At 37.6% G+C, this 560,501-nt stretch overlaps 7 protein-coding genes across 14 annotated transcripts; 6 read left to right on the plus strand and 1 right to left on the minus strand.

Annotated features, from left to right (window-relative positions):
• Positions 1-85,745: 85,745 nt before the first annotated feature.
• PIK3CG (phosphatidylinositol-4,5-bisphosphate 3-kinase catalytic subunit gamma) lies at positions 85,746-114,399 on the plus strand (the record flags this gene model as incomplete). The annotated part of the gene is made up of 10 exons (XM_084230362.1): positions 85,746-87,746; positions 90,946-91,011; positions 91,120-91,345; positions 92,742-92,845; positions 96,457-96,603; positions 98,891-98,981; positions 99,779-99,909; positions 100,872-100,983; positions 102,160-102,317; positions 114,121-114,399. Exons 1-10 carry the CDS (start codon positions 85,752-85,754, stop codon positions 114,397-114,399), a joined length of 3,309 nt encoding a protein of 1,102 aa, XP_084086488.1. The 5' UTR covers positions 85,746-85,751.
• Positions 114,400-212,334: 97,935 nt separating this feature from the next.
• PRKAR2B (protein kinase cAMP-dependent type II regulatory subunit beta) lies at positions 212,335-281,739 on the plus strand (the record flags this gene model as incomplete). The annotated part of the gene is made up of 11 exons (XM_084230474.1): positions 212,335-212,638; positions 232,203-232,238; positions 255,649-255,701; positions 259,223-259,306; positions 267,582-267,688; positions 271,030-271,183; positions 275,409-275,510; positions 276,702-276,776; positions 278,979-279,044; positions 279,200-279,338; positions 281,485-281,739. 11 exons carry the CDS (start codon positions 212,335-212,337, stop codon positions 281,616-281,618), a joined length of 1,254 nt encoding a protein of 417 aa, XP_084086600.1. The 3' UTR covers positions 281,619-281,739.
• A 9,309-nt stretch (positions 281,740-291,048) lies between these two features.
• HBP1 (HMG-box transcription factor 1) lies at positions 291,049-316,952 on the plus strand (the record flags this gene model as incomplete). Its single annotated transcript, XM_084229975.1, has 11 exons — positions 291,049-291,117; positions 299,749-299,932; positions 302,187-302,415; positions 305,554-305,695; positions 306,027-306,138; positions 306,224-306,336; positions 308,793-308,949; positions 309,641-309,785; positions 313,492-313,809; positions 315,739-315,880; positions 316,935-316,952. Exons 1-11 carry the CDS (start codon positions 291,103-291,105, stop codon positions 316,950-316,952), a joined length of 1,575 nt encoding a protein of 524 aa, XP_084086101.1. The 5' UTR covers positions 291,049-291,102.
• A 2,000-nt stretch (positions 316,953-318,952) lies between these two features.
• COG5 (component of oligomeric golgi complex 5) lies at positions 318,953-486,021 on the minus strand (the record flags this gene model as incomplete). Of its 8 annotated transcripts, XM_084230368.1 has the most annotated exons (22): positions 318,953-319,067; positions 326,163-326,242; positions 326,697-326,823; positions 337,807-337,883; positions 343,587-343,824; positions 347,562-347,665; positions 352,284-352,346; positions 353,925-354,035; positions 368,138-368,237; positions 370,779-370,940; positions 374,227-374,431; positions 380,926-381,007; positions 393,553-393,630; positions 397,009-397,121; positions 403,938-404,103; positions 421,607-421,737; positions 471,937-472,057; positions 479,095-479,164; positions 479,543-479,597; positions 479,824-479,881; positions 482,197-482,336; positions 485,853-486,021. In XM_084230368.1, the coding sequence occupies 22 exons, from the start codon at positions 485,944-485,946 to the stop codon at positions 318,953-318,955; spliced, it is 2,490 nt and encodes an 829-aa protein (XP_084086494.1). The 8 variants fall into 8 exon arrangements, with proteins under 8 accessions (XP_084086494.1, XP_084086490.1, XP_084086489.1 ...); XM_084230364.1 differs by lacking the exon at positions 370,779-370,940 and having other exon boundaries at positions 485,853-485,946; XM_084230363.1 differs by lacking the exon at positions 352,284-352,346 and having other exon boundaries at positions 485,853-485,946.
• GPR22 (G protein-coupled receptor 22) lies at positions 452,492-453,808 on the plus strand (the record flags this gene model as incomplete). The annotated part of the gene is made up of 1 exon (XM_084230371.1): positions 452,492-453,808. Exon 1 carries the CDS (start codon positions 452,507-452,509, stop codon positions 453,806-453,808), a length of 1,302 nt encoding a protein of 433 aa, XP_084086497.1. The 5' UTR covers positions 452,492-452,506.
• A 2,753-nt stretch (positions 486,022-488,774) lies between the features above and the next one.
• DUS4L (dihydrouridine synthase 4 like) lies at positions 488,775-497,061 on the plus strand (the record flags this gene model as incomplete). The annotated part of the gene is made up of 6 exons (XM_084229591.1): positions 488,775-488,890; positions 491,496-491,617; positions 493,745-493,862; positions 494,872-494,994; positions 495,717-495,943; positions 496,713-497,061. The coding sequence occupies 6 exons, from the start codon at positions 488,775-488,777 to the stop codon at positions 496,958-496,960; spliced, it is 954 nt and encodes a 317-aa protein (XP_084085717.1). The 3' UTR covers positions 496,961-497,061.
• Positions 497,062-499,397: 2,336 nt separating this feature from the next.
• On the plus strand, positions 499,398-549,148 carry LOC311168243 (B-cell receptor-associated protein 29-like; the record flags this gene model as incomplete). Its single annotated transcript, XM_084229613.1, has 7 exons — positions 499,398-499,489; positions 503,226-503,326; positions 504,730-504,880; positions 505,953-506,088; positions 510,306-510,435; positions 530,751-530,851; positions 549,125-549,148. The coding sequence occupies 7 exons, from the start codon at positions 499,398-499,400 to the stop codon at positions 549,146-549,148; spliced, it is 735 nt and encodes a 244-aa protein (XP_084085739.1).
• Between the last annotated feature and the right edge of the window lie 11,353 nt (positions 549,149-560,501).

Consider the following 560,501-nt stretch of genomic DNA (forward strand, 5'->3'; position numbering starts at 1 on the left):
AAAACAATTGCAAAATTTGGAAAAATGACCATTTTTTCACTGAATCTCAGTGTGTTAAGGTGCATCATTTCCTATACCACTGAGGAAAAAATCCTGAAAAACTAGGAAAAAATGCTCTCCTATACTTAGGATTTTTAATATTGATTGAAATAACTATTTCTGACTTATATTTTATCATCTCATTCTTGTACACATATAAAAGAAAATATAAATCAATTAAATGAACCACAATATTTCTAAAACTTCCTCAGAGGGCCCAACTCTTGGGGTTCTTTGGACTCAAAGCTGCTGGTCTCCATACTTTTCAGACAGTATTGGCCTCTGTGCTGCCTAGATGAGTAGCACTATACAGCATCTGTTAAAAAAAGTGCTTATTGAGTCTTCTTAGGTAAGTTATTTAATATTTTCATTGAGTGTTTCTTCCAAGCAGCTAACACTCATTCTGTAGTTTCTGCCTTATTTATGCCAGAAGGTATAAATAAACGTTTATTATACAAAAATGGGGACTCTCCTTTTTTCAGGTGGTCCCTCCAGTGACTGTCAACTGAAACATCAGGGAGTTGCCATATGTCCAGTCGTATCAACCTAAAATTGACCAAGTTTGTGCAAGTGTATAATGATAATGATCACTATGTTAAAATGACTTCTGGCTGATAGTAAGTGAAAGATTCTCTAAATTCTAAGATGCCTCTTCATTTCAGATAGTTTGAAACACAAAAACAAAAGTCACAATTATTTCAAAAGAGATCTTAAAACCTAGAAGAGAAGGATAAGGAGAATAAAAAGAAAATTGTTGCAATAATTTAGACCAGGACAAAGGTACGAGCAGTGGGTTGGAAAGAAGACAGACTCGGGCATAATAGAGATTAGAATCAACAAGTCTTGATACTGAAGGAAAGATATAATTTAGGGCAACAAAGGATAACCCTAAGCTATCTAGGTCATACATCTGGAGAGAAAGCAAAGAGTACATTAGGGGAAAATGGTTCAGTCTGGTATACGATGAATTTAATGTGTCATTTCATATCCAAATAGAGATACCAGTATGCATTTGGATATATAGATCTGGAACTTAGTAGAGCTGCCTAGTCTGCAGATATAAAGTTAGAAGATACTAATTCCTGGTAATGAGTGATAATGCCTGTGAATAACCTATTGAATTTAAAACAGAAAATCCAGTAAGTGTTAATCAGTATTTGTTATAAAGAGAATCCATTGTGACTAACAAGAAGGGATTTGTTACAGAATATTAAATAGCTTACTTAGGGAGACTAATGAAAGATTATTCTAAAATTTTAGAACAACTTTCAAAGTCACACTGCAGAACTGGGCAGTTGAAGAAGCTGCTGCCTTTAAACTTTTCAGAGACTACATTAGATACTAATTTTATAGTTATCTATTCCCAAACAAATTTGTTAATGAAAATCTACATCAGCCAAAAATCAAACAAAAAGCTCCCTGCCCTGACTCTCTTCTCAAATTAGTTCCAAATCTAAGTCATATGCAATGTGTTTACCTATTTGGCAGAACATAAATTACATCCAGCCCCCCAGGGCCTCTGAAAGGCATTTTGATTTTTTGAAAGGTTGAGAAGATTGTATGTAACTTTCTGGCCTCCACGTGTTAGAAGGCTGGGCGAAAATGCACAATGAATGAGCCAAACCACATTATCTACCAAGAAGTTCAAAACCAAGACACTGGGGGAATGAACATTACAAGTGGGAGAAATCAGTAAGGAGAAGAGACAGTGTGGTCAGAGAGGGCACTGCACTGGGTGCCAGGCAGAAGGGAACTTTCAGAAGACATGACTGGTAAATGGTGTAGAAGCTGCTAAGAAGTGAAAAGCTGAAGTAGCTAGGTAAAACCTAAAGACTGTCTGATGGCGTTAGCAAACCCAGTGTCCCTTGGTGACCTTGGTTAGAGTGAATTTCAGTGAGGGAGTTAAAGAGAATGTTTGAAATAAGTAAAAAAGTGAAGGGGATGTATAGGCTGTGCTTTCAAGGAGTTGAGCCTCTCCTTAAAATGAAGACTTCTCTAAGAGTCTGAGTTTCCTTGCCTGGGAAAATGGAACTATACACACCTGGTGGATTTGTTGTAAGTGTAACTCAGTGGGGTGAAGTTTTGGCCACTACAGCATAAATAAAAAATTTTAAAAGCCTCACTTTTGAACCAGGGGTCTCCCCAAGCATCTCCTGGCTGTTGGATTGAGGAAGTTCAATAATTCACCACCTCTTCCATTGCTTCCAGCTTCTTCCAAATTAGAACAACGCATGAAGATCAAAGAATCAGTTTTATTAATAATAAAGCTGGAATGGAGAAAATAGCTTGGGCTTGAGGCTAAACTGCATCTGCACTTCTGGCCAGGAAAGAGATTAATGGTTTCTTCGGGACAGGGCAATGAGGGACCTGAGGAGGCTGGGGGCCTGGGGTGGCGAGGGGTGTCAGTGGAATTGGGGAGGTAATGTCTGAGGGGTTTCTTTTGTCAGAAAAACATGAAAATTGATTGTGGTGCTGGTTACAAAAACTCTGAATATATGAAAAACCCTGAACTGTATACTTCAAGGAGGTAAATTGTATGTGTACTCTATCTCAATATATTTTTTTAATGACAAATTTCTTCTGAAATTGAATAAAAGAAGTGAGAGAGAAGTGAGACAGAGAAAAGTTCACAGGTTGAGGTCCAAAGGTTGAGGAAATTCCCAACTGAAAACTACACCTTTCCTATTGAAACAGAAGGCAACATCATCATCTGCTGAGAAGTTTATCATCAGAAGACAACACATCAGCCGCTGCATAGCTGGTGCAGTTCCTTGAGATCAAGTTTCAAGGTGTGTCATGAGTGACTGGCTGAGGTGGGGTGGAGAGAGGTGGCAGAGGCCCAAGAGTCCTGAGGCTTAAGACACCTCCAAAGTATTTATTGAATTGAATCAAGGAACTGCTTCTCCTGCTAGCACTATAAGAAACAGCATCAGGGTATCCATATAACCTTAAAGTTTGCAGAGCCTGCCACTACAACTGCCCTAAGCAAATCTCATCCTTATTCTACTAAATTGGAGTGTTTGCATGAATTTGAATGGAAATGACTGATACTCAAGTTATCGTTCATCTATGGAGGAGAAGAAAAGGAGATTTTCCAAGCACACTATGATTGCACTGAGAATATAAAAATACTTAGAACAAATTTCCAGAAATTTAGAAGCAAATCAAACAATAAAGGAAATTGCAAATATTGTTATCCGCTAAAAATACCAAGCACCTTTATCTACAGATTAAAGAAACTTACCTAAGATCATCCTTCTTTGTAACTGTAGGTCAGTAGAGTCGGAGAGACAATGTCTGGGCTCTCTCATCTCACCCTATCCCTGATCCTAGGCACCCCCTCAAGTCCCAACTGATATTCAGATCTCTGGAATCAACCTGGTTTCTTTCCAAAGAAGCCATCATTTTCTCTTACCCGTGGGGTCCTTATACACCCCCATCCCAAAATGTTTGGCGCCCTTGCCCCCACCCAGCTCCCCTCTAGTAATCAAACACATAATAACAATAAAAGTTCAAAGCAAGAACAAGAAACCAGTGTAGTTATAGTATGCACAAAGGAGTTTAATAAAAGGAACTGGGTGTTTGCAATTTAACCAGGGAGGCTGGAGAACCAGGGTCTAGGCTGGACCTCCAGGAATTAACTCCCAGAACAACACAGAACTTAGCATCAAGGCAAGCTGCTAGTCTGCAGCCATCAGGGTGGTGAGCCAGCAGCAGCTGCTGCCCACGGCAACGACTGATCTCACGAACCACACAGGGACCAGAAAGTGAGGTGCCAGAAGCAACTGCGACCACACCACAGCTGCCTCTCAACACCCAGGAAGCTAGTAGCTGGATACTAGAGCACCACTTCACAGAAACTTCAGGATCTTGGAGATGATCCAAGATGTTGCTCAATAGCAGAAAAACAGTCAAAAAATAAATCAATAAAAGGGAGAGGCTTCCACTTCACTGCTGCTTTCTATGTGTAACCCAAAATGTCTCTAATCATATTCATCCAGAAGAGTCAGGGAAATATGGCTTCCTGATTACCAGCTTCTGTAGTTGATGAAGCCACCAAAGAAAGATGGCCATGGATTGAGGCAACGCTGACACACAAACACATGTACACAGTATCCACTGTGCAAGATTACTGGTCCTTTTTGTTACTATGCATGTTTCTGATAACTCTCATAGGAAACAGACTGGAAATACAAATGAGAAACATGGAAAGCTATAAAAGTGCCAACATGGGTCTCCAGGGTCCCTGGTTACTGCTTTCCTCTGATGGATGAATAAATGAGCGAGGGGTAGCCCCACGCTTTTAGTTCTCTTGCCTGAGCTCACCAATGTTCGCTGATACCCTATAACAGAATCTCATTCCATTTTTGATGTTTGCTGGCTGACAGCTTTCAAACCTTGCCACTTCCCCTTTCCTTATGCCTCATATGGGGCAAGCTGATAAGCGCCCCTGGGTCTGGGTACCCACTCTGTTGCACTGATGGGACATTCAAACCAAGTAAATCTTGGCCAGTAAAAAGGAAGCCTCCCCACTTTTAACCCTTGTAAGAGCCCAGTCAGTCTGCCATCCCTTTTCTCTCTACCCATTTTTATACCACCTTGGGAGCCTCCCCTGCTCTCCCAAGGAAGCCTCATGGTGTGAGTACACCATCTTGGTGCACGTGTGGCAAAGAAGACTTCATCTCACCACCTCCCACACAACCTTCCCACATTTGTGACCCTTTTTCACCTCCTGATGAGCCCTCTTCCCTACATCTACATTGAGGAAGAAGGGCGTCTTTGTCCTAAGTGCGGAGTTGACTCCTGCATGAGAAGACTGGGTGAGGCCCAATTCACCAGGGTCTGCTTCTCTCAGAGCCCACCCTCCCAGGAATCACATCCATGCCTCTTCCCACTGCCAAAACTATATTATTGCCTTATGCGTGTGGGAGACTCCCTCACTGGGTAATTTCATTCATGATCACGTACTGCTGTCATCGGTCTACTGTTCACTCTCCTATGCTCACTGGGAGCTTGACTCCTGACTGAGGACCTTCACCTCACCTCAAGACTCTTCTACCCTGAACCTTAAGGTTGGACTTTCATTCCAATATTTACTTTACAAACAACCAATGTCACCATCCTGTCTGTAATCACAATGATTGTTCATGGCTTTCCAAATTCAGATCTCTCTACCCACATGTCTTTTTTCTATACTTTCTTCTTAATCCTGCTCATTCTGCATGGAAAAACCTCTCCTCTTCCTACTAGGCTCTATTTGAGCTCTCTCTTCCTAGTCAAGACTGACTATCCTTCTGTTGTCCTCACTATAAAAGTAAATGAAAACAAGATAACACAGATTGCAAATTGACAGCTGACAGTCTGATTCTGACTAGAAGCTCTATTTTACTTGGCTTGAAAAGGATTTCTGTATTTTAAAAAACACTTTTTAATTTTTATTTTATATTTTTTACATGATTTTTCATTTTTGTACAATGTATGCATCTTTATCTTGGTTATTGTCCCCATAAAATTCCCAACTCCCCTTCTTTTGATCCTACTCCCTTCTCCCCACCTATAGTGTGTCTCTGGTTTATAGCTGCCTGTTGATTTTGATTTTTACTTTATTATAATTTTTCCTGATCCCTTATTTAGGTTTTCTAAATTCCTGTTATGAGTGAGACCATCCGGTATTTTTCTTTTTCTTTCTGGTTTATTTCACTGAGCATGATCCCTTCCAGCTCCATCCATGTTGCTGCAAATTGCATGTGTTTATCTTTTTTGATTGCTGAGTAATATTCCATTGTGTATATGTACAACATCTTCTTGACCCAGTCATCTATTTTTGGGTATTTGGATTGTTTCCATAGCTTACCTATTATAAATAGTGCTGCAATAAACATAGGGGTGCAGGAGTCCTTTTGCAATAATTTTTTTTGTCCTTTGGGTAAATACCTAGGAGTGGGGTTGCTGGATCATATGAAGCTCCATTTTTAGCAGATTGAGGAACCACCACACAGCTTTAAAAAACACTTTTTCTAAAAGAGTTTAAAGAGGATCTTGAAGAGATATTCACACTCACATAAGTTTAAGGCTTCATTATTTACAGTAGCCAGGAGGTAGAAGCAGCCTAAATGTCCACTAACAGGAATGGATAAAAAAAAAAAAAAAAAAAAGGTGATATACAATAGAATGTTTTTCATTCTTAAAAAAGAAGGAAACCCTGATACATGCTACATACATGGATATACCTTGAGGACGTAAAATAAGTGAATTAAGTCAGTTACTCACTCACACAGATACACACTGTATGATTCCATTTATATGGGGTTCCCAAAACAGTCAAATTCATACAGACAAAGCAGAATGCTAGTTGCCAGGCACTGGAGGAGGCAACAATGCAGATTGGTGTCCCATGGGTGTAAGAGTTTCAAATTTTGCAAGATGAATTCTAGAGATCTGTTGTACAACAATGTAAATATACTTAGCACTATTGAACTGGACACTTAAAAATTGTTAAGATGGTAAGTTTTATGTTTTTTTAAACCATAATTGAAGATTTTTTTAAAAAAAACAACCTTTTAAATTTGAATGCCTTTAGAACTAGAAATGCCTAGTTTATGGAAGGCCAACACACCTTATTCTAGCTTAATTCACCTATTTACGAGAATGGTCAGGCCCCCGTGGTCATTAATTCTGAGTTTGGAAGAATTAGACGTGACATGAGATAGATTTAGAATTCCTATCATAGGAGTGTAGGATTTTCCATTAAGAATGAACTCTTTGTTCACCAAATATTCATTAGACCTTAATATCTGGTAATTGTTAAGCACTTGCAAATACAAAGTAAAAAATCTCGGGTCCTACCTGCAAATATTTTACATTCTAAGAAAATGGAATTAGAGTATAATTTAGTAAGCACAGAGACCGAGGGCTGTCTGCAGGGAGCCTAGAACCCCATCTACAAAAAAAAAGAGCTTACAATAACATGCAGGATGGGCATGGGAGGATGAAGAAAGATAACCCAGAAGTAATATCTCCTGAGCTCAGTCTTGAAATACGAATGGTAGTTATTCGGTGAAAGAAGAATAAACCTAAAGGCAGGAGTCAAGAGTGTGGAGAAAGACAGAGGTTTGACAAGACAGCAAGTTCTGGTCTCTGAATCTGTTCAGTAGAGCTGAGGTTTCTGGACCAAGAGGATGCAGCAGGACGGCACAAACTATGTCTGTGTCCAAAAGTCAATTGTAAATAAATTGCCTTGAGACTTAAGAAAAAGATCTGAACTGGAGATAGGATTTAGGAACAGTTAATGTAGATGTTACTTGAACCCAATGGAATACATGAATGTTGGCAGGAATCTGAGTGGGGCAGACATGCCAGTACCAAATTCTTTAATGAAAGTTGAGGTGGAAGGAAAGTGACAAGAGCAATGGGTAGTACAATCAAATGACATAAACCTCGGTGAATAAAGTAATATTTTAAAAATAGTATTTTAGAGCAACATTTTAAAATGTCATGTGTATTACAAAAAAGTAGGATAGAGAAAAACATTTTGAATGCATAAATATCATCATAATCCCACCAATTGGATTTAATCACAGCAATATTTTTATGTTTCCATTTCCAATCTTTTTCTTATAAAATATTTTCAAAAATAAAATATTTAACTATTATTTTATTGCCTACTTTTAATCAATAATACTTTTAAACTTTTAAATCCATCATGAACAACATAAATGTTTTTGATGCCATTATTTTTCAACATTTTTCATGGCTATATGGTATGCATATTTATTTAACTATTCTCATAGTACTAGACAGTTGGTGTTTCCAAATGTTTGTTATCATGAATATCCTTGTAGAAAAACAGATCATAATTATTTACTAAGAGTAAATTCTGGGCCTCCCCTGGTGGTGCAGGTGGTTGAGCGCCGCACTGTGAAGCTGTTTGCAGCCTCTGCAGCGCCGGTTCGATCCTGGCAGGCGAGGGTCCCGCATGGTGCAGCAGACCTCTCCTGTCATGCCCCGCTGCTCCCCTCAGCAGTGTATTTCATCACTCTGCCTGTTCTGTTCCTCACTGTGTCTCTGGTGAATCCTCTCACCCTCCCGCGAATCTGGCCTGTACCCCCATTCTTGTGTATATATATATATATAAAAAAAGAGTAAATTCCTGTTTGCCCAAAGGGCATAAATGTTTTAAAGGCAATTCGATATATATTGCCACACTTCCCTCAAAAAAATTATACATCTAATATTCATTCCTATTAGTGCAGTATGAAAGTTTCATTCTCATACTCTTATCAAAACTGGCTATTATCATTAAATAAAAATTAGTATCTGAGCAAAAATCAATATCATTTGTTTTAAATTGAGTATCTTTGATATCAAGGTTGGAGTTATCTGTGCTTAATTTACAGTCAATTTGTATTTCTTTATATGTATATTAATGCTCTGTAGATGAATTCCCTCAAATTTATTTTCAACAGTTAACTAGTAAGGACTTTTAAAATATATTAAACATACTATCCTTTCTCTGAATTATCGGTTTCAAATACATTTTCCTTCTCATTTTGTCATTTGACTTCTGATTTTGTTAATGGAGATTTTCTGCTGAATAAAAATATGTACTTTTTAACTAAGTCATCAAATTTCTCAAAATGTTGTTTTTTAAAATTTTCCCATTAATGCCTTAGAAATACCTTCCTCACACCAATTAAGTATTTTTCTGTATTTTATTAGTCACCCTTGTATTTGCATAAAGATTCCCCAGTTGCACAAGTAGTATGACTACTTTGGAGGCAATGGGTTTAGACCAAAAGGGATGCAGGAATTATACAGCGCATGGTCCATGTTCTAAAAATAGTAAATATAAAAGTTTTAAGCAGTGATGGTAAAAGAAAACAAAAATCTCAACTACACCCCAGTTTGCTGGACCCCATGCATCTGTGTCCTCTGCTAAAGTAGACAGGTTATTTTGAGGGAGAGAGTAGCATCTTTCCCACTTTGCTTTCTGGTTCAAGAACATGAGTATTTCTCTATGTATTAAGATTATATGTATGTTAAGACCTTCATGAAGTCTTGTCATTTTATTTTTGAACTTATACATTTTTACTAAGTTTTATTTGCATGTATTTATTGTTTTCATGCACTTGTAGATTTTTTTCTATTAATTTTCTGATTAAAGATTTAGAGGAAAACAAACCTTTTCTTAGTTCTAAATGGTTCTCAGAGGATTCCCTTGGACTTTGAGGGGAACAAATACATAATCTACAAACATAAGTGTAGCTCTTTTCTTTCTGAGTTTATACATATATTTCTTTTTCAGATCTCATAATAATTTCCTCCTAGGTGGTCACAGGCTGAGAATAGTATGGTATTAACTTTTTGTTAAGCTATAAATTACATGAAAGAAATAGATCTGAGGCCTAGTAAGCCAAATTTTGCTCTTAATGTGGAATAAATGTCCAATTCTATTAAACTTTTTTCAGCATCTATTTTGATGTCCAGTAGCTTTTCTTTTCTAACTTACTGACATGTTATTTTAATGCATTTTCCTAATGCTGAACCATCTCTAAGTTGTTAGCAACTTATTTGCTTAAAATGTATACTTCTTTAGTATTTTGCTATTACTCACTTTTCCTATTTTCATTTCATTTTATATATGAATTTATAATTTATATATAAAATTCTAAAGTACACATATAAAATTTAATATTTCCATAAGAAATTGGTAGTAGTTTCTGTCTTTTCTCAAACTTTGGAATAATTTTATGCTAATTTTATAAAATAAATTAGGAAGATTTTCACATTCTCTCCATGCTTTTAAAGAGTTTAAACATGAATAAAATTAATTGGTTCTTGACTATCTGGAAGAGCTTACTTCTAAAACGTTCAGGGTGTGGAGACATTTTTGCATAATTCTTCAAGTTATTCCAATGTCTTTTCTGAATTTGTTCACGTTTTCCAGCACTTTTTAGTAAGTTTTGGAACTTTTTATTTTCTTAGAAAAAACCACACTTTCTTAGGACACTCAAATTTATCATCATGGAATTGTAGCTAAGATTTCCTCATTCTTTAAATTGTCATTTTCATGAAGATACTATCAGCCAAACTGAGAATGTGAAAAATTCAGTGGACATATAACTTCGTTTCTGTAACAAATGTCATATGGTAATAAGGGTGGAATTGATGTTATAAACTAGAGAGCTGCTGACTTATAGGAACATGGGGGTTAATTTACTATTTAAAATATTTGAAATGCCTAAAGCTTTTCTCTGTATTTATGGTTATCCCTTTTATCATTCTGACTATTATTTATGTTCTCTCCATTTCTTCTAGATTAACCTGGAGATATTTTGTTGTGCTTTTAGGGAACAAGCTCTTACATTTATTATTCTCCTTTAAAAGTTAAGTTATTTTAGATTTTTTTTAAAAAAATAATTCATACTATCTATATGGCCTAGGCTAATATTATTGTTCTTTATATAGCTTCTTGTGATGAATGGTCATTTATTTTCTTTTTCTGGTTACTAATTAAAATATTTAAGGTTATGGATTTCCCTTTGAGAATAATTTTGGCCTATTCCATAAGTTTTGACAGACATTGTCTTTTGTATGACAGAAGATGGGGTATTTGGTGGATTACTGTTCAATATTCATTCCATTGTATGTCTAATTTGGCTTCCTGAACTGCAAGACCAGAAAGTGAAAAACTACATTCCCCAGATTCCCTAGCAGATAAGTCTTGAACGAGATTTAGATTTAGCCAATCAGAGGCATCCACGAGGGTTTCGGCCTATGAAGAAAGGGAGAAGCAGGGCTTTTGCTGATTCTGCTGGCAGGCACAGTTCTAAGTGATTGCTATCTCTATGCTAAGTGAGCAGAGGGCATCACTTTACTGGGGCAGAGCACAGCAGGGATGGGTGGCTCTGGAGCCCACAGCAGTGATGACAGTTTGTGGTGGCATCCTCGTCAGGACAGTACTTTTTTGCAGCAGCAGCTTTGGTGACACCTTTTGCTGTGTGGTTTTCAGAATCATTTCTCAAAGTTAAAGTTAGCATGTGGTCTTCAGCACATGTTCATCACTTCTACACACCATTTATTTTCCTAACATAATCTTCCCAAACTGGCCAGAATGAATTCTGTTCCCTGTAACTGAACCTTGACTAAAAATAAAATTAGCAGCAAGGATTTATATTACTTACGACGGGGAACTGGTTACATGTGAAGTCCCCAAACAGCAGTGGCTTTGAAAAGTTAGAAGTGTATTTCATCTGTAACAGAAATGTCTGAGCATTATGGCTGTTCTGTGTTTTAGACCCTTTCTATCTTTTGGTTCTGATAAAGCCTGAGTCCACAGGGCCCGAAAGACCTCACCTAAATGCAAAAGGAAACTCAGCGGGGGAGGGGAGGAGGAACATCCTTCCTTTTAAAGGCATAGCCCAGAAGTTGCATCACATCCCCTGTGGCCAGAACTAAATCACATGGCTACATTTTGGTCGCCAGAACAGGGACTTCTTTTTGACTGGCCTCTGCCTCTGGATATCTTGAAATATCTTATTATGATCACAAAACTCAAAAAATGATGAGGCCAAGAAAGAGGAAACCATATCCTTGACCGCTTAACATTCTAAATATGTTGTTGGCATTTCTTCTTTCATTCAGGTGTGATTTAATACCTTTCTACTCAGTGTGGTCTACCAGGATCAGCAGCCTGGACACCACCTGGGAGTTGATTAAAATTCAGGTTTTCAGGCCAGACCTCAGACCTACTGAATCAGAATCCAAATTTTACAAGTATTGGTCCAGGTCAGTGATCTGAGTACTGAAGTAGATGAAGGAGAAGTGTCCTACCCTCTCCACCATTCAACCAACCGTACTTGAAAAGAGGGCTTCAAGGAAGCATTTTTTTGTGGCATCAACTTACTGGGAGCCCCACCTTGTGGTGAAAAGAGTAATAAAAGATAATGAGGTGTCACTGAATTTGCCAAGGTTCAATTGCAGTTTTTTTCTGTGGTGGCTCCACTAGCTGGCTCTGTAATTTTTCTCAACTGGTATGACTTCTACGTTTCCCTTATTCATTCTCTCCCGCCCTCTCTCCACCCCCCCCCTTTTTTAAGAGGTTGCGACTAGTTGTCCAGAACATGGGTTCACATATTTTGATTAGCTGTCATAATTTTTAAAGAATTTCTGAATGTAAATGGTTTTTTCGAGAAGCTTTTGCTCTTGAGATCAGCACATCCCCCACCCTCTCTACTGTTTTGCACCCGAAACAGCCCAACCAACTAATTCATATCACTTCTCTGACTCCTATGAGCATTTGATCTTATGACTTAAGCAGTAGACCTTTTTCTTCTGCCTGCTAGAAGGCCTTCATGGTTAAAGAGTTTACTGTCCTCCCCAAGCTCTAAAGGGAAGCAAAGTACTGCCACTGACTAATCTTCTCTTCTATTTCTCTCATTTTCATTATAGGATCCCCCACATCAGTTATATCCTTTCTCTCTCTAAAAGCCTCAGCTTACAGCATCTCTAGTCTAGTCTTTTTAATGTTGTACCATGTCCTAGGAATGTGAACCTGATAAACTAGTAATACTGGATGTGAATGTTAAGACAGTTTATGAACTAGTCATTCCTGGCACCTTACTCAAGTTGAATCATCACTGACCTCATAAGACCCACATTTGTAATATTTTCTTCACCATACTTTGTCATTAGATAGTTCCTCCTTCTTCTGGAAATAAGTTCTTTTCTCATGTGAAAAATCCACGCAAGAAATACAGAAGTACCATATATGATTCAGCAATTCCTCTTTTAGATATATGCCCAAGAGGAATTAAAAACATTTGTCCATGTAAAAACTTGTACACAAATGTTTATAGTAGTATTCAGAATAGCTAAGAAGTGGGAGCAGCTCAAATGTTCATCAACAGATCAAAGGACAAATAAAAATATACAAACGATAAAAATATTACTCAGCCACAAAGAGGAGCTAATACATGCAACCATGTGGATGAAGCTTGAAAACATTATGGTACTTAAAGAAAGCAGTCAAAAAGACCTGCTACATATTGTATGATTCCATTTTTATGAAATGTCCAGGACAGATAAATAGGTAAAGTTATGGATATAAATTTATATTAATTGATATAAATTACATAAATTAATATATATTAGTAGGTATATTAATGGTTGCTTAAGGCTGAAGAGGGCACTTTGCAGATGAAGGGTAACAGCCAAGGAGTACAGGGTTTCTTTTTGAAGTGATGGAAATATTGTATAATGATTGTAGGGATGAATGTATACCTATCTAGTATTTATTGAATATGCTTTAAGAAAACAATGACTTGTTCACTTAAAGTGGGTGAATTATATCAGCGTGTGTGTGAATTATATATCAATAAGGCTGTTTGTTAAATCCACATTCAAACTCACATTTATAGCCAAATGATTTTCAACAGAGTGCTGTGCTCACTCAATGGGAAAACAACAAATGTTGGGGAAACTATATTCATGTGCACAAAAATGAAAGTAGACTTATACTTTATGTCATATACAAAAATTAATGCAAAATAGATCTAAAATTAGGACCTATAAACTCTTAGAAGAAAACATAGGTGGAAAGCTTCAAGGCATTGGATTTGGCAATAAATACTTGGATATGACATCAAAAGAATAGCCAACAAAAGTGAAAATAGGGTAACTGCACTACATCAAAATTTGAAACTTCTATATATCACAGGACATAATGGAATGACAGGGAAACCTTTGGAATAGGAGAATATGTGTGCACATCACATATCTGCTATTTGGTTAACATCTACAATATATAAATAACTCCTACAAGTAATAAAAAACAATTACTTAAAAACTGTGTCCGGACTTAGACATTTCTCCAAAGAAGATATACAATGACCAATAAGCATATGAAAAGATCCTCAATATTACTAATGACCAGGGAAATGCAAATCAAAATCATAATGAGGTAGCACCTCATATTCACTAGAAGACTGCTTTTTTTTAAAAAAAAATTTTTTTAAAGAATTTTTTAAAAAAAAAAAAAGCAGAAAATAAACATTATTTTCTCCGCATTGGTGGAGAAAATGGAAACCTTATGCACTGTTGGTAGGAATGTAAAATGGTGCAGCTCCTATGGAAACCAGTATAGCAGTTCCTCAAAAAATGAAAAATAAAATGACTATATGATCCAGCAATGATACTCACAGGTATATGTCAAAAAAAAAAATTGAAAACAAGGTCTTAATTGTATATACCAAGTTTGCTACAGCATTATTCACAATAGCCAAAAGGAGAAACAACTAAAATGTCCAAAGACATATGAATGGATAAACAAAATATGGCCTATACATACATATAGTGGAATACTACTCAGCTTAAGGCTGACATATATTATAACATTAACTTTGAAGACATCAGGCTGTATGAAATAAGTCAACTACAAAAAGTCAACTATTCCACTAGTATACATTATGAAATAAAGTCATCAAATTCATAGAGATAGAAAACAGAATGGTAGTTGTCAGGGACTGGGAGGAGGGTGTAATGGAGAGTTGTTCAATGGGTATAATTGCTAGATGAAACGGTTCTGGAGATCAGCTGCACAATGTGAATATATTTAGTACTACTGCATTGTATGTTTAAAAACAGTTGACAGTAAATTTTCTGTTTTTTTTTTTTACTTTAATACAATTATTAAGCCTATATATGATGGCCAAAGTTGGGGTGAGTGACACCTCATTTATTGGCTTAACTGTTACATGTGACTAGAAATGACTAGGTCACATTTTTTTACTGAGAGCAAAAGTGGGAACATGCAGTAAGATTAAGTTTAGTGGGCCTCCCCAGTGGCGCAGCGGTTGAGCGCTGGGTTGCGAAGCTGCCCGCGGCCTCTGCAGCGCCAGTTCGATCCCCGGCTGCTCCCCGGCCACCGGAGGAGGGTCCCACATGGCGCGCAGACCTCTCCTGCCGCCCGCTGCTCCCCTCAGCAGTGTACTTCGGTCCTTCTGCCTGCTCTGCTCCCCGCTCTGGCTCTGGTGAATTCTCTCACCCTCCCGCATTTCTGACTGTACCCAGTGCATGTATAAACAAAAACAAAATAAATAAATAAAATAAAAACATGCCTCTATTTTAAAAAAAAAAAAAAGATTAAGTTTAGTAATGGCGGGGTGAGGGGACATTTCCTGCTTGAGACTGGGCAAACTGCAATCCTTCTTAGCTGATACCTTAGCTGAACCTAACACACAAGAACCTAATAATAGTGCTGCATCTCATACATACACTAATAACATGATGATTCTTCCCCCCCCCCCCCGGTGCTTTTTTTTATTTTTTTTATTAAATAATAAATTTTATTTTTATATTCCTCCATACAACTGCACATGCCCCATTCTGACCCCAATCCCTCCCCTCCCGGCCCCCACCCCCCAAAAAGTGTCTCTGGTTCATAGTTTTTTGTTGATTTTGATTTTCACTTTCTTAATAGTTATTCTTTTTCCTGATCCCTTATTTAAGTTTTCTAGATTCCTGCTATGAGTGAGACCATCCGGTATTTTTCTTTTTCTTTTTGGCTTATTTCCCTGAGCATGATCCCTTCCAGCGCCATCCATGTTGCTGCAAATTGCATGTGTTTATCTTTTTTGAATGCTGAGTAATATTCCATGGTGTATATGTACCACATCTTCTTGATCCAGTCATCTATTTTTGGGCATTTGGGCTGTTTCCAAAGCTTAGCTATTGTAAACAGTGCTGCTATAAACATAGGGGTGCAGGTGTTCTTTGGAATTGATGTTTCTGTGTCCTTTGGGTAAATACCTAGGAGTGGAATTGCTGGATCATATGGAAGCTCTATGTTTAGTAGGTCCAGAAATCTCCACACAGCTCTCCATAGTGGTTGGACCAGTTTGCATTCCCACCAACAGTGCAGGAGAGTTCCTTTTTCTCCACAACCTCGCCAACATTTGTTGTTGCTAGTTTTTTTAATATGTGCCATTCTCACTGGTGTAAGATGGTATCTCATGGTAGTTTTGATTTGCATTTCCCTGATTACAAGTGATGTTGAACATTTTTTCATATGCCTGTTGGCCATTTGCATTTCCTCTTCAGAGAAGTTTCTTTTTAGCTCTTCTGCCCATTTTTTGCATTGGAGCAAAGAAAGTTTGTTCAATAAATGGTGCTGGGAAAACTGGGTTGCTACATGCAAAAGAATGAAGCTTGACCACTACCTCACACCGTACACAAAAATCAACTCAAAATGGATTAAAGAACTAGACATAAGACCTGAAACCATAAAATACATAGAAGGAAATATAGGTGAAACACTACGTGATTTGCATATCAAAGACATCTTTACAGACACATCACCCAAAGCAGTGATAGTGAAGGCAAAGATAAACAGCTGGGACTACATCAAATTAAAGAGCTTCTGCACAGCAAAAGAGACAATAACAAAAACAAAGAGAACCCCACCAACTGGGAGAACATTTTTGCACCCAACACTAATGATAAAGGACTGATCACAAAAATCTGCAAAGAGCTGATGAAACTCAACAATAACAAAGAAAATAACATGATTCTTAATTGCATATTATGTTAGACACTTTGGAAGAATCAGTGGCAAATATACTGGCAAGTCTGGGTTCCAAAGGGAGGTGAGAGCTGCTGCAAATTTATACAAGCTTTTTTATACAAGCATTTAGAAAACTGTCTTGGTGACTGAGTTGTATATTCATGGATCCTGTGGTTTATTTCTATCTAAGGCTCAAATTGTATACTGATGTCACTAGTGCTGATTAATGATTTTTAAATGATTGTTCTGGTCCATGATTTATCAAATATAATGGCAGTTACTGTTAATTTTTTTAAATTTCATTTTCAAGTATGGATTTTAAAGCCAACTTGGCAGATCTTACAGGATCTAGTGTTGCAGTCTTCAGACTTCCTTATCAGTAAAATGAATATCGAAATAATTCTGAGCATACAGCCCCCATGGCAGCCCCCTGGGCTTTTAATGGCAGCTGGCAATACTATCATAGATTCTTGATTCTTTTACTTTTACTCTGCTAGGTGATTACTTCATCCCTCCTTCTCTCTTTTCAAATCACCACAGCAGGTCCTCCAAGAACATCATTTCATTTTATATTTAATGAGAAACAAACAATCCCAGTCAATGTTGAATGAAATGACATTATTTAAAGACCTGCTTTCATTATACTTCCTTTCACTTAAAGTTTCAGTTTCCAAGAATTATCGAGGACGTTAAGTGAGCACTGGGTGTACTTCTCCCCAAGCTTACTCAGATGATGACCTTGATTTCTAATGTACTGAAAAATACAATAATCAAAAGAGAACCTCTACTTCCTCCATCCCACCTGACAAGTCCCCCCACTGGATGCTATGGAGTCTGTTCTCCCTCCAGTACTAGAAACATACTGTCTGTGCACTGGCAAACTCACTGGTGACTACACCTTCCCCACTCACCTCCTCCACAACAGGTCTCCATTGAGTGTCTTAAAATTTGCACCCTTGGAACCTCCCTTGCCTCACCAAGTCCTGGCACTGCCTACTGGCCCTACCTTAAACATGGATGCAGGACCTGATCACTTCTCACCAACCCTGTGCTCCTGGCCTGGTTTAAACCAGGACAAGAGTGCCTGTGGCTAGTGAACGAGCTGGTTTTTCCACCTCACCGCCCACACAGTCTATTCATAACGCAGGAGACCCAGTTCTTTTTGAACATGTCAGATGAGGTCACTCTTTGCTCAAAAGGTTCCAGTGACTTCCCCTTTACCCAAAGTTCTGGCAGCAGCCTGATGGCTGACATGATGTGAAAGCCAACTTCTTCCTCACAGCTCCCTCTCCAACCCTCCAAGCCCTGCCCTCAGCTACCCTGCCAAGCCTTGAATATGCTGAGAATACCCCCAGGCAAGGCCAATTCTGTCACTGCTCTTCTGCCTAGACCACTCTTCCCCAAATATACCCCTTTCTTTACATCTCTGCTCCAATTCATTCTATTATCACAGAGGCGGTCCCCCTGTCCACTTAAACATAATATGCCCTCCTTGTCCTCGTACACTGTTCTCCAAGATCCTACCATATTTGACAAACTTTATTCTCTCTCTCTTTTCTCCGACCTCCACCCATTCTGGAAAGTAAACTGTGACACCTCACTTGCCTTTCTTTCCACTAGTAGAGCCCTACCATGTGCTACTTTGTAGGACCTCAATAAATATGTCTTAATATATGCATATCTGTTTATAAGTTATTTCCATGCATACCTACCAATTCAGATACATATTAATAAATCTTTATTTAATTCATGATAAAATCAAGTTCTAACAGTTCCCCTGTTTCCTCACCTCCCTATGCTTGTACTTCCTTAAGCAGGACTACTTTGTCTCCCTCATGCACCATCCCCTGAGAACTCAATGTCACTAGAATCCACTATTTTGGAGGGCCCATGTCATATTTTTTCTGTTTGCTTAGGAGAAACGTAGAATGAGAACTATCGGTTCAGAACTTACTCTATTATTTTCACCGTAACACTGCAGAAATGGTCTACTGCTTCTATCAAGGAAATACAGTTGTTCTCTAGAATTCTATTTTTAAATTGCAAAACATTTGACACACCCCATTCCCAAATCATTCAGTGAATTTATTTAAATCTAAATTAAAAATCAGGGGGGAAGAGACACATTTATATATAAACATATTCATATTAGTATATAATGTGTGCACAGATAAAAATGTTTCTATTTAAATAACTTAGTATTTTATTCTATATCAGACTCTGCCAGTGTTAATATCCAAGGTGAAATTTGGGGCATAAACTCCTAAGTGCTTTTATAGATGGTGTTAGGATTACAGTAGTATGAATAAACCATTTCCATAAATGCACGTTTATCACCCTATTAAATTTACATATATGCTTCTCTTTAAAAAGCAACCAAGATATTAAAATTGACACCAACTGTTGCTGACTCAAATAAAGTATTTTTAATGTAATCTAGGTAGGCAAAATGCAAAGCTTTCTTTTCAAGGTGGCTGTTCCTTCTAGCCTAGAGTAACAGCTCCCCAGAATTCAACCACAGATATTTTTTTCCCTGTGGCTTCCTTATATGGAAATTATCACAGTACTAGTTACCTGTCACTCATGTCTGCTTTGTGACCAGGCACCTTTTTACTCCCCACCTATTGGTGACATGCAGAAAGCACAGGAGCAGGAGGCAAAGGCACTGTGATTCACTCTGGAAGGGAACAGAGGTAAACCTCTTTGGGGGTAGACAGGGCCTGATTTGTTCAGGAAAAAAAGTGGGATGCTATGCGCCTCCGCAGCCAGGCTGTCATTCAGGTGCATTTAATGTAAATGAAGATTTCAAGGGTGGAGGTGTTGGCAATAAACAGGAATGCTGGGAGGAGGAGACTGCACTAATTTATTTCCTGCTTTTACAGTTTTAAAGGATATAGACAACTTGACCTCTCAGCTTAGTCTGTTTTTCCTTTTCCTCCTAAATAAAAGTCAGCACAAGAGGTTAAGCAGAACAGCACACAGCGGGAGCCTGTGGTACAAGGGGATGGTGACAAACAAAGGGGATGGGGGGGATCTGAGACCTTTATTCTGAGCCAAGACCTGGCTGGAACTGAATACAGGTGGTCCTCACGTTGGCTTTTATTCATCCATCCTATTCCAGGTATGGTCCTCAAATCCACACCTGGGCTTCCTCAGTACCACAGAATCAAACTAAAACGGAGTCACTTCTATCAAGGACAAAATACAGCCAACGCAGGCGCACCAAGAATACTTAACCTAACTGTGCTGGAAACTGTAGCTCTTTCCAGACATTGGAGAGGCCAGCCAACCCCCAAACTCCGAGTCCTTCATGTTACCTCCGGATTTCCTGATTCCCCCCGACTCACCTACCCTGAACCAAGTAAGAGAGAAGACCATGAGGTGACTGGTCACCCGAAAAAGCCAAAATAATAACAATAATAACCCAAACCAAAATAAACAAAACAAAAACCGTCCTTATTTATCTCATAAAAACCCCTAATCTGGGTAGCCCGGAACTCGTCGCCTCCGCAGCCCTGAGGTCCCCAGCATGGCAGGATGAAAATCTTGTGATAATGTCACCGTTCTGCCTTGTTTTATGCAATGTGCAGGTTGGTTTGGAAATACCTTCACCCTTCTGTAACGCGCTCAAGTGCTAAAACTCAGAAGCCAATAGGGGAAGGAATCCGCCTAGAAGTTCCATTTTAAAAAAACAACATGCAGGCGCGAATCTGCAAAGGCCCAAGAATAACACCCCTGACGCCGCTGCCCAGCACGCCCTGCCCCAGCCCTGCTCCCCACGTCCACACCCCGAGAACGCAAGTACCTTCTCAATTCTTCCAGTGCCTGCGCCAACTTCCCTCTTCTTGGCCTTGCTATCCCTGTGACTGAGGAGAGGAGGAGGAGAAGGAAGTCAAACCAGGAGCTCCAATTCTCCAGATTCTAGGTCCACCAGCTTTGGGGAGAGAGTGGTCCTGCGTCCCGAGCCGCCCGCCCCGCAGCCCTGCCAGGCCCAGGTGATCACAGTAACAGCTGCTCACGCTGGGGGCGTGGGCGTGGGCGGTGGGCTGTGGGCGTTTTTAAACAGACAGGGGCACTTTTAACAAATCCGGCGCTTCATCTTTGGGGAGCCCTTTGTTAAACATTTTCCAGTACTTTCCTGCTGCCAACCCTAATACTTGATTGAAGAAGGTTTAGACTATATAGAGCCCTAGTAGTTATTTCTGAAAGCATGATCCAAAATTCAAATCCAGGGCTCGCTGCAATAAAACGACTCTTGGTATTTTTTGTCTAATGAAAAAGCAAGAGGGACAACCCACTTTAAAAGATTTTTTTGAAAAAAATTAAAATGGCTTTTATTGGTTTGATGATAATCATGTTTCACTAGGAAAATATTAGCTAACAGGATAAAGGATGTAAAAAATATTGGGAGCTTATTGCCTGTAGGGTAAACAAATTAATCAGGTTTTTTGCACCACTAGCGTGTGGCTACCACCTGCGGCCTTGATGGTGCTGACGCAGAGGGCGCTCGGGCGCGGGGCACGCGTGCCTGATTGAGGACACCTGGAGCACGGGTGTGCGCATGTGCGAGCTGCACACCTGCGCTGGGAGGCGGACTTAAGCGGCGGCAGTGGGAGGACAAGCGCTGACTTTAGAAGAAAGACCCCCAGTCTACGAGTGAGAGAGGACGGCAGGGAGAGCCCAGAGAACAAGCACGAAGATTCTCCGGGGGCTGGGGGATTGGTTGCTGTCAGCCTCCTGGCACCCCAGCTCTCAGGGCCCACCCTCTCCGCAGCCGCCCTGCCTGCCTGCTGGCACAACGTTACCTTAGAGATAAACACTGTTGACTAATTTTATGTTCATCTTTCTAGGTGCATGTTTTTAGTGATCACCTTTTCCTAATGCTGTTATTTTAATTCTATTTACAGGATAATATTTGTTCTTTGACACAAATTTCGATTTCACTCAAGAAGTTGTAGGGTAAGGGGAAAAAAGTATCAGGCTTTTCTGTCCTCTGCCATCAGGATTGATGATGGATTCCTGTGGTCCTGAATGCATGCCTGATGGCGGCCACCTGGAGTAGGTTGTGGGCATGTGTAAGTGGTACCCCTGTGCTGAGAGTCTGAGCTTATAAGGGCGGTGTCACGCACGGGAACACCAGCAGAACCACAAGAGAAGCAGAACCAGGAGAGGAGCAGAGAACAAGGCCATGAGAGAACGCTGGAGAGCCCAGAAAGAGTAAAGACTTGCTGGCAGGCCGCCCAGCTCCAGGCACCCCTTGCCAGCCTGTACCCAGTTGTAAAGGTCAGGAAGGGACACTGTGTGGGTTTTCTGATCCCATGCAGAGTCCTCAGTGGGTTTTTGCAGGTCTTTTATTGGAGTTCACCAGGCATATGGCAGGCAGGGGTGCTGGGGGGCCGGGAGGCTGGCAGTCCTCCTAGCCCCCAGCAAATCCTCACTCTATCTGGGCTCTCCGGCGTTCTCTGATTCTGTTGCTGCTTCTCTGCTTCTCTCTCGGATTCTTTTTCGGTGGCGGTGGCTGCTGCTGCTGCTGCGTCCCCATGACGCCGCCCTTAAAAAGCACAGTCTTAGCCCAGGTGAATCCCATCTACCTATGCCCACACCCTACTCCAGGTGCCCACCATCAGGCATGCATTCAGGACCGCAAGGATCCATCTATCCTGATGAGAGGGCAGAAAAGCCTGACATTTTTCCTTACCCTACACCAGTAAAATCCCAATAAAAGCCTGCAAAAGCCACTGAGGACTCACTTCTCCTTAACCCCATCTGCTTGGGTCATAGAGACCCTGCACTGTACCCTTCCTGCCATTACAAAGTGAAAGACCCACCTTCAAACGTTTTCTCCCTCCAAACTCCTATTCCCTATTGTAACTGTTGCCCGTGGTGTGTGGAATATTCAAAACCCTTCCCAGATAGATGGTTAGATTGTGGTTTGTTTTCTTTTAATAAAGACAGCATCGTATATGAGTACTGTTTTACAACTTAGTTTTCAATCAATAAAACAGCAAAGGTAACTTTCCTTATTAATACATACAGACTTGTCTGGGTCTTTTAACTACTGCGTAGTTTCATATATGAATGAACTATCTTAACCCAGCATTCCCCTACTGAGGTAGATCTGGGTTATTTTCCTTTACTTATTCATTTTTACTATCACAAACAACTCTACAATGACCACCCTGTGCCCATACTTCAAACGCCTACTTGATAGTTCCCATTTATCTATTGCAAAGAGCCAGATGATTTCACACACATCAATGATGTGGGTTACTCTGGAGTGAGGTCAGCCTGCTGCCCCTTCAGAAGGACAGATTGCAAGGTCCATACTAATGCGCAAGTAACTCACTACCCAGGTTCATGGTCGGGTAAAAAGAATATTGTGCAAAACTTTGTTACATTCAACTATTGGGTTTCTCCCTCCCCAATCTCTGTTGTGGACATTTGGTATTAACTCAAGTTCAGTTCTGCTTATTGATCAAGGAGACCTCACCTCTCTAGAAAAAGGCCCCTGTACCTTACTGATTATGGGAGCTCTTTGTATAACTGGTAATACATGTTTGCTATAAAATGTATATAAAACTGATGATTCAGAGACCAGCAAGATGGCAGCAGAGTGAAGATACCAGGCTGTCTTCCTTCACATGTTCACTACTAAATTATAACAGAACAAAGTCAACAACCCTGAAAGATAAACAGACTACTAGCACATAAATTGAGAGCAATGATGCAGAAGAAAGCAGTAGGGAAAACTTAATTGAATTGTGTGGTAGTGAAACCATGGCAGTACACCACAAAGAGGGAGGGGCAGCTGCTGTATGTGCCCTTCTGTTGCTAACTCAGGCGCTCATCCATGTCAGAGATCTTGAAGTGCATGAAGAAGGGGATGCATGGATGTGGGCGTCCCCTTGGGCAGAGGGTGCACTATCAGAGAACTGCAGAAGTAAAGGTGCAGAGTGATGACCACTGTCTGGAACCTGAGGCTCCCGGCCTAGCCCTGTGGGAGTGGGAACTAGCAAGGGACACAGCAGTATGGTCACCTATGTCTCCTCATACACGAGGCTAGTTATTTACAACCTGAGGGTGTGATATTAGAAACATCTACTCCCCACTGCCTTACTCCCCACTGCTTTTTTCTTTTTCCCTGCCCCACCAGGGCAAAACTGAGACAACCGAAGTCTTACTAACCAGAACTCAAACACCTGCATCTCAATAATAGGAGCAAACATCTCAGGGTAATGCTCCACACTCAAAAAGCAAATAGAACAATTCCCAGCATGTGGCCTTGTCTCAACCTCAGCCTAGAAAGTGCAGCTAATCGTTAAACTAAAGGAGACATTATGGCTGAGTCCTGTGAATGTTCATCATACAGCTCAAGTACCCACAGCACAGTAGGCAGCTTAGACTCACTGGAAGTGCCCTTTGGGAGCCCTACTGCTGTTGTTCCTTCCTACCTGTTACCCCTATCAACCACAGTGCTCTGGACATCTGACAGGTGTGAAGACAACAACCTGTGACATACAGGACACCTAAAGATTTTAGGTAAAAGACCTACACTTATAGGCCATTTCTTGGAGGAGGGATATGAAGCCAATCTGTCAAAATAACCATAAAAACAAAAAATGGGGAGACAGAAAGATAGATTACAAATACACAAGCATCCCTGAGAGAAGTCTCAATCCAGCAGAATTACATAAGATGCCTGAAGAGGAGTGTAAGGTAACAGTTGTTACTATGCTTGCTGAATTAAAAAAACATTGCATGATGTGAAACAGGAACAGAATAAAGACCAAGAAAATATGAGACTGCTCCAACTAGAACTAATGGATCTAAAAAATACCATAACTGAATTAAAAAATACAATAGAGGTCCTCAACAGCAGACAAAGACAAGTACTGGTTAGAATTAGTGAGTTTGAAATATCAATGGTAGAGAACACACAAACAGAAAACAAAATAAATAAATAAATAAATAAATAAATAAATAAATAAATAAAAAATGAAGACAATGTTAGAGCTCTCTAGGATAACCTAAAGAGAAATAGTGTACATATCCTGGGGGTGTCAGAAGAAGAAATGAAAAAGAAAGGTATCAAAAATGTATTTAAAGAAATTAGTGCTGAAAACCATCTCAAAGTGGGAACATCTCAACATGGGAAATGAACCAGACGTCCTGATCCAAAAAGTTCAAAGAGTTCCAAACAAAATAATACCAGATTGACATACTGTAAGGCACACTATGATAAAGCTGTTTAAAGCCAAAGATAAGGAAAAAGTATTAAAAGTATCAAGAGAAAGATCAGTAACTATAAGAAAACAACAATTAGAATGTCCATGGACTTTTTAGTAGGAAAAAGGGAATGGCAAGAGATTGAAAATGTGCAAAGGCAAATACTTCCAGGCTAGAATTTTTACCCTGCAGAATTATCATTATCAGTATTATCAGAAAGAAGGGTAAAGCAATTCACTGAAGAGCAAAAATAAAATAAAATAAAATAATTATCAACACGGTGCTACAAATGAAAGAATTACTAAGAAGACTATTACAAGCAACCAAAAAACAAATATAGAGGTAACAGACATATAAATTATAGAGAAAATATATGGCCCATCAGGATAAGTTTAAGGTCAGACCATCCAACAGGCCACAGAAATAGAGAAAGATACAGAGACAGAGACAGAGAGACAGCAAAGACTCAACTAAAAAGCTATTAGGAACAGTAAATGAATACATCAAAGGGACAGTGTATAAAAGCAAAATACAAAAATCTGTTGCATTTTTATATACAATGAACAAGAAGAAAAAGAAATTAAGAAATTAATTCCATTCACAATCACTTAAAAAATAATTTAATACTTAGGAATTAACCTAGAGGGTGAAGGACTTAAGAAAAATATTAATCAAAGGATTTAGATCACAACATAAGGAGATGGAAAGACATTCCAGGCTCAATGATGGGGAGAATCAACACAGTAGAAATTACTATTTTACCAAAAGTGATTTAAAAAAAAAAGTTTAATGTAACCTCCATTAAAATATCAACAATGTTCTTCAGGGAAATGGAAAAAATATTAAAATTTATATAGAACTGTAATAAACAGCCTCAAGTAACAAAAGCAATCATGAGAAATAGAGAGGCATCACATCCCTGTAAAGCAACTGTTACTAAAACAATATGGTATTGGCATAAAAATAGACACATGCATCAATGGAACAGAATTGAAAGCCCAGAAACAAATCCATTTATATAACAATATTTAATTCATGATAAAGGAATTATAATAACCAATGTCTTCATTAAATGTGAGCCTGAGACAGAGTTTGAAGAACTGTATCCTAACACAACTCTATTACGCCTTCAGCAAGACCGCAACCCAAGGGCTCCCCACACATATCTGATCTCACAGTGAGTGTTATAAAGAAGGGTGTGTTTTCTCCCTCTCAGTGAGGGTCTCTAAAGAGAACCATGGTTTGATTTGGAAAGGAATAAGGAATGTGGTGCCAGTTGTGTGCTGGTCTCCTTGCCTTCTCATCTCAGCGCCTTGCAACATCACTGGCCCAGCTGTTAACCAGATGCAATCACTTGAGCCACAAAGTGTAAGAATAAAAATATTAGCATTATTTCCACTATTTACATGGTTATTACAGAAATAATCAGCATCAGGACACTACAATATTTATTTTGTTCTTGAATGTTGTAATAGTCTAGGGAAAACATTATCTTTATTTGGAAAAGGTTTAAAATGAAAGGACGTATTATGTACCTTTTTTGGGAAATGGATTGTTGGAACCACATGGAAGAGAAGAAGGAATCAATTAAAACCAGAATCCTGGGGATGAGTGAGGGGAGAGAGGAATCATAGCACAGTGATCATACTACGAAAGTTGGTATCAGGGATCCATATAAGAAGCTCCATATAAAAGTTGTTTCCTAAAATTCAAGATACCATATGCCAGCAGTTAATTTGACTTTAACTGGTTACATATGGCTTAAACAATTATCTCTTTTTTCCCCATAAACTGAATTATTATTTGCCTTTGTGGCATAATGGAAATAAGAACCAATGGAGAGTCGGGGGCATTATTGTATATCTTCACAGCATGACTTTGAGCCTTAGCTTCCTAACCAATAAAATGAGTGGGTATACAACAGAGAGCAAGTTTTCCAGCTCTCAAATGCAAATACACCCTTCCAAGATGGGAAAATGGGAATATGCCAAAATGCACCATGCATGTTTTAGAATCATCATGAAGAAAATCACAACCTAAGATGGTAAATCCAGATAATGTGAAATCACATGACTTCTTAATTTCTTGAGATCATAGTCCTGTTCACTGCTGTATGTGTATCCTCTCTTTATTAACATAACTTTAAAGAACTCACTATTCTGCTCCCAGAATAAAAGCCGCCCTTTAGAATCCAAAAATGCATAATACAAAATAATCAGCATGAATTCCAACCCATATAAAATGATCTAAATGAAAATCTATGTATCAGTTTCTATCTGAAAATAGTAAATAATCTACATTGGTATGAGAATACAGTGTGTCTATGATCGCACAGCCCTGCTGCAGTAACCAGCATCTTTCTCTTCTCACCAACCCCATCCTTAAGGGACTTAGATCCATATGCCAAGAATTTCTCCTCTACAACATGCCACTAAAGAATAATCTTAGTATAATTTTAGAGATAGAGATTTCAGAGATCTTATGAACACAATTTTGAATTCCCATATTTACAATATTACAGATTAGAAATGGATTTTGAGAAAATAGTAGCAAAACTGAAGCTAGATCTCAGGGGGCCTTATTCTTTATAGCATTTCTATTCTGGAATATGACAAATTGTCATCTTTGTAGAAGGTGCTATTGGTGCCCTACCCAGATCGCATTTACCTGAAGATGTCTCCATCTTTCAACTTCTGGTGTGTAGCTGCTAACGCTTCATGATTGTACCCTTCATCTTAGAATTGCCTTCATATAGCTGCCTTGCCTGAAATGCCTGTGAGGGTTATGCGCACGCCCCCAACACACACACACACATACACACATCCACCCTGAGGGCAGCTCACAGGCAATCACAAGCTGATAGCAGGGCACAAGAGATCACTTCCCTGTCTGAGGCAGACGACTCTGTGACCCCACTCTTACTCCAGAACTTCCTCTGGGGCCAGGTGAGACTCTAGCTGAACCCTCATTATGCTCAGTTTCTTCCCTGGCTCTATCCTATGTCATTATTTCTCAGTAGCTTTCTTCAGAGGGTCCTGTCTCAATGACTCACTTGCCAAAGAATCCCCATTTCAGTTTCCATTTCTAGAAAACCTGACCTAAGACTCCTTACACTTTTCCAGAAATAGAGCTGACAGTACTACAAGCCATGTTCTTTGGGCAGTTTGGAGCCTTAGAAACGTTTATTATTGTTGTTGTTGTTACTGTATTAAGATCACATGTGTCTTTATCATTTCCACCATGGTCTATGGAGAGTGATTCTCATCCTTTTTCTACCTGGCACAACAATCCTGTAGATATTTGAGGTGGGGGAGGGGGGAAATGTATCCTACTTCAATCAGTTTTTCTAGGTGGGAGAGGAAAAGAATGTGTGTGTGTGTGTGTGTGTGTGTGTGTTTAAACACAGAATGATATTGTAGCTCAGGGTAATGTCTGACAACAAAACTGCATGAATCAGGATAACGAAAAAACTTTTAAGTACACTATGTTCAAATTGCCTGGGGAGGGTAAAGATGCCGGGGGAGATTAACCTAACACAGAAGTGAGGGGATCAAATCTCAGAAACAAATAAATCAGACATAAGCTATTTAAAGCTAGGCACAAAAAATGACTGCAAAGATCCCATGGTAGAGGAATCTTATTGTCAGGAGATGTCATAGGAGGAGATTAGGAGGAAACTTAAGAACTCAAATGTGTATGTCAATGCACACAGCATGTATACATTAAGATTTTTAGATAAGGAATGGTAAATACTCTCTTAGAATCATCAACACGCCTGGGTGAGATCCATGCCTAGGACATAACAACAAAAGAGTGCATGCCTGTTCCAGGGGAAAATGCTTCATTGAAAGTATTGGCGAGGAAAACTGTCAAGAATGTATATATTTATATATATACATTCACAACATACAGTTTTCTTATTCCATCCTTTCAAAATGAAGCATTTTCCCTTGGAACAAGGCATTCTACATCTTTTTAATGTTGTATTCTAGGCATGCATCTCATAAAAAGAAAAAAAAGAATGTGCACATTCCTATGAAAATTCACAATCTAAGGGTAGAAGAATTTAAGAAGGGATAAACCCAGAAATGAAAGTATTATCTTTATGGGAATATGTATAGATACTCAACCAGATGAAGAAAATTAAGTTTTCTTTTTAATGCTGAATAGCATTTGTTGAGACTTTGTAATTTAAAATGTGCTTTCTCACATTTCTTTTACTTCTTACATCCTCACAGCAATTCCATCAGACGAGTAATGTGTTATCATGCTATGGAAGTTAGAGGTGGTCGACCCACCATGCCGTAACCACCCAGCTCATAAGTGGCAGGTCCAAGCCTGGAGCCTGGTTGTTCTCACTTACGATCTTGCCGCCTCACCATCTTGTCTTCTGATACATGTAGCGCAACTGGTACACAATTGGCCATCTGGAGTCAGCATGTATTAATCTCCTATGGTTGCAAAAGCAAATTACCACAGAATGGGTAATTTAAAACCACAGAAATCTATTGTCTCATAGATTACCACATAGGAGCCTAAAACCAAGGTGTAGGCAGGACCACGCTCCCTCTGAAGACTCTAGGGGAGAATGCTTCCTGTGTCTTCCTAGTTCCTGCTATGTGCATGCAGTCCTTGTCATACTTTGACTGGTAAACATATTACCCCACTCTCAGCCACCACCTTTACATGGTGTTCTTTCTGTGTATGTCTCCCTATTCCAAATTTCCTTCTTCCTATAGGGACACCAGTTACACCAGTCACTTGGGATTTAGTCCCTCTCCCCCCATTGTCAATCCAATATAACCTCATCCTAAATTTGAATATATCTGCAAAGACCCTATTTTCAAATAAGGTCACATTTGTATGTTCCAGATAGATAGACATAAATTGGTGGGGGGGGGGGGATATATTAACCCAGTATACCATAGGATGAGTGATTTGTTCTTAGATCATGTTATTCTCAGCTACCTTTCCTCAGAAGGTAAAGGAAACAGTTTAGGAACCTTCTATTCTGGGTTCCAGTTTGACCAACAAGAAAGAAAGGGATCAAATCTACATTAAGGAAACCTTGGAATAAAGTTATTGTAATGCTTTACAACATTGAAAAAGGTAATGGTCAGACCTCCAGACAGGGGACTTTAAAAAGAGAAAAGAAAATAATGCTCAAGCAAACATAATTACAAGAGGGATGTGGACTCTAAAAATGAGATTCCTTCAGCATTGCAACAAATTTATGCTATTGAGTAAGAAAGACAGTCCTCGGAAAAAAACATGACAGACATAAGTAGTTTCTCATAATTGATCATAAATGAGGTCCTGAGCTTGAACTGAAAAAAAAAAAAAAACAGAATAAGCAGACAGGTGGCTTATAAAGTAGATGGCTCTCAAAGACAACTGGATCTAAAAAAGAACACTGGATGTGGTGTCAGAACTTCAGGTTCTGTGGCTCAGAGGGTTGTCTGAACAGTTCAAAGAGACGAATGGATGTCGAGAGTCATGGATGCGATAAAAGATAGGGAAAAACTGTTTAACATGAAATCTCAAAATTAATTTGGGCCCTGAAATTAACACTGAAGACGACAAGCAAGCTTTTTTAAAAACATATCTCTGTAGCCAGGAAAAGAGCGGAGAAATAGCTGTGCTTTTTTCCAGGCAATATAACCCTAACAAATCACGGCGTAACAAAAAATCACTCCCTTTCTTGCTCTAAGTTCCATAATCTCTCTCATGGAGAATAAATATCAATTGTGGAACAAGCATTATTAAGAGGGAATTAAAACTTATAGTAGAAAATAAAATAGAGGATCCTTATCCATTCCAAATGAGTTCCATTAATACAAATTCTATTCCAAAATATGGAAAGAATTTGCCAATGAGGTCAGACAAATGTGCTAAGAATGAAGAAAAAAAGAGATGTCCAGTGGCTAGAAACTGTTTCTACTCTCAAAGGAGTGAAAGGGTGAAATTCACCTGATTTTTTTTTTTTTTTTTTTTTACGATTTGGTGTAAAGTATGTCAGGAAGGCATAAATGTAGTATATCCTGGTTTGGCCAGAGCACTTTCCAAGTCTCATGGTACACTTCTTTTATTGTAAGAATGGTGATAGGAAAATGGCTGGGTGGCTTGCTTCATAAATAGGCAACTGATGTTACCCAAAGTATTGGTCAAAGACTTAGCTTCAACCTTGAAAGACCACTCCAAGAATTTATGGTTTGCCCAATCCTGTTCAACATTGTTGTCAAAAACATGAAGGCCAAACAATGTGAGTTTATGAATACTTAGATGCCAAAAATTTGGTAAAGAGCTAATACACTAGGAAACAACTCAAAAATACCTCTTCTTATAGAGCATACCCAAAACAAAAAAAAAAAAACTATGTTATTTGGAATAAACGTGAGGTTGTATGCTTAAGTAAAAAAAAAAAAAATTGAAAAGATAATGTCTAATAGCATATATAGAACTCTTACCATGCATTATATTTTCTTCATCTCATAAAATACATTATAATTAGAATAATTATAACTATGATAATTCACAGATGAAGAGGCCAAGCCTCAGAAGGTCTAAGTAACTTTTGCAAGTTACATGGTTAGTAAATGATAGAACCAGAACTCAAATCCAGGGCTAAATACAGAGTTTGCATCTTTAACCACTTTGTTCTCATCAGTGCAGAAGTAGACATAGACATGTTTTGAGTTTTAAGGGAAAAATATCCACACAAAGCTTCTAATATTGCATAGTAGCCATGCAAAAACTTATCTTCCTTCTGCCAGTGATATTGAAAATTAAGGGGAACCACAATAATTCAATTAAAATGTTTCATAACTGATAAAATCTAAGACACTCAAAGTGAAAATGTAGGTCTATAGTTAAAAATGACATGGAGACAGATTTTAGCTGAATAAGATGAACATTTCTCTATTTGGGGCTGCTTCATCATGGAACAAACCAGTGGGCCAGGAGTAACATACCTGTCAGCATTTCTCAGGACCTTCTGAAAAGGGGTGCTAGAACTGGGAGAAGAGATTACTAGGTGACTTCTCAGAGTTTTCTGAACCTATGATTTGAGAAAGAAAGGGCTTTAAAGGTTAAGTGGTATGAAAGAATTCCTGAGAATCACTGACTCTTCCAGCTGCAAGAAACTTGAAGCTGTCAGCACTCTAAATTAAAGCTGTCTCAAGTCTAACTCTCCTATTCAAATTCTATTAGGAAGGTATCAAACCCGGGGATACTTCATTTATTTGCTTCATTTACCCTTAGAGGGTTTCTTGGAGGTAGAGCAGTTGTAACTATCCCTGTTTTATTAACTGGAAAATGGAAGTTATTCCATGGCTGATGCATGCTCTGGCAGGATAGAAGTCACTTCTGCGAGCATCTGGTGATCTTCCGTGGCATCACTGTTTTCCTAGCACTGAAACCCAACATCCCAGCATCTCACATCTGATGTCAACAGATGCTGCCAAGCTTTTTTTCTTAAACAAAACAAAAAATAATTTTGATCCTTTAAAATGTTTATATATTTTTAAAATATATGACTTAATTATGCTTGTTCCACAATTGATATTTATTCTCCATGAGAGAGATTATGGAAGTTAGAGCAGGAAAGGGAGCGGTTCTTTGGTTATGCCACATATATACATGTATATGTATATGTGTGTACATGTATGTAAATATACATATAACTACATATTTGTGTATGTGTATGTATGTACATACATGTATCTTTATATATACATATGTATATACATATATATATACACACATGTATCTGTAAGAAACATTGAAGAAAAAACTGATAACATACAACTCCAAAAAGACTGGAAGTCAGTATTTATTTAAGGCTTTCGGTTATTCCACAGCACTTTGTCAAACATCTAATCACATGATTTGACTGTCCATCCATGTGGTTTAGTGCACATTCATTAGCAGCTACTAAATCAGTCTTGTTTAAATGTGCTTTTGCAAAGATAGTCCTGGAATTTGGGTGCTGGTATGGCATGTTATAATATAGAAGCTCTGTACTGCAAACCCTGGACCAAATTCTAATTGGACTCTGCCTGTCATGTGACTTTGGGCAAGTCAATTTCTGACCTATGCCCCTCAATTTCTGGTTTATAAAACATATAAGGGATTTGAATGCATTGAACTGCCATGTGTCTTCCAACTTGTTACATCTAAAGTCATTGCCTATCGAGAACCTTAGCTCACTTGTGATGGGCATTTCCTTTTTCACAGCTCATGGCTTGGTTTAGTTTATAATTCTATTTGTTTTTAATGTTAATAACCAGGTCACATCAGGAGGGACCTCACAGGCATATTCAGTGTGATCCCAGCAATGGTTTTTATTTAAAATTTTTATCAAGAAATTATTTCCTTGGCTGGCATGATTTGGGGTTAAATAAAAAGAAAAAAAAAAGAATATAATTTTGTAACTTTTCAGCCATATTCTCATGCATTTTGGTTTTAGCGATATGCTTTTCTTTCCCTTAAGAATTCAGCAATGTTAAAATATGCTGTCACATGAAAGACTCATGGAGGATTTAACACCAAATTTCACATTTTGGCACCCACAGTCACCCACTGTTCCAATCTGAGAAATATATAGATGTACCTAGCATCACTATATTGGCTACCAGCTGGTAGTTTTTCAAAGATCTCCATTTCCTTCAGTCCTTTCACACTCACTACCAAGCAAATGGATAGGTTTCTAGTGAGGTTAGTTGCTGGGTAACGATATGAAGTAATGTACATAGGTAAAACGAAATCACCTACATGAAAATCAATCCCCAGTCCTTTCTGCCTGGGGCTTCCCCCACCCACCTGTCTGCTGGCTACTCCACTCCCTGGCACAGTGGGCCTGGCATGCTGATGCTCACTGACCTCCTGCAGATGGGCAGGGGGAGCTGAGACATAGCTCCTGGGTCTCCTGTGGGTTCCCATGCTCCCTGCTGCAACACCCTCCACCCACAAGACATCTTTCTAAGAAAAATTTCCAGAATATCATGACCTATGCTTGAAAAGAGAGACAACAAACGAACTAACTGTGCCAAGATCAACTCACCAAACCAAGATTTAATATCTAATTTAATTGCAGTTTCAGCCTCTCCCAGTGAATAGCAGGTAATCTGCATGATAAGACTCCCCTGCCTTCCCCTAGGGAAGGGTGACCTTCCCAGAAATAATCTTTTCTTTTGCCAAATAACCTTGTCGCACCCTCTTTTGGGCCATAAAAACATTCCATTTTGTACAATCCCAGGGGCACCTTTCTATTAGCTAGATGGGAATTGACTTTAATGAAGCCAATTACATCTTTAATCTACACAGTTGAATTTTGTTTTTTAACAGCTAGTAAAGTTAATTTTCTTCACATTTTGATTTGTTACCAAAAACATAGGTAGATATTAAGTAGTCAAAATTTATCACCTTATATAGCTTTTCTGTATATTTTATATAAGTCTTCTAAACATATAATAAAACATCAGTATTTCTTTGTATTGATTTTAATAAGTATCAATGACAAGGTTTATTTGCAGGGACTTTGGACCCAAGAATGTTTACTTTGCTGCCATTCTCTATTAATTAAATATATCAGTTAAAAAATAATCAAATGAGAACAAATGGTTATAGGTATCGTTCTGGGTATGAAAGCAGAAAGTAGTTTTGCTTTCTTCATCATCATCCTACTAGCAGCTACATAACCTTGCTTTCTGATGCAAGGAATGGACTCTCTTAGCTACCAAACTCTTACACATGCTTTTTTTCCTCATCCTTTGATCCCTGGCCTTTCCAGTGTTTTATGATGTCAAAACAATGCAAAGTTTTGACTCACCTGGTGTCAAAACAAAAGACATATAGAATTGAATCAGCTTATGTCCTCAAAATCAAAGTCATTCTGTCTCAGCCGTATGTCCAGCATTTGTGACAAGGGGAGTGAATCACAGGGCAGGCGGGGAAGTGAGTCAGCCATCTTGAGAGCTCTTTTTTTATTCTATTGTTGTTTTGAAGAGTATAAGGATCTGGACTCAAGGTGTTATAGGGCAGCCCCGATACAAAACGGGTTGCCTGACTGTGGGTCCTGACCTGCACTTAAAAGGACTTATCAATACCCCACTGCCTGCACACACGAAAGGTTAATAAAAGGTATATTTACAAGGGAATGGGAAATGAGGAAATGTACAGTTCAGGGAGAAAAGTGGGAGACAAAGTTTTAAATGAGTCCTACCTGATCCGCCGATCAGGAATCCAAATGGCACTCTAAGAGCTGGCCACAAGGCAGGAGCCGTGAAGCCAGGAGACGAGCGAGAGAGCGAGAGACCCCAAGGCCCACGTGTTTGGTTTTTATACCACACCTGGCTACTTAACTCCACCCTCAGGTCCCAGCCACATTCCCTTTGGTGGTGATGGGATTTGTCTTTTCCAATGTTCTGATGGCTTTGGTCTGGAGTGGGGGTGGAGTCCACAAAGCCTGCATGGAATTAGCTCAGGACATCCTTTCCCCCTAACAATTGGTTGTCTAGAGAGTATTGAAATGGACTTTTTCTCCCCTGTAACACATCAAAACCCAAGCAACCAGCCACTGGAATTTTATTACGACTAAACCCCCACTCCAAAAAATACTACAAGGAGTCCTAAAGCCAGAACCTCAGAGGGACGAATAACAACAAAAGAAGGCCAAAGAAAGTTATTAAAAGAATAAATAAATAAAATCAAAGGAAAGACAAACACAATGGCAAATACAGATGCTAACATATCAATACTAACTCTAAATGTAAATGGACTAAACTCTTCAATAAAAAGACACAGATTTGCAGGCTGGATTAAGAAACAAAACCCAACCTTTTGCTGTCTCCAGGAAACACATTTAGCTGCAAAAGATAAAAATAGACTCAAAGTTAAAGGATGGAAAACAATTCTACCAGCAAATGGACCAAAAAAGGAGGCAGGAACAGCTATACTCATATCAGATAAAACAGATTTCAAACTTAAAAAGATAAAAAGAGACCCAAGTGGTCATTACATTATGATCAAGGGGACAATACTTCAAGAAGAAATAACACTCATTAACATATATTCACCAAACGAAGGAGCACCAAAATATATCAGACAACTATTGGCATCTCTGAAAACAGACATCAGAGAAAACATATATGTAGTGGGAGACTTCAACACACCACTATCAACAATGGATAGATCAACAAGACAAAAAATAAGTAAAGACACTAAATCTCTAAATAAGGATCTAGAGTGCTGGGGCTTAACAGACATATATAGAACACTAAACCCCAAAAAATCTGAGTACACATTTTTCTCAAGCGCACACGGATCATTCTCTAGGATCGATCATATACTGGGGCACAAGACAAACATCAACAGATACACCAAGATTGAAATCATACCAACCATCTTTTCTGACCATGAAGGCATCAAACTAGAAATAAACCATAAAAAGAAGGGAAGTTACTCTCCTACCTCGTGGAGATTGAAACCCACACTACTGGAAGTCCACTGGACTAACGAGGAGATAAAAGAAGATTAAAAAATTCTTTGAATTGAATGACAAGGAGGACACCAATTTCCTAAATGTATGGGATGCAGCAAAAGCAGTAATAAGAGGGAAATATATAGCAATAGATGCTCACATCAAGAAACAAGAAAGAACTCAAAGAAACAACCTAATCTCGAAGCTCAAAGATCTAGAAAAAGAACAACAAAAAACCCAAAACCAGTAGAAGCAAAGAAATAATAAAAAACAAAGCAGAAATAAATGAAATTGAAACTAAAAAAGCAATCGAAACAAAAAAAATCAAATACTTGGGAATAAATCTAACAAAAGAGGTAAAGGACCTTTACAAAAAAACTATAAAACACTGTTAAAAGAAATAGAAGAAGATACAAAGAAATGGAAAGACATCCCCTGCTCATGGATTGGAAGAATAAACATTATTAAAATGGCCATCCTACCAAAAGCAATATACAGATTCAATGCTATTCCAATCAAAATTTCAATGTTATTCTTCAAAGAAATAGAACAATTATTGATGAAATTCATATGGAATCACCAAAAACCCCGAATAGCCAAAGCTCTCCTGAAAACAAAAGAAGGGAATGGAGGCATCACATTCCCAGATTTCAGGCTATACTACAAAGCCATAATCATCAAAACTGCATGGTATTGGAACAAGTGCAGACACACAGACCAATGGAATAGAATAGAAAATCCAGAAATAAACCCACAGATTTATGGTCAACTAATCTTTGACAAAGGAGCAAAGAATATCCATTGGAGCAAAGAAAGTCTGTTCAATAAATGGTGCTGGGAAAACTGGGCCGCTACATGCAAAAGAATGAAGCTTGACTACCACCTCACACCATACACAAAAACCAACTCAAAATGGATTAAAGAACTAGACATAAAACCTGAAACCATAAAATACATAGAAGGAAATATAGGCGAAACACTACGGGATTTGCACATCAAAGACATCTTTATAGACACATCACCCAAAGCAGTGATAGTGAAGGCAAAGATAAACAGCTGGGACTACATCAAATCAAAGAGCTTCTGCACAGCAAAAGAGACAATAACAAAAACAAAGAGAAACCCCACCAACTGGGAGAACATTTTTGCACACAACACTCATGATAAAGGACTGATCACAAAAATCTGCAAAGAGCTGATGAGACTCAACAACAACAAAGAAAATAATCCAGTCAAAAAATGGGCAGAAGAGCTAAAAAGAAACTTCTCTGAAGAGGAAATGCAAATGGCCAACAGGCATATGAAAAAATGTTCAACATCACTTGTAATCAGGGAAATGCAAATCAAAACTACCATGAGATACCATCTTACACCAGTGAGAATGGCACATATTAAAAAAACTAGCAACAACAAATGTTGGCGAGGGTGTGGAGAAAAAGGAACTCTTCTGCACTGTTGGTGGGAGTGCAAACTGGTCCAACCACTATGGAGAGCTGTGTGGAGATTTCTGGACCTACTAAACATAGAGCTTCCATATGATCCAGCAATTCCACTCCTAGGTATTTACCCAAAGGACACAGAAACATCAATTCCAAAGAACACCTGCACCCCTATGTTTATAGCAGCACTGTTTACAATAGCTAAGCTTTGGAAACAGCCCAAATGCCCAAAAATAGATGACTGGATCAAGAAGATGTGGTACATATACACCATGGAATATTACTCAGCATTCAAAAAAGATAAACACATGCAATTTGCAGCAACATGGATGGCGCTGGAAGGGATCATGCTCAGCGAAATAAGCCAAAAAGAAAAAGAAAAATACTGGATGGTCTCACTCATAGCAGGAATCTAGAAAACTTAAATAAGGGACCAGGAAAATGAATAACTATAAGAAAGTGAAAATCAAGATCAACAAAAATCTGTGAACCAGAGACACTTTTGGGGGGGTGGGTGGAGGGAGGGGAGGGATTGGGGTCAAAATGTGGGGGGTTGCAATTGTATGGGGAATATAAAAATAAAATTTATTATAAAAAAAATATGCACATATAGGGCCTCCCTTGGTGGCGCAGCGGTTGAGAGCTGGGTTGCGAGGCTGCTCGCAGCCTCTGCAGCACCGGTTCATTCCCCAGCCGCTGGTGAGGGTCCCACAAAAGAAAAATAAATGCACATATATAAATATATACATACACATGCAATTTTTAAATTTTTTCTTTCCAACAAACAACCACAGAAAATACTTTTTATTAGGTTACTATATGTGGCCACAGCACATGCTGCCTGGGTTTGATGCTTTTTTTTTCTTATTTCCTCTTCTCGTGTTCCTTTGCTCTATTAAATCGACCACTCCACTCCCTTTTTACCCTTTACCTACCATTTTACCTCCTCCCCCTCATCACCACTCCCTCTTCTTTCTCCTGCCTCTATTATATATCCCTACACTGGGTTGCCCCAGAACTAATAATTTGAGAAAGAACTAGAATTACAAATTTAGGGGCAATCAAGAAAGCCTTACATAAAAACCTGGAATGATCCAGGGATTCATGTAAAATCCATACATGTGTTCAAAGTGGGTAAAGTAATAGCAAGTAGAAGTGTAAAACACCAAAAATCAATAATTCACTAAGCAGCCAATTTTGTGAGAGGATCACTTTTTCCTCAACAATTTGTTTGCTCTGCATTTGTTTTGCCAATCTTCCCAATACTCATGATTGTGTCTTTGCATTGTTTGTGCCTTGGGTAAAACTCATCACTTAACACACCCAATAAATTGGAATAAGTGCAACTGTTCATCTTTGTATTTGCTGAGGAAAGCCAAGATAAAAAGAGAAGACATTAGCCCACAGTATAAGGGAAAGATCCAGGCTGTAGACAAACCTGGAATGTCTACAAACCCATGAGATAGGGTGAGATTACACTGAGAGTGAGTGTAGATGAAGAAGAACAGAAGGTGCAAAGTCCACAGCCCTGGGCATTCCAGAAGCCAAGAGAAGAGGAGCGACCAGTAAAGGAAACTTGGGAAAAATAGACCAATGAAACAAGAGGAAAACTGCAGCATTCTGGAAGCCAAGTGAAGAAAGTTGTCTCTAGGAAGAGAGCAACTGGCTGTTGCAAACATCATTAATAGATCATATAAAATGAAGGCAAAACTTACCATTAGACAACACAAGCTGAAGGTCTTTGATGTAATTTTGACATGAGAACTTTGGCGGTAGGCACAAAATCATGACTGTAAAGGAAGTAAGAGACTAGAAAGAGAGGAATTATGAGTACTTTGCTGTGAATTGTAGCAGGGACAGTGTGGGGGGTGAGGGGGAAGGTGGGAAGAGAGCCACAGTGGACATAAGAAAGGATTTTTATGCAATGACTACACGAGAAATATGAACAAGTGTGCATGGTGATAGCAATGATCCAAAAGAGAGGGGGAAATCGAACAGTAAAGAGTATGTTTGCCAAGAAGCATTAAATGTCCACTCAGGGTCTATGTTCATGAATTCAAAATGACAACAGTCAGCCTGGTCTTTTTCTCCAGCTACATTCAGCTGTTTGATTTCAAGTACTGAATGGGTAGAGAGCTTGATTTCACCAGGTTATGGTTTTACCAAGAAAACTCAACAAAATGAATTGCAAGGGGTAGACAAGGGAACAATTTTAATGAGAGATTGTGGTATCGGTCCTGGTAAGGAGCAGGGGAAGGCATCTAGGGAGCACATAAAAGGGATTAGAGGTCTCAGGGTGCTGAAGGATTGCTGGAGATGGGCTACTCTATGTTGAACCTAGAACTTTAAGATGTGGCCCTCTCTGGAAAGAGAGTCACTGCAGGTGTAATTAGTTATGTTAAGATGAGGTCATGTCAGCGTGTGGTAGGCCCTGACCACGACTGGACACACACACACACATGCACACGCGCACAGGGAGGATGCTTTGTGAAGATGAAGGCGGGGGTTGGAGTAAAGTATCTACCAGACAGAGGACCCCAAGATGGCTAGCAAACCAGCAGAGCTAGAGGAGAGGCATGGGATAGGTTAGCCTTCAGAGGCCTCCAAAAGAATCAACCTGCCATCGCTCTGATCTTGGGCTTCTAGCTTCCAGAACTGTGAGAATAAATGTCTATTGTGCAAGCTTTCCAGACTGCATTTCTCCGTCACACAGTCCTAGCAAGCAGGGTGCTAAAGGAAGTGCTGGGAAGAGAGGAGATGGGTCAGAGGCGGACATACAAGCACGGCGACCACAGAACGCATACAGCATCTGGCTTGGTTTGACCTTATGCACGACAAAAAGTGAAGGGTCAGACGGTGCAAGGGAGCTAAACGGGGAACTGAGAGACCAGGAGGATGGAGATACCACATGCCTATAAACTGAAACTGAAGAATCAAGACTGGAATCGAATGGTGACAGTGAGGCGAGAGCACTGAAGAGGAAGGGGACACCAGACCTTCAGACAACAGATTGCAGCACAATGAGAGTAATGGGTGACAGCCTGATGAGCTGTACTCAATGCAGGACATTTTTAAGGAGTAAAAAGAATGATCCCGAAGTGGCCACGAAGAGCAGACTAAAGATACATCATGCCTCCAGTCCCCATGGCACAAAACCAGGGGCAGGGCGGGGAGCGGAGCAGCAGGGGACTTGCAGCTACCACATGACAGGAATGTATGAGGACGGGAAGGCAATGTTCTCAGAGGAGGGCCAGGTTTTCATCAGAGCAAGATGAAAGGCTGAGGATAGAGGGTTGTGGTGACAATGGACTATGAACTCCTGCAGGTCACAAGAGGGCAGACTGAGGGCGAATAGGAAACCTCCTCCTCGGTGGTCATGACCTACGCTGGCCATATTGAATGAACACTTCGTTTGTTCAAAGATGACATATTAGTAGCAATAAATATTCCATCTTCAACTGTAATTACTCAAGTTTTATCTTAGAGAAGGCTTATCAACTCCATTTTCTAGCTCTAGCTAATCCTGTTCCAGTACCTGATTTTTACACAGTTTAAAGCAGTAGTGAAGTTTGTCTTCTTTCTGGGGCATGTGGAAATCGTGGCTATTGCTGATGCCTGTCCTTCCCAGGAAGGTGTTCTCTCTCCCTGCTGCAAGGGAGATGGACATGGATGGGAAGAAAAGCCAAATTCCTAGAGGAACATCTCCAAAGAGGCACTCACCAGTCTTCAACATATGGCAATATCCCGGCATGCTCACCTCTGTGGTGACTTTGAGGGCTCCCCAGCAGACATGTCCCCTCTCACAACAGCACTGTTGCTTGGTTTCGTGCCCACTTACAGTGGGCCAAGAGCTTGCAGTCACTCTTCCTAACAATAAATTTATAATACCTTACAGCAACAAGCCCCAGCAACTGAGGGTTGCATTCCTATGTGTCATTCATTTATTCGTTCAACAAATATTTGTTGAGAACGCCTAGTAACTTAGCATATGCTAAATAAACAATTTGATATGAAACAGAAGATCCAGGAATGATAATATGAAGGAAAATAAATCAAAGCAAAAGGATAGAAAATGCATGCAGAGAGTAGTATCTTAGCACCATTTAGTTTTCCTTTCTTAATGTCTATGAGGTAAACCCCTAACACACTGCAATGGATTTCAAGCAATTTTAAAGGATTTTCATGCGGTTGCCTTGTTGATCTGCCTGGGACATCCAAGGTTGCAAATGTTTACTGCAATTGTAGTATCTTCAGCTTTGCGAATCTAGAAATAGCCATTTGTCTGTTCACCCAAGGAAGATCAGACTGAGGAGACGAGACTCCAGCTAAACAAACAAAGGAAGATACTTATATAAACCAGAATATTAATTTCTTGATAATGGGAGCCATATCTGACCAGACAGTCAGGCTCTGAAATTTGGTCAGGCCTGGCTTTCTGGCAGGGAAGTCCTCTTAAAGCAACACATTGTGTCATTTTAAATGTGTGGTTACCATGACAACTCATAGGAACCTCCCTGAACGGTCCTAAGGCAGGAGAGGGTGATTTTCTGAGAAGACTGTGACTTTCTGATTAGAGAAGGGAGTTCTTCCTCCTGGTGGATTCAGGTCCACATTGGGACACCCAGCTTGACAAGAGGAAGGTGGGCTGGATTTCACCTTTCACTCATTTCTTAGGGTAGCTGCTCTTACAGAGTGAACAACCTAGACAACTGTATACAGCAGAGTCAAAACAAAAAGTAATTGAGAGTTTCAAGGAATATATCCTTTAAAGTATGTGGTGTATTGTAAAGTGACTATCTAGTAAAGAGGCCTTGTACATAATGCATTGGAAGGTGGGTAAGGCCTCTTTACTAGACATTCATAGAAAAGTAAATCAAAGTTTCCTTTGTTAATCCACTAACTAAATAATCCAACTCTGAACAGATCTTTTTAAACATATATAACTGTAGTAGAAATATTTTAAAGTCATTCAAAATGTGCTTCCATTTCCAGACTATCTCACTCCAAAAAAAAATTAGTATAATTTGAATACTATGGGAGGCAGGAGGAGGGAGCTGGAATTCTGGAGAAAAATGTCATCAGACAACCTGGGCTTTGGGCTCCCCCCCACCTCGCAAAGTTTGCAAAATGGAATTGTGCCCCCCCCCCACTCCCACCCCTAGATGAGAGGACAGCAGAGAGACTTGGACAGGCTCAGCAAGTGTTGCCCTGCCACGCGGGTCTGACTCCCTCTCTCCTTGGGCCCCACCAATGGGACAAACCTGGCAGTCACATTTCCTTATTCTCTACTTCAATATTCCTTCCATGTGGCTTGGCTTCGAGGACAGCTTCTAGGAACAGATTCTAAGATGTGACTAATTTGCAAATGTTGATCAGGTCTGTCCCTAATACTTGTGGGACTGAAGAAAGAAAACAAATGGAGGTGCACACACCAGAGCTTACATAAGAGTCATAAATCATAGCTAATTGCTGATGCAACATCTTCCTCCTTCCTGATGACTATATCTTAAAAAGCCCTGGACCAGCAGGTATAGGAAGGCAGTGGAATAGTTAGAGCCAGCGCCTGGCCCAGACCCACTCTCCTGCTTCTCCCACAGCCAGCCCTCCCTGAGGGCCTTCCTCTGACCACTAGTGGGCATTGTGGCTCGCACAGCCCAGCTCTGTCCACACCCCCACAAACAGCTTCCCAGGATCACTAGTGAGGTATAAGGCTCTGGAAGTCCCATCAGGGAAGCAGCCCAGGCAAAAGCCAGGATCCAGCTCAGTGCCATTTGGGCAGAACATTCTAGGCACCTGGTAGACAGATCAAGGAGTAGAAGCCTGTTCCTAACCTCCAGGTTGACATGTGACTTTGAGCCCACAGATTTCCCACACATGGGGAGTGACACGAGCAGGGCCCTCTAAACCACAGATCTCACAGCAGGCGCCCCCTCTGACCTGAATCTAGGGGTAGCACTGTCACTGATGACTCAGTTTTCAGCCTAGTCACTTCAATTATGAGTCTAATAATTTTAAAACCTGCTCCAGAAGACTGTTACAATGTAGATTCCTGAGGCCCACTCAGACCTGGGAAACAGATCATCTGGGTGGAGTTTCCAGGAATCTGTATTTTCCTAATGACTCTAATTCACACTCAAAGTTGAGAGGTGCTATCAGACAGCTTGGGCTTGGAGTTTAGGACCCTGCCTTTCACACAGACTCTATAGACTCCAACCCCAAAGAAGGAACTGACGAACTGCTCTCCATTCTTGAGACAGTACCATCTCAATCACCCTCCAGAAGCTAAGGCCAGACTCTTTAGCACAGTATTAGAGCAACAGTGCTCCCATCACACTCTGTAATTCCAAGAACACCATTATTCCGTTCTTGGCAGGTTGCCATGTAACGAGTAGCTTGCAGTTTCTTTCTGTCCTTGTGGTTAGCCAGCTGCCTGGGAACACCAGGATCTTTTGATGAAGATATCCAAAATACACGATTTTTCAATTGTAGTGGGGCAATTTTTAATCTTAGTAAACTGTGTGCTTTTTAATTTCACCCATCATTCAGCAGTCAGTAGGCACTTTCTGGGAGAACATGTAAATGCAGACTAAAAGTAGATAAAATTTTACTAAGTGAGGAAAAGCAAAAATCATAGAGGATATGACTGGGGCTCTGATACTGGTAAGTCCCTGAGAAGGTCCCCAAGTTTCCATCCCCACCCCCAGATTCTGAAGGGCTCATGGGGAACAGCATGTTAGACATCTAGACAGAAACCCTAGTTAAGTTCCTAGGGGCTTTAAAGGACAAGGGCAGAGCCCGGCTTCCTCCTGAGATACAAGCTTCCTGAGAGGCTGCAAACTCTGAGAAGGCCCCTGTTCACATGGTACCTGAGTGACAGATGCACAATGGCGCAGGCAAGGAGTCCAGCAGATGGTCCTCAGAGGGCCCCACAGACCCTAGTTGGACATGAGAAAAAGAATTAAGATGCACTGTGTGAACATAAAGGGCACTTGGGCTAGAAGAATACCCCAAGCGACAGTGGAGAACACGGTATGTTAAATGACAACTGAAGGCCATGATGGGGCCAGATACATCATCACCCATGAGGCAAAGAGAGACAAGATGCCCATGTCAAAGTGGGATAAGTCACTCCTCAGCAGAGGCCAGCACAACAGAAAATATACCTTAGCTTGAATTACCTACCCCCACCCTTCCCCAACCCCCATGTCACCCCTGGGAAAAAGGAACAAGGACAGGATGGACGGAATCTGAGTTTCAAACTTAAAACACCTTATTAGGTTTCCACTATGTACCGCTGGCAGAAATAAAAACTAGAAAGAAAAGTTAAACTTCATTACAGATAAGATCACATTTTTGCATACCTGGGTTACCATAACATATGTAACACATCAAACCTGCCACATGAGCAGCAAATCACCTGAACCTAGTTAGTTCTGGGTAAGGCAAGTACGTGTCAGTGGCTTCCTTAGGAAGGGACTATTTCTAACTCTCAGTCTTGAATCCAGATTCTGGGAGTATACCCCACTGAAGCCCGATGGGAGTCCTGTCCTACCTTATATATCCTTATACACTGGCCTCAAATAACTAACAAATAATTGTCAATGTCATGTCAGGCTTAAGATCTGACCCTACCCTGCCTATGAGGTAATGAGCTGGCCTGTTACTGTGTCATGGATGCTGGCAGAAGACACCAGGTTCCTGGGTCAAAGACAAAGGACACTATTACACCCAGCCCAGGGTCACTATATTAGTCAGTATATCAGTATATTAGCCCATTGCCCCCCAAACCCATATCAGCAACAGGATGGGCCCCGATGGAGGGTTGTGTCACCTCTGAGTTTGAAGAATCCATGTTTTATAGCAAGCAGTAAACAAGACTTCCTAGATGATACCAATATAGATCTTGCCCATCATAGAGAACTGTGATTAACCAAATGAGCTAATTCACATGAAATCACCTCATAAGCCATAAAACACTGCACAGAAGCAAGGAATTGTTATAATCATCACAAATTCATCACCACTTTTAAAAATAACTTAAATGACATCTACTTCATAATCTTTGAACAGAGAAACATGGAATATAAATGAAAAATACTCAAAGTTTATTATCAATGACACCCAACTTAAGATTACACTAACTGCCAGTTTTCTTCTATATTGTAAATCTCTGAGGGGTCTTCTTTTCTTGTTCATCTTTGTGTCACTGGCATCCAACACAGTGCCAGGCACAAAGTAACCATGGGTATCATAACTGGAGTCTTGGTAGCCAGCATAATTAAACCCACCAGAAGAGAGAAATAACTTCAACATAAATCTGCTTTGCAAAAGTTCATAAATAATGGATGAGGCCATGTGTCAAAGGTGCTGGCCAAAAATTCAGAATTTTGGGAACTGTGAGTAGTGCTGTTATTTATTTTTTTTTTACTATTTTTTATACTATTTTTCTGTCACAAGAGTTCATATCGTATCACACCATGTCTACTTCTCTCTGCATTCTAAATTTTTCTGTACTTTTTCCCCATGAAGTCCATCATCAACTGTTAAAATTGTAAGGATCCAACACATTATGTCAGGTTATTTGAACATTTTTCTCTCATACTTGCTAAAATTTTGAGAAGCTATATATTACCGAGTACATTTTCCAGTAGACAGCTAAAATTTTTCATTATAAATTTGAATAGTTTCAAGCTATGTACATTTCTGCATGTTGTAAATATTTATTTTTAAATAAATATACTATACTTTGTATGTAAATCAAATGTGACACTCATTCACACTCATTTAAAAATTCACAGACAAGCTTTTTTTTCACAACTGGATATTTAAATATCATTCCTTTTTCTCCTTGATCCCCAAAGCATTTACTTACATGTTTTTTATATTTGACAGATTTTATCTGATCTTTCTATTAACTTCTCTACAATAACAAAAACAATTGTCTATAGTTGAATTTTAAACATTGTAATTTCATATAGCCATAAGGTACCAAGTATTTTTAAAGTTTTCTAGATTGAGTTATCTATAAAATGATTTTTAGTACAAAATTGACAAAAGCAACATACACATATATATGCATATTATATATATATATAAAAAAACACATGGTAAATTATAAAACATAACAAGTGAGGTTTTAACTAAAACTTAAATGAAATGAATAGATGGATCTTTTAAAATTAGTTCATGTATCCATGGCTGTTCCTTACTGTTAAAATGAGACAGGATTCAGTATTAATTTTATCTCTATTTTTCATGTATATAGACATAAGACCTGCAAAAACTTATTCAATTAAATAAGCAAAGAGAATGTTACAAATTTTCTTTCGGAAATGTCACTCTGTTATTTGAATGCCTTCGTAATGGTAAGTCCAAAATGCATAATGATTTATTATCAAAAAATTTAGTTATCTATTTGTTAACAACTAGGTTATTTCCTCTAATTTTATTGAAAGCAAAGAATTGGAAACCACCTAATTTACAAAAGAAAAAAAAAATGTTGCCCAGTCATTTGAGTTGTACACTTTCTGTTTCTAGGAAGAATGAGCAAAGAAAAGTTCAGCCAAGACTCATCACTTGACTACTGATCAATTATTCTGTTAACATTTTACTTATAGGCATCATGCATATGGAGCAAGATATAAGGAACTGGAGTTTAAAAAAATCACAGATTGCGGGCCTCCCTGGTGGCACAAGGGGTTAAGCACCGCACTAAGGAACAATCAGCAGCCTCTGCAGCATGAGTTCCATCCCTGGCCAGGGAGCAACCCATATGGAGAAGGAAACCTCTACTGTCTGGCCCGCTGCTCCCCTCAGCAGTGTGTTTCAGTCAGTCTGCCTATTCTGTTCCCCACTCTGTCTTTGGTGAACCCTCTGACCCCCCCCAGATCTCTAGCCTGTACCCCAGCTCTTGTATGCATAAATAAATCTTTTTTTTAAAAAATCACAGATTGTGCTTTGTTTTGGGATTTTCTTCTTGACTGTCAACAAATACATATTAATGCCACTTTTAATCTTTTAAGGGCTTCTCAAAATGCACAGTGAAAATATGACAGAAAGATACAGATACTGGGGGATATTAGTGATTTCTTCCCAAAGTTGTTTGAAAACAATCACATTTATGTAATTTCACATTTCACAGAATTGGAATCAGTATATCAACATCTGAAAGGGAGAAATTAAACCTAATTAAATCAAGCCAGTTTTCTAAAGTTTAGGTCATTGTATTTCAGATTTGTCTTTTGGGAAGCTTTTGCACCTAAGTAGATGTTTTACTTTTGAGAGCACAATGTAAATACTTTATGTAAGAGAAAGAAAACAGTAATAAGTACAGGTCTATCAAAAGTATATTAAATGTTAAGGATATATTGGGCCTCCCTGGTGGTGCGCAAGGGGTTAAGCACTGCACTATGAAGCAATCCACAGCCTCTGGAGCACAAGTTCTATCTCCGGCCTAGCCAGGGAGCAATCCACATGGTGCAGCAGACCTCTCCTGTCTCGCCCACTGCTCCCCTCAGCAGTGTATTTCAGTCAGTCTGCCTGTTCTGCTCTCCACTCTGTCTCTGGTGGATCCTCTCACCCCCCCCCCATCTTTGGCCTGTAACCCAGCTCTTGTATACATAAATAAATAAATCTTTGGAAAAAAAAAGTTAAGGATATTATTGAGAGCATAATATGCACCATATTCCTGATACATTACTTAAATATAACGTTATGGGCTAAATTGAGTACATTGCCCCCAATAAAAACTTCCTATGTTGAAGCTGAAACCCCCAATGTGACTGTAACTGAAGATAGTGCCTGTGAGGAGATGATAAAGATTAAATGAGGTTTGAAGCGTGGAACGCTCATCTGATAGGGCTGAAGTCCTTATAAGAAAAGGAAGACACTAAACATCTCTCTCTCCACTATGGGAGAATACAGTGAGAAAGCAACCCTCTGTGAGCCAGGAAGGGAATTCAAGCACACTGTTACCCTGAAATTGAACCTCCAGCCTTCAGGACAGTGAGAAAGTAAATGTCTATTGCTTAAGCCCCCCCAGTCTTCTGTTGTTTTATGGTATGTTGCCTTATGGCATTCTGCTGAGGCCACCCAAGTTAACCGACACACCTAACACCCACATGATCAGCCAATGAGCAGAAAAATGCTTGATGAATGACAGTGAGCAGGAATATCACGCCTGCACAAAAAAAAAGAACACACATTTCATATTTTGCTTATTTCTAGCAAAAGTTAAAGGAAACATTTCTCCCATGAATTTGAAATTAAGAAAACACAAAACATAAACTTGCCTCTCAGATGTGTTTCTTATTGGATCAAAATGTTGGAACAAATTGCGTATCTTTTACCTTCAAATGATTCAAGTTATACTACTGAGACCAGACCAAAACGCAAATGCTTGCATTGTCTCTGCTTACTGTCCCAGAGGTTTCTACAACCAAGACAATGTACTATAGTATGATTGGATTTAAATGAGAAATATTTCTCTTGCAAGGCAGAAGAAGGAAGACTGAAAGAGAAGATGGAAAAGGCGAAGTCTGATGCAAGTGCATTTGCACACGGATGAATGTAGAAAGGGGTGTGCATGCGTGTGTGTGAGAGTGTGTGTGTGTGTGTGTGTGTGTGCAGAATCTGGAAAGTGACTCTCAAGATCATCTGAATCTCTTGAACTACTTTTGTATACCTCCCAAATCTATGACAATCCCAATTTGAGTTAAATATCCCTACTTTTGATAATACTAATTATTACAATGTACTGAGTCTATTTTAGGTATTTAATTTAGGTATTTAATTTATCTTTCTCATTTGGTATCTATTATTAACTCCATTTTACAGATGATCTATTGGGATGCAGAGAAGATAAATAATTTGCCCAGGATCTCAGAGTAGATTCAAACAAATTCAATTCTAGCTGCATTTGATTCAAGAGCCCATGCTTTGTAATAATCCTATGTGGCCTTTTATATGTGTTCTTGATTGACAGCAGCTGAATCTATCTCCTGCCCAGAGCACTGATGCTCCCAAGAGAAAAGTCGCTGATCATGGGTTTTCAGATTATGTGGCAGACCATTGAGAGGTATTTTCATCAAGACAGTCTTCCTAGTGCTTCCTCAAATCATGACTATATTTATATATAATATAAAATTTCTTTTAATACACATATTACTCTATTTCTTAACTTAATGAGGCTGCAGTAGGGAAATCAAATATGAATAGCAAATAAGCACTCAAATGAAGAAAACTTGAAACTGTTCCAAGGTCTTTATTAGGCCTGCTATTGACAATTTTCTCCTCATGATTTTATATTTAATTTTGGACATTGCAGTCACCAGATTCCTCCCCCCAAAACACCCCCCAATGGAGTAATTCTTCAACTCTCAATTTTTGATGTGTGCCTGTGAATACATCTTAAAATCCCTTTACTGACTAACTATGGTGAAAAAGTGAAGATATTTGTGATCAAAAAAACTATAACAGCCTTGAAGAATACTCTACTGTTTTCTGCAAAAAACAGACCAAATTTATCATATTTGAAAAAAATAATCCTCTCTTCTACCTATTCCACACAATTTTCAGTAGCACTGTGAGTAAAGTGAATCTACAATTATATTTCATAATGGAGCATCTAGTTGTTCCTTAAACTGACAGCAAATTATTGACAGCAGCTGAATCTATCTCTTGCCCAGCGCACTGATGCTCCCAAGAGAACAGTCGCTGATCATGGGTTTTCAGATTATGTGGCAGACCATTAAGAGGTATTTTCAAGACAGTCTTCCTAGTGCTTCCAAATTAAAGTAGGTAGAGTTCCTCAGGTAGAGTTGAAATTCATGTTTCTTTAGGCATAAAGACGTATGAGAAATAAAGGCATGGGGTAGATAAGCCAAGTCAGTGAGACACTGGCAAGATGGGCCCTTGAGGAGGCCACGTTGGTCCTGGTGATGGCTCCTTTTCTAAGTGCTCACAAACCACATTCATTCATTCTTGAATTTGAGCTGGGATGAGAGAAAAGCTAAAGTCAGATTTCCTGCATTTTCCCATTCCCACTGACCTGTTGGCTCGCCTTTGGTTCTTTCATATATTCATTCGTTCCTCACATGCTTATTAAATGTTAATCTTCTAAGCAGTGCTGTTTCTGCATGGGGCACTTGTCTTTCTCCTATCCCTGTCTCCAGCTTGCTCTTTACCTTTCTGTGGGAATAGGAGGGAGCAACTAATTTACCCTAAGGGGACAAAGGGGGTACTGATGTTGGTTTTACCCAGATTTTTTTCTCCCTCTTTCAGAAAGTTGAGTGGAAAAGCTCTCTTGTTCAAGTCAGCAATTTTCCTGCCAAACATATTCTTCCCAGTCTTTACAGATCCACTCTGATGTTTGAGTCTCATCCAAGAAATCTAATCTTACTCCTCTAAACCAACAACAAAAGCCAACCCCTTCCTTCCCTGTAGCCGTTTCTTCCAAAATCAACTGAAGTGAAATAAATGAAAACTATGCTCTAAAGTCCTCTATTTTATTTTCAAAACTCCAATAGCAGAGACTTCCAACTTCTTCTTAAAGTCAAGGAATTTTGTATCAGAAATGGCTATTAGGAGTCAGACACTTCACCACAGAAATGAAAAAGGAACAGAGACTCAGAAAGGCAGCACAACTTGCCAGGAGCCTGCAGCCAGGAGTACACAGAGTCTTCCCAAGCAAAGCCCTCTTGGCTCTGATGAATCTGCTACATCTCTTCACACCTGATAATTCTTGGTATCCCAACTTTGACCTAGACCCTCCAGACCCGCTGCTCAAGGAAGGGCTCATCCCCTGCTGGGCCATGTCCTCTGCAACTAGCCGGTATTACAAAAAGGCAGATGAATTTCCTGAAGATAACAACAGCTGAGATCTCTTCTTATTGTTCCTTTATTCCTTGTCAGGGTATGAGTCTCCAGAGGCCAACATTTACAAAGTCCTCACCAGGAGAGAATCAGAATAGAAGCCTGCCAATTCTGCAAATTCCAGATAAGATCTGGAACCTCCTTTCTCATGTTCTTCCCTCCCCATGGGGATTTGTATAACCCCTAGGATCACTTTTTAAAGTCTTAAAATAGATAATGTAAGGCCCAGGAGTGTCTGAGAAGTTTGAGATCATTTGTAGAAAATTGGAAGAGAAGCCTTGGGCCCCAAGAACTTTCAGAAATACTGACAATGATATGAAAGCATGTTAACAAAGTGTATATGGACTGCATAAACAAAACAGGAAAGAGAAATAACTTGGCCAACTACATGCCAGTCATCACCATTAATTTGTCACAAGAACTATACAAGACAGTCTTGTTATGCTCATATACAGATGAAGAAACTGAGGCAAAGAGGAGCTAAGCAACTGTCTGAGATCCAAAATGAAAAAGTAGAGGAGCCAGATTTCAAACTTAAGTCATTCAGGGTTCAAAATCTACACCCTCTCCTGCCACTGAGCCTGCTGGTCCTGTCCTCTCCATGCCAGGCATCAAGGCACCTGCCAGCTCACTTGGGCTCAATTTCTCAGAGGCTCCACCTCCAAGTCCCAGGACAACACTGGGCCAGTCAGCTCCCAGGCATGTGTCAGTGACGCTGTCAGGGTTGGAACCTGAGTGCTGTCTTCCCCAATCTCTCCTTTTAACCCCATCTTTATTGAGGTTTAATTGACAAAACTGTTTATATGTAAAATGTACAATGTGTTTTAATAAATGTAACAATCAATTGTTATTAACTAACAATCAAGTTAGTTAACATCACCACAAGGCTGTGTTAACCAGGTAACCACTGATACCTTCTTTGTGCGGTGAGAACACTTCAGATCTGCTCGCCTAGCACCTTCCAAATGGCCGGATTTCTTTCTTTTTTTTTTGATTGAATCATATTCTGATCATGTTTATACATGCATATGTAATCTATGTATGTATACGTACCACATGCATATGTATAGATGTGCATATACCACAAGAAAAAACACAGAACCTTTTAAAAAGTGATGACATTTAGTGAAGATATTATTAAATAAAGAAAAAGTACAGTGAAAAGGAATTGGTGAAGGGGTGGCTTGGAATATAACCTACTGGTACATTTTGTAAATTTTTTATGAGGAGGATTTGATTAATCATTTCCAAACCTTGGAAAGCAAACAAAAGAAACTTAGATAAAAGCAGGAGAGGGGTGGTTTTGTAACAAAGTCACATTAGGATGATGCAACACTTGAATGAATTTTTACCAGGGTTGTAATCCCATGGGCGATGGAGTTTGATACATATCAGATCCCCTCTGTGTTCCTGCCAATGGGGAATCTAGGGTTGAGAAGGATCCCACGCTTATCACTGGGTCCACTGGAGAAGTCTGCTGTTGGCAGGAGCAGCGCTTGCAGAATTAAGGTCACCTTTAAAGAGTGTGATTACTGTTTCATCATTTAACATGAAGTTTATCTGTGGAATGACATTGTTTGGCATTTTAATTGGATAGAATCATCACACCCAAGGAATTTAAAATTGAATACAGACTTTGGTGTTTAGCCAAAAGGGAAAAGAAAACTTAAAACTAGAATAGTTTTAAGATAGAAGCTTTTGGAGATTTGGTGGAGGGCGAGGGAAGCATGTGCACATAGGAGGTATGAAGTCGTACTCCCCAAATGATAAAGTTGGGGAAACGATCGACAAATTAGTAAGAGTTGAGGGGGAAAAGATGAATGCTACGGGGAAGACACATGCTTTTAGTCGTAAAAAGCAGTAGCTACAGGTATCAGTTGTCTCCCCACCTGCCCAGTAGGTGTCAGTGTAAGACAATATTCCTGGTACTCTCCAAGCTTTAAATCACAAACAAAAAATAAAGTATCAAATTATAGAGAAGATGTAACACAGATGGATCTACCAAAATCCCCCAGGAGTCTGTTGGCCTGTGAGAAACCTCGGAGCCCTCAGTTCATCCTTCAGCCCAGAACAGAGCCACTGGCCCAGGGCATCCAGTGCTCTGAACCCGCCGATCTCACTCCCGCAGCCCTGGAATACTTCTGCATTTGCCACAGTCAGCAAGACCCGGCTGATGTCCCTGTTCAAACTCTCCTCCATGAAACTGTCCATCCCAGCCTCCAGTCAAAAGGACACAGCCTTCTTTTCCTTTGGACCTCTCTTCCTCTTTTCTTTGAAAACTGGGATATGAGGAAATTTGGGGGTGGGGGAATATAAAGGCTGTTTTAAATAAAATAGAATAAAACTTGGTCTATTTACCCCTGCCAACCAAAAATTAGTTAAATATGAAATTAAGAGTACAACACTGGCCAAACTGCGTATGGGACAGACATTTGGACAACAACATTTTAAGGAACTAGGTGTCTTTTTCCTGGCTTACCGATTGACTTAGCACAACAGGTTGTTAATTAAGAGAAGGCAGGGGTAATATACATAATAATTATAATATATTAGCAAATATATATTACTTCTTATGTGGTGGGCACTGATATAAACACTCACATGCATTAACTTATTTAGATTCACAACAGTCCACTGTTAGCTAAGAATTATTATTATTATACGAATTATTACTGCCACCAACTTAGAAATGAGGAAATTAGTCACAGGGAGGATAAGTTACTTGCCTGAGTTCACACAGCTAGTTATTGACAGAGTTGGAATTTGAACCTAATCAGGTGCCAGAGCTCCTGTTCTTGATCATTAACTTCAAGTTAACTAGAGTTGTGCCAATGATTACAACATCTTAGTCATTGAAGGTGTTCAAGTAACACTACATATGAACTTTTGTCCAAGGTGCCAAATATTCCTGAAGCCCACAGATAAGCTTCAGTCAGACAACTGTCTTGCTCCTAGTGATGGTGATCCAGGATCTGATGTGACAGAGCTTACATGCAGCCTGACTCAACTGCCAGGCTTTTCTTTAGGAAATGCTGCTTTAATTCCTGGGCTTAGTTGTTTTTGCAAATTCACTCATTCAACAAAATTATTGGGTAAATATTATGTGCTAGGGATTATTCTAGGTTCTTGGTCCAGAAGATCAGTGAGCTGTGTGTTTACTCTCCTTGAATGGATACAACCTCCACTAGCTCCATGGTCATGGATGGACAAGAGAATTCACAGATTTGCTGCATCCTCACACATAAGAAAAACTACAATGTAAAAGGTGAACTTGCCTCACCTCCAATGAGGCACTAACCATGTGGAGTCTCTTAGGCCTTGTAAGGAATGGTTCTTAGTGCATGTGAATGAAGAGCCATTACAAGGTTTTGGACAGATAAGTGAGGCAAGTATTAACAGGATTTCTCTGGCTGCTTTATTAAGAATTAAAGATAGGAAAGAAGCAGGGAGAGCAATTAAGAGACTCTTGTAGGTCAGCCAGACATGAGATGGTGGTGGCTTGAACCAGGTGGCTTGAACCTGATCTCAGCTGCTTACAACACTTCATGTTCAGTGTGAGTTGGCTCTGACTCTGCTCCTTGAGATGTGGCTCTGAGTCCAAGCTGGCAGAAAGATCTCTCTCTGGAACACTGTGGGCAATTGTAGCACAGTGAGAAAGGGACACAGTGAATCGCAAAATTATATGCTGGTTCTTACTGAACTGCTGGAATTGATAGCCATCTACTCTGTCCACTTTTATTTAGTTAAAGCATGTCACATGACCACCCCCAAACTCAACAAAGTGGGTAGGGGAGCAATGGGAGGCACACAGCAGTAAGGGAAACTGGGGTGAGACATAATACTATTGGCCAAACAGAACCAATGGAATTCCCCGGTGGATTGGGTGCAGTGGAAGAATGAAAGGGAAGTGTCAAGAACACGTTACAGATTTTGGTCTGAGCAACCATGAGGATGGAATTGCCATCACCCAAATGGCAAAACTACCAGTGTAATCATTCATAGTAGAAGATCAAGAGTTCTATTCTGGGTATATTCAGGTCAAGAGTTTTGCTAGAAATCCAAGTAGAAATGTCAAGTGGGAAGCTGGATAATGCAAATATGGAATTCAGGTCAGATATCTAGACTAGATTCGTACATTCAGAAAACATTGTGATGTGGTTGGTATTTAAAGCCATGAGCCACACACAACCATTAGAGAATGTAGAGAGGGGAGGCTGGGGACCAGAGGCCTCTGCTGAGGTGTACTGGCATGAAGAAGACGAGGACCCCACCAGGGAGTCTAAGACTGCGGAGAGCTGGGCAGAGAGGAAACCCAAGAGCAAGTTGTGAAACCAAGTGAAGATATTTTTTTTCAATTGCATTAAATCCTCCAAAGATTGAGAATTTTACTACTGGATTTAGCAACATGGAGAGTCATGTGGTGACCTTGGGAAGAACAGTTTCTACCGGATGGCAAGCATGAAAGCCTGAACAGAAAGGATTTGAGAGAGAACAGGGAAGAAGAACTCAAGGCAGAGAATGTAAGCTTTGATTTTGTTACAAAAAGGAGCAAAGAAATGGAGGTAAATAGGGAAAGAAGGGCCAACTGTTGCTGTATTTTTCTTTGGGGATGGAATATATCATAGCATAAAAGTAAATGCTATTGAGAGGAGTCCAGTAGTGTATGAAAAATTATATGAGAAAGAGAGAACTGCTGGAGCGCCACTCCTGATGGCACAGGAGAGCTCAGCTTTAGACGGGAGCACAGGGAGCACTTCTAGGTGTGGTCAGGAAGGATGCAGGTGCCAGCGCTGGGACAGGGAAGAAGTGTGGTGGTGGGTGTCGGGGAGTGCAGATAAAAGTTCTCATTACTCTCCTTTTCTCAGTGAAGGAGGAAACAAGATCAGCTGAGAGTAAGGATGGGCACTTTTCCTTGGAGCTAGAGATCTGAGGAGAAAGGAAAAGGAGTGAGATAGATACCCCAGACAGAAACCAGAACAACGGTTTGTCTCTGGAAGTGGTGGTGCAGAAATGCTCCAGGGAGGGACTTAAGGGAACTTTCTGGGGTAATGGTAGTATTTTGTATCTCGATAGGGGTGTGAGTCACACAATGCATGTATTTATCAATATCACCAAATTCCACACATACAATCTGTGCATTTCCCTGAGCATAAATTATACCTCTATTTAATAAGAAGGAGGAGGAGGAAGAGGGAGAGGAGAACACTTATCCAGGAGAGTGGAAGAGGAATGAATCAGAGAAGTACGGCTTTAAAGCCCCTCTTGAGGCTTATGGTCACTAATTCAATTAACAGCTGGGTGGTGGTAAGTTATTCACCTGCCACTTTCAGTGGTGCAAGAGCAAGACAAAGTGGACTGTGGTTTTGCCAAAAAGGTAGAAGAAAGTGGGAGAGGAGTGCAAAGCAGTGTTGGTAGAGACTGTCCCCATCACAAAGGAAGGACTGTAGTTTTCAAAATCAGGCCTTAAAGTGTGTGGGCTGCATAGCAAATCCATTAGCGGACTGAATAGACACTGTGGCTATTAAGGTAGAACATTCATGTATTTTAGAGAAAACCCTTTCATGTTGTTGATCTGTCTTGTAATCAGCACCACCAATGCTTGTAATCATCTCTGATTGCATCTTATTCTGTAAAATTTATTCATGTGCTCTTGGAAGGTATCATATTCCAAGGAAAGGCCCTTCTTTGGGAAGACACAAGATTCACTGCTCGCCACACCTATATTTTCTGACCATCCACTGCATGGGCCATGGCATAGTCATTTCTGCCTTCCAGTTTTCAGGTAGTAAATTCTGCCAGTGCCAAGAAACCAGGTGTTTTTTTTTTCAACCTGTGAATACACCTTTCTTGCTTGATGTTTTGACTAATGTCTGAATGTCGTGAGAATTATAGTCTTCCAAGCCTAAGGATTTAATCATAAATTAAAATTCAAGTGATCTTGTTATCATTAAATTATACTTTACACTTGAATTTTTCCCATACTATCTTCTGTATTTCTATAGGATTTAGACAGAAGGGTGAAGACTTAAGAAATTTCCTAAACAGACAGTTTTTGTCTTAGGTTTCCCTCCCTCTGCGGAAGGTCCCACCTGGGGTCCCCCCGCCTCCCCCCTCCCCGCTTCTCTGCAGGGTCTGCAGACCAGCACAGACCCTTCCTTTCACTACCTTGGCTCCAGAACACAACTCCCCAATTTCACCATGCCAGTCTCTTTGGGACAACTTTCTCATTGACAGGTCAAGGTAACTTCAAAGGAAACAGCAAAGCTTCAGAATCCAAAGGCAACAGGCACCTCCAGTGTTAACTCTTCACAACCTATTCCATCCTGAGCTCAAAACCAAACTGTCTGCATCCTGACTCCAATACCCGGACATCTACACATCTCCAAAGAGACTCTTCCTGCTATTTTTAGAGGGAAAATCTCCGCTACCTTCGGGAAAGCTGTGCCACTCACCCAGAGCAACCCATTCTCATCCCAGGATCCACTTCTTCCCGCCCTTTCTAGAGCATGTCGCGCATCTAGGCCTTTCAGTTGTGGTTTCAGTAAGACAATCACCTGTCTATTGACATCCTGTCCCCCATGCCTCTAGATAACCCAAGATAAGGGGTAGGGAGGGGAGTCTCCTGTTGAGAACTCCCCTCAAGGGGTGCTCACCTGTTTATCACCTACTGAGTCTAAGGTGAATCTATTGTTCCAAGTCTATCTGTACATCCTTGGGGGACAAATACAATTCTCATGGACAGCCTAACCCGCAATGAGGAAGAAAATATTTACTAAAATCAGTGTCATTTTTCCTTCCACAGAACCAGGAAGTCACATTATATCACACAGAAGAGAACTTAACGTCTTTCTTGCTTTCACATTCTTGATGGGCACCTACTTGGTTAAAAAGGAAAGCTTTAAGACAAATATCTGTTGAGAATTTGCTCTTATTCTGCTTAACTCTCAACCCATGTAACACGACGCGTGAGGTAGTGCTTTCTGCCATTGGCTACTTTCCACACTAATGGTGAATAAGCAGTTGATAATATTAGGGGAATTCCCTATTACTGACACTAAGTAATTCCCCACTTAATGTCACTGATAGCTTCTTGGAAACAGCAACTTGTAGCAAAACCACCTATAACAACACCAGCCCTTGAATATTGTCATCTCCTTGACTATTGCCTGGGATGTCTTTTTTCTTATCAACACTGCAACAAATTGACATGGACTAAAATGGTGTTACTCGAGGCTCTGCTGTATTTCCCGGAAATGTCTTCCTCCCCTCCCACCCTGGTCTCCCCGACACTTAAAGGACCGAAGCAGGGCAGAGTCAGAGTCGGGACACACCCCCACAAGGAGGTGTGAACCCTGACTGCAGAACCAAGATGGGGACATGCACCTGGGAGAAAACATGTGGTGGGGACACAGGAACAACAGGAGACTGCTTTACCAATACACAGAGCCAGGTGCCCACAGATCTAGAGATCACGCTGCTCTTTGTCCTTTCATGATAAAATGAAACAATTCTAGGTCAAGTTTTGTCAGATTACTGGTTCATCAGCTGCCTAGAGGGCTTTCACAGAAAGAAAACTTTGAGGTGTGTGGGTCTCACAATAGATCTTTTTTTTCTGCTTCTGAGTAACAGCAACAACAAAATAATTCAGCAATTGTTTATGTAACATAAATAAAGAATAAAATGACAATTTTCCACAAATGTTGGTAAAATTGAGAAGCAGTTGGCAAGGAGTAAATTAAGAACTAAGTATTACTACACTATAGTAAGTAACAGATAAAATAACCAGTAGTAAAAATATGGAGATTGACTATAAAGTACCAGTACTTTGATGCCAGAATCCTCATTCTATTGAGGTTTGTTCATAGTTATTTTTGTAAGTACTAGTTATTAATAGTTATTGTCTAGTATTTGCCCAGAAAAATGCTTTCACACACAGAATTTCACAAAAGACCTCTAAGCAGAACGTTATTTCCTTCATTTCGATCTGTGTGGAGGGATTCATAAACTTTGGCTTCCCCAAAGTTATATACCAAAATGAGACAGTTGTCCACATCATGGGGACCAAGCCTGTTCTCACCACAGGATCTTTGACCTAGCTATTCCTTCTGTTTGGAAAGACTTCCCCTAACTTCATTTAACTTTCATTTGAAATATCACTTCTTCCAAGGAGTCTTCCATGACCATCCCAATTTATTTATTTATTTATTTATTTATTTATTTATTTAAAGAGGCATGTATTTTTATTTATTTATTTGTTTGTTTGTTTGTTTGTACATGCACTGGGTACAGTCAGAAGCGCGGGAGGGTGAGAGAATTCACCAGAGCCAGAGCAGGGAGCAGAGCAGGCAGAAGGACCAAAGTACACTGCTGAGGGGAGCAGCGGGCAGCAGGAGAGGTCTGCGCGCCATGCGGGACCCTCCTCCGGTGGCCGGGGAGCAGCCGGGGATCGAACCAGCGCTGCAGAGGCCAAGGGCAGCTTCGCAACCCAGCGCTCAACCACTGCACCACCGGGGAGGCCAGACCATCCCAATTTAAATCACCATCCCACAGCAAGAGCTACTCTATCCCAGGAGTCATTAAACTCTACCCTCCAAGTTTAAAAAAATTGGTCCACGACATGTTTGTTTTGTTTCAATGTTGTTGCAAATACAGTTTCATCAAAATACAGACATGCCTGTTCCTTCACATATTGTCTATGGTTGCCTTCCCAGAACAACAGGAGAGTTGAGCAGTTGAGACAGAGACAAGAGATTAACCTTCCAGCCTAAAACATTTACTATCTGGTGGTTTATAGAAAAAGTTTAATCTTCATTTCTTCATTTATTTTCTTGACATGTGTCATAATTTTTGACTCTATCTACAGCCTGCCTTGAGAATGTACACTCCCTGAGGGCAGGGTTTATCTGTGGTCTTCACTGCTGTACTGTTATCTCCAGCCCCTAGATCAGCAGGCCACCGGCTCCTCTAGTGCCACAGTACTTGCATGATTTTATAATTAGGCTGACCAGCAGAAGGAAATACCTGACCCTCTTTGTTTTAATATATTTCATTGTCCATTGACCGTATTCTTTTTACTTTTAAACAGGTATTTGAAGAGCACTGCCACATAATTCATTCCAATATTAGATTAAATTATTTAAGTTAACTGGTTACTATTTAAATTTTAAATTATAATGAATTATTAGCATTGTTGGATAATGATGAAGTTTAAAAATCTACAATCCATTTAATTACTTAATGAAGGATTTTTTTTTTTTTCAGTAAAACCAAGTTGGGAAGTATTACCTACTAAAAATTACACAGTGCAATCATTATAATCTATACACCATCTTTTCTCTTTCCTGCTAGAAAATTCCTAGAACAGTTATCATGAAGAAAAAGGAAGGCAGGAAGGAGAGAGAGAGAGAGAGAGAGAGAGAGAGAGAGAGAGAGAAGAAAGAAGGAAAGAAAGGAAAGAAAGAAAAGAAAGGAAAGAAAGGAAAGAAAGGAAAGAAAGGAAAGAAAGGAAAGAAAGGAAAGAAAGGAAAGAAAGGAAAGAAAGGAAAGAAAGGAAAGAAAGGAAAGAAAGGAAGAAAGAAAGAAAGAAAGAAAGAAAGAAAGAAAGAAAGAAAGAAAGAAAGAAAGAAAGAAAGAAAGAAAGAAAGAAAGAAAGAAAGAAAGAAAGAAAGAAAACTATTCTATTCACTATTTCTGCTGGCAAATTCCTATGTTGCTCCTTCTACCATCACCTTTTGTGCATTCCTCTGGCCCAAAAGACCAAAGAGAAATCAGGTAGTGGTCAAACAATTTTATAAATTAACAAATTTATAAAATATTGCTACAGATAAAATAATCAGGGAAAGAATTTCTATGGTGGCACCCTCCAGTAGCTTCCCCCACAAACACAGTCCTAAAGATGAGTAGATTGGCAGGCATTTGTGAGTTTCAACTTAATCAGTGGCAAAAGTCCAAGTCACCTCCAAAACAGGAGAACATCCTGTTCTTGTTTTTCAATCTTAAATTTTTATTATATTTATTTTCCTAATAGTACTGATATTCAATGTTTGCATAGAGTTATTGTGATTGATGATTACATCCTGTTGCTGATTGTCATCTCTCCATCAATATGACTTCATCACATACCTTGCTAAAATCTACTGTATTTTTAGACTCTCCAGGATCTTCAGTTAAAAACATGAAAAACAGGGCCTCCCCTGGTGGCGCAGCTGTTGAGCGCTGGGTTGCGAAGCTGCCCGCGGCCTCTGCGGCGCCGGTTCGATCCCCGGCTGCTCCCCGGCCGCCGGAGGAGGGTCCCACATGGCGCGCAAACCTCTCCTGCCGCCCACTGCTCCCCTTAGCAGTGTGTTTCGTCAGTTTGCCTGTTCTGTTCCCCGCTCTGGATTTGGTGGATTCTCTCACCCTCCTGCGCTTATGACTGTACCTAGTGCTTGTATAAATAAATAAAATAAATCTTAAAAAAAAAATGAAAAACAAAATAATAAAATTAAATTAACTTAAAATTAAAATAAAAACATGAAAAACAGTTTTATGTTCTATGTCAGATGATAGTGTTGTCCTCCTTTTCTACTCATTTTCCCCCAAATTGCTTACATTTGTTAAGCTCTTAATCAGAACTGAAATGCCTACAAATGTGCATTGCCAAAATGTACAAAGCCAATTTTTCTCTCTCCCTCATATCCCCAAATACTTGACTTCAGAACATTTAAAAACAAATGCAGAGAGAGAGAGAAAAAAAAAAAAAACACCATAAAGGCATTTTATTTTGTTTGTTGTTCCTATGTCGGGAATGCCTATTGTGATGGCTTTATTATTAAAAAAAAAAACAAAAAACAAAAAACCACAACCTTAAATAGGCTTACTTCCCCTCCATGAGCTCTGTGTGAAAGAAGTTCCCAGGGTTAGGAAGAAACAATACACAATGCAGAACTTCCCAAAGGACAGCCCCATGGAAACGCAAATACAGTTTTAATATAGCTGTTTATTTAACTTACCCTGACAACTCTATTTAATCCAGTACCCCAATTATTCTCTATTCCCTTGCCCTGCTTTATATTCTTCATAACATGTACCACCATGTTATTATTTTGTTATCTTTGTATTAACATATTTATCATGTTATCCATGATTAACACAGATGCTCAATTCCCTATTCCACTGAATCCTCAGAGCTTTGCACAGTGTCTAGTACACAGGAGATGTTCCATGTAATACTTATTGGGTTCAGTTGACACTGCTCTCCTACCTGATCTTACCCGTTTTATTCTTTTATTATCTCTGTGCATCCTTCTATGTGCTTTTGACTCCAGTGGTCCCATCCCTCCACCTCATCTTCAGGGCATGTGCTCTGCCACAAGCAGAGCTGTTGTACCACCTCATGTACAGAACCCGAGTGCCTGGGCACTGAGTCTCCCCTGGGCTGCGCATGAGTGCAGGATGGATGTGAAAGCATGAGGGCTTAGCTCCTTTACCCACCAGTCCTCAGCTCCGTGCCTGTTTCTATGGACCCAGCCTAAGCCACAGAGTGCCTGGATGGGCACTATAAGATTCTACACTGAAGTCATCCCTTGCACTTCTTGCAATAACCACAAAAGTGTCAGCCATATTTCTCTTGATTCTATTCAAAACTCTAAAGGGTTGATATTTACCATGTGAATCTATGGTAAAATTCATTACCTGGGGCATTTTAGAAAGGGCTCAGCTTCGCAAGTAATTCCATGAACAATAACTATAAACCACTAGAAAAAAAGAAATGACTGAGTCAGTCTTCATTAACCATGCAGAATTACAGTTCGCTATGATTTGAAAAGCATTGCTCTTTTCAAAACAACAGAACTATAACAAAGAAAAATTAAAAATGCATTTGCTTTTAATGCTGCTTGCTTCTCATAACTGCCTGCTAATATCTTCATTTCTCAGTCAAAATGTGGGTAAATTGAGTTTACTTTGCATTCTGCAGAATATCATTAGCAAAAATGATAGCATATCTGCATGGCTAATTTTGATTAAATTGTGCTTCATCTAAATATCTAAATGCCAGGTTTATTTCTTCAAATGTCTTTTTCTTAGCTTGCAATGTCTCCCACAATTCATTATCCTTTACTCAAGTGGTGAAAAAAAGGACACCATGTCAAAGGACAAATCCCAACCTTAACTGGCAGATACAGAAATAGATAATGAAAGCATTTTTGAATACAGATTAATATAACTTTCTGAAATCATTTTTAATAAAAGAAACAACCATGTTTCCATTTTCTTGTGCTATGGCTCTCACAGCTATGCAGGCAGTAGGTATTTCCCAGTTTCACTTTTAGGATCATGACTAACATTTAAGGAAATAAAGGATGACAGTTCTTATAAGCAGTAGCTGGAATCAGTTGTAATAAGCAAATATAAATCCCTCTATTTTTACATTTTCTGCTCTCATATGTGCAGTTTCCAATGCTTCAGTCATCTCTTTGTTACTTTAGCAAAATCCTTCCTGTGTCACTCCTGATAGTTACAGTCTATTATCAGTCCAGAGCGATTTCATCATAAATCCACAGGGAATCACTTACAGTGCATACATTCTCCTCAGCTCCCATGTTGTCCTGTCTATGACAGTAACACTCCATCTTCACAGGACTGGCCTCTCAGCTGTTAGTTCTTAGGAGCTCATCTGCCAGGCTACGTCTCAACACACTGTTCATGTCCTGCCTCTGCTGAGGTGGATGCTGCTCAGTGTGGACCTGCGGTCACCATGATCACTTTAGGGACCAACCCCCGACAGCTGGGGTGGTTCCTATTCCTCTACAAAAGCCCGGAGTCTGTCTCTGTCCTCACCCCAGCTCTTCCTCTCATTAGAGGGACCTCAGTTGGACCTCATGGGCATCATGTGTTTGGGCCACCCCTTCTCAACCACCTTGTCAAGTATCTATGGAGCTAAATAAACATTGGGAACTTACTGTAGTCACAGAGACTGCATCCTCTAACTTATTTCATACAAGCATATGACATGTGCAATAAACTATGAGCATGGGGTATGTGTGAACTAAGTTTAGTGTTACCAAAACTGCAGATAAGCTAATGCAGCACCTTCATGAATGTGTGTAGTTAACATTTTGCTGCATAGTAATTATGCATAAATGGTAAGTAGTTTTTTCTAAGCTGCTGTGATTAATTTTACTAAACTAAATTTTATAATTTTTTTCCTGCTCTGCATGTATGTGGTTTAATAATGTATGTATCAACAAATTTCCTTAAGAACATATAAATCCACAGAGAAATGAAATTAAAGAACAAACAGAAAAACCCAAATAAATCTTATAAATCATACTACAGAGTTAAGGCTAAACAGAGGGGGAGGGTGGGGATGGGGAGCAAAGGGAGAAGGGGGCCAGTGGACTATGATGGAGGTGCTTCCGTGGTGGACGTGGTGAGGTAACATACATCTGAAGAGGGGTGCACCCGTATACAGTGCTGTAAACCAAGTTTACCTCAGTGAAAGAAGGAAGGAAGGAAGGAAGGAAGGAAGGAAGGAAGGAGAGAATGAGGAAAGGAAGAAGGGAGGAAGAGACAGGTAGAGAGAAAGAGAAAGGGAAAGTCAAGTCTATACAATCAAAGACACTAGTCCAATCACCAGCCCCTGACTGGGGCTCCCTATGCAGCAGTGCTCACCCGCTGGCCCTAGTGTCAGAGACTGTTTGCTCACCTTCAGTGTGCCTTTATCCTCTGAGTATCGCCTACCCTACTCACTCCAGTGCTTCCTCAACCAAAAAAGGTCAATTAATTCTTTGCTGCCCTCTGGAAAAGCTGGGCCACACACTCTAGTGGCCCCATATGATATAAAAATTAGAAAAAAAAAATCAGAGAAGCAACCTCTGTCCGTGGAACCAGGTTCAGAATTGCCACAGTATAAGCTAAATACACAGAGGTCTAAATTCTCATTCTCATGACTAATACCATTCCATCCCCAGGAGATCCTTACTTCTCCACTTCTTGCCCTATGCCCTTATGCTCTCAAAATGGAAGACGAATGCAGCTGAAGGACATGAAGGTTTATGGAATATATCTTTGCTAACCTTGGCTACACTGCATTGATTTGGAAGGAGATTGAAGACATAGGAGCACTTAAGAGAAAATACAAATTAATTAAATGAAGTACAAATTAATTTCTCAAATTTTTCCTCTCAACATGAATGCAAATTCTTCTATTAACTAAGCGCATTTCCCAATGGTGTGAAAGCCTCTCTTTGTTCTCACAGCTCATCACAGTATCCCCAATAGTTGCGTGTGGCCCCTTAGGAACAGAACCTAGTAATACTAACCAATTACATTACTCTTAAATTGTATATTTGTAAGTCTGGGTGGGACATTCATGAAACATGACACCATTTTTTTTTTCTATATTTCTACAAGATTCTAGATACTGCTTTAAGAGACTGAAAAATCACTATACATGTGATAGTCACTTATATGACACAGGGTGATAATTGTGTGGACTCTGATCATAAATAGAAAAGTACTTCAAAAAATTCATAAAGAGCTTTTCATAATACTTTGAGTAATCTGTCACTTTGTTTTTTTTAATGTATACAATAGAATAGCAACTCTCAAAGTACCTCCTGGGAGTTCCAAACCCTTTTAGGAGACCTATGACATCAATTTGTTTTCATAATAATACTGAGATGTTCTTTTTACTGTGTTAACATTTGCACAGATGGTACAAAAGCAATGATAGATATAATTGTTGATTCCTTGGCACAGATCAAACCAGTGGCACCACATTTAATCACTATATTCTTCATACTCACAATTAGAAAAAAGTTTACTTAATGAAGCAAAAAGTACTTCTGCAACATAATGAAATACTGTGGTTGTCTTTAGGAAAAGGGCTTTTAAAATCAATATGCTTTCAATCAAAAATATATTTTTTTAGGTTGTGTCTGGCACAGTTCATAATATAAGAACTTCCAATAAGTCAAGATTTTTCTGACTAGGGTGGTGATGATGTTAATAAATACCATTTTTTGATATTTTATAATGAAATGTGCCAATATTTAGAAGAGCAAGATAACTCAGTAGGCCAATTTTTCCAAATGACTATTGCATGATGTTACAAAATCATGCATGAGTAAAACATCCATTCAAAGAGTAAAAGAGACGAATGGATTTTAATGCAACAGAATATGAAAGTTCATTGATGTGGTTTCAATGTGCATTTAATATAGCAACTAATGTTTAAGAAACTACCATTTGTCAAGTTTTGGTGATGGAACAAAGAAAATACCCAGTTTTTCAAAAGGTTATTAAAATACAGGTGATATCCAACCTCTTTAGATCTCCAAATAAAGGCTAGATTTTCTTTTCTTCATATGCTTCAACCAAATTAATGTATTACAACAGATCAAATGAAGAAATAGATAAAAGAATCTAGCTAAGTTCTATTAAGTCACATGTTAAAAGGATTTTTAAAACTGTAGAGCAATGTTGCTCTTCACTTTGCCATTTTTAATATATTTTATAAAATGTGTTAATTATTTTAAATGCAATGGATTTTTTGTTATGTTAAACACAATTAATAAATATATTCAAATTTCTCAGTTTGAATTTCTAATAATAAAAATATCAATGAATAAATTTCACAAAAAAGCAAAGCGTTGGGAGCTCCTCAATAATTTTTTAAAAGTGTAAAGCAATTTCAAGTTTTTTTTTAAATAAATTGCTGCACTACATTGATATAAAATAAAAATGTTTAAATTAGTATAGGAGCTCTTTCAGTATATACAAAATAAAATTTTTATGTAATTAATTATAATTTCATCCATCATTTATCAGGATGTGTTCTTTCTTGACAAAGCAATTGAGCATCTTAAAATCTATGGATTCTTAGATTTCTTGGAAAATGAAACCTATACCTAGAAAACCTATGAATAATTACACTGAACACTGCACAGGGTGTGGCATACACAATGATGTGTTCATTTTAGAAAGGATTCACTTCACAACTCCTTACATCATGAGCTTTTCTAGCACATTTAAAATGTGATCCTCTTTACAAAAATTCTATTTACACTTACACTAGCAAGGGAACATGTCCAGGGAACAATCCTACTTGTCATGTTTCAGGTGGGAAGGTGCTTTTTCTGTTTGTCATGACTTTTCCTGAGATACATGTCTCCACACCTACATCTAAAGCACACTGTTAAGGTTGAAATTACCCAAAAATCTTGGCTTTTTTTCCACCTTAGTGCAACCACAATTATTCTAGTAAGAACACCACCCAATGTGATGGTTGCCCTAAGACATTTTACAGAGACATATTGCACAATTTCACTGAGGCTCAAGGCCTTCCCTATCATGGGGTCAGACCTGGATGGAACACTGCTCCTTGCTGTGATGCAGTCATAGGAACTTGTTCAAACTAGTATTTCAATAAAACAGATTAGCAGTTTTATGATACTTGGGGCTCAATAACAAAAAGAGGTGGTTCTGTAAGGAAATGTTTACAATAACAGACATATGCAGTTTACAATTTTATCTCCATACCTAGTTCTCTCATTTGTGTGGGAGTTAAATACATCTGACACGACTGGTGTATGTTTACGAGTACATGAGTGTGTCTATAAAAGGGGAAGGGCAAAACATGGGAATAAAATAAAAACTAGTTTTCATCTCCAATGATATCCTACTGCAAGAGGATATATAAATTAATTGGTAAGCAAGAATGTGTTAGTAATTAATTTATTTCACAACTGTGGGCCATCTTAGCTACTAAGTTACTCTTAAGTTCTTCACAATTTAGTAAGCATGTAAACCAGATGCATAAATTTAAGAGGTGGTAGAGATCAGAAGTTGGTCATTCAAGTCACAACTCAAAGTATGACTCTGAGACTTGTTTTTATTCACCATTCCCAGGAATTGACACATATTAACTGAAAAGATCCAGTTCATACCACAACCAAATTTACCAACTTTTTAAAAGAATATAAAGAACCATGTTGATTCTGAAATGATACTGAAACTAATAAACCCTGGTGACTTTAAAATATTTTGCATTGATCTGATTATCCTGGATTCTTCACAAACATAATTGTAAGATCCTAACTTCTTGTTGACATGATGCAGCAACAGTCCCACCAGCAACAGTGACTCACTTCTGAGGTGACTTTCAACTAAGGAGTGCTCCCCTCCCTAGAGGATAGAAATCAGAAGGGATGCGGAAAGGAAAGGCCCCAGGATGTGGACTGCATCCACACTCAACTACCCATGACATGAACTACTGAATTGATGGAATGGCTTGGAGAACCAGAAAAGTCCTTTAAGCCCCCTTTTTTCCCTGCCCCACTTTCTGCCCTAAATTCCAAGACTAGAGACTGATTTGCTTACCATTAAAATGAAACCATCCCAGAGAAAGGTAGAGCACTGGAGGTCTTCTGCTTTTACAACCAGTGGGATTGAGACTATCAGCCTCCTCCTCAAGATAACCTGGGTCCAAGAATCTCGGAAAGAGGGTACTTTTGTTCCCTCTGCCTTTATAAAACCTGAGCCGCTATACTCTGTGGTCCTGTTGTTCCCCTGGGTCCTTTCAGGACGCAGAGCCTAGACCCTGTTGCTCTATTCACACTCTCCTCACTTTATCTTCCCACCAAGCACTGGGGTTGGCGAGGGCTGAGAAACTGTATTTTTATTGTGAAGTACAGTTTTTTCCTGCTTTTATTTCTGACTTAGACAAGTTTCCTTTTCCACAATCCATTTCACAATCTAATGATAAAGTTGTGGGAATAAAATCCAGAATTCCTGTTCTCACATCTGTGTCCCCTAAAGCAATGAGCACAAAATGAAAATTTATACTCATTGATGACATAATTTAACCAAATTATGATGACCATGAACTCCAGCTCACCACCTGACACCAATGCATACAACAGTAGGTTAATCATGAGAAATATCCAGAAGTGCCAGAATGATGTATAAAATGGGGAAATGATAGCAACGCCAAACGAGAACAGCAAGAGTGAGGACAGATTTCTGCCAATAAGCCTGAAATTTCCGTGCGCACCTGTATAGTCCAGAAGTGCCAGCCATGCACAGGTCTTAGACTGGGACTGGTCCCTGCAGATGTATAAGATGCAGTGAACCACTGCCACCAGCAAAGTCTGGGCAGACCATGGAATTCTGGGGTCAACTGTATATGTAGACTCACTACAGGCATTTCACTACTCACGCAAGGACTCAACCCCATAGTCTGCTACTGAATTTTTTAGATCCTACTTTTCTATTCTTTATGGGAGCTATAACTGTATACGCATGAACAAGAAAAAGAGAATAAAAAATACAGGAAGTAAAATACATGTTTTTATCTCAAATGCTGTCCTCTGCAAGAGGAAGCATTGCAGTAGGAGATAGGATTGGGTCACCCAGGGAGGACATGATGGCAACCTGAACTGGGGTGCAGCTGTGGGGTAGAATAAAGTGAATGTATGCTGAGAGTTTTTTTGGAGTTAGATTCAACAAAATGTGAGTTTGGTTGGATGCAGCTTGTATGATGCAAGAAGAGCCAAAGAGACCTCCCTCCCCTTCCAGGTTTTTGGCTTGTGTGTCTGGGCAGATGGTGGTGTCATTTACTGAATCAGGGAATGCAGGAAGAAGAGGAGGTTGGAGCTGGGAGGGGATGATATGTTCAGCTTTGGACCATTGGTTTTGAGGTGCCTATGGGACATCTCAGCAGATTTCAAGGATGCAGTTATGAATCCAAAGAGGAAGCAACCAGCTGTGGCAGGAGTGGGAAACTGTGCAGTCCTTTGTTCTCTGCAGTCAGGGAGGCCTTCTAAAAACAGGCCGACTGGCTGGTAAATAAGTACCTTAGCATGGAGGCAGACATTCCTTTGGAGTGGCTGTAGGTCATTTGCGCTTTGCAGCACTATTTATTTGCACTGCTCTCAAACAAATAGTACCTCTGGAAAGATAAACTCCAGTGCCTCAACCTTTGAGCCTGCAAATCAAAAGTCATGTAACAAGTGAAAATGGCATGCAAAGGAATGGTGATAATTCAACGATACAAAACAACCTAAGTTAATTTTATCAATCAACAATTGTCAAATTAGAAATAAGACAGGCTATCACTCTACACACTCAGTGGTAGGGGAATGTTAATAGAAACCTCAGACCAAATGTTGCCATGTAATAGAATTTCTTAGTAATCGGCAAACAAAACCTGGTCACTCTAAGACTCTGCTCGCAGTCCTTGGGCAATACATTCCACAAGCACCTTGCAAGCAGAATTCCTCTGAGCCGCAGCAGGGGTCACCTGAGAGCAGGGGCAGCACTGCCTGATTTCTATCAGGTGGCATGGGCTCCATTAAGTGGAAACACTGAAGTTCTAGACCTTGGGTCCTAACTCTAAATATGTTTTGTGTCTGGGCCTACTGATTCTTATGGTTTATTTATGCAAGAGAGATAGAGCCTATTAACTACTTATAACTAACCACTAATTTTTAGAACTATTAAGTTAACCAATGAAGTACTATTCCTAATGTCCCTTGTGCTCATTAAGATACCTTTACTGAAATCACTAGTGCTCATAACCTCCTTGGAACGTAGGCTCCTAGGTCGAGGGCTTAAAGTGCTAATTAACCCACCCTGCCTGCAAGGGGTATTCTTGGATGAAGCATGCTGAAATGTTGGTTTAAGGCCCTCTTTATTGAGACTAATGCTCATTTACACCCATATATATCACATACTGACATATTTTAAAGGAAAAGTCACACATAGATAACATGACATTCAGGTTCTTATTTTTGTTGTCACTTTGATGTTAAAAATAAAACCAAAGCCTCACAGCATGAGCTATGTCCCAATCATCTTTTTCTACATAACAAAACTTAATGAAATCTAATATCCAGCATGGTGATTATAGCTGATATTATATACATAAAATCATTAATATTTGGTTGTATTATATGCTTGGAAGTTGCAAAGGGTGATCATAAATATTCTTACCACAAAATGCAATGGTAATTATATGGCCTCATGGATGTCTTAGCTAATACTGTGATGGTAATCATTTTGCAAAATATAATTGTATACCTTAAACTAGCACAATATTATATGTCAATTGCAAATTAAAAACTTAATGAACTAAAACAATAATAATCGTTACTTATCTTGCTCACAAATGCACCATCGGTTCATGTGCAGGGGCAGCAGTGACTCCTCTCTGTCCCCAGATATCTAGGGCCTCGGCTGAGGAATGACCAACAATGGAGCTGGAGAGGGCTGAGGTCACAGAAAGTTTCTGGACTCTCCTGCTGGTACCAGGATTGAATGACCCAGACACAGTCTCAGGTGGAGGTTAATCTGAGCATCTATACACAAGGGCTCGTGACAGAATGGTCACTGTGTTCCAGAAGGAGCACTCCTAGAGTGAGTGATCCACTAGAAGTGAAGGGCAGAAACCACATAGATTCACTTCCACCAAGTTCTGTGGTGACAAGCAAGTCAGAAGCCTCCCCACATTCAAGTGAAGGCAGCTAGACCTGCCTCTAGAGGTGCAGTGCAGGGTGCGTTGCAGAGGAGAAAGTGGGATGAGCCATAGTTGTTTCCATCTCTGGAAGAAATGACCTGTGTGGGTTAGGACTCAGAAATGAAAGGAAACAGTCTCTGGCCTTATCCTCAAATACCTCATAATTTAGTTGTGGATGCTGAAAAATAAGGTAATAATTACAACCCAGGATGACAATAGATCAGGGATCTGCAAAATGTGATTCTCCATTTGTTTTTGTAAGTAAACTTTCATTGGACATACAATTATTTGATGTATTGTTTATGACTATTTTCATGTTACAATGGACAAAACTAAGTAAATTTATAACAGATACCATATGGTCTGTAGAGACTAAAAATATTTACTTTTTGGTCCTTTAGAGAAAAAAATTGCTAACTTTACCATAGATTTTAGTATAGAATGTTCCGACAGTACTGAGGAGGGGTAATTAAATTTTCTGTGGGACTTTCCAAGGAAACAACACAGAAAAGGTAACATTTATATTGAATTTTATTCAATGATTTATTTGCGTTTTTTGACAGAAGGGGGTATTGAAGGATATGAAGGGGATAACTAAGAGTTCACCCAGTAGAGGTGCTGGAGAAGGCATAACAAATGAAAGAGCAACACACATAAAATATATATAAGGAAATGAAAGAGGGTGGTATTCAAAGAACTGTAAAAAGCTCAGTGTACTAGACCATGTGGTAATGGTAGACATTCCCAGGTCAGAAAGGAATGAGAGTGAAAAAAAAAGTCTGAAGCATGGAAAAACTCTCTTGGTAGAGCAGCAATGACAAATGACCCAGACAGCTGATACAAAAGTAAAAGCAGGACTCTATCTAGATACTCACAGGTGTGATTCTCTCACTTCGTCAGATGGCTTCTCTAATCACTGTACCTAGAAAAGCAACTCTAACTCATTCCTCTTTGTCCCCTTATTCTGCTTTACTTTTCTTCCTAGCACTTAATACAAGCTACCATTATAGATTTAATTGTCCACTGCTTAGTTCGCCTATTAGATAATAGTTCCAAGAGCTTGATTTGTATGTTTTGTTTATTGCCACATGAATATAGGTGATATCATGGGAAGAGATGAGATTTTTCCAAGAAAAGGTACAAAATAAGAGAGATGGTAACTAACTGGGAGGAGAAAGCACTCTCTAAGGGACTGGCAGGGGAAAAGCAGTCAAGATATCGGAGGCAGAAGGAGAAAACCAGAGAACAGCTGGTGCCAGATGAACCAAGGGCGTATATTTTCAAAAGGAAGATGAGTCAAGTGCAGGTGTAGCAGGCAACAGACTGATCAATCTGATAGGCCACTAGAAGAGAGACATGGAGCTAATTAATTTATATGCTTTTGAGGATGAGGAATGGATTATGAATTATGAACACATATATAGTTTAATCCATATTTATTAAAGATACTAACATATGTAGTATAACAACGGATGTCATATGTTTGTCTTGGTGAACTGCTAGTTGTTTCCTAGAAGCCAGGCTAAAATCTGGCATTTGGGAAACACTAGCATAGTTCATCCTGTTTCCCACCAAGCTTTGAACTTCCTGCTGTACTGTAAAACAGGAAAGATTCAGCCTATTGTCTCACAGTGAGGTGTACATACATGCTTTAGTACTGCCATCACTTTGATTCATCATGAAGCAGAATGGCGCAGGGATATCATGTATCCACATGAATCCTGGTGGCAAATATAATGACAATGCAAATAGGGTAATCCTAGAATTGATAGAGCAGAAGTGAAGAAACAAGATGAGATAAAGAACTTCTGGTATTAATTCTGGTTATTTCAACACCATTAAGATGGAGGAGTTTCTAAGAAAAGCCACACAAAATCCCTGAGAAGAAAGAGGAACAGTTTCATGGAGAAAGATAAAAAGAACTTGCTTTTACTACAAATTGCCTCTAAAATTCTGAAAATCACATCTGATTTAAAAGCTGTAAAAAGAACCTAGCTATTATTTTTCTATAATCATATACTTCAAACATTAGATAAAATGGTTGCTGTTCTTCTGATGCATTATATAATTAGAAAACTTTACAGTATCACTTGAAGCATTTTCAAATTGATTGTTATAGTTAGTGAATAAATAGAATTGATTTTATGCCACTTAAAGTTGATTTCAACAAAATCTTTCACCCAAAGAGGCTTTAAAGCTCAAATCCCATAGAGTTAAATTTGACCTTATCAAATCTAATCCAAAACATTGTGTCTGCCTTTTTCTTCCAGGAGACCCTTCACCTGATGTACAGTCAGCGTATGTGAGTTTGGGCTGCAGTTGCAAACAACTCCAAGATTTCATTCAGCACTTGACCCAAAGGTGCATTTCTCGCCCATACCCCTGCTCACCATGGGGAATTCTGCTGATTCCAGTCTGACAGGGACCCGAGGGACAAGGTTCCATTCAGCATGTGGCTCCAAGTTCTCTGCAGCAGACGGCAGGAGTCGTGGCAATCTGTGAGGCTCCTCTGCTCATGTTTCATTGGTCAAATGGATCAAGAGGATGTGGAACATACACACCATGGACTATTAGTATTATCCTAAGAAAGGATGAAATGCAGCCATTTTCAATAAAATGGAGGGAATTTGAAAGAATTAAGCACCGCAAAGGAAGTCAGAATGACAACAAATATTGGACATTTACATAGCAGACAATTTGACAATGTAAAACTTTCAGAACTAGTGGCCATCAGTAACATCCTGAAAACTGTGAGGTTAAGAGGGAGGGAGAAGGGAAAGGGACAAGGCAATAAAAAGGGGAGAAGTGTTTTGGTCAACTAACTGAATTCCTTCCTTATCTACTAATCTCTCTCCATTCTTTTATGTGTGGAATTCTCTGCACTGCCTAAGTAGAAGAGAATTCTTGGCAAGTGAAGGAAGAACTGCATTATTGCAGAGGAGTTTGGAGAAGGCACTGGGGAGGGCTGCCAGTTTCTGATTTTGTAAAAGCCTTTACTAACACTAACACTACGCCCTCATGTATTGTTCTGGAGACAAGATACGGACACAACATCGATGACTGCCTCAGGTTGACTGCCATATTCTCAGTGTCTCATGATAGAGCAATAGTTCATAATGGACGATAGTGCTTACATTTTATCATGCTCACTGAGCTCTATCATCTCTAATAGTTGTCATGCGACAGAGTTCTAGCAATGGAATATGGACACAAGGGGTGTGAGACATTCTCAGACACAGCGGAGCGCTCCAAGCCCAGGGGGAGAGCAGAGTCACTAGTTCGAAGAAGCTGGGTCCTGAGTGAAATCTTTGAGCCTCACCTCTCCCAACCAACCAGTCTGGGATTATGATGTAAGAAAGTGACACACCACTGAAATTTCATTATAGTGATTAACACAGCTAGCACATCCTAATGAACCCATTAAAATTACTGTACTTGCCTCAAAGAACTGAAGTTGAAATGGAAGGGATGGTACACAGAGTATACCTTTTTTTTTTTTTTAAAGATTTATTTATTTATACATGCACTGGGTACAGTCAGAAGCGCGGGAGGGTGAGAGAATTCACCAGAGCCAGAGCGGGGAGCAGAGCAGGCAGAGGGACCGAAGTACACTGCTGAGGGGAGCAGCGGGCGGCAGGAGAGGTCTGCGCGCCATGTGGGACTGCGCGCCATGTGGGACTGCGCATCATGTGGGACCCAGGGAGCAGCCGGGGATCGAACTGGCGCTGCAGAGGCTGTGGGCAGCTTTGCAACCCAGCGCTCAACCGCTGCCCCGAAGTATACCTCTTTTAAACTGGTAATTGAAAATAGACAGCCCAGGGGGCGCCTAGAGAAGTACTTAACCTCTTCCCCACTCCCAATCCCTGCCTGCTCACAATTTGCCTCTTCCTGATTGTTTAACAACTACAAAACACTTCTTTCTGTGGCCCTGTCAGGAATACCATGATTTGGTCCCAGCCCAGCCTCTCTTACCCTTTCTCCCATTCTGAAATACTTACGGAAATTTCATTCTCTTCTGAACTTTAACTGCTGTGTATCATTCCTACTGCTAGAATGCTCTCTCCCCTTACCTCTGCCTGCCCAACTCTACTTGTTCTCCCTGCCAACCAAACCTACTGAGATTGTTCCCTCTGGAAGGCTCATCTGGAAATGACAGTGTCCTATTTGGAACTCCTATAACCTTTCTTGCTGGGTGATGACAGGTGGGCATCATCTCTGCCCTGCTAAGGTGCAAGCTCCATGCAGACAGGGATGACTACACGCACATGTTATTCAATAATAAATGTTTAATGGGTACATGAACCAATGGGAATAAATGCATACATCAATAAGGAACTGATGGAATTCCATCACATCAGCTTGGCCTCCCCAAATGAATCCAAATGTGATTATGTTTCCTGTATGACACTCTGCCCAGTCTGATGAGCCTTCCGCTACATAAAGATGGAACGACCAGGGAGGTCAGTGCCTGTGAGAGGCAGACACCGTGGTCCAGCACTCTCCACCTGAAGCATCGAGATTCTCAAAGAGAGAAGTCTGCCAATAACTTGAAGAAAAAAAAAAGACTCTTAATTAAGAGAGTATAGGAAGTTGTTTAAATATTAAGTGTTTGTAAGTAACAATAATTTTTGGTAAGAACAACATTTTGAACCTTTTGTTGATGCACACACGCAGAGAAAAGAGACCAAGTGTACATCTTGAAGAAGGTTCTGGAGCTGGTCTGGGGTAACCAGGCCTTCATCAAAAACAGAACACGACCAGCAACCCAGAAGTCCCGCTCTCTCCCCAAGTCAGTGAACGCTATTTTAAAAGAAAAAGAATGGAGGAGAGAGGACAGAGAAGAAGAAAGACACCGGGAATGGAGCCGGCCCAGGCATCTACTTTTTTTTTAATTTAAATATTTTATTTTATATAATTCTTACATCTTTTTTCATCTTTGCACAATGTATGCATTTTCATTTTGGTTATATTCCCCATACAATTGCACCTCCCCCCCTTATTTTGACTCTAGTCCTTCCTTTCCCCGCCCCTCTACTTATAAAGAAAGAAGCGACCGACCCACGCAGCGGCCAGATGGGGGCAGCCTCCGGGGGACTCCGGCGCTCGCTGAGACACGCCCGTCAGGGCATTTCCCGAGCTGCAGAAAATACTGCGTGGAACTAAACAGACCCAATGCAGACACAGTGGGCCGAGCTTTGGAGGTGCAGAGGATTCTTCCTATGCAGCGAGCAAGGCGGAGCCAGAGACGGCCTTGTGCCGCCGGTACCTGCCCGGTGTCCCGATGGGTGTCCCCGTCCTCGGGAACCTGCGCGCTGCGTCCTGGGGACCCGAGCCCTGCCCGCGAGGTCCCCGCCCGCCCCGCCCGCCCCGCCCGCCGCAGAGTTCGTGGCCGGAAGGCGGCGGCCTCACAGTGTCCCCAAGGCAGGGCCGAGATGGGCTCAGGGCCAACCCCCACTCCCCGCCCCAGCTTCCCATCCACAGCCCACACTTTTTCTGAACCTGCAAGGCAGGGTATCTTCTTGGCTTCCTTCCAGCGGTATATGACTACTGCCAGACTCTAAGCTGGGCTCCCAGGGCTTTGGAAGGAAAAAAATCCCACAGAAAGTTCTGAGAAATGGCTTTTAAGATGCTACCCCTGGTCCTCAGGACCAGTGCTTTGAGAGCAGGCTTCTTTCAAGTCCTTCCACTATCGTCCTCATTCCTAGGGCCTTCTGCTATGCCCTTGAACAGGAAAAATCCGTCAATGAAGGAACCATCTTTGATTTGAAAATGTCACTCTCTATTGCAAACAGCATTGTCAGGATCATGATGTGTGTAAGAGGTAGCAAGAGATAGGTAATTAGATAGGTGTGCAGGCAAATATTAATAGATAAAAATGCATGGCAGTGGGTCTGGGTATTGATCATAGGGGAGGACTTTTTGGCGGCGAAACTGTGGTAAGGCAGTTTGTGGTCAATATTAATAAAGGAACAACAAAGACAAGCAGTAATTTGGATCAGAGGGGCTAGAAAGTGGGTATTTCTGAAGCATTGTGGCACCTTTACAATGTTGGTCAAACTGCTTTCCTTTCCAAGTTCCGCATCATCTTCCTCCCGCATGTCCTGCTGGGAAGTGTGGAGAGGAGGCAGATGGCAGGGCTTTGGGTTAGGTGGTTAAATGGGAGGGAGGCTAATGTCTGGGTTTTGACTGCTCTGCGAGGACTAAGGAGGATCACCCAGTATTCCTTTTGATCTGGGTTAACGCAAAGAAATTGCTGATTTTCAAAAAGAGATATTCAAGACAAACTCTCCATTCCATAAATATTTATGGAGACCTTCACTTTGCATGTGTTGGGGCCGTGGGGGATTCAATGAAAAGGGCAATCACTGTCCCAAAGAACTCACAGTCTGGCAGAGAATGCAGCTGAGTAAACAGCTCCCCTCTCCGGGGAGAAACCCTGTGAAGATGGCCACTGAACAGCTGTGGGACCTGGGGCCGACCAGCGTGCTGCTGCTGCCTGGTGCTTTATGCTCATCAGCTGTTACTGGAGATAACAGCAGTGCCCCTCTCCTTGGGCTACTGTGAGGATTTAAATAGTTAATGTACTCAAGTACTTAGAACAATATAAGACACATAGAAAGTGCTAGGGGGAAGGTGTTTCATGGTGGTAGTTATGTTACTGTGATTGCTGTGGTGACAGTTATGAATGAAGGAAAACTGCCTTAACCTTGTGCTTTCCTAAAGCAGAAAGCCCGCCTGGAGGAGGCTAAATAAGGGGAGTACTCAAGGAGCAGGCCTTGGTCAGTGGGCTGAGGGGATGAAGGGAGAGTGAGAGTGAGAGCAAGAGCAGGCTGGATTCGGTGTGGAGGTGATTTGGAAAATGAGGTGGACAGAAGGATAGACTGATCAGGGATAGATCAAAAAGGGTCTGATGGAGCACACAAAGAATTATACAGTGGAATACTACTCAGTTATTTAAAATAAAAGAAGAAGAAATCCTGCCATTTGCAACAACATGGAAGGACATACAGGGTATTCTGTTTAGTGAAATAAGTCAGACAGAGAGACATGATTTCACTCCCATGTGGCACATAAAGACAAACAAAACAAACAAATGAACTAATAAGGTAAAAACAAGCTTTTAGACTGTCAAACTGAATGAGTGTTACCAAAAGGAAGGGGGAAGAGAAGGGTAAACTGAGTAAAAGGGGTCAATTGATGGAAAGAATCAACAGATGTTGATTCATAATGACATATACCTGAAGCCTATGTAATGTTAGAAACTAATATTACTTCAATAAAAAAATCAATTAACAGAAGCATCTTTTGCAGAAAATTATAAAGGGCTTGCTAATCTATACATGCAACATTTCACTGACTGAGGAAAAAAGTACACTCAGTAGCCAACTGCTGATAATAAGAATGGAGAATTTGTAGAATGTTCCACTGGCTCCCAGATCTGGCTGTGAAACTCTGGGGTTGTGTTTATGGCTCCTTTTCTCAGAACCTGCAGTGGCTCACCTCAACTCTCATGACATACCAATATCTATCCCTCCAATGGCACACAGGACTGTGGCTGACTCTCCTCCCCACTACCCCTTTGTTCTTACTATCAGAGCCTTGACATTTGTTCTGATCTCCATCTTTCTCTGGCCAGATAGGAACTTAGAAGGTAAATCCTGAGTCACTTAAACCATAATTCTGAGTCAGGTAGCCAAGCTCCCGCCCCCAGGAACAATAACTGACAACAGAGCTTCCCAACCAACGTGATCCCCAAAAGCATCTGGGCTACAGGCATTATCTTATGATGAGAAATATCCTCAGCTGACCCATGTTATAGTCAGTTTGGGGTGCTGCAATGAAGTACCACTGACTGGATACCTTATAAATAACAGAAATTTACTTCCCACAGCTCAGAAAGCAAGTAGTCTGGGATCAGGACAGCTTGGTCAGGTTCCAGTGGAATCGCTGATGGCCCTATGCTCCTTGCATCCTCACATGGTGGAAAGAGGGCAAGAGCACTGGGGTCCCTTTTACAAAAGCATGGAACCCATTCATGAGGTCTCTAAGTTTATGATGTAATCACTCCCAAAGGCCCCATCTCCTAATACTGATACCTTTGAAATTAGGATTTCAACATATGAACTTGGGGGCTGGGGCACAAACATTCATGCCACAGATGTTACTGTGTACATGTGCCAAGACATGAAACACATTTGGGAAGCACCGGCCTGTCTTTCCCTATCTCTCACTGCATCTTTTACAAACTCTTCATCTTAGCAAACTAATTTGTTCGCTGTGCTCCAGATACCTCTTGGCTCAAACACCTTCCCTTGTGATTCCTCTCACCTTAAATCCTGGGCCTCCCACTGCATAAATTTCAATAATCCCAACCAAAATGACCTCCTCCAGTAAACCGTTATGTTATATAATGAACAAAACATATTTTTAAAACACTTGGCCTATACATACTGTCATATCGCACCCTTTATCTCCTTATCTGCATGTCTTATCTCTCCAACTAGGCCATAAGTAATTTCTCTGAAGGCCATTCCAAAGAGGCTGCCTCATAGCAAATAATTCTTAATCTTCTTTTGACCACTGACACATCTTACTGTGTTCTTACTTTCAAATCTGTTCTATCTAGTTTCTGTGATTGTTGGATGTGGTACAGAAAGTCAGACTATTTGATTGTAGATTGTATTTTTTTAACCTAAATGTAGGGTATGTCTACTATATATAAAACATGGTGCTAGATATGTGGAAATTCACAGTAGGAAAAAAAAAGGAAAAAGAAATGTATTAATAAAACAGGATAAGATGAAACCTCAGGGTCATCTAACCTAAAATATCAGGGGTAAAAGAGACCCTAATTAGTAAAGAATTCCTCTGTTTGGAGTACGTATCCACACAGAGGAAGGAGCCATTTGCCACTATCTCCACCTTGGCACATTTACTACATATATTCAAATTTTAGTGGCTATATTAAGATTTGGGGAAGAACAGAGTAGTTTTAATCCCAAACCACCAATAAAACCTTAAGTATTTGCAAGTTTAGTCACAGAACAGACAACTTTACATAATTGGACTTAGCAGAGCCCTAGAGTGAGAATCTAGCATTTCTGGAATAACTAAGGCATGTGTTTAGGCGTGGTTGTGAGGGGGAGAGGTCATGTTGGAGCTTGGGCTCCTGGATCTGATGAACCAGGTCAAGAAAGAAATCTGTTGAATGGTCTAATGAACAGATTCTTGTGGTTGCACTTCTATCCCCAAACCCTTCACCAGCCCACCTGCCCCCATGAGCCCTTCCACATACCCTGGGTGAAGCACTGCTTGGCAAGCTTCTATAGTATGGCTTCTTGATCCCTCCCCCAAACAAGAAATCCAGTTTTGAGAAAGCCACTGGGGTCCAAAAGGAGTATTCTCATGTGGGAATATACATTGGGGATCTGATAAGCTGCTGCCATATACTTGGGAGACAACCTTTGAATTAAATGGTTTGCTTGCTGATGTCAGCTACTATAATATTATTTGTTGAAAGTAAGACTCAAGGTTATGTGAAAGGAGATAGAGCAAAGGATCATTTATCTTGATGTCATTATAATTCAGAGGAACTCTTAATTATCTATCTATCTATCTATCTATCTATCTATCTATCTATCTATCATCTATCTATCTCCTGGGGTTCAGCTGGAGTCCATGAGAGTCCAGCTTAGAACTTTGGTATAGGAACCCCTGGGATGGAGAAAAGAGGGTTCTCGCTCAGGATCAGAGTGTATTTGGGGTTTTGGAAGGCATTAAGGTCACCTGGAGGATACAGAGCTGCTCTGAAAATTATTTCAGATGACTTTGCTATGGATTCTCTACACCCATGGGAATCTGGCATTCTCTCCCAATGGTGCTATCTGCCTGATGGTGAGACAGTGCTCAGCTCTGGTGTTTTCCCATGATACTGAGACAGGAAGGGTCCTAGGACAAGGACAGGCCATGACTCAAGGTCAAAAATATTGCTGTTCCCAAAGGTTGGTAAACAAGAGGTTAAAAATGTGACAATTCTAGGCCCAGGCACCTGCTGCCATAAATTTCCTTGGCCCACTGTTTCATTTTTACCATTTCTGAGCCATCTTGCCACAGCTTAGTAAGTAAGCTTATTAACATGGGGAAAAAAGGAATCACAAACCTTGACAACAGACTGGTTCACACTGGAGGTGCAGGCACACAGCCTCCATGTGGTACTCACCTTGGAGATGGTCTCAAGCCCTCCATTACCACTGAGCTGCAGCTGATTAGTATCCACAAGAAGCAACAATAAATGGATGTTAGCCAAGACCACTGTCCTTGCCTTCTCAGCCAATAAAGTCTAATTCCTCTGTTCTCAGACCCCAGCCCTGAGGCCTATCTAGACCCCTAGTCCCAGCACCTCAGGGAGTCTTATGCACAGGAAGGTTTCCCAGATCTTTCCTTGCTTTTTTGCTAATCAATAGACACTGACTCCTTGCCTGCCTTCACCAATATCTGTGGAGTCCTCTTTTTTAGTCTGACCAGAGGGTCTCAAGAGCCCTTTCCCCAGCTTGGGAAAAGGACCCCTTGGTCCATACCTCTGATTCCCAGCAGTGGGGCAATGCATAGTAGCTGATCCTCTCCAGCGAATCCTCCTGAGTTGTTGGATGGTGGAGTAGGACTGAGTGGCCCCTGGATCCTCTCCCTCGACCAGTGACAATACCAAGAAAGTCCGTGTATTTTGTCTGCAGCCAGCCATTGCTCAGTCTCCACCCCCAACCTACACACACACACATACACAGGGTAGTAGTTTCTGTTCGAGCTGGGAACAGATACCCTGAATGCTCTGAGGCCAAAAAAAAAGAAAAAAAAGAAAAAGAAAAAGAGAGAGAGAGAGAGAGAGAGAGAGCGAGCAAGCTGTGTTTTACCAAGTTAAGGAAGTGAGCTCCTAGAAGTGAGCTCTGCCTTTGAAAATGTTCAACTTGATAACTCAGTTTTCTAGCTCACTAAGCTTCTCTTTCCCCACCCCTCAGTTATATTGTACGAACAAGCATTTGCTGATGTTTGAATTCCCACCAAGGGAAATTAGTTGAACGGAGTTTGAACGATTAATGGGTTTAATTTGGCTCCAACAAATCTTTCTAATCTAGTCTATTTCCCTAATTTGTGGTTGCTAAGTCTTCTACTTAGAACTAGTTAGAAATATACTGCATGTGGCTGTTTCATTAATGTGTTTGTTTGTTTGTATCTAAGTAATTTTAGTTCATTTCAGTCTCACAGTTATTAAAAAAAATAGTACAAAGAGTAAAGAAATACACATCTATGGTAAACATTGCTGACTCTCATACTTAGCCCTCTGTGCTATAACAGGAAATGCATTTCTGACACTTTTTAAATGAGCAATCACACATATAATCAACTTGGTTAAAACTTCCTTCCTGGTAACTGCAACACTTCCTTTGCATCTGGATGTGAAGGGAGACCCAGAAAAGCGGAAGAGTTTAGCAGCGTACGGGGTAGATTTGAATTTGTTTTGTTTTCAAAAATTAAACAAATGATCCTTCAGCATCATCGCCTCCGCTGTTTTATCAGGTATTGCTTCCTTCTATTTTTTGCCCTTTGTTGGGTCTGACTAGGAATAGTGACACTTCCTTCTCCGCTAGAATACTTTTTTTCTGGACCTGTTGATGGTTCTTGCGATGATCCTACCATTGACTGTTTCTGTTTCGGGTTCATCCTAGATGTGTGCAGCAATAGCTTTGCAGGTGCATCAGTCCTTTTTTGTTTTTATTTGGGAGGAAAGGGTCGGCACAGGAGCCTGTGCAGCTGGGCTTCATGTTCTTACAAGTGCATGCCTAGTGTTTATTGTACTTAACAGAGTTTCTAACGTCCTCCCGTAAAAGGAGAAAGCTTCATAGCCTCAACCATGAAGGAGAGCAGTGAGTATTTAATCAAACCCATTTTCTTCTATGTCTTCTGTCTTGTAAGAGTGTTTGGTATCACTGAGGCAGAGGCTACTGCGGTGTATCTGTCTGGTGCCTAATTTTACTTCAAGTTAGTGTCAATCTTATTATATCTTATAGTTTTCTTTTTTTGTTCTATCATGTAGGAAAAGGACAAATCATGAATGCTTTAAGTCTCAAAGAGACAGTTTTTTGGAACAGTTGATTCATGTGTATACTAAGTATAATTCTGTAATATTTTAAGAAAAAGTATATTGACTTTTTAAGTAAGTTTTAGTGAAAATTTGAATGTAAGTTTGGATCTAGTGAAACATCCTTATCTTTTAATCAGACACTTCTTTTTTTGGTATATATATCAAATGCTTCACTATTTCTTAAGGAAATAAGTAGTTGTGAGTTTTACTAACATTAGTTATTTAAGAAAGTAAATGATATTTTCTGAAACATTACTTTTTGTTTCAACAGTTGAGTCTTTAAAATATATGGTATAATGTACTGATAATTAATATTAAAATGAAAATACCTTATTCATATTTCAATTTCAATATTTTTTAGTATTTCAATGATTATCTGAAGAGTTTCTTACTGCTATATCCACATCTTTCCTTGCTTTATGCAGGGAAAGTATTTCTTAAATATTTATGATGAGCAGACAAGTCGATAGTAGCAAATTTGTGGCTTTTTACTACAGAGATGAAAATATTAGAGCAAAAAAAAAGTTAAATAATCAATTGATGTCCAAACAGCAGGTCACTGGAGTCCAGATCCTGCCTTCCATCCCATGGCTTTTCCAATATCTAAAGTGGAAACTGGGATAAACTGATACAGTTCAAATCACCTGAGTATTCATATCAGGAGAATAAAGCCTGTGTGACTACCCTACAGTATTGCCCTCATAGAGCAATAAAGTCAGAATTTCATGATTGAAAAATGTAAATATCTGCAAATGTTCTTCATTACAACATCACCAATTCTAATACTTCTGTGTTTTCTGAATGAAATGACTGCCTTTACTAACTGGAAGGGGAAAAAATGGAAAGAAAGACAGGAAGTTGACTAAGGAGTAGATCCTGGGTCAAAACAGCTTGAAAATAGAGAACATGAAGTTGGGTTGGGTAAGGTATCTGGGTTCTAAGGAGAAATGTGAGGCTGAACAAAGAGGAAATAAGCCAAAGGCCTGTTTTCTAAGTGGAGTGTTTCAGTATCTCATATTGCAGCACCTGCTGACTAGGACTTGATCCTTTGGCTGAATTATTATCCTCACATGTGTTTCAGTGTGCTCAGGAACAATGACCACGTTGAACCACTATAATATGGAATATATCAGACAATGTGCTGTACCTAACTGAATGCTTTAGGTATCTTTTTTTTTTAAATTCAAATATACAAAAGCAGAATGGTTCATAAACCCCCATAAGCCACATTCTGAACAAGTCTATTGCCTTACTTACTGCTCCCCTGCCCCCATCTGACAGATGGGGCACAGGTCCAGAGATTACTGAATTAGCCCCCAGTCCCCCAGACACTCAGTGGTGCTCAGGATTAGAGGCCACGTCTCCAAAGTCCTTGGCTCCTTGTGCACACACCAATCTTCTACACCTCCTTCTCTCTCTGCCATCTCCCAGGAGATGAAGAGAGAGTACCTTTCCTGTGAAAAAGTGCTGTGTTTCTCTGCTCCCAGGTCGCACGGGGCATGGAGCTGGAGAACTATGAGCAGCCCGTGGTCCTAAGGGAGGACAACGGCCGCCGCCGCCGGAGGATGAAGCCTCGCAGCATCGCAGCCGGCCTGTCCTCCATGGAGCTCATCCCCATAGAGTTCGTGCTGCCCACCAGCCAGCGCAACAGCAAGAACCCTGAAACAGCCCTGCTGCACGTGGCCGGCCACGGCAATGTAGAGCAGATGAAGGCCCAGATATGGCTACGCGCGCTGGAGACCAGCGTGGCGGCTGACTTTTATCACCGGCTGGGCCCGGACCACTTCCTCCTGCTTTACCAGAAGAAAGGGCAGTGGTACGAGATCTACGACAAGTACCAGGTGGTGCAGACGCTGGACTGCCTGCGTTACTGGAATGTCCTGCACAGGAGCCCCGGCCAGATCCATGTAAAGCGGCGGCAGCCGCCCTCCGAGGACACGCTGGCCTTCCAGCGGCAGCTCACCGCTTTGATTGGCTATGACGTCACCGACATCAGCAACGTGCATGACGATGAGCTGGAGTTCACGCGCCGCCGCCTAGTCACCCCGCGCATGGCCGAAGTGGCCGGCCGCGACCCCAAGCTCTACGCCATGCACCCCTGGGTCACGTCCAAGCCCCTCCCGGAGTACCTGTCCAAGAAGATTACCAACAACTGCATCTTCATCGTCATTCACCGCGGCACCACCAGCCAGACTATCAAGGTCTCGGCCGATGACACTCCGGGCACCATCCTGCAGAGCTTCTTTACCAAGATGGCCAAGAAGAAGTCTCTGATGAATATTCCAGAAAGTCAAAATGAACAGGATTTTGTGCTGCGTGTCTGTGGCCGGGATGAGTACCTGGTGGGTGAAACTCCCATTAAAAACTTCCAGTGGGTGAGGCAGTGTCTCAAGAATGGGGAAGAGATTCACCTGGTGCTTGATGCGCCACCGGACCCCGTCCTGGACGAGGTGAGGAGCGAAGAGTGGCCACTGGTGGATGACTGCACGGGAGTCACCGGCTACCATGAGCAGCTGACCATCCACGGGAAGGACCATGACAGCGTATTCACTGTGTCCCTGTGGGACTGTGACCGGAAGTTCAGGGTCAAGATCAGAGGCATTGATATCCCTGTCCTGCCCCGGAACACTGATCTCACAGTTTTTGTGGAGGCAAACATCCAGCATGGGCAGCAGGTCCTTTGCCAGAGGAGAACCAGCCCCAAGCCCTTCACAGACGAGGTGCTTTGGAATGTGTGGCTTGAGTTCAGTATTAAGATCAAGGATTTGCCCAAAGGGGCTCTACTGAACCTCCAAATCTACTGCGGCAAAGCTCCAGCACTGTCTGGCAAGGCCTCTGCAGAGGCTCCCAATTCTGAGTCCAAAGGCAAAGCTCAGCTTCTGTATTACGTGAACCTCCTGCTGATAGACCATCGGTTCCTCCTGCGCCACGGGGAATATGTGCTCCACATGTGGCAGATATCAGGGAAAGGAGAGGATCAAGGGAGCTTCAATGCTGACAAACTCACATCTGCAACCAACCCAGACAAGGAGAATTCAATGTCCATCTCCATTCTTCTGGACAATTACTGTCACCCAATAGCTTTGCCTAAGCATCGGCCCACCCCCGACCCCGAAGGAGACCGGGTACGAGCAGAAATGCCCAATCAGCTTCGGAAGCAACTGGAAGCCATCATAGCCACTGATCCACTTAATCCTCTCACAGCCGAGGACAAAGAATTGCTCTGGCATTTCAGATATGAAAGTCTTAAGCATCCGAAAGCATACCCTAAGCTATTTAGCTCAGTGAAATGGGGACAACAAGAAATTGTGGCCAAAACCTACCAATTGTTAGCCAGGAGGGAGGTCTGGGATCAAAGTGCTTTGGATGTTGGGTTAACAATGCAACTCCTGGACTGCAACTTTTCGGATGAAAATGTAAGAGCCATTGCAGTTCAGAAACTGGAAAACTTGGAGGATGATGATGTCCTGCATTACCTGCTACAGTTGGTCCAGGTAGGGGATGCCTGTGTTGTTAACGGAGCACTCGCCCAAGAAACTGATTTGCATGTGTACAGGCACCCCTTTCAGTTGTCATCAATTGTCCTTTGTCCAGAATGTCATGGCCAGTCAAAGTAGATTTGATGACATCACCTCATAAAGTAGCAAACTCTCTTTGAGAGTTGCTAACAAATGTTTTGAAGACATTAGTATTTGGGTTTTTAGGAGGCTTGACTCTTTGGGAGTACTTTGTCCTCATTTATTATATTCATGATAGATTTAACTTATTGTGCCATGGCTCCAAGGGGTTTACATGCTTTTCATGGGTTATTTAACTCCCCCAATAATTACAGTGTTTGAACTTAACATTTACATTTTATATGCAAGGAAACTGAGGCATGGATAGGCGATGTAATGTGCTCAAGGTTACAGGCTTTTAAAGCAGCAAACCAGAATTCAAAACCAGTAGGTCTGACTCCAGGCTCTGCTCTTTTCACTGCCTACCTGTTCCCTCTCCAATATTCTGTGTGTTCTAGAGATAAAATTCTTACTCTCTGATCATATTAGTCACAGTTCATGGAATGATATCTCATCAGGATGGGACCTTGAAAGCCTCTCTCTTTAAACAAGCCTGGCAGTACTGTGCTTTCACTCCTGTTCTCGTGCCTTCCCAAGTCCAGAGAGGATAAGTGATTTGCCTCATGCTTAGGCAGAAAGTTAGAGAAAGGAGGAACTGTTCCCATCTTCACTGAAGCCATTCTCAAATTATATTGTGCTGTTTGAAAAGGAAAAGGAAGTACAGGAATTGGAATAGAAATGCTATTTTAGAACACAGACGTGTTCATTCATTAATTCAACACCATGTACTATGTGCCCCCACCAGTCTGGAAGCTAGATGTAGAGCAGTGGTCAAGCCAGTCTCAGCGCACCTGTGGCCTGTGGTGCTATGGAGAAGACTGATATTACATGAGTACACATACACACAGATATTAATAAACTGTGACAAATGCTTTGGGGGAAGACTACAGAGTGTTATGACAAAGTAGTCAGGAGTCCTGAGGACACTTAATTTAGATTGAGGAAGCCAGGGGCAGTTCTGTCTAGGTGCTATTTGACCTGTGTTGGATACTGCATTGTCTAATCATTATCTATATTAATAGAAAGTCCCTGGAGTTTTCTGATGAGCATTTTGGATATTCTCAACTTTAACTCTGAATCTTCAGCTTCCCATTAGGCAGATACTTAAAAAAAATCTCATTTAGCCTCTGTCTTCAACTGTCAAATATATTCAGTATTTTTCTCTACCTACAAGTTTAGATACTGGCGTAACACTAACAAAACTTTAAGGATAATGAAAGTATCTTCAGTTTTCTAGCTTTCCATAACAAAAAGAACATAAAACAAATGTGCAACAGAACCCCTCCCAAAGCTACCATGGATTAGGTTTCATTATCATATTGACAAGTAAACTTTGCCAAATTGGAAATAGTGTTCTTGGAAATGTTTTAAATGAGTGGTCAGTAAGTAACATACATTGAATCTGTGGTCATAAATTTGAAAAAGTAGTCATTTGTAAAACCATATAAGATGTTTTCAATTAAGGTCAAATGACTCGTTCCTGATTAAAATGGTCTCATAGCTGAGCTCTGCAGTGTTTACAGAAGTGAAACATGAAGAAGGTCAACAAGACTCACGTTTGGGTTAGAAACTTAAAACATGTCTAAAGTCAGTACTGCTGACTAAATTAACCACATTCTCAGAATTAAGACCTTAACTGCAGTTACAATGGCAACGATTTGACCACAGCCATTAAAAGCATTTTTAAAAACCTTGGAGATAATTGAAAATATTATCAAGTCAGTATTGATCACTTCCAAGCTGGAAAATCAGGGTAAGAATTGAAAAATAAAGCAGTGTCTTAAACATAAAATAGAATGGAAATTTCTCCTATTCCTTGGGAAAAAGAGGATAGGCTATTTCTATGTATAAAGGAAACACTATGCGATACTTAATTTTAAGCCTCTCCTTTATACTGACATCTATTTTAAGCTTCTCTTTACATGACATCTACACTACACCCTTATGCCAATATATATGCCTCATTAATAATCTAAACAACATTTTGTTAGTCTTGCTGCTTTTAAAATTATGAACTAGTGCAGGCTTACAAAAGAGTTGAGAAAAATGATAGATCAAATATCCACGCATTCACCAAGATTGAATTGTGTTTTGTTTCTTTTTTTGTTTTTTGCATAGAAGAACTGGAGTGTAGACCAGAAGTGTTGGGGGGAGAGGGGGTTGAGAGGATTTACCAGAGACAGAGTGAGGAGCAGAACAGGCAGATCAACTGAAATACACTGCTAAGGAGAGTAGTGGGTGAGACAGGAGAGGTCTGCTGTGCCATGTGGGTCAGCTCCTTGGCTGGGGATGGAACTCAGGCCATAGCAGTGATAGCTCTGAGACTTAACCCCTAGGCCACCAGGGAGGCCCTAATTGTATTCTGTTTTATTGGTTCTTTTTCTAAAGTCATAGAGCTGTCACCTAAGTCAGTATCTCTATCTTAACCAAGTAATATGAAAACTAAACACTATTAAACCCAAGGAAGCATAGAAAATAGAGATTTTCAGACAAAAAACTCTGTACACCTCAGCATGGCAGTGGATAGTGATCACTCTGTGTGGGTGATGTAGGCATGCTGTTTACTTGCAGTGTGAACCTATGGGATAGCTCAGTGACTTGCTAGTGAGATGCTGAACACACATCTGGAGCAGAAGGGAAGCCACAAAATTTTGAGAATCTTCATATCTAACAAGTATTTTTCTCCTTACATATGCTCTGTTTCCAGTGTCTCTTTTTTGTTGTTGTCCAACAACCTCTCACCTTCCACTATAAGAGATGTGTTACAGCCATCTCCATCTCTCCCTTCCATCTCCCCAACTAATCAAGTAAGTCCTCAGTGGGAGCAAAAGCTCTGAAGTGATCAAAAGCACATGACTCAGCAGGAGTTCTGATTCCTAATCCCAGTCCTTAAGCCAGCGGTTCACTCTGGCCCAAAGTGTCCTCGAAAAGAAAGGAGTGAACTGAAGTGACTGGTAAGATTCTCATCCCCCTTTCCACATGGGCCCAACACGGAAGAGCACTTTTCCTCCATTTCCTTTTCCCTGTTAAACAACACAGAATGCAGTCCCACAAATGCCATGTATTCTTTCTTTAGGCTGTGAAATTTGAGCCATACCACGACAGCGCTCTTGCCAGATTTCTCCTGAAACGCGGTTTAAGAGTAAGTACTTCCATTTTGATAATAGTGTGACAAGTAAAAAGCTAGAAGTGACTGATAGGTTGAAAGCATTAGTCATAATCATGTCAACTGTCCTTTTCCCACCCTCAGAACAAAAGAATTGGTCACTTCTTGTTTTGGTTCTTGAGAAGTGAGATAGCCCAATCCAGGCACTATCAGCAGAGGTTTGCCGTGATCCTGGAAGCCTATCTGAGGGGCTGCGGCATGGCCATGCTGCATGACTTCACCCAACAAGTCAAAGTCATCGAGATGTTGCAGAAGGTCACCATTGATATTAAATCCCTCTCTGCAGAGAAGTATGACGTCAGTTCCCAAGGTATAGAGGATACATTTCTTGGTTCTCTTTGCAAATGCCTTCTCCAAATGTCATCATTCCTGTGATTCTTCTTCCTTCTGGAAGGCAAATTACACCTTTCTAAAGGCAGCCAAGAACACATTTTTTTAGTCTTTTGTCTGCATGGAATAAGCAAATCTAAGGTCTTCCCTTAACAAGTTTTTTTTTTTTTAAATCAGTATATTGATATGTTCTTAGCAATGAATTTATGATAATTGATATTAAGCTTTCTGAAAATTTTAGAACACATTATACAGATATAAGATGTATTGTTTAAGACCAATTGCATGCAGAGATTTATTATTTCCAGATCTTTTTTCTCCCTGTCTTTCAAGTAGGTATTTAATTTTCAAATTTTCAGTCTTTTAAAGTAATGAATTATTGAGAAGCTATTTTAAAATTTTTGCATAGATATACATATATATCTCAGTGATATATATACACACATATGTATACACATATGTGTATTTCTCTGAAATTTCAAATATCATCTTCTTATTTCTGTCCTTAGAAACCCTCTCCATGTTCTAGGACAATCATTCTTTCTTTGTTTTCCCATAGGTTTTGGTTGATCCTACATTAAATTGTAGTCATTACCACACATTTTCCGATCTGGTAAACCGTATGAATCATGAAGCTAAGGGTAGCTCCTACTCATTTTTATATACCAAGACCAAGCACGGTAGTTTATAATGGACACCTACTACCATAGTCAGTATTTTAAATTTCTGAATATTTTTAATTTTAATTTTTTCCTTTGACTCTTCTAATACAGCAATAAATGGTTTCTTCTAAAAATAATAATGATAATAACTTTACTCAATTTTATTTTTATTCTAAGAAACATTTGTACTAGCCTCCAGTTTGTTATTCAGAGAATAATTTTTAATTTATGTATTTTGCTTTTTGAATTTTAAGGCTGTCATATCATCTCCACAAAATCTAACTTCTGCTTTTGAAAAGAATTTACAGAACTCTGAGTGCTATTTAATGTGGCCTTCAAATATCTGTTCCCCAAATCAGAAAGCAGTTTAAAGTTTCACACGTTGGAAAGAAAACTAAAGTATTGGTTCCTTAGCATTACACTCAAAACACCTTTCTCTACCTAATTGCCTTGTTACCCCAAATATATTCATTTACTTCTACCCCTGATGTCGTGTATCTACATGATTACATTGCTTACAGTAAGCCTGACTTTTCTTGCCACCTGCAAAGGTTATTCTTCAACAGCAGAAACCTGTCCCCTTTTCTCTTGTTCCATATCAGATCAAATATATAGAATATTGTGAGTAGACATGGTCTCAAGAAATGTTGTTGATAATATTGTTGCTTAAATTTCTTGAAGTCTCCTAAGTCTTGTGTGCTTTGACAATTACAGTTATTTCACAACTTAAACAAAAGCTTGAAAACCTGCAGACTTTGAATCTCCCAAAAAGTTTTAGAGTTCCGTACGATCCTGGACTGAAAGCCGGAGCCCTAGTGGTAGGTATCTCCTCTCTGTCATGAAAATGTCCATGCGTGGTTATCGGGCCTCGTAAGTAAAGATTAACAATTAAACAGAGACAGGGAAGCTGGGAAGTCCCTGAATGGGCTTCTATCAACCGTTCTCTAACCACCAGTTACTAAATGTCTAATACTGGGAAATGTCCACCCATTTTGTTTTAAATCTGCTTTCTTGAAGAATGATCTACATACAATAAGATTTGTTCATTTAAGTTCAGTGAGTTTTTACAGATATATATAATCATATAATCATGACAATCAAGTTAGAAAACATTTCCACAGAAATGTTATAGCAAAAGGTATTTTATGTCTCTCTGTAGTTAATCCTTTCCTCCCTCCATCCCTCATCACAGACAACAGATCTCCTTTATATCATGTAATTTTGCCTTTTCTAGAATTTCATGAAGTGGAATATATAGTATGTAGTGGACTTTTTAACTTATCATATTGCTTTTAGAATCCATCCAAGTTGCTGTGTGCATCAGTAGTCTGTTCATATTCATGACTGAATACTATTCCCTTAAGTAGACATACCACAATTTGATGAAGTCCAATTTATCACTTATTCTTTTATGATTCAAGCATTTTGTGTCATATCTAAGAAATGTTTGCTGAACCCATTGATTCTCTGAACATAACCAATGGTGGCACTCCCCTACTCCAAGGGACATTTGGTAATATCTGGAGACATTTTAATTGTTAAAATGGTTAAAATGGTTCCTTAGCGTTACACTCAAAACATGAGAGGTCTGCTGTGCCATGTGGAAATCTCCCTGGCCAGCTGCAAATCAAACCCGCGCTGCAGAGGCTGCAGACAGCTTCATAGCGCTGCGTTCAACCTGCTGCGCTACCAGGGAGGCCCCCCCAAAATTTCTTTTACAATTTTTTGTCAGCTGGGAAGATGCTGCTGGCATCTAGTGGGTGGAGGCCAGGAATGCTATAAATATCCTACAATGCACAGGATACCCCCCTAGACAAAAAGGTATCTAAGTCCCAAATGTCAACAATGTCAAAGTTGAGAAATACTGCCTAATTCAAAGTGACAAATATTTTGAATTTGTTTATAGTGGGAAATAAAGATCAGGTTTATTATTTTTTTCCTATATCTCCAAATTGTCTAGCACTACTTGTTGAAAAGACTATCCTTTTCCTATGAAATACCTTGGCACTTTTGCCAAATATCAATTGACCCCACATGTGTGGGTCTGTATTTAGATTCTCTGTTCCACTCTATTGATCTAAATATATATCCTTACATCAGTACCACACATCACACATTTAATTATGTTCAGCTAATAAACTACTTGATGTATATGTAAGATTCTTGCAACAAACAGTACACTTCCATTAACCTCCTCCCATCCTTGTCAACCTGTTAACTTCTACATATATTATAAACCCAATACATTTTTCTATCTTTGCTTTAAACAGTTAAAAATAAATCTAATAAATTTAATAGATTAAACATTCTTTCATATTCACTGATACATTTATCTTTTGGGGGGTATTTTTCACTGCTTTCTATAAGTCTGTGTTTCCTTCTGGCATCATTTTACTTCAGCTTTTAAAGATGTTGGTTTTTTTTAGTACAAGTCTTCTGGCTAATTTTTTCAGGTTTTGTTTGAAAAGCTCTATTCCACCTACATTTTTTAAGCTATTTACCATAAATATAGATTTTTAGGTTGACGTTTTTCCTTTCAGCAGCATTTTCTTCTGGCTTGCATATTTTTATTCAGAATATCTATGATTCCTGTACATAGTGTCTTTTCCCCCCAAACTTCTTTTTTTTTTAAAGATTTATTTTTTATTTATACAATAGCTGGGGTACAGGCCAGAGGTGCAGGAGGGTGAGAGGATTCACCAGAGACAGAGTGGGGAACAAAACAGGCAGACAGACCGAAAGCACTGCTGTGCCATGTGGAAATCTCCCTGGCCAGCTGCAAATCAAACCCGCGCTGCAGAGGCTGCAGACAGCTTCATAGCACTGCGTTCAACCTGCTGCGCTACCGGGGAGGCCCCCCCAAAATTTCTTTTACAATTTTTTGTCACCTATTTTAAGTAATTTATGATTCTCTTTATGTTTAATCACTAAGATGTATTGAGTTTCTTGGATTTTTTAGATTTAGAGTTTTTATCAAATTTGGAAAGTTTTCAGTCAATATATTTATAGAGCATAAGTGACTTCTATTAGTTTCAGGTGTATGACATAATGATTTGATAGTGGTATATAGTGCAAAATGATTGCCACATTAAGTCTAGCAAACATCCATCACCATAGAAAGTTAGTTTTTTTCTTGTAAAGAGAATTTGCAAGATGTATTCCCTTAGCAATTTTCAGATATGCAATACAATATTATTAACTACAGTCACCATGCTGTACATTATATTCCCATGATGTATTTACAATGAGAAGTTTGTACCTCTTGATCCCCTTCACCCATTTTGCCCACGCCTTTCCACCCTCCCCTCTGGCAACCACCAATCTGTTCTCTGTATCTATGAGTTTTGTTTTGTTTACTCATGTTTGTTTAGATTCTACATACAAAAATAGAAAACACTTGACCAATTTGCATGTCACCCTAGCACAGGGGCCATGCCAGTCTTTCTGTATCATTCCAGTTTTGTTATATGTGCTGCCAATATTTTTACCCACTCCTCTGTCCTCTCCTTCTGGAATTTCAACTTTATGTATCTTAAACCTCTAGACCCTGGGCTTTGTCTGGACATCCTCTTTCTGGGCTGTAGCCTAGAAGCAACCCCCAGACAGTAAACTGAGACAATTAGAGGGCTCCCCTCATTTGTTTCCCTTCTCTGAGGGCCACAGCCCTACACTACCTATCGTCCTCTTTCCAAAAGTTGCTTCGTGTATTATGCCCAGTTTCTAGTCATTTATGGGAGGATGCCAATTCCTAGAGCAGTTAGGTCTTGTGGATAAAAGGAGAAGTTCCTCCCTTGCATGTTTAATTTTATATACAGTTAGCTGTAAATTGGTCCTATGGCAAAAGCACATGCTATCTACTTCCTTTCATTTAGATATTGGTAGGAATGATATATTTATATAGTTTCAAATTGTGTTTGTTTTTCTCCATTTTAAACCATACCACATTTTTGATGTATGGTAAATTCACTTTTGGCTAGATGTCCCAAGTTGTGTGTTTTTTTTAATTTTGAAGTGATTGGCTACTAAACCACACCTTGAATTTATCTAGATGATAGGGAAATTTCTGGAAGGGGGGGGCATTGCATCTGAGGAGTAAGTCTCCATTTAATGCTCTTAAATTCCATCTTATCAGATTTCACCTATTGGATATGATTCTGCAGTAATAGCTTTTAGACACTGTGATAGCTGTAGAACTCCTTATTCAAGTTAAATTTCAGGGGAGGCCAAACATATAAGCAGATAACAGTGAAGTTCTATTTAAGGGGACACTGGAGTAGCAGAGTCCTATGATATATTTTTACCTCGATCATTGAAGGTCATTTTCCAATGAGGACGTTGTCCTTGTTGTCTATAGTGATACTTGGCAAGAGAATTTGTGTCTTCCCAATGTGTGTGCATGTGTGTAAGACATGTGACTATTTTCTTACAGATTGAAAAATGTAAAGTAATGGCCTCCAAGAAAAAGCCCCTGTGGCTTGAATTTAAATGTGCTGACCCTACAGCTCTATCTAATGAAACAATTGGAATCATCTTTAAACATGGGGACGATCTGCGCCAAGACATGCTTATTTTACAGGTATGCTACTGTAAAAATTTTTTCAATTAACTAAAAAAGAATTCTTTATCACAATGAAAACTACTTTCTACTGAGTTGATCTCCATTCTCCTCTTTTTCAAGATAAACAATGATCAAGAATTATATAACAGAGTTTTGACTGGGAGGGTATGGCAATGGATCATAACATCACAATCTAGTGAGCACTGCAGGTCTGTCATTCCCAAGAAGATGCATATCCAACATTCCCAATATTTAGTTCCATCACCTAACCCCTTTTTTTTTATACATTCCTTTATTCCTGGTATAGTAACAAGACATAGACATATTACATAGAATATAGGTATATTTACCCCCAAGCAGCATCTACTCTGCTCACACTCATAGACGTATGAATTCATAGGACATAAAATGTGTGTATTAGATACATCATCTTTGATACACATGCACTAACTCAAGAGTGAATGATGTGTAAGGAGAAAGAAGATGAAGACATAGGTTACTGGATAAACATTAGCTTCACAGGGCCTCCCCTGGTGGTGCAGAGGTTAAGCGCTGGGCTGCAAAGCTGCCCGCAGCCTCTGCAGTGCCAGTGTGATCCCCAGCCTCCAGTGAGGGTCCCACATGGTGCACAGACCTCTCCTGCTGCGCCCGCTGCTCCCCTCAGCAGTGTATTTCGTCAGTCTGCCCGTTCTGTTCCCCGCTCTGGCTCTGGTGAATTCTCTCACCCTCCCACGCTTCTGACTGTACTCAATGCTTGTATAAATAAATAAATAAATCTTTAAAAAAAAGAAATTAAAAAAAATAAAATAAAATAAACATTAGCTTCACAAATGTATAAAGTAATATTCTTCATATCCTAGTTGTTCAACATTGTAGAGATGACTTAATTTCTAACATTTAATATTTATTTCAAATAGGCAAACCACATTGGTTTAAATGTAACCTATTTAGAGTTGGTCTGTTTTCAATTCTCTCCATCTCTGTTTTTACTTATTTCTAATATGGAAACAATAATACTCTTGCTTTGCTTTCTTTTCAAGAATGGCATGTGTATTGTCCTGGAAGATTTGTTTTTAAGTAAAAGAAAAAAAAAATCCCTCAAACCTTTTGAAAAATTATTAAATTTTGAATAAACCTATAGAATCCTTTGAATTCTTTGAAAATGGGCACTTCAAAAACACAAAGCATCACTGTGTTGTTCCTCTCATTTTTTTTAAATAATAAATTTTATTTTTATATTCCCCCATACAATTGCAAACGCCCCATTCTGACCCCAATCCTTCCCCTCCCGCCCCCCACCCCTCAAAAACTGTCTCTGTTTCATAGTTTTCTGTTGATTTTGATTTTCACTTTCTTATATTCATTTTCCTGGTCCCTTATTTAAGTTCTCTAGATTCCTGCTATGAGTGAGACCATCCGGTATTTTTCTTTTTCTTTTTGGCTTATTTCGCTGAGCATGATCCCTTCCAGCGCCATCCATGTTGCTGCAAATTGCATGTGTTTATCTTTTTTGAATGCTGAGTAATATTCCATGGTATATATGTACCACATCTTCTTGATCCAGTCATCTATTTTTGGGCATTTGGGTTGTTTCCAAAGCTTAGCTATTGTAAACAGTGCTGCTATAAACATAGGGGTGCAGGTGCTCTTTGGAATTGATGTTTCTGTGTCCTTTGGGTAAATACCTAGGAGTGGAATTGCTGGATCATATGGATGTTCCTCTCATTTTGAAGGAAAGTTTGCTTTTGCCCTTTGTGTGCTTTGTTTTGTTGTTGAGGCTTATAGCTTGATAGGCAGACAGGTTATTTAAGCTCTCTCTGCCTTAGTTTCTTTACCTGCAGAATGGAGTAATAGTCATCCACACTAAGTGTTAATGAGACCGATTGACATAACTCAGCACTCAGGAGATGTTCCTGTTATCATCATCATGATTTTTGCCTTGGTTGTCACCTAAGAGTGTCTTGTCGATAAAAATGAGTAAAATGTTAGTGTAGAACTTTTTAATTGTGGTGAAACATACATAACCAGAGTGGAACATTTGAATAGATGCCACATGTCTGAAACCTATCCCCAAAGGAATCCACTTATCCCTTTCATTCTTATCTCAGGGACCACAATTAGCAGGCTCTCAAAGAAGGGAAGCAGTAGAGAGTACCAAGTTGATAAATAAAATTACAGTTATCACTTACATAGTTTGTGTTTACATGTGTATTTTGTGTTACCACCTCAGATTATTTTTTAGGAAGAAGAAAAATATATTAAATAAATAAATATTATAATGGAAACATTTCTGTTTGATGCCCAGATTCTACGAATCATGGAGTCCATTTGGGAGACGGAATCTTTGGATCTGTGTCTCCTGCCATATGGTTGCATTTCAACTGGTGACAAAATAGGTAGGTAGTTACGTCAGGAAAGGAATAAAGGACTTGGCTCATTATAAGGATCATAATTCCTTCAGTGTGGCATTTACTAACTCAAAAATTACAATCATATTCTATAAAGAAAGGAAGAAAATGTCCAAGGCTGAATTTGTGACTCTCAAATTAATATAGCTACATTGAAAATACAAGAATGCATGATTCAAATCCTTGTGACTATACATGGAAATGATTTTAGTAAGAACTTATTCCCTCCTCTTTACTTTTCCACCTCTAAACTTGACCTCGTTTCATTGCATACTCAACTTCTCTCTCACAAATAACTTAAAAATAGACAGAAAGATCTGTCAGTTATTTTAATACCCTAGAGTCCCTATTACCAAGGCTGTTACTCTACTCTTAGGTGCTTTTATAGACACTTAACATTAATTTTAGTTTAGATCAAACATTTTTATTCAAGTTTCCGATTTGAAAAACATACAACTATTTCCATGTGACCCTGGAATCTGAGAGAGGAAAAGGTATGCAGTTTGCCAAGTGAGGAAGGATATGCTCAGCACATAAAGGCTCTTATTTATTGCCTTTTGAAACCAACCCTTTCCTCTTTTCATTCAGGGATATTGAAAGCATGTCCCACAAACTTCCATATCCTCCTCTTTCTCTTCCTTCTAAGTAAACCAACAGCATGAACCTGGAAAAATAGCCATGTGACTGAACTAGCCCTCTGTCCTCTACTCAGCAAAAACAAAGCCATTTCTCAGGGCCAGACGCTAAGCTCCAGATTACATCAAACTCTGTGCCTCCTTTTGTAGGAATGATCGAAATCGTGAAAGATGCCACAACAATCGCCAAAATTCAGCAAAGCACAGTGGGCAACACAGGTGCATTTAAAGATGAAGTCCTGAATCACTGGCTCAGAGAAAAATGTCCTATTGAAGAGAAGGTAAGCTCCTACTTAACACCCCCACTCCTCACCGCCCCCACCCCCATTCTGAAGGCTCCTGCAAGTGGTCAGTGATACAGCAACAGTGGATTCATGTCTGCAAAGGTTCTCCCAACATTGTGCCTCCTAACTTCCTGGGGAAGCCCTTTCCTATGAGGCGCAGGGGTTTTAAGTGCTTTGCTAGGGTGACACAGTATATCTGTGCAAAATGGCCCTCAGTTCAGAACGCCACGGGCATTAGCTTCTCCTTTGATTATCAGGCATGCTTTGCATAAAATTTGGTTCTGGAAAATAATAATTTGTTAGCCCTTTTCATGACTATATTTGTTGTTCAGCAGAAAAACCACCTACCCTGTAAAGGAATTTATGATCTACCACTGCACTCTAATCTAAATGGTAAATTATGGATGCTGAAAATGTCATTCCACCATTCCCCTGAAGTACATATGCTGAATCCTTCACAAGCTGTGTGGCTAGGATGTTTGGATTCTGCTGCACAGGATTAGACTTCTCATTTGCATAGTTAGCAGCCTTTTGGGGAGGAAATATAATTAGTAGCATTTATTAGTCTGTTATACATGTGGCTATGTGAACCCATGCATACTTTAAGTGGTCACAAGCAAAACATATGTTCACCAACGAAGGAGAAATTATTATGGGTTCCATATAGTTGTTGGCAAGTGATGCATGAAGAGGAAACGAACCCTTTGATTAAATTATTGTTGTTCTTTGACAGTTGGCATCCTTCTCTTGCTCTTGTGATTCACTGAGTCTTCACCTGAAATACCAGCAGAGCAATGAGAAACTCAGCACTGACCATAATGTTAATGAAATCAGGCACTGCTCACAGGCATTCTGAAAATGGTTCTCTGAATGGTGTCTTTTTGTAAACACTTTGTAATAGATTCATGCTGCTCTTTGTAGTTAGAACACAACTAATATTCAGATGCATTTTTAATTAGTTTCAGGCAGCAGTGGAGAGATTTGTTTATTCCTGTGCTGGTTACTGTGTGGCAACCTTTGTTCTCGGAATAGGTGACAGGCACAATGACAATATTATGATCACAGAGACAGGTGAGTTTATTGTAATTTTTTTTGATTGTGGTAAAATATATCTAATGTAAAATTAGATAACCAGTTTTAAGTGTACAGTTTAGTGACTTTCAGCACATTCACTTTGTTGTACCACTGTCATCTGTTCACCTTCAGAACATTGACATTTTCCCCAACGGGAACTCTGTGCCCATGGGATGGGCACCAGCTCCTCATTCCCTCTCTCCCCCGGCACGGAGTGATTGTTAAAAGGAGCTAAAGCCCAAAGCACATATCTAGACATTATTACTGTGTAAAGACAGAGATGCTGTGGTCACCACGGGCAAGACCTATGACTGAGCAAGAGAGGATACAGGACATGCTAGAATGTAGCTGGAAAGCTAGCAGAGCACCATGTCCCAGAAGCCCCTGAAGGCAGGCGTGACCAGCAGGGCCACACGTTACGGAGAAACATGAAAAAGAATCCCCAGGGGCCTTCAGTCTGAAACTGGGCCTTCTTGCCCACCTCATTGGTCACTGGCGTCTCTGGAAGCAGTCATTATTGGCTGCTGACCATGATATTTTTCTCTAAGAAAATGGAGCCCCTTTAATTGTGGAGTCTGGAAGAAGCACCAGGTTGGGGCAAATCACTTACTCTTTCTAACAAGTAAGACAAAATGAATTCATAGACCATAAACATGATAAAGGACTATACACTCAAGAAGGGATGCTGGTAATGAAGGTGATGATGACGACAGTGGTAGAAACTGACCTAAAGGAGACTCAAATGAGGTATTTCTGTCATGCTATTCAAAATTCAAAGGTGAGTGCCCCTCCCCCAAGCAGTGAAACAGTGTATCTGGATGACATAAAGAGCATAAGAGAGTCCTTGTGACATAGTAGCCAGAGAGTTTTGATTTATATTTTCTAGGAATAATTCTGAGACAAGAATATCTTAATGGTGTATTTGACTGTCATTTAAAGAAACCCGGGAGGGTATCAAAAGTACACTCAGTTCAAAGAGAACTTTGTGGCTACTACTGCACACACCTGCTAAGACAAAAATATCACAAGCTGATAAAACAGAGTAAAAATAGCCCTGTTGCCCAAGATAGCTCATTTTCAGGCAACTTAAAAACACTTCAAGAAATAAACAAGTCAGCACCGTTACAAGCGCTTATGTTGGTGTAACGATGTCACACATTTTCTTCTCTTAAGGAAACCTATTTCATATTGACTTTGGGCACATTCTTGGGAATTACAAAAGTTTCCTGGGCATTAATAAAGAGAGAGTGCCATTTGTGCTGACCCCAGACTTCCTGTTTGTGATGGGAACTTCTGGAAAGAAGACAAGTCTCCACTTCCAGAAATTTCAGGTAAGTGGCTTCCCTCTTGATCGCCCACTGCCCACAGCAACCAGGTGGTGCCTGCAGTGCCCTCACTTGTCTTCCACCTGAGGCTCCTCTTGCCCCCTCCTGTCCCCTTCTGGCATGGTCATTCCTACCTCCTCTCCATCTCCTCCATTCCCTCCCCCAGTGCAGACCCTTGTCAGTAGTCCAGCCATGTCAAACCAATCAGTCAATAAGGGATTCCATGAGCAGCAGGCGCCGGCTACTGGAGAGGGCTTTGAGGAAGAGGCGCAGCCAGCAGGCGTAGCCTTTGAATATTTACCTATTCAAGACATTACCTAGAAGATCCTGTTTTTACAAATATTTTTCAGGGTTCTCAGTTGTGAGCTTCTCTTAATTTCTGCCACAGGTGTATATTTATCAAATTACTCACCCAAGAAATTCTTGTCACACCACTGAATACAAGTCTCATTTGTAAAGGACAGTCCTTTCTCTCACCTGAAATCTTAATCAACTTGGCAACAGGTTTTACCAAGAGCTCTGGCTTGCCCCACTAACAGGCTTCCTCCTGCAAACAAGCTCCTGTGTGGCCTACCCATCTCTCTGGGAGTGTTTGCATTCACTTTCTTCTTCATTCCTTCCTGATCTATATCTGCTTTGATATCAAATATTTCAAATCTCTGAGTAAACTTTTCACACTTGCAAATTTAATCACTGTAAAAGAACAAAATTCATATAAACTGTCATTACTACTGTAATCTATTTTATAGCCGTGCAAACACAAAAAAGAACAGTAGAGGTAAAGAGTGATGACTCCAAGTGTGCATTTGCCTTAGGTTCCTGTTAAAGAGCACCCCCCTCACACACACCCCCACTCCATCCAGAGCCTCACCTGGTTTGATTTACTGCCAACATTTCAACAAGTCTCCTGAGTCCCTTCTTGAGTCCCAAGTTACCCTGGGGAGATGACACGGGCCTTGAAATTGAGTGGAACTGGAAATGGGGTGTATTGTTTTGAAACCTGCCTGTTCTTGTTTGTTCTCCTAGCTGCGTTTTAATTTGGTGGTTTCAGGACTCACCCTCCCATGGTCCAAGGAGAACTGTCAGAGAAACTGAGATCTGTGTAGCCAGATGGCCTTAGGGCTTTTAGTGTGTGTTTTTCTGTGTAAATTCAACTGGGTTTCATACTATTTCCAGGGATCTGACACATTTCAGCCCTGTTTTTCTTCAAAGTTACAAATCACATAGTGTGACAACTCACTGAAAGAGAAAAATGATTCAAAAAATTGGAACAGTCACTTCTCCTCTCTTGAAGGTGGGGCTCCTCTGCTTAGCTTCAAACACACTGCATCATACCACAACTTAAGGAACCAGACAGATACAAGGAAGATGACCAGAGGGACAAGCGCTCCTTGCATCTGTATCTGTGCTGTTTTCCTTTCTGCTGGGGATTTTCCGCGGAATGACTGCCCATCTGTCCTGTTGCTGACAGCAAGCATTCTCATAAGCCCCCATAGTACCCATGCCACCCCATAAATCCCAGAAGCACTTCTTCCTTAACCTTCTCTGTTGTTGTTGTAAAGTTTCAAAACATTCTTTAATGAAAAGATTTTGGTTGTGGGGAGGCCAACGAGAGGAAAGGATGCCTCCCCCCGCAGAGGGCTTCCTCCCAAAGCAACAAAATCTTTGCAGTGAATCTTTGCCCTGTCTATCTTCCATGTCTGGAGCACTTTCCTATCTTCTGTGACCAAAGCTTGTTAAACCATTAAAACCTCTTTCACTATAATGACATCTGGCAATGTGCACCACTGAACACAAAACTGCATGCTGTTGCTTGTGTATTTCCAAGTACTGGCGCTGTCTGGATGCCTGTGAATACATGCACTCTTGAGCTTTAAACACGATTACCGTGTGGCTCTGTGATGAAGGATGGGCTCTGGAGCGGTCAAACTTGAATTTGACCCAGGCCTTACTGCTTAATAGCTGTATGTGTGACTCAAATGATGTATCTTTTCAGAACACTACTTTCCACATCTTAAAGTGGAAATATTAAGACCTACCACATGCAGGGTTTTTTTTTTTAGGAGTTTTTTAGATGAAATATGTAGAATGCTAACACCAGTGTGCTTGACTACCCCAGAAACACAATAAACCCTTGTGACTTTGTTATACACATCACAGTGGGTCTTCAAACGTTGGAAACTTTTAACTTGAGAAACCCTTTTGAAATGAGATCTCAGACAGAAGTGCACCATGTAAAACACAAAAAAGTCATGCCCTGGTTAAAGAATGAAGGGGGTCCAAATTGTACCTGCCCTACCTCCCTATCTGCTGCCTTTCTGCTCCCCATCTCCTCACTTTCCCCACCCTCCTCTCTCAAAGCAGGGAAAATGATGAACAGGACAGTGTTAGATTATACATCCATTTCTAAGTTTCTAGCTTGACAAAATGAGCAGAAGGTTTTTGTCATTTGACTCAAACCTTCCAACAATTTTTGTTTTCACCTATTGCTAAGCTGTCCAGAAAGATGATCTGTTTCTTAGTTTCATGGTTCCCTTTTTGAGATGAAATCCCTCAGGATCAGGGAGCGTGTCTCCAAACTCTAAATAGTATCTCAGGATCTTCGGTAATAAAGCTGCCATTTTTAGGTAAGCTGGGAAATGCTGTATATATTTACATTTAGAATGAAAGGCACTCTCATTGCCAGTGAATCACTAATTTTGAATTGATAAGGTTAATTAATGCACAAGGCATATTTGAATAACCTGTTAGGAAAGGTGGAGAAATGTTGATCCACTTTTTGTAAAGGGGGAGGTGAGCCTTCTCCACAAAGACCTACACAGATAACCTATTTCTTGACCAGAGGTTGGGAAGAAGCAAACAGAAAGAAGGCACTTCTTTATCCCAACTCTCTCTGCTTTCCATGAAGAAGTTTACCCTAGCACCATAGTCATAAATGATTTCTGGAACAGAGGAGTGTTCAGGAGTGAGCTGTAATTACAGAGCTACACAAAACCAATAGCCACTGTTTGAACCCAAGAATATTCGTGGCACCTTTGGAGCAAAGTACTGAACAGATACTTTTCAGTAATGACGATTTTTTTGGGGAAGAAAAATAGCCATTTATTAGAAATCAATTTTTTTTCTGTTTCTGAGGGTCTTGGATTTTTTTATTTTATATATGATGATTTTGATAAGTAAATTCTCCTTAGAAAAATCTCTTCCTATTGAATAGATTAAAAAAAAAAAGAAAGCAATGTTTTACCCTCTGGTAATTTACTTCAGAACCAGTTTGTTTCAACTTTTACTGTACAGTTACAGAACATATGTTACACACAAATATATCGATGTAATTGGCAAATGAAATTTGACTTCCCATTTATTTTTATGTAAGAACATTTTCCCCTAATTTTCAAAGCAGTAAATACTCTTCTAGAAAAACGAAAACCAGCAAAGTATTAAAAATAAGAGGATACTAAAAAAAAAACACCTTCTAAAAACAATGCTGTCGACATTTTTGTGTTCTTCCTTCTATTAAATATTTGATTGTTAGAAATTTGTAAATCAGAATTTTGTTAAAAACTGATTTAAGACACATGTATGAAGTTATTCTTTTATTTAAAATGATTCAGTAGCTTCTCATCTAAATATCCAAACATAGCCTGCAAAGACCTGGGGGGGGCACTCCTTCCAACCTTCCCCCACATTTTCTCACTCAGGGCATAGCCTCCTTTCTCCACATTTCCACCCTTCCCGCTGCTTCACTGCTCTGACCTTCACCACCCTTTAGGCCTCAGCTTAAGTGTCGTACCTCAGAGCAGACTTCTAAATTAGGTGCCTTGTGTTAGTCTTTTCCTCAGCCCCCTACATGTCTCCCTCATGCATCTACTGCAGCGTGTAATAAGCTGCACTAGTGTGTTGTTTTCTCTCCTGTCCACACTACACAGCAGAGCTCATCTGACCTGAGCCCCTGCCAGGGGGCCTGAGACCTGTAAATGACCAATGGGCATCACTGGAGGGACAGTCCCCCGCATCAGGTACACGTAGGAAGTGACTAGATGACCCCTCCAGCCTCTCCCTCCCCCATAACACATTGCACTTCTGTGAGTTTATGAAACAGTAACTCAGGCACAGACAAACTGTCATCACATGGACGTGAATAAACTTTCAAGATGCAGGTTAAACATCTGTACATCAGTAGAGGAAGTAACCTAATTATGGACACTATTGTTTTATTAAATAATGAAAATCTGCAGGTGTTCTGTGGTACTTATTCACATTTTTGTGACATTTTGTTACTTATAAACACTGCATATTTTCTTTTCCAATCAGAGCAGTAATGCATGCCCTGAGAATAGAACGTGCAGTGTGTGCCCGTGGTATGCCCTAGTGCAGGACAGGCATCCCGGAGTGTGAATGGCCTGGCCTCATGCAGACAAGCCTTTTGAAGATGTTCTTTCCACACAGTAGGCACAGAGCAAATGTTCATGAGACAAAGCTGAGGAAATCAGGGAAGCCAAATAACATCTTCCCAAACAAATCACGCGAAGCAGGCAGTTTGATGAGTATACTGAAAAGACACTTGCCCCTAGATGTCACTCTTAAGAAGCATTTCATAAGAGAGATGTCTGGAGCCCATTTGCTGTGTTAGTTTCATCTAAAATGTCAGTTTTTTCAGGCCCTGCCCACTTTCTACTATCGGCAGCCTTTTTGTGGGTCCCACAAACCCTTCAACTTACAGGCTCAGCTCTGTGCCCAGATAGAGTCCTGACTCAGATTTTTAAGAAATTTCTTTCACCAAAAGTCTATCTCTGCTGTTGTCTAACTCTCATCTTGGAGATGAGTTATTTTAATTCTTTAGTCTCAGTTCCTTCCCCAGGGCTCTGCTTGTTGCCCTTCCTCTAGGATGGCAGAAGACGTAGATAAACAACTGCATAAATACAAAGGACTTTTCAACAGAAGTTTGCAGAGGGAGCAGAAGGAAGGGTTTTTTTTGTTAATTTTTTGTTTTCAGAAACTTACCGGCTATATTCAATTCTGCTTTGCCAAACAGATGCAGGGAAGGTAAGGGACATCCAGGCCAAAAAAAAAAAACAAAAAAAAAAACATAAACAAGGGCATGAGACTAGTATTTCATATCACTAATCACAAATTACTATAACAAAGGTCACTTATAGGTCAAATGGAGATAACAAGTTGATTGGTCGAATTGCCCATAATATACTGATAAAGGATTTTCTCTTAGTATTTGCACCCTGACCCACTCAGGCTCAGTTTCCCCCATTTGGGTCTGGAGACTCACAGTACTTTACTCTCTTCCTGCTAGCATTAGAAGATGCTCTCAGAGACGGGTCCAGAATCAGTCACTTATAGCAGTTTTTATATGCTGGTGTGATGTCAAACCCAGATGTGGAGTTGTGAAATTATTAGAACTTGGATAAGCTTTTCAAATGGTATCACTTTGCTAGACAAGAAATGAATTCCAAGACTAGAAAGATCACCCTGGGTGAGGCCAACGAGCAGTGTCCCTCAGTGCTGAAGATACTAAGTCCTGTTACGGTTAAACATTTACCAAAAGTAGCCTTCTAACTGGCACCAATTTCCCCTTGTTTAGGTTCTTTTAGAGAATTGTTTTGTCTACCATAAGAATATCATCAGGGATACTATTTTTTTTTTTAAAGATTTATTTATTTATTTATACAAGCACTGGGTACAGTCAGAAGCGCGGGAGGGTGAGAGAATTCACCAGAGCCAGAGCGGGGAGCAGAGCAGGCAGAAGGACCGAAGTACATTGCTGAGGGGAGCAGAGGGTGGCAGGAGAGGTCTGCGCGCCATGTGGGACCCTCTCTCAACCGCTGCGCCACTGGGGAGGCCCTATCAGGGATACTATTGATCATGTTACAAAGTATGTTCATTATAAAGATCCTTTTGTGAAACTTGTATCAGGTCTTAGTTTCTAGAAAAACTGTATCTTCTAAAAAACTAGCTTTTTAAAATCTTCTGAAAATTAGATTAAATAGCAGCTTAGATTTTCCCTTTGGCTACCTATTTATTTGAAGTCTGTCCAAAGCAAATGTATAAGATTTGTAATGCTTAGTTTTAGTTTCTTTTCCATGTCCATTGTGGAACATTTACTTGTTTGTTACCCTCTTCTCTTTTTCTACTCATTTCTAAGTGATGCTATTTTGACTTCTGTGTATCTAAATAATTCACCTCCAATCCCTTTTGGAAAAAGAATAGAAGATAAATCACAGGCATGCACACACACAAAAAATATAGGCTATTTAGAATATTTGACTAAAGTAGAACAATTTAATTGTAACCTGTGGGTTTCTAATGATCTTCTGTCTAAATATTTGAGAAGATGGCAACACAGCCTTGCCCCCGATAAACACAACTATTCTGAGAATCATTCCTAAGAAGTCCTAAAAGATAAGAATCCCAATTCAAACTCAACAATTGCACAGGCTAGTGTTGGCTCTTCTCTTCCCTCAGATTTACCAGAAAGTGCTCCTTCCTGCATTATTAGGTCTACCAATCAGTGACATTTCCTGTGCCAAAATAACTTTGAAAGAAATGCCTAGCCAATTCATTGATTTTTTAATATTAAAAAAAAATAAAACCCTCCTTCATGGATTGAAATACTGTACTTCTCCAGTGTTTTCATCCTCTAGCAGACAGAGGCAGCAGTATTATTTAGGAGTAGTGGGTAAGTACGAATATTCATTGATGAATATTCATTGAATTTTCATTGATGGATGTTTGTGAGTTCTTTTTTCTCTTCCTTTTGCCCTAGATTGTTTTCCTGAAGTTTTTCTTTTATGGTTCTGAGATTTCTTCCTCATTTTTGTGGATATGTACAGTAATATTTCATTTCCACTTTGTACATGCGGATGTAGTTTCATTTTAAGAAAAAGAGGCCTATTCCATATGACCTTGGATAGTCTAAAGCAGCTGATCAGTGGTTAAGATATGAATAGATTATGTGTAGAAAGTAGTTTTTTAATTTAGTGAACTGATAAGTTGGACCAGTTAACACATCAAGTCCAAGTTTTGACCCTGAAATGGTAATGAATTCCTTTATTCCCAACACTTGTGGGTGTGGTAGCTTTGTAAAAACAATGCTTTGCTTTGGTACTAGATGCTATAATTAAGGCATTTGAATCAACTATGAAATTAACACCAGATGTACTAAGAAGGCTTAATCTATATATTAGCTACTAACGGAGAATGTTCCAGCCAATGACATTAACAATAATACAGTGTTCCTTACTTTCGCACTCACTAACAAATATATTAAAGCAAGTCCCTGAAATCAGATTCTTCCCTTACCCTGTCTCTGCTCAGTAATATAAAGCCTTCAACAGGCAGTTGAGAAGGACAGAATGAGGATGTTTGAGGTCAATGACAGGCAGCCCTGGCAGATGGGAAAATTCTGTTGCTACATCCAGTAACTTCTGTGTTCTGTGCTTCCCCCTGAGCTCCCTGAGCCACATCCTCATAGCCCCTCAAACCACAGATCTCTGGGCCACAACAGTATGATCAGGATGCTCTCACAGACCCCATGACTGAGTACAAAGGACAGAAATGAAACTCAGCTTGAGTAGGTGGAGCAAGTACTCATGGTGCAGTGCCCTCAAAACAAAAGAAGCACCTGCAGATGTGACCAGTGTGTCCTGTGTTTCCATCCTCCGCTCCCTCGATACTGGCTGGAGTGGAGGCTCAGCTCCCACCCCGACCCCCTCATCATCTTGGTCTGAGGAGACACTTTGTACAGGCCATCTAGATGAAACGGTGGCACTGCAGCATTGAAAGGTGTGTTCAATAATTCAGCTTCTCATGCTATTAATAACAATAATCCACAACTTACATAGTCTTTCAATCTCACCACAACCAGGTGAGATTTGTATTATTATTCTCATTCCTATTTTACAAAGGAAACATTTGTAAAATGAGGAAGCTGAGATCCAGAGAAATTAAGGAACTTCTCTGCTGACACACAGCTTGTCAGTAATAAAGTCAAGATTTGAATCCAGACGGCAAGGTGTGAATCTGTGCTTTTAGTCACTGTTCCACATTGCCTTTAGACAGAAGATAATTAAATCTTTACTAAGTCTCTAAGACTACGCAGCCGCCAGAATTTAAACATTGTGTCTGACAAGTATAAGGCATGCAATTCAATTTGGGGGATGATATTTATTTCTCATAAAAGAAGTCCTACTGTGTGGAAATCAGAACTAACTGAATAAAAATTAGAGTCAGCAGAAATTACTTACAGTGGTAGGATGCCTTATCAAACAGGACAGTCACTTTTCTTTAACATGTCTCTGTGTGCGAAGACACTGGGTAAGTCAGTGCACTGCCATTTAAATGTTTCCCAAGCACTTATGGATTGGTGTTCTAATAACTTGGCCCTAGATTAATTTTCCTCCTCGAAATTTTCTATTAAAGAGTTTGACCACAGAGTGGGCTCAAACAGCAGGAGTTGCCAGAGCCCCCAGTGTACAGAAGGAAAGAAAATAATTATAACTCAGAAGGAACTCTACAATTCAAAATCAAAAGGCATCCACATCGATGCCCTTGTGAAAATTGTGCGAGATGGTGAATTAATGAGACTGTTGCCTGGGGTGAAATCTGCCCTTAGTCTGTCTGATTATCAAGAAATGAGAGAGACCTCAGTAGGTTCCACGGATGAGCAAAAGAAAATTATTTCCAGATGTAAGCAGAGCCATTAAGAATGCAAGGGCACTGATGCATTGGGGTGCTGCCAGGGGACAAGCCATGCCTGGGCTGCAGCAGGAGCAGTCCATTTCCGGTCTGTTGAGTCTCCACTTCATGGTCAGCAGAGAGGAGATGTGGAGTCATCTACCTCCGTGGTGGGGAAGAGAGCAGACTACCAATTACTGAACCCTCACTGTAAGCCAGCCTCTGTGGTAGGCACTTTATATGCACTAGCTCACTTTTTAAAAAACCATCATAGCTCATTAGTTTTCGTACTTGGACAGGATGATGGCTCATGGCCTTGACAGACAGACGGACACAGGCATGACCACCACAGAGTACCCTGCCACATGCAAGTGGAACAGATGAAATCATCTAAAAGCAAAAACAAACAAACAAAAAACTACTATTAACAGCCTGCCCTGAAAATCTCTATTCTTTTTTAATAGAAATATATTGTGTTCACTGTTTTGCAACTCAAACAATTTAACATGGCTACTAAATGTTCTTCTGAAGTATCATTCTAGAGCATACAACTGTACATAGACTTTCACAGACCTTTTTGATAAATCCCCTGTTGTAGGACATTATGCTTTTACATTTCCACATATTTTAAACAATGTTCTAATGCACATCCTTGTAGATAAATCACTGCAAAATTAGTATTTTAAAAAGGTAAATCCATAACATGGAAATTACTGGGTGAAAGATACAGACATTTTTAAAGTCAAGGGAATTGAGGCATAATTCATATACAGTGGAATTCAGCCTTTTTACAGGTACCATTCTTTGAATTTTGACAAGTGCCATCAGTCATGAAACCACAATTAAGTTATATAACATTTTAAAGCTTTTAATGCATATTATCAAATTGTCTGCTAGTAGAACTATACCTGTTCCCATTTATCATCAGCCTATGAAAGATTAACATTTGGGTATTATCATTAATAAAAGTATATTTTCTAATTTGGTAGAATGTTCCCATCTCAAGTGACATTTATTTGATTACTAAAGAGGTGGCATATTTTTTCATGTTTATTACCTATTTTTGTGTGAATTATAACTTATACCTTGGTCTATATTTCTCGCCAACTTTCTCTCTTTCTTACTTATTTGCAAATATATCTTACTTATATATCTTATTCTTATTTGCAAATATATCTTATCATTTGCCTCTTTAACTTGGTTTATAACTTTCTTTTTCTCAAATCTTTGAAATTTCTATAATCCTCAACCTTTTCCATACAGATTCCACCTTGGAAGTCATTTTCATAAAGTTCTTTACCACTCAATGATTATTCAGATAAAGATTTACATTTACATCTTTAATTCATCTGAAATTTATTTTGTTATATCATATGGAGCAAACTTTATTTTCACCCCAAATCACAAGCCAGTGATACCAGCCATATTTATCAAGTGATAGATATTTCCCTAGTAATTTGACAAGTCCCCTTTATTATAAATATTTGTTATGCACTTAGGTATATCTCTGGATGTTCCATGGAATGTCTTAGAATAGGCACTATTTCACATGATCTAAAATATGTCTTTTTGTTTAGTTTTTTAATATTTTAGTATCTAGTATGGCAAGCACAGTTTTTCATTACTATACCTTTTAAAAATGGTCTCTCAGGTGCTAACTATTTCAGACTAATCTAGAACCATATGTAAGTTGAAAAATCCAATAGGAATTTTTATTGAAATTCATTATCTCGATTAATCTGAAAAGAATCTGCATCTTTGTAATAAGCAGACTTGTCACTGAGAAACATGCTGTGTTGTTCCAGATGTTTGTTTTCTTCAACTGCTGCAGGAAATTTCTCCAGTTTTTAAAAATGAGTTCTGATTGTTTTATATATGTTTATCCCAGGAATCCCATTTTTTGTTAACATTATTTGCAGTATCTGTCTTTTCATTGTACTTTTAACTGTTGACTCCTATTTATAGCAGCCTATTTATTAATATCATAAAAATTTAATTTAATAAGAACTAGTTACAATAATATTTATTCCCGGTCAGTATTCCAAGAAGACAATTAAGTTATATGTAAATGCTAGCAACTTGCCTTAGCTTTTCTGATTTTATACTTCCTTTGTTACCCCAGTATTTATTATTCAAAATGATTATGATAGAAATTTCAGATGATTCCTCATATTGTTATATTTTAGTTATAAAGCTACATGCTACCTTTGTAAAAATCAAAAGTAGATTTTAATACAGCAACTTATGATGAAACTACTCTTGCAAGTTTGGAATAAACCTTCTTTGGCTATGGTGTGTTACTCTTTTATTATTTTACTCAGTATTTTATTTGTATTATTTATATCTCTAGTCATTTACTTTCATTTTCTTTAGCACATAATATCTTTGTCCAGTTACGATATTATAGTTGGGCTACTCTCATGCTATGAAATTGGGGCCCTTGCATCCTTTTTTTATGCTTAGGTACAATTTCATTGGCACAAGCATGCCCGGTGCTTAATAAGTACACTTAAAGCACCTGTATCACTTGTGACATCTGGGGAAGGCACCAACCACAGCATTTTTTAAGCTCTGTCCCACTCAATATTCAGAATTCATGTTAAATCCCTAAAGTTTGCTTAACAATTTTGAGAATCAGACAATGAAAAGCTAATTCATCTGTTTCCTTAAAATAGGACAAATTGCAAAAGAAAGATGAAAAGTGAATCTCAAACACCATGTTTCCACCATTTCTTTGGATTCCATTCACTCTTAGCAAACATTATTTACACTTATGTCAAGTTTCTTGATTTCAGCATGGTATTCAAAAACTGACTCATTGCTCTTTAGAAACTCCAGAAATTTCCACCTTCAATATCCTAGAAAGAAACTAAAATAGGAAAGTATAGTAAGAAGTAAGATGCAATGTATCTGTGTCACTTAGCTTTCCTTCAGCATAGCCTGGTGACAATGGAGCATTTAAGAGATCGTACAAACAGGTTTTCTTCATTGGTTTTCAACCACCTTGTTTCTTCTGTTTTTTTCTCATGGTTGGGATAATGCTGTATAAATTCCAGGAGAGAGCCTAGTGGTCTCTGGCTCACTTAGTTACCATAACAGTAACAGCATTCTCTTCTTTATCCAGGAGGTCTGTGTTAAGGCTTACTTAGCACTCCGCCATCACACCAACTTGCTGATCATCCTGTTCTCCATGATGCTGATGACAGGAATGCCCCAGCTAACAAGCAAAGAAGATATTGAGTACATTCGGGATGCCCTAACAGTGGGGAAAAGTGAGGAGGATGCAAAAAAGTATTTTCTCGATCAGATTGAAGTTTGCAGGGATAAAGGATGGACTGTGCAGTTTAATTGGTTCCTCCATCTTGTTCTTGGCATCAAACAAGGAGAGAAACATTCAGCCTAGTACTTGGAGCTACAGAATCAAAACCAAGTCAGCATTCTAATGCTTTAAATCAGAACATCAGTCATTGAACTTAGATTTTAAATGTAATAGGACATTATGAAAGCTGGCACTTCAAAAGTATAGGACTTTTTGTAGAACACTCTTCCTTAGAGAAAAACTATTGGCATGGCTAGTTGTTTGTTTAAGTAATGTTCAGTTTTAGACTTATTTGCAGGTTTGTTTTTTCTCATTTGTGTCACTTATGTTGGAAAACATTCTACATTTAAACAGACTAATCACTTCCTCATTGCACTTGGCATTTGACTATCATATTATTGAAAGCCTCTGGAAATTCTTTAGAATAATTGGTGATACCTATTTTCAGCTAGGTTTTTTAGTTATTCTTGTGTTCCTTGCATTATTTTTTTGGGGAAAAAAAGGGTAATTGTTGTACTTCTCTCTCATTCCTTAAATGATGATTCCAAATATCCCTTCAGTTTCTGTCATCTTAGTGATGTACTAAAAGAGAATGAATCTCTTTAGTAACTTTCCTTTTATAAGCTAAGTTCTTTCACAAAATACAACTGAGACACACAAACACAAAAATGGAAAATCTGAATCTTTGTAGCATGATGCTTCTCTGCTGATCTGTTTCCAGAGATATGAACAGGAAAAACAGGCACACAGAGTTAATTATTAAGCACAATTACAGCCTTCTCCACATAGAAACAGTAAGTAATTAAGGGGACACATATTTCTTCCTCTGTATTTTCTTCTCTCCCTTCCTCCCAGCTTCCTTTCTTCTTTAGTTGCCACTCTTCTGTAACTTTTTACCCAGAATTGTGAAATCCTCAAGAACACCTTTACCCTAGAGCTCAAAAATTGGTTGAAAAAATATTTCTTCTCTAGGATTACTGGGATATTAGGTATTTATTTATAGAGATATTTAAAATATATATTATTAAAGGAGACATACTAGAAAATTTGGATTAGTTTCCAAATGCTTTAATTTTAAATTTTTGTATGAGCAGTTTTTTTCTATCCTTTCTTACAGAGGAAAGTATTAAGGAAGGAAGTACTCCAAGTTAGGAAGAACACTACTTGCCTCGCCATCTCTCAGTTTAAAGACTTTTAAACTTTGACATATTCTTCAGATTTCCTAAAAATAGAAATGTCTTCTTTAAAAACTTTTAATCTCTTAAATATTTTGCTATTTATTGGCAGTATTGCCTAAACTCAGAGAAAGATCATTAAATTATTTATAAAATATTTTTAAATTACCTGTGGCTTAACACTTGACATGATGTCTATGTTTAAGGTTTAGCCCAAACCTTTCCTTTTGTTTATGCAAAAGCCCATTGATTTTTAACACTGGCTGTAAATAAGATTCACCAGTAATACATTAAAAAATTCTTCTCCTGACCCCCATCCTCACATTATAATTTAACTCATTTGGGGTAAGGCCCGGGCATCATTATTTTCTAAATACTTGATTCTGGTATGCAGGCAGGGCTACAAAGCCCTGCAGGGTCTGGGAAGGTATAACAGGGCTTCCTTGCCTCCTAAGCCTTTCCTGACTCCAAAGGTATCTAGAAAGAACTCCTCTTCTTTCACAACTTGTCCCTTTACAATCACTTTCTGTCCCCCTGTACAAAAGATCACACCCTGGAATGAGACATTTATACCTCTGTTTTAATGGGGAATAGATATTTCATTGCGTTTTTAGATAAACTATTTTTTTTAAGAAAAATGATGTTTTCTAATTCAGAAGAGGATGTTTTCATTATTCTTATAATGAATGAATAGCCAAGCTCAGACCTTGCAGATTCTGTTTTTTATTTGAATTGCTGAAATTGTCTTGACAGGAGAATTACAGATGAATGTATTTGTATTAAGCTTGTTGGCACATATGTATATACATTTGCTCTTCAAATGAACAGATTATTTCATTATACTGATTTTATATGATTGTTTATCTCACACTGGATTTGACTTTTCCATATTCCACTGAAGGTATAACTGTAACTCTACAGACTCGCAGATGAACAAACCCGCCTTTATGTGCTTCCATCCTTCATTATTCCCAAGGAACCATTTGATCCATAACTTGGAAAGTGTTCTAGAATTAGAGTCACTTTGCTCTTGAGAAGAGATGTTAGAGAGCTAGTCACAATTCTATCTTCGATCCCAAAAGAAAATGGAGATCACAAGTCAGATGATTCATTTCAAAGCAGCTTTTATGGCTACATAATTTGCAAAGGCCAGTGTGAAATGAAAATGTGGCACCTGTCACTCAGAATTTAAAAATTCAAGATGGCAACAGAAGAGAATTAAACCAAGCACAAAGGCCTCTGAGCATGGGACCATCTGAATGCACAGGTCACAAGCCCAAAAAGTGGACACCACATGCAGTTGAATGATGGCTTTGGTGACCCTGTCAACAGATAAAGTGCCTGCATCAACATGCTGCTTCTGCTCAAATCAAAAGACCTCAATCTGTATGGTCATACATCAGGACTTAAAACACTGGACCACTGCTTTGGACTGAAACTATGGTTACTAAAAGTAAAGCAAAGATGTTTTAGACCTAGTCCCATATGATGGCATTTGGCTGACTCTGGCAATACTTGGTGAATGTAGGGAAGAATGGACATTATAGAGAAAATATAATAATTTCTGGAGAAAAATCTTGACTTTAAAAAAAGAACTTCATAAAATACATTTTATAGGAGATGAATTATCTTGTCAAGAAGTTAGATACAGGAATTCTGCAACACGATCTGGCGGAAGAAAGTCCTATGTAAATGGAAATTAATTATTTTTTGAAATGAGTTAAAAAATAATTTAAAAAGTAAGCTTTTAGAGTAAACTCTGACTTTCATTTGCTAAGGTAGGCTCTGTTTGTTGCAACAATGAAATATATTGTTAATTATGTTTTAATTATGTGTTAATTATGTTTTATAATATGAAGAAATATATAACAAATTTGATTTTTAAGGGTTCTGCTGTCTTGTTTTCTGTTTAATCCAACCTGGTGATTCTGGTCAGGAAACTTGGTTCTAATTGGAGTACTTGTCTGCATATTCTGAGAAACTCATTTTCAGGCAGGTGCCAGCAAACTTGCCAAAGCATTCACTCAGAAAGTGGGACATTCTCTCTCTAGACAGTCCAGTTCTCACCACCCACATTTGCATTTTAATTCAAATTGTTAAATGCAAAATTAAATAAGAGAAAGTATCTGACATCTTGAATTCTCTGTGCACATCTTTCAATGTCTGAAAGGCCAAATATTCCGGAAACTCAAATCCTTTCTTTGAAGAAATTTTTATCAAGTGTCCACTAACTGCTAAGCACTATGCTAAGTATTAAGAAGTAGAATATGGAACAAGACTGACCCAGTCTCAGTCCTTAAAGAGTTGATAATATGCTGGCAAGAGTAGACATTTCATACCAGTGGCTGATGTGGGTTGAATTGTGTCCCCAAAAAGATTTCGTTTAAGTCCTAATATAGGTATCTGTGAATGTAATCTTATCTGGAAGTAGGTTCTACAGATGCAATCAAGTTAAGATGCAGTCCTTTTGGTGGGTTAGGGATTTCAGAGTTTATGCAAGTAAGTCTGTTTGGTATTTTCTGCTGTTACCAAAAGGTTTAATTACATGCAAAATATGTGACAAAGTACTAATATTCCTAATATCAATATAGTAAAAACACTAATGATTCAACAAGTGAAAGATAAATATCTCATCAGAAAATATTGAATTCATAAAAAAAAAACACATGTGGCCAATAAGCATGTGGCAGCAGACTCCAACTCACTACTGACAAAACAAATGCAAACTAAAATAAGCTTCTTTTCATATTAGATTGGCAAAGATTGGTAATGCCAGGAGTTGGTGATAATTTGAGAGAGAATACTTGATCACACTGCTGTTGAAAGCAGTGCAAGTTGGTAAATTCATGCATGATATTTTGTCAGAGTTTACTAGAATTATGACATTTATTCTCTCATCCAGCAAGTCCACATGCAACATTTCATCCTTCAGAAATTTTTGGACAAGCGTGCAAAGACTTATGGGCAAAATTAGTCCCACCATTCTTTGTAATAATCAAAAAACTGGAGACAGCCTGAAAGTCCCTCAATAAAGGGGGACTTAATTAAAACATACATACATAGAGTAAACTACAATGAAGTCCTTGAAAAAATAAAGTAGATCAAAATGCACTGACAGCCATGGAGATCTATGACTTACTGACAAGTGAAACAAAGGTGGTTACAGGACAGTATTTAGTACAATCATATTCAAGTTAAAATGTAGGCTTGCATAAAAATTACAAGTCAGGGAGAACATACAGCAAACAGTTGATAAAATAATCCTCTCTACTTTCCATTTGTTTCTTTCTCTCAGGTTTGAAGAACTTGACTTTCTATTAGTTGAATTTCTTAACAAAAAGAAAAACTGAAAAAAATAAAGTCTTCATGATAATAGAATCTTTTCACTTACATCAAAGCTTTTACATTAAAAGCTCAGAAAATTTTGTTTTGCAAAAGGAAAAAAAATCATGTGAAGTCAATAATTATCAAGCAGTGGCATCAAAGCTGTTGCTGGAACTCCTTGGCATAAAAATGACTATGTCAAAGCTTCCTGTTTTACTCAATTCTACCTGATTACTTCCTGTTAAATGCCAAGGCTGGTCTGTTTTCTCCACTAAGGGACAATTCTTCTGGAGAAGGAGGGTCTCCAGGAAAGGTGCCTGTTTAATCAGGAAGGGATGCCTGTTTTTCTCAGCTGGCCCAGCTCTCAATTCTACAAACCTCATAGCTCCGTGTGACCATGCTGAGCTCTCTAGCTCATAGTTGAGGTTCCCTGTGGAGGTGCAAACAGCCTCATTTTCACCTTTCATGAATGTAAGGGTTTTTTTTTTCCCCAAACATGCACTCATTAGTGTGAATTAAATCTCATTGCCTGCTGCTTTGGCCAAAATTTTCCTCTCTGGGAGCTGGGCTCTGAGTCTGGGTTCAAATACACTTGAAAATCTGACATGAAGGAGGTAATGGAGACAGAGCCACACCAAAGAACACCAAGTTCATTTGCAGCATCTCAGCATAACTTCTTGGTACTCACAGCTATGAACAGTCACCTGAGAAGTTTTATACTCAGAGACTCAAACTCTAAGTTGTTTTCAGTACTCTTATGAGTTAAAATAGGTCTGAATGTTTGCAAGAAGCACCTTTCATTACCCTACTGATTCCAGTCATGTCAAGGTCTGTGGGAGGCCATTACCACATATGTATGGTGGCACCTCCACCCTGTGGAGGCACCTGCTCTACAAAACAATGAGGGCCCCCACAGGTGAAATCCCAGAACCACAAAACAATGCCAAAGCCGTAATGTCTCCAGCTTCTGTTCTACACAATCCGTGGTTCTAGAAAACAAAGATGACAATTCCTCATCTTTCAAGAAACCCCTTGCTTAAGCAGTAATTTCTCATAGTGGCAAAGCACATTCTCCAGGCTTTCTTCAATAGGTAGATGGGTTTAACTCCTTCAATCGTGGGAGATTTACAGGAGTCTGACACTTGAGACATCCTGGAGGAAATGCAGAGAAAGCACACATGACTGGATGTAGGGTGGGCATAAGGTGGCAACTTGTGGATAATCCATTCTAGATCTGAGCCAGATGCTGTACAAGCAGTTAGAATAGGTGAGGTAGTAAAGAAAGTAGTAAGTGATCTTGGCATTAGATCATCCAAAATTCAAGTGCTCACATCTTAAAAAGTTATCTAGCCTTTGTAAACTGGGAAGACAGTAGTACTTCATTGACAGAACTGCTTTGGAAATTAAATGAAATAACAAAAGTGAAACAGTAAGTAGAGTGCATGGTCTGAGGCCATTGCTCAAAAAAACAATAGCTATGATTACTATGTTCCTTTTCAAGAAATCAAAACCAAAAGTTTAATGAAATCATCCTGGGAGTGACTTATAGGAGTACTCTCAAAAACGAAAATCTTAAGTTTCTAAGTATGGTGCCTTCCTAGCAGGACTTGAAAGGAGAAATAATTTCCATCTGATATATCATCATCAGATATCAAGGAAATCTTCTAAATGGCTTCCTTTTCTGATAACTTATTCTAATCAATACAAATTAGTCCCTGGGTTCTTGGCCTGAAGAAAGATGGAGGAACTAGAATCAACTGACCAAAAAAAAAAAAAAAAATACTAGCTGTTTACTTTTTTCATCAGTTTTACTGAGGATTAATTTACATAAAATAAAGTTCACCCATTTAAATGCACAATTTGATGTTCTGACAAATGTACACACCCATGTATCTACCACTACAGTCAAGATATAGAAAAGTTCCATCACTCAAAAAGTTCTCTAATGCCTCTCTACAGTCAATTCCCTCCTACTTCTCCACTGAAATGCTTTCTGTCACTATAGTTTTGCCTTTTCTAGAATTTCTAGTGGCATCATACAATGTGATCTTTTGTGCCTGCTTCTTTCACATGGATAACGGTTTCGATATTCATCTCTCCTGCCTAAATAGAATTTAGGCAGGCTCACTTGTGGGACAGATCTGCTGCTATTCACTCTAGTGCCAAATGCCAGCTTTCAGTTTTAATTGTTTGCATCTGTGATGATCCATGCCAATGTGTCCCAATCTATCTTACATTATTGAGAGACACCATTATGACTCTTACCTTTGCTGCTTGTACAAGATAGAAGGCAATAAGAAGCTTTCATTTCAGAGAGTTCATTACCTCTGGTTTTGAAATAGTGCTGGGATATGTAATATTCTCCTCCACTGTGGAAGAGCAAACAGCTAGCAGTGCTAGCAAACAGAAGGGCCAAGGAGCCCCTGAAGTCAGCAGAGAAACTTAGGAAAGGAGAGTTTGCAGAAAAGCAGCTCTCAACCTTGAATGTGCACACAAATCACAAGGGATGCAGATTCTGATTGCATAGGCCTGGGGTAGGGCCTGAGATTCTGCATTCCCAACAAGTTCCCAAGTGCAGCAATGCGGGTACTCCCCAGACCACACCGATAGGACACAGAGGCAAATATTATGGGTAGGAAAAGTCAAACTAAAAAATTCCAGATGAGTCAAGAAATACCAAGAGAGGCACCACAACAGAAGTGCCAGCTGTATGGCAAAAGAGTAAAATGGGCAAGATCACTAAAGGCAAAGGCAAGATCATAAAGGGCCCTGAAGCCCAACAGAGGAGGTTGGATTTATACTGCATGTGACAGAAAGGCACAGATACCTTTTAAGGGCAATAGCAATATGATGATGCATCATCAGTCAGTAAGCTTTAGGTTGCTAGTGACTGAAACCTAATTCAAACAGTCTTGAGCAAAAAAAAATAATGTTTTGGTTCATTTAACTGGGAGGTAAAAAGCTGCAATGGGCTTCAGCCTCAGCTTGTGCCAAGGAATAAATGATATCACCTCTCAGCTCTCCTTTTCTTGCCTTCTTTCTCAAGGGGATTCTCTCCACACTGTGGCAACATAGAAAGCAACAGCTTGAGACTTAAAATCCTACGGCTCAGGATCTCCTGGGAGAAGAGAGAGAACTTATTTCTCCACAGTTTCATGAGAATCCAGTGGCTGAATTTTATTAGGCTAGTTGGCATCACCCATTTTATTTTTTTAAAGATTTATTTATTTATGCATACAAGAACTGGAGTACAGGCCAGAGGTGTGGGGTGTGTGTGTGTGAGAGGATTCACCAGAGACACAGTGGGGAACAGAACAGGCAGATGGACCGAGGGGAGCAGCAGGCAGCTTCATAGGTTGTGTCTTAACCTTTTGCACTAACAGGGAGGCCCAGCATCACCCATTTTAGATGTAAATATGAGGGCCAGGAGAAGACAGTGCCCATCCCTGGAGAGAGATAATGGGGTCATCCCTACCCTCAACCCCATTCAATGAGTGGCGGTAAATCCTCAAAAACCCAAGTGCTATTTTCAAAAGAAAGAGAAATGGGTGAAAAGCTAGCAACAACAACAACTTGTCCATTACAAAATAGAGAATAAATTCTCCTTTTTTGGAGGAAATGGAGAGAGGGTACCCAGAAGCAAGAAAATCTCTACGAAAGACTAGACAAGAAATAAAATGGTCTGAATCTGGACAGATATGGGTATGGCATGAATAAAGCAGTTGTTCATAACCCCAGCATACCTAGGAGTCAAAAGAGAAGTTTTAAGAAGTAAATTTGGGGATCTTCTGCATAAAGAATATGATCGTTGGGGGAGATGTGGCAAAAAAGAAACATTTATGTCATATATCCTGTTTCTACCCACATTAAATATATTCAGGCGACCTCGGCACATTATGATTTAGATACCAGAAGAAGTCTACTGAGAAACAACTGCTCACTCACATTACCTGTGGGCTCATGTTCTTTCAATTTGCTTTTAAAATGAATTAGATGCCCTTAATTTCATCACTAGCACCATACAATCCTTAGCCATAGATGTGGTATAAGTACTTTATTATGCATATTCCAAATATAGTGCAGAAGGAAGAACCCAGGTGGAGGAGTGGAGGCATGACACCCCAAAATGTGCCACTGTGACATATTAATTATTTTGAGCTGAAAGCACTTGAAAAACAGCAGATGCAGGAAGGGCTATCTGATGTCCCCATTTCTACCTAAAAACAGGTCATAATGAGAAAGTTACCCTCCCTGTACCAGGAAGAGAACATTCTTATCAACAGAGACTGGGAATTGCTTCTGAAATGGATAAGTGTAAACATACACACATACTAAGGAACCCTCATCTTCCACCAGCTCTCTCCCATCCCTTTATATCTTGCAGTCACTTCCCCACAGTTTACTGTCCCAAATTTATACCCCTGTCTTGTCATTTCCTCATAGACTTATTGTTTCTTTGTCTAAAAGGTATGAAAGCTTTCTGTTCTAGTCATTTCTTCAGGTCTTCATTCTTTTGCAAAGGGCCCAGGTACATGTAAAAATTTAGTGAAACCTGCCTGCTTTTCTCCTGTTTGTCTTATGACAGTTTAATTTGTAGGCTCAGCCACAGACCATAAGAGAAGAGAGGAGACATTTTTCCTCCACGACACAGGAATCTAAACTCCGTTTTTATTAAGAAAGTGCCAGAAGCAGAATGGGGTTGGTGAAAGAACACTGTCTGAAATTAGGGTGTCCCGGCTCCATGCCAGGGCAAACAAATCAGTCTCCAGAGGTGAAGCTAGACTCTGCATAAAGTTCCTTCCATATCTAGCATTCATTTATATGACTCTCACCGAAAGACTCCCCCCACTAAATCAACAAATTTCCCATTCAGGGGAAATTGTGAAACTCTTCAATATAAATTCCCTGTCTGGTCAGCCTGTTTGGGATACCAGTTCTACCAAAAGCCTCACTGCACCTCCGGTGGGACCTGTTACATGATCGTGGAACAGCAGTCCTGTGCAGGTCACCCCCATGAGGAGAATGACTGGTCACACGCCCGCCCCTCCATGGCCAGTGCGGGAGATCAATGGCCCGCAGTAGTGCAGAGGAACGTCCACCACAGCACTCACATCAGTCAGAAATGACAAGACCAGCAAGCTGCAAACCTCGCCCATTTGGAAAGAAATGCAAAAGCTAATTCTAGCAAAGTTGGGTGTTTTATGAGGGACTTTTGGTTGGAAGTAACAGAAAATCACTCTAACTTAAGAACAAAGTGGGATTTATTTCAAGCATATAAATGTGTCTCATAAAATCTTGGATCAAGAAGTACATCCAAACCTCCAGAGAAAAAAACAGGAACTAAAAAGTCATCAAAAATCCTTCCAGTCTCTCTCTTCTCTCTCCCTCTCTCTGCCTTATCTTGCTCCTATGTGTGCTTAAATCTCCCTTTCCATGTATACCAGCTTTCCTCCTTTTGGCTGAGCAGATAGTTAAGCATGGCTGCCTCTCATCTCATCTCTGGTTTGAATGTCTAGTATACACCTCCAGCATCTCTGCATTTCAAATAAACTGCACGTTCTGATTGGCTCAGCTTTGGTCAGGTGCCCAGCTCAAGGCCAATCAGTTATGATCAAGGAGGTGGGGTGAAAAAATATGGATGCCAGGATTACCCTTACTACCCTGGGAATATGAACAGGGTAACAGAATAAGTTTCTGAAAGTCTTTGACTGCAAATGGAGATAAACAGGTGCAGAAATATTTCCGTCAAATTTTCTAGCTCAAATATTTCTTTGGCTACGTATCTTTATGTAGCCATACATTCTATGGTGTTCATATTTTCCATGTATTCTAATGTTATTCACATCTTCTATATGGTCTGATGTACATAGGATTTGGCAAAACATTGCTCTACCTAGCCCTCAGTAACATGTACTTGTAACTATCGAAGTAACAGGGAGGAAAAGAAAGGCAACCAGCTGGAGTTAATCTCCCCTATATTTCACCCCACCAACGAACCCAGGTCATTTAGTTCTCCCCGGCTGAGTATGAAGCTGACATTTAGTGAAGGAAGCATAAAAATGATTTCTGGTTATGTGGGTGTGTTTCATGCAAACACTCTTCTTCAGCAGCTCTTGACTTCAAATGAGAACTTCAAGCAATAGCAGGCACGTTTAGTACTTGATACATTTAAGAAAAAAGAATAGAAGTTAATATGGTTACCCTGGAAACCTTTTCTAAAGAAACTTGCACATGGGCCTTCCCACGGAGCAGGTGCTACAGGCTGGGGCTTCTTTCCTGCCCCAAACCATCCATTAAAGGGTCAAGGCCAAGGTTCCTTAATGGTAATTCCAGGGGCAGTAGTTGGGCTTAATATGTTTAAGGTTATTTGGTATCAAGTCTCTTGTTTACAGTTGGTTCTATGAGAAAAATAAGCTCAGGTAGTTTTGGAGATCTTTTGAAGCATTTGCAAGATCTGGCATATTTAAGGGAAGTGGAGGAAGTCCCACAGTGTACAGTGTGCAATCCTGAGGATTCCCCAAGAGCAGTTATTTGAATTTGAATTCTCAAGGCAGTCATGTTCAGGGTAGAGTAATAGTGACCTGGAGATGGCCATGCTCCAGGGCCAGCTCCAGAGTTCTTGGGTAAATTTACCAAACACAAAAACAAATTAGATTTGCAGAGTTTTGGTAAATTATTGATACCTTTATTCCCAAACTGCCATGAGAGATATGTTGAAAATGATTCCTACCTGGCTTAAAAGTATATATTTTGAACCACCAGACTAATGTAAGTAAACACTTTCCTCAAGGCAACCTTCACCACCTCTTCCTATTTCTTTCCTTTCCCTTCTCCAATAACAACCTGGTTATTACCAGCAAGAAATCAGCCTTCCTCCTTGAACTTAGTTTCTAAATTATCTTGGAATGTTCACATTACTTCTTTCTTTCACATTATTTCTTCCTTGGAAACTCTGACGTTTTAAGGCGTCAGTTCAATATCTTGGTTTCAAGGTCCTCCCTCATATCCAACAGAAACGGAGCAAAAAAAAAAAAAGCAGCAAACCAATAGGAAAAGGGGACATCATCCTAAGATGTGGGAGAACCCACATGACTATTTAATAGAGCATGACAGGCGGTACACCTATACGCTGGTGAGTCTTGGACACATAAGGGAAAGAAATATTACCAGAGCAGCATTTATTCCAGACTCCCTTACTAAGCAATTCCTCCAAAACCCTGTCTGTATAGCCACTCAACACTTAGGCTGCCATGGCGTCAACTGAATGGTAAAGTCCTTTCTCTTTCAATATGATTATCAAACATTTATGTGCCAGACACCATGTAAAATCTTTAGAATTCCCAATTAATAGTACACAATTCCTTCAGAGAACAAGTCAGTCTCCTGCCTGTTTCTTTTCCTGTCTTGCTTTTACGGAAAAATCATATTCCTTTATTAATCTGGATAAAATATTATTTAGAAAAAAACTTTCTTGAATCAACTTGGCTTTATAAATTTTCTAAAACACAAGTCCTTAATTTCTTCAAATGTTTATTACTGATGAATCTTTCTTAGTGTTCATGGCCCTTGTTCTTCATAGATGGAAAATGTGGCAGTCATCCAAATTAACATAGGATTTGTGTGAGCTAGAACGATCATCAGCTTACCTGCAACATTCAATATAGGCTCATCATTTTGTTAGTGGGCCTGTCTTCTAAATTCAATCCTGTTTCTGTAAATCACAAGGGAAATATGCTGTTGGTTCATAACTAAAAGCTTCATTCCCTCTTCCTCAGATTTCCTGGAACTCTCTTAGACTTTTATACTTATCTTAGTAAAATATGTAGGGCATATTTTGAATTCTTGGAATGTTTTGTCTTCACCAAGCATGTCAATTGACTTGAGAATATTTTGAAGTTACACAGATCTAGATATAGAAACTGCAGAATAGAAAGATTTCAGAATGTCCACTTAATTAGACTGCAAAATGAAATCACTGATATTCTGATAACTAGAATTACTAGGATCTAAATGTATCCAGATATTTAATTCTCCCATGAACTTTACCAGAAAGCCACAAAGTATACAGTGGACATATCCATAAATTCAACTACTGGAGGACAACTCTTAAAGTCCATGGCATGTAGTCACTGATCATTTTTTGTAGAAACCAACTTTGAATCCAAGCTTTGAGGCTCATGTTGAGCTGCTGAGGCATTTAGCAAATGAATGAGTCCTTCTGATCTATCATATTTATATCTTTATGACTCCTTTGGGTGTACATCAAAAGCACTCATCAGTGTGAAGTCATTATCATTTATGTATTGCTTGTATGTTTAGTTATGTTGATGTTATGCTATTGTGGTTGGAAAATCCATTTATTCACATGTGCACCAAAAATTAGTGTGTATTAGTCACTGGGGATTCTGAATTGACCAAACACAGGGAAAGTCCCTTTTTCATGGACTTATACTATGGTAGAAATAGACAATAAACAAATGACACAATTACAGATTAAGGAAATAAACTTGGTAATGTGTTACTGAGTAAATGCAGAAAGACAACCTTACACAGATGGGTCAGGAAAGACCTTCTGGGAAATTGACATCTGAGTCAAAACCCAAAGGAAGAGAACTAAAGAGGCAGTGGTTAATGAATTACTAGATGTTGCTGGAGAAAATTCAGTACATGCAGAAATGGATGATGCTATTCACCTATGACAGTGTGAGCATCAAAAGCCAACTATGGGATGGATATTATATATTTGTGTGCCTTTTCATTATGCTTCTGCTTTTGTAAAAAATTGAAGTAACATTACATTAATTATATAAGTTTTAGATGTGCATCATTAAAAATGAACATGCATGTATGCTACATTAACTTCACCACTAAAAGTTCAATTCCATCCTTTACCATGTAATTTCCTCTTCTTTTAATTAGATATTTAAGTCCTCTGGACAACACAAAGTCACTGTTTGGTCTATAATATGTTTTTTCATTAGCACAATCTATTTAGAACAAATAGCATTTCTCGTAGCTGTTTCCTGTAACCAGCATAAGTGTTACTCTGGAGCAAAAGTAAATCAAATATACAAATTCAATTGCATTTCTATACACTTGCAATAAACAATCTGAAAGTGAAATAAAGGAAGCAATTCAGTGTGCAAAATCATCCAAAAGAATAATATACTTAGCAATAAACTTAATGAAAGAAATGCAAGATTTTTACTTTGAAAACTATAAAACACTGTTTAAAGAAATTAAAGATCTAAATAAATAGAGAAGCATCCATGTTCATGGATCAGAAGACTTAATATTGTTAAGGTGGCAATAATCCCCAAATTGATCTACAGAAGCAACATAATTCCCATCAAAATCACAACTGGCTGTGTTGTAGAAATTGATAAGCTGATCTCTGCATGGAAATGCAAGGGATTCAAAATAATCAAATTCAAAAAAGAAGAAGAAAGTTGGAGGACTCACATTTCCCAACTTCAGAATTCACTACAAAGGTCCAGTAATCAAGACCATGTGACACTGGTATAAGGATAGACATAAGAGCAATAGATCAGAATTGAGAATTTAATTTTAAAATGGGCAAAGAATCTGAGTAGTCATTTCTCCAAAGAAATTATTAGTCAGCAAGCACATGAAAAGATCCTCAACTTCAATAACTATTGGGGAAATGTAAATCAAATCCACAGTGAAATGCCACTTCCTACTCACTGGAATGGTGAAATCATAAAGAGAATAATGAATGTTGGTGAGGCTGTGAAGAAATCGGAACCCTCATACACTATTGGTAGGAATGTAGAATGGAACAGCTGCTTTGTAAAATAGTGCAGCAGTTCCTCAAAAGATTAAACATTGTCACATGGCCTGTCAATCCTACCCTTAGGTATATGCCAGGAAAAATGAAAACCTGTGTCCACATTAAAATCAGTAAACAAATGTTCACAGCAGCATTATTCCTAATAACCAAAAACCAGAAGCAAACCAAAAACTCACCAATGATGAGTGAATTGAAATATGGTATACTGATACATGCTCCAATAAGGAGGAATCTTGAAAACATTACGCTAAGTATAGGTGAAAGAAGCCAGTCACCAAAGACTAATTGCATGATGTTATTCATGTTGAATGTCCAGATATGGCCAGTCTATTGAAACAGAAAGCAGATCAGTGGTTGCTTATGCCTTGGTGAGGAGTTGTAGGAAGGAAATGTGGAGGGGCTGTTGATAGTTATTAGCAGTGATTAGAATATTTTAAAATTGATTCTGAAGATGGTTACACAGCTCTGAGAATATGCTACAAGTGTCCATTTTAAATAGGTATGGCATGTGAATTATATCTCAGTAAAACTTGGTACATCAGAGACAATGCCAAGAAACATCAGTGCTCCTATCATTGAATCTCAAGAATGGAAAAGTCAATAGAATCTATTAAATCTATTTATCTATCTTGTTTTTAGGACAACCTCATTAAACATTACTAACACTAGATGAAAGTATGTTCTATATTTAGGTCCTTAAGGAAAAGAAGCATCCATGAGGTATTCAATAAACCATTCCTGTTCTGACAACAACTCCCTGAATCTCAGACACTTTCCTATAATCAGCATCATGTTAGATTTTAGACTAAGATTTTTCTCCCTTGAAGAGAAAGGATGCATGTTTGCGATTTTTCTGGATGTTTATCTTTCTATTCTAGAACTATGGCTCTAATACTTATACAATATGTGCCTGCTCTACTGGCCTCATCCCACGCTTGGTTCTTTACTGCAAATGCTGAGTAGAAGTCTCAAATCTTAATTTTATACAAGTGATGCTGTACAAATGAGTTACTTTCTCCCGACTTTCATGTCTCCCTGTTGTTATTTCTAAAATGAGGTTACCTGATCCTATCAATTTCACTGGCACATTGTGTGATAGATGAGCTTATATACAAAAGGAAAAGAACTTCCCAATAGCAATAGCATCATTGTAAAGAAATAGAAGGTACTGATTACTATTTTACAATTTTTCCAAACCCCAAAAATCCTTTTCTTTTTTCCATGGATGCTTTTAATGCCTTAAGTAAATTTAAAGGTTAATTTTTCTTCGCCGGATCCCTAGGCACTTTAGTATCAACAGATTTTTAAATACTACCACCTCCTGAAAATCTGAAATCATAATGGATAGAATGTGAGGCAAAGGGCTACAAAGACAGCTTTTCGTGGGGGCAAACAGGAGAAAGAGAAGGGTGTTTGTTGGGTAAAAACTAATATGCAGCTTTTTATCTGGGGTTGATTCAGCTTTTCTCTTCCTACCCAGTATAGTGAAGTGGTAGCCTGCCCTCAGGTTACACTTCATGTTAGACAGTCACAAGAACTCTTCTTGAGAGTCCTGCCTGAGATCGTGTTCATCTAGAAAAATTCAGTAATGGATAATGGAATAATTATATATTAAATATTACAATTATATTTTACATTCATGGAAAATTATATATTACATTCATGGAAAAAAGAGCGTGTCACACTAAGTCCCTTTCCCAGATTATGTTGTGTTTGTGTTTTTTTTTTTCATATTCCTATGCTTGATGAGACTCTAGTTTCTTAAAGATAGTGAAATTTTTGTTGTTATGAAAGTCATCTTGGTACACCAATTATTAAATACTATATAAAGCACTGTGGGGGATCAGAAGGTGACTTTGATAAAACTCTAAGGATCTTAGCGTCTACTGAGGGGATAAAGAGCAGTAAAAACTTCAAGGCAAGAAAGCACGACAAGATGACCTCTCCAAATTTTCCTTCTGCAAGCAATTCCCAATAGGACCTGTGAGTTTGAATAATATTCAAATATTAAATATCCATCCAAATATGAGGTCTTCTCCTCAATTATATATCATTTCCTCCAGAGTGCTGACCTGGTAACAACATTCACACCCTAGCATTTAGATCTCTTTTCAGTGGGAGATTTCAATGCTCTAGAAGCAAAAGTAATGATAAGCTAGAAAAGCAAAGGAAGCTTTCAAAAGTAAGCCAGAGACTGCTGGAAACTATTTAATTCTTTGTGATCTTCAAAGATCCAGGTGTTTTCAGATTCCCTCAACAGTTGGATTTTCTTTCAATAGCTCTCATGAAAACACATGTAATTCTAACACCTTAAAATCTGCCAATGTTGTGCATAAATATTTGAGACATTCACAGGCAAATACAAGACTTCAATTCCCTTTCTACACCACAGAATTCACGGTGTGTTCTCAAAGCAAACAATGAGGTTTCTCACTGGCACAGATACAGAAAAACATTTCCTTTGAGAAAATGACTGTAAAGACTTAACCCCCTCGGTGCGAAGCCCATCTAATTTCGGCATATGTCACATCCCTTATATTTCTCCGATTTCTTCTAATGCCTCAGCTACCTACACTGATATATCCACTATTAAACCTGAAAGTTTATTCTTTGATAGGTCAACCAGATAAAGCTAATTCGTTTGTAAGTTTCACTGCCTAGCAAATCAATTAAAGCCTGTTAGTTTTTAGCTGTCCCAACATGGCAAAAATTCCTGATCCCAAATTAACCTGTGTCTTTTATGGCAGATTGACTCTGTCCCCAAGAAATTTTATTGAAGTTCATTTGCTTATATTCAGAACCCCAAAGTAGACATGAGGTTTTTCCCCAAAAGCAAACATTAATGGAAACAAAGAAAGCACTTACTACCCCACATAATTCAGAGAATGTACCGAATAAATCAGCCAGGGTACCTGACCCAGCACAGTACAGTCTGCTTCCTTCCAAGAGAGTAGGACCTCATCCAGATATAGCTGTATATCAACTGATCCATAGCTTGACTACAGACCTATGACGTATCCTGATGTGAAAGTTCTTGTCATGGAAATTTAAACTAAGAAATATTGAGAAGATAAGGGAATAACCTTAGTCTCAGTTTCCCATGTCCACACTGAGAAGAATAACAAAAGCATTTATAACATAGCAGAGATTGATTAAATTAATCAATATTAAAGCACTTAAGAACAGAATCTGGCACTTCATAAGCTTGTAATAAGTGCATCATCATAATTACTTTGAGCAGTTGCCTTCTCTTCAGAATCCTACCATGAGAATGCATATGTCATAATATGTGTGATAAGCTGGAAAATGACAGTAAGGGGGTGATGGCCAGATATGGGAACTTTTTATTTTTATTTATTTTTTCAAATTAATTTTAATGGTATTACTTTTTATTGAGGTAATGCTGGTTTGCAATGCTGTATGTGATTTAGAGGGGCAGGTTCGGTCCTCCCTGGTGGCGCAGCGGTTAAGCGCTGGTTTGCGAAGCTGCCCGCAGCCTCTGTAGCACCAGGTTCGATCCCCGGGGGCTCCCCAGCACCGGAGGAAGGTCCCACATGGCGCGCAGACCTCTCCTGCCGCCCGCTGCTCCCCTCAGTGTGTACTTCGGTCCTTCTGCCTGCTCTGCTCCCTGCTCTGGTTCTGGTGAATTCTCTCACCCTCCCGCGCTTCTGACTGTACCCAGTGCTTGTATAAATAAATAAATAAATCTTAAAAAAAAAAAAAACCAGTAGCAAAAAAACAAAAAAATAGAGGGGCAGGTTCACACTTCTTCAAATGTATGTTACCACACTGTGCCCACCACCACTTGAAAGTGATACTGGATTTATGCACAAAGAGGCCAATAAAATTGGCCCTGAAATCGGCCCAACTTTATATGGGAATCTAGTATATGATAAAGGAGGCATTTCAATTTAGTAAAGAATAGATATATCATGAAATTATTAATAAATATTTTTGGAACAATTCATCAGCTCTTCAGGAAAAATCAAATAAAATAGATCTCTAATTCACCTCTTCAAGATAAAGTCTTGATGGATCAAAGATTTAAATTTAAAAAATGAAAGTAGAAGAAAAATCTGAAAAAAATGTAGTAATAGTGGATGTTTATCTAATATGAAGAAGATTCTGAAAGCATTAAAAACTGTTAGCTGTTATTAAAAAAAAGTGAACTCTTGCCATTTGCAACAACATGGATGGAAGTGGAGGGAAATATGAATAAAAATATCCATAATATGCCCCATTTATGTGTATAACATACATATATAGTTAAATGCATGGATGGACATACTATACACATATAGATAACAAATGAGTCATGTGCCTGTCTTAGGGGGGACAACGTAGTGGTGATAGTGGTGATTTTGTATACACTTGGAAAGGCTCTGCATGATATACTGCAAAGTGGTAACTTGTGGAGTGGGATGGGAAGAGAGGCGAGGTAAGAAAGTGAGAACCTTTACTTTTTACTCATATTACAGATTTCTATACTGATAGAATATTTTTATAAATTGCCCTGCTTCTTTTTCTCCCCTCACACCTTTGTGATAATTTGCTTTCTGCTCGCAGATCACTCCCTGATCTCCCTAGCAGACATCCTAGGAGACTTCTACTTACTCCAGCTGTATTCAGACTAAAGTTTTTCAAACACTGGGTAACACAAATGAGACATTAGTTATCAAATGCCTAGTTGTCACATGCCAAACTTAGGGAAAGTTCTATACTATAGCTACAATTGTTCTATCAACCAATGACCAAATATATGGGAAAAATTGGTCTTTAATGACTCTTAGAAGATGCTCTTGGGCAATGACCCTCTTTCACAGTATATGTATTTTTCATTTCATTATTAAAGACCTTCGGTAATTTCAACTAATGAGCTTTTGGCTTTTCAGTTCATTTTGGGGATAAGGCATGAGTAGCAATTAAACTCCCATTCTTTCAGAAAGTTATAGATTTAGCTTCTTAAGGGCACATATCCCATTATCAGATATTACGAGAAAGGAAAAAAAGCACTGAATTCCTTGGAGACTTGGTCCCATATTCTGAGGCTACTTTTTATTCCCACACTTAATTTGCCTTTTAACATAAAGTCATAAGATAATACTTTTACCTTTATCAATTTATCTACCTATTACCAATATAAAAAAAGTACATCCTTCTCTCCCATGTTACATGACCAGTAACAATATATTTGTATATACCTGTCACACATTTGATTCTTAATAAATCTTTAATGAAGAAAGTAGCTAATTACCAAAAAAAAAGTTATTTACAAAGAAAATTAACAATGATGTTTTTATGATTTTGTATAATGCTTCCTTTTCTGAGTAATTATAATTGCCAGTAAATTCAAAAGTCCTTTGCTTTCTTTTTTAATGAGTTGACTTTTGCATTAGGTACCTTTAATACCCGTTTTCTCTCCAGCTTGGTAATACATGGTCCCACATTCTTGTTTCTGTGCAGCAAAAGTTCTGTTTAAAGGTAGTGCCAGCCAAAATTCAGTCTTGTGGGTCCTGACCTAGCACATAGATGCACTTGCAGAAACCAAACCCCAGGGGTCAGAATGAGCAAACCAGAAAGTGGCCTCAGGGGGTTAAGTCCTACACACAAGAACCCTGGCTCTATTTTTCTGGAAAGTAACCTCATATCTGCTGTGAGAGAACTGGGTTTTCTCCAAAGGATTTTTGACTTCTCTTTCTCTGGTGATATGAGTAGGTCTAGATGACAAAGAGAAGACGTCAAAATCATTGTGGGTAGGCTAGTGAACCTTTTGTATATCATGAAAAACCATTCCTGACTCAACAACTTTGATAACTATTTTAAGTCTTGCATAATCCTTTAGCAAGGAAGAATGTTCTTTGCTGATATGCCAGTTTTGGCCACAGAGACCCTATGTTCATACTGATAGATTCTTCTTTCTCCTTATGGAACTACCATATATATCTTTTTAGAAAAAATAGTTATGTGTATATATATATATATATAATTGTAATTGATAAAAACTCTCCAGAAAACCATTTCCACAGTTATAACTGAGGCACATTTGTACCTCAGTTATGGAGTGTGGCAAAACAAACATTTGAAAACTGCTTAATGTTTAAAAGGTTTATGGTATTAACATTTAGATTGCCACTTGACACTGCTTGATAGGTATTCCCGTTAGAAGAAGAGTTGCTTCTTTAGAGTAGAAAATTACTCTCTTGGGAAGAAACAAAATTCCTAGTGTTTCCTATACCCCAGGTGGCTAAACTTGCCCAACAGAAGGCAAAAGAGTAGCAAAGGCCACATTACACATGGGTAATGACCAGGGCTGAGTCAACTTTCATTCTAGTCCCACTATCATCCTTGGACATTACCAACATTACAAACCCCTCTGCTTATTAACCCTCTCCCCTGTTCTGCTTTCTAAATCCAATTTCCCACTATTCTCCCACTATTCTCACTGTCATCTATTATTACCCATTGATTAGTAAACAAAGCTCTCTCTTATCTTCATCCTTTTCAAAAAACTTCCCTGACCTCTGCATACTCCAATTTCCTTGAAGAGAGGGAAAGACGAGTCTCCCGGAGGCTACCACTTTTCTGCAGTCCTCTGCAATAGAAGCCATTCTATACTTCCAAGCTCTGCTGGTATGAAGTATTCTCCCATTTCCTCTTCCAAATGATAAATACTTTCTTTAGTCCCTCAATGTCATTCTCACCTCTGATCAAACTCAGGAACTAGGGTTACCACTTCCTTCTGAGACTTTAATCTCTATGTAAAAGACCATCCATTAGTCACCTTATATCACAGTACTTTAACCTCTCAAGAGCACACTTCAAGTTTAATTACTCACAAGAATTGCTTCATCCCTGAAATTCGAGTCTCAAATCCCCACCTCCTAACCACATCCTGTTCTTCCAGATCTCCACCATACCATCATCATCCAACCAGACTGGCACCCCTGGTTCTGAATCCCACCCACTCTCTCCAGCTTGCCAAACCCATTTGCGTTCCCTTCACTCTTTTCCACCCAACTCCATACTCTATAACTTCACTCCCTCCCTCATAACTGACTTCTAAGACTTCCGAGTCCTCACCTATGTGGACTATTTACCTTCTCCTTCTCTTCCCTCCTTCATTTTCATATTAACACTCTTCCTGAGTGACCTTATCTACACCCACAGCTTTAGTTGTGGGAGTTAAATGCTGGGAGTTTAACTGTAACTTAAAAGCTGATGCTTTCTGAATCTCTATCACAAGCTAGATCTTGTTCCTAAATTTGGGAGGAGCCACATAACTGATTGTCTATTGGACATTTCCATAAGCACTTGCAAGTTAGTTTGTCAAAACTGAGCTAATCATTCCTCCCCAGCAGAGGGGGCGGGAAATGTGATCCTCCTCTCATATCCCTCATTTTAGTGAATGGTACATCATTTACCCAGCCTCTCACATATGAAAACTGAGTCATTCTTGACTTCTTTTTCTCCCTCAGCCACGGGTATTCTTTCAGTCACGAAGTTCAGTCAATTGTACTTATGCCTAAGTACCTGTATAATCCACTGATTCCATATGAACACCATTCATTTCTTACTGGAAAGATATTTGAATGTAATAACCACTTTTAGAGGTATGAGAAGGGTTAAGTGAATCCACAGAGAAAGTTGGAACCCCCAAAGACCATACTCTGGCAATGGGAAGCATTGCTACCCTAGGACTGAAGAGATAAGGAGAGGAAATAATGATAACTGAGCCAGACAGAGCTGGTGTCATGGGGCTGGAGGAAAGTCATCTATTTGGAAGTGCAGTTGTCAAAAGAGTTAGAATATCCACCTATACCCAAATGTTCCTTTGTGCATTGTCTATCATTGCATTTCCCACTGCAGTAGCAGCTTATTCACTTACCTGGCTTCCACATTTAGCCTACATTTTCAAAAGGACAAAGACCTTCCTTGACTTAGCACACCCGAAGCACACATAGAACAACGTCTGACACACACAGAGTGCTCAACACGTTTTCTGAATTAATGAACAAACAACTGATCAAACTAATTTCATACTTTTCATAGTGGAAACTTAAATCAATGGGTTTATAGGCAATATAAGAAGTGAAGTGAAAATTTCAGGTAGAGTTAGGGAAATGCCTATTGAGTAAAGAAAGCTACCTCTCTGCTAGGTTCCTTCTGAATCCAAGATTAGGTCTCCTCAAAATGTATTATTAAAATGAAAATAACATTTCCTGAGTCTGACTTTTCATGGAAGCAGTGATAAAGAACCTTCTAGTAACATAATGCAGGTTACTAGTAACCTTCTGGTAACATAATACTATCCATCTTCTCTGATGCAAAAAATGAAGAGTCCATAAATATCAATGAGAGTCTCACAAACAGTAGGATAATTATAACAAAGAGTGGAAAAATCCAAGCTTAACTGAGAGTGAACAGCCTCTCTTGGTCTATTTAAGTGAGGCTTGAAAGTGACAGTGAGGTATCCCATAAGGAATAGAAAGAAGCTGGCTCTCTGAGAGCAAATATGAATCAACAATTAAGGGGTGAGATTGGAGATGTACTTGCTACTTCTTGAGCCTACAAAATCTTACTATAATACAGTCAGCCTATTTTAAGCAATGTGTAACTCTGGAGCATGTCAGCAACTGATATCTGTTCACTTCTGGAGCACAGACAAGGCTGAATGTGTGAGCCTTCAAATCTGGGGACCTGTCATTTTTGGACTTAAGTGAATTTACCAAAACAGTATGTATGTTGGAGGCCAGGCAGATCTCTCCTAGACACACCTGTTATAGACTGAATTGTCCAAAAAGTTCACGTTTTGAAGTCCTGCCTCCGAGTGTGACTATTCTGAAGATAGGGTCCTGTGACTATTCTGAAGATAGGTAATTAAGGCTATTGAGCTCATAAAGAAGGAGACCCTAATCTGATAGAACTGTGACCTGGTAAGAGGAAAAAGAAAGATTCCCTCTTTGCAAGAGGGCACAGAGACAAGGTTGCCATCTGCAAACCATGGTGAGAGCTCTCACCGGGAACCAAGTCAGGGGCACCTTGATTTTGGACTTCCCAGCCTCTAGAACTGAGAGAAATAGATTTTTTGTCAATTAGGACACCCAACCTATGGTGATTTTGTTGTAGCAGCCCAAGCACACTTAGACAACAGCAAATATCAATTTGAGCTCTATATTGAAATTTTTATAATCTACCCTGAAACAATGGGTTGTCTTATGCAAAATTCAGAATGCTAGCAGAAGGCCAAAACTTGAAGTCAGATGACCCTTGATGAGTTAATCTCTGCAATCTTTTATTGCCTCCTCTGTGAAATGTGGATGATCGTTTCTGCTCTGCCAGCCTCACCTCCTTGCTGTTGTGACCAAGTGCATAAAAAAAACACTCTGTAAACCTGGAAGTGCCAGGAAAACAAGCATCACATGATCAGCCCTGCGACCTCTGTAGCCCAGAAGGGAGCTGCACATTATTAACATTGGCTCTTAGTTTTCTTTTTTTAACCAAAACAAAAGGTTATTACAATTCCTAGTTGGAATGATTAAATAGGGGAAGGGTTCAGAAGCAGTAGGAAAACTTCAAGCAGCCTATGCTGGAAAAGTCTCAAGTCAGTCCAGGAGGAAACTTGGAAAAACTGAGACAGAGAAAGGAAGAGTCAAACCAAAGTGTAGCTTAAAGAAGAAAATGACCCAAAAAACTGAAAAGAATTTTGGCTTCTTTTTCCAAAAGGCAGCAGTCTTTTCCAAAAGCAGAAACCCCTGCCAACCCTTCCAAGGGGAAAAGGGAGAGTTTTCTAAAGGATAGCATCTTCTATGGCCGTGTGGGCTGTAGTGCACATGTGAGGCTTCAAAGAAGACGAATCACTTGCATTGAATATGGTAAAAATGAAAAGAACAATGAGAGGAAGAAGGCTAACAGCCTGAACTTGGACTAAAGTAAATTCCGTCAAACATGATTAAATATACACAGTACATAGAGCAAAAGCAGGAGCTCAAGTTCATGCAGCTGCCAAAACCCCCACTCTCACCAGCAGAGACCAGACACAAGTGCTCACATGGTGCGCATGGCCAGAGGGACTGGAAGAAAACCTGGGGCTGGAGGGCCTGGTTGTGGTGCAGACTTGGCAATGCCTCATTCAAAGCACTGGAGCAGGAAAGGTGGAAAACGGGCAAACACTAAGCAACTACGAGTCAGCACACGTGTGCTCCACTCCCAGCTCTAGCACTTGCAGGTCCAAACTCTAATAATTCATTGGAACCCCAGAAAACTGGAACCCAGCTTTCTCCTTTATAAAATTGGCTCCACCTGCCCTCCAGGGTAGTTGTGCAAATTGAGTTACAAGAGAAGTAGTTCATAAGCGCAAATGAATCATGCACATAAGTGGTATTCACTGCAGGCATATCTGCAAAGCCCACCTTCCGCATATTGACAAGCGCAGGTTGGCTTATGACAGAGCTGGCTGGGGACCTCCATGCTGTCCACTCTAAGGAGCACACACTTTCTTCCAGTGAGCTCTAGTCAAGGCACAGTTGGGGGTCGAGGTGTGGCAGGAAGGCCTCCAAAGGCTACATTTTCCTGTCTTTCCTCTGTTCTGCAGAGCAGCCCAACAACAGCAAATGCAAAACCTCTAGGCTCCCATCCTCCCCACCATTACCTCCTGCTCACACTTCTCATCTCCCTGCTTCTCCATAAATGGCCCTACTCATGAAAACAACAACAAAGGCCTGCTGCAGGATCTACTCAGGGTCCACTATCCTCCATTCTTGGTGCACAAAATGATGTCTCTGCTTTCTCCTGCCAGTTGGAGGAGAGGGGAATGTGTTTGCCTTAGCAGGGAGGGAGGAGAGAGAGCTGTGGGGATTTTCCTGTGATGGTCTGCACCTTCCACCCTTAGCGAACTTTGGGGGCACTATAAAAGTCCTCTTAGGAGCATTGAGGGAGATGGGTTGATATGTGGGGGTTACAGAGGAGGCTGTAGTCCTGGCTTTTGCCATCTGTCCTTGCTCCCCACTCCCCAATGTTCTCCCTAGTGTCAGACCTCCCATGGACCCTCATGCACTGACTCTTGCTTCAACTTTTCCTGCCTTCTCTCCCAGTTAAAAACTCCAATAGAAGCCTAGGGGAGAAAGTGTTTAGTTAAATGTGATTCACTTTGTTTTCTTCCCTTTTTTCCCTTGGTTGAATTTTTTTTTTTCACTCTGTGCTCACCTTTCAGTTTGGCAGCACTGTGTTTGCAAGAGTTTGTAAGATTTGCTCCTGACTCTGTGTTCTGAAGCTCCAGCCCCAAGGACAGAGATGAGTTCCCATCCATGCTTGAGATGTTTAAGTATGAGAAGAAAAGGGGATGGAGGCCATGCATTTCAACCTCTACCCTACAGGAGTATTAGAACCAAGGAATGATCTGGGGCAGCAGACCCAGCATCCCATACTCCCTGAGTTCTTTTAGGCTGGCAAATAATCAAATAAGCATCAAGAAGACTGATAAAAGAAACAGCCATGCAGAAGTATAATAATATGGATGCTTCCTGTACACTTGGGAGAGACCCAGTATGACTGGGTAACCCACCCACTTGCCTTCAGACCCCATCCTAAATAGCTTTGCTAAGACAAGGGAGGTTGGGGAAGAAAAGGAAGTTCAGTTGGGGGTAGGGAGAGTTCAGTTTATAGAGAAAAGTAAAAAATAGAGATTTTAGTTCTACCTGCTCCTTAGGAAATCAATAAGGAGATTAAGTCTTCCTGGGAGAGGTACTTATAGGGAGATGTTTACAGCTCAATATCAAGTCTTCTTCCACCCAGCCTTCAGAGCCCTCCCATGAAAAAAATTCTAGCCAAAGGCATGTTTTGGGGTGGCTCGTTGTCCCATCTTGCTGGCTGTCATAAGGCAGCTGAGGGGAAGTTTTCTAGGGTAAGTAAGAGGGAGCTTCAACTCTGTGCATGTCAGAAGCACCTGGAGACATACTAGGAATGCGGATTACCCAAACTCCACCCTCCAAGTGCATTACAATCTCTAGGAGAGAGGACTAGACATCCTTATGTTGTTTAATTTCCCTAGGCAATTCTGTGGCACAGAGATGATCTAGAACCACTCCCAGGGCCCAAAATGAATGAGACACTAATCTGGGATAAGAAGAGTTGATCACAGAATAGGGTTACCCCCAAATCAAACCAGTATGTTGTCACCCTTTTCTTTTCTCCATTCTCTCCCCAAATCATTCATTCTTTTTCCTTTTTATTTATTTCTGTGTCTCTCTGGGGCTTCCCTAAATATCATAGGAGAGGAGTGCTGGTTTGTTCAAGACTAACTTTCTACCAAGTCCCACTGCCCAGCCTGAGGTCTCCGCGCCCAGAAAAGTATACACCTTCCCGTCCCCACCAAGGCCATTCAAATACATCCATCTAAACCCAAAGGACCCCTCACTGAGGTGCAGCAGGAGTAGTGACCAGTCAGGCCAGAGAACTGCAGCAAATGGAAAAGGAACTGTCTGTGCTGGGATACCAACTGCAACTCAGCACTTTCAACTGGAAACCAAGCATCGAGTGGGGTGTTTACAGTTATTAGCTTTCCTTTTAGGCATTTTTCTAACAACCCTCTGAGCCAAGCTTCTCCTACTCCCCCACTGCCTTCTGTATCCCTGAGATAAGCAGCCCTTTTATCCAGGGCCATAATCAGAATCTAAGCACCCCCAGAATCTAAGCTGCAGCTTAATCGTAACTCTTACTACCCTGGAGAGCCCTGTGTGCAGACCACGTCACAAGAGCTGGGAGATGAGAAACTTCTTCCTGTGTGGTTAGGAAACAAGGTATTTAAAGCAGCAAGAGAGCATTCCATGCAGCACATACAATACAGAGGAAAAGAGGAGATGCTTTTACAAACTATTTCAATTGTCTTCACAACTATCTGTATGATAATAATTACGATCTAGATCTGTCTTAGAGCTAAACAGAAGCCCAAGAAGGTATGTGCCTCAGGACCTAGGAGGCAATGAAGGTAAAAGCATTTGTATATTGGTCTTGAGCTTAGGGGATGAGGAGCACTGACTGCTTATCAATGGCAAGTCTGTGCAGAGAACTAGGTACTACAGAAATCCACCCCCTGGTGTTAACTAAATCCAAAGGGAAATATTATTCAGTCAAACAGAAAAAAAAGAGAGAGAGAAGTATTAATTTGTGCTACAATATAGACAGCCCTTGAAAATGTTATGCAAAATGAAAGAACTCAGTCACTAAAGCCCTCGTTCTCTGATTCCATTTGTGTGAAGTGTCTGCAAGAGGCAAATCATGCCACAGAGTCAGAAAAGAAGATTCCTGGTTGCTGGGGCTGAGGCCAGGGGGGACGCTAAGTAATTGGTAATAACATAGGTCTCTCTTCGGGGTCAGAAAAAATGTTTTGAAATTAGATGTGCTAATCGAAATATATTGACATTTGAATTCTATACTTTTTATGTTATGTGACTTAAACTTCAAAAAGAAAAAAAAATCCAAGGGTGAAGGCCTCAAAATACAAAAGCTACTCGGGGGGGTACCCTGAGGTTCTTTTTTTTTTTTTAAAGATTTATTTATTTATGCATACAAGAGCTGGAGTATAGGCCAGAGGTGTGGAGAGGTGAGAAGATTCACCAGAGACGGAGTGGGGAACAAAACAGGCAAATCGACTGAAATACACTGCTGAGGGAGCAGCAAGCAAGACAGGCGAGGTCTGCTGCGCATGTGGGTCAGCTCCCTGGCCAGCGATGGAACTCATGCTGCAGTTGCTGGCGATAGCTTGATAGTGCTGACTTAATCCCTTACACCAATAGGGAGACCCTACCCTCAGGTTCTTATGTGGGATTGAGAATTACTTTTGAAAGGTAGCTCAACTTATAAATGGCAAAGGCAAAATATAAGCCAAAATTTGTCTGGTTGTGAGCAGCTGACTTTTCTCCTCACACAATTCCTTCCCTCATCAGCAACACTTGCTAGCCCAGACCGGTAGTTCCCCTCCTGACATCTCACTCCGGTCCTCCATACTGGGGAGTGGCTGGGGGTTATATTGGGATTAGGACAAAACAGGACCAGGAGAGGACATGGGTAGTGTGACCCCACGAAACCCGTGGGAGGTTGAGAGAGCCAGGGTGGGGCACTGTGGAAAACTGAGGGAAACTTGAAGGCAACGGAGAGTGTTTGCCTGCTCTTAGCACCTGGTCCAGGACGCCAACGCCCCAAGGCTCCTGAGCCTCAGCCCATGAATATTGTGACTACAAGGTGAGTCTGCGAACGGCAGCTGCTGTGAGTGCCAGCACCATGTGCTGCAGCCCCATCACGTCGGACACCATCAGGCTCGCCTCCCTGTTTAGCTCAGTCACCAGCAAAGGTCCAGGTGTCCAGACACTCACCATTCTCATCATTACTCAGATTCTCAAGTTTCCCACCTTCAGGCCTTCATACCAACTGGTCAGTCTGCTCTGGCCCCCTTACCTTCTTCAATCCAACTCTCAGCAAGGTCAATGCTGATCACTCTAATTAAAACCACACACACACACACACACACACACACACCCTCTGAATCTGCACTTGCCGCTCCACCCTTATCCTGTTCTGCCTACCTGCCTCCTTTTTCCCCATAGCACTTAATACCTTCTAACACAGGACATCATTTTCTGGGATATTAGTTTTGTTACTTGTTTTCTGTGCCTCCCAGCTAGAACATCAGCTCTACCAAGTGGAATAGTGTTGCTTTATTTGCTGATGTAGTCAGAGTGCCCAGCACAGTGCCTGATGTGCTATAATGCTCCATAAACACACGTGATTAATGAATTACTGAATTTGCATCTTGTTCTGTAAATCCCTAACCGAGCAGACACCCAGGGGCCCACCACGTGCATATATGTCCCTAGACCTTCTGGGATACCAGGTCCAAGGTCAGCACCAACTCCTAAGAGCTGTCTCTTACCTGTCATCATTCCCTTTTACAGATGAGGAGCCCAGGAAGTATATAAGAGTCTGAGTTTGTACTCAGGCTGCCTGCTTCTGAAGCTTACAAGCTCAACCACATTTACTGCTTCCCTTCACCAACAGTCTTTCTTTTTTCTAACCTCCTTATCTCAGATCAACCTTGGTGCTTTGTTTCAAACATCACCTCACCTGCAGTTCTCTTTTCTCAGCTTAAAATACCATCCACTGCCATCCCTTCCCTACTGAAAGTAACACTCCAACTGCCTGCTCCACTATTCTTTTCTTCCAGCCCCTTCTTGCTTCTCTTTGAAGCACTTGTTACAAGCTGAAATTATGTTTTTTTGTCTCTTACCTGTTTATGCCCTTTCTCCCTGTCAGATAGCAGAACCACGAGGATGGCACTATGTCTGCTTGGTCTGCCACATACCACTGGTACTTGGCACACATAAGAGTCACAGGCATCGATGAATATCTGAAGAGGAGAGAGAGATGAAAGGTGAGGGGATGGGACGCACCCATCATCCTGAGAGGAGAGGTGGATTTTTTCTTGTTGATTCCAAAGGCTTTTGCTTCATTCAACTGCACAGGAAGACACTGAGCCCCTTGTTCTATGTTACACAGTGAGCAGCACTTAAGAAGAAACAGGACTTCTGGGTACTAATGGGATAAGGAAAAAGATTTGCAAATAGGATCTGTCTGGTGGTAAAGGCTGGGTGTGGAGGAAAAGAGGGTCGTGGTCAGGAGGAAACAGGAATGGCTAAAGCTAGAGCCAACCTTACTGGCACGCTCTCTCCCAACTGCTTGGTCAAGAGAGCCTCAATGGCTAATTACAGCATCTCTCCCATGGACACAGATGGCCACCAGAGAGCTAACTTTTCTAATGCAAATGGTGATGGCATTGTCCCCATGACCTTTCAAAAAAAAAAATCCAGTGTGTCCACAGAGTGATCTCAAACAGCCTTTCTCCACATTTAGAATGGCAAACTTGCCCTGAGCACTTGCTAAGTGCCAGCCTTTAACTGAAGGTTTAACATGCACCACCTTGTCTAATTATCAGTTTAGCCATGAGCTGTCTCTTACCTGTCATCATTCCCTTTTACAGATGAGGAGCCCAGGAAGTATATAAGAGTCTGAGTTTGTACTCAGGCTGCCTGCTTCTGAAGCTTACAAGCTCAACCACATTTACTGCTTCCCTTCACTGGACTTCTTAGTAGTGGAACTCCACCATGTCATTTGATAAAGATAATAACCCAACATCTCTGTGCTCAGGCCTACACAGTGACTTGCTTACAAACCTGCAGTTGTCCATGCAAGAGATGTTCTAGCTCATAAGAGTTAGTAAAAAATTTTTTTGGGGGGAGCTGTTGCCAACAACTGTCTATATGTTTATTTTCAATGCTCTTCACATTTGAAACCAGCCCTTTAGTTCCCATTTCATATGATCCTCCCTGTAATTTGGGTTCCTCATGAGCCACCTGCTGAAAGGAAAGTTCAGTCATTGAGGATAAGGCCTTAGGAAGGAGTTTTCACATTGCAAATACCTACCAGTGCATCACTTACTTTTCCTTTCCAAAAATAGGACTTTTATTCAGATCCACTTTGTTCTCCTTCAAAGGGAAACTGAATTTGAATAAAAGCATAAGTACCACCTGCAGTGCTGTGGCACATGCACACTGAAGTTATTTCTGAAACAGAGGACTCCAGGGTTGGGGCAGAGGGAGCATCCTCCTGAAAAGATTTCCTTCGAATTTTTGAACATAAACTTCAGCTACTGTACATGACTCTTGTCTACCATAAATGCTGGTTTTGCAGAAGCTTTCCTAGAGCTATCAGGCTTTTTTCAAGGCCATCCCCAGAGGTTAGAGCCTGTACAGATTCTGCATCTATTTAACAAACAGAATGTGGTAAAAGAAGCATTGAGGGAAACCTAGAAACTGAGAGGGGATGGAGAGAGATAGTCTTAACACATCTAAAGCTGGGAGGCTGGGAAAAATTAAGGATGACTGAAGAAGTTGCTATAAAAGACTTCTAGAAGGTGTATGGTCCTCTCCTTGGCAAAGCTTTGAGTCTCTAGCCTTCCTAAAGCTGAAGTCCACATTGACCCTTACAAGAAAGGCAGAACCTGATTAGAACTTGATCTCTTTATCTTGAACTTGGAAGTGTCAACTTCCCCTGTCTGCTCTCTGAAGCTGACTGGGTGCCACAGCATGTACTGGATACATGGATACTGTTCTTAGGGAGTCCTGAAAGTTACATTGATCCAAGCCCCAAAGCAAAAAGTCTAAATCCCAAGCCTATCCGAAATCACTTTGTCACCTGATTAAAGGCAGATGATCTGAATATATTCAGAGCATATTCTTTGGGGGAGAAAGTCCTTGAAATTCAATTCTCTTTAAAATCATGATCGCCCATGAGGGAACAGTATCCCTAAATACCCAAAACAACTTCTCAGAAGTGTGGCCTTGGGACCATCTGTATCTGAATTAACTAGGATTCCTGTTAAAAATTCATAGTTCTGGGTCCCATCTCAGACATACTAAATTAGATTTTCTGGAGGTGGGACCTGAGGATTTGTGTTTTGCAAATTTAGGGGATTCTGAGATATACCAGAGTTTGGGAATCACTGGATTTGTGAATTAAAGACAAATTCTCAGAAAAATTGGTCTGGGTGATAACACAAACATTTTTAGACTTTTTTTCTCCCCAAATTCTCTCCTGTTATTATGTTAATCACAAGGCATTTAGAGAGTTGCAGATTCATTACAGAATAAAAGATGTGTACACAGAGAGGTGGCATCCAGTTCACTTAAAAGCCTCTGTCTTGCTAATAGCGTGGTGTGCTGCTTAATGGTAGTTTGCTCTGAACAAAAGGAGCAGAGAGACTGGGTGTGCAGGTGAATCTGACTTGGGCTTGCAATTGCCATGGAAACAGCACCATTACCACTGGATAGGATCCCTTCCTAGGCAATTCTGTCATTCCATTTTAAAAGCCCCCTGCTTCTGCTTGCTTCAGATTGGAAATCCTGCCTTTTTAGGGCCTAGTTTTGAGGATTTGTAAATGTGTATCCAAAAAAAGAAGTAAATAGAGAGTTGTACTTTCCTACCAGTTCATTTTCTTCTCTTACGTGTCTTCCAAAAGCATCTTAGCATAATCCAAACAGGATGGAAATTCTTCTCATCTCTTGGCACAAATATCATTTTCCCTCTTGCTTATAAGGAGAATAGGAGGAGTTGAGTTTGGGGTTAAAAAAATTCAGTTGCCTTCTTCTTTTCCCTTCTTAATTAGTAGGCCTAATAATAAATACATCTGCACCATGATTTTAATTTAGTTGAAATTTAAAACACTTTATTTTACACTGAGTTTAGGGGAAGCTTTAAAAAATGAATATTAGGGAAATGATGCCACACTTTTGTTCTAGAAACCTAGACGTTAATGTTGAGCATGCCATGCACAGTAAGCACTGGGTATTACACTATGAATTGGATATTTTATCTTTGCCTAAAAATGGTAAAATAATAACATCTAGAAGCATATGTGTTTATCACATCAAAAATGAGGCTCAGTAGGCTGTATTTTTACCAAGGGAACTTTCCACATTCCAGAATCAGGCTTTCCCTTTCTAGGCTCAAAAACCCAAGTGCTCCCTAAGTGAATGTGAGTCTCCTCAGGGGCAGACTCACATACACTGAGTCCCCAAAACAGAATCTCAGGTTATCATTTTCAATGAGAAATACCTCTCATGAGGACAGGAGCCCATATATTATATAACCAATCCTTTCTCCCTTAGCTGGTTGATCTACAGGGGAAGCCGAATAATATAGTGGTCAAAATGCCATTTTGTTCATTTACAATCAGGAAAAAAAAAAAAACAACATAATACAGAATGGAATACTAAAAGCCCTTGTAACTGATCCATTTCCGTAGGCAGGACTATAGAGGAAGTCACATAATAATCAGAAATGGCCTGGAGAGCAGGAAATCAGAACAAAGACTGTTCTTCAGATAAAGCCGATGTTTAATGGCATCAGGCTGGGATAGCCTGATGCTTCCGCCTACATGATAGGATTGGTCCAGCCAACAGGAGGGGATTATTCCCTCTCCTTGAATAATGCTTGGCAGGCCCCTGCCAATTGTTCCTGGGCCCTAATTGTCTATGCTTCCAAGCTGATCTTATGCTCCTGATTTTCACATTATTTCATTAGCTATGCTTAACATCAGGCAGGTTACTGTCTTGCAGGCTGGGAAGCTATTGTCTCTTAAATGGCTTTGTATACCCCTTGTTCTGTATTCTGCACCATGTTGTGTTGAATATCTACTTTAGCCATATGTCAGCTACCATATTTTACTTTCTTGAGAGCAACCCCTTAGAAGCTCCTGGAAGGTGGGCAATATAGCTAAGTACAATGTTTTATTTCTTCTGATTTGCAAGTGACTCTAACTTGAATTTAAGGCAGTAATAAATCCACAATCCATTTCTTCCTTAGCATGGATTTGGTTCAGAAGGGCTGAGTCACCTTCAAATGCCATGTGCAGAGCCATCACTGGTTGCTTTGGAATAACACCTCCTTATTGTACCTATGTGTCTTCTGCCCTGATGACCATTTGTCCACCACAAATTACCCATTAGGTGAGTGCTTAAGTCTTAAACTTGAAAGAGCTGGGAACAGATGGAAGAGGAGGACCCAAAGTATGAAGCAGAGACTGAGTAAGTGAGTACAGATGGGGTCAAAGTTTCCCCATGGCCACTCTGTTAAGGCACAGCAGAAAGGCCAGTAGGAGAATTTTTTAGTTCAATTTGTTCTATTAAAAATGTTTAACTGTGAAGAAAGAATAAGGACCTTCCCAGACAAACAGAAACTATGGAACTTCATTACCAATAAACTCCCACTCCAAAAAATACTACAAGGAATCCTAAAGCCAGAACCTCAGAGGGATGAATAACAATGAAAGAAGGCAAGGAAAAAAAAAGATGTTAAAAGAATAAATAAAATCAAAGGAAAGACAAACACAATGGCAAATACAGATGCTAACATATCAATATTAACCCTAAATGTAAATGGACTAAACTCTTCAATAAAAAGACACAGAGTTGCAGCCTGGATTAAGAAACAAAACCCAACCTTTTGCTGTCTCCAGGAAACACATTTAGCTACAAAAGATAAAAATAGACTCAAAGTTAAAGGATGGAAAACAATCCTACAAGCAAATGGACCAAAAAAGAAAGCAGGAACAGCTATACTTATATCAGATAAAACAGATTTCAAACTCAAAAAAATAAAAAGGGATCCCAACGGTCACTACATTATGATCAAAGGGACAATACTTCAAGAAGAAATAACACTAATTAACATATACTCACCAAACGAAGGAGCACCAAATATATCAGACAACTGTTGTCATCTCTGAAAACAGACATCAGAGAAAACACATATGTAGTGGGAGACTTCAACACACCACTATCAACAATGGATAGATCAACAAGACAAAAAATAAGTAAAGAAACTAAAGCTCTAAATAAGGACCTAGAGCATTTGGGCTTAACAGACATCTATAGAACACTAAACCCCCAAAAAACGGAGTACACATTTTTCTCAAGCGCACACGGATCATTCTCCAGGATCGATCACATACTGGGGCACAAGACAAACATCAACCGATACACCAATATTGAAATCATACCAACCATCTTTTCTGACCATGAAGGCATCAAGCTAGAAATAAACCATAAAAAGAAGGCAAGGAACTTTCCTACCTCATGGAGACTAAAAACCACACTACTGGAAGACCACTGGACTAATGAGGAGATCAAAGAGGAAATTAAAAAATTCTTTGAACTGAATGACAAGGAAGACACCAATATCCTAAATGTATGGGACGCAGCAAAAGCAGTAATAAGAGGAAAATATATAGCAATAGAAGCTCACATCAAGAAACAAGAAAGAACTCAAAGAAACAACCTAATCTCGAAGCTCAAAGATCTAGAAAAAGAACAACAAAAAAACCCCAAAACCAGTAGAAGAAAAGAAATAATAAAAACCAAAGCAGAAATAAATGAAATTGAAACTAAAAAAACAATCCAAAAGATTAATGAAACCAAGAGCTGGTTCTTCGAAAAAATCAATAAAATAGACAAACCCCTAGCCAGGCTCACAAAGGAAAAAAGGGAGAAAGCACAAATAAACAGGATCAGAAATGAAAGAGGAGAAACCACAACGAACACAGCAGAAATAAAAAGAATAATCAGTAACTACTATGAAGAATTGTATGGAAACAAGTTCAACAATCTAGAGGAGATGGACAAATTCCTACAACTCTACAATCACCCAAAGCTAGATAAAGAAGAAATAGAACACCTAAACAGACCAATTACAAGCAGCGAAATTGAAATGGTAATCAAAAACCTCCCCAAAAACAAAAGCCCAGGACCTGATGGATTTACAAATGAATTCTACCAAACATTCAGAGATGAATTGGTGCCTATCCTTCACAAACTCTTCCAAAAAATTGAGAAGGAAGAGACAATACCAAACACGTTCTATGAAGCCAACATTACACTAATACCAAAACCGAATAAGGACAACACAAAAAAGGAAAACTACAGGCCAATCTCCCTAATGAACACTGATGCAAAAATCCTCAACAAAATTTTAGCTATCAGAATCCAACAATGTATCCATAAGATAATTCACCACGACCAAGTAGGATTCATTCCAGGGACACAAGGATGGTTTAACATCCGAAAATCAATCAACGTTATCCAACACATCAACAAAAAGAAATATAAAAACCATATGATAATATCAATAGATGCTGAGAAAGCTTTCGACAAAGTGCAACACCCATTCATGATAAAAGCCCTTGAAATTCTTGGGATACAAGGAACATACCTCAACATCATAAAGGCCATCTATGAGAAGCCAACAGCCAGTATCATTCTCAATGGTGAAAAGCTGAAAGCAATTCCATTAAGATCTGGAACAAGACAAGGATGCCCACTCTCACCACTGCTTTTCAATATAATACTAGAAGTCCTAGCCAGAGCAATAAGACAAGAGAAAGACATCCAAGGAATCCAAATAGGAAAAGAAGAAGTCAAACTATCACTATTTGCAGATGATATGATAATATACATAGAGAACCCCAAAAACTCCACAGAAAAACTAATTCAACTCATCAATCAGTTCAGTAAAGTGGCAGGATACAAAATCAACACACAAAAGTCAGTAGCCTTCCTATACACAAACAATAAATCTGAAGAAGAAGAAATTAAAAAAAAATCCCTTTTATTACTGAAACAAAAAAATCAAATATTTGGGAATAAATCTAACAAAAGAGGTAAAGGACCTATACAAAGAAAACTATAAAACACTGTTAAAAGTCATAGAAGAAGACACAAAGTTATGGAAAGACATCCCCTGCTCATGGATTGGAAGAATAAACATTATTAAAGTGGCCATCCTACCAAAAGCAATATACAGATTCAATGCTATTCCAATCAAAATTTCAATGTCATTCTTCAAAGAAATAGAACAATTATTGATGAAATTCATATGGAATCACAAAAAACCCCAAATTGCCAAAGATCTCCTGAAAAAGAAAGAAGGGAATGGAGGCATCACAGTCCCAGACTTCAAACTATACTACAAAGCCATAATCATCAAAACTGCATGGTATTGGAACAAGAACAGACATACAGACCAATGGAATCGAATAGAAAATCCAGAAATAAACCCACAGATTTATGGTCAACTAATCTTTGACAAAGGAGCAAAGACTATGCATTGGAGCAAAGAAAGTTTGTTCAATAAATGGTGCTGGGAAAACTGGGTCGCTACATGCAAAAGAATGAAGCTTGACCACTACCTCACACCATACACAAAAATCAACTCAAAATGGATTAAAGAACTAGACATAAGACCTGAAACCATAAAATACATAGAAGGAAATATAGGCGAAACACTACGTGATTTGCACATCAAAGACATCTTTACAGACACATCACCCAAAGCAGTGATAGTGAAGGCAAAGATAAACAGCTGGGACTACATCAAATTAAAGAGCTTCTGCACAGCAAAAGAGACAATAACAAAAACAAAGAGAAACCCCACTGACTGGGAGAACATTTTTGCACCCAACACTAATGATAAAGGACTGATCACAAAAATCTGCAAAGAGCTGATGAGACTCAACAACAACAAAGAAAATAACCCAGTCAAAAAATGGGCAGAAGAGCTAAAAAGAAACTTCTCTGAAGAGGAAATGCAAATGGCCAACAGGCATATGAAAAAATGTTCAACATCACTTGTCATCAGGGAAATGCAAATCAAAACTACCATGAGATACCATCTTACACCAGTGAGAATGGCACATATTGAAAAAACTAGCAACAACAAATGTTGGCGAGGTTGTGGAGAAAAGGGAACTCTCCTGCACTGTTGGTGGGAGTGCAAACTGGTCCAACCACTATGGAGAGCTGTGTGGAGATTTCTGGACCTACTAAACATAGAGCTCCCATATGATCCAGCAATTCCACTCCTAGATATCTACCCAAAGGACACAGAAACATCAATTCCAAAGAGCACCTGCACACCTATGTTTATAGCAGCACTGTTTACAATAGCTAAGCTTTGGAAACAACCCAAATGCCCAAAAATAGATGACTGGATCAAGAAGATGTGGTACATATATACCATGAAATATTACTCAGCATTCAAAAAAGATAAACACATGCAATTTGCAGCAACATGGATGGCACTGGAAGGGATCATGCTCAGTGAAATAAGCCAAAAAGAAAAAGAAAAATACCGGATGGTCTCACTCATAGCAGGAATCTAGAAAACTTAAATAAGGGACCAGGAAAATGAATAACCATAAGAAAGTGAAAATCAAAATCAACAAAAAACTATGAACCAGAGACACTCTATGGGGGGTAGGGGGCGGGAGGGGAGGGATTGGGGTCAGAATGAGGGGGTTGCAATTGTATGGCGAATATAAAAATAAAATTTATTATAAAAAAATGTTTAACTGTGGGACTGAGCATCTATTGTATGATTTTGCACAAAATTTATTCATTTTTAGAGAAATTTAGCAAAGTAGAAGGAAAAGGGGAACCTTTCTGCTCTGATGACAGCCCATTAACGAGTATCCAGTTTGAAGGGACACTTTTTAGTATGAGTGGATCATCCGCTGTCTGAAGGTATGCATCTAAGACATTATGTAGGATGCTGGCAGGATGAATAAAAAGCATTTTCCTCTGCACTAGACAGTGCTGGGCAAAACCAGTTGAAAAGGGCCCAATTCGAGTGACACTTGAATACCACACCCAGCCAAACTGGTTTTGGCAAATACTTATATAAGCTCTGGGGTTCATTTGCTCTCTTTGGGTTAGTGGGGGAAGGAACTAGGGACTTTAATTTATCTGAAATCTTTAGTCTGGAATGAAGCTACCACTTAGAAATGAAAGAGTTTTTCAGAGCAACAAAAAAGAATGTTTGAAAAAAAGAAAATCAGGGTCACTCATTCTGTAGACTCCAAAAGAAATATGTGTGGGGAGACAGGAGTAGAACCTGTTTGAGGGATCCAGACCCCCCCTTTCATCCTTTCTCTACTTCAAGCATGTGTGTTTCCCACTGTGAAGCAGAACTCAGGAGCTGGAGGCTGAAAGTGTCGCTGGGGTTTCAGCATGGAAAGTGCAAGCACAGCACCCAGAATTCTATCTGCTGCAGATATAGCAGACTCCCAGAGTAGCCTTAGCCTTCTCTGGGGGAGAATACTTGCGAGGATTGCAGCAAACTAAAGGCATGTAGAATTCCAGCCTGTGTTTCTGCAATCTCCAGAAATTTGGGGATCCTACCTGGATGAGAACAAAGGAGGCTTGAAATTCTGCAGTGGCCTGAGGTTATTGAACATTATAGAATAGATTTCCTGTCGGTATTGACAAGCTGGTTCAGGCTGATCAGGAAGCAAACTGCAGGAACCCATAGGGAGTTGAGACTGATCGTCAGACTCCAAAGGAATCCAGAGAAGGGAAAGCTTTGATGTAGCTTGGGACTTACCCAAAGTTAAAGCTTAGGTAGAAAGGGAAAGGAACTCAGCTAAATAAAAGGAGAATTTACCAATTTTTTATCACAAATCACAAAGACTCTAGAGTGTTAAACTTCACAATCGAGACACAGGATGATGCTAGATAAGCTTCAAGACTCCTCTAATGGAAGTTAAAAAGAAGCATTATTTCTGAAGCATTATTAAACATTTATGTAGGAGGTAAGGAGAAAATAAGGAGAAGTGGAGAGACTGGGAAATACTTTATTATTTGGATATTCCAGAAGTTTCCTTCTTTCTTAAACAAAACCCTTAGAATCACCCAACTCTACACTGACTGATTGGTGTGTGTGGGGTGTGTGTGTGGGGGTGTGTGTGTGCGTGGGTGGGTGTATAACATCTTTTTTTTTTTTTTAAGATATTTATTTATTTATTTATTTATACAAGCACTGGGTACAGTCAGGAGGGTGAGAGAATTCACCAGAGCAAGAGCAGGGAACAGAACAGGCAGACTGACGAAATACACTGCTGAGGCGAGCAGTGGGCATGGCAGGAGAGGTCTGCGTGCCATGTGGGACCCTTGCCGGTGGCCGGGGATCGAACTGGTACTGCAGATCCTGTGGGCAGCTTCGCAGCCCAGCACTCAAAGGCTGCACCACCAGGGGAGGCCCGGGTGTGTAACATCTTAATCAGGAGATATAAAAAGGCTAGACATATACCATGAAATAATATTCAGGTTAAAATGGAAGGGTTTACACACTCGAGCACTTGAGCCTAATTGTCATAAAATGTCCTAGTGAACAGCTAGAGAAACCCAACGTGCAGGTGAATCCTTCTTTAAAAAAATAAATTATGGCATTAAATTGATTTCTACATCTATACACTCTAATTTTGCAGTATTTCTTGTTGGAAGAAAATACATATTGAAAATTTAAAGAATAAAAATAGTTGAAAGTTCACTAATTTTAAAAAAGTATCAACACTAGAAATATTTCAATGATATTCAACATTTTTAAATTTGATCCATCCGGCTTCGTATGAACTAATTGTCAAACACTAAGGTTTCTGGTGTGGATGATGATGTCCATTAGTAAAACATTTTTCTATTAACTGCTTAATTGTTAGCACCCTTATCCTGACAGACAGTCCCTATCCTGCTCACTCAAGAGTAGAGACTGTCAGCTCAGGCCCTACCTGTTCCACCTCCTTATAAAGTATCAGACTAAGGAATCTTGATTGACAGCAGAAGAAAATCACACTACCTACTCAGTCTCTCCTTCTTACATATAAAAAGGCAAATCATAATTGCCAGGTATAAGGAATAAAAACAACAAGAGAGACCAGAAAAAATTATTGAGAACACCGAAGTCAGGAAACAAAGAACTTGTAATTAAAATCCTCAGAGAGATTAGATATTCATACACCAAGGTTAAGGCACTATAAACAACAAGCAATCAGAAAAAAATGGATTGTTAGGAATTGTTAGTTACTGATATGAAAATTGCAATGGAAAAGTCAAGGAAATTTCTCGATCCTTAGAACAAAAAGACAAACAGAAAAAAAATTAGATAAATGTTAAGAGAAAATGTTAAGTTGTATGTATCTCACCACAATTAAAAAATGGAGACAAGACTAATTCAGCAAGTCTAGTGTTCAACAAGGCAAATCTCAAGTAAGTATAGAGGCCATGAAGAAGAGGGAATTAGCAAAGAAATAATAAAATCTCTTAAAGTCAAGAGGCCATAAATTTTTAGGTAAAAAGGTGTTTAAAAATACTTAATCCTATTTCAGAATACCATGCATAAGGAGAACAGCTTAAAATTTTGCACAAAGCAAAACCAAGTGACCACGCAAGAAAAGCTAGACTGGCATCTCATTCCTCATTGGTAACAGTGGGTGCTGGAAGGCAATGGAGCTACGCTTTCAAAGATCTAAGGGAAAATAACTTTCAATCTGTTGTGGTTGAATTGTATCTTAAAGTATTAATCTGTATGTTTCCTGTGTGTTTCCTTCTCCCTTTACTTACTCACTGAAGGCCCTGGGGTGGTTTTTCCTTCCACTCAGTTCTACTAAGAGAGGCATGAGTCACCCATTTTGGAAGCAGCACAACAAAGATTATGAAATTAAAAGGAAGAAGCCTTTAGCCAAAGGAAAGGACAGAAAGATATATCTGCATGTTTGTGGAGCTAGTTTTTCCACTCCAAAGACTAGATGAAATTTGGATCAGGGCAGTAAAGAAGGAGGCAGGGGACCACTTCACAAACGGATGAAGAAAACTCTAAATCTAGGAGACGAATTGGTGAGATGGGGAGCAACTTCATCAGAGTTGTGAGTTGGCTGCCTGGAAAGTGACTTGGTGCAGGCAACTCTGGCTGTAGTCTCTGATGAGGTCTCCACCTTGCTGCTCTGATGGTTGTTTATCATCCATTGAGTGTCCAGTTTGAAGTGGCACTCTTTTGTATGAGTGGACCATCCACTGTCTGAAGGTGTGCACTTAAGACATTATATAGGATGTTAGCAACATGAATAAATAGCATTTTCCTCTGGTCAAGACAAGGCTGGGCAAAACCATTTGAAAAGTGCCCAATTCCAGTGACACTTGAATACTATACCAGCCAAACTGTGCTTTGGCAAATTAACATATTATGAGACATTCATATTTTAGTTTTAAGCCACTTTTAGGAAGTTTCCCGATAGATTTTACAAAATGAGGGAGGGAACCAAGAAAGAGGAAGAGTAGTAGACTCAACACAAAAGAGCAGTGAAGTCCGAGTATTCCCGGAATGACAGCTATAGAGCAGGTTTAGAAGCTGTACAGTTTCTATAGACACAGGAATATGGTGGTCTTCAGAAAAAGAAACGTTTTTCAGAGGGTAGCCTCTGTATAAAAGGTGATCTTGATGGAAAAGATTGGTATTATGGACTGAGTCCCCCCTAAAATTCATATATTAAAGACTTAGCCCCCCCCCCCATATGATGGTATTAGGAGGTAAGGCCTTGGGGAGATCATTAAAATTTGCGAAGTTATAAGGGTGGAGCCCTCATGAAAGGAATTCATGCCCCTAGAAGAGCCTCAAGAAAGCTTGCTTCCTCTCTCTGCTCTCCACCACGTGAGGATATGAGAAGTAGGCAGCCTGCACGTCAGAAGAGGGTTCCCACCAGCACCCAACCACACTAGCACCATGACCCTAGACTTCAGCCTCCTGGTTGTAAAAAATAAATTTCTGATGCTTAAACTGCCTAATTTACAGTATGCTGTTATAGCAACCTAAACTAAGACAGGTAGTATGATGCAGTAGAGGGCATGCTGAAATAAATGAGATATGTGTTGAAGCTTGTGTGTGTGTGTGTGTGTGTGTGTGTGTGTAAGAGAGAGAGAGAGAGAAGAAAGAAAGAGAGGAAAGTAGGAGGAGGAGGAGAAAGAGGAGGAGAGGAAGAGGAGCAAGGGGAAGGGAGTGGAAGAGGAAAGGGGATGGAGGCAGAGAGACCCAGGCAAGAAAAAGAGAACTCAAATGCATAATGCAAACTATACTAAAAAATGAAATGTATAATGATTTAAAGAGATTTCTAAATTATATATTTAAAAATCCATTTAACTTTGAGGATTTTGTGAGTACATATCATTTGACCCATGAAAGAAAGAGAAGTATTTCAAACATGTAACTTGGACCAGCATTAGCATAGGCCTAAGTACAAGAAAGCTGCTTTTTAGGTTTTCAAAGACTTACTATGGTAGCAGAACAGAACAAAAATTGGCAGTCCTGATAATGTAAAAGAGTAGTTGATAAAGAGGGCCATGAAAGGAGGTGGAAGGCTAGAGAAGAGAAAGGGGCACCATATCTTTCTATAAAGCTGGGAGTCAACAGATAATGCTGAAAGTTGAAGACACAAGAAATAGGCACAAGTAAACTCTCTACATTAAAAAAAAGCAACCAACGGAAGAACAAGAAAAAGAAAACAAGAGAGACATCCAGCATCGGAAACAGTCAAATATGAGAACTAAAACAGAAATATATTTTAATGTTAACTGTCCTAGAATTCAGGCTTCTATTGGGAAGTTCAAGATCAAGGCACCAGCAGGTGCATTATCTAGGGAGGGTACTCTTCCTGGTTCATGTAAGCCATGTTCTTGTATCTTTACCTCCAAATAGCATCACACAGGAATTAGGTTTCTAATATATGAATTGGGGCAGAGGATACAAACGTTCCTATGGAAAGTGGACACAAAGTGGGGCAGAGGTGGGGAGACTATTGTTTTCTATTATAAACTTCTCTTTCTCTCTGACTTATTTTGAGGATATACTTCTTTGATTAAAAAAATGTAGATGCATTTCAAAATCACATCCTCTTTGAAGTCTTTTCTGACCTTCCTCACCTATAGAGTTGGGCACTTTTATTTATGCTGTAGTACTTATACCAGATGCTATGGCCTGATTGTGTCCCACATATTCACATAGGGGACTCTAACTCTCCATGTGACTCTATTTGGAAACTGTGCCTTTAAGGAGGAGACTAAGATTAAATGAGGACTTTAGGATGAAGCCCTGATCCAATAAAAATGGTGCCCTTATAAGAAGAGAAAGAGGCACATAGCTCAAAGAAGGAAGAGCACTGTTACCAGAACCTGACAAGATGGAGGTGGTATGTTGATCTCAACTTCCAACCTCCAGAACTGTGAGGAAATAAATTTTCTGTTGCTTAAGTTTTTTGGTCTATGGTACTTTTTATGACAGCTAAAGCTGACTAATACACCAGGTTCTACAGGCATGATTCAATACATCCATCTTTCCATCTAGATTCTAGACTCCTTGAGAGCAAAGACCCATATTATTAAGGTTGTGACATACTGAGGGTCTACTACAGGGCCTATGTGCTAATCAGTGTACTCACTCACACACTATTTCCTTTAAACCTTACTACTATTTTTTTTTTACTTTATTTATTTATTTATTTATTATTATTTTTGCTGTTACTTATATTATTTTTTTTAATTTTTTTAATAATAAATTTTATTTTTATATTCCCCATACAATTGCAACCCCCTTATTTTGACCCCAATCCCTCCCCTCCCGCCCACTACCCCCCATAGAGTGTCTCTGGTTCATAGTTTTTTGTTGATTTTGATTTTCACTTTCTTATAGTTATTCATTTTCCTGGTCCCTTATTTAAGTTTTCTAGATTCCTGCTACGAGTGAGACCATCCGGTATTTTTCTTTTTCTTTCTGGCTTATTTTGCTGAGCATGATCCCTTCCAGCGCCATCCATGTTGCTGCAAATTGCATGTGTTTATCTTTTTTGAATGCTGAGTAATATTTCATGGTATATATGTACCACATCTTCTTGATCCAGTCATCTATTTTTGGGCATTTGGGCTGTTTCCAAAGCTTAGCTATTGTAAACAGTGCTGCTATAAACATAGGGGTGCAGGTGCTCTTTGGAATTGATGTTTCTGTGTCCTTTGGGTAGATACCTAGGAGTGGAATTGCTGGATCATATGGGAGCTCTATGTTTAGTAGGTCCAGAAATCTCCACACAGCTCTCCATAGTGGTTGGACCAGTTTGCACTCCCACCAACAGTGCAGAAGAGTTCCTTTTTCTCCACACCCTCGCCAACATTTGTTGTTGCTAGTTTTTTCAATATGTGCCATTCTCACTGGTGTAAGATGGTATCTCATGGTAGTTTTGATTTGCATTTCCCTGATGACAAGTGATGTTGAACATTTTTTCATATGCCTATTGGCCATTTGCATTTCCTCTTCAGAGAAGTTTCTTATTAGCTCTTCTGCCCATTTTTTGACTGGATTATTTTCTTTGTTGTTGAGTCTCATCAGCTCTTTGCAGATTTTTGTGATCTGTCCTTTATCATTAGTGTTGTGTGCAAAAATGTTCTCCCAGTTGGTGGGTTTTCTCTTTGTTTTTGTTATTGTCTCTTTTGCTGTGCAGAAGCTCTTTAATTTGATGTAGTCCCAGCTGTTTATCTTTGCCTTCACTATCACTGCTTTGGGTGATGTGTCTATAAAGATGTCTTTGATGTGAATATCACATGGTGTTTCGCCTATATTTCCTTCTATGTATTTTATGGTTTCAGGTCTTATGTCTAGTTCTTTAATCCATTTTGAGTTGATTTTTGTGTATGGTGTGAGGTAGTGGTCAAGCTTCATTCTTTTGCATGTAGCGACCCAGTTTTCCCAGCACCATTTATTGAACAAACTTTCTTTGCTCCAATGCATAGTCTTTGCTCCTTTGTCAAAGATTAGTTGACCATAAATCTGTGGGTTTATTTCTGGATTTTCTATTCGATTCCATTGGTCTGTATGTCTGTTCTTGTTCCAATACCATGCAGTTTTGATGATTATGGCTTTGTAGTATAGTTTGAAGTCTGGGAGTATGATGCCTCCATTCCCTTCTTTTTTTTTTTTCAGGAGAGCTTTGGCTATTTGGGGTTTTTGGTGATTCCATGTGAATTTCATCAATAATTGTTCTATTTCTTTGAAGAATGACATTGAAATTTTGATTGGAATAGCATTGAATCTGTATATTGCTTTTGTAATCCTTACTACTTCTTAATGTTGGAACTACTTTCCTCATTTTACAGATGAAGAAGGTAAGGTTTAGAGTATTTGAATGGTTTGTCTAAATTCATTAGAGTCCATTTGTACCTGGCTCTATACCACCATCTGTGTTTCCTTATCATCTGTGTTTCCTTGCCTCCTGGCAATTCCCCACACAGAGCTGATTTTCAGAGACTGTTTGTTAATTTCCTTAGTAAATATATTCCAATCTCAGCAATTGAAAATAACCTTGTTTGCCTTTATAATAACAAAATTCTAGAACTTGATGTTCTTGAACATTTCCACTTCACATAATTATAATATAATGTAAATGTAAAAGCCCCTTCTCTAGAAAGATCCATGTCCATAGTTTGTGAAGCTCCATGCAAAATGAAATTACAGGGCCTCTTACTCAAAACTTAAGAATTTCAATAGCTGCTGGAGTGGTGACATGGAGATTGAAGGTGTTCAAAACATACCTCCCCAAGATGTTCAGTACCGGTTTATTCAAGTCGCACACTTTGGGAAGTGGATTATTTTGAGCTGAGGTAAATTGAGATTCTGCAAGCTCTTGAGAAACTTTACCACTACCTTAACTGTCCAGAAAAATGAGAATCTAGGGTATTACCCAAAATTAGGTTTACTACCAGAAATAACCTTTCTATCTGAATAACATTTCTATTTGAGTGATGAATCTCACAGGGCAAATATCTAATTATAGGAATAAGCTCTTCATCATGTAAATCATCATCTCCTCATCATGTGACATCCCCATCTTCTCTTCTTGAAGTCCCAAGCCCCTATCCCATTCCTGAGTTCAAGATATAAAATCCCATGTTGCCTCACTGACTTTGGAATCCCTATTATCTATGTAGATTGCCCATATGTAAGTAATTAAACTAGTCTTTTTCTCCAAATAATCTGTCTGGTGTTAATTTCATTATTCAACCAGCCAAGAAGTACCCAGGGGCTTTGGGAGAAATTTCCTCTGTTCCTCCACAAGATTCGGTGATAATGGTGCACCAAGAGAGCATGGAAGCTCCACATTCCTGCACATATCTTGCAAAGGATCCCAAAGGATCCTTCCATTGGGCGGTAAGAATTGTCTGGGGGCTAGAAGTGGTCATGAATCCTCAGTTTGTAACTTACATGACAAAGAACTCATTTTATCATACTGAGTTCTATGGAAACTAAGTTGGGAGTAGAATCCTATATACAAAACCATCACTCACAAGAATGCTTGAGTGGCTAGGGTGTCTAAATTACAAAGTATGATTCTGAGGCAGAGTTTCATAAAGCCACCACTCCAGGGAACACTTGGTAGTGTCTGGAGATATTGTTGGTTGTCATAACTGGGAGGAGGGTGAGGATGCTACTGGCATCTAGTGCCACTAAATATCCTACAATGCAGAAAACACCTCCTGCAATAAATTCTCATCCAATCAAAATGGTGATATTGCTGAAGTGGGGAAACCTCTGAGGTCATGATTAACCCTCAGAATGAGGTTCTTAGGCCAAAGCTTAAAATGCAGATTCTTGGACCCTTACCCAGACTACTCAGTCATATACTCTGTGAGTAAAATACAGATATATGCATTTTAGAAATCTTCCCAGGTGATCTCAATGAATGCTAACTTTTGAAAACTATTACACTGAATTACAGAATCTAAAGAGCCCATTTATATCTAAAGAGCTACCACTGTATGTTTAGCAAGGATGCATGTTCAATAATATCAGAGAAAACTTATACTGTAAAAACAAACTGTAAAATACTGCACAGCCAAAGCAAGAGTATCAAAATAATCTACTCCACAATCACAACCTGTTCCAAAAAGGTAGGAGGAGTTATAAGGAAAGAAACTATCATCAAATTTTTACCCTCCGACTATAGAAGATAATTTCTAAGACTGATAAATATATTTTTAAAAGTTTATCAACAAGAAAAACAAAATAGGCATGAAAATAACAACTTTAAAGGCAATTTATATTCCTCAAGCATTTGAAATAAGGATGTGAAATTAAAGAGAATAAATGATAGCTCTCCTTACTACCACCTTCAATATACCTCCTATCGATCAGAAACTAGTTTGTGCTTTATTAAGCGACTGTTATAAGTTTGTTTTGTTATCATCCATTAACACTAAGCATATATTTGAAAGGAAACACTGCCCGGATCCCACCCTCAGTTGTGGAGTAGATTAGCAGCTTCTCAGCTCCAGAAAGACGAAGGATATTCTTCCTTCTCCTCTGTCCATTTAAGTCCCTTCTACAATGAGCTGCTGCTACTGACACAAGTCTCAGTCCTGGAAGTCAGGCATGTGTATTGACCACCATCCCCAGCGCACATAAATGGAAAACTCAGCCTAGAGCATAAGTACAGATAAGGGAAGATTGTCCTAGGGTTGACGCAGTAAGAATGTCAAGGCTATAAACTGAGACAGAAGGTCTGAGAGATGTAGATTCCTGGGTAGTAAAATCATTGCCTTGTGGGAGACAGGCATCTTTTCAGGCTGGCAAGGTCACTGAATTCTAGAAAGGTCTGTAAGATAAAGAGAGGCAATGGGATCCTTGCAATAATTCAGCAACCTTGTCTTGCGTACATTCCAGGCGTTGCTCTTTTTCACATCAGTCTTTCCTAAGCCAAATGGTCTTTATTGCTAGCCTCAAACCCAGATGAGCTTCTGTGATCTGTCTTAACGCAGAGAAGTCTGTGAAAAACTGCTTCACCTGAGGAGCAGAGGTCAAATGTGGTTCCCTCCTGGAAACAGTCTATTACTACCTGTCCACAAAGGAAGCCGAGGCATTATATCAGACAAGAGAACCCTCAGGGCTCTCTCCCTCCCCTGTTACATCCCATTTAATGACACCCTGTAATCACAAAGGGCTATGAGCCCCTTATTGGTCCTTGGGACTCTCTTATCCCCTTCCAATGCCTGACCTTCATATCTTCCAAGGGCCTCTGCCTCTCTCCCCAAAAGACAGATACTCAGGGCTCATTCTCTCTGTTCTTTCAAGGAGATGGGATTGATGTGATAAAACTGACTAATGTGCAAAGAATGTAATGTGTTAGTTCTGCAGGAGTTCAATATATGTCACCCCAAAAATACAACTTTGATATAATGATTGTTTAGAATTAAAGGTATTTGAGAAACAGGCAGTGCAAGGACATCCTGACCCATCCTAATTCCCCTGAAAGCAAGTGATAAATCTCCCATGTGAGCAGTACCCTCCCTGCACCAGGAGGGGACAAAACATCCATATCACCAGATACAAGGAATTTAGGGACAGGAGGTTACATAAACAAGACTTGTTACTTCTTCACCATTTTACTACTCTGGGCCAAACCCCGTTGGTTTGTCAATTTTTCATAAATTTATTGTCTCCTTGTCTAAAAGGTATAAAAGCTTCCTTTTCTGGCACTTCCTTTTCTGGTACTTCATATCTTTGTGGGGCTCCCTAATATATGTACAAAGTTAAATTAAGTTTTTTCCTATCAATCTGTCTCATTATTGGAGGGGGCAGTCAAGAACCTAGAAGGATAAGGGAAAAATTATTTTTCCTCCTGTATACCTCCTTTCATAAAGTATTTGTATTTTAGAAGATGTTAAGAAAGGTAGTAGTTAACCAAAATAATTGATCTTTAAAGGTAAGTTTTCAAGGACAAAACCTCCCAAGTGGAGGAGATATCCTGACATGTAGTCAGAATGCATGGAGAGGGAAGGGGAAGCGAGGAGGAAGACCTTGTAAAGACAAGTCTGCTGGTGAGTAAACAGTTATCATCTTCAAACCCACCAAGAAATGGAGAGGCCCTTTCCCAGTCCTCTGTTTGAACACAGGAAAACTGGATAGCATCCCACCTACAGCCTACACTGCAAGTTCCTTTATCTTCAAAAACAACAATGGCAAATTCCCAAACAGAGTGCACCCCGAACTGAAAAAGCACTCAGTCATTTCCCATAACTTTTGTGCATGAGGGGAAATAAAAAAGATTGTATCTCACCTGGCCTCTTTCTAAATCAGCTTGCATCTTGAAAGCTGCACTGCTTCTATGCAGATACTAAATACTGCAAACACCTGTGGTCTCACTAAATAATTGTATGCCCCTCTACTACTAAGAAGGGTGGTTTTAAAGCAGGTTATCACACATGGGAGGGTGATTTTTGTTATAGTAACAAAGACTTGTTACTTATAATAACATAAGTAACACATCTGAGAATGTGGCAGTCATTCCAAAATCACAAAGAATAGACATTCACCGGAGAGAACTGCAACTCAGAAGACGCAGTAAAGAATTGAGCTTCTTTGCTGCTCTGTGTCATTTCCTACCTTTTAGGTTGCACAATCCTAGCTGAGACAGAGAAGATAGTCTGTACAACTTTTAATCATTTACAACCAAAGACCCTTTAGGTTTCTAAGCATTCCCTCAGCAGAGAAAAAGAAACACTCAGTGAGGGCTGGGGAAGCAGTGAAAGATAAATTAAATATTGAGACAGATTAAAAAGAAAATTTATCCTTGAGTTATAGACTAAGTGCTTGCCTGCCATTAAGGGAACAAGCAGAGTGAAAAGAAGTACACAGTGAGAAACAAACTCTTTCAGAAGGAAAGAAAGATGTAGCATATGTAGTATTAGGTCCCAGTTCTATCACTAATTTGCCATTCACTAGAACATAAGTATGTGAACACGATTTTTTTTCCTGTTTTATTCACAGAAACAGTTATTCACCTAACACTTGAAACAATGTGTGGCATATATTAGGAACCCAATAAATACAACAAAAACAAATACTTACCAAATGAATAAATAAATTATTGAAGCCTTGAAGAAGTCCAACAGCCCTTAGGGCCATTTTTTCATTGATTCTTTCCTGACTTGCCCCAGACAAGGAGTATGCTTGCTCTTGCCAAGAGCATGAGTGGCAGGTGGGAAGACTGACACAGTGATGGTGATAACACACAGGAGAAACGTTACTAGGCTTGGCCATGCAGATGGGGAACTCAGGTCGCAGACAGACTGGTGGAGGGGGAGGGGAGTTAACTGAGCAAAGATGCGCTGACTCTGGAATAGCTAAGGAGAGTTACAAGCAACTGCAGCACCACCTGACCAAGGAGAGGGTGTTTAAGCAGTTTAGAAAAGTTACTGAAGCAGCCCAGTTTTCATGCCATGTGGCTTTGGCCACAGAGCTAGGAAGAATGTGCTCACAGCTGCAAACAGAACCACTGAGGAAGAGGGATGGTTTAGGAAAGCTGAAGAATTAGGGCAGCCTGATCAAAAAAGAAAGTAAGCCGACACATATCTTTTGCCTTTCATACATAAGAAGAGGAAAGAGAAACCGAGAGCACAAGTAACAGAAGAGGATCTCATTTGTGAATCAGATATCCTGGATTTTCCAGAATGGCCTCAATTTTATGTCATTTTATTGTTTCCTTTGAAGGTATCTTCGCCTGGGTTCTTTGAAAAATATGATTTTGGAACTTGTGAGTTAGTTAGTTTATTTGATAATGTGTTTCTGGGAGCAACAGGCCAGGATGGGGAGGGAAATAAGGAAAGAGGAAGAAAAAAGGAAACAAAGATATGACACTGAGCTGATATTGCTAAGAGCAGCTGGTACTCCATCCTGCCAGGACCTTTTGAAGAGCTAAGGAAAAGCTCCTCTGAACTGTATACCAAGGGGGTCACATGGGAGCCATCATGAATCCTCCACTTTCTGGGTAGTGGTAGGCACAGGGTGGGTCCCCTTACCTCAGCATCAGTGAAGCCCCAGCCAGAAGTGAAACATCACAGCATGGGCTCAAGTGCATCTGGCTTGCTAGGAATGCCTATTATTGAAGATACCCCCAAAGAACTTCTGGAAATAAAAAGCCAATTTTATAATAGCAAATGTTCCTTAAGTGTTTACTATGTGACAGGCACTGTCCTAAGCCCTTCACATGCGTTGACTCAGTTTAAGCACAGAGCATGCCTAGAAACATATCACCAGTATAAGAGGGGGAAACAGACTCACGTCCAAGACCCTACAGAAAATAAGCAGCAGCACAAGGAGACAATCCAGGCCATGTAAATGGAGAGCCTGTGCTTTTAACCACTGACATAGGATCCGAGCAAACAGACACGTGAGAAATAAAAATGAAGCCAAATGGAAAAAAGAACGGTTTGAAGGAAGCCATAAAGGAGGATCAGTTCAATTTCCACAGAGGTTGTAAATCCATCACAGCCTATGATATCATAGCACTCAGAGGCACTTAGTACTGAGAAGGCTAAAAACACTGCCTGGACAAGTCTGAAAGTAAGTATGAGAGAAAAAGTGAGTCCTCTGTACCCATGAAGATCTCAGATAAGGCTATTGATTAACTTTTCCAAAATTTTTATTGTAGTAAAATACACATAACACTAAATGTACCATCTTAACAGTTGTCAGTATACAGTTAATTTACATTATTATGCAAATACCGCCACCGCCACCATCCATCTCCAGAGCTCTAATCTTTCAAAAATGAAACTCTATACCCACTACACACTAACTCCCCATTCCCATCTTCTCCCCTGGTCCTGCAGTCACCATTCCGCTTTGGATGTGAATACTCCAGGGACATCATGTGAGGTGAATTATATAGATAGCATTCATCTCCTTATGACGGGTTTGTTTTGCTTCGCATAATGTCCTCAAGGTTCATCTCTGCTGTAGCAGGTGTCAGAATTTCCTTCCTTTATAAGGTTGAGCAATATTTCTCTGTATGCAAATGCCACATTATATTTACCCATTCATTCACAGGTGGACAAGGCTGCTGATTTGTTGTTCATTGTTCATTGTTCATATAGCAGAGACTTAAGAGGTCACTACTCTTGGAATAGCCATTAATAAGCATTTAGCCATCTTCTGAAAAATTATACTCCTTGGACTTGCTCACCTTAAAGTAATTACAAAGCAAATCAAGAGTAGAAGGAAACAAAAATTCTATTACTAAACCAAATCTCCCTACCAAACACATAAGTTTCTTGAATGACATGTATCTTTATAATAAACCTTAGTGCACAAGAAAAGAGAATGTCTATAAAAAGCTTTTGAGACATTTACAGTAATGGAGACTAGCCAAGTATTTTACTGTTCTCCGAGGAAATCAGTTGCTGAAGACTGCTTGAGAAAGTGCAGTTCAGAAGAGTCAGTCCAGGGGCCTGGCAGCTGGACAGCAGTGGCCCTGGAGCTTCTTAACCAGCTGTCATTTTCTGGACACTGCCCTCTGCCCTTGCCACAGATGGCTTAGAGCCCCATAACTCTTTGCTCCTGGTAGCATGTTGCAAGATAACTCAGACGTACATGTGCCCTCTCTCTCTCCATGCTATTTCCACAGCTTTGAACTTGCACCCAGTTTGCCCTTGTATTTGTCATCTGTATATTTCTCTTGGTATTTTCTCTATCTCCTCTAGCCCCAAGGCCTCTCTGACCTCCTTAGGGGCCAAGGAATTTCCTATAAAGACCCGGAGAGCATTTCAATAGGCAGGCTCCATGCTGCCAAGCATACAATGCAGGCTGTAGCAATCTGCCCGGAGAAAGACCTTTAAACTTTCACTCAATCCTATCTTTTTACTTGTGTAATTTCTGAATATAAGCATTAAGGCTAAGACAGAGCATGAGCTTTCCTTTTTCTCAACCTATGTCATTACAAATGAAGAATCATCCCACTTTAAGACATCTGGAGGCATTTCTCAATTTCTCACATTCTGAAGTAACTGTATTCAGCGACCCTCATAGTAAATTCTATTATATTCACATCTAATTTCACATGCTAAAGTTTTAAACTGCTATTTGTTGAGGCAGGAATTTCTTCAATATTGGCTGTGCTCAAATATTTTTTCTCCCCTTGTTCTATAGAAATAGAACTCTTGACTGGTAGACATTCATATGGCTGTGCAATATAAAACTACGTTACTCAGGCTCCCTTACGTGACCATGTTACCTAAGAGCTGGTTGATTGCATGTCATGGGAAATGATACCCGGGAATGTGTCTTAATGGAAGAGGCATGGCCATTATTCTTCTGCTTTCTATCCTGCTGCTTGCAAAGTGGATATGCGTGTGATATTATGCCGTATTGGAGCATGTAGGTTAAGGCAATAGCCTAAAGTATTAGAGAATAATAAGATAAAGGAAACATAAATCCCAGAATGACCTCATAGAATAAAACCTCTTTACCATACCTGGAATCATCTTTCTCTTAACTGTAATCCCTGAGAGAGAAATAAACTTCTACCTTAAGTCACAGTTACTTTGGATCTGATACATGCATCAGCACCTGTATAATAATAAAAGGACTTGTTCTCTGTCCCTGAATTTTCTCTTAGGTCAAATGATACGCATTCTTTTCACACTTTCAGAATTAACTTTTACTTTCCCCTGACCTTGTGACTTTCCTGTAAACTTTCTCCAAGTACCATAATTACAAATTATGATAAAAGGATTAGTTTCCAAACCACAAGTTCTACCACCTTCTTCCTTCCTTCCTTCCTTCCTTCCTTCCTTCCTTCCTTCCTTCCTTCCTTCCTTCCTTCCTTCCTTCCTTCCTTCCTTCCTTCCTTCCTTCCTTCCTTCCTCCTTTTCCCTCCTCCTTCCCTCTCTCCTTCCTTCTTGCCTCACTTCCCCCTTCGCGCTTCCCAAACTGTAATAATAACAGAGCTCCTACAGTATAGAAGGCACTCATTTGTACCTTGTGAGGGGAATACTTAGTTGCCAATATGCATCATAGTTCTTATTGTCAGCAACAGAAAGTTGAACATCTGATTGACTTAAGAGAAAAAGACTAGTGGAAAAACTCTGATTATCACAGAATCACAGATGATAGGACAACTGGGGTCATGGTTACGTACCCAGGAAAATCACCTCTAATCACACAGCAAAACTTTTCTGGAGAGGCCACCTCATGACCAGCGCCTAACATTGATGCTATACTACTAACACCAATTATCCTCATCACTTGAAGCCATGATCAGTACCCACGGTCTCAATGCCAGAGATTTAGACTCACCACCCTTCTTGTGCCTCCACCCCCAATTCAAAGTCTGGGGCAGGTACATCTGTTTGTGGTGCCTGTGTCACATGCATAAGACATAACTGCATAAGAGGCTGTAAAGGGAAGTATCTCCAATCTTCTGCTTGTCAGATGTTAGACTCTACATAATAGGAAAGAGCAAAATGGAGAATTTCCACAATCTAGGAAAGAGGTTGAGAGGAATGTCTACCAAAATTAATGAAATGTCCACCAAATCTATCTTGGAGGAAATTAATCTAGTCTCCCTCTTCCTACTTATTAGACTGTTTAATTTTATATACACCACGAAGCTTGTGTTTTTCAGCTCTGCACCTACTTAGGAAGCAAAACTATAAATATAGACATCTACCTCTTCATATGTGGAAGTATAAGGAGTATTAGAAAAAAGTGACCCCTTCTCTCCTTATCTCTGGACTGAGAGATGATCCTCAATATGTCAGATGCAGTGAAGATTTGTAGGGATTGGGAGGGGCTTTGTGTAGGGATGGGGAAATTCCCCATCATACAGGTAGGTCTTAGTGGAAGAATGTGATCCTTGAACTTACTGTTTCTGGAGTTTTGGGCTCAAGTATGTAATCCAATGCTGGCCAATCAAATGTGCTTGTCCAAGACTTTAAATCTGGAACAAGTGACACAAAGAAACTGGAATGGTCAAGATTCATTTGTGCCCCATGGAGGCAACAGGGTACATTTGGAATAAGAGCTTTTAGTGAGAACAGGGGACATGTCCTTGGGTTTTGAGCTTGCCCTTTCTGGAGATGCTGTGACTTACCTCAAGGCTTTTTCAGTAAATTGCCTTTTTTTAAATTCAGAATTTCTTTGCTTACACCTAAAATTATTAACCCAAGTAAGAACTACCTCTACATTGAGCTGTATATGTATTCTTTTTTACAACTGTTTCACTTACAAACCACTAAAAACTACTATTTTTCAGTTTTTAATGTCATATCCATATGGTTTTTCTTCAAGGAAGGAACCCTGGGGACTGTCTAGTTTACTTCTTCACTGAAAGAAACTGAGACTCAAGAGAGTATTTCTCATTTTAGTGGATGAATCTCATTTCTATGGATGGCCTCTGATAACTTCTCCAACTAAATTAAAACCATTCCAAATCAAGGGCCTATCTTGCCTCATGCTGAAAATGTTGGGTCTTTTTTTTTAGAAACATAATGAGCTACTTTTCTATTTCATTACACAAACCAGTGAAGGAAATATGAACACTGGGCCCTGAATCAATTCTAAGAAAACATCAGCAATTTGGTTTGCTATTCAACCCAGGTTTGACACCTGTTGATCAATTTACTGGATCAAAACAACATTCTCCCTGAATTCGTTAATGAGCATGTTGATAGAAAGGATGAATAAAAAAAAACTTATGTAGGCAGCTGGGAGGGAAGCAGGAAGAGGCTCTCATTTCCTTAACAAGATGATGCTAAAAATGTAAAAATGATCTTATAAACCAATATTCCTTTGTGCCCTTCCCCCATGTCCTAATATCACTAAAACACATGAATAGAGAATGTTCCTTTGATTCCACATACATGCTCATGTGGCATGTTTGTGTGTGTGTGTGTGTGTGTGTGTTTGTTTGTTTTTTTTTGCTTCTTTTCCTCTGGACATTGCCTGCAGACAGAATTTCGCTATGTAAAAATGACTTCTGGAAGGGATGGTATGTTGGATGCAGTAGAAATCTGTGGGGAATTTTAACAGGCCCTTACTTGTATTTAGGGAATTGTCCCATCATACAGGATTTAATGGTGGAGCCTGATTCCTGATTTCACTGTCCTTAGAAGTTTGGGCTCAGTTATGAAACTCAGTCTCGCCAATCAGATGTCATGTCCAAGACTTTAAATGTGGAATGATTGAAGAAAAGAAGCTAAAATGGTCAAGAAGCATGAGATGAGGGCATTTTATGAGTTTTATCTGTATAAGAAACAACCATGGTGTTTGAGCTTGTCTCAAGTTACTCTAGTTCCTTGGTAAATATGCTCATCACCCTACAATATTTTAAAGTGGACAAATACATTGAGTTGTTCAGTCTTTCTTGAATTGCTCTCAGATAACTCTTTTCTATCATGCAATTTCAGTTTGTTGGTAATTTCCTAATTCCTTAAATCTCCATGTCATTAAGATTAAGCTGTCATGACTAAATTGACACCCATCCCCTCAAATGTACACCTCTTCTGTATTATTTAGGATTAGATTGAATTGTAACACAGAAACTCTAAATAATAGTGGTTTAGACCAAGACTTACATTAATTCTCTCTCACTTAGAAGGAACCCACAGGAATATGCCCAAATCCAGAATGGTGACTTCATGATCATCAAGACTCAGATTCACTCGCTGATGCTAGTCTGGGCTTTAGCATGCTACCTCATGTTTCAAAAAGGCTAGATGAGCATCAGTGATCCCATCTGCATGGCATTCAGAAGAGATTAGGAACTGTTTCTCCAAAGATACTATCTGACACACTACTGTTTCATTTTTCAAATATATCCTATATTACTTTCTAGTAGTAATCCAAATCAAGTGGAATAAGGACTATACAGTAATTTAGTCCGGTTACTGGAATGGCCAAGGTTCAAACTTGCTAAGTTTGTGACTCTGGACAAAATACATAATTTCTTTGATGTTTTGTCCCCTTACCAGTAAAATTGAGAAAATTATACCTACTTTGTAGTAGTATTTTACAGATTAAATGTGATTTTATATATATGACAAATTAAAAGATGACCACAATTTCTTTACTATCTCTCCCATTGAGCGGCAAGATCTGTGTCCCTTCCCTCTTGAATCTAGTTCAGCAATATGACCAGTAGATTTGACCAGTAGATTATGGCAGAAGAGATGCTGTAGTCCCTACTAAAATATCTTGATGATAGGGGCCTCCCTGGTGGTGCAAGGGGTTAAGACACAACCTATGAAGCTATCTGCTCAATCCCTGGCCAGGGAGCTGCCCACATGGCACAGCAGACCTCTCCTGACTCGTATACACTGCTCCCCTCAGCAGTGTATTTCAGTCAGTCTGCCTGTTCTGTTCCCCACTCTGTCTCTGGTGAATCCTCTCACCCCCCACACCTCTGGCCTGTGCCCCAATTCTTGTATGCATAAATAAATATTAAAAAAAAAAGAAGATAAAATCTCTTGATGACAGAGTTAACCCAGTCACCTTTGGTTGAGTGACCTGGAGGTTAGTACAACACCTGTTTAAATTACTGTTCCTTTCTCATAATTTCATAGACTGGACTAAGTTAAAAAAAAATCCATATTTATACTCTCAGCATATACTGCTGTCTCTTAGAATATTTGCTTTTGGACAACAGCTGCCATCTAAGAAGCATGACAACCTTGAGGCTACCAGCTGTGAGAAGCACCAGCCATGTGGAGTTTGGGGCCAAGGACCACTGAGGTGCCAAGCATGTGAATAAGGATGCCATCTTGGAAGTAGACCTTCTAGCCCCAGCAGCCCTGGTGGATATCTAGGATGTAAAACCCAGACAAATTGCCCAGCAAAGACTTTCCCATATTCCTGACATACAAAATGTCTGACACACAAAATAAAATTGTTTAAGCCATCAGGTCATCAGCACATAGCACCCATTCAAATGTGATGCTGATTAAGGTTAAGCTGCAAGCACTCGGTGACTCTTTGGAAGTTCAACCCCATAATGGTGTCCAATGCAAAAAATATGGTGCAAGAATAAAGAAGTACATATATTGCTGTCCTGTGATTTTGCATTTTTATTATTTTGATAATACTATTTTGATTTAGTTGGTATCTGTTTTAATATTGTATATTTTTACTTTACATAATTGTAAGTCTCATGCTGTGATAAAGTTCATAAGACCTCATTTAACTTCCAAAAGAACTCAAAAAAATTTAAAAGGAACAAAAGAAAAGAAAACAAGAATCCCTGCTGGGGAATGGCAGAGTCACTAGATGAAAGGGACCTAGGTCCCCAAATAACTGTGCGAAGCAGAGTCCTCTCCCTACTCTCCCCCACACACTTACAGTGGACTGTGATAAGATAAACCTTTATTGTTTTAAGTCACTAAGATTTTGGAGATTTTGGACATTCTTTATCCTACTCTTCCTAATGAAATATGTAATTACAGAAGAATGCATTTATATCTATCTATAAGCCTACCAGAAGCTTACCAAAAAGATAAACTATGATAAGGACAGAAATCAGTTTACTATAAAAAGACAAGAGCAACACATTGATAAGATGTCTTATCGATGACCTCGGGCCTAGGGCCTTCTGCGCTGGACTCCCTCCCTGCTTGGGCTCCACCATGATGCAAACTCTTCGGCTCCTGATTTCTTCCTTGAGGTCAACCCTTTGCCTCCTCTAGGCTTCGTCCAGGTTTTTGAGGGCTGGCTATTACTTGGTGTTGACATGCTACTGCCTTTGAGCACCCACCTCTGCTTCTCCTTGGCTCAGGTTGGTCTCCTTGGCTTCACCCCATGCCTTATTCTTGGCCTTGTCCTTAAGTCTCCTGGCTAGGCTCACACCCAGCACCCAGACTATCCCCTGCCCAAGATCGCCTGATGATAGAATGAACCCAGTCACCCTTAGTCGAGTGACCTCCTGAGGGTTAGTACAACACTAGTTTAAATTATTTTTACTTTCCTATCATTTCCTTGAGTAGACTAAGTTAGAAGAATACCAATATTCATACCCTCAGCTGTTCAAGTTTTCTATCATAGATTATAGGGAAGGGAAAAATAACTATTTTTAAAGCATTTTACTATGTGTCAGCCAATGGACTAAACATTTTTTCATTTCATTGAATCATGGCCAAAATACCCTTTTGAGGGAGGTATTTCTTCTGCATATTTGCAGAAGAAAAAGAAATGAGACTCTATAGGATTAAGTCATTACCTAAGGTTACACAGCCAGTCAGAGTGGAGCTGAGAGTTTGAACTAGGTGTATCTTACACCAAAGTTCATTCCTGTTTCACTCCACAGTGTTAATTCTTACTACTCCACCCTGGGTTATGATTACTCACATAGAGCACTACCATTCCAAGTGGGTCAGGGGGAAAAGAGAAAATATTTATGTATGGGATCTGTTTCTGGGTATCAGAATTTCAAGATTTTTCTTGACAAGTAAAATCATGGAACAGACATGTGTCCATTTTTTTCCAATGATGTTCAGGTGATTAATTGGGTAGTGGTCAAAAATAACCATGGTAAAATTTAAGAAGAAGACAAAATTTTAAGAAGAAAATTACAAATACAAACTTTACAGGGTTAATTCAATGCAACCCTACATAAAATTGTTCTCAGGTTCATAATGACTCAGCAGACCAACCCTTATGATATGTTTTGATGTTGGTGACAGTGTTGAATATTGCTGTATTCTTTTTTTTTCAAGCTTAATTACAGGAGTTACTAACAAAAGCATAGCATGGAGAAACCATGTAGTAAACTTGACACTCTGCTTAACCTTGGGGGGGACTTCATTGGCCATTTTGGAACCACTCATTGCCAAGTGATGTAGGACAATCTTGGGCACATTCCAGGAATAAAGCAATAGAAACAATGAGTTTCGGGTAAAGAGCCTTATTAACAAGACCCAAGGGAACAAGTTTATTAAGAAGCACAAGACATCAGCGATTAGAATGAAAAATTAGGAATTTCAGGCACTGTGTAATATTTTTCAAACTGTGCACCAGAGACCATGTGCATCAGCATTACCTGAGATACATGTAAGAAATGCAAATCTCTATGGAAACCCCAAACCTAGTAAATGAACTATTTATACTGAAGTTGAGGATCTCTGCGCCAGTGGTTCTCAGCTTCAGCTGCATAATAGTCACCTAGAGACTTGCCCCAGAGAGTCTAATTAATTGGCCTGGGATGACCCCAAGGCATCAGACTGGTAAAAGCGCCCCGGGTGATTCCAATGTGCAGTCAAGGTTGAGAACCTCTGTTCAACGCTAAGATACAATGTACGAAAGCCAGCAAGCAACTATCTAATTTCTGCTGCCTACTAGTTGAGGAACATGCTAATTAAGTTTGTGAAACACTTTAATTAGATAATTCCTTAACATTCATTCTGAGTCATCATTCCAAGGTAAATGCATTTTATTTTTATAACAGTGATTTGTCTGCCCTGGTCATCAAGACCTGTGATAAAAGTCATTGTGAATACAAGTTATTTCTCTGGGTTCTTCACTTTCCCTTTCACTCTGGCTTTTCTCATATGGTGGTTATGAAGGACGACAAATAAAATACAGTAGAGTGCTTTAAACAATGGTGTACATAGAGTACAATTGAGCCCCTGGGTTCTCATTGAGGTTCTTACTCTGTGGTCATTCATCATCTTCAGATTCTAGGTGCTAAACCTGGTCATTAGAATTGAAGACGATGGACATGAGTTTATTTGCAGATACATATGACTGGGCCCCAAAGAATAAGTACTTTCACAGTTGGCAACTGTTCCATCATAGAATAGGGGCCATTGCTTCTGTGCTATCAACTATTTGTGTCTTATATTAAATGAGTCCATTACCAGGAATCTTTGCTTTAGGCAATGGTGTTGTGACATTAATTGGCCCCTGAAGATATTTGACTCAATTTCTGATGGAAGCTCTTGCCTTACATTCTTGAAATTATACTTTAGGTAACTGCCTTCTTTCTCTGCATAATTTTGCACATTATATTTTTTAAATTGTGATAAAATACATGCAACATAAAATCTATCATCTTAACCATTTTAAGTGTACAGTTCAGTAGTGTTAAGTATATTCATATTGTGCAATCAATCTCCAGAAATCTCTTCATCCTGCAAAACTGAAACCCTACACATTACACACCTACTTCCCATTCTCCTCTCCCCCCAGATAAACATGAAAGTTATCAGTTTAATTTACTCTTTTAAAAGTTTTCTAAACTAGGGGTCTCCCTGGTGGCACAAGGAGTTAAGGGTCAGCACTATGAAGCTATCCTGGGCTACTGCAGCACATGGTGCTGCAGACCTCTCTTGTGTCACCCACTGCTCCCCTCAGCAGTGTATTTCAGTAGATCTGCCTGTTTTGCTCCCTACTTTGTTTCAGGTGAATCCTCTCACTCCCCCCGACCCAGCACCTCTGGCTTGTACCCCAGTTCTTGTGCGCATAAATAAATAAAACCTTTGGAGAAAAAAAAGTAAAAGTTTTCTAAACTAGCCTATGAAGTCTTACTTGGTGTTAGCAACATTTGCCAACTCAACCTTATTTACATCAAAATTAGTTCTTTCTCCTTTATGGGATACACATATCACTGGACTAAGATACTGAATATCCCCCAAAGCAAGTACACTCTGGTCTTTATTTAGGTGAAAGTTCACTATTTAAAGAAGAAGAAAAGTAGAATTTGAATTCAGAAAACTGAATTTTTCTTGAATGAAAATTCAAAATTTTGATAATACCTACACTAGAGAAGCATTAACTCTCAAGTGATGGGAAAGAAAACGGATTCAACAAATTAGACAACATCTATCAAAATTTAAAATGTAGCATCTGTTCTCTAGCTACTCAACTGCCAAATCTGTTAAAAAAAAAAAAAGATTTATTTTTTTATTTATACAATAGCTGGGGGACAGGCCAGAGGTGTGGGAGGGTGAGAGGATTCACCAGAGACAGAATGAGGAGCAGAACAAGTGTTCAGACCGAAAGCACTACTGAGGGTAGCAGTGGGCGCAACAGGAGAGGTCTGCCGTGCCATGTGGGACTCTCCCTGGCCGGTCGCGAATCGAACTGGCGCTGCAGAGGCTGCGGACAGCTTCACAGTGCTGCGATCAACCCGCTGTGTCACCAGGAGGCCCTCAACTGCCAAATCTTTACCAAAATATTCACAAAATTAAAAACAATCAGTAGGTGACTGGTTCAATACTTATAGTATACTATGTACTAAGCACATCTTATTTATATGTTTTTATATATTAATATTTAACAGCTGTACACTGTTAAAAAATAATGTGATAGATGGGTGAGTGCTACAATGGGAAGATCTACAAATATATTATTAAATAAAAAAAATACCTCAAGGTACAATGGTACAAAGATACAAAAAAATAATGTGATAGATGGGTGAGTGCTACAATGGGAAGATCTACAAATACATTATTAAATAAAAAAAATACCTCAAGGTACAATGGAATTACATAACCCTTTGTGAAAAAAAGTTTCTAATCACATCAACACACACACACACACACACACACATCCCAGAGTGTCTGGGGGTATATCTCCTTTGGGGAAAGAATAAACAAGCAACTGTTAACAATTGTTCCTTTAGGGAAATAGGCTGGGTGTTAGGGAGTGCTGGGGGAGAGGAGGATACATCTGTTTTTCACTTACACCTCCCAGCACTATTTGATTTTTTTATATATGTGCTTACATTACTTTTAAATTCTTTTTAACTGTTAACAGTTATCTAATCAATAGGCAACTGTGGGTCATTAAATTTTACTCTTATTATTTTCCCTTATAAAGAAGTACACTCAAAAAATAAAAAACCCCTCTGTTCCTTTGAAAGGTAAAACATAACATGGATTTTTTTTTCCATGTCTTTACATATTTGTACAAATAATTTCCTGATCTTTCCCTGGGCTAACACTATACTGTGAGGTACTCTCTCAAGGTGCTGGGCAGCCCCAGCTCCCAGGCAGCACATGATCCTATGGGAACCGCCCCCTAGTGTGCTGTGCTGCCAGCGGTTTTGACTTAGGACCTTTTCAACTTCTGATGGATTTATAGGATTTATAGATTTATGGATTTATGACCCAGTCTTCGGTCAAGGAAGTGCTGCAGTTTAAGTCATATAATCTTCCATGATATGGTTCTATCATTAAAAAAGAAAAGAAAAGAAAGAAAAGAAAAAAACAGGGCCTCCCTGGTGGCGCAAGGGGTTAAGTCGCAACCTATGAAGCTGTCCGCAGCCACTGCAGCATGAGTTTGATAACTGGCAGGCCAGGGAGGTGACCCACATGGTGCAGCAGACCTCTCCTGTCTCGCCCGCTGCTCCCTGTATTTCAGTCAATCTGACTATTCTACTCCCCACTCTGTCTCTAGTGAATCCTCCCATCCCCCAGACTTCTGGCCTGTACCCCAGTTTTTGTATGCATAAATAAATAAATCTTAAAAAACAAAAAAAAAAAGCGAATTAACCAAACAAAAAAAAATCCTGCTTTGTTTTCTTTTTTTGACAAGAAAATAAATAACAAATTAACTAGAAATCTCCCACAATTTTATCCTTGGTGCTCTGAAAACAGTATTTGTAGAAGCTAATTTTATTACCTTTAAGCTTTAGTATAGGATTCATCATATTTTGCAGATTTTGCTTAGGCAGTTTTGTTCAAAGGTTCTGTCATTCACTGAATAGAATATAACTTCTATAGATCCCTTGGGGGCTTGATCCCCCACCAGAGAGGTGACACTCATGGCGCAGCAGACCTCTCCTGTCTCACCCACTGCTCCCCTCAGCAGTGTATTTCAGTCAGTCTGTCTGTTCTGTTCCCCACTGTCTCTGGTGAAGCCTCTCACCCCGCTCTTCGCCCTCACATCTGGCCTGCACCCCAGCTCTTGTATGCATAAATAAATCAATCTTTAAAAATAAAATAAAATGGATCATTTCGAAAGTTAATAAACAAAATCCAAACTCATTTTTAGTTACCAGAATGTTAGAGTTACAAAAAAATTCCAGGCTACAGTATACAATTTAAAATGGCATTTCTAATTGAACTCACCCTTACTATGTCCCAGCATAAAAATGCAGAATGTACTTATTTAGAATTGAGTAATACTCATTGGAAAATAAATTTCTGGCAAATGTACAAACTATGTGTGGTTCCCATAGAATTAGCAAAAATAGATCTTGTTCAAAATAACAATAAAAATCTCATGGGACTGACTAATAAAAGATGGCTGGCACAATCTGAATTCCATTACAAGGGCTAAAGTAGAATTTTAAAAGATAGTAAACAGTAGAATCATTTATCATTCTTCATAGATGTGGTGGCCATTTTGGAACTGTCCTGGTGACTAAGACTTCAGAAAAATATTCATGCAACTGAACACAACAGAAAAAACAAGGGTTGCATCTTTTGTATTTTGGGATTCCAAAAACTAACAATGAACCATCCAGATATCACCACTATTAGGAATTTTGCTAAACACAAATGAAACATTTCATACAACTTCTTATTTAATTTATGGTAATGGTTCTAAAATATCAATCTATTGATTAGAGATTTATCTTGTTATCAAATTCTTAATTAAGAACAAATGAGCAGAATATATTGTTCTTTAAGTTATTTCATATAAGAATGAACACTATATCAGATTTTAAGTTCTTTTTATATACTTTAAATAGAATAGAGTCTCAAACCCTTTCAGAGAATTTTTACTGTTTTTAATAAAAGCAATTGATTTAAAAAAACATAGTAAATGGCTGTGCCCTTTTTTATCTTTGAAAGAATTTTCATATAACATTTACATAAAATAAACTCAATAGTAAGAAAAAATCCTTTATTCAGAATATATATATATTAGAAAATAGTCACTAAAAATACACTAAAGACTCTATTGTGCGTTCCTATTTGTTCTCCTGGAAGAATCTCCTCAGAAACATTAGAAGGAATCATTTCGGTAGGGAAGGCAAGAAATGCAAACCAAATTTGGTGTGAAAGCGTTAGCTGGTTTGCCCTTGGAAGGAGTTATTCCCTACTCCCCAATCCTTACTAAAGAAAGGAAACATTTCTGCTGACTAGCTCACCAGGTCCATACAAACCCAATAGACTGGAGAGCAGTTCTCTAATTGGACTCACACCTGCTGGTGCACATGGCTTCTGATCTCAATAGTCTTTGAAGGCCATGAATAAATGATCTCTTTGTTAAGAGTCAAATTCTCTGGACATCACTGTATGTGTTCTTAGAACGTCACTGTTACAAAGAGGCAAGGAGACAAAGTAGAAAGAACATGGATCTTTATGTTAGACCTGAACTCAATATTCTGGTTCTACCTTTCCCCAGCCATGTCATCTTGCATGGCTGATTTTATCTAAATCTCAGTTTATACATTTATAAAATAAAGATAGAAATTATTTCAAAAATTTTTGGAGGGGAGTTAATGTGATAACATTTTTAGTGATAATAATTCTTTATATTCAAGAATAGAAAAGAATTTTTAAAATTGTAGCTAATATTGTTGTCATTATTGTTGGTATAATTTCCTTTTTTATTGCCACAGTTAAAATTGATACTCTCTTCTTGCCAATCTGATCTTTTTTTTTTTCCATTTTATCAAGGTGTAATTGAAATATAACATCATATTAGTTTCAGGTGAACAATATGCTATTATTTATTGTAAAATGATCACAATAATCTTGTTAACACCCATCAATATTTTTATTCTTAAATCTCTTGTGGTGTTAAAATTTTAAACAACTATCTCCTCTAGTAGGCAGGAAAGATCTTGAGGGCAAAGGTCTGATCAACTTCCTTTTTGTTTGCCTCCTTCCAGCCTGGCATTTACATGTGGTTTTCTGTATGCTGAAACAGCTGAATACATCAGGCATGATAAAGCTTATTTGAACCTTTTCATTCAAAATTACTACAAATATGCCAGTATTTTAAAAAGCCGAGATTTACCTCAAAAAATGCTTACGAAATGCATTTCAACACAAGCATCCAGTACCAAGACATAATGGCAGTGCAAAAAACATAACAACATCACCCTGCTACTTGTCAGAAAATAGTGCTTTTATGCATCTGTTGTCATGTAAACTTTTCCTATAGGATATGTAATGCATATCTTACAGGAGAAAGTAAGACAGAGAAGGTTAGTAAATACCTTACTGCAAGTTTATTATTTAATCACTGATGAAAGAGGCTCAAAACCATCATCTCCTCTAAATTCTCTTTGAAACAGAACATTAATGTCTCAAAATTCAGCACTGGCAGTACTATAGAGCTGACTAAGTAGTTACTATTATTATTGTAACTGTCTATATAATTTTCTCTCCCAGATGGAATTGGGAGAGAAATTCAGCTCAAAAAGATTTTGTTCATGGGGCCTCCCTGGTGGCACAAGGGGTTAAGATGCAACCTATGAAGCTATCAGCAGCCACTGCAGCACGAGTCCGATCCCTGGCCAGGGAACTACCCACATGGTGCAGCAGACCTCTCCTGCCTCACCCACTGCTCCCCTCAGCAGTGTATTTCAGCCAATCTGCCTGTTCTGTTCCCCACTCCGTCTCAGGTGAATCCTCTCACCCCCCACACCCAGTTCTTGTATGCATAAATAATAAATAAATCTTTAAAAAAATATTTTGTTCATATGTCTCTAAGCACACAAATTGTAAACCATATTCCTTTGAAAACAGTGCAACTTTTAATTTTTCAACCTGGTAATACACATAGTATCCCTTACAGATATCATAAGGAAGATGAGATATCCTTGACTGGTAGATTTTTCAGGCAAAGTAAGAAAAAGTGTGCAGACTGTTCCAAGATTTAGGGGAGCTCCCTCTGATGTTAGTTCATAAGCTTAACAAAGATGCAAAGTAAGATGAATAAGTTCATGATATACAAGGAGGAACACTGCTATTTCGAGAGTCATGCATTATTTGCATAAAGGGAAGGAGGGCAATTTCATACTTAATGGTGTTTTGGTATTTCTTACCAATAATCTGTGGCAACTGTGTAATAAAAATTTCCCTTTGCTTTCTTAATAAAAATCACCTAAGATTCTCAGCAACTGGCTTCTCTTCCAGGGATGATGTCTCCACTTCCATGAAAACAGGCTTCAGCTTGGGAATTAGTCTAACTTCCAGAAAGTCATATTAGACCCAACCATTAAGGCAGTGCCTGACAGGAAACATCTCTTCCACTCAGTCATTTTCCCTGAAACACAACCTAGACAAGTATGATTTCTGAATCACTGTCTACCATGTTAGTGTGAACCCATTGGGATCTGTTTTGCTAAAGACAGAAAGACAGCTAAGTAGAATAGACAATTTTCTTTTTGCCACCCCAACTCCTTCGTACTGGACTAATGGATGCTTGAAATTCTACAGTTTCATTCCTTAGACCCCAGTGAGAAAAATCCTGACAGAGAAAACACATCAAAGCTTGTTCATTCCTTTCTCTTTCTGCCTCTTTAAAGAAAGGAGTTGATCAGATCTCTTCTAGAGAGGAGTGCGATAGAGAATAAGACCTATTTGGATAAAGACAAAACTTTTCTGGAAAATCACTAGGCAGCTTCTCTTGGGTCATGTGGAACAAATAGGTCTCTCTGTTCTAGGAACAGCTTACCATTAACAGAACAGAAAGAATCCTAGGATCAGACCTATAAAAGAATTGCTGTGTTAGCTAGACTTGGAGGTAAAAAAGCATTTTCTACCACTCCTCCCTAAATAAGCTGTCTTTTGCTCAAGATTCTACTACACTGACTCATATTCTAGACTGTGGAAAAATATCCCCTTGAGATAGTCTAGATTCTTAGTGTGAGCATTATACCTGACAGGGGAACGCAAGCCCTTTTTTGCTAGAAACACTGGAGAACAGAAACCAGTTCATCTTCCATCACACTGGTCAACTGTCCTTAAGGAAGTTTGCTGGGAAATCTCCAGAGATGCTATCTTCTTCTCTTGTTGGAAGATCAAGGGCTTTAAGAATCAGGACTCTGTGCTAGCTTACTTCCTCCAGTCTTTATCATGGCAACAGCAGCAGCAGTTACAATGGTGGCAGCTTTTAAAGCCTTCTCTATCTCTGGCCCTCTTTTCCTAACACTAAAGTGGGATGTGGTTACCCTCTTCCTTTCAGGAACACTCATGTAAAGCGACAGATCAGTCTGTTATTTTGCTGTATCACAAAACCACATTTTAAGTTTTGCAATAATTTCATAGAATTTGAAACTACCATTTTGATATGTGAGAAAAGTCACAAAAATAAAGGTGATACTGCTTTAAAACCAAAAATTCCTATATGGTGACTATAGTTAACACTACTGTACTGTGTACTTGAACGTTGCTAAGGGGCCTCCCCGGTGGTGCAGTGGTTGAGCGCTGGGTTGCGAAGCTGCCCACGGCCTCTGCAGCGCCGGTTCGATCCCCGGCCACCGGGCGAGGGTCCCACATGGCGCGCAGACCTCTCCTGCCGCCCCCTGCTCCCCTCAGCAGTGTACTTCGGTCCTTCTGCCTGCTCTGCTCCCCGCTCTGGCTCTGGTGAATTCTCTCACCCTCCCGCGCTTCTGACTGTACCCAGTGCATTTATAAACGACACAAACAAACAAATAAATAAATAAAAAACATGCCTCTATTTAAAAAAAAAAAAAAGAAAGAAAGTTGCTAAGAGCAAATGGTAACTATGTGAGATAAGTGATGTGTTAACTAATGGTTCTGGGATATGCATTTCACAATACATAGAAGATCGACACAATGTTGTGTGTCAATTATGTATCATTGAAATGGGGCTGCCCTGGGGCGGGGAAATCCCTGGCTATTCATACATTGTCAGGAATAAAAAAAAATTAATAATTTAGTTCATGCTTGGATAATTCCACTTGAATAGGGTTCTCTATGAGATGTTTGAATCTGGGATTTAATATTGGCTAAAATATTTTTCTCACTTTGCCCAGTAGTTATACATAAACTTAAGATGACATGGCTCACCGGGTAACTGGGGTCTCTGTCTCTTGCTCAGCCATGAGACTAGGACTAACTTCCATTTTCCATGGAACAGAAGAATAATATGAACACTAAGTAGCCTGACAATTCATGTTGCCACAGGACTCATAGCACCTCGAGAAGCCTATGAATTCCAAGCAGGTTCCTCGGAGCTCCTTCTTTCCAGCTCCTCTGCCTTCACTCCTGTTGAGCCTCTCCATCAGTGACCCATTTTATTCCACCTTGGCTCTCCAGAAATAGTCACTTTAATTTATGGCCTAACTATCTCTAGAAACTGTAAGTGCTTTATAGACATGTTCTTATTCAACCTGCAAAACCTCTAATAGACCCCTGGGAAACATAGTTCCATTACTGCAGCCAAGAAAATTAGGTGCACGTAAGTCTAAAGTATTTGCATACAGCAAGCTGACAATGTTGCTGAGATGAGGAGTGAAAGCCTAATCCATTAAAATATGACTGATTCATTTCTTGAGAACCCACGATATTGCGTGCATGTGCATGTGTGCACGCACACACTTGTGAAAGTATAGGTAAATGCTAGTAAGTAAATGGGAGAACACACTTTAACCTTTCTGGTAAAATTCAGCAAGCATGAGATTGTCACAATTAGAGTCAGTTGTCTTTTCCAAATTTAGGTGACCTTTTTTAAGTGGAGCAATTGAAGTCTAATTAAACACAAGGAACTTAAGGTTTCACTCAAGAACCAATTTCCAAATTCAAAAATTATTTTAGTGCCAAGGCTCTGCTTACTTTTAACTGAAAATAATTAATAGAGGATTGTTTAAATATCTGATGCGCACACAGAAGTATTTGATAAAATGCCATAAAGGTATCTTCAGCCATTTTATTAGCTACTTTTAGATGTGAAAGACGTATAAAAGATTGAAAAATAAATTCATTGATAATGAAAGCTGCCATCAATTTTGCACAGCAGAACGTGTCATCAGGTTATATAGGCACATAAAAATGTTCAGTACCAGACCGTACCTTTCATTTATGACATAGGGAGGTGGGAAGGCTCAACAACTCACTTTTTAGCTAACGTCAATGAACTTCAGGAATTTCATTTGCTATGTTAACATAACAAGAAGATCTGGGAAGGATCCAGCAAATTCTCTTCCCTGATCTAATAGAAGCGAAATCAAAGAATCTCTTTAAACCTGGTGTGTTCCTATTCACTGCAATTCCTCACACTAAGGGGGTTTCAGGTGCTGAAAACCAATAATAACAATTCTTACATTTACATGGGACCTAAAGGGTTTTCAAAGTCTTTCATCCTCACTTTGCTTTCACCCAGTCTATCATGTCCATTTTCCAAATGTAGACAACTCAGTCTTTGAAATACAGCCTGTAACTAGTCTTCAACATCACAAGACGCTATGTTGAGATATAATCCAGAGTACAAGGCAGATAGGAAAAAGCAACTGTGCCCTATCATAGCCCTGGCCCTCCAAGGCTGAGAGCAGAGCTTCCACCAGACACAAGAGTCACCAGTGTGAGGCTTGGATGGGTGTGGACAATAGGCAGGACCTCTAGGTGCAGATTACGCACAGACACTTCTGTGCATCCTAACCCTTAAGCCCCTCCTTCACAAGTGAGTCACTGTGTTGTATTTATTAGAATGCACTCTGTTGTGATATCCTAAGGCCCTGAGCTATCCTAAAATTCCACATAGAGTATAGTCACGCAAACCCACCGCACAATGGATCCATAACCATCATTGTAGTTTGCATCAGAGTGGTCCCAGTACACAGAAGTCATTATGAGGTACACCAAGGAAAACTCTACACTCTTTCAAATGTCCTGTAGGGACATCACCACCCTTGATATGAACTAAGCTCAAATAAGGCACATTTAACATTTTCCAAGAAAAAAAAAACCCATAACATTTTACAGATCAAAGAAAGCCAAGACATCTAGGCAGCAGATTTCAAAGAAATATTTCTCCATTTTGAAAATGATCCAGAATTCACATTTTATCCTCCTTTTAAAAAAAGGTTTTTACCAAAACTGCATTAGAAACTTTTAAATTTTAATTAGAAAACTCCTAGTTTCGGGTTGCAGTGGGAAAGCATGAAATCTTTGGGGAAAACAAGAGCATGGGGCCCAGGTTATTCCAGACAGCAGCACGTCTCCCTAAGGCATGGCAGCAAATGTCTTCCTATGCCATGAGTGGGTGGGGTGCTGGCTGTCATGCTAACATTTTTTATGTTATAATTTCAAAGCACTTAGAAAAACTATTATTACCACCTTATTTTTACAAAAAGGAAACGGAAGCATTAAGACACTATCCAGCCATTAGTCCACTTAGGGCAGCAGTTATCAAAGCGTGGGTTTAGGAAGGCTGTGAGTCCTGAGACACTTCAGAGGTCTGTCTGCTAGGACTTCCCATTTCCAACCACCTCTCCATGTGAGGTGGGCTTTCCTCATAGACTTCAATTGAAATAACCTACAGCAACCGTGTCAGTGCAGAAGCAGATAGGCAAATAATGCAGCTAGCTGCCTTTTGTTAGATCAGATAAGGGACGTTTGCGAAATGGAAAACAAAGCCATTCTTCTCACTAAATTTGATTTTGCTTTGCAAAATATAGTTATCTTTCATTAAATATGTTGATATGTAATATATTTGTTATTGTTATTTTGAAATATGAGATACCAATTTTTTAAATTTCTCAGTTTTAATCTCTAATAAGGTAAACAATGGTAGATATAACTCACATAAAAAAAAAGTTCTTTGGAGTCCTCAATGAATTTTTAAAGGAATCTTGATATTAAAAATCTGCCTGATATGTTAGGAAATAAAACCCACATTAAAAAGAAAGTAAATCACATAATTAAAAGAGAATAAAAAAGATGAATTTGGAATTAAAATGAGATCAATGTTATATTCAAAGAAAAAAAAGATTTCAGAAAGAAAAAAAAGATATTCTCAGTAAGATTAAGAAAGGAAATAATATTTTAGGCAAGATCCATATTCAATGACCAAAGAATATGGAAAAACAAAATTAAAGCAAGGGCTCTCTCTTTTTAAGAGTTTTATGGGAATTTGGTTTTGAAGGGGAATTTGGATGTACTGGCACTAGCTAACTGATAGCAAAAATATTGGGAAGAAGACAGGGAGTATTGTTAACAATGATCATGGACAGATCAAAACATCCACAGGTCTAAAATTTGTCAGGTAAAATAACATGAGATGTCAGGTTGATACATGAACTGATTTTAATTTAAACACAAGTCAGGATACAACCCACAAGTTTAATAATTGTGAACTGGTTAAATAAATTTATCCATATTCATGATGGCATATTCAGCCAATTATGTTCTGGAAGAATATTTAGTGACTCACAAATCAAAGAACACATAGCAAAACAATATTTGGAAAACATAAATTTAGAAAAGACAGGAAGGCTATAAACCAAAGTGTAAATACTGGTTATCTCTGGATGATGACAACCTGGATGATTACTACTACATTTCTTTGAACTTTGTTTACTTAAAAGTTGCCATAACAACAACAACAATAGTAATACAGAAGCCTAACATTGTTTTCTTCAGAAGGCCCCAAGCCAGAGCCATCTCCACTCACACACGTATTCCCTGGTCTAATAAGCACTCTCAGGAAGTCACTCTTTTCCTTCCCCTTTCTAAGGGCCAGAGGAGCACTCTGTACTGCTTTTGAATTCAGCAGGTCCAGAGTGTGATAATTGATTTTATTCTGCGAATTTAGAATTAGGTAGTTTGGAGCAGAATGATGAACTCTTCCTGAAATAATGAATGCAAATTAATGTGAAAGTATATCCCCAGGATTTCCTGTAAGAATCTTTTATTACAGTGACAGTTAGGAATTTTACAAGTACTTATCATAAATAATTTAGTGCCTCCGGTGGCATGCTAGATACCTGATGTGACTGTTACTATGGGAACATCAATGTCCATATATGGTTTAATTCTATTCCCAGAAGCTGAAGTGAAAGTCAGCATTATCTTAATGTTACAGATGTGAGAATTTAAGCATTCAAAAGCTAAGTAGCTGGCCCGGATCCAACAACAAATCCGAGGGAGACGAGTAGGAATTAGTCTGTGACACCCAAGCCATCAGTTATGGTTACAACTGGAAGAACCCTCTTTAAGTTACGTGCTCTGCCTGCCAGGATACTCAGAAGATAACAGCCCAGCCCAGCCCCATCCCCATGATTCACAATCAGGCTGGCCTGAGACACTTTTTACCTGGAAGCACATCTCAGGAGGAAAAAGACAGTGTAACTCCTTGGCTCTGAATCACCCTTAGCAATAAGGGTGATCACTAGTTAGCACTCAGTGCATTCTAACTAGTGGTCCTTCCTTTGCCCAACTAGGGGTCAAAAGGGTGAGCCAGAAGGAATGGAAATCTATGTGAGCATGCAAGAGTGAGAGTGCTAAGAATATTTATTTTTTTAAGATTTATTTATTTATGCATACAAGAACTGGGGTACAGGCCAGAGGTGTGGGGGGTGGGGGGATCCACCAGAGACAGAGAGGGGAACAGAACAGGCAGATTGACTGAAATACACTGCTGAGGGGAGCAAAGGGCGAGTCAAGAGAGGTCTGCTGTGCTATGTTGGTTGCCCCCTGGCCAGGGATTGAATTCGTGCTGCAGTGGCTGCAGACTGTGTCTCAACCCCTTGCACCACCAGGGAGGCCCACTAAGAAACATTTAGACAAGTAAAATCAGGGTTGTTTTCTTTAAGTAAATGTGGAACATAGAAGAAATGCAGAGCATTTCATGGAAAGACTGGGAGACTTTTAAGTAGTAATTGTCAAAGCACAAGCGTGATGGCAGTCACTTCTTTACTTCTGTCTTACCCTTTGTCATAGTTTCTCCAGTCATCTTCTAATCTTCTGTTTTGAGTACAAGGGGAAAAAATTGAAAATGCCAGAGAAGCTAGATAAGGAAGGCCCACATTTTATGTAAAAGTTATAACCTAGGAAATAAAGTTACAGTCAAATGACTCACAGAGAAAATAATTTTCTTACAAATAGGATCTAAATTCTACCCTCCTATTCACTCACTATCCACCGCTTCTTATTCTTTTAACACTGCTTAAAAATCCTAGTAAATAATACTTAATAATGGTTCACATAAACAACAAAGTATAAATAAGAAAAGATTAACATTTATACCATTAAGCTACCTATTCTGGTTGTGAGGAAAGAATTATAGGTCACTCTAAATCAAGAGTTAGCAAATATTGTCTGTAAAGGGCCGGGCGGTAAACATTTAAGACTTTGCAGGATACATGAGATCTCTTAAAAATGCAAAAAAAAAAAATTGTTCTTAGCTTAGCTGTACAAAAACATAATTTGCTGCCTCTGCTCTAAGCTACTGCAGTGAGCAGAAGAGCCAGGAAGGGCAGGAGGGCAGGATGGAGGGAATGTTCCTACCCACCTCAGTCCTCTCCACAGACCCATCTTGTTCACAGTTATCTCTAGCCTCCAAAGCTGTGCCTGGTATGCGTTAGGACTAAATATATCGTTGCTGATTTAGTGAATGAAGGGGAGATCTTTGTGGCTAGAAAGAAGCTGCAAATTGTTGCAAGTCGGCAAGTCTTTCTCTCACCCTTATTGGACAATAGTCCAAAAAAATAATTTGGTGTTGACTCTTTTGTACTATAAACCTTACTGTTGAGCATCAGATTTCTGAGTAGCAGCCCTCTGCACTCACCTGGTCAACAACAGTCTTATCAATAATGAAATGATACAATATTATGAGTTCTAGAACAACATGTTCTGCATGTATGAGCACCTAAATAGAGAACAGGATTTAAAAGGAGTGAATATGCAAGGAGAATTCTTTAACAAGCAAAACATCATGAATAGAAGAACATGGGTATTTCCCCAGTGGTGTGGGAACTGCACATTATATTACATAGGCCATGACAAGGTAGTTTGTACATAGGTCTACATAGGTCCACATAGATCATTACACATAGGTCATTACAAGGATAGATTATCTACATAGGTCTACATAGGTCATTACAAGGATAGATAATCTACATAGGTCATTACAAGGATAGATTATTGTATTTTATGAGTAGAAAACTGAGGATCAGAGAAGTTGAATAACTTGCTCAGGGCCTTCCTGGTGGCACAAGGGGTTAAGACGCAACCTATGAAGCTATCCGCAGCCACTGCAGCACAAATTCGATCCCCAGCCAGGGAGCTGCCCACATGGCGCAGCAGACCTCTTCTGACTCACCCGCTGCTCCCCTCAGCAGTCAATCTGCCTGTTCTGCTCCCCACTCTGTCTCTGGTGAATCCTCTCACCCTCCCCGCACCTCTGACCTGTACCCCAGTTCTTGTATGTATAAATAAATATTAAAAAAAAATTAGAACTTGTTCAAGTTCCAAAAATTAGTAAGTAACAAACCAGGATGCAAACTCAAGTCTGTCTGTTTTCAAACTTTGGGTCCTTTATATTACATCTGACTCTTGTAGAGACTTTATTTCTAACTCTGTCAACAATTTTTTTTGTGACCTTTTAGATGGTCCCATCATCTCATTTTTAAATATAAATATAAAAAATTACACAGAGAAAGTTAAAAGAATCCATGAATGTTACAAAATACAGCACATTAAGCTACCTTGCAAGCAGTGACTATTTGCCGAATTTGAATTTTATGGAACATCTGAACTGGATCAAACCCAGGAGAAAGGGGAGAAGAGGAGGAAATGCCTGATTTATCACCCCTGAGAGGGAGAGGGTAAATTCAATTAAATGATTGCATAGCTGGGGTATAAATTCAGTCAAAGTAGGGTGCAAAGCAGAATTTAGAGAATACAGTTTGGGTTTCTAGGAGAATTAACATAAACATTGTGTTGATGATTTTTAAAGGATTTTTGTTTTCACTTTTGTTAGCAACAGAGCTTTTCTTCAGAAACTTTATTTTGAAGCCCAGTGTAGAAGACAAATTGGGAGCTATTCTTAGCCTGCTTTCTAGTTTCCATGGCGTCCCTTAAGGAACTCTCATGGAACCCCTCAGACCAACTCAAAGCGTGGTTTCAAACTTCCTACTCTTATATCTGCCTCCCTCTTCAATGCCCAGTCAAAAATAATCTTTATATTTAATGAAGGGTGGGTGTTCTTTTTCTCCTAATAACAATACAGAGATCTCCTCTGTACAATGTTTTCCTGTTGATGGTTTTCATGTTCAGAGGTTGAGGTAACTGTAGCATGATATGATCCAGGCTTTAAACTATGGTGTTGGGAATATGTATTTCCCATGTCTTGATACTGTGTTCTCTGTGAAGGCTCCATTTTCAAGTGACTTCTTTCTATATGCAGCAGTTTCAGGCTTACATCATGCTTAGTACCTACAATCTCAGGAAATACTGACTCTTGATTAATAGCACAAGTCTCTCCAAGGATTTGGTTGACTCATCATCAGTCATGTGTCTGTTCTGACCCAGTCACTAAGGTAGGAGTAATGATTGACTAGGCTTAGTTCTTGGGCCCAGCCCTAGAGTCAGGGGGAGGCCAGTTCCATCAGCAGACATAGATGGAGAAGGATGGATGTGATGGGTGACGCTTCAGAGTGATAATGAGCACACAGCAAAATGCATCCACTCTGGTGATCAGAGACATGATGACAATGGTAAATAAGCCCAAGAAAGGGAGTATTCTCATGTGATAATAGAAGAAAAAGTAGTAGAACTCAATAAGAAAAAATGAAAAAGATAAAAGATCTTGGTGGTATGGACTTGTACTTCCACAAGGGGAAGAAAAAGACTTATTTCATCTCTGAAGGAAAGGCAAATGATTTGTGAAGCCATTCAAAGGACTATTTGTCATCAGGATAAGATGAAAAGTAGTCAACAAGTGTCTGCATGAGGACTCTGTGTGGGAACTCAGATTATAAAGTCACTAGGGAAGACTTCAAGAGACATTTTTGCAGTGATTCAGTTGCCAAGGGTGAAAGAGCAGAATAGAAAGTCAGGCTCTAAGAGCAGAGCAATTTCTTATTTATTTTGGACAAAGTATCTAGAGAGAAAGAGTTAGAGCTATTGGTGGTACACAAATAGCACTAAGCCAAGCAAAGATATAGTCTCCTTCCATCATAATAGTATGGCATAGTTGCTAGATGCCCAAGTTCTGGAATCAAGTAGATATAGGTTTAAATACTAACTCCTCCACTCATTGGTGGTGAGATCTTGACAAGTTACTTCTTTTCCCTCAACCATGACTTCCTCATCTGGAAAATGAGGGTCATAATAGTTTCCAGCTCATGGACTTCTGTGATTTAGGGTTAACAGAGATGATAACATTTGCAAGAAACTTTGTACAGAGGCCAACACATAATATGTATACATAAATATCAGTGTTTATATTATTTGGAAACAAAAAGATTCATAGATACAACATAACTATTGAATAAATTGTGATATCAAAACATGCAAGTTAAATCAACTGAATGAAAAAGTTTATTGCCTCAGAGGAAAAAAAATTAGAAATAGAGGTAAGCAAGACTAGACTACAGAAAAGAAGTTCCCGGAATACCCAGATATTTTACTTGAAATAGAGATAAGTCATTGTAGTATATTTTCCATTCTTTCAAAAACTTTTCATTAGGGTTAAGAAATATCAGGCATGTGTGCAAAGTGGTAAGGATATAATGAAGAAGAAAAAAATGCAAGTGAGAGAGAAGAAAATGAATGGTTACAGAATAGATAGATGAGAACTACATAAAGATTTGGTTAGTGTATTATTAGAGCAAAACTATGAGAAGCCAACTCTACCTGGACATTGCATGGCTCCAGAGGGCATCTGAATATGTTCTGCTTCATAAGCATAGGTTGGTGGTAGAAAGAACAGGAGTTCAGTTATACAAAATTTTAGAAGGTCACATCTAGCAAAAAAACTGGCAAATGTTAATAATTGTTGAAGCTGGGTGGCAGGGATTCTTTCCATTATTCTCCCTATTTTTGAAAATATATACTATAAAACATTTTTAGCAGCATTTAAATAAATTTCTCAGAGCCAAAAAAGAACCTTCATATGAAGAAGCATTTGGCACCATCTATAACCATGAGTTTACAGACTCTTAAACAAAAGAAAAATTGTACCTCACTTGATATGGGTGGAAGAGTAAAGAGAAGAAAGGAAGAGATAGGGGCCTAAAAAAGACACAACTTAGGGCCTCCCCGGTGGCGCAGCAGTTGAGCACTGGGTTGCGAGGCTGCCCGCAGCCTCTGCAGCACCGGTCTGATCCCTGGCTGCTCCCAGGCCACTGGAGGAGGGTCCCACATGGCACACAGACCTCTCCTGCGCCCCTCTGCTCCCCTCAGCAGTGTACTTCAGTCCTTCTGCATGCTCTGCTCCCTGCTCTGGCTCTGGTGAATTCTCTCACCCTCCCGCACTTCTGACTGTACCCAATGCTTGTATAAATAAATAAATCTTTAAAAAAAAAAAAAAGACACAACTTAAGGCATTGATCTCATAGAGGGGAAAGGAGAAGACATGGAAAATCAAATGGGAACAGAAAAAGGAAAGCTAAAAACAAAACCACAGAAATTCTAATATCCACTTAATAAAACAAGAAAGGAAAGAAAAAATAAAATGTGATTAAAGCAGGTCTAAAGGAAAGCATTATGGTGAAGCTGAATGACATTAGGGAATAAGCAAAAACAAAACTGTTAAAGATGTAAAGGGATTAAGATTCAGCTGCAAATGAGAGAAAGAAAAGAGAGAAGAATGCTCCATGAGGAAGCAGAGGGGTAGAATAACAGTTCCAAGTAATCTATATAACAGGATCTTAATTTAAGGTGTCTCAACTTCAAGAAAATTTTCAGAATAAGGATGACAAATTCATTCATTCATTTCAACAAATAGTTTATTAATTTTGTTCTCTGTCAATAAATCAGAAAACAAGATAACATGTTGATCACAGAACTCAGAGCTTAGCAAAGGAGACAATGACTAACAGCAATTATGATCATCTGTGGTACGTCCCAAGATGTTAGATGCCCATAGCAGAGTCTCACTGGACTCCTTCATTTCCATGAATTTTCAAGGGGCTGGCCCTGGGGTTTGTCGGTGCAGAAATCTAATCTATTCCCAAACTCAAAATCCATCTCTTGGATATTCCTTAGCCAACTCATAAAGATGCAGCCAACAGAAGGTCGATTTGTTGATTTATAGTAAGAAAAACAAATATGAAAGACAGGGATATTTGTTTGTTTGTTTGTTTTTAATAGAGGCATGTTTTTTATTTTATTTTATTTATTTGTTTGTTCATTTTGTTTATACATGCACTGGGTACAGTCAGAAGCTCGGGAGGGTGAGAGAATTCACCAGAGCCAGAGCAGGGAGCAGAGCAGGCAGAAGGACCATGTACACTGCTTGAGGGGAGCAGCGGGCGGCAGGAGAGGTCTGCGCGCCATGTGGGACCCTCCTCCCGTGGCCGGGGAGCAGCCGGGGATAGAACCAGTGCCGCAGAGGCCGTGGGCAGCTTTGCAACCCAGCGCTCAACCGCTGCGCCACCGGGGAGGCCCAAGACAGGGATATTTGTGTTCTCAGATGAGCACATTCTTTCTTTTGTTTTTTTGTTTTTTTTTAAAGATTTATTTATACAAGAACTGGGGTACAGGCCAGATGTGCAGGAGGGCGAGAGGATTCACCAGAAAGAGCGGGGAACAGAACAGGCAGACTCACAAAATACACTGCTGAGGGGAGCAGCAGGCGGGCGAGACAGTAGAGGTCTGCTGCACCATGTGGTACCCTCGCCGACTAGCCGGGATCGAACCAGCACTGCAGAGGCTGCGGACAGCTTCACAGCATGGTGCTTAACCGCCTGCGCCACTAGGGGAGGCCCAGATGAGCACATTCTTTCATGACAGAGAAATCTAAGTGGGAGTCAGATTCCCATCAAAGGATTGCTCAAAGGGAAGGGATCACAGCAAAGGGGATAGGGTTGATGATCCTGATGCCCAGTGTCACCAAATGGTGATAGCCTAGTTCATACATCTGCACTCAAAAGTCATCTGTCTCACAGAAGATACTGGTATTCATGTCTCTAGACACCATCTCTCCGGCCATTGCTAAAGGAACTGCTACATTCTATTTTCTCAATAGCCCTTTTACAGACCCCCTTACTTCTATTTATACATTTCTTCTCCAGACATGGTACAACATTATTAACTAAATACAGCTTTTCTTAGATATAATCACAATTCAGTCTTGACCCCCTTGGATGATACATAGATCATTGGGTGACTAGCAATCTATTGATTCCTTTCTATGTAGGCTGATTTAATGATAATGTTTTAATTATTCCAATTTATGTTCAAAGTATAGTTGTAACTTCTATTTTCCACTTATTTTATCTACTCTCTAGACAGTGAATGTTGGGTTTGGCCAATGAATGAGACACCAGAGATTAAAGGGGAAAAGGAAAATGCTATTTAGATACTTAATTCTTCAATCCTCTTCTTAGAGGATTGTTACAAATAGACTCCATCTCTTGACCAAAGAAGGCTCCTGTTGGGAGGCCTTCTCTGTTTCTGAGTTTGGGTATTAGCTCTCTTTCTTTTCCCTTTGGGACTCAGGGTAGTAACAGTTTCCTGGTGTTGCTAGTACTAAAATATTACACCAGCCCTTGTTGACCTTCCTAAATCCTGTGTATACTGCTGTAGTAGTTTTGTGGTTTTTTTTTTAAATTCTCCTCAATTATCTATTTTGGACAGGCCATCACTTTCTTGTTGGGACCCTGATACAGGCTGGATGTTGACTTTAATCTCATATATGACCAGTTTGGAGATAAAGATAAATAAGGTTAGAAAACAAATATATAGGCAACTAGAATACATCCTGATTGAGTCCCAAAGGGCTAGGAAAGAAAACTGGGGGTTGTGAAAGAACAAATATTAGGTATTACTTTCCTATAAAAAGAAGAAAGGAAGTAAAATAGAATTTTGAATTTAAAAACTTTTAAAAATATCACATTTCTAAACAATATATAAAATTGAGGGGAGTGATGTTTAGTGGCTTACTCCAGATACAGAGTTCCTTACCTATAAAGTTGACATTAAACTTGGCTGCCTGGTTCCTAGTCCTCAGCTACTCTGTTTCCCCTGAGGGTATTATTTTGGTTCTTGGTATCTTACAGTTTCCTTTCATCAAATAAGTATTTGGAAATTTTAAACTATGTTTACAACTTCTTTTCTCATTTTCCCTCCAAAGGTGGAGCTAAACCCCTCTCCTCTTGAGGGTGGGTTGCATTTACTGACTTACTTCTACCAAAGAGAATATGCTTTAAGAGATGTATGTCACTTCCAAGACTAGTCATAGATGACTAGTCGTTCTTCTCCCTTTCTCTTTCAGACACTTGCTCTGAGAGAAGCCAGCTGCCATATTGTGTGGACACTCAAGCAACCTTATGGAGATTCTAAGGTCAACAGCCTAATTAGCCCTTTGAGTGTGCGTCTTGGGAGCAATTCTCCAGCCCAGTTCAGCATTTACATGATTGTACTCTTAGATAATGACTTGACTTCAATCCAGAGATAGAACTACCTCTCTCAGCTTCTTCTGAATTCCTAACCCACAGAAACTATGGGATAACAAATTATTGTTTAAACTACTAGGTTTAATGGTAACTTCTTACATAGCAATAGTAAGCAGGAAAGAGGAGTAAGGGCAAAAAAGAAAAAGAGAAAACATAGTCAGAAGACAATGCTGTTTATGAAATATATATATATGTGGTATGCTTGCATACCACGATCAAAAATTGTTCAGAAAATAACTAAATAACACAGAAGGCTGATTCATTGCAAATGTACCAAATCAGCATATTTATAACACAGAATCTCATAATTTCTATAAGAATACAAGAAAAAAATGTCTTACAATTTTAAAATTTGCAGAGGATCACTCTGGCCAGATCAAGGTCTATATAAACCCAATATTCCATATGTGATGGCATAACAAGATTTTGTGGGAGAGTATGCGTATTCTTTATAGTACTGATCTTTGAAATCAAGAGAATATGTTTACCATTCTTAATGTGAGTAACAGAGATCAATCTAGCTACCTAAACACAGAGATATGTACAGAGATAGAAAAACTATTGTCTTTAAAACATTGAATTTGCAATCACCTTCCCCTCTCTCCCCCCAAACTGCCTCCATGCTCCAGTAGTTGATTCTTCCATTTAAAATTCTTGTGACAGTCTTTGCAGGAAGGTCTGGGAAACTAAAGGCTAAAGGAAGCCCTACTAGCTCACTGTTAGTATTTGGGGAGGGGGTGATTATCAGAGACTAGTAATGCCCCATAAAATTATAGTCATTATTTAAGTCAACAAAAGATTTAATCTCAATGAAAATCAGTTGTTGATCTTGTCAAACAATCCTATAGTTTGGCCTAAAATTGCTTTCCTATGAACCTCTTTTTTTTTTTCAGTCTTGTGTTCTGTTTAATACAGGATAAGGGAGGTCTCTCAAGTTTCTGCTAAGAGATCCTCTAATTGCTGGTTCTGATATTTGGTGGATGTCATTCATCTTAAATGTTGATTATTTCTCTTATAATCTTTGATTCATTTTCCATTCTGCTTTCATCTTCTTAGACTCAACAATGGACAAACATTAAAGGAGGAAACAGAACTTAAGAAGCACAAACATCATAAAAAGTAAGGTTGAGTCATTTTAAAGAGTATAGTATGAATATGATAATTTGCTCCCAAACAAGCAAGGATGCATGAGAAGAAAGTAGCTGCACTTGGTGCTTGAAGCCAGCAGAGCTAGTGAGTAAAATGCCTCCCCTAGAGTGTGTGAGGTTAGTGGGAGCTGTCAGATCATGAGACAGAGATGGCAAGGAGACAGGCAGGCTGAGGGAGGGAATCTGCAGATGACACCAAGGAAGCAGCCAAAAGAGTGGGAATCAATCAAGGAGAACAAATCACTGAAATGAAAGAAGAAATGAGCAAGCAAGTTTACAAAAGGTGAAAGAGGTTTCTGACTCAAGTAAGTTTTACCCAGAGACATATTGACATATATATATCAGATGAAGGAAAAAATGGTGCATGGTTGGATAGCTAGATAGATGGATAAATAAGTTAGCAAGAAAATAAATAAATATATCAGTGAAAAGAACTATGAAAAGAGTAGGAGAGTTTACCTCCTGTGGCTTTCCCCCTGCTCTCCTCCCCCCAACACCTGGAGAAAAGAGCACTCTGCAATAACTTGTGAGTGACACCATGACTCCTAGAGAGTGATTTAATGGTCACACAGGCCACTCATTAAAAGAGAACCTCTTATAATTAAGCAAGTATTAGGGCATGAAATAGGAATCCTTCTAATGCTCTTGCATTGTACTGTTTATTTTTCTAATGGGAGACTGGATTTTAAGTGGCAGAGGCAAATGTCTGAGAGTTAGAAAGCATAATAAAGTTCAGGAGGAAAAAGAGAATTCCTGGAACAGACTGGCTTACCACTGATCTTGCAAATAATTTCCTTATTATTAAAATAAGCTTTTGCCAGATATATTCAGTTTGATTCTGGAGAAAAGGGAAATAATAAAATCCATGACACTGATGCTTTTGACTATCTCATTTAAGGAAGCTAACAAAAGAATAGTAGTAAGTGGAGATTCTCAACAATTTTGGATTCAGATTAAAATTTTTTCATAATTTCATTGCAAAGACTAGTGGTAGCACGCGACAGATTAATACCACAATACCACAAGTCTAAAATTATGCTCAAAGGGAAGGTGACAGACTAGATTTTCCATTACCTTAAAACTAATAACAGAATGACCAAAAAGAGCTTGAACTAGTGCCTTTGTCTCAAACTTGTCTCACAGACATCAATACAATGAAGCATAAACCTTTTAAAAATAGAGCTAGCATATGGGTTGCCTTCTAACTGTGTGAAATATATAAAAATGCTAGAAAAATGTGATTAGAATTCTGATACATTATGGATAATTCTTGAAATAAGGCAAGAATATTCATGCAACCCTCGGTAATATGCATAACAATAGAAACTGAAAATATACTGCATGAAAAATGCTAATGAAACATTAATAAGCAAAAATTTCTGAGCATGATCAGTGAAAGCAGAGTTAATAGAGATGAGAAATCTATTGTTTAGGGAAAAATGAAGCTATATAAATAAAAAGGGGATGGAATTAGATGGCAAAAACAGTTTGTTTTGTGTATAAAAGAATCAGGGGAAAAATAATATATAAAGCATGACCTTAAATTAAGAAAACAAACAAACAGCTGTTGCCTCTGGATATTGGGAATATGAGAAAATCTAATTTTTTCTTACACTTCTTATTTTTCCAACAATCTCATGTGTTACTATTTAAATATAATTTCTTTAAATTATACTTCAGATGTAAGGCTAGTACAGTATATTAATAAAGGAAAGAGCATATGTAAGCTGTCACCTACAAAAATAATATTATTGTGAAGATAACAGAAACAGATGGATTTTGTTTTCATTTTGGTGACAATACATAGATCTAAATATAGATTCAGTACAAATAACTATAGAGTGACTGTGGTAAAGAAGAATATATTTTAAAAAATGAGAAAATAAAATAAATTTTCATTAGAGTCTCAAGAGTAAGATTTTTTAGAAGGTGAAAGGATGTAAAACAAAACCTGGAAGGGATATTACATAAATAGAATATTAACCAGAGTTGACTTCTTACCGGGTTTGAGATACAGTATGTATGTACATCATACAGACAGTGAAGAGTTTCTATGGAGACATAAATAAAATAAAGAACTCTATACCTAAAAAGGAACCTTGGACATTTTCTAGTGTGCAACTCCTTCATTTTTTAGAAAAAACTAAGATCCACAAGGCAAAGTGACCCAAACCTATTTAAAGAGAGTTTAGGATGTAAACAGAGAACATTAGTATCCAGTGTTCCTTTGGTCTAGTTTTAATGTAGTTTAAGCTCTATCTGAGCACCACAACATCCACACACAACTTCAAAAAAAGAGAAAGAACATGCGATTGTGGTGGAATATTACATGGTAAATGCATTCGTAAAGGGATCAAATTTTCAAAAACTAAAAAGGGTTGGATAACAAATTGGTAGCTAAAAGAAAGAGGTTCTACTTATAAATGAATGGGGAAAATGTGGGAGTGTGCAGAATATGCACATGGGATGTCATTGAACCTAAATACACCTTAGAAGGTAAGAGCAAAAGTGATTAACTAATTGAGACTGATCTGAATCAAGGGAAGGAATGGATAGAATTTTTTTTTTTTTTGTGGGATCCTTGCCGGTGGCCGGGGAACCAACTGGTGCAGCAGAGGCTGGCAGGCTCGCAGCCCAGCGCTCAACCACTGCACCACCAGCAGAGGCCCAGGAATGGATAGAATTTGATAGCTTTTCACTGAAAACTGATGATTGATAAAAACAATAAAATCTTGTGTGTTTAAGGTCTATGCATAGACTTAGAAGAAATTTTTTATGGAAAGCCATAATAGCAAAGTTTTCTACAAGTCCTGAATAGAGAATTGTGGGTTAATAGAGTTCTTTATTACTTCAAATAAAAAGCAGAAAGTAGAAAGAGGGTAGATCAACTGGAGCTGTAACAGAATGCTGAACCAGAGCACAGAAATAAGTTGGATGTTTATGAAATTATTTGACATGAAATAGTTCACCCAAATCTTGGGGGAAAATATTCTCCTTTCTAATACGTAGAAATAAAAGTGTACAATGAAAAAAATATATAAAAAGAGGGTTGAGGGGGCCCTCCTGGTGGCGCAAAGGTTAAAACGCAGCACTATGAAACTATCCGCAGCCACTGCAGCACAAGTTCGATCCCCAGCCAGGGAGGTAACCCACATGGCTCGGCAGACCTCTCCTGCCTTGCCCTCTATGCCCCTCGGCAGTGTATTTCAGTCATTCTGCTTGTTCTGTTCCCCACTCTGTTTTTGGTGAATCCTCTCACCTCCCACACCTCTGGCCTGTACCCTAGTTCTTGTATACATAAGTAAATAAATCTTTTTTTTTTAAAAAAAGTGGGTTGAGGATATTTAAATTTAGGTTTCTGTTATGTTAACAATAAATCTGAGTTAGAAAAAGAATAGAATTTCATTGAAGAAACTCATCAACATATAAATAATAAAAGGAGAAAAGATTGGCTACTGAAAAATATTACAATTGAGAATGTTTCAAGTTTCCTCTTTTTATATCACCCAGAAAAAAAATGTTTTAAATAAAAAATATTTTTTGAAGTTTTATGAATAAAGCAATGGCATCTTACAATTAAAAAAATAAGAAAAAATTGTCTTACAATTAAAAAAATAAGAAAAAATGTTTTTTTCAGAACTAATGTGACCTGTCTATTCCACTTCCCACTAGAACCAGAGGCTCTTGCAATTACACAATCCACTTGCCTGGGGAGGAGCAAGCAGGGGCCCCCCTCACTATGAGGAGATGTGTTTTAAGGGAGCAGCCCTATGGAAAATGGCTACATTTTGCCAACTAGGGCTTTGGCTGTGAGCCAGGAATTGCTTCATCATATCAGCTGCTCTCTCTCTGGCAGCCCTGCTACTAACATTCTCTGGCTCTATTTAATAGCAAAAGATGGCTTGTCTATACCCAATACCAGCTCTCAACCAGGAAGATGCATTTCCACTCTGTCCAAATTAGGATCCCAGCTTATACCCTCTCAGATCATCTTTTTCTTCATACTTATGCAAGTTGTTTTAATTTACTTGATGTCAGTCTTTTCAACCAGAATTGTAAAACAGGAGCATATTACCTCTATCCTAATTGTCCTTCTGTATAACTAACACCTTGCAAGGTGCTTTCTACAGAGTACGTGCTACATATAACGCTGACTGCCTGGATGAATTCTCTCTCAGATAGTGCTATGGCTATTAAAGGAAATGTTCCCTAATCTATGTCAAACAGGTAACTTTTCATATTTTTTAATCCTGAAAAGATGGTTCAAATATCTTTCAAAGCTTATTCTTATTCACTTTGCATAGTGCAACTCTCAGCACTAATATTTTTGATTCATTGGGATGTGCTCCAAAAATAGGAAATCAAATCTAAATACATAAATTGGCTCAGGAAGTAGAATCCTGGACATATTATATACCTGTTGCAACTCGTTTATCAACAGCTTTCCATCTTCCCTGGACCATTCATGCCCCCAAAAGGCATGCTTCACAGAATTCTTGGTTCTTTAAGTGGCAGATTCTACACAGATAAGCCATGTCAGACTGTGCCCATTATTAAGAGTATATGCCATTGTAAAATAACATTTCAGTAAAAACAACATATTTGGTAGCTTTTTATGTTCTATGCTCGCTCAGTCCTCCCTCATTTCTGGAGTAATTGCAAATTAAGGCCTGGTTTAAAGGAAATTTCAAAGAAAAAAAAACCTAGCAGCAATCGGAAATGCCATTATAACATTATACATGCAAGCATACATAAGTACTAACTATATTTAATATCCACATTACTGCATATCTTACTTTGATATAGATTCTGAGAAATTCTGAAGAATACTATATGTTGAAATCTTTAGTCAGTACTCACATTTTGTAGAGTTTAAACTGTGTCCAGCCTTTTCAGACAGCACACTTATTCTACCAGGATCCATGGTGAGTGACATATTTCCTGAGAAAATGAAATTTTTCACAGTATTGAAGTATCAAACAGTGCCTGGAAGAGATGATTTAACAAGATTTAACCTTAGGTGTCCTTGCTGAGTAATTATGACTTGCTTCAGATGTTATCATAATTATTCCAGTAGCAGGATAATGTTATAGAAAAGGACAAGGTCACTAGGCTGCTCTACAAATTTATCTTTCCAATTGATACAGCTTTTATATATATATATATATATATAAACACATATACACATATATACGTGTATATATATACATACATATATATATATACGTGCTGATTCTGCTTCTGCTCCTAAATAGTTAGGAAACCTTGGGAATGTGATTTTTAATCTCCATCTGGCTTCATTTTTCTCATTTGCAAAATGAAGGAGTTGAATAGATCAATGGCTTTAAATATTTGGCAACAAAACTCTTTCTTCAAATAAAATATTTTGTCAAAGCCTGAGGTATGGAATAGAATATGGCTCCATTAACATAGCTTGAAAATCATAAATCCACATACTATCTTATGTATCTTATTTCGTTTAACTATGCAGTATTATAACTCCCATTAGTAGTTTCAGGGTTCCTTTTAACAAATAGTCACTGAAAGCCTATGGTATTGGGCCCTGCAATGATTCTGATGGTCTCTGAGCAAGACAGGCCATGACCAGCTGATGCCAGCAGATATTCCACAGGGAGACCATATTGATTTCATCAAAACAAAATAAAAAATTTTAAGTACAAAATAGGAAATGGTAACTTCTTGCCAGAGGGTCAAAGAATTCTTCTTGGCAGGGGTAGAATTGGACCAAGCTGTAAGATTTTGGACTGGGACAAACATGGTAAGTAAAAGTATGGAGGCAGGAAACTGAAAGACACTTTAAGAGAAAGGCAAGTGTCCCAGTGTGGTTGTGGTCTCAAAGGCATGATGGGGGTTTTGAACTGAAGCTGGGAGATTAGGTTGGAATCAGATTACGAAAGTCCTTAAATTTCATGATAATGAGGTTTGTCTTAATTTTTCATGAACCAGAAAGCTACTGGAGTTTTTTTCTCTTTCTTTTTTTTTTAAAGATTTATTTATTTATGCATACAAGAACTGGGTACAGGCCAGAGGTATGGTGGGGTGAGAGGATTTGCCAGAGACAGAGTAGGGAGCAGAACAGGTGGATTGACTGAAATACATTGCTGAGGAGTGCAGAGAGTGAGTCAGGAGAGGTCTGCTGCACAATGTGGGTAGCTCCCTGGCTGGGGATCAAACGTGTGGTGTAGTGGCTGCGGGTAGCTTCACAGTGCTGTGTCTTAACCCCTTGCACCACCAGGGAGGCCCCTGGAGTTTTTCCGAAGCAGAACGTTACATCAACAAAAATGCACCTAAAGAGGATTTCTCAAAAAAATGTAAAAGAATAAAAAAGAATGGAAATGGGAGGGTTAATTACAAGACAAATGTTCTGGGAGGAAGTGATAAAGACCATGCTACAGAGATATGGGTGGATTTGTGTCACCCCACAATGTTTATGTGGAATTCCTGATCCCCAATGTGACTACATTTGGAAACAGAACTTTTAGGAGGTAATTAAAGTTAAACACAGTCATAATGGTGGGGTCCTAATCAATAGGATTGGTGGTCTTGTAAGGTGAAAGAGAGAGGTAGAGGTCATTTTCTCCAAGTGCACAGGCTAAGGAAGAGTCATGTGAGGACTCAGTGAAAAGGAGGTCATCTACAAGCCAGGAGGAAGCCCTCGCCAGAATCTCACCATGCTGCCATCCAGACCTTGGACTACTAATAGTCTCCAGAACTGTGAGAAAACAAACTTTTCTTATTTAAGTTACCTAATCCATGGCATTTTATTATGGCAGCCTAAACAGACTAAGACAGACAGTGACATTAAGGATAGCAGGAAGAGGACAAATGTCAGCAAGACATCAGGGACATAGAATCAACATGAATTGACAACTAATCCACTTTGGGATGGGAGAGGCAAAAGTCAATAGTGGCTTTGATTCTACGCCAGTGACAAGAGGTGTTATGATGCAGTGAGGAAGAACAATTCTGAAGGAATAGAGCTTAATTTTTGTTTCTGGTAAGTTTGGTGATTGCATTTTAGGCACATATAGTCTTCCAGCATGTTAACGGAATTGTAGGTTTGATGGTTACGACAGACGACTGAACTAAAAATCTAATTCATTTTGGAGTCATCTGCAGAGAGATAACATCACAGACTGCTCATGGATGAACAAAAACATTCATGCACAGAAAGGCCAAAATGACCCTGAGTCTACTAAAAATTATACTTATCTCTTTGTTTGCTATGAAGGCATGGCTTTTGTGTGTTTTTACAATTTCTAAAAATTGTACAGTAAAAGAGAGTTGGAAAATGTAGAATATCTACCTTTAAAATGGTAAATAAAAATGTAGTTTAAACACCACAAGTACCCCCTTCTGATCTGATACATGTGTAATTTGTTTCTGTTGGCAAGAAAAAGACTAAACAGACTTTACTAGACCATACAGTTCTACAAACAAAAGATATTATGACCCTGAAGCAGGGTAAAGGGTAAGCTGTTCTTCAAATAAAGCACACATTACCTTTGAAAGGGCTGAAAGCAAAAATGGAACATTCTACCCCATAGGGATGCTGATTAGCAAGAGAATTCTACACCTGGGAATCATGGTTCTTGAATTTCACAAGTGACAATGGAGTAACTAAATTGGAGAGAGAAAATGAGGAACAACAACAAAAAAAGAAATAACTGAAGCAGAACAAGATATTATTAAACAAAGGAAAGTTTCATAAACACTCAATTAAGTGGGATAGGAAGTAGGAAATTGAGAGAATATTGTGAAGGTCCTTCCCTACAAAAAGAGCCAACCTGTCTTAAGAGTATTTGATTCCTAAAATTTATAGAACTTGAAGCTGCAGGGTTGGGATTTCCCAGGTGTTTAGACCACTAGAGAGGGACTGGAAAATCTCAATATAAACCCAGAAATAAAGGAAAGAATCAAAGGTGGAGATTCCTGTAATTTAGTACTATTATAGAAATTTGTATTTCTGAAAATAATGTGTGTATATCATTCCCATTTCTCATAGGTAACCACTTTCAATTACTGAATATATATATCATTGACTAATGATGTATTTCTAAGTAATACATATAATACTGTTTCTTGATTTAAACATTTCTATTGATTTCCTGTTATAGAATATGAGGACAACACAGACACAGACATACACAGATACATACATACATTCTCTTTTCCCTCTTTTTCTGCTTAACATTCATTTTCATTGTATGATCACATAAATAATGCTTATAGCAAAGCCACATAGTGTTCCTTGATTTTATTTCCTTTCTTGTGCAACCTTTCCTAGAGTGGCTCATACTGATTTTTCAATTGTCTGGGCTTCTCTGAAACTATTATTTATTCATTTAATTTCCCAAACTCTTTGGCCTGGGTGTAGTTTTTCTAAATAGAATAAAACACTTTCTATAATTTATTGATTCATTTCTTTTCCCTTGGACACTTCCTTTTGAATGTCTTTAATCTCTTGCTCCAATTGGACCCGGATGATCTCGAGGCCTATTAAACAGCTTCTATCCCAGGCCCTTTTTCACCATTACCACAGGTATTCCCTTAGTCTTTCTTCTGCATGCATTTCTCTCACCACCCCTACAACTATCCTCCTTTCCTTCTTTTTACTCAAAAAATGAGTACTCACTATGTTCTAGGTGCCATGGCTAAAACAGAACTCCATTAAGAATGAAGAGTTCAGTGATGGACTTAGTGAGCTTTAGGTACCTATTAAAACTTCTCAAGGCAATTGAATATAGAAATATTGAGTTCAGAGACTCGCCTACATTGCTGGTGGGAGTGCAAACTGGGCCAATCACTATGGAAAGCTGTCTGGAGGTGCCTCAGTCTACTAAAAATGGAGCTACTACATGACCCAGCAATTCCACTCCTAGGGATCGACCCAAAGGACACAAAAACATTGATTCAAAAGAGTACCTGCACCCCTATGTTTATTGAAGCACTATTTGTAATAGCTAAAACCTGGAAACAACCCAAATGCCCACTGGATCAAGAAGATGTGGTATACATGCACAATGGAATACTATTCAGCAATCAAAAAGAGAAGTGACTGCCATTCACAGGAACATAGATGGAGCTAGAAGGAATTATGCTCAGTGAAATAAGTTAGAAGGAAAAAGAAAAATATCAGATGGTTTCACTTATAAGAGGAATACAGGGGAGCCAAATAAGACATCAGGGGGAAAAATAATAACAATACAAAACAAAACAAAAACAGACAGACAATTATAAACCAGAGACATCTGCAGGGGAAGAGAAGGGAGAGGGATCAGAGGGAGGGAGGGAGGAACACAGGGGCCTGAGGTGATGGTGCATGGGCACACTAGTGAAGGAAACTCTATAGGGAGTACACCTGGGGGGGAAGCAAACGTTTAAAAATGAACAGTGATGTGAAAAATATATAAATAAAAAGAAAATAATAAAAAGAAATATTGAGTTCAGAGAGAGTTTAGGGCTGGGGGTATATATCTGAGAATCGTTAGCATACAAATAGTATTTTAAGCCACTGAAATTGATGAAATTGCCTGGGGAAATGAGTGTAGAAAAAGAATCTATATGGGGAGCTTCAGCATTTAGAGGTCAGGAGGACAAGATACATTGAGTAAAGAAGATTGAGAAGGCAAGGCCAGAGAGGAAGGAGGAGAACCAAGAACAAATGGAGTCCAGAAAGCTAAATGAAAAAAAAATTTCACATGGGCTTCTTCAACACGAGTGCTTATTTCACCAAGTAGGCAAGGAAAATCTTTCCTTTCAGGGAGGCTGTGGTCTCTCTTTCAAGGGTTTTCACTTGAAAGGGTTTTCACTTGATTAAGTCAAGTTCTGGGTAAACTTTTTTTATTAACTCAGAATCAGCTACTTTGGAACCTTAATTCATCAGCAAAAACCTTTCATCTTTGCCATAAATTTATTGGCTAGAAGGAAGTAACAGGCACCACTCACACTAAAAGGAGGAGATGAGACAGGGTGTGAAAGTGAATAGAAAGCAAGAACTAGAGCCTGTTTGCATTAGGATGGTTGCAAAAACATGTTGCAAAAAAAAAAAAAAAATTAAGGGCCTCCCTGGTGATGCAAAGGGTTAAGCACGGCACTATGAAGCAATCCACAGCCTCTGCAGCACAAGTTCGATCCCCTGGCTGGCCAGGGAGCAACCCACATGGCAAAGCAGACCTTTCCTGTCTCGCCTGCTGCTCCCCTCAGCAGTGTATTTCAGTCAATCTGCCTGTTCTGTTCTGTACTCTGTTTCTGGTGAATCCTCTCACCCCCTACATCTCTGGTCTGTACTCCAGCTCTTGTATGTACAAATAAATAAATCTTTAAAAAAAATTGAAATTAAAAATTAAAAAGAAAAGAAAGGGAGGGGGTGGGGGGCGGGAGGGGAGGGATTGGGGTCAGAATGGGGCATTTGGAATTGTATGGGGGAATATAAAAATAAAATTTATTATTTAAATTAAAAAAAAACAAATAAAGTAACAATGAAAAAGTGAAAAAAAAAAAAAGAAAAGAAAGGGAAAATTTAGGACAAAAGAGAGAACTGGCAGTTGTGAGCAATTTCCTTGAGTAAGTCAGAAGAAAAGGGTGGAGCATGGGTAGACAGAGAACAGGCAGAAGGTAGAGTATATGGCTATAGGTGCAGGTCAGTTGGCTGATGTGGCAGTGAGAACACAGGTCAGTTCCCTTGTGCATTCCCACTTCTCAATTTACTTTCTTGTTTTCATAAAATTTATTTGATGCTTGAAAAAGTGTAATTGGAGTGACTTTTGAGCGACTGCTATTTCAATGTGAGTATAAACTCTTCCTTAGGGGACCCAGTGTAGCAGATCCCAGCTGTGACCCCAGACCCAGATCATCCCAGAGTTGGATAGCCTTGCAGATTCTCTGGCCTCACTTTAGACCAACTGACTTGAAAATCTGGTGTTGGGGCCAGCAACTCTGTTTAACAAGCCCTGTGGGTGATTCTGACACTGAAGTTTGAGAAGCATTGGTCTCCTAAAGGCAACTCTTTGCAAAGAAGCACCTAGGGATTATTTTATTTGCTCTGAATCTAAATGTTTATCAGATTTTCAGACTATGAGGTGACCATTTTGTGGACCATCTCATAGACCACAGTAGATCAGCTGTGAGGTGCCTATACCAGCTACGGTGCCCATGTTTGGGTCTTTTCTCTCTGCTGAAGAGGCAGGCCTTGTATTTCTACTTTCTGACCACGTCCTTATCCTGTGCCCCACTGGCCACACTGGCTGAACAGGAGGAAACCTCTCACTCAAGACCAGACAAACAAATAGGTGGTTAAAACTAACTACTGGATTCTTTCTCTTGAGGATATGAAATAGGGACAACAAAACCATGGTTAATGTAAACTTCTAAAGATATATAAAATGTACTGATGGCCACAGTGAGTCCTGTGCATGCTCAGGGTCTATTCAATTTATCTACCTGCTTTTTGTTTTTTATTTGCTTGAGTGGGTATTTCTTTCTTGTACCAGAGAGAGTTGATCTGGATACATCTTAACTATTGATAAGAAATGCTGCATGATTGCTTGGTCATGATTATTATTATCCGCTGTAAAGTTTGCCCAAGCCATTGGCTTATCCATGCTATTGTACTGTTTTGGCAGCTGCATGCAAGCAAATTGATGTCTCTGTCCAATTTCTGTTTAATTTCCCATGTGTGAAAACAAATGCAGTTGCACTCTTATTTCATTCCAACACTGAGCCCTTGGAATTCTTTTGCAATTGCTCTGATTCTCTGAGAAACTAGTGCAAATTGCTTTGTAAATCAACAACCAAAGAATCAATATCTGTGATGTTCTTTTAAAGAATTCAAAGATAAATAGTCCCCATAAGCCACTGTCACTGCACTGCAAGGTTTGAAAGGAAATATTCTGAAAAGGAAAGCATGCAATATTACCAAAAAGGTCATGTGGCAGTGAATCAAAGGCAGAATATGATTTGAGAGGTGGATGTTTATTCTGAGGGTATTATTAACATAATAGGATTAGGATCAAGCTTTACTTTTTTGATCATGGGAATTGATTTAAAATTGATACAAATACAAACTTACAGAAAGCCATTTATAAATGTGTTTTAAAGTCAATGTACCTTTTTAAAACATGATATAATTGTAGACTATTTTATGACAGGAGAGACCATATAGATCATCTATTCTGATTATGCATTTCATGTTTCACTCACTTCTACAACCCTAAAGAAATGAGAGCCACTTGACCTTGGCATTGTGGCTGATGACTGAAAGCCATCTACCATGCTTCAAATAATAATTCTACAAAAAGGGGGTAAATACATTTTACAACCCAAAATGTAAGATGCTATTTTGAAATAATCCTCTTGTAAATGTTTGGAGAAGTAGTACTTTTTTTTTTTTCTTTTGTCATCCAGGGGAAAAGGGTAAGTATTGGGGCAGACATTGATTATGTTCCCAGAATTGGTTCTCCTTAATCTCCAGATGTTTGCTTGGCATGTGCCTGCTCAAAATAAAGATTACATTACTGTGTTCCATTACTATTGTTGTGTAATAAATTACCTGTAAATTTAGAGGCTTAACACGACCTTTTCATTATGCTCACAGATTCTGTAGGTCAGGATTTTGAACAGGGCATCACAGGGCTGGCCACTCCCTCATGCTAGCACGACCTCTATCGAAGCAGTCCAAGCCCATTCAGACTCAAGAGGAGCGGACTAAAGACTTCAACACTTAATGGGGGAGTGGCAGAGTCACATGGTTCATAGAACAGGAGATATTTTTGCAGCCACCATTGGAAAATACAAAGACTAATTTCTGACTAAGAGGATTTAAGTGGAATTGGTGTATTTAACTTGTTGTAAGCATCCTTAGAGGAGGGTGTGTTTGGCCAGAAGGTTCCATTCTTCGTTGTACTTTCTTTTTGACTGAAATATGGATGAAATCAATGGAGGCAAGGCAGCAGTTTTGAACTAACAACAGACAATTACAGAGCAATAAGCTGGAAGGAACCTGGGTGGCTAATGATCACGGCACCGCTAGTCATCCCTGAACTTCCTATATTTACATTTTAGACAAACAAGCTTCTATCTTCTATCTTCTTCTATCTTCTACTACAGTTTGCATTGGGAACAATGTTAAATCTCAATAAAACACCAAAAATGAAGATAGATGATGTGATTTCAAATTAAATTACTGGATACGTAAAGATAATGCTTATCCAGTTAGAACTTGATGAATACGGTCTTCCACGCAGCAAGGATCATGGTCTTTTATAAAAGCTTACTGGTTATAATGTGTGACATGATTAGAAATACTTCATTATATTTAAAAACAACATATGAGGTTGATAAGAAAGGGAAATAGAGAAATACATTCACCCGTGAATAGTTTGGATGGGTTAATATCAAATGTATTTCTACAAAAGGGATTAGTATGTAGCATCCTAATTTTTAGTCTCTCAATTTCCTGAATCATGATTTATTCTTCTGTGTGGGCAGGAGGATAAATCAGAAAAACTAAGTGAGCTTGCCCTTGAAATATTTCATTTACAATGCTATGGTGGTCATTGTAGAAAATGAAGTATGGGTTTTCAAATAGAATTTAATTGGCAAAAAGCAATTTTCTCAATCAAAATAGTAAACATTTGCAGACTAAGCCTCATTTCAAAGTCAAGGACTTGTGCTTTGAAAGCACACGTCTCTGACCTAGTCTTCTTTATAGTGCATTATTCCTAATTTTGGAAGATAAAATTTGAAATCCCTCAAACTCTAAAGGAAAGTTTTAAAATAACAAGCGTAACCTGGTCTCTTTCTCTCGCTGTAACATTTTCTTCAAACAACTGCACTATCCTGGCTTGAAGGCATAGACTAACTGATAAATGCCTCAGAAAAAATGGTGCATTTACCTCACGAAATAGTGGTCAATGCATGGGGTGGACAATGGCACAGGACGAGAACAGCAAGACAGGAGCCTCAGGATGGAGGACGAAAGACCGGACCAAATGTGCCGAAAGAAAAAGGGGTAACAAAGATGGGGTCTGATTTTCCGTCCGAAAGAGAACCTGTGTCGCTCTTTGACTTTAAACAAAAGACATCACCAACACTTAGCAACGCCACCAGCTTCTCTGAGGAAAATAAAACGCCACTACCGAGGAGGAAGCCGAAGTTTCAGGGCACGTCGCGCGGCCGCGGCGCTGCGTGGGCTCCCCGCGGAGGCTGACGGGAGGGGTCCGGCCGGAGACAGGTGGACGGCGGGGCGCGCCTGAGGGCGGGGCCGGGGTAACGCCATCAAGGGCCCCACGCCCCTGCAGCGCGCGGGAGAAGGGTTCCGCGCCAGCCCGCCGGCGCCCGCCGGAGTCTTCAGGCGGGCAAACCCAGAGAGCGGCTGGTGCGCGGCGCCCGCCCGCGGCGTTGCCATGGTTTCCTCAGGTCACGTGGGCGCGCCGGCGCCCCCTCCCGCGCGCCGCGGCGGGGCGGGGGCGGGGCGGCCCGGGCGGGGGAGAGGAGCAGCCGCGGCAGGAGCGGGAGGAGCCGGAGATGCTGCCAGCCCTCCCGGGGCCGCGCTCGCCATCCCGCCGCCGTCGCCGCCGCTCGGAGCCACCGCGCGCCGGGAGCCGCGGGCCGGGCCAGCCGGGCCGCCGGGCCCCAGTGCGCCTCGGTCGCAGCCGGTAGCGCCTCCAGCGCCGTCCGCGCGTGCTCGGCGGCCGCGGGGCCCGAGGCCGGTCGGGGAGGGGGCGAGGTCGGCGCCCGGGCGCCCGCCGCCCCGGAGGCAGGATGAGCATCGAGATCCCGGCGGGACTGACGGAGCTGCTGCAGGGCTTCACGGTGGAGGTGCTGAGGCACCAGCCCGCGGACCTGCTGGAGTTCGCGCTGCAGCACTTCACGCGCCTGCAGCAGGAGAATGAGCGCAAAGGCGCCCCGCGCTTCGGCCATGAGGGCAGGACCTGGGGGGACGCGGGCGCCGCCGCCGGGGGCGGGACCCCCAGCAAGGGGGTCAACTTCGCCGAGGAGCCGGTGCACCCCGACTCTGAGAACGGGGAAGAGGAGGAGGAGGCCGCAGACGCAGGGGCGTTCAATGGTGAGGACCCGATCCCTGCACACCCCCGCTCTCCACCGCTGTCACCCCCTTTGCGCTTTCATCCCGCAGCGCTCCCCGCCCACTTCTTCCCTACCTTCCCATCTCGCCCACCCGCTGTGCATCCATTTCTGTCTCTCCCACTCGCCCACCTTCCTACTCTGCTCCCCTGTCAAGCCCTCCCCCTCGCTCCCTGCTCTCTGGAGGTGGGGAGCTGAAAGGTTAGGGTGCGCTACCTGTCTGCCCCCTCTCCTCCCCTGGGCGCAGAGGCAGAGCACGACCGGTTCAGGGTGGGCATCTGGTAGAAAGACAACTTTATCTGTGGTTGGCGACGTTCTGGTTGACGACACCATTGTGTATAAAGGAAAGTGGCTGGCTCTCTTGTCCTCTTTAAGTCCTTCTATTTATTAATGGTGTGAGCAAAGAGAAAACGAGGAGCATTAAATTTGATTGGCCGTGCTGTTGTTGCGACGGCATATTCACTAAAAGGAGCATGGAATTGGATTCACTGGGGTAGAGCAAAATTCGAGATAATAGCGTTGACATTCTTGGAAACCGAATAATCTGTTTTCTAATTTACCAATATCTTCTGTTATTTTTGGACTCACAACAAAGCATTCTGTTTAGCCTGCAGCCCGTGGGGTCTTTGGAATGAGGAAATGGGCTAATGATTTGCTTTTTATTTAAAACAAATATTGAATGATTTTTAAAAAAAAAAAAAGTGTGTGAAAAACACTGTAGGAAGTTCTAAAAGCTTGTTGGTTGTCTTTAGAATGAAAAACCAGTGAGTAATTGTAAGGACTGTGCCAGACACTGAAACTAGAAAGAATGAATGGGAAAGAAAAAGGAATTTTCTCAAATAGCTGCTCCTGGCAAGTCCCACCCCTTCAGCTTACAACCCTCTTTCCCTAACACATAGGCACGCACGCACATTTACAGCCTCCTGTATTTATACGACATGCTACATCTCATCTTTGTGATGCCCCCAAGCTAAAATACCACGGTGTGCAAATGTGCAAGTGCTGTCTTTCTGGTGTAAGGCAAATATGCAGTCAGCATTGCAGCAGTTTTTATTCACATTACTTGTGGTTTGTGTGTCCACAGAGCATTTTAATGAAAATATTTTAGGGTGCCATTTCATTCTCATGCATGTCTCTAGGAAAGTGCTTCTTTGCAGAGTTGTTGAAATGTGTTATAAAATCAAGTGTGTTTTTAGTTTCTCTGAAACAATCAGGAAAATCCTGGAAATTAAGGCCTTAAGAAGATGAAAGGGAATATTACTTTAAAAATTGTAATTTGGGACTGTTAGAATTTCCTGAGATATGATAGTTTTCCCAATCATGGTCATAATTGATCCTTTTTACACAAGAATTTAATCAAATGCTAGAAGTGAGAAAAGGATAAAAGGATACATATTTGGAATAGATGGGAAGGAGAAACCAATAATGGATGACATAGAAAGGGCAGAGGCCTCTGGTACTTTCATGCTCCTGACAAACTGGCGTGCACACACACATAAACACACAAAGAGAAAAAAGAGCTAGTTTTCCCATCAGAGGAAATTAGAAAACTAAAGGACTTGGTAAAGAAGCTATGTACAATATGTTGGCTACAATACACTTAATATTAGTAAACTATTTTGTTTATGTTTTAGAAGTTCTTTGCATTGATGATTCCATTTTTCTCCTTTCAACATTGTATTTTGTACACAGAATAGATTTTTATTTACTTTTTGCAACAAGGAAATAAACTGTTAACTTCTAAGCAGCAGGGATCATTTTCTATGGTTTTGTGTTCTCCAAGGTACCTTTATTGTAGTATTATGTGACTTTTAATAAATACTTTTTAACCTATTGTACTGTTTATTCCCCAGCTTACCCCCAAGGGCTTTAAAACTTCTTTGACTGCAACCAAATGTGATTTGGTTGTTATCCTGTACACACACACACACACACATATAAAAAACTGAGGCTTTGTAGCATTTACTTCTCCTAGGTGCAATAGAAAAATCTCTACCAGAGCATTTTCTGTTCTAATCAGTGCTTGCTAGACCCTCAGTTTAAAAATAAGCTTAGACTTCTAAGGGGTTGGCAGCCTTTCTTGCAAGGGACCACAAAATGAATATTTTAGGCTTTGTGAACAACATATGGTCTCTAAGACATGTTCTTTTTTTTTTTTTTTTTAAACTGCTCTTTAGCCACATAGTCCCTCAGGAGATTGGGGGTGTTCGCAACTCAAGGCCAAGGTTCGTGAACCCCTGGTGAGGGTGGTATTGGGGGGAGTCAAATTAGTGCCACAGTGGGTGGGGGAATGATAGTGAGTTATCAATTTAATGTAGGTCTAAAAAGTTCCAAAATTATGGAAAACACTAGATTCTTGTGTAATTCTCCTGTCATAGTAAAGAGTAAATATTAGAAGGTAAGTCTTAATTTACTGTGAAACAGCACACTACAAGCTGCATCAGTAATTCTTAAATCTCAATGTGGTTTGATTCAGAAATGAATACTACTTGGTAACATTCTTAGAGAACTTTTTTGAATAGGTTAAGGTGGGACATGGGATTTTTTTTTAAAAAACAAATACCCCAGTTCATTATGTTACCCATAGTTCCCTGACCATACCCTGAGAAACATTGATTAACAGATAGTGATGGTAATATCTCTTAATTTTATTAACAATAAAAAAAAATAGCTGCTATGACATTTGCTCTGTGTGAAACACTATCTAAATGCTTTAATTCATTATTCCAATCTCCTGAGAAGGATGAGACTGTCACTTGCCCAGTGTTTCACCACCAGCAAAACCAGGATTGGAACACAGGCGGACCCGGCTCCATCCCTGTGCCCTTAACTCCCAGATTTCCTCTCCAGAAGGATCTGGGGCTGAGTCACTTAACATCCCTTTATTTCAAGCAAATCAAGCAATGCTTGAGACCCTTAATGTGTATTACATGTAAAGCTCTGAAAAATTATCTTGTCTAGGTTCACACATAGGACTAATAAATAGCAAGAGTTTTATTTCTTATATTTGTCTGACCCAAGACCATCAGGTGAAACTTGTGCTGTGTATGGTGGACTCATAGTCATCTGTTCCTGGTTATTTTTCCAGTGATGGTGATGAATTTGTATTAATTGGTCCACACCCACTGCTTTTAAGACACATAAGTGACTGGGCAAAAAGGCAGTTTTTTGACTGTGAAACTGGTGCCCATTGACTCACATAAGGCTCAGGCGTATGACCTTGACCTCATAGTGTGGGGGTTGTATCAAAAAACTATCCAGAGTCTGGAAACATGGCCACTTATGGCGTGAGGCCAAATAGTCAAGTGGGTAGATATAGTCTTTATTTCCTGCCTCCCTTTCCAAAGGATCCCTTTCTTGTTGATAACTTTACCATACTTTTCCTAGTCTCACCTAAATTTATCACTTCTAATTTTGACTTTTCTATCAATTCTGGTTCAAGAGACAACCTTTAGGTGTTAGAATGACTATGGCCTACAGTGATCCCCTTCTCTGGGAAACTCAAAAGTTCTCTGAGAAAGCTATAATGGATATTCTCCCTTACCTCATCTCAATCTTATGAAAAATGAATAAAATTTGGCATATCACTTCTGGAATGGTAGTGTACTAGGCTTAGAAAATAGAAGGATTTGGGCCTCCCCAGTGGCGCAGCGGTTGAGCGCTGGGTTGCGAGGCTGCCCGCGGCCTCTGCGGTGCCTGTTCAATCCCCGGCTGCTCCCCGGCCTCTGGAGGAGGGTCCCACATGGCATGCAGACCTCTCCTGCCGCCCGCTGCTCCCCTCAGCAGTGTACTTCGGTCCTTCTGCCTGCTTTGCTCCCCGCTCTGGCTCTGGTGAATTCTCTCACCCTCCTGCACTTCTGACTGTACCCAGTGCATGTATAAACAAAGCAAACAAACAAATAAATAAATAAATAAAACATGCCTGTATAAAAAAAATAAAAAAAAGATTAAAAAAAAAAAAATAGAAGGATTTAAAGTAGACCAAAGAGTTGGATCGGTGCCAATTTGGAGCGACATCTATGGCTATTAATGTTTTGATGCAGGTATCATTCTGAGGCCTTGTGTTGCACAATACTTTTTTCAGTGAAACTGCTGAAATTATGAAATGTAAATAAAATTCCAAATCACTCTGATAAATTGACAAGTGGCTAGAAACTAACTAAATTACATATGGGTATATGAAGACAATCAATTAAAAACAAAATATGGAAGAACTAATTTTCTAAATTTGAAAGAAAAAGATCTAGACCTCAAAGTAGGTACACAAGCCATAAATATAGAACCATACCTTATGCAGCAAGCGTTTCAGAAGTATGTAAGTAGAAATTTAGCATGTGAAAACTGACTTTTTTTCATAACTGGCCTATAGCAAATCTTTGTTGGAGAGCTAAATCTTTAATTTTTTATAACTTAAAGGGAATGTGGAGAATTTATGAGTTTTAAAATCTTGCAAAATATTGGAAAATTGGAACTTGTGGTGGTGGTGGTGGGAAATTAAGAGAACAAAGTTATCTAGAGAAGAAATGATTCCAAGAGAGTTGAAAAGAATGTTCATGTGCCTGGAGTTGTTTTCTTAGAGGATTTTGAGCAAATATTCTTCATCTCTGTTAAACACAGAACTAGAAGAACTAAGCTTCATTGTAACTTGAAGAATTAAAAAAATACATCTGTCTGAAATGGTGTATGTGGTCCTCCTAAAATGAGGTGGCAAAAGTAATAAGGACAATAGATTGCCTTCCCAAGAATTTGCTGGAAAATGTTCTTTGCTTGTGCAAGAAGTAAAAAAACGTTTACCTATTTAGTTCATGCCTGACTGATAGCGGGAAATTATAGAGTATAATCAAAAGTTTTTAAAAATTGTTCCATTATCTGCTTCATTAGGATTGCTCCATGTGCCCTTATTTAAGCACTTGCTCTGTGGCTACTAGACATTATGAGACACAGCAGCTAAATTGTTAGCGCTTGCCTTCCACTGCATGAAGCTGTCAACATATGACTAAAGAAATTTATTTTAGTGATTGTAGATATCTTATGCAACGGAGTCAAAGTTAAACATCTTTAATGTCTCATTAATCTCTTAAATATATTTAAATGGTTTGGAAAATGCTTATGAAAAGCCATTTTTGGGGGGATTAACTTTAAATTGAGACAATGCTTTTGTGTATATAGCTCTGAACAAGGCCTGTTGACGTTATTGTACTGATAGTATACCTCATGTGGTTGTTAGGATGAATGGATTAGTATCTGTAAGATCTGTAGGGCAGTGCACACAGCAAGTGTTGATTACTGTTAAATAAATGATCTCATTAATATGAAAGCTTACAGAAGTGTTAACTTTTCTTGTAGAATAGCAATTTCATTGTGTTTTGTGGAAATGAATCTAACCTTTGCACTTCGTAGAGAGATGAAGTAGGAAATGAGCTTACGTGGCAGTTCTACTTAAGATTTAAAGTGAAGTTATGTTACACGGTAATAAAACCCACATCCTTTCAACTCATAATTTGTAGCTGAGAGCTACAGGATTATGTAATTAATGACTCTATGGTTTTGGGCTATTAGACATTCACATGGTAGTTTTAAATTCTCCTGAAATGGATTATATCACTCATGACAATAGTTAAAATATTGAAGTCATTATTTTGGTCATGAGCAAAAAACAATACTAGAGAACATTTAGAAAGTATTTTGAGCTATTGATGGTAATTGTGATTTTCAAAATAGAATGGTTAAGAACATTATTCATTTTAATAGCATTAAATGGATTCCTTTAGGTGTTGAAACTGGGAAATCAAAGCACTTGAAATAGTATTCTTTCTCTTATCCATCCATTATTTTAGTCTTTGGGAAAAGGGAGGGTGAGAGGTAAAGGGAGAAAAGGCAGTGAAGGGAATGAAGTAAGGGTGGAAAGGAGAGACCCAGAAGGTAGAGGAGAAACAGGAATAAAATCAGTTGGCACTTGGGCAGGGTTCCCTGAGTAACTTTGCAGAGAGAGCATAGAATAAAAACACCTAGACAAAAATGAAAGCATTTGGATACTTTCATTTGCTTACCTATCTTAAAAATCAAACTCTTTAGACATTTAATCTAAGACAGTTAAAAGCTTTCCATTTGTGGTGGTACATAAAGTGATGTACTGTGTCTGGGCGGGACAGGAGTAAATATTTAATGGTTAGTTATTGTTGCAAATCTCAATCCAGGGATTCCAGTAAATTTCCAGCTGTCAAGATCTTGTTCATAGCTGTGTCAAAAAAAAATGTGCTTCCTTTTCAATTTTGTAAAGACTAACAGATCCTTGACTTCATCAATGAGGACTTTATTTGTGACTCATTAAGAAAGTCATTTAATGAAGAGTAGCACCGGAGAAGGCCTATGGTAAAGGTTGTGGCTGATAGACTATTAGGGTGAGGGATTCAGTGAATGAGTGCTGAGAGGCACATCAGCTGAGACCTAGCATGGTGTACTAGAAGAAGGGACATGTGAAAACTGGAGGATAGAATGCTGTGCCTTTTCATATTGTGGAAATACTTATTGAGAGCCAATTCTTGCCTCTTTTTTTTTTTTTTAAGGAAAAAATGATTATTAAGTTTACTATCTCAGACTTCTTGAGAAACCTTTTTGTCAGAGACTGTCTTAGTAGATTGTATATATAACTGATTTTGCTTAACAGATGGAGCAGCTGAGAAATTCCTTATCCAAATTTATTCAGTTTGGGTTGTCTTTTTTTATAGAATTATCCCTTAGATTTTGTGTGCTATTTATGTTAGCTTACATATTCTTTCTGTCTTCCATTAATGTGTGATAGATAAGGTTTAAAAGATAGGGTTAAAGAGAAATACTTTTGTATTTGCTGTTACACTTAACCTTTTTTTGTTTGTTTGTTTTTCATTGTTTTTCATTGCAGTGTAATCTTAGATTTTAGAGAGTTCAGTGTTTTATCTGAGTTGAATGAATTATCACTGGAACGTTGGTCTTATCCTTATTGTCTTTCCAATCTTACCCATTCCTTGGAGTTGTGGCTGGGAATGTCATGCACAAAAAAACCCTTCACTATCATGTTGATCATTATCTTTATTTTATGGGAGCAAGTTTTGTGTTTCAAAAATGCAAAATGACTCAGACTATTCCATTATGCAATTATTTTGTGGAAAGAATTTGAGCTAAAATTTTCAGGTCATGGCTTACATGAAAACAAAACAATCTAAAAAAATCAGAAATATAAACACAGTTGGTGTAACATTTATAAATGTTTCAGCAATAGGCTCTGCCATGTGTAGTTTAATATGTTTGGAAACTAAAAAAAAAAATCATTCCAGTTGCTGCTGTTTAAAAATGTTTCTCTATTAAAAAAAGACAAAGGTCAAAATATAAACACATGTTCCACATAAAAGTGAAGCCAAGAAGATATACTGTATACAGTTATTCCGGTATTCGTTTGGCTAGGGACTGACATTGTTTAATTTACATTAGCTGTTCCAAGACAAAATAGTTCATGGGAGTCATATCGAGGGGAATTTTTTGGATAAAAAAGAAGGGAAAAAGCTTCCATTTGTTTAAATACATTTCCGTTAGACCCAAAAATCGTCTTCCAAAACGTTATGCTAAATTAAAACGTGACTCAGCTGCTTCATTTCAGTTATTAATGGAAGCTAATGTTTGTTAAATGATATTTTTATTTAACAATAATTGTTAACATTTTGGGCAACTTAATACCAGAAACTGAATAGAGCAGCTTTTGTATGGCATTTAGCTTGCCCCAAAGCAAGGAAGGGTGTCTGAATTCAGAGCCCATCTCCTTAGTCATGATACATACACCTCCTTTTCAATAAATCTTATAGCAGTTACATGGTTGAAAAGGACCATATATCAACAAATGAGCTCTCTACTTTCCCCTCTAAATATTTGATATCTTATCCCAATTGTTTTTCCCTGTTCACCCAAATTAACACTAAATACACTTCAGAAACTCGGTAAAATGTTTATTTTTAGAAATGAACACCCATATACTGAGATTTGTAATTTTCAATTTTTATTATATATACTCATTAGCAAAATGTATTTGTGTATGCACTCCCAGTATATGTCTATAAATTTTATATTTGTCAAATCATGGAACCAACTCAAGCACCTTTGTACAGATGAATGGATAAGGAAACAGTAGAGCATGTATTCGATGAAATATTACATAACTGTGAAGAAAGATGAAATGGTGGCATTTGGCACAAAATGGATGGACCTTGAGGCAATTAAGTTGAATGAAATCAATCAAAAAAGTGAAAGGTTTCAGATGGTTTCACTCATCTGAGGAATATAAATATCAAAAAAACAATTATAGGGCTTCCTCGGTGGCGCAAGAGGTTGAGACACAGCCTATGAAGTTGTCCGCAGCCACTGCAGCACAAGTTTGATCCCCAGCCAGGGAGCTACCCACATGGTGCAGCAGACCTTTCCTATCTTGCCCGCTGTTCCCCTCAGCATTGTATTTCAGTGTACCCTCCTGTTCTGCTCTCTGCTCTGTCTCTGGTGAATCCTCTCACCCTCCCCGCATCTCTGACCTGTACCCCAGTTTCTGTATGCATAAATAAATAAACAAATCTTTAAAAAAAATAGAAAAAATAAAAATCTGAACTCAGCAATAAAGAAGATAATGGTTACCAGAAGGAATAAGGGAAAGGGTAGAAGGGTTGGGGAAAGGAGACAGATAGGATATAGGCATGGATGGTTTGGTGGGGGCTAAAAGGAAAAATTTTATGCTTTTTCCAGTATATTAATTTGTTATGTGTATCTAAACAGGCATCCTACAATATAAATTCTGAAAGGAAGTCAAAGGATTGCCTCATACTTTCTTTGGGGTACATGAACCCATTTTGGAGATCACAACTCCAAGCCATATAGCACTATTAATTTTGCAAGGTGGCTATGATAAACTTTGGTTTCCTGATTTATGCTCCTAATTATAAAAGAATTATAGGTAGGTAGAGTTCTAGGGGTGTGTGTGTGTGTTTGTGTGTGTGTGTTTTAATAGACATTTGTTAGATAAATTGATTCACCAGAAGTTTAGCAGAATAAAGAGGAAATATCTGTCTTACAAAAAGGAAGTAAAATTATGTTACTAATGTTCTTGATGTAGATTTTGGGGATATGGCAAAGAGAATCATATATTATAGGTGTTTACTTAAGAACCACTAACTCATAAAAATGCCAATCAGAACTACAAGACAGTCTAAATACAGTGTAAAAGAATGATTTTACAGAGTAGCTATCTCAGAAAATATATCTTTAGCGAGAACGTTGACTTGGAAACGATCTCCTTTTTTATAACTTTTGTTATATATTACTTATCAAATACATTTTTAAGTATGGAAAGATATAAAAGACAATTTGGGGGTAAATATGCATGAAGTAATAAATAAGACACAGTGCATAGAGCCACATGGCCCTTTTCTAAATTGGTGTAGCCAAATATTCTTTAAATTCTCTTGGTCCCAAGTCCCTGCCACCCTGCCTGTATCTTTCTGCCAAATTCCTCTCTTTCTCCAAAAGGTAGCTTACAGTTCACCCTATTGAAAATCTTTGCAAGATTCCCTGGTTGATATTATTTGTATCCATATGGCAGGATGAGTGTCCCCTACATCAGACTTAGCTTTGCAGGTATTGGGGGTTGTTCTCACAGACAGGCAGAATGCACCCTCTCCCCAAAGACTTTCTTCTAGGCATTGTGCTTTGACCACAGTGGATGCTCAGATATTTTTAAAATTAAATGCCATTGAACATTAGATGTCTAATAATGATAATTGTCCATAATTTTTTAAAATTCTATAAATTTATATTTCTAAAGTGATTGAAATAATTCCTAGGGCTTTGATTTCTTATTTCACGGTCATTAATAAGTAAACAATTGTTAAGACTTTGATTCATAATAATATCTTAAAATAATTTTCTTATAATTCCTTAAAAAGGATTCAAAGGCATTTTAGTGTTTGAATTTTAATAAAAGTTGAATTTGTAAAAAAGGATATTTTATGAAAACTATTTTAAGAATACATTTGGCTTTGAAAGGTTAGGGTACAAAATTTCCGGTGTGCCAGATGAGTGAGTTTTGTTGTGAGGCATGGTGATAATAGTTAACACTGCTTATTATATACTTGAAATTGGTAAAAGTTAGATCACACACAAAATGATAACTATGTGGACTGATAAGTGCTTCAGCTTGATTGTGGTGATCTTTTCACAATCACAATATATCAAAACATCAGTTTGTCTGAAATAACAAAAAATGCAATGTGAACTAATTTGGTGGGGCTAGTAGTGTTCGAGCATACCTAGATATTTCTATCCATCCCAAACAGGTAGAGCAGACAATTATTTTTTCTCTTTTTTTTAAATTGTGAAATATTTTTGATATGCAGAAAAGAAGCAAGGACTAAATAAGGAATACTCACATAAGCCATCCCATATTGCTAACAAATTTTAACATCTTGGCACTTGTGAGTTCTTTTTCACTTAAGAAAATATCACATGCATAGTTGGAGCCCTCTTGAGTGCCCCTCTCCTGTGCCATTCTCTTAACTTCCTTATCCACAGTTAATCACTAATATGATGAATTTGCTCTTTGTATTCCCTATGCATATTTTTGTGCTCTTAATACATAGACATTAACCTGTAGGTTGGAAACAGTGCTATTTTGCATATTTTCAAAGTTTGTATAAAATTTAACATTTATCAGACTTTCATTCTCTTTCACCAGCTCTTTTTGAGAAGATAATACATTGATTCATGTAGTTTAGGCTCATTTATTTTCAACTGCGATGTCATATACCCTTGTAAAAATAGACACTTTATTCATTCTTTGATAAATATTTTGGTTGTTTGCAATTTGTTGTTTTTACAGTGCTGGAGTGAAGTGTGTGTGTGTGTGTGTGTGTGTGTGTGTGTTATGCAAGTATACTAGAGTTTTTAAAGGTAAGGTTTTGGAAGTGTGGCCTAAGGGCCCCTAGGAGATCATTCTTCCCCTAGACTTTTCAGGAAGTCTATGGGGTAAAAACATAATAATAATAATAATAATAAATAAATACATTATTTGCCTTCTCCTCCTTCATTCTTTCATGAGTATATATAGTAGATTTTTCCAGAGGTCACAGGAGGTATAATATTGCACATTATACCAAATTTACAAACATTTCTAACATCATTCTTTTCTATATTACATTTTGTTTGTTTTGGAACATGTAATTATTTTCCATAAAAATATGTTTGACAGCATGTAAATGTGTTTTTGTTGTTAGCTATAAAAATCATTAATTTTAGTTTATAGAACAATAAATATTGATGGATATAACCATAAAAGCAAGTAACCTTTAAGAGTATAAAGAGGTTTAGAGACCAAGAAGTTGAGGACTGCTGCTCTAGGCTAGAAACCTAAGTTTGGAAGGCTGCTGGTAGAGCTCCTGTAAGTTGCCTGTAAAAGTACAGAATGGTACACACAGTTGGGAAATGGTGGGTTTACTATAAAGTTAAACATCCACTCACCTATAACTTATTAGTCCCATTTCTAGCCATTTACTCAAGAGAAATGAAAGCATATGTCTGCAAAAACAAGTATTTGTATACAAGTATTTTAGGAGCTTTATTGAGAATAGCCCAAACTGGAAACAATCCAAAATGCACATCAACAGAAGAATGGATAAACAAATATGGTATGTGCATATAATGGAAACCACTCAGTAGTAAAATAGAACAGACTATTGATCTTCTCAACAATAGGAATGAATCTCACATTTGTATGAAATTCACAGACAGCCAAAATTAAGCTATGGTGGTAGAAATCCTGATAATAGTTTTCTATGTGATAATAGTTTTCTATGACTGTAAGGGGCTTCATGGAATTTTCCAGGGTGTTGGAAATGTTTTATATCTTGACTGCAGTATTGGTTCATCAGTGTATTTTTTTTAAAGATTTATTTTATTACTCATACAGGAACTGGGGTACAGACCAGAGGTGTGACGGGAGGTGTAAAAGGATTCACCAGAGACAGAATGGGGAGCAGAACAGGCAGATTGACTGAAATACGCTGCTGAGGAGAGCAGCAGGCAAGACAGGAGAGGGCTGCTGCACCATGTGGGTTGTTCCCTGGCTGGGGATCGAACTCTTGCTGCTGTGGCCGTGGATAGCTTCATAGGTTGTGTCTTAACCCTCTGCTCCACCAGGGAGGCCCCATAAGTGTATATGTTTTTAAAAACTCATTGAATTATACATTTCATTGTATGTCAGTTTCACCTTAATTTTATTTTTTTTTTGTTTTTTTTTAATTTTATTGTTATATTCCCCATACAATTGCAGCCCCCCCATTCTGACCCCAATCCCTCCCCTCCCGCCCCCGCCCCCCTAAAAGTGTCTCTGGTTCATAGTTTTTTGTTGATTTTGATTTTCACTTTCTTATAGTTATTCATTTTCCTGGTCCCTTATTTAAGTTTTCTAGATTCCTGCTATGAGTGAGACCATCCGGTATTTTTCTTTTTCTTTTTGGCTTATTTCGCTGAGCATGATCCCTTCCAGCGCCATCCATGTTGCTGCAAATTGCATGTGTTTATCTTTTTTGAATGCTGAGTAATATTCCATGGTATATATGTACCACATCTTCTTGATCCAGTCATCTATTTTTGGGCATTTGGGTTGTTTCCAAAGCTTAGCTATTGTAAGCAGTGCTGCTATAAACATAGGGGTGCAGGTGTTCTTTGGAATTGATGTTTCTGTGTCCTTTGGGTAAATACCTAGGAGTGGAATTGCTGGATCATATGGAAGCTCTATGTTTAGTAGGTCCAGAAATCTCCACACAGCTTTCCACAGTGGTTGGACCAGTTTGCACTCCCACCAACAGTGTAGAAGAGTTCCTTTTTCTCCACACCCTCGCCAGCATTTGTTGTTGCTAGTTTTTTTAATATGTGCCATTCTCACTGGTGTAAGATGGTATCTCATGGTAGTTTTGATTTGCATTTCCCTGATGGCAAGTGATGTTGAACATTTTTTCATATGCCTGTTGGCCATTTGCATTTCCTCTTCAGAGAAGTTTCTTTTTAGCTCTTCTGCCCATTTTTTGACTGGATTATTTTCTTTGTTGTTGTTGAGTCTCATCAGCTCTTTGTAGATTTTTGTGATCAGTCCTTTATCATTAGTGTTGGGTGCAAAAATGTTCTCCCAGTTGGTGGGGTTTCTCTTTGTTTTTGTTATTGTCTCTTTTGCTGTGCAGAAGCTCTTTAATTTGATGTAGTCCCAGCTGTTTATCTTTGCCTTCACTATCACTGCTTTGGGTGATGTGTCTGTAAAGATGTCTTTGATGTGCAAATCACGTAGTGTTTCGCCTATATTTCCTTCTATATATTTTATGGTTTCAGGTCTTATGTCTAGTTCTTTAATCCATTTTGAGTTGATTTTTGTGTATGGTGTGAGGTAGTGGTCAAGCTTCATTCTTTTGCATGTAGCGACCCAGTTTTCCCAGCACCATTTATTGAACAAACTTTCTTTGCTCCAATGCATAGTCTTTGCTCCTTTGTCAAAGATTAGTTGACCATAAATCTGTGGGTTTATTTCTGGATTTTCTATTCGATTCCATTGGTCTGTATGTCTGTTCTTGTTCCAATACTATGCAGTTTTGATGATTATGGCTTTGTAGTATAGTTTGAAGTCTGGGAGTGTAATGCCTCCATTCCCTTCTTTTTTTTTCAGGAGAGCTTTGGCTATTCGGGGTTTTTTGTGATTCCATATGAATTTCATCAATAATTGTTCTATTTCTTTGAAGAATGACATTGAGATTTTGATTGGAATAGCATTGAATCTGTATATTGCTTTTGGAAGGATGAACACTGATGCAAAAATCCTCAATAAAATTTTAGCCATCAGAATCCAACAATGTATCCATAAGATAATTCACCACGACCAAGTAGGATTCATTCCAGGGGCACAAGGATGGTTTAACATCCGAAAATCAATCAACGTTATCCAACACATCAACAAAAAGAAATATAAAAATCATATGATAATATCAATAGATGCTGAGAAAGCTTTCGACAAAATGCAACACCCATTCATGATAAAAGCCCTTGAAATTCTTGGGATACAAGGAACATACCTCAACATCATAAAGGCCATCTATGACAAGCCAACAGCCAGTATCATTCTCAATGGTGAAAAGCTGAAAGCAATTCCATTAAGATCTGTAACAAGACAAGGATGTCCACTCTCACCACTGCTTTTCAATATAGTACTGGAAGTCCTAGCCAGGGCAGTAAGACAAGAGAAAGACATCCAAGGAATCCAAATAGGAAAAGAAGAAGTCAAACTATCACTATTTGCAGACGATATGATATTATACATAGAGAACCCCAAAAACTCCACAGAAAAGCTAATTCAACTCATCAATCAGTTCAGTAAAGTGGCAGGATACAAAATCAACACGCAAAAGTCAGTAGCCTTCCTATACACAAACAATAAATCTGAAGAAGAAGAAATCAAAAAAACCATCCCTTTTGTTATTGAAACAAAAAAAATCAAATATTTGGGAATAAATCACCTTAATTTTAAAAAATTAGAAATATGGATATTCTTGAGATCCTCTTTCCACATTTTAATAGAAAAGTACCATTGCTCTCTGCACTGATTATCTTGTGAAATTTTTCATTATTTTTGTTGGAGACTAACATCTGGTTCACTTTTTCATAATTTTGGGATATAAATGGGGTTGCCTTTTGCTACTTGTACAGAAAACCAAAGGCTAGCCAAGCTGTACTGTTTTTGTCTATTTTGCTTTCAGCCAAGGATGTCTTTTAATGAATGGCTTTCACAAAATACTTGTATAAATGTCACTTATAGTTGCCCAAATAATCTCTAGGTGCCAGGAGTACCCTTGTTATGTTAATGTTTTATTAATTCTACTCAGTCACCATTTTTTGCGCCCAATGTATTAAGCGTGTCCTAGTCACTGGTGATAACATTAGTGAAGCAGACAGACAGGGAAGGGCCCTGTCCTCACAGAGCTTACGGTCCAACATGGGAGGAAACACAATAAACATAATAAATTAGTTATCTTTAGATCACACTGATAGCTCTGAATACAGTGAAACAGGATGGTGTAATTCAGAGCAACTGGAGGAGGTTTTTTTTTTTTATTTTGTATGATTTTTGTAGAGGTAACATTGGTTTAACTGTGTGATTTAGGGGTATAGATTCACATCTCTTCAGATGTATGTTACCACCCCATACCCACCACCAAAGCAGCAACCCTCCACCACAGTCCAGTGGGCTCTCTCTCCTCTGCTCCCCATCTCCCACCAGGCCCCCTCTGGTAGCCTCAATTCTACAGTCCAATTTCTAGGATTTGTTTGGGTTTAGTTTTGTCTATTCCTTTGTTTCATTTCATTATATTCCATGTGAGTGAAATCATCTGATTTTTTATCTTTCTGGTCATAAATCATCAATACAAGGAGTGAAAATGTGCAAGAAAAAACGGTCCTTAAAAGTTAAACCTTTTAAAAGCTGAAGTACCTGTATTTCATCTCACTCTGCCGTTCCTCCAACCACGCACCGTATATCCAGGTGAGGGGATACCTAGCCACAGGGTGCATAATCAGAAAGGAAGAAAACTGGTCACTCACATGACTGCTTCTTAAACAGTTCTCATCATGGGGGGTCAGCAGTACTTTGAGGGCACCTGACTCATACTCTGTCTCCTCAGGTTCAAGACCAGGAAGCTTCAGAGAGCACCTCGGACTGCAGTTACTCACTTAGTACCCTGGGGTCCTCCTCAGGCCAAACACCAGTTGATTCTTAGGTGCTGTGTGCCTGGAAACAAACAGAAAGACTCACAGAACAGGGGCAGTTAGTATTTATAAAATGGTCAAGGTTCATTGTCCTTGAACAAAAGTATAGAAAATAAGTGGTCCCTTTTCCTTATATAGAATATAAGTGCCATGAATTAAACATGTTTAATTAACATTTGAAAAATGTATCTCTTAGGTTAATTAATAGAAATATTTCAGGCTTGATATTATTGATTTGCTTCTCTGCTATTGAATTTTTTAAAAAGTTACTTCTTCCTTGGTTTAAAGGTAAGCCTTATTTCACTTTCAATTTTTGAAGCGTAGGCATAAGAGAAATTAATTTATTCTAAGCTAAGTGTTTACTCTGTCAACCATAATTAGCTAACATGGTTTCAATTTACATAATTTGTAGAATCTCTTATTTAGATAGTTAACAGGTTCAGAGAGTGTTTATTACTACAAAAGGTGACTAATGTGAGGATCAGGATGCTAATAATTCTCAGAGTCCAGGATTATTATGTGTGCCTCATTTCAGGGCTGTGGACACTTTTCTGTAAAAAGTTGGATTAACTAATGTGGCTCCAGTATAGATGGGGTGGTGTTTATGGGGTGGGTGTGTTTGTGTGTGTGTGTATTAACCAAAAATAACAACTCAGGGCTTTTATTTCTTTAACTTGGAGCATTGTGCTGGGAGATGGAAGTCACATGTATCACTATCAATCTGGCTTTCCTTTTTTTTTTTTAAAGATTTTATTTATTTATTTATACAAGAACCTGGGTGCAGGCCAGATGTGCAGGAGGGTGAGAGGATTCACCAGAGACAGAGCAGGGAACAGAACAGGCAGACTGACAAAACATACTGCTGAGGGGAGCAGCAGGTGAGACAGGAGAGGTCTGCTGCGCCATGTGGGACTTTCATCGGCGACCAGTATCCAACTGGCACTGCAGAGACTGCGGACAGCTTCACGGTGCAGCGCTCAACCACCTGCGCCACCAGGGGAGGCCCTTTGAAGACCAAGCTCATTGATTGCTGTTTTTGACCATCGAGTTCTATGGAATTTCTCTTTTACCTAAATTTTTCTTATATAGGTAGCTACTTGCATTGTGTTAGGCTTTGTAGTCATTTATTTGAAAAATACAACTAGATTTGGTCAAGGTCTTCAGGGGCAAGGAATCTGTTACATTTCCAGAGTCTGCCACCTGTATTCAATAAAGCCATAAAGTAAGCTCGACAAGGAGACTTGCTCTGTTGACTTCACAGGGCTTATTGATTCATGCCACAGATATTTACCCAGTACCTCTTATCTGCCAGGCACTGCTTAGGCTTTGGGCATAAAGAGGTAAGAAGATAAGCAGGACTTGCTGGCACTGGTGAGGAGCTCAGAGTCACAAGGAATGGAAAGGCTCATTCAGTTTACTTCAAGCAATGGACCATTTTTCGTGTACATATATGTCAGGATTAAAGACTTGAATCAGTTATTATTCTGGGTCTCCTGGGAGCCAAGGGACTAGAACCAATCTAGTGGAATATAGTTTGGGAAATGAAGGATCTCTGGTGAGGCAAGATGAAGATATTCATGGAAACACAGGACTCTAACTTTTCCATGGGAGGGCATTTGGGAGAAAGGCAAACCTGTATAAATATTCCTGTATTTTTTTTTTTTGAAGATTTAGTGAGATCGTAGCTCATAGTACTATGCTGGCCATCTAGAGGCTAGAGGGGTAGGAAAATGTCTACTCTATTTTGCACCAAGGCCTACATAAGCTTTTTGTAAACCTTCATTTTGCCACTATCAGCTTGCAGTCTCTATTCTACATTCCTGTAGCTGAAGCTTTTTGCATTGTCTCTATTCCCTGTCCTCTGTTACTTGCCCAGGGTACTTTCTTTACACTAAGCTCTGAAGCTGTGAGAAGGACTGTGACAGTGTCCAAAGAAATGGATGGAAGTTGTTTTCCTTTTATTTGGTAAAACACACATAACATATAATTGACCCGATGAAAGATTTTTATATAAGTGATTTGTGACTATGCAAATATATGGCTAAATCATTTTTTCATATAATGGTCAATTTGGTATATAACATAGTCAATTTGGAGAATATAATTTTACTATTATAATTTAATTGGGTTTATAAGTTATTCATAGTTAATTTCTAATAAAATATAAATTAATATGAATGGAAATATTTACCTGTTATTGTGTGATTTTCAACAATCAGCAGTTCCACTTTTTTTCTCTAGGGGGGAACATTTTAGTGCCAGACTGTGCTCCTAGCTTCATTTTCTCCAGCTTGCCACAGTGTGGCTATGGGGTCTAAAGCAAATTAATGTTATCACTCAGCCTTACTATAAAATTTCCTCATCAGCACTATGACAGTGCTGACATTTAATAGCATAGTTGCAAGGGTTAATGTAAACCATCTGACACAATATTCTCCTAGAACTTGTTCCTATGTGTACATGTTTTCATGTATTTATAACCATAGTGCTAATAAAATTTTTTAAATGTTTCTTTTACTTTGACTATTTCTATAGTGTAAACAATTTTTATAATTACTATTTGAAAAGTATTTAAAAATATTCTTGTAGACCTATCATGTTCTGTCACCCAAAATATACAGTGTAGATCATTATGTCCCTTTTGTATATAATATTAACCATCAACTTCTCTGCTTCTCTCAAGAAATTATTTTTTTTTGTTAGACCCTCACTTCTTTTTTAAAATTTTTTAAATTTTTATATTCCCCATACAATTGCACCCCCCTTATTTTGACCCTAACCCCTCCTTTCCCCACCCCCCACATAGTGTGTCTCCGGTTCATAGTTGTTTGTTGATTTTGATTTTTTCTTTCTTATAGTTATTCTTTTTCCTGGTCCCTTATTTAGGTTTCCTAGATTCCTGCTATAAGTGAGAGCATCCGGTATTTTTCTTTTTCTTTCTGGCTTATTTTGCTGAGCATAATCCCTTCCAGCTCCATCCATGTTGCTGCAAACTGAGACCCTCACTTCTTGAGATAACTGTAGGCAAAACCAACAAGAAACACCAGAGCTAAGCTGAGTTTGGGAGTGGGCAGATAACGCACTCCTGCATGCCATCCGAAACTGCAGCCTTCAGTATATAGATTGTATGTCTTCGACCTTTTGGGTTGCACAAAAACTGTTAAAACCACAAATATTAAACCTAAAGATTGTCAAGGTTATACTATCCATTACCTAGTGGTGATTTTAGTATACATTAGAATTTTAAATTTGGTTTCTTAATTCTTTCATTGTAGAAGTGAAGGTGAATAGGTGTATATGTATATTGCTTTTGCCTTCTCTGGTAGTATTTCTTTAAATTTCTTTTCTCTGAAATTTAAATTTCTCTACTAAAGAACACAACCCTTTCATGGCATTTGATGTAATTGAACAAATTGTTCCTAAAAATACTATACAGATTTATAGTATCACTAGTTAAATAGTTTCAGCCACCTATAATTAGAGGTTTTTACTAAAGTGTTCTGGAGGGACTAATTTCACAGATGTAATATTTATTGTAATTTATATTTTTAGAAGCCAAATTCCTGGATTAGACATTCTGTTTCCATATATCTGTGGCATTTCCTCTTGGATTCATTATTCATTCATATTTTGCTCCTATTTAATTTATGGACTCAATTAACAATTTTGAGTTCTTTTCAGTTTTTTTGATAAATTAGATTTTTGTCTGATGACATTCTGCTTTTTTTTCCTTTTAGCTCCAGTAATAAATCGATTTACAAGGCGTGCCTCAGGTAAGTCTGTGTTACAAATATTTTTTATTGATGGCGATATTTTAAAAAAGTGATAGTATTAGTCAAGAAAGTATAAAGGGAATAGTTGCTGTAGAGCAATGATTTGGTCAATCATTCTTCCAGAAGACTGCCATCTGATACAATCAATAACTAGGAAATAATTGCAAGGGTCATCTGAATGGCCTAATAAAACTGTATTTTGTACTGAAGGTGTTGTACTTTTTTAAATGGAGACTCTCACTCCTTGTTTATTCTTGTTCTGGCAAAAGGATAACCTGCCTGGTTATCTGATTTAGCAGCCACAATTTCGAAGCAGTGATTTAGAAGATGGGTAAAGGACACCCTCTAAACTGTGATGGATGAGAGTTTTTAATAAGGATAGATAGAAGAAATTGTCTTGATGTGGCTATTAGAATAGAAGTGAATTGCTTTACATTTGCCAGTGTTCTGAGGCTGTACCTGTCTTAAAGATACCACATTCTGATGCATATTCACTGTAATAAACCACAGCCATTAACAAGTACTTAAATTAGGTTAGTATACTGTGTGCCACCTAAATTGGTAGGGAAGTACAGAACACTGTTATGAGCATTTCTGTCATAAATGGCTTAAGTAAAATGTGTTTGGACATTGAAATGAATAATTATTTTTTTGAAAATTCACCTTTGTGTCCTACCATATTCTCTGAAGGTAGAGAATGAAGTGTTACTAAGTATGGTTCAAGAAAAATTTACTTTTTCAATATAACTTCAATAAAACTGCATTTTCTTGTTGAAAAACACAAGATAAACTTTTTAAACATCACATTTTATTTTTATATAATACAAATTAGTAATCTATTTCATAATATTACCTTATATTCTAGCTGTGCTATAGTGTTAAAGATGTTCTAAGGTAGAATTTAACTTTTAATTTGTCAGCAGTTACTGATATAATTTAGTGTTATTCTATAGGGACCAGATCTGTCAGGACAAAGATTCAGGGATTAGGAAACTCTGCTATTGGGGGATGGTATGTATTTAACTCTCCTTAGCTTTAGGAGTAATTTCAAGGCATTTTTATTTTGAGTGCTGAAAACAAAGAGTAGATTGTAATGTCTTTTGTGGAGGAGAAATTATGTTTTTATCATTAGAGCAGCAAACTTTGTCCCAAAGTAGAGCTTTCAGGTATGACCACATAGCAGCATAGTACGTAGTCCGGGGACAGTGATGGAAAAGGGGAGAATAAGGGAACATCAGTAAGTATTGTGATATCTTGTCTGAATAATATAAAACTCCTTCTGTGGAGACATAGTTAAGAATATTAGAATAAATTGTCCCTTTTTCTGTCTGAAGCTCCATGACATGAGACATTGGTTTCTGGGCAAGTTGCATTCGTATTTGTTGCATGACCTACTTAGCATCAGTTGATGGGTATATAAGTTAGTTTTAAAATACCATTATTTTAGTCCCTGCCATCACCACTTCCATCTCTGTGTGCATTGTATCTCAGTGAGATACAGTTGGAAGTGTAGAGATAATGGCATGCCAGCAAAGAAACAAAAAGTCAAATGTGTGTTTATTCCTAGAATGACAGGTAATAGGAAATGTCAGTGAAAACAACAAGAAACAATGTGAATTAATGGAAGATAAATCAGGTGATATCAAGTTCAAAGTCATGTTATATGGAGCAGTAAGTCTCAAAAGGAGTAAAAATCGTTATCTTAATAATATGACATGCTGGAAACCATTATGAGTGGAATCTTGACCTTGATTATTGGAAGGCAAAGACTAATTTATGGAGTACCATGATGGGTTCAGGCGCTGCTCTCAGCATTTTATTTTATTATTATTTTTTTTAATTTTGTTTTTAATAGAGGCGTGTTTTATTTATTTATTTGTTTGTTTGTTTGTTTTGTTTTGTTTATACAAGCACTGGGCACAGTCAGAAGCGTGGGAGGGTGAGAGAATTCACCAGAGCGGGGGAGCAGAGCAGGCAGAAGGGCCGAAGTACACTGCTGAGGGGAGCAGCGGGCGGCAGGAGAGGTCTGCGCGCCATGTGGGACCATCCTCCGGTGTCCGGGGAGCAGCCGGGGATCGAACTGGTGCCTCAGAGGCCGCGGGCAGGTTCGCAACCCAGCGGTCAACCGCTGCGCCACCGGGGAGGCCCTGCTCTCAGCATTTTATATACATTTCCAATCTTTTTTTTTTTTTTAAGATTTCTTTTTATTTATTTATTTATTTGTTTGTTTGTTTGTTTTATTTATTTATACAAGCACTGGGTACAGTCAGAAGCATGGGAGGGTGAGAGAATTCACCAGAGCCAGAGCAGGGAGCAGAGCAGGCAGAAGGACCGAAGTACACTGCTGAGGGGAGCAGCGGGCGGCAGGAGAGGTCTGCAGGCCATGTGGGACCCTCCTTTGGTGGCCGGGGAGCAGCAGGGGATCGAACCGGCACTGCAGAGGCTGCAGGCAGCTTCGCAACCCACCGCTCAACCGCTACGTCACCGGGGAGGCCCTACATTTCCAATCTTTTAAGCAAGGGAAGGAAATCATATTTACTACCTTTGATAAAAAGAACTGAGGTATAAGACAAAATGAAAGGATTGGGTCCTAATTAATCATCTATCTGTCTATAATTTACTTTTTTAAAAAAAGTCTATATAGAATATAGAAAACCTTTCACTGTGCTTTCCTTCTTAATTTAATTTAGGGCCAAATTTAGTGGTGGAGATATGGATCAACTTCTTAGGTAACATTTTTTGATAATAAAAATAAATGATTGTTCAAAATAGAGTAAGTAATAGTTGATCATTAAAATATTTCTTGATAGCTTTCTTTAATAGTTTTATTTCAGAAATACTTTTTCTTTTCAGAGGCCAACTATAAAACTTTAAGACCTGTAATTTAGAAGAAAATAAATCAGATAAAATGAAGCAGAAGACTGTTGAAGAGTTTGTTCTTATTTATCTAGTAAAAAAATTGCAGCAATAATTGCTGTATGTATGTATTAGAACAATAAATACACTATGTGTAATGCTAACACATTCAATCACTGTTGAATGAGAAGAAATAATATGTTATAATGCATTTCTAATCTTTTTATTGAGTTTCCTTTGTGATTGGTTTTGATATTCATACTGTATTTATCAAAAATAAATATTTGAACCTGAATAATTGAAAGAAAACATTTCTCCCTTTTATGCATTTTTTTTTTCTGGTTAGGGTTCATGAAGATGAGAGGAGTGTTTATGTTAAGAAAATACTTAAAAATATATTATTCAGAATCACTTTTATGCTTTTAATAATACTGTTTGTGCTAAACTCTCTTCATGTGTCTTCAGTGCCAGCCCACAAACCTGTCAGCTTTCATTTATGTAAGAGGAATCAGTTTCATTCAGTATTTTCAGACAAAATACCTAGAATCTTTAGAGTCTGTAGAGGTTTCAGTGGTTCATAAACTAGTTGTCCACTTGGTTCAGGAGTGAAAGGCATGTGATGGCATATGAGTGAGGGAAACATAGATGGGTGTTTAAACAGTAGGGTCTGGCCTCCCAGGTTAGGGTGGGTAAGTTCAACGAACAATAAAACTACCAGATGTTTTCTGAAATCTGACTTAATGTATCTTTGGTATCTCCTTGACAGCACCCCATAACAGGGTTTTAATTTAGTTTTGAATTTTTTTATTAAGATATAACTGATACAACATTGTGAATATTTGATGTTTACAATGTGTTGATATATTTCTAGATTACAATATATATTTCTAGATTACAATGTGATTGATTACCTATGATCTTATATTCAAATAGCATCCCATCATCCTGTTTTTAGTTGTATGTTTATTTTGAAAATGATAATTTATTGCTTTCCCTACCACAATTTTGTGGATTTATCAGCACACCCCCCCCCCCACAACACACACACACACACACACAAAGAGCAGAGTTTACAGAGAGCTTAGTTCAGGCTAAGAATGCAAGAGGGGAGAGGCTGGACCACAGTGGCCCTGAGTGTTCACCAGCAGGTCTGCATGGACATCTGAAACCAGCTCCCCCGCTTTGTTTTATTTATTTTTAAAAATTTATTTATTTATACAAGCACTGGGTACAGTCAGAAGCGCGGGAGGGTGAGAGGATTCACCAGAGCCAGAGTGGGAAACAAAACAGGCAGACTGAAGAAATAAACTGCTGAGGGGAGCAGCGGGCGGCAGGAGAGGTCTGCGCACCATGTGGGACCCTCGCCAGTGGCCAGGATCAAACCAGCGTTGTAGAGGCTGTGGGCAGCTTCGCAGCCCAGCACTCAACCACTGTGCCACCAGGGGAGGCCCTCCCCCACTTTGTTTTATTGTTGTCGGAGGATGCTGCATTCCTCATACCCCATCTCACATTGCATATTTGGGTTGTTTGTCAGGTGACTGCGTAATCCTATGTTTAAACAAAAGAAAAAAGTGCTGCTTCTGTTCTTTCGATTGTTAGTGATTACTTCTTATCATACACATAGTTATATACATAATTCATTTTAGAAGTTTGATGAATTTTTTTTAAAGATTTATTTATTTATACAAGAACTGGGATACAGGTCAGAGGCACAGGAGGGTGAGAGAATTCACCAGAGAGAGCAGGGAGCAGAACAACAGTTTGGGGGTTAGTTTTTCTTAAAACTTCACTTTCTTCCTTTGTTCCTCCCACTCACATACACACACTTATTCTTTCACTTATTCTTTCACACTTATTCTTTCACTTATTCTTTCAAAAAGAAAGAATGAGCCTTTTAGGATCTGAAGTACTTCTAGTGTGTCTCCTAAGAATAAGGACTTTCTTCTTCATAAGAGAGCATGCAAGGAATTTAACCTTGACATTGTGCCTTGTCTAGTATATAATCTAGAGTGCAGTTTCCTTGGTTGTCTTGACATGTTTTCTCTCCCTCTTTTTATTCAAGTCTATCTAAGAAGATTATTCCTTATGAAAAATGTGTATAGACCATTTATTGTCGTTATTCGAAATGAGTGGCAGTAGTAGATGGAGCTCAATAAATTTGTGAAGAGCTTGAAGCAAAGAGTAATGCTGTTGCATCATTGTTGATGCAGTACATTATACTGGAAAGAGCCTTAAGTATAAAGTTACACCAACTTAAGTTTTACATTTACATTCATTTCATTGGTTCTCTTTCATTTTCATTCAGTTTTGGAATGGACCAGCTAGTCACTGCACTTGTGGTGGTTAAGTTAGGTGGTTTTTATAAAAGAGTGACTAGACTCAAAAAAGTGACAGTTCAACCCTCTTCCCCTGAGCAGCTTAAAACAAAACAAAACTAAACAAAGCAAAACCAAAAAGCCTTCAGCTCTGTGCCTTAGCTGGTCACAAAGAAAGCTTGAGAGTCATAACACTGATTTTTGTCCTTTAAAATGGGTATCTCAGTTTACTATATGCACACGACAGTTTTTTTTTCAAAGATTATAATGGTTTCCTCTGTGGTTTTTGTCTTTGAATTGCAAAAGAAAAAAAGTCCCAGTCAGTCTAGAGACAAAACCTTGCAGGATGAGGGCAGACCTCTTTATGAATTTTTTTTTACAGATTTATTTATTTGTACAAGAACTGGGGTACAGATCAGAGGCACAGGAGGGTGAGAGAATTCACCAGAGAGAACAGGGAGCAGAACAGATAGAAAGACCGAAATACACTGCTGAAGGGAGCAGCTGGCAAGGTAGGAGAGGTCTGCTGCACCATATGGGATCTCCCTGGCCGGCTGAGAATCGAACCTGCGCTGCAAAGGCTGCGGACAACTTCACAGCAGTGGCACTCAACCCACTGTGGCAAGAATTTTTTTAACCCCAATTTTAGTTTTGAAAAAAGACAGGCTAACAGAAAAGTTTGAAGACTAGTTCACCTGTATCTCGATTCCCCAATTGTTACTAGTTTGTCACCATTGTATGTTCCCTTTCTTCCTTTGTTCCTCCCACTCACATCCACACACTTATTCTTTCACTGAGCCTTTTAGGAATCTGAAGTACTTCCTGTGTGTCTCCTAAGAACAAGGATGTTCTTCTTCATAATATAGCATGCAAGGAGTTTAACCTTGTCATTGTGCCTTTTCAAGTATATAATCTAGATTCCAGTTTCCTTAGTTGTCTTGACATGTTTTCTCTCCCTCTTTTTTTATTCAAGTCCACCAAGGATTTTGTATTGCATTTGATTGTTAAGCTTAGTTTTTCTAATCTTTCATAATTTGCCTAAAATTTTTTGAATCTGATTTAGCATTTTCAAGGTTAACCCTATTGGTGATTCAGTTCTTCTTGCCAGCTGTACCTAGGCCCCATAGATGCCCATGAAGTGCTTGCACTGACATTCAGTATTGCTTCCGTGATGGTCATTGAGCATTACTTGCTCTAATTTGTAATTATTTCTTATAATAGAAGTGAAAACAGAACTCTAAATTATAAATTTGCTTGTTTTCTTTTCTTGTGTAGATAATTAACCACTCTTCAATTTTCAAATATAAACCAAACATTGAACCTTATAGATATTTTTAACAGAGCTGAGGTTTTATAATTTTCTATAAGCTAGTATTTAGACTATTATAGAGGTGAAACTAAGTCCTTAAATCTCTCATACCCACTCTGTAAAACAGCATATTCAAATTTCAGTGAAATCAAAACAAAATGACTAGGCCCCAAAGAAGTAGTGAAATAGCAGAAGTTCAGATCTTGTCTTGAATTTGATTCAGGCAACATATGCTTCCTTGATTCAGGGAACATATGCTTCCTTTTGCTCTGTTTTGGAAATATTTTGTAGCTGAGGTGTTCATTGTTTCTACTGTAAATTTATTTGATAAGCGCTTTTAACCCCCAAGTTATTTTTTTTCCAGAGGTCATTCTCATATTGTCAAACTAATTTGATGGTATGAATACATTTACATTTTGGTTTTGAAATGAGCTTCATTAGAGAAGCTCATTTCAGGCTTGGTAATCACCAAGAGAGAATGCATACAGGGGAATAGTACTTTAACAAATTAATTTACAAATTCATTCAGCAGACATTTACTGAATCCCTACTGTGTGTCAGCTCTAATGCAAGGATGCAAGAAGAATAAGATACAGTCCTTAAGAAGCTCATAACCTAGGAGGGAAGCTGACTGTGGTGCAGAGTGTGGTAGAGACCGTGAGATCCACAGTCAAAAGGGGGAAACAGTTCTTTCCGGGCATAGCTCACAATAAGGATGCCATGGGAACTGGTTTTACACCTTATAATGTGGGTTTCAGTGGGATAATAAGGGCAGTGTTTTTGCTTTATCACTATTAGATAGTTGTTTTATTATGAAGTCCTTTTTTATTGTTTGCTCACTGTACTTTGCCTCTGCCATCAAGCAAGCACCTATGGGTTGGAATAAGCAGATGCCCATGACCTTGAACAGCAGGGATTTAAAGCCAGGAGTTATTTCTTTTTTTCTTTTTCTTTTTGCAATTTATAATATTTTTATTTTTGAAGATGCATAATATACAATAACTTTAAAATCTTTTAAAACTGACCTCTAACAATATCACTTTTGAAAATCTTGATATTTATTATAGTTAATGTCTTATTATAAATTGATGTAATAAAAATGAAATAACTGAAAACTTTACTATACAAACTCACTTATTATCACTCCAAACCATTGTTTTTTTTTTCATTCATGGGTATATATATACAATCTAGTATTAAACAGAAGTCATACAATTTTTATCTTTTCTTTTTTTCTATTTTTCTATTTTATTTTATATAATTCTTACATCATTTTTCATTTTTGCACAATGTATGCATTTTCATTTTGGTTATATTCCCCATACAATTCCCACCCCTCCCTTATTTTGACCTTAATCCCTCCTATCCTCCCCCACCCATAGTGTGTCTCTGGTTTATAGTTGCTTGTTGATTTTGATTTTTTTCTTTATTATAATTAGTCATTTTCCTGGTCCCTTATTTAGGTTTTCTAAATTCCTACTATGAGTGAAACCATCCAGTATTTTTCTTTTCCTTTCTGGCTTATTTCGCTGAGCATGATTCCTTCCAGCTCCATCCATGTTGCTGCAAATTGCATGAGTTTATCTTTTTTTGATTGCTGAGTAATATTCCATTGTGTATATGTACCCCATCTTCTTGATCCAGTCATCTTTTTTTGGCATTTGGGTTGTTTCCTTAGCTTAGCTATTGTAAATAGTGCTGTTATAAACATAGGGGTGCAGGTGCCCTTTTGAATTAATGTTTCTGTGTCCTTTGGGTAAATAGGAGTGGAATTGCTGGATTATATGGAAGCTCTATTTTTAGTAAGTTGAGTAATCTCCACACAGCTTACCATAGTGGTTGGACCATTTTGCACTCCCACCGGCAGTGCAGGACAGTTCCTTTTTCTCCACATCCTCGCCAACATTTGTTGCTGCTAGATTTTTTAATATGTGCCATTTTCACAGGTATCTCATTGATGGTATCTCATTGTAGTTTTGATTTGCATTTCCCTGATTACAAGTGATGTTGAACATTTTTTCATATGCTCTTCTGCCCATTTTTTGACCAGATTATTTACTTTGTTTTTGTTGAAGGCCAGGAGTTATTTCTGCATTTAATATACCATTGCATCAAAATGATAGTCTTTCTTCTCAGGGGCTTCAGCGTAAGGTCTGTGTTCTCAGAGCTCAGGTTGAAGTTCTAGCTCTGCTACTGCCCATAACCACTTACAAAAAGGGTGTGTGTATCCTTAGTCACCTTCCTAAGGCATAAAATGGATGCAACTATCTCACAACTCTCTAGTAGTGAATAGAGAGTTGTATCCTTTAGTAGCTGTGAGCTTGGGCAATTTACTTAAACCCTCTTCTCTAAAACCGAAAGCTAGGTTGTTCTAATTGTTGAAGAGAAGGGTGGCAAAATTTTTTTTGTAAGCACAGTGCCTGACACAGTGAATGGCACATAAGCTTTTATGCATCACAAAGCTCAATTTATAAAAATTATCATCTAATTAAAATTCATTAATACAGTAGTCCCCTCTTATCTGTGGGTGATACATTCCAAGACCCCCAGAGGATGCCTGAAATTACAGATAGTATCAAACTCTGTAAATCTGTGTTTTTTCCTATACATAGATAGACAGATAGTATCAAACTCTGTAAATCTGTGTTTTTTCCTATACATAGATGTACTAAGGCTTAATTTACAAATTAGGTGCAGTAAAATTAAGAACAGTAACTAATAATAAAAAAGAGGAATTATAACAATATATTGTCCTAAAAGCTGAGTGAATGTCATGTCTCTCTCAAAATATCTCATTCTACATAATATTTTTTTTAAAAAGATTTATTTATTTATTTATTTATTTATACAAGCACTGGGTACAGTCAGAAGCATGGGAGGGTGAGAGAATTCACCAGAGCCAGAGCGGGGATCAGAACAGGCAGACCTATGAAATACACAGCTGAGGGGAGCAGTGGGCGCGGCAGGAGAGTTCTGCGGCAGGAGAGTTCTGCGCGCCATGTGGGACCCTCGCCCAGTGGCTGGGGATTCAAACCGGCACTGCAGAGGCTGCGGGCAGCTTCGCAGCCCAATGCTCAACCACTGCGCCACCAGATGGTATCTCATTGTAGTTTTGATTTGCATTTCCCTGATTACAAGTGATGTTGAACATTTTTTCATATGCTCTTCTGCCCATTTTTTGACCAGATTATTTACTTTGTTTTTGGACTGTGCTTGTCTCTAGGTAACAGAAACCACTGAAAGTGAAACCACAGATAAGAGGACACAACTGTATTAGTAGTTCTGTTGTTTCCCCCTATAATTTATCCCACTTAATTTTAACTGGCCAAAGCACTTAATTTTGTGTATCTCTTATAGCTAACTCCTTCACCCCAAATTTGGATTTATTTAACATTGCATCAAAAGAGACTTCTTTTGAATGTAATAGCCTTTAGCCTTTTATATAGAAACAAAAGAAGCAACTTCAGCCTGGACTAAATTATAAGCTGTATTTGTAGACTGTTATTTTGAAAATAAGTTGATCCGCCTTTTAAAATTTAACCTTTAATTTTAAACAGGTGTGTGTAAATGTAGCCTCCCCCTCACCCCACACACCCCATATCCCCTCCTATTCTTAATCTTCTTGGAGAGGTTAAGTCCTTGCCCAAGATAACAGTAATAAGATCCAAATTCAAGCATTCTATCCATAGAACCTCTGCTCTTTCAAAGAACCTACTCTTCTTCCACTCTTCCACTCTTCTTCAAATATTTGTTGAGTTGCCACAGTATATTGGAAATCCTTGATTGTTGTAGATCTGGGGTGGTGCATTGGTGAGCAAGACATTCAAGCTCCCTGCTGTTGTGAAACATACATTTCCAGCAGACAGAAAATAAATACACAAACTTCATAGTTTATATACAGATTCTTTATAGGTATAACAGGTAGTGTTTTGAAAAGGTATTTTATCATAATGATGAATGTTGTTCACCTTTTCTCTGTTTACCTGCTTGGGTCAGGAATTCCTCTTTTGGCAGTATGCTGTGTTTTTATCTAGACCCAGGAGACTGGGCAGTGTTGGGGAAATGCTTTACTTTGGCATCTGAAGACCTAGTTAAGAATCCCAGCATGTCATCAAATACACACTTTGTATGTGAACTCTGAGCTTTAGAGTCTTCATTTATCATCCAGGCATTGAGCTCCCTGCTACCCGAGGCGGTGGTTACGATTAAGTGAACACAGATTCCTAGTGCAGTACTTGACTTATTAGAAGGAGCTGATTAAATATTAGTGTCATTTTTTGATACATTTTTCCACTTTAATAATTATTTTCAGTGAAAGATATATATGCAGGTACAGGGACTAAATTGAATTCCCTATAGATGATGTTTTTCCTCACCAGACTCCCATTTTTGTTTTAATGCAAAAAATATGCTTGCAAGTTAAATGAGAATTAATATTGGAATATCTTTGTGAAAGTACAAAAGACACATCAGTACAGGTGGTTTTCTCAAAATTTCCCTGTATAGCATGTTCTATTACATGCCTATGCTAGAATTCACTTCTGTGCTCTGTACTACAAAGACAGTTGACTTTCATATTACTTTAAAAATGATGCTGCTTATTTGCTTATACTTATCAATACTCACATTTGTTTCATTATTGTGCTATAGTGAATTCTTGGTAGAAACCATATCTACTAATTAAATCGTTAATGTGTATCCTTGGTGACTATGGCTCTGTATCTACTCTGCTACTGGATTAATGCTGACTTTACTATGACTTTTCCCTACTTTCTGTTTCTGTTCCACCGTTTCAGTTACCACACTGACTGCTGTAGCAATACTAATGACCACTCTTGCTTTAGTCTTCCTCTTTTTTCTCTAATTCATCTGACACTTCTCTGTCATAACACCCTATATCTCACACGTGAGAAGTCTGTACAATTTAATTTGGTATTTGACTCAAGGCTCTCAAGAGCCTAGATGCAATTCCTCTATAGCCCTAGATTCTATTACCGCAACACAGCCTTCCCACTGCACCAAGTTGGGAATGCCTGCTGCCATCTCAGCCTTTTTGATTTAAAATAATCATGTAATACTCGCATCAACTTTCTGCGTAATATCTGCTATAAAAATGAATTTTAAACTCACCCACATCACAGTTTAAAGACCAATGTGGGGGCCTCCCTGGTGGTACAAGGGGTTAAGACGCAACTTATGAAGCTATCTGCGGCCACTGCAGCACAAGTTCAATTCAGATCCCGGGCTGGCCAGGGAACAACCCACATGGCACAGCAGACCTCTCCTGACTCACCGCTGCTCCCCTCAGCAGTATATTTCAGTCAATCTGTCTGTTCTGCTCCCCACTCTGTCTCTGGTGAATCCTCTCACCCCCTGTACCTCTGGCCTGTAGCCCAGCTCTTGTATTCATAAATAAATAAATCTTTAAAAAAAAAAATAAAGACCAATGTGGAAAACAGAATAAAAAATAACAGAAAGTGAAGACAAAAACAAAACAAAACAACTTTCTGAGTAAGATATTACTACTATCTTTATTTTATAGACAAGAAAACTGAGACTGAGAAGTTGACTAACTGGTCCAAGGTCTAAAGTCAAGCCCAGCTAGTTACCCTGTGTGTGTGGGCTTGTCAGCACAGCCCTTGCTAGGGCCTAAAGCCCCTCTCAGCTGTCATCCTAAAAGAGGATCTATATGGTCATGCAGTTCTTCCAACTGAATGACAGTGACACATATTTACATGGGTCAGCTGTTTATGTGGTCCATGGAAATATGCTTGTCCCAGGAGGTAGCATTTCAGCCAGTGCTAGAAAAGAATGGGGTGGTGGGACTTGGGAACTTGTGCGAGGTCTGGTGCTTCCTGTCATTCATAGGCAAGTATGAATGTTCAGTCCATCATCCTTATGTCTGTGATAGCTTAAACCAAATAAATACATCAGTCTCTTTTACATCATTTACTCCTAATGTGATTCTGAAACATTTATTTATACATAAAGTCACTGCAAGTCTATGAGCTAGAAAGAGGATGAAAGAATAATTTCACTCTCATGTCCTACCTTTGTTATATATATTCTCTAAGATCTAAGACAGTCATGGCTACTCCTGTCAGCACCACCATGGTCCCTAAGTTCTATATCATCTACTTTTGTAAGAATTCATTGATTAGGCACTAGAATTTGACCCTGTGTTTTGTGCATGCTGCTTCCTTTTCAGAATACTCTATGGTTTTATTCTTAGTTATTTTTGGCAATTGGTTGCACCTTATTACCTGTTTTCTTTCTTGTCCTGATATTTTTGAACCACTGCTCCCCATAACTTATGACATCTGTTACTGTAACTGAAATGCACGCTGAATTCAATCAAGTGAGAATATAAAGTTTATGGAAATGGTGAGCTTGGGGTTCTCACGAAATCACCAAGCCACAGGGATGGCTGGGCCTCAGGAGCAGCTGGACCTGGGCTTTGAACACCGTTTAGGGGTCTTTCCATCTCTTGCCTCTGATTCTTTTCTTAACTCTGCTGATTCATCCACAGGGTGGGGGATACAACACCACACTTCACAGCAGTAGCCACTGGACAGACTGACCTGATCTTTCTCCTAATTGAGGCTCCGCAAGCTCTCAGGAAAGCTTTCTAATTAATTAGCTCAGCCATCCTGGATTGACCTGGAAGATGCCTGGCTGCCCATCTGGGGTCTGCTATGACACAGGGCTCAGAAACCCCGACCTCACGTAGGATTAATTTAGCTGACCCATTTTGAATTATTAGAATCATGCCTGCTAGCTGATTCTTAGTCTAGACTGGCTGCCTCAAAGAAGTCCTCTATCTTTGTCCAAGGCAGCTTTTTGGCCCACTGAGTTTCCTCCCAGCCTAAGGGGACATCTGCAGTGTAATCAGCACATTTGCAGATCAGCCAGGTGACTAGCCCTGAGCTCTGTGTGTGAAGGAAGCTCAAATCATTTGTTTCTCCACCTGCCTGTACCACTGCAGGTGACCCATTTGGATATGTCTTGTTCTGTTGTGAATTATTACATCTTTATGGTTGAATAATGCTACCACAAAGAATGACAGTAAATAACAATACCAGATAAACGCTACTCCTCTTCAAAAGGATGGAGCTATTATCTTGCATATTAATTCATCTAACTACTAAAGGAAAAAGCCCCAAAGAAGAAATAATAATTTACATTTTTACCACAGATTTTTCAAAGAGATGAAGTGGGAAGTCACTGTAATTTTTCATCTTGCAAACTATTTTTTTGATGTTATTTTCTTTAGAACATTAAGCACAACCAACCACCTGGTTTTCTTATATTATGCAAAAGTAATGCATTTTTAAGTCAGGAAGGATATTTTCCCCCTAGACTTCTAAGGGTTTTTATTTTGTAAGAAGACCACTTTTTTTGTACAAATATGTTTGTTTTTAGAATGTTTGTACTCTGATAACTATAAGAAGAGATTGTTTCATAGCTGGTTGGTTATGCTGTCACTCGGTTAAATAAAAAAAAAACATTTATTAATTCACTGTTCTATGCATACTATGAGATAGCTAAAGATGAGGAAGACAGTGTGTGCCCAAGACTCTGGAGGGGCTGAGTGGCCATGTACCCAGGACTGTCCTTCCAGACAGCTGTAGAATGACCACGGTGACTGTCACCCACTCTGAGTCCACAGAATGTGGGCACAAGAACCAGCTAGCTTATGCCTTTGTAGGTGAGGGGGAGATGAGAAACAACCCACCCTGCAAGCTTGCCCAGTTCCTGCATGCCTCTTAGAGTATGAGCTTTTCTAGATTTAAAAAATACCATTTTCCACATAATATGGTTTCTGAATGTAAGTCAACAGCTGCTTGTCGTGCTCAATAGAAGAAAAAACAATCAGTTTTAAAGCCAAAAGAAAAAATCCCCCAGGCAGACTTATTTAGAGACCACATGCCCATCTTCAGCGTTGACTTCCTCTGGTATTTCCAGAACATTGATTATTGGAGATTTTTGCATCCTATGTTGTGGGTAGAATTTAGCCCCCACATAATGTGTGATTCCACCAAAATAAAGACATAAATAAAGTGCACTCTGGCTTCTCGCATAGAAGGGAACATTTAATCTTACCCTGTGTGTTTGGGCAAAGCAAAAGTGAGGAGGTGACATTCATGCAGAACTGTAAGGGAAGAGTAGGATTTCTCTAAGTGGGAATGCGGTGGAAGAGTAAAATTTCCAATTGAGCAAACCATGTAAAACATGTCAAAGTAATAATAGATAGTCTAATAAGATTAGAAATATATGGACCTTGGGCCTCCCCGGTGGCGCAGCGGTTGAGCGCTGGGTTGCGAAGCTGCCCGCGGCCTCTGCGGCCCCGGTTCGATCCCCGGCTGCTCCCCGGCCACCGGAGGAGGGTCCCACATGGCGCGCAGACCTCTCCTGCCGCCCGCTGCTCCCCTCAGCAGTGTACTTCGGTCCTTCTGCCTGCTCTGCTCCCCGCTCTGGCTCTGGTGAATTCTCTCACCCTCCCGCGCTTCTGACTGTACCCAGTGCATGTATAAACAAAAACAAACAAATAAAAAAAGAAAGAAAGAAAACATGCCTCTATATATAAAAAAAAAAAAAGAAATATATGGACCTTATTATAATAGAAGGAAAGTCTCAAAAAATAGGGTTGAATCATCAGGGGGGCCCCTTGAAAGTGTTGGTAAGGATTTTAGTTTTATTCTGTATGTTGTGAGAAGCATTAAAAATTGTTGGTCAGAGATGTATCATATCCAGGATGGAACCGGAGATTTAAAGTAGGCCCACTCTACCTGCCCCATCTCTTTTGCCTTGAACCTTAGCCTGGAGGCAGCTGAGAAGAGGCCATGACATCAGACTGCCCTCCAAAGCTGGGTGAACGTGGAGAAAATGAGGGAGAGTTAGACTATCATCCTCTGAGGCTCTTACTCACATATGGATTGTGTATGTTATAAATCCAACAGGCTAGTGTTGTAAGTATTGCTTTGTGAAGTCTTGTCTTTTTAAGTAAAAACAAAAAGAGCAAAATTCTGTTCTTTTGTCTTTACTCACATATTTACCTTTTCTGTTGCTCTTTATTTCCTCTTGCCAACTTGAGTTAGCATCTGGTGTAATTTAAGGATGACAGACTTCCTTGAGTATTTCAGCTTCATTTCTTATAATGCATAATAAAAAATGAATATATCTGCTTTGTAGTATGCATTATTCTTTTACTCTTTGCATCATCTCCCACATTTCAAAAACTATTTTTCTGAATGAATAATTAAGACTTACTGTGGGGCTCTTTTGCTTGAACATGATTAGGAATTAAAATGTGAACTTCTGTATTTTGAACATTTTGTCCAAATGCTTCTATTTTGTGAATTAAAATTTAAGATTATTGGGGCCTCCCTGGTGGTGCAAGGGTTAAGATACAACCTATGAAGCAATCCACAGCCACATTCCCTGGCCAGCCAGGGAGCAGCCAGCATGGTGCAGCAGATGTTTCCTGACTCACCCCCCCTGCACCCCTCAGCAGTGTACTTCGGTCAATCTGCCTGTTCTGCTCCCCACTCTCTCTCTAGTGAATCCTCTCATCCCCCACACCTCTGGCCTGTACCCCAGCTCTTGTATGCATAAATAAATAAATCTTTAAAAAATAATAAAATAAAATTTAAGATTATTGCTAATTTGTTAGAGCGAATATTTACCAAGTTACCTGGACAGAAATATGAATGAACAGGGTACGAGGAGAGCCTACTGATTAGTCATTGCCTCTTCCCTTTACTCAGCAATAATTATGATCTCCTTATACCAGTATTTCTCAGTCCTTCCTCCCATCCTTTTACTTTTTAACCCAATCACCCAATGAGATTAAAAAAAGTATTTTTTAATTGAAGTAACATTGGTTCATACTGAGATTTTAAAACCACAAACATATGTTTATGTATTATATGTTTATCTGTGCTTTAGATGCAAAGAAGTTTTTTTTTTAAATAAGTAGTTGAAATAGCTAAATGGTGATTCTTTTTTTTTAAATAATAAATTTTATTTTTATATTCCCCATACAATTGCAACCCACCCATTCTGACCCCAATCCCTCCCCTCCCGCCCCCCACCCCCCAAAAAGTGTCTCTGGTTCATAGTTTTTTTGTTGATTTTGATTTTCACTTTCTTATAGTTATTCATTTTCCTGGTCCCTTATTTAAGTTTTCTAGATTCCTGCTATGAGTGAGACCATCCGGTATTTTTCTTTTTCTTTCTGGCTTATTTCGCTGAGCATGATCCCTTCCAGCGCCATCCATGTTGCTGCAAATTGCATGTGTTTATCTTTCTTGAATGCTGAGTAATATTCCATGGTGTATATGTACCACATCTTCTTGATCCAGTCATCTATTTTGGGGCATTTGGGCTGTTTCCAAAGCTTAGCTATTGTAAACAGTGCTGCTATAAACATAGGGGTGCAGGTGCTCTTTGGAATTGATGTTTCTGTGTCCTTTGGGTAAATACCTAGGAGTGGAATTGCTGGATCATATGGAAGCTCTATGTTTAGTAGGTCAAGGAATCTCCACACAGCTCTCCATAGTGGTTGGACCAGTTTGCACTCCCACCAACAGTGCAGGAGAGTTCCTTTTTCTCCACAACCTCGCCAACATTTGTTGTTGCTAGTTTTTTTAATATGTGCCATTCTCACTGGTGTAAGATGGTATCTCATGGTAGTTTTGATTTGCATTTCCCTGATTACAAGTGATGTTGAACATTTTTTCATATGCCGGTTGGCCATTTGCATTTCCTCTTCAGAGAAGTTTCTTTTTAGCTCTTCTGCCCATTTTTTGACTGGATTATTTTCTTTGTTGTTGTTGAGTCTCATCAGCTCTTTGCAGATTTTTGTGATCAGTCCTTTATCATTAGTGCTGTGTGCAAAAATGTTCTCCCAGTCAGTGGGGTTTCTCTTTGTTTTTGTTATTGTCTCTTTTGCTGTGCAGAAGCTCTTTAATTTGATGTAGTCCCAGCTGTTTATCTTGATGCAAAGAAGTTTTTGTCCCCGTCGCCAACCAGTCTTCCTGGTTGAGAATGCTTGTCCTAACCAGTATTTGTAAAAGGTACATTTTCCCCCGTGTAGGAGGGTATTTCCACGTCAGTGAGCTAAGTTTAACCATATTGAATCAGAACTCTGTTGTTTAGTACACCTGTGCTTTTATAATATTTTTATTTTAATCTGATTATTCAAATAAGTATGCTAAAATATTAGCATATTGTGAGAACATTGGAAAAGTAAATTGTATTTATTTTATAGAAGTCAGTTTTTTTTTTTTTTTTTTTTTGAGGTTAAAGATGTGTAAGCCATGTAGTCTTTCAGCCCAGGACACATTTGCTTTTAGTTCTTCAACAAATATTTATTGAGGGTGTACTGTGTGCCAGGCTCTGTGCCAGGTGTTGAGGCCCTGGGGCTCATGGAGCTCAGTCAGGTTCCTCTGTTCGCTGATAGACACAGAACTAATGTGAGTTTTATAAATTTGCTCAGTGCAGAGTTGTTTGACTGCTGATTTTTAAATATTACCAAAAAATTATAGGGGGCACTTGATGAAAGTCCCTGGGAGTTGGTATAACCCCTTGTGTGGCATAATAAGAAAAACAATTGGTCTTTGCTCTGGGTGACTAAGAACTTTGGGATCTCCTGAGTAGTAAGAGTTTCTTTGGTGTGCCAAGGAGCCCCTAATAATTTCATGATGGGGGCTGGTCACTAACAAGACCAAACTTTGATTAAAAAATCGGAGCACCGAACCCCATTCCCCCAACCTTGGTGAGAGAGAGGGGCTAGAAGTTGAGCCATTTACCAGTGGTTGATGATTTCCTCAGCTATGCCTGTGTAATGAGATACCTCCAGAAAATCCCTTAAATGACAAGGCCCAGAGAATGTCCAGGTTGTTGGAAAATACCTGGTGATGATGGAAGGGTAGCACATCTGGAGAGGACAGTTCTGTATGCCTCCCCCATGGCTTGCTCCATGCATCTCTTGCACTTGGCTATTCTTTAGTTGCATCTTTTATAAAAAAAACTATTGGTAGTAAGAAAAGTACTTCTCTGAGTACTCGAAGTCATTCTAGTGAATCTTCGTACTTGAAGAGGAGTGGTAGGAGTCTCTAGGTTATAGTTTATAGTTTATGGTTAGTCAGAAGTATGGGTGACTTGAAAATTATAACTGGCATCAAAAGTGTACATACACACAGGTGTTGTACAAAGATATACACAGTAGGTATATATTTTGCATGAAATGATTGAGGGTCAAGCCTCAGAAGATGCCAAGTCAACAGAGTTCTCACTTTCCTCTTCTGTCCCACAAGCCATGACAGGTTTCTGCTCCACAACTGCATATTACCCTTCTACACTGTGAAAATCTACTTCAACTCTTGGACTGTTCTAGAGTTCTAGACAATAAATCTGGTATCCAGATACATACATGTACAGCCCAGCAGGGAAATCTCAATATAGGCTTCACTTAAAGAACAGGGCTTTATGTTTGTCTTTCACCATCTGACTCTTGATTTTATTCCTATATGGCACATAGAGAAACAAATGAATGGAATATGTAAAAAAAATAATAAACTTTGGGTTATAAGACCTAGTGTTCACCAGAAGGGAAGGTGGGTGAGGGTAAACTGGGTCAAAGGGGTCAATTGTATGGTGAAGGATGGAACTGAACTTGTAGTGTGAGATTAATGTAGTATATGCAGATGCTGATATACAATGGCAGATCTGATGTAGGTAAATTTGAGATGTATATAGTGTAATGCAATGTTACCTCAATAAAAGCATTAAAAAAAAAGATTAGAACCTTGTCCCTTATTACCATGTTTAATTGCCAAGCAAAATGGAGTATGGTTTCAAGCTCAATATGAGATTTCCCAGGAGGGATGGAGCAAATAGATTGCAGAAAGAACGTGAAGCAGCTCGAGTTATCTGAAGACTTTGGTTTGAGGGTGTATCCAGGCACAGAGCCCTTCATGCACTCATTTCTTGTACAGTATGACTGAGCTCCTCATCTCCTGCCAGGCCTTTTAGTGAACAAGACCAAGGCTATCATTTTCCCTCATTCTCCCTGTCCTTGTTTCATGGGCAGAAGGACATTTTAATAAAGAACAACTTCTTATTTATTCATTGATTGATTCATTCATTCATTTTACTTGTGTTTATTATCCAATAAGAATATTAGAAGTTATTTAAAAGAAACAATCTCTTTGCCCTCCAAGACTGTGCAGACTTGTTTGTTCATTAGTTATTTGCTCATAAAAATGCATGTCGAGCCAGGCAGTGTGCCAAGCAGGGCTAGGGAAATATAGATATGAACTCCGGCACATGGTCAGTCCCTGCAGGGCTCAAGGCCTAATCCAGAGGGGGAACAGCACCATCTTTGGTAGAGGAATGTGTAGCAAGTGACAGTCATGAGTTCTGCCCACGGTATTAGGACAGAATATAGAGCACATTAGTGGTGTGTCTGAAATCAGCTCTGTGCAGGTAAGAGGTCAACATCTGACTCTTGATCTGACTTTAGCTGGGGCCTAAGAGAGGCTTAGGAAGTAGGGTACAGAGGGATCCCCAGTCATAGGAAACAGTGTAAGTGAAGACAAAGAGGTGCCAGGGCACCTTACAGTTTATGAAACTGTAAGTGCTGTGTTTTGATTTGATCATAGGAGGCAGTGGTAGGTTAATTTTTATATAGTGAAACAATTGCAGTATAACAATCCTTGGGACGTTTGCACAATAAATGAAATGGTTCAATGAGATGAATAGCTCAGAAATTGAGAAGCAAACATACATATATGTGATACAGTAGGTACCACAAATCAAAAGGGTGGTAAATAATAAATAGTACTGGGACAACTGATGAATTCTTTAGAAAAATAATAAATTCTTACTCCTCATGATATTTAATCAGTTTAGAGGCTTGAAACTGAGAACTTGGAGGAATAACATTTCCCTCTGAATCAAAATTGAAGAGCAACAGAAATGCGTGCGGGGATATTGATAACATACCTTAAAGAACCAAGTATCTTACCAGATACATCACTTCATTGAAAGCACTGATCTCAGGAGCAGGGCTGACCCTCTGGGCCCCAGACTCACCAAGGCACTGAGCTTGATTTAATGTTCTGATGTCCTCTGGAAATTCTCAAGTTGTGAGTGGTCCAGATTGGTAGGGAATAGTTGAGCCAAGATGCTGTGGAATCTGTTGGTGGTTGCCACAGTACCCCCACCCAGGGGACCACAGAACTACTTCACACAGGCAGTTTGAAAATAAAGTTGCAGAGAAACAAAAGCTATTTCTGGAGGACAGTGGGACTCCAATGCACCTACAGAGGCCCTGAGGCCTCCTCTGTGAACCGCCATGATTCTCAGAGCTGGTGGAACAGCATATCAGTAGGTCTCCTGGCTGTGGCTTCATATCCAGTAAGCGAGATTGACTTCAATTTACCATCCAGCAGTCAGTTGGCTCAACAGACTAGTAATCTGTTAAATAATTTGAGTTCTTTGGGGATCAATATGTATTGACTTATACGAACTGCCACGAGTCAGTCTTTACGATGAGGAAAAAAAGAGAAATTCTCATTTTTGAAGGTGGGGCCTGTTTTTCCATTTTGCACCAAGCCCTGTAAATTATGTAGTGGCCCTGCCTGTGTGTTGGTCATCCACTGAAATAAAGTTACAGAAATGAAGCTTTATAAGTAGATGTCCTCATGTTCCTTGGAGAGTTGCAGCCAACAAAATTAAAGTGTCTGGATCACATTAGCTGGACCATCTATATTGTGTATGTGGCCTCAGGCTGCCCCAAACTGATGTCATTAAACATTCATTTTATTTGACAAACTCTCTTCCTCCCATTTCCTTCTCACCAAGCAACCTTTTAATTGTGATTTGGCTTCTTCTGTGGTCTTCCTGCAGGGAGAGAGCTGGCTGGTCATGCTGACTCCATACTTCATTCAGGAAGTTAGTTACTAAATTGGCATTTTGGTTATATGCATCAGTGAGGTTCTTTAATGGGAGCCTGCCCGTGAGAAAAAAAATCCCCTTCTGTTAGCTTTCTGGGACACAAGGCTGAAGTCCATTCATTATGTTGGTGAATTCACCAGAGCAGTCAAAGTAACATGTAGTAGTTTAGAACAAGGATTTTGGAGTCATCCAGACAATCCTGGCATCAAGGATTGGCCCTGTGATTCTGTAATGTATGTATCTTGGCCAAGATACATGACCTTTTGCCCTAGTCTCATCTGTCAAGTGGTGCTATAATGCTAAGTTAACATTGTTGTGAGTGAGATTGAATGAGAAAACATACAACAGGTCAGGGTTTCTCAACCTCAGCACTATTGACATTTTGTGCCAGATAATTTTTTGCTGGCAAGGAGGCGGGCTGTCCTCCCAGCATCTACCCCCTAAACCTCCATGGTGTGACAGTCAGAATGTCTGCGGACATCTCCTGATGTCCCCTGGCTAAGAATCACTAATCTAGATATATAGAGCAATGACTGGAAAAGAGAAAGCTAACAGCAGGTTATATAATAATGATGGTAATTGTATTAGTGATGATAATACTCTTGATGCCATCCTGTGGCCAATGGGAAGGCATTTGTCAACTTTTCACCTATCCTTTTTAAATTTCTCTGTGCCAGAATAAAGTCCCTATGGATTAAGGGTAAGCATAAAAAGATTTACCCATAAAAAACTGAAAGAAAAGAGGAATAATAAATCTAAAATTTGCAAATAAAGACTGGCATCCAAGCCTAAAATTATGGTACTTTTGTCATGTCTGGCATTGGGTTTAAATCATATTGGGGAATTTTCTTCCCTGCAAGATATCACACATTCATAATAAACAAACATTCATAATCTGTAAAAACTGTATAATGTAGTTAACAGACAAACTGGCTAAAATAATTATGAGAAATATGGTAAATGGTATCAAGAAACTAGTATAAATCAAAAAAGAAAACCAGATACAAATATTCCACAAACAGAAAGATAAAGGGGGAAATGTTATAGTCAGTTTATAAATATTTGAACATTGTTCAAATTCAGTAATAAATTTTTTAAATGTACAACCATTTTTCCATTTAAGTTGGCAAAGATTTTCAGCAGTAACATTCACTCTGTTGTACAATTTAGAGGATTCCTACACATTTTTTGTAGAACAGAGGGGCAGCCACTCTAGAAAGAAGTTTGTTGAGAGATAGGTATGCCTTAAAATAATCCCCCAAAATAATATTTGGGAATAATTTGTGCAGCATAATGTAGACAAATATCTGTGCAAGAAGATGTTAGATGCAAAATAGTTTTAATAAAAGCTAGCTAAATGCCCAGCATTCGGGGAGTAGTTAATTACAGCATATGCGAAATAATCAATAGCCCTTAAAAACAATATTTACAAAATGCTTCTGATGGCATGCAAAATTCTTATAGATTAAATGCAAAAAGAAGGTTTTAAAATTTCTAATGCAGTCTGAACTCAACTCAGAATTAAACCTGGAAAAGAATATGCAATATGGTAGTATTTGTTCCTGGAAGAATGGATCATGAATAATTTATGAAATTTTCTATATAGGCAATAAAATTAAGTTGATCGCTTCATAGCAAGTATAGACTTTGTTTCTCTTTTTAAATTGATTTTTAGGTTTTACCCCATTTCTGTAGCTTGGAAATAAGGGTAAAAGTAAGCTATGTTTCTTTGAAAAGGAGAGCAAGTAGTGATTGTCCATGTCTTAAAATGCAGCTTTATATATTAATAAATTCCTCATAAGTTGCAATGAGAAACTGGTTTTGGGGGTAGACTGCTTCCTCTGTTGAGGTAAATTAGTGTTTTTTAACATCACAATATCGTTTTTTCATTAATTTTTAAAGTTATATTCATTGTAAGTTGTTTCTTGATGAAAGTATCTCTGAAATGCCCAATTTTATTTTATAGTATGTGCAGAAGCTTATAATCCTGATGAAGAAGAAGATGATGCAGAATCCAGGGTATGTAATTTACTGAACAAATTCATTTTAAGTTGATACTCTTAGATAAGATGATAATAATAGAAAAAAATGTTAACAGGTGTATAAATTAACAGGAGACATAATGGAATTACTTTGACTTTTCTTTTTCCTAGTCTTAGCTTTGATACCTACTTCTAGCCACATTTCTGTACAATTATATTTATTCAAAGAGTCTCTCATTTTGGAGAAAAGGAAAGATGAACATAAAGCTCACTAAAGTTGCGATTTTATTTCTTTTGCAAAATGCAGCCTGATGATGAAAAAATGCTTTTAGCTATCTTTCTCATAGTGATGTTATTTTTCTGAGACAGATTTTCTAATAAAGAGAAAATCAGGGGGAAACCTACCTTTACTAGTTTATAACAACAGAGCTTATTAGGAATGAAAAAGAACAAAACCAAAGATGTCAGTCTAGCAGTTTTTATTTTTTATAGTCTATGATTCTAATATTTTGCTCAGATATTGGTTTTTTGGAGTTCCTAATGTTTTTATAAGATTATTTCCAGGTTGGTTTGAAGAATCCTTTAAGTTTTGCCATTTAACTCCATCCAGGAGAGCAGGAGTCTGAGGTGCTGGGTGAAGGCCAGTGTGTTTGGGGCCACGTGGCTGAAGGTGGAGACAGGAGGAGTGGGGGTTTAATTTTCAAAGACTAAAGTTAGAGAATGGAGCATTCTGATTTAAATTTTTAAAAGGTTACTTTCAGCTCTGTGTGGATGGATGAAAAAAATATGAGGACAATCTTGTACGGATTTCTCTTGCTTAACAAAATAGATATACAGTGTTTTCTTTAAAGAAAAGTCCAAAGCAGTTTTATTAATCAGTTTTCAGATTTTTTTAAATTGAAAGGCAGCAGAAGTTTAAAGCAGAAGTCTGGCAAACTTTCTGTAAATATTTTTTTTACCAGAAAGTTTACTTTTTCAGATAATAAATACTTTCAGCTTTGGGGGAAGAGGAGAGCATACCGTTTCTATGGCAATGACTCAGCTCTGCCGTTACAGCTTAAAAACAGCCATAGACCATAGGAGCAAGCTGGGTCCCTGAAAACTTACCTGTGGGCACTTGAGTTTGTATATCAGACCATTTTTACATGTCAGGAAATATTCTAACTTCTTTTGATTTTCTTTTCCCCCCCAATCATTAAAATCTCTAAAACCATTCTTCACCCAGGGGGGCCTTGCAAAAAGAGATTTGGCCTTCAGGCCGTTGTCTGCTGACCCGGGTTTAGAGTACAGACTGCAACTGGCCTCCTTGATGAGTCCCAGCTCTGCGGCTTCTGGACTGTGTGACATTGAAGAAGTGGCTTGGACAAGTTCATTTTCTTAATGTTCAATTTCAATGGTTTCCTGCTTTATGAGGTTTATTGCTAGGATAAAATGAGTTGATATTTTTAAAGCTCTTAAAACAGTGCCTAGCGCACTGTAAATGCTATATAAATGTTCAACAAATAAGATTGTTATCCTGAATGAGATGTAAAATTGAATGAAAAGATGAAGTGGCCTCTAGTAGAATAAAAACCGCACTTGGGTATACTGCCGAAGCCCTAGTTATCCAAATGCAGATCTCATATGTAGGAGTACACCAAACCCAACAGAAGGAGGACAGACCTTTCAAAGTGGGAGAGCATCTTCTGAGCAGCTGGCTTCAGGACAGAGGAGCCAGAGCTTCAGAGAATCACCTAATTTCTGACTGTTTGCTTTCCAGAACACAGCGGGACTCTAAGGAGGAGGGTGTCTGTAATAGATAAAAGATTCTAGCTCCTGGGGCCTGATGGCAGGGAGAGGAATGGAAGGAAAAAGGGAGAGCAAAGAGGAGCAGTAGACAGTAGCCAAGGGGGCAGGCTCAGGACACAAAGACAATTTAAAAGTACTAATTCATAAGAGAAGGTGCTGAGGAGAGAGAGTGCATGAGCCAGAAAGATGAAAAGGCCGGGCTTAGGGACTTTTGTGTGCGGGCTCAGAGAAAGGGGATGGGTTGGGGAGAAAGACTTAAGCTGAGAAGAGTGAGGGAGGTACAAGGAGGTGACTGGCATCCTGCCATTGTTTCCTCTCTCTGAGGATTGAGCTTCTCAGCAGGCACACATTTGTGATTGCTTTATTTTGAAGTTCTAGATGCTTTTGTGAAGTGAGAAATAACCTGTTTTGTTCTGTTAGAAAGAAGTGAATTTTGATTTATTATAGTTAATATCCAAAATTTAAAACTTCCTTGTATGGCAGTGAGCTAGCAGGCATCAGAATCTGCTTTTTCTGTGTTTATGTGTCATCTTTGGCTGTAGTTTGAGATGAATTGCTTAGCTAGTAAACAAGTTTGCATACACCTTACTCTTACAGGAAAAAGTGCAGTGCCTTTCTCTCTCCCTGGCTAATAGTCTTTCATTTAACATATAAATAATACAGATATATATGAATGTCCTTGATTCTTCTGGCACTTGCAGCTTTTATTAATTTTTAGTTATATGAGCTGGGCTAGAAATGCTGATTTGGATTGTCTGTTGTGATATATTCATGAGCACAAAACTCACTACTGCCCCATCCTGCCAGCCCACTGAAGAGGGGAAGCACCTCTCATCACCTCCAAGGTCACTGTCCACGTGACCACTAGAAGAGGAACAGGTGGTATATATATAGCACTCCTGGAAACCAACTCAGCGCCTCCTGCTTTTTGGACCATCTCCTGCTCTGAATCATTCCATGATTACGGATTTCCGGTGTTCACAATGAAAAGACCATTTGGTCTATGCAATGTTAAGTCTTCAGTCAAAAGGAACTCTGGAGCGCTGGAGACCATACTTATAGAGGCGTCTGTCAGTCTTCATCCTGCCGGAGTGGGTTTACCAAGAGGCGAGGGTGGTTTCCCCTGAGTTCATTCTAGAATGAGAGCCTTAGTGCTCTTGCACTCTTGTATGAGTTTTCCTCATACACAGACACTTGCTGTGGTGGGACCTGGTTTGCCTTCTCCTTTTGGAAAATCACTCTGTATGGGGTAGTTCCATACACTGTACATGAAAAGTTATTTAATGTCTCATGAAACATAAATGTAGAGTCTGCTTATTTCTAGAGACTTTATGAAGTTTTGAAGGAAAAAAAACACATCCTGAAAGTAACAAACTTAGTGTTAGAGTGTATCAAACAGTATTTAAGAGTAGTAAACGCAAAACAGAGGAAGTTTCTGGATTTCCAGTGTAGCTGAGAAACCACTTGTCCTTCTGTGTGCTCCAACTGCTTGATGTCTTTAGCAATTAGCCAATCTCAAACCTTTATAAAATGAACTTGTTAACCTGGGGAGGAGAAGACGGGGGTACACTCTTGGAAAACATCGAGTGCTGCCTGGAAGAAAGGGCACCACCTCCCAATGGTATCACTTGCCCCTACTTATTAGGGAGCCCATAACGTCTACAGAGAACCTGAGCACTAAAGTTCTGTGATCCTGTAGGAAATTTCATCCCTCTGAGTAGGGTACGCCAACTAATTTTGGGTTTGTTTTTTAATTTGCTATCCTTTTAGATCATACACCCAAAAACTGATGATCAAAGAAACAGACTGCAAGAGGCTTGCAAAGACATCCTGCTGTTTAAGAACCTGGATCCGGTAAGATAAATCTCATTCATAGAAGATTTGTGTGTGTGTGTGTGTGTGTGTGTGTGTGTGTGTGTGTGTGTGTGTGAATGTTTGTTTGAAGTACTATGTAGGGTCTTGGATTTTACCCTCTGTCCAAACAAAATCACCTGGGGAGCTATAAAGGCCCCAGCATGGATGCCTGGGAACAGAGTGGGGTGTCATATCTAACCCACTTTGGGCTGAGTACTGAACTTGGGAGGCCTAGTGCTGTTAGACTGAGGAGTAAGCAAGCCTGCCGTCTGTTGGGGGGAGACATTATCTTCTCTCTTGGGGTTCCTTGCTATGAATATCACCCTGAGAAATGGCCGAGGTGAAGAGAGGTTAGGACCGCATTCTTTATATACCCAACAGGAACCCACTGGGTGCTCAGAGCCTGTGGTATATTGTCTCTCAATAAGCAGAAATGGAAATTATATTTTAATGTATAACTTTTTTTTAATGTATAACTTTTATATTATACCTATTATAAAAGTAATGTTTTATTCGACTTTAAAAGTGGGGGACTTTTGGTTTTGTCAGGGTTTTGAAATCTCTAGTCTTTGGTTTTGGTCTTTTTTTTGCAGCCGCCCTTCTCACTGAGTGGGCACGCGGTTCAGATTTTGCACGACATTCTGACCTCAATGGTCTGCTTCCCCCACTACAGATCTTGCTTCCTTGTTGCTATTTGGTCATTTGGGGAAGCACCTCCTCTGATACCATGTTCCAAATGTGAAGACTGGGTCAATTTTTGTGACTTGCTGTAATTTTTTGGTCAAACTCACCATCTTACAATTTTCAGAATGGTGCCATACAGGAAAAAAAGCATTAAATCGGGACCTACTCTTTAAAAGGCCATTTTAAAAAAATTATTTATGTGTAGAACTGGGGTGTAGGCCAGAGGTGTGGGGTGTGTGTGAGAGGATTCACCAGAGATAGATTGGGGAACAGAACAGGCAGATCTACTGAAATATACTGCTGAGGGGAGCAGGGGGTGAGACAGGAGAGGTCTACTGTGCCATGTGGGTTAGCTCCCTAGCCAGAAATAGAACTCAGGCCGCAGTGTTTGGCAATAGTTTGATAGCGCTGAGCCTTTAACCCCTGAGCCAGCAGGGAGACCCTAAATAGATGTTTTTTTTTTTTTTCCCCACAAGTAAGATTTTTAGTCCCCATTGAAACTTTGAATTTTAAACAAATTCTTGAACTGGTGGTTCATATCCAGAGCTCATTCAACTTTAGCACTTGTCTCACTCCCTGTAGCTCTTCTAGAACCTCCATGAATTTTCTCAGGTCAAAGTTGGGCTTCTGTAGCATTTTCACTATTCTAACAAAGACGTCACGGAGCAGGTAAATAGATGGACAAGTCCTGTGTCTTCCCCAGGAAGACTGGAATCAATTAAGTAACCACCTCTCTCAAATCATTTGTCTGTACCTCTCAGGGTATGATTTCCATCATCTTCCCAATTTGGCAGATCTGTCGGATGCTGAGCATAAGAGATTTCTGAATCTGATTGTTATGCTATTTAGTAAAACCAACACAGAATAGACAAGCAAATAACCATCAGTAGTATTGACAGCAGCATGAGCTTTGACCATGGGCTGTTGTTTTTTACCCTGGAACACATTTTATCTTGGTAAGATCCATGCTATGAAGGTTAGTCAGGCAGTTTGGGCCCTCAACATCCTCAGTAATTATCTTGAATTTTTGAAATGCAGCTTCATCAGTCTGCAGGTCAGCAAGGCTCACCTGTTGAGGCCTGGAGGCCATCCAATGTGACTTTCGTTCCTTGGGTTCTCGTAGCTAGTGTTTTTCCAGTATTTCTTACATCGAACATTGCTGGTAATTTCGCATCATACCCATGTTTCTTAGGAAATGGATCAACCACTGTGTTCTCGGTTCATGTCTGGTCACCTTTCATGACAGAAAATGCTTGCTTATTTTTATTTTTTTTTTAAAGGATTTTTTTTTTAAGATTTATTTATTTATGCATACAAGAGCTGGGGCACAGGCCAGAGATGGGGGCGGGGCGGGGTGAGAGGATTCACCAGAGACAGAGTGAGGAACAGAACAGACAGACTGACTGAAATACACTGCTGAGGGGAGCAACGGGCGAGACAGGAGAGGTCTGCTTCGCCATGTGGGTTTCTTCCTGGCCGGCCTGGGGATTGAACTCGTGCTGCAGAGGCTGTAGATTGCTTCTTAGTGCGGTGCTTAACCCCTTAAGTCACCAGGGAGGTCCGCTTGCTTATTTTTGTTGATGACATGGTGTGGCTCAGAGAACCAAAAAGTTGAAGACCATTCTTAAAAGTCATGTTGGAGCACTGGACATGCAGCAGAGGGGGCAAGCGCATCTGAAGCATTTTCAGCAGAGAATGAAACAGATTTGTCTAAGGTCACCTTGGTGGCACTGTAGAAGGTAGAGTTAAAGGGCAGAGAGTAACAGAGCAAGAACAAGGGGGTGGAGCTTGTTGAGGAAGCCACAGCATGATCCCAGCTGGGAAAAGGAGAAGAGGAAAGTTTCACAGTATATTCAGGATCGAGAATGCGGGTATCTGGTGACTGAATGATTCTAGATGAATTTCATAGTCTCGCTAGGATGACTGTGAAGATGGCACCTTTTCCTAAAAGGGCTACCCTTCAAGAGGAGGGGGGAATTACTCACTAGCAACAGGAGTGATCTTGGCTTTGTGTCTGCTATCTCATTTGAATTTCCTGAAGTCATTGTTTTGCTTGAAACTCTTGGCACCTTGTAGACCTCGAACATTTTTCGTTCTGAAAAACTGTATATTCATACGTTGAACATAGCATTTATAATTATTAATCTCTTTGAAGATGTTCTTTTCATGAATATTTTAATGCTCAACTCAGTAGGCCATTTTTCTTCTGAAATATTTCTAATTTGAGGCAAACTCAAGTAATTTTCCTGCACTATACGATAGGCTCTTTCATTAAGGGAGAGTAAATTGTTATTTTTTAAGTGAGTCAGAACCCTTTTACTGAGTTCAGTCACAAATTTACATTTTGTAGGAGAATAAGATGTGGATTTCCTACCAATAGTTGTCAGTCACCATGATAAGGCTCTGCATATTAAATATTTCCTAAGTTCTTCTCACTCTGTGCATAGTTATGGGGAAATGACATTTTGATTGACTAGAGCAGACACCTGTCATAGAGAGGTTCTAAAAGAAATAATTTTTCTCTATTTTATCAGGAATTACTTTTTTATATATCCATGTATGAATTATTGAGCTTTATAATGTGTTTAAAATGCAACCAATTCCAAGATAATGAAAAAATTTAGTATAGCGACATCTTTGTTTCCTTTTGATATTTATAGCCGGAGCCAATCAATAAAATGAATATCCCCCTTGCATCTGCACTAAGAATTTAAAATATAACTAGTAAGCAAAGCAAAATATTAGTAAGCTCTTTAATCAACTTTCAGAATTTTGATAGGTGACCATATGTTGTTGCCGGGGTCGATGAACACATTTGGGCAGAATTGTCCCTGTGGGCCAATTAGCACCACATCAAGAAAGCACCTTTTCACTGTTTCACTGCCTCCTGCCACACCGGCTTCCTCCCAAGCCTGGCTGTTGCTCCTCAGATAGGGGCTAGCGCGCCACAGGGGCCTCCAGGGGGTGGAAAATTCTTTCCATATAAGCATCACCATCTTTCTTCCAAAGGCTTTTCTTAGCCCCCTTGAAGATGCCATACTATCTCTGCTTAAATGGAGAGTTTTATTTTTTAATTAATCAAAAAGTTAAAATCAACCTACATATGCAAAAAGTTCTAGTAGTCAGTGAAAGGAACCTCCCTTCCCACCGTGCCCCACAATCTCACAGCCTGGTTTCTCAGAGTTAGGCTCTGTGTATACAAGTGTCTTGTTTTTACAACATTTGTGGTGGTGCACACTACAAAGTCTGTTGCCCTGTTCTTTTTTTTTTTTTAACTTGAGTGTATCGGTGTTTATTCTTTTTAAAAATTATCTTTATCGGTATTAACTTTTTAAATGAAGTTTAATTGGTAACATATGTGTGTTCTAAAGCTCAACCATGGAACACATTAATGTTTTTATGTGTTAAAATTCCATATATAACAAGGGAGGGGGGAGTTCCTGGATGCCAAATAATATTAAAAAAGAAGAACAAAGTTGGAAGACTCACATTTGCCAATTTCAAAACTTTCACTCCAAAGCTGTGGTAATCAAAACAATGTGTTGCTGGCTTGGAGCTAGACATATAAGACAGCAGGATAGATTGAGAAGCTAGAGCTAAACTTTTTCATCTATGCCACTTGATTTTGACAGGGGTGCTGCCAAAATTCAATGAGGAAAGAATAGTTTCTCTAACAAATGGTGGGACAACTGGGTAATCACCCATAAAAAAGCAAGGTTGGATTCTTTCTTTATACCATTTATACCATTTATTCAAAGTGGATTGAAGACCTACAAGTAACAAAATTTTTAGGAGAAAACGCAAGGTAAGTTTCGTGACTTTGCATTTAATAGTGGATGCTTAGGTACATGCTAAAAAATTAGAAGCAAGAGAAAAAATGAATTGGACTTCATAAAAATTTTGTGCCTCGAAGGACATTATACCAAAAAAAAAAAAAAAAAACCTGAAAAGACCTACATAATGGGAAAATATTTGCAAATCATATGTATGATGTCTAGTAGCCAGAATATAAAGAATTCTTATCATTCAACAACAACAACAACAAAAAAACCAATTTAACAATGAACAAAGAACTTGAACAGATGCTTTTCCAGCGAAGATGTAAAAATGACCAGCGAGCACATGAAAGATTCTCAATGTGATTAATCATTAGGGAAATGCAAATCAAGACAATAGTGAAATACCACTTCACCCCTGCTCGGCTGGGTTTAATTCTAAAAAAGGGAAAAATAGCAAGTGCTGGTGAGGATGGAGAGAAATTAGAAACCACGTACATTACTGGTGGGAAAGTGTAAATAGTTCAGGCACAGTGGAAAAGAGATTTATTAGTTCCAGCAAGTTAAACATAGAGTTACCATATGGCCCAATATTCCATTCCTAGGTATCCACTCAAAAGAGTTATAAACAGGTATTCAAACAGATACTGGTACATGCATGTTCATAGCCACACTATTCACCGTTCCCTGAAAAGGTGGAAACAACTCACATGTGCATGCACCGATGAATTGAATAAACAAATTTGGGGTCTATACTTACAAGGGGCTATTACTGTTCACTCATGAGAATGAATGAAGTATGTTCTGCTCTGCAATGGGATGATCCTTGAAAAATATTATGCACGAGTGAAAGCTGCATAGCTGTCCGATGTATGGATATGCCATAGTTACCCAGAGCTCTGTAAATAAACAGGAGTTTGTTCCAACCTCGCTGTTAATGATGCTGCTATGAAATAGACCTGTGTACCTGTCAGCTCACACACATCTATAGGAAAACTTCCTAGAAAAGCAACAGTGAGTTGAAGGGTGTACATAACTGAAATTTTCTTAAATATAGGCAGAACACTGTCTCTAGAGTGTTTCCATTTCTACCCCCTGTAAGCAGTCCCACATCTCCAACACAACCTGTCACTGTGACATTTGAATCTTTTTGAATCTGACAGGTGAAAATTGGTATCTCATTTCAGTTGTAATTTGTTTGCACTTCTCTTTATTTGGTGAGGAGCTGAACATCATTTTGTATTTCTAAGAGCACCTCCCCCCTTCATTCTGGAAGCTCTAAAGATCTGTTCTATACCTTTGGTGCTCTAAACCCACACTGTCGTTGTGGAGTTTTTGGTTGTCAGCTGTGCTTGCACTCGACTGCCCATATAGTCTGAAAATTCATGTGCATTGGATCTAGAAAACTCACTCTGTATTTGATTATTTTCTCCCCTTTGCTTTCTCGATTATCACTTTTTCTGGGTTGTCTGTCTTTCCAACTTTCTTTGAGGCTTCTAATATTCTTATCCCTTTAGTTGCTTTATACAAAATTTTGTAATGGTGGGTAAATTTGTTGAAACCTTTAGGATATACAGCAACAAGAATGAACCCGAATGGAAACTGGACTTGAGTGACAAGGATGTGTCAACGCAAGTTCATCAGTGGATGTTGACAGTAGGGGTGAGGCTGTGGGGTGGATGGTGGGTTGGGGATATGTGAGAATACTGTACTTTTTCCTCAGTTTCACTGTGAACCTAAAACTGCTTTAAAAATTATTTGAACCTGACTTAGAGTTCTGGAAAATCAGGGTTACTTTGAGATAGAGCAGAGAAGGAACCACTTGTTACATGGGTGAGCCCCCCAAAGTCCCCGCAAGTGAAGGTGCTAGTTCTACTGGGCACCAACTCCATATTGAGTAAATATGCCAATAGCTATTTTAGTTATATTTTGTTTAATTTCTCCTAAGACTCTGACTCTGCTCTCTTGTTCGGAGCAATACCTGACTGCTGGGGTGGTCAGGGTGGTGGCACTTGGGAGGAAGGTATTGCCTGATCCTGTAGGACTTTGGATCAATCTGCCTCTTTCCAGCTGCATCTCATTCCCTGCCTGATCCAGGCATTTCCCAGTCAGGAGCCTGGTGGTGGCTCCTCCACACTGCAGGCCCATCTGCCCGCCTCATGCACTCTCTCGCCTCCCCCATTTGACTTACCTTTGCTCTGGAAATCCCATGCCCATTAATTGCCCCTTGCCAGACGCCACACTGTCGTTGATGTGTTCCTCTCCTCCTCTGTGAAATGAGTCTCAAAAAGAAGAGAATCTCATGTCGTGATTTTGTTTCTTCATTTTGTTTCTTCAACTTGTATTTTCCATTTACATCTTTTCCTCCTTCTTATCTTGAGCCCTTTAGTTTATTTCTAATAATAACTGATTTTGACCTGAAGAGTAAGCATTGTACCTTTTTATATCCATGGGCAGTAACCTGACCAGGTGTTCAGATGTAGTAAATAACAAATGACCCTTTTACACCTTGACTTTTCTCGTGCTCTACACTGTGCTTTGTCTCCATTTGCATTTGCTCCATCCAGTCAAATGTCTTTGAATGGCTTCTGTATTTGTTCTGAGGAAAGGTTTCTTTCACCTACTAGTTTATACTCATTAGCTGAAGTTTAAAATTCTTAAAGGGCCTCCCCTGGTGGCGCAGCAGTTGAGCGCTGGGCTACGAAGCTACCTGCAGCTTCTGCAGCGCTGGTTTGATCCCCGGCCTCCTGGGGGAGGGTCCCACATGGCGTGCAGACTGTACCCAGAGCTTGTATAAATAAATAAATAAATCTTAAAATAAATAAATAAAAATTTTTTAAAAGATTTCATTTATTTATTTATTTATTTATTTATACAAGCACTGGGTACAGTCAGAATCGCGGGAAGGTGAGAGAATTCACCAGAGCCAGAGCAGGGAGCATAACAGACAGACTGAGGAAGTACACTGCTGAGGGGAGCAGTGGGCGTGGCAGGAGAGGTCTATGCGCCATGTGGGATCCTTGCGGGTGGCCAGGGATCAAACCGGCGCTGCAGAGGCTGCAGGCAGCTTCGCAGCCCAGTGCTCAACCGCTGTGCCACTGGGGAGGCCCAATAAATAAAATTCTTAAAGCCTCGCCAACCACACTATAGCAAATAAAAACCCTACATAGTTTTTAAGTGATTGTTGAGTAATAGCTTTGATGTTTCTGTTTCAATTTGAGTAAATATGCCCTGGGAAGTAAATAGTTGCTTCCTGAAGAGAACCTTAGTGATAGAAAATGTTTGCCACAATCATTTTTGCTTTTGTTTTTGTTGTTTTTCTACTTTGTTCTGTTTTGGTCTTGGTGCTAAACCAAAAAGGATTGCAGCCAGGATTTGAATCCACAGTTATTTGGGTAATTGCTACATAAATCTAGGATGACTGATATTGGGAAGTTTTAAAAAACAGATCTTTAAAAGATGTTTGCAATAGTTCTTCACAAATCTGGTTGTTTTAGTTGCTAAGATTATATTTCATAAGGTATATGGTGACTTGGTGGTTAATTTTTCATATTAAAGTGATTGCAAATATTCTGAAATAGACTAATTTAATTACTTTTATTCAGGTACTGAATGTGAGAGTAAATATATAATCATCTCATTGGCACGTGGTATAGAAGACTGCTGTGTTTTGTTTGTTTTTTTGACAAGACTTAATGGCAATGATATTTGCATTTAGTTGATCTTGTTCACGGAATTATAAGGTAACGGTGCTTACTTGAGTAAAATGTGTTCTAGATAGACATAAAGATTATATCTTTTCTTTTGAAAAATAGGAGCAGATGTCTCAAGTATTAGATGCCATGTTTGAAAAACTGGTCAAAGAAGGGGAACACGTGATTGATCAAGGTGATGATGGTGACAACTTTTACGTGATTGATAGGTAAGCTTTGCACAACTTCTGTGTCAAATCTCAGTGTTGTTATAACTATTGACAAAGTACTGTGATAGTTGTTATTGCTGTTACTCTTTCAGACTACATAGTAGGCACTGTACGAACGTTTTATTTCTTCAACTTGTATTTTCCACTTACATCTTTTCCTACTGCTATGAATCGTGCAGTGGACCTACACTAGATCATGAAAAGAGACATAGTTTATGGAAAAATTGATGATTTTTGGTTAATTTCTGAATCTCAACCATTTACTGTGGGCATCCTCATTTGTTAATTTCCTTTTGAGAGGTAGGTAGTATGTGACAAATACTTACTACAGTGAGACTAGAACCTAATCCAGCACCTGGGATGTTGAATCACAGTGTATCTCAACCTGTTGTTGTGGTTTTTAAAGGGCTCTTTTTAATTATAAAGTCAAACATGGTTGTGGTTTAAAAATGTATATATTTCAGAGGGTTATAAAGTTAAAAAAAAGTCTCTTCTTACTGTTTCAATATCCTTAAAGTGAATAGTTTGAGTTCCTTCCAGAAACTGTTCATTCTTGGTCCTCCCTCATGGTTCAGCGGGTTGAACACCATGCTGTGAAGCTGTCCGCAGCCTCTGCAGCACGTGTTCAATTCCTGGCTGGCCAGGGGGAAACCCACATGTCGGGCAGACCTCTCCTACCTCGCCCGCTGCTCCCCTCAGCAGTGTCTTCAGTCCATCTGCCTGTTCTGCTCCCCGCTCTGCCTCTGGTGAATTCTCTCACCCTCCCGTGCCTCTGACTGTACCCCAGTTCTTGTATAAATAAATAAATCTTAAAAAAAAAATTGTACATTCTTCTATTTGTCTTTTTTAAACTCTAGAGAAATCATTTTATTTAAACAGGAATGCATGCATTTATATTGGAACTCTAACTTCAGAAAACTTAAGTTGTGCTTTACTTCATCAAAGAACAGTGTGATTAGAGTTCACAAATGTAATATGGGAGCTGTCAGAACAGCCTTTATTTCTTGTGTTTGTGAGGCAGCGGTGAAATGTTTACGAGTTACTTGGTGTCTTCAGCCCATTCAGATGAAGGCAGATCATCTCCCAGCCTGATTTATTGGATTATAGTTCCTTCTTGGGTAGAGCTGTGTTTAACTCAGAGGCCTTGCTGAAAGTCACACACCATCTGTCTCCTCAGGCCCCATTTCTTGATCTTGCTCTGTGGGTGGCATCTTTCAAACATCAGTAGCGTGAGCTCTGCGGGTCCAGTGTTTTCTCTGGTGCCCTCATTCCCTCAGACCTAGCACCCTGGTGATCGGGAAGCTGTTGCCCACAGGGCCAGGGCAGACACTATGATTTTAGAATAGAAAAGAACCATTTGTCCCATTGTGAGTTCAAATCATGATTTTGGTCTATTTAACAACTTTTGTCAGTAAAGTGCCTCAGAAACTCACTCAGCTGTTTAATTGTATTTAAGTGTAGGGGTGTATGAGAAATCTGAATATAATACAGGAATAACCTTTTAGTAGGTATTTTGATAATAAAATCTGCCTTGTGTATGTATGTAGTACATTCCCATTTGGGTTAGATTCTAGGCACCCATTTGAGGATGAAAGAAAGCGCTCGGGAAAGCAGCTCGGGAGTTGGTGACAGTGACCCAGGTGTAGTGCAGTGGGGCCTGTCTCGGGACACCACCTCTGCTCCCCATTGCTCCACACTGCCAGAGGCCACCACCTGCCCATTTATTGGGAGGAAATCCATAGGAAAGATGAGCACAGTATTTTAGCAGATTTTAGACTGACGTGATTTTAATAGGACTGTTCGCTCATTTTACTTCTCAGCAGCACGTTTGTTCTGTATTTTATCCTATCCAAAGTAGAAAATGTAGAAAATGGTTTTAGTGCAAGGGCGTATATAGAAGAATTTATTCTTGAAACAAATTCTAGAGCGCATCCTTGAAATAGCTGTTTTTTTCCATGACATATATTAAAAACCAGTTGTTCTTGTTCATTAAAACCGTCATCTACGTTTTTGCTTTTATTGTATCTTTACCATTCACGATCCTTTTCTAATCTTTTTTTTTTTTTAATAGAGGCATGCTTTATTTATTTATTTATTTGTTTGTTTGTTTTGTTTATACATGCACTGGGCACAGTCAGAAGCGCGGGAGGGTGGGAGAATTCACCAGAGCCAGAGTGGGGAGCAGAGTAGGCAGAAGGACCGAAGTACACTGCTGAGGGGAGCAGCGGGCGGCAGGAGAGGTCTGTGCGCCATGTGGGACCCTCCTCAGGTGGCCGGGGAGCAGCCGGGGGATCGAACCTGCGCCGCAGAAGCTGCGGGCAGCCTCGCAACCCAGCGCTCAACCGCTGCGCCACCGGGGAGGCCCTCCTTTTCTAATCTTAAAATCACTCCCATCTTTTTCTAATCTTAAAATCACTCCCGTCTTTGTCTTTGTTAGGTTTAGCCAGTAGGATAAAGCCAAAAAATTTCTGCTGTCTGGCCTCACAGGTGCTTCAGGGAGCGTTCAGACCGTGCTCTCTGTTAAAATACACTATCACAAGGACAGTCCTTCACAAGAAGAATGTAGTTTATATAAATATAGGGCCTGGATAGCAGATAATGTTGTGTCAAGCAAACTGAGCTTTATTTGCCTAGTAAGAGAGCTCCAGTTAAAAGATCAGCTCAGAAAAACAACTAAAAGACCAGGACCAGGTGGTCTGAATTTCTGGCACTTTTTAACTTTAAAATGGGGTTAGGAGGCAAATCTAAGTAAAGGACCAGATGATGTAAAGGGGAGAGAGTAAATATTTTGGGATTTGCGGGCCTGTGATCTGTCACAACCACTCATGCTGCCTGTGTGCTGGTGAGACGATTTACAGCACCAGGTGGCCAGTCTGAACATCATGGTTGCCAGCCCCTCCTTTACATTATCAAGGACCCTCGTGGGTGCTGTAATGTAATGACTCACCTAATTCTTAACAATAAAACCCTCCCATGAGAGGGTGAATGTCCCCAGCGTCCCTCCATTCCCTCCGCCCAGAGGTGACTGTTGGTTGCACATATGCTGTCAGTGCACGCGCTGTCTCAAGCAGTCTTAGTCATATTGTTGTCGTTTCTTTATCTGAAATTTTTCTTGTTTAGTCCCATTTTCCCCAGCAGGCACAAGCATGATCCTTTGCCTAGTCTGGTTGATGGTCTCTATGTCCTGGAACAGATAGTGACTGGCACCTTACTCATCTTCAGAGGGAAAGGGAGGCTGGAAATGAGATTTTATTGCAACCTCACCCCTGAAATAATATTTATTGTAATGGGAATCTACTTGAAATTATTTTTTTAACCTCTAATTTACTTATGTCCAACAGAGGAACCTTTGATATTTACGTCAAATGTGACGGTGTCGGAAGATGTGTGGGTAATTACGATAATCGGGGGAGTTTCGGCGAACTGGCCTTAATGTACAACACACCCAGAGCAGCTACAATCACAGCTACCTCTCCTGGCGCCCTGTGGGGCTTGGTGAGTGGCGGATTCATTTGACCTGGATGTTATTACTTGTTAAAATCATTATGACAAGAGTCAAGTAGGTAGATACGGTATTTTAGTCCTAATAGGTGGATTTGGAAACATTGATCATCTGGGAATTTATTAAGCCACTACTTGGATGCTGAACCTCTGGGGACTAGGACTGTTGTGTTAAATCTCGTGTTCTTTTCACAAGTGGAGTAGAGTCAGAAGCTTCACCAGCTGGCTCTAGGAAAGACTCAAATCTAAAATGCTCCTCTTATGTTGCTCTTAAAAGACAAGCATCCACACAAAGCCTTTCAGCCTTGTTTTCTCAGGTAGTTCCTTGAGGTATTACAATGTGATAAGTGGGTGATTCTTAAAGTGGTCCCCCAACCAGTCGCATTTGTATCACCTGGGAACTTGCTAGAAATGTCCATTCTGGGGCCCACCTACTGGCTGGGGCCCTCCGAGTCAGAAACTCTGGAGATAGGCCCCAGTCATCTGTGTTGGCCCAAGCCCACCAGGTGATTCCAATGCCCCAAGAGTTTGGGAAACCACTATTTTTAAATGACTCTCAGGTGGTATATAAGTTGATTGGTAACAACTTAGCATTGAAAAGCAGTTGCGTACAGAAAAAAGTACCTCTGGGCCTATGCCTCCCACCTGGGATGCACATCAGGATTACTTGGGGTGTTTAAAAACAATCTTCTTATAAGCCCTATCACAGGGGCATTGAATTCAGCTCTCTGGGGGTAGAACCCAGGCTGTTCATATGTCTTAATGGTGACATTAGAAGTCAATTACAAATCTTGCAGATGGGATCGGGTTGCAGGCACGCATGGAGCTGGTTCTGGAAGCTGGAAACTGGTGCTTCTCGGACTTGAAGGTGCTCATAGACCACCTGGGAATCCTACTTAACATGCAGATTGGAATTCGGGGGTCTGGGAAGAGGCCTGCGACTCTGTTTCTCAGAAGCTCCTGGGAGACTCCATACTGCCTGTGCTCAGGACTCACTCTAAACAGCACTGACTTGGGGGAATGTTTCCAGTACTTGTGTTTTCTTTTAAGTATCTTGAAAATGGCACACCCTCCAGTCATGATGTGCATTGATCAGGGGGTTTGTTTCAAATTCTTCTGAGGAAGGAGGCCAGGTTGAGGTCTGTCTGCACTCTCCTTTCCCCAGGACCGTAGCTTACAGAAGTGACCCATCGATCTCAACTCAGCATTTGACTCTGAAGTGGATTCAGCTGATAAAAATAGCTCTTGATAAGAGAAACAAGGCATATTGTACATTTTATTAGGACTAGGCAGCTACTGTTTACTTATAAAAAATGTGAGGGGTCACATTTGAAGTTGTAGAGGAAAAATAAGATTTGTTTCAGGCAGAAGAAAACACACCGTGTAATGTGTTTTAAGGACTAAAAGGTGTGAACACCCAAGGCCAAACAAGTAAAAACTCCAAACCAGAGCAGACTTGGTTCCTGGGACATGCTTGCCAATCACAGAGAAGCAGGATAAGCTAGAGCCTACCCACACCTCTTTCATGAAGTGAGGCATTGTTTTAAAGTATGATCACACCAAACCTAACTTTGTATTGAATATTTTTGAATTCAAGAAATTTGAAAAGAATTACCCAGATCAAGAAAATCTGAATTCATATAAACAATTAAGATCAGAAATGAATTCATAGAAAAAAAAATAAGCTACGAAGGAAAAAACACAAACGTTAAGTTTCATATTAAAATAAATTTTAGTTTTTGAAATGCAAACAAAGAAAACAAAGTAGGACCATCCTGATGGGGCTGCCAGGGTCAGGTGGTCACTGGCAGGAAGTCACCTCCCTCCTGAAATCTCCTTGGTACAAGACCACGTATTTTTCAGGTTTGCCCCTTTGAATACTGCTGGTTTCCAGCCCTAATGGATCCTTAATGTAGGCGTGAATGCTCGGCCTTTCTTCATGGGGGTGCTACCACTTAAGCTTCCAAGAAGGACTGAGCAATTCTGGAGATGTTTATTTACTACACATGTCACCAGACTTTATAAAGTGGACAGGTTGTGATGGTCATCTTGGGTGATATGTGCCTAAATACAGTAACTTTTTAAAAAAGAATCAAAACAATGAACATAAATAATTAAAACTTCGAACCTGCTTCCTCAGCACAGGTTGCCCCACTGACCCTTTTCAGGGAAAGTCAAGTACATAAGAAATTTTTCTCTTAAACCAACAGATTGGAACACTGTCATGCAAACGCAGGTGTAAAGATAAGCAGATTCCAAGAGGAAAGTCCTCTATAGAGCTCTCCTGATACTATGTCACTGCCAGCCTTGGGGATTAGCTGATCCACAGGCCCACGCCAATGATTGAGAGAGGCCCTAACTGAGATGGCTGAATGAAAACATTTGAAATGGGACTTTCTAGACTTCAGATGTCTCACTGGTTGTGAGAAGAGGGAGACTGCTAATAGAAAATTCTTGCTGAGAATTATGTGGCTAATTTCTAAATCACTCAGCTGTTTCTAGACTTCTCTGCTTTGCAATAAACTCTATAGAAATGATGTTGCAGCTGGTTCCCAAACCTGATTATTTATCAGAATCATATGTTTATGATGACAGATTATTGAGCCCAACATGCTGAGATTTTGAGTCATTAGAGGGCCTAGGGGTCTCGGAAATTTTTTTTTTAAAACATTCCAGCTGATTCTGATGCAGAATGAGGCTTAGAAATTATTTCAATATTTTTACTGATTATAAAATTTTCTCTCCTGGAAAAAATTATTATGCATACAAGTCCAAATTACAGTCATTGTAAAATTGTAATAAACTAAATTGAAGAATAGGACGCTCATTTCCTAGAAACTTATATCCACATTGGCAGTTTTCTTCCTTGCATCAGTTCATTTAAATTCAGCTTTAATATGTTGGCACAAAGAACATTTCCCAATTAATTTGATTTGATATTAAAAGGGTATAATTATTTATTCATGTGGGCCAAGCTAACATAATTCTGAGGACTTTTAGTTAAGAACAGTTTCATAAGTTATAAGAAAACCATCTTTTAAGCTGTTATCTTATAAAATTTCCCTAGCACCTTAATTGAGTTCTGCATCTTTGGGATAAGCAGTAAACAAGTAGGAATGTTATAAAAGGATGAGCTTGGTGAACTCTGGAGTGAGACTCCACTTGGTAAAATTGCAGCTTCTTTGTGCCTTCACATTAAAAACTAATAAAACTGACGTAGTGTAGGATGTGGCAAAAAACCTAAATAGTTTTTCAGAATCTTTTACATTATAATTGCCTTGTTATGAAAAAGTATTTCTAAGTCTTTCCTGTATTTTTCACTGTAACCCATATTAAGAAACAAAGCAACATTATGCCATTTGATATTTATATACATAAAACAGTATATCTCTTTGTGTGTCTGTATAACCGAAAGAGTTAACTACACCAGGGCTTCACTGCAAGGGACACACTCTGAGTTTTTTAAAATTCTACTTGACTTTTTATAAAAATGCTGACCTTGTTTGATTTGGTAACAGTCTGGGGTTGGTGGCCACAGTAAGAGAACTTACAGAAACACACTGCGCAGGGGTGGTTGCCAGGGACTCTGGGGTGGAGGAAATATGGGTCAGAGGGTACAGACTTCCAGCTCTAAGGTGAATAAGTTCTTAGGCTCTCATGTACAGCATGCTGATTAAAATGAATAATATTGTTTTATATCCTTGAAGGTTGCTAGGAGAGTAGGTCTTAAATGTTCTCACCACAAAAAAGAAAATGGTAATTATGAGGTAGTAGAGGCGGTAACTAAGCCTACTCTGGTAATAATTTTGTAATGTATAAGTATCAAATCTACTGCTGTACACTTTAAATTTACATAATATTTGAAGTCAATTATCGCAAAGGTGGAAGGAAAAACTCCATCATTTTTAACGGTGCTGTAGCACCACCTTGTGGTAATATCCCAATTATATGTTGATATGGTTGCTCTTTGAATAGAAGTAAACCGGTGCTTTCTTAAAAAAGAAAAGAAAAGAAAAGAAAATATCTTGCTCTATATTTCATACTTAAATTAAAAATCTGAATTGATTTGCATTAAAGGTATAATAATTGTCATCCTTTATTTCAAAATTTTGATTATCGTTTGTTCCTTATGAAAAATAAAGTAAAACTATCTCTTAGGACATTTTTCCTCACAAAGTCTAATTTTTAACTTTCTCTGTATTTGATATTCTGCCTTTAGGACAGGGTAACCTTCAGGAGAATAATTGTAAAAAATAATGCCAAAAAGAGAAAAATGTATGAAAGCTTTATTGAGTCACTGCCATTCCTTAAATCTTTGGAAGTAAGTATATGTTTATGCTTTTATTTTGCTTTAAAAGCTTTCATTTTGCTAACAATATTTAATTCTAGAGAAAAGTTTCTTTGAATAAAAACCTACCCCTGTTTTCATGTGAAAAAAATAATGGTGCTTGTACAACCCAGTATTTCTTTTACTACCTAAAACTGCATTAGTTTTGTGGTTTACAAGTAACAGACTCCTACCAGCATCTACAGAAGATTTATATGTGGTCTTTATCTAAAAGGCAACTTAAAATATCATACAAACATAAGCAATAGCTTCTAGTTAAGCCTTCATTGGGAGAAGTTGCCCGATACAGACTATCCCACTGGTCTCCTCGGTCATTTTTGCTCTTATTCCTTTACAGTCTCTTCTACTTTCCTCTTGGAATTAACATTCCAGGATCTTCTTTTTTTTTTTTAATGCTGCATTTATTCACTTGGTGAACTTGTCACATCCCCTGGCTTTAAATACTGTCTGCATGCTCATGCCTCTGATAGTTGACATTGCTAGGCAAAGTCCCTTCCTTAAGTTCTGGGCTGTTATTCAACTGAACACTTAACATTTTCTCCCAGGTATCTGACATCTCAAACCTAACATGGGCCAAATCTATTCCTTGTCCCTGTCTCAGTGAATGACTGCACTAACCTTCCAGCATCTTGGCCAAAACCTGGGGGTTAGGGCTGACTCATCTACTGAAATAACTCCTTGTTGGATTGTTGTTTTATGCCTGGTAGAAATGCTGGACACAATACAGAATGCACATCAAGCAGCTGATCTTCTCTAGCAGAATATCTCCTTCAATAAAAATAGATTAGGGGTTGGGAATCCAGTGCCTTCAGAACCAGGCAAGTAACATAATGAAGAAAAGCAAGCTGGGAAGAGGCTTTGGTGATATGGAGAACACATGCTGTATTTCAAGAAACAGCTGCTGATCCACGTAGTTTATTGTGAAAACAGGCACTGAGTGTTGCTGAGTCTCTTGGTTTCCAAGGGAAGTTGGAAAATTGATTTTTTTTTTATGAGAAATTTATTTTCCGGTGCTGGCAACCAAGCACACACACACCAAGCACACACACATACAAACTCTCACACTGGGTTTATGTGGCCTGCAGGCTATCAGGTTTTAACTTTGAAATAGATAAGATTATACAATTAGTCTACTTAATGCAGCATTGGCTTCTTTTTCTATAGGTTTCTGAACGCCTGAAAGTGGTAGACGTGATAGGCACTAAAGTATACAACGATGGAGAACAAATCATTGCTCAGGTACAATACTTCCTGGTAATTCAACTTACAATTATAGCCCAAAAGGTTCTCACACATTATAAATCTTGATAAACTTTTCATGTGTGTCTACATTTAGTATGAATAAAGACACAGGCCTTAAATGAAGAGACAGGGTTAAATGAATATGACTTCTACCAAATGACCTGTTAAAAGTGGTTTAATTTTTAACCATTAAACTATCTAGACATTTTTATTTATATAATTAACCACTAATGAATATATATTAAATCATTAAATGGACTTCTGCACAATTTTATATTTGTTCATGACATGAAATTCACAGGTATAGAATGATTAAGATGTTGTTTATGAGAGGAATAAACAGGAGACTGTCCCGTGAGATTAATGAGGCTGCAGAGGCACCCTGGAAGATATACAGAGCTTTGCTTATTTGTTCATGATAAAATCTTCCTGAGGTTGCTCCCTGAAAAAATTAATTAAAAAGGGAACACCCAGCTGGAAACAGTAATATATTACATACCTTTATGAGAATAGAGCTAGCAAGATGTAGGATTTCTGAAGATATTTGAAATTTACAGATAAAACATATAGATGATAGCACCTTATTTCCTAGTTAGATTTTGAAGTCTCAAATGATTTAAATAGATTTTTAATAGATCCTGTAATTTTGCATTACAGCATTATACTGTATTGTGCTCTTTATCTAAAATATTATCTCTCCTTTTGATATATGTGAAACAGACTAAGGAAAGAGTAATTGTTTAAGAAGGCAAATAAGTGAGTAAATTAACCCCCACCACTCACACACACAGAGATTATAATAATCAGAGATAGGGTATGGGAAGACATAGAGTCAAATTGGAAAACCAGGCTAAGGTTCCACTATATGAAGTTGATAAATAATCAAGCATAGAGCACACTTTTTAAATGATTTCCTTAGTTTTTTATTTGGAAATCATTATAGGTTTGAAGGAAGTTGCAAAAATAGTACAAAGCATCCATGTGCTCTTCACCCAGTTACTGCCAGTGCACATTGCATCACAGTAGGGCTGGAAAGGGCTCAGCATACCCCGCAGACCCTCCCCTGGTTCCCCCTGTCATATGCATGTAGAATGTGTTTTTAAAAAAATCTCACAACCTGTTATATTTAAAACATTCAAATTGAATGTGAAGTGTGTGAAAACCTGTTAAAAAGCTAAAGGAATGGAGATTGACACACATAAACTAGCCTTTGGGTTTAAGATTATTGTTCACTATTCTGCCTTTTAAGCATTTATAAACATACATGTCTGTGCCATAGTATACAAATTTCATTATCTTTGAGATGAAATCTGAGCCCATCTTTCTTGAATTGTACTAGAGTGGTTTTGAAATACCTGAGGGCCTCCCCTGGTGGTGCAGCGGTTGAGCGCTGGGTTGCGAGGCTGCCCACAGCCTCTGCAGCACCAGTTCGATCCCCAGCCACGGGCAAGGGTCCCACAAAAAAAAAAAAAAAAAAGAAATACCTGAGTTTCTCCAGCAGCACTGTGAGAGGCTCCAAAAAGTCAGTGCCTGTTACCTTTTCTCAAATACTATTTAATTCAGGAGGCATCCTTGGAGACCAAGGCAGAGAGTGTTTAAAAACAAAAACAAGAAAAAACAGGTATAGAGTTAGAAATGGCCACCCTTATTTTAGAAGTCTGGTCGAGGCCTGAAGGTGACTGTCAGTAAGTTGGAGTCTCGGGCACTGCAGTAAAGGCATTGGGGCCACATCTGCTTCCTGTTAAGTCTGGGTGTGGTGAGTTATCTCGGGTCACCATGTGGAGGCCGGTCTCATGAGCAACGGGGGCATGCAGCACCTATGAGCACTTCTTGAGGAGCACATATAGGCCAACACCCACCTGCCACAGCAGATGCTGGGCATTGGGGCTCCTTGTTTAACTGGGGTTGCTGTTTTCCAAGCTAAAATTGGGGTGAAACTCTTACACTGTATTATTTGCCATATTTCCATGTTTAGTTTTAGCAAAAATATTATTTCAGATAATTGGTGCAAATGAAATTGTTACCCTGTAATTGTCAATCATCACCTGTCATTTTAGAGAGCCAGGTGGTCTGTTCCTGGAGATCTCACTGGATCTTGGGGTTGGACTGACTGGCAGACAGCAGGACTGACTGATAGACAGTAGGGCTGTGGTCACTAGACTTGTATTTTTACCCTGTGTTTTTGTTTTGTTCTGATAGGGAGATTTGGCAGATTCCTTTTTCATTGTAGAATCTGGAGAAGTAAAAATTACCATGAAAAGGAAGGTAAGCTTTTTTGAAAGTCCTAAAGCCCACATAATTTCCACCAGAAAGCATTCACAAATTTGCAAGGAACGTAGATTTATTTTTTTAATGTTTGGACTATGGTTAAATATTTTTCCTAAGCTGAATAAAATTAATACTTTTAATTACCTTGTCAGGGTAAATCAGAAGTGGAAGAGAATGGTGCCGTGGAGATCGCGCGGTGTTCTCGGGGACAGTACTTCGGAGAACTCGCTCTGGTCACTAACAAGCCTCGAGCAGCCTCTGCGCACGCCATCGGGACAGTCAAGTGTCTAGGTAGGAGCTCGGCGGTGGGGCGCTTCTCTCACCGGCAGTGGTCATGTCTGCATTTTACATGTTCACTTTGCATGGATCATGTCACTGGTTTCGCAAGTTTTACTGTCCCCACAAAATATATGGCTAGTATTCATTACATTATAAAATTAGTTTGTGGGAGCCATTGTTTTCTTTAAAAATGTTCACAGACACACATATACTCGTATATATCTTTCAAATGGGCATGAAATAACGTTGTAGTAGTTAAAAAAAGAATTCCAAGTGCTCAGTTTTATAGCTAATCTTCCAAATAACATGCACTGTTTCTCAAAAACAAAGGCTAAGACAATATTTTTATGCAGTACAATAAGCTCTGTCTCCACATTAGACTGGTCCCAGGAAATAAGAGCTCAGGTTTGTAAAGCACTGTAAAATTTTCTTTGTTCAATAAATACTGGATGGTGTCACTTATATGTGGAATGCATGAAAACCAACCTTGAAAGCTGACTATAGAATTGAAGCATCCAGAGGAGAAGGGTACAAAAGGGGTGAGAACAAAAAGGGGATGGAGCACAGTGGACTCTGGTGGCCACCAGAGGGGTCATATACTTCCAAAATAACAATAATATAAGCCAATGTTACCTCATTAAAAAAATTTTTTCTTCTCTGTTCAGCTCTCTGTTACTTCCTATAGCTTGACAGAAATGCCATCTTTGGACTAGAAGACATCTGTATATATGTGAGATTTTATATAGGAGAAATAACTTACTTTGATAATAATTATTCAGGAGGTAGCATATAGATGACATTTTCTTTAAAAAAAATTCAAGTTATTAGCTTCTCTATGCTCTTTATTCTAGTATGAATTTAGCTTCAGTGTCCTTAAGGTTTGCAGGTATGCTCAGAATTAACTGAGAGAAATCACTTTTTAAAGGGTTTTAAAAGTATAATATTAATCAAGTGTTATACTTGGATGACAGAAAAGACAATTAGAAACTGACAGGTTATTTTCCTGAGTGGATATATTAGACGGTAAGAGTCAAGGTAATAAGAGTGAAATTCCATTATTTTTTTTCTATAATAATTATATTCGCATTAAAGAAAGTTTGAAAAATACAGAAAAAAGGAAAATAAGCATCACCCTTATCACCACCCCCAGTGATTTTCACATTTTAGTATAATCCTTCTCATCATTTTATTTACATGGGTTTCCTGTTTTTAAACAATTTCGTAAAATGCTTTTTTCCATTTATTATAGCTTAGGTGTTTTCTCATTTCCTTATATCAAATTGTAACATTATATTAGATAAATATACACATCATAAATTATTTAATCATTCCCCACTGGTGAATATTTTGAGGGTTTGGGTTCCATTTTTACAGGGTAAGGGGAAGTCGAGCTTCTTTGTGTATGCCTATACTACTTTTCCATATATAAAAATTTTTCCTTAGAAATGTTTTTCAGAAGTGGGTTTCTTTTTATGACTTTGGATATATATTGCCAGATCCTTTTTATTTGTATCAATTTACAGGTTACCAGCAGTGCAAGAATATCCATTCACTGTATTTTTTAAAGATTATCTTTCTTAGCTTTACAAATTTGAAAGATGAAATTGTATTTTCATGGTAGAGACTATGATCATATTTTCCATGTGTGGCTTATAAATTCAGTTTCTTAAAATTGCATGAAATAGGCAATGGACAAGCATATTGGCTGCCATTTTGAAGTGACTAGATGAGACTATAAAACAATAAAAATTATAAAAGGTAACAATTGTTTTTCATTACTTGCCATTGTAAACCCTGAGAAGGGAAAACAGGATAGAAAATATTCTCTTGGTGCCTCTGAGGAATTGATATTACTTAGAGGGTAACTAATTTATTCGTTTTAATTCCAACGCCTTGCTGTAACCATCGCTTACTCCTTTCTCAATGTGGGTGGTGGACCTCCCTCCCACCTAAGTTTTCCACTTAACATTGTGAAGGGACCCTGGCTATTTCCTTTTTGAAGTAGAGTATCTTTATCTTTATGCCTTTTTCTTGTTTCTGATATTTATCTAAAAATACTACTGCACTTGTGACCTGTGCAGTGAGTATCATAAATGACATAGAAATAATGCAGATTTGCAATGAGTGTTATTTTTCTTTTATTCTCTCCTTTTCTTAGCCATGGATGTGCAAGCATTTGAAAGGCTTTTGGGACCTTGCATGGAAATTATGAAAAGGAACATCGCCACCTATGAAGAACAATTAGTTGCCCTGTTTGGAACAAACATGGATATTGTTGAACCCACTGCATGAAGCAAAAGTATGGAGCAAGAAGACCTATAGTGACAGAATTACACAGTAGTGGTTAGTCCACTGAGAATGTGTTTGTGTAGATGCCAAGCATTTTCTGTGATTTCAGATTTTTTCCTTTTTTTTTTTTTACATTTACAATGTATCAGTAAACAGAGTAGTGATTTAATAGTCAATAGGCTTTAACATCACTTTCTCAAGAGTAGATCATAAAAAACATTGACATACTGATAAAATGACTTTCTATTCCACAAAATTATGATTTGACGAAATGGCTTATTCACGATTGTAAAATAGTGAAAGTATCTGTGTTCAAAACAAAAATAAAAGTTATCATAGGCGACCTGTGTTTTCACTTACTCAGATGGACATATTAGTGACTGTGCCCATGTAAGAGGGAACTTGGCAATGATCATGCTCTACAGCATGGCCTCACCTTCTTTTCACAACTCATTATATATAGTAAGTACAATTTTAATTATTTTTGTTTTAAAGTTTTCCTGGCTTGATAAGTTATGTGCTGGTCTTGGCCTATTGGTGAAATGGTATAAAAAAATCATCATATGCAATTTTAAAAACTTTTATATTTTTGCAATAAAGTACATTTTGATTTCTTTGGCATAATGTCAGTAACCTACATATTCCAGTGGTTTTAAGGATAGGCAATTTAATCATTATAGGAAGACCTTTTTTTAGGTAAGAGATTTAACATTTTCCTCATACAGCATATATCTCTGCTTCCTTCTCTCATTTTGTAGTTCTCTGTTTTATCATTAAAAATTTGAGTTTGACATTTAATGTCACAAATTTTTAAAAACTATTTAAATGTACTTGTCTCCTCACTGCCTAAGATATTATATATACTAAGCAAGAAAAAAACCCAGAACCCTCTTACCAAAAATATTTTGGGACCCTTATCAACATGCCCACAGGATATTTCTTTGTTCTCCATTATGCTACATAATACAATCCTTTGCAGACATCTGCCACATGGGTTTCCTCCAAGGTGGTAGAAATAAATTTTTATAAGTAGACCCACATATAAAGATAAAAGGAATTTTTGCTCTTCCAGGCCTTGCCATTTGCTTTAATGTAGATTCATAAGTGCAGAGTGAACTTTCATAGAATTTCAGTGATATTTGATGTGCTTATCATTCTGCTACTTGAATTTAGTTATATTCAACCAAAGCAATATACTTTTATTTCATTTCCGGGACTACTTGACCCTAATTATCTAAGGAAGTTAACTCTCCAGTTGTTCAATTTTAAATAAGCAATTTCATTTTGGGAAAATGTTTCAAAGAAATATATACATGGGTAAAATTCCTCTGTGGCTAGTGTGGTTTTATTAGGGAATGTTTATGGTCTTGTACAATGAAAACGTGGTTAAAATGTTAATTGCATAATGTACATATAAGAAGTTAAAGTATGTAAAATATAACTTCAGCCACATTTTAGAACATGTTAACAATTTTGCAAACTTTCTTGTTTAGGAAGAGAGCTTACTACATGAAGATGACTTGTTTTCTATTTTAGATTTTATTTTAAAAGCCATGTCTGTTAAAACAAAAACCAGAAAGAACTCCAAATTCCTGGTTCGTTCTGTATTCTTAACTTTATTCACCTTTTTCAAGCAATCTATTTTGTTGCATAAGCTGATTGTTAACTATTCATGGAACAGCAAACAAATGCCTGTTTAATAAAGAACTCTGACCAAGGCTGTAAATGCCAGTTACATTATTTTCAGTATTGTTGGTTATATTTAAATTTTCCTTATAATAAAGCACACTTTTATAATAAAAATTTATTTTTCTCATTTCTTTCACCTGACTTCCACAGTGCACACTGCACCATGTGAAAAACCTGACAGAGCTGTGGCAGGTGTGGAAATAAACCCCTGGGCTGAAGGCAGCAAGAAAGGATGGTCCTGTGTGGCACTGAGTGCTGAGAATATTAGTTATGTGTGTTATCATTGTGGAGTGCTGCAGACTAACTTGGCCATTTAGAATAACCAAATACATCTGTGTAACTGGAGAATGTGCTAAAATATCTAGTCAAAACACCTCGTTTGACTTCTGGACATCATTAGTATCTGTAAATTCCCTGATGAAGTTCATTCGGGGATGCCTTCTGTGTAGGTCGCTAGGATTCTTCTCGGAGAATGTTTTTAACACAAAGGTGCTCACATTGTTTGTGGTATATAAATACAGTATGTGTGCACATGTGTTTCCTGTGTATCAGTGTGAACCATGGCTTGGTATGTGTATTTTAATAGAAATACTATGGGTAGCATGAGTTGGGTGACTATATTTGGTTTATTGTTACAAACTCTGTCCAGCAGACCATTTCAAAGGATTGTGTTCCAAGTGAAAAGTAGGACTTCAAGCAAGTGACACTGGGTTTTTTTGAAATATGTAAGATTAAGTGTCAAGTCCTATTCCTTCCTAAAACATCTTTAAAATATGGATATACATTTTTCTAACTTTCTTAAGAAAAATGTTCTACTGAAATAAGGCTCACTTAGCAATCAAAAAAGGTAAACTCATGTCATTCGCAGCAACATGGATGGAGCAAGAGGGGATTATGCTCAGTGAAATAAGCCAGAAAGAAAAAGAAAAATATCAGATGGTTTCACTTATAGGAGGACTATAGGGGAACCAAATAAAGGATCTGGAAAAAAATAATTATAATTAATTAAAAAACAAAATTAACAGGCAACTATAAATCTGAGACATTCTGTAGGGGAGAGGGAGATTTCAAAATGGGAGGGAAGAGGACAAGGGACTATAGGATGGTGTATGAGTGAACTGGTGCTGGGAATTATACGGGGACTATACCTTTACATACATTGTACAAAAAGAGAGAATGATGAAAAATATATATATTAAAAAAAAACAACAAGGTTTAGATGATCTTTGGCATTCTTAAAGAAAATATGTTAGCTTTGAGGTACAAGTAATACGTCTGGATGAACAAAGGCCTTGTAAAATAACTAAAGAAAGGATTGTAATATCTAATTTTGTCAATACCTAAGGGAGACACAGAATTATTAATCCATAAGGGAGAAGTAAAAATGTAAGGAATCCTTGCTTCCAAACTTAGTAGTAGTTTGAGGTTAGGGTTAGTATAGCCTGATGTTGATATCAGAATTTTGACAAAAAGAAACAGGAGTAAGAGTTGAGACAATCTTACCCATTCCAGGACATTTTTAAAGGCATCAAAACTGATTGAACAGGGCCTCCCCGGTGGCGCAGTGGTTGAGCGCTGCGTTGCAAAGCTGCCTGCAGCCTCTGCAGCGCCAGTTCGATCCCCGGCCGCCAGCGAGGGTCCCACATGGCGCGCAGACCTCTCCTGCCGCCTGCTGCTCAAAACAGCAGTGTACTTCATCTGTCTGCCTGTTCTGCTCCCTGCTCTGGCTCTGGTGAATTCTCTCACTCTCCCGCGCTTCTGACTGTACCCAGTGCTTGTATAAATAAATAAATAAAATCTTTAAAAAAAAACAAAAACAAAACTGAACAACTGAAACTATATAACTGTTAGTGTTCACAGGTATTATTTAAAGCACCTTGAAAATATAATGAATTATGGAAATACAAGCAATAAAGCACACCAAGTATTTTCAGACGACTTGTGTGTCTGACAATAACTAGGAGACTCAATTCAGTTTGGATAACTGAGGAGAATTAGTAGTGTATTTACCAAAATCACTTACAGGTAATGGAAATCAAATGGTGCCATTCCTGGCCTCACATATCTTCCTCACAGTGTTGATGATATTAGCTGGTATATAACAAAATGTGTAACAAGTTTCCAGTGTAGACAGACTATTTTGAGAGAATTTATTGGACCAACAGATCTGGGGCTTTCTGTTACTTTTTAATATACTCTAAGTTTGTAAATCTAATATGGCCTAGGAAATCCTGAAGATGTATGAAATATGCCACCTATTAGGTAGGTGGTCTTCTCAGATAATGATTTGACTATAGCCTCAGTTTTGCCATTTTCCCAAATACAATAAAATGCCCCTATCTTCATAACTGATTCAGTATAGTTACTCACTAGTGCATTTTTTAACCAATTGGAAAAACAAAGTAACTTTTTTTTTCCAGGTGAGAGGTAAAGTTTAAGTGTGATCTGGAAATGAACTTTGAGATGACAAAAGTAGTCTTGACTGTAACAATCCAGGAATCAAGCCATAAATGTTTTCTAATTAACATGAAAAAGTTTACAAAGTAGAACCCTTCAGATTATGATCAGTACATACAAATCGTCAACATTTTAGCTAAAGTTTTGCTTCTAAATTGCTGATTTCCCATTTTGTCTTGAACAAACCTACTTAGATCCTGCTAAGAAAAAGATCATTGCGAATCTCTAGAACTCCATTGCCTCTTTTAGGCCAAAGGCTGACATTTACAGCAAGTACACCTCCCTCTATAGAATAAGTATATTCTTGAAATAAAAGGAACAAGATTTTTTAAAGCCAAATAATATTTGAGTTATTTTAGAAGTGCTCACTATAAAGACATATTTGGCAAATATTTTTCTCATAATTGCTCCTTAAAGCTAAGTTTAAAGACCCTTAATATTTTCATTACTATAACTCATTGTGCTATTTAACTTGAAAGCATTGAAGTGTATTAACTGCAAATATTTGTCTTTGTGATTGGCACCAGGAGGGAGTTAAGATGAGTAAGAATAATGCTTATTCTATAATCCAGAAGCTGAGACCTGTTCTCAAATAATAGAAGAAAGCAAATGAGAATTAAAGCACAGGAAAGTGATTGGAACAATGTTCAAAACAGCATTCGACATACAGCAGAACATATGAGATACCATGTATTAATAAAATTCATGTGGTTTATTTTCCCCTAATTTCATTTGTTCAGCAGGCATCTATTGATTGTTCAGACAAAAAGATGTGTGAAGAGACAGTGATGGAGAAGAGGAGGTTATGCTGAGGGAGCCAAATTTAAGCAAAAGTATTAAGTGTAACAAATTGTGATAAGGCCCAATACTTATTATCCCTATAATACAGCTTTTCATCAGATTTGCTTCTAAAACCAGGTACATCTGACTGGCAACCAAAAGAAAACACACAGAGGCAGACCTCGGTTATCAAATTGACAGGAGAAAATTATATGGGAGTTTGTGTTCAATGGTTGGGATACCATGAATATCTATAGTACAACAGTTGCAATGAGAACAGTCACTTGAGCAGATGAAAGACTTCATATTTCTGCTTTTTGGCTTAATAAATTGGAAGCAGGATTAAGTGGACGTGTTCCCTTCTCTAAATACTCGACATTTTCATGTAAGCCAAATCAGACAGCTTAAAAATATTTTTGAGAGGGCCTCCCCGGTAGCACAGCAGTTGAGCGCCGGGTTGCAAAGCTGCCCACAGCCTCTGCGGCGCTGGTTCAATCCCCGGCTGCTCCCCGGCCACCACCGGAGGAGGGTCCCACATGGCGCGCAGACCTTTCCTGCCGCCCGCTCCTCCCCTCAGCAGTGTACTTCGATCCTTCTGCCTGCTCTGCTCCCCGCTCTGGCTCTGGTGAATTCTCTCACCCTTCCGCGCTTCTGACTGTACCCAGTGCTTGTATAAATAAATAAAATAAATAAATAAAAATAAATCTTTAAAAAAATATATATTTTTGAGGGCAGTTGAGACCACAATGGGACCTCTATGTCCTGAGCATGCCCACGTTTATTTCTCCAGTTTTGGATCTCCTACACTCCGGATGAGTTGTGTTCAGCTATTTGCAGACCCCTGTATATGAATTTCCTGCTTGCTCATCATCTAAAGTTAAACATTCTTTCTCCTTCTCCCTGTCCCCAAATCTGTTCTCTCCAGTGTTCCCAGATCATCAACCACAGACATACCAGAAAGCCTGTCTGACAAACCTAGAACCCAATCATTCTTGGGTTCAATCATTCTTGATTCCTCCACTGCCCCTCAAGAAAGATCTTGCTTTATGGTATCTGAGCAAAATCGAAACTTAGTTTGCACCAAGAATTACAAGCACAAGAGACATACATTACTTGTTTCTTTCTTTCTTTTTTTTTTTTTTTTAAAGGAGAACTCTTGTTATTTTATTTATTTATACAAGCACTGGGTACAGTCAGAAGCGCGGGAGGGTGAGAGAATTCACCAGAGCCAGAGCGGGGAGCAGAACAGGCAGAGGGACTGAAGAACACTGCTGAGGGGAGCAGCAGGCAACAGGGGAGGTCTGCTGTGGGACCCTCCTCCAGTGAGCCGGGGATCGAACTGGTGCTGCAGAGGCTGGGGGCAGCTTCGCAAGCCAGCGCTCAACCGCTGTGCCACCGGGGAGGCCCCATTACTTGTTTCTTAAAGGACACTCATCATTAGCTCCCAAACATTTCCTTATGATTTGAATTTATGTCAGTACTTTGCACTAATTATAAAATTTACTCATTTTAAAGTACCGTAAGGTATACAGGAGGAACTTTTTAAGAGTTTAATCTATCAAAAAAGATAAGTGAAAAGTATGGGCAATTGGTATTTTAGACATTATATATGCCCCAATTTATAATTCTAGTACTTTGTGTTTTTTTTTGCTTACTTTTAACAATTTGAAACAAAATATTTTCCATATTTAAGCAAGGTCATATCTTAGTTCAGCAAAGTAGTCAGCGGTGTGCAGTATGTGGGTGATTGAGGGAAATATGTTCATTTTACTCCTAAGAAGGATTTGTGTAGTTACTTCTTATTGTCTTTAACAAATTAAAACTTGATGTTTCCTTATGGTGACAAATAATTTTATAAACTGCAGGTTTGATTTAAACGACAAGTTCTTGACATTTTTGTATAGTTTAGGTGTAATGTGTAATCAGTTTCTTTAACAGCAACTTTGGTTAGTACAGAGTAGGTGTTATTTAAAGAAACTTTTCTTAATGTCAATTTTAACATAGAAACATCTGAAGAACAGATAAAAATTCTTTAATTTATATCTTTTTTAGTGAAAGAGTTTAAATATGTAAAGATTTTCAAGAAAATCTTACTAGTTTTGTACTTTGAGCTTTGTTCTGGCTTATGAGTTGGCTGGTTTTGTCAGTCACGTAAGAATTGATGTTCCTGCTAAATACACATACGGTACAAATGTGGTCATTTAGCCTACCAGAAGAGTCAAGACAGAACTAGTTGTCCACTTACATGTCTAAAGAATTCTTAACAATGACATTTAATCAGTGGTGACTGAATGATCAGAATTTTACTTTTATAATGACTTGGACAAATATGGACGTATGAAAATATTTTATATCTTTGTGTCTTTATTAATTAGCACAGTAGTCAACAAATAGTAGGAAATAAGTATTTTTGAATGAATAAATGGTAAAAATAGCGCTACAAAGGGAAATTTTTTACAATTATACAGTATCTTGATCTGAAGTTGAATTCTTCCTATCAGTGTCCACTGATAAAAATACTTCCTCTTATATCTTCAGTAAAAACTTTCAAAGAAAAAAACCTTTTCAAACAAAGTTAAGGTTCAACCAAGAGCAGATCTCAGGTTATGCAAGGGAGAGGGACAGCTAAGACTCTTCAGAGCTCTTTGTTTGGGAGAGAAAGCTTTTTAGCTTTCTGGAGGAAGTTGGTTAAACAAATATTTTTATTGAAATATTTTAAATAATTAGAATTCCACAGAAATCTATTTATTTACAACTATGGGCACAATGACTCTTTAAAGTAAAACTAAGGATATAAAATATTGCCTGGAAAGTCAAGTTCTTTTTTGAATCACTAGTAAATAATCTTTGAAAGTTGATAAATTCAAATCCTGTTCCCCCCCCCCCCAGGAAAAAATTTAGGCATTTTATGGCTATTTAGAAAAAATGTTTGATAAATACTGTGACTACAGAAAGTAAATCTTTGATCACGTGGTAGGAAGGGCTAGTTCATAAAAAAGTTCACTTAAGGATTCAATAAGGAATCCCTAAAAGAATTTGAAAACTAGTGTCAACACACTGGGATTCCTTTAATTTCTTTATTTGTTATACGGCTCTCAAGTAGATTTAAATATTTAAGAAATGTGAGGGTTTTTAAAATAATCAGGCTCTTTTCAAATTTGTGACACTACATTTCTTACTTTAAGCTTTTCTCAATTTTAAGCAAACATACAGCGAACCGAAGATATAAAAACCCAAGGCACAGTTTAAATCATTAATCACTAAAGGTTCAAAGGAAAAAAGCTTAATAATGCCTTTGTAATGTGAATGGTAAAAACATCAATTATAGACTAGGTGGAGGACAGACACCATGTTTAAAGTGAAGGTAACTATAAAACTTAGAAGCCTACCTCCTCCTCTGAGTCAGAGCTTTACTAATTTAAGGAGGAACTCCTAGTGGAAGCGAAATGGAAAGACATTCTTTCAAGGAGAAGTCTGGTGGGGACAGATGGTTAACAAAACTCACCAGACAAACTTTAAAAAGATTCACACAACAAATCAGCTTAAAGCATACATTATCCTGTACTATTTTAATCAACGGAGAAGGTGGTCACCCTGGAAAACACCGCTTCGACAATTTCAAAGTTAGTACGAATCGCCCACCCTCCTCAGAGCTTTGCAAATTTTCTAGACCCTGAGCTGCTTCTCCACTGTCCATCCCTAAGTCTCGCAGTGCCTGGCAGAGCGACACTCATGACATCTTGAACAGAGTTGGCAAAGAAACCTAAAGTGGCTGTCCTGGGAGTGGCCAGGCAAGGGTCAGGATAAAGGAATTCTAGCTTTGCGCTGGAGCCCAGACCACCTTTACCAGCCCCCTCAAGCCCAGGACTGTGATTTGTGGGTGACTGGGTCCTTCCCGAGGCTGACTGCTTCCGCTTGTGCAGTCATCTCCTTCCCCTCTCACTAAAACAATACCTTGGCTTACTGCCAAACTTGAAGAAGCGAGCAACTCTGGCAGTTTACGGTTGGGAATGGGTACAGTGAGAGGCCGAGGCTGCCCTGAGTGCCAGGCGAGGCCCAGAGGAAGAGAAGAGGCCATAGCTTTAAAATACTCCCTCCCTCCGCCCCCTCCCTTTTGTTCCAGACACCAAAACAAACGAGCTGATACACGTGTCCCTATGACTCTTGTTTACTATCAAGACTGCACCTTGCACGCACCTCTGGGACTTGTAGTCCAACCGGTTCCTTCCACTGGCAGTTTCCCAGAGCAAGGGAGCCAGGCTAAGACTACGAGACCACAATGCATTTCGGGGGCAAAGTTTGGCCGGGGGCCTCGGCGTCTCGGCAGCAATCCAATCCGAAGGGCTCACTCCGGTGATTGACATCCCATCTTCTCCAGTAAACACAACACAAAAGTCAATACAAGCCCGTCCCTCCAGGAGGACCACGGTATCACCCAATGAGAAAGTGGAACAGCCGAGTGACAGCTCCTCGGGCCAATTAGAGGGTGCAAGAGCTGGGAGGAGGCTCAACCCCCGTGGGGTTGAGGGGAGGGGGAAGACGAAGCTTGAAAGACTTGGTAATGGCGACGGGTTTGGTAAGTAGGAAAGTTTCGGTTGAGGATTAAAAGCGGTGGCCGGAGCCGTAACGCGCACCCGGGAGGCCAGCGCCGGTCGGACAGGGGGTCTGCGAGCTGCTGGCGGTGTTGTCGCGGCCTGGGCCGCCCGCGCAGGGGCTGCCCGCACTCCGCGGCGGGTTTGTTGTCTTCCAGTCCGGGAAGGGGTGGGGGTGGGGAAGGGAGGGGCAGGATCCCGGGGGGAACTGGCCGGCGGGGCAGGCTCGGATCCTCGCTCCCCTCCCTCGAGGGCCTGCCTTCAGGCCGGGGCCTGAGCACCGTCCGAAGCCTGCCCGCGGCGAGCCCCCCGGACCGGTGCCTGCCGCGCGCTCACCTGGGCTTCCCGGCGGCGGCGGCGCGCGAGGCGGTTTCGGGGGCGCGGGCCTGGGGGGGGGGCCGGGGCCGCGCTTGGGGTCGGCTAGCGCGGTGGGGGGCCGGGCCGGGCGCGGAGTGGGGCCGGCGCGGGGAGAAGGGGCCGACGCGGCTCCGGGGCTGCCCCGCAAAGTTTGCCTTCAACTCCCCGCGTGTGGGCGGGGGGCCGGAGGGCGGCCCGGGGTGGGGGGCCGGCCGGCCGGGGGGGGGCCCCGGGGAGGCCTCGTCGCCTCAGGGGCTGCGGGGGCGCGGGCCGAGCCGGGACGCTCGCGGAGCCGCTGGGCCCCGGGGCTCATTGTTACGCAGTTCGAATGAATGGGCTCCGAGGCGCCTGCGCGGTGGGGCTGCGCCGAGGGGGAAAAACAAGCCCGGAGTCCGGGCGGCGGTCACATGACGGGGGGAGGGGAGCGCGCGATGAATGGCGAAAGCGGGTGGGGGATGGACTTGGCGTGAACCGGGCGGCGCTGCCTCGGAGTGACCGGGAGCGGAGGCTTGGCAGGCGATCCCAGTCCCCGCCTTCCAACCTCGGCTGCTGCCCCAGGCAGATTAAAACAAAACAAAAAGAACCCGGGCGAGATCGGCAGCCCGGGTCCGGTTTTCGTAGCTACTTCGAAGCGCTGCCTGCTGTCCCGGGGGTTTCTCCAGGCTCCGCTTTCCACGCTCTGCAAAGTTAATTCGGAGGAAGTTTTCTGCAGTGTTTTATTTTTTATTTTTATTTTTTTTTTAAATGAGCACTGATAGTGCCGGGCTGAAATGAGGTTTTTGCTCCGGGTGCCGCTGATGCTGAGACTGGAGGGACCTGAAGGGGCTTGTCAGTGGCTGGCGGTGCTGGAGCCCTCGCTGCAGCTCCAGGAGGTGCTGGGGGCTTATTTGCCGCTGACGAGCAGTAGCACAGGACTCCTCACACTGATTTCGAAATTAAAGTGACCGTTTGAGAATTGGAATAAGTTTAACTTTTATAAATACTTTTCAGTTTACTGATGACGATCTACATTTGTAATATATTCCTAGTACTTTTGCCCCTGGGGGGGGGGGCGGTATTTTAGTGTTAGGGTGGCAAGAAAGTAGGTGACGGAGTGAAGAGGTACACATTTCCAGTTCCAAAGTAAGTCACGGAATGTAACATACAACGCGTTAGCCTAGTTAGTAATACTGGATTCCACATCTGTAAAGTGTCAGGAGAGTTTTAGTCCCTCCCTCCCCCAAATGCTACTGTGTAACGCGTGCGTATTAACTAGGCTTATTACGATCATCTCACAGTATATTCAAATATTGAACAGGTTGCACACCTGAATCTCATGTCAGTTATACCTCAATTCAAAAAAGAAAACTGTTGCGTCATCTGTTCATTTTGCTCGATTAAACTGTGTTCTTGCTCAGAAGGCAGTATTTGACAATTTAAAAAAAACTGGAATTGTATTCAAAAGAATTGAAACCACTTAAGTTTTTATCATCTCTGTTCTCAGGATGCCATTTAACGACAGCAAAATAATGGTATTTATTCTAACTGATTAATACATTATAGAAAGAAATTTCGTTTTATGCTATAGTTTCCATCTAATTTAGGTTCATTCATAAGCTTGGTTATCTTACTTCCTGGAAAATCCTTCCCCTTTGCTTGTGTCTCAGATTTCTACTGTATACAAGGTAAAAGGTTACCTTCTCCCACGATTTCCCTACACACCTGTGTTCCCAGTCGTCCTTGCTGCCTCAGTGCCTACTTCCCAGATTTCAAACACAGTACTGTCACTTTAAGACACTTTATTTTTTTTGTCTTTGAACCTTTTCTTCCCTATTCAAATGCACAGTGAAGAAGGGGAATGGCCTGGGCTTAAGGAATTAACCACTAGGCGCTGAAGGTCAGGCCGAATGGCAAGCTGATCTCTTGTATTTCTCTTTGCAATGAAATTATCAGGCTGTTTTTTCCTGTCATAAATTCATGAAGTTACTACCCTGTTAATGAGACAGTGCCAGATATATTACACATATTATCTTTTAAGTATGGAAGTGAATATTTACTTAGAATGAGATCTAAATCTGAACAAATTAAAAAATTATAAAACTGATAAAAATCTTACATATCACAAAATTCAGGGAAAATATTCTTATTAGCTGCCTGATACATCAGTAATGTTCATATTCCTTCATGTTTTGATACACATTTTCTTTGTTATTTCCTATCATAATTTGTGCTATCATTTTCTATAGAAAATGATTAACAGTTGAATTTTTACTAAGTTATTGTTGATAACTTAGTTTTCTTTTTTCACAAATTGTGATGGAAATTGTGAAATATTTTACGATTACAATCAGGTTTAGGAAAACAGGTATCTTTCATATGTGAATTTTTAGGTGATTTCAGGATTTTTCATACAAAGCCATAAATCCTATTAGAATGGAGACTGCTTTTAAAGACAGATTTGTGGGTGGCTTGGTGTTTTTTTTGGGGGGGGGGAGGTTTCCATTGTCTTCATCAATATCAGCTTTTCCTGTTGAATCAGTATGAAATTCATAAGAACTTGTATGGATGTGATTTGGCACTGTCCAAAGGCAAGGAGTCTGGTCTGTGCAGGTGTGACTGATAAGATAGGAATGCTTTGGAACTAGGTAGACATGTAATATCTTTTATACCTACAATAATTGTAAGTAGACAGATAGTGGTCTCATTTATAATTAATAAGGCACAGAGGTTGAATTTCAGTCATGTAGGTGATAGTAATATTTTCCCGTAGTGTATTCTACCAACAGACCACCACTCGCTGTGGTGGGGAGGGGGGCATGGGGGTTTTGTTTTGTTGATCTATTAGCAAGGTGGCAAACTAGAATTGTAGAAACATTTCTTTGAAGTCTTTTTAAAAAAAAAATCTAAATTGAAAATATTATAAAATAACTGTATTAGGACTCCCAGCTGCTTTTATTATAGAAGGTTGCATTTTAGCTTGTAATCATGTAATCCATTTAAAATATCTCAATTCCTCATGTTTGAGGTATAAACTAATCACAGATTACCTTCTCACTACCTCTTACCCTCAGTATGCGCTTAATAGACATCTAAGGGATCTGGGAATGGAAGGGTGGGCATGTAGAAGATTCTTGTAGTGAAATCCATATGAGACAGAAAGGAAAGGTTCCAGGGAAGAAGAGTAGGAGAAATGTAGGTGTTTAACCTATGTTGCTCAATAGTTTTTGTTTTTTTAGCCAGTTCTTTCCAAAAACAAAACTGTCCCATTTAGTCATCAAAGCTGTTTTCCTCATCCATAATAATTTCTTTGTTCTTGAAACTGTTTTGAGTTATATAAAATTACATGATGTATGTGAAAATGCTTGCACACAGTAGGTAGGCATTTATTAATAAACCTCATTTCCTTCTTTTTCAGTCACTGTGACAGTTATTTCTAGTTCTCTCTCCATCTTTTTAAGATTTCGTGTCTTTCCAAAGTTTGCAAAACAAAAGTTTAGAGCCTTCTCATCCCAGCTCAAATTTGTAATATTGAACATGACATTTTAAAATAAAACTGCTAGAGAATTTTACTCTTTTTGAGAACCACTGATCCATTGAAGAGATGACATGTGCAGAGTTAACTAAAACACACGGCAAACTATGTTGAATCCTGTAATACCAGTGGAATATACAAAAGCATGAATGAACAATAGGGTTAGCTCTACCAGGAGATACTTGACAAGAGGAATTTGTTTATCAAAGTGAATGCCTGATTGCTGTAATGTACATGGTGGAGTGTTTTGAGTAAGGGCTCTTGGTACTTCTTTACTATATCAGAGGCCTTGCATCCCCCAAAAAGTTTGACAGAGATAAATGAGATACAAAAAACACTTGTATGTGGGTTGGTATTTTGCTTCCACGTGTTTAATTCTCACAGTAGCCCTATGACATAAGTAGCGGTACTGTGAAGCAGAGGTTAAGGGATCTGCCCCAGGTTACTTGGCCAGCAAGAGTGAAACTCATGTCTAAATCTAGACTCCTTATTACCATTCAGTGGGTTTACAGTAGCATAACCTACATTATCTCAGAGTCAAACTTTTGATAGCTTATAGCAATGAGAAGTGTAAACACATAGAACTCACGTTCAACAATTTATTTGGTTCCTTTTGTTATTTATAGGTAGCTGTGTTTTCCAGCTTCATTTAAGAGATATTGTGATGGGGTGTTGCCAATTAGCCAAGACAAGGTGCTGGAGAAATAATAGAAGTTGAAAGTAGATGTTAGTGTAAGGTAAGTGGTGGAATGGTGGCTACTGTAGGACCTGCTGATAGGGGAAGAGAGAAAGCCCAAGAGGTCTGCGGGAGAGGGAAGATAAAACCATCTGTGTACCTCTGCTTCTGTGACGACCCTTCCTTCCCCAGCCCCCAAAGCAGCTCTGTTTCATACACTAAGGATGGTTCGGAAGAGGCATACATGTATAGTGCATCTTTTGAATCTCAAAATAAAGGGGGGGAGGGGTACGTTCTCTGCATGAAGCATAATATAGACGTTCATAAGCAGTTTGTGTTAAGATTAGTTAAATTATGTTCTGCATACTTAAGGTGTCAGAAAGATTTATATGCTAGAGTTAAAAACTGCTATGTAAATTGTGAATGTTAGCTACTCAAAGAACTCACATAGAATGACTGGTTCCTCTTGTGTCTTAGGAGGTACTGAATAAAGAATCTGCGCTGACACCACCAATTACCTTTTGTGAGAAATCTTGCAAAGGAAGCTTGGGGCAGGTGGCTTGCGTAGAAATTGGGAAAGTGAATACACTCTTTAATCCACTCTCTTTTAAATATTTCTTAGTTTTGTTCCTGCACAGTTAGATAGGATTTCAGTTGGATTTTGTATAGATGCACAGGGAATGTTTAAAGTATAATTCTGAGCATGTCAGACTTACTACAAAGAAATTGACTCAGAAATCTTCAGGGATTTCCATTTTCTGATCATTGCTAATAATGCTACTAAAAAGTTTACATTGAGGATTTGCTGTTAGCTCTGTTAGGCATTAATGTAGGCTTTTCACATTAAATTGCTGAGTTTTTACAACCTACACAGGTACTTTTACTACTTTCATGAACAAGGCATAAAACTTTAAATTGTCCATGGCACATAGGTAGTAAGTAGCAAATTTGATGTGTAAACTTAAGTAACCTATTTTTAGTAGTCTGTCTTGTCTACAAAGAAACAAACCAATTATCCTAAAGTAGATTCTGATCCCTATCCACTTTTCCAACCTTGTTACCCATCACCACAAATCCATGACCCCAAAACACACAAGGCTATGCTACCTGTGTAGGTATCCTTTCTGTCATCTTAACTTGTCTAACTCTGAGTTCCTCTCATTAAGAGATTGCCCTTCCTCCTTTAGCCAACTCTATAGCCATGGTCATTTGCTGTGTCTTTCCACAAAGTGTAGGTTCCTTGAGATTCATGATAAATTTTCACATCATTGAGATTTAGCATTTCAATTAGTGTAGTGTCTTGAATGTATACATTACATAAGTAGGATGAAAGGAATTTTGCAATCATTTTCAGCTCACCGGTTCTCACATTAGACCTAGACCACATAAATCAGGTTGTCTGGAGGTGGGGCTTGACGCAGGCAATGGTTGAGAATCCCTGGTCAAGCAAGATTGCTTGATTTTGCAGTGAGAGGGTAGAGGCTCAGAATCAAGATTTGGCCAGCAATATCTGAGAAGCCAGTTTGTGTTACCAGCTACATTTCTTGGGGTCAGTAATTTTGTAAGAAATCATTTGTTATGCTCCAGCAGATTTGTTGTAACTGTAGTATACATATGAGACTCATCAGTCAGTGATAGATTGTATTATACTAGAAAAGTGTTAATTTCTTGGAAATGTGTCAAACATTGCTTAAACTGTTATTAGCCTAAATTAATAGCATGATATATGACTTTTACTGAGATGTGTTAGATAACTTCTGATGTTTCCCAGGTAGGAAATTGCCAAGGCTGAACAGCCTGTATGGTCTCCAATTAACTATTCTTAATGACTCTTAAGTTATTAAATGCTCAAAGTATTGCCTGATGTCACTCTACGGATTAAAAAAAATTCAAGAAGGTCATTTTACAGTTCTTTAACTCACTTTGTTTTAGTTCATTCTCAAATACTTTAGGAGAAAAGTAAGGCAGGCATCATTACTCCTGTTTTACAAATTAAAAACATTGATTTAGTAAAGACGCTCATTCACTTAGGTCATGTATTTAATAAGTGATCAAGCTAGAATCAAAACCCATGTTTTCTTGCACCTAACCCAGTGCCCTTTTCACTACTCCATAGTACATCTTACCATCAGTATTGAGTAAGGTTCTAAAGCAATGTTCAGGATATGGGTCATTTTCAAGGGTGCAGGCGGAAAGCATTTGCAATAGAATATTAAAAATAAGTAAGGCAATACAGTTTGGCTGAGTCAGGGACCTTAAGAAAATGTTTAATTGCATTCATCTACTAATCTATCTCTAGGAATCTAAAGAAATAATCAGGTGTAAGCAAATATTTCTTTTGAAAAATGAAGATGTAAATTCTATCCTATTTAGATGAGTGAAAAAACTGGGAACATGTTCAAGAGAGAGAGGTTATTTTGGTATATAACATGATATAATGTTATGTAACTTTAAAATAGGTCTTTGAAAAAATTAAGAAAGGTTATCAATTATGTATAATATGAACTATGAAGGAGAATATGTAATTGTGGGTATCTGTATATGAAAAGGCGATTGGATTGTAAATTAAAAATACACCAAAATAATAAGAGTGTCTAAATCTGGTTGATGGGCTTAAACTCAATATATTCCTTTTTAAAAAAAAGTTAAAAAAATTTTCCCCATAGTGATTGTATAGCTTATAGTCAGTCAGGAAAACATTGTATAATGAGACTGTGGAAAAAAAAAAATAGTAGAAAAAAACTTGTCAGTGTTGCCAGTATCTTGGGGTTACATAATGATTTAGAAAGTAACGTGGTTTAACATCTTTTCATTGATTTTTTTTTTGGTAACCGGTACAGCTGGGGTACTTGACTTTTAGTGACTTTTAACAGTAATACATTTTATTTTGAGGAAACACTGTATGTTGTATTAGAATTTTTTGTGTAATTCACATTAGATCACAGCTTTTTTAAAAATGAGATTTGGTATGGAGCCTGAGAAATCAGGAAATTTTCCTGCTGTTGTCACCCGTGATAAATAATCAATTTGATCATAGTCCAACGGCGGAATATATAACAAAATTTAGCAGGTGGACTTTGAGAAATTACTTGGTGTGTTAACGTGTTATTTTCTTCCTTGTGATAACTTGTACCCTTGAGATATAAGGGTAGATTTATTATTTGTTTAGTAAATAACCAAACTTCCCATGATTACCATTGATCTTTCTGGAAATAATTAATACCCTTTGAGAGGAACAGGTATCTTTTTATTATGGCTAGCTCCCAGATTCTCATTAAGAAAAGATCAAAGGGTCAGACAAAACTAAACGCGTACCAGACACTAGAAATCTGACTGCAGAATGGAGACTGAGGGGGAAGGGAAAAGCAAAGTGGCCTATGGGGGAGGACTGTGGGTGCCTTGGTGGTGGGTGTGGTAACATACATCTGAAGGGTGTGATCCTGTTCCTCCATCTCATTTAGAGTGTTGTAAACTAATGGTACCTCAATTAAAAAAAAAAAAAGCAAAAAGACATAGGAACTTTTTAATGAAACATGTAATATTAGATGGCCATTTTAAGAAACTCCTATATGTTCCCGAGAATATAAGTTTGGTTAAATTCGCTCTCCTCCAGAAGATGAGAAAAGAATGAATGTAGTTGGTAAATAGAGAATTCAAATCTTTAAAAGAAAAAAAGTTTCTTCAGTCTTTTTTAATTTGAGGAAACTTAATTTTTTAAAATTTGAAATACAAGTAAAAGAAAGGTTTCTTTTCATCTCAGTATTTGGATCTGAGAGTTAACTGGATTAAAGCAGTAAAAGTATGTACTACTCTGCTATTAATCTTTAGAAGAAAATATTTTTATAAATGAATATTAAAGGGTATTAAATCCTTTGAGATTTGGGTATAGTTTAGTGCTGGTGACATTGTTGTAAAACAGAATAGCAGAGTTATCCTGGTCTGAAGGAATTGAAGGAGATACAAATAGCAATGTAAGTTCTAAATACAACATTATGATGTCTCTGAATGATTTTATACTTATAAAATCTCCAGTTCACGTGATTTGACATTTTTTCTTATATTATTTTTAAGTCGGAGCACCATAACATGGTGTGGGAAGTGAAGACAAATCAGATGCCTAATGCAGTACAGAAACTCCTGCTGGTAATGGACAAGAGAGCTTCAGGAATGAATGACTCATTGGAGTTGCTACAGTGTAATGAAAATTTGCCATCCTCACCTGGATACAACTCCTGTGATGAGCACATGGAGCTTGGTAAACAAAATGAAAATTTTCTGTGGCATCTCATTGAGATTCAGATTAATTTTCATGTTTAGCCAGTTTTTCCACCTGTCTGGAGCTGCTATGTGAAGTATGTGACATTTTGTACACTAGGAGTTTTCAGTGTCGCCTTAACTATTGCTTGTAAAATACCACTTCAAACCAAAATAAATTTGAGCTGTTTATGGTTAATAGAGATCAATTTACAAATTGTCAAATTAAACTGCCTAACTTTGTGGATGAAGATTGGGCTATTGATTTAAGCACCTTAGAAAAACTTTGCTTGGTAGCTTTTCAAAAGATGTTACTTTTGAAGCATCTAATGAGCTCAGTAAATTATGCTTGGCCGCTCTTCATGATGTGTTCCTTGGTATGATGGGGAAATGACAGTGGACTCTTGAAACTTGAGGATCTGACATTTGTGGTTATCACTACTACTGAGCTACTCCAAAGATGTGACCTATAAAATTGTGTAGGTTTGTGGAGGTATGATTTGAAATTGTATTGCTTTGAGGTGTTGATAGTAAACAGCTAATGAGTGACCTTGGCTTGCTGCCCAGCTTTTCAGCTTGGCTTTGTTGGTCTTTAATATGCTGTCTTCCTTAATGTTAGGAAAAACCCTAAGAAGATAGGATTATCCTCATTTTACAAATGGTTGAGGCAGAGATTATATGCTGGAATACTGTTAGGGAATGTGGATTTCCTGATGGGCTTGGGCCATAAACTGAATGCCAAGGAGTTGCTGGACCTTAATGTTGATTGAGCAGTAGTTACTGTTGTACAAGGAGCACCTCTGTGGTCAAGCACTGGGTTCTCCACCATCACATTTTAGGTTTGGGTGTCAGAACCTTGTACTACCATTCATGACTGCAAATAGGAAGGTAGTTAATTCCCTGAACTTGAAAGGTAAAAATCTACTCTTTACAGTAAATAAGACAGTGATCACCAAGGAAGGATGTTGGCTATGAGGAAAGGAAACTCCCACACCAGCACAAAAGTGACGGTGACGTTACATGATATTGGTATGATACTTTGGCTCTTCCATAAAAAGGGCATTCCTTCTAGTCAGTTTTATGAGCGGACATCCTGAATCAGTACTTCTCAGTCAGACTCTGTAGTTTTATAAGGCTTTTAGCATATTTACCTGATGTACTTTTACAGTGATGGTTTAGGAAAACTCCCACATTTAGAAAGTTTCTTGACTTAAATAATGAAGGGACCCAGCAATGTCTAGCATTTGTAGGTATGTTTCATGGTGTGTGTGTGTGTGTGTGTGTGTCTGTTTTGTTTTGTTTTTTAAATTATTTCATACAATTCTTACATCATTTTTCATTTTTGCACAATGTATGCATTTTCATTTTGGTTATGTTCCCCATACAATTCCCTCCCCCCTTATTCTGACCCTAATCCCACTTCTCCTCCCCCCCCCTCCCCTTGTCCCCATGTGTGAGTTTTTAAAAGACCTGCAAGGTGCCTTTCTCCCCTCCTTTTTCTTTTTTTTAAATTAAGTTTTTTAGAATTCTTACAGTGTTCATAGTCTTGGTGTGTACATACATGAATGACACTTGGATGATATTTCCAGTCCTCGCTCACGAGGAGCTGAAAAATTGTGAACTGCTGAATGTACAGGAAAAAATAACCAATTAATATTAGTTCAGAGTTTCTTAGGAAGAAATAATTTAGCAAAGATAAGTTGAACAAATAGTACCTAAAAATGTATAATACGATTTATAGTCTCATCTTAGAAAATTGTTCTTTTCACTGTTATATAACAGCTTAATCAAAATATTTGAATAGTAAGTATATATGTATACACATAACATGTAACAGCTTAAAGTATTTGAATAGTGTGTATGTATACACATGTCTTTTTTAATTAACATGTTAAATGTAAAAATGTCTCAGTGGTATGTGGATTACTACCAGGTGAACTATAAAAAACACAAACCTTGTTTTTTTTCCCAGTCTATGAATAGTTGTAATTACATGGTTTATGTAGTGAAGTCAGCAGACTACATTTACAATCTTGGCTTTATTTATTTAGGCTCTCTTGCCCTTGAAATATATAAGGTACCATTTTTTAAAAAATTGAAAACTTGCTTCATTTAAATGAACATTTTGAATTTATACTTTTCCTCTCACAAAATTAATTAGCTATACCTGAGGATTTCTCTTCCAGCTGTAATTATAATACAGTTCTATGTATTATTAATTTCCTTTTTATAATTGTGAGTATGTTTATTTGCAGATGACCTTCCTGAACTTCAGGCTGTTCAAAGTGATCCTACCCAATCTGCCATATACCAGCTAAGTTCAGATGTTTCACATCAAGAATATCCAAGACCATCTTGGAACCAAAATACCTCAGACATATCAGAAAATACTTACAGTGAAAATGAGGTGGACTGGCTAACAGAATTAGCAAATATCGCCACCAGTCCACAAAGTCCACTTATGCAATGCTCATTTTATAACAGGTGGGAATATTGGCTATATTTTTATCGAAAACATGTCATTAAAACTGTTTGCTTTTTTGTGCTTTTAACTATTAACTGTCTAATGATTTAAAGTAGAATTTAAGTGAATCATTCAAATGAAGCACCTTGTCTTATGATCAAAGAGCTATATTACTCAATAACATGATTTCATACTTTGAGAATTAGATAAATATGAGAACAGCAAAGTCAAAAATATTTACAAATATTTTAAAGTCATTAAAGATCAGAACAAGAAGTACTTTTATGATATATGTTTATAGCATTGAAAACTCTTTGTTTAAAGAACCATAATTATAAACTTTTTAATAGCCTTGAGTATGTTTCCTTTTTGTCTAAGTTTATTTTGTTCTATGGTGTATGTGACTTTAGGTTAGTCATTTGTTTGGTAATACTGAGATTTCCTGATATTAAGATGGACTCTCAATGGTAAAAACCACTTTATTATATACATAGACTGAAGTCTAAGAAGAAGTGTGCTGCAAAATTATGGAGGTTTCCAGCTTTTCCTAGAAAGACCTAAGTGTTTACTATTTTATTAATTATCCCTAAAATTATAAAATTAAAATTAACTCTTAAAAAGACATAGGTAAATATGATAGTATGTAGGGGAAAGAAATACCCAGATTTGTACTCATTTGGGGGGATAGACTGCAGTCCATACTGGTCAATTAATTATGGCAGTACTCCCCTACACTATTCTTTGCTAGAGAATAAACTTTCTAGGTGTGAAGGTGTGGTTTTCTTGCAACTCCTTAAATTATGCTGCTTTTCTTCTCTGCAGCAGGATATTTGATAGAACAAATTAATTTAATTAACTTCAGTTTAATTCTGTGAGAAGAGGTCCACAGTATATTTGCCTTTCAAAATGTTACTTTACAGTCCCTGTTTTCATTTGGGATCTTTAATAGCAAAAATATTTAAAAATTTTTTAATAATAAAAAACCCCTCATGCTTGCTTCCCAAGTGGCCTAGTGCTTAAGTCTCAGCACTATAACTGCTGTGGCCTGAGTTCAGTCCCCAGATAGGAGCTAGCTAACCCACATATGACACAGCAGACCTCTCCTGACTCGCCTGCTGCTCCTCTCAGCAGTGTATTTCAGAAATCCACCTGTTCTGCTCTCCACTCTATCTCTGGTGAATCCTCTTACCCCCCCCCCCCGTACCTCTGGCCTGCACCCCAATTTTTCTACACAAAAATAAAATCTTAAAAAAGAGACATTTTAAAAAGCCCCTCAATTTTACTGTCTTTATGTTATAAAAATAAAATTCCTATTTTAGACATACTTTTAATTTCTTATAGGAAAGTCACAACAATTAACATAGTTTATAGAAAGTTGGACATGTTATTAGAAGTGAACCAATATAAGTAAAAACATAAGTAAAGGAGTCTCTCCCTAAAAATGTAAGTTAATTTTCTGCAGCATTTTCTCTATGCTTCCCTTCTTCATAGGGAACAAGACCAACAGTCATGATTGGCTGTCTTGCCCGACTTGTAATACTAATAGTGACTACCTAATTTTTGCAACTTCTTGTAAAGTATTAAAATATGGTAGTTATTGAGCTCTGGATGTCTGAAGTCATAACTGTATAGTAGCAAGGGGTTGAGGACAGGTAAAATTTATATTATCCCTGCATAGACAGAGTGATGAAGAGACCAGTAAGTCCTAAAGTCAGGGATGAACTTTAGGGGAATTTTTAGCAGTATGCCCATTCTCTAATACTTTCTGAAGATCCAAATGTGTATTAAAGGAAGAAATTGGGGAAAGATGAAACATTAGCAGTTATATTTTGAAATTCCAAATTGATTTGAGAATATGCTAAAAGACAGAAATTTGAAGGATTATTATTTAAGAGATGATACAAACATGAAAGCAATGTATAGTTTCACATCCTTAAAATTATTACTGCAGCAAAGATAGAATGAAAAATTTCAATAAGGCTAAAATTAAAATGAAGGCTAATAAAATTTTTAGGGAGTTGAAAAGTAAGCTATCCCTTCTCCCCTCTCTAAAAAGAGGATTAGTATAAACATACTATTTGGCATCTCAGAAATCTGTCCCTTCAAGCAAATTTACCTCCTGACCCCTGAACTCTTATCTCTGCTTCTTTCCAAACACCCACTCAGTTCAAATTACTGGTCACCTTTTATGAGCTTGCTTCTTAGTATTTCCCTCCCACAAATAGTTGATCTGTTTGTGGGAGAAGGATCTCACCATGTTCTTGGGGGCTCCATGGGCTCTAAAGAGAGTGTTGCCTGATAGAGAGACTATTAAGGGGAAAAGTGCAGAAGGTGAGCCTGGGGAAAACAATTGGCCCTTAAATGTAGATGTTTTTCAACATGTTCGCATTGGGAAGACAAGAAATAGTCCAGTTACGAGAAGTTGCAAAAACTTTCTGCTATAAGTTTAAGCACTTTAGCTTAAGGTAGTTCTTCTCTCTGTCCAGTGATGGGCGGTTGGTAAAGGGTTCCCTATTAAACATACTGCCCTATTCACATGGAGACTGACTGAATACATCAGAGTAGAAGAAAGATGGTGTTATCCTTCATGAGTGAAAGCATATACATACTTGTTCACATAAAAGAATGAATGAATGAAAAGTAATTTAGAATTTAAAATACATTGTGAAATGTATTTTAAACACTAAAAATAGTGTTCAAATGTGGGAGGAGGGCTTGGATGAGAAGTTAAGGAATACCTTATAGTGGAATATAAATTAATAGACAAAGACAAGCTGAAAAACTAACCCCTGATGGCGGACTACAGAACTGAGACACCAAGAGAAGCCCTGCTGGGGAGGGAAAAAACAGGGAGGGAGGGAGGCACTGTGGCCTGTGGCAGGAGAGTGTGGATGAGCTGGCAGTGGATGCACTGGCAGTGGATGCACTATGGTTGTAATACCTGATGAGGATCCCGCCGTATTACTTCAGCTAAAAATTAATTTTAAAAAAGGAATAGCATATATCATAAATGAAGTCAGGATGTTTTTATTAGTGTTTTCCTTTGATGTCTTACATGTAATAACATTAGAATTTGAATATGAAAATTCTTGTAATCAAAAGGAAAGCTTTATTTTAAAGACCTCCACTTTATGGTTAAAACTACTTTTGTATTTTAGATCATCTCCTGTACACATCATAGCTACTAGCAAAAGTTTACATTCCTATGCACGCCCTCCACCAGTGTCGTCCTCTTCTAAGAGTGAGCCAGCCTTCCCTCATCACCATTGGAAGGAGGAAACACCAGTCAGACATGAAAGGGTAAGCTTATTCATGAGATTAAACTTCTAGGAAGCTTGCACAACAGTTGAAATGTATTAACTTTCCCCCTGTAAGAATTCTTTTGAAGCACATAGAGATGAAAAATAGTATGTCTCATTGCTCTGCTAGTGATCTGGCTTAGATACTAGGTATCACGATTAAATATTAGGAAAGTCTTGACTGTAGAACATAAGTCTAATTAAAACTTCCAAAAATTTCAGTTTTTGAAGGTTAGAATGATTAAGTTATCCACTAATAAGAGAACCTGAAGCTTTGTGATAAAGACAAATATTTTAAAAATGTTTAAAGTCAAGTGTATTTTCCTCTGTAGGCAAATAGTGAGTCAGAATCTGGCATTTTCTGCATGTCCTCCCTCTCAGATGATGATGATTTGGGGTGGTGCAATTCCTGGCCTTCAACTGCGTGGCACTGTTTTTTGAAAGGTAAAACTGTACTTGAACCTTTTGTAGCTTATTTGTGTAACACACTAGACCCATATCTAATACTTGTTTTTTACTTAAAATTTAGGCACACGACTGTGCTTTCATAAGGGAAGCAATAAGGAATGGCAGGATATTGAAGATTTTGCTAGAGCTGAAGGCTGTGATCATGAGGAAGATCTCCAAATCGGCAGTCACAAGGTTGATTTAAAGTTCTTACAACTTTTCAGATCTTTCAAAATTAAACTTAAGGTTTATTGTTAATATGCATATCCTCTAGTTACTTTCATATTTAAATGACATCTTAGATTTTAGGTGGAGGTTTTATGGCTACTCATTGTTGCTTAGCGTGATAGAGAGGAGCAGTGACTAGACTTTCTTAGATGGGAAATTGTGTATTTCTTTTCAGACATTTTTTTTTAAGATTTATTTGTTTATGCATACAAGAACGGGGGAACAGGTCAGAGGTGTCGGGGGTGAGAGTATTCACCAGAGACAGAGTGGGGAGCAGAACAGGCAGATCTACTGAATACATTGCTGAGGGGAGCAGCGGGTGAGTCAAGAGAGGTCTGCTGCACCATGTGGCTATCTCCCTGGCCAGGGATCAAACTTGTACTGTAGTGGCTGTGGTGAGCTTCATAGGTTGCGTCTTAACCCCTTGTGCCACCAGGGAGGCCCTCTTTTCATACATTTTATGTTGGGGAAAGCTAAACTGGCATTTATGCATAAATAGAAGACTAAGCATACAAAAGCCTTATCTTAGGTCATCTATAAAGTAATTCCCCTATAGATAGATAATTAAGAGTTTATTATATTGTTGCTTTTTAAATGACTTCATAAAACTAGCATTTTCTTAGCCATTGAGTAAAAGCAGTACTGGCCAGCAGTACGATAAGTATCAGTTGACAACTTTCATCTTTGAAATACTTAATTTCTTCATCTCACTGTAGGCAGAGAAATTTGGCTTGTAAAGTAATCTTGTTTAAAATTCCTTTCTTGATCCTGCTGTTCTGTGCTATAGTTCTGACTTGACTGCCTTCACTTTCCCCCTCTTGCTGACACTCTTCTTACAGTAAACTTCGCCAGTCTGACTTTGGCCTCTGCTTCTTTAATAAGTTGTCTCAAATGTTACTACTAGCCTTATTCTAATTTCTAGAGATTTCTGCTTGCTGTTTGACATCTCTGTAATATTTGACTTACTTAGTTGACATTGTCTTCTCTTGCTCTGTGTGTAACTTGGCAGTGCCCCGATTATTTCTAATATCTCCCTCAGGTTTTTTGACTGGGGTTCTTTCTACACTGCTCTTCACTCCTCACCAATTCCTCTCTGCGGATAATGTCAGCAACCCCTCCTTGATGGCCTCTGGAAGTAGTTTTGGAATCAGGAAACCTGTGCTCTTTCTAGCTCTTCTAGCAACTGTTCTATGAGTGACCTTGGGCCTGTGCTCTTTCTAGCTCTTCTAGCAACTATTCTATGAGTGACCTTGGGTACATTGTAGCCCAACTAAGTGTAGGCTTCTCAATCTATAAAACTTGACTGGATGAAGACTTGTAGCTCTGAGAATTGGAAGATTCTGTAATTCTGTTATTTATGAATACATGGCATATTTTCCAGCTAAATATTAGACATCTGTGGAGAAATATTATAGCTATCAGTTCTTCAAGCTTTAAGTGTAACTAAGATCGGGCCCATCTTTTTCTTTCCCTTTCTGGCTTTTTTTTTTTTTTTTTTAAACTGTTAATGTTGTTATCCTTCTTGATTGCCAGACACAAAGCCAAGAAATTGACTTATTCTCTTTCCTCCCTTCACATTCAATCCATCAATTGTTTCCTTAAAGATTTTTTTTAGTTACCCTTTCTCCTTCATTATTTTGTTCATGTTCATGTTAATAATGGATATTATAGCTCACATGTCTGTTTCCTTTGTTTTTGGTGAGGTTAAGGGTAGAGATCATGTGTTGTTAATGCTTGATTTTTCAGAACCTAGTATCTGGCATGTACTAAATGCTCAATAAATATTGGTTGAATTCATATTTAGTCTGGTTCTACCCCATTGTATCTGTCATTTCAAGACTCTCTCCTTGTATCTTCAAATAAACTGAATACTTATAGAAGTATCTTATATTTTGTAGTCTTTATCATTATCTTAAAATTGACAACCATAGTAATAAGAATACTTGTATTGACAGACCAGTACCCTCTGAAAGGAAAGTTTAAGCACTTTGGCTGTCTTTAGGATTCCTTTACTCAGTAACCAGCCCCTCCTTATATTTTAGTCTGCCTTGCCCTAATTGTGAACTTGTCTCATATTTTTAGCAAATTCAGCACTAGACTCTAAAGAAGTTATTAATTACAACTGTTCCTGGTGTAAGGCCTGTTCTTCTTTTTACGTTTCTAAATTTCAATTTTCTTTTAAATTCCATTTCAAATGGGAATTATCTTTCTTATTTTGGAGTTAATACCTCACATTATTAAACTCCATTAGCATTACTTGAACTAAAGTCTGTCTTATATTGTAGTACGTTATATTTGTGATTTTTCTTTACTACCGGGTCAAACGTTCCATAAACACAAGATCCTGTCTTTATTTTTACCTTTTCTACACAATCTTACATGTATTAGGAACTTAAACTCATTCACTCTACCTGTATTTTCAGGGATATGGTTCTGATGGTCTAAAGTTGTTATCACACGAAGAAAGTGTATCATTTGGCGAGTCTGTACTGAAGTTGACTTTTGATCCCGGTACAGTAGAAGATGGTTTACTTACTGTAGAGTGTAAGCTGGACCACCCCTTTTATGTTAAAAATAAAGGTAGGGCTTAATTTGAATTTGTAGTAACTTTTTAAAGAAACTTCTTAAATCTATAATTATGTCTTGTGGTGCAATTCTAAAAATTGAAGGGAAAATTTCTTTCAAACTGAATAAAACCATCTTAGTAAGTGGCCTTTTAATAATAACTAATGATGCTTAAGTATGTTAGCAGTACTCAGTGGAGTTCTACTTCTGTGGGTGTGAAGAACTTTGGATTCTTGTAGCATACTAATAAGCTGTTATCTTGCTATACTTTGGGAAGTGGACCATTCCGTTGGTTTTATTTTGGTTTAGGATTACCCAATGTGCTATATATTCCTGAATCATTTTTCAGAGTTATTACAATGATACCATGTTAAATATAATAATTATAGACCATTTCACATTCTCAATCATCACTTACTAGCTTATATAGAAAAATGGAGTGCTGATTGATAGACACTGCATATTAATAAGGTGCTAACTTAAACTAGATTTAGTAGGCTTTTGCAAAAAGTTTTAAAAAGTATGATTTAAAGAAAATACTTATGCTTGCTTTATGGGAAAAATACATGAATTGTCTTAGAAAATCTCTTAAGACTAAAGCAAAAACTTTGTAAGACTCAAAAGTATGTCTATTTTAAAATAAATAATTAGGGTGCTTTCTGTCAATCCCCATCCTTTATGCAACCATTGTCTGATTTAACTTTAGGTTGGTCATCGTTTTATCCAAGCTTGACTGTGGTACAGCATGGCATTCCGTGTTGTGAAATCCATATTGGTGATGTATGTCTACCTCCTGGACACCCCGATGCCATTAACTTTGATGATTCAGGTGTTTTTGATACATTTAAAAGGTAATAAGGCATTCTTTATTTTTCTTTTAAGGTTTATCCCTAATCTCACTAGTGATTGCTAAATCAGTAGTAGGAGGTTAAACCTTTAAAGACTTAGAATAACAAGAGAAATACTTACGAGGAAGCATATATGTGATGAAGTGGAAAAATATTAGGTAATTGAAGTAAAATAATAGCTATGGGAGCTTTACATAGAGTAGTTATATAGGAAAAGTGAGTTGCACCATGTGCATATAACCAGGAGTTAAGTAGATAAATTGACAGTTAATATAAAAATAAATTGCTATATCTGGCTGGTTTTTCACCAGTTCCTAAGTCTCTTAATAGTTGTTGTTTTTTGTTGGTTTTTTTTTTTCAGTCAGGGTTTTTTTCCCTTTACTTAACTCTGTCTTTGTTTCTCAAATACTCATTTTGTCCAAGGACAAAAATTGCATGATTTAACAAATAGTAAAAATAGCAAAACTTGACATTTGGAAACATTGTGATGGAAATGATTTTACCTGAGATTACCTTGCTAGTAAGCGGTCGAATTGGACAAGAACCCATGTGTTTTGGCAGTCAAGAAAGTTGACCCACTCACTCAAATTGTATGAAACTTTTCTGGTTTTAGCACTAAAATGTCCCACATCTCTGGAAAATCCCCAGTGATGGGCAAACTGTGGGACAGTAGGTTATTTTACTCCCAGAAGGTATCCAGAAAAAGACTGTATGTAGATACATCTGGGATTTTATTTTTAAAGATTTATTTATTTATGCATACAAGAGCTGTGGTACAGTCCAGAGGTGTGGGGGGTGAGAAGATTCACCAGGGACAGAGCGGGGAACAGAACAGGCAGATCAACTAAAGTACACTGCTAAGGGGAGCAGCGGGCGAGTCAGGAGAGGTCTGCTGCACCATCTGGGTAGCTCCCTGGCAGGCCGGGGGATCAAACTCGTGCTGCAGAGGCTGCAGACAGCTTTATAGATTGCGTCTTAACCCCTTGCGCCACCAGGGAGGCCCTACATTTGGGATTTTAAGATTCATTCTCTAAGATAATTAATCAATTTCATAGGTATTAAGCAGAGATTCTCAAGAGTTTCTGGTGGCCTATAGAATTTATTTCACTCAATGTAATAAAATTATAAGGCTAGTAATATTTATGTATCAAAAGGTTACGTGAAGATTATTACAGAAAAAAGACACTAGCACAGGTGCTGGCACAGGCTGTCTGCTCAATAAACACCTGCAAGGTTGGAATCTAAATTTTGTTTGATTGCATCTGCCATATACACTCTTTGGAAAATGAGATAAAAATAATTCTTTAGACTATAAATATGTAAAATTTTTAATTGGGGCCTGCCACTTACTAGTAATATGGGCAAGTTAAATAAACTACCTAACCTCACTTTACCCTCTCACCAAATATGAGAGTCTGTTTTGGGAGATTTAAAGTAAGTTAACTTATGGCATGTCTCTTTTGAGTCTAGTCTGGAAAAGGAAATGGATTAATAGCTGTGTGTTGGGCTGGCATGGGCTGACTGAGAGACAGCATAGCCTGATAGGAACATGAGCTGGATTCGTGCCTGGATTCAAATCCTGGCTCTGTAGTAGGTTTGCTGTGGAAGCTGGGTTAGGTTAAGTGATCCCTGTGGGTTTTACAAAAAAAAAAATCTGTAAAATGAGAATATTGAAGGGATGATTAAATGAGTTAATATATATGACATAGTTAATAGACACTACACTACTGAAGAGTTTTTAGGAGTATCAATTAGCCAATGAAGGGAGGAAAGCGTAGTCTAAGTGTAAGGAATGGCATGTGTACTAAAGGTAGAGAAGTGTGAAACAAAAGGCACCTTTTAGGAATTACAGAGGGTAAAGAGAATGCTGAGGGAGTATAAGAAAAGATTGTTATTTTTTTGGGTATTCTGTGTACTCTTGTTGTCATGTCAAAATTTTGAATTGTAATAAGAGTTATTTCAGACTGCTTTAAATTGTATCCCTAATGAAAGCAGGTGATGATTGTATTTTTGCCACTAGATGGTGGGATTTTCACAGTTAAGCAATTCACTTTACCTTATTTTTTCCAATTAAAAAAAATTGAAATTATTTGACTATTATAACTGTAAATGTAAGGACAACAAGATAATTAGATACATTTATATATTGTAATGTGATTGCCACTGTGATAATTTGTATCTCTGTCATGTTACATAATTATCATTCCTTTTTACTGTCCACTGGAACAATTTTTAGTATCTTAGCATGTTTGGTGATTATAGTACAGTATTGTCTACCTTCACTGTACTGTGCATTAAATTAAATCACCGCGACTTACTCTTTTACTCTCAAATCTCTGTCCCGTTCCCCTATTTCCCATCCCCTGGTAATGACCATTCTACTGTGTTTATGAGTTTGGCTTTCATAGCTTCCACACAACTGATACACAGTATTTATTTTTCTCTGCTTGTTTAAATTTTGTTTTCAAAATTATATTTGGGACGAACTTAAGTACAAAGTTGCTTCTGTGACATAGTACAGATTGCTAAACGCTCATTTGATTTTAGAGTTATACTTTGAGGTACTTTATTTCATGTCATGACTACACAGATGTTGTGTGGTTGATAATTGGCAGAAGTTATTTTTACTGTGTACAGTGAGTGGGGTGGCTCTTACTCATTTAGCTCCCTTTATCAGTCTTACTAATTCATACTCAAATGAATTACCTCTAGTCAGATACTCTGTTATTCCTATAGCTGCTATCAACCTGTGTTGATTATTACCAGAGTTTTTATTTCAGGGAGGGAATTAAGAACTGTGTTTAGAATAGAAACTAAATAAAAAGTTTTTCTGCTAAGATTAAAAGTTAAAGCAGGAGGAATAGTCAGAACAAAGTTTTTTTTGACAGGTGTACCTCTAGGCTGGGTCTACAATATTAGCTCTAATTTTCTGTCAGTCTGATAATTGTTCACCTTGACGTTAGAATGGCAGCGCAGAATATCACTCTGGAGGTGGACATGCAGAACTGAGTTTGGAACTAGTGATTGTGAGGCCGTGGGAGAATAATAATTTCTCTTAGCCTGTTTCTTGGTATAAAAGAGAGGCTAATACCCTTCCCAGCAGACTGTTTGGAAGCGATAATGTGCTTATTTCCATGCATACATAAACAATATACCAAACAAGATAGGGCCTTTCCTAAACAATATGAACTTTTCATACTTTGAGTTATTTGGCTATTTTAAAGGATGATCATTTGGGGAGACTGATATATATGTGCCTGTTTATACCTAAAGAAATAACCCTGATTACTGTGAATTTCAAATTCATTTAGCTACATTTAATACTCAACATCTTGTTTTCTATAGCAGTTAGTCCTTAGTTCTATATGCCTGCCATATTTGAATTTTCTAATTGTAGGCATCTGAGGCCAAGAAATCAGATTATCAAATTTATCAAAAGTTAACCTAAAGTATGAAATGGGCAAGTTATAAGTATATAGATTATAATAGCTTCCTTGGGGGGCTTTGAAGTCTTTTAAAAGTTTTTTATTCTCTGTAGTTTTAAAACATTTTATTCAGTACACACATCTTATAAGCAATTGTCAATGGTGAAGTAAAGTAGCATTGGTAATGGGAAATACATAGAAATTTCCAACTAGATGTTAGTTTTTTTTTTATTCTGATTTTACAAATCAGATATTCTAAATTATAACCATGTTTTGTTTTTTAGCTATGACTTCACGCCTATGGATTCTTCTGCAGTCTACGTGCTCAGTAGTATGGCTCGGCAGCGTCGTGCATCTTTGTCTTGTGGAGGACCAGGAAGCCAAGACTTTGCAAGATCTGGATTCAGTAAAAACTGTGGCTCCCCCGGATCATCACAGCTCTCTTCCAGTTCTTTGTATGCTAAAGCTGTCAAAAACCACAGCTCAGGGACTGTGAGTGCCACTTCTCCTAACAAGTGCAAAAGACCAATGAATGCCTTCATGCTTTTTGCCAAAAAATACAGAGTTGAATATACTCAGATGTATCCAGGGAAAGATAACAGGTAAAAATAATGATCACTGTAATTATGATAAATAATATTTCAGTATAGTTCATAGTAACTGGGGTATTAAGCCGACTTACTCTTCAGTGGCTGTTATTTTTTCATTTAAATAATCTTTGTATTTTTATAGGCTAAGTGGAAAGTTTAAGTGAACATCTTAGGGTCATGTATAATTACTTTATAATACCTGGGCAGATAATTAGGTTACCTAGTGATATGGGGCCACTTTCTACGGGGCCGCAGTTCCATCTTTATAGAAAAGCTATACGGAAAAGAATAGCACTTTCTTGTGTAAGATCTCAGGATGTACTTATTTTACATTGTGTCCCACTTTGGGATTGCAGTATTGGCATTTTATCAGAGTTGCTAGATTTGTGAAAAGACTAAACTTAAAAGTGGTCTTCAGCAGAGCTCAGGAATGCAATTTTTTTTTAAAAAGATTTATTTATGCATACAAGAGCTGGGGTACAGGCCAGAGATGCGGGGTGGTGAGAGGATTCACCAGAGACAGAGTGGGGAACAAAACAGGCAGATTAACTAAAATACACTGCTGAGGGGAGGAGCAGTCGAGTCAGGAGAGGTCTGCTGCACCATGTGGGTTGCTCCCTGGCTGGGGATTGAACTCATGCTGTAGAGGTTGCGGACAGCTTCATAGGTTGCATCTTAACCCCTTGCGCCACCAAGAAGGCCCATCAGGAATACAAATTAACAAATCCATTCTACTCCATTTGTACTCTTAATCTGACCTCCTAGAGTTCTCTGCTACCTACTAAAACCTACTAAAAGCTTCTCTGCCCGTTAAAGTTATCTTCTTCCTGTCTATTTCCGACAACCAAAGCTACCATTACTTTACCCTTGTATCATGAGGAAAGTCAAATGACTGTCCATTTTCAAATTTGAATTCATATTTGAATGTCTCATGAGCCTAAATTTTAAGTATTTAGATTTTAAAAAGAACCTTCTTGTATCAAATGCATCTTTGATTTGGGAATTGACATATATGAATATTTACTATAGATTTGTTCTACTGGTTAGTGTGTCAACCATTATTTTATAGGACCTTATATCAAAGACTAGAAAATGGGTTTTATTTTAATACAGAAAGATTTAGTATTTACTGGAAAAACTTACTGATGTATTAAGAAAATATTTACTACAGGTTTACTTCTGTGGTTATTTTTCTTCTAAAGCACAGATTACTATCTTTTGCTTCCAAATAATTGTAGTCATTTTTATACTAGATGCAGTCATTCAAGGGCTTTGTTTTGCATGGCTGCCAAGACATTAATGGTTAAAAAATCTCTTTAGTAGGAAAATAGTTTATATGTATTGGAAGAAACGTTTGTTTTAATAGGTCTGGGGATAGACTAGCGTAGATAAATAGGGAAGAGCTTCAAATTTGTATCATGATGAATCTTTTTAGTTTGACATTTTCCCTTTTGATTTTATCCAATTTGATTTTATCCATTTTCACTGTGGTTGCTCTATAGATTACAGGCACATATTAGAGTTATTAAAATAACTTTTAATCCAAAGTGAATTCTTCATGCTGCTGACAGTAAACATTGTCTCAGTATCTGAAACATCTTTTTAAAAGTAACAGTAGATCCAACAGTAATTTAAGCCATTTTTCCTTAAGTCTGAGTTTAGTAGAACATCCAGTTTTTAGCCATTTTAGATGTCCTTTGACAATTGGAAATATCGGCACCATTCCAGGAGGCTTTAACTGCCAAAGTTATGACAAATGGACCATGTGACTTGGGATTTTACTGGAAATGACTATAGCCTTGACCTTTTCCCTCTCTGTGTTGGACAAAAATTTTGTTTTTTTTAATTTTAACTTTACATTTCTTCCTGAAGTAGCCGCACTAGACAAGAGTTTTATGAAAAAATCTTGCTTTCATCATTGTGTAAATATTTTTTTTACAGAGCCATAAGTGTGATCCTTGGTGATAGGTGGAAGAAAATGAAGAATGAAGAGAGGAGGATGTATACATTAGAAGCAAAGGCTTTGGCTGAAGAACAAAAACGTTTAAATCCTGACTGTTGGAAAAGGAAAAGAACCAATTCAGTATGTCTGAACAAGTATAGTTACTTAAAATTATTGTGATTTATCTCCCAAATGATATGGGCAAGTTGAAAAGTGGTGTTGATGTTGTTTCTCAGAATTTTTATACTTCAAAACCTAATATTTTTATACCACCATAAAAGGCAGGCTGCCTCCTCTAAGTGACATTTACTCTTTAAAGTGGAAAGTACAAATCTCATGCATTCTTAAGAATGTCAAGAAATGTTGAGCTGGAAAACTAACTTTGGAATGTAGTAGAAGAAGGACATTAATCCATTAATACCACAGTGGAAGAATTTTCTGATTTGGGGGTGGTGTATTTTTCTTAATTGGTAAGGTGCTAGAGATAATGGCAGTGGCGGGGGAGGGTTTTACCATTTCCAAAGGATTTCTACATTAAAAGCCTCCGTGAGGAAAAGGAATAGGCCCAGGAAGACTGGTAACAAGTTCACGTCATGATAAATGCACCCTTGAATAGACTTAATTCTTAGAATTTTTCTATCACTGGATTGGCAATCCAATTGCCAATTGAAGTTAGGCAATTTTAGACTACTTACAAAGGGAACTTCACGTGATAGAACATAAAGTTTAATTGGAAATATTTAATAAAGGAAAGACATCAGTACTTTGCAGCAGGGGGGCTAGCCAAGAACGTCTTCCGTTCTTTTTGCATATATGCCAGTTACTTTATAGTACTGTATAAGGTTATATTTGCTTAAATTTTTCAAAAATTTCTAAGAAAGTAGTCAGTAGCCTGATTCCAGAAGAAGAGGAGAGCGGATCTAAATTTTTATGAACTTTGAAATCTAGTTGATGGGATTTTACCTGGATTTCCTTTTTTGTTCATCCTAGTCCATCTCTCTCTTCATCATTTTTATAAATTCTCTCGATGCTTGAGCCAACAGATACTAGCAAACTTTTATAAATCATCACCTTTGATAAACCCAAATTTTAATCGTAAATTAATAGACATTATCTTATGCACCCTAGCTTTTATATTTAGAATTACTGTGTTTGGTTTGGAAACATTCACTGAGTTTTGATTTTCTCTCCACAGGGCTCACAGCAACATTAAACCAGGATGCTTGTGTTCTTAAGTCTGTACTTGCATAAACATTGACTGTTGATGGAAAGACTTAAGATCAAGATCTCACCGTTTGTCCTGAATTCGTTTGACCATAAGATACTGATAGCATTGAAATGATTTAATAATATGAGTGAGGATTTGCTTTTTTCCATTAGAGCAATTAAGTAAGCTAAAACTATCAACATTGTAAACCAAATTGCCTTATTTTCTTCCAGATTCATATATGTCTATCAGGTGATATAGGCTTGAAAATTGATATCCTGTGGTGCTAAAGTACAGTAGAAAGAAAAAAGGAGTGTATACTTGTTTTATTTTAAATTGTACAAAAGGGGAACTTAAAAATATGTAACTGCTGTTTATACATCGGCTCCTTACTGCTTATTAATCTGTATTGTATACATAATGGAATGAAACAGAAGCTGGGACCTGGCCTTTCCTTGAGCAACCACCCATGGCTCAGCATCTGTGCCAAACACGGGAGCGCCTCATCTGGCTGGTGCCAGCAGGCTTCCAGAATATGTGGCAGGTGGACGGTGTCAGTGTCCCAGCAAGAGAGCCACCTGCTGCGGTTCCCACAAGCATGCTGACTTTCTACACCAGGTGGCAGCACCCACCCATTGTTTCCGGTGGAGACCTAGCCCAGGCCAAGGTAAAGTTAGTTCGTAGCGTTGGGATATAGTCACTGTAATGGTGCTATTAACAGTTGACACCATTGTATTTTTTAACTTTGTGTTCTATATCTCCTCAGCCACATATCTTAAATATCTTATTTTGTCATCATATCTTTATGGTGGGGGCAGACTTTGCACTTACTGCAGTGCAACACTTGCACTTTACTTTTCCTCCAACTGTCTAAAATTAGAGCAAATACATTGGCAATACAGCTGCTTTTGCTCTGAGCTACAATCATGGCTTTTCATGTTACTTAACAAGTGGTGTTTCTGGTTAGGAATCACAGCTGTAAAATTGATTTCAGTTTCATTACACTTTATGATGTTGCCCCTAAATTTTGCACACTATATTCTTGTATATTATTTCAAATAAAATGGAAAAAAAAGAGTTATCTCTTACTTCTTCTGCTTGATTGATCTTGACCAAACTTTGAGTTGTTAGAATAACAGGTTCAGAGCTGGAAAGATGGGATTTTAAACAGTGAAAAACTGTTCACAGGGCAAAGGTAACAGAAAAACAAGGACCTGGGTTATCTACTATTTATAGAGAATCTTTGTAGAATAAAAATTATTTCTAGTTTTAACTTGGCATCTGCTACAAAGTTATATAGTCCCCAAAGTCTGCTTTTTAATAAAGTGACACAGAGTGTAAAAGTCTTCCTCTATCTTTATTAATGATACAATATGACAATTTAAACATCTAACCCTACATCTTAGCTTTGGGATATGCTTGTGGTTCCCAAAATTTGATGTGTATTAGAACATATTTGGGGATTTTTAAAAAATACTAATGCCTGACTCCCACTTCTAGCTGTGTTGGTATGGGCTGCAACTGGGGCGTTAGGATTTTTCAAAGCTCCAGCAGTGATTCTAACCTGCACTCAAATTTGGAAGCATCTGAGCTAAATACTTGTTATCTAGTGAGGAGGAAGGTTGGCAGGGGGAAGCAAGATATATACCTTATGATCCTATTATCATATACCTTAAAAATCAGTGGGGCTTAATATGTGTGTGTACTTATAGAAAGACTTACATGATGGGAACGAAATCTTAGCCTTAGGGAAGTCAGGGGAGAGAAGAGTTGCATGTCTTTCTGGGAAAAGCAGGTCCATGGATTTGAAGATGGGGATGAATTTAAGACATTTTTTGCTACTTAAGGCAGAATTAAAAAGGCCAACAGAAAAAGATCAATAGGAAATACAGAAAAATCAATTATATTCTTAAAATAGAGGATAGTTGCTATCAGAGTATATGTTACTCAGTTTAACAATGTCAAGAGGTTAACACAAAATAACAATTAACAAATACTTTACATTGCTACTGAAGAGCAGACATAGCTTTCTGAAGCAGTTGAACCATTATGGGATAAACTGGTGCGAATTCTTTGCCTTCTCTACTTCTTACTGATTGAACATAGGCTTCCAGGGCTCCTCTGAAAACCAAAATGAAAATGGTGTTAAAATTGAATGAAGTAGAATAGAGGGTGTCAATATATAAATGAAATAAGCTCATTTCTGGAAATAAGCCCAGTTGCACAAGTTGAAACCAACAGTCTTCAAACATCTATTGGGGGTGTCACAATGGTCAACATGTAAACGTATAAACATTTGCTAGTCTGTATTGTACTTAGCTTTCTAATCAATAATCACCTTGCAACAGTTCTGTTTTGCTTCCTGATATGCTATTAAAGACACATGAAAAATTACACATCACTTATAATCAAGGAAATGCAAATCAAAACCGCAATGAGATACCACCTTACACCAGTAACAATGGCCCGCATTAAGAAAACTGACAACAAATGCTGGAAAGATGTGGAGAAAAAGGAACCCTCTTACATTGCTAGTGGGAATGCAAACCGGTCCAACTACTATGGAAAGCTGTGTGGAGGACCCTCACTATTAAAAATGGAGCTATCAGATGGTTTCATTTATAGGAAGAATATAAGGCAAACAAAGGGTCAAAAAAAAAAACAAACTTGTAGGCAAACTATAGATCTGAGGCTTAAAGCTGGGGTGGGGGAAGAAAAAGGATCAAAATGAGTGGGAAGAGCACAGGGAACCAGGATGTCTCACAGGTGATGTGGTGGTGGGATATTTAGGGGGACTATATCTGAGGGGAGAAATCAATACGGTACAAAAATGAACCACCATGTAAGAAAAAAAAAAAAAAAGACTTCTAAGCAGCAGCACACAGCTTGCGCCTACACACAGAGCTCACAAGGGGGAGCCCTGCACATGGGAATGCACACTGGAGCACAGGCCTACGGCTGAGGCCCTGTGGTGCACACTGTAACACTGGCAGGTGCTTATGTTCCCTCTATTTGATGGACTAAGAACCCACAACTAGAATAACTTGATCTTGGGGCCTGATTTTTGGCAGATTATTTGATACTGGGGCAGTGTGAATTTAGTCATGAGTATGTGGTGCCAGCCAGTTACTTATGATACTGTCAGAAATTATATCAGGTCAGCAAACTAAAAACACGTCAAACCCAATCCTCTTATTCATTCTTTGTGTGGTCTACAGCTGCTTTCACACTATAGTGACAGAGTTGAACAGCTGAAGCAGAAGCCATATGGCCTGTAAAGACTAATTTACTAACTGGCCCTTTATGGGAAAAGTTTGCCAGTTCTGAACCAAATGATGTTAAATTGTTAGATCATGTTTAAGTGGCATTAAAAAGAAAGGTTAAACAAGTTTTCATTAATGGTCTGTTTAAGTCTGCAAGTATACAGATTTTTTTTTTAAGATTTATTTTTTATGCAAGAGCTGGCGTACAGGCCAGATGCACAGGAGGGTGAGAGGATTCACCAGAGACAGAACGGGGAACAGAACAGGCAGACTGACAAAATCCACTGCTGAGGGGAGCAATGGGCGAGATAGGAGAGGTCTGCTCGCCATGTGGGTTGCTCCAAGGCCGGCGGGGATCGAACTGGCATTGCAGAGGCTGCGGACAGCTTCACAGCGCTGCGCTCAACCACCTGTGCCACCAGGGAGGCCCGAGACTTTTGTCATAGTTACATTTTTGGCAAGTTTTCACACTGAGGTACAGAACACATCTGTGATACAACCATTACTTGGCTACATACCTAGTTTCAAATTCCATCTAACAGTAATTCCTACCTGGTTTTAGTCTTTCAAATAATCAAAATATTAACCATTGGTCAGGTTTATTGGCTTTTTTTAACCGTGGGGAACTCACTTGCTCAGAGGCTGTCCCACTCGTCACAAGCGCCGTACATTCCTCTATCCACCGCCCACTCTCGTGTGCCACTGCACACAACTGAATCTCCAGCCCACTTCAAGCCCTTACGTTCTGGACATCTTTATCAACTTCTCCCAGGTCCCTCTAACTCACCTGTCAGAAATTTAGGGCAATTCCAACCCACAGAATGTAAAACACCAAGGGTGAAAGCTAATACAAACTATGGACTTCGGGTAATTCTAACGCTAATGTGGGTTCATGGCTGTGACGCCTGCACCAATCTGCTGGGAGATGAGGGTGGAGGCTCTGCGTGTGTGGGAATCTCTGTTTTACCAAATTTCTTTGAACTTCAACCTGTTCTAAAAAAAATCTATTAAAAAAGAGAAGAAACCTATAGGGACAAAATCACTCTTAGGACAAAGCTCTTCCCACCTGCCCCTGCTCCCAACAGTCTCAAGTTCTTTTTAAATTTTATATCTAGTGAGGTATATTAGACCCTATGAATTTATCTTACAGTTCCACACGGGGGCTCTTTCCCCTCTGCCTCGTGAACCCTGCTGTTCTGTGCTAACTACTGCGACATCTCCTCAGTGGTCATCCCGCTGCCGCCCCAGCCCAGTGCTGGGGGCCTGCCGCGCTTCAGCAAGCGGCAGCCGCCTGTCCTCATCACGCCTTGCCCTATTGCCATCAAGCCACATCCCAAAGTCACCAAACACTGGCTTCTTCACCAACCTCCCCCAACCCTGCCTTGCTCAAAGTGGACACTACACATTCTGCTGGGGCCTAAAAGGCCCTCAAATCATTGGTTTCCGTAGCAAGTAATGTGCAGAATGGTTTCACCCCCTTTGTGACTCCTGGCCCAGCAGCCCTCTGCTACCCTGTGGAGCAATCAGGGATGTATGTGTGAAGGGCACTAAGAAAGAACCTGTCTGACAGGTAGAGCTGTTTCTTTTCAACCACACTGTCTCATGGAGTCACAGTCACTTTGGTCTTTGCTGATATTCCTAATCCTAGTGTAACAGGGTGGTCCTCAGGAAAGGGGGAGGTTCCCTGCCCCACCCAAGGGAGGGTGAAGCTGAGCAGGAAGAAGAGAAGCTGCAGAAGAGACTGAGGAAGGAAGCAGGATGGAGCCAGGAGACCTGGAGGAGGCGCGTGGAGCCTAGAGACACATGAAGAAACTGTGCTTGTCTTTTGGTCGTGGACTGGGTGACACAGATGTGGGTGAGACCCGTGGGGAGGTGACAATGGCAGCTTTTATCTTGATGTTGATTTTGCTCTTTTCCTTCCGGGCTTGTCTGGTTGTTTCTGGCCCTTTTCTGTGGGTCCCCACTAGAAGATGCTTTAGACTCGTGGCAGGCTTTGGGGCCTTGCTCTGGGCCAATCCCATATGGATGGACTTTTACCCACGAGGGGACGGGTAACTTTGGGTGCTTGATTTAGAAACTAGACTCTTTGCCTTACCTGTATTGTTTCCTAGTTTTATTAAAGTTCCTTCCCATTAAAGTCTCCTATGTTTTGTGTTGATGCGGCGGATGGCAGAACCCATTTAGAATAGGCAGGTTTGCGGGGTTTGGGCTGCCCCTCTCCCTGCCCTATAACACTAGGAATGCCCTTACTTGTTTTAATTCTTGTGACTTCTTTACTTAGGACCCAGCTCAAATGCCCTCTTTCTGATAAGGCCTTTTTAACTCCAAACAGCACAAAAGAAGGGAAACCACCCGTGGAGCCAAGAATAGTCACCAACAGACATGCTTAGCAGGGCCCCACATTTTGGGATTCCCAAGGCTGGCTCCATGCTCTATTCAGGGCATAACTGTTTTAAAAAAATCTGGGAGGAGGGATGGGCAGGCTCTTATTTAAGAACGACAGCTGATATATTGCCCAGTCTGCCCTGCTACGTAGCTGTGTGACCTGGGTTACACTTTGAGCCTCTTTGCACAATTGCAAAATGGGAAAATACCCACATGATACAGTCAGGAGAATGAAAAGACAGTACTCTGAGGTACCTGGCTCTCTTCCAGGTACACATACCCCTCTCAAATACTGTTCCCACCACCTTTCCAGGTGGCTGCAGATTCTCCTAAAACTGAGCAAGCTGTTTACATTTTCCCCACGGTTCATTCATATGTTTCTTCCCTGAGATGTGACTTAACTTTCTGGATTGGGCTGTTCCATTGATTATGTAGTCCCAGGACCTGGTGCTTAGCAAAACACAATGAATGAGTAAAAAGAATTAGAAATACAGGAAGATGAAGAGACAAAATACAGAAGAAAGTAAATAAAGGAGAAAAATAATGGCAGGAATCCTCCAAAGCAGCAGACATGTGAAATAGAATTTAGTGACCTGAGAGAACTATCTTATGAGATTCCTTAGTTCATGTTAGAGTTGAGCCTTAATAAAGCTGTTTCTCTATGGAAAAAATTTGCCTCTTTTAATACTTCCCAAATTGCTCTGGCATCCTAGGCAACCACCCTACAGATTGTAGTTCCTGCAGATTCACAAATTGTAGTTCCCGCAGATTCACATACAGTAAAGAAGTCGCTGAGGGCCCCAACAGTCTGTAAGATAATGTGGTGTATACCTCGGCCTAACAATCAGTGTACTGAAATGCGCAGCAGCCGTAATGGTTCTGCAGGGAATTAATAAGATCCATTTTACCCAATAAAGGACAAAAATCAACTTGCATTCAAAAGGAAAAGACATTATATAAACTATACAATATATAAAAGAAAATTTTGATAGGAGTTTGGCTAGTTTTTTTTTTTTTTATATTTGTCAAAAACACCAGCAGAACTACAAGAAGAGAAAACAGATTAAATCTGCCCACCCACACAAAGTCAGAGCAAGATTCTCAAGCACTTATTGAATTACTTCATTTGCTGGAGCAAAACAGCTTTCTTGGAAGTCAGGCTGAGCATTATGTAAGAATTAGTCTCAACTCTGGTTGTTAACCAAAATAAACAGATTATTGATGTTCCCCTTATTGGGGGGGAAAAAAAAGTACAGGAATTGTACCAACAACAGAGGAATGGCTTGTGGAAACACGACAACAGAGCTCAATGTGACTTAAACTGACCAAGTGGAATTCTGTCAGGCACCAAACATTCAGTGTGCTTGGCACAGAGACACATGAATGGCTGAAACATCTACCAAGGCCTTCACAGAACCCCCAGCGTGCCCCTGGCTCTGTCTTCCCTCTCGGTCCCATCTCAGGCATTCAGTTTCCAAGCAAAGCAGCAGAAGCTATCTCTAGTGCCACAGGGACACCAGCAGGAGCCCCAACATTACTCTCTAGCACAAGGATCTTGTCGTTTTGCAGAAGGACAGAAGGCTGAGCAGTGAGTCCCAGCCTGTCGGCCCCGGCGGGCAAGGGCTCTGAGGTTACACTGGCACCAAAAACTGCTAACTGCAAAAATGTAAAATACCATTAGGCAAATAACGACAAGTATTTCCCACATCCTAAGTGTCTCCTACGTACACAGATCAAAGTCAAGCAAAGAAGAAAGCTAAGATATCACTTTTGGCTCTATTTGCAAATTTCAAGAGTTAAATGGGTTTGAGGCCAATTCTACCATTTCTGCAGGGCTTTAGAAATCTTTGGATCAAAAACTCAGTCTTCTTCTTTACTGAAAATGCAGTCAACTCCACAGACCCACAGTCCCTGAGGCTGCCACCTCCCTACCTGAGGCCACACAGCTGGAGCACCTGCCTGGAAGGGGTGGAGGAGACACAATTTCCCATACTCACACCACTTGGCCCCATGAGTCAGTGATTACTCTTATTTTAAAATCAGCTTGACTAGTATCCATTCAAGCTCTAGAAAAACATCTGGTGTCAAAAAGAAAGGAAGGCTGAAGAGAGTTCATTATTGCCATTTATTCAGCAGCAGTTATACCATCCTCCACTTGCCCTACTTTATGACAACTTAATGTACTGTGCTAGGAGGAACAGAATTAGCATATAACAAGGTTTGCCCCAAAAGCTAAAACAAATTTACTGACATTTAAAGAGCAATATTCACCCTGGGTTTATCTACAGGGGAAAGAAATTCATCTAGTGGTGCTTCAGTATGCAGGGACAAAATTAGTTTTGCAATAATAGGAAATAAGGAATATTCTCTAGGAGAAATTTCCCCTCTATGCCAACAGCCTGGGCTGTAGCAGGAGTAAGGTGTTTTAGGATCCCCAAGGAGGACTCAATTTTCTGCTCAAGGCAAGATATCAGACATATGTGAAGTGATGGGCGAGCCTTTTTCAAAAGCATGACAGTATTTCTGAGCATGATTTTCATTTGCTAAATATAGGCTTAGCAATAGCACTGCCGATGAAATCACTCAGGAGACATTTTTAAAGAGAAGCAAAAGAAAACAGATTTGTGATGTGCCCACAGCAGGACAACTGTTGTGATGAACTCATCCAACTTGTTAAGAAGACAAAAACGAACCTTGTTGAATTATCTGAATCCTCTTCTATTATCAAGTGTGTTGCATCTGAGTGACTCCTTGGGGCACTGCAACTCCTGGGCAAGCCCCAGGCCCAGGTTCCCTTGTCTATTACCCAGAGCCTTTCTGAGGGTTGTTTTATCCAGTCACATCAACTGGTGGGAGGCTCACGTGCATCCTCTACTGTTTCTGGGTTGAGGTGAGTAACAGTGAAGCAAGGAAGAAATACCGGGGCTGAGGCTAATCCACCCTTTATCCACACTGGTGCCTGGCCAATAGCTCACCTCAGCTCTGGGTACCAAACTTGGGGCTGCAGTGCCATCCAAGTTGATGGGCTGATGTCTGTCAGTGATTTCTTACTGCTACCTTGGTAGAGTATTTCACCAGACGCTACGGCAGGGGGCTCAGCCTATGAAGCTGCCTGGGCGGCAAGAAATCCCACTACCAGATCCCAAACCCAGGTGTTTTCTACCAATAACTGTATCATGATTGGGTTATTTTGATAAGTGTATTCATATCTGTGCTCCACTAATTCAACAACTGGAACCATGAAATGAAACAGAAAATGGTCAAGTAGGGCAGGGAGTCTCCTCCCATCTGAGGGCTGGTTTTCACAACCAGCAGTGCCTAACCTCAGGGCTGAGTCAGGGATAGTGCAAGAGGATGTGACGATCTGGAGTGAAGGATATGGAAAGCAACAACTGCCATGCCCAAGAGCTCCAAATCTTGGGCTCTGCAGCACGGGTGTGCCTGTAAAATGAAGGGGCCACCAGGAGTAGGTCCCCTCACCCAGCCACACCCACCCGAGCACTGTTCCCTCCCCAGCATCTGCCACCCTTCCTGAGCTTCTAGGTGCCCCTGGGATACATGGCTTTACCTGATGAGGAGCAGCCTGTCCTTTTCAGATGGATGGTCGTCCAGCCACTGGGAGAAGCGAGCGTGAGACCATTCTGCCCTCTGCAGGGAGGAAGCAATTAGAGGGAGTACAGGCCTTCTTCACCCCCTGGCAGCTGTGCCTGGAGTCCCTAGATGAAATTATCCCCAAATACTTCCCAAGGGAAGGTGGCCCAGGCTGAAGTGTACTTTCCTAACTCCCCAGCAGCCTTTAGGATTTGCTGATTGAGGGAGGTCAGCAAAGAAACGTGTCCATCGAAAAAGCTTTGTGAACATAACTTCACGTCATTATAATTTAAAGGACTAATCTGGATTCATCAGGTAATTTTTACTTAGCTGAGAAAGTAGGTGTAAGGCAGGGGGAGTTTCCTTTTCTTAACCTCTGGACATTGCCAAAGACAGAACTCCACTGTAAACAAGGCAAGAGAAGTCTAGGAACTCCGCTCAGGGAGCGGGTCTCTCTAGTCATAAAGTTAAGAGGGAAGACTCAAAAGAAGATCTGGCCTCAATTTTTTACCTGGAAGGGGGATTTCAGCTCTGGTGGTGCTCTTGTGAACAAAAACTGGATAACAATGCTGTATGGAATGATGTCCCCCAGTGTCGAACTTTTGGCCACATGTTCACTTGTCTGGAAGAGCAGTGGTCTAGAAGAGAAAGCGTAAGTTATTTCATGCTGCTTACTATTGGAAGAGGTGATCTGATAGCCGAATCATGCAAGTGTAATAATAGCACAGCAGCTTAATAGTGGAAGAACAAATAATAGCATTCTTCCTAGACTGGCTCATTCTTAACCACTTCCTAACTCCCTGTTCAGCCCAGAGACACACACTAGGTCAGGCTGATCTGGACTTCAGCTCCCTGACTCCCAAGATCACCGGCTCATGTGTTTGATTTTACCTCAAAAATACTTTATTTTGACTCAGCAAATTTTACTCAGCAAAATTCCCTCATGCTGAAATCAAAGCATAGGGCCTCCCTGGTAGTGCAAGGGGTTAAGTCTCAGCACTATGAAGCTATCATCAGTAACTGCAGCTCGAGTTCGATGCCTGGCCAGGGAGTTGACCCATATCTCACAGCAGACCTCTCCTGTCTCGTCAGCTGCTCCCCTTAGTAGTGTATTTCAGTAGATCTGCCTCTTCTGCTCCCGCACATGTGGCCTATACTCCGGCTCTTATAGGTATAAACAAATAAATCTTTAAAAATAAAGAGTATATACTAAGCTTAATATAATTGGACTGAATAGTTTCTTATCTTGGTTAAAATTCTTAGCTTTCATTTTAAATAAAATCCTTCTTTGGGCTATAATGTCATGTAGATAAATTAAAACTTTTTTTTAAAAGATCGGGGATCGGGTCTCCCTGGTGGCGCAGCTGTTGAGCGCTGGGTTGTGAAGCTGCCCGCAGTCTCTGCAGCGCGGGTTCGATCCCCGGCTGCTCCCTGGCCACCGGAGGAGAGTCCCACATGGTGCTCAGACCTCTCCTGCCGCCCGCTGCTCCCCTCAGCAGTGTACTTCGGTCCTTCTGCCTGCTCTGCTCCCCGCTCTGACTCTGGTGAATTCTCTCACCCTCCCGTGCTTCTGACTGTACCCAGTGCTTGCATAAATAAATAAATAAAGAAATCTTTAAAAAAAAAAACCCTCTTTGCTTTAAAAAGAAATAAAAGAAAGATCGGGGATCAAATTCATGCTGCAGTGGCTGCCAATAGCTTGATAGTGCTGTGTCTTTAACCCCAGTGCCACCAGGGAGGCCCCAAATGAAAACATTTTTTTTTTTTAAATAGAGGCATGTTTTATTTATTTATTTATTTGTTTGTTTTGTTCGGGTTTTTTTGTTTGTTTGTTTATACAAGCACTGGGTACAGTCAGAAGCGCAGGAGGGTGAGAGAATTCACCAGAGCCAGAGCGGGGAGCAGAGCAGGCAGACTGACGAAGTACACTGCTGAGGGGAGCAGCGGGCGGCAGGAGAGGTCTGCAAGCCATGTGGGACCCTCCTCTGGTGGCCGGGGAGCAGCCGGGGATCGAACCCGGTGCCACAGAGGCCGCGGCAGCTTTGCAATCCAGCGCTCAACCGCTGCGCCACCGGGGAGGCCCATGAAAACATTTTTTATGTAACTTTTCAAAGGGCAATTAGATGCTCATATATACAAAACCATTCTTCCCCATTTCATCAAAGACTCATGCAGCCCCCTTCCAACTGCACACCAATGTCTGGACATTGCCACCCCCTATTTTAACAGACACATGCAGGCTGCCGATGTACTCCACCACCAATCACCCACGACCCTGTGGAAAGTAACTGGAAACTTTTACTGACCTCTCCTTGGAGCTGGGCTCTAAGGGAGGAGAGGTGATTATTGGTCACGCTCTAGCGGTTGGCTCTCCAGAGTGAGACACAACCACAGCTCTTGAAAGAGCAGCAGTTATTCTGAACCATATAAAACAACCCTGTATCCTGGCCTCTGCCCTTGCATAGTCTCAACAGTACACAGCTACAGAAGAAGGGCTGCACAAACGAGGGACCAGCTTTCCCTCCCACTAAAGACAGGCTTGATGTCAAGAGTCAGGAGGGTTCACAACATAACAGCTGGTTCTTGTTGATGCAAAACATTACTAGGAAGAAGGCCTTTATATCACCTAGGCTGTAAGTAAATGATGTCCCACAGGGATTTTTCTAATTTCAACTGCTTCACCAAATAACATTTTTCTATAATCTATATTCTTTAGATTTTTTTTTTTTTAAATAGAGGCATGTTTTATTTATTTGTTTGGTTGGTTTATACATGCACTGGGTATAGTCAGAAGCGCGGGGGGGGGGGGTGAGAGAATTCACCAGAGCCAGAGCGGGGAGCAGAGCAGGCAGAAGGACCGAAGTACACTGCTGAGGGGAGCGGCGGGCGGCAGGAGAGGTCTGCGCGCCATGTGGGACCCTCCTCCAGTGACCGGGGAGCCGCCGGGGATCGAACTGGCGCCGCAGAGGCTGAGGGCAGCTTCGCAACCCAGCGCTCAACCGCTGCGCCACCGGGGAGGCCCTATATTCTTTAGATTTTGAGGAAACATTTCCTTCAGTTCATTTGTGTTGTCTACAACTAGACATTCATAACGCTCCAAACCAAGTCTTTCAAGTGAATATGACTAAAGTCTTCTGAGAGCCACACTGAGAAAGTGGGACATGTTCAAGGCTCAGTCATGTCCCAGGGCTTCATGCCAACGATCTTTAGGAAATGAATGAAGCACTTCTCAGGTATGAAAATGCTGCTGAGGGAATTCTGCTTTTCTTGTCTGTAGGTATGGCTGCAAATCCTTCTCTGTGTGGGTGAAACTATCCATGTAGGTAAAAGCTCCCGTTGCCACAACAGCAGCAGCAGCAGTTACTACATCCAGCACTGCCCAAGTCAGGCTGACAGACCTTACATATGCGAACTCATTCTCTCCTTCAAATGACCCTAGGATAGGGGTACCTGTAGCGCCAGCAAGGCACAGTGCAGGTTAGGAGAGTGCTAGAGCACTCGGTGGCATTTTCAGGCTTTTATTGAGCTTTTTCCATTATATCTGGTGCAGCAACCAAGTACAGGGGGTAGGGGTACCAGGATGCTGGCAGGCCTCCCAACCCCAGAGAGTCTTCACTCTTTCTGGGATCTCCAGCGTTCGCCCACGGGCTCTGTTCTCCGCCTCTGCTACTAATTCTGCTGCCGCCGGTGTCCCCATGACGCGGCCCTTATATGCCCAGCCTCTCAACCCAGGTGCGCTCACTTACGCATGCCCACACCCCACTCCAGGTGGCCGCCATCAGGCATGCATGTGGGACCACAAGGGTCTATCATTAATGCTAATGGTGGGAGGGCGGAAAATCCTGACAATTTTCACTTACCCTACAGTATCATTACATTCCCATTTTACCGATAGGTAACCTGAGTAGCAAGATTAAGTAAAAAGTTAAAGAGCAGAGAGCAAGGATTCAAATCTAGATAACCTGGCTATGAATTCTGCAATGTAGCCTCTTTTAGGGTATCAGCTGCAGCAAATACTCATCCTGTTTTCACAACAGGTAGACTTATCAGTGAGAAGGAAAGACCCTTGGAGACAGTACAACTTCAAACTACCAACAACCTTAGAAAACCCTAAGAAAATTAATGCATATAGGACATGATTTGAAATCCATGCAATTCTTTTTATGTAACCCAGACTCTCCCTGGGTTAAAGTGAACCTCCAGTCACCTACATACTTGAGCTATATAGTATCACATTCTCTCATGGAGTTCTTTTCCCCTGGTGTGACCTGCAGCTTTATTGAGTGGTTCTGTCTTAAGGGCCTCTGAAAGCTGACTCCAGGCAGGTGAGGTTGTGGCCCAGCTCAACTTCCCAGCATCTGGAGACCTCTAGTCCTGGCAGGAGGAATTCAAACACCTGACAGCCCAAGGTCCCTGGGGACTGGGCAGCTGGCACTCCCTGATGGCTCCCTGGCAGGCCCAGCAGTCTCCTTAATGAGCCAGTGACAATATTGCTCCCACATCAGAGCTGTAATGGCTGAAGGGGTGGAGAAGGGTAGGATGGGGGTGGGGTGGGGGGAGAGGGCCCCTCCACTGAATCACCAGCTCATTCTGCAGCCCTGTATGTCCAGGCCCTGAAAGGTCATGCAGGGATGTGGGGAGACAAGGGAACTCATGCTTCATTTCTCTCCCTTGCTGTTCCTGAGCCTGTGCAGGTTTCTCCTCTCCCCAGTAAAGTGCACTCTTTGCTCATGCCATGTGATATGGCAGGATTCACTGTTAATTTGAGTTCAAGGTGACCTGGGGGAGTCAGTCCTGTGTGAGGGCTCTTGACCTACTGCAGAGCAGTCACATGGGCTCCTTTACTGCCTCCACCTTGGGAAGGTGCCAGGAGTCCTGGCTCCCCAGCAACCTGGGTATGCCCTGTATGGAGTCCTCTGCACAAAAGCCTTGGATTTAGGTGCAAATTAACAACAAACCTTCGCTTGGGAATTAATCTATTTCCTGCCTTCTGAAAATGAGATTAATAGCTGATTCTGTTTCTTTTATCTTCAGATTCAGGAAGCTTTAGTCAAATTTGAAATTTATTGCAATTAAGATCATCTTATGGTTTGAATAGTTGCATTTTTCTATATTTTCCTTCAATATATTCTTGATGTAAACTGTAAATGACACAAGGGCAAAAGAGAAGGACAGTGGAAGAAGAGTGGGAGCGAGGGCGAAGGGAACAATCCACACAGGCACGCCATGCCACGCAGCTCGGCACACACGGAGGCTGTGGCTGAGATGCCTGCAAAGCAGCCTGTAAAAACCTGCTTATTTTCAAAATGGGATTTTTTGGTCAGTCCTCTCCCTTTGGAGCTCTGAGTCACAGCAACTATATTTCTGCCAAGACCAAATCTTCCACTCTAGTCACCACAGGACTGCCAAAGAGCCGTGAAAAGCAAAACTGGATCTGTCTCCATATTATGCATCACTGACATAATTACCTGTAAACATCAAATGCAGACATTTTATTTCTCTTGTTTAGGAGTCTGAAAGAACACAGCATGAAACCCTCCCTTCTCTCATTCCAGGTGGAATCTGAAACCCTGGCAAGTTAAAAAATAAATCACCATCTGTGGTGATGTCAGGAACAAAAGGAAATCAAGGTGTTATGAAACGCAGATGAGCCAAATGTCACAATATATCATCCTTAGTGGAAAATACTCTAAACATAGCAGCACTTCCATGGTTAAACTTTACACTCATTAGGTGGTGTTGATTAGTCAGGTATTAGGTCCCATTAGAAAAAACTATTTCAGATAGGGGATCTCATTTCGTCATATTTAATGACTTAGCTGCACAGCTGTCAGTCTCCTTTTAAGGCCAATCTTAAGTGAAGTAAGACTGGAGTCCTGCTGCTCATGTGTCCACGTCAGTAAGGCCCATGCTGCCTGGGCTAACCACCCCTACCCACGCTTCTCTTTGATGACAGCCTGGGAAGGCAGTGAGACGGCTGAGGAGACACATGGAGTTCTGGAACCAGCATAGAAACGAGACAGGAAAACACGAAGCCTCCCTGCTCAGGACACAATCAGGACCTTCTGAGGAAGGGACGAAAGAGGTATCAGAGGCCTCCTGGAAAACAGGCCTCAGTGGAGATTATTTTGGTAAGGCTCACATATTTCTTGATGTGGCTCCTGGGAAAGAATGAAACAGGAGGCTAACAGGTGGTGATGAGTCAGGGAGCAGAGGAGAGGGGGTGGAAGACTTCCAAGTTCATTTCTTAAAGCCTAGGTTGTCAATCCTAGCAGATCAGGTCAGAAAGTATGCACAGGGTTTAGGCAGACACTCTAGAGTAAGAGTGGACATTTGGCTCAACATTTCGGATTCATCTCCTGATGCCTGTCTGCATAAGTGGAGAGAGGGGGCACTTCAGTAACAGGAGGTTATCACCAAATTGAGGAATATAGATTCTCTTCAAAATTTCCTTACATGTTGCTGGGTGATGCATACAAAATTCAAGTGGTCTAGGAGTATTCAGACTGAAAACCAAGGGGAGGACTTCTGGAATAAGAAATGGGATTACATCAAGCACAGGAGTGGGGCTGGGCAGCCCCAGGCCTGAAGGGCAGCTCTGCGAGTCTCACACCATTCCAGATGTGCAGCCTGGCGACGTACACTCTCAGGATCAATTGCCTCCCTGAGGTCATACCCAAGTCACGAGTGTTGTGAGCGTAAAATGAAATAACAGTGCAACATGTAGCACTGGTTTAGCAGATAGTGAATGATCAAATAATGGCCACTAGAATGAAAATAAACTATTCATCACACTATGATTACTCGGGTGCTCCGAGCACCTCCAAAGTAGTGGCAAACAACAAACCAAGCCTGAGATGTGGCTGCCTTCGGACTACAAAGCTGAAATCTGAAAGTTAGATCAGAACACCTGGGGGAAGAATTACATCAGGGTACTGATTAAAGGGCTCCAGATTCACAAGTAGAAAGAAAGGACGACATATTCAGAGGTCCTAGCGCTAACAGTGTTGAAAACGGAAGCTGCAGAGACGGCTGTCTTTCAGTTCTGCAGACAGGAGGATACAGAGTTGGAACTCCAAGCAGCAGGTGATCCCCAATACAAATTGAAGGCACAGGAAACCCTAACTCCACAATTAAAACCAGCTGACATACAGTGCACCTGAGTTATTGATGACCTCCTTCTCCCACTGCCCCTCACACTCACACAGCCATCATAACAGCCCATATCCCTTGAAGCTTGCATTGCTTTTATTAAACCTAGTGATGCTCCAGCAGAGCAGACTGTGGACTTCATTCAGGGACAAAGCCATGGTGGTGGGGTATGCTGAAGGCAGGATCTGTGTCCCTGAACTGGTGAAGGGAATGGACTCCTTTTCTGTCTATTGTCTCACTAAGAGCTGCAGGGAGAATGTGAAGGCCTCCGGCCAGGTAGAGCTCAGATAATCATCCTTATATTATGAGGGGACAGTGCCATGCGGCAGAGGGATGGACAAGGACGGGATCTCAAAGCCCCAACACGTGTGCCTTGTGTAGAGATACAAATTACCTGAGAGTAAATCCATAATGTCAGCAGTTTTCTGAGGCAGCATGCTGTCCTGGGGAAGAAGAGTCCTGCTGCCTGAGAAAGTCTAATGTTGACAGTAAAACGTAAATGGATGCAAGAAGCCTGCTGGCTTGATTAAACAGTCTACTAATATTGCCGTCAAGAAGAAAGTGCCCTAAGGCAGATGTCTGCACGATGGGAGAAGGGAGGCCTGGCTAAAGAGCGCATGCGTGCGTGTGTGTTTGTGTGTGTGTGTGTGTGACACATCTGTCATTCTTCCTCGCAAAGGAGCCCTTGCACCAGGCCTGCTGCCTCTCATTCAGAGCGAGGTTCAACCTGCTATATTTTGGTTGCTTGGCTGCCTGGTTTTCCTAACCTTTCCCTTCTATTAGGGAATGTTTTAGTATATTTTATGTTATTTTTGCTCCTTTGTTGTTTTTAAATGGAAGAACAATGTAAATGGGATTTTAAAATGTATTTATTGACTTTTCTGATTACAATTATAAACAACCAAGGCAGAGAACTGGAAAAATGCAGAAATCCTCTAATGGAAAAATCACTAGTGACACTAATACTGTCCAAAGGTTATATGTTCATGTTCATCCTTCTAGGTTTTTCCTCTCCAGAAATAGGTGTCACTAATCAAACTTAATAAATTCTCCCTTAGAGAATTCTCTCATGAGAATTCACATGGCTGACAAATTTCCATCTCAAATGACTTAAAAAGGAATTGGTCCTTTGTGAAGCCCTCAGAATTTGTATCTCTAAATTATGACACACTTTATAAGCCGTGGATAAAGGTCATCTTAGCTTAGCAAAGAGAAGATAAGCAAAGAAGATAACAAAGAACTTAAAAAATGTTTAATACATACACACAAAATAATTAAATATGGGAGCCCCCCAAATAGCCTAATATTAATATAGCAAACCCCAGACAACCCCTTTTTCCATTAATTAGAACTTGATGGTTATGTTGTCTAGCATTCAAACTGATTCTGCTGAGAGGAACATGTGATCACCCTCAGGACTGCTGTACTACCATCTTACTCAAGTAAGTGACTTTACAGGAGCTTTGTTAACATTATTTCTATAGTACAAACAGCTGACTGGCAAACTGATAACCTCGGAACCTCTTTTTTTTTTTTAAAGATTTATTTATTTATTTATTTATTTATACAAGCACTGGGTACAGTCAGAAGTGCAGGAGAGTGAGAGAATTCACCAGAGCCAGATAGGGGAACAGAACAGAAGACTGATGAAATATACTGCTGAGGGGAGCAGCGGACGCAGCAGGAGAGGTCTGCGCGCCATGTGGGACCCTCGCCAGTGGCCGGGGATCGAAACGGCACTGTAGAGGCTGTGGGCAGCTTCGCAGCCCAGCGCTCAACCGCTGCGCCACCAGGGGAGGCCAACCTCAGAACCACTTAATCCTTCAATTCACATATATTTGGTAATGCCAAATCCTAAGACTTCAACAAAATATTTAAGTACTTTCACAAAGCTTTGTAGTATAGTTTGAAGTCTGGCAGTATGGTATCACCATTCTTTTTCTTACCTGTCAGAGGTCCTAGCGCCTATTGATGTCAGCTGCCTATTGATGACACTCTTTTTACTGTGTCAGTTTTTAGAAAACCACATGCCTGGACTATTTAATCTTTATAGAGGTACATCCAAAGAACACTTTGCTCTTAGATATGATGAACAGTTTATAGCCTATATCAAGGCTTCCCATCTGGTATGCTGTGGTCACAAAATGGTTATATAATATTATGTCCATCCCATAGCTTTCAGGGTTGTTCATCTTTTTTAATGTATACATTTCCTACATGTGTGATGATATAAGTTTGGAAAGTTCTGATTTGAATAAACTATCATATGAACAGTATCTTTTTAACTCTAAAATCTGCTATTGAAGACACGAGTCATCAAGTTATTCAATGTTCCTTAAAATTTGAGCCTCTGGTAAGAGGCTATTTGAGCATTCTAAAAAGAATTTTCTTGTTAAACTGGTATGTTCTTTTTTTTTTTTTCTTGTACAAAATTGTTTATTTGCCTTTTCTTTGTAACTTATCAGTAAAAGTTTTCCCCCTACTGTCAAGAAAAAATGTGGGGCTTCCCTGGTCCCCAGAGGTTAAGTCTCAGTGCTATCACCACAAAGGTCTGAGTTCCATCCCTGGCCAGGGAGCTGCCCACATGGCACAACAGACCTCTCCTGACTTGCCTGCCAGCTGCTCCCCTCAGCAGTGTATTTCAGCAAATCTGCCTATTCTTTTTTTTTTTTATTAAATAATAAATTTTATTTTTATATTCCCCCATACAACTGCACATGCCCCATTCTGACCCCAATCCCTCCCCTCCCGGCCCCCACCCCCCAAAAAGTGTCTCTGGTTCATAGTTTTTTGTTGATTTTGATTTTCACTTTCTTATAGTTATTCTTTTTCCTGATCCCTTATTTAAGTTTTCTAGATTCCTGCTATAAGTGAGACCATCCGGTATTTTTCTTTTTCTTTTTGGCTTATTTCGCTGAGCATGATCCCTTCCAGCGCCATCCATGTTGCTGCAAATTGCATGTGTTTATCTTTTTTGAATGCTGAGTAATATTCCATGGTATATATGTACCACATCTTCTTGATCCAGTCATCTATTTCTGGGCATTTGGGCTGTTTCCAAAGCTTAGCTATTGTAAATAGTGCTGCTATAAACATAGGGGTGCAGGTGCTCTTTGGAATTAATGTTTCTGTGTCCTTTGGGTAAATACCTAGGAGTGGAATTGCTGGATCATATGGAAGCTCTATATTTAGTAGGTCCAGAAATCTCCACACAGCTCTCCACAGTGGTCGGACCAGTTTGCACTCCCACCAACAGTGCAGGAGAGTTCCTTTTTCTCCACAACCTCGCCAACATTTGTTGTTGCTAGTTTTTTTAATATGTGCCATTCTCACTGGTGTAAGATGGTATCTCATGGTAGTTTTGATTTGCATTTCCCTGATTACAAGTGATGTTGAACATGTTTTCATATGCCTGTTGGCCATTTGCATTTCCTCTTCAGAGAAGTTTCTTTTTAGCTCTTCTGCCCATTTTTTGACTGGATTATTTTCTTTGCTGTTGCTGAATCTTATCAGCTCTTTGCAGATTTTTGTGATCAGTCCTTTATCATTAGTGTTGGGTGCAAAAATGTTCTCCCAGTTGGTGGGGTTTCTCTTTGTTTTTGTTATTGTCTCTTTTGCTGTGCAGAAGCTCTTTAATTTGATGTAGTCCCAGCTGTTTATCTTTGCCTTCACTATCTCTGCTTTGGGTGATGTGTCTGTAAAGATGTCTTTGATGTGCAAATCCCGTAGTGTTTTGCCTATATTTCCTTCTATGTATTTTATGGTTTCAGGTCTTATGTCTAGTTCTTTAATCCATTTTGAGTTGATTTTTGTGTATGGTGTGAGGTAGTGGTCAAGCTTCATTCTTTTGCATGTAGCAACCCAGTTTTCCCAGCACCATTTATTGAACAAACTTTCTTTAAACTGGTATGTTCTTATCATGACTATGAATTAATTCATTCTTTTTCTTTTTGGACTGGTAGTAAACCCAATCCTAACTTTTGTGCTGAACTGCTTTAGCCATCTTTAACCTAAATTATCACCTACAAGTGCAATCATTCTCTGAATCTCATCACTAACTCGGTTCCTTGAATACTTTAATAGCTTTGCTATGGAAGTAAACTATCACCATTTTTAGAAGTAGATTGGATTGAAAATAATAAATGAACAAATGAAAAATTCAGAAAAAGATATCTATGTAATTATGAGTATATCACTCCCCCTAGAAAGAGCTTTAAAAAAATTTATTGGCTTGAACTTATGAATTATAACTTAAATATAACACATACACACAACACATACACTTATTAGTTACTGCATATAATTATATACACTTTCTGGTTTGAATAACATTTAAAATGAAGTATATGAAACTGTTGTAGGTCACAAAATGGTTTAAATATTAACAATTTCAAAGAGTTCAAGGAGGAAAGGACTACCTGCTAATAGGATGTGGATATATTAACAGCAATCATAGCAGCCTATCTTACCTGAATGACCTGAGCATTCGATAGGACTTTCCTAAATCAGAGACTCTTCTGCAGAACGGACCCACAGCCAACTCCATCTGAAATAATAAAAGATATTCCATAGCTTTTTATATTAGAATCCTAAAATGAACTGGGGGTACAGCTGGATCACAGAATGTTATAACTTGAAGAAAACTTAATTTTTTTCCACACTGTGAGGCAAGTTTTTAAAGTCAATTAAATTTATTAATGGTAAGAACTTACAAAACTTTTGAATTTATTTACTAAAGAAACTAAGCACAAGCACAAAGGAAAATGTGATTATTCAGGAAAACAGGAGAACTTTTCTTTGTTACATAAGAGAAGGAAGTTTAGATGTTTGTTGAAAAATCCGAAAAAGGAACATTTTTCAGGACTGTGCACTTACACTTTCAGTAGGTATCATAAGTCTCTTTATATTAGACATAAATGATGACAATTTTAAGCAGGTGGCCCAAGTGATTAAAAGCACTCACTCTGGAGCTGCCACCTCAATGTAAGGATACACAATCTGCCATGACAAACTGAATAGCCCTGAACTTAACCTTTTTAATTCACAGGATTTTCAACTGTCAAATGGAGATAAAACTTGTTTGATAGAATTTTTTTTTATTTTTTTAATTATTTTTTTAATTTTAATTTTATTTTTATATTCCCCATACAACTGCAACCCCCTTATTTTGACCCCAATCCCTCCTTTCCCCACCCCCCACCCCCCATAGAGTGTCTCTGGTTCATAGTTGTTTGTTGATTTTGATTTTCATTTTCTTATAGTTATTCTTTTTCCTGGTCTCTTATTTAAGTTTTCTAGATTCCTGCTATGAGTGAGACCATCCAGTATTTTTCTTTTTCTTTCTGGCTTATTTCGCTGAGCATGCATTCAAAAAAGACAAACACATGCAATTTGCAGCAACATGGATGGCACTGGAAGGGATCATGTTTGATAGAATTTTATAAATAACTACATAAAGCACCATGTGCACGGCAGATAATAAGTGCTCATAAATACCAGCAATTATTAGTATTTGGGGGCCTACCTGGTGGCGCAAGGGGTTAAGTCTCAGCATTATGAAGCTACCCGCAGCCACTGGAGCACGAGTTCGATCCCCAGCCAGGGAGCTAATCCACATGGCACAGCAGACCTCTCCTGACTCACCCCCTGCTCCCCTCAGCAGTGTATTTCAGTCAATCTGCCTGTTCTGTTCCCCACTCTGTCTCTGGTGAATCCTCTGCACCTCTGGCATACACCCCAGTTCATGTAGGCATAAATAAAAATAAATCTTTTTTTTAAAAATATGCTAAACTGCTTCTCCATTTTTGCTATAGACAGGACCGCAGCAAAGAATACTTGAGAAAATAACTGAGCAAAGTTCTCTGCTAATGTAGCATCTATCTTCAAGAAAAACCTGAAAAAGGAAAGAGGGGCTTCTAGTCTGCTGGTTATCCTTCTGCTCAAACCTCCATGCTGTGGTTAGACCATGGAAAACTAACCAAGTGCTAAATTGAGAAATATTTTGAACTCCCCACTAATTGCAAGGCACCAAGCTAGACAAGGGATGAGAAGATGAATTAGACTGCTTTGCCTTCAAGGAGCTCTCCCAAATTTAGTGAAGGAGGAGATATATAATTATTTAAACAATAATTATTATCCAACAAAATCGTAAGGTGTGTGTATACAGATACACATATACACACAGTATATATAATGATTACTATTAAGCACGGTTGTTGGAGGAGAAGTGGAGGGCAACTTTCTTGAGGTGGTCCTGAGGGTGATGAAATACCAGGTGCAGCTCTCTCTTAACACACAGAAGACACAGAGTACAAACTGTATGTCCTAGAGAGAAACCTCACATGGTTAGAAATACCAAAGCACATGTAAATAAAAAGAAAAATCTAAGGAAGAACAGTCAGGATTTTTGTCAACAATATAAAACAGAGCAGATTGAATTGATGTTCTCAACTTAAAATACAATGAGTAATGGGCTATTCCTTGGGACCTGTTTAGTTTATTCATGGTGAGAGCTTCTGGTTTCCTTCAGAATGTGTCATTTGCTTTACACTAAGCACAAAGGAAAATGTGATTATCATATATTTTTGACTTGGTCATTCCAGTTATACACCTAGCTCTGTGTATGATGGCTTTTACACACTGAAATTTATATGAAATACATTTCATGAAATGTATTCGGCAACTTTTTTTTTTTTATCCAAGTGGGCTTCATAATTTTCAAAGATTAAGCCTTTGCCTTAGCACTCGAGCAGGAGAAATGTCAAATAAGTGGCTAGAAAAAACTCACTATATGAGAGACCGTGACCTTGAATGGCTGTGCAATCTACAATGATGCAGGAGATTTCTATGTTAAAGGACAATTTCAAAATGTTAAATGTTTAAAATAAATTTTTCATCCATAAAGAACCTCTAAGGTACTGAAAACCATTTCCTTCTGCCAGAATTCCATTAAACAATAAAGGCCATGTTTCTAAAGGGCAGGAGTGTTCCTCTTAGAGGAGGTGACTCTGCAATTAGCCGTGGATACAAAAATGCTAAGTGTAACTCTCTCCAGCTCTCCTACTTGGAGGGAATGAGAGGTCAGCTGCAGGTACAGTAAATTAATTACATAGCTGCTCCTTACCCACCACAGACATTTGGTTAGCCACAGGGCATCCTTGGATACTCCGAGGGCACTCCCGCTCTGACATTGTTCAGGAGAAAAGGCAGGAAGAATTAGAACAGAAAATAAAATCTTGATGATTTTTTTTTCTTTTCTAAATTTCTATTCTCAGGCAAACACAGTTATACATGCACATGTAAAGGGCACCAGAAGCCCTAGGAGCACCACTGCGTAAATTACTTAATGCCAACTTCAACAGCCAACCTTTCCCTGCAGGAATGAAGTGAAGCTGAGGGGTGGAGAGGAGTGTGTATTTCAGAGGGCAGTGTGGACAAGTCCCCAAAGAGATTCTGAATCAACAAAACCCCTGTGGTCTTGGACAAGCTTTGTGCTTTAGAACTGCTGTGTGACTAGCGTGCACACAGAGACCATGTGGTCACAGCAGGGAATTAATTACCTGTAGAAAACCCACGACCTGATTCCTAAGGGGCTGGTTGGGCATTTCTCTCACCGTGAACCTTCCATATGGCACTCTGCACCTATTTTCTCTCACTAGTGCTATGGTGTCAGTGGGGGAAATCAGGATTCCTGATGAAATCTTTAAATTGTATTACAACCTGTATTTGCAACTGGATTTTATATCAGATAATCAGCATTCCCAAACTGACTCCAGTGCTCTCTTGAACTCTTTCTCTTTCTGTTATTTATGCCAGAATAGCAGGCACTTTCATCACAAGAACTCTTCCCAAACCACAGAGGATTTGTGCATTTTTGCTTCCAATGGCTCAACAACTTTGTTTAATTTTGAATACAAATTAATAGAACTTCCAATAATAAGGCAGTCAAAAGGCTTTCTGATTCCCAGTGATGCCTATCATGAATACAAATATCAGGGTAATGCTATGTAAGTGTTTTGACTGACCCCAGAAAAACACTTTCAACCAAGTAATGATTCTGAAAGCCAAGGTACAACAGATGTGGCAAGCAGCCAAATCAAATGAAAGAAAAAAGACAAAATCACTTTAATTTTTAAAAATTTATGGGGGTGGTGGAAGGAATGATGGAACAGCTGGACAATATTTGCCAGAGCTACTGACCGCAAATATGATTGCCTATGATAGTGCTTCCACCCGTCTGTCCAGTGCCCACAACCCAAAGAACAGGGGCTCATCCCCAAGGTGAGTGGTTCTGAAATTGGGGCACATTTGCAGGAGTGAACCCAGAAATAGGCAGCACACAGACTGAAGCAACCGATGTCACTGCAAGGATGGAAAATACACGTCTTAACACCGAGTAAATAATTGTGTGTGTTTTTCTTTTCTGTATTTAAGAAATGGAAAACAGAGGATGCATCGGAACACGGCTTGGTTTATTGAGCAGCATGTCTTCAGAAAGAAGGAATGCCAAATCAAAACTCTGAATAACGCAGCCTTAGGTAAGTGGCCACTCAACCTGGCCACTAGCTGCTACTACTCATTTGAGCAGATGCTAGCAGCAGTGGCAAAGGTTACAGGATAATGCTTTCCACCTTTCAGCACTCATAAGGGAACATACAGTTAAAATAAAATTTAAAAAAAAAGCAAAGCCTTTTTCCTGCTGCACTCATTTTGGCCATCTCCTGCTCTGCTGCCACTCTAATTGGACTTGAAGTGCTGCCTCCAGGAAAGTGACTCAAGGACCAGCTGGAGCAGAATGCAAATAAACTGGTGGGGGAGGGAGCCCAGGGAGAGAAGAAGATAGGAAAGAAAAATAAAATTAAGGCGGAAAGGGGAAAAGAAGAACAGAGAGACCCACTGGAGTACGGCTCACAACATTTCTAACAAATAAAAGCAAGTCGTAGCACATCACTGTCTTCATCTCAGTAAGCCACCAGCACCCCCAGTATGGAATGAATAAGACTCTTTAAGCAGAAGCTTACCTATAACAACAAAAGAAAATGTGCCTGAGAATAAAGCTGATGAAATGAGAACAGTAAAAGGAGCCACATTAATGATAACGTTCAATTTCTATTTTCATGCTGAGGCCACTAAATGCATAGTACCCAAAGGAAGGCTGGTCTAGTGGCTATAGGCATATCAGTGGGGATGAAAATAACTAAATAACTAATTCTGGACTACTTAATAAGCAAAGATCCTGGCTCTTGAACATCAGTCTATATACAGGTTCTTCTCTGTAATTCTCATCAGATCTGAGCATCTGTCTGAAAACTGCCCCCCTGATATAAACAGTGCACTGTCCTATCCTTGGGAAACAATAAATATCAAGACTTGCTTTCAGATACACTCAGTAAAAAATAGGGAAAATAAAATGTGTCTATCTTCATAGGCAAGGAAGATGTGGAAAACCCATGAAATATTCTTTTATAAGGCTAATAGCTTTGAGAGGCTTAAAATATGAGTTCACCTTTGACTATAAACATGAATCATCTGTTTCTAATTCTTTTAGTGAAAGTGTATATTTGAGGTGTTTTTCTTTTGCCTCTGATATTATCAAAGGGCTTTAAAATATCCACCTAAAGGACAAAAGAAAAAAATCTCCTTTCCATAAGAGCTGATAATGGTTCTGTTATTTTACTGTCATCCCACCTCATTCATACCAGATGGCTTGGAATGGCTCCAAACGTCACCATACCTAAGAAACAATGACCAGGTCCACCATGAATCTGAATGAAATATGACACGGTCTTGGATTGTTGAGTTTGCCACTAGGGGAGTGCAGATGCGTTGGAGTTCTTTCTCATTACATGACAACAAGACAGCCCCTATACCACTGATTGAAGAATAAATTTCATTGCCTTCATTATTTTCCAGCAAGGGTAATTAAGTACTCTTATCAACACTGACAGTAAAATAGTGAAAGTACCATATCATGTATAAATGGGAAATGTTACTTATCTGCAGTGTGAGCTACTTTACCTTAGCCTTGAGCTATCAAAGATGAGTGATAATTTTGCTAAACACAAAGAAAACTGTTATGAAAGTATCTTTAAAACTCTTTCCTCTTTTACCAATTAGGTTTAGTTGGATTTATTTTCCTAAAAATTGCTTCAATTCTTCAGCACACTAAAGGATACATATTTAGTCTTTTATTTAACAGATAATATTGAGGTTGAAACATTTTCCCCTTTGTAGCTATGCATTGATTTACCTGTGCAAAATCAGCAGCTAGTCGCATTTTTCCACTTTCACCGAGTGGTCTTATGAGACTGGCGTTGCGAATAAAAAGTTCAATTGCCCTTTGGGCAATAGCTTCAGTATTGTCAAAGACAAAATCCAAACATTCAAAGTGTTTAAAGTAGTCACTCATGACTCTGGCAATGAAACCTTGCAGTTCCTTCATATACAGAGAACAAGGAATGTCAGGCTTTACTGAGCTGGATAACGACCTGCAAAGGAAAAGACAAAACAAAACTGCTGATGCACTGCAAGGCACTTACTTGATAACTATCAACTCTCACTGCCCCATTTCCTACTCACCAATACCCATTCTTTCACTCCTCAGCAACTTTTTCCCTTAATGGGAGGAAAAGGCATCCTGAACTAAGAGCTAAAGAGCCGAAGACAAAGCAATATTTAAATGATATTGTGAAGACAGTTTTAAGGTGCAAGAAAGACTACTGCAGGAAACTTAGAATTCATCTGCCTAAAGATTATTGAGAGTGAAAGAGCAACCATCTATCTTGATGATTCACATAAGTGTTTTTTGCACTATGACATCTCACAGTCTCTCCCAGCTTTGCAACTCTCCATCCACTTACCTGTTTTACCTGGTTAGTGAAAAAGTCATTAACAGATCCTGAAATAGCCATTTTGGACTTTACAATGGCAAAAATGCTTTCCTAAACAAATTCTTGGCAAAGATATCTCTGCTCCTGTGCTATTTAATCTGATCAGTCCGATAGTGGAACTCTGACTGTGGAATTGGTTATATAACAATACACATGGTATGCAATTGTTTCCTCCCAGATGATGAGGTTTGGAAAGGCTTTAATTTGCATCAACAGATGATGCCAGCTGATGCGCCATGAAACACTATTTATAATTTATAAATGTTTACAATTGCTCTTTAAAGAATATTAAAAGAATGTGAAATATTTATAGGAAAGAAGAGCTATACCAAAATTAGAAATCACCTGATACTAATCAGTGAACCAATGAGATCACTGGCTACATAATGCTGAATCTTTTTTAAAATATAAGTGTTTCCATTTTGAGAATGACGGAGAGAAATTGGCAATGGTCTAGAGAATAACAGATATGACTCAAATGCCTAAGCAAGAGAATGAGGTGAACTTAATTCTTTTCAAATGCAGCTAAGGTTATTATAAGTAGGATGCTTACCAAAGGTCTCCCACTTACAGAAACAGATAGAAAAAAAAGAAAGAAAGCTTATGTTCCAGCAAGAAGAAATTCTGTTCAGATGTAAGACTGTCTTGACTGTGGCAAGGCATTGAAGAAGGGCATGCTAGACAGAACAAGGCTGTTTGCAGTGTCAAAGGGTTGGGAGCATGCTGCTGGTTACCGAGTGTAGGAACAGCTGTAGGAAGTGAAGGCCATCTTCACATAGGTTTGGTTTTGCAGATTCAGACCACTGCATGACCCAGCTTTATTGAGGTTTTGTCAGCCCAATGACTACACCCCCCCAAAAAGGGTTCTAATCTCTTTCCTATCTTCTTAATATTTCTTATTTTCTTATGCTTTATCAAAAGCACATTGTTATCTTGGTACTACTCTGGAGAATTCTTTCAAGATTTTGTTATTACATTTTAAAAGAACAGGTTTATTAGAAAAGAAGAAAGAAAAAGAGAGGTACCTGTACAGTCACAGGTGCCCTTTCAAGAATTTTAAAGTGGTCAGTTGGAATCATTTTCCTGAGGATTATGAAACAACATACTGAAATAGATGCATGTGTCAGGAGTCAATACAAGTAAAATAAAATGATGTATTAGACAAAATTTTGAAATATGTATTATGAGTTCTCACTATAGATTAGAAGCTTGATTTAAATGAACTATAAAACTTGCTTGGTAATTACTAATGCTCAGTTTCCCCAATTATGCGAATAATTTTCAACTGAGCAGAAATTTAAGGGTCTTTATAAAGAGAGCTTACATATGCAAGTTGATGACAGAAGGATTAAACAAATGCACATCTGAGAACTGGAAAATGTTCAAATTCACATCATCAGTCTTTTCAGTGGGTGTGTGTGTGTGTGTGTGTGTGTGTCCACACTCTCCTCGCCGCAGAGGTGCTCATTCCTCATGTCAAAGATCTAGGGTAATCCTATTTTTACTGCCTTTCCTTCTCCCTTCAAAGATATAATTGGACATAAATCATTTTACATAAAAGAATTTCAATCAACATACTATATCAGTCAGACATTTATATTTTAAGTTTTATCTAATTTGCAAAGAAACATATCAGTCCTATTAAATACATTTCAAATATCAGGAAGTGTGTTAAGGATTACTTTTTAAATAACAGAGTCCTATTTAAATATGTAATACAACCACATTACAAATAAGATTGGCCCAATTTATTCTTCATACTTTCAATAGATGTAGAGACTTTGAAAGGGTAGGTATTCACAATAATTTTTCCCAGTGTGATCCCTGGGGGCTGACCCTACTATAAAAGTTATTTCTAGTTCTTGAATTGTGTGATCCAACTTCATAAAAGCCACATATACATGAACAGACATAACAGATTTACAAATAATGTTCTAGAAAGTGGGGAAATAATTGCTATGGGAGCAATACTTTCAATACACTATAAAGCAACAGTGCTTTGCACTCTTGTATAGTCTTGTATGGAGAATGGCTTTCATACGGCTGCTGTGTAAGTAGAGGGGGCTGAAATGGAGTCTTGAAAGGCCATTTGGAGGAAAAATGAAGGAGAATGTTTTTAAGGACAATGTTATACAACTTAAAATAATGTTTCCTACTCATCACAACCTATCATAAAAGAACCAATCTGGCTCATTTGAATTTAAACAAATTAGTAAATATATACCCATTTGGGAAACTAACTTTCAATGTCTAATGTGTTATCTATAGGAACTAGTTGTGGCTCTGTAATACAATTACTAAAGAACTTGATGACTCATAGATAAGCCTTCAAAATTTACTTCACTTTGTTTTCTTTTCAGATAAACTAATGACTGGTCTAACTGATATATTTCAGATTATTTTTGAACAAAATTAATTTCCTTCCAAATACTGATAACCAGCATTTTATATTCTTATCTCCAGATATTATAGCATTTTTGTGTAGTACCTACTTTATCCTTCTGTGCTTTATACCATTATTAAAAACAGACTGACTTTTCACCATTCAAAAGTTATTTTGTAAATGAAATAACTGATTACAAAAAGCTAAAAGGTGAGTGAAATAACCACATTTTCTACAAACAGCAATACTAGTGGCTGGAAAACTGAAAAACATGAAAATAAATACAAACAGGACAGTTCAAAATTAGTAACTATGAACTAGGAATATGTCGTTAGAATACATGTCTACATTTGAATGCTTGGTTGAATAAGTTCTTTTTTTTAATCACTCTAAGCACATGCAAATAACTATTCCAACTTCTTCACAGATAGTTTTCTTGTGTACTGAGCCAAAACCATTTCACTCTAAAAAGATTCAATTAGGTGTTTATTACTATGACTCTTTTCTCAAGGTATATAAAATATGCATAAGAACTACACATGAAACTGCTATGGAAAAATACCCAAGTGTTTATGGGTAGGTGTGATATGACCAGATTACATTACCATTAAACTCTGAGAAAGGAAGTCCATTATTGGAAGAGGTTAGAAGGGGCTTGCCCTGAAAGCCAGAACAGGATTCAGACTAGCACAATGCCAGGAACAGGACATTTTATGCAAGGAATGCCTTGCGTATCCCAGAAACTGAAGTACATGGTACTTGTGAAAAGGAGAAATACAAGATTGCCAAGGGAATATAGTATAAATGATCAAGAAAATAGAGGGAAATGTTGAGGGCCAAACCTGCATTAAGAGAAACAGTTTCCGAGGTAATAGGAGACTCAAGGAGTTAGGGTAGAGGTGGGGATGAAAAACAACAAAGGTTAGTGAAAATTTTGATTGAAAATTATTACCCAGAAAAATCTTCTTGATGCATGGTGATGATTATGGCCTCTATAGCATCTCCCACTGAAGTCAATAAGGGTTGCACAGCATTTCCCATAAGAACATGGATTGTCTGAAAAGGGAAAAAAAAAGGAAGGGAAGGCAAAATTTTGAAAAGACCAACATAAAGAAACTGAGATGTGAAGAATATTTTGACTATGAGCTTTCATATTATATCAAATTCAGACTATAGGCAGTTTAACTATAATGCAACAGAAGACTGCTCCTCTCACTAACTGCTGACAGTAATGATTTTTAAGATTTAAAATACGTGGAACATGGCACTAAAAAATTTCAATTCTTCCTCTCCCTTTCAAGTTTTCAATAAATATAATGGTCAAGTGAGCTCCTAGAGAAAAGAGAGGAGAATCATACTATCATTTACAAAAAGAATACATTTTTTCAAGTTTTCTACAGGGAGACAAGATAAAAAGTAATTCTTCAAAAATTAGAATATTATATGCTGTAGCCAGGGTGACTAAAACATGTACTAGTGATTCTCATAAAGCAGAACAGTTACGCATTTCATGAATGAAGCTTCTAGTTAGAGTTAACAGAAGTGGTTCTCAATTGGGGGCAATTTGCAACACCAAAGATATATGGCAATGTTTTGAGACATTTTCTAATTGTTACAACTGGCTGAGGAAGTTTGCTACTAGCATCTAATAGGACAGAGAAGCTAGTAAATACCCTACAATAGAAAAGACAGTCCCCCACAACAAAGAACTACCTGATTTAAAATGTCAATAATGCTAAGGTTGAGAAACTGTTCTACAAGGAGATATACTCACTGGCTAGATTATGTAAAACCTTAGGCTTTAGTTATAGGTTTTTAGTGTGAAAATATTGACTGGGCTTAAGGACAAATCTAATAAAGGAGGTGAAAGACAAAAACAAACAAACAAACAAACAAAATTCAATGAAACTACAACACTGTGCTGAAAGAAACAGAAGACACCAGGAAACAGATATGTATTCCATGATGAAGGATTGGAAGAATCAACATTATTAAAGTGTCTATCTTACCCAATAAAGCAATATAGAGATTCAATACAATCCCTATCAAAATTTCAATGGTACTCTTCAAATAAAGAGCAGACATTACTGAAACTTACATGGAACCACAAAAGACCGTGCATAGCCAAAAAAAGAAAATTCTGTGTTGACAAAAAAAAAAAAAAGGGGGGGGGTGGAATGGAGGTACCACGCTCCAGAGACTTCAAGCTATACTACACAGCTATAGTAATAAAAATAGTATGGTATTAGAATGAAAGCAAACATACATACCAATAGAATAGAATTTAGAGGCCAGAAATAAACCATACTTATATGGACAGTTAATCTATGAGAAAGGAGCCAAGTTTATAAACTGGAGAAAAGAAAGTCTTTCAATAAATGGTACCGGGAAAACTGGACACTTACTTGAAGAAAAATGAAATCAGATCATTGTCTCACACCACACACAAAAATTAACTCAAAATGAATTAAAGAATTGCATGTAAACCACAAAATACATAGAAGGAAACCCACAAAATACATAGAAAGAAACATAGCCAAAACATTCCACAACATTGGTTTCAGGGATGTCTTTGGTGATTCCAACAGCAAGGAAAACAAAAGCAAAAATAAACAAATGGTATTAAGTCAAGCTACAAAGTTTCTGTACAATTAAAGAAACGATCATTTAAAATAGTAAGACACCCTTCTGAGTGGGAGAAAATATTTTCACACCATACTTCTAATAAGGGGCTAATATCCAAGATCTATAGAGAACTCATACAAATCAACAAGAAAACAAAAAAATCCAATCAAAAATTGGGCAGAAGAGTTAAACACTTTCCTAAAGGCATAAAGGCAAACATGGAATCACAGTATTTTTTCTGATAAAAGAATTAAATAAGAAATTAAGAAGAAGATAAACTGTAAAATTAGTTATTTATTAATAAATTTAGTTAAATTTAGTAAGGACAATATAAACTTGATGCCATAGCCAGGCAAAGATACTACAAGAAAACCACACAACAATATCCTTCATGATTTCAGATGTGAACATTTTTAACAAAAAAAATTAAGTAGATCAAATCCAGGAATATTAAAAGGATAATACATCATGACCAAGATCAGTTTGATATTTGAAAATAAATTACTGTAAAGAAATTTTTTACTAAGGTAAAATAAAGAGGTAAAATCATATGATCATTTCAATAGATACTGAAAAAGCTTTGATGAAACAATACCATTTATAGTTTAAAAAGTCTAAGTACACCAAAAAGAGAATTTGTTTAATCTGATACAAGCAATCTAAGAAAAACTTAGAACTAACATCTTACTTAAAACAGTAAGTAACTGAATGCTTTCCTGCAAGTAACCAAAAATTCAACAAGGTCTTACCAGTTTTATTCAACACTGCACTAGAGGTTCTAGTCAGTGAAAAAAGTCTTAGAAAAATAGGTATAAAGATCAGAAAGGAAGAAATAAAACTGTCTCTATTTGGATATAATATGATGGTTTACACAAAAAACCTTATCACCAGGCAGTTTTCTATGTAGAGAAAACATGAAATAGGAGGAGAAGAGAACATCTTGGGAAATGCCTTCATTTAGGGGTGGGTAGAGGATTAACAACAACCAGAAGAAACTGAGAAAGGAGATTAGATAATGTTTCATAAGTTCTTTTACAAAGGAAATCTGTCATACATTAAAAAAATTATCTAAAATAGCTAAGATTACAAAAATATTAAAGGTTCAGCAATTGGAATATTCCCTTATATAGAATATCAAACCCACTCATTAAGGGAGAAATGAAGAAATGTCACATATAAATTTAGCAATACAATCACTACTGCTCAAGACATCTCAGAAATAAATGGATTGGTACTATCAGGGCCAAAGTGATTAAATACTACTTATAGACAAGGAGGTTATAATAAAATGGCCCTAACGGTATTAATATTAATTATGCATCTTGTGATGTATTACATAATGCTGATGAGATGATGAATCTCCAACCTAAAGTTACATTAATTTTGGATGAAATCTCAATAGTAAAGAAAAAATGACTGTTATATGGTGGTGTTATAGTAAGTTAAAAAGTATGCTTAATATTTTTTCTATCAAATAATAAAAACCTACAGATCTTTGGTTCCTGGGCGGTAGTTATTTATGAATCATAACATTCTATCCAATGACATAAGTTTCCTATAGTTTTATAGATTCAAGTTTGTTTTTTTTCTTTAAGTCAGAGTTGTTTATATTTTACATAATATGTCATAATGGTTTCTTATGTGATTTAACTAAAAAGCAAGGTTAAAACAGCTTGATTGAATTCTGTTAAAGCAATTAAGTCTCTAATTGTTAGAGTCACTGCAGGAAGCCTTGAAATGCTAGTCTTCTTTTACCATTTCTCAAGAGTAAAATGGCAATGCTACAGCAAACTGTAGTTTGTAGTTTTTCTTGTATCATCTCTATTCTCTAAATAATAAATATTTCTTCTTGGAGTTTATTAGACCTCCTCTCCCCTCCCCTCTGCTCCCTTTCCCCAATCTTCTGCTCATGTGATCTAAATCCAACCTAACAGTTAACAGATACTACCTTTTTGTATTTTGTACCTATATTGTACCATGTTATAGATGGAGAAATTAAGACGATAGAAATTATTAACTTGTTTGAGGTTATACAGCCAGTTAAATAGCTGAGATGGGATTCTCTTACAAGCAGTTTGGCAGCAGAGTCTTTGCTATTTGGCCTTAGTTACTTACATTCTAGGTAAGTACTAAATAAATATTTAGTAAATGAATGAATGATGGTGGCAAAGTGTTGAAGACATGACTCTATTGAGTTAGTGAGATCTGAATTTATGTGCTATGTGACCTTGACTAAGTGATTTCTAATTTGTATAAAATAGGGATAAAAATAATCCTAACAGCTGCTGTAATATTTCAATATATTGCATGTGACTGGAAAATAGCAGGTGCCAAATAAAGGCTATCTTACTATTAAAAGAAATAATTTCCTTGTTTTCTTAAGAGTTACCTACTGTCAACTACATATGGCTGTGAATCTTACACGAATATTACTTTTTATTTAATTTCCTGAGTATTAGAAAGGGGGTACATTATAGTGCATACTATGTATAAAAAAATGGGAATATACTTTGGTTTCACATCTTACAGATCTATGTTAAAGCAGTTTCTCAACCTCAGCATTACTGACATTTTGGGCCTCATAATTCTATGCTGGTGGGGGCTGTGCTATACATTGCAGCATGTTTAAACAGAATCTTTGGTGCTAGATGCCAGCAGCATCCTACTCCCAGTCATGACAATCAAAAAATATCTCCAGATGTCATTAATGTCCCATAGGGCAGAAAATCACCTTGAATGGAGATCCCCTGCTTTACTGGGGTAATACTGAGCTGTACCATCCCAAGAAACAGTGAACACCAAAAGATTCTTGTTTCTGTCTATACAATCATCATAAGTAGAACAGTCTGTAAATATCATAAAGGTCTATTTTTAAATTCTAGAAAATATACACACACAAGTATCTTCTTTCTTTAGGAAAACTGTCAAATGCTACTTCTACTATATGTAGAAGAGTATAAATTATTTTTAAAATGTGACATTTCCATTCAGCCAAACAAATAATTCTAAAACCCACTTTGATCTTTAGTCAAATATTAAATTTCGTTACCTTTAGGGCTGAAATTATAGTTTGCTCAGCTGCTGGTGGGAATGAACTCTGATTGGAAACCACCTAGAACAAGGTTTTGATCCAGTTATAGATTTGCTTAAATCATTTATTTTGATGATAACATGTTTCCATAAGCCACATATAAAAGAATAAGTATCATTACTTCAGAGACATATTTCATACAGGTTTTAAAAACTCACCAGTATTTATTAGTTAAGATAGGTTGAAAATACATTTATGCTTAAAGCAAATAAATAAACTTCAGCTAATCAATACATTAACAATTCATAACTTGAAATGTCAATCTAAAAACACATTTACTTATTTCAAAATATTCAATTTTTTCTAGGCTGAGAGTAATTTTCAACAAATCTTTAAAATACAAATGTCAAGCATTTTCCTTTTTACAAATCAAACATGAAAATTCTGAAATTATCAATAAAGACATTTAAATCAGGGTAAAAATAGACAACAACCTTTTATTGCTGTGGTGCTTAGAGTAATAACTAAAGAAAATGGAAAGTATATCATTTGTGATTTTTATTTATTTTTCTCTGCGATTTACATTTCTGAGATTTACCTGTTAGTAACTCTTCAAGTAATTTTATTTATTATGTTAAATATATATTTTTGGAAACCCAAAATATATAATTTTGGTAAAAGGACTTATTTAAAATTTTAAGTCTTCTAAATATTTATCTCCCTATTTGCTAAATATTGATTTATAGAAGGCTATTCAAAAGTTAGAGGGCATATACATAATGTATACTCCTCTGAATTATGAACTAAATTATGACCACAGTTCATTTTTGACATAACATATGAAAACAAGTTAAAGTTTACGCATTTAAAAATAAAAGCACAGGGGGCCTTCCTGGTGGCTCAGGGGTTAAGACTCAGCATGATGAAGCTGTCACCAGTCACTGCAGCATGAATTCAATCCCTGGCCAGGGAACTAACCCACATGGCACAGCAAACCTCTCCTGTCTCACTCGCTGCTCCCCTCAACATGTATTTCAATAGATCTGCCTGTTCTGCTCCCCACTCTGTCTCTGGTGAATCTCACCCCCGTACCTCTGGGATACATCCCAGTTCTTGTATGACTAAATAAATAAAAATAAATCTTTAAAAAATAAAATAAAGCACTAATAGCACAATAGCAAAAAGAATATATACTTTCTACTTACAAATAAACATTGGTGATTATATCATAAATTCAGTTTTTAATATAGCCCCCCCCCCTTTCCTTTTGTGCAAAGTTGGAACCATGTGACATGGTGGAGGGCTTAAATATTCTTATTCTGTCATTAGTTTCACTATAACTTACTACTATCTAAATGCTATCAAATTATACTTTTCAATAGGTATGAAGCACATATACTATACATGATTATGCCAACCAACATGAGGATCTAAAGTTCATGCATTAAAAAAAATCATGTAATTTTTGTGACATTGTAAAAAAAAAAGTCATGCTGATAAGAAAGGTCAGATCCATGACTTTAAAATGAGTTAAATTCTCAGCTTATTTTAAAACCATATTTTCATTGTATTTTTTCAAAAAAATCAAATAATTTGTAAGTTTACTAAATTGAGACAAGAAGGAAGAGCTTGGAATTAAATAAAAAAAATTAAAGTTACCTTTGTTATTGACTGATGCAACTTAAATAGTGAATTCACCACTGCCACATTTCTTCTTTGCCCGTCAGTCAGAGGCCCAATCACCTGACTTGCATCGCCTTGTGTGGAGAGCTGTAAGAATTCACACAAAAAGAAATATCAAAATGATAGTTCATATTTAACTGGGGAGAAGTTCATAAGCCCCTGACAAGGAGAATTATATTATATGGGGTACACAAACACTGTTTTGACTATAAAGCATTAGGAACTAGATGACTGAAAGGTAGGAAGAATAAGAGACTCGACATCCAAAACTGAGAAATGTACATACTGGTGAATGCAAAAGGACTGCATTTGAGTTTTTAAAAATTTGTTCTCTTACATACAGAGGAGATAATCCAATGGCTAAATGAGTCCTTAATAATATTGAAAGTGGTTCTTATGTGTAAATGACAAGAACTATTATTCGTTTTTATATTTAACTATCTGAAGAAAATATTTTTCATAAATTCAAATTCAGTACATCTGCTCACTAGGAACATCATGTGAATTCAATGCATGAGAAATAACTGAGATTGAAACCCTGAAACAGTAATAAACTATATAGTTAATAGGAAGAGTAATTTTATGTAACTTAATTTGCAGATGAAAGGACTAAGCATCTTCCTAAAATCACAGTTAAGGACTAGAAGCAAAAGAAATAAAACTGACAATTCAAAGGGTGAGTTGGATGACAGCTTTAAATTTCTATTCAGAAAATCTACTGAAAATTACTTTTGGAGAATGATAAAGTTGGTGACTCAAAAGAATATCTAAAAAGAACAAGAAAATACATTTTGTTATGAATAACAGAAAGTTAAGTTGCTTTTCAGACAGCTTGGTACTAACACTAGTGCACTATTTGCCCATAATTCCTGTTAATGTCAAGGCTACAGGATAATCGCTTTTTATGTGAATCTCTTCATAATTTTAAATATTTTTTTGCAAGCATACCTAGAACAAATGAGAGGAAAATATGTACTAGGATTTCATAGATTTGGAGTAGAATATGAACTACATAGTAATCTACAATGCTTCCCTGAATGAAAATCAGTCAAAATGTTGTTATACATAAATCAGATATTTTTTAACAAAAATGTTGAAATAAGTTCTGACGAACACCTAGCTACAATTATAGTCATGGTTATAATTATTTTTTCTGAAAGTGGCAAGTGTGTTTGTATTAAAATTACAAAATTAACTTTTATTAAGATAAAACCTTTTGATCTAAGTCAAGCTTTCTACCCAATTTTGAAGTTCAAGGCAATAAAAAGTTTTTTTTTTTTTATTTTAGTGAAAAGTACAAAGGGCAATTATCTGCCTCTTAGACTGGCCCTACCCTTCTCAAGCATACAGAAGACATCTTCAGTCAACTGCTGCCCTGTTATGGTCTCACAAAACAGAACCCCAGGCAACGATTACAAATCTCTTAGACTTGACATAGGAGGTGCAATTTATTTGTGATCACTGAACTGCGGCCTGTCACTTTTTCTGGACATGTGGTTCCATGATTCTAAGAGTATTTTAATACTTTCTAGGTTAAGGGATGCTAATGAGCAATATATTCAAGAGCCCTGAAATTGCAGTATCCTTATATATTCCACTATTAGAAATATAATCTAAGCCAATAATACAATTACATGCATAAGGATGATGCAATCAATAAGAGAGAGAAAGTGGAAAACCCTGTATAACTAAGAATAAAGGAATAGTTGCGGATATTAAGCAATTCACATGGGACAAATGTTCACATAGAATGAATAACAATGAGAGATGCCTATGTTATAGTGTTACGTGCAAAAACAACAAAACAAACAAAAACACAAAGGCAGTTGCTCTTACAAGACCAGAAAGCAAAAATGTTGAGAAATAGTATAAACCATAACATAATGAAGAATTTATCAAAAAATTCTAGTAAAGGACATACGGAATTCCATAAAGTATCTAAAAGGTTCAAATTATTGTGCAAGAAAATTTAATCCATTATAAACATGATAGATGTATAATCTCTATCACTGAAGAACTGACGCTAACATGTGGAGAAAATTCCTTTGGTTACTGTTTACTTGCTCAAAATAAGATATGGGGGAAAAAAGAATCTTTCTTGATCTAATAATTTGCAACACAGATGAAAATAACTGAATTGTATTTATAATCACTTATCAAATGCTTTGTTATAGATTAGTTAGTTCAGGTTAAGGATTATAAGAATTATCATTAAATATTGTTCAGTTTATTATAGCATGCTAATTATTCTATAAAAATATAAATATATGTATGTATTCATAATATATATTAAAATTATTCTATAAAATTCTATATATCTATATAACTGTATATGAAATCCAGACCTAGGATATGTTTCTGCAAATGTGCAGAAAAGGACAAATCTGTAGGTGTTCCCAGCAATTCATTTTTCTGGCAAGTTGGCCTAACTAAACTTCTCTGACAAATGAAACTAATTTTCTTACATACTAAAACTATCAAAATATTTTCAAGAAACTCTTTCGGTAGTACTATGTCACACTTTTCTAGTTTCATCAATAATGTACACAGAACATGTTCCTTAAGAAGGCAACTTGTACTGAAATTAACCATTATATATGCTCACCAGTATTATAGTAAGCAGTGTTTTTGTGCTATCACATATCTTTAAAAGTGACCATGTTAGAGTTTAGTAGGATATATACCTACAGAGATTGCTGCTTGAGCCACTCATTAAACAGCCTTTGTACAAGTTTCCTTTTTCTTTACATTTTGGTGATTTTATGAATCCTTCTCTTATTCCTAAAGCTGGGAGACTTTCCTATAAGTTATGTGTACCCTTTAGTGCACGGCCACTATGACATCAATTCTAGCAGTTTAGAGGATATTTCATTTCCTTCAATCTTATTTACATTTCATAATGATAAATTGGTCAAATATTTGACTATTTTATTAAAAGAAAAAAGAAGCATTACTACAATCTATTAAAAAATAAGGACAGGTACATAAAACAACAGAACACATTCAATGATAATGTTACATCTTGACATTAGACTAATCCTTCACACAAATCTGTTATCAAAGAGATGACAGTTTGATGAAAGCATTTCCATTAAGATCTGGAACAAGAAAAGGATGTCCACTCTCACCACTGCTTTTCAATATAATACTGGAAGTCCTAGCCAGAACAATAATACAAGAGAAAGACATACAAGGAATCCAAATAGGAAAAGAAGAAGTCAAACGATCTCTATTTGCAGATGATATGATAACATACATAGAGAACCACAAAAACTCCACAGAAAAACTAATTCAACTAATCAATCAGTTCAGTAAAGTGGCAGGATACAAAATCAACACGCAAAAGTCAGTAGCTTTCCTATACACAAACAATAAATCTGAAGAAGAAGAAATCAAAAAAAACCATCCCTTTTATTATTGCAACAACAACAAAAAAATCAAATACTTGGGAATAAATCTAACAAAAGAGGTAAAGGACCTATACAAAGAAAACTATAAAACACTGTTAAAAGAAATAGAAGACACAAAGAAATGGAAAGATATCCCCTGCTCATGGATTGGAAGAATAAACATTATTAAAATGGCCATCCTACCAAAAGCAATATACAGATTCAATGCTATTCCAATCAAAATCTCAATGGCATTCTTCAAAGAAATAGAACAATTATTGATGAAATTCATATGGAATCACAAAAAAACCCCGAATAGCCAAGGCTCTCCTGAAAAAAATAAAAAAAAAAAGGGGAATGGAGGCATCACACTCCCAGACTTTAAACTACACTACAAAGCCGTAATCATCAAAACTGCATGGTATTGGAACAAGAACAGACACACAGATCAATGGAATCGAATAGAAAATCCAGAAATAAACCAACAGATTTATGGTCAACTAATCTTTGACAAAGGAGCAAAGAATATGCATTGGAGCAAAGAAAGTTTGTTCAATACATAGTGCTGGGAAAACTGGGTTGCTACATGCAAAAGAATGAAGTTTGACTACTACCTAATACCATGCACAAAAACTAACTCAAAATGGATTAAAGAACTAAACATAAGACCTGAAACCATAAAATACATAAAAGGAAATATAGGTGAAACACTACGTGATATGCACATCAAAGACAACTTCACAGACACATTACCCAAAGCAGTGACAGTGAAGGCAAAGATAAACAGCTGAGACTACATCAAATTAAAGAGCTTCTGTACAGCAAGAGAGACAATAACCAAAACAAAGAGAAACCCCACCGACTGGGAGAACATTTTTGCACACAACACTAATTATAAAGGACTGATCACAAAAATCTACAAACAGCTGATGAGACTCAACAAAAACAAAAAAAATAATCCAGTCAAAAAATGGGCAGAAGAGCTAAAAAGAAACTTCTCTGAAGAGGAAATGCAAATGGCCAACAGGCATATGAAAAAATGTTCAACATCACTTGTAATCAGGGAAATGCAAATCAAAACTACAATGAGGTACCATCTTACACCAGTGAGAATGGCACATATTAAAAAAACTAGCAACAACAAATGTTGGCGAGGTTGTGGAGAAAAAGGAACTCTCCTGCACTGCTGGTGGGAGTGCAAACTGGTCCAACCACTATGGAGAGCTGTGTGGAGATTTCTGGACCTACTAAACACAGAGCTTCCATATGATCCAGCAATTCCACTCCTAGGTATTTACCCAAAGGACACAGAAACATTAATTCCAAAGAGCACCTGCACCCCTATGTTTATAGCAGCACTATTTACAAATAGCTAAGCTTTGGAAACAAGCCAAATGCCCAAAAATAGATGACTGGATCAAGAAGATGTGGTACATATACACCATGGAATATTACTCAGCATTCAAAAAAGATAAACACATGCAATTTGCAGCAACATGGATGAAGCTGGAAGGGATCATGCTCAGCAAAATAAGCCAGAAAGAAAAATAAAAATACCGGATGGTCTCACTCATAGCAGGAATCTAGAAAACTTAAATAAGGGACCAGGAAAAAGAATAACTATAAGAAAGAAAATATCAAAATCGACAAACAACTATGAACCAGAGACACTCTATGGCGGGTGGGGGGCAGGGAAAGGAGAGGTTGGGGTCAAAATAAGGGAGTTGTAATTGTATGGGGAATATAAAAAATAAAATTTAAATTAAAAAAAAAAAGAGAACAGAAAAAAAAAAGATGACAGCTTGAGATGGGTTCCCTTTTGGACAGTTAACATAAAAGTTGGGAACAAAATTAATCTTGTTTATACATGAGAGAAGAACAAGACCAGCACATAAGGATAAAATATAGCTTTGTAATTCAAAGCTAGCTACGTTGCTCCGAGCCTATATTCCTGTTACAAAACTCTTTTATTAACCTACCTTTCTCTCTACTCTCCTCCTCTAGATCTTTTCCCATTCTTTTATCCTATAAGTCAACATTACCCTGGTACGTGGGATTTGGTAACTATAGGGGGAAGGGAAAGCAAACACAACTTGCTAAGAACAGATCATCCAGAACTTTCATTTTACCTCAAAGGACCTTATAATTTGAACAACAGATGAAATTTCCACCTACCCATGACCAATTACTGTCTCCTAAACTGGCCTTATTAATTAAGTTTGGAGTCATCTGCATATTTTTAAATCTTTGAAGACGAAAAAAATGTTCACTGTCATGTATACTGAGCTTTTCCCATTTTCCAGTAATGAATACTATGACTATTTCATTAATCAACAGAAAAACTCTTCATAAATACATAAAGTATAGAAATTAAGGCCTCTTTGGTTTAGGGTAATTAGTTTAATACAGATTGAATTTCAAACCACAGAATTTCCAGAAGAAACATAAGCTTATTATCCTCAGGGATACAGAAAGCTAAAATCCCAGCATCCTACTATTAAGATAAATAAAATTTGAAAAAATATCTAGAAGTTTTTATGTTAGTATGTAGTCTAGTACTTTCATAGTTCTTGAGATGTAAAGTCTAATGTAATTAAGCCTACAATCTTGTATGCATTATTTTCATAGCAATGAAGTTGCATACGTACAGTCTAAAGAGAAATTTTAATTTAACTAGTCTTTTTAAGATTTATTTATTTATGCATACAAGAACTGGGGTACAGGCTAGAGGTGTGGGGGGGTAAGAGTATTCACCAGAGACAAAGTGGGGAACAGAACAGGCAGACTGACTGAAGTACACTGCTGAGGGGAACAGCCGGCGAGTTAGGAGAGGTCTTCTGTGCCATGTGGGTAGCTCCCTGGCTGGCAGGGGATAGAACTTATGCTGCAGTGGCTGCAGACAGCTTCATAGGTTGCATCTTACCCCTTGCACCACTAGGGAAGCCCAATTTAACTAGTCTTAATAAAATTTATATTACTAAACTCCAACCTAGTGAAACTCTTTTTTGTATGTTAATCTTAATAGTAGTATATATGCCAAACCAGAAAAAAAAAAAAAAGGTTAATTACCTGATTGAGTGCAATGATTACCCTAGTGATTAGAAATTTACAAAATCTGGCACTGTCAATCTATGTCAGTGTCTGTCATAAATGGCTATAGTTTTCTGCAAAGGAGTCTTAAGGAGAACTAGTTCAAAGAATATTGTTCTACTGTGGCCTAACCCTCTTAACCGTCACAATCTCCCATTTTGATAGTTGGTTTGTCAACTTCTCTCTGTAATTCTACTTTATTAGTTCGAGGCTGTGTTGTAAGCCGTTTCATAATTTGTAGATGACCTTCTTTTTGCATAATTGTTCCTTTTCTTATATTGTGATGGAGTATCCCGCTGTTAATCCCTAATAATGCTTTCTGCCTTACAGACTATATTGTTTAATGTTAACATACTTATAACGGTTTTCAGTTAATTGGTATCTGAAATATTTTTCTCCATTCCTTAACTTTCACACTTTTGTGTGTCCTTATGTTTTCCAAAGTTTCTGTCCTTATATTACAGAAAGTTCAATTAAGTTATTGATCCTATCAAAACTGATAAACATGTCTGGCCAATTTAGTCTATTGGTTGTGATTCATTTATTCTGATAAATGATATAGTCTGATTCATCTTACTAGAAACTTTTTACATATCATGTGTTTTTGTTTTATGCCCTCTTATATACTTTCCAGCCTTTTAATTTACTGGTACATTTTTGTTTTACACATTTTCCCATCAATTTACTTGAAGTTATAGATTCTATTTCTGATCTTTTAGTGGTTATAATTAGATCATCCCAATTCATACTTGACTTAAACCAAAGCATCTATAGCTTTACAGTCCTCTTGAAAAATACAAGCATTTCATAATGTTTTAAAATATATCATCCCTCCCTCATTTTAAGCCTTACAGTGGACTTGTATTTTAGTTCTATCTGGTGTCTATGTCCCAAATTGGCGTCTATTATTTTCAATTTTATGCAATTAAGGCTTAGATTTACCTACATGTTTATCTGTTATGATTTTTATTACTTCCTAAATTCCAGTTCTTCCCTTTGAATTTTTTTCCTCACTCAAAATGAAGGCCAAAGCACTTATTATAGCTTCCATGGACTCGTGGGATCTAGAGTCGAGGTTAGAGAGATTAAAAGATATTAGATTGGGTTACAAGAAATTCTAAGAAAGCAAGAGCCTTCCATAAGCTCCAGTCTTTCAATATTCAGAAATGCAGGCATATACGCAAGGTTGAAGAGGCAGAGTGCTTAGAAATAGAGAATCTAAAGTTGGAGATGCCATTTTCTGGTAGTATAGTCCAAGTCCAGAACACAAATTTCCTCAAAGCTGCCAGAATTCCTGCTTCCTCAGTCCCACCCAGTATAAGCAATTCCTCTGGGCACGAATTAAATCATTTCATCTTTTAAAACATGAACATGATAAAAATTGAAATAGCACTGAAAGTTATAAACTGAACAGCAAAAGTTCTCACTTTGTATCCTTAGTCTCATTCTAAAGAGTCATGTGCTAAGAGTGTCTTGTTTTCACATTGTATTTAATATTAATATTAAATATTAATTCCACAATTAATAAAAATCTCCATTCTTCTCAAGTCTTAGACTAAATGTTTTACTATAAAACCAAGATCTACTTAGGTATCACCTATATATATATCACTATAGTTTTGAATTGCAAAAACTATATTTGGAGAGCTTTTTAAAATAGTTCTCATCATAAATAGCTGTCATACTGGTAACTATAGGAGGATATATTGAAAAGAGAATACAAAGAAATATCTTGGCTAGCCTCAGGGAATCTCTTAATAAAATGTTAGAACAGAAGTCAAACTTGAAACAAAAATTAAAAACCACATCTATATAAATCCCCATTCACAAAAGTGTGCCAAGTTACAGACAATCCCATATTAGCCCTTGCAGGCTGAAAGGACTATGAGGGATTTTCTAAGAAACTGTTGCCAGTCATTCCCTTAAACAGCCAAGGAGAAATTAAAATTAAAATTAAAATTAAAATTAATTGAACCCCACTTGCTTTGGACCCTGCAGATGAATATTTAACATCTTTTCCTATCGAAATCCAGGTCCATCAGTTCTCACACAGAGACAAACTATTGTCTTCCTGCTAAATCTGTTTTATGTGCTGCAAATTTGGCTTGGCTTTCTGCTTGCCTCAGGCATGCAGATTGTTGGTTTAGTCAGGTATTTTAACCAACAGATAGAAGCCCAAAATATGACCAGACAGAAATAGGAGTTGCACCTCATTTGCAGTTAGATATAGCTGGACAGAAATCTGGGTAAAACTGCACTTGTAGCTACAAGCTATTGCCTGTCCTCAGTGGAATTATCAAAGTTTATTCTTTTTATGATTGTCTTGGGGATCACTTCTGGATCTTGGGGTGATAATATACTTGCATTCTGCTTGGGGATTAAGATGCCTCTTAATCAAGTGTTTTGAAACTTTTTCTTACTTTTGACAAACCTCCCCAAATGAAATTCTAGTGAAATCTTTTTGACTATCTTACTATGACATTTTTTTCCAGAGGGCCCCTACAGTATCTCTTTGTTTTCTCCCCTTATAAAAAAAGAGGAATGTTAAGCTAATTAGGCTTATTTAATTTGTTGGACTGTATGGGAAACACTGCCAAGTAAGAAGCAATATTAAACCTTAATTTTTATTTATGTGTGTATGGGTATTCTTAATATGTGTTCTAAAACTACATGAATCTTTCATATATTCCTATATCATTTAAATATCATATAGGTTTTCTTCTATTATAGAAATGCCAAGTCTCCAAATTACTTAGGAAATTATGCAAAGAATAAAGTATATTTACAAAGCTTAAAATAAAACCCCACTGCCATCTAAAACAATTGACCTCACACACAGCTACTGACCTTCACTGAAGTGGAAACCTCCCCTTAAATGTCATTCTTATTATTGTTTCAAATGGTCTGCAATCTAGTTAAATGCCAATCTACTTTTTCACAGTTTATAACATTTGACATTTACACTAAGTTTCTAGATATCATTTCCTAAAATCATCAAATAGTTACTGTTGAGAAATGCCCTAAAAACTTACCTTTTGAAAGGAATATGTATCATCTTAGTTGCCAATAATTTTGATATCATAAAAGTTTATAAGCCTATAAAATATAAAAGTACCACAACTCCCTTATAAACTAATATTTTATTTCCTCTTAACATACAGAAGGCAAGGAAAATTCTCATTCAAACTTGCTGTATTTGTAGTGACCTTTCTTCTAAAGGTCACATTTCAAAACTATACAAACAAATTTACTAGTATATCACCATTAAAAAAATCAATTTAGGGCCTCCCTGGTGGCAAAAGGGGTAGAGCGCCGCACTATGAAGCAGTCTGCAGCCTCTGCAGCACAAGTTCAATCCCTGGCTAGCCAGGGAACAACCCACATGGCGCAGCAGACCTCTCTTGAGTCACCCGTTGCTCCCCTCAGCAGTGTATTTCAGTCAGTCTGCCTGTCCTGTTCCCCGCTCTGTCTCTGGTGAATCCTCTCACCCCTGCCATTTCTGGCCTTTACTCCAGCTCTTACATGCAAAAATAAATAAATCTTTAAAAAAAATCAATTTGTTTAGTTTAATCATAAGACATTATGATATACGCAGCTATATGTGTGTTTTGAACAAAAATTTCTACGTAACAAATTTAATTATAACTTTACAACTGCTGTCAAAACAAATAAAATTTCTTTAATGAAAAAATATCTAAAACACATTGATCTCATTTTCAGATGAGCCCCTAGGAAGTGGATATTCACATGACACATACTAAAATACACACCAGAAGAAGTAAACCTTAGTGCTTTTAACTCATATGTGAGAATCCAATGCTAACTCCCTGTTACATCGAAATTAAACTACTAAATCATCTAAATATTTTCCAGCAGCTGAATATTTGTATCCTCCTGACTCATATGATAAAACCAAATGCTCAGGTAGACCTTTAGGGTGAACAGATTATAAAGGCAAATGCATGAAGTGGATCTTTGCAAGAAAGGCTTGATAAAGTCCTCTTGTATCCTCACCCCTCGGAGATTACAGAGAAAAAGATAGCCATTTCTGAGCCAGATGGTGGCTAGATCTTGAACTTCCCAGTCTTCAATTCTGTGAGAAATAAATTGCTGTTGCTTACAGGCCACCCTGTTTGTGGTATTTTGTTAGACCATTCTGCGTGACTAAGAGACTGTCCATTAAAAATACAGAAGTTAAATAAGCTGTAATGTAAAAAATATATTAGGTATGTATTAAAATGTAGATCCCTATGTCACATTATAAAATGAGTAAATAAATCAAACCTGTATGTATAGCACATTCCCATTTTTCTTAAATAAAAAAAGACAGATGCTTTGTGTTAAGATACAGGTCAGAAACAGAAATTGTGAAGCTTTCCTGAGAATCAAATCTGATTTTGAATACCAGTTTCAATACTTTATACTTGGCATTCCATTTTTTTTTAAAGATTTTATTTATTTATACATACAGGAACTGGGGAAGAGGCCATAGTTGTGGGGGGTGAGAGGATTCACCAGAGACAGAGAGGGGAACAGAACAGGCAGAGCAACTGAAATACACTGCTGAGGGGAGCAGTGGGTGAGACAGGAGAGGTCTGCTGCGCCATGTGGGTTAGCTCCCTGGCCGGGGATTGAACTCGTGCTACAGTGGCTGTGGCTAGCTTCATAGGTTGTGTCTTAACTCCTTGTACCACCAGGGAGGCCTTTTGGCATTCTATTTTTACCAGTCTATATTGGACATGTTATTAGCCTTTCTCAATCTCAACTTCTACCTTTTGTATTGGCAGATATTAACACTCATTTTACAGGACTGTTGTGAAGTAAATGAGGTAATACATGAAGTGGATAATCACACAATAAAAGCCATTAAAAATGCTTACAAGATATTCTTATAGCTTTACCCTAACCTTAAAAAAAGAATTCTCTAGTGCCATTTAAGAATCATAAAAAAGATTTTGCGATTTGTCCCTACAGAGGTTTAGGTTTGTATGACATATAACTCCAGTGATTAAGAACAGAAAAACTTTAGAAAATATACATGTAATGATAAAATAATTTTAGACTATAAGCATATCTATGTACTATATAATGTATAATGTTTTACTCTACTGTATTTCAGAACATTACAATGATGAAGTAAAAAAGAAACAATATAGCTTTCACAGGCATACAGAATATATACAAATATACAGTGAGTTCAGATGACTGTGAGGATGGTGCACAGAATAGAATCAACTTGAGAAATCCTTTTCTGAGTCTTTTTCCTGATGTGAAAAAAGATATAATTAAGTATACTAAAATGTTCTGGTAACCAAGAAACTTCCAGAACTAATCTTTTGGGAAATAAATTTAGGATTCTGGAAAGCTGTTCGATCTACATTTCAGATTTTATATTTTCATGTTACACTTTCCAAAAACATGCTTGTCTTTAGTTCCTTTAGTTCGTTACTTTAGCATTTCATTGATAATTTGATTTCTGTCACTTTTCAACCCTGTGGATTTGAGATTTAAGTTTTTCCTTTATAGGAAGAATCCACCATTTATGTAGACATAGCTATCAAACCAAATTTTAAATCAATATTTGTATTTACAGATGAAGTTTATTTTAATTAAAAATCTGCTTCAAGGGCCTCCCTGGTGGCGCAGCGGTTGAGCGCTGGGTTGCGAAGCTGCCCGCAGCCTCAGCGGCACCGGTTCAATCCCCGGCTGCTCCCCGGCCACCGGAGGAGGGTCCCACATGGTGCGCAGACCTCTCCTGCCACCCGCTGCTCCCCTCAGCACTGTACTTCGGACCTTCTGCCTGCTCTGTTCTCCGCTCTGGCTCTGGTGATTTCTCTCACCCTCCCGTGCTTCTGACTGTACCCAGTGCATGTATAAACAAAACAAACAAACAAATAAATAAACATGCCTCTATAAAAAAAAAAATCTGCTTCAAGTCTTTCTTCCACTAAAATATGATAAATTTAACAGATCAAAGAACAAAATATGATAAATTTAAAACAGGCGTGGCATAAACAGCATTAACAGTCAAAATATAAGGGAAGTGCAATAAAATGTTACGTACATCATTAATCAATAATATATTTCGAAAGTAAACCACAATATACTTTGTTATTTAATGTTCATGTGCCCTTTATACAAAATGAAAATTGAAAATTAAAATTACTTTTGAAGAAATTCACTTAAAATTTTAAAACTTTAAAATCAATGACTTACTGTTGTTTTTTAAATTACAGTTTTTTTTTTCTTTTTTTGGTGTTCTTAATATTCTCTCTATTCCAATTATGTTTAATGAGGCAAAGCGGGTTTACATCAATTACTTCTGTTAGCCTTTAACATTGTAGGTTTGGATGGTGTGAGAAATTTAGTCACAGGCTATTTGACAAACAGTACCAATTCAATCACAAGGTGGCTGATGAATTTTAAATTTGTAAAAGCCTTTTGTCATATTGAAGGCAATAGGTCTAACATTATCTCTGTGGCTTCTATGTTGACTCTTCCTTTAATGTGGACCATCTCCTAAAATTTTTTCCCTGCCATTTTTAGTAATTGCATTAAATTCGATGGATATAATAGTGAATTTCACTTGCAGCAATAAACCATGTTTTTAAGAGCAATTAAAATTATAATAAAAGTTTCAAGAAAATGTATAAGAGAAAAATTAGTCATGTGATTACCTACAGGGCTTTCAAGGTCTCTGTAAGGGTAGTTTTCAATAAACAAAGTTTAAAAAAAGATATTAAATTATTTGTTAAGGCTGCAAAAACAATTGAATGGAAAATAGTACCATATTAACATGTAGACAAAATTAGAGTGAAAGTAGGAAACCTCATGATCTGACTATTAACCACCAAGGATCATTTTACACAAATTCCTTTAGTTCGATTTGCTACCACCTTACCCTAAAAATTATTCCAGAACAAACTCAAACTCCCAGAATATAGGCACAACTAGATTACTTCATTCTATGATATTTCAACTGGGAGCAATCAGAAAGGGTAAAATGAATTTTTGGTCGGCTATATCTATAGAGAGTAGACAGATTTTTGGGTATATTTTCTAAAATTAGCATACAAATCACAGTTAAAATTATACTAAAACCTTACTCTCTGGATTTCAGTTAGCTTACATATATTTTGGTAAATATGTATGTTTAACTTTAGAACATATATGTAAAGAATTAGATTATGATTGAGATATGTAGCTGTTAAACATATGGAAGTTCCAAATAGAATAATTTTAGGATTTACCTTTCATGTTTTAGTGTTGGAGTCTTTTGAAAGTAAATCAACAGGGTATTACAATTTTAAGCACTTCACTTCCTCCAATTACTTTCTAACAGTTCAAGTCTTTCATAATAGATAACAGTGAATGAATGAAACCTGGATTAAGTGGTAACAAGAAGGGAAATCTGATCAATCTGAAATAATTATTTTTCAGTATATATAATTAGCCCATAAAGTGATATATGTATTTTTTTACATAAACCTTAAAAATCCTGCCTGCCTGCATTCTGAAAGTATTAAAATGGTAGGAAGGTCATTTTTTAAAAGATGTAACAGTTTTTCTGCTTTAAATTCATCAGAAAGATTCAATTTTACTAAAGTAAAAATGCCAATAAATTACTATTTAGTCAATTCAATATTCAGAGTCAGGTATTGCAGTTTTAAACAAAATTATAAAAGTTTACAGATAAGAAATACCACTTACAAGCTGTTCTGATTTTACACCATATAACTGGATGGTCTTTGCCACATTTTTTGACACTGCTAATGTGAGGTTTGCATCAACAGCAGCTACGTTTAGTTCACTGGAGAAAACAAAAACAGACTAATTATTAGCAACGTAGTTCATCAACAAAGTAAAGAGCAACATATAAATCTAAACCAAATAAGCAATGTGATGATTCTTTTTATAGATTTCACTGATTGCTTCCAAGAATTGGTGGCACTGCTTCATTTTCCCTTCTAAATTCAGCATTAGGAAAAAGTGATTTGAGATGGCTTGGTTAATGACCAGTTTCTCATTAATAAAAGCACATCATGTGTGGGTTCAGGCTGTGATTAAGAGAGTAAATTGTGTACAGATTTTTAAAGTAGGATTCTTGTTAATACTGATAAGTGCAATTAGAGTGTGCATATCACAGACATCTGCAAGGAAATGACAGTTCTTGAATGGAAATGATGACCTTGAAAGGATATAGGCTAAAAATATAAACTACACATGATACATAAAGATACTCAGTTTCTGTAGAAATTATGCCAATTCAAGCTGTTTTGTATAGCATAGCTTTTTAAATATATCAAAAGCATAACAAAATATAATTTGAAATTTTAAAAGAAATGAATACAGCATTTCTTTGTCATGCTGATTTCAACTTAACATTGGATTAATTGGGACAGTTGAGATGACTGACCAAAAAAAAAAAAAAAAAAAATGTTTAAAAGAGGGAAGGAAGTACAATGGACTATGGTGGGAGAGCATGGGTGTGGTGATGGGTTCACTACAGTGGTGATACCTGATTGGGAGGGGATCCTTATGTAATTGCAATTAAAAATATAAATAAATTTATAATAATAAAACAAAGAAAAAAGTTAGCTACTACTAAAAAAGTGTTTAGAAAGACCATGGAAAGAATACTAGCAATTAAAAATTACATGAAAATCCATACCTAGAAGGGGAAGCAAGAAAAGTAATTACTGTCTCTGAAATAGAATAAATGTTGGCATTAATCAAATCTCTTTATGAAGAATGATAAGGAGTTTGAAGCAAAACTAGTACATACTGTGTTTGATAAAAATGCCATTTAATGTAAGAGTGAGACATAATTTTATTAATGAACACTTTTTTTTTCATTGCCCCCTTTTAGGTTCTATTAAACACTGGTGTAAATATGTTTTTTCAAGCTCCAGATTATATATGATAGTAACATTGTCAAGCTGCATAGAAGAATGGGAGATGTCTCTTTAACATTTCCATAAACAGGTCAAAGAGAAAAACTGAATCCAGGATTGTTTTTGTCACTGTTATGCTAAACAGATAAGAGACATTAGGATAAAAAAGTCAACAGTCAGGTCTTTGGAAAGTCAAGATAACTATGGAGAAATTTAGGAACAAGATGTTAGAATTTAGACAGTTTTTTCTCCGTATTCTTTCCATGTTTTCAATTATTATGCCGATTTTCATGTATCAGTCGAACTATTGGGCCTTATGTTTTTCCTTTGACAATGACTATTACATATTTATAACCAGTATTTCCACCTGCTTTCTTACTCCTATAACTATAGTTAAAGATGTGCTTCTGTATATTCTACCTGTTTTGTTTTGTTTTACTCTCACATCCCCAGAAGCACCACCCTCAAATTTGCATTCTAAAAGGATCTACAGAGTTCTATATCTTGGTCCTATACTATCATCTTTTTTTTTAAATTTATTTATTTATTTATACAAGCATTGGGTACAGTCAGAAGCGCGGGAGGGTGAGAGAATCCACCAGAGCCAGAGCAGGGAACAGAACAGGCAGACTGACGAAGTACAGTGCTGAGGGGAGCAGCAGGTGTGGCAGGAGAGGTCCGTTGGCCATGTGGGACCCTCACCCGGAGGCCAGGGATCACACTGGCGCAGTAGAGGCTGTGGGCAGCTTCGCAGCCCAGCATTCAACCTCTGCGCCACCGGGGAGGCCCATGTCCTATACTATCATTTTTACTCTACAAAATATCCATCTGCAAATGTATAGGACCTACGGTAATGACAACTTGTTAAGTATGACAGAAACTGAGATAGTCTCACTAGTATTGAAAAAATTAGTCTCATAACCGTTAACCTCAAAATGTCTTAAGGCAGTAGTGTAATTACATTGTCTGCAAGCATTCAGGTGGTACCTCTACTATGATATCTTCCCATTTGAGAGTTTAAAAGCTGTCACATTCCCTTGGAAAGCTTAAAATAGCAAATACAAGTAAGTAATCAGGATTATAATACTGTGTGTGCTGAGAAGTACTTTTGGGGTTTAAGATACAAAAACATTAACTTCTATGCTTTATCGTCTCAATTTATAAAGTTATTACCATACTTACTTTCCTGCATAATATCAAAAATTTACTATGCATAAATAGATTTACCTTGCATCCCTGACAAGAATAATTAAATAGACCATTTTCAGACTGTATTTAAATGATTTTATTAACTGGGATCCCAGGTACTAAATATGTGTACTCATTCAAAACTCTGGTTTAATTGCAGAATTAATTACCTGAATAAATTGAGATAAATTAAAAATGTACTACTATAATACATCACTCTCAAATGAGGCAAGTGTTTTATGGCATGCCCTTATATAAAAATCACATACCTTGCTATAGTTTTAATGATACCTTCAAGTTCATCTGCAGATGGAGGATTACGACCACCAGGGGGGAAAACCAAGTTGATAGGATCAAAGAGTCGAGATAAGGATTTTGATAAATAGGCAGCTTCAAAGGGTTGCAGTGAGTCTTTCAAAGCCTTTTCTGGACTGTGGAAACAAAATTTATTAAAAATGAACTTAAATTATACCACACTAAATGCTATTATACCAGGCTGCAAATACCTTTCTTAAAAACAATTCCTATATAAATGTAACTTTATATGAACAAAAAAAAATGTTTAAAAATATATTTACAAATACATTTCAGAATTAAATGTTTATTAAGAACTATATCAACATTTTAATTTATATATAAGTCCCAGGTATATAATATCAGTACCTTTTGTAGTAAACCTGTCACTTAAGGGTCTCCCCAGTGGCGCAGCGGTTGAGCGCTGGGTTGCGAAGCTGCCTGCAGCCTCTGCAGTGCCAGTTCGATCCCCGGCTGCTCCCCAGCCACCGGAGGAGGGTCTCACATGGCGTGCAGACCTCTCCTGCTGCCCGCTGCTCCCCTCAGCAGTGTATTTCGGTCCTTCTGCCTGCTCTGCTCCCAGCTCTGGCTCTGGTGAATTCTCTCACCCTCCCGCGCTTCTGACTGTACCCAGTGCTTGTATGTATGTATAAATAAATAAATAAATAAATAAATAAATAAATAAATAAATCTTTAAAAAAGAAAAAGTAAACCTGTCACTTAAAATTATAAGAATAATACTGCAAAATCTTCATTTTAACAAGGCTATGCATTCACTTAGCAAATTCTGTTTTTATATAATATCAAAGCATTAACAAAAGAGCAAATCTGTAGAGACCTGCTCCATTAACTAAACCCTTTTCACCCACAGTTGCCATTTCCCATACAGCTTACTATCTTCAAGGGATGTATATATAGCCAAACTTTTATTAATTTCTCATGCCAAAACTTTTATTTGCAAGATATAAAAAGTATTTGTAAAACTCCTACAGTCACATAATACTCCCAACCAGTATTCTAAGCTAATTTGTTTTTACAATATTCTTTATCAATTATAATGTAGCCTACTAAATACTTCTTTCCTCTTAATTCTTTGCATGTCTCAATTATTTATGATGATTTTCATTTGTCAGTTTAACTATTGGCTCTTATATTTTTCTTTGACATTTACCAATAAATGACAATAACCATTATTTCCATCTGCTTTCTTACTCCTGTAATTTCTCCATATCTTTGTATACCACCCATTTAAGAATTACAAAAAAAAAAAAAAAAGGATTCTTCTAGTATCCCTTCTGCATTGTTTTCTTTTTCCAAACAAATCCCCTTGCATCATAAAATGTTAACCTTGAAAACATCTGACCTGTGTCTTTATCTATATAAAACCTGGCTTTCTCCTTTTCCCAGCTTTCTGGTCAACTTACATGCTCCAGAAGTGAGATTGCTCTTGGCTCCTTTATCATAATACCAAATTTATCTGAATACTTTCTCATTCAATAAGTAGTTCATTCAATATAGATTAACTGAGAATACTATGTACCAAGCTCTAGTTAAGTACTAGTAAGATACAGATTTAAAGTGCTATACAATCTAGTGAAGGAATATGCAGGCAAAATGCTATAATAACTTCTACAATAGATGAAAACTGAGAGAGCACAATTGAGACAGGGAAACAACTAGTACCTAAATTTGTATGAGGCAATAATCTATTGAAGCCCATGTCAACTACTTAAATATCTTCTCGATTTTTGTTCCTGTCATTTTCTAACATAAAGAAATTTCAGGACTGAACTGTAAGTGCTTTCTTCCTATTCTCCAAATCTGCTGCAAGGATCCTTGGTGACTATAAATGTAAAAACACTTAACTTTTCTAAAACCTGTCCTCTAGTATAAGTTTACCTTTATTAGCTTTACAATTGAGCTTCCATATTTGTCACCATTCTAAAATGGCTATACCTCTAAGATCTCCATGCCTAAAACAACTTCATACACTCTCCACCTTTTCTCCAGTCTCCTCCTCCCCCAGAAATATTAAGTGTCTACAGTATGCCAGGTACTTTCTAGGTATAGAAAACACAGCAGTCGAGCTGGTTTAAAATAATTCCCTGCAGAACTTGGTCAAATTTATGTTTTATTCTCTGCTTTCTTTCCCAAAAGAATATTTAAAATTCACTGCATTTGTTTTATTACCCTCATGATTTTTTGCTTTCTTCGAATATGGGTTATAACTCCTCTTCCCCACCAATTGCTCTACTAAACTTAGTCTCCAAAGCAAATTGGTTTTTTTTTTTAACTCTGATTTTTTTCCTCTCCATTGAATTTGCTGCCCCCTCCCCCTACAAGGAACATATACTCATTTTAAATAAAAGCAGAAAATATAAAATAAAAATTCTACATCCTAGAGATAAAATCACTGTTATCATTTGCTATATATTTTTCTAGATCTTTAAAGAGTGCATGCATATGGATTTAAACATAAAACTAAGTCAGAAATAAAATAATATATGTGCTATTTTAAATTAACTTTAAAAAATTAATATATTATCATTGAATAGATCAAGAGATATGGGCAAAATTCCTGTCTTCTCTTGTATCAGTGCTTATCTAACTTCCTTGTTTAGAATAGAATCATTCCTCTTACTATACTTCTTACCACAATGGATACAATTCCTATAACAATTTAGGAAAAATATTTGAAAGAGAAACATTTAAATAGCATCGATGAATCTTTCCAACATTTTTCTTACAAGTCAAATAATAAAAATTAGGTACTACCCGAGTCTGTCTCATCACAATAAATATGATTATAGTGTTATAGAGGGAATGTATGTGAGCCAGTCAATTGCCTGGTGCTCAGATAAAAATCTGAAAATAATACTTCTCAATTTGGGAGGAAAAGCTAGCTGGTTTGACCCTGTTAAAATGGTAGACTGTTTTCAATGTGACTTCTGAATATGGTTATATGAACTATACTTTCTGGGTAATTTTGACTATACTGTTTTTTCCTCACAGAGAACCAATCTCAGCATAGGTTTATTTCTCCTGTAGTTCTTAAACACACTACTTCTTTTACATTACATTTATATCAGTGTTCCATCAATGATGATACTATCAAATGTAATTATAGACATATTATAATTACAATTAAAAGATAATGACAACATATGATCATCTCTCCTAGCTCTGCTCACCCTATTTTGTTATAGTTTAAAACAGATTCTAATAGGAATCATGCTGCTTAACTAAAGATGAAATTTGACTTCTTCAGTTAAAAATGCTGCCAAGTCTTTTAAGGTATGCAAATAAATAAAAAGTATTACCAATACTTAAAAGATTAGCATATTCTCAATTTCAAATTTATAGTAAAAACAAAAGACAAACTCTTTAACATGCCAACAAACAGGTCTGATTAAACAAACATACTCATAATCTGGTCTTTTAGGTAAGAATATGTCCTGTGTATCATCTTCTATGTGTTGTAGGTCAACATAGAGATCTGTAGTTCCACTTGCATTAAATTTTCCTTGAATATTTTGGCTGTATTGTTGAAGACGCTTCCATAAATCATTATAAAGACGCAATAATTTAGGGTATTCTCCTTCAAATGCCTGTTTTAAAAACACAGAAGCTGCCAAGTAAAAAATTGACATGAATTAGATAAATGATAAACAATAAAATGTAGCAAATAAATATTGACTTTGCATATGAAGATGATGCTACATACAGCCTGGACAAACCAAAGATGGGTTCCAATGAGGAGCTTTATAATAATGCTAGTAACATTAATTTTTAAAAATTCAAGCCTGGCCCACGCAGGGTACCTCTACTAAGAAGAGAGAAAATATCAAAGTTCTTTAATGGTGCATGGGACTGGAATAAAAAGTTGGAAACTTAAGGAATCTTGAATTAGGTTACCCATGGAAGATTTACTAAGTTATGGAGATATAAGAGAAACTGGGGTACTATCTAAAGCTTCAAAAAGTAGCTTAATGTTTGTGGAAATATATGTGAGGAAACCAAAGACCAACTGAGGAAAGAGAACACAACATAAACATAAGCAGATCTTTCTTTTCATGAATACATCCACCAGATTCTGAAGTTACATGAGGTGGAAGTTAATAAGCAAATCTTAGGTGGCAGAGCTAGATTAACCTCAATATTTCAGGGCTGAGGAGAGAAAGACTTTCCAACTTCTCAGTTAAAAGCAAAAACAGACAATTATAAATCTGCAGGGGAGGAGGGGGGAGAGGGATCAGGGAGGGCAGGAGGAGCACAGGGGACTAAGGTGATGGTGCACAGGTGCACTGGTGAAGGAAACTCTATAGGGGACCACACTTGAAGGGGTGGGGGGAAGCAAATATTGTTTAAAAATGAATGATGATGTAAAACAATTAATTAAAAAAAAGTGTGGGAGATGCATGTCCCCAAAACAGAGAGAATTAAAGATAGACTGATTCTTACTATTATAGCAAGTGTCCCAATCCAACTCAATTCTAGAGTCAACTGAAATGACCAACCTACATAAAACTGGAGTGCCAGAGGAAAAGATAGAGTCCAACAAAATACTTCAGAATAAGTAAGTAAATCTTATGAATCAGTAACATAGACAACTCCATAGAAAATGTAATAATTTATAAAGGAGCATCTCTGAACAGTTAATAAACAAATAGAAAAATGAATAGTATCATTAACCATAAAGGAAATATTAAAACCAAATATGACAAAATTATATACCCCCCAGAATACCTAAAACAAATAACAGAAAATACCAAGTATTAAAAAGGATATAGAAAAACTAGAGCTCTTATATAGTGTCAATGGGTGTTTAAAATTTTTTAAAACATTGGAAACCTCTTTGACAGTATCTACTAAAGCTGAATATATGAATATGAATACTTTATGATGTGCTGTATTAGTATCCTATAGCTGCTGTAACAAATTACCACAAATTTGGTGGCTTAAAATAACACAGCTGCATTATCATGCAGGTCTAGACATCAGAAATGCAAATTTGTCACACTAAGTCAAAACCAAAGTGTCAACAAAGCTGTGTTCCTTCTGAAGATTAATGGGCAATTTTCCCTTGATCATTCCACCTGCCTCCATTCCTCACCTTGCGGTCCCTCTTCCAGCAACTGTATCACTCTGACCTATCACTCTGACCTGGGCTTCCATAATCACTCTCTTCCTTTGACTCTCCCCACTCCTCCTCACACTTTAAAAAACCTCAGTGACTATACTGGGCCCAGCAGGATGATCCAGGATATACCTTCTACCTCAAGATCCTTAAATTACATCTGCAAAATCCCTTTTGCCATATAACCACTGCAAATCTTTGGGAGGGTTCTCTGTCAACACACCTGTTTTCCATCCCTAGGTTTGTTTCCGATAAGAGAGGACAGAATTATCACAGCAGCATTATTTAAAAATAGCTCAAAATGGGAAACCACCCAAATGTGGGAACCACCATCAATAATACAGTAGATAAATATAATTTATCAATGGATAATGACCTACAATTGCACACAACAACATGGAAGATTCATAAACATGTTGAGCAAGAGAGGTTAGAGAGCAAATACAAGAGGGTTACATAGACATGTTAAGGTATGAAAAATTAATTTAGGCATATAATATTCATACTGTATGAGTATTATACTTTAATAAATTATTCTTGAGTGATAAGAAATCAATGAAGTATTTTTAATGTGTCTAATTTTTATTTTAGTTTTTCCTGTTTTATTTTAGTTTTTCCTGAGATATAACTAATATATAACATTGTACAAGTCCAATGTAGATATGAGATATATGTGTGTACGAATGAAGGATTTTAACGAAAAAATGGTATAATCAAATTTGTCCTGCCAAAGTAAGAATCCAAAAACTTACACTAGATAGATAACTTCCTCCCAGGTTTTAATAAACTTTTAGTATTTTCTGAAGACTCCTCTTTAGTCTACAAAAGTTGTATTTCCTTGCAATGAATATGCAATGGAGCTATGAAAGTTTGTTCAATAAATGGTGCTGGGAAAACTGGGTTGTTATATGCAAAAGAAAGAAGCTTGACTATTACCTCACACCATGCACAAAAACCAATTGGATTAAAGAACCAGACATAAGACCCAAAACCATAAAATATACAGAAGGAAATATAGGTGGAATACTACATGACATACACCTCAGCAACATCTTTAAAGACTCATCACCCAAAGCAGTGATAGTGAAGGCAAAGATAAACAGCTGGAACTACATCAAATTAAAGAGCTTCTGTACAGCAAAAGAGACAGTAACCAAAACAAAGAGACACCCCACCAACTTGGGAGAAAATTTTTGCACACAACACTAATGATAAAGGACTGATCACAAAAATCTACAAAGAGCTGATGAGACTCAACAAAAACAAAGTAAATAATCCAGTCCCAAAAAATGGGCAGAAGAGCTAAAAAGGAACTTCAAAGAGGAAATGCAAATGGCCAACAGGCATATGAAAAAATGTTCAACATCACTTGCAATCAGGGAAATGCAAATCAAAACTACAATGAGATACCATCTTACACCAGTGAGAATGCCTTCAAGGCAACAAGCTATATTGAAGCCCTAGGTATGCAAGGCTTTAGTCAATGAGAATACTGCTAAACCAAGAGTATTCTATGTCTTATGGGTTGGGGAGATCCAATCACAATAAATATCACAGTGTATTAGAAAATGATTAAGAACTGGGCCTCCCTGGTGGTGCAAGGGGTTAAGACGCAACCTATGAAGCTGTCCGCAGCCACTGCAGCACGAGTTCGATCCCCGGCCAGGGAGCTACTCACGTGGCACATCAGGCCTCTCCTGTCTCACCAGCTGCTCCCCTCAGCAGCGTATTTCACTAGATCTGCCTGTTCTGTTCCCTACTCTGTCTCTGGTGAATTCTCTCACCCCCCACACCTCTGGCCTGGACCCCAGTTCTTGTATGCATAAATAAATAAATCTTTTTTAAAAAAGAAAATGATTAAGAACTGAAGAAAAATATAGCAAGTAAGAGGGATGAGACATTCAAGGAAAATCATCAGACTACAAAGAACTGTTTTCATTTCAAAAGAGTAATGTTCACTTTGCTTTTTCTTAAACCAAAAAATACATATTATAATCCAATAAGCTAGTGAATAATCAATATTATGTGGAAACTACAATAAAAAACAACAGACAAAAAGCTTAGAAATCACCTTAGAAATAGCCATTGCCCACAGAAAATTAAAGCAGCAGACTTTCTACCGAAGCCTCTTTAAATCTTCATGGAAACAAGTTCAGGCCCCTTTTCTTTTGAATTAAGTAAATTCATTGTTTGTCAGACTCCTAGAGTATATCTTGTTATATCTAGAACTTCTTTTTACTAAGCATGAACATTTATAATCAGAAAACATGTTCTGAAAGTAGGAAATTTTCCCTTTAGAAATATTCTGCCAAAATATTACTTACTTAGACAATCTGTTAATCTTTAATTCTGCAGATGGTTGCATTTCCTTAATATTGCCTGTCTATAATTTCAAGAAGCACTACAGTACACTTCAGGGACTATATGTGCTATACAAATATAAGAAAGGTGCTTTACAAACAACTTACTTTGGAGTTTTCCTAAAGGAAGTTATTAAAGTCATAATGTTATTAGATGTAACAAGCTACTCTGAACATGAAATATTAATGGGATTTCCTGCCTAAAAATATTAAATTCCATCTCAGAAGCTTCTTTGACTACACAAGTCAAATAGGCACCTATAAAAGCTGAAAAACATATACTAGGTTGAGTACTTAAGAGATATGTTACTGCATAGTGAATGGAAACAATTTGAATAGAAATTTTCAGAGTCTGGGGGCAAAACACAAAAAGATACCAGAAATCAAAAATATGAAAATGAAGACAAAAAATGCAAACTACTCTTTGAGAGGGAAAATTAAATAGCAACCAAAGAAGAACTCTGTAGTTTTATTTCAGGTTTTTTTATTAGATGCCAGTAACTTGGTTTATGAAGGGAAGAAATTTAAAAAAAAAGGAGAAATGCAAGGAAAAAACAACAAAAAAACCTCGGAAAGTGTGAACAAAATTGCTCAGAGGATATGGTAAACAAAGCAGGCTCTAATACCAGTAAAAGAGTAGTTTTGAAGAGGAGGAAAGTTACCCTACTCTCAGGCTCAAAGGGAAAAAAAGTGGCTTTTCAATGGAGGAAAGGCAAAGGATAATGACATTAATTATCTTGATGACCCAAAAGACAAGACTGGTTTTGAGAGTGAGCAGAATGGGAAAGAGGACGACATATGGAGAGTCCAAGGGTATGTAGTAGTTAAGGAAAGTAAAAACACAGATGACCAATGACAGCACCCACCTCTAATATTTTAAAATATACTTCTAATCATTGTTCTTAAAACTATGTGAGTACTACTATTGATGGTCAAGATGGAATAATAATAGAGACTACAATTACCTTCCTATCTGAAGGAACCAAAAAATAAGACAAATATATGAAATAATGCTTTTAAAAACACATAATATCGGGCCTCCCCTGGTGGCGCAGCGGTTGAGCGCTGGGCTGCGAGGCTGCCCGCAGCCTCTGCAGCGCCGGTTTGTTCCCTGGTCTCCAGCGAGGGTCCCACCAAAAAAAAAAAAAAAAAAGTCATGCAAAAAAGGCAATGATCCCCAAGAGTCAGGAAATAGATGAGGTGGGCCCTGTGATTGCCCCGAGTTTACTTCCTTGAAGGAATATCCAGTTCATGGCACAGGAAATGGGAAAGACTCTCAGCCCTACTGCACAAAAACAGTAGGACTACTTTTAGTCCTACTTTCTACCAGGAAGACAGAAGCAACTTTCTCCCTGCCCTGTAACATAATGAGAGTTCATAGGACAGAATACCAGAAAGGAGAGAATTATACAAAGAGAGAACTACAGAGATCTGCAAATAATATACCTGAATAGTAAAACACTAGTCAGTACATGTATGTGAAGAAATTTCCAGAGTCTGGGCGTGAAACACAAAAAGAATTAGAGAGAACATACCCATATTCACACAAGTCTAGAAAGAGTGCCTGTTACCTAAATCCAGGATGAAAAAAATCTCATTAATTCAGAGTATCTGGTAAGCTACTAAGTAGAGGGAACTAGCTCAGTAGGAAATAATTAGCCTTAGAGAAAATACTGTTCAGGTTTTGCTAATACATCTTAAAAACAAGACTGAAAAAGACTAAATTATTTCTAAGTAACTTGATAGTACCCAAAAATTAGAATACTTATAAGAAGATAAAAATATTCAACACAGAACAAGGAAAAACTCATGTTTGATATCCAACCAAACATTGATATGCAGAAATATAGAAAAATATTATACATATTGAGAAGAAAATTTAATCACAGGACACAGAATTGACACAGGTAAATATATCAGACAAGGCCATTTTCATTCCAGTCTCACTGCCTAAAGTGACATTCTCTTAATTTCTTAGTGATATGTCAGGGTAAAAGTTTGTCTTACACTAAAGAGTTTACCTTGTATTAAAAGTATGTTAAATTTGCAAATAATAAGCAATATTGGAAGAGGCTATGCCCACAGGTCAGAGATTTTTTTAAAGTATGCTAAATAAGGCCATTTAAAAAATAATGCTGTCAAAGTGAGGTAAGAAATAGTCACAATACAAATTAAATTTACTCATTAAAGAAAGGAAGAAATACTGATAAAGCTATACAATGTGAAAAGCTAAATATTAAATAGAACTTCATGATAATTGTTTTCATGGAAATCAATTATTTTCACACATGGAGAAGGATATAACTGAAAGGCTAAATTTATATTACTACATTTAAGTACAGGAACAATTCAGACAAAAATCATTAATATTTGAAACATGAAAAATTAACTTATTCTTCTGGAGAGTTTTATTCTAAAGGCATATTACAAGTCATATGTAAAAATTAACTTATGAAACTGAATATACATACACCTAACATTTTCTAGATTTGAAGTCTAGAAAGAAATGACAATTAGGAATTTTAAAAGATATGCTTGTAAACCAATCAAGCAGAAATTCTTGATATTAAGCTTTAAAGTAACTGAAAAATTTGTAATGAATTTGAAAATGAATAGTATACTTACAATTTGTTGCCATGTGAAATTGAGAAGAAAGTGCTTGAGTAACTGAATTCCAAAAAGTATATAAGATTTCAGATTGTCCATCCTGTGAACCCAAAAAAGGGGAGGGGGGTATATTAATTTCTTTAAAAAATTATAATGGATAAAATGTAACACTGAAAATTAAAAACATGTTTATATGGAAATTCCTAAGACACCTAACTACCAAACAATGTAATTAGTACATAGAAATACACAGATGATTCAAATCATGTCTTATGCTCAAGTAATTAGTTATCATCCTACTCTGCTATTTACTATCTGTCATAGGTAACTGATTAATATTCACACCATCTTTCCATCTGTAAAAAGGAGATGATAGCAGTACCTACCACTATGTGATTATTATGAGGATTATAAAAGTCTATAAAAGTCAAGTCTTGGGACAGTTCCTGATGTGTAATAAAATGCTCAGTAAGTGTTAGTTATTATTACATTTATCATCATCATTATCCTTAGATATACAGAAGGCAATTTGTGTGTCTATAACAAAAATGGACAAAGAATGCTTAAACTGAGGATGAGCACCAGAAAATAATTCACCAGAAGTACAGACACAATTAAAAAAAAAAAAATTACAGAAATGACTACTGCTCGGCTTAACACAATACAACTCGGCTTAGCACAATACTCTCATTCAACTTGGAATATGTTTTAAAAAGTAAATCACTAAATATGTGCCATTCTCACTGGTGTAAGATGGTATCTCATGGTAGTTTTGATTTACATTTCCCTGATGAGAAGTGATGTTGAACATTTTTTCATATGCCTGTTGGCCATTTGCATTTCCTCTTCAGAGAAGTTTCTTTTTAGCTCTTCTGCCCATTTTTTGACAGGATTATTTTCTTTGTTTGCGTTGAGTCTCATCAGCTCTTTGCAGATTTTTGTGATCAGTCCTTTATCATTAGTGTTGTGTGCAAAAATGTTCTCCCAGTTGGTGGGGTTTCTCCTTGTTTTTCTTATTGTCTCTTTTGCTGTGCAGAAGCTCTTTAATTTGATGTAGTCCCAGCTGTTTATCTTTGCCTTCACTATCACTGCTTTGGGTGATGTGTCTGTAAAGATGTCTTTGATGTGCAAATCACGTAGCGTTTCGCCCATATTTCCACCAGTGAGAATGGCACATATTAAAAAAATTAGCAACAACAAATGTTGACGAGGGTGTGGAGAAAAAGGAACTCCCCTGCACTGTTGGTAGGAGTGCAAACTGGTCCAACCACTATGGAGAGCTGTGTGGAGATTTCTGGACCTACTAAACATAGAACTTCCATATGATCCAGCAATTCCACTCCTAGGTATTTACCCAAAGGACACAGAAACATCAATTCCAAAGAACACCTGCACCCCTATGTTTATAGCAGCACTGTTTACAATAGCTAAGCTTTGGAAACAACCCAAATGCCCAAAAATAGATGACTGGATCAAGAAGATGTGGTCCATATATACCATGGAATCTTACTCAGCATTCAAAAAAGATAAACACTTGCAATTTGCAGCAACATGGATGGCGCTGGAAGGGATCATGCTCAGCGAAATAAGCCAGAAAGAAAAAGAAAAATACTGGATGGTCTCACTCATAGCAGGAATCTAGAAAACTTAAATAAGGGACCAGGAAAATGAATAACTATAAGAAAGTGAAAATCAAAATCAACAAATAACTATGAACCAGAGACACTTTTTGGGGGTGGGGGACGGGAGGGGAGGGATTGGTGTCAGAATGGGGGGGGTTGCAATTGTATGGGGAATATAAAAAATAAAATTTATTATTTAAAAAAAAAAAAAAAAAAAAAAAGTAAATCACTAAAAAGAAAAATACTGTGGTCCAAGTATCCTTTTTTAAAAATAGGACAAAGCGTTTTAATACTATTAAGACTGAATCACACTCCTAAAAATTTTACTAAGTACTTTTTTTTTAAAAGATTTATTTATTTATTTATTTATTTATATAAGCACTGGGTACAGTCAGAAGCACGGGAGGGTGAAAGGATTCACCAGAGCCATAGTGGAGAACAAAACAGGCAGACAGACGAAGTACACTGCTGGGGGAGTGGAGGGCACGGCAGGAGAGGTCTGTGCGCCATGTGGGACCCTCACCCAGTGGCCGGGGACCAAACCGTTGCTGCAGAGGCTGCGGGCAGCTTCGCAGCCCAGCACTCAACCACTGAACCACCAGGGGAGGCCCTTACTAAGTACTTTTAAAGTACTTCTATTTGTTTAGTGCACAATATATAATTGCTGATAGTATATAAAATAGAAAAATTTCAATTTCATATATGTCATGCTAGTAGCATAAAATCAAGTATGTCCAATGTGCAAATGAGTGTCATAAGAATTAGCACAACTATTAATGCTGATTTAGTATTTGTATTTGTAACAAATGAATTTCTAATTTTCAAGGTTATAAACGAAGAAAATTACCAACAAAAATTTCTTCTGACTTATATACCTGTACACACTTCTGTTTTCATTGTAATTTTTTTATGTCTTTTGCTTTGAACTTACTCAAGTGGACACTATGTCATAAAAAAGGCAAATCAAGTACCTATTAATTTAATATACAATGATCATAAAATATTCAAACTCCCACTGTTTTGTGCAATATGTGTACTGTCATACCATGAATATTAATTTTAAAAGACATATTTTAAATAGATTTTTAAAAAGATTTATTTATGCACACAGGAACTGGGGTGTAGGCCAGAAGTATGTGGGGGTGAAAGGATTCACCAGAGAGAGTGGGGATCAGAACAGGCAGCTCTACTGAAGTACAAGTGTTGTCTGATTTTTCCACTGTATATATTTTTACTACCTTTTCTTTTGTAATTAATAATTACTGAGGAGATACCTTAAACCTATCTAAATATCCTGTTCCATCAAACACTCCTTAGATTCAGCATTCACTGATGATTACTGCCTGAATCAAAACTTTCCACAATACTTAGAAAATAATTATCTTTTTAATTTCATCATTTTCCTATATTCATGATAGTTAACTGTAACTGATTTCTCATTTGTCAGTATGTCTCTCTATATGGATTGCAATATGGATCTCTGAATTTTTATTTCATTCAGGAAGTTCAAATTTCATTATTGTCCTTAATTGTTTTGATTATTACCTTTGGACCATTTCCTTACTTACTAGCACAAGATATTCAAACTTAACCCTAGGTCCAGAATCAGCAATATTTGAAAAATGATGATCCTTTTGTCATTCTTTATTGAGTTGTTCACCTTATTTGAGTTTTAACAACTCAATATATGTATTTGTATATATAGTATTCTATATAATGTATATATTCTGATTATCAGTCCTTAGAAAATAGATATGACTTTTAGTGGTTTCATATACTTGAGCACCATTAGCACAACACAGTTTTAGAACAATTCCATCATCATTCCCTTTTTATCTATTTGCAATCAAATTCTGATCTAATACCCAATATTTGACACCAGAATAATTACAGCTGTTGTAATGATGTATAGTTCACATATCCCCACTATAGCTTCAACTATTTGATCTACTTGTGCCAATTCATATGTATATCTATAGGTGTGTATGTGAATGTGTATGTATATACATATGTACAGATACTCCTCAGAGGTTCTCTTAGTTTTTGCAGAGCCAACAATGCATTTAAAAGTATGCTTTTTAATGGAGAATAGTGCCAGGAAAACTAGACAGCCACACACAAAAGAATGAAACTAGACCATTATTTTAAATCATCTGCTAAAATCAATTCAAAATGGATGAAAGACATGAATCTAAAACCTTACACATAACTAAACATACACGATAAGCTCTTTGACATCGGCCTTACTAATAATGTCTTTGTGGATTCATTTCCAACAGCAAGAGAAATAGAGTCTATAAACAAGTGTGACTACATCAAACTAAAAAGCTTCACCGTAGCAAAAGAAACCATCATCAACACAAGAAGATAGCCTATTGAATAGAAGATATTTGCAAAACATTTATCAGACAAGGGATTAATACCCAATATATGTAAACAACTCATACAACTCAACAACAAAAAATACAACCAGATTTTAAAAATGTGCAAAGGATCTAAATAGACACTCCACTAAAGAAGATACATAGATGGCTGAAAAACACAAGAAAAGATGTTCAACCTGGATAATCATTAGGGAAATGCAAATCAAAATGACAATGAGATTTTACCTCAAACCAGTTAGAATGACCATTTATCAAAAAGTCAAATAACGAATGTGGAGAGGAGTGGAGAAAAAGAAGCCTTCCTCCATTGTCAGTGGAATGTAAATTGGTGCAGCCAGTATGCAAGATGGTGTGTGGTTCCTCACAAAACTGAAAACAGAACTACCATGTGATCTACTGATCCCACTTCTGGGTACTGACCCAAAGAACATGAAGCCACTAACTCGAAAAGACAAATGTACCCTTATGCTCACTACAGCACAATTCACAAGATATGGAAACAACCCAAGTACCCAAAGACAGAAAAATGAGTAAAGAAATAAGTCAAAAGGAGAACAAACAATACTATGATTTCACACATTTGTGGAATATAAAGAGGAAGAAAACAAACAAACAAACAAAATAAAAACTCTTAGGTTCTGACGACAAAATAATGGTTAACAGAGGGGAAGGAGTGGACAGGGTATAGCTTAGTGGTAGTTGGTGACAGGACATTTGGTAGTGGGTGTGGTATAAAATTACAGTTGCCCAGGTGAGAAACTGTACCCTAAAACCTATACAGTGTTTAAAATTAATGTTTCTTTAAAAAAGAGAAAAAAATATGCTTTTCTTATTTACATTTTATTTGTACTGTAGCAAGAGGGCCCTTAAGAATATCTAGCTCCAGGGCCTCCCCGGTGGCGCAGCGGTTGAGCGCTGGGTTGCAAAGCGGCCCGCAGCCTCTGCAGCGCTGGTTCGATCCCCGGCTGCTCCCCGGTCACCGGAAGAGGGTCCCATATGGCGCGCAGACCTCTCCCGCCGCCCGCTGCTCCCCTCAGCAGTGTACTTCGGTCCTTCTGCCTGCTCTGCTCCCCGCTCTGGCTCTGGTGAATTCTCTCACCCTCCCGCACTTCTAACTGTACCTAGTGCTTGTATAAATAAAAAAAATAAATCTTTAAAAAAAAAAAAGAAAAAGAATATCTAGCTCCAATACAAGTAAAACTGTAAATCTTGTCTTTATAGATAGGAGTCTTTACTAATAATATCTAACTTAGAAATTTAATAAGCTTATTGCTACTGATTTTTTACTCAAATCATTAATGTTATTATCAAATAATTTGCTATGTCTAAAAGGGCAAGAGAAAACATATTCTTCATAGTTAAAATTCTTATTAGTACTATAGCTGCTCAAAATGCTCAACACATTCCAAATTTACCCTAATACATCCTACACACATGATTACAAGATTCTGTTCAATGGCAAAAATTTCTGGCTTAGAAAATGAAAGTATCACATCTACACTCCCACATACAGTTAAACTCATTTAATTCTGCAGATGAGAATCTACAACCTGTTTTCCACTGTGTGAATTTTGCATAATTTGTCAACAATTTGCTACATTCAAACATTATGTTCTATATAGTATTGATGATTATATAATGATACTAGAACTCTTAATTGACCTTAAAAGATATCAAAATTCAGCTTTTAATGTCTAATTAACAGCCTAAAATTCTAATTTAAAATGAAATGATTCACCCTTTCATGTTCACTTAATATAATATAAAAAGAAAAAAGTATTTTCCACATTTAAATGTCATAAAAATCATATGATAGGTGTGAAATGTGTCTTCACTTATGGTATTAACTGAAAATAGGTTAATTTTACAAATTAGCAGAACACTTATTAAACAGAAGCAGAACTAATTACCTTAATTAAGAAAAAGCCTTCAAAAGTCTCTGTATTTAAACTATATTCTAAGATTTGTTACATCTAATACAATTGGTCCCATTTTACATTATACTGAACCAATTAATGCCCTCTTTAGACTTTGATGCATTCTTTATACTATGATGAACATTTACTGCAAAACCTTCTGATCTAAGTAAGAAAGCATTGCACAAACCAAAATGATGTGGGATTTATTTCTCCTCTTGAACATTTCTAAGATTAGATTTTGAATATTAAAATGTACATCTCTCTGTTATCTGGAATCAAATATCTTAGCAAAAACCAAAGCAGATTTGGCAGTATTAACTTCAAAAATAAAAGTTTTTTACGTAAATCCATTTTTTATTACCTAAGAATATAAATGATTTAGTAATTTTTATAAGGACAGAACTTAGCAAAATCATTCTCACTTTTTTTATAGTTACCAAATTACTAAATGTCAGGTCATAAGCCCATGATTCTTTAAAGTATGATATACAATTGTGACATTCTTAGTCAATTCCTGATACTGGCTATTTAAGGATGCATGATTTCCTAAATTAAACATCTGATACTCTGCATGAATCAGTGTATAAGCATATTGTGTTATTAGAACTTTTAGATGAAAGTGACTTTCTCACATAATAGTAGTATGTAGTCAGTTTGAAACCCCTAAATAAAAGTTTTAAGACTTAAAAAAAAAAGATTGAAATAAGAATCATGATAGCAAATTACCAAGACAATCTCATTTTTGTCAGAACACCTCAGTTCTATATGTGGTATTACCATCCTCAGTTGATATGTGATATTCTTTGCACAATCATGGAGGCAAAACTTAGCAATATGATAAAAGGGCTGGAGGCCCCAATTCCTAATCACTGTACTATCATATCTTTGCCACTATTAGAATAGGGGTTCACTAAGAAAACCTTGTATGATTTGGCTTTCCAAATTGCTAAAAGTATACTTTATTAAAAATTATTTTAGAGTATTTTAAGCACATGGATACTATAACAGATATACCTTATTAAATAATGACAAAAACTAGCAGGACAGTTCATTTTCCCACAGATAGGTCTTAGAATCTTAATAAAGTTTCTCTCATAAACATAATTTTTAAAAAATCTATAGGATAACACAAATTAAAACAAAGAGATACCACTATCTGCCTATTAGAATAGCTAAGATCCAAAACACTGACAACATCAAATATTGGCAGGGAAGTCTCCTTCTTGTGATAGTGAGAATGCAAAATGATATAGCCATGTTGGAAGACAGTTAAATGGTTTCTTCCAAAGCTAAACACAATCTACCAAATGACCCAGCAAGTATACTTCTTGGTGTTTACTCAAATGCTTTGAAATTTCATGTCCATACAAAAACCCTGCACAGAATATTGACTTCAGTTTTTTCATAATCATCAAAAACTGGAAGCAACAAGATATCCTTCAAAAATGAATAAACAAAGTGTACTGATACAATAGAATATTAATCAGTGAAAAATAAGAAATGAGCTGTCAAGCTATGAAAAAACAAAAAGGAACTTTAAACACATATTGCTAATTGAAAGAAAAGGCTGAAAGTGTACCTATATAAATGCAATAATATGACATTCTGAAAAAGCAACACTATCAGTGGTTACCAGGGGTTGGGGAGAGAACTAGGGAAACAATGAATATGTAGAGCCTAGGGAACTTTTAGGGATGTGAAACTATTTTTTGTATGATATTGTAATGGTGGATACATGAAATTAAGCATTTGCATAAAATATGCATCTTGCAGAGATGTGATGCATTTGTCACAACTGATGAACCACTATTATTTCCATATTATTAACTAAGATCCATAGTTTATATTAGATTATTGTGTTGTTAAAGTACCATGGGTTTTTCATAATGCATAACGTCTTTTTTTTTAAAGAGGCATATATTTTTATTTATTTATTTATTTGTTTGTTTGTACATGCACTGGGTACAGTCAGAAGCACGGGAGGGTGAGAGAATTCACCAGAGTCAGAGCAGGGAGCAGAGCAGGTAGAAGGACCGAAGTACACTGCTGAGGGGAGCAGCGGGCAGCAGGAGAGGTCTGCGCGCCATGTGGGACCCTCCTCCGGTGGCCGGGGAGCAGCCGGGGATCGAACTGGCGCCGCAGAGGCTGCAGGCAGCTTCGCAACCCAGCGCTCAACCGCTGCGCCACCAGGGAGGCCCCATAATGCATAACATATTATGATAAAGTAATAACAGATAAAATTTCTGCTAGTTTTTTGTAAACCTAAAGCTGCTTAAAGAATGAAGATTATTAAATTTTCTTAAACTATGTAAGTATTAAGCTGCAACAAAGTGATAATTACAATAAATATTTAACAAAGGGAAATACAAAACAATTTTTTGTAGAAATGAAACAAAGCAAGAGAAAATCAAATATGGAAATTCCATGAGAGTTGAGTAAATTACAGAGGCATTGGAATCAAAAGCCTTAAAAACAAAGAAACCTGGAAATGGTGTCCTAATGTTCCTAAGTGACATGAAATTCATGGTGTAATTTTGTTTATATTCCATACTATAAGCCAAAGAGAAACTACCAATTCAAAGTTCAGTGAATTTCAAAACATGGACTACTACTTATGTAAATTTTAATGTATAAACTTAAAAAAAATTCTAGATAGATTTCAATTATTTTATTTAATTTTTGTGTGTAGAAGAACTGGGGTGTAGGCCAGAGTTGCGAGGAGTGAGAGGATTCATCACAGACAGAGTGGGGAGCAGAACAGGTGGATTTACTGAAATACACTGCTGAGGGGAGCAGTGGTTGAAACTGGAGAGGTCTGCTGTGCCATATGTAGGTTAGCTCCCTGGCCGGGGATAGAACCCAGGCCACAACTATGATAGCACTGAGACTTAACCCGTAGGACACCAGGGAAGCCTCCATATTTCAATTTTAAAAAGGTAATTGTTTGACATGATCTCCCTAGTAAAAAGAAACATTGTTTTAATGTATATTGTAGAAAGCATGTCATAATTTTAATACTGTTTCATCTTAAATTTTTATACTGTTTTATTTAATTTTTAAACTACACACCCATTAGTTTAAAGGCAAAAGACACTGAAGAAAGAACTTTTAACCAAGATACATCTATTTTAGGGCCTCCCCGGGTGGCGCAGCGGTTGAGCGCTGGGTTGCGAAGCTGCCTGCAAGGGTCCCACATGGTGTGCAGACCTCTCCTGCCATGCCCACTGCTCCCCTCAGCAGTGTATTAAAAAAAAAAAGAAAAAGATACATCTATTTTAAAAACTTGAAACTGCAAAAACTAGTAATGTAGTTAGAGCATTCTTTTCATAACACCCTTTCCTTAAAAGGAGATTGCAAAAGAATTAGAAATTTTGATCCAGGTATCACTGTTAATGACCAAAGAAATTATGATGATGTATCATCATTTACTCAAGTTAAAATTTTTTGAAGATCTTAAGGGTACCAGACTAGGGTCTCACTTCATTCTACAACACCTATACTTTTTACAAAGAGTCTACTGCTATCGATAATTATTTTAACTAACATAATAATATTCTCAATGGTAGTTATGAAATTATAAAAAAATTGCTTATAGCTTTACAATAAAAATACTATTTAGGGGGCCTCCCTGGTGGTGCAAGGGATTAAGATACAACCGATGAAGCTATCCACAGCCACACAGCACAAGTTCAATCCCAGGCCAGGGAGCTGCCCACATGGTGCAGCAGACCTCTCCTGAGTTACCGCTGCTACCCTCAGCAGTGTATTTCAGTCATTCTGACTGTTCTGTCCCCACTGTCTCTGGTGAATCCTCTCACACACACCCCCACACCTCTGGCTTGTAGCCCAGTTCTGTATGCATAAATAAATAAATCTTTAAAAAAAATACTATTTTAGGAAAATCTAATAAATGCAATGAAATTTATGTGTTATTTTCCTTCTCAGATATGTAGGGTCAGAAATCATTTTGCACTCTTCACAAATAACTTATATTTTTGGAGTACGTAAGAATGAGTACAATGAATTCCAAAGGGATTGAATTTTTTTTCATAAATATTACCCTAAAAGAACAAATATCTACTACACTGGATATTTAATTAAACAATGTACATGTGCTTTATGTGTTAATATTCTTAGTCTAAAAGAATGTTTGAAAAGCAATCTTTATTGGTTTTAATTCAGTGAGAAATTTTTCTAATTAAATGAAAAGGGTCAACAAATTGAAAGCATATATTCCTATTGTTAATAATCCTTTTTAATTGGTAGTAATTTACATGTATTTAAAATCTTGCCCAGTTGCCAGTGTTTGTTCACTAAAACTGTTGACAACTGTTGAGCTTTTACATAGAAAAGTTTGTAATACGTAAGTATACAAACTGGTGATAGCTTGATAGCGCTGAGACTTACGTATTACAAACATAAGTATTTGTAAATGGTACTACCCTTTTAAATTTTTAAATCTTTCCCTTATTCATTAGAATATGGTTTCATTACAACCGTTCTTATATTGTTAGATTATTAATTAAGCTATCAAAAAGGAATAAAAACAGATTCAAAGGATTACACAGTATAAACTTAAAATCAAGCCACTTCAGGGCCTCCCTGGTGGCACAAGGGGTTAAGCATAGCACTGTGAAGCAATCCGCAGCCTCTGCAGCACGAGTTCAATCCCCCCCCTGGCTAGGGAGAAACCCACATGGCACAGCAGACTCTCTGACTTCCCTGCTGCTCCCCTCAGCAGTGTACTTCAGTCATTCTGCCTGTTCTGTTCCCTACTCTGTCTCTGGTGAATCCTCTCATCCTCCACATCTCTGGACTGTACCACAGTTCCTGTATGCATAAATAAATAAATCTTTAAAAAAAAATCAAGCCACTCCACATAAAGACTAACCTAAGTACTTTGGGCAGAGAGATGGACAAATTTAGAAATGAATGATAACACTGCATGTGCAGTTACTTGCCTGGAAAAACAAACATCTGATATTAGTTATCCCATTCACCAGTAAATGTAAAAAATTAATACAAATGGATTAAAAATATCTTATTGTATCTTTCACACAATTAAAATAAAAAAAACAGGTTAATGTAAGTAGGTAAGTACTAATATTAGTCCACATGCAAAACAGAGTTAACACAGCTGATGAGACTGCTATAAGCAGAAAAGGCCTGCTTTGAAAGGTTGGGGCTTGTCTGGCACCTCAGACTTGGATTTTGAGAGTGCCCCAATGATTCATTTAACTGATAAGAGTGACCACTATATCTAAACTGTTTGTAAAAATATGGTACATGATGAACACCTGTTCTTTTTTTGGGAAACCTAGAGTTTTGGTATGTTTTAAGGCAGTAGTAACTGACCCTTGATGAAAACTCTAGACTCCTAGGTTCCAGGTGAGCTTCCCTGGAAGACATTTCATACACACTATCACAACTCACTGCTGAAATTAAGGGCATCCTGTCTAACCCAAGTCAGAGAGGATACTTGGAAGCTTAGATATGGTTTCCTCTAGAATTCAACCTTTGCACTTTTCCCTCTGTTAATTTTGCTTCATATGCTTTTACTGTAAAAAAAACAGAGCCAAGACTATATGCTGAGTGCTGTAATCCACACAGCATATCAACAAATTTGGTTGATGTAGGAGATGTCCAACACACTACATAAAGCACTTAAAATGCCACCCCTGGTGGCACAGGGTTTTTAAAGTCTCAGCGCTATCAAGCTATCACCAGCCACTGTGGCATGAGTTCGATCCCCAGCCAGGGAGCTAACCCACATGGCACAGCAGACCTCTTCTGTCTAACCCGCTGCTCCCCTCAGCAGTGTATTTCAGTAGATCCAGCTGTTCTGCTCCTCACTCTGTCTCTGGTGAATCCTCTCACCCCCCATACCTCTGGCCTACACCCTAGGTCTTATACGCATAAATAAAAATAAACGTTCAAAAAATATTTAAAATTTTGAACTTAAAAAGGAAATTATCATACCATGACACAAAATACTCAGAGAACTTTTTTCTTTGGAGCACTAGGTGTTAGGTTTAAATAATAAATAGAATAATTATTTAATCAATCATAAAACATATCAAAATAAATGAATAAAATGTAGACTCATTCATGGGCCATGAAAAGAATTCACAAGGCCCATGACAGAAGGAGATTTCACAATATGGAAACTGAATACAACAATGTGATTTTTGGAAAAATAACAACTGAATAAATCCTCCCATCTTCAGTTAAAACTTTATAAGACATAACAGCTACTAATTAAACCTTTATTTATAAAAAATTTGCATCTTATCTATTGAGCTTTTTATTTACTTGTTAAACATCCTTGTTTATTTTTTTCACAGTACAGGATTTCTCCCCTCAGTTATGGTCGCCACAGTTTTCCCACCACCAAAGTACCCATAGGCCTCTACCTCCTGTTTTCTGCTCTCTCCTTTTCCCTCCTTGTTTCCCTTCCCTCAGATCGATTCTCTATAGAACTTAGAAATATTTATATGACAGAAAATGGAAATAGTTCATACATTTCAGAAATTAGCCTATAAATAGTATTATAGTTATATATACTCAAGGAATAAATGTGCTCATGCATACATTGTAAAGAAAATGTATGGCTGTCTCTATGGCTGTACAGGTAACTACTTTGTAAGGTAGGAACACAATGCTATATTATAACTGCCTGTATTTTTCAAGAGAGATAAGAATATTTTCATTTAAACATACCTTAACTATTTCTTCAATGAAACAAATGTGAGAAACAGGATCTCTTTTTTTGGCTAATATTTTTTGTAGATGTTGAACCTAAAACAGGGGAGAGAGAATATATATATATGTAATTGAGTATTTTCAAATAAGACAAAGCGAAGGCACTAAGAAACATCAAAGGAAGGAAAACGACATTTTGCTACAACATTTACATAAATTTATAACCTTTACATACATTATAATTTTGACCTATAATTATATAGGCATTTTGAATGCTCAGAGATTGTTTTTAACCTTTTTAAATTACAAATCACTTTATTATTTTATCTTTTATTGAGGTAATACTGGTGTATAAAATTTACATGATTTAGGGTACAGGTTCACCTCTTCAGATGTATTTACCATACCATACTATACCATACTGTACCATACTGTACCATACTATACCATACCATACCATACCATACCATACCATACCATACCATACCATACCATACCATACCATACCATACCATACCATACCATACCATACCTTACCACACCCATAATACTATACCATAGTCCATTAGCCACCCTTCCCACCTTCCCCTCTAGTTCAGTCTGTTCCTCTGTTTTATTTCTTTATATTCCGAATATAAGAGTGATTTCATTCAGCATTTGTCTTTCTTATGACATATTTCACTTAGAATTATCCGTTTGTTTCATCCATGCTGTCACGAATAGCAAGATTTCATCTTTTTTTTTAAAGATTTATTTATTTTTTTCCATAAAACATTCAGTGTTTTTTTTTCATTTTTTTAATTTTAACATTTATCATTTTTTACATTTTTTTTAGACAATATTTGCTTCCCCCCACCCCCTCAGATTGAGTCCCCATAGAATCTCCTTCCCCAAGGCACCCATGCACCATCACCACAAGAGCGGGAGGGTACAGGCAAGAGAAGTGGGGGGTGAGAGGATTCACCAGAGACAGAGTGGGAACAGAACAGGCAAATTGACCAAAGAACACTGTTGAGGGGAGCAGTGGGCGAGACAGAAGTCTGCTGCGCCATGTGGGTTGCTCCCTGGCTGGCTGGGAATCCAACTCATGCTGCAGAGGCTGCAGATTGCTTCATAGTGCAGTGCTTAAGCCCTTGCGCCACCAGGGAGGCCCAAAATTTCATCTTTTTGCGAGCTGAGTAGTATACATTCTCTTATTCTATTCATTTGTTGGTAGGTGCTTATGTTGTTTCCATAACCTAAATGTTCTAAATGTTGCTGCAATAACATGGGAGAGCACATATCCCTTGAAATTAGTGTTTCTGCATTCCTCAGGTAGATACCTAAGAATGAAACTGCTGGATCATATGGTAGTTCGAATTTTAATATCCTGAGATATCTCCATACTGTTTTCCATAAGGATTTCCAGTTTACCATCAAGAGTATACAAGGGTTCCTTTTTCTCCACATCCTCTCCAACACTTGGTGTTTCTGGTATTTTTAACATGGGTCATTCTCACTGTTGTGAGGTAGTATTCCTCTGTGGTTTTGATCTTCATTTTCCTGATGATGAGTTTGTGTTTGTTGGTCACTTGTCTCCTTTGGAAAAGTGTCTATTTAGCTCTACTGCCCATTTTATATTGGGTTGTTCTTTCAGTAAAGTCTTACAGTGTTCACTGTAGTCTTTTACCTCCCTTGTCAAATTTATTCATCTTGTGACACAGTATGTTATGATTTGTAACTGGGACTGCTTTCTTTTTCTCGTTTGTTGTTTGCATACAGAAACATAACAGATTTCTGTATATTGATTTTATAGCCTGCCACTTCATTTTATTAACATTTCTAATAGTTTTTTAGTGATCTGCAAATAGAGATAATTTTACTTCTTTTTGAATTTGGATTCCTATTATATTTTTCTCTTGCTCAACTGCTCTAGCTTGGACTTCCTATATTATCTTGGTTAGTCATAGCAAAAGTAGACATCCTTCTTGTATCTGACCTTAGAGGAGAGATCTTCACTTTCCACCACTGAGTATGATGTTAGCTATAGTTTTGTTGTACACAGCCTGTACACAGTTAAGTTCCTTCTATCCCATTTTATTGAGTTTTTATAATTGAATGCTTGTCAAATGCCTTCTCTTCCTCTACAGATATGATCACATGATTCCCCTCCCTCCTTTCCTATTGTTGATGGCATGAGTAATACTGATTGATTTGTAGATACTGAACTATCCTCATATCCCTGGAGTAAGCCCATTTAGTCATGGTGTTTGATATTTTTAACATATTATTGAACTCGCCTTGCCAACTGTTTGTGAAGATTTTTTTCATTCTATGTTCATCATGGATTGGTGTGTAGTTCTCTTTTTGTGATGTTCTTGTGTGCGTTTGGTATCAAAGTAATGCTGACCACATAAAATGTATTCGGAAGCATTTCCATCTCCTCAATTTTTGGAAGAATTTCAGAAGGATAAGTATTAGCTCATCTTGAAGATTTGGGAGAACTTATTAGTAACACTATCTGGTTCTGGGCTTTAGTTTTTCGGAAGACTTTCGATAACTTAGAATTTTCTTGCTTGCAATTGCTCTGTTCAGGTTTTTTATTTCTTCCTGAGTCCGTCTAAAAAGGTTATATTCTTTTAAGAATTTGTCCATTTCTTTTAGATTGTTCAATTTATTGACATAAAGATCTTCATAATATTCCCTTATAATCTTCTGCATTTCTGTGATGTCTGTTGTAACTTCTCTTTCATTTCTGATTCTACTTATTCACCCCCCCCTTTTTTTTTAGTGAGTTGTGCAAGAAGGTTTGTATTTCATTAGTTTTTCAAAGAACCAGCTTGTGCTTTCATTAATCTTTTGGACTATCCTTTTATTTATATTTTGTTTATTTCTGCTCTAATTTTTATTATTTTCTTGCTTGTACTGGCTTTTGATTTTATTTGTTCTTTTTCTGTAAGGCTAGATTATATAAGTTCTGCCTTGTTTCTTAATGTGGGCTTGTATTGCTATATATGTGTCCCTTAGCACTATTTTTGCTGAGTCCCATACACTCTGGTAGTTTTATCTTCATTTTCATTCGTCTCCAGGTATTTTTAAATTTCTCCTTTGATTTCCTCATAGCCCAATAGTCATTCAGTAGTATGCTGTTCGATGGCCACATACTGGAGAATTTTTCTCATTTTCTTGTGTTTTATTTCTAGTTTGATAGTATTGTGATTAGAGAAGACATAATATAATATCAATCTTCATGAATATACCAACACTTGTTTTATGACACAGCATGTGGTCTATCCTCAAGAACGTCTTCTGTGTACTAGAGGATATGTACTATTGGGAGGGGGGGTGTTGGTTCCAGTGCCCTATAAATGTTTATTAAGTCCATCTGGTCTAGAATGTTCAGAGATTTTAAGAAACCATCCCAAGGTCATACATCTTGGAATAACCAAAAGCTAATCAATATTGAATGTTCTCTCCACCCTCTAAAATATTTACCTGTCCACAAACAGTGCAAATATGATCCACAAGTTTCTCCATATTGGTCCAGAGAGAAGCACGAAAAGCTGCAGTGTTTCCTGGAGCTGGCATAGTAGATCGCCCAGGTCCCCCTGTTCAAAAGTGACAAATATAAAAAAATTTAATTTTCTAATATAACAAAGTGCATGTTATTATGCAATGCATATACAAGCTAAAAAATTGTAAGTTTCTCAGACATCAGAGAAAACACATATGTAGTGGGAGACTTCAACAAACCACTATCAACAATGGATAGATCAACAAGACAAAAAATAAGTAAAGAAACTAAAGCTCTAAATAAGGACCTAGAGCATTTGGGCTTAACAGACATCTATAGAACACTAAACCCCCAAAAAACGGAGTACACATTTTTCTCAAGCGCACACGGATCATTCTCCAGGATCGATCACATACTGGGGCACAAGACAAACATCAACAGATACACCAAGATTGAAATCATACCAACCATCTTTTCTGACCATGAAGGCATCAAGCTGGAAATAAACCATAAAAAGAAGGCAAGGAACTTTCCTACCTCATGGAGACTAAAAACCACACTACTGGAAGACCACTGGACTAATGAGGAGATCAAAGAGGAAATTAAAAAATTCTTTGAATTGAATGACAAGGAGGACACCAATATCCTAAATGTATGGGACGCGGCAAAAGCAGTAATAAGAGGAAAATATATAGCAATAGAAGCTCACATCAAGAAACAAGAAAGAACTCAAAGAAACAACCTAATCTCGAAGCTCAAAGATCTAGAAAAAGAACAACAAAAAAAACCCAAAACCAGTAGAAGAAAAGAAATAATAAAACCAAAGCAGAAATAAATGAAATTGAAACTAAAAAAACAATCCAAAAGATCAATGAAACCAAGAGCTGGTTCTTCGGAAAAAATCAATAAAATAGACAAACCCCTAGCCAGGCTCACAAAGGAAAAAAGGGAGAAAGCACAAATAAACAGGATCAGAAATGAAAGAGGAGAAATCACAATGGACACAGCAGAAATAAAAAGAATAATCAGTAACTACTATGAAGAGTTGTATGGAAACAAGTTCAACAATCTAGAGGAGATGGACAAATTCCTACAACTCTACAATCACCCAAAGCTAGATAAAGAAGAAATAGAACACCTAAACAGACCAATTACAAGCAGCGAATTTGAAATGGTAATCAAAAACCTCCCCAAAAACAAAAGCCCAGGACCTGATGGATTTACAAACGAATTCTACCAAACATTCAGAGATGAATTGGTGCCTGTCCTTCACAAACTCGTCCAAAAAATTGAGAAGGAAGAGACAATACCAAACACGTTCTATGAAGCCAACATTACACTAATACCAAAACCGAATAAGGACAACACAAAAAAGGAAAACTACAGGCCAATCTCCCTAATGAACACTGATGCAAAAATACTCAACAAAATTTTAGCTATCAGAATCGAACAATGTATCCATAAGATAATTCACCACGACCAAGTAGGATTCATTCCAGGGACACAAGGATGGTTTAACATCCGAAAATCAATCAACGTTATCCAACACATCAACAAAAAGAAATATAAAAACCATATGATAATATCAATAGATGCTGAGAAAGCTTTCGACAAAGTGCAACACCTATTCATGATAAAAGCCCTTGAAATTCTTGGGATACAAGGAACATACCTCAACATCATAAAGGCCATCTATGACAAGCCAACAGCCAGTATCATTCTCAATGGTGAAAAGCTGAAAGCAATTCCATTAAGATCTGGAACAAGACAAGGATGCCCACTTTCACCACTGCTTTTCAATATAATACTGTAAGTTCTAGCCAGAGCAATAAGACAAGAGAAAGACATCAAAGGAATCCAAATAGGAAAAGAAGAAGTCAAACTATCACTATTTGCAGATGATATGATAATATACATAGAGAACCCCAAAAACTCCACAGAAAAACTAATTCAACTCATCAATCAGTTCAGGAAAGTGGCAGGATACAAAATCAACACACAAAAGTCAGTAGCCTTCCTATACACAAACAAAAAATCTGAAGAAGAAGAAATCAAAAAAACCATTCCTTTTATTATTGAAACAAAAAAAATAAAATATTTGGGAATAAATCTAACAAAAGAGGTAAAGGACCTATACAAAGAAAACTATAAAACACTGTTAAAAGAAATAGAAGAAGACACAAAGAAATGGAAAGACATCCCCTGCTCATGGATGGGAAGAATAAACATTATTAAAATGGCCATCCTACCAAAAGCAATATACAGATTCAATGCTATTCCAATCAAAATTTCAATGTCATTCTTCAAAGAAATAGAACAATTATTGATGAAATTCATATGGAATCACAAAAAACCCCGAATAGCCAAAGCTCTCCTGAAAAACAAAAAAGGGAATGGAGGCATCACACTCCCAGACTTCAAACTATACTACAAAGCCATAATCATCAAAACTGCATGGTATTGGAACAAGAACAGACATACAGACCAATGGAATCGAATAGAAAATCCAGAAATAAACCCACAGATTTATGGTCAACTAATCTTTGACAAAGGAGCAAAGACTATGCAATGGAGCAAAGAAAGTTTGTTCAATAAATGGTGCTGGGAAAACTGGGTCGCTACATGCAAAAGAATGAAGCTTGACCACTACCTCACACCATACACAAAAATCAACTCAAAATGGATTAAAGAACTAGACATAAGACCTGAAACCATAAAATATATAGAAGGAAATATAGGCGAAACACTACATGATTTGCACATCAAAGACATCTTTACAGATACATCACCCAAAGCAGTGATAGTGAAGGCAAAGATAAACAGCTGAGACTACATCAAATTAAAGAGCTTCTGCACAGCAAAAGAGACAATAACAAAAACAAAGAGAAACCCCACTGACTGGGAGAACATTTTTGCACCCAACACTAATGATAAAGGACTGATCACAAAAATCTGCAAAGAGCTGATGAGACTCAACAACAACAAAGAAAATAACCCAGTCAAAAAATGGGCAGAAGAGCTAAAAAGAAACTTCTCTGAAGAGTAAATGCAAATGGCCAACAGGCATATGAAAAAATGTCCAACATCACTTGTAATCAGGGAAATGCAAATCAAAACTACCAAGAGATACCATCTCACACCAGTGAGAATGGCACATATTAAAAAAACTAGCAACAACAAATGTTGGCGAGGGTGTGGAGAAAAAGGAACTCTTCTGCACTGTTGGTGGGAGTGCAAACTAGTCCAATCACTATGGAGAGCTGTGTGGAGATTTCTTGACCTACTAAACATAGACCTTCCATATGATCCAGCAATTCCACTCCTAGGTATTTACCCAAAGGACACAGAAACATCAATTCCAAAGAGCACCTGCACCCCTATGTTTATAGCAGCACTGTTTACAATAGCTAAGCTTTGGAAACAGCCCAATGCCCAAAAATAGATGACTGGATCAAGAAGATGTGGTACATATATACCATGGAATATTACTCAGCATTCAAAAAAGATAAACACATGCAATTTGCAGCAACATGGATGGCACTGGAAGGGATCATGCTCAGTGAAATTAGCCAAAAAGAAAAAGAAAAATACCGGATGGTCTCACTCATAGCAGGAATCTAGAAAACTTAAATAAGGGACCAGGCAAATGAATAACTATAAGAAAGTGAAAATCAAAATCAACAAAAAACTATGAACCAGAGACACTTTTTGGGGGGTGGGGGGCGGGAGGGGAGGGATTGGGGTCAGAATGGGGGGGTTGCAATTGTATGGGGAATATAAAAATAAAATTTATTATTAAAAAATTGTAAGTTTCTTTCTTATGAAATAATTTCTTTTTAAAAAAAAGATTTATTTATACAAGAACTGGGGTACAGGCCAGAGGCGTGGGAGGGTGAGGGAATTCACCAGAGAGAGTGGGGAGCAGAAACAGGCAGACAGACCAAAGACATTGCTGAGGGGAGCAGCAAGTGAGACAGGAGAGGTCTGCCATGCCATGTGGGTTTCCCCCTGGCCGGCTGGGAATTGAACCTACGCTACAGAGGCTGCGGACAGCTTCACCGCGCAGAGCTCAACCCGCTGCACCACCGAGGAGGCCCTGAAATAATTTCTTAGGAATGATATAGAGAACAATCTTACCATTTTGTTATGACAAGTAGAAAAACATCACCATTTTGCAAGTTAATTGAGGGAAGATTTTCACCAGCTACTAAATCACAGGATGAAGTGTTATATGGGCTAGGATGTGTTATTCACATGGAGCTGAGTATTTGCTACAAATTACTTACTAATTACAAAGTATAGAGAGTATTTTTACACAGAGCAATCTAGCAAATACCACCATAATGAAGTGATTATATTTAGCATCCACAATTATGAGACAGATTGACATAATTTTAGTGCTTCTTAATATTATGCAATGAGAAGCACACACCATCACCATCCTAGTGTGTTTACTCTGGATGTAATCATTAAGAAACAATCATGTAAATATCTAGACAAATTCAGATTGTGAGACTCTCCAAACATGTTAATGGCATAAAAGAAAAAAAAAGACAATAGGGTTTTTTTTTAATTAACGAAGAGTAAAGAGACAACAGAAAAGCCTAACTCTTTTTTAAAAAGATTTATTTTTATTAATTTATGCATATAAGAAGTAGGGTGTAGGTCGGAGATGCGGGGGGTGAGAGGAATCGCCAGAGACAGAATGGGGAGTAGAACAGGCAGATCTACTGAAACACACTGCTGAGGAGAGCAGTGGGCGAGACAGAAGTCTGCTCAGCACCATGTGGGTTAGCTCCCTGGCCAGGGATCTAACTCATGCTGAAGTGGCTGGTGATAGCTTGATAGAGCTGAGACCTTAACCCCTGCACCACCAGGCAGGCCCAGAAAAGCTTGAGATATGTCATTATACATTTGCCCAAACTCAAAGCAAAACATCTTTTCACATGTTGATAGCTATGTCCTACAACGAATTGCCTATTCATATTCTTAATTTTTTTCAACTGAACTATCTCTTTCTTATTTAATTATAAATTTTACATCATGGTTATATTTTTCTTTAAATATTTACTAAAGTTACATATGTATTTTAAATTTTGAAACACTCTTGAAACTACAGAAAATTTGAAGGTGTAGTTAAAAAAAAAAAAAAAAAAGCTCCTGACTCATTTGACAAGTTACTAACACAATGCCCCAAACCCTAGGAATGCTTTAATGTGTATTTTCAACAAACAAGGACATTCTATTATATAATGTCCAATATAACGTATAAGATCATGAAATTAACATTACTACAACCAATGTAACATTTTAAAATAAAAATAATAGCTATTATTCTTTTAAAATATAACAAAGAAATGATGCAAAAGATTTCTACATTAAATCAGGATATCTATTCATCAACAGATGATAATAAGGCTTTAAAACTCTTTATTCTTTCAACATTCAGGGAGTACATCAGGACTGACAGCATGTGAACAATTGCTCTCATTTTTTCCCCTATTCTTGACAACACAAGAGGGAAAGAGATTAAACTGCTCCTGGAAATTTAAACATTAGCTCAAACTTTCTGAGAATAATTGCTGGGAAAAGCTGAGAGTGAAATCTCCTTTGGTAATTTCTTTTTAAAGCTCTCCTTCTGGAATAGTCTTTATGGATGCCTATTCAGAGGCAAGGGCTAACCTTTAAAAATCCCTCTAAGATCTAAAATTTCTTTTATCTCTTTTTATTTAATGCAATTTATTTATGAGTGACATATAGTCTATTATTTAGAGTAAGGTTATATAAAAATAGTCAATAACCACACTTTTTTTTTAGTATTAGCCATGTATCAGGAACTATGTTATAAATTGGACATGCATTATTTCACTTATTTTTTTAGGACAACTCAGTGATGATTGGAACATATTCTTCAATAGGAAAATGGGAAGAGAAAAAACTAGAGACAGTAAGTACAAACAACACTTTTAGAATTTTTCTGTGTCTGAAGAAATAAAATGGAGTAATATTGCTGGAAAAAAGAAATGGAGTCAAGATTTTGGATTATCTTTTAGCAGAAGAAACAATAGCACAATTGTATGTGACAGGAAATAAAAGGAAAAACGGACAATGTGGCAAAGAATGTTAAAGCCATGCCTTTGAGTGATAGGAAATAATACAAAAGTAGAGAATTTGGTCTTTGCTAGAAGCAAGTAAGTACATCATACTAACAGGAGAAAAGAAACAATATAAAGAAAGAAATGTAGAGATGGGGTTGCTTAGGTAAGTGAGAGATACACAAATGTGTACTGCCTATCTATGACGTGTTACATATGTGATTATCATCTTCTGGTACATTTGGTAGGTACAGAGTTGCAGGCTGCTGATGTAGGGCCACCTCTTTCCACAGTGAATCTGCCTTTCTTTATTAGTTTCCTTTAGATTTTGCTATTGGTGTAATGTCCCCAAAGGTGTAATCAGTTTCTATTTCCACAGGTAGTCATTATTGCTCCTGAATACGAGCATTATAATGCAGAAAGGTCCAGAAAGCTAAGGTAGAGATTACATTTTCTTTAAAAAATATTTTCTGTCTCAATAAGTACTTGTGGGGCTAAGGATTTTAGGAAGAAAAATATGTTCCTTTTGTTCCTTTTGCATCTGTTTCCTCTGAACTAAATGATGCCACAGTTTATAAATTTTTATCTAGAAGTTCTGAATATACCAATTGGCCAGTTCAACTCACTAATCAGTGAGTATCTAATCAGACAAAAAAGTTATAAATAAATTTCTGAAACATAATTTCTTCTCTCATTTTCTGTCTACTAAAAAATGAGTCATTAGATTGCTTTGAAACTTGAGTGTTTCACATACTATTCAAAGGACTTCTCTGTTTTAAATAAATAAAGCAACTAAATATAAACCACATCCATACCTCTCACAGCTGACTGGGAAGGCTGAGTCAAAACTTTGATGTCTAATGCACTGTTGATATTTTCTTCTAAAGCAGCACAATATCCATCCACAACACTTGTAATAGTATCCTTCAAAGTTCCAAGATTATGGAAAACCTGAAGAGCTGTTCCAACCTGGGTTGGGTTCTATAAAATGGTGAGGGCGGGAGTGATAACAAACATAAGTAAAAAAACAAACAAAATCAAAATGAATCTACAACTTTTAAGTATTACTTCAACAGTTATTACGACATTTTAAAATTACAATGGATAAGAACAAAGACAATGCATTTGGAACAAACATTTTTAGTCATTATTTTATAAAAGACAAAATTAAATCCTCTGTATATTATTTACTCCCCTTTCCCTGTTTCTTCTCCTTTCAAGGAAAATAATGAGATCAGAAGTTTGTTATATCATTAAAGCTCATTTAAAATTTACCACAAATTCCCACTGAGAGAGCCATGCAGGAACTAGCAACAACAGTACATTTCTTTTAGAGAATAAATGAATTCTGAGGAGTTATCTGAGGATGGATCCTTGCAGACTGCCAGCATTCATTACAGTATACTGATTCACTCTAACCACAAATACTTATACAGTGTGCTATGTGTCTGCTTGGCTATATATCCTGGAAATACGGTAGTAAACAAAAACCAAGGAGTGACTGTCCTCACGGAGTTCATATTTACAGAAAAATGTATTAAAAAATGATGAGTGCTATAAGCAGGGAGTACTAACAGAAACTAATGGGCATTACCACACAAAGAAGAGTCAGAGAATGCATCTCTGAGTTGGCATTTGAACAGAGGCCTGCATAAAACATGGAAGGGAGTCTAAGGAGGACTGGAGGAAACACTGAGCAAAAGGACCAATAAAAAGGAATGGGCTTAGTAGTGAAACAGCAAGAAGGCAGGCCATTAAGGTGCCTGGAGCAAAGTGACTGAAGCAGAGGTAGGCAGTAGAAACTGAGTAGATTAAATCCATAGTGATAGAAATAGGCTAACAGGATTTTCGTCAGATTAATGATGCATTTTATTACATGGCTTTCTGCGCATACTGAGATGATCGATTTTTCCCTTTATGGAAGAAATTACTGGACTGAAGTCATCTTGGTCATGATAAATTATCCTTTTTAGATGTCCATGACTTACTTTTGCTAATAATTTTGTTTAGTATTTTTGCATCAATTTTTAAGAGACAGCTGACCTCATAAAACACATATAAGTGTTCCCTCTTTCTCAAATCTTGGATAGAGTTTATGTAATAATGTTTTATTTAATGAATGTTTGGATGAATTCATCTTGGAGTTTTCACTGAAAGTATTTAATGATAAAATAAATGTTGTCAATAGACTCATTCAGATTTTCTAACTGCTCTGATTTTTCTAGTGGTATTTCTGATAAATTGTTTTTCTGGAAATTTCTCAATTTAATCAAAATTGTGAAATTTATTCATTTTTAATACTGGCAATGTGTACCTCTTTTAAATATTTTTTCCTACCCTCATTAGTTTTTTTTTATAAGTTTAATGTATTGAGCATTAAAAATAATTACTTTGGCTTTTTAAATTCTATTATAGTAAGCTTTTATTATTCCTGTTCCACAGACTTTGGAATCAGACTTAGACAGAATCCAAAACACTAGTATTTAGTAGCTAAAACACTGGCAAAGTACATACCCTGCCTGAGGCTTAGTTTCCTCAACTACACAATAGCAAAAATAATACCATCAATCTCACTGGTAAACTGAATAATCCTTATACCTCATAGTAGCACTTAAGATAGGGAGAAGCATTCAATAAACATTAGTTGCCTTTATCTTATCGGCTGACATTATGGATAGTGGAAAAATGTGTACTTTTACAATTAGACAACCTTAAATAACATACTGTCAGGTTACAAAGAATTCAAAGAAAGATTAAAAAATACCTGAACAAAACAAAAATGAAAACATGGGCTACCAGACCTATGGAATACAGAAAGAGCAGTATGAAAAGGAAAGTTTATATCAATACAGGCCTAGATCAAGAAGCAAGGTAGAACTCAAGTAAATAATCTAACTATACACATTAAGGACATAGAAAAACAAGAAGAAATGAAACCATAAGCTACTAGAAAGAAGGAAATAATAATAATGAAAAAAAACTAGGTAGAAATAAGTGAAATTGAAATTAAAATGTCCAAAAGATCAAATGAAAACAAAAAGCTGGTTCTTTGAAAAATATACAAAATAGAGGTATGCCAGAAACAAGAGAAGCTACAAAAGACATCAAAGAAGTACACAGGATCATAAGGGAACACTGTAACATCTTTATGTCAATAAATTGGACAATCTAAAAGAAATGATACATTCTTAGAATCATATACCCTTACAAGACTGCTAACAAACCCTCTGCTAACAACATATTCAGTGGTGAAAACTGAAGGTTTTCTAAGATTGGGTACAAGACAAGGTTTTTGACTAATACCAATAAGAATTGGTTTACTAATACATTATTTATGTGACTATTGACAAGACTGTTGAGATAACACATTTAAAAATCCCTGGTACAGAACAAACCTAAGTGTCCATTAACAGAAAACTGGATAAGGAAATTGCTGGGGGGGGGTATTTATTTATATATGTATATATGTAAATCATATTTATATTATAATATATATATAGTGTGTGTGTATATTCATTGCAATGTCCCACCCTGATTTTTGTGGAAACAGTACACTACATATAGATGCTATCTCCCCAAGATAACAACACTTGAAAGGGCCTTCATATCTACTAATTTTGTCACTGATAACACAGGTAGAATACTTACTGCAATCACTGTTCATTTAACAGTCAATGAAATGAAGATACCAAGAGGATAAGCCTGCAACTATTTGGTGACAGGCCAGTTTTAAGTCTTGGGCCTTCGACTCCCTACTATAGGTTACCCTGTCACCACTGATTTCCAGATATATCACCTTTGCAAAGGAGAAATATTCTTTAGCAATTTTAAGAGACCTAAAAATAGGCAAACTAATAAACACATTTGAAAAATAAATGCCAGGAAAAGGGAAACTTCTACAGAAAAGGTAGCAATGTCTTCTACACAGTTTCTTCTCCTTAATTAGATATTCAATATTCTAATGATAATTTTCCTACAACTTGTCACTGTGACTCTCAACAAATCACTTAACCTTACCTGAAATGCCTCATATTCATAAATTGTAACATAAAATTAGATTTAAAAAAAAAAACCCACATAACAGAGTGAAAAAGATAAGTTCACAAGTAGACAGAATAGATTTCCACCTCTTTAAAAGCATTTCAGAAGACAACACAGCTATTTTTTTTTTTAATACAAGAACCGGGGTACAGGCCAGATGTGCGGGAGGATGAGAAGATTCACCACAGACAGAGCAGGAAACAGAACAGGCAGAATGACCGAAATACACTGCTGAGGGGAGCAGCGGGTGAGATGGGAGAGGTCTGCCCGCCATGTGGGTTGCTCCGCAGCCGGCAGGGATAGAACCGGCACTGCAAAGGCTGCAGACAGCTTCACAGCGCTGCGCTCAAGAACCTGTGCCACCAGACAGGCCCCAACAGCCATTTTCTTTATTAAATTAAAATTATGTCTTCATTTGGAAACAAATAAGTATGATGTCATTTCTTTCTTTTCTTTCTTTTTTAACATCTCAGTAACATTACTGAGAGGGGAAATATAATCCTACAAGAGTAAGGTCAGAAAAGAAGCATGGCTGTTTGGGGTTCCTATAAAACTTGCTAAAACAGGAACACTGTAACCAAAGTAACAGCTGGCATTGAGCTAGCTGAATAGAGATATAGCAAGACTGCTCTAAAGATTGTTCCATGACACAGCAAGCAATAGTCTATTCACACAATGCTATTCACATTAAAGTATAGGCTAAAATTCAGATAATCTTTCTGAGTATAAATACATCATTATAAAAAGTTTGATGGGATTTTCCTCAACAAAATCCTTGCCAACAGAATCCAACAATGCATCAAATGGATAGTACACCACGATCAAGGGGGATTCATCCCAGGGGCACAAGGATGGTTCAACATATGAAAATCAATAAGTGTAATCCAACATATCAACAAAAAGAAAAATAAAAACCATATGATCATATCAATAGATGCTGAGAAAGCATTCGACAAAGTCCAGCATCCATTTATGATGAAGGCACTTGAAATTCTCGAGATAGAAGGAACATACCTTAGCATGATAAAAGCCATATATGACAAACCCACTGCCAACATTATTCTCAATGGCTAAAAGCTGGAGGCCTTTCCTTTAAGATCAGGAACAAGGCAAGGATGTCCTCTCTCACCACTGCTCTTCAATATATATATTTACCCTTTCCACTACAGAAATAATTCTTTACCAGTTAAATTTTTTTTCTTTAGGTTTCATATGAGTAGATCAATGAGCTGAGGGAAGGAAAATAACAAATATAGACTATACGGTTTATCAGTGCTATTCTGCTTAAAAATTCATGTACCATTTCACAAAGTGACTCAGTTCACAAAGCTTTTAAGTTCCATAACAATGTCTTAATTGATTCCAACTGACTGACTACACAGACAAGCACAGATTAAGAAATTTTATTTCCAAAATTGTTCATTACTGAGGAGGTTCCGGTCTATTTCAAGGTTTAACTTGTTAAGCCATTTTATACTCAATTAAAACAAAAACTAAGGAACCAGAGAATTACAAAGATGTGGAGGAAGGAAGAGAGGGTATCACAAAAAGGTGGGCATGAAGAGAAAGAGGATAAAATGATCAACATGGCCCCAACTTGGCTTCCCCAAAAACACAGAGGTAATTAGTGAAAAAGATGAAAAGTTAGCACAAGCAAAAATTCGCAGAACAGCTCTCTTTATCTTGACACTGCTTATAGCACTAAAAATTATTACTATTAGAAAAACTTATAAAGCTTTTTGTTTTATAGCATAAAAAGGATACAAATCTAAGAAACTTCATGGAGTAGATGAGTCTTTAAACCACTCCCTCAACAGAATATGTATTTAATAAAATTAGTCTGATTTTCAGGCAAATTTATGATGATAAAAAGCATAACACTTAAATTATAGCAATATGTAATATATGTATATGTATGTGTGTGTGTGTGTGTGTGTGTGTGTGTATGCCCTAATGTGATAAAACATACTTGACACTTTTTCTAGAGCTACAACATGCCTTAAACATTGAAATCTTAATGATGCTCTATGGGATATTAAAAGTAATAAAGGAAAAGAGAATCACATTAAATAACATAATTTAAAAGCAAAAATTATATTAACTATCTTGGTTGTGATTCAGAGCTTACCAGTAGCTTTTCTGATTCAGTAACATGCAGTACATTAATGCTTGATATGTACTTCTCAGCTAACCTAATATGATTATTTCAGAACCTGTTAACAATCAACAGTCAACAGTGCATAACCCAAATGAAATTAAGAAACTAAGAAGGACATTTAATAGCACAATATGATCTTATCAACCAGAAATCAACTTTATTTTGGTCATTTTTTTGAAGAGAAGCAGAAAACAAAAACCAAACAAGGGTTATAGTAAGGCAAGGAAATGAGAACATAGAATGATAATGAATATGAACTGAAAAAGTTCTGTATAAAGAGAAGTTCTGTATAGAGAGAGTAATGGGATGATCAACATAAAGGGTTATTTTAACTTCCACATTTCTTTACAAAGTAAATCTAAAGAGCATGATCTATATGAATTCATAGCTTGGCATTAAAAAAAATTTAAAATGATGTATATTCTTAGAGTAACATGGTTAACATAATAGATATGATAGGTAATAATTCAAGGACACTAAAAATGTGTTCAATCAAATGAATTTTATAAAACAATGAAAGTAATAACCATTAATGTGGCAAACCCCTAAATCTTATTCTATTTATATAAATTTTTAAATATATAAATGTGGCTTATTTTTAAATAAAGAAATGTTAGATAATCTAGTTATTCTATCCTTTACCACAGATATTTATGGTAAGGCATTATTAGTTCATAAAATTCATTCCCTTTTTTCTTATTAGTGAAAAAATACTTATTTTTTTCCCAGGGGTGGTAATTAGCATTGCCCCAGGCAATGGTCCATAAGTAGCCAAAGCCAATGTTTGTAGTTCTCTGTCCCAGATACTTGTATTCACAGGCTTCCTCACAGCTGGTATGATCAGGAGACCAGATCTCACCAATGAGACACAGGGACAGGTCTGCTGGGTTAAATTTGGCAGAGGATTTTATAGCACTGCTAGGTCTCTGCATCTTGAATATGAACATAATGCCTAAGGGTATGACAGTTACATTGTGACCATGATGTAACAAGAAGACACCACCCATCACAGAACAGAAAAACCTGAACGTGTACAGAATAGCTGGAACAATGTTAGCACCAGCTACATCCAGACAAATCCCTATTTAAGTCACTGATGTTAGAGCTCTAACAGTCTCATGCAATATCAAAATGACTGAAACACAATACATAAAACTACACTAGTCCAAGAAAACACTTTCTTTTTTAATGAAGGAAAAATCCAAGAAAACAAAATCATATTTGCTGCCACTGTAATAATTACATCAGCTCATTAACGTGAAAACTACCAGTGAAAGAGCAAAAAATTTAAGTATTTATCCATTTTAGAAAGGAGCTACAGTTTATGGTGATCAAATGCCCCCAATAAATAAAAGTTTTTCTTTACAAAAGAATCATAGTTAATAGACACAGCAATAACAAAATCAGAAAAACACTTTTCATAATCCCTGAGTTAAAAAAAAAAGATTTAGGTAAAAATCATCAATAAATGTTAAAATGATCAGGAAAAAAATTGACAGGGAATTAATATTCTCAAGTTGACAAAATATTTGCAAATTCACAATGAAGTAATTCAATGGGGGAGAAAAAAACATTTTTAACAAAAGGTGCTCAAACAACTGAGTATCTTTATGGTAAAAAATAATGTACCTTGTATACCCAGTAAAATGGGTAAAATTAAAAAGACTGCCAACATCAAATCTTGGTGAGGAACCACAGTTCTCATCTATTGATGTGGGAATGTAAAGTGATACTTTGAAAAACTAGTTCATTTAAAAAGTAAATATAGGAGCCTCCTGGTGGCTCAAGGGATTAAGACCCAACCTATGAAGCTATCTGCAGCCTCTGTAGCCCGAGTTCAATCCCCGGCCAGGGAGCAACCCACATGGCACAGCAGACCTCTCCTGACTCGCCCGCTGCTCCCATCAGCAATGTATTTCAGTCAGTCTGCCTGTTCTGTTCCCCACTTTGTCTCTGGTGAATCCTCTCACCCCCCGCATCTCTTGCCTACACCCCAGCTCTTGTATGCATAAATAAATCTTTAAAAAATAAAAAATAAAAAGTAAATATATATTTGCAAAAACTCAACCACTCCCTTGTCTTAAGTGTTACCCAAGAAAAATGGAAATGTATGCTGATGCAAAGACTTGTACTTGTCTGGCTGTGGCAGCTTTATTAGAATAACCCAAAGCTGGAAAGGACCTAGTAAGTTAATGGATATATTCCATTAATTAATCAGTAATAAAAAGGGACAAACCACCAAAGCATACAACATAGATCAATATTAAAACAATTATGCTAAAAGAATAGAGCCAGACACAAAACACACTGAATGACTCTTAACTATATAAAACTATAGAAAATGTAAATTAAGATATAATGACAAAAAGTGGTAGCCTGGGTCTTCATTTTTTCCTTGAATTATAAAATAAAAATATTAGTATTTACTAATATAATAAAAAGGCAAGCTGTTTAAATTAAGTTAAAATTTTACAAAGATATTATTCAAATGAAAACAATGAATTTTTGAGAAACAAAACAATTACACCTAGATTAAAGAATAGTAAACTCTATGCAAAGAACAGAGATAAAATTCAATATGAAATACAATAAAAATTTAGACAGTTATTGAAAAATGTATTGGGCCTCCCCGGTGGCGCAGCGGTTGAGCGCTGGGTTGCGAAGCTGCCCGCAGCCTCTGCAGCGCCGGTACGATACCTGGCTGCTCCCCGGCCACCGGAGGAGGGTCCCACATGGCGCGCAGACCTCTCCTGCCGCCCGCTGCTCCCCTCAGCAGTGTACTTCGGTCCTTCTGCCTGCTCTGCTCCCCGTTCTGGCTCTGGTGAATTCTCTCACCCTCCCGCGCTTCTGACTGTACCCGTGCATGTATAAACAAAACAAACAAACAAACAAATAAATAAAAACATGCCTCTATAAAAAAAAAAATTTAAAAAAAAAAAAAAAAGAAAAATGTATTTATACAAGGCAGAATGAAAACGAAATGGCATTCGATGAAATGAAAAACTATGGAAAGCAATAATGTCAAAAGATTCTAAGGTTAAATGCAGAGTTAATTAGATGTGAATCTACACTGCAAGACAATAAAATAATAAAGCAACCAACTTATTTACAGTGAGTTGTTCATAATACAAAAGACAATGTATCAAAGAATAATACTCAAGTAAAAGTGATACCTTAGTATTTGGCGTAAAACAAAAACAGAAATAACATGACAAATTGAAATACTGCAAGAGGAAAGGGTAGGAGGAGGAAAGAAGGGAAGAAGAAACACTTAAAGCACCCACCATGAAAACAATCACTTAAAGCAAGGATCAATATACTTTTTCTATAAAAACTAAGATAAAGATTTTAAGAGTTGCAGGCCACATATGGTCTCTGTTATATGTTCTATTTTAGTTTTTTTTCCAGCCATTAAAAAAATGTAAAGATAATTCTGAGCAACTGGACCACACAAAAATAGTCCACAGACTGTAGTTTTCCAAGCCTTGATTTAGAGTGCTAAATAGGAGTTCAAATTAATTTTCATTCAAATTTGAGGATAAAACAGAAAATATACACAAGCTAAAAAAGTAAGGCTATGCTTTAGGGAAAACATTTAAGATGATCACTTTAAAATATCTTCTAAAACTATTAAACACTACACTAGTAAAATAGCATTACATTCATTAATATATTATCTTTAAAAAGAAATTGTGAAAATGTGATTTTTAAAAATTATTATTGATATATGCCTGTAGTGGCAGGATGGGACAGAGCAGGATCTCTATGATTCGACCAGACAGTGTAAAGGAGGAGAGTCTTGGAGCCCTCGGTGGCTTTTCCAGGCTTTTAGTGAGATTTTACCAGGTACATGGCAGGCATGGTTGCTGGCAGGCCTCCTAGCCCCCGGCAAATCTTTACTCTTTCTGGGCTTTCCAGTGTTCTCTCTTTTGCTCTTTTTGTTCTGTTCTGCTGGTGTCCTTGTGACGTCGTCCTTACAAGCCCAGTCTCTCAGCCCAGGTGTACCCATTTATGTAACCCCACACCCTACTCCAGGGGCCGCCATCAGGCATGTATTCAGGACGGCAGGGATCCATCATCAATCCTAATGGTGGGAGGGCAGAAAAGCCTGATAACCATTTACTTTACAATGCCATAAAGTTTACCCAATTGATTATAAATGTACTCCAATGCCAGGTCTCTACCAACTCTAGAGTAAACTAATGGCGACAGGAGCAAACAGACAAATATTTGGAAGGGTGCGAAATGGCAAATTATCGATAAGGCAACCAAAATAAAGGATATATATGAATCATTTAGATCTGTGTAACTTGAAGAGTCCTTATTCTAAGTATCCGTTCTAACTGTTGTGTATTCAGAAAGAGCTGCAAAATTACTGAAACTATAAATGTTAAAAAAAAAACCAAGACTGGGGCTAAATATACAAAAGGAGTTTCTATAGACTCAGATGATGATATCTGTCCTAGAATTCATGACACCACTAGAAAAAACTTTTAGCAACTAAAGATAGGAAAGTTAGACCACTTAAAGCAGATATTTAACTTAACATATCAGCTAACACTACTGAGTAGTACTAAGTCAATTACTGGTGTTAGTTAGGACCCTAGAGGAGAAAGCGTTCACAATTGCTGATTGCTTAAATACTGTAATTAACTACAAAAGGAATCACTGTGTTCAATTTTTCCAGGAAGTTCTTTTTGACGCTTAGGAAAACAGTTAAGTTTCGTAAATCTTTAATGCAATACATTTGAATTGGTACCCTCTGTATGCTAGGAACATCAAATAGTTCATAATACCATCACTTACGGTATGCTAGGTAGGCATATATCTGTTGAACTTCAATTCTACATTGTCATCTTGTCATCTTAAGAGAGAGCCTGTCTAGAACATACTGTCATGATACTTCTGGTTGACAATTGACAAATGCCAGGATCCTGAATTTGACCATTAGAGAAAAGGCAGGCTAATGGATGTTTACTTAGTAGCACTGAAAACAATTACTACAGGGCCGATTAGAGTCCAGGACTGAGCTGTGAAAAAAAATGAGTACACAGATCTCTTTCTAATGACTTCTGAAGTTGAGTAAGTACCCTATTTTCTTCCCTCCTAGAACCTCCAGAAAATCTTGTACTTGTTTACTGGAAAAGCTTACAATTCGCAAGTGAAAGCCATCTTTCTAATCAAAATGTCATCGTTTCACTGTGGGGGCCTGGTATCTATGGTGATGCAGGAACTCATCCAGATCAAAATCTCTATCACCTATTTTTGAAAGCTAGTTAGAGCTTGAGGTAATGGAATCTGTTCCAACCCTGAAAATACCATGAGTTTTTCTCTTTCTTTGTCTGGGTTCTTTTGGTGGGAAGAAATGAGGGTTTATGGAGGAAGGGAGAGGAGGGTGGGAGAGGGAAAGAGGGGACAGGGAGAGAAGGAGAATCTCTTCCTGCATTTGTGACAAAGACTGCCTATGGAATTGAAAAAGTGGTGTTAGGATTGCTTTATCAGAAGATGTACTCTAAGTCATCAATCCTTCCAAATGATTTCTAATGAAAGTGGCACTGACATCACTATGAGTTTTTCATTTAGAAATAACATGACTTTTGTGAAATGAGAAGTTTACTTCAATTTTTATGTGGGAAGAAATCATCATTCCTTTAGGATCTCACTAGCCATTTAGATTATGACTTCAAAATTGAAATTCTGTAATACCACAGTAGAGACTACAAAGCTATTTAAGACCTACAAATAGGGCCTCCCTGGTGGCGCAAGGGGTTAAGCACAGCACTATGAAGCAATCCGCAGCCTCTGCAGCACAAGTTTGATCCTCGACTGGCCAGGGAGAAACCCACATGGCGCAGCAGACCTCTCCTGACTTGCCCGCTGCTCCCTCAGCAATAATTTCAGTCAGTCTGCCTGTTCTGTTCCCTACTTGTCTCCAGTAGATCCTCTAACCCCCCGCATCTCTGGCCTGTGCCCCAGCTCTTGTATGCATAAATAATGGTGGCGCAGAGGTTGAGCGCTGGGCTGCGAAGCTGCCCGCAGCCTCTGCAGCACAGGTTTGATCCCCGGCCACCGGCGAGGGTCCCACATGGCACAACAGACCTATCCTGCCGCACCCGCTGCTCCCCTCAGCAGTGTACTTCTTCATCAGTCTGCCTGTTCTTTTCCCAGCTCTGGTGAATTCTCTCACCCTCCTGCGCTTCTGACTGTATCCAATGCTTGTATAAATAAATAAATAAAAATCTTTTAAATAAATAAATCTTTAAAAAATATAATTTTAAAAAACCCTACAAAAAATTAGTCTTTTCCCTGATTCCCAGAGACACACTACGTAGGAAGGTTGGGGAGAGAGGGATTAGGGTCAAAATAAGGGGGGTGAGAATTGTATGGGGACTATAACCAAGATGAAAATGCATACATTGTGCAAAAATGAAAAATGATGTAAAAAATATATAAAAGAAAAATAAATAAGTAAATAAATAAAATTTAACTGAAATTTAAAAAACTTACAAATAAACATAACAGTTAAGCAATTGGGGATGGAGCACAGTAATGACTGAAAAGAGAAGTTATTTGCATTTACTAAAAAATTGGTTCGAAAACAGGTTGTTAAAGATAGAAATTTCACTAACCTTCTACGTCGTCATTGTTGTCATTATCATCAATTATAATCACTACTACTCCTCTTATTTTAGAAAGGCCAGAATAAAACGAAGTAGTGGAAACACTTCCATGTTTTCTTTATTAAGTGATTCAATTGTAGGGTAAGGTAAAATGTATCAGGCTTTTCTGCCCTCCCACTATCAAGACTGATGATGGACCCCTGAGGTCCTGAATGCATGCCTGATGGCGGACACCTGGAGTAGGGTGTGGGCATGCGTAAGTAGGTACACCTGGGCTAAAAGACTGGGCTTTTAAGGCCAGCGTTACAGGGAGGCCAAGAGAAGCAGAGCAGAGAGAATGAGAATGAAAGAGAAGCAGAGATTACCAGAGAACGCCGGAGAGCCCAGGCAGAGTGAAGGCTTGCTGGGGGCCTGGGAGGCCTACCAGCCTCCAGGCCCCCCAGCACCCTCGCCTGCTGTGTACCTGGTAAATCCCAGTAAAAGCCTGAAAAGCCACTGAGGACTCCAGGACTCTCTTCCTCCTTTACCCCGTCTGCTCGGATCATAGAGATCCTGCTCCATGCCTTCCTGTCCTTACACAATTATATGACAATTAAAAAAACTCACTGACTTAGTCAATAATCATCTAGAAATGAAAACAATGAAGATGGAGAATTACTGGTGTTGTTAACTACAAATGATTTCACAAGTCATAAAGATAGCACTAAAGATTAGTGATTCTAGTGCTAATTTTAGTTTTATGATGAACTGATGTTGAAGATGATGGCCACCAACTATATACGAAATAAAAGATCACTAACATTTTTGAAAAACCAAATTAATGTCAGACGCTGATTAAAAAATCAAGTATACATGAGAGATGGAAATATCAACAATGCTCCTAAGAAAATTAAATATTCAGAACAGAGGTGTCAAGCAAAAATTAAAGGCATCTGCTCAAAGTAGTAAGGGGGGGGTGGGTTGAGAGGGAAGGGTTAATGAAAAGCAGAGGAAGTCTAAAATTAATTGCAGAAAATGGAAAAAATAGCAGAGAAACAAAAATTTTGTTGAATTGAGGGACCAATTTAGATTAGTAATCACAAGATTTCCCAAAGCAATCCTTAAACTATAAAAATTCCTTTTTCAATATAAACTGCTTCTCAAATTGTCAAATAATTTAAAATGCAATTAACAAAATTAGAATGAGCTACTAATTATTTTAATAATTCTTATTAAAGAAAAAAAAGCAAGTACTCTAGACCATGAATCTACTACTTATTAGCTGTTAAATCTTTAGTTAATCTCCTGATCTTCCCAGGCCTTTGTCTTTATGACTATACAATGTGGATAATTCTATCTTCCTCGTGTATTTATTATTTCAATTGAGACAACAAATGTATAATGATACAAATCCTGGCCAACAAAGTTTGATAAAGGTTAGTTTCATTCTAATACCTATACTGCCTGCTGGTACAACTGGGTAACACCTCTGCCATGATAGCTAATATGAGGAAAGGGAAGAAGGACCCTGAACACAGGCTCTTTCCACTAAGACACCCTGCCTCCCAAGAAACAGTATTTTAGTGACACCACTATTGATAAGAGCAAGGGGGAGCAGAACAGGATTACCCAAAGAAATCCTGACGCCCCAAAATGTGCTACTTTGGCAAGTGAACTGCTTTGAGCTGAAGACAAGACTCAGCAGATACAGAAAAAGCTCTTCATTACTTCCCTCAAGTATCCAGAAGAATTTAGAGATGGGTTGTACCAGGAATAGAGCTATTACCAGATAACTTTTCAGATCAGACTTAACCTGTGTGGCAGATAAGTTAAACATTCATTTAGCAAACATTTGCTATTCTCGATTTCCTGATTGTTAGCCTCCCCTTTGAAGTCTCAGACCCTAAACCCCTTTGTTCTTAGCTCAGGACGATATAGAAGTCTCAACAGTCTGACTGCCTTTGAGTCCACATTGTTTATGGGTCTCCCATTTATAGAAGATTAAAGTTATTGAATTTCATGTCAATTTAATTATTAGACCAAAGAACCTAGAAGGAAAAATTTTCCCCCCAACAAGGGCATAATCATGTCACTTCTGCAATGTCAGAAAACTTACTTTGTGACAAATAAGTTTTTCTGGATAACATCACTGAGATGATGATAAAGGAGGTCCCTTTCTTTGCACCCAAGAGGAATATGTTAGAGTTAACCAGAAAGACAATACACCTAGAGAATCACATGGCTCTGACTGAGACTAAAATTAACCCCTTGGATATCAGAGAGCAGCACAATCTGCACAAAAGCAATAATAATCAAAACATTTTGGCACTAGGAAAAAAACAGAAACACAAGCCAACAAACAGAATAGAAAGCCTAGAAATAAACTCACACAAATACAGTTAATCTTTGACAAAAGACCCCAAAAGCTTTTCTTTATATTGGGAAAGGAAAGCCACTTCAACAACAAACTGTGCTGAGAAACTTGGAAAAATGAAAAATAAAAAAAAAGGAAACATCACTATTTAACTGCCTATGCAAAAATTGACTCAAAATGGATTAAAGACTTAGATATAAAATGTGAAATCTAAAACACACAAAAGAAAGCATAGGCAATCCCTTTCTCAACATCAACCAGAGATATTTTTGGGGAAACAACTCAAAAGGGAAGAGAAATAATGTAAGTTGGTGCAGCTTCTATGGAAACCAGTTAGGAGATTCTTCGAAAAACTGAAAATGAAAATACCATATAATCCAGCAATACTGCTTAGAGGTATTTTTTACTCCAAGATATTTTACTCCAAGGATATGAAAAGATTTATGCATTCCTATTTTATAGCAACATTATTCACAATAGCCAAGATGTGTTACCTACATCTAGTGGTCCACTGAAATAAGGCTGATTAAAGAAATTGTGTAATATATACTCAGTGGACTGCTACACAGTTACTTAAAAAGATGATAGTGACTTTTGGGCCAAAACTGATGAATCCTGAGGTGATTATGCTAAGTGAAATAAATCAGAAAGTGATAGTTACATTTGTGGATTAAAATAACCAAAGAAAACAAAGTGACAAACAGACACAAAAAAATTTTTGTTTCTGAAAAATATAGTGGTCACCAGAGGGAATAAGAGAGGTAGAAGGAAATAAGGGAAGGAAGATAATAGGGTATTGGCACTGGAGTTTTGGTGGAGAGAGAGTGAAATATGTGCATATATGGAGGTGTGAAGTTGTGCTCACAAAACTATATAGTTATGTAAATGATTGGTAAATCAATAAAACTTGCCAAGTGATACATAAAAAAATGTTCCTCATCCCTTATCAACAGGGATATGTAAATCAAAATCATAATGAGATAACCCTCTGTAAGAATGGCCCATATCAAAAAACATCAGAAACAAGTGTTGGTGAGGGTATGGAGAAAAGGAACCCTCACACAATTGTTGATATCCAGCCCCTAGAGTATGGATTGAAGTTTCTCAAAATAGTAAAAACAGATCAACCACCTGGTCCCACAACTCTACTCCTTGGTATCTAGACAAAGAATATGAAAACCTTAATTCAAAGGAATATATGCAATCCTATGTTCATTGCAGCACTGTAATAGCCAAGCAATAGAAACAACCTAAGTGCCCAAGGAAAGATGAGTGGATTAAAGAGATGTAGTATGTATATACACACAACAGACTATATTAAGCTAGCAAAGGAGATTAAATCTTGCCATTTTGACAGTATGAATGGAACTGGAGGGATAACGCACAGTAATAGGTCAGGAGGAGTAAGTCAGAATCAAATGCTGGAAAATTTGATATTTTCTGGAATATAAAGAAACAAATCTGGAATATAAAGAAACAAAAAAACAGACAGCAAAACTAAATCAAAACAAACCCTTGAAATTTGACTACAGAATTGAGGCTACCAGAACGGGAGGGTAGGTGATGAGGAGCAAAGAGTGGACTAGAGTGGAGAATTATGAGTGCTTTGGTGATGGGCATGGTGCGGTAATAAACATCTGAAGAGATGTGAACCTGTACTCCTAAATCATACACAGTGTTGTAAACCAAGCATTCATTCGCTCAATAATAAATAATGCAATTTAAAAGTTACAGAAGTAGCCATTCATTTATGACATGTTAAAATCACCCATCCCTCTTATCAAATAGTTTTTCATTTTACAAACTTTGGTATTATTTCTTTTCTACCATTTTGATTTCATTCCCCTGACTCTAAATATATCACAAAATATTAAGAATTACAGAAATTAAGGAAATATTTATACCTATGCATACATACATGTTAATAAAAAATTTCATAGGTAAATTCACATTTTAATATATAACATTTTAAACCTTGCTATAGTGACAACATGGACATTAAATAAATATAAAAGATATGACACTTTCAGAAATGTTAACTGCTTCCGTCTTACACTGAAATTGTCCAGTCCAATCAATTTTCTATAGAAATATTCATCTTTATTTAGAGCTGACCTGGAAATCCTTAGATACTTCAATTATACGATAATCCCTTATTTGATATAAACAAGTATCTTATTTTTTTAATAGCATAAGTTTTTATCTTCATAGTTAAACCACAAGTTAAAATTTAATTGGCAGAAATAAAACTAATGTCCAGTGTTAGAAGTTAGAAAAATAGTTCCCTTTGGAAAAGAGAGAGAGAACAGTGACTGTGAGTAAAAATGAAGAGACTTCAGGAAAATGAAAATGATGGTAATGTCCTAATTCTTGACCAGGGTTTTGATTTTACAGATGTATTCACATGTTGTAGTTCATTCTATGCGTGCATATATGAATTTTTCACTTTTCATTATGTTTATAATAATCCACTTAAAAGCTTATTTTCAGATATATCAGACTTTCAGTTCTATTTTTTAAATTACAACAATGAAGAACCAGAAGTCAAATAAGTAACTTTCTGATTTAGACACTACTTAAATAACTGTGTATTTGTAACATTATTTTTGTCCAATAGAAAGGCAAAAAATGAAATTCCTGGTTTAAATGACATGAATAAATTCTTAAAAAAATCTATTTTGGTCCATTACAAATGAGAATAATATTGAATATAATAAAAATGCAAAAGAACTGATTTTTAAGTCAAATTTCTTGATTCTACTACATCAATAATTTTATGTTTCTTCTAAATCAGAAATTAAGCATTTGGAAAATGATAACTTAAATGAAATCTCAAGTCAAAAAGTTTTTTTTACAGAGTGATAACTTAAGATTCTGGGGTCAGAATGATTAAAAATTGGATCCAAACTATACCATTCACTAGTTTTGTTATCTTCAATAAATTATTTCAGCTATTTGTAAAATGTAAATCATAACAATACCAATTTACAGAGCTTTTGAAAGGCTTAAATGAATAATATACCTTACATAAAGTAAGTATATGCAATATGTATTAACTATGTCTACATATACACATTATATAAAAACATGTTTCATATTATATACATTAGAAATCTAAAAATCTATTTTAGCAAAATTAAATATATATTAAATTTTCCTTGTACTTTTATTTTTTCTACTCTCCAATTCAATGTGTAGACATAGTTCTCCAATGATAATGAGAACATTAATCACTTTTTAAAGATCAAAGTTAAATGCTTATATGTATTATTATGTAATTTCACACTAAAAAAGAAGCATTATTTTTACTACCTGAGTCTCCACACCCTGCTCCAGTAGGCGCTTAGCTTGATTTTCCACTTCAAGTCGAGCTCTTGCAATAAAAAGTAGATCATTTTCTATTACTTCTATTCCAGAAAGGTCTATTCCTTGAGACAGATAATCTATTAAAAAAAATACACATACACACACATTTAAATATTTTAATACAAATAAATATCAAGATGTAAAGGCATCTTCAAAATATTAGACTTTCATTGAACATAATTTCCTTTCAAAATCCCTATCTTAAAAAATATGACTGTGAAACCTTCAAAGCCTCTAAATCAATTACTCTGTTTCAGGAAAAAAATAATAATCGTTAAAAAGAAAAAAAACAAGTAAATACATTTGTGCAGGTTGATATTTACCATAACACCAATAAAGAGTTGTATAGACTTTTAACAGCTGTATAGCTCAAATGAGCTAATAGACATAGGAATGTTTTGTAAACCACCATGACAAACATGTAAATTATTAGTTTCATAAACGATGTAGTAGTTGCTAAATTTTGTTATTTTGATGAAGGGGGAGGAAAAACAGAGAGGTAGAACAGAGAATACTGAATTTAGTATTACAAAATATAAAAAAAAAAAAACCCATAAGGTTAAAATACGTACTTTTCTAAACAATCCCTAGTTGACATTACTGCTTAAACTATTTACATTCCTGTGGGTGAATCTTAACATTTTAAGTCCAAAGCACTTCTAGGGGCATGTTGATCTTTCTTGTTCTTCAAAACTCATAGAAATGTACTTCCAAAACCCTTACTTTTTTTCTGTCTCTCACTGTAAGATAGGGGAAAACCTTACTATTAAAGGAGACTTATTTTCCTTTCCTAAGAATTTCTCTGTTTCAGCCAATATGAAAAATTTCCCAGAGCTAAAAGAAAGACTATATTTTCTATCTTTCCCCTGGGCACAGTTTTTCTTTTCCAGACTTTCTAACTACAGTGCTAGTCATAGGACTCTATACTCTATATATGAATTCAAACAAAACCTTCGTTTTTGTCCTCAGAAGATATTTCAGGTGCTTTATTTTGTGCCTACCTTCTAATTAGTATCTAACCAGAAAAATCAGTATCCATCCATCAAGATGTGTATAAAGGTCTCATAGTATTGAAAGAATAGTGAGACACTATGCTTAAATATATTTTTCTCAATAATTGAGAAAAGCACTAAATGAAACAAGCCAGGATTAAAAAAAAATAAATTGAACACCACCATAAACCAAGGCAATCTAGCTGACATCTATCTACAGGGCATGCCACTGAACAAAAACAGAACATTCATTCTGTTCAACTACACATGGAACCTTTACCAAAACAGATCATATCCCGAGTCATAAAACAAACATTTTAAATTAAAAAAAAACTAAAATGACCCAAAGTATGTTCTATGATCACAATAGGATCAAACTAAAAATCAGTAATAGAAAATAACTAAATTTTTTAACTATTTGGAAATTATACAAGACATTTCTAATCAGTCAATGGATCACAAATGATCTCAGAGGAATTTTTTCTTTAATATTGAACTGAGGGGCCTCCCTGGTGGAGCAAGGAGTTAAGACGCAACCTATGAAGCTATCAGAGCCTCTGCAGCAAGAGTTCGACTCTCTGGCCATCCAGGAAGCAGCCCCCATGGCTCATCAGACCTCTCCTGACTCGCCCGTTACTCCCCTCAGCAGTGTACTTCGGTCAATCTGCCTGTTCTGTTCCCCACTCTGTCTCTGGTGAATCCTCTCACCCCCCAAACCTCTTGTTTATAACCCAGCTCTTGTATGCATAAATAAATAAATCTTTTTAAAAAAATATATTGAACTGAGTGAAAATGAAAATACAACATTGAAACTATGGGATTTAACAAAAGGAAGCATCAGAGGGAATTTAATAATACTAAATGTAACACAATTTTTAGAAAAAAATATACAATAAAATATTACTATTATAAAAAGAAAATCTTGCATTTTTGTGACAACATAGATAGAATCTGAGTGCCTTATGCTAAGTGAAATAAGAGAAAGACAAAAACAATATGATTTCACTAATATGTGAAATCTTCAAACAAACAAATAAAAACAAGCTCATAGATAACAGAGAACAGATGGGTAGTTGTCAGATGCAGAGGTAGGAGGGTGAAATGGGTAAAGATACTGCAAACTTCTAATTATAAAATACTTAAGTCATGGGAATGAAATGTACAGCATGGCAACTATAGTTAATAATATTGCATATCTGAAAGTTGCTAAGAAAGCAGATTATCAAAAATTCTCATCACATGAAAAAAACTGTAACTATGTGTGATATGGGTATTAACTAGACTTCTTGTGGTTGATTATTCTGCATTACAAATATTGAATCAGTATGTTGTACACCTAAAACTAATGTTATATGTTATACCTCAATTTAAAAAAAGGGGGGTAGAGAGAAGATAAATGATTAGGAGAGAAAAAGAAGATTATACTATGACCTCACAGCATTGAAAGGACAGTAGGATACTATGACTAGTTCTCCAACTTAGAAGAAACCATCAAACCTCATAAAAGATGATCTGAATAAATTTGTAACTATTTAAAAAACTTAATTTGTAGTTCAAAGCATACTGAATAGGAAACCTATAAGCGCAGATAGTTTTACTATCATTGAGAAAAAAGACAATACAACTCTATACCACAAAAGAGGGAACAATTCCCAAAAGTAGACCAAAAAAAAGAATACATCTCCCAAGAGGTTAGACACAAAAATTTCCAAATTATCAAGTCCTATTACCCTGATACAAAACCAAGGCAAAGCTATTAAACAAAACAATTTTATAAAACCACTTCCCTCTAAAACATAAATGGTAAACTCACAAAAATATTAGCAAATATAATCTAGTTATAAAAAGAATATCAATACATCATGACCAAGAAGAGTTTCTATTTAGAACATAAGGTAAACTTTGAAAATTTAAAGATTTTACTATAAAACCTAAAGCAACAAATAAAAATAAAGTTTACAGTTAAAATCAACTGAGATGTAGTCATAAAAAAATACTCCAAAAGCAAGCAGAAAAAAGGAAGCAATAAATAGGTAATACAACAAGATGGTAGCATTAAATATAAACACTTCAAAAATAAATTCTAAATTGTTTGAAAATTCCAATTTTAATATAGTTTATAAAATTGGATTTAAAAAAGATGAAACTATATACTTCAAAATGTGATCTTATCTGGAAATAAGGTAGTTTCAGATGTAGTTAGTTAAAATGAGGCCCCTAATCCAGCATGACTGGTATCCTTACAAAAAAGGGAAATGTGCACACAATCATCTACATGGGAGAACACCATGTAAAGATGAAGGGAGACATCCGGGCGAAGCTTCTACAAGCCAAAGAGCTCCAAATATTGTTAGCAAATCATCAAAAATACGGGAATAGCACAAAAAAGATTCTCACAGCCCTCAAAAGGAACCAACACTATTGACATTTGGATTTTGGACTTCTAACTTCCAGAACTGTGAGACAATACATTTCTGTTGCTTGTTATCAGTTTTTGATACTGTGTTATAGCAGCCCTATAAAATACACTATAAGACACTGTTACAAGATATTAGTCATATAATACAACAACGTTTTAGGTACTTCCATCTCTTCCACTTTATAGATGACAAAACAGAAACACAGAATAGTTAATTAACTTGTTGAACTTGTCCGAGATCACAATTATTAAGCTATAAAGGCAAGACGTGGGAAATGATACAAACGGTGGTAGTCACAGAACAGTACCACAGTGTGGCTATTTCAAATGTCTGTGTGTTCTGGTTAGTCAACACCAAAGCTTTGTTCTCTTCTCACACACTCTAAAATCTTCTGGTTATTCCTTTCTGTTTAAACTAGCTGGAGGAAATTTAGTTGGTCTCAACTAGAACTCTGAATGATATATAATGGTACCTCCAGTTAGAAACTGGAGTGCTGAAGGAAGTTGGAAGTACTTACAGAATGTGACAGTGGACAAAGACTCAGAAAACAAATTGATCTCTACTATTTGTTGTATGAGTTCTTGAGTTTACAATGAGGTTGTAAAGGGACTACCTGACAAGTCTGGCCACAAAAATTCCTTCATTCTTACACTGCTCTTAATGGAATTCATTTAGTAAAATCAGTAAGTACACTCACAAATTCAGTACTTGGTAGTAAATATATTTTAAAATAAAACATACTCTTCTGTTATGAACTGAATTGTGCCCCAAAAATATATGTTAAAGTCTTAAACCACCCCCCCAATACCTATTAATGTGACCTAATTTGAAAATTGGTTCTTTCCAGATACAAATCAAGTTCAGATGAGGTTATACTAGCATAAACCCTATCCAATGACTGGGGTCCTTATAAGATGAAGGAAATTTGGACATATACATCCATAAAGAAGAATTCCAGGTAAAGACACAGCGACCCACAGGGAAGAAGGTTGTATGAAGACAGAGGTGGAGGATAGAAAAGACACCTCTATAAACCAAGAAAATCCAAGGATTTCCAGCAACCATCAATGCTAAAAGAGGCAAAGGCTGATTCCTCCCCTAGAACCTTCAGAGAGAAGATAGCCCTAACAATACCTTGATCTCAGAATCCTGGTCTTCAGAACTGTAAGAGAATCAATTTCTATTGTTCTAAACCACTCAGTTTGAGGTAATTTGTTAGAGTCATTCTGGGAAACTAATACATCTTCTGTTTTTCCCATCTTCAATCAGGCCCCAGTTTAAGCTGAAAGCCTAATCAGTTAACAGAGAATTGAAGTAAAAGAAGTCTCCACATGCAGAGCAGCTGCAGGGCAAGTCATTTAATCTTCTACACAACATTCACTGACCCATTATAAGCAAGTTCTCTTTTTCTCTTACCTGAAGAGCTCTTGAGCTACTAAATATTATTTTCACAATGAATGAATGATGTTTGTAAAGAGGAGTCAGAAAAAATGGAACAAAAAACTATTTGGGCTTGAAGCACAGGCATAGATATTTTGCTTAATAAAATGTAAATCATGTCAATGACCTCTCATTTAACTGTATTCATTATTTCAAAATTCTGTTTATTTCTCTTATCTGCTTCACCTCTTCTTGTAGGATTATACCTTTTTTGTCCTTAACTGTCACTTTGGTCAATTGCAAGGAGCAAGCAGAAATAAAGGCATGCATTCAAGTCCCTATATTTAACCAGTATTCCAGAGCTTATATTTTGTTCATACTAGAATACTACCTATTCCACTCTAACCCTAAACATGTTTGAACCTTTCAAATTTCCAAACATCTCAATAAAATCCTATCTTTAGTAGTAACTACACATAACATCTTTTCTACTTTCCCAAACTGCAAGTAATTATCTGTCTTCTGAATTTTCACAGCCTATTACTTTTATTTCTTCTGGCATTTACTTAGACCATATGTGCTAAATTTTAATGACTAATGCTCAAACTTCTCCCCCACTACCCAAAGTTATTCATTTTACTAAAAACCCTTTAACTTTTATCAATCAGGAATTTATTTAGTAAATTAAGAGGACCTTAAAATACAAAATACTCCTCAAAATAAGCCTATTGCTATTGGTTAGTTTAATAAGACCCTTTCCTCTAACCCAAATTATGATCCATTAACTAAGTAAATGTGGTATCTAATAAAGAAAATGAATCTTACACAATTTTAAGGACTTTACATTAGACCTTTGAAAAAGGACAAAGGAGAAAATGGATGGAAGAACCAAATAACAATCTACTATGAATAATGCAAGTATTAAAAAAAAATTTCAGTACTTATATACATGCACTAAAGGTAAACATCTAGCCAAATAGGTGTCAACAATGCTCTCTCCTTACTTTCACATATGCCTCAGACTGCATGTTATATTTTACAAACATGTTCTTACTTGCTATTTAAATCAATTTCATCTAAAAAATAAGTCAAGAAGGAAAGAAAAAGCCATTGCATCTATCCTATCACCAAAAGAGATAATTTAGAGTTACAGATTATTGAGTAGATGGTGGACGTACTTTAATATGCTGTCAGAGAGAGGAACTCAAGTGTAGTCAGATCTTAAAAGCTGAAAAATGAACACAAAAAAGAAAAAACAGAATCCAAACATAGTTTGGAGAACAATATTATAATCTTGCATTATATGTCCCCAGTTCCTTAACTGATACCTCCTAATATCTATCCAAGTTTGAAGGAAGTTTATGAAATCTTTAAAAAATGCACAATTAAACGTTTTCCTTTTCTGCAGGCATACAAAAAGGATGCTGTATTTCTCAAATTGTATTAAAAATAATAATATTTCAGAAAATGCAACAGAATAAGAGAACATTTGATAAAATAACTCAAATATCCACCAGATGATTAATAAAATTTTGTATATTCATATATTGAATATTATTTGTTAATAAAAAAGAATGAAGTGCTGCTATATGCTATAAAGCATGGATGAACCTTGAAAACATACACAAAGTAAAACAGTTCCAAAGAATCACATATTATATTTTTTCATTTATATGAAATGTCCAGAGCAAGCAAATCTATGACAACAAAGTAGAAAACTGATTGCCTAGTGCTGTATGGTTTGAGGGGTGAGAGACAATAGGGAGTGACTGTTAACAGGCACAGTTTCTTTGAGGGGGATAATGAAAGTACAAAAGTTAGGTTATGGCTGTGATTATGTAGCGCGCTCAACATACTAAAAAACACTGAATTATATACTTTGGGCAAATTATATGGTATGTTTAATATATTTTAATAAAAGTGTTAAAAAAAATACTACCTCTTACCAGAATGCAATCTCTACTCTTATGAGTGCTGTCATCCAGAAGAGATCTAAAAATGTCTTACTAGTAAAAAGCTAAAAATGTGATCGACTCTGCTAATGCTTCAAAAATAATCATTTTGTTAAAAATCTTAACCTTATTCTGTGGTGGATTCCATTGTTTCCCCCTTCAGTTTAGAATTTCTTGTCATGTTTATAGGTCTTTACGATCTCAGACCAACTGGCATAATTATATTCCTGTCCCACCCATTCACCCTCTGCTACAGAAAGAGATGCATTTCATACATTCTTTACAGTCTGCTACCTGTGAAATATAAAATGATCTCTGATAAGGGGGGGAAGAAAGCAGGGAGAAAATTGAAGTGTAGAAGTTGGCAATTCCAAACAAAGAAATTATTTGCGATTCAATTACCTTAACAAAAATGAATGAGAGGTCTCCCTCAAAGGCTGTTATGAGACATGGACCTCCAGAGGGCCAACTCCATCTCTAAATATTTGGACAAAAATGGACAATTCATTTATCTCTTTGGTCCTGATTTTTAGTCTTCAAAATGAGGATAATAACTGTACTAATCTCTATTTTCTCATCCAGTTCCGTAAATTTTGTAATTCTATTCACTCCTCTAGTGTAGCCAATGCCACAACAATCCTCCCATTCTTAGTAAATTGGTGATGTATGCTGGAGCAGTAAATTATTAACAAAATTTATATTTAATATATAATTTAGATTATTCAGGCTTAGAGTGAATTTTAAATTATTTACATTCAATTTATCACCACTTTCAGTAATAATACTTAAAAAATAAAAAGCCATGTAAAGAGTTCAGGGTTTTTTCTGCAGTTATTTTATTAGACTCTTCACAAAAAAATTCAGAATACCAAAGGGTGAGGTTAAATTCATTGGTAAGCTCAAACACAGAGGAGACTAGCCCTGGAGCTAAGGAATAGCACTGATTTTTTTTTAAGTTCTTTTTACTATAAATAAATTTAATAAATTATTGTATTATTGAAGTAGCATTACTTTACATCCTTATTAGTGTTTTGACAGAACAGGATTTTCTACCCTATGGTATAGTCACTGTAGCATTCCCACCACAGTAGTAACTGTAGTCCTTCACCAAAGTCCATTGTGTTCTCCCCCCAGCATCCTGTTTTCACCCTCCCCCACACCCTAGAAAGCCAAAGATCTATGGTCAGTTTTCAAGAATTGGTTTTAGAGGAGAACAGCTTTGACTTTTTTCTGCAGATTTTGACAATCCACAGCTTTTTGATCAACCTTGTGCTGCTGTGTAATCCCGTATTGTCCGGAGCCGTCCGGAGTATGTGCTGTGTTGCATATGCGTGCCATGAGTTCGCTTTACCGTTTCGCCTTCGGAGAACCACAGGTTTTTCCTGTAAAGCACATGAGATTGGGAGGTACGAGGGGAGGAGCTACGAGGGTATAAGAGGAGAACGCGGGAGAGAGAGGAGAAGAAGAAAAGAGATTTAAGAGGAGAACCACGAGAGAGGAGAGTGCTGCGAGAGGAGCAGAGAGAAGGCCAGGGAAGTAAGAAAGACAGGGAAAAGTAAAAGAGAAGGAAAAGGAAAAATAAAGAAGCAAAGGCTAGCGTCAAGTTGTCAAGCCCCTCATTTCAATCCTCAGCCCTTCTCTTTTCGTGCCTCCAAATCCCGCGGGTCGGGACACCGTATTTCTCCTCCTCTGCATTGAATAGCTCACCTTCCTGGTGGCCTAGGCTTGCACAGTTTCTTATTGTTGAAGTTAGCATCAGTGAAATGTTTTGGGATTTTTTTACACCATTGATATCAATTTTGGCAGAGGTAGGGATGACAAATTTCTGGTGTGCTCTGCGCAGAGGAACTCAGTTAAGGAACTGAAGTACAATCACAAGCAGCAAGCCACTGCTCAACTTTGTGGTGCCCAGTAAGAATGAACAGAAGGGTCCCAGGAGTGATGAACAGTCAGTTTTCTTACATGCTGACTGAAGGGTTTTTTGCAAAGTTTAACTACTTGGGTAGTTCCATGCTTGACATCACCAACTAGTTTTGTGCTGGCAGCAAGAAACTTCTCCTTTTTTCTTTCAACCCTGGAGTTGTACATGGTCTTTCCAGAAAACACAAAAGATCAGGAAGATCTGCCCATTCCTCTGACTAGAACAGGGTCTCAGCTGCAAAGAGACTTCCTCTGTTTAGGCATTTTGGCCCAAGGGTTACCCTTCTTAACTTTGCTAACAGAATCAGCTTTTTTGGCTTCAGGTTTCTTCTTTTTAGTAGCTGGTTTCTCAGTCCTTTCACCCACAATGGGAAAAAGAACTAAACCAGTTCAGAATTTTAAAGCAACAAGCCCAAATGGTAAATTAGATACTTGCATTTTTCCTACACTGTTTTCTCCACTTACTCTGACACTACTTTTCAAAATTATTCCTATTCTTACACCCAATTTTATATTATATATTTCATATATTCTTTACTGTTTAGGGGCCTCCCCGGTGGCGCAGCGGTTGAGTGCTGGGTTGCGAAGCTGCCCCGCAGCCTCTGCAGTGCTGGTTCAATTCCCAGCTGCTCCCCGGCCACCGGAGGGTCCCACATGGCGCGCAGACCTCTCCTGCCGCCCGCTGCTCCCCTCAGCAATGTACTTCGGTCCTTCTGCCTGCTCTGCTCCCAGCTCTGGCTCTGGTGAATTCTCTCACCCTACCGCGCTTCTGACTGTACCCAGTGCTTGTATAAACAAATAAATAAATCTTAAAAAATATATATATTCTTTACTCTTTGTAGCTGTGAAATATGAACTCGTCTAATAGGGGAGGAGGAACGCTGGACTTAGAGGTTTGTAGGAGTCTGCACTCTATTCAAAGAAATGTGTTGAGATTCTTCATAGCACATTATTAATACCCCTTTTAGAGCACTCACCATATTAAAATTATTGTAATATTTAATATTGCTGTTAATATTTAATATTTAGATTCATTCACACCAAGTATTAAGTGGCAAATTGTCAGAAAGCAAGGAGTATACCTCCTGTGTAATACTAGAGTAGGAACTTCCACATAACACTTAGCAAAATTGCATTAGTTGAACAAAATGACTCTCTGGGCAACTGAAGAAACAATTTAGAAAAACAACAATCATAAAGAATATTTCTCTTTGACTCTTGACACTCATACTTTAAAATATTCTTTTTGGTCTTATATTACTAAGTAGAAACATAGCTAAAAAATATTGTGGATTAATGGGCCTCCCTGGTGGTGCAGAGGTTGAGCGCTTGGTTGCGAAGCTGCCCACAGCCTCTGCAGTGCCAGCTTGATCCCCGGCTACCGGGCGAGGGTCCCACATGGCACGCGGACCTCTCCTGCCGCCCGCTGCTCCCCTCAGCAGTGTATTTCGTCACTCTGCCTGCTCTGCTCTCCCCTCTGGCTCTGGTGGAATCTCTCACCTCCCGCGCTTCTGACTGCACCCAGTGCTTGTATAAATAAATAAATAAATCTTTAAAAAAAAAAAATATTGTGGATTAAGAAAAACACCTCACAGATTTATGATTGTTAAATTTTGTGTTTAAAATTGTATGTATTTCCAAAAATTTAACTGAAGAATAGCATGGTTCCTCAAGATACATTTTACACACTACTCATTAATACTTATTGAAGTCTGTATACTTACAATGATCTTACACATACACAAACTGAAGGCAACTTTCCAGGACGCAGCAACTGCTGTTTGCAAACTGATTTACTGTTAATTCCATGTTGGACTTAGCTATTCAATGATGAGTGAAAAAAACTGCCTTAATAAATAAATGATTGGCCAGCAAATAATTACATATTCTCTTATCCCATTACTTTACTAAGTGCTCGAGTTCATTTTTTAGTTTACTGCAAACAGAAATGTCTGGCATTACAATATAAGATACAAATCAATAACAATACTTATGAAAACTAAAAAGAATGTATACAATTTTACACACAAAATATCACAAGAAAAATGAAGAAAGGACCCTTTTGTATTTCTTCCCTGCCCATCATAAGCCAAAACATCAGTGTAAACCACTATCAAGAGTAGAGAAGAGAGACAGACGCTTTGGGACAGCAGCTGTGTTGAAGCTCAGAAGGGATATGCGTTGGCAGATTTGTATGTGATGTCTCAAAAGGAGAGAAGGACAGGAAAATTCAAGAGTAAAAGACCATTATAAAAATAAATAAGACAGAAGCTAACAATTAAAATTCTGGACACAAAGTATTGGCAAATTGTAGTATACACAATTACCAAAGAAAAATCAAGGAATAAAAGCACCCACAAAATAGATAGTGTAAACAGAGTATACACAAGTAATATGATTGAAGCCACTTAAGAAAACAACATAACATATAGTCCTTGAAAGCTTAAAATCACTTCAGATTTGAATTTAACTGAGAAAATGACATGAAATCTGAAAAGTAAAATCCACAGATGGAAGTCTAGTACTGTGTGTTTTACCTCTGGGAGTTGCAGGCTGCACCATGATTCTATTATTACATTACAAATCTGTTGTGTGGGGAGCGGGGGAGGAATTACTGTGTTAGAGGAAAAAAAAAAAGAATAGAACAAATTGTTGTAAGAACATGTAGTTTTTAAATGTTTTTAATCTTTACAAGTAGTCTTATTTTTTCAGAATTAATTTTTTTCTATATAAACTCATCTATATTTAAAACACCTAAATGTCCTTTGTGTTTCTTATTATGAGAGTGAGCCAAAAGAAACGACTGTCCCTGACTCACATTATTGGTTTTTCTTTTAAAACCAAAACATCACAAGAAAAGTGAGGAAGGGATTCTTTTGTATTTCTTCCTTGCCCCATCATAAGCCAAAACATCAGTATAAACCACTATCAAGAAGAGGAGAGAAGAGAGATGCTTTGGGACAGCAGCTGTGTTGAAGCTCAGAAGGGACATGCGTTGGCAGATTTGTAAGGTGATGTCTACAACACAATGTGCGCCTGCTAGATCTAGTCTGGTTCCTAATTTTTTAAAATTTTGTACTTGCTGTTTTGCCTTTTAGAGAACTGTATCACTCTCCCCTACCCAGAACATTTTTGCTAGAGATGTTCGAATTTATTAGTATTAATATGTTGTCATTGGGAGAAATAAAAAAGCTGTTAATTTATGAAATGAAGAAAATAAGGCCAACCCAACTCGAATTAGTATTTATCTTAATAATACCTTATACTGAGGCCTCCCTGGTGGCGCAAAGGGTTAAGTTTCAACACTGAAGCTACCGCAGCCATGCAGCACAAGTTCTATCCCGGCCAGGGAGCTACCCACATGGCTCAGCAGTATATTTCAGCAGACCTGCCTGGTCTGCTCCCCACTCTGTCTCTGGTGAATCCTCCTACCCCCACACACCTCTGGCCTATACCCCAGTTCTTGAATGCATAAATAAATAAAATAAATCTTTAAAAAAATTACCTTATATCTAATACTTTATATAATATTTTATTATAGTTTAAAAATACCTTTTTCCCATTTAAATTAAAACTTAATTAAAAGTACTTAAGATAAACTATTGTGATTTGGGTTTTTTTCTTTTAAAATCAACATTTTATAATGTCATAAACACAAAATTTCAAACAGCAGGACAAATAGAAAGTATGTACATTGTAGAATACAGTTGGAAGAGTAAGGGAAGAACAAAATGAGCAAGTTAATAAATCAACTTGGAAGAGGACAAAGGCAGGAATCCACAGGCTAGGTAATGAAAAGCTATATATATATCTTTGTTTGACATGGGAACGGAAGATGGACAAATAACCAAAGATACAGATAGAATTTTATTTTATTTTTTTTTCAGATAGAATTTTAGATGAAATGCATAAAAAGAAAGAAGTTGAAAAAAGTTCAAGGTTCTATTTTTTCAATGAACTAAGAATATCATCTGGTAAAAACGTGAGAAGGGAAGGTTGTCTCTGTCAATGTCAAGGATGATCAAACTAAGGTCTGTGGTTCAACATTCAAGCTAAGAATGGTTTCTCATTCTTTTTTTATGGGAAGGGGGAGGAGAAAAGGAAAAGGAAGGGAAGAGGATGGGAAGGAAAGGAGAATATGCCATACAGATTGTATATGGCCCACAAGGCCTGAAATATTTATTATCAGGTCCTTCACAGGAGAATTTTGCCCATTCCTGGTCCATAGTAATAACACTTGTGAGAGAATGGGAAATGACTAGACATTAGAAGACATAAATTTGCAAAGGCATCAATCTGTATAGTATGACATTTTCTCCAGCAGTGCTCTCTCTTTCCAAAAGGAAAAATAACAGCAGTGGCACTAAAAGGAAAGCTGTCCAGGGCAAATATTTGAAATGCAAAGAATACGAATCACAAAATATTAATGGCCTATTATTAGACTCTAACATAAGCAATAAGGCACAGAAAGAAAAACCACCAAAAATGTTAATAACTTTAAGATAGCACTAAAAAGGAATACTTTAAGGTAGTTCAAAATTTTGCTAAAAGAAATTCCATGCCAGTGGTGCATGCAGTGTAGTAACACATATGAAGAGATGTGAACTTAAACCTATACCTCTGAATCATGAGCAATGTTGTAAACCAATGATGCTTCAATAAAAGTTTTTTAAATAAATTCCATGATAATTTTAAAAAAATAAATATGGGGTGTTTGTTTCTAACCTAACAGTATAATCACCGTATAGAAATTACCCTAGCAACAGAAAACTAGACAAAACTTATAGAATTACCATTTTCAGATACTGGACAACAGAAATGTGAGACTGTGATCCCTGGAAAACAAAATGGAGTAAACTCTATGTTTATTCAAACTTTCTGCCTAAATACATTTACCCCTATATAACACAAGGGGAAAACACAAGCAGAGGATAATGGTTGAAACAAGTTGAAGAGACAAATCTGAGTTGAAGATGTTATGACAGAACAAAAAATAGGAAAGAAAATGTAAGGTATGCAAAGAAACAGTTTCTGAAATTTCTATATAGGACTTGCTGAGTCTTCAGTGGAATACTAAATTATGAACACATACAGTGAGACTCAAAGAGGCAGCCTAAGCAGTGCGGGTTCGATCTCAGCCAGCGAGAATCCCACATGGTGCCACAGACCTCTCCTGTCGCGCCCAATGCTCCCCTCAGCAGTGTATTTCTGTCAACTGCTTGTTCTGCTCCTTGTTCTGTCTCTGGTGAATCCTCTCACCCTCCCATGCCTCTGGCCTGTACCCCAGCTCTTGTATAAAAATAAATAAATCTTAAAAAAAAAAAACAACAAAAAACCACAATTCAACACAAGGTAGTCAGTATAGACCTCTGAACGAGCATAGCTTAATGGCAGTCTTGGAGTAATCCTCTAAAGCATCCTCTCAACCTACCCTAAAATAACTTTAAAACAAACCTCAAGAAGATTAAACAAAGCCACAAGTAATTTGATTGACAGAACAAAATATAACATTCATTAACGAAGACATCAAAATGCACTAATCAGTATCCAATTAAAAATTATTAGAAATAACATGGTGCAAAAAAAATGACATAGTTAAAATATTTACTATAATTATGTCCAGACTTATAGAAAAACATGAAGAGGTGGAAACTATAAAAATGATCAAATAGGGTCTCTCTGGTGGCGCAGCAGGTTGAGTGCAGTGCTGTGAAGCTGTCCGCAGCCTCTGCAGCGTAGGTTCAATACCCGGCTGGCCAGGGAGCAACCCACAAGGCACGGCAGACCTCTCCTGTCTCACCCACTGCTCCCCTCAGCAGTGTATTTTGGTCCTTCTCCCTGTTCTACTCCCTGCTCCATTGCTGGTGAATTCTCTCACCCTTCCACGCCTCTGGCCTGTACCCCAATGCTTGTATAAATAAATCTTAAAAAAATAAAATAAAATCTACAGGTGAAAAACAATATTTTTTTTAAATTTACATACATATTTACATATAATTTTTATATATTTTTATATATTGTACATTATACATTATATATTTATATATATACATTTATATATATATATAAAACAGCAATTGTTCATTTTTGTACAATGCTTGTTTTCTCCTTAGGTGCGGTCCCCATAGAATTCCCACCACCATTTCACCCGTGCGCCATTGCCATAATACCTTGTGCTCTTCCCTCCCTTCTTGAAAAACACAATATTTGAACTGAAAATCCACTGAAAGGGTTCAACACCAGTCAGATATTATAAAAGAGAGATGAACCTGAAACCAGAGCAAATAAAACTACCTAAACTAAAGCTACAAAAAAAAAAAAAAAAAAAGACAACCCTACAAATGAACAGAGCATCAATGACATATGAGACAATATTAAGGTTCTAAAATAAATGTTATGAGTGTCCCAGGAGAAAAAAAAATATGTGAGGAAAAAGAATTTGAAGTAACAGAGGGGATTTTTAAAATATTGATCAAAAAAACAATATTTCCCTGATTACAAGTGATGTTGAACATTTTTTCATATGCCTGTTGGCCACTTGCATTTACTCTTCGGAGAAGTTCCTTTTTAGCTCTTCTGCCCATTTTTTGACTGGATTTTTTCTTTGTTTTTGTTGAGTCTCATCAGCTCTTTGTAGATTTTTGCAATCAGTCTTTTATCATTAGTGTTGTGTGCAAAAATGTTCTCCCAGTCGGTGGGGTTTCTCTTTGTTTCGGTTATTGTCTCTTTTGCTGTGCAGAAGCTCTTTAATTTGATGTGGTCCCAGCTGTTTATCTTTGCCTTCACTATCACTGCTTTGGGTGATGTGTCTGTAAAGTTGTCTTTGAGGTGCATGTCAAGTAGTGTTTTGCCTATATTTCCTTCCATATATTTTATGGTTTCAGGTCTTATGTCTAGTTCTTTAATCCATTTTGAGTTGGTTTTTGTGCATGGTGTGAGGTAGTAGTCAAGCTTCATTCTTTTGCATGTAGCGACCCAGTTTTCCCAGCACCATTTATTGAACAAACTTTCTTTGCTCCAGTGCATATTCTTTGCTCCTTTGTCCAAGATTAGTTGGCCATAAATCTGTGGGTTTATTTCTGGATTTTCTATTCGATTCCATTGGTCCGTGTGTTCTGTTCTTGTTCCAATACCAAGCAGTTTTGATGATTATGGCTTTGTAGTATAGTTTGAAGTCTGGGAGTGTGAAGCCTCCATTCCCTTCTTTTTTTTTTCGAGAGCTTTGGCTATTTGGGGTTTTTGGTGATTAAATCAAAACTACAATGAGATACTATCTTACACCAGTGAGAATGGCACATATTAAAAACTAGCAACAACAAATGTTGGCGAGGTTGTGTAGAAGAAGGAACTCTCCTGCACTGCTGGTGGGAGTGCAAACTGGTCCAACCCCTATGGAAAGCTGTGTGAAGATTACTCAACCTACTGAAGATAGAGCTTCCATATGATTCAGCAATTCCTCTACTAGGTATTTACCCAAATGATACAGAAACATTAATTCCAAAGGGCACCTGCAGTCCTATGTTTATAGCAGCACTATTTACAATAGCTAAGCTATGAAAACAACCCAAATGCCCAAAAATAGATGACTGGATCATGAAGATGTGGTACATACACACAATGGAATATTACTCAGCAATCAAAAAACATAAACACATGCAGTTTGCAGCAACATGGATGGAGCTGGAAGGGATCATGCTCATCGAAATAAGTCAGAAAGAAAAAGAAAAATACTGGATGGTCTCACTAATAGCAGGAATTTAGAAAATCTAAATAAGGGACCAGGAAAAAGACTGATTAATACAAAGTAAAAATCAAAATCAACAAGCAACAATAAACCAGAGACACATGGTGGGGAGGGGGGAGGAAGGATTAGGGTCAAAATAAGGGGGGGTGCAATTTTATGGGGAATATAACCAAAATGAAAATGCATATATTGTGCAAAAATGAAAAATGATGTAAAAATTATATAAAATATTAAAAAAACAAAAAACAAATAACAGCAACAACAACACAGATCCAACAATATAAGTGAACCCCAAGCAAACATGGAAGAACCTACACCAAAGCACATCATAAAGAAACTATGGAAACAATGAAACAAAAAGAAAATTTCAAGCGAGTCAGAGGGGAAAAAATACACAGCACATTGCAAGGAACAAAGAAAGACATAGACTTTCCATTAGGAACTAATAAGACAACAAAAAAATTTTTTAAATGAAGAAAAAAAAAGTCAATGTAGTTGTCCTGCACTACAAAAAAAGTCACATTAAATTCTTCAAACTAAAGAAAAATACCAGAATCTCTGATGTACAAAAAGAAATGAACAGTGTGAGAAACTGTAAATTATGCATAAATTAAACATTTTTATCCTTAAAAATTTATTTAAAAGATAATCTGGCTGCTAAAAACAAAATAATGTATTATAAATTCATAACAAATAGAAGAAAAATTTTAGAAAAACAGCACAAAAAATGAAGGGGATTCAAAGGAAGTTATAGTAAGGCTCTAACTATATATTATGTAGCATATTATTTACAGACTGATAAATTAAACATGTATATTGTAAAACCTAAAACCAGCACTAAAATAAGAAAGCTAATAGTTAAGTGACTAAACTACTTCCATTTTATGTACTTACTACTATTCCATTTTATTTATTACTAAAAATAATGTTAGTATTCCTCTACTAGTACTTCACTTGATAGAAATATATGGAATAGTAAACATGTGTGCAAGTGAAAAGAAGAAAAAAAATGAACAGAACAAAACAAATTCAAGTAGAAGACTCACATTCATTTAACTATCTGGAAAATTATACTAAATATAAATGCGCTACACTCCAATTAAAAGACAGAAATCATAATTAAAAATATGACAAACTATAGAAAACACACCTTAGAAATGAATACAGGTAAGTTAAAAGCAAAAGACTGAGAAAATATGTATCATGCAAATCATATTAAAAGAAAATGGGAATAGCAACATTGATATCTGACAAAGCAGTCACCAGAACAAAGAATATTATTAGGGATAATGACACATCTTTATTTCATTAAATGCTCAAGTCTTATCCAATGAAAATACACCATGTAAACAATGGGAAAAGTGAAAGAAGAAATAGACAAATCCAGATTTACTGTTGGAATGTCATAACTCTTCTTTCAATAAAAGGTTACTTCCATTAAAAGCCTAATAGAACAAGTAAACAAAATCAGTAAGGCAAAAGAAGATCTGAACGAACTATCAATCAATTTGGCCTATTTGACATTTATAGAACACTATGTGAAAGATGCAAGAAAATACATTATTTTCAAAAGTAGATGGATCATTCACCAAGACAAATGACATTAAGCAAAACTAAACCAAAAAAAAAAATCTAAACCATTTTTTTAAAAACTGAAATTACACAAAAATGTTGTCTAACCATAATGGAATTACATAAATTTGAATCAATTAACAAAAAAATCACAAAATTCATCAAATATTTGAAAATTGAAAAACACACCTATTAATAACCCATGTATCAGCAAAGAAACACAAGAGAAATTAGAACACATACTAAACTACATGACATAAAATAAAATATTCAAATTTGCGGTATTTAGATAAAGCCATAGTGAACACGATTAAAATCTATTAAAGAAACTTTCACAAACACAGAAGGAAAAAGATATTAAAGATCTGAGCAGAAATCAGAAAAATAGAAAAAAAACAGTAAGAAAATAATTCATTAAAAACAATGAAACCCAAAGCTGGTTATGTGAAAACATTACTAAAATTGATAAACTCATACACTGACCAAGAAAAAAGGAAGTCACAATTTCCAATACATATTGTCTATTAGCTTACTTGACTTAAAGAACATAAAATCTACTTCAAATATATTCTCTACTGAAGTCTATCAAACATTTAAGGAAGTCTAGTATGGCTCGTACACAATTTTTTTTTAAACTAGAGGAAGAGGAAACATTTTTCAACAATTTAATGAATTTAACATTGCTCTGAATATAAAATCAAACAAAAATATTACAAATGGGGTTATGAAATACAACTATTATCATGCTAAATTGCTGTCAAAAGAACTGAGATTACAGAGTAACCCACCATCACAAACTCTAAGGAAAAACGGGAAAGACACATGGGACATAAGCACTGCAGTATAAGGCAATCCATTCACAGTTTCTTCACACCATGGAATGAAACGTTTCTATAATCTCTAATGTAAGTGGCAGGGGTAGGTATGCGGGTGGTTGGGGGTGGGGTAGTTGCCTAAAACCACTTAAGAAAGTCAACACACACTATCACTCTCTACTGAAAACCCATTAAGGGCCAGGGGAGGGAAACAGAAAAAAATAATAACCCTATATTCTGGGGGGAGGGAATATAATTTGTACCGCATGTGAAAAGGGGGAGAAAAACTGAGATGTCTCCTTTCCAAAAACCAAAGACACAGTGGTGGCCTAGTTTACTATGGTAGACAGGTTTCTATACCTGATACCATAACCATGCAGGTGGAAAAAGCAACAGTCTGGAGTTTACAGGCTTCTGTAGCCCAAACTATCTTACCCGCAGCAGCAATTTGTTTCATAGTTAGCAGTCTCAAAGAGAGATGTTATCAATCCATCAAGTCCAGAGTCGTACATGTGAAACCCAGGCTACTGGCAACAGCCCAAGAATCAATAAAAATATAACCCGGTTAATCAAGGGGACTATTGGTCAGAGCTGAGAATGGGAGGGAGTAATCACACTCTCAGTTGTCTGTAGCTGGCTATTGAGGGTCAACAGCTTCAGCAGCACAATGAGACCTTCAGCTTTTCCTTTGGCTGAAACATCAGTCAACCAGGCATTTACAGGAACTTCTGTAAATCAAGAGGCCACCCAATGGGCCAGTGACTATGCTTCAGGTGGTAGAGTGACAGATAAGATATTCTCCAAAAGTGGCAGCTTCATTGCTTCATGCAAAACCAGTATGACTACTTAGCTAACACTAAAGCCCAATTAGCTGCACCCCTGCACAAACTTTTTACATTGACCAGTGGGCTTTATTTTGGCTCTTTTCTTGTTCGTCATCAAGTTCAAGTTACCCTATGCCCAAATGATGACATGGGGCCAGGAAGTCATGGGTCAGGTGTTTTAAGACGACCTTAGCAGGTCTTTTCAAGAGGTGCACTTGGTAGCTGGGTCAGGCAGGTGGCACTGCTGTACTAGGAAATGGCCAAAGACTCCAGCAGTCTAAAGCTATGATTTTTTTCTTTCTTCCTAGGATGATACACTGTTCTTGCTGGATCACCAGGGAGGGGACATGCAACAATCTATGAATAGATGAATCTCCTGTGAATTTATAAGCATTCACAGTATAAGTTCATAAAAAACATCAATACCAATTATAACATTTAGCAGAGAGAAGCAGAATAATAGAACATTGAATAGGCTTAAAGACTCTGCCCACACTTCAGCTTTTCTTGCATTTGAGTGATTTCCCTTCTAAAAGAACACAGACCAAGGAATTTAACCCCCTCACAGATAAGACTACAGATGCAACTGCTAGGAGACATTATTTTCTAGCAAGGAGCATGGGCAGAATAGTAGAGATTATCTTGCAGAGGAGGGATAAGGTAAAGGAGACTTTTCCTCCTCTAAACACCTCCCCCCAGGGTGGTTAGCACTTTCTTCTTTGTGTACTCCCAAGCGCTGACAAGTGCCTGGGCCCAGGGTGTCCTTAATTTGTCCTTGTGGACACTACTATAGTTGCAATCCACAGCCCCACTACCTGCAGCCTCCCTTGCCACTTATCGTGCTCTAGGCCTACATGTCCAGGAAGGATGGAGACATGGGTACCTGCATACAACAGAACTATAAAAGCTAGAATTCTTCCCCCTCCTTTTCGTTTTTCCATTTTATTGTTACAATTTTTGTATGACTTTTCCTCCCCCTGCTTGAGTTCCTCACCATAGTCCGCTTTTCTCTTAAGCACTGAGGTTAGCAGAGGTAGGGAAAGGAATCAGAGGGCACAAAGGGAACGAATTGCTCTACACCAATAAGCAAGATTACATTGCCTTCGATTTTAAGTGGCTGCCTACTTGGACTCAATAAATGAACTTATAATGTTTTCAGTCTACCCAAACTCTGTCCCCTCATTGCTGAAACCTTTTATTTTAGCTCTGGGGAGCCCTTTATTCAGCAACTGCAGTCATACTGTCTTTTGCCTGGAGCCCAGATGCTTGCTGCTTCATTGAAATAACATTCTTTCTTCTTCTAATCTAGAGAATATGCGACAACCAAAGCACCATTTGGGCAGCTTTGTTTAATTGTCTGTCTCACTGTTTAGCTTCTAAAAATTCATTAACAGGTAAGGCAGTAGGGGGCCTACTTTAAGTCTTCCACTTAAAGAAGAGTATTTGCTACTGAATCTTATCATCCCCAAACTGATCCAAAAGGGCTCTTGTTTTTCTCTTGCAGGAAGCCACATCTGTCAACAATGTATCCTTATTGCCAAAACTGTCAAAAATCATGAAGAGTCTAGGGTTCTGCCCTTCTTCCTTGCTATGAAACTAATCTGCTTTTGTCGTGGATGCTGGCAGAAGACATAAAATACCTGGGTCAGAGATAAAGGATTTTATTACTTATCATACAGTAAGCTAGTGACAGTTCAGCTTCCCCTCCAAGTCTTCCTGGCAGAGGGATGAACATGGATACGCTCTGTATACAATAGATTTATGTCACAGCTGAAAAACACGGAGCTTGGAAAAATGTACTAGTTTTACTACAAGCAGAAGCAAGTCTGTTCTTTCTCTGGACAGTCACTATTTTATCTCTCAAGGTTGCTAACTGCAAACACAACAATGAGAAATGAACTAGATAAAAAGTAGTCAAGTCCTTGCATTCGCATACCCCAGCAGGCCCTTGTATATTCAGTGATGCTCAGAACCTGTGGCTGATTGCTTCTCCAGACACAGTCCTATCAAATCAAGTTCAAGTAAAAGTAATGCTCTCTCTATTTACTGATCACTGCCGATATAGAATTTACAAAATAAATTCTCAAGACTTTTGATTAAGTTTGGTAAAGTGCAAGACACAAGGTCAATTACAGGGAAAAACCTACATTTCTATATATTAAAAATAAATAGTTGGAATTTTATTTTAAAAAGACTAGGTGCTATTTCAATAGGACAAAAGAAATGCTATAATGAGATAGAAATATAACAAAAACGTGCCAGATCTATATAAAACACTGATTAAATAAATCAAACACTTCAACAATAAAGACATCATATCCACAAATTAGAATCCCAGTATTAAGATCATTCTTCCCAAACTGATGCAAAAAGTCCCTGCGATTCCAATTAAAATCACACCAAAATAAATGCCAATATTACATCCATAAATGAAAACTACAAGACAGATGTCAGTGAAAACATAGTTTACAAGGAAAAAGTTGCCAGTGAGCATAGTCGTTAACTATTATTAATTCTTAAAATACACCCGTTTTCCCCAAAGGAAACTTGAGTCTAGAGTGAAAAGAGCCTATGGTGGAATTCTACCATTCTCCGGCTCTACACATAAGGAATGGAAGCCTTCTTACAAAAGCATTATGTGTCTAATTAGCTGCAATAATAAACCATTCATTCATAGACAGTAATTCGGTTACATCTCCCACCAGAGTGAGCATAGGGTGTGCACAGAAGAGGGGTTGTGCCTTACCTTTGTGAAATACAGTCCTTCAACTGACTTGCAGTTTCATGACACAGCAACCAATTATCCTGCATAATAACCTATATTAGGTGAATTATGCAAAGAAGACAAAGCAACAGAAATGAAACCAATGTGGAAAAAAATGTACAAACATGACTGTGTAGCACTTTTGTTGAAATATAAGGAGAACAATCACTGAAACCTATGAAATATAATGTTGCAAAGAGGGATAAAAGGTAGCAAAACAGTAGGCCAGAAAATTGGAAATAAGGGTGGTAACAATTTGGACAAAGACCTAAAAATGACAGGCCACAGTAAGACAACAGAAAGAGATTAAAAATGACTAATAGGGCCTCCCTGGTGGTGCAAGGGGTTAAGACACAACCTATGAAGCTGCCCGCAGCTTCTGCAGCACGAGTTTGATCCCCGGCCAGCCAGGGAGCAACCCACAAGGCGCAGCAGACCTCTCCTGACTCGCCCGCTGCCCTCCTCAGCAGTGTACTTTGGTCAATCTGCCGGTTCTATTCCCCACTCTATCTCTGGTGAATCTTCTCACCCCTCACACCTCTGACCTGTACCTGGCTCTTGTATGCATAAATAAATAAATCTTTAAAAAAATGACTAAGAGTCAGGCTTAAATCAGAAAATCTAGGCTTGAATCAGAAAATGGAAATATATATTTATGTGATGCTGGCAAATGACTTATAACTACATAGTGTAAAAAATAAAAAATATTTTTTTTTTAAATTCTCAACTTAGAAGAGGTTGGGAAGGATGGGTAAAGAATTTTTTTTTTTTGAGTTTTCCTGTTAAGAGTATACAATTCTGATACATGTACTTATTCAACTATAATCAGTTTTCAATTATTCTCTTATATATAATGAATCACCAATGTTGTTGACTCTACTACCTTGGCTACTCCCCACTTGATGGAGGTTTCAGCAGATGGTCCATTTCTATTTTCTCTGGTAAAACATTTGTTGTGAAAGAAATTTAAAGTTGAGAAGCCAAATGAAATTTTTGAATTGGCTTTAAACTGAAATAATTCTTTCTTCCCTGGATTCCAGTATTAGAGAGAGTTGAATTAGCTATGTTAAGTATTCATTGAAAAAACCACTCTTGAAGCAATAAAATTTAAAAACTGATTTTTCAGCAATAAGAAACTGCTTTTGCATTATATACTTCGCAAATAGTTTCAAAGAACTTTCAATTGTGATTAATTCCAAAATTTCACAAAGTTGGGTTTTTTAAATAATAAACTCAAAATCATCAAAAATGTAGCATCAGAACTTGCCACAATCTGGATAAGAATGACCTCATACGATCAGTGCAATGTAAATGTGAACAGCAAGTTACTCATTCACAAAGACAGTTAGCAGGGGTAGTTCAGATCATGCAGAATACAAATAAGCAGAGAAAACAGGCTGGCAAAACAAAACAAAAATAAATCTTAGACTCTGAAAAATATAATGGTTACACAGGTGAGGGGAATAAGGATAGGACAGTAGAGGGAAAATAAGTGTGTACACTGGCACCAGAATTTGGGGACAGGTGAACGAAATATGTACATATATGAAGGCGTTAAAGTAATCCCAAAATAACACAGTTGTATAAACAATTGACAAACTGGGGGAAAAAAAATCAAATCTACCAAAAAATTAATGAATTACTCTTTCAGTCATAATTTTCCAAATTTAGGCATGCATATATATAACATTAAAAATCAAAGACTTCCATATCAGGAATTTAAGGCTATAAAATTCTTATTCAATAAGAACATTTATAACTAAAAAGAAAAATAACTTTTCAAAAAGAATTTTAATAAAGATATATGGGTATTAAATTCACATTAGTTGCTTGGTTATCATTAGGAAAGTTAAACTGTTTCTCCAAGTTATAAACTAAATATTAATGTATAAAAGTATTTTATAACAAAAAATTGTTTTAATTATTAAGGTAAAGTTGATTTACATTATTGCATCTGCTTTAAGGGTTATAGGTTTAAACCTCTAAAAACTCCAAAATGTGTATTTTCACATTGCCCACCACCAGTGCAAAATTTGGTTTTAAATCAACAATTTTTTTTAAATTAAGCTCCTATATTAATACAAAATGTATTAACTGCACAAGTGTGAAAATCTGTTACTATGGAAACAAGAATCTTTGTAAGTTCTAACTTAGGCAATTTAATATTAATCTTTTTCATGAAAAAAAATTTAATCTGATTCTCAATCCAATGGTTTAGATATTTTCATCTTTCTTAAAAACAAAATAAATCAAGATTATCCTGCTAAGAATCAGATAACCTTGTAATCAACAAACCAATTTTTGGTTTATAAAAAGAAACTATACTAAGCACTGCTTGCCCCCCCCCAAAAAAAAATAATAATCATTGCTGTGAATCCTTCTGTATAGCTTATATACCCTTAACCACTAATTACTTGTAGAGGGAATAAAATTCACTGTCCACACCTGTGCTTTTTTTCCTATTTCTTACAGAGACCCCGGATGTTTTTTGTTTTTGTTTTTGTTTTTCCCCAAAATAATCTGAATACAACTTGGAAATGCTTTCTCAGGGATTTTTAACAAAACACAGAAATATACTTCAACAAAAATAATTAGCAAAAAAAAAAAAATTATATTATCACTGTTAATTTGTTTCCTGACCCAGAAATGTTTGACTTGCCAAACATTATATAATTAATAAGTAGTAACTGAACTCAAATCATACAATTATAGGTCCCAACTACCTTCAAAATTTTCTAAAAAGACAGGGCCAACTACAGATAGAGAGAAGTCAGCAGGGTTCTAACAGTGGCTCTGCACTTTTAACTAGATTGCTCTCTGTCTCAGTTTCCTCTTATTTGTAGGTCTATTTTGATGATAAATACTAGCAAATACTTGAGCTCTTTAACATAAAAGTACATAAACAATTTTTCATACTTACCACTAGTTTTAACTGACCCTAATATCTCTCTCTGACTTTAGTTTTAAGCTTAAAATAACATAAATATGTGTGTGTACATGCGCACATGTGCTGCCCTTCAATGTGGAGGACATTCTAAATAGATCCTTTCCTCCAACTTTCAAAATGCATGAATAAAAGCACAATATTTTTATTTTGAGCAGTACCAGAACCTTGCCACCCAAAGCAATACACAAAATTTTAGAAATTCACAACAAAATTTTCCATCATATTATTCTCAGTTCTGTAGAAATAAGATTCAAAACTATTATGTTCAGTGAGGCCCCTGTAAAGCTGAAACACTACCAGCAAAATATTATACAAATGTGTTTTTCAAAATTAAGAAAAGAACAGTTTCCACTACAAACAAAAACAGCATACACTACTTTAAACAATAAAGATCACCAACATTCCTAAAATAATGGAATAGGTGATGACCAATATTTTAATAATGTAGTTATCTGCAGTCTCTTTTTTGTCAACATAAAATTCAACTATTTTATATATACAAGTCTAAACAAAATTCTCTTCACTATTAGAATAGAAAATTTATTCACAGTAATGAAAGTTAATAGAAATTTAAAGTTAACATTTAAGTTCATTACTTCTACATTGTTTTCATACTTAAAATATTTTTAAGTATGAACCCTTATAACTGAAAAAGTATAAGTACTTATTACTTATAAAGACGGTAACTTTCTTTTTTCCCTACCAATATACTTACCAGCATTAGCTTATATACTTAAATACACTAAGAAAATTGCTCAGGTTAAAAATAAAAATAGTCACTTGAACAAAACATTGCGGTAAATGATGACTATACTTACTGAATAAAAGAGTTATCAAAGGTGAGACTGAACAGTAATCTCAAAAGTAATGCATATTATTAAATCTTTACACAGGAAAATTGCTATTAGCAATAAAATGTTTAAAAAATACTTTACGGTAGATCAATCTGATTAATATTTTGAATGAATGAATTAAAATGAATGAATACCTGAATGAATGACTACTGCAGTAATAACAATGTTTAACACCTTGACATGTTCATAACAATTTGGAATACTCAGAGAAGATGACTTGAATACAAACAAACTAGTTGAAATTCAATGTGGTTCACGGTAAAGATGCAGAGACTTCCTATTTGTAGAACAAAGAATCTCAACCAAAAACATACATATGACTAAAATATTCTCAAGAGCAATTATACAGGCTTTAAAAAATACATACACATTTTACTATGTAATTCTTTCTTGCCCCCCCACCTCCTTGCAATTTTTAATGTTTGCCATAAATGAACAACAAACCAGAATAGAATACACATTTTAAAAAGACTAATTTACTCATATTCTATTTAAGAACAACATACAACCACTTATAAATTTAGCTTTTTAAAAAGCATCCTTATATAAAACAGTGGGGGAAAATTCCTGCTATACATATGAAACACAGCTTAAGCCCAATACAACTGACCAATCAAAATTAGTGAATGCACTGCATCTCTCTGCAGTGGAGAGAAGCGACAAGGTAGGCTGTCATTCTGCAAAAGCTGCCCAGAACAAGCTTTCCTCTGAAAAGCAGTGCCGTTCCTTTTTAGAAAGACTGGATCTAAATGTTGTCTCTGGAGACAAGAAGCCTTCAGTATGTTAAATTACTTTCATTATGTATTTTCAGATGCTTATTGATTCCACAGTAGGAAGAGTGAGAGACTGCAGCAGGCTCTAAGCAGCACTACATGTTCCATACATTAGCAGTACTGCTGAAACAATGGCACAGTACAGACATATATTTTCATTAAGGTCATTTTCGAAGAGATGTTTATGACTCTCTTCCCCTAGTCCTCTATAAACAAGTGAACAAAATGAATCAATCAGAACTGGAAACGCTTCAACTACATCAAGAATTTATCAAATCTTTAGCGGAGGTAAGATGTGTTCCTTATTATAGTATACAGCTGCTTTTGAACTGTCATAGTGGGGTAATTACTTTGAAATTTTTCAGCCTAAATTTTAAGTTTATTTGTTTAATTCTACTTACTATTATGTATTATTTAGATTTATTTCTTTTAAGACACGATATATTTTAAATGTAATTTTTAGAATGTAATGCTAAGTAAAAAGAATATTCTTTGTAGATCCACTATGAAGGCATCAGTTTTTAAGTCACTTCAGACATATTAAATATTGTTAATGTCATCAGCAGCTTTTCTCAGGTGTTCAAAAAATGCTTCTATTTCCTGAGAGAACTAGGTTTACTATTTCGCTTTTATTATTATTCGGGTTTAGATTAAATTTATATTGGGGATATTCCCTGAAAATTATTTAATTTACAGTTACAGTTTTTATATCTTTTACATTTCAACTACATGAACAATTCAGCAACAGAAATTTGTAAAATCCTACCACGGATTCTGTTCAAATCAGTTAACATTCGAACCATGTGTTAATAATGAAGTGAAAAATGTATTTTATAGTAGAGTATTGTTAAATTTATTATGAAGACAAGAAGGAATGACAATATGTTTAGTAACAGCTCATAATCTCTGAAAATACAGATTAGCTTCTAAAATGAGAACAGAATTTAGTTTTTAAAATGCAGTTTTTCTTTTATGGTTATAGCTGTAATGTGATGCTCTCTCTATTGTTAAATAACATATATATGTTTGTTTTGGATATGTTTGTTAGGAAAAGAGAATGTTTTATTTAAAGAAACCCTTAAACTTATGCATAAGTTGTTACTAATAACAGTGCAATATTGTGTATGGTGTTAAAGTAGATTTCAGTTAATTGAAAATTATTGGAACTCTATTTCTTAACCATTATTTTTCTTCTTCACTAGGGCTCACAACAGCTAATTCAGTATTTACAAATGAAAAATATGAAGAATGCAGCTGACCAAGCCTCTCCCTAGCTGTCTGAATCACAAACTGCAGGATATTCTTGTACCAGATGATTTTAAGACATTAAGGAGTTAAAACCAAAGAATATAGATCGACATCACTGCTGGAATATAACAAATCAATGGCAGTTATGCTAAGAAGACGCTACATAAAATAGCCCCAAAAGAAAAATACAACTGTAAAAAAAAGCCTGAAAACAAAATGGTGAGCATTTTAAAAGGGGGAGTTTATAATTTATCATACCAGAATTGTGGAGCTACTAATTCTTGAAGACAGTGAAACATGGATTACCAAAAGCAGAAAAACATACATTACCGGCAAGCTAAATGAAACTTTAGCAAGTATTTTCTGCACTAAATATTCAGATATTCATATCAATTGATATGACTAAAAGATTCTTCCATCTGAGTTTTATGATCAATTATGTATTCTCTTCTAATGAAAACAAACCAAATTAAATAGCAGGTGGTTCTTTATCAAAAGAACATGGACTGGACTTACAAAGCAAGTTATGTGATCAAGAAATCATTTCAAAATAATGAGGACTGCTATAGAAACAGATTTATATTTGTAACAAAAGGATGTATAAATACATTTTAGAAGCTAGAAACTTATGTTTTCTATTTTTTTGTTTTCACATGTTCTGGAAAATAAAGAGACACTCATATATTCCATCAAAGGGAAACATAATTTCTATCATTTGAGGAAGTTTTTCTTGGTCGTGACTTTTTAAGGCAAAACAAACACAAATATTTTGTACTGGTCTTTACAAATCCATCAGCCAACTAAATCTCACAATTCATGCAGTTGAAGTATTGGAGAGAAAATGAACGAATTCCTACAAGACATGAAATAAAACACAGCTACTTCACTGTTGTCAGGTAAAAATTCATGTCAAATCTGTTAATGACATCATGTATCAATTTGTGAAAAACTGCTATAGTGAGCCAAAAGGCCCATAAGGCAACAGCAAACAGGTAGGTCAGAAGATGCATGCACCCCACCACACGGTTTAACATATACAAAAGAAAAGAATCTTGCTCTAAAGATGCATTTTTCGTAATTATCATCTAACTTGACATTTTTGCTTTATTTAATAAGTCTAACTGATGTTACAAAGACCTGATGCTTTATCTGTCAGTTCAAAAAATTTGGCACACTTAAAATTTTCCATTTTTACAGAATTTTGATATTAGCTAAGCCTTTAACTTACTCAATTATATGCCTCTAGTAATACCTTTTACCAAGTTCAAGAAAAATTAATAATTATATAATTTGTGTTTATGAAATATTAACCCTAAAACAATATCCATAAATAAAACTGTACTCTAAACTTGTCAAAGATACATCAAATGAAAGGTTAACATGAATTCTGAAAGTCATTAGCTTTTATATTCATGCTTTATTCTGATTTTGCAGTCAAATGCTGTACTTGAAATGTGAAATAGAGTTGGTTGTATGATTTTATATTTTCTGGTTACTAAATATTTTACTGACATTTTAGCCCAGAAAATCAGACATTATTTTATAAATTATTCTAAGCCTCAATATATTAAAATTTAGATTTGCATGAATTAGCAAGAGTTTGTTTTTTATTAATTTTCCTCAAAATTATATACACTGAGTGGTTTATACAAAAGGTTTTACAGGGATTGTGTAACTTTAAAAAGATTTCTCAGAAAATGGGTTTCAGATACTCCTTTTCCCTAGAATTTCACTTTTTACTTTAAAAACTATGTTTAAACAAATACAATCAACTGATACACTCTTTCAACACCACTTCATAAATGGCTATTTCTTAATATAATATTAAATTTCGGTTTTCTCCTTTCACAAGATCCAAAAGGGTGTGGTCACAAAATAAATCTTTAACAGGAGTAATTAGTGCTCTTTTACCAAGCTTTGTGGCTTTTCATGGTAACATAATGTCCTTTTCCTTCCAATATTTAAAACATCAGTTTGTCAATTATAAAGTTCAGTGAGCATTTTCATTGTGAAATATATCATTTGCCCATTTCTGTAAGAAATAACTCCAAATATCCCCACGTACACTGTTACCTTCTGAATTGAATTTCAATCAAGAACATGAACAAAATGGTCCAAGACAAGCTAGTGCTCTGTACCAGTCATCGTTTTAAATGAACACTTGTCTGTTCATTTGAAATCTCATGGAAATATACCTACACTAATTATGCTAGAACATATTAAAATAACATTTACTTCCCACCTACTCACAACATTTTAAAAAGAAATTTTAAAACATTTGGCTAAAATTAGTTTTCATGCTGATTAGTTTTATTATTAAAAAAAAAATACTGCATCTCAATAAGCTTGACAAACCCAAAAGAGGAAAGCCTTTTCAGTGTATTAAATATTTTTGCAGTAATTGCATTCCCAGTAATTTCTGCAAAGAACTCAACTTCCCTTTACATCAAAGCAATGCAACCTTGATTATTCTTAATTCTACATTTTTCATTAATAGTTAACAAACATAATAATTGAACTAAGAACACAATAAAAGATTATTTTTGAAGAACACATGTTTGATACATCATTTAAATTGCCAAATATCAAAGAGTTTATTCTATTTCACTTTCTAGGGGAAAAAACCAACTGCTCCAAAAGAATGTGTTTTTCTCCTATTCTGGAAATCAACATGCAGTCTGAATCTAACATAACAGTGCGAGATGACATTGATGACATCAACACCAACATGCACCAACCACTATCATATCCATTAAGCTTTCAAGTGTCTCTCACTGGATTTCTTATGTTAGAAATTGTGTTGGGACTTGGCAGCAACCTCACCGTATTGGTTCTTTACTGCATGAAATCCAACTTAATCAACTCTGTCAGTAACATTATTACAATGAATCTTCATGTACTAGATGTAATAATTTGTGTGGGATGTATTCCTCTAACTATAGTTATCCTTCTGCTTTCACTGGAGAGTAACACTGCTCTTATCTGCTGTTTCCATGAGGCCTGTGTATCTTTTGCAAGTGTCTCAACAGCAATCAACGTTTTTGCTATCACTTTGGACAGATATGACATTTCTGTAAAACCTGCAAACCGAATTCTGACAATGGGCAGAGCTGTAATGTTAATGATATCCATTTGGATTTTTTCCTTTTTCTCTTTCTTGATTCCCTTTATTGAGGTAAATTTTTTCAGTCATCAAAGTGGAAATACATGGGAAAACAAGACGCTTTTGTGTGTCAGTACAAATGAATACTACACTGAACTGGGAATGTATTATCATCTGCTAGTACAGATCCCAATATTCTTTTTCACTGTTATAGTAATGTTAATCACATACACCAAAATACTTCAGGCTCTAAATATTCGAATAGGCACGAGATTCTCAACAGGGCCGAAGAAGAAAGCAAGAAAGAAAAAGACAATTTCTCTAACCACGCAACATGAGACTACAGACATGTCACAAAGCAGTGGTGGGAGAAATGTAGTCTTTGGTGTAAGAACTTCAGTGTCTGTAATAATTGCTCTCCGGCGAGCTGTGAAACGACACCGTGAACGACGAGAAAGGCAGAAAAGAGTCTTCAGAATGTCTCTATTGATAATTTCTACATTTCTTCTCTGCTGGACACCAATTTCTGTTTTAAATACCACCATTTTATGTTTAGGCCCAAGTGACCTTTTAGTAAAATTGAGGTTGTGTTTTCTAGTCATGGCTTATGGAACAACTATTTTTCATCCTTTACTATATGCATTCACTAGACAGAAATTTCAAAAGGTCTTGAAAAGTAAAATGAAAAAGCGAGTTGTTTCAATAGTGGAAGCTGACCCCATGCCAAATAATGCTGTAATACACAACTCTTGGATAGAACCCAAAAGAAACAAAAAAATTACATTTGAAGATAGTGAAATAAGAGAAAAATGCTTAGTACCTCAGGTTGTCACAGACTAGGGAAGTCTAAGTTTTGCCAAAACCACATCCAGAAGTTCTAAATTTAAATTGTAAAAAAAATGAAATTACTGCCAAATATAAGGGAAAAACAATTTAAGTATTGGTTATGTTGTAAATTTTTAATGTAAATGTCAAAATTAGATTAGGTCATATATATTCAATCTCTTCATTACTTAATGTATTTGTTGCATGGCAGTTTGTTAAAGTAATATCATGTGTATATTTTGTCAATATTATGTCCAGCAGAAGAAATTCATGTAAGTCATATTTTCTAAAGAATAAATACATAGCCTTAAAACAATGTATAACTTCAAAATGTAACTGACACAGATATCCTTGCATTTTTTTATAAAGTGTATTATTTCTAAGCAACAAACTATAGATATATTTATATGATAACAACTGGAATAGCATTTTAACATAAAAACTAAAAGTATGGGCTCCAAACAATCAAAAACAATCCAGGATTTCTTGTACCACTGTTGTTTTCTGGTGTAGTCTATTTGCTATAATGCTGGATATATCAAAAGTAGCTATGTTTGAAACTTCATCCTTTTTTACTTTGAATATAGAAAATTATAGGATTTATCAAGATTTTAAGTCAAGATGCAAAAAAAAAAAAAAAACAAAAAAACCCTGTATATGCACACTAAGGGAAACTTTGAAATTCAAGTTTATAATGAAAAAAATGGACTTATTGTCTAAGATCAAGGGCACCATGTCTATAATATGCAAATGAACTGACAATAAAGTGAAGGAAGAAAATTAAATCACCAGTCTTCCTTCCTCACTTTACTTGACTAGAAGCCAAATGCTCTGAGGGAATACAGTATACTGTAAAAACCAATGCAATGAAATAAACTGACTTTCTAGCTTTATTCCAATCAGTTCTTCATGTATAATAGAAATTAACTATTAAAATCTGAATACATGCAAGAAAAATGACTTTATATCATTGTAGGGAAAACCTAACAAAGACAACTGTTTCTAATTTTAGATATTTATAGCAACTTTAGCAGAATACAATTTACACTCTGGTAGCCTGCAAGTGTTTCAAAATACAGTAGTTTTATTTCCTCTCTGAAAATCTTTTTAAAGCAGCAATAAATCTTGCCAACTTTTCTACTCTCTACCACTTAAAAAATTTTGTCTCCAATCCTTCATGTTTGAGAACTATGAGATTAATTCTAATTAGACATCAGGTTTGGGAATATCATATCAAGCAAATATTTTCCCATTGTTATAATGTAGTAATCTATGAGTGAGTGCTAATATCCCTGTATCAGAAAAGATGCAGTAAGTTACTTAAAGTAGGCAAATACTTTACTACCTTACAAATAGTTAACTAGACAAATTTGTATCGTGTTTTTTAAGTGCTATAATGCCTAAATCAAGCAGCCACTCATTTTGAAATTAAAAATGTATGTGAAACAACTAAATAATAGATCACTTTAAAATAAACAGATGCGATTCAGTCAATCCAGTTTACTGAATACCCTAATCCTTGGGGGAAATGAGTATTGTGCAACAGCTTGAATTCCCTGAGGTACATGGTAAGTTAAACAGTGATTTATTTCTGATAATGTCAAATTTTGGTAAAGGCAGTTTCCTTCTGCCTTATTTATTTTCTTATTTATTTTCTACTCTTTCATAGAGTGAAAGAGATGCTTCAACTTGGCAAAATGTAGTACAAGTAAAACTTTTTGAAATCCAAAGTGAAATTAAAACATAATAAATATATTAAGAAATATTTCATTTAATAAATATATTCGACACAGAATATCTCCTAATACATTCATTTCAGATTTTTAACAAGTAACTTTATATTTGGACTCCTGAGCATGAATTAAAATTTTAACATTGAGTTTTGTAACCTTAATAAAAATTAGACCATTTTTACAATTTTCATATTAAGAGAAAACCCTTTTTAATTTTTAAACTTCATCTATAAGCATGCCAAAGGATTTAGTTTAAAAAGCATGTTTTCACTAAATAAGATGAGAAATTTTTTGAAAGTAAAGGAAACTTTTGCAGACTATTTTCTTTACCTCTCAAAGGCAGATATTAGTACATACTCCTAACAGCAAGCCCCTATGAGACTGCGGTGAACGCAAAGTTAAACATAAATTGACTAATAAATGTTAGGGGGCAAAGGAGCTCAGATCATATTACAAAAGAGAAAAATATAGTGATAATAAAACCTAGGTAAAGCAAGAAAAAGATCTGTGTTACCCAATTAGGGAGCTACAAAGAGAAGAGAACTGTCAGCTAGCATTTACAGAATAAAACTAGTTTGAAGATGTACTTTCTCTAAAAAACATTCAAAACAAAGGCCTTCTTTTTTAAAGCCAGCTGATCAGACTAGACAGATAGTAATATAAGAGCACATAATACATCTTAAGAAGTAAAATATTAGACCACCACAAAAATTCACAGGCCAGTACTAGAAGAGTGTTAAGTTGCAGAAACAATTGAAAAATGAAAGATATGACCTTTTAAAATAATACCTATTTTACAAGGGAAAAAGAGTTGATCAAACTTAAACACATTCACATTTCTCCTTTTGTTCATAAGTGAAAATAATCCTAACTATTTCCAGGCCTCTAGTCACACATTTTTTTTTAACGAACTTCTAAAAGCATGACAGTTATGTACTTACTAGCAAGTGGTAAAAAGTGCTGTCATTCCTGTTACTGCCACCAGTATAAGCTCTCTACCATTACCAAACCCTGAAGCACCAAGTAAGATAAAGGAAGACAGCTGAGACTGTCTATGACTGAGTTTATTTTCCTCACCTTGCTTCTGTGAAAGTAGTATGTCATATATTTCTGAGAGATATTAAGCACACTACCAAAGTATACTAACGAATTTTTCAAGATGAAAAGGATATATAGTTAAGTGGTTGATAAATCAATAAAATTTGAGGGAAAAAATGAACAAATCCACTTTAACATTAATAAATTTGTGCGAGAAAAAAAGGAAAAGGTACAAGAAAAGATAATAAAGTTATGGGGAACTGCATTCCACTCAGACAGTTATGCATAAACAATACTGATAATAGATGCAAAATGCACAAATTTTAATTTAATAAAAATGTTTTAAAAATGTTTATGTTCAAATGAGTGTTTGGCTATATTAGACATAGATCGTAGTACTAAGAAACATATAGGATATATATGTATCAACCATCAATAATAAACATAACCTTACGTAATATACTGTATACTGAATATATTGTATGTTGATTGGCTAGAAAGGAATCAAAGATATATATTTTATCCTAATATTGTTAATATCTCATGACAGGTGCAAGTGAAATTTATATAATCTACACTTTAATAGTTCCCAGTTCCTAAAAACCTGTAGTCTTTCCTTAGCTACTGACTTTTTTCCAACTATCATTTTTTATGAGGAACAAAATGCTAGCTAACTGTAGCTACCTTACTTTATAATAAACTATCCTTAATTCACATAGTACTGGTCTATAATAATAAAACCTTTGATAATGTTTCCAAAAAAAAGTGACTGATACATAATAACTGATCAGTAAATATTACTAAAACTGAAAAAGAACTTATGAAAACTGCTTACCTTACTGTATCTTGTTTGGGAGAGTGTTTCTCAAAATGTAAACTACTTATATATCAGACTCCTCTAGGATGCTTGTTTAAAATTTCAATTTCTAGGCCCCACCTGAAACTTACACTATCAGAATCTCTGTGGTTGCATTCTCTCTGCTAATACTCTCTGCTAATTTGTGAGCTAAAGTTGAAAAACTACTACTTTATATACTAACAATAACAATATGTATCCAAGCAATAGACATCCAGATAACTAATAAATGAAAAGGTATAGAAATAGTTCTGAACTCTATTCAGGCTATAGTGCCTTCTTGAAGTTATTATTCTTAAATAAAATTTCACCTGTGTGTGTGTGTGGGTAATGTATGTGTGCGTGCACAGTTGTGACTTCAAAAGGACAAAATTTTGTTCTTTTAAAGGACATTATCTGAGCAAAAAGTTTCCTTTAAAAATCATACACACACAGAAAATAAAATGGTACCAAATGTGAAATATGACACAATAAAGTGTTATTTATTTTTACTTCACTCAAGTAAAATATTCAGTTAATTATAAAATTACAAAGCTATTTGTCATAACATTATTTTATTCTGACCAGAAAGTACTATATTGCACATTTGTTCATTTTAATATAAAACTTCTATTAAAACATAATAATGTACACAGAGAATAAGAATTACTTCTAAAATAAATTTTCAGTGAAAATACTAAAACTATACTTGTGTATCTTCTGAACAGATGGCACTTAACTAAATGGTTTGAGTCAAACATTTTTCCTTTGTTATTATAATTACCATTGTGCCATCAATACAGTTTAAGGAATATTTAGTTACTCTGGTAATTTATGACAACTTTTATTAAATTTCCTATTCTGTTTTATAACAGTTTAAGTAATACTGACACTCAACAAATATTTCAAATGACATTGTGGAAACACTACTCTGGGGTCATTACTTTATAGAACATTTTTTATTCTTTTCAAAAACATTGATATCTTCTGCTATAATTGTAATCCTCTTGATTTTTATTATTTGTACTTAACGAACCATAAGACCTAGACATAGCAAGCTAGTATTATTAAAAACAGGCTGCTAGTGGACATAACTAAGTATACAAAGAATAGTTCAAGTGATTAGATATTGCCATCTTATAGAAAAAAACCTGCCAAGAAATAAAAAATAACAACTTTGGTAGAGGATTTCCTGGAGTCCTATATATAAGTTCACTAAATTTGTCTACAAAATGCCATGGGTATATATCTGTGTTTTTCTTTTCTCTAGATCAAATATCTACAAATTCAGTAAGATCCCCTAAGAACGTGTAATCAAAACTCCAGCAAAAAACTATTCTTGATGTTAGGAAGAAAGTAGGGAACCAACATCAGTAAATGCTATAGATAATATAATTTATTTATATCCTGCCTTATTCTAAGGGGAATAAATGACAACTTTTGAAAGCACACAATTATAGATACAATTAAATTGAGAGAATATGTAATAACATCATAGTAAGAAGGATGAAAAATAAAAAAATTAAGTTTAAATTAGGCTTTGTATGAAAAATGCAGAATGCTAATCATTAAATCCTGCCTTCTTGCAAGACTGTTTTCTATTAAGTCTTAGAGAGAGAAAAGAGATTGATTACATGAGTCTTAGTATCAATAAAATAAAAATTGTCCAGCTGTTCAGTGTAAGTATAAACTATTCTTGATACTTAGACCAGGAAGCATTCCCTTTCACAGATCTTCTGAGAAACTATGTAACATGTAAAATGATGTTTTCTGCAACAGCTTTAAAGATACCCAAAGTCTTATACAGTTGAATCTTAAGTTCCTCAATATACAAAAATGGCCACAACAATCTTACAGAAAAGGAAGTCTCATAAGGCTGATAGATTTTCAAATGTATAATAATGGCATCAATTAAAAGAAAATTCAGTAAAAAGCATTTATGGAAATGAGTATAACACTTATCTATTTATAAAACCCATTATAATTCTGGTTTAATCTAAAACTGAATTTTAGAATAATAAAGCAGTGGATTCCAACCATTTCACGAATGCCTAAGGGGTCCATCAGGTTGGTGGAAGAGAGATGGTGGCACTTTCGAACTGGAAAGATGGCATTATTAAAACTAAAACAAACAGGGCCTCCCCAGTGGCGCAGCGGTTGAGCACTGGGTTGCGAAGCTGTCTGCAGCCTCTGCGGCCCCGGCTCGATCCCTGGCCACCGGTGAGGGTCCCACATGGCACGCAGACCTCTCCTGCCACCCACTGCTCCCCTCAGCAGGGTATTTCATCACTCTGCCTGCTCTGCTCTCCCCTCTGGCTCTGGTGAATTCCCTCACCCTCCCGCACTTCTGACTGTACCCGGTACTTGTATAAATAAATAAATAAATCTTTAAAAAAAAATAAAATAAAACAAACAGATCCCCAGGTAATTCAAGTCATTACTTCTCTCCTCCTCCAACCTACAATCTTTAGTGATTCACTAATCAAGAGAAATGGATGGATTTACCAATCTTCAGAAAAAGCTTCCATAAATATCTTCTCCCCAAATTCTAGAAATAAAAATTGGCAGAGGAATGGTTAAGTACAAAACCATAAACTTGAATAGCCATTGAACTGAGGTTACGACTAACATCTGGATAATGACATTCTGCCCTTGCATAGAGGTAGGTAGTAGCGAATTCTGAAATGAGAAGCTAAAGAATCAAATTTTCACCAATGAATTTTAAGAAAAATGTCCATTGAAATTTCTAATCCTTATTAACACATACTCTACCTACTGATGATTCAAAGCTACAGTTAGGATAGCTATAATAAGAGCCAAAGAAAAAGAACTGTACTTTCAATTAGATGATAAAAGATAATCATATAAATATTTTATCACTTTTGTTAAATAGGAGAAATCAGGTATCAGATGGCTTTACTTTTAAAATATATTCTTTTTCTATCAGTACCATTTACATTAACACATGTTTTTACTGGTTCTACAACACAACTAACTTCTCAAAATACATAATTTTTTCTAAAAACTTAATAAATAACATGTCACAATATCTACTATATAAATTTTTTTAAAATGTAATGAATAACATGTCACAGGATCTACTAGATAAAACTGTCAAGGAGCAAGATCCATAAAATCCTAGTTACCATCAAATACAAGTCTGTTATCTTATAAGAATTAAGAAAAACAAAACAAAACCGCCACCCAAAAGCACTTTCAAATGGCCCATTATTATAGTTCTTACTCCTCACTGGCTCAAATTTGAACATTTCATAAAAGGTTTGGGTTGTATGCACTTACAAAAGCAGAGAAGATAATATCAGTATCATAAAGCAAAATATAGCTTCAATAAGTCTACAAAAGAACAGCAATGGGGCTTGAAAAAAAGGAACACAGGTACCTGGAAAGGCTGCAGAAAGGAAACAGCATTTGAAATGAACTTTGAGGGGTGAGACTGGCTGATGGCATCTGGGCAAGAACAGCATTATCAGGCAGAGACACAAGCATGAGCAATTACATAGAAAAAAGAAAATGAAGTCTCCAGACCAGGGGACAATTCAATTTGGCTGCTGCACAGACTATGACTATGGAACAGGGAGCAAGAAAGCTGGAAATATAATATTGTTTTGCCAGGCAAAAGTTTTTTTTTTAATTTAAACCCAAAGTCCAGTGAAAGTCTTCCTAGATTTGAAAGTGAGTGAGAGCATCCAAAAATAGATATACTTTCACTCTCCACTTCTGTCATAATTTAGGTTCTGAATATCTGAAACTATTAGCTTCTGATATGGTCTTTCCACATCAATTTCTGACTATTTCTATTTTCTACTTCCTAAAGTACAATTCCACTTATTTTCACTCCTGATTATAGAACTTCAATCAGATAGTCTTCACTGAGACTTAAAATACAACATGATAGTTAACTGAAAATAATTCAAACCCAAATATTATAGTAACAGCTCGGTATTTTTCAAATGTAAAATTAGAAAATTCCTACAAGTTACACAGACAATCTTGAAAAAAATATAAGTGGAAAATGCATATGTCCAATTCTATTTCCTTTTAAAAACTACTTTAAAAAGGAAACACTGAGGGGGCCTCTCTGGTGGCATATGGGTTAAGTCTCAGTGCTATCGCCACTATGGCCTAAGTTCGATCCCTGGTCAGTGAGCTAACCCACATATGGCACAGCAGATCTCTCCTGTCTCACCCACTGCTCCCCTCAGCAGTGTATTTCAGTAGATTCACCTGTTCTGCTCCCCACCCTATCTCTGGTGAATCCTCTCACCCGCCCCAGCACCTCTGGCTTACACCCTAGTTTTATGCAAAAAATAAAGTTTTTTTTAAAGAAAACAATGAAAAAATCAGGGCATAAATATTAATAAATAAAAATGTAAATAATAAACTTAACTCCAATATTATAAAATAGAAAATAAGAATAGGCAGACAACTGAAATATGACTCAAGCAAATAATATAAAGAGATATTTCAAGTGGGAGGTGGCATGATATAGTATTAATTAAATGATACTAGGGAAATAAACAAACATTGAAAAAATAAAGTTAAATGCTTAGGTATTCCCAAGGTCAGGGAGTTTCGCAATTTCAGGAAGCACAATTCACATTATATTTCAAGAAACAGTTAATGTACTGCCTGGAGTTATGAGATGTAGTGGTTATATGTGCAAGTTATACCAAAATAAATTGCAGATATATAAAATCAGAAACAAACATTTAACAAGTATGGACGTAATTTTTTGTTAATTGAGGTAACATTGGTAATATAATGAACAACCTTAAGAAAAAGGTTGAGAAATATAACTACCTTTTTCAAAGAATGGGATAAACTGAGAAACATACATAGAGCCTACAGTAAAGCAAATGTACCTCTATTATGTAAATAATACTTAAATGATTCATCACAGCAATAGGAAAATGAGCCAAGAAAACAAACAGGTAAATCACCAACAGAAAACAAAACCATTCAACCACAGTTACCAAAAAACAAATGCAAATTAGAATATGTTTAAAAACAAACTAATATACCAACTTTTATATATGTGATTGGAAGAGAACTTTTTTATGATAATGTCTATTAATTGTGACAAAATTATAGATTTGCTCTTTCATATTACTATTGGAAATGAAATTCATCTTGAAGTAGTAAGCGAAACTTAGTCTTTGAGCAAGAAATTCAGCTTCCAAAATTTACCCAAAGGAAACAACTAAGTGTACAAAACTTTATGTTCAAGCATGGTCATCAAAGAATAATTCTATTAATGAAAAAATATATAAATGGCCTAAATAGTTAACCATAGATCACTTACATAAATCATTGGAAAAGTTTTCAACTGAGTATTATACAGCCATTAATATGATATGGCTTTGTGTTTATTATTATGGAAGAGGATGCCCCTAATAAGATTAGTCTGAAAATTTAAATATGTTTATTTTAAGTACTCCAAGGAAATAAAAATATATCTTAATCAAGGGAAAGCATAAATGTTGGTTAAAAAGAAAAATTCAGAGAGTATCAGTGAAGATGAAGGACCATTACATTCACATTATTTTTTATGTTGTATAAATCATTTAACTCCCACTGTTAAATAATACTGTATGCCCCTATCACAAATTTACAGAACCCCCAAACTGGCATAAATCTTATGGCTCAGAAAACTTGGTTCTCATAGCAGCTCCACAGGAGTACCAGGAAAGAAAATAATAAGTACAGGGAGTGGTGCTCTTCTTAGTAACTGCATGATCCTGGGAATATTAAACTCATTCAGATTCTTTTTTTTTTTCTTTTAAAAAATGTTTATCATTCAGATTCCCCCCCACTCTGTAAAATAACATCTATGTAAGAAAGTTGTTGTGACGCTTCAATGAGAAAATATATACAATATTTAGCACAGTAATTAGCAAATAACAATCAATGGCAGTTTTTGTACATTTTTCTGAAATTTTATTTTTTAAATTAACAAGTATACTATCAGTTCAACTACATTATCAGTTATTAAAAAAACTACAATAATTATTCTAGTCCCTCAAAAAAGTACAACTCTTTCTTGTCTCAATAGGAATTTGCGATGATTTTTCATTTTCCTTAAATGACTTTTATTCTCCTCTACTGTTCATATTTAATTAAAAGTCATTATAGGGTGTCCCCGGTGGCGCAGAGGTTGAGCGCTGGGTTGCAAAGCTGCCTGCAACTTCTGCAGCCCCGGTTCGATCCCCGGCTGCTCCCAGGCCACCGGAGGAGGGTCCCGCATGGCACGCAGACCTCTCCTGCCACCTACTGCTCCACTCAGCAGTGTACTTCGGTCCTTCTGCCTGCTCTGCTCCCTGCTCTAGCTCTGGTGAATTCTCTCACCCTCCCGCTTTTGACTGTGCCCAGTGCTTGAATAAATAAATAAATAAATAAATAAATCTTTTTAAAAAATTAAAAAATAAAAATAAAAACAGTCATTATAGTAATATTTCATATGTTGTTACCAGAAAAAAAAAAAACACATGAGAAATGTACATCATATGAGATGGAGGGAGATCGGGGAAACATGACATTTTTGCATACAAAGAGTAGAACACACAACCACAGATGATGATATATATTCAATATAACCTTCAAAATATCACATAAATTTGGTTTTTAGTTCTATTTCTAAATTAAAAAAGGGTAAGAGGAAAAGTAAAGTCAAAGGCAACCTACATTCTGACTCATTAAATCTTACCAAAAGTACTTTACAACCTGAAAGAGAAGTTATTCTTGTTGAAATGCACACAATTAGGAAGAGGAATAGAAATGGGATTTAAACCAAGGTCTAAATGGATTCAAAGCCTATGTCCTCTTGTCTCCTAATTACAAATTGCATAGCAGAAACATTTATGATATTTTATAATATAATCTTAAAATATTTTGAAGTCTTTAAAGTATTAGTAAAGAGTATTACTTTGATGAAAGAAAAGTTTAGAAATATTATGTTGTGTGCCCATTCAAGAAGATTTATTCCTCTTTCAGACTTGGAAAAATTCTCTCCCATTACTCCTTCTCAGTTTTTATTTTTGTTGGTATTAAGTTTTCATTTTTGTTGCTACAGTTTCACTCTAAAACATCAATTTTATTGCTTATGTTTGGATGGCTATTCTTATGTATTCCAAAACCTTATAAAAAACAACAATAAACAAATGACTTCTCTCTGGGCAGCAGCCACCAAAGCTAGCATTTATTGAGAAGACTAAGCAGAGGTTACTTCTCTCCTTTAACTTTCAAAGATATCATTATAATCTTGGGTATCCAGCCACCCCCAAAGAGTAAGTGGACCAAACTGAAGCATCTAGATTATACAGCAAATCCAAAAAAAAAAAAAAAAATTTATGTCATTAACACTTAGATTACTGAAGCATATTTTAACAATTCATGCACTCCAATCTGCCCCAAGATGTAATTCTTCCTTAAGCCTTTTCCCAAGTGAAGGTCTGGATCCCGCAGCTGCCTCATTCAATGATCCACTACATCGCCCAAGAACTAGTTTTACTTCCATTTTCATGATTCTTTTTAGCAATAAAGGACTTTTTCAATAAAATTATTTTACATAACCCAAATTTATGAACAAAAGTTAATTTTTTCAATGAAGTGAAATTAGCAGATAAGAGTTAGTAGCTCAACATTCCCTTCATCCAAATAATTAGGATTCCTCCAAACACAGCTGGAAACACACGATTTTGAGCTACTAATCTTGTAGGGAATTCTATGGGAAATTTCCTGCTCTCTGTATAGAGATTCTGACAAATTATTATTATTAAATCTGTTAAAAAGTTACTATGACTCATAACCACATTCAACTACAAATATATTACCAAATCAACATCCTACAAATGTCCTAAAGACCAAGAATAGACCTTATTCATTTGCATAACTGTAAGTCAGTATTAGAATCATATACTAGGATTTTAACATATATATCAGTGTAGAACTGACTATGTAAACTGGATTAGGATAAAACAGTTTTCTTTAACTCCCAAATCATTTACCTGTAAGAATCCTTAATGTGACCTGAGGTAATTGTTTCTTATGAGCAATAAGGGAAAAAATATATCATTAGCAGTGATATCAGAAGAGTGTGTAGGTTATTTTATAAGCAGTGTCCCATTACAGCTGTTTTCTTTAAAATCATTAGTTAACATTTTATATCCATGTATGAAAAAAGGTTATCTATCTCTTGCCAATAAAAAGTCATATAACTCTGGCTGGTTGTTCTTCTGTAAGGAGACAGGATACAAAAAACACTGTGGGGGCGTGTGTGTATATGTGTTGTGTTTTGACTCTAATGTCTTCTTAGGACAGAATTTTGAAGATTACTCATTCTCTTTCTTTCAAAACAAGGAATTCCTTCCCCAGGTAGTTGATATGGCTTAACTGCCATATGTATATAAGGGGGCTTATCGGTAGGATTTAGCAATGACTTCAAAGCATCTAATATTTTATTTTTGAGGTAACTCTGACTTACATTATTGTTATTATTTTAGAAGTAGAGGATCTCCCCTCAGATACTGCCACCATAGGGCACCCACCATCATAGTCCATTGTGTCAAAGCAGCTAATATATCACCCGAAGTAATTCAACAAAAATACAAAGTACACTGTGGTAAATTAAAGATCTATGTTGTTATTCCTAATGGTATTCCTACAAAAAATAATAGAGGCATATAGCTAAAAAGTCCACAGACAAAATAAAACAGTGCAGAAATGTATATGACTAATAGTGGAGAAAACAGGAAATTCTAATAAAGAAAAACCCAGGATCAAATGGCTTCACTGGTGAAACCTACCAAATATTTAAAGAATAATTAACAACAAACCTTCTCAAATACTTCCAAAAAATTGAAGAGGAGGAAACACTTCTTAACACATTCTGTGAGGCCAGAAATACCCTTATACCAAAGCCAGACAGAGATGTTACAAGAAAACTACAAAGCAAAATCCTTCATAAAAATAGAAGCAAAAAATCTTCAACAACGCATTAGTAAATGGAATTCAGCAGCACATTAAAAGGATTATATACCAGGACCAAGAGAGATTTATCCCTGGAAAGCAAGGACAGATCAACATATGGAGATCAATCCATTTCATAATATCACATTAATATAATAAAGAAGGTGAAAAACACACACGGTCATCTCAATTGATGCAGATAAAGCTTCTGGCAAAATTCAATATTCTCTCATGATTAAAAATAAATCAGAAGAGAATTTCCTCAGCATACTATAGGTCAAATATGAAAAACCTATAGCTAATACCATTCTCAAAGAGAAACAACTAAAAGCTTTTCCCTAAGATCAAAACAAGAAAAGGATGTCTATTATTGATCCTTCTATTGAACATAGCACTGAAAAGTTCTAGCCTGCACAATTAGGCAAGAAAAAGTAATAAAAAGCATTATATTGTAAAGGAAAAAGTAAAATTACTGTTCAGGTATGACAAGACATTATGCATGCAGAAAACCCTAAACACACACACAGAGCTAATAAATGAATTCAGTAAAGGTATATAATATAAAATCAACACAAAAATGATTTCTACATGTATTTCAATATACTAGCATGAACAATTAAAAAAGAAAACAGTTCAGTTTACAATGGCATCAAAAGGAATAAAATAAGTCTGCACTTATGAGGCAGTTTGTATTCATTTAAGATACATTCTAATTTTAATATGTAACATTATTAATGATATTTACTATGGGACAGAAAAGACTTTCAGATATATTATTGGCTTAAGCATCTAAAGAGAAAAGAATATACTTAAAATGAAGAAATGGAAAATTTTGATAGATTAGTAGTTTGAAGATTCTTACACTAAATACATTGCTCTGCAACGCTGACAGACAGAGCTTGCATAAGCACTGACTGAACATATGGAATAAATCTTTGTCTTGAATTGCTATCATAACTTTACAGTGTATGAGAAACAATATGCTAAAGTTACAAGCATAACCTGCTTATTTTCATTTGGATTTTATTCTGGCTTTTTAACTGTGTGGTTAAAGACAGAACCAATAAAATAAAATCATAATAAAATCATTTGCTTTGACATTAAAGCAAATTTGCTCTTTTAAAAAGATCTGTGTGTGTGGTTCTAATATGTTTATCTCTAAAACATGTAAACCCATAACTAAGCACAAACCCATTATTCTGAACATTTGGATTTGGGGACATGACTCCGATCTGGTGACCGCTGAATCCATTCAAATAAATAAATAATTTAGAGACCATCTAAATCAAACATACCTACTGAAATTGTTTATCATCACATATGATTACATGTAACTTTAAAAATACCACTGAACTCCCTCTATCAAAGTTGCTACAACGGGCCTCCCTCGTGGCACAAGGGGTTAAGCACAGCACTATGAAGAAATCCGCAGCCTCTGCAGCACGAGTTTGATCCCCAGCCAGCCAGGGAGCAACCCACAAGGCGCAGCAGACCTCTCCTGACTCACCCGCTGCTTCCCTCAGCAGTGTACCTTGGTCAGCCTGCCTGTTCTATTCCCCACTCTGTCTCTGGTGAATCCTCTTACGCCCCTGCACCTCTGGCCTGTACCCCCCAGCTCTTGTATGCATAAATAAATAAATCTTTTTAAAAAAAAAGTTGCCACAAAAAAACTTTTGCTCTTAAAAATCATTTAAGAAATAAGTCACCTCAAGCCTAGCTTAATATTATAGCTACATGGCATATTTGCAAATTTTCCTAGTAATCAATAATTTTAATTAAATTGAAATAAAACTTTCTAAACTTTTTCACTAACTACATCTTCTGGTAGTCATCTCAAAAGACACCCATTAGTTCAGTAATTATCAGTCACATTAATTGTGTTACAAAGCTATAAATCATACTTTCACCTGTGTATCTATCAGAAATGTATGCTTATATTACTTTATCAGATTGAGAAAATATCACTGCTATAATGAAGCTATTTTTCTTATTATAATAAATATTTCATAAAATGCTTTTATGATAAATTTCATTTTAAGGATATTTTCTCATAATAATACATGATACTAACATACCATACTTTAGCAACAAACTTATAAACTTAGAAAACACACCATAAGCAACAAAAATTAATGGATACAATACTTTCTATCATGTCCAATTGTTCAATTATAATTTTCTGTCTGGTTATACATTTTAATAAAAAAAGTCTTTAACTCAAAACTTTAATATAGAAGTTAAGTCCCTAACAGTAGTCTATAATCACATAACACAATACATATTCACTCTGTAAACGTGGTATATCTTAAATTTGATTTTTTATCTTTTAAATAGCAATAGCAGCAACTCCTTTTGTGAAGCTAAATGCTGCCACAGAATTTAAGGTCAGGAGTGATTGGCGATTCAAGCTCTGGAATCAGATTTTTACAGATACATCAGATGTGTGATGTTAGTACCCTGTAGAACATAAACTCTACAAAGGGGTTTTTCTTTTGTTCAGTGATGTATCCTCTACATGTAAAATAGCACATGACACACATAATAAGCATTCAATAAAAATTGGTTGAATGAAGGAATTCATCTAAGTCTTATGATGAAAGAATGGCTAAAGCATTTTTCTTATTACTTCATTGGAAATTCAGATGAGCTAAATGAGAATGCTGGACGAGTCTGGTTTCTCCCATGAATGATAACAGTACTGGTAGTAATAGTAACATCTTTATCCTCATCAGTTTTAAGCTTATTTTGTAGATAAGAACACACCTGCATCTTATTTACCCATTGCATATCAGGTTCCTAACAAGCTACAGGGATTGCAATATTACATATATTGAAATCTAGCTGTTTTATAAATTAATGAATTTTAAATCATAACTTTCATAAACAGGCTAGAGATTATCCATAAAGTATGGGTGGTTATTTTTTAATGAAAAATGGTTGTTCCCTTAATTCCTACTTGTAGGATTTGTCAAAAATAGATAATAATAAAATTTTAAAATTACCTAAAAATAAAGTTTTCATGAGATAAAAATATATGGGATCTACACACCCAGACTTCAAATTATACTACAAAGCCATAGTAATCAAAACAGTATTGTATTAGAACAAGAGCAGACATATGGAATAGAATTGAGAGTCCAGAAATGAACCCACACATCTATTAACAGTTAATCTATGACAAAGAAGCAAGAGTATACATCTGGAAAGAAGAGTCTCTTCAACAAGTATTGCTAGGAAAACAAGACAACTACATGCAGAAGAACTAGATCACCACCTCACATTTTACACAAAAATTAACAAAATGGATTAAAAACATGGACAAAAGACTCAAAACTATAAAATAAAATTGAAGAAAAATTAGGCAAAACACTGTACAACACTGCCTTCAGAGATGTCTTTGAAGATCCATCTCCAATGGCAAGAGAAGAAGCAAATTTAAAAAAAATTGGATTACATTAAACTAAGAAGCCTCTGCATAGCAAAAGAAACTATAAGTAAAACAAAAAGACATCCATCTGAATGGGAGAAAATATTTGCACATAATACAACGGACAAAGAATTGATATCCAAAATATATAAAGAACCCATGCAATTCAAAAAAAGAAAACATTAGTGTAATCAAAATATGGGCAGAAAAGCTAAATAGACACTTCAGAGAAGACAAACAGATGACCAACAAGCATCTGAAAAAGTGCTCATTATCACTTATTATCAGGGAAATGCAAATTAAAACCACAATGAGTTGCCATCTCACACCAGTGAGGATGGCTAATACCAAAAAGAGCAGAAACAACAAGTGTTGGTGCGATGTGGAGAAAAAGGAACCCTCACACACTTTTGATGAGAATGTAGACTGGTCCAGTCCCTGTGGAAAACACTGTGGAGGCTTCTCAAAATATCAAAAGTAGACCTACACTATAAGCCAACAATCCTACTTGTAGGTATCTATCTGAAGAACACAAAACACTAACCTACCAACCCACCCACCCACCCATACATACATACATACATACACAGACAATGGAATATTACTCAGCTATTAAAGAAAAGATGAATATTTGCCATTTGCAACAAGATGGATGGAACTGGGAAGGATAATGCTAAGGAAAATAAGGCAGAAGAAAAAAATAAAGACAAAAACCAGATAGTCTCATTTATATATGGAATACAGAAAAACTAAACAAACAGTCTGTATCAAACAAATAATGCAATCCTGCTATCTGACAGCAAAACTGAGACAACTGGAAGGGGAGGATAGCAGGGTACTTAAAAAACACTTTGGCAATTTCTTTCCATAAAGAACTAGTCTTCCAGTGGTAGTTATTTATCCAAGAGAAATGAAAGCATCTGTCCACACAAAGACTTCTACATTAACGTTCACAATAGCTTGACTTACAATAGCTAAAAATTAGGGACAATTTTTGAACTGTTTCACCATGAACCTTGCATTTTGCTTATAGTCAAAACCATAATATATCAAAACTATATTGATGGTATCAAGAGTTTGCTTTAAATGTCAGAGAAACAAATGAAATAAATGAAGAAATAAACTCAATAAATCTAGGCATAATGTCAACATGGAACTGGGTACCCATTTCTCCTGGGTATTTGGCATAAAAACTTAGGTCCACATAATAATATATACACAGATGTTTATAACAGCTCTATTCATAATCACCAAAAACTGGAAACAATACAAACTTCTTCAACCAATGAATTAATAAACAAGCTAAGTTAAATCCAGACTGGTATTCAAACAAGCACAAAGTAACAAACTACTGTATATACAAAACCTTAGGTAAATCTCAAAGCTATTATGCTCAGTATAGGATACCAGCCTCTAAAATATATACTTTGGGGCCTCCCTGGTGACGCAATGGGTTAAGACACAATCTATGAAGCTATCCGTAACCACTGCAGCACAAGTTCAATCCCCGGATGGCCAGGGAGCAACCCACATGGCACAGCAGACCTCTCCTGACTCGCCCGCTGCTCCCCTCACCAGTGTACTTCGGTCAATCTGCCTTTTTTGTTTTCCACTCTGTCTCTGGTGAATCCTCTCATCCCCCAGATCTCTGGCCTATACCCCAGTTTTTGTATGCATAATAAATCTTTAAAAAATATAAATAAAATATATACTTTATGATTTAATTTATGGGACATTCTACTGTGGTGGAAAATCAGTGGTTGTCAGGGGATTGGAAGGTGGGTATAATTAAAAAGGGGTAGTTTAAGGGGCTTGAGTGGGGGGAGGGGGGGTGTGAGAACTATTCTGCATCATGATTGTGCTGGTAGTAACATAAATCTTCATGTGTTAAAATTCAGAGACCTATGTATGAAAGGACCAATTAAATGATAATTTTTAAAACAATATTTCTAAGAAGTTAATTAATTTTACTCACCAATTTGGAAGTGTGACAATATTGCAAAGAGACAATTATTACATAAATTTACTCAGTATTTGTTAACAGTACTAAATTAACAAGTCAACATATCAAGTGACAAAAAAAATCTTTAAAACTCTACTTTCTGATAAAAAAAAAATGACTTACCAAGTTCATTGAGGCTTTGAGCAGCTTTAGTTATCTCTTTACTGCCCCCCTGCAGTTGTCCTTGGAGTCTCTTACTGAGATACAAGATACGAATTATTCTCCGTAGCAAATCACAAGCAACCTGTGCAAATATCATAATATTAAACAAGTTTAGTGAATCCATGAAATTTCATTACTATTATGTAGAATCTGTCCATTCTTTCCAGATGCTAGAGATTGGTTCTTTTTGTGTTCTACCAGCCAAAATCCTAAATAAACACAAGTCTTAAAAAGCATTTTACAATAAACTAATTTATCCCAAATGGAGAGAATTTTGAACTGAGGTCTATGAAACTCAGGGTGTCTTCTCTTCAGTTCTAGGCTAGGAAGAAAACTAATGCCCTCACTAACTAATGGGTCTCGGTCATCATATTAAATTCAAGTGGGTAGATTCAAAAGTTTCAATACCCAGGTCAGATCCCTTACCAACTAAATCAGAATCTCAAGGGGTGGCAACTAATCACCAGTTTAGTACCCTATAGTGTTGCCAGTGTACAGCCAAGACTGCTTAGCTTCCTACTATTGCCTCCTATTATTTCCAAACCTTGTTTCCTTTCCCAGATCCCCAGGGAAACAAACTTAAAACTTCCCCCAATATTACTAGACTTTAAAGAATATGCATGAAAAAAAAAATAAAGAAAGAATATGCATGCCCATCTTGAATTTTCCCAATTTTTTTTATCACTAATAACAAAGTCATGATAAAGAAAATTATAAAACAAAATTAAAAAACACAAAAAGCTGTTATTATATTTTACCACCTATTTCATTACCACATCTAATAATGGGTCTGTACCTCCAAAAGATTAAGACACAAAATAAAAACTCATGCATTCCATGACATTTTTTAATTTAAGTTGGATCCAGAGCAACTGACTGGGGGAAAGTAAGCAGGAGAACATATGAAACAATAGATAAGTAGTGACCTTCAATTTCAATAATGCTAATGAAAACGAGAGAGAGTCTAAACTGCTATATCACCAACATCCTTGAATGATGTTGAAGCTGGTTGAGAAGAACATTTCCCATCTAAGGAGACAGAATTAAAAGCCCTGGGAAGATAGGATCCCTGAGTGTCTAGCTAGAAACTTTTTTTTCTGGGTGAAACACCCATACACCAGAATCACATACAATCACAGTAATGCACCCACAAGTCACAACATGCACACACACACACATCATACATAAACATAATTATATAATCAAAAATACGAATGTTGGGGCCTCCCTGTTGGTGCAAGGGGTTGGAATGCAACCTATGAAGCTATCTGCAGCCACTGCACCACGAGTTCAATCCCCGGCCAGGGAGCAAGCAACACACATGGTGTAGCAGACATCTCCTGACTCGTCCGCTGCTCCCCTCAGCAGTGTATTTCAGTCAATCTGCCTGTTCTGTTCCCCACTCTGTCTCTGGTGAATCTTTTACCCCCCAAAACCTCAGGTCTGTACCCCAGTTCTTGTATGCATAAATAAATCTTTTTAAAAAAATGAATATTCCCAAATACAGGTCAAAGGCAACCAAGCATTAAAAATGTTTACCTGACACCTTTCTGAGTAACTATATTCTGAAATACTTAAAATATAATAAAAGACCAAATAAGAATTTCCCCCTGGCAACTGAAAGATTTGAGCATCTTTATCATTTAATTAAATGTATTTATTTTCTGAATAGGTAATATAAGTGCATAGTTCAAAATTCAAAAGATAAAAACAATAAAAAGTTTCCCTCATATCTCTGGGTCTTAACTATGCTCTTACCACAAATAAGCACTGTTACCAGTTTTTTCCTGGTCAGATAGCATTTTCAGATTAACCATTTTGAATGTAGCATCCCTAGCAACCATTCCTCTGAGAATCTAAATATATCTTGAGGAGAAATACCAGATCTTACTTTAGTGTAATCAGTGAGAATTGATCTTCCAGAATTTCCCACTACTAACCCAATAAAAGATAAGTCTTCCGTCATAAAATCTTTGCGTTTGTATCTAATGCTTTTACCTTTAATTATATGTAATCTGTCACCAAGTTTTATTGATTATTCTTCTGGTTTAACACGACATGACAGTTATATCACTTCTATTACCACAAGCATCACCCTAATGTAAATCTTTACCATCTTCATCCTAACACTGTGGTCCAGTCCCTTACCGAAATCCAACGAGCCATGTTTATCTTCTTAGAAACACACTTTCCAGCATTCCTACTCCCTTTTTAACATACTTCAGATTTTCTCTTCTCACAGATTACACAGAATCTTAACAGTATATAATTTGAAAAATTCTGTCATTAAGTTATATAAGGCATCAACTCTCATCATTTCCTAATACAGTTGTCTCTATTTCAATCAATTGCTTTTTCCTTTCCTTCCTTATTTTTTAACTTTTATTGTCAAACATAATACAAGCATATTATTCAGCAATAATAAGAAAGGAACTACCAAATCACAAAAAGACATGGAGGGAATTTAAATGCTCATTACTAAGTGAAAGAAGCCAGTTTAAGAAAGGTACATACTACATGATTCCAACGATATGGCATTCTAGAAAAGGAAAGACTATATAGATAGCAAAAACAATAATAAAAATAAATTTCAGTGGTTGCCAGGGAGTGATGGGATGACTAGGCAAAGCACATAGAATTTTTAAGGCAGTGAAAATATTCTGTATGACACTATATTGACTGATAAATATACATATGTACAGACCTATAAAATGTACAACAAAAAAATGCAAACTCTAATGTAAACTATGGACTTTGGGTGATAATGATTCACCACTGTAGGTTTATCAACTGCAACAAATGTACCACTCTAGTGGGGGGTGTTGTATAAGAGGAGGTCAAACATCTGGGTACAGATGGTATATGGAAATCCTCTATATCTTCCTCCCAATTTTGCTGTGAACCTAAAACTACTTTAAAAAATTATAATTTGAATATGTATTCAAATATATAAACATATTTATATATCATTTCATGCTTTATACATATGAATTTTTTATATACATGTACACATAGAAAATCACATACAGAAATTAAAGCTAAATGAACTAGGAATCACCATCCAGATCAGGTAAAAAAAGCATACCAGCCACCCTGGAAGTACCCCATGGACCCTCTCCTCTAATCACCACACCTGCCCTCCCCCCTGCTCTGCTTCTCCATCTCACCTAAGAGAAACCACAATTATTAATTTTATGGTAATCTTCCTCACTTTTATTTATGGTTTTATTATTTATTAAATGTTTATATTTAAATTCTATCATTTAACTTTCCTCTTTTTAAAACTATATATATTCCCTCACCATCTATTTTTTTGCAACTTACTGAATATATTGGATCATCTGTTCTATAGCATTTTTCACAGACTGCATTTCCATAGACTACTTCCATGTTCCACTGTCTTCTATATTTCTATCAATTAATAGCTGGATGTACGTGGCTTCATTCAAGTTTAATATTTTTGGTAAATTTATTCCATAGGTGGTAGTGTATTTATAATACTTATATGATTCTGTTTTAGTGTTGTGAGAAGTTATTGCTGCTCAGTGTCAAAATCCATTAAAATAATAGTGATTACAAAATGGTGATACTCCAATTCCATTGTTTTGTCTTTAACTTCTAGCATATAAAATTTCCCTATAAAAATAAACTTCATCTCATCTACTATCTGTTTACTCAAGTTGTTCATACAGGAAAAAATAAATACCCAATGGTATTATTCATACAGGAATAAATACTTGATTCTTTCCTTTAGAATGTGTTTAAAATTGAGGACTTTCCTAACCAAGATGAATAATAAATGAGTTTTGCTTTGATTTTACTATATAAATGTAAACAATTGATTTATATAGTTAATTAATAAAATTATATATATGTAAATGTTAATCCATTGTAGCTCTTGGTCTTGTAGATATTCAAATTGTCCCATTTTGGGCCAAGAGGAAACTGAGGGTGATCAACTTCACTGGTTTCCCTGAGACTGAGAGGTATGCAAGACATGAGACTTTCAATGCTAAAACTGAGATAGCTAGTCACCTTAGAGGCTGTTCAAGTCAGCTCCTGAGTCCTATCATCATGAATCTAGTAGTTATTAATAGCTTCCTTGGTATAATATAGCACAAAAATATTCTAAGACAGCTTTATATATTTCATGCCCCAGACCTACACTCAAAGTTAAAAAAAAAAAAATCAGAAGCCCAGAGTAGTGAATCTTCCAACTTACATCTGTACATTATTTCTCCCACACTGAGACTTTTGACTCTCAAAGATGAAAGAAATAACAAAATCAGAATAATTTAAGATTATTCATATCCTTTACTGTACAACACACACAAAAAAAATCTGTATAACAAGCCAAAAGGACAAGCAAAAATGTGATTGATGAATAGTTTTAAAAAATTGCTTTGCACACACCCTCCCCAGTTTTTCACAGTTGAATTTTATTTCTCTGTCCAAACAAAAGTATATGATAAAACTATGTACATATAAAGCATAAGTATATAAAAAGTGAAAGGTTTTATAAATGATTTTCCCCTTCATTCCAGCATTTTCTCATTCTTACATAATTTCGAAGTATAAAAATGACATTAAAAACTTAACTGAAATGCTAAAAAATTTGTATGACTTAAAATAGTTAAAATGATAAAAACTTACACAGTATGTGAAGTATATCTCAAAGCTTTTTTTAACTTTTTGATTAAAAGTGCTAGAAACTTATAAAATTTGAAAGTTAAAAACTCATTTTCTTACATAATTTAAAAGCTAAAAAATTTAAATATTCTATGTAAGGGATAATAAGCTCTTCAAAATTTCTTTCTGAAAAACTCTGATGCAATTCATAAGCAAACAATGTTACTAAAATGAACTAAAATAGAGATGATTCTTGGGTGATAATTAAATTCAACTCATGTATTCATGTATATACATGCAGTCAGAAGCTTCTGCTTGGAGAAAGAAAAGCTTTCTGGAAAGAGAGTGAAATGCAGATAAAAAGCAAAAAGAATTAAGTACAAAATTGCTTTCTTCTAATTAGGGTACAATCATTGAGATTTTACTTTCAATGCAAAAACAACTTTCTTATTTGCTTGCTTTCTCATACCAAAGGCATTTAAATGAATTAGCAACTCAAAGAATAAAGAGATTAAACAAGAAAATTAAAGTACCTCAGTGCTTAAAATGTACATGGTTAGACAGTGAACAGAATTAAAAACTGTTAAAACATAAATAATCTTCCAAGAAGCCCTTACTCCTCAAATAGTTTGAAAGGCAACAAACTTTTAAGATGAACTTTATTCCTAAGGTAAGATGCCTTTGAGTTGATGCAGGAACAGTTAAATACTGGAATAAAGATACCAAAACATACCTAGACATATTTGCTTTTTCTTTTCCATCCATTCCTTTCTTTCTTTTTCTTTTGTATCCATTCCTTTCTATAATAATTTGGCCAAAGTTATTCAACTTAGCTGTCACTACAGTTTAATATTTTTTTACAATAAGAAGGTAGAAAATTAGGACTATTGTTTAATGATTAAAAAGTGTTTATTTAAATACAAGGAGTCCTGACCTCTCATGCTTATAAGACTATAAAATTAAATCTCTAGGGCCTCCCCTGGTGGCGCAGCGGTTGAGTGCTGGGCTGCGAAGCTGCCCGCAGCCTCTGCAGCACCAGTTCAATCCGTGGCCACCAGTGGGGGTCCCACATGGCGCACAGACCTCTCCTGCCACGCCTGCTGCTCCCCTCAGCAGCGTATTTCGTCAAGTCTGCCTGTTCTGTTTCCCGCTCTGGCTCTGGTGAATTCTCTCACCCTCCTGCGCTTCTGACTGTAACCAGTGCTTGTATAAATAAATAAATCTTAAAAAAAAATTAAATCTCTAAAAAAATAAAAGAAACTATATAGAACACCTTCATAGAGTCATAGCATTTTAGAGCTGGAAGAGAATTCACAGATCTAGTGCAGACTTTCACTGCAAAGAAAAAAAAAAATACTACGCCACCACTACAGCACAGCAACAAAAATGATAATTATGCGAAGTAAAGAATGTGTCAATGAACCTTATTACGGGAATCATTTCACAATATGTCAATATACAGGTAGAAATCATCACCTTATAGACCTTAAATTTATATATTATGTTAACTGTATCTTGGTATTTCCAGTGACAATCCTAACTGGTATTTTAGTAAAAATTGACAAGCTCATACTAATATTTTAATGGAATTGCAAAGGAATTAAATAGTATCCTTTTTCAAGATCATTTGGCTTTAAGCTGCAATACTTGAGGCATTGCAGTACTGATACAAAGGCAGGAAGCTAGGTCAACAGAAGAGAGTAGAATTTAAAACAATCCCAAACACATAATAGTGCATAAATCTTTTCATTTTTCATATTAGAGTCTTCATATCCTTTGGGTAAATAAATACCTAGCAATGGCATTACATGGTATTTCCACCACAGAGTTGTATTTGGGAATGTACCCCCAATGGCAAAGAAAACAAAAGCAAAAATAAGCAAATGGGATTATATCAAACTCAAAAGTATTTGTAACTCAAAAGAAATCACCACAAATACAAAAAGGCAATCTACAGACAAGAAGAAGATGCACATCACATCTGACAAGGGGTTAACTTCCAAAATACATTAAGAACTCATACAACTCAATGACAACTAAAAAAAAATCCAATTAAAATATGTGCAAAAGACCTAAATAGACACTTTCCCAAAGAAGATACTGAGATACAGGCACATGGAAAAATGTTCAACATGACTTATTACATGGGAAATACAAATCAAAACCACAATCAGCTATCATCTCATCCCTCTGAGAATGAAGCTATATTAATTAGACTGGAAACAAATGCAGAAAGGATGTGTAGGAAAAGGAATTCTCATTCACTGTTGTGGAACGTAATTCAGCACAGCCTCTATAGAAAAGGTATGATGATTCCATAAATACTATAAATTTTGTATTTTTTAAACTGAGTATCTTATTCTAAAGCTCTTTGATGTTTTTCTCCTTTTCTCTTATATTTCTTTATCTCCTCAGGAATCACACCATTGAAATCTTTCATAAAAACAAAATGAACAATAGAGTATAAAGAAATGAAAAATGAGAGTCTACCTGCAGTCTTGCTAGTTGTGCAGTACGGGAGACTATTTTATTGTATGGCTCAACAATTTTTGCTTTCATCCTGAAGGAAAAAAAAAAAGAAAGTGATGATACAATCTTCAAAGTATCAATGGATAAAAATATTTCTTTCTAGGAGCCTCCCTGGTGGCACAAGGGGTTAAGACTCAGCATTATGAAGCTGAGTGGCACAGTGGCAGCACGAGTTTGATCCCTGGCCAGCGAGCTAACCCACATGGTGCAGCAGACCACCCTTGTCTTGCCCACTGCTCCCCTCAGCAGTGTCTTTCAGTCAATCCACTTGTTCTGCTCCCCACTCGGTCTCTGGTAAATCCTCTCAACCCCTGCACTTCTGGCCTATACCCCAACCCTTGTATGCATAAATAAAACAAATCATCAAAAAATATTTCTTTCCATTTATTTAAAAAATGAACAACAGTACCTATCAACAGCTCCCTGTAAAGCGCCAATTCTTGTCTGCATCATCTGAAGAACACCTAGGAAAATGCAAGAGCTTGTATTACTTAACAAATTTGCAGGGTTCAAATAGCTAAAGGATCAACAAATTTTTATTAAAATTTATTTACATATTAACAGCAGAGCATAGTTTTTGCAACAGTATGACCTGCAAGATCTAAAATACTTACCATCTGACCCTTAACAGGAAAAGTTTGCCCATCCCTGACCGAGCCCCATATAACATAATAGTTAACATAAAGATACCTTCCAAAGACTCAATCCCAGTTGCTTGTGCCAGTAAATCTTCATGTCTTGCAACAACCTGAAAATCAAGAATGAATAATCTCATTTGCTTCAGTTAAGTATTGAGCAGTTTCGTTTGTGACCACAATGTGGAAGCGACAGCCTTGCCATGACAGAAAAGGGGCAAAAACTAACATAAAAGAAAAAATACAGGGCCTCCCTGGTGACGCAGGTGGTTGAGTGCCACAGCACTGTGAAGCTGTCTGCAGCCTCTGCAGCGTGGGTTCAATCCCGGTGGGTCCAAGAGAAACCCACATGGCATGGCAGACCTCTCCTATCTCACCCACTGCTCCCCTCAGCAGTGTATTTAGTCAGTCTGCCTGTTCTGTTCCCCATTCTGTCTCTGGTGAATCCTCTCACCCTCCCACACATCTGGTCTATACCCCGGTTCTTATATGGCTGAATAAATCTTAAAAAAAAAAAGAGAGAAAAAGAAATATAGGTTAGGAAGGTGTGTTTGATCTGAATAGTTAGCAGGAACATATACATACTTAAAGTTCAGTACAGAGTCAAAGAAGAGATAGTCTTTTCACTAGTCCTAGCCTTCCTAATGGGATGTGTGGGATGTGCCAGTGGAGATGTGCCAAAATGGAGAAGAAAAAAAAAAAGCTTAATTATTGCCACATGATTTTATACTTTTTCCTTTAAAGAACTTTTTCCAACATCAAGTTTTCTTAGTTCTTAAATTCAGCTTCATCATCAAGGCCACATACTAATCTTGAAAAAAAAAAGTAGTATCAGTGCCCACCTGTCTCTGAACATCTCTCTACTTTCAGTTTCCCAGGGTCACATAAATTGTCTTCTCTGCAGAAGATATTTATGAAAATTAAGGCAGTATGAATGGTCACAACAAAAGACCAAAAAGGTTAAGAGTTAAAAGCCACATGTAAGAGATTCTTAGAAACATCCCCCCCCCAAAAAAAAGTGAATCTTTAGAAAAATGCAAGAATCCTTATATTTTATATTCTTTTTTCCCCAGTGTATAATAAGTGTTATGTTTAGTCTGTAAAGTGAAGCTCTAAATCAACAAGGATTCATTCACTGGTACCTTCACACCTCCAGTGTCAGACAGCACTGTCATTATATCAAATCCTTTTCTGTCATATCCACCTAAAATATTACCTTTGCTCTCCTATGTCTTTTATCCTTACAACTGCCAGAAGAAGTTTGAATTTTCCCCTGTCTAATGATATGCTCATCAATTTATCTATCCTAACAAGACTAATCTTCTTTTATTTCTCTATTCTGCTTTGTCCCTTGTGGTAAATACTTTGAAAAGTTGAAAGCCTAAAACTATACTTTCAGACATGCCCCTGCAGCCAACTGACTGAATTCTAAGAGATTTGAAAGGAAGAACAGAGATGAAAGCTCTCTATTACTTTTTCAGACGTAAAGCCAAGTCCCAAAGTCTAAATATGTAGAGAGAGTTGAGACAGTTATATAGAACATTCTAGAGTTTAGTCACCAGATACTTAGGTGCAGAATTTTGGCAGTGTTATGGGAGGTAAAGCAGGAGCCTCCCAGGTTTCTGTGTTGCATCTATGGTATAGTTCCTTCAACTCTAGACATCCAGCCAATGATTTCATAAACATCCAATTCTCTGTATTAAATATCTGTCTGCTTTAAATGCCAATAGTGTTTTCTGTCTCCAGTACTAAGCACCAATTTTCATTGCAATGATACTTTGAATTATTTTTATTATGGATTTGGATAGTATTATACCAATTTTGCTCCTACAAAAAACCAGTTATAGTACCTTCAGCTCATATTGGAACTTAGTCTTCCTCTACCTCACATTCAAAATTACTTAAAGTATAATGTGACACATCAATAGATGTTAAGTAAATGTTAATATTTTTTTTCTATTTGCTTATAGCAGTTTTATTTAAACTACCAAGGACTTTGAAAAATAAGCTATAATGATAAATTAAATATGAATTAATAGCAGGAAATCTAGATTTAGGCTCATGTAAATACAGATTTAGGTTAAAGATTGTAGGGGCCTCCCTGGTGGTGCAAGCAGTTGAGATGTAACCTATGAAGCTATCTGCAGCCACTGCAGCACGAGTTCGATCCCCAGGTGGCCAAGGAGTAACCCACATGGCACAGCAGACCTCTCCTGACTCACCCGCTGCTCCCCTCAGCAGTGTATTTCAGTCAGTCTGCCTGTTCTGTTCCCCACTCTGTCTCTGGTGAATCCTCTCACCCCCCTCACCTCTGGCCTGTACCCCAGTTCTTATATGCGTAAATAAATCTTTAAAAGAAAAAGATTGTAAGAATGATAAATTATCACTTAGACTGCATAATCTGTATGAGCCAGAAAATTGGGATTACCTGTAGGTGTAGTTCTTTATCCAACTGACTGATTCCTTGGGCAAGTTTTGCTAGTTGTTCAGCAATTACAGCTTGATGAATAGATTGGGAAGTATAAGTCTTCACATCAAAATCTTCATTTAAAAAATCACTATAACAATCTGGGGAAAAAATAAGGAATGTAAGACCTTAGTTACTTGTTACTATTTTTTATCAAGGTAAATGGTTTACAATACCGTATATGATTCACAGGCATAAGACCATACCTATTCAGATGTATTTCCACATTGTCTTCCCCCCTCTCTAGCATGTAGCCTCAATTCCACAGTCACATTTCTACAGTTATTGGTTTGGTTTTATCTGATCCTTTGTTTTGCTTCTCTACATTCCAATTTAAGTGAAACCATCTCGTATTTGCCTTTCTCCTTCTGACTTACTTCACTTAGCATTATCCCTTCCAATTCCACCCATGTTGTTGCACATGGCAAGTTATATTTTTTACAGTTGAGTAGTATTTCACTCTGTGTGTGTGTGTTGCATTTTCCTAATCCACTGATCTGTATGAAACCATAATTATTAATTATATTGGAATCAACCCCACATAATAAATAAAATCATTATTATCATAGTTAACATATCGAGGTCTTTCTTGTACTAGGAACTGTTAAAAACACTTTCTATAATACGGAGAAGGAAGAGGTACAGGCTACAAGTATAATATCCATTAATAGCTTACATGTGGCAGGCACTGATTTAAGCATTTTACACATATTAACTCATTCAATACTTGCAGAAGCCTAAGGAATTAGCCTTTTCTCCATTTCACAGGTGATGAGACAGGGCACGCATGCAACTTGTCCAATAAGGTGAACCCAGTCTAGCTACACCGCCCGCACCACAACTATAATTGATCAGTGGCTCAAGAGGAAAATAATGAGTAAGAGATTGAAATTTAACACTAATCGTAGTTTTTAACACAAAAAAAAACAAGATTAGTGACAAGAAAAAAGGAAAATTGACTGTACTTGATATTTATGGCCTCAGCTATCCCTACATAAATGCATATTCTTCTAATAAAATTAATATGAATTTTTATAGAATCATAGTATTTTATAGAATTACAGTATTTATAGTATTTATGCAAATACTTAGCAGGACTAATGAAACTAGGGTTTATGGGTGAAATAAGTAAATGTAAAGAGAAATTGTGTTCAAAACAGACCCTTAATAGGTAAGAGGATACTAGATTTCATAAAGGTATCCGGGTAGAACTCCGCAAATGTGTAGGCTAGAGAATGAAAAGTTAAAAATAGATACACAAAAGTGAGCTCAATGTAGATATAAACGTACCTACTAATCATCTCATAAATTTTGATAAGACTACCCTAATGGAGATTATGAAGCAAACTAAGTATTTATGAGAAAACTTCAATTGTCTATATCCAATATAATATATGCTTGATGAAGGCAATGTCTTGTTTTGCTTACTGCCACATTCCTAGACTCTAAACAGTGCTTGACACATGGTAATGAACAGTGGTTGGACGAACTTGTGTATTAGCTGGAAATATTCTGCTGAAAGCAAAGACTCATATTCTTGACTACTCTCAAAATGTAGTGGAGTAATAGAAGGAATCTGCTACTTTGGCCTTAATTCTGAAAAGAGCATTCCTCTCCAGTTTGCCAAGCAGCTCTCAGAATCAGGAGTCTACTGGGCAGAAAAATAAAGGTGATTTCATGAAGAGGGAAGGTTTAGAGGCAGCAATTATGATGGCTTATTTTGAAAAAGAAGGATAACAATGACTTCAGTGCATGTAGATCACCATCTGTGTGTGTATATTGGACACAAAAGATAAAGAATGTGGAAGCTAAGGTTCCCAAAGAAGACTGGGGGAGAGATGGGTAGAGGGAGTGTAATTGAAAAGGCAGCTGATACGACAGCCAAAATGCTGAGACTACAACCCCTTTCAGACCTTAAGTCAAGAAAAAAGAACTGTCATCTTTGCGTTTTAGAACAAAAATGTTGGTAATAGTATGAAGGATGATTAAAATGAGATTAGTCACATAGTGGTGTGCTGGAGCTGTCTCATATTAACTCCTGAGAGCCAACTACTAAACGTCTACTAAGCCAGTAGGCGTAACATGTGGGTAACTAAAAATTGACCAAGGTGAGAGTATTTACACCATGGAAATCAGCATATGCCACAAAATCAGAACTTTTCCTATTTTCCTAGAAAGCTAGTTTATCAGCACACTGGTAGAATAGAGACAGAAGTAAGGTGGCCCAAGTGTCATGAGGAAGCCCTAAGAACACCATCAACTGACACATTTGACAAATATTTAGATACTATAATGTGTAAGACATAGTGACAGTTGAAAATGAGTGACTAGGAGGCGCAAGAAGTAAAGGATGACTCCAAGGTTCTTGATTAAATAACTGACATACAAAATTCAGCTTTGTAATAACTTAGACACTGGATGTACTAAGATATATTTCAGTGACTATCTTTAAAGCTTTAGAAGATTATTTCCTTAATAATGGTTATTTTAATTGCACGTGTATATGAAGCTCAAAACTTGGTTAAACTGAATTTTAGTTAAGATACAAAGATGCATAGACAGAGATCGTAATCTCAAAAGTCTATCACATCAAATTCACAAGAGAACATCATTAGAACGTTTTGACAAAAGTGTATACATTATCAGGAAAGGGCAAGTAATTAAGGGCAATAATAAAATATACAACAGTCAGAGAAAACAAAAAATTTAGAACTTTTTTTCATTCACCTATAAGCTACTTTGGTCTACACATGCGTGCCTATGCTTATTACGATGATATTCAATAAACAGTAGGTGCAGAATAAAATTGTGTTTTTTGAACATCAATCATCATAACTAACGTTAACAAAAATTCCCTAATATTACCTGACAAGTCTGCATTCAAATTTTGTAGCAGTCCCCAAAAGTCTGTGATTGCAGTTTTGTTTTTTTTTTTAACCAGATAAAAGTGGTGATGCGAAATATGGGCCATGTTAAATTAATAAAATTACTTAAAACAATTTAATGTGCATCTCAAATGTATTTCTGGAAACTTCTGCCCATGAGTGACTGAATAAATCTGCTAGATTCCATACACATAGTTAATCCCAGCCTGAACCAATGTTCAGACCCCCATTTCCCGCCCCATATTTCACACCTTGTTAAAAAACAAATGAGCTTATAAAGGGATCACCAGTATAGCTCAAGAATTTGTTAAGAGGGGATGTTCCCAATTGTATTTAATACTGAGCCCCTCTTTTAATTAGCTTCTATCATCTGTTCTAGGTGGTATGCAACGCTTCATTCCTTCATCAAGAACTGCGGAAGCAGCCGGTGGCGGCCAACGTGGGTCACTGGGTTCGGGTTCCCAGGACCTCAGGGAATCCAGGCGCGAGAGGGCAGAGTTGAAATGTGGAGCAGAGATCAAGTGTTCCCAATAATGGAAGGGGACAGCAAGTCCCGAGGGAAACAGGTTGTCCACGTCACCACCCAGACGCGAGGGGGCCGGGCGGAGGGGAGTGGTCAAGTCGAGACCGGAAAACTTTCTGCAAAGCGACGGGTTGTTCCACCACCCAGGCCCAGGTGCTAAGCAGGACAGCCCCGCAGCACCACGGTCCGGCCAGACTCCGGCTCCTTACCGTCTTGCAGAAGCTCCCGGACTGTCGCCGCAGCCGTTCCAGAGCCCAGAGCCCGGGGGCCAGCCACAGCAACGCCGCCGTTGCTACCTTCCATGTTGGCAGGTGCCGGGGTGATGGCGTCAGCTGCGGGCCTGCCCCGCCCAGGCGATGACGCAGAATTCCGGCGCCGGCCGCTTTGCCCAGCCTGCAGGGGCTGACCTGCCCGCTGGATCCGTGCAAGGGTTGTAGCTGGACGGAACCTGACTGGTACCTGAGTTCCGGAGCCGGCTGAGCATCCTGAGCCCAGCGCGCCAGAAAATTCTTGACCTTGGGACTGGCGTTTTCCGCGCTCTAACATCGCGCCTCTGGGACCGGCGGAAAACCAGGTGGGCGCCGGAACGTGGCCGCTGGCCTTGACCTCTAAAGCAGGTATTTAACCTAAATGGGGCCTTGCGGCGAAGGTAGGACGGAAGAGACGAGGTTTCTGGGACCCCGCGAGCCTTCCACAAGCACAGCTGGCGACAGTTAGTAGTTATTCAGCATCCTCTCACCTGCCTTGGTTCGCCAGCCTGGAGTAAAGCAGGTGGGGAAATCATGAAATGCAAAGTTGCTGGGGATGCACAGTGGGGAGTATTAAAAAGAGAGCCGAGAAAGTCGATGAGAAGCAAGACTGAACCAAGAAAGGACTAGAGTGGTCTGCCCTCCCTCTCACGGGACCATGACTTTAAACTTTTTCTACCTCTTTCTCTCGTTTTCATTATCTCACCTGACAGTATTGAAGCTGTAGAGTTAATTTAGTTTCCATTCTGTCATCTCGGCTGAAACACATGCATTAATCACCTAGAATTCTCACAAGATAAATGCTGATATGTTAACAAATCAGCCACATGTGTGCAAGAACGTTAAGCACATTTTCATAGAAAGAAACTGTTAATAACTTTACCTTTGTGTACAGTAGTTGTGTACACAGGAATCCAATTTTTTCCCAACTCCAAAGCTGTTGTGATTCTTCTAATAGTATTTCAAGAAGCTGCTATAATAGTAATTACCATGTGCCAACCACATTTAATATTCAAAACAACTCAGGTGAACAAGACTGGTGGTTTATATAATTGGGCTTTCTTTTGACTTAGTCTCATAAGTTTTTCCTTTTGTTATTGATCTAGATCTTGCTGAGGATGGGATTAATAGTTCTGTATGCAGGTCACACAAATTGTGAACTGCAGTATGCTCAGGTTTCATTATCCATAATGCTCAAAATTTGCTTTTAACAATTCTTGAATGTTAATGATGAATAAGCATTACCTTTGGATTATGGGGTTTTTTCCTTGACTTTTTATTAGGAAACTAGCCTCGTTTTGGTTCATTCAATGAAGACTTTTGAGACCCTGCTATATAAAAACCTGCATATGTATGCAAACATTCCTATCCTTTCCAAAAGGAGCTTATAGATAGGGTGGAAACTCATTTAAATAAATGATTATGCAAAGTGTTTTTGTAGTATTTGGGCTTATTTACTCCCCGGTGTGGCTGTGTGTTGAAATAACCTAGAAGCTTTTAAAACCACTTATGCCTTCATTCTACTTCCAGAGAGTCACATTTGACTCTTATGACACATTCTAATGTACTACGGAGGTTGAGAACAACCTTGTGGAAAGGACACTATCTTTTTGTTGCTTATACTTCATCTATTGTAGGTAGCTTATATCTTTCTAATCATAAATTTCATTTTAAAAAAAGATAAGTTAGTAACTAATTTTTTTGTGAGTCAGACTGATTGACTAATCAGTAAAACTACTTTATCTTACTCCAGCTGTACAATCTACCTAAGGAAATGGAAATGATTGATTTATATTTAGGTTATACCAGTATTTTCTGGATTAATCGAATTAAAAATTACACATTGAGCAGTTAAAGTTGGCCTATATCTGTTTCTAACTGTCCGAGGCCAAAAAATGGGAATATGCAAAGTAACCAGCCTATGAAATGATAGGCTATTGAGCACCAGTATGAAGAAGCACTTTTGAACCATCAAATTTCATCACTTGCATCTCTTTCTTCAGATAATAATTAAATTAAATTTTTTGCTAGTTAATACCACATTTAAATTTTTAAAATAATAATTAAAGGTTTATTTGCTTTCTGATTCACAAAGATAGGATTTGAAAATAAAAATAAACATTAAACACACTAGTATATCTTTTGAAACACTGCTTGAAATTGTTCTTTTAATGGCATTTGTTTTTTTCTGGATAAAACAAGGTATTTCCAAGTGCCATCTATATTATATGTGAAATGAATCAAATCAAATATCTTGGCTCATCAAAACCAAACAAACTAGCATGGTGAATTTAAAAAGTAATGTGAAAAATAATGACATGGTAAACTAGAAAAAATATTTCAGTTTTCCAGGTTCTTTTTTTTTCCAAGAAAAAACTGCTAGTGTAGTAAGTGAGGTATAGATTCTAAAACTTAGTGTGTGACAAGGGTCAGATAAAGCCAGACTAACATAAAACCCTAGAAATCTGATTATAGAACTAAAGCTACCAGGAATGGGGAGGGAGCACAGTGAACTTGGGGATGGATTGTGGGTACTTTGGTGGTGGGTGTGGTGTAGCAACAACCAAATGGGGAGATCCTTTACCTTTAAAGCAAACATTTAAACCAATGTAACCTCAAAAAAAGCAGTGTATGCCATGAACAAGTGTAATTGATAATAATTTATAGTATGCTAAAAATTGTGAGTGACTTATAAATACAAGCACAATTCTGTAATATCCTATTTGATACTGTGAAAATAAGTTATAAAAAGATCCCTGGGCCCATTAGACTAATGAAAAATATATGGATTTGGCAAATGAAGTAGTAAGAATTATGGGAATTCATTCAGTGAAAGTACCTTTACTCTGCAAATTTCTTTTTCAGATTTGAAATACCTAATTCATGAAGAGCGACTGCATACAAACCATAATGTGTCAAGAAAGAAAAAATGATCCAATAGAAATGTTTCATTCTGGGCAGCTGGTAAAAGTCTGTGCTCCAATGGTTCGTTATTCAAAGTAAGTATTGTTAAATGGTTACTGAACTAACATGTGATTTCCTTTTTATGCTCTAACTGTAATATAAGATTCCTCTACCACATGGGCTCTTCAGAAGCCTATCTTTGGGATCATTATTTAGGCTTGAGTCCTGGTAGTCCCATTTGCCTAGTATGTTTGTTGCCCTGAGTAAATAATTAACCTCTCCAAGATTCACATTTTAATATCTATAAAAATGGTAGTGTTTATAATTCCCATATATAAAGATATTGTGGATATCAAATATATAAACATGCACAGGTTTTTGTAAGATAAGTCTTCATTTGTCTGCAACAAATCCTCTCGGCTATTTGATAGCTGTGTTTTTAGTTTAAGAAACTGTCCGATTTTTCCAGAGTGACATTTTATGCTCCCACCAACAACATATGAAGACTTGGACTTCTCACTATCAGCAACTTTTGATAACTTCACTTTTTTATTTTAGCCAATCTGATTTGTGTGCAGTGATGTCTTGTGATTTTAATTTCTATGTCCTACTGATTATGAACATCTTTTCATGTTCTTGTCCCCTGTATATTGTTCAAAAAATGGGACCTCCCTGATGACTGAGGGGTTAAGTCTCAGCGCTATCAACAGTATCACCACTGTGGCCTGAGTTTGATCCCCGGCCAGGAAGCCAACCCTCATACGACAACGCAGACCTCTCCAGTCTCACCTACTGCTCCCCTTAGCAGAGTATTTCAGTCAGTCTGCCTTTTCTGCTCCTGACTTTGTCTCTGGTGAATCCTCTCACCCTCCCCCTCCCTACACACACCTTTGACCTACACCCCAGTTCTTCTATGCAAAAATATATAAATATTTTTTTAAAAAGTTTCTTCATGTCTTTTGCCAATTCTAATTTTGCTTTTTTACGCTTAAGTTGTGTTTTTTCAATTGTGACAAAATACAAAATTTACCATTTTCAACATTTGTAAATGTACAGATCAATAGTTTTAGCTTTTTTGTGTATTCAGGCTCTCAAACTTTTCATCTTACAAAATGAAACCATGCCCTTTAAACAATAGCTTCCCATGCCTCCTTCCCCCAGTCCCTGGCACTCACTCTTTCTCACTCTATGAATTTGAGAACTCTTAAGTACCTAGTATAGAATATCTAGGTACCTGATGTAAGTATTTATGACACTGGCTTATTTTACTTAGCATAAAATATCCTCCAGTTCATCCTTGTAACATCAGAATTTCCTTCCTTGTTAAGTCTAAATCATAATTCATTGTGTGTGTGTGTATATATATATATATATATATATATATATATCACATTATGCTTATTTATATATCCTTTGATGCATACTTGGATTGCATCTTTTGGTCATTGTCATTCTACTATGAACATGGAGATATATATATATATCTTTGAGACCTTGCCTTTTTTTTTTTTAAAAAAGATTTATTTTATTTATACAAGAACCGGGGTACAGGCCAGATGCGCAGGAGGGTGAGAGGATTCACCAGAGACAGAGTGGGGAACAGAACAGGCAGACTGACGAAATACACTGCTGAGGAGAGCAGCTGGCAAGACAGGAGAGGTGCCTCGCCATGTGGGTTGCTCAGAGGCCAGCGGGGATCAAACCAGTACTGCAGAGTCTGTGGACAGCTTCACAGCACTGCTCTCAATCACCTGCGCCACCTGGGAGGCCTCTGAGACCCTCCTTTCAATTCTTTTGGTTATATGCCCAGTAGTGAAATTGCTGGATCATATAGCAGCTATATTTTGAATTTTTTCAGGAACTGCCATAGTGACTACACATTTTACATTCCTACCAGCAGTGCACAAGAGTTCCAGTTCTCAGTGTCCTCTCTAATGCTTGTTACTTTCTGTTCTTCTTTTGTAATATTATAGCCTTTCTGGTTAATATGAAATGGTAGCTTATTTTGGTTTTGATTTCTATTTCTCTAGTGATGTTGAGCATCTTTCAAGTGCTTATTGATGATCTGTATTCCTTTTTGGAATACAAATTCAAGCCCTTTGCCCATTTTTGACTATGGATGTTGGGGGGGGCGGGGGGACTGTTTACTATTGAGTTTTGAGAGTTCTCTACATGTTCTAGAGTACCCTTGTCAGATGTATGGTTTTCACATATTTTCTTCCAGTCTGTAGCTTGTCTTTCATCCTCTTAGCATGGTCTTTTGCAGAGCAAAAGCTTTTTTTATTTAATAATGAATTTCATTTTATCAGTTTTTTTTCTTTTGTGCTTTTGATGTGATGTGTAAGAAATCTTTGTGTGGCTCTAGATCCTAAAGACTTTCTCCCATTTTTTTCCTAAGTTTTGTTTAACATTTGAGTCCATGATCAAATTTTGAGTCAATTTTGACTTAGTTTTTGTATAAATATAAAACAAATTAAGGTTCTTTTTTTTTTTTGCCTATAGATAACTAATTACTCCTATATCACTTGAAAGGGCTATCTTTCCACCATAGATTTACTTTTGTATCTTCATTGAAAATGCATTGGACGTGTTTGTATGAAAAACTTCTAATAAATATTTAATAATTAACCAAATTAAACTTGAAAGTACATATGACTATGGTGTTTTCTTATTCCTAATGAAAATTTTATATGTTTGCAGGCTAGCTTTTAGAACTCTAGTAAGAAAATACAATTGTGATCTATGTTATACACCAATGATAGTTGCTGCTGATTTTGTCAGATCTGTAAAAGCCAGAGACAGTGAGTTTACCACAAATCAAGGTATGTGAAATGAAAACCCTAATTTGCTAAGTTTCTAAAACTTCTAAAAAAACTTATCAGACACAATTCAAATTCACAGATTTTATTTTTAAATACTTGTTTTGCTTATGTTTTTAAATACTCAGTTCCTTGTAAACTATGGATGATAACATCAAAGTGTAGTGTAAGGTCAGCCTTCCTTATGGACCTTATCCTCTCAATAGGAGTATTAGATTATATCTCACTGCATCCAGTCTTATCCCATTCCAAACTATCCTCCCAAGAGCCCACAATGACCTTTCTAAAATGTAAATTTGATTACATGTCTTTCCTGTTTAAGATCCTTTTTAGACCTTTCATTGCTTGAAGCAGTGGTTCTCTGTGATTTCCCCAGAACAGCAGGACCAGCAGAATCTGGAAACTTGCTTGAAATGAAAATCCCTAGTTTATCAAAGCCTGCTGAATCAAATTCTAGCTGTGTGGTACAGCAGTTTCAAAAGCTCTCCTGGTGATTCTGAGTTTACTCAAGATTGAGAAGCCACTGGCGTATAGATTAAAATTCCAGCACCTATAGTAATAGAAGTATTCCAGTATTCATGGTTTAGCTCTGTCTTCTATCACTTTGTCTTCACAGCCCACCAACTTTATTCATTCTTCAAAACTAAATTATTTTAATTCCTGAACATACCTGATCCCTCATTTCTACCTAGACTAACTTTCCAGCCTTGCCTTTCCCCTATATTTCTATCATTGGCAAGCAGCAAACAGCTCATACTTCTTAATTCATTTCTCAATTTATGCCAAGCAACTTTCCCCTTGAGCCTCTGCTAATGTTCTCTTTTAAGCACAGGCATTTTGATGTACTTAAGCCTACCGTATTATAATTTCCTCTTTATGTGCCTGTCCTTCCCACTAGACTGTGGGCTCCTTGAAGGCTGGAGCTATTCTTTACTGATTCAGTCCTCAGTGTTTAGCACATTGTTGAAAATATAATTAGACCAATAAGTGGTTGTTAAATTGAAATTCTACAAGTCTCTTAAGAAACAAAGGGAAAGTACTCTATAGCCCCAAGAAAAAGCAAATTCTTCTGTCTCATGATAATCCTATAAATCTATGGATTACCATAGAAATTTTGAATCAGTGGAACTAGGTGATGCCCAGAAATCTGTATTTTGACAAATAACCATTTGAACCTCATACAGGTAGTGCTCAAAAAAAACTTTAGAAAAAAATGAAGTATACCTATATAAAATTTATAACTCTAACCCAAGATGAAAAAAAAATGTCCTTCAAAAGCTACAAAAACTAATATATTTTACCATATTAAAATTTTTATCTAAGAAAAGAACACATATATATCAAAGACTAACCAAAAACTGGTGAAAATATTTACTATAATTTTATATGACAGCAAAACAAATGTCTTTATTTAAAAAATTAATAATAAAAAAGGAACAACTAAAAGAAAAATTGCACATAGAAAGTTGTATGAAAACTATGGAGCAAGAGCCCACAAAAATATATACTATTGGTATACAATGTAGGATAAGTTATAAGGAAATGAACTTTCATGTATATTGATCTATCTATATCTATATTGGTAAGCTCTTTTGAAAGAAATGTTCATAATATCTATCAAGATGTGAGATACCTATCCAGTAGTTATAATATTAGGAATTTACCATATGAATATACTCATAAAAGTATCCTCATTACAGCATTGTTTGTGAGAGCCATAAATGAAAAGTAACCTAGAAATGTGTTTTATAAGGAAGAAAATAGATCTGAGTACAGCTCCCAAATACATTAGGGGAAAAAACACAGTAGGCCTAGTAATATTTATAGAATGTGCATACTTGTCTAAATTTTACAGATATAAAATTGTTCTGGAATACAATAAATCAATTCTAACCTTTGGTAAAGGGGTCTGATTGTCAAAAAGTGCTTTACATCAAATTTTATATTGTTCGAATTTGTGCTAAATGTAAATTGCTTTTAAAATATTCAAAATTATTTTAATGCTGTTTTGTTAGAACAGATGCTTCCTCAACTAAAAGTAGTTACTGTTATTTTGTCCTATACAGACGTTAAAGTTTGGTATCCTATGTGTGCGTTTCAGTTTTAATGTTGAGCTATTCGTTTTATCAGGTGATTGCCCATTGATTGTTCAGTTTGCTGCTAATGATGCAAGACTTTTATCTGATGCTGCTCGAATAGTCTGTCCTTATGCAAATGGAATAGACATTAACTGTGGTTGCCCTCAGAGGTAAAGCTCAAAGAAGTTGGAAGAATTTTCAAAAAGAGTAGGAAAAAGCTGTGTAAACATGGTAAAATATCTTTCTAGTTTTCTGAAAATTAAAAAGTAAGGACAATTAAATTAAAACACCTGGGTTCTAAATAGAAAGCAAGAAAAAACAAGGAAAGATTTAGGAACATGAATGCAAAGGTGGTTTCTGGTGGTTAAGTGAGTGTACTTGACAGTTGTTTTGTCTAACCTCATCACTAGAATTTTTTTTATGTGTGAATCTGCCTGGAGCCTCAACTATAATGATTATGTGAGATGTTCATGTTTATAAAGCAATCCCTAAAATGTATCTTTACTGCTACTTCAGTCACACTTGCAATATGATTTGGAAGATTGATACTTGTTTTCTCCTAATTAATTTCCTTTATAAGAATACATTTTTATAACTACTTTTATTTCTATGTCATAGTTATTTGGTTGAGTCTAAGTGATGAGTGTTGATGAAATGTAGTAAATTTTACAGTAATATCCTTACCTTTCTAACACTGTACAAGATTATCTGTCAACTATTCAAAATGTGTCCTAGAATTTTTAAGTACAGCAAGATTCAAATCAGATTAGACATATTTGTATACTCATTAGAATTAAATATGTAGTTGGTGCTAAAGGAATGCTGTAAGCTAAAAATATCTTTCTAGTATTAAGACTAGTAAAACCTCATATTATAATATATACAGTAAACATCAAATTTGAAATTAGAATGTCTGAAGTAATTGCAGATAATTACAAATACATAAATAAGTTTTGGTTGAAAGAATTTTAATTGAACAGCAACCTTTCCCCTGTTTTGGGAACATGTTTTCCTAAGCTCATACCAATAAACTTAGAAATATTGAATTGATGAATTATAAAAATCTGATTCCATTCCAGATCTCTAGAGACATAGATAGATATATTTGCTGTTCTTTTAGAATTATATCTTCTCTTTCAGCTATTTACAATTAATTTTTTGTTCTGCTTCTTTATAAAGGTGGGCAATGTCAGAAGGTTATGGAGCTTGTTTAATAAACAAGCCAGAGCTTGTTGAAGATATGGTGAAACAAGTAAGAAATCAAGTGGAAAACCCCAGGTTTTCAGTATCTATTAAGATAAGGTACAGACAATGTTTGAATTCATTTTCTGGGAATATGGCGGTATCTGACCTTAATAAATTAGTAGCTGGTATATGGAAATGTTGAGACAAGACATTTAGTATGTGAATAGATAACCATAATTTTGATTTATGATCCAGAACAATCTCCTTCTTCTATTTTTCAACAAAAATGCAAACATTTAATATTCATTATTAAAAACTTCCCCCAAAAGAAACCTTTTTACTTTTTCTATCTAATGCTAAGAAATATTTATAATATTGTAAGTAGAGGATGGAAATGATACTGACACTGAAATTAATAATGAAAAGAGAATTAACCACAAACCTGTTTTGGTGATAGATTAGAAATGTATTTTACAATCAAGAACTATATTTTCCCACTTGTGGATTGGGGTGTGCACAGCAGCTACTAAGATAGCATCTTTTAATTCATCTATAATAGTACTTTGATCACTTTTTTTTTGAAGCCAAAAGGAAAGAGCACGAAATATAATAAAACTTACTTGTTGCCAGTAGTGAAATGGCTAAAGGACTTAAATAAGAACTAATCCCTAAACAAAACTTTACCGATAGTGACATTAACTCATATAACAAACCTAAATAAAGTATTAAATATCTTTTAGTTTATTACCTTTAGTGTTAAGAATTGTGTGTTGATATAACTTCAATGTTTATCTATAGATAATTTGATTTTATACATGGATATAATTTTGAAACTATAGGATCCACGATGACCTTACAAGAACTGTAGATCTTTGCCGAAAGGCTGAAGCAGCAGGCGTTTCCTGGATCACAGTCCATGGAAGAACTGTTGAAGAAAGACATCAGCCAGTTCACTATGAGGCCATTAAAATAATTAAGGAAAATATGTCTATACCTGTAATTGCTAACGGGGACATCAGAAGCTTAAAAGAAGCAGAAAATGTGTGGCATGTTACTGGGACAGATGGTAAGAAACTTGAAATTTTTTACTTTAGCGAATGAGTGGGAAAATATTGATGTGATTTTTCATTATTTTTCTTTAAAATGAAGCCATATTGTACATTAAAATGAAGCCTGTTGTACTGATTCAAGCTAAGCAATTTGTTAAAATGGTATTAACTCTTCTACTTAGAAATGATAAATTATTTTATTGGGCTAAATTAATTCAGTTGTTTATCTGCTACCATCATATCCAGTGAGTAACCAGTTAAGAATCTTCCAAATAGCCAATGAGTAAAATAGAGCACCTAGAATAGAAATTAAAGTTATTGAACAGAGTGCTCATAAAAGGTAAAGGAACCAAGAATGCTATGCACTTTCATTATTCTTAAATTATTGGCATACCAAACCCTATGATAGATATTGGGCAATGAGAGAATGCAGGGAAACTTAATGTTAAACAAACCCAATTTATGACAATCTGGATTTACCCTTAAAAAAAAAAAACCCTAAAGAGTAATTGATGTAGAGGTCTTCAAAAAATAAAACAGGGAAGAATTCCTAAACATATACTTAAAGCTTCTTGGTTTACAATAAGTATGAAAATAAAATAGTTTTATAATTCTATTAAAGTAATATAAGAGTATTAGGAAACCTTGAAATAATTTTTTAAATAATCTGTCCTAATTGGCTTTTACCTCATAACCATGACTTTTTGTTTATCTTTTTTTTTTTCCCCTGAGGTAACAACCTAGAGTTCTAATGTATAGACAAATGTGCTGTGCTTTACTTTGTAGGTGTGATGGTTGCAAGAGGACTCTTAGCAAACCCTGCCATGTTTGCTGGATTTGAGGAAACCCCACTGTCATGCATCTGGGACTGGGTTGACATTGCTCTTGAACTTGGAACTCCTTTTATGTGTTTTCATCAACATTTAATGTACATGATGGAAAAGATAACTTCAAGGCAAGATAAGAGAATATTTAATGCTTTGTCAAGCACATCAGCAGTCTTAGATTACCTTACAGAGCATTATGGAATTTGACTAGACTGTCTAAAATTATTTTAATAGTTTTTATACTTTCAATGAAAGCACCAGCTCACATTTTGGGTTTTACTTTTAATTATTGGCTCTCAAATTTTATTGTAAAAATAATGCTCTGGGAGCATTTTAAAAGTCAGCACTACACCCCATCTTCAGAGATTCTGATTCAGTAACTCTTTTAGGGTGGCCCCAAAATTTACAGTATTAAAGAAAACTCCAGGTAATTTAAACATCATAGCCATTCTAAGTCCAAACAAACATTGCTTTGAATGCTATTATGGATGTTTGTGTTTTTTCTGAAAGGAATCATGTTTTTAACATTTTTAAATAAAACTTTATTTTAATACTGAAAGTATGGTTCATATAGTACCAGTAAGTTAACATGAAGTTTGTTCTCTTGAAAATAACTCAAGTGGCAAAAGAAATGTCAACATATATAAAATGAAAAGGAACAAATTTTTTATAGGATTGCATTTACAGCTTAGATTAAAAATGCAAATTTGAAAAATCCAACTGTTACTTCCTAATTGAATTACACACTGAATTTAACTAGACATGTTTTTCATGAAGCTAAGATTCCATGTAACTCTTTGAACAACATTAAATTTACATTTCAAGACTTATAGACTACTTAAGAGATTGATAGTTTGGTAGATAGATCTGTACTTAAAATGATTAAAATTGGGCCTCCCCAGTGGCGCAGCAGGCTGAGCAGCCGTGCACAGCCTGGTAGCACAGGTTCAATTCCCAGCCGGCCAGGGATATACCCACATGGCACAGCAGACCTCTCCTGTCTCACCTGCTGCTCCCGTCAGCAGTGTATTTCAGCCAATCTGCCTGTTCTGTTCCCCACTCTATCTCTGGTGAATCCTCTCACCCACCCCACCTCTGGCCTGTGCCCCAGCTATTGTATACATAAAAAAAGAGAAATCTTTAAAATAAATAAATCTTTAAAAAAAATTTTTAATAAAATAAAATGATTAAAATTAATTTCAGTCCTGCACATCTCAAATATAAACATCTTGGTAGCTGATCTGGAAATAATTGTATATTAAAACACTATTTTTGAAGAATAGTATCTGGGGTTTAATTTAAACGCCCAATTTTATACCTTGTTTTTGAGTGATGGTATTTTTATGCCACCCTGTAATTGATAATAATTGCAATTTCAAAGTTCCCTAATGTCTGTTACTAATAGAATTTCGCAGGTGGTGAAGGTGCCACCTCTTTCAGTCCAGTATATTCACACAATTTGAAAACCTAAAAAATAGTAATTAAAGAAAATATGCCTATGCTTGTATTACTTTCCTCTCCTACCCATACCCAAACATTACCCTAAAGTTTATTGCCCCTTCCCAGTCCAGGCTCAATAGCAACAAAAGAGTACGTTTTGACTTCACAGATCCACATTCTCACAACAAAATGTTACCAACCAACCACCCATCCTTGCCCTACCATATAAGTACATGTTAATCGCAGACAATGAAATCTTAACTGCCATGTAAGAGAAGCAACCGAAAAGAAGTGCATTTTAAGCACGATCGCTGAATTTGCACAATTCCTTATCTCTGCACCAGAAGAAATGCCAGTGAAACTCTTGAAAAACATTGGCTAGCCCCACGCAAACCACACTTCAGTAGAAATTTAAGGCTTGGCTCTTCTGGAAGAAGTAACACTCGGGAACCCCAAGCTTGGGGGTCCAAAAATCTGAGTCATCCTCTAACTCCACCACCAATTAGCAAACAATTATAGCTAATCATCGTCTTCGTCGCACCGCCAGCGACGCCAGCCGAGACGGGCCTCTGCCCGCGTTTGGGGAAGGGAGCTGGCCAGGGTGGGGGTGGGGCGCGCACACACCACCACCCCCACTCCAGCGCCCGCGCGCCCCGCTTTTCTCCTCCCCCCGCCGCGGCGTCTGACGTCCCGCGCGTCGGCGGCCTCGAAGCAGCGCGGGGAGCCAGGCCGGCGGCAGGCGGGGTAAGGCCGAGCGAGGGCCGGGGGTCGCGGCCCTGGCGGCGGGGCGGTGGGCCGGGTCGCCCCGCTCCCTGCGCGGAGGACCCTCGGGGAGATGGCGCAGCCCCGGCGCGTCGGTCTGGGGCCCGCGGCGCGTTCCCCGAGCGGGAGGGCCCCCGGCCGCGGGCGTTAGTGAGGGCGGCGTTAGGCTGCTGTGGCCGCGGGAGCGGGACGTGAGGCGGCGCCTCGGGCCGCCCCGCGCTTTGGCAAGGCCCGCCCGGAAGGTGGGGACGGCGGCCTCCGGCCCAGCCCTGCCCCCCCTCTCGCTTCCGGCCCCGGCCACGTGAGGGCCGGGGGGCGCGGTGAACCCCTAGACCAAAATATTGCGCCCGGGGGGGGGGGGGGGTGTCTTTAACCCAGTTTCCTTTGAAAAGCATTAAAGTAAAATAAGTGTTTCCCTGTTTAGGTGTGAAGAGGAAAAAAAATGACACTCCAGTGGTCGGCAGTTGCAACCTTTCTTTATGCTGAAATAGGACTTATCTTAATCTTCTGTCTACCTTTTATTCCTCCTCGGAGGTAGGAAATCTCCAGATCGTTACAATATTGACTAGAGGATTAACTCCTTTCTACTTTTTAGTGCGATATGGGAAAAAAACGTTTTCTTAAGATTAAAAGTTATGAGTGTCGATTATGTGAAAGGTGCCCTTTAAAAATAAAGTAATAATGACAAGATTCTCATGTTATCGGGCATAAATCTTTTTATTATATGTGAAAGTGAATTAACTGACCCCCCTCCCTCCTTCTAAAAGGAAAAGGGCTAGTTCTATTGGTTTGGTTCTGTTTGATTTTTGGTTCTACTTGGTTCTGTTGATTACAGCTGCCTGTAATAAAGCAATGGTTATACTTTTATTACCTGTCATGTCATCAGGTTTTACCTTTGTTTTAGTGTCCTGAATTAGAGCAGTGAAAGAAGGAAATAAATTAGTTTTACAACTTAGCATTGGACAGAAATGTTTGGGTCATTGGAATGAAAATTTAGAAACGTAAGCCCGTAAATGTTTTTTACTTTGGGATGACAAATACTTTCATTAATGTTCTGTGGCAAATTTACTACATTTTCCCACACACAGGAAATTAATATGTATTAAAATTGCTGAGCATGAAAAAGTATCAGAACTGTACATTAACGTTAGTTCTTTAGTGACCATCCTAAGTACTACGTATCTGAATCAAAGTATTGGCTCACTTGACCTCTGTGATCACTTACCTGTTTTAGATACAGAAAATTGATAGTATGAATGGTGAAATACACTTACAATAAACATGTTATAAGACATCTGTTCTTACCTTTGGCATAAAAGAAATCTTTCAAAAATAAAATCCTAGAGCTAACTCGTTCAAGTTTAGTAAGATGCCAGTTCTAGAAGAACCTTAGAAACTTTATACATTGCCTCAGAGTGGGTGTAGGCCTTCACAACTCTCAGTTTGCTTCTTACCTACCTGGATTTCTTCTCACACTTCTGTCCTTGTGTATCCAGCTATGCCTTCACTTTTATCTTCCTTATACTAAAGAAAATAATTTAACCATATTGTAGGAAAGTACCTTGAAGATAATTTTTCTAACCCACTCTTTCTATATAGATCACATGCTGAGACCCAAAAAGGGGATGTGACCTTCTGTGGTCATCTGGCTGGTCCATCGCTGATTCCAGACTAGAACCTCAGCCTAGTGCATTTTGTGATGGGATCACCTTGAGAGGAGAGACAACCTGTTAATTTTGTTTCAAATCCTCAGTTACACCCTATGTTGGTTTTTGGTAATACTTGGAATGATAGAACACTATAGTCAAGGGGGGAAAATGTTAGTTCTAAACATCTGATTCATAAATAATGCTTAGTAGTATAGAAAAGGAGTATTTTGGGCAGTTTAATTTAAATAATTTCCATAATTTAATTTAATTTTGATCCTTAAATTATGGATCGTTTTCTTCCTGCCAAATATTTTTTCCTATCCCAGTCAGATGTGTGTTCATGTACACGTATTGTATAAATATACATGAGAAAATATGGTATAGATTCACACAAATTATTTATAACATGTCCCCACTTTGTATAGCCATCTCTTTTAACCTTTTATATGTATAATCTTCAAAGAAAAAGTTTCAGTCTTCATTTAAATTGGCTGTCTGTTATTTCATAACCCACTGATTAAAGACACATGCTCAGAAGTCAGACTGCCTGGGTTTATGTTCCCAGCTGTGCGTGTTACTATATGAAATTGGGCAACTTATTTACCATCTCTGACCAGTTTCCCCATCTATAAAATGGAGGTAATTCTGATATCCATCTCATATAGTGGCTATTGTAACTGAATGAGTTAAAAAATGTAAAGGTACTTAGAACTACAGTAGAGTGAGAACTCAATGTATATCAGCTATCATTACCTCCTCTTTGCAATAAGTCTTATACCTGCCAGTTATTCCCTGTGAGAGTCTTTTTTGCTCCCTTTTTTACTGCCCTTTGAAGACAAGGGACCTTACATTTGTACCTAGATCAAGGTATTGACATATTTATTCTTTTTCTAAAAAGAAAAAAAAATTAATAGTATGTAATTTTTGAGTAGCATCCTTGGAATTGGAAGCATAAAAGCACACACCAAAAAAAAACCTGCTTCATCTATATTATATCGATTTCCTTCTCCTCACCAATTTCAAGTTAATACTTAAAGCTACTTTTAAAACATTAATTAGTAATTTGTCATAATCTTAAAATATACCTTTTTTAAAGTTGTTAGTGCTTAAAGTATTTTTAAGTGTTTATTACCTTTACATGTCTCCTTTCAATTCAGTAATGAGTTATGCATTTAAAAGGCCCTTGTATAAAGTTTGTTATCTTTCATTTGTATGATGGATTACTTTATCATCCTTTGCCATTTACAATGCATTTTTTTTAACCTGTGTCTTTGCTTGTACACTTCAGTCCATCTAGACTATTTTCCCATTTCATATCCCCCATGTTTAAATCTTGATGTGGGTGGTAATTATGTGTATACATATGTTTGTAAAAATTTGTCAAGCTATGTATATATAAGATTCTTCCATTTTACTGTATATATGTACTATCTCAGTGATTTTTCTAATTCCCGCTTGTGAAAATAGAGAAACTCCTTTACTTGGACTAGATGTTAAAAGTTACTGTATAAAAGGAGTCTAGAGGGTTGCACTTCATACTCCTGAAATGTTATTAATTGGACCAGTAAGTATTTGTTATTTTGTATTATCAATGTTATTCACTGTATGCAAGAGGTATAAAGTGATATTTTCTTTTAACAACATGACATTTTATTTTATTTTTTTAAATAATAAATTTTATTTTTATATTCCCCATACAATTGCAGCCCCCCCATTCTGACCCCAATCCCTCCCCTCCCGCCCCCGCCCCCCTAAAAGTGTCTCTGGTTCATAGTTTTTTGTTGATTTTGATTTTCACTTTCTTATAGTTATTCATTTTCCTGGTCCCTTATTTAAGTTTTCTAGATTCCTGCTATGAGTGAGACCATCCGGTATTTTTCTTTTTCTTTTTGGCTTATTTCGCTGAGCATGATCCCTTCCAGCGCCATCCATGTTGCTGCAAATTGCATGTGTTTATCTTTTTTGAATGCTGAGTAATATTCCATGGTGTATATGTACCACATCTTCTTGATCCAGTCATCTATTTTTGGGCATTTGGGTTGTTTCCAAAGCTTAGCTATTGTAAACAGTGCTGCTATAAACATAGGGGTGCAGGTGTTCTTTGGAATTGATGTTTCTGTGTCCTTTGGGTAAATACCTAGGAGTGAAATTGCTGGATCATATGGAAGCTCTATGTTTAGTAGGTCCAGAAATCTCCACACAGCTCTCCACAGTGGTTGGACCAGTTTGCACTCCCACCAACAGTGCAGAAGAGTTCCTTTTTCTCCACACCCTCGCCAACATTTGAACAACATGACATTTTAGCTTAAGAATTCCTTTTTATGGTTTTGATCATATATATTTACTTTGAAAGTTATTTTCACTTTAGAGTATTTAAGCCACTGGACAGAAGATAATCAAATGTCAAGTTATTAAATTTAAAAACATTATTCCTTATATTTTGAGACATTCTTATGTCATTTAGTTCTGATATGACATAAAATCCAAATTTCTGTAATTCTTTTCACTTACTACACTTACCAAAATCTATTTATAAAGTATTTAAAAATTTTAACTTTGCACATTTTTAACATTTTTAACTCTTTTAACTGTACGTTTAATGTAATTGCATTGCTTTACAGATGGCAGAGGATCTTTTCATTTAACATCTGGGGTAAAATTGCAAGTTTCTGGAATAAGGCTTTCCTTACTATTATAGTCCTATTGATTGTTCTGTTTCTGGGTAAGTATGAGATTTCTTCTGTGAATAAATATAACTCTGGGGTTTTCTTAATTAATAAATTTGTTGGATTTTAATTAATTAGGGGTGATGTTGCTGTTGATATACGCTTGACTTTATATGGTATACTGATAACGTAAATGTAGATACTGAAATACTGGTATGAATTTTGTGGATACTACTACTGTGTATGCACAAGCACACATTTTTCATATGAGTGCAGTTATTCTTTATCTTTCAGTGCAGCACTACATAGCCCTTTTTTCATTTACCATATATACAGCCCTTTATAACTGTGTCCTAAACACTCATGGGCTTAGCTGTTAGGGAGGCAAGCAGAAGGATAGAATCATTAGACCCTCAAAAGGAGTCTTAGATGCAGGGTATGAATTTTGATTGGATTCTGGTTTAAAAAACAACTGCAACACAGACATTTGGAACTACTGCAAAAATCTGAATGTAGACTGATAATATTAGATATTATCTGATATAGATCAGAAAATATTAGGGAATTTTTGTTAACTTTAGGTATAAAGATAGCATTATTATAGAGCAAAGGCCAGCAACCTATAGTTTAGGCCAATTGCTTATTTTGTAAATAAACTTTCTGGGCAGCATAACAATGCCTATTGGTGTGTTGTCTGTACCTGTTTCTGTGGACAACTCCAGAGTGGAATAGTCACAACAGAGATCTTGTGCCTGAAACATTTACTGTCGATCCTTTACAGAAAATTTTCCAACACCTGTTAGATAGTAATATGTCCTTTTTATTAGGAGATGCATGCTGAAATATTTTGCAGTAAAATGTCATAGTTTCAACTTATTTAAACAAAAGACAAAGCAAATATAAAATGTTCAATGTTTTATACAAGTGGTAGAAATATAGGTGCTTATTATAGTTTTTCAGCATGGTTGAAATTTTCATGATAGCAAGTATCTTAGAAATTTGAAGAATTTGTGCACCTCCCTGGTGGCGTAATGGGTTGAGCACCATACTGTGAAGCAGTCCATAAAGTCCATTCTTCAAAAGTTAGGTCAATTATTTGAAAACTGCTTCCCCTGTTCGTAATAACTTTTATTTTTCAAAAGATTTATTTATTTATTTATACAAGCACTGGGTACAGTCAGAAGCACAGGAGGGTGAGAGAATTCACCAGATCCAGAGCGGGGAACAGTACAGGCAGACTGACGAAATACACTGCTGAGGGGAGCAGCGGGCGTGGCAGGAGAGGTCTGTCACGCCATGTGGGACCCTTGCCGGTGGCCGGGGATTGAACCGGCATTGCAGAGGCTGCGGGCAGCTTCACAGCCGAGCGCTCAACCGCTGCGCCACCAGGGGAGGCCCTGTTCGTAATAACTTTATACCTTTAGAAGTCAAAAGTAATATCATTTTTGTCCTCTAATAGATGCTGTAAGAGAAGTAAGAAAATATTCCTCTACTCCTGCCATTGAAAAGAGTTCAACCAGCAGCCCTAGTGCCTATGAACATACACAGATGAAACTTTTTAGGTCTCAAAGAAATCTTTACATTTCTGGATTTTCATTATTTTTTTGGCTGTAAGTAGGAAAAAAGTATAATTTTTAAGCATGATTTATGTTTTTCCTTCTCCTTTTTCCTACCTGTACTATAGAGTTCTTTCTAAATTTTATACTTAACATTTTCCTAAAAGAATTCAGATGGTCTACCCAAATAACAAAAAATAATTATGGCTTGTAGATTTGGTGGCCCTGTCGGACCCTATACCATCTGACCCCTTCTACCCACATTGAATTTTACTGTTCATTGTTGCCACACATCTTTCTTTATTTCCTGTTATGTACCTAGCTCCTTCCTACTTCAGTGTCTTCACACATGCTTTCCCTCTGCCAGAACACTTCCCTTCCCTCTTTCCCAGGCTAACTTCTTAGCATCCTTCACCCCTTTTCTCAGGGAAACCTCTATGACCATCTTTCCTCCCAGAGTAGAGAGGTCTCCTGCTATGTACTTGCATAGAATGCTTGTATATTTTTCCTCCAGGTATTATTCATATTTGTAACAAAATACTGCTTTTTAAAAATTCTTTTTTTCCTCAACTAAAACTAAATTCCTTGAGAAAGGCACATTTGTCTCATTTCCTGCTATGTCCCCAGTGTTAAGCACAGTGTTTAACACTTAGCAGTTCCTGAGAAAATATGTATTGAATGAATAATTCAAGACATTAATTACTGCTTCTAACAATGAAAGATGTGAATGGGCAGTTTTGAGGGCTTCACCAGTCACACAGTGCTCTTTAAATAGCAAATGTTGAGCTGAACCCAAAAAAAATTTTTTTTTAAACTTCTATTACTGGCCCTGCCACACATTCTGTTTCTGCTTCTCCTGGCTAAAGGCCTCTACAAAGAAAATAGATAAATTAAAAAGTACCATTGAGTCTTTATTCCAAATGTAAATCTTTAACAAAGATTCCAAAGGGATGAGACAGGCTCAAGCTTGTTTTGTCTAACAGACTTGGATTTAAGCAAAAAGCATGTGTCCTCCTTAAACATCTCTTCCTTCACCACACCCAAAGCTAAGGGGAGTAATTTGACAGTTACTGTTTGTTATAAAGTCATGGTTCCTGGTGATTAGTCTCATTATATTTTTTCTTAGAGTGTTGAGACGTCTGGTCACCCTTATTACTCAGTTGGCAAAAGAACTGTCAAACAAAGGAGTACTTAAAACTCAAGCAGAAAATACCAACGAGGCTGCCAAAAAATTCATGGAAGAGAATGAAAGACTTAAACTGGTATTTAAATATTCTTTTTAAAAATTTGTGTAAATGTTGGTATTGCCAAGGGATGTATATTATTTTTTGTATCAGTAACAGCATTTTCATAATTTATAAGCAGAAAATTACCATCAGTAGCAAGGCATTCTACAAAACGATTGTTTCAGAAGTACTTTATCTTTCTTTAGGTGTATTTATTGTCATAGTTTCTCATCGTAGTAGATTAATACCATTGGGCCTGTTGATTCCAAGAGAAAAGGATATTCTAGAAATGTGATTTTTAGTTTCTTCATTAACAGGTGTTTATAGGGCTCTGATTCCATTTCCTTTTCAGTTAAATTACATTTTAAAGCCTGGTGTTGGTATTAGATTGATGATTGCATGTAATATTTAAATCTCTGATTTGGTGGTTTTGCTGATAGTACTTCTTTAAAGAATGATATCTGTCCTTTCCTGCCATTCAGGGAGAGCATTAATCAGGTACTGATGTTTTCCCCATTAAATAAAAAGAAGAACAAATGAAAAATGAAAGATATAGTTATTTTCCTTATTTTCTTAACTTTGAAATATAGGAGACAGATCTTTTTGCCTTGAATCTTTTCAATTCATATTAAACCTCATAAATTTTACTAATTCTACTTAGAAAAAAGGTAATTAGTGTAAACATTCAGAAATGAAACAAAATTTTTTGAAGAAAACATCCCAAAAATAATGCAACAAGTTCACTTCACTATTAGAAATTAAAGAAATGCTGTAGTGGTAAATTACATCTTATACTGGGGCATTCCTGGTGGCGCAGGGGTTTAAGTCTCACTGCTGTCAGGCTATCTATCGCCTGCCACTGTGGCATGAGTTCATCACCACTATCACCACCACCAGGGAGCTAACCCACATATGGCACAGCAGACCTCTCCTGTGAATACCTTTGCTTCCCTCAACAGTGTATTTCAGTAAATCTGCCTGCTTTGCTCCCCACTCTGTCTCTGGTGAATCCTCTTACCCTCCATACCTCTGGCTTGTACCCCAGCTCTTTTGTGCATAAATAAATAAAAATAAATCTTTAAAAAGCATAAATTATACAAGTTATGGTTATGCGAAAGTTATTGTGCAAAGGTAGAAAATTAAAATATCCAACTTCTGAAGTCCAGCCTTTTATAAGAAGAATTGTAAATACCTCCTTTCATCAATTCTAAATGAGTTAACCAGTTATATAGAACATTATAAACCTTTCTAAAACCTTAAAGAAAGTAAAACATTGCCAAAATGTATTTGTTGCTACAGTGTTATGATCACCTATTCAAAATTCATGTTTTACTTATGATGTTTGCCTATTTCTGCTATCACAGAAAGGTAATGACCTGTTGTCACAGAAACAGTTCCAAAATATATCCTTAATAGATTGTAACCACCATTTTTTAAGGAAACTTGGTGAATAAACATACGTTTATTTTTTTCCTTTGCTTTGTTCTGTTTTGAAAAGGCTTTGATTCATAGACGTCTTATGTATTTCCCTTTGTAATAAATATAGGTCTTGGAAATCAAGTGGCTGGTATTACTGTATCCAAAAGCAAGCAAGCATTTTACCTTTTTTTGTAATGTTTCAGCAGCACAACCAGCATCATTTTGTACCTTAATATTGCTTTGTTTTCCATCCTTTGATTTCATTTCACAGTGGGAATAACAAATATAAAACCCTCAGACCTTTGATTAATACATAATGGCTAAACTCAAAGCACACAGCCTTTGTATTTGTAGACTTATTGTGTACCTATCTTGATTTAAAATTATGTCCATTATGTTAGAGTAATGAGGTGTAACTCCTAATAGAACACTACTTCTTCCCTCATATTCTTTAGTTTTTTTCCTCTTGCACTTCAGTGCTAAGAAAATAGAAAATGTTTTTATAACGTTTTGATACTGTTGTTCTTCCCATATGTACTATAACTAATACTTAAATTTGTCTTATCCTTGAGCATCTTTCTCAAAACATTTTTGGAACTTTTCTTTTGAAATTGCTTCAGAAACAGTTGCTCTTTCAAGGAAATTTATTTCAAGACTAATGATTATTTGATCTCCCACAATTTCTCCCTTTTTCCTCCTCTTTGGCTCCAGGTAGTCCTAGTTCCTTGCTTCCTGCATATCTGTGACCCTATCACAGATCATGAGAGGTACACAGATATGCTGACCTAAATCTAGGACACAGGAGAAAGTCTGTGAACTGGAACAAATACTGTCAGTACCCAAAGTATACATACTCCATCAATAAAGACAATAGGTAGGAATGTCGAGGATGACTTCTGTTTCAAGATACTTCATATAGACTCTGAAATAGTAACCAAAGAAGGATAGAATTTGTAAAACACCTTTTCATTCTCTACCAGAGACACAATATCTTTTGGAAATTTCAATGCCCTGAGAGTCAAGAGATTTAGATGCTAGTCCCAGAAGTATTAGTACAATAGTGATCCCAGGCAAGTCATTGCATAGGTTCTGGAATTTAAGGCTGTAAGTAATAACTAAAATGTACAATGTGTTGCTGCAAATATTTTACAATAAAGAATTAACTCTTAATTCTCACAACTTAATGATGTTGGTTTTGTTATTATTATGCATTTTATAGATAGGAAATGGAAACACAGAAAGATTAAGTGACTTACACAAAATCATCTGGCTAATAAATGACAAAACTAAGATATCAGTCTAACCTGCCGGACTTTATAATCCACACTCTTAACCACATGTTTTGTGCCCATCAATCATAATCTAGCCTTTAAAATGACTTGTAGATGGTGCTGAAGGCCCCTATCTATTCTGATACTCAATTAATGAGATGAAATAATTATGAAAGAACAGTCAACTCTTCACTTATCTACTTGAAATAGCAATAATACAGGGTTTTTCTTCTCACTGATCTTTTTTGTAGCCACTTACCAAGGTGGGATAAGAGTGGCACAGCAAAAACATGCACTACTGTAGCTGGCAGCTATTGAATCTCAGATTCCAAGGCTCTTGGTCTTTTCTTGCAGCATCAAGTTACACATAATAAATATGGACAAGTTTACAGGTGTAGTAATAAAAGTTTGTTCACAAGACCAACCCAAATCCAACTTTCCCAAGTCAGTGGTGTAATAATTCAAGAAGTCAGTATGAACATTCCTGCAACTCAGTGGTTCTCTTCTAATTTAATCACTGGAGATTATATGAACTGAATTCAGTGAAATAGCAGCTAGGACTGTTTTTGAACTTGAAGTGGGTAACAATATAGAAAAGTTAAGGTAAAAACACACCACACATTTTTAAAGTCAGATTAGATTTAAAAATATCAAAAGTATTGTAAAGAATTAACTGAGTAAATGTAAGTTGGAAACTATTCAATGAAAATAAAATAGAATTTTCCAAGTATAGTGCTATCCCCTGTCATTTTCCACTTACTGATCTCCACCTTGACATTATATTTTCTTACTCATTTGTCTATGTAAAAATAGTCTGAATTCTTTTTGCCTTTGGCTAAGAGCAAGTGTAGTATTTGTTCTTTTTAGTTTAAAAGAATCTGAGTAGACAGCTCTGCAACTGGAACATAATGGTTTTCCTTTTTTTTTTTTTTAAGATTTATTTATGTATCCAAGAGCTGGTATAGTCCAGAGGTTTGAGGGGTGAGAGGGTTCACCAGAGACAGAGTGGGGAACAGAACAGGCAGACTGACTGAAATACACTGCTGAGGGGAGCAGCAGGCGAGACAGAAGTCTGCTGTGCCATGTGGGTAGCTCTTTGGCTGGCCGGGGTTCGAACTTGTGTTGCAGAGGCTGTGGAAGCTTCATAATGCTGTGCTTGACCCCTTGCGCCACCAGGGAGGCCCCATAATAGTTTTCTAATTAATATCATCCTTAGAAGTGTTTTTTTCCCTTAGATTTCTATTACACACTTCATTGAATAAAAAAAAACTCACATTATTTACCTAAATATTTTTGAAAATATAATTTTAATTATACCGTAACTAGAAACTTTTATTTTCACTTTATGTATTTTAAACATAAGGAGAAATGTTTTTGCGTATTTGTCAAATAGCAAGTTTCTGTTAGCAAAAGTGCATTGTATAAAATTATAAAATACTGAAAAAACAAAGAATAAAATGAAGACCAATGATTTTAAATGCATTATTCAGACCGTTTACTTGAAGAATGTGTAGCTATAGCAATCTAAGTTCACATATTTTTTTTTCTTCTTTTTTGTGACAGATCTTAAAAGGAAAGAGCAAAGAAGAAAACATTTTGGAAATAGAAAATAAAAAACTAGTAGAAGACCAGGAAAAACTGAAAACTGAATTAAAGAAGACTTCAGATGGTAACTTTGTGTACATGTACAAATGCAGAAAATATAACATGGTATTTTATGCTGTTGCACTTCACTGTTTTCCCTAAAACAAAACTAATGGCTAAATGTTCTTCTAGCCAAAATACCAAGAGTGACCTATTTATAAATTTCTGCTCAAATATGAAGATTGAAACATTGTTTCAGCCAAGAAAAACAAGCTCTGTTACACAGAAAAACATGTAGGTGTTTCAGATCTGTGTTGTAAATACAGATGTTCCTGCCTTAGCAAAAGAGCTGTGTTCCTGAAAAGTTGCTTATAAAAAAAAAAAAAAAAAAAAAAACCCACATACTTGGAAAATGAATCACATTTTTCCATCATAGTTTATTGCTTCTGTCAAAGAAATTGCACTGGGAGTTGGGGGGGGGGCAGTTTTAGTTACAAGAAAAGGTAACTAAGGGGCCTCCCCATGGCTTAGCGGTTGAGCACTGGATTGCGAAGCTGCCCACAGCCTCTGCAGCGCCGGTTCGATCCCCGGCCACCACAGGAGTGTCCCACATGGCGCGCAGACCTCTCCTGCTATCTGCTGCGCCCCTCAGCAATGTACTTTGGTCCTTCTGCCTGCTCTGCTCCCCGCTCTGGCTCTGGTGAATTCTCTCACCCTCCCGCGCTTCTGACTGTACCCAGTGCTTGTATAAATAAATAAATAAATAAATCTTTAAAAAAAAAAAGAAAAGAAAAGGTAACTAAAACCTTATCTCAAGTCCTAATATTTCCTACTGGATATAAAGAAAGAGTGCCTTGAAAAAAATGGATGGTCAGAGAGTAAGCTACAATCCGAAAATCTGGATATCTCATTCCAACGTGATGTCTCACTCCAATGAGAACACGGAGCAGACCATCCTAAATCCATTTCCTTGAAAGGAAGCCATTTGTACATTTTTTTATCTTAAAAGTCACTCTGATAGTATTTTTGTTCTCTTAGTCAAAGAACAAATGATTGTTTTCTTAGCACAGAAAAGTAGATACTCCAAGACAGATGTCAAGGCAGGAAATTCTTGAGTACAGTTTGTGGCTTGAACCCTGGGCAGCGTTCCTGCATATAATAGATACTCCTTGGTGCTGGCCAGACACAGGACACCTCTCAGCTAGTCAGGGTTAAGGTAGTGATCGAAGAATAGAACTTCTCCATTTTCAACTTTCTTTCACTACCTTATGTTAGTAGTAAATTAGTGACTATTCAGTGACTGAATCAAGGGCCTACTTTATGCCATTTGTTAAATTTAGACTTTTTAGTAGTTCTCTATATAATAGGGATTACACCAGAGGGGGTGTGGGGGGAAGCAAACATTGTTTAAAAATGAACAATGATGTAAAATATATAAAAATATATATATTTGAATATGAGATGGAAAACCTGAAAAGAAAAGCTAATTCTGCAAAAAAGAAAAATAAAAATCTATAGAATATTTCATGTGATATAAAATTCTTTAATTTTTATGTAAAAAAGTTGCTTACAGACAGTAAATTAAAAAAGAAGTTACTCTTCTAAACAAGGTGGTATATTATATGGTTGGTAGAGCATACCCCCAAATTCAAAACCTTGTCATAGTTGCCTCTTCTGTAATTCCAGAAGATTTGAAACATGATCAAGACATTTTAACATATTTATAAAAATAAATATGTTAATTACCTACTGTATTCTATATTAGACATTTCGGAAAAAAGCCATGTTCTATTTTTACCCAACATAAAATATACTGCTAATCCTTTTGAAGAATGTAAGGGACTATTTCCAAAATACTTATAATGAGTTAAACATTTTGTTTCAAAATTTTGTTGTTTTTTCCATATCTGCCAATGATCCCTTTTCTAATGTAGTGAACAGTAGGGTACAAAAATAAGAGCCAGACAATAGGTTGTATGACATGCTACCCTTCTCTTAACTCTGGCCAATATAGTTTCTTTTCTTTGCAAAATTCCCACCTCTGGGATATTTGACCTTTGATTTCATAAATCTAACATGTAATTCTAAATCCAATTTTTTATATTAATACAAAGGAGTACAATGTTTTTAACAGATAATTCAGATGTTTGAAGATTAACTCTGTGATAATATAGACATTGTGTATTTATACTTTGATAACAAGAGATACCAGCTTCTGTGTTTGAAGTGTAGACTGCAAAGGTGCTTTCAAAGTGAATCAGTGTTGAGGTAAAAACAGATTTTACCTGTTTGGCTATGTCCTGTTTGGTTCCTGCAAGGTGTGTAATATGAACACATTTCTTTTTACTCAGAGTTGTTATTTTAGATAACATTATTAATGACCTTGAGAAGCTCAGAATTCCATTTCTAAAGGTGTATGTCCTCGGCTATGTTCTCTTTACCCCTACCACTCAAATTCATTAAGGCTAGAACTAAGAAATTACATAAATTAGTAGGATAAGTTTCAGATGAATTTAGTGCAATGCCTTGTACATAATACAATTCAAGATATTCACTGATTTCTAAAAATTGAGGGAACTAAAGCTGAAAGTAGGGCTTAAGAAGGGCTTCAGAAAGTTCATTTTTATTTGAAAGTAGAATAGAAGAGCAATGTAGAAGATGGCCGATTTTCCATATGAATTTTCTTATCTTTGATGTTTCTTTGAGTGAAACATTTACTCCAAAGTTTATTAGTAGAAATTCTAGGCTGACCTATGCTTTGGTAGAGTGTGAGGCATGTTCACACATGGAGATGTGAAGTTGTATGCCTCAAATTCTACAGTTACATAAACTAATGGCAAATCAGTTTTTAAAAAGTGTGTTATTAGTGGAAATAAAACACTGATAGAAATGTTTCTTTAAGCGAGTTAGCTACACTTTAAATGGAAAAATGGCATCGGAATGGGAAAAGTGGCATACAAAGGCAGGTAGTATGCTCAGAAGTATGTATCAGAAGTACCAAGCTCTATAACTACCAGCTCATATTTTTACCAGAGTTTATAAATTACCTGTGCTTCAATGCAATGATATGATCCTACTGATCCAAAAGAGAGCATGCATTTCCCAAAGCACCTAATTTATGCCCAGGACTAGTCAGGTGTAAGGACCTGTGCTGTCATTTTTAATGATCTGTTTAACAATAATTCTGATATAGCAGTGTGTGGAGTAATTGGGAAAGGGCACTGCCATGAAAAATGAGAACTTAAGCTTTGAAGAATTTACAAAGCTCACAAGCTCTTATAATAAAAATAGACCTTGCATGTAGCGAAAAATCTTCTGATGTCCAAGGAGACTGACTTCAAAGGACACGTCTAGGATCGTTTATTCTTATAAATAAATACCATCTCTGTATTTATTCTTACAACTGGAGAAGGTATGTATCATCCAGTCGTGCATTTATCCATTAGGTGGTAAAAGTAGATATACTTTAAAAGCAATTAAAATGTATGTGTGTGGAAATATCTCCTCTTCGTTCCTTTAGGAGCAAAAATATATCCAAAATGTGCTGCATTTAAAAAGGAGTTCTCAGGGGTATCAACCTTATAATAGAGGTTGAGTAACAGTATATTTCTTCTACATAAAATGTAAAGAGAAGGAAAAAAATGACAAAAAGTGATTGAAGCATATTTCTTGACCCTACTTTACCCATCTTCCCTCCTTCCTTTCCTCTTTCTCTCTTCTGTCAGCAATTTTTAAAAACTTTTCAAATAATTTATTCACTGCAAGATCATTAATGTGGCACATAATTAAAACTGCCCTTGAAACACATACTATTGGGAATAAAGTAAATTTTAAACATTACCTAAACAAAGTGTATATGAATAGAACAAAAACTGAGTGTAAAGGCCTATTGTGTGTACCTATGAGTTGGACTAGGAAACAGAAACTTCTAGTCCTACTTAACCTTCTAGTTGATAATTGAACTCTCTTCCTGGATAAATGCTTCTCTATGAGTGGCCTGCTTTGAAAAGAACTATTATTCCTTGATTATTGTGGCATTAACATATAACTTATAGTATAATAATAACCAGACAGTTTAGTACTAGTACTAGAAAAAGGAGGCTTGCTTGTATTATGGCTACTTTTCTGGTGCTAGTACTAACTTGTCTTGTTCACTTCTATATTTCCATTTAATTGTGGTATTCTCCTTTCTTTTTTTTTTTTAAAGATTTATTTATTTATGCATATAAGAACTGGGGTACAGGCCAGAGATGCAGGGGGTAAGAGAATTCACCAGAGACAGTGGGGAACAGAACAGGCAGATTGACCAAAGTACACTGCTGAGGGGAGCAGCAGGCGAGTCAGAAAAGGTCTGCTGTGCCATGTGGGTTGCTCACTGGCTGGCAGGGGATGGAACTTGTGCTGCAGAGGCTGCAGATTGCTTCATAGTGCGTTGCTTAACCCCTTGTGCCACCAGGGAGGTCCCTATATTTTCCTTTCCTGAGCTTATCTGTTTAGAGTCTATACATATAAAATAAATGTCATCCAGTGACCAGGAAGAATAGGGAAAACAGTAATTTAAGACAAAAATTCAAGTATTCCTTATGTATCACTAACAATACCAATAGGCATAACTGATGCTACCTTGAAGAAAAGCTTTTATAATCTCAATAGAAGGATATTAATATAAGAGAAATCCATCTTTTCCCTGAAGAGTTTATAGTCCAGATAAGTGGATCCAAAGTAATATATATGAAATGACAGGAATTCATTTTTTCCACTGTATGATACATGAGTCCGTTTACCAAAAAAATAAATAAATAAAACATAGAATACAGCATATTCAGTGTATACTGAATAAAGGAATGAATGTTCTGAATGATAAGATGGCATCAAGTCAGTTGTCTAAACATGTTGATGGACATATAGACTGGCAGAAAAATGAGTAAAATAGCATTACTGTTGTGGGCTTCCCTGGTGGCACAAGGAGTTAAGCACAGCACTGTGAAGCTATCCCCAATCTGCCAAGGAACTACCCACATGGCGCAGCAGACCTCTCCTGTCTTGGCTACTGCTCCCCTCAGTAGTGTATTTCAGTAGCTCCACCTGTTCTGCTCCCCACTCTGTCTCTGGTGAATTCTCTCACCCCCTGCACCTCTAGCCTGTACCCCAGTTCTCGAATGTATTAATAAATAAATCTTTAAAAAAATAGCATTACTGCTAAGAGTGAGAAGAGCAAAGTATATAACATATACCAAGTGCCATATAAAAATGACATTATTATTGTGAGAAGAGCTAATTATACAGCAACTGTAAGAAGTTGATGTGTCACCCTAGGATGCAGTGAAAGGTAAAGCTTAAAGTTGAGAAGTCAGTTGATGGAGCCCCTAGGAGATTTGAGGGAGTGATCAGTTAGAATCCCTTGGTAGAATCCCTTCCTTACTGATTGTTCCCTACTATATATGCATAATCATCGAAGGCCCTTTTGATAAATACTTTTCAGCTTGTGTTAGGTTTATGTTTACAAATCACTTTCAGTTGGAGAAAAAATGCATCAGACTATAAGTAGTGGTTATCTTTGGCATGTGCAATGAGGAAATTTTTTTTCTGGGATTTAAATTGTTTTTTATAATCATTTTTTTTTAATTTGTACAGTGAAAAGGTTAGATTTTTATTGGTTAATTTTTAAAAATCCTTCCAAATATTCAGGTAATCTAAGGTAGTAGTTTTTTGTCTTTAATTATCTGATTGAATCTATTCTCAACTTTGAGAGTTAATACTAAATATTAGAAGTTGTTTAACCTTAGTTAGTTACATGAAATACATTTGCAAAGTGTAAAAATATGCTGGGTAGTCTTGGGTAGTCTCACTGAAGCTTTTTCTATCACAGATTGCTATAAATTGAGAAAATGGACTAGTAAGCCTTTAATAAATATTTATATGGCTCCAAATAATATAATTAAGTAAAAGTGATCATGTGATGTTTTTATTATTGACCTTTTAATTCTTAAAATTGCATCTATTTTTTCAGGACAGAAAACCTGTCACTCTAACTTCCTTCTCCCAAACTTAAGTTCAGCAGGTAGTTAATTAAACCATATTCCTCCGATTAGAAAAATGTTTCCTATGGGCTTAGAATCATTAGGACAGGACCTGGCATGCTTTATCCATCTGTTAGCTCATATACCAAGCGTGTTAAATGGAATACTGGCTCAAATCTTAAATGTTTAACTCCCATAGGTGGTACAGTAGAGGGCCTGTGCCAGTAAACATAACAATTTCTCATTAGTGTTATTATGTGGTTATTTATTTAGCGCATCTATTGAAATGATTGATATGAAATGATAGAACTTTATAAGAAAGGAAAAATTACTTGAGTAGTGAAATCAGTATATACAAATATTATATAATACAAATGTTATGCAAATATAATACAAATATTGAGGAAGTAAAAATGCAACTTGATCTCTAGCACTCTACCCTGAGAGTACAAAGTAGTCACTGTAATGCTTAAATAATGTACCTAATTTTTTATTTCATTTTTATTTTTATCAAAGTTTTATGTATACATACATAATCTTAAAAATCAAGTAGTACTGTAGATCTTCCAATGAAAAAATAGTCCCCTGTGGCCCATCCTCAGAAGCAACTACATTCAATTCATTTAGTTATTCTGATATTCACTTTCAGATTTCAGTGTGTGGAATATTTTCTTATATGGAAGAGAAGAACTCAGCTTACTTATTTCACCCAACTCTTCACGCATATTTCCCATTCCCCTGTCCTTCCAGTGTAAGCGTTTAACGTCAGAATATTTAACCTTAGGAATTTGAAGGCAGTGCTTCGTTATCTTCTGGCCTCCTTTGTTTCCATTGACATGTCAAGTCATTCCAGCCCCTGATTCTTTTTGTATATGATCTGTTTTGTTTTGTCTTACTTTATTTTGCCTCCTATAAATCTGTGGAGCCTTCTGTCTCTATCCAGGGTTATGAAATTTCATCTTGGGAAAGAGGTCAGGAGACTGAATCAATTAGATTTGGAGAATGAGGAAAAGAAGAAGTTTAAGATGACTCCAGGTTTCTGATTTGGTTGACTAGGTAGATGTTGCTTTTAACCATCATGGCAACAAACGAGGCATGGGGAAGAATTATTTGGGGAGAGGGGAAAGAGAAGATGAGTTTGGTTATAAATATGCTGAGTCCCATGGTATATATTGCCCTGCTAGTTAAATCAAAGTGTTGATGGGAATGTCAAGGAAGACTTGTATTGAGTGAGAAGAGATATAAAACACAGGACTTTGGAACATAGCAGTAATTGAAGATTAGTCTAAAGAGAATCATCAGGGCCTCCCCGGTGGCGCAGCGGTTGAGCGCTGGGTTGCGAAACTGCGCGCGGCCTCTGCGGCGCCGGTTCGATCCCCGGCTGCTCCCCGGCCACCAGAGGAGGGTCCCACATGGCGCGCAGACCTCTCCTGCCGCCCGCTGCTCCCCTCAGCAGTGTACTTCGGTCCTTCTGCCTGCTCTGCTCCCCGCTCTGGCTCTGGTGAATTCTCTCACCCTCCCGCGCTTCTGACTGTACCCAGTGCATGTATAAACAAAACAAACAAACAAACCAGCAAACAAATAAATAAAGCATGCCTCTATAAAAAAAAAAAATAAATAAAGAGAATCATCAGAAATTTTACCTGATAACTATTTATCTCTAGTCATTTAATATTCAATCATTTAATTAATAGTAAAGATTCTCCAGATTCTTCTTTCTGTATTAAAAAAATATTAAGCCCATTGATGATCTAGTTATTTATCATACAAAGTGCCCTGTGGAATTGTAAGATTTTCTTCTAAAATGTTATTAAATGAACAATAATTTGAAATTGCAGAACAGGAGCAGAGTTTATGAGAAGTATATGACTAACGGGAGTTGGAGGATATATGAGTTAGGATATATGAGTTAGGATATATGAGAAAGCTGAAACTTGGGAAGCAAGTGCTATTGCTCAGCTATGCGCTGTTCTCTCTCTCTACACTACTTCACTGATTTCCTCCACCTGATCTTCCTTCCGAGAAACCCAGCTGTCTTTTCCTGCATTCTTCCCTCCCCGTCTGGTTTCACCCTACTTCTCTATTTTAATCAAGAGCTTGCTCTCAGAGGCAAACTTTATTTACCCAACACTTTTGAAGGTTTGTCTTTCAGCAAGTCTTCACAAAGTGATTTTCACTGAAAACATTCAGCCCTCTACCCTCTAAATTCAATCAATAGCATATTCTTCTGCTTCATAGGCTGTCCCTATCATGTTTGTAAAGCAAGTACACCTCAGCAGCTTTTCTAGGGTCAGTTCCTGGGATTTGGGGTTTGAAGATGGCCACATGTTTCTGGAGGGAGTCTTTGCTCAATTCCGTTTATAAACTTTTTTTAAAAGATTTATTTATTTATTTATTTATGTATACAAGATCTGAGGTACTGGCCAGAGGTGCTGGGGGTGAGAGGATTCACCAGAAACGGGAACAGAACAGGCAGATTGACTGAAATACACTGCTGAGGGCGGCAGCGGGAGAGTCAGGAGAGATCTGCTGCACCATGTGGGTAGCTCCCTGGCTGGGGCTCAAACTCTTAGGTTGCATCTTAACCCCTTGCGCCACCAGGGAGGCCCCCCATTTATAAACTTTTACTTGGACCTGCCATGTGCAAAGAATTGTACTGGAGTCTCTCAGGGATAACAAGATGAATACATAGTCATCTCAGTTTTCATAATTATCTGCTAAAAAAAAATAGGCATATTCACTGACAAAAAAGGTAACACAAAGAATGATAAAAGCCAAATTAAAGGTATAATACAAAGAGCTATGGTAACATAGATGAAAGAGAGATTAATCCTAACTGGCAGAGTTGAGTAAAAATTCATGGGAGAACTGTTATTTGAACTGAGTCTCAGGGCTTGAGAGGGACTTTAGAGACAGAGACCTGAGGAACACACACAAACCAAAAGTGAAAAGCTGCAGCGCCTAAGTATGTGGTTTATGGCAGGACAGAGTAGCAGTGATGAGACGGGCAAGAAAGCTGAGAAAAAATTTGGGGGCCATGAGTACCAGACATAGGGGGCCATGAGTACCAGACAAGTTTATTATTAAGTAAGTAGAGAGACAGCAGCAGATTTTTAGCAAGAAAATGTAGAGCCAAAAGCAATCCTTTGCCAAATAATTTGCGGACAGAGATTTAGATTAGAATAAAATAACTCTCAAGTGTTTTAATAACTTTATGTAGAAATTTGCTTGCACAGTTTATTTGTTGAAAGATTCTGAACACATCTAGTATTTGGGAACATGGAATTTAAAATTATTCAGACTTGGTTTGAGACTGACTCTCCCTTATTAGCCTCTGTATGATTTTGGAGAAGTTCCTCAGTCTAAGCTGTAGTTCTTCATGGAGTCATTGCATACATAAAGCTCAGTGCCTGGTATGTTCAAACTTAATTAATTTCTAGGCATTAATATAATCATCATCTTCTCCACCAGATAACTTTCCAAGTTATATAGGGGATGGCTGAAGGAAAAATGAAAAGTTTGGACTTCACCTTTCAACATAAAAAGAATCTTGTCAAAACTAATAAAACATTTTCCTCAAGTTTAGGGAAGAAAGATTAATTTTAGGGAAGAGAGATTAATATTTTTCTGACATGATCTTACTTCCCCAAATCCATATAATACTGCATTTTTGTACATCATAATAAAAAATAAAGTCAAATTGAAGATAAAATCTTTTATAAGCTTCTATATTGAAAAAAAATGGAAAGGCCTCTGATAGCCCAAACAATAGTAAAATAGGCAAATGTCCTGTGCTTTGGTTGTTCGTTTGCTAATTAAGTTCTTGGGTTGTTTTTTTGTTTTTTGGGGTTTTTTTTAATAAATTTTATTTTTATATTCCCCATACAATTGCAACCCCCTTATTTTGACCCCAATCCCTCCCCTCCCCGCCCCCCTACCCCCCATAGAGTGTCTCTGGTTCATAGTTTTTTGTTGATTTTGATTTTCACTTTCTTATAGTTATTCATTTTCCTGGTCCCTTATTTAAGTTTTCTAGATTCCTACTATGAGTGAGACCATACGGTATTTTTCTTTTTCTTTCTGGCTTATTTCGCTGAGCATGATCCCTTCCAGCGCCATCCATGTTGCTGCAAATTGCATGTGTTTATCTTTTTTGAATGCTGAGTAATATTCCATGGTATATATGTACCACATCTTCTTGATCCAGTCATCTATTTTTGGGCATTTGGGTAGTTTCCAAAGCTTAGCTATTGTAAATAGTGCTGCTATAAACATAGGGGTGCAGGCTTGGGTTGTTTTATTTTTTTGAAAAAGGGTAATAATAGTAATGTTCTTTTCTGTGGGTGATTTGGAAATATACTAGTTGGGCCCATGATATTTAAATTACCTGGTGTTTTAAAGTGAAGAATATCAGTAAGATGAATTTTTTTTTTTTCTTTAGACGCTGGCATGAGTTTTAGCTTTAAAGGTTGCCTGATGGGGCTATTTCCATGTGAAAATCTAACCAGACTCTCAAATCAGATTATCTAAAACTGACAACCATCTTCTCAAAATAGTCCCTTCTTTTGGTTCCTAACTCAGTCACTTTTGAAATGGTTGGAAAGCAATCAACTAGGAAAATGAATTGGAAAATTCAAGAGAAAATAACTTTTCTCATTGCAACATTTTCTGTCTGCATAGCCTTTGTTCTTTATATAAGAAAAATTGATCAAAATAAAATGAGAAACTTTTTAAGAGGTCTCATAAATTTTCTAGTATAATGTAGACCCTACTCACATGTTCTGATAACTTATTTTGCAGTGCTTTTGGTAGATTTATAATCTAAGAGACACAAAATTTACAAATATTTTAGAACAGAAGTCAGAAAACTGATCCACACACCAAATTCAGCCTGATGCTTTGTTTTTACAAATTAAATTTTATTAGACAAGGCCATCCTCATTTGCTTGCGTGTTTTCTATGACTGCAGAGTTCAGTAGACTGGACAGAATCTTCATTGTACAGAAAACTGAAAATATTTAATATCTGGCCCTTTACGAAAATAGTTTGCTGACCCCTATTTAGAGTCCTCAAGTAAAAAATGGTGCCTTTCTCATTGTGAAGTATGCTGAAAGATTTGTTTCTGCTGTCAATATTGTTATAAAATTTGCTGTGTGCCTCAGTTTGTCTAATGAATATTGAACAAATAATTTAATAATGTATATATTTATGTATTATGTATAGTAAAACTAGTTTTTTGTTTATAATCAAAGTATATTGATTCTAACCCTCAAATATGATGAATTGGTAATTTTTCTAGATTCCATGTGTTGCTTCTGCTTACATATGAAATTGCTTTATAAAGCATAGTCTTTTCAAGGCAACCTGTATAATATATATTAACCCTCTGCTTTTCCTAAAACATACATCCTGATTTTTATGTGCAAAGCCAGCATATTAATGTTTTGTAATTTTTCTTTGCTAAGTCGCAGAGCCCAAGTTTTCTCTTAAATATCTTACTTAGCTACCTAATTAATATTAATAAAGGACGTCTATGCATTTATTGATGTCTCTACAACAGCACATATAATGAGGCTGATTTTACTAAATTAGAAAATCTGTTCCCAATGATCATTTTCCTGGCCCAGAGTACCAGTAACCTTTATAAGAATCGACATACTTTGAGTTTTTGTCTCTTCTAAAATTCTAAAGCAGTTTACCCATGAACTTCATTCATATTTCTAGTACTTAGAAAATATGGGTAGAGACATTGAGACCCAAACAAAACAATCATTTACATTGCATGAGAAAAATAGAGCAGCATTTTGTTTTATTTGTTAAGGTTTACTTTGTAATGTAATTATGCAGCTCTGTTGCCACTCCAGAAATGGCCTTCTCTTCCTCTTGCAAAGCAAGCATGTCCCAGTTTACTCTCTCTACCATTAGTTCAGTTTCTTCACTTTGCCACCAGAACAGCTTTTCAACATCACAGATCCGATCATGCCTCTTCACTAGTTCTCACTTTTTATTGGTTCCTGTCACCTTTACAGCTTTGATTCTTGTTTTTTAATACATATTAAATTTTTATTTTTTTTAATTTATTGATTTATTTATACAAGCACTGGGTACAGTCAGAAGTGCGGGAGGGTGAGAGAATTCACCATAGCCAGAGCGGAGAGCAGAACTGATGATACACTGCTGAGGGGAGCAGCAGGCAGCAGGAGAGGTCTGTGTGTCATGTGGGACCCTCGCCCGGCAGCCTCGGGGATTGAACCGGCGCTGCAGAGGCTGCAGGCAGCTTCGCAACCCAGTGCTCAACCGCTGCGCCACCCGGGAGGCCCCATATTAAATTTTTAAACAGGAGAAGATTTTATGTAAAAGAAAATTTCAATTATTTTTTGCTTATCTAAACAAAAATTTGTTAAGTTTTATCAAAAATTTTATAAGTTTTATCTAAAAAAATATTTGATAAGTTCTTAGATAGTACTTCCAGCCTAGTGAATTTTATTTAGTCCTGTATACATGGTGTTTTGTTTTGTTTTGTACCCATTGTATTTTTTAAAAAATAAATCTTAAATCTTTTATGTTAGAACAGTTTAGATTTATTGAAAAATTGGCAAGATAATACAGAAAATTTCCATATACCCCATACTCGTTTTCCCGTTATTAATGTTTTCCCGTTTTAATGTCATTTATTTAATACAACTAATCAACCAATATTAATACATTATTATTGACTAAAGATCATACTTTATTTTAATCTTCACCTAATGTCTTTTTCTGTTCCAGTATCTTTCAGGAAACCACATTACGTATACTGGTCTTATCTCCTTAGATTCCTCTTGCCTGTAATTTCTCAGACTTTTCCTATTTTTCGATTACCTTGACAGTTTTGGGAAATACTGGTTGAGATTTTGTAGACTATTTCTTCATTAGAATTAATTTTTTTCTCATGATTAAATCGAGGTTAGTGGGTAAAGGAAAATCCCAGAGGGGAAGTGCCATTTTCATCATATTGTATCAAAAGTACATTCTAATAACATGATTTACCACTATTTATGTTGACTTTACTTGCCTAGTAGGTGGTGTTGGTCACGTCTCTCTCGTGTATAGTTATTCTCCCTATGTCTTCTTTATAAGGCAATCACTATTCACTTAAGAAATGGTGAGTTATGCTCCACCTCTTCGAGGATATTGTGTCTACATAAATTGTTTGGAACCCTTCAGCACAGCTTTATCCATTCTCCCCATTTATTTATTAATAATCAGTACGAACTCATTTATTTACACTTTGGGTTATCACCTAATGCTGTTTTGTTCTGATGTTCAGGTTGTTCCAGCTTTGGCCATGGGGATTCTTTGCAGTTAACTCCTGTGTCCCTTTGACATTATCTGCATCGTTGTGGGAGTTTTGTTTGCATTTTTGAGTACTTCCTTATTTTCTGATACATTTACAATGCTCTAGGTTTATCCTGCCCTGTTCCTAGAAAGAGTATTTAAGTTTTGTGGGTTTTTTAAACTGAATTGGAGTCTATAATATTATTGATATTTGTTTGGTATTTGTCTTTAATACTGGTGTAACCTGATGTATTTGTAACATGATTATATTTTTATCAGAATATCTCAAGAAAGGTCTGTTGTCTTTGTCACTCTGTAGCTATCCTGAATATTTTTTTAAAAGATTTATTTATGCATACAACAGCTGGGGTATAGGCCAGAGATGTGGGGGCTGAGAGGATTCACCAGAGACAGAGTGGGGAACAGAACAGGTAGACTGACCGAAATACACTGCTGAGGGGAGCAGTGGGCAAGACAAGAGAGGTTTGCCTCACCATGTGGGTTGCTTCTTGGCCAGCCGGGGATGGAACTCATGCTGCAGAGGCTGCAGATTGCTTCATAGTGCAGTGCTTAACCCCTTGCGCCACCAAGGAGGCCCTATCCTGAGTATTTTTTCTTAGAGATATATTTTTTTTATTTTTTTTATTAGAGATAGAATTGTTTTCAGGTGCAATTAAGATTCCCATAGGGTGACTTAATGACACCTCATTGTTTACCTGAAATTTATCATGTATTCAGGAAATGAAGTGGTTCCATATAAGTGAATTTTTCAGATGCTTAAAGCTCATACTTTTTTAAAAAAAGATTGTATTTTTTATGTAGAAGAACTGGGGTACAGACCAGAGATGGCGAGGGTGAAAGGAGTCAGAGTGGGGAGTAGAGCAGGTAGCGTGAGCAGGTACAGTTTAATCCTACTGTTTCCTTCCTACAAGAACATCTTTGAAGCACCTACCTTGTGCTGTTAGGCACTGTGCTAGCTGCTCTAAATTGAGAGAGAAGACACGGCTATTTCTTGAGTATCCCAGATTCTAGTGGAGACTTGTATTTCAGGATGATAAGTGCTATAATAACGTTAAGCTTAAGATGCAATAGAAATCCAGAGTAGAAATCAAGGACAATTTCCTAACATTTTTGCAAATGACTGTTGGCCAGCTGAAATGGAGAGAATGAGTAAGGTAGAGGAGACAGGCACAGATACATTAACAAAACTAGCAGGATGTATCTGAAAGAATATGGTACTTTTTGAAGTAATACAAATTGCTCAGTGTGCATAAAAAAGAAAGATGGAGACAGTGGTAAGTGTGAACAGTAGACCCAGGATCCATCATGAAAGGTCTCATGCCATGTTTCTGTTAACATTTTGTTAGCAAATTTAGAGGGTTTCTAGGCAGATGAGCAATTACAACTATATTGTGAACGATGACTTAGGTAGCCAGGAAACTAGGTGAGAATCTATTTAAAGAATCAAAGCTAAAGATGAGAACAGTAATGACAGAGATGGAGTAGAATGGAGCGATTATAAAAGAAGTAGTGTTCATGATGAATAAAATAGTGGCCTTACCTGCATGTACCTAACATCATGTGTGCACAAAAATAACTACAATCAAAACCACAATATATGTTCCTTATTGAACAGTATCTTGGAAGCTTTACTGTGATTAATGTCCCAGCAATTAGTCACTAGTAAAGGAATTGTACATGTGAGGATTAAGTACTGAATACCTTCAGTATCACATTCTCAGGTTCTCAAACTGTAGAGATACCAACACAAAGGGTATGGAAAATTTCAAATTAAAAGTGTGTTCCACTATACAATCCTTGTAATACTATTGTATAACAACAATGTTAGCTATCATGCCAAGGCAAGAAGAAATCTTTCTCTTCCATCTCCTGGCAGAGTTTAAATGGCAGTGTCTGTTATCTTGCATAGAAATAATAATGACACATCTACAAGGGGCTTTAGGCTCACCAACAGCTGTGGAGCTATGTGCACATAGTGCCAGGAAAGTAAGTTTGGTACTTAGAAAGAGCACAAATGTCTTTTACCTGTTCACATGTCATTTTATACAAAATTTATACAGTATTTGGGCTTACTATGCATCACTATAGCATTAAGAGGGATTATTGTCTATGTTAATAAATGATGCATGTGCCTCAAAAAATTCCTAGCGACTAGGACATAAACTAGTTCTAGTTGAATCTGGCCAGTGTTCTCAAGAACTATCTCAGCATTTCCTTAAAGCCACTGGCAAGTGAACCACTGCAGCTCATTTTTGCAGATGAGAAAATTGAAATAGTGACTTAGATGTATCACCTCAAGCCTTTTTTGTCTTATAATGTCTTCCCTATATATACTGTTTCCAAAATAATGTGGTTCAAAAAAAACAAGCACATTCAAATATGAGATACAAGTTTATGTAATCTCTTAGTCACGAAGGCACTTCCAGAAGGAGGTAGAAAGTCTCCAAAACACAATTATTATCATTTTTATAAAGCAGGAGATAGAGAAAGGGCTGGGAAACAGTCCAAAAGGCTCTCAGACAATAATATCCTTTCCTAATTAGAGTGAATTCAATAACTCAGTAATCATTAGGTTTATTAATATCCTCTGAAATACAAACAAAATAAGAAACAGTTCATACCTTGGCTTGGTAGGTGCCAGAAAAACAGCATTTGCCTGCAGTTGTTTTTCTTAATACCAGTAGTTATCAGAACAAACTTCAGAATAGTCTGTATAAGTGGTTTTTTACTTCTCTTTATAGATTCATAGGACCACCTCACATAATCTTCCCCTGATTCACTCTTTAAAAAAATAATATCATTTGCTAAGGAACTAAAGAGTTAGTGTCTAAGATTATTGAATGTTCTAGGTAACTTATTCTCAGAAATGTAAATCATTTTTAACATTAATTAAGACCCAAATCCTGTTTAGTAACAAGCTCCTGGCCAACATTCTTAAAACCGCTATTATAGGCAATTCAGACACTGTTAGGTTATGGAATTTTCTTTGTTTTTTATATACCAGAAATACAGAATCTTAAATATTTTTCATTAGGTCAGGACCATATTTCATATTGTCAAGTATCCTCTAGGAAATATCTTGGAGAACTCAAATTGAAAACTATTTTTTTGTTGTGTCTATGGTCCCGGTGAAATCTAACTACCACCAAAAATCTTTCTTCCGTACATAATCCATACCTTTACCAAGTAACATCACATTGAATATGTCAAATTCATATTTTGATATATGGACATACAGACATATAGAAGTAACACTGAGGAAATTATAGAGCTCTGCTGGCCAGTGTTGCTAGCCACTAGCTATATACATGGCTGTTTAAATTGAATTTCGTTAAATTTAAATTTTTCTTGAGTTTACCAGTAAAGTTTATTGTATGAGCAAAGTGTCAGTATTTGCAGTTCACCCCCACCTAGGGTGCTTATAATTAAAATACCACAAATACTCTGGAAGAGTCATGAAAATTTGATGACAGATTGATTTCAGGTTTGTTTTGAAGTCAATGGTATGGCTTTTTTTTTTTTAAAGATTTATTTATTTTTATTTTATACAAGCATTGGGTACAGTCAGAAGCGTGGGAGGTGAGAGAATTCACCAGAGCCAGAGCCGGGAGCAGAACAGGCAGAAGGACCGAAGTACACTGCTGAGGGGAGCAGCGGGTGGCAGGAGAGGTCTGAGCGCCATGCGGGACCCACCTGTGGTGGCCTGGGAGCAGCCGGGGATCGAACCGGCGCTGCAGAGGCTGCGGGCAGCTTCGCAACCCAGCGCTCAACCGCTGCGCCACCGGGAGGCCCTGGTATGGCTTTTGTCTGGAAAGTCTGCTAGAATAAGACATGTCTTTTTTTAAGCTGTTCTTTTTTTTTTAAGTTTTTAAATTTTTTTTTATTGAGGTGACATTGGCTTACAATACTTTATGATTTAGGGGTTTGGGTTCACACCTCCTCAGATATATTTACCACACCACACCCACCACCACAGTACCCATAATCCCCCACCATAACCCATTTGGGCCCTTCCCCACATTACTCCCCCAACCTCCACCTCTCGTAGCTTCAATTCTACAGTCAGATTTCTAGGATTTCTTTTGATTTTGTTTTGTCTGTATACATTATCCTGTCATCTGCAAGTAGTGATAGTTTTACTTTTTTCCCAATTTAGATTCCTTCAGTATCTTCCTCTTGTTTAATTGCTCTAGCTAGGACTTCAATACTACATTGAATAGTTGTGGTAAAAGTGGACATCCTTCTCTTGTACTTCATCTTAGAGGAAAAGCTTGCAGTCTTTCACCATTGAGTATGATACTGTTAACTGTAGATTTGTCATATGTGGCCTTCATTATGTTCGGGTACACTTTTTTAAGTTTTATCATAAATGGATATTGAATCTTATGAAATGCTTTTGATAAGATCATGTGATTTTTTTTTCTTTAGTTAATGTAGCAAATTGAATTGATTGATTTGCATATGTTCATTAACCTTGCATCCCTGGGATAAAACCCACCTGAGTGTGATGTATGATCCTTAAAATTAAATGAAATATAAAATTCAGTTTCTCAGTTACACAGATGACATTTTAAGTCATAAGTAGTTACTGACTACAATATTGGACAACACAGATGTAGAACATGTATTAGACAACACAGATTTAGTACAACAGAGAAAGTTTAACTCGACATCTCCTAGAAAGTATGTACAAAGAGCACTTTTGTTTATAGTATCATATATTTATATAAAAAAATGCCCATATGATGACTTCTCAGGAAGAAAGGCAACCAGGTTGTTTACAAGTGGAACCTATAATTTCATTCTATTGTGCCAGAAAACGTAACTTTTAAATTAATAAATCCCACTTTCTTTCCTGAAACTCCTATCCCAAAAGATTTACAACTACAGGGGCCTCCCGGTGGCGCAACAGGCTGAGCGCAGCGCTGTGAGGCTGTCTGCAGCCTCCAAGGTGCCTGTTCCTTTCCCGCCAAGCTGGGGAGAGGGGAGATTCCCGCATGGCGCGACAGACCTCTCCTCTCTCGCCGACTGCTCCCCTCAGCAGTGTATTTCGGTTCTTCTGCCTGCTCTGCTCCCTGCTCTGTTTCTTGTGGATTCTCCCACCTCTGGCCTGTACCCCAGTGCTTGTATAAATAAATAAATCTTAAAAAAAAAAAAGACATTAATAAAAAAAGATTACAACTGAAGAACTTCTAAAGGGTACATATGCAGAATATGTTTAGAGCTAGTTCAAGATTCACAGAATTTCTCCAGCTCATCTTGTGCTACTCTTCCCCTCTACATATGTGCTCATTATTGTCTTTGCACTATGGTACTTAAATGTTTATCATGTATTTTCTTTTTAAAATTTCCATCTGATCTACTGACTTAGACTGTATCTCCTAATATCTATAGATCAATAAATAGCTATTTTTGTGTATCCTGAGATTAAGCCTTAAGTGCCACTTATATACCCTCACAACCTCATATTTTTCAACTTTGTATAAGAAAGAAAATAATAGTTTTTGTTCTTAAAGGAGTGCTTTAGTGGGCCTCCTCTGTGGCTCAGCGGGTTGAACATAGCGCTGTGAGGCTGTCTGCAGCCTCTGCAGCGCAGGTTTGATTTCCGGCCAGCCAGGGAGATTCCCACATGGCCTAGCAGACTTCTGTCGCGCCCTCTGCTCCCCTCAGCAGTGCTTTCAATCTGTCTGCCGGTTCTGCTCCCCACTCTGTCTCTGTTGAATCCTCTCACCCTCTCTCACCTCTGGCCTATACCCAGCTATTGTATAAATAAATAAATAAAGGAATGCTTTAGTGAGAATGATCTTTTTTTTTTTCCTTCTGCAGTTCTTTCAAAAGCAGACCCGTCTTATAAATTCTGTTCTATGCTGCCTGAGTCCACACTGAGCCAGGGGGAATGTTCAGGACCATCCTGTAATGTTTTGTGCCAGAGAGTAAAATACTCAACAAAATGATGGCGACGTAGTGATAGCAGCTAGACTAAAGGGGGTTCCCACTGGCCAAATCCGGGGAAACTTGAGCATCAAAATAAATGATGTAATGAATTGTAAATCATTGAAAAAATGGGAACCTTTGAATTCATACTGATGATGGATAGATGGATAGGCAGACAGATCGAATGATGGATAGATAATAATAGAGAAGAAAGGAAGGCCCTTTATAGTAGAGTGCTGACTGATCAATGTGGATGTAACAGTGAAGTGGGAATATCACCTTTTTTCACCCAACATTGTAAAGTCTATTTGAGCAAGAAGATCGATGGTTGCTAAATGGAAGGGAAAAGTTTTGACAAGGAGCAGGATATTTATATAGTCTTAATTGTCTTCCCACGTATTGCTTCTTACTTAAAAGGAGGAAAATAGCTATGAAGTAGAAAAATCAGTGAAAGGCAGATGGGCCTCTGGATGTGATACCTTAAGTGACATTCAAAATCACTTATGTCAGTGGCATACATAATCAGAATTTAATCATGAAGACACATCAGATAAAACTGAACTGGAAAACATTCTATTTTTAACAAAAAGTCTGTATTCTTACAAATGTCAATATCATGAAAGATGGGGGAGAGGTAAGCATGAACAAGGCTGAGGGACAATTCCAGATTAAAGGAAACTAAAGAGACATGACAACTAAATGCCAAGTTGTGATCTGGGCCTAGATCTTGGATTATAAGTAAAAAGGGTGATAAAAAAGACATAATTGTGAAAATTGCCAAGAGTGGAAGGTAGATACTGATGTTAAATTTCCTATTTGGTGAATATATTATTATTATGTTAAATAATACCTATGTTCTTGGGGAAAAAAACAGTTAAAGACTGAAGGGGTTTGATGTCAAACTTTTTCTTAAATGGTTCAAGAAAATAACTGGTGTTGGGGGGGTGCGGGAGGGAGAGAGAGAGAGAAAGAGAGAGAGAGAGAATATAACAACAAATATACCACGACAGTAACAGTTGGTGAATTTGAGTTAAAGCTACACAGGAGTTACCTGTTAGGTCTTGCAACTTTTCTACAAATTTGACATTATTTTCAAAGTAAAACTTTTAAAATTTGATCTGATGTTTTCTAGCTCTTTCTAAGGCTCAAAATGACGTGATGACAATCAGGATGCAATCAGAGAGACTTTCAAAAGAATATGACCGACTCCTAAAAGAACACTCGAAACTTCAGGTGGGTAACATCCACTTTATGGGCCTAAATTTTTTGAAATAGCAGTTACCTAACTCAACTATTAGGGTGATTTATCCTTCCCAAATCAGGAAGATGTACTTAAACCCCGGCTTTGTTAAGTGATTAACAAAAGCAGATCTTTACCTGGGTGGTGAAAGATTAGAACATTGCATGAAAATATAAGATAATTATAACAAAGAATTACTGACATGCTAACATACAGTATGCTAGTTATGTTGACATTTTCGGAGAAATAATTGAGTGACAAAAATTGCAGCATTGAAAAACAGACTGGTTCTGGAAAAACTTAGTATAATCATTTGAAATGTTTGCCATATTCATGTCAAAATAAAGATAAAAATTGAAGTCCCCCATCATACTACCCTTATTCTGCTGTCTCAAACATCTTACTACAAAGCCTTTGGCATTCAAATATATGATTTACCTTCAAATTTTATTTGAAGTATAGAAACAACATATTTAACTTGTTGGTAAAGCCACAAAGTCAGGGTTCCTCAGTTTTCTTTTACTTCCCTTCCAGTCCAGCAAGAATAAGTTCCCAAATTCATCAATGTTGGGCTTGTCTTTCTCTGCCCTTTTGGGCTGCCAACCCCTGAGCTGAGTTCATTTCCCAGCCACATTGTGACCAAATGTGGGAAGACGGGAGAAACCATTCCAGAGGTAGCCCTGTCCCTCCCAAGATGGAGGGTCTATGTGCTTCTGCCTTCAGGTTAGTCTTGTCCTTTGGATCTGGCAGACTTTCGATCAGGGTTTTTGGTTGTTCCTGTTTTAACAGTTACCGCTGTACAGTTATTTGACTATTTGAGCCCTAGTCCCAAGGCTCATTTCTTTGCAACTTAGTGATCGTTGTATATCCTGGGTCTGGCACTGTGCCTGACATGAGACACGCAAGCAGGCGTTACACTCTGTAGTCAACAGAGCTGGAGTAACCATAACTCTTATGGTCTCGTGCAGGTTATGTCTTCCCTCTAGGACTTACTTTCTTCTCTGTACAATGGAAATAATAATACCTTAAACACTGGTTGTTGGGAGAGCTAAAAGTTTTGCCAAATAATTACTTATTCTGAATCAGCCACTTTGGCCTTGATTTAGAGTCAATTAGGAAGCAATCTAAAATGCTTTGTAATCTTGTATTCCAATTAAGTTGCATGTTTGATTTAACTAACCTAATTTGACAAAAGCAAGAAGAAGGGCACCCCAGAAAAAGTAGATGCCCTATGTGTTCCAGTTCCAAGATAGTGAGAGGTCAGTTCACATGGACTGGAGTAAATACTTGTTCAACAATATCCCTAAAATAAGGATCCTGAAATTGCAAATTTCATCATGGCATAATGAGAATTACTCCCTGGCGTCCTTCAAAATTCACTATGTAATTGAAAAAACACTTCAGAAGCCTCTTACCTAAAAATAGAACTTTTTTCCCTCCTACTCATGAAGTCAGGGTATACTCAATAAGGATGAGTATCTACACTAGTGAACTTTGCCAGGATTTCAGCGATGTTTAAATCCCTGAATGGAGCAAGGGAAATATTCCGCAATTTGTTCTAGCCAGTGGCCACTACTGAATGCCATTGCTGTAGCAGTTAGTGATTCATTTGATCACTGAAGTGAGATTCCCTCAACCCACTTCCTCTCCTGCCAAAAAACCTTCAGCTTGGAGTATATGAATTCTTGTCAGGAGATGTAAATGACTTTTATGAGTAATTCCGTCCTAAAAAAGCAGTAGTAATACCTGTTTCTTTGACAAATAATCCACAAATTATCCACAAGTATGCCAAGCACAATGCTGAGAGTTGAGCCTTGTTCACTAGAGTACTTAGACCTTTGTCTAATTCTGCTTATATCTAGGCTTTTGAAGTATTTAATAGATAACAATTACTGAGCATATGCTATAAACCAAGCACTTGGCTAATGGCTTCATATTTGTTATTGTATTTGCTCTTCTCTACAGTAAACTAATTTTAAATTAGCCTATCAATTAGAATATTTTAAAATCCTATTTGTAGATGAGGAAAATAAGACCCAGAGATGTTATTTTAATATACCCAAAAATCACTGAACTAGAAAGTGGTAACTTTCAAAGTGAGGAAATCCTTTTCCAATGCCTCCATCATTAACTGCTATGCTCTTTGACCTGTGGCAATGTACTGTGTATTCTGGAGCTAGTCTCTTCCCACTCTTCTTTTCTCCCTATCTCAGGGAGATAAGTTGCAGGGCAGGCTTCCTTGCTCTCCGGCTCCTGGGCAGGCTCAGCCAATGGGAGACAAAAAGAAGAATAGAGACAGGAGAAGGGGAAAGTCAAGGATTTCTCCTATTCTCTCTGCTTTATGTGACATCTGCAGAGCAGCCCTCTCTCTTTCTATGGGAAACCTCCATTGGGCCCAGCTCCTGGGATCCATATTATTATTTCTTCCCTTGTCCCTCCTGCTTAAGGAATGGTATTGGTTTTCTGTTTTTGCTGATCCCCAAGGTTCCTTACCACCATGTTTGATGTGCTCACTCATCACCTAAAAAACCAATTCCCTATAATAAATAGCTGTTCAAAGGAAAAAAACAATCAACTCTATAGCTTATCTGTTTTCTGAACCTTGAGTGAATTGTTTGACATCCATGCACCTTGGCTCCTTCATTACTTAAGTGAGGATTATAACTCCTTATGAGCATTAAACCAGATCCTGTTCAAGAAAGCACTTTAATTTTGAAACAAGAAAAGTGCCACATCACCGTTAGATACTAGTAGTTATTTCTAACTGAACACATGATTTTCCCCGTCCAGCTATCTACCACCCATTGTGTTGTATGAGATTTAGTTGTCATTAATTGAGACCCATTTTTTAAGAAGTAATTCTCACTTTGATATCACCTTCTGAGCCCTATGTGAAAAGCAAAAGATGCTTTAGACTAACCTAACTGTAAAAAGCTGAATCACATTCTCCATAAATTTTAATTCTTTTGTCAAAACAAGCCTGAGCAGTGAATCATATTCTCAAGTTCTTTGGGAAACTTAGCTTTTTCATAGGTGACTTATTATAAATAATAGAATAGAGGATGACAAAAATATTAATTTACCATTAGTAAATCTCACTTTGCATATTTTAAATGGGTTTGGATTTCCCCATCTGGTCCCCTCCCTGTTATATGCACTAAATAAATATTAGAAAATAGTCCCTTTAATTTTTTTTTCCTTTCCTGTTTGCTCTGACTCTCTTTTAGAAGAAATGAAACACAAATAACTAAGGGCCCATCCCCACATGCCAACTTTTACTTTTTGTTTTTGGGAATCACCCTTCTTCACTAAGGCATTTGTCCGGAATAACAGTTTCATTAAAGCTGTGATTTTTATCTGAAGTGGTGAGAAATTTATAAACATGGAAAGTGGTACCTTACCATTCAGAATATCTCTTCTAGTCCTGTCTTTTGATTTGGTTGCTTAAAGTTAGTTACTAAAGTTGCTCTAAAAGCATTAAGGCTCAGTCTGAACAAGCACCTAATGAATGGCCGGTTTGCAAGCAGTAACACTACGGATCCATTTTAGGGGTTTTTTCCTCAGTGTAGACTTTTACTTCCTTATTGCAAATGATCTCTTGAGGTTAACTTCAATTCCATTTTCCTATAGTTTTTTTTTTATATAAATAAATCTTTTTCTTTTTTTTTTAAAATATTTATATTTTTATTTATTTATACAAGCACTGGGTATAGTCAGAAGCGCGGGAGGGTGAGAGAATTCACCAGAGTCAGAGCAGGGAGCAGAACAGGCAGAAGGACCGAAGTACACTGCTGAGGGGAGCAGCGGGCGGCAGGCGAGGTCTGCGCACCATGCGGGACCCTCCTCCGGTGGCCGGGGAGCAGCCGGGGATCGAGCCGGCGCTGCAGAGGCCGCGGGCAGCATTGCAACCCAGTGCTCAACCGCTGCGCCACTGGGGAGGCCCAATTTTCCTATAGTTTTAAATGATGTATTGGGTTGTCAGAAAAGTTATGACGTGTTTTTTATATGTTTGTATTGCAAAAATGCATCATGACTTTTCCAACAACCCAATATTATAGTCCTCAATGTAATATAGTCAGCAAAGAGTAAAATTTGAGAAACTAGTTCTATTGGTATCTGAAGGACAAAAAAAAAAAAAGGCCACACCATCTGGATGGTGTATTCTTTCCTTGCCAAAAAGTTTTTTTTTTTTTTTTTTTTTTTTTTTTTTTTTTAAATAAATTTTATTGTTATATTCCCCATACAATTGCAGCCCCCCCATTCTGACCCCAATCCCTCCCCTCCCGCCCCCCTAAAAGTGTCTCTGGTTCATAGTTTTTTGTTGATTTTGATTTTCACTATCTTATAGTTATTCATTTTCCTGGTCCCTTATTTAAATTTTCTAGATTCCTGCTATGAGTGAGACCATCCGGTATTTTTCTTTTTCTTTTTGGCTTATTTCGCTGAGCATGATCCCTTCCAGCGCCATCCATGTTGCTGCAAATTGCATGTGTTTATCTTTTTTGAATGCTGAGTAATATTCCATGGTATATATGTACCACATCTTCTTGATCCAGTCATCTATTTTTGGGCATTTGGGTTGTTTCCAAAGCTTAGCTATTGTAAACAGTGCTGCTATAAACATAGGGGTGCAGGTGTTCTTTGGAATTGATGTTTCTCTGTCCTTTGGGTAAATACCTAGGAGTGGAATTGCTGGATCATATGGAAGCTCTATGTTTAGTAGGTCCAGAAATCTCCACACAGCTTTCCACAGTGGTTGGACCAGTTTGCACTCCCACCAACAGTGCAGAAGAGTTCCTTTTTCTCCACACCCTCGCCAACATTTGTTGTTGCTAGTTTTTTTAATATGTGCCATTCTCACTGGTGTAAGATGGTATCTCATGGTAGTTTTGATTTGCATTTCCCTGATGACAAGTGATGTTGAACATTTTTTCATATGCCTGTTGGCCATTTGCATTTCCTCTTCAGAGAAGTTTCTTTTAAGCTCTTCTGCCCATTTTTTGACTGGATTATTTTCTTTGTTGTTGTTGAGTCTCATCAGCTCTTTGCAGATTTTTGTGATCAGTCCTTTATCATTAGTGTTGGGTGCAAAAATGTTCTCCCAGTTGGTGGGGTTTCTCTTTGTTTTTGTTATTGTCTCTTTTGCTGTGCAAAAGCTCTTTAATTTGATGTAGTCCCAGCTGTTTATCTTTGCCTTCACTATCACTGCTTTGGGTGATGTGTCTGTAAAGATGTCTTTGATGTGCAAATCACGTAGTGTTTCGCCTATATTTCCTTCTATATATTTTATGGTTTCAGGTCTTATGTCTAGTTCTTTAATCCATTTTGAGTTGATTTTTGTGTATGGTGTGAGGTGGTGGTCAAGCTTCATTCTTTTGCATGTAGCGACCCAGTTTTCCCAGCACCATTTATTGAACAAACTTTCTTTGCTCCAATGCATATTCTTTGCTCCTTTGTCAAAGATTAGTTGACCATAAATCTGTGGGTTTATTTCTGGATTTTCTATTCGATTCCATTGGTCTGTATGTCTGTTCTTGTTCCAATACCATGCAGTTTTGATGATTATGGCTTTGTAGTATAGTTTGAAGTCTGGGAGTCTGATGCCTCCATTCCCTTCTTTTTTTTTCAGGAGAGCTTTGGCTATTCGGGGTTTTTTGTGATTCCATATGAATTTCATCAATAATTGTTCTATTTCTTTGAAGAATGACATTGAAATTTTGATTGGAATAGCATTGAATCTGTATATTGCTTTTGGAAGGATGGCCATTTTAATAATGTTTATTCTTCCAATCCATGAGCAGGGGATGTCTCTCCATTTCTTTGTGTCTTCTTCTATTTCTTTTAACAGTGTTTTATAGTTTTCTTTGTATAGGTCCTTTACCTCTTTTGTTAGATTTATTCCCAAATATTTGATTTTTTTTGTTTCAATAACAAAAGGGATGGTCTTTTTGATTTCTTCTTCTTCAGATTTATTGTTTGTGTATAGGAAGGCTACTGACTTTTGCGTGTTGATTTTGTATCCTGCCACTTTACTGAACTGATTGATGAGTTGAATTAGCTTTTCTGTGGAGTTTTTGGGGTTCTCTATATATAATATCATATCGTCTGCAAATAGTGATAGTTTGACTTCTTCTTTTCCTATTTGGATTCCTTGGATGTCTTTCTCTTGTCTTATTGCCCTGGCTAGGACTTCCAGTATTATATTGAAAAGCAATGGTGAGAGTGGACATCCTTGTCTTGTTCCAGATCTTAATGGAATTGCTTTCAGCTTTTCACCATTGAGAATGATACTGGCTGTTGGCTTGTCATAGATGCTTGCCAAAAAGTTTTAATTGGGTTTACAAAAGGAGAAATTTAGAAATTTTTTGACCTGGTATTAACTTTTGAAACAAAAGCAAAATAGATTGAAGCAGTGGGGAAAATGAACTTACTAAAAATGTTATTTTTTTTCCTGCTACACATTTTTTTTTTCAAGTAAAGCCCACAAATTTTGTTTTTTTTTTAAGTATTTATTTTTGTTTATGCATATTTTTGTTTATGGGGTATATTATGCATATTTTTATGGGGTATATTTTATGGGTATATATTATATAATATATTATAATATTGATTTGCAGTATATTATAATATATTATAATATATTATATATTTATATAATATATAATATATAATATATAACATATATAATATATATTATATATGTTATATATTATATATGTTATATATTATATTATATATATATTATGGTATATTATGCATATTTTTGTTTATGGGGTATAGGCCAGAGGTGCAGCGGTTGAGAGGATTTACCAGAGACAGAGTGGGGAGCAGAAGAGGCCAACTGACTGAAATACACTGCTGAGGGGAACAGTGAGCGAAACAGGAGAGGTCTGCCTCGCCATGTGGGTCAGCTCCCTGGCTGGGGATTAAACTCATGTCACAGCAGCTGCAGATAGTTTGATAGTGCTGACTTTAACCCCTGTGCTACCAGGGAGGCCCAAATTTTGTATCTTTTTACATTTAGATTTTCTTAATCCATATTTTCACATTTGATTATTTTCATAATAACTATACAGAGAAAAGAGAATGTTTTATAAAAGTCCTTGTCATGCCTGTAAATCTGTTTGTTCCTCTTCATTTTAACTGCCTGCATCATATGTTTCCTTATAGGATCATTCAGGAAAAGGTAGTAAGAAAGACCTGTGAAGCTTATGAGAGAAGATTGTGATACAACGTGTCAAGATGATAAATATGTTATCATGTTAGCCTGTAGAAAATTTAAAATTCAGTTCAGAAAAATGCACTATGACCAGCTGATAATTTTTTAATGCCACACATAGGCTGTATCATGATGTTTCAGATATATCATAAAGTTTGTATTACAGCTCTTAAGTATAAGCATGTTAAACACATATTTACATACTGATAGTAAAACATGTATAGGGTGGCTATTTACAAATAAAAGGAAAAATTTATTAGCCAGTTACATCCAAAAGTAGATTTTTATTTTTTTAATTGCATGGAACCATTTTTGATTTAAAAGCTTTGATGAGTTTCTAGTGATAATAATAATATTCTATTTAGTCATATTATGATACACTAATGAAGTATTTGAAAATAGTATTTAGTTTTAGCAAATTTTTCCACATTGAATGTGGATAAATGATCAGAATTAGCCACTATATTTATAAGGAAGGGTCAGAAAAAACAAAGCAGTGACCCTAATTTTGTTTTAAACCTGATGATGCTGTGGTTTTACTCTCATAAGACAGCTATATTGATAATTATATTTTTGTTACTGTCCTTCTACACCTGTTCGACTGTTTTTGTTGACATTTATGTTAATACATAGTTGGTAAGCATTCTACCTTTTCAAGTTCATCTGATAAAGGAGTTTACATACATTTCCGTAACTGCCATAGCACTGAATTGAAATGTATTTTACAACAATGTGGCGTTCTTAGCTTGTACAGTTAATATATAACATATCAAAAAAAGCAGTGTTTCTCATTCTGTGAGTTAGTAATTATACAGATATTACCTCAAATATGCATACACTGGTGTCACAATTTCTCTTGAGATGTTTCTATATTCTGAAAGCTAAATATTAAATACTATTTTTCCATTCAAATAGTCATTCAGAGTTTCCTTTAGAAGATGAGAAGTATTGTAATAGTAATAGGATTTAGGTTGTTCCAGTGTTTTTTGACATGAAAATCATCTTTCTTGTTTCATAAAGACTTAAATATAAAAGAAAATGGGAAATAATTACCAGAGTTTTTATTTTCCTGATCTTTGATTCTCTGTTGTTTATTCACCTTTTACCACTGACTTCATGCATACTTAAACTTTTTCATTGAAAAGTGGATGAAATGAGCAAATACATAAGAATGTTATTTCAGAAAAAATCAGGAGTTACTGCTAGAAAACAGACATGTAGAAGACATTTAACAGGAGTAAGAAATGGGAGTTAGACCATATGGGCTGACAACACCATAAATAACAAGAAAGGGGAGTGCTGAGAGGGAGCGAGCTGAACAAATGACAGCTCAAATTATCAACTGAGAAATATCAAAGTGAGAGCTACATGGGTAAATATATAGATACTGAACATTTGTGATGCTGGCCTACTGTGCAGAAATCAAATCTGACAACAGGATAACATACGGAAAAGTAGAAAATGCATAGTTCCAGAATTGGTGGAAACTAAACCTAATGCCAGCTTCACCACTGATTTAAATATGATTCTCCCCCTCCCCTTGAACAAACTATTCAAACTTGGCTCGACTGCCATTTCCTTATTTCCAAAATGGGAATAAAAAGTCCAGGTCAGGATTAATATGTAAATTAAGATAACAGTGATTATCAAAGTTGTTCAAACTGTGCAGCAGTGAGTGCTCTGTGAAAAAACACCAGGATTTGAAAGATTTCCAGAAAGCACTGTAAATTGTGCATGTAAGTGATCTAAGACATCAGACCCCTCAGTTTTACAGATCTGCTACAGAGACCTCTGAAGTTGAGCAATTTTCCTAACACAACATAGAGAGTGAGATTCAGAGACAGAATCTGAGACTAGACTTTAGGTATCCTCGTATGCCAGATAAATAGCAGTTTGGTATAGTGGTAAAGTACACAGACTCTGGAGCCTAATTCTGATGCAAACCTGGCTAATACATGGCAATATTTTTGTTTAGCAACTTACAGCTAATCTATGTATAGGGACTAGAGTATTAGCTGGAGTACTAGAACTGGTTATTTTGTTTATCTAATCATACTGCTTATTATGTTCACATTGTCAGTAATAACTTCTTTATATCTTAGGCTGTATTGTAAGAGTAAAACGTGAGTAGTATTCTTTCCCTTTTCCATTAGTTACATAGGATTTTGTCAGACTCTTTCTACTTGCAAATCAGCTTTGGTTACAGACTCCAGGAAGTAGCACTTAAGTTGTAGTTAAGCACTCTGGAACTTGTCATGAGTCATCTTCATGGCGCCACCTTGTGCATCAGTTCTGGTAACTAAATTACTCTGAATGAAATGAAGAGTCTGCTTTCAATGATACTGTCCTGATGCTGTGACCTGCCCAGCAATCTAAATGACCATACCTGTAATTCCTCTGCTTTCCTGCAGTGACATTCTTCTTTCCTCCCTGGGCCTCCCAACCAGTCATTGGGATACACCTGCATCTTTTTCTTGCTTTACCTCTGTGGGTCATTCCGCTTCTTCACCACCATTCTGTTGTCCCCAGCCTTGTCACCACCTTCCCATCTATGTCCCACCACAGCTAACGTGTGGAATACACCTTGCATTCAAGTGCCAACAATATAATGTTCAAATATAGCAGCCATTTTAAGCATTAGTGTTATAATAATCTAGAATGACTTATCCAAAGTCCATGATTTTAAAATAAAAGTGACTATTACCTTATGTGAAAAAGCTGAGATGAAGATAAAGATCTTGAAATGAAGAGATTATCCTAGATGATATGGGTGGGTCCTAAATGCTGTCATGTATCCTTGTAAGAGGCAAAGGAACATCTTCGTCAGCAGAAGAACAAAAGGTAAAGTGACCAAGGGGCAACAATCAGTGCAGCAGCCACCAGAGCTGGAAGAAGCAAGGAGCAGGTTGTCCCCTAGAGACTCAAAAGGGAGCATGACATTCCAGACTCTAGTTAAAATGATTTTGGACTGCTGGCCTCCAGAACAATGAATCAATAAATTAGCTGTTTTAAACCAAGTTTGTGATAATTTGTCACAGCATCTACAGGAAACCAATGCAGAACATGCAGGGCAAATCTAATGTATTGGGCTGGACTGAAATTCCAAAATGTGTGGAAAAGGTATCGTTTAATAGCACTTGGTCTTCTTAGCCATTTGGGTAAATAAAAGCCTCCACCATCTCCTGCCTTTTTTTTAAATGCAAAGAACTGGGGTGTAGGCCAGAGGTGCAGGGGTTGAGAAGATTCATCAGAGGCATTGTGGGGAGCAGAACAGGTGGGTCTACTGAAATACACTGCTGAGGGGAGCAGTGGGTGAGACAGGAGAGGTCTGATGGCCATATATGGGTCAGCTCCCTGGCCAGGATTGCACTTAAGCGGCAGTGGTGGGTGATAGCATTGAGACAACCACTATATCACCAGGGGGGCCCCTGAACTCCTGTCTTGGTTTTTTTCTCCTCCAATTTTATTCTCTGCATTCCTACTGCCACTGCAAAACCAAACTATAATTATTTCTCACATGGACTATTGTGACAACTTTGTGCTGATATCTCTGCATTCTCTTATTCCTCTCCTAAGTACATACGTTCATAAATCATGTCACTCCTTGCTTACAGTTGTCCAATTATTCCCCATTGACCTGACTAAAATCAAATTCCCAAGACATCCCACCTGCTTTCCAGACTCATCTCAGTTTATTCTTAGAATGAGTCAAGTTCTTTCCCCCTTCATGGCTTTTATAGATTCAGTATATCCAATATCCCAACCCCTGTCTTAAGCTAGTTTATTATATATCACAGTATTTTACCACTCTCTGAAATCATCTATGCTTTGGTTTTGTCTCCTGCTCTGTGACTATCTGTTACTGTACACAGTAGGTGAGTGGTTTACATCAGGGAGTGGGGGCATTTAACAATGTCTACCAATGTTTTTGGTTGCCATTGCTAGGGGTATGCTACTGCTGGGTAGAATCCAGGGGTTCTGTTAAAGCCATCCTATAACCATGAAGAATCCCCACAACAAAATGCCAGTATTGGCCCAAAATGTCTGCATTGCTGAAGTTGAGCTATCTGCAGCAGATGTTTGTGATAGAAGGTACCAGTCCCCCAACAGCCATTCTCAATTTGATCTGTGGTAACAGTTAGCCCTATGTTTCTACACCCAGCTGCCCAACATAAAGATAATATTTTCCAGTCCCTTTGTAGGTACAGATATGACACTCCTGAATTGCTGTTCAGTCCATAGTTGAGTAAGTGTAATGCATTGTCTCTCTGCCTGGTCTAGACATGAATAGAAAGCCAAAAAGCCACAGATAGAAATGCCCAGCCAAATAGGATTGACACAAAGTGTGACCACTAAGGCTCAAAAACATGCCACAAGTCTAAGGCACCTTCTGGCAGGAATCAGAGGAAGGGGCAGAAGAAGCCAGGCAAGTCTGAGTCTAAAGAAGCAAAATTAAAGTAGAAATCAAGATAAAGGCTGTCATTATCAGCCTCGCCACTTGTCTCTCACCCACATCTCTTTCAATCGCCTCTACGTATCTTAACGTCATGTGTCTTTTCCATATCCCCCAAACTCTGGTGCACATTCAAAGTCGAGGAGCACATTAATTCTTCACAAGTGCCCCTGCTCTGTGTGTCCTCCTGTGTTTCCTAGAGTCCTCTCTAGCTACCCCTTGCTGCTCAGCTCCACCCTTCATTAGGTGAGGCAGGAAGCATGGAACCTCCCCTTTTTATAAATGGAAATTACCTCTGAAACTCTCTCACAATATCTCTGCATTTCCCACTGTAAGGTTCTTCTTGAGAAGTAGACACTTGGCCTCTTCTTCCTTGTTTTTGATTGTGACTAGTGCCACAAAGAATAAACACAAGAGCTTTCAGACCATCGTGTGTCTTCACATAGCACAGAAACGTTTTAGATGTAATTGTTACAAAATTAGAAAAACAAGTTTCTTACAAGTGTCTTGTTCTGGATAATTGCCCCTTTCTTAAGTTTGAGCAAATAATTCATTTGAAGTTTGGACTTTGCCACACCCTCCAAGCCAGGAGCCTCCCGGGTTAATCAGGTTTCTTTAGAGACTTCATTGTTACTTCAGAAATCTTTTCCCCTGAAGCATCACCTATGGTAAAGAATTTCATTTTCATTCTTTCAAGGTCTGCCAATTTCTGGAAACACAAATGACTTCTAGACCGCCACTTCTCAGCCAAGTACTTCCTGAAGTAAAATTTCACAAGGCTTTTAAATGTTTTTTTTCTACTAAAGCAAAATGGATTGGTAGAATACATAGAAATTATGGGGAAAATTACAGTTAACTTTGGCTAATGTTATATTTTATATACAAATATTTATAAAAGCAAAATCATACTGTTGGAGAGTACAGGACAGGGGTTAGGAGGAACAGAGAAAGGCTGTGGAGAGGATGTAGGAGAAGCAAACTCAGGAGAAGTGAAACTTTAGGGAGGAATCAGCATGTTCATTGCAAGAAAGGGGCACGCTGGAAAAACAGATGTCCTAGATTGGAAGGAAAAAAAAGGGGAGAAGATATTGAGGGAACCTGGAACTTCCCCCTTTTCCTGGGGCCCGCCCTGTTACAACAGGATGATGGAAGAGGAAAGGAAAAGAAGCAGGTGATAGCACACTATGACAGTTCAGACAGGGGTTAAGCAGGGAATACAGAGTAAAAGGAATCAAGAAGCGAGGAGAGAGGAAAGGAGACAAGTGGTAATACAGATGAAAAACAGGGGGGCCCAGAGGCTCCACTCTATCTATTCTCCCCATTAGAATGACCCCCAGGTAGCACTCACTGTGAGGGACCATTTGATTGACTTTTGGTGCACACTGGAGCAACATAATCTGTCTTAAATTCTAAATAGACTAGGATGAACACGAAGACTGTACCAGTCACAGAGGTTATGGGGAGGCCACAAAAGAAAGCTTTCTTACAACCTGAAATGCTAACTGGGCAATAGACAGCTCCAACACAGCTTCCTATACATGGAGGAGTGTCCAGTCCCTCTCTTCAGTCATGACCTCTTAAGTTAACTTGATGCACAGAAGTTAATTTAAGTTAACTCGGGGTATTCTTACCCCAAGATCAGAGGCTGCACCTATAGTGACCACCAGAACATGCTCTGCGGTTCCAGATACTACTCAAAATACTCCACCAAAAGGGGAGAAATCTTGGAAAAGAGAAAGTAATGTGGTGTGGGTTGATGGAACCCCAGGACGTGCAAAAACTGCAAAGCCTCTATGGATTGAGGTGGAGGAGGGGAGCAGAGTCCCGAGAAGAGAGCAATATCCTGTCTTGATATTCTTGCCTTCAACATCCTTGAAAGAGGAGGCCTAGAGGGGAATCGAGCCAGTATTGAAAAAGTTCCTTCAATTGGGACTCATTCAGCACAGCCACTTCCCATGCAACACTCCAATTTTGCCAGTAAGCCTCATACAAATGAATACAGCTTCATTCAGGACTTGAAAGCAATTAATGAAATTGTCAAAGACATACATCTGACTGGGCCAAATCCCTACACCTATTAGCTGCCACACCTAGGGATTATAGCTGGTCCTCAGCACCAGACCTGAACCATGCCTTTTCCTGTAACTCAATAGATGCCCAGGATCAGCTGCTTTTTGCCTTTGAATGGAAGAACCTTAAGTCCAAAAGCACTCTCCAATTCTGCTGGACTCTCCAATTCACAGGGGTTTAAGAACTCCCAACTATTTTAGGGGAGATGCTAGCCTAGGATTTCTTTGGCATGGAGGTGGGGATGAAGTCTATAAAACATTAGAGGGTGGAGTTCATTCGGGGCATACTGTTCCTCCAACAATACCATATGCACTATTTTGTAACCCACTTTTATTCCCTCCTCCCCATCAATAAATATTCCACAATAGGATTCTCCAAAGGAGAACCTACCTCCAGTAGGTCACATAGATATCAACCTCAAGGGTTGGGTTTTTTTCAAACTGCTGTTCTCAGACTCATATGCCCAGTCCACCGCTATCACCATTGAGAATTAGGGACCTTGGCAAGCAGACAATGAGGGGACTGTGCCATAACCACCCAGCATGGGGTGGCAGAGAAAGGGGTTAAGTCCTCTGTATTTAACTTGCCCTCTGTTGTTGGACATTTCATGAAAATCTCTATCAGCCAAAAATGCTCTAGAAGCATCATGAGTTACATTCATAGACTCCCTAGTATCAAATATTATTTCCTTTATTTATTTTCCACTTTGAGTATGTTTTTCAACTTTAAAGTGAAGACAAGACTCTACTTCATGGACCTGCTGACAGAATTCAATAAAGCAATGCACACAGGGAACTTTTTATGGCGATAAGCTACTTTGAACATTTTTTAAAAACCAGTACCCAATGGCAAACTGACCCCATTAAAAGTAACAATAGTAATTGAAAAGGAGACTTTATAAATACATTTTAAAAGTTGACCCCCTGGTTTTATGTAACAAAATTGTACTGTGTTTCCCTTCAGATCCTATCAACAGATTTGATGTTGTGCAAGGACCTGGTGGGTCTGGGGTGTTTTATTAACCACCTGAACCTGAACTACAATTCTTTTTTTTTATTTCCCAATGATTAAAATGTGTGTGTGTGTGTGTGTGTATGCATGTGCGTGAAAGATATTTTAAACTCCGCAAAAAAAAAAAAAAAAGGCAAGAGCAATGACAGGTCATGGGTGTCATCATCAGGGGCTTTCCTAGAAAAGGCCTGGCTCCAGCTCACCCCACAGAATACCTTCCCCACTCATTCAGAAGCCCAACTTTTAAATATGACAAGGTAATCAAGCATGTGGTAATCTAAGAAAAGCCTTTACTATGGAAAAAAATAGAAATCAAAGTGAATTTTAAAAGTCGTGATAATAGTGTACAGGAGGAAGAACATGTTAAAAATAACAACTATACTCAATAATATCCTCGGAGAAACCATGGCTTCTTATTTCAATATACCTGTGAAATCAGAACAAGAAACTATAAAAAATTTGGTCAGAAAATTTAAAAAAGCCCTTAGCTAAAATAGAAGGAGGGCCCACCAAATCCCCAACACGATGCCTGGAGACAGACCCACACCAATAAACTGGCTTCCAAAGTTTCCTGTGAGAAAAGTTTCCTGTGAGAAAACACAGCATATAGAAAGGTTAAAGGATTCAAGTGAATTCAGATGTCTCTAAAGGAACTCTAGAAGACAGAAGACAATGGAACATGCTTTCAACACTCTGAGCGAGAAATTATTTGTTGTTTTTTTTTTAAAGATTTATTTGTTTTATGCATACAAGAACTGGGGTACAGGCCAGAAGTGTGGGGGATGAGGGGATTCACCAGAGACAGAGTGGGGAACAGAGCAGGCAGATCAACAGAAATACACTGCTGACAGGGGATGAGTCAGGAGAGGTCTGCTGCACCATGTGGGTAACCTCCCAGGCTGGGATGGAATCTTCAGGTAGCTTCATAGTGCTGCATCTTAACCCCTGCACCACCAGGGAGGCCCCGAGAAATTATTTGTTAGGGGCTTCCCCGGTGGCGCAGCGGTTGAGCGCTGGGTTGCGAAGCAGCCCGCGACCTCTGCCGCGCCGGTTCGATCCCGGGCTGCTCCCCGGCCACCGGAGGAGGGTCCCGCATGGCGCGCAGACCTCTCCTGCCGCCCGCTGCTCCCCTCAGCAGTGTACTTCAGTCCTTCTGCCTGCTCTGCTGCCCGCTCTGGCTCTGGTGAATTCTCTCACCCTCCCGCGCTTCTGACTGTACCCAGTGCATGTATAAACAAACAAACAAATAAATAAAACATGCCTCTATTAAAAAAAAAAGATTTATAAAAAAAAAGAAATTATTTGTTAGAATTCTATACTCAGTCAACTTTATGAATCAAGTCTGAGTGGAGAAGAAAGACTTTCAATCTTGCAGATTCTTGAGAATGTTACCGCCCACTCATGGGTCTCCAGGAAACTAGGGGATAGAGGCTGTGCTCCACCTAAAGGATGAGTAACCAGAAAGAGGAAGATGGACACCAGGAAACAGGACAGAGACAAAGGGAAGCCACAGGGTGATGTGAAAGATCTTTACCTATGAAGCAGCTCAGACAACTCTGGGAGAAGCTTTTTAAGAAGATGAATTGAAACAGATCCCTGATATGAATGTACATTCACGAACATATTGATTATGCGCTAGGAGAATTAGGGATGTTGCAGTGGTTAAGTATCTGTAGTCATGGAAAATAATACTAGATAGAAGGAGAAAGAAGAAATAAAGAAAGAAAAGCCAAGACAATTAAACTCAAAGGAACATCAAAAACACGTCCAGCAAATAAAAAGTAATAGCAGTTTACTACACTGCTCCATTCTGAATAGAAAACAAAATTATAAAAATGTGAGTACTATTGATCTAACCAGAATTAAACCCTGTAGTGGGAGATGGAGAAACGGGGAGCATACAGAGGTTTGGCAATGGTAGGGCCACAGGAGAGTTAAATCCTCTCTCACATAGTAAGGAAACTGAAAGAAAAAAAAGAAACGTATTAATATTATTCAGATAGGGACATACATATCAAAGAATCAATTAAGAATTTGAAGGTGGTTATGTTTGGGAAAGGGAAACTTGGGGAAGAGGCTGAGGACTATTTTTTTCAGTTTTTGTTGAACCAGTCAACAAGTTATAATACTGATAAAATTAATATTTTTAAGATCTCAATATTGCCAAAATATGTTATTTACTTTTCTGAAAATACTATGCAGATTAATGAGATATTTGTAAGACACTATGAACTCTATGGAAGAAAAATATTTTTTAGATTTGTTTATATTTATGCTCAAACTGTATTAGTATTTCCAGTCATTCTGAATGCAATTATATTAACATTACATTAGCATATGACTTTGCCTTTCCCATAACTTTAATTAAGATTTTAAATAAGATGCACACCTTTGGGACTCTCTCATTCACCCTCGTTAAACACCTCTCCTATTTAATTATAATTCCACTTATTAATTTCTTCTGGCTTTTATCTTCCAAACGATTTTTGGTCTTCATGACTTGAATGCAGTTTGAACTGGTCCAGCAAATGGTTTTATCAAGTCCGGGTGTAAGATGAGCTGACAAACTAAGTAAAAAAGAAGACCACCATCGGGTAGAAAAAAGTGACTTCGGTTAATCCTTTTTTGAAAGGATTGTGCTATGAATTGTTTTCCAATTCATTTAAAATATTGTTTAGGCAACTAGTCTACACTGAGCATTGTGATAATAAAAACAGACAACACTCAAGTGAGTACTAGCTATATGCTTGATTCTAATAGTTTCTCCTATTCCATGTTACTTAAATATTGCAGAAAACCTATGAAGTTAACACCATTATTATACCCAATTTGCATATAAGGAAAATGAGGAAGAGTGATTAAGAAGTTTTCCTAAGCTCCTCAGGGACAGGATGGGTAAGAACTCAAATCCAGATCCCAGTGTTTGAACTGGCTCCCTGTATCATCTCCCATTAGACAGTCATGGACACCATGGAGGAGACCACGAAAGCAAAGGAGAAAGGAATGAACTATTAACTGTGGTCCAGAAAGTTCTATCATATTTAATTATCACAACAATGTGATGCATGACTCTTGTGCCCTTCTACTTGTGAAAAACGGTAGGAAACTTTCTCAGGGTCTGTTACATCAACTTCAGTTCTTAAAACATTTATTTCTCGGGGAGGTTAACACAAACAGAGGGAGCTGATAAAAACTACAAGATGGTGTCAAATATGTGCTAGAAATAAAGTATAGTAAGATCTCCCAGGAAAAAAGGTTCACTTTTTTGCTCATCCCTCTTTTCTGCTCATCTCACCAAGGGAGATGCTGATGAGACTTCCAAGGAGAATTTTTTGAGAGATGATTTCATGGTGTTAATGTCGAATCGGCAGAGAAGGGATGAATGTTATTGCTCCTGAGTATTATGCTTTGTTTTACTTGCAGTTTTCTTCTTTTTGTAAATGTTTATTATTTTAGGAGGTTTTGACTTTAGTGTTAAAAATATGTGATTTCCGTTTTCCCCTCTTTCTACAGGAATTTCAAATCAGGGACGAATGACTGAACTTAGTAAATGATTAGAAGTGTGTGTGTTGCGGGCAGGGGCAGAATATATTCTAGCCTTCCCCGAAGGTTAGAATAAAGGGTAGGAGAGGTTAAGTACTGGAAAATAAGCAGATGGAAGGAAAGAAAATTTACAATTTAGAGGAAAAAAGAAAATTACCCAAGGGAAATTAAAGGCTTTATGGCCCAACCCATTAGCCTGTATGTTTTCGGAGAGGTTTTCATAAATAAGATGCTGTGACCTGTGGGGTTTTCTTCAAGAATTTAAAACTTTAGGTTTTGAAAGCTTTCAAATGAAAGGTTTCTCAATCAAGATTTTTTTCTGGTTCCTTCAGATCAGTAGCACATCTTCTCAATCTAGGGACAAATTACTAGTGTTTAGTACTTGGGGCCAAGCCCAATGGCAACTTTCTGCAAACCTGGGTTCTAGCCACTTGAAAATAATTGCCTTTACATCTTGTAACATCTTCTATGGATTCTGCAATAAAAATCAATTACAATCCCTTTTGGTAGGAGAAACTAAATTAGAAAGAAAAATGATTAGAAACAGAAGGCAGCTTGACGCTTGTGATGCCAGATTTCTTCAACATGTGATTCAAAAGCCATGGACAAGTTTTTCTGGCTGTTCTCCCAATTAACAACCTTTAGCTTACTCAAAAGCCAAAATCCGTGACTCAAAAGAGCGTGCTAGGAAGAAATTTTTGACAGATAAAATTAGCTATTCCTGGCAACATCAAATAACATATACACATACACTCATGTACCTTTTTTTGAAATGCAGCTCAAAATACACCAAGAACTAACTCAAACTACGCCCTAGGCTCCAAAATTCAATTATAATAGCTAATGTTTATTATGTACTTACTATGTGCCAGGCATTACATATAATTCTCACACCATTATAGATTAGGTACTATTCTTGGATAATCTTATTTTAAAGAAGATGAAATTAAATCAAGCAGAAGCTTTATGGCTGTCCAGCATCACACAGATAGAAAATGACAGAGCCAGGAACTAAACTCAGACAGTCTGACTCCACTATACTCTTTATCAGAAAGTCCTTACCTTCACATGGATTCATACAGGTACCTTTTAGTGTGGTAAATGCATGTATCTGTGTGTTTTATATATGTGTATGCATGTATACATATAAAAAAACATCCAAAGGGACCTAGGGTAGGAAGGACATCTAATCTTGCCTTTGGTTATTTGGGAAGGTGTCATGACAGGGACAGCTAATCCCAGACAAAAGCTAGGAATGGCAAAATGGGGAATGAATTCCAGGTACGAGAAGCTGGTCTCCAAACCCAGAGATAAAAGACAGATCAGTCCTCTGGGTAATTTAGAGGATTAATGGCAATGGGAGTCATTTTGGAAAATGTTAAGTTAATAATGATCTGACTAGATTTGTATTTATAAAGCTTTTTAAGATTGGTTTATAGATTGACTGTGAGCAGAGCTAGAGGAGAAGCAGGAAATCCTGTTAGAAGGCTATTGCCTTGGGGATAACCCTGGCCTTTAAAATCCAGGCAACAGAAATAGAGATGGAGAGAAATAAAGACCTAGAGTTATTCAAAAAGTATTCTTGCCAGTAGAATGACATGAAAAGCAACAAAGAAGTAATTGAAAATGGCTCCTAAATTTCTGCCTTGGGCAACCAAATGGTTGAAATGAAGTCAGTCATCTTGGGTTATGGGAGATCCAGGAAGAAGAATAGATTCAAGAATCAGATTGAAAGAAGATAACTTCATTTTAACTCTGAATAATTTTCAGGTCCTAGCACAAGAAAGAGAGGGAGAAAGAGAAAGAAAAAAACTTGTGTAGATTATTTTTCATAACCGAGTTCTAATATTTTTTTAAAGCTTAACTCACAACATTTTGGCATCTGCATATCTTTTCAATAGAACTTTTTAGGGGGTATCTAGTAGTTCACAACTATCAAAGAATACATGAACACATTCATCTTGTCATTGGGGCATTTCAACCATCATAGTATTTCTTTTTAAATGATTGACAAATGAATATATGGACCTCATTAAAAAACTCAAGTAATACAAAGTACTGTACAGTAAAAAATAAGCCTTTTCATTAGTATGAACTTATGTTTAGATTAATAGTAATAGAGGTAAAGAAGTTTACCCATAGAAATATTATAGAGATGTTCATATACACATTTCATAACATACAATGGAAAATGTGATATAATATTTCATAGTACACACATATATAAATATATATATTGCCCACATCCTGGTTTCTAATACCATTCACTGATAAAAGGAACCAGGGATCCTTGAAGAAATGCTTAATTCAAGGACCAGCAGAGGAAATATACAAGATAACTGTGGAGCATTTTTTTAAGTCTCTTTTTTGGTGTGCAAATTGCTTAATTGTTGATTTTTTTTTAAAGATTTATTTATTTATTTATACAAGCACTGGGTACAGTCAGAAGCGCGGGAGGGTGAGAGGATTCACCAGAGCCAGAGTGGGGAGTGGAACAGGCAGAAGCACCAAAGTACACTGCTGAGGGGAGCAGCGGGCGGCAGGAGAGGTCTGCGCGCCATGGGGACCCTCTCTGGGTGGTCGGGGATACAACTGGCTGCAAAGGCTGCGGGCAGCTTCGCAACCCAGCCTTCAACCGCTGCGCCACCAGGGAGGCCCAAGTGTGGAGCATCTTGACGTGCAGGATAATGAGGAAGGGCGCCCAGAACTGAAAACTATCCTTACTGATGGGGACATGGCAAAGGGGCACAGGAGTCAAATGAATGAGCTATTGAACCCCAAAGCTAGAGCAATTTGATCAACCAAATTAAGCAGTATTGGGTGATCACGCCAAGTATAAAATAAATATTCATGAACCCATATTAACCTAAGATGAGTAACTAAATGAATAAATGGATTGGGGGAGACAAATCACCCTGGAAGAATTCCAAGTAATTTACATAGATATTCCACCCGTCTGGAGGGTAAGTTTCGACTTGTCACTCCTTAAGCGTGGGCTGGATGGCAACTTCCTTCTAGAGATTAAAGTATAGAAAGCAGACAGAGTTGGGGAAAAGTCTCTCTACAGTGGAGAAAACTAGCAAATAGGACCTTCAGCCTGGTTAGCATCGGTAATGACAAGTCATGTTGATACTCTGTCTCTTTATTATGAGGTGTTGAAAATGGCACCTTGTCTCTGTGGTTACTTCCTCCAAAACCATAATACCGGGTAAATATGAGAAAACCAGGCAAACCCCAATAGAGGAGCATCCTACAAAATACTTAGCCAGTAATCGCAAAACAATGAAGATCATGAAAACAGGGGAAGCCTGGGAAGCTGTCATAGACAAGAGGAGCCTAAAAAGACAACGAACAGTAGCCTGGAACAGGACAACCACATTAGGTGAAAACTAAGGAACCTGAACAAACCATTGACTTTAATAATAAGTTATCACATTGGTTTTTTAATTGTGGTAAATATTCCATACAAATTTAAGCTATTAATATGAGGGACACTGGGTGTGGAGTGTATGGGGACTCTACTACATTCTCATTTGTTCTTTAAATCTAAAAATTGTTCTAAAAGGGTGGTTTTTTTGTTGCTTTTTTTTTTTAAATCTCTTGCTTCCATTAGAATCTGGTATCCTGTGACTCTTCCCAGAAAGGCTCTATGTTTATAGTAGAGTTTGGGCAATGAAGGAATAGAGGAATGTGAAAGTAGCTACCTGCGGGAGATCAGAGGTAGGGGAGAGCTAGGGTTTTTTGTTTTTGTTTTTGTTTTTGTTTTTTCTCACCAGCTCCTTCCTTTCTGGGCTTGGAACTAACAGTGTGGATCCATTTGTCTACTGAAGGCGCAGTTCTTGTTGGGCAGTCCTCTTCGAAAACTATTGTGCTCTGCTAACAGTTTCCTCTACCTCCTGCCTCAGGCTAGGGTTGAAGACAATTCTCTTTTAACAGTGGACTGCTGAAGGGTCCCTTCCTCTGCCCTGAGCTGCTTTACAGAGTCTTATGGGTTTCCTGACCCAGACCACACTGGGTCTCTTCATTAACTCTCTCCCGTGTAGTCTTTTTTTTACAGTGACCGATTAATGCTGTACTCCTATGTAGATGCTCTTCATTTATTCAAATATGAGCATGCTATGCACCCCTTTCGAACCATGTTTGTTTGGTTTTTATCTATCAAGTACTTTGGGTTTCTTTCCACATCCATATATAAATTGATCTTGCTAAAATCCCTAGTACCCCCTTCTTTTGTGTATATTATATTTTAAAATATCCTAGCAAAAGAGGGGAATTAAAACTTGAAACTTAACAGAGAGACTATGATGCCTGGGATGGATAAGAAGCAAAGACTACAAATTCTATGATAGGGTGTAGAGGTGAGCTGACATTGCTAAAGCCCTGAATAGTTTCACAGAAGTTAATAACGTGGACTTTGGAGTCAAACTGCTTGGGTTCATATTCTAACTCAGCCAAACTGTGTGACCTAGGGCAAATTACTTAACTTTTCTGTATTTCCACACCTGTAACATGAGAATAACAATATCCAGCTCAAGGAAATACTGTGCTTAATAGCAGTTTAATTCTCAAGTCACCTTTCAAGTCAGACCACAATGGGCAAAACAGCACACCCTGAGGAAACAAGGACTTGAGCCTCCTGTCTCTCTCCCTTCCCACCCCTTCCATTCTCTTTCCTCAGCCTCCCTCCTCTGCCCTCCCTCTTTTCTGCTCATCTCACCAATCTGTTGCTTTTTGCATGGAGAGGCTTTCTCTCTGTTGATAAAGATTGATGTTTAAGATTTTATGATTCTAGTATTAACTGTGTGGTTACTGGTGTGCAATTTAGTAGAAGAGGTATGACTGAGTTTTAAAACATTCTTAACTAGCTGTCAGCCAAACAAAAAAATGTATGATAAACTGCTTCAGATAATACCCTATTACTTTCCACAAGAACTAGTTAATGTTATTGCCTGGATCAATTTCTGCTCAAATCTACCTGAGTTACATTGACTACTGAGAAGAATTTACTAAATGTAAGACACCACCAATACTAAAAATGGAAGGTTATTAATCACACACGCCATAATTTAAAACAATTAAATAAATTCTACATATCAAGAGTTTTCCTCTTTACATGAAAAAAAACAGCTGCCAGGAATTTTTATCCAGAGAATAGTTCTTCAGAGTTCAAAGTATTATAGATTTTTTTCTTTTCATCATCTCATTTTGATTGTCTGCAGTTACAGGAAAAACATAAGACTAGTATCTTCCTCCCGTGACCGTATCCATCTATTCCATCACCCTAAACACTGGTTTTGATTGCTCCATACAAAGTGAGGAGTACCAGTTTGCTATCTCCACATCTGACCTACCTGGATTTCAACAGTACTGTCTTTCTGTTTAATTCATCAAGCTCTTTCTGATTCAGAGATTTTGCATTTGCTGTATCCTTTCCAGGAAGGTCTTCTCATACGTCAGATCTCTCCTCAGATGTCACTGACATCTTGCAAGGAAAGCAGCCTTTCCTGACCGTATCCCTCTCCGCATACCGTGCATTGCCCCATCAGTAATTCTACATGACATCATTCCATTTATTTCTTTAATTGCTTTGATGGTAGCAGAACATTATCTGATTATGTATTGTTTAAAATCAGGGCCTCCCTGGTGGTGCAGGGATTAAAGTCAGGGCTGTCAAGCAGTTGCTGGCCACTGCAGCACGAGTTCAATTCCCCAACGAGGGAGCAACCCACATGGTGCAGCAGACCTTTCCTCTCTTGCCCACTGCTCCCCTCAGCAGTGTATTTCAGTAGATCCAGCAGTTCTGCTCCCTGTTCTGTCTCTGGTGAATCATCTCACCCCCGCCCCCATACCTCTGGCCTACACCCCAGTTCTTGTATGCATAAATAACAATTTAAAAAATATTAAAAAAAAATCATTGTCTCCCATTAGAATATAAGCCTTTGAAAGCAGGAAATTGTCAAACTTGTTCACTGTTTTATCCCCAACACTTACAATGGCATCTGACACAATTACGGTGTTCCATACTCACTGAATAAATAAGTGGATGGATGGGTGGTGCACAAGTATAACTTTAAAAATTAAATAAATTGGGCCTCCCTTGGTGGCACAGTGGTATGTCTTATTTTCTAATAGTGTAAAAATATATAAATTATTATTTCTATATTTATGGAACATATCTTATAACTGGAGAGGGAAAACATACAAGAAACAAATAGAGTACAACTGTAGTAAAAACAAAAAACACCAAAAAAACCTGTTTGGTTACAAAGCCCAGTTAGTTATTCAGATAAGAAATCAGAAAAGGTGATAAAATGTTAATTTTTGTAAAAATATTTCAGGAATTTAACATCCTTTGCCTTGAGAAAATTAACAAGCCTAATGAAACCAAAAGCCCAGGATTTGAACTGAATTTCCTCAGAGAGAATGATCACTTTTCCAGGCAACTAGTTTTTCAGAATTTCTGTTGATCGCCAATGCCAATCTGAAAAGTGATTAGTATTTCCATTTGAAATGTGAATAACAGTGGTTTCCACATGTTGGCTTCAAACAGAAGTGATTCAATTCAATTTCACACAAAAAATAACAAATACGCTATAAACTTTGTAATTCAAAGGTAGAAAATAATAAAGAATCTAGATTGTTTTGAAAACACAATTTGGGGGGCATTATTTATGTATGTCCATAATTTTTCAATTCCTCTGATTAGAGAAATTTTCAAATTGGAAAAAAAAAGAGCAAAATGTGCCCTCTAGACTAGAAAAAAAGTAACAAAAACTGACTGTGCTTTGTTTGAAGTAACATACAATTCAGTTAAACCATTCTTGTAACTCACAGCATCACTCAGAAACTTAGGAATTTATATATATATATATCTCCATATTTCATCAATTCTAACCTGCCATTAATAGGAAAACTCACAATTACTTTATGAATCACTAATAAACTAAAACATAATGCCAATTGAACTAAAGTGTAATAACAGTTAATTTTAAGATGTAGCCTGTTAAAATATGGAAAATGTGCATTTTAGAATCAGTGAAACAGGACATTTTGTGATTTTTTTGAAGATTTATTTATTTATGCATACAAGAACTGGAGTATAGGCCAGAGGTGAGGGGGTGAGAGGATTCACCAGAGACAGAGTGGGGAGCAGAAGAGGCAGATCTACTGAAATACACCGCTGAGGAGAGCAGAGGGCAAGACAGGAGAAGTCTCCTCTGCCATCTGGGTTATCTCCCTGGCTAGGGATCGAACTCATGCTGCAGTGACCACCAATTACTTGACAGCCCTGACTTCAACCCCTGTATCACCAGGGAGGCCCATTTTGTGATCCTTTGATGAATGTCTGTTGCACCCACAGGTATGAGGCCAGAGTTCATGCTTCTTTTATTTACCATTATGTACATGACCAGCATTAATACAATTTAAATAAATAATTTTAAAAGTCAGAATTGTATTTTTATTGAAGTATAATTGACACATAACATTGTATTAACTTCAGGGGTGCAGTAAAAACAAATCCTTAAGTGAATGAGTGATGTGTATATTTAACAGTGAAATTTGTCTTACATTCCAAATGCCTAAATAATAAATAAGAAAATGAGAAATTTTGCATTAACTGCAAAAATTAGTGGTGGAAAGTAATAATATTGTCTGACATTTATAAGTGATGCAACTACCTTTTTGGCTAGAAGTCCTGGAAACCATTAAATACTGATAAATAAGAACCACCCACTTCTAAGTTAAACAGGTGGATTTGAAGCTTGATTTATAATTTCTAAGTGAGTAATTTGAAGTGTTTAATATAACAAGTAAATTGGGTGGGGAGAGCAAGCTGTTGTCACCTCCTACTCTCATGTTTTTAAAAGACAGCCAAACTCAGACCTATGAGAAAAGAAGTTCTATACTTTTATAAAAACCTGTAAAGGAGGGGCCTCCATGGTGACTCAGGGGCTAAAGTCTCAGCACTATCAAGCTATTTCCGGCCACTTCAGGTTCTATCTCAGGCCACGGAGCTGACCCACATGGCACAGCAGATATCTCCTGTCTCCCCACTGCTCCCCTCAGCAGTGTATTTCAGTCAACCTGCCCCTGGTGCTCCCCAATCTGTCTCTAGTGAATCCTCTCATTCCCCCCACACCTCTGGCCTATACCCCAGTCTTATATGCATAAATAAATAAAAATAAACCTTAAAAAAAAAACCAAACCTGTAAAGATGATGTCATTCTGCTCATGCACCATTTATTTCTTATTTTGAAAAGACAGGCATATGAAAAAATGTTCAACATCACTTGTCATCAGGGAAATGCAAATCAAAACTACCATGAGATACCATCTTACACCAGTGAGAATGGCACATATTAAAAAAACTAGCAACAACAAATGTTGGCGAGGGTGTGGAGAAAAAGGAACTCTTCTGCACTGTTGGTGGGAGTGCAAACTGGTCCAACCACTGTGGAAAGCTGTGTGGAGATTTCTGGACCTACTAAACATAGAGCTTCCATATGACCCAGCAATTCCACTCCTAGGTATTTACCCAAAGGACACAGAAACATCAATTCCAAAGAACACCTGCACCCCTATGTTTATAGCAGCACTGTTTACAATAGCTAAGCTTTGGAAACAACCCAAATGCCCAAAAATAGATGACTGGATCAAGAAGATGTGGTACATATACACCATGGAATATTACTCAGCATTCAAAAAAGATAAACACATGCAATTTGCAGCAACATGGATGGCGCTGGAAGGGATCATGCTCAGCGAAATAAGCCAAAAAGAAAAAGAAAAATACCGGATGGTCTCACTCATAGCAGGAATCTAGAAAACTTAAATAAGGGACCAGGAAAATGAATAACTATAAGAAAGTGAAAATCAAAATCAACAAAAAACTATGAACCAGAGACACTTTTAGGGGGGCGGGGGCGCGAGGGGAGGGATTGGGGTCAGAATGGGGGGGCTGCAAGTGTATGGGGAATATAAAAATAAAATTTATTATTTAAAAAAAAAAAGACATTAACAGAAAAAAGCAGTATCTTCATCCAGATACACAAGGCTTATTACAGTGTAATGATTATTAAATTAATTCTTACATAGAAAGAATTTGCAGTTCAAAGAAGAATTCTGTCTCTTCTCCGAGGAAGTCGCACCCTTGCCTCCTATTTGATGGTTTATTTTGTCCTCTGTGCTTCTGACATATCTACCCCATTCTCATTTCTTTGAATCACTACCACCAACCAAACCATCACTGAGTTCTGATACAAAGTGACCTGCAGAGTTGACTGGACCAGACTAAGTGTTCCAAATAACAAATAACAAGTAGTGGAAATCTTTGTCAGAGGCGGGTATGGGTTATATTGATATTGACACAGAATGCCTCCAAATTAATAAAGAACTGTTAATTGCTTAATAAAAAATGTGTCAATAAAGAACTCTTGAATTGGGTGCATCCCTGGTGGTGCATGGGTTGAAGTCTCAGCACTAACAAGCTATCACCAGCCACTGTGGCATGAGTTCCATGCCTGACCAGGTAGCTAATGCACAGATGGCGCAGCAGACCTCTCCTATCTCCAATGCTGCTCCCTTCAGCAGTGTATTTCAGTAGATTCATCTGTTCTGCTCCCCACTTTGTCTCTAATGAAACCTCGTGCTCCCTGCACCTCTATACCCCAGTTCTTGTATGCTAATAAATGAAATAAATCTTAAAAAAAAAAAGAATTGTCAAGGTGAGTTTCCATGGAACTAAAAATGTGGTTGGTAGTAGGAAATCCTAGACAGCCATTTACAAAGTGAAGAAAAATTTGTTTGTATTCACCTGGAAAGACATTTTTTATATAAATGACTTTAAAAAAAGAAGTTGTAGACCAATATGTAATGTAATTTTTATTTTTTAAATAAAATATGTTTAAGCTATAGATAGAGCTGCCTAGAAAACATAGAGTTTAGTAATGGTAGGAGGGAAACATAGAGCTTGTCCTCCAGAAGTTTTTATCTAGGAAGAGAGGTAAGATTTGCATGTAAATAAAATTATAATCCCAAGTTAGATAGTAAAAGGCATCTTAAGAGAGGGTCAGATGGGAGATAAAGTGCCAACAGAATCCAGAAAGGGGACGGGACTAATTCTGACTGAGAGCACAAGAATGTTCATGGAGGATGTAATGCTTTTTAACTGAAGTTATGTGTGAGGGTGTATAGAAAGGGAAGAAACGACTTTAAAAACAATACTTGTCTCTATTTAGTGTGGTTGTTACACATCCAACAATGATGTGCTACTTATGGAAAATGTATGCGCACAACATATATGGGGAGAGAGGCATTTGTGTAATGTACACTGTAATTTATTAATAAATGTACATGTTGAATAACATACAGAGCGTCACAGGGACTGCAATCTTTATCAGAGGATATTAAGTAGCAACCTGGCCTTTGTCCACTAGTTTACCATGCCATCCCCCTGTCAAGACAACCCAAACTTGCTCTAGATATTGCTAAATGTCCCCTGGGAGCAAAACAGTCCTTAGTTAAGACCCTTTGGTATGTATTGTTTATAAAAAACCCTTCTCTGCAGGTAGATAAGAATTCTAAAGTTCATCTAGATTTTGTGTTTAAGTCCCTTCTTAATAGTCTTGTTTGGGATAGATACATTTTTGAAGATCAAGTGTTAGCTGTTAAGTGTTTCTCAGAAACACAAACATGTCCACACTCAGTCAAGTACAATTCAGGGAATTTGCAGAGGTTTCTCCTGAGAGAAGCCATTTCTTGGAACTTGTAGAATTGTCATGGTTTGTATTTTTTTAAATTATGGTTTGTATTTTCCAGCTGAATGGAATGGAAGGCTGGTGTCCAGAAGTCCATATTTTGAAGCATTTTGGCATTTATCAAAACACCAATAATCAAGCAAGAACTTTACTGTTTACCAAACTCACCGTTCTTTCATATTCACCTGTATTAGTCAGTTCTTGCAAGATTCATCCCAGCAGGAGACACAACAGGGATGAGTTGGATAGATTAGACTTCCCCTCAGTTCCTTCTAGTTTTGATTCCTGTCTAGTCCAGTTTGTTCCCCCCATAATTGTCCAGATGGATGAGAAGAACTTATTAGTTAAGAAAGGGAACCTTGTATGTGGGGGAAGGAGAGGAGAGGAGAGGAGAGAGAGAGAGAGAGAGAGAGAGAGAGAGAGAGAGAGAGAGAGAGAGAGAGAATGAATACACTAAGTATCTGAATTTTATGAATGAATGAACTCTGTATAACCACCAACCAGAAGCTACTAAAGAAAGACTTTTTAGAAATCTAAAGTCTTATTAAACACCCTGGTCGCTGCTCCTTTCGCCTCTCCACCTGGTATGA

This window comes from Talpa europaea, assembly GCF_964194135.1.
Source record: "Talpa europaea genome assembly, chromosome: 3".
NCBI classification, from domain to species: Eukaryota; Metazoa; Chordata; class Mammalia; order Eulipotyphla; family Talpidae; genus Talpa; species Talpa europaea.